This window comes from Pan troglodytes, chromosome 21, assembly GCF_028858775.2.
Source record: "Pan troglodytes isolate AG18354 chromosome 21, NHGRI_mPanTro3-v2.0_pri, whole genome shotgun sequence".
Classification (NCBI taxonomy): Eukaryota; Metazoa; Chordata; class Mammalia; order Primates; family Hominidae; genus Pan; species Pan troglodytes.
Genome location: NC_072419.2, coordinates 10,290,362 through 10,861,267, shown reverse-complemented (window position 1 = coordinate 10,861,267; position 570,906 = coordinate 10,290,362). Strand labels below are relative to the sequence as shown.

Here is a 570,906-nt window from a genome sequence, read left to right as displayed (position 1 = left end):
CAGTCCAAACTGACTAAGACCTATTCCTCCTGAGATCAGAAATGAGACAAAGTTCCGACTGCTGGTTATCACTTTAGCTTTCTTCAGTGTGAGTTTTCTCTGTGCCTCTAACTGTAGTGAACACACAGCAAACCTCCCCAGAAGGCTTGCTAATTGCTATGGACTGACGTTTTTTGTCCCTCCAAAATGCATATGTTGAAGCCTTAATCCCCAACGTGATAGTATTTTGAGATGGGGCTTTGGGAGGTAATTAGTCCAAAGGGTAGAGCCCTCATTATGGGATTTAGCGCCCTAATAAGAAGAGACATGAGCTGGGCATGGTGGCTTGCCCCTATGATCCCAGCACTGTGGGAGGCCAAGGCAGGGGGATCATTTGAGCCCAGGAGTTCAAGACCAGTGTGGGCAACATGGTGAAACCCCATCTCTATCAAAAATACAAAAATTAGCCGGGCATGGTGGCATGTGCCTGTGGTCCCAGCTACTTAGGAGGCTGAGTTGGAAGGACCACTTGAGCCCAGGAGGTTGAGGCTGCAGTCAGCTATGATTGCACCACTGCACTCCAGCCTGGGTGACAGAGTGAGACCCTGTCTCAAAAAAAAAATAAATATTATAAAAAATAAGAAGAGATGAGAGATGATCTCTCTCCTCATCATGTGAAGATACAGTGAGAAGGTGGCTGTCTACAAGTCAGGAGGCAGGTTCTCAGGAGGCACTCAATCAGCCAGAATCTTGACCTTGAACTTCCCAGCCTCCATTACTGTGAGAAATAGGTGTTTGTTGTTTAAGCCACCCAGTCTATGGCACTCGTTACAGCAGCATGAGCTGACCAAGTCACAAACCTTGAAGTGAGGAGGCCACATCCTGCACCCCTCTGCACCTGGCATCCATGGTGAGGCCTCACCACAGAGCAGTGACACATTCCAGAGGAATCCCCTCACCCAGTCCTCTCTTCTTCACTTTCTGGCCCTTCTTGTCTCCTTGCTGTGATTCTGGGGCCCAAGAGTCACAGCCTTGGGGACCATCTCTTTTTTAAACTCTACTTACAGAGATCTGCCTCTGGGATGCCTCATCCGTGTCACTGGGAGTCCCAGTCAAAACTTCAGTTTTAACGCCTACCATAAGACATTTTGATGGTTGCCCAATGAGATGGGTAAGAAATGGTGTCTCATTGTTGCCTCCCTTGCATTTTTTTAATTAGTGGTTGCACTGTGCATCTTTTCATATATGTGTTGGCTCTTCAAGCTTCCTCTTCTGCCTGCGTGTTCCTTCTTCAATCCACTTCAACCTGGCTCCTCCTCCAACATGACACCAGAGATGTTCTTGTCAAGGTCCCCAGGGACTTCCATGTTACCAGACCAATAGATAATTTCCTCTTCTCAGCATCATTCAGTATCTTTGACCACATCTTCCCTTTTAAAGCTTCGTTCCCTCCTGACTATCATGTCGCCACCCTCCAGGTTTCCACCAACCTCCCTAGCAGTTCTTCCTCTTCTCCACTGCCAGCTCTTCCTCCTTTATCTGTACCTCCAGAGGCATTTTTTTCCTCTCTACCTGCATTATTTCCCCAGGTGACTTTAGCCATTTCCAAGGCTATCTGTGTGCCCTCCACTCCCAGATTAACTTCCCTCAGACCTATCCTCAGGGCTCTAATCTACATATCAAAATGCCTCCTGAGGGTCAGGTGCAGTGGGTCACACCTGTAATCTCAGCACTTTGGGAGGCTGAAGCCAGAGGCTCACTTGAGCCCAGGAGTTTGAGACAAGCCTGGGCAACATAGGGAGAACTCATCTCTCCAAAAAAAAAAAAAAAAAAAAAAGATTAGCCAATTGTGGTCATGCACACCTGAGGTTCCAGCTACTCAGGAGACTGAGGAAGAAGGATCACTTAAGCCTAGGGGGTCGAGGCTGCAGTGAGCTGAGATCACTCACTGGCCTGGGCAACAGAGTAAGACCCTGTCTCAAAAAAAAAAAAAAAAATTCTTCCATACCTCCACCTGGCTGTCTCACAGCATCTCAAATTTAATTTGTCCCAACATTAACTCTCAATGTTCACTAAAAATGTCCTTCATCCCCCTCTCCATTCTTCCCCACGTCAGCAAATAGTACCTCCCACCATTCAGCCAGTTATGTAAGTCAGAAATCTGGGAGTCGTCCCTGACACCTTCCATTCCCTCAGTCCCCCTCCACATCCAGTTCACCAGGAGTCGGTTCACCTCCAAAATACATCTCAACTCTGACTCCTCTCCCTCTCAGAGCCACCATCAGCTCCTGCCTCATGGTGTACAAAGTTCTGAATGAATTTCTGTAGCTTCCCATCATATCTGAAATAAAGCCCAGGCAATTCATTACCACCCACAAAACCCACCATAGCTCGGCCCCCACACTCATTTGCCCACAGCTTTGGCTTCTTCTCCTGGCTCCTTGTCACTCATATCACAGCTCAGATGTCACCCCTCCAAAGAGAGGTCCTCTCATTAGGAATCTCACGACACTGCCTCTATGTTGTGTTAGCCTGTTTGGCTGTCTGCATAACACTAATCACCAGCTGCATCCAACTTGTTTCTTTCCTTGTACCTCCCCAAGAATGCAAGAACCTGCTTGGCTGTGTTCACCACATCCCACAGCTGAGAATAGTGTGTGACACAGAGTAGGTGCTTCACAGGTATTTGTTTAATCAATAAATGACTAATGAACGAGTTCCCACTCCTATTCTTGCCATTCGTAGCCTGGCACCCAAAAGACTGGGTGAAAAAATAGTCACCACGGTGAATCATTGCTCCTCTTAAGTTACTTTTCCCTATTTTGTGAAATGTTTATAATGCACATGGTCATTTTTATGAAAACAACAATCATGACTTTGTTTTATAGATGAGACTATTCATTTATTTATTTATTTTAAGACAGGGCCTCACTCTGTTGCCCAGTCTGGAATACAGTGGTGCAATCATGGCTCATGGCAGCCTCAACCTCTGGGCTCAAGAGATCCTCCCTCATGAGGCTGAGGCAGGAGAATTGCTTGAACCCGGGAGGCAGAGGTTGCAGTGAGCCAAGATTTTGCCACTGCACTCCAACCTGGGTGACAGAGCAAGACTACGTGTCAAAAAAATTAAAAATTAAAAAAAAACAAGAGATCCTCCCTCCTCAGCCTCCCAAAAAGCCGGAACTACAGCGTGCACCACCAAGCCCACACCATCAGAGTGCAGCCAATGTTTGTATTTTTGTAGAGATGGGGTTTCACCATGTTGCCCAGGCTGGTCTTGAACTCCTGGCCTTAAATGATCCACCTGCCTGAATCTCCCAAAGTGCTGGGACTACAGGCATGAGCCACTGTGCCCAGCCATAAAATGAAACTATTATAAAGCCTAAATCCAATCATATTGTAACGCTCCTACCTAAACTCCCTCTGTGGCCTCCTCTTATATTTGCATCTTTCTGCATCTCCAAGTGACCTCCAGCTTCCTCTCCAGCTGCACCTCAGGCCCTCAATCTCATCCTCTGTGCTCTAAACTCACCAGCCTTCATTTGGTGCCAGGAATGCCAAGACTTTTTTGTTGCAGGAAGTCAGGGACCCCAAACGGAGGGACTGGCTGAAGCCATGGCAGAAGAACGTGGATTGTGAAGATTTCATGGACATTTATTAGTTCCCCAAATTAATACTTTTGTGATTTCTTATGCCTGTCTTTACTGCAATCTCTAAACATAAATTGTAAAGATTTCATGGACACTTATCACTTCCCCAATCAATACCCTTGTGATTTCCTATGCTTGTCTTTATTTTAATCTCTTAATCCTGTCAACTGAGGAGGATGTATATCGCCTCAGGACCCTGTAATAATTGCATTAACTGCACAAATTGTACAGCATGTTTGTTTGAGCAATATGAAATGTGGGCACCTTGAAAAAAGAACAGGATAACAGCAATTGTTCAGGGAATAAGAGAGATAACCTTAAACTCTGACCGCCAGTTAGCTGGATGGGATAGAGTCATATTTCTCTTCTTTCAAAAGCAAATGGGAGAAATATCGCTGAATTATTTTTCTCAGCATGGAACATCCCTGAGAAAGAGAATGCACACCTGGGGGTGGGTCTCTGAACTGGCCCCCCTGGGCGTGGTCATCTCTTATGGTCGAGACTGCAGAGGTGAAATAGACTCCAGTCTCCCATAGCACTCCCAGGCTTATTAGGAAGAGGAAATTCCTGCCTAATAAATTTTGGTCAGACCGGTTGATCTCAAAACGCTGTCTCCTGATAAGATGTTATCAATGACAATGGTGCCTGAAACTTCATTAGCAATTTTAATTTTGCCTCGGTCCTGTGGTCCTGTGATCTCCCCCTGCCTCCACTTGCCTTGTGATATTCTATTACCTTGCAAAGTACTTGATGTCTGTGACCCACACCTATTCGCACACTCCCTCCCCTTTTGAAACTCCCTAATAAAAACTTGCTGGTTTTTGCGGCTTGTGGGGCATCACGGAACCTACTGACATGTGATGTCTCCCCCGGACGCCCAGCTTTAAAATTTCTCTCTTTTGTACTCTGTCCCTTTATTTCTCAAGCTGGCCGATGCTTAAGGAAAATAGAAAAGAACCTACATGAATATTGGGGCAGGTCCCCCAATACTTTTCCACATGTTTTTCTTCTGCTTGAGGCACATTCATCTGCTCTTCATGAACCTGGCATTTCCTCAAAATCCAATCTCACTTGATGTCCCACCCTCAGAGAGGTCTGCCCTCTCCCCTCCACCTAAGTAACCTATCCCCTCCATTATCCTGCCATGGTACCCTGTAAGTGTTCCTCATTGCACTTTCGTTCTTATCGTCTGTTTCCTATAATAGACTGTGAGATCCATGAAAGTCAAGGCTTTGTCCTACTCCATATTTTATCCCCAGTAACCAGCAAAGTGCTTGATACATAGTTTACACCTGTAATAAATATGTGTGACATGAACAAATGAGAAAGCAATGTTGGCCAGGTGTGGTGGCTCACACCTGTAATCCCACACTTTGGGAGGCCAAGGTGGGTGGATCACTTGAGGTCAGGAGTTCAAGACCAGCCTGGCCAACATGGCAAAACCTGGTCTCTACTAAAAATACAAAAATAAATAAATAAATAATAAATAGCCAGCATGGTGGCATATGCCTGTAATCTCAGTTACTCAGGAGGCTGAGGCACAAAAACAAAAACCAAAAAGAAAGCAATGTTCAGCCTGAAAGAGTAGAGCAATAATGTAGCCTTTTAGGCACTGTGATAAGACAGTAAGTGAGGTTACCCCTCAATTCAATCACCCTAGATAGGCAATGACTGAAAATTATGAATGATAGTTACTCCTACAGCCAACGTTTCATGGAGAAGGAAATGCATTAAACAGCACAATGAAAGGAACAAAGCCCCCTTTCATTCCCACCATCTCCTCACACCCCTATCAACCTGAGAGATCTGCAGGTTGCAGCATCTCAATTCTTAACACAATGGCACGGGGGCAGTTCCGGCTTGTCAGAGGAGGGGAGTCTAAGAGCACCTTCCTGTGCAGGTGGGTTTATGCTTTCATCACACAGCAGGGAGAGAGTGCAAGCAGCAATTTCACCCTTGTCCCCCATTATCAAAGCCATGCCACTTCCTCCCCAACCTTAGACTATGCCTAAAAGAACTCCCCCAAGGGACCAGGTGCAGCCGGAGGAAGTTTCTCCATGCCAAAGGAAATGTTTGGAAAGTAGGAAGAGCATGACCTTAAATCAGAGCTGGTCAAAGACAGGGCTAACTGGGCCAGGGTCACTGAGTCAGTTCTACATTGGTGACCTACCCTCTGAAAGAAGCTTCTGGCCAACCCCTTTGCCCTACCCTGACCACTCACCTATCCACAGCCCAACTCCTCACCTGAATACAGCCCAGCCCTCCCTCTACCTGCACCCTGACCCTCAGCCTGGCCTCATGCAGATGCCTGATCCCAGGAACAGACAATCTTGATTTTGAATGTACATCTCATTTTCTTACCCAGATTGTGAACTTTTTGGAACAATGCAACAATACCTCCTCAAGGACTTAACATACAAATCCACAATGGCCAGACTGTATACAACAATAGAGTCTGCAGCAACCAGCCCAGGAAGCCAAACCCCTGCAGTAATCAACCCGGAATCCTAGGCAGGAATTGGTCAATGACTTTCTTTTTCTTTTTTCTCTTGAGACAGGGTTTCCCTCTGTCACTCAGGCTGGACTGTAGTGGCACAATCTCAGCTCACTGCAACCTCTGCCTCCCAGGCTCAAGCAATCCTCCCACTTCAGCCTCCTAAGTAGCTGGAACTAGAGGCATGCACCACCACGCCCAGCTAATTTTTGTATTTTTCACAGAGATGGGGTTTCGCCACATTGCCCGGGCTGGTCTCGAAGCAATCCACTGGCCTCAGGCTCCCAGAGTGCTGGGATTACAGGCGTGAGCCACTGCACCTGGCCAGGAATTGGTCAATGACTTTCAGCTTCCCTATTTTTCGCCCCTGCTTCCAACTCAAGACCAATCAGAAAAAGTCAAATATGCTCCCCAGTCAACCACATAAGATGCCCTTCTTCCAGTTCGCCCACCTCTGTTGTCCCCATGCCAACAACCTCCAATCACAGCATACCTGAAGCCTTCCCTTTTTTTTTCCACTGTGAAGTTTCCCAGTCTCTGCCTGTTTTTGAGTCCCTTCCAAATGCAAATGATGGCTGACTCCTTTGCAAGTTCTGAGTAAATAGCTTCTGTCTGTTCTCATGTGGGTGGTCTTCATTTATTTCCACAGTTTTCCTGGCGGTCCTGCTGAGACACAGTCTGCACTGCCCATCACCACGGACCTCAGCCTCTGTCCATGTGCGTGCGGTACTTGTAGAGGTTTCTTGTGCCTTGCCAACTGTGGCTTGTCAAATCCACACCAGTGTGGGAAGTCAGCACTAGGTCTGAACTCCACTCTCTTTGCGGTGAGTTCTCAGCTATTTATTATTAGTTTTGCCCCTGATTTTTATTATTGTTCCCATTTGTTTGCGTCTTTGGTACAATCAGACCATTCTTTTTCTTTTCTTTTGTTCTTCCATTTTCTGCTGTGCTGTCAAAATTATTGTTTGTCACAGAACAAGAATCACAGGGTAGAACACAGGCATATATCCCACAGGACTATTGATCAAGTCAACCTCCTAGACTGGTGAGTTTGTGGTTCTTTCAGACAAACTTTGCTGTGAGTCACCAATAAACTTGGGTAAGGTTTGTCTGCCATCTTTTGTCCAGAGAGAATGTTCTCTCTGGTTTTCTGCAAGAAGTGCAAACTGTCCGGTCTCCCTTTGGAGACCATTAACCATCAGGCTGGGGACCCAAGACACAGGGTACCCAAGGGCTCTCATGGGGTCATCTGAATAAAAATCCTCTCCTCTTCCAGGAAAAAGTCCTGATTCTTACACAGACCTTCATTAGAATTCTAATTATTGTGCCTCATCTCTCTGTAAATAGCCTAACTCCATCAAGAATCATTTGGATCTCCAGTGGCCACTGTGGAGAATGTGTGACTTGAACAAAATTGTTCATTTGAGAGGCACCTTAAAAAACACAGAGAATAAGATGCTTTGATCAGTGTGCAGAGGCCTGCAGATACAATTCTGATTTTAAAATTGCTTCACTGAAAGGTTCTCTGCCCAAAGGTAATGAGCAAGTTGAAAAACTCAACAGCAGACTAGACACATTTTCCTAGTCAATCTCCAGCTCCTTGTCCTCAAGTTCCTTCCCTGGATCCAGTCCTCCCTCTCCCCCACTTATCCTTCTAATTGCTCTCCCTCTGCACTTCTGCTGACTCCTCCCTCCTCTTCCCTTATCCAGTTCCCAATCCTTTGTCAATAATTCCTAAGACCCTTAAATGCCAGGTGCCTCAAAGATACAACCCCTCCCATGAGCCAGACAGGCAAGCAACTGTAGAATTTAAACCTTGGGCCAGAATTGAATTAATAACCATAAGTACAGATTTTCCTAAACCCAGACAAGACCAGCAACTATTCACAGATAAATTTAGAATTATTTGGGGTGCATGTGACCCAGGGTTACCAGACCTCTATCAATTTTACACACGTTGGTCAGAACCTCAGATGCTAAATCCTACTAAAGGTGATTGGACCGACCTGGATCCCTCTTTCCACAATAAACCTCAAGATAAAAAACAGGCCCAAAAACTAGGGCAAAATCTCCTAAAAGCCCTACCTGAAATATTTCCAATAAAAATCTATTGGACTATAATCTCATCATGCAAAAAAAGAAAACCTAGGCTATGATACCCCATTGTTTGCTCAAACACTAGTCTAGATGTTGCTGTGAAGGCATTTTGTGTTAATAGATGTGATTGACATCTCTAATCAGCTGACCTTAAGTAAAAGAGATTACCCTCCATTATGTGAGTGGGCCTCATCCAATCAGCTTAAGAGGCCCTAAGAGCACATACTGAGATTTTCCAGAGAGGAAGGAATTCTGCCTCAAAACTGTAACGGAAATTCTGCCTGAGTTTCCAGCCTGCAGCCTGCCCTACAGATTTCAGACTTGGCAGCCCCCACAATTGAGTGAGTCAATTCCTTAAAATACAGAAAAATAAAGAAAAAAATATCATATATATATATATGTGTATATATATATGTATATATATATGTGTATATATATATGTGTATATATATGTGTATATATATATGTATATATATGTGTGTATATATATGTATATATATGTGTATATATATGTATATATATATACGTGTATATATATATGTATATATATATACGTGTATATATATATATATATATATACGTGTATATATATATATATATATATATATATGTATATATATATATCCCAGAGAAACAGACCCAGACCCAACAGGTATATATATATATACACACACATATATATCCTGTTGGTTCTGTTCCGCCAGGAGAGGGACAGTGGGAGAATCCAACTGTTACAGCCCTGCAGATCAAAGAGCTATAGATGGCTCACTTCCAAACTGGTCACCTGTACTAATGAGGATATATTTAGATATCATAAACAGAAGGGACACTGGAAAAATCATCCCATTTGAAAAAAAAAAAAGTATCTCAATTTAGATGAATGAGGGTTCTCTAAGGAAAGAAAAAGTACTCAATAGCCTGCCTTACCCTTAAACATCTAAGGCAAATTAACTATTATAAATATAGATGGTCAACCTCATTGACTCCTGGTAGATATGGGTGCTACTCTTTCTGCAATGAATGCTGCCACCTTCGTTCAACCTCTTCCTTAAACACACCACACCGGTGGCAGATATGTCAAACAGCCCACAAAATTTCCCTATGTCTTAGCCCTTAAATGTAACCCTTGGGCCCTTCTTAAATGATGGCCCTGAATTAATGACTGCCAAGTGGGGGTGGAAATCTCTTAATTTCTTAATTTAAGAAATCTCTTAAATCTCTTAATTAAGAGATTAAGAAATCTCTTAATTTCTTGGTTCCCATATCCAGGTTGCTGAATCTTCTTAGAAAGCATCACAATTTCCTGGTCTCCAACCTCTCAGCTGGACTTTTGAAACTGTTTAGCAATCATATTTGCCCCTGGACAATCTTACTGGCCCCTTTCTCATTTCCCACAATGGTTATTACAAAATCTTATTATTCTTTTTAATTCCCGTAACTCCCCAACACCCACATCAGGCAGGACACTTCTGGATTTCTGACCCCAACAACCTACAAACATCTTCATCTTCCTACCCTCTGTTCTAGTTTTCTCTCTGAAGCAAACTCCTGCAACTGGGCTTAGAATACCACGCCCTGCTACCTATCGAACATCTTACTCCATCCCTCTGCACCTCCTCCTGAACCTTCAACTTCTACCTCCTTATTGAATCTTTTCTCAAAGCTTATAAACACACTCAAACCTCTTCCATCAGAAAGAGTCCACTCCCATTTGTTCTTTCATCTCTTTTTGCATCCGCAACAACTTCCTGCCTCTACTTTCTCACTCCCATTCCCTCCTTGGCCTTCTGTGCTGTACTGGAGGACATCTGAGTTATTTCCAGGTTTAGTATTATGGCCGAAGCTGCTATGAATATTTTTATACATGTCTATGGGGGGACATAAGCTGAATGTCCCCCCAGTAGACATTTCTAGATCACAGGCTATATGTATATTAAGCTTTAGTAACTGCTGCCTTGCAAATTTAAAGGCAGTAAATAATTTCCTCAACTGTCAATGTCAAAAAGCCTGAAATTTAAAAAACTCATTTTGCCTTGTATCAATCAGCTTTTGCTACATAACAAACTCTGTTGATATCTCAATGACATGCAGCTAGAAACATTTATTTCTCGTTCATATGTCTGCAGATTGGTTGGCATAGCTTCACTGCAGATGTCTCATTTTGGTGTCTGACATGAAGATGCAATGGCAACCTGAAATATGGTATTTTTGTGGTGATGGCAGAAGCACAAGAACACGAACCCAATCACACAAGCAAATTCAAGCTCCTGCTTTTGTCACATCTGCCAACATCCCCTTGGCCAAAGCAAGTCATATGGCCAAGCTCAATGTCAAGGGGCAAAGACAATTATTGTTCCCACCGTGAGGCTATGGAAGGGGTATGGATGTATAATATTACTACAGAGGAGTGAAATGTGGTCACCAATTATGCCGTCTTCATGCACTTATAGACCAATCTTTGCCTCCACCACAATTGCTTTGGGGAAAAAAATCCACCTACATAGTATGCGGCAGCATCTTCCTTGAGGTGAAAATCCATTGTGCTAGGCTCCAAACTCTCTGCTAAATCCCAAGCCTGATGAGACATGAGCCTATTAACTGAGCCCCATGCTTAAGCAGATTTATTCACCCACTACCAGGCAACGCTATTCCTACACAGGTCCATCTACATGGAGGTAGGGACCGCCCCTAAGGAAGGGATTCCTAGGTAGGGCTCATGGCATACATCAGAGATAAGTTCTATTCCATGGGCCAGTCACCCCCACGTTGACAGCAGGGGCACGTACTCCTATGATCCAGCTCCGTGTTCGTGCCTCTCAAAGGGTTCCTCCTAGGAGAAAGGGCCCCACCCCTGCCCTAGACAGACTATGCTCCTTGGGATGAATGAAAGCCCTCTCCAATCATCTCTTGCAGAAGGGCTGACACCTTGGGACACAGACATATACTGTAACCCTCAGTGACACTCAGAGGTGCACAGTCCTTCAGGCATTCATTTGCTTACTCATTTGTTGATGCATGTTTTCATCCACTAACTCAACATTCACTGAACCACTTCAAGAAGCGAGCACTGCGCTGGCTGCTGAGCATAAAAAGATAAATATGTTACAGTCACTGAAAAACCCAAGAAGTTCACTATCTCCAGATAGGAATAAGACCGGTAAGCAACTAAATTACCAAACACTACTCTACAGAGGAATAAATCAAAGACAATAGGGACACAAAGGAGAAGATAAATGGGAGCTTCACAGACACTTAATCCCCAAAGGGGGCAGGGTTATTATCACCATTTTACAAATGGGAAAATATAAGATCAGAAAGATTAAGTGACTAACTCACAGAGAAGAGAGGAAGGGAGAGTTGTAGGAGCCCAAATGATCAGGCATGGAGAACTCCAAAGTAGAGAAGGCCAGCCTCACTTCCTAATATTTTTCCTGGGACAGCTGGAATTTTTTGCTTTCTCCATCCTTCCATTTCTCCAGGGAATCATTATCAAGGGAAGTCCTTCTTCACTGTCTTCTCCAGAGATTGAATCTTGGCCCAGGAGAAAGGAAATGGAAAATGGCTCTGGGCCATCTTATTCATGAGCTGGAGGGTTGACATCCCAGCAGGAGTTGTCTCAGCCTCCCTAATTGGGATTGGAGTCATGCAACACTGCCTGGCCTCTAAAGTTGATTATAGGTCACTTCCTCTGAATGGACTGGCCTATTTTAATTCTGCGTTAGGAAATCTCCCTCATTAGCACTTGGGGCTCCATTTGGGAGCCAGAGCACTTGTCAGGTTAGCAAAGTTTATCCCTGGAACTTTCTCACCTTTCTTTCCATCACCACCGAATATCCCCATTGGATGACTTCCCTACTCCTCCCAGTTCACCATCCCACAATGGCTAAGCAGATCTAAGGGGCTGGAGGAGATAGTGACCTTGTATGTCACCTCTACTAGGAGATGAATTTAATATAATGAGAAACACACTGGTTCTTGGAGTTAGCAGACCCAGATTATAGGGGTGGAATTTCAGGCACTGATAAAGGAAGGTAAGAGATTCCCATTGGCATGAGGTAGATTCTATAGGGAGGGATTGCTTACTCTCTATGAAGGTTAGAACAATGTTAGCTGAGCCCCTGATGCCCACCTTAATTTTCCTATTGCATTCCCAGAGCTGAGTGAGTTGGAATTGTCACCAACTGTCACCAGCACATTCCCAAATGGCATTCCCAATTCTAGCCCTTTTTTAGCAAGTCATGGTGGAAATGTTCATGTTGGGCCTGGTCTGGAAGAAAGAGCAAACATGAAAAGTCATGGAAGCGTCCACTGGGCCTGGGTAGAGTTCTAGTGGGGGGTTCAGGGCAGCCAATCTCTCTGCTCTTTTCACAATGCATCTATAAGGCATTTCCTAGCCAAGACCCAAACTGAGTATTCCTAGGACTCTTGCTGTCCTGCAGTATAGACAGGCGGGACAGTTGCCAAACCCATTCCCTATTCCTAGGCACCTGGCTAAGCCACATTTCCCCCTTGCAAGTAAGTGAGGGTATGGGACTAATGGGCTTAGACACAACTGTTGTGCTTGATTTCTAAAATATCCATGTAATTCTCCACACTCTCCCTTTCTTCTTTGGATATCTTTTATAGACAATCCAGAAGAGATCTCCAGGACTCTGGAGCTTTCCAAGTCTCTAGAAAACAATGAATTCACACCTCAAAAGGAGCCTAGATCCCTGAGTTGTCCCATAGAGAAGATCTGTCCAGGACAGCTGTTCAATCAGGTACTTTCACATTGGCCTTTGAGTAAATGAGAAATGAAGTTTTATTGTGTTAAGTCACTGAAATGTGGGGGTTGCTCATTACAGGTTTTAACATATCCTGACAAATCTCTGCCCTGAGAGTTTTCCACTCCAGTGTGTCTTCCAACTTTGTTCACTATCCTGCTTCCCAGCTTATCTCCTCTCCTGAAGAAAGTAAAAAGAAACAAAAGAATATATCTTAGAAGCAGAAGCAAATACAGCTGCAAAGCAAAGAGCCACCCCAAGGGTCCCCAGAACACTGGGCTGCTAGCCAGGTTCTGAGTGGGAATTTCATTTCATTGCCACCCGCTACCATTTCTATTAATTTCCAACTCTATTAATTTTAGGCAAATATTAGCACAAATCATCAACTCATAACTGGCTCAAGTTCCCTCCAGCCTCTGCTGACATAGGGATGGAGCTCAGAGGATGGACTACTCAGAAACTCCTTCCTGCAGAAACCACATTCTTTCTCCAGATATTCCCTGACCCATGACCGGTCCTGAGCACCAAACTTCGCTGTTCTGAAGGTATGGGAGGGTAGCACTGAGACCTTACCCTTTCATTCAGTGCCCTTGCTGACCACAGCATGGATCTAGGGAAGAATGGTCTAATTAAGGAAATCAGGAAGGTTTTGGGTCAGTCAGTATTATGGATTAGGATGTAGCCAGGGTTAGGATCAGGCCATGGTAAGGTAAAAGGTCAGACCAGAGCTAGAGATCAATTCGCAGCTGAAGAATGGAATGGATGTCCATATTCTTCATAGGAGCTGATCCCAGGAAGTGGCAGCTTTAACGAAGTCTTCCAATGACATGCATGAATTTGCACCCTTTGGTCTGGCAGTCAGCTCCCACTGCTATTCTAGGACGGGGAGGTACTGGAAAAGGGTTCTTTTAGATTTGGATTTTCTTTGGCGATTTCATTGCAAAGAATCTTCAAGACCCAAATATCAAACCCAGATGAAACTTTTGTCCATGGCAATGCGAAACTCTCCTCCTAACTCTTCCGGGTAGCACTCTCTGCCATTTGAATGCAAGCCCCAGGATGGCAGGGAATTTGCTTTATTTATCATGAGCTGAGCACAGTGGCTCATACCTGTAAAACCAGCACTTTGGAAGGCTGAGGCAGGAGGATAGCTTGAGCTCAGGAGTTGGAGACCAGCCTGGGCAACATAGCAAGGCCCTGTCTCTACAAAAAAAAAAAAATTTTAATTATCCGAGCATGGTGGTGCATGCCTGTTGTCCCAGCTACTCAGGAGGCTGAGGCAAGAGGATGGCTTGAGCCTGGGAGGTTGAGTTCAGAGTGAGCTGTGATCATGCCACTGCACTCCAGCCTAGGTAAACAGAGTGGGACCCTATCTCTCTCAACAACAACAAAAAAAGTACATATATATATATATATATATATATATATGTATGTATGTATATATGTCTCCCCAGTGCCCAGAATAGTTCCTTGGCATATAGCTGGTGCTTAGTTAACTTGTGTTGAATGAATGAATAAAGGCTGCCCAGGCTTGATGGGGTGGGAGGAAACTGGGGGTTGACCAGCTGGTTCCCACAAACAGGCTACATCTGTCATGAATTTCTTCCCCACCACCATTGTCTCCCATTCGGCATCCTGACTCTGACAGTGCCAATCAATCTGTATCATCTTCACGAGCAAGGAGGCGGTCCAGAACTCCTCAATGCCTTCATGAGCCCTTGCAGGGTTCCATCAAGCCTCCTCTTTAGGGGCTAGAGTCCAGGGTTTGTCAGCATAGGAGTTAACTTCTCAGTTGTAAGACAAACCGCTCCTTTTTCTTTGCTGTCACTCTAAAGAGGTCTCATAAGGGAGAAGAGATAAATGCAGGTGCTTAGTCTTCCATCTAAACTGGGCGCCATACTGCCAAATCACAAAGAACCCACAGACCAACAGGGTCTCCAGGGCTCACTGGGCCAGCAATTTGCCCACAAGGCTCCTGGACTCACAAGGCCATGAGAATGCCTCAGGGAATAGGATGCAGCATGAGAGGGAGGCCTCGAGGGTCTCAGGACTTTGCCTATGATCCAACCAAAGTTTCTCCACAAATATCTGCTTGTTTATATTGGGCTTCTTTTTTTTTTTTTTTTTTTTTGAGACAGGGTCTCACTCTGTCACCCAGGCTGAGTTCAGTGCTGTCATCGCGGCTCACTGCAGCCTCAACCTCCCAAGCTCAAGCGATCCTCCCACCTCAGCCTCCAGAGGAGCTGGGACTTCAGCTGCACACCACCACAGCCAGCTTTTTTTTTTTCTTTTTCTTTTTTTCTGGTATGGACAAGGTCTCACTATATTGCCTGGGCTGGTCTTAAACTCCTGGGCTCAAGAAATCCTCCTGCCTTGGCCTCCCAAAGTGCTGAGATTACAGATGTGAGCTACCATCTCCAGCCTACATTGGGTTTCTATGAAGACTTCACTTAAAGAATTACCTTGCTTTGATCTCTGATCTAGTTCAATCCCATTTGCCACATTTTATAAAGGAGACAACTAGGTCCAAATATTTGCCAAAGACCATATAGGGAGGAAGCACAGAGCCAGGACACCAATGTTTGACTCTTAGGTAAGAGTTCCTACCAAAACTGGTGATGACTTCCCTGCTGCCCCAGGAAAGGCTCTGCATTTAGAAAACATACAGCCTGCTAGGGACTTGACTCTAATGGGGACAGCTGAGAGGATAGTTGATGGAGTAAGGGAGAGGAGTTCACATCATATCACAATATCACAATTGATGCTACCACCAGGCCCAACCATTCTTCCTCTACCACCTGTGGCAAATATTTTACGCAAAGGAATAAACCCAACAGTATCCTTCAGCCGAGAACATTGACAGATCATACACATGGCAGTTTCAGAAAGCCCTCCAACGTTTCTTTTTTTTTTTTTTTTTTTTTTTTTTTTGAGAGAGTCTCACTCTGTTGCCAGTCTGGAGTGGAGTGGCGCCATCTCAGCTCACTGCAACCTCTGCCTCCCGGGTTCAAGCAATTCTCCTGCCTCCGCCTGCCAAGTAGCTGGGACTACAGGCACACGCCTCCACGCCCAGCTAATTTTTGTATTTTTAGTAGAGATGGGCTTTCACCATGTTGGCCAGATGGTCTTGATCTCTTTACCTCGTGATCCGCCCACCTCAGCCTCCCAAAGTGCTGGGATTACAGACGTGAGCCACCGTGCCCAGCCCCAACATTTCTTTAGAGAAAGATGGTCCCACTTTCACAGGCCAGCCAAAGTAAGGAATGATGAAGGATGGAAGATAACTCTTGACCCAAAGGGTATTTAAGCTCTCCCTGAAATTCGCTTCCTCCAGGAAGCCCTTAAGGATGACTGGAGGGGACAGGCTCCACACCAAAATGCTTCGGAGGCCGGGCGCCATGGTGGCTCATGCCTGTAATACCAGCACTTTGGGAGGTCAAGGTGGGAGGATCGCTTGAGCCCAGGAGTTTGAGACCAGCCTGGGCAACATAACAAGATCCTGTCACTACAAAAACTAACTAATTAAATAAATAAATAGACAAACAAACAAAATGCTGTAGATATGTGCCTGAGAGTCTCGGTTTCTGGACCTTGAGTTCAGATAGGAAAGTTCTAGCCATTTTTCCAGAGGATGTCCCTCTGGACAGCATTCTATTCATGTATGAGATGCTAGGACACAAATCTCACCTAAGAATCATTTCAGGAACAAAAGCCTCTGACTGACATTCATTCATTATAATCCAAATAAATCCCAGGGTCCCATGTGGCCCAGTTTCAAAGCAGCATCCATTTTAAAGAAACAACCACCTCATCATGCTTCCTGCAAGTCACCTTCCAAACAACTTACTTTGCGCATTCCCCCCCCCAAAAAAAAAAAAAAAAAAAGGTAAGAAAAAGGAAAGAGTCCAGTCCCACAAGACTAAGCGTGCTATGAACTTAAAAGCACTGGTGAGTTATCAAAGAAATATTTTTAAAAGAGTAAAATGGTCATATTTAGGAAGGCCCATATAGCAACAGACAAGGAGGCATTATTGGAGTACGAATGAAAATCAGAGTGAGGCGTGATCAGGGCCTGACCTTAGGCAGAGAACTTGGAGAGAAGGGGATGGGTTCACAAAGTCAAGTAGGCAAACACAATCAACACCACTCTAGGACTGGCTAGATTTGGGGCGGAGAGTAAAACAGAAAGAGGAGTTCAGGTTTCTAACTGCAGCAATTGCATAGATGCTGGTTCCATTTTCATAAGTGAATACAGTAAGTTGAAGATTTTAGTGTCAGAGATGGTGAGTTTAACTTAGGAACATGCTTAATTTGAGGTCCTCATGAGGCATCCAAGCAAAGATCTGGGTGTCAGTGGTGTGCTTGGGATGATATTGAGCTTTATCCCAGCCCTCCACTGCTTAAACCTCCCTTCAGAGAGAGATAGCTCTTTCTCTTGTTGCCCCTGCCACCAGCACATTGTCCCCGCCCCTTCCCGGATTTCAGCATCTGATAAGCAGGTACAGGAAACTCACAACGATCTCACAACCACTGTCCTTCCATATTCATTCCCCAAGAGCTTCAGAACCTCTGGAATCATCTTGCAGACCTTATGACGACCACCAAGACCTGAAATGGGGAAAGACTTCCCCGTCTTCTTCCAGGCATTCTATCCCACAAGTCTTCCTACACTGCTGGCAAGGACACCTCCAGCCAGCCTTCTGCTGGCTCTCCACACCAGAATCAGGCACAGATCTCTATGTGACACCAGTCAAGTAGCCCCCAGCACCCCAGCCCCAGCCCTAGGTTTAACTTTGTCTCCTCTTCCCAGTCTTTGAAAACTGGCCAATCCCAGAATCAAATGGATTCCACCAGGGTTGCCCCTATCCCACACTATGTGATAGCAGCCAACCATGGACACTGACTTGCCATTTAACACCCCCCAGAGAGGAGCTCCTGGCCTCCCCCTTTCAGTTCCCACTGTCCCTCCCCTCTCAGAAAGGAAGCCCAAACCCAAGATTTTACTTTTGGTCAGCTGCTAGCTAATCCCTAGAAGCCACGTTGCTTTCGTTTCAACTCACTATAGTAAGTTTCCAAACACCAAAATAAAAGAAGATTTAATGGGGAAGGACTTGGAAGAGCTGTTTCCAAGCTATGATTATAAAAGCCTTGTCTTCCTGGACTGGGCAATGGGGAGGAGGGAGGCCACCCATCTCTAAACATTTCTGCCGTTTTTCACTTTTTCTCCAAAGCAGCTTCTCATCTAGAACTCAGACATCCTGCCCCTGTGTCAACCATAACCAGTGAACACTAGGGCTATGGGTTCTCCGTCCCCTCCCAGACACTTCTGCAAACAGGCCTTCATCTCCCTGGTAGGGCTCAAGCCCTCCTCATTCTGCAACTATGAGACGGCATTACCCTCCTTACAGTTAGTGTATCCAGCATGGTGCCTACCACGTGCCAGCAGCCGGTATTTTTACGTTGGCTAACTGTATGATTTCTTTGTGCCTCTCCCTACCCAGTCCTGCTATTGCTCAAGAAGCTTCTCCTACCCTCTCCCACATCTGCACCCGGGGTCCCTACCAGCCCCACACCTGCTCGCCTTCCATCCTCCCTGTTAAAAGCCTGCCCTGAACAAGCCCTACTCCGCTGACATACCCAGGCACTGCTCTGGGGCCCTCACTCATATTTACTCAGTTAACCCTCAGGCCAGGAGGTAGACATCACTTCTTACTCTCATTTTACAGTTGAGGAACTGAGGCACAAAGAGGTTCCGCTGTTAATATGGGGCGGAGCCTGGATTCAGATGCGGAGCCAGACTGTCTCACACCCGCCCCGCTTAACCATCCTGCCAAGTGCCCTTTCCCACCCTCTGGCACTTAAACCCTCCCTCTTAAAAAGGCCAGAACAAGAACAAGGCCCCTTATTTAGGGTAGCTATAGAAAGGTTTATTCCCGCATCTGATACAGGGAAAAATAACAGTGGGAAAGTTGGTGTATGTAGACCAGCGTGTCTTGGGCAGGGTCCGAGGGCTGTAGCCACAGCCTCCTGCTCCTGAGCCCATCGTACCCAGCCTCAGCCCAGCACAGGCTTCCGACCCTTCCTGGGCTCTCTTCACGCCATCGCACTGGACAGAGGTGTCTGAAACCCTGCCCTGGCCAGTGGCGTGAGAAAAAGGAGGTGCGGCAGATCCATGCGGGCAGTCCCAGGAGGCAACCCGCAGCGGCACTGCGCCGTCCGGTCCGCAGTCCGCAGATCCCAGGCGCTTGCTGCTCTCTGGCGGCCAAAGCCGGGATCCCGAAGACCCGGGACTCACGCCTTCAACGCACCGCGCGCCCAAGGGCACCAGCGAGTGACCAAGAGACTCGGGGGAGAGGGCGGGAGGAAGAGGGACGGCGCTGAGGGCCAAGGGGGAGGGGGTCCGGGAGAGGAGCGGGAAGGAACGCAAAGGGCACCGCGAGGGGAGAGCGCGGGCTTGGGCACCTGCGGAGAGGCGTGGGTGGCTGCTGTGGGACCCGAGCGCGCGCCAGCGCCGCAGCCCCCCGGACCCCGACACAATCGCCTGTCCCGAGCGAAGGGTCCCTTCTCCCCTGGAGCGTGGCGCCCCTCTCTCGGCCCGGGTCGCCCCCTCCTCCTTCCTGGCGCTGCCCCTCCTCGGTCCCGCCCCCCGCGCCGAGTTGGGAGCGCCGCAGTGGCCGCTGCCTGCACCGCCCGGCCCCGGAGCCGCCGCTTTGCCCGCTTGCCGGGCACGCTCAGAGCGCCGCGCGCGTAGCGGGCCCCGGCTCTTCGGTGCTACTCCACGGCCGGCCTCGGGGAGCCCGGCCGCCGCCCGGGCCAGGCAGCTCCGCTCTCGGACAGCCGCGCTCCGCGTCACAGGAACTTGGGCAGGACCCCGACGGGACCCGTGCGCGGAGCTGCATCTGGAGCCCCGCGGCTATGCCCTGTGCTCCCCTCCCTGCCGGCCGCTCGTTCTGTGCCCCGGCCCGGCCACCGACGGCCGCGCGTTGAGATGACTTTCCGCGATCTCCTGAGCGTCAGTTTCGAGGGACCCCGCCCGGACAGCAGCGCAGGGGGCTCCAGCGCGGGCGGCGGCGGGGGCAGCGCGGGCGGCGCGGCCCCCTCGGAGGGCCCGGCGGTGGGCGGCGTGCCGGGGGGCGCGGGCGGCGGCGGCGGCGTGGTGGGCGCAGGCAGCGGCGAGGACAACCGGAGCTCCGCGGGGGAGCCGGGGAGCGCGGGCGCGGGCGGCGACGTGAATGGCACGGCGGCCGTCGGGGGACTGGTGGTGAGCGCGCAGGGCGTGGGCGTGGGCGTCTTCCTGGCAGCCTTCATCCTTATGGCCGTGGCAGGTAACCTGCTTGTCATCCTCTCAGTGGCCTGCAACCGCCACCTGCAGACCGTCACCAACTATTTCATCGTGAACCTGGCCGTGGCCGACCTGCTGCTGAGCGCCACCGTACTGCCCTTCTCGGCCACCATGGAGGTTCTGGGCTTCTGGGCCTTTGGCCGGGCCTTCTGCGACGTATGGGCCGCCGTGGACGTGCTGTGCTGCACCGCCTCCATCCTCAGCCTCTGCACCATCTCCGTGGACCGGTACGTGGGCGTGCGCCACTCACTCAAGTACCCAGCCATCATGACCGAGCGCAAGGCGGCCGCCATCCTGGCGCTGCTGTGGGTCGTAGCCCTGGTGGTGTCCGTAGGGCCCCTGCTGGGCTGGAAGGAGCCCGTGCCCCCTGACGAGCGCTTCTGCGGTATCACCGAGGAGGCGGGCTACGCTGTCTTCTCCTCCGTGTGCTCCTTCTACCTGCCCATGGCGGTCATCGTGGTCATGTACTGCCGCGTGTACGTGGTCGCGCGCAGCACCACGCGCAGCCTCGAGGCGGGCGTCAAGCGCGAGCGAGGCAAGGCCTCCGAGGTGGTGCTGCGCATCCACTGTCGCGGCGCGGCCACGGGCGCCGACGGGGCGCACGGCATGCGCAGCGCCAAGGGCCACACCTTCCGCAGCTCGCTCTCCGTGCGCCTGCTCAAGTTCTCCCGTGAGAAGAAAGCGGCCAAGACTCTGGCCATCGTCGTGGGTGTCTTCGTGCTCTGCTGGTTCCCTTTCTTCTTTGTCCTGCCGCTCGGTGAGTGACCCCTCTCCCACCGGCCCCTCCTGTTCTCCCTGAGCCTATGGCGGTGCCCTCCTGGCACCCAGACTTGGGCGACCCCCACCTGAACCTAGAAGGTTGACTTAGCAAGTCTTGAGTCTCCTAAGAGGCAGGTGTGCATGCACCATTTTGTGGAGTGCCAAGGAACGGTTCTTCATCCTCGCCAGGTTCGTTTCACAGGCTTCTAACTTTTCTGTCCTTCCCTTCTTCTTTTCCAAGCCTTGGGCTTATGCTGCTGGCCCCTCTAAAAATAAAACGTCTGTGAAAATCTGGGCGGGCATCTGCCCATATGTGGTCGGCAGTGTATGTGTCCCCCTACAGATCCCCCTCCCGGGAGGTGGGTGCACAGAGTGGGTGGGCCTACATGTGTTCATTCATGGGCAGCAAGCCCTGGCCAGTCAGCAGGTACATCAGCAGATGCCAGAAGCCACCCGCTTTTCCCCAGCACTCATTCAGTTTGGAAGCTGGCCCCATTTGGGACCCTCCCCAGCTGGTGTTTCTGAGTGCCCCGAGTTCTCATTTCTGAGATCCCCTCTTGGAAAGGAAGGAGGCTGTGTGGCAATGAGAAGCACAGGGATAGGGATAAATTATCAAATGGAAAGTTCATATTGTTAATCGTTATTTCTTGAGCTTACTGAGTCCTTGAGCTCTTCCGGGGAACTTTCCTGCTTCTTTCACAAGCTGCCCTGCAGTCCTGGGAGGTAGGCAGCTGTCTTCAGAGGCCGCCTCCTACCCCTTGAGGCTTCTCTTGGAAGCCCTGGGTCTGGGACTGGAGGCTGGACCAGTGCAAGGAGTAGTGGGGGAACAGCATCTCTGGGGATGAATTTGCCCGGAGTCAGATCCACCCATGGCTGCAACCTCCGCAGGCCCAAGCCGGGCCTTCTCTGCCTTTCCCAGGCCTGGACCCTTCCACACTGCCAGGCTGAGTCAGGAAAGAGACAATGGCCTCCTTCCTGTGCCCCCGAAAGCCCTTTCCACACTGCAGCCACAGTGAACTTTATATATTATAAATTAGATGTGTCACTCTCCTATTAAAAGCCCTCAATGCTTTCCCACTGTCCTGAGAACAAAATCCAAACTCTCTATCATCACCTATGAGAGGGTGACCTTCAAATATATTATTGTCCAAACCAAAATAGGACACTATGAATATTTACACTGGGACCACAGGCTGGAACTGGGGCCATGCAGACATGTGGTCCCCCTTCCTACAATGGAGATCTCAAATGAGAGCCGTCTCCCTCTCTGCCCTCCCCCTCTCTGCCATCACGGTCTTGCCGCTTCCCTCTGCTCTGGGCTCCTCCCCTCTGACCCTTTCTGGTTTCTTGCTGGAGCCCATGCCTGTCCTCAGGCCTTTGCACTTGCTGTTCTCTCTGACTTCACTGTCCTTCCCAATCCCTCCTGGCCAACTCTATCCTTTAGGTCTTGGCTTAAATGTTCCCTCTTCAGAGGGACCTTCTTGGACCCATGACCCTCAGTCGTGTCCTTGTTTTCTCCCTTGAAGCACAAGGTTCGCTTCCTTCACTAGATCATTGGTTGTAATTACATCTGTATGCTGCTTGGTTTGTTTCTGGGACTGGCCCAGAAGCTGTGTGAGAGCAGGGCTGTGTCACCTGGGTCATCACTGAGTCCACGGCACTCAGCATGGGCCTGGTATGTGGGGAGCAAAAGAGAGCACTGCAGTGAGGATCACAGGCTCTGGCGCCAATCCCAGCTCTGCCTCTCTCCCGCTAGCTGTGTAACCGTGGGCAAATCCCTTAACCCCTCTCTGCTGGCTTTTTTATCTGTAAAATAGAGATGGGGTGATGGTAATCATGCCTATCTATAGGGCCATCGTGGAACTGTAGCTTTTGTAGTGGATACTCAATATAGGGTAAGGAATGAATAAGTAACCCTTGAAAATCATCCAGCCAAAGGTTGTTGCAGGGATGGGGCAAGCAACGGACCCTAAGCAACACACTAGGAGAAGGAGGCAAGTAAGCAGGGAAGAGAAAGTTGGTGCCCGCCCCTTTAGACACCCAAGCCCATCCCCCAGGCCCATCGCCCCAGCCCCTGCTCCAGCCTTGCCCAGCTGTGCTGGGCTCCTGGGTACCCTCATTCAACCCCTGCCCCTTGGTTCACACTGGGCCCCTGTAGGGAACGCCCAACCTGTGTAGAATGCCAGCTCCCTGTTTTTTTTCCTTTTAACTTCCTTTAAAATTTTAGTTTAATGCACAAATAAGGAGAAAACAATAAAACAAGCACCCACATGCCTGTAATCACCTATACTGAACAGATGTTAACATTTTGCCATATTTGCCTCAGACCCCTTCCTCTCTATTTTCAAATAAATAGAACAAGCCATAACTAGATCCCCTCCTCCTGTCCCTTCCTCTTTCTCTCCCTGCCTCGCCAGAGATAAATCTGGAGTTTATCACTCTTATACAGATGTTCATACTCTTACTACAAACATCTGTATCCATAATAATATATTGTTTTGTTTGTCTTTGAGATTTATATGAATGGCACCTTGCCATGCATATCACCGTTCTTCAATTTGCCATTTCACCCAACATTATGTGGCTGAGATTTATCCATGCTGGGCCATTTTCACAGCAGTACATTTGAGAGTATTCCACAGTGCGTTGATCCTGCTGAATGTTAGGTTTTTCTAACTCTTCCTTGTTCCAATCAACACTGCAAAAGGCCACTGCTTTCTTTGAGGTCCACATCACATGACTCCCTCTCCCAGGAAGTCATCCCTTAATTTCCATGACCTTTGCTCCTTGCTGGCACGCACAGCTCTTTCTCAATCCTTACATTTCTGCTGCGCCTCACATGTGGTGCAGGGAATTGGGGGGTGGAGGAGGCCCTAAATCCTCCTTCCTAATGGTCTGTGCTGCACCAGGCTTCTCAGGGCACCTTTCCGAGTGCCTCAGAGCAGAGCCCAGGGACACTGGTGGAGCTGAATTGAGTTGAATCTGGCAATGATGAGCAAACAGGACAGAGGCCAAACAAGGAAACAAAATATTCCGATCTGCCCCAGCATGGCTTGGAGGGCAGAAGCAGCAGAGAGGGAGGGCAGAGCCCATTTGGAGCAGGAGGGGTCTGGAGGCTGTGCAGGAAGGAGAGGGGGCCAGGAGGTCCTGACACCCCCAGCATGAGGCCCAGGCAGGCCTGGGAGGAGGGAGATACCTTTGAAGGAACAGGGAACACTGAGCAGGAACTTTTGGGGGGAATGTGGACCCCCAGGGGCTGGTATATGTTGGTGTGGAGGTACCGGGTGTGTGGTAGGGGATAGAGAACACTGGAAACTTGGATGCAGGGATCAAAGATGGGGATGGTTGCAGGAGCATGGAGTGCAGTCTCCCAGAAAGAGGAGGAGAGAGGAAAGAGGATCTCAGGACAGAGCTTTGGGGAGCATTGACGTTGAAAGACCCAAAGGAGGCAGAAAAAGAGGCAGCCAGGAGGAGCAGGATGGCTGTTGAGGTGGCACCTGCCTCCTCCCAGGTCCCGGTCACCACACCAGCTGTGACGAGCACCAGAGACGGAGAGATTGAGAAACAATGTATATGCCAGCAAGGAATGGGCCCACATAGGCCCTGGAAGTAAAGGCACCCAGTAGGGCCACAGCAGACCTGGGGTGCCCTCACTCACACTTCCGCACACAAAGCCAGGTGGTAGCAGCAGCCACAGCAGCCTGGAGAGCATCAAGAGTCTCAGGGGAGGGCCCGGAGTTCCAGAGGAACATTGGCACTGTGAGCCATGGGCTGGCACCTGTAAACCTGGGATGCTGTGGTCAGGCCAGAGGGGCAGCACCACAGGAGGGCTGTCCTGAACTGTGGGGGCATCTAAGGACCCAAGTCACTGGCTGGGAGACACTGGGACACAGATGTGGGCACCTAAAGTCCAGAGAATCCCAGAGAGTAGCTGGGGATCATCCCCTACACTTCCAGCTGCCCCACTTTCCCTGTGAGGAACAACTGCAGAGCATGTCCCCAAGGCAGGCAGAGGGTCAACCAGCTCATTAGACCGCAAGTGCCCCGATGCTGCGATTTCAGGGAGCAAGGCTGGGGAGGGCAGCACCAGCTCCTCTGGGACCCCCAGGAAGCTGCTGGTGCCAGAGGTGCGGAGGTGCGTGTAGAACGCCCCTCACCGAGAGAGAGGGGAGGGCACCCTCCTGCCCACGTTCCGTGGTGATGCCCAGTTGAGCTGCCTGCTCCGTGCATAGTGACCCAGGACAGTCCTGTTCCTTGCCTGTGACCGGTGGGATAGCTAGTAGTGCTCCCCTTTCAGTCAGAGATGCTCCACTTTGGAGATAGAACGTAGCGACACCAATCCCTGGAGCCTGTGAAGGAGGTGCTCTTGGCAGCCCCGCCCATGCCAGGTACAATCCCCTACCCTCACCGCAGCAAGCTGGTGCAGGGCTGGGTGCCACGGAAAACCACAGGGAATTGTCTAAATCTGCCCTCCTCATCGGGATCCTTCAGCCGGATGCCCGAGGAGCCCAGACTTGTAGAGTGAGTGTGGGAGGGGCCGCAGTGAGAGCCTGCTGCCTGCCGACTTCCAGAGAGGACCCAGAGAGAGGGGGCGTGGCTGGGGCGGGGCTGCGTCGTTAGGACAGATGGGTAGGTTGGAAAAGTCCCTGATAAAAGCCTCTGAAGCCTCTGCGCTGAGAAGCTTCGTGCAAGAATCCCCTGACCCTAGAGGTCTAGGCCAATTGTGCAGAATGCAGATCATCCTCCCTGCGGGTGTGAGGGGTACCGGAGGGGCTGGGGAAACCCTGCCCCAGGCAAGCACCCAACTGCAGAAAAGCTTCCTCCTCTCCCGGGAGCCTCCAGAGGCCCGTGTCCCTCCTGCTTGTTTTCATGGCGGCAGCATCTCACTGCGTTTGGGTTTGGGCTGCCTGGGAAGTGTCCCCCAGCCACGCCCAGAGGTGGACTGTCTGCCGAGACCTACATACACACACAAACACACACACACACAACAGCCCCACCCCTGTCATTCCTAGTGACCACTCACAGCCCCCAGGCTTTCAATCCCAGCTCTCTCTTGTTGGGCAGATCACCGAGCACCACTGACCTCCACCCTCCAAATGCCATCCACTCAAAGCAGCCCAGGGCCCCCCTCAAATGCACCTCAAGGCATACAAGCTGGGCAGAGGCTCTGATATCAGAAGTCCCAGGACAGCCCAGCCAATGTCCCACTCCAGCCATCTGTGAGCCACACCTGAGCCTCTCTCCTATCTTGTGAGTCTGTGCTCTGTGATAGTGCCTGTGTCCCTGACCACCCCCAGACTTAGATGTCCCATGTGCTTCTGAAACACTCTGCATGTACTTTTATCACGATGCACTGTAATTGTCAACATTCAGATATGTATCATGAAGTGTGAGGGCAAAGGGAACGACACACACGTAGGCACAGGAGTAGCAGTATTGCTGGGTTGCTCTGTGGTTTGGGAGACCTAAAATGTGTAGCCTATGAGAAGAGGGGTCAAGAGATGAGGCCAGATGCCATCTGCAGGAGAATGGATAAATAAACCATGTATCCATAGACTGGACCACAGTACAAGGAAAAATAGCAAACTACTGATGCACACATGGATGAATTTCATGGATGTTACACTGGGCAAAATAAGCCAGGTCTGAAACTGAAAGTGTACACACCTTTTGATTCTGTGTAGACGAAGTTCAAAAACAGGGGAAACTTATCCAGGGGAAACTTATCAATGGTGATAAAATCCAGGATAGTGGTTACCCATCTGTGTGTGTGCAGTGAGTGTACTGACTGGAAGAGAATGCTAGAAAACTTTCTGAAGGGCTGGGACAGTTCCATACCTTGACCTGGGTAGTGATGACATTGGTGCATGCATATGCAGAGCCATCAGGCTGTGTGCTTCAGATACACACGCTTTCTAAATTTGACTGTCTACATGTTATGCCTTTGTTACAGTGAGAGAGAAGGCAGGAGGAGGCAGGAGGGAGGCTGTGAGCCCTGCTTAGTAATTGGTGTCCAGGCTGGAAGGCATACTTTGGTGGCCCCGTGTGGAGGGTGGATTATGCATATGTCTGAGAGTCGGCCAGGTGCTAAAGGACTCATCTCCACAGGCTGCCTGAGGTTGTGCAGGGGTCTGTGGATGAAGGGGAGAGGCAAGGGATGCTTTGTGATAGGTCTTCAGTAATGGCATCATTGTCTCCCGGCCCAAAAGCCTGAAGAAAGGGCTGGCATTACATCTCCTACCTGTGCTTTGTGGCACCTGGAACATAATAGGTGCTCAGTAAATGTGTGCAGAAGAAGGAAATGGTAGAACCCATGTTCTATTCCCATCCTGCCACACCAAGGGTCTGGGTGGCAAAGCACAGCCCTCCATTTATTTATTATTTTAATTTTCTTTTATTGTGGCAAGAGCATATAGCATGAGCCCTACCCTCTTAACAGACTTTTAAGTGTAAATATCATATCATTAACTACATATCATTAACTATGGATACATCTCATGTGATACTGTTGCAATCAGACCCCTAGAACTCATCTATCTTGCCAAACTGAAACTTTATGCCCATTGATTAGCAATTCCCAATTTCCTAGCGCCCTTTCTCCCTGGAAACCACCATCCCACTCTTTGAGTCTACGCATTTGAGTATTTTAGAGACCCCCATGTAAGTGGAATCATGCAGTATTTCTCCTTCTGTGACTGGCTTATTTCGCTTAGCATAACAGCCCTCTATTTAAAGTCAACTCTCCTTACCTGTTGTGGGTTGGGGGTGAGTCCCCATTTTTGTGGCCTAAAAAAAAAATCTTTAACAGAGCAGTTAATATTTATTGAGTGATTACTATGAATAAGCAATGAGCTAGGGTTGGGTTTTTTTCACGTTTTTAACATGGAAAGTTTCAAACACATACATTGATAGAGAGAACCCTGTTAGTATAATGAACCCCTGTGTACCTGCGACCCAGCTTCACCCCAAAGCTAACCTAGATTCTTTCCATCCTCACCCACTTTCCCATCACTGTAGATTATTTTGGATTTTTTTTGTTTGTTTTTTGAGATGGAGTCTCTCTGTCTCCCAGTCTGGAGTGCAGTGGCGCAATCTCAGCTTACTGCAACCTCCACCTCCCGGGTTCAAGTGATTCTCGTGCCTCAACCTCCCAAGTAGCTGGGATTATAGGTGTGCACCACCATGCCCAGCTAATTTTTGTATTTTTAGTAGAGACGGGGTTTCACCATGTTGGTCAGGCTGATATCAAACTCCTGACCTCAGGTGATCCACCCGCCTCGGCCTCCCAAAGTGCTGGGATTACAGGCATGAACCACTGCACCCGGCCACTGTAGATTATTTTGAAGAACATCCAGATACAGTATCCCTTCATCTGTAAATCCTTCAATATATAGTTCTAGAAGATAATAACTGTAAAAAAAAAAGCCCACAATCCATTATAACACATAAAATCATTTAATATCATCAAATATCTACTTAGTGTTGAAATGTTGCTGGCTGCCTCGTAAATTTTTGGTTGGTCTGTTTGAAGCAGAATCCACAGAAGGAGCACACGTTGCATATGGTCGATTTGCCTATTAGGTTTCTTTACTCGGTAAGCCTCCACTGCTTTTTTTTCTTTCCATTTATTTAGTGAAGACACCAGATTGTCCCCAGGTGTATCCTGTAGTTTGGAGTTTGCATCTCCACAGTGCCATTTAACGTGTCCCTCTGTTCCCTGTACTTCCTGGGTGCAGATTTGGCCTGGAAAGAATTCTTCTCTTTTGTGGTGTCAAGATTGACCAGAATTCATGTGCTGTCAGCCTGCTCTGTCCATTACAAAGTGACCCATCGGCCTTTCACCTGCTGGTTTTGGCAGCCATTGACCATGGCCTGGACCCATTATATCACTGGGGCTTGAAGTGGGGATATTCTAATCCTATCATACCTCCTTCATTTATTCACTAGCATTCTAAAATGATTTCACCACTGTTTGGTTAAATAGAATCTGTACAGCAAAGGCAGGGAAGATGTTCAATATTCCTCTTTATTTATCAGAGGAAGAGTCAGTTCTCTAGCATTCTTTCCAGACGTGACCACTGAGGCTGTTTGAGTACCATGGTAATGTCATTATTTTTAGACATCCTTGCTGTTCCAACACATCACAGACATCATTGTTTTGGGCTTGGCCAGTGGGTACTCCTTCCAGTTGGCTTCTGAGATCTTTGGCAGAACCTGGAGCATCTTGAGCTCTTCTTTGCTTTCTGATCTGATAAGATGCTTCAGGCTCAGCTTGCATTTTTTCTGCCCTAGACCTGGAATTAGCCATTTCCCTAAAGAGCCCTAGTCTCTTTCAATGGAAGATGACTGTCTGAGCTGTTCATTGATACTGAGTTGGTCACTGATTCAATGGACAGATCTAGGAAGTACATTTTATTTTCAGTAGAAGAAAAACACAACACTGATGGGGACTTCTGTCCTTGGACATATATTCCTCCTCCCCCTCCCCTGAAGATCTTGTCCTCTGCCCAGCTCCTGCTGATATGTTTGTCCCAAACATCTGACGAACTGTTGATCACCCTGCTCCATTCATTAAAGATCTGGGCATCGGAATCACACTGTTTTTTCCCCACTCCCACCCCTACCCTGGTCATCGGTGTGACTCCACTGTACTGAGGTTGACCCATGATGACACTCTGGCCTTGAGACTACAATGACCTTCCCCTCCTCCCCTCCTCCAAGGCCTATGCCCTGGTCCATGTGCCCATTTTACTCTCCCTCCCCCAGGATCCTCAGTGAAGCTCTTCCTCCTGAGTCCATCTGCTCCTGTCCTCCCTGCTTGGTTCCCATTACACCTGCTCATCAACCCCAGCCTTGACCAAGCCTTCACCTCCCTGCCCTCACCTTGTCTCCCAGTCGATTACACATCCCTTCCTTAGTCAGCTAGTCCCAGAGGATGATCTGTCGCTTCATCCTCTCTTGCCGTCTTTAATTCCCTCACTTCCTCCTATTTCTGTGAGCCCCAGATCCTGAATTAGACCATTCCTCCCTATGATGTCCTGGTAAATGTTACACAATTGGCTCTGGGATGGAGGCTGATTTATAGCATCTGCCTATTTTCATGGTGTAAATATTCCAAAGAGAGCTCACAGCATTTCTGAAATTGTAGCAAGCTAGTGCAAACCAGGGTCTAGCTGAGCACTTGCTGTAGAAAAGTCACACTTTCCATAGTCAGGCTGCTGCCTCGAGGCAGCCCTCAGGGTCTCCCCATAAGTCCTGCAGATCCTCTGTAAGCTCTGACTCTCTCTCAACCCTTTTTCCTTTCTAAGGAGCCTTACTCTTTCAGTTACTCCTCAACCCTCTTTGTCTCCTACCTCTCTTCTGTCCACACATATAGCACATCAACATGTCCAGAGCTTTCTTAAAGATTCTCCCTCAATCTCGTGGACCCTTTTGTCCTCAGCCTTCCCCCACTTAGCACTGTAGTCTTTTCCTCCCTTTCACCTACTTGTAAGCATATTCTTTGCTACTTACCCTCTTAACTCTTTTTTTTAAAGATTAGTAGCTGCTTTATTTTATTTTATTTGTTTTTTATTTTTTGAGACAGGGTCTTGCTCTGTCACCCAGGTTGGAGTGCAGTGGCATGATCTCCGCTCACTGCAACCTCCGCCTCCCAGGTTCAAGTGATTCTCCTACCTCAGCCTCCCAAGTAGCTGGGACTACAGGCACCCACCACCACGCCCGGCTAATTTTTTTTATTTTTAGTAGAGACGGGGTTTCACCATGTTGGCCAGGCTGGTCTCAAACTCCTGACCTCAAGTGATCCGCCCGCCTCGGCCTCCCAAAGTGCTGGGATTAGAGGTTTGAGCCACTGCACCCAGCCGACCCTCTTAACTCTTAAAAGAATATCCTCTCAGGCTGGGCACAGTGGCTTAGGTCAGGATTTCGAGACCAGCCTGGCCAACATGGTGAAACCCCGTCTCTACTAAATAAATAAATAAATACATACAAAAATTAGCCAGGAATGGTGGCATGTGCCTGTAGTCCCAGCTATTTGGGAGGCTGAGGCAGGAGAATCGCTTGAACCTGGGAGGCAGAGGTTGCAGTGCAGTGAGCCGAGATGGAGCCATTGCACTCCAACCTGGGTGACAGAGCAAGACTCCATCTCAAAAAAAAAAAAAAAAAATCCTGACATTAGTCTTGATTAGGACACCTTTTCCCACCTGCCACATGCATCAGCCCTACTCAGGGTAGCTCCTGCCATTCTCACACCTGCCCCAGGGCTAAGGGCACACACTTCCCTGGATCTGCCTTGGCACTGTCACCGGAGGCTGCCAGATCCTCACATTCAGAGGGCTCTTTTTTCTTTCTTTTTTTTTTTTTTCAAGAGACGGAGTCTCTCAGAGCAGAATAATGGAGTGAAAATTTTGTTTTAATTGTTTTTAAAGAAACAGACAGGGTCTTACTCTGTTGCCCCGGCTGGGGTGCAGTCGTGTGATCACAGCTCACTGCAGCCTCCAACTCCTGGGCTCAAGCAATTCCCCACATCTCAGCCTCCCCAGTAGCTGAGACCACATCTGGCTAGGGGTCTCTTTTAAGTCCTTTCATTCACTCCTATATGTCAGTTTGTCCCTCTCCCCTTTCTTCTTATGACCCTTAATATCTCTCTCCCATCTCCCTCCTGGTCCTCTGGCTGCTCCTTCTCAGCCTTCCTCGGAGACCCCTCTCCCCTTCAGATCCACAGTTCCAGACCAGCCCTCTTCAGCTCCAGCCCCAAGTCCAGCTGCTAAGGTCCCAGCAGCCCCTCAGACAGCCTGTATTCATTTCCTGTTCCTGCTATAACAAATTACCATAAACTGAGTGACTTCAAAGAATATATTACCTCCCAGTTCTGAAGGCCAGAAGTCCTAACATCCAAGCCTCAGCAAGCCGCATTTCCTCTGGAGGCTCAGGGAGAATTCTCTCCCCGGCCCCTTCCACCTTCTAGAGGCCACTGGATGCCTTGGCTCATGGCCCTGCCTCCATCTATCCGCAGAATGGTCCGACTGCCGCTTCTGTTGCCACGTCTCCCTCTCTGGCTCTGAGCCTCCTGCCTCCCTCCTTCCTGTCTGAGGAGTCTTGTCATTACTTTGTGCCCATCTGGATTCTCCAGAGCAATCTGCCCATCTCAGGACCCCTGTGCAGGTGACATTCACAGGTCTGGACATCTTGGGGGCATTATTCCATCTACCACACTTCCACACCCCAGCCACAGGGGCTCGGTCCTCTCCTAGGCCCACCTTTCTGCTTCTCCCCTCGAGCCTGCCACTTCCCCCAAATTCTTCATCTTGGCAAGTGGCATCTCTTGTCTGTCCTCTGGAGTCCAAGCCAGGAACCTGAGCATCAGTCTCAGTTCCTCCTCACGCCCCACTCAGACACTCCAACCTCCCAAACATCCCTCGGTCTGTTCTGTTTTCCCATTCCCACTCTCCCACCTTAATTAACTAATTAATCACAAACCCATATATCCTGTGTGCCAGGTGCTGTTCAAATCATTTTATCTCCCTAACAGTCCTATGAGGTAGATGCTATTAGCAGCCGCGTTTACAGAGGAGAAAACTGAGGCACCAGAGAGGTTGAGTAATATGACCAAAGTCCCCCCAGTTTATAAGTGTCAGAGCCGACATTGGAACCCAACTACTTTGGTCCCAGAGTCCATGTTATTTCTTGCCTGGGTCAGAGGTCGGGCTGGGGCCAGGGTTAAGGGCCATAGTCAGAAGCCATGTTTTCAGCTTTCCATCCCACCGAAGCCCTCAGCCCCTACACACATCCCCCAGGCTCACTTCCATGTCTTGGATACTGGCCAAGAGGGGATCTTGAGGACTGCCATGGGACGTGGCCCCTTCCTGCATGGCTCGATCCTCTCCCAGACCCTGGCAGACCCCCAGAGTCCCTGAGGAAGTCTCTGAGTCCCTAAGCCCATCTCTGCCCCCGCCTGAGCCCAGGCCTGCCGTGCACCCCCGAGCCCCGCCATGCACCCTGAGCACGCTGGAGGGTAGGACTTCCCTCACTTTGCAAGTGGCCACCTAGGAGAACAGGGTCTTGAGTCTCTGAAAGCCAGTGTGGAGGCCAGTGGGCAAAGCCCAGGCGGCTCAGTGCTGGGACTCCCGGACAGCACGGCCACTGCCTGGGAACCTTCTCTCCCCTGGTATTAGTGCTGCTCTGCTCACACCCAGGAGCCGTTTGTCAGTGTGGCCCCAGAGCCGAGAGGCTCATGCTTGGATCAGGGGCCAGCCTGGCCATGGGGCAGAACTGCAGCCTTGGTCACTCAGAGCTTGGGGTGTGGCCATTCCAAGACCACAAATCAGGAAATAAGTGAGTTAAGAAGTGACAACAAAGAGGAGAAAGAAGGGGGAGGAAGAGGGAATGTGGGAAGAGAGAAGGGAGAAGAGGAGGGAAAAAAAGAGTCAAAGAGAAACGGGTGGGGCCTGGTGGAGGCCTAGAGGAGGCAAGAGGATGCGGGACAGGCCTATGGCTCATCTCCCTAAACTTGGGCTCCACCAGGCAGCCTCCGTTGCTCTAGGAGCTGCCCTCTCTTCACCTGCCCCTCAGCTACAGAAGGGAGTCCGGGGCCAGCCCCAGGTAGTTCAAGGATCCTGAAGCAAACACGAGAGCACAGAAGGACTTCTGACCTACACCTGGTGCATCTCAAGTGAGAGGACCCTGTCAGTTACCCCTCACCACAGAAAATTGGTGATGCAAGGAATGTGAGAGACTTGGCTTGGTATAGCAGGCCCACGGTGCCCTCGACTCACCCCTTCGAGTCTTCACAATCCATCTGAGATCTGGATCATATCCAGGTCACCTCTTCCTGACAGGCTTCCATGATTGTGTCCCCTTCAAAATGGCCTTATCTCTTACCACTCTCCTCCTCCCCTTCTCCACTTTGGTGGTCCTAACTTCCCGGGTGTCTCTCCAACTTGTCAGGTACCCTGCTGCCTCAGGGCCTTTGCACACGCTCTTTGCTCTGCCTGGAATTTTCTTTCCTCAAATACATGCATGGCTCACTCCCTCACAGGGTCTTCAGGTCTTGGCTCAAGTGTACTGTATTAGAGAGGCTTGCTGACCCTTTATAATGTAGCGAAGAGGCCTGTGAGGGGCAGAGGTCCCAGCCTCTCCTGGGGAAGGCTGCTACTGAGCTCCAAGGTTAGGGCCGTTGCGTGAGCAGCTGAGCAAACTGGGGGAGAGGAAGGGAGTCTGGGGCTGGGAATTCCTTCTCTCCTAGCCCTGCTGGCAGGGTGGGAGGAGACTGAATATCTAGAAGGATGGGGTATTTTTACTCCTGTGTATCTCTGTGGACAGGGGAATGGCTTACTATGGATAGAAAAGTCCCAGTGGAGGACAGGGTAGGAAGATGGGGGAGGCTGGGGTGCAGCCTGATATTTCATGGTCGTCTACAAGCTATGAGCAAGGCTGGCTGTGAATTCTGACAATCTGCCAAGAACAAGTTCCTTCTGGTGATGCCAAAAGAGTGCTATTAATCACACAGCCCGCCCCTTGACTTCAGCGCCGTCTGTCCTCAGCAAGGCTTGGCCAGTCAGTTGCTCGGCTCCAGCCATGTCCCTCCCTGCTGTGTCCCAGCAGCTCCTGCAGGCCTGGCCATTCCTGTTCCTTAGGAAAATGGACTGGCTTATGATAATCTGGGCTGTAAACAAACCCCCTGCTTCAGTTTCCCCAACAATATGTGGGCCAGGCTGGCCCAGCCAACACGCCAGAGGGTGGCTTTTCTTGCTGACACAGGAGAGGCCTCACCTCTTCTGACCAGAGGATGCCCAGTCCCCCAAACGTTAGGTTAGACTCCTGACATGGGCACCCCAATACAGGGAATGGGGAAGGCAGGCTGGAGCAGCCCAGCCAGCTGGATGGCGACTCAGCACATGGGAGAACAAGAACAAGAAACAGAGAGGAGCAGGCAGGAGTTCTGTTTTTGGCCATCTCCTCCCTGCGTCCTTACTGGGTCTCCTCAGAGGTGGGTTCATGCAGCCACACTCACCCCCCCCACCCCACTGCAAGCCTCCTGTTGAATGGGGAGAAATGAACACAAACGTGCACACTCAGGCCCCACCTTTCCCAGCAGGGGGCAGAAGAGTGATGATGGCCACTAAGGGCTAATCCCTGGTCCCAAGGTTTTGGGGACCACGAAAAGCACTTGAAGACGTGACACTGCACTGACAAAGAATGTCTTGGGTCGGGTTCCCTAGAAGCAGCATTTGAGAAAGGGGTTCTTCTTGAAGGATTTTTTTTTTCTAACAGATCTCATGGTGCTAAGTGATCTGTTCCCTTGTTGAGACAGGGTCTCAAAAAAAAGGCAGGTACATGCAGCCACCATGCAAGTGGCTGCATGTACCCACCTCTGCTGCCCAGACTGGAGTGCAGTGATGCAATCATAGCTCATTGCAGCCTCAACCTCCCACGTTCAAGTGATCCTCCCACCTCAGTCTCCCAAGTAGCTGGGGCTACAGGTGTGCACCACCACACCTGGCTAATTTTTATATTTTTTATAGAGATGGAGTTTTACCATGTTACCCAGGCTAGTCTGGAACTCCTGGGCTCAAGAGATTCACCTACTTCGGCTTCCCAAAGTGCTGGGATTTATATGCGTGAGCCACCACACCCAGCCTGGATGATTTTTTTAAAAATAAATCTTTTATTTCATTTTTTAGAGTCAGGGTTTCCCTAAATTGCCCAGGCTGGGTTTGAACTCCTGGGCTTAAGCAGTCCTCTTGCCTCAGCCTCCCAAGTAGCTAGGACGGCAGACATGCATCACTGTGCCCAGTTAGGAATTTTTTGAAAGAGGAATTTCAGGAGACACCTGTGAGGGAGGGCGGGAAGCCAGAGGGGAAGAGCTAAAGCCAGGGCGTGGTTGAGGCAAAGCTTGGCCTTAGCCCGACCCCACAGGGATCCCTGGGGCAAGAAAGGCAGAACTGGACTGTGCTGAGGCAAGGGGGCCGGCCTTCTCTATCACCACATCAGTCTGTCATTGGCTGCAGGCTGTCCCCTTGGGAAGCACGTGTCATGGACCCAGTTGAAGCAGCTCCCATTGACTGAGGGCAGTTGTCCAGAGAAGGGGCAACAGCTAGCCTCTGACTGCCAACACAGCACCTGGGGACCCCTGGGCAGGGCACCAACATCATCTGACTTCAAGCCTGAAAGGGACTTTGTGAGCAAAGACTTGAAGGAGTTGAAAGAGATGGCCAAGCAGCTCTTTAGGGTTTCTCCCAGGAGTTTGGGGTCATTCTGATACTCTCTCCAGCTAGCAAGCCCCACCCCAGCCCTTCTGAGCAGTCTGGATGGATGGACATGGAGCTGAACCTGATGTGGCACGCCCTGCAAGGCACCCTTGAGGACATACAGGCCAGCAAATGCCACACGGCCTGGTGTAAGCAGAATGAAGCATGCTCCGAGCACACACACTCCAGAAGCCGCTATCACCCCTCAAACCCCAGTGGAGCAGGCAATCACAGGAACACCCTTGGAGAAGGTTCTAGGGTGAGTTGAGGCTGAGCTCCAGGGGAAATGCCCCCTGTGGAGAGAGGAGGAGGACTAGCCTCCTCGCCAGACCAGCCTTGTGAAAACCCAGAGGCTGCCGGGCGCAGTGGGTTACAGTGAGATGCCTGTAATCCCAGCATTTTAGGAAGCCGAGGCGGGTGGATCACCTGAGGTCAGGAGTTTAAGACCAACCTGGCCAACATGGTGAAGCCCCGTCTCTACTAAAAATACAGAAAATTAGCCAGGCGTGGTTGTGGGCGCCTGTATTCCCAGCTACTTGGGAGGCTGAGGCAGGAGAATTGCTTGAACCTGGGAGGCAGAGGTTGCAGTGAGCCAGGATCACGCCATTGCACTCCAGCCTGGGCAAGAGAGCGATACTCTGTCTCAAAAAAAAGAAAAAAGAAAAAGAAAACCCAGAGGTGGGATGGGCTCACTGCTGGTGGGGCAGCTGCCAGGAAGAACAAAGGGAGTGGCTGTGCCTCCTGAACCCAGTGCCCCTAGAAGCCCAAGGGGAGTTCTGTTTCTCTGTTTAAGTGATGTCAGGAGAGGACCAGGAGCTTTGGGACTAGAGCAACTCAGATGCATGTCCTGACCCTAAGGGCTACTTGCTCTCTGGGTAACTAGAATCATTCTGCAAAGCGGGATGCCATGAGGATTCATTGAGAACTACATAAAAGGCCCAGCATGGTGCCTAGAAGGTACTGAACACTGGGAAAGCGTCAGCTCCCTTTTCCTTCCTCTGCACATTAGAGGCCACCTATTCAAGTGCCATTTACTTGTTCATTCAACAGATATTTCAGAGTCCCTGCTTCGTTCGAGTCAGGCACTTGTGCTAGAGGCTGGGATAAAAAGAAAAACACATTGGACAGTGCAAAAACATGCCTTTTAGAAAATTTCTCAGGCCAGACATGGTGTCTTACTCCTGGAATCCCAGCACTTTGGGAGGCTGAAGCAGGAGGATCATTTGAGGCCAGGGGTTCAAGACCAGCCTAGGAAACAGAGCAAGACCCTGTCTTTACAAAAATAATAATAATAATAATAGTAATAACAATTAGCCAGGTGTAGTGGCACATGCCTGTAGTCCCAACTAATTGGGAGGCTGAGGCAAGAGGCTCACTTGAGCCCAGGAGTTCGGTGAGCCATGATTGCACCACTGCACTCCAACCCGGGTGACAGCAAGACCCAGTCTCTAAAAACAGAAAGAGAGAAAGAAAGAAAAGAAAAGAAGAGAGAGAGAGAGAGAGAAAGAAAGAAAGAAAGAAAGAAAGAAAGAAAGAAAGAAAGAAAGAAAGAAAAGAAAGCAAGGAAGGAAAGAAAGAGTCCCATACCTGCCTTCAAGAAACCAAGAGTCACATAGAGTAGATGGAGCAATAGCAAATTGTATGAACCTGTAGTTGCACGGGAAAGGACAGCTGAGCCAGGCTGGGTGGGGAGACACCTGACCTGGGGCTGCAGGGACTGGGGGAGGAGGCTCCTGGGAGCAGCAAGTCCTGGCAGAAAGGCAGAAGGAGCCCAGCTGTGTGGGAGGATCTGCTTGAGGCTTAACGTGGCTGAATTTGGAGGAAGGCAGGACAAAGACAGCATTGGCCCCAGAAATGTTGTGTTTCCTTGTGAGCAGCACCATGTTTCGATTGATTCCTCTGAGCCACAGGAAGCCACTGACAGTTTTCAGAAGGGAAAGGAGAGAAACCAACTTTTAAGGAAAAGTCTCCCAGCAGCTGTGTGCAGAGTGGAGAGGATATGGGTTGAGGCCAGGGGCTGTGAGGCCAGGGGCTGTCAGGGGCTGCTGCCGCCACCTAAGCAAAATGAAATGACAGAGCAAGCCAAGGCTTAACAAACACAGTGAAGTACAGGGGACCTGCTAAAAAGGACATCTAGTGCACAGGACGTGGTGACCAGTTAGATGTGTAGGATACAGAGGAGGGATTCATTCAGCAAACTCAGCAAGTGTTATGCACCTGCTGTGTGCTTGATATGCCTGTGAGGTCTTCTTGGCAATGGGAATGCAGCACCAAGCAAAACAGACCCTGGCCCCACCCCAGGGATGTTCATTGCAGGGAGATAGACGATAGACAAATGCATCGTGACTCAAATAGGACAGAAGGTGACAAGTACCATGAGGCACAACAGAGCAAGCTGAGCCAGACAGGGAGCACAGGATTAGGGGATATTGCAATTGTAAATACGAAGTCAGTGTGATCTCATCACAAAGGTGAGGGTGTGAGCCACATGGATATTGGAGGAAGAAAATTCTGGGGAAAAAGTGCAAAGGTCCAAGGTGGGTGTGCATCTGGCATGTCCAAAAAGCAACAGGGAAGGCAGTGTGGCTGGAACAGAGTAGGCGAGGGAAGGAGAGGAGAGGAGAGATTTGGGGGGACATGTTGAGCTGCGTAGGTCATAGGCTCTTGCTAGGAGGAGGCAGAGGAGCTGTTGGAGGGTTCTGAGCAGAGGAGTGACGTGACCAGTCTTTTCAGTCTTTCTAGCTGCCAGGTTGAGAAAAGATTCAGGGGGCAGGGGCACAAGCAGTGAGGGGGCTGCTGGATTCATCAAGGCAAGTGATGATGGTGTCTCAGACAGGGTGGGAGGGCGCATTGAGGGTGGGTGGTTGAGTTCCAACCTCGTCTCCTTCCTCTCTGCCCTCAATCACTGCATTCTGTCCACACCAACCTCGTCATCATTCTACAAACATATCCGAGCCACCTCAGGGCCTTTGCACTTGCCATTTCCTCTGCTGGAATGTTCCTCCCCAGATCTCCACACACCTCATTCACTCACTTCATTCAGCTCTTTACTCAAATGTCACATTCTCATCAGGGCTTTCCTGGCCACCTTATCCAGAATTTATACCACCACCCCTAGCCACATATCACAGGCACACTCGCCTCCTATCTTCCTTCCTGCTTCATTTTTTTCTCCTTAGTATACCTTTACTCTTTGATACCTTTACATTTTCCTTGTTTATCCTGTTTATTTCCTGTCTTCCCCAGTGAAATGTAAGTTTCATGAGGACAGGATAAGTGTGAGATCCACTAGACTCCCAAGTGGAGACGTCTAGGAGGCAGCTGGATCTATGAGTCTGGAATTAAGGAGAGAGGTCTGAGCTGTAAAGTCAATATTTAACACCGTGAGCCTGGATGACATTGATAGGAGAATGCAAAGACAGGAAACTGCAAGACTAAATGAGGCGCTCCTACATTTAGCAGTGAGGATGTGAGGAAGGAGCAGCAAGGAAACTGACAAGGAGTAGGAAAAACCAAGAGACTGTCATCCGGGAAGCCACAGATGAGATGAGCGGCACCCAGGAGGATGAGGGCAGTGTCCACAGGTTGAGGGCCTGGGAGGGGTGGAACATGTGCGGCAAAGCAGCAGAGCAGAGTGAGGTCAGGTGGGGACGAGGAGACTGTAGGTGAGGGCTGGAGACGTGGAGAGAAGAAGGTGGTAGCCAGGGAGCCAGCAAAGAGGCAGCAGCTGTAACCAAGGCAGGCTTGTGGGTGGCTTAAGGATCGAGGGCTCCACCATACAAGTAGGGACACTAACCTTGGGTAGGAGGAGAGATCCCTTCCTTACCAAAGAAGATGAGAGGTGCGGAAGGCTGGGCGAGTGCCTAGTTTCTGTGGCCTCTGCTTTCCCTGTGAAACAGGAGGTAAGATCAACTGCTCCGGAGAAGAAGGGGCAGGCTGCAAGGCTTGGAAGGAGGGGTAAAGATTTGGTATAGGAAAGGTTACACTGTAGGTAACTATATGTTCCCTCTCTATTTCACCTTTTAAGGCTAAACTCCTCACACCGTGCTTGGCACGTAGTAGGTGCCTCATACATTCTTGGACTCTTCTCTTTGTATCACACCTTGCACCTCATCCATTACCAACTCCTTTAGGCTGCCAAATCCCCCCAACTTTGCACCACCTCCTTAATGCCACCTTGATCAACACTCCCATCATTGTCTACCTGCGATGCAGTAAAGAGCCGGTAAAGGAAAAGGCAGAGAGCTGGCAGAGGACAGGAGCTTAGATCACTGGAAATATGGGACATAGAGCTGAGGTCAAAGACCCCAAGCATGTTCAGGGAGCGATTAAATTGCTCCAGAGTCAGGATCTGGCTGGATGAGTCTCCCTACATCCAGAAGGATGAGGGGGTTGGTGGAAAAGAGAACAGTTAAGGTGCTGGTGAGTAGGAGTCTCAGCTAAGCAGAGAAGGAGGAATCCAAGGAGCTGGCAGGAGGTCAAAGTACAGATAAGGAAGAAAGAGAAAAGACAGGAAGTTGCACTCAGTGGCTAATGGATTTTAAGTGAAGAAATGAAATGCTCTGGCTTATATTTTAAAAGGATCCCCAGCTGTGTATAGAGTGCAAGCTTCGGAGCCGGGGGCGGGCACAAGGCAGGAGCAGGAAGGCCGCTTAGAAAGGCACTGCAGGGGCCAGGAGCAGTGGTTCACGCCTGTAATCCCAGCACTTTGGGAGGCCGAGGCAGGCGGATCACCTGAGGTCAGGAGTTCAAGACCAGCCTGGCCAACATGGTGAAACCCCCATGTCAAAAAAAAAGAAAGAAAGAGAAGAGAGAGAGAAGAAGGAAGGAAGGAAGGAAGGAAGGAAGGAGGGAGGGAGGGAGGGAGGGACGGAAGGAAGGAGGGAAGGAAGGAAGGAGGGAAGGAAGGAAAGAAAGGCACTGCAGGTAGACAACGATGGTAGCCTGGACCAAGGTAGTAACATGAAGGTGATACAAAGAAAGTCGAGGGGACTTAGGGGCCAACAGGAGTTGGTGATGGATAAGCTGCAAGGTGCGATACACAGAAAAGAGTCCAAGAATGTATCAGGTACCTACTAGATGCCAAGTGGTAGGAAGAGCTTAGCCTTTAAAGGTGAAATAGACAGGAAATTGATCGTTACCTATAGTGCTCTAGGCACTTAAAAGGGAGAGTGATGTGCTGCGGGTGGGAGGAGAGTAAAATAGCTCAGCTGGGTCAGGAGCGGGTGGTGTAAGAGAGACTTCAGAAGGAGATGCCACTGGAGCTAGCACTACCAGATATAGAGGAAGGGCATTCCAGGATAATCACGTGCAAGAGCCCAGAGGCAAGACTGGGGAGCCCCTTGTGGCCAGAGTGCAAAGTGAGTCAGCCTGGCCACTTGGCTGTTGCACGTGAAGACAGAGGACTGCAGAGAGACATTGGAGCCACAAAAGAACAAGGCCTGTGAGCCAAGTGCCCATGCTCAGGGGTCTTGGGGCAGTTCCCCATTTCACACTCATGGTATGCCATGGAGAGGAAAATGCCCAGTTGTCTTTCTGACTTCCAGAGATCCCTGCATGAGGCTGTGGGCCCATGAGAGAATGCTGAGGGGTGCAGCCAAGAGAGTGGGCAAGTGCAGGGAGGTGTAGATGGTGGACTGGAGCACTGTGGGCAGAGGCGGGTGTGAAATTCAAACCTGCGTCTGTGAGCGGAACAGGAGAAGTCTCTTGAGAGCCGCTGCCTGTGGAATCTGGAGCCCAATGCACAGATTGTTTGTATTTCCAGGCAACATGTCTGCATGCAGTGGGCAGAGAACACGTAAAACAAAGTTGTGGCAGATGCCACTGGTTCCGCACCCATCTCCCCCAGAGCTTTAGTGCATGAGGGCCAAATTCTGTTGAAGCACTTGCCTGCATTTCTTTGCCCAGGGACTTTCTCTGCACACTCATGTGGCAGAAAGGAAGTGTGGAAAATTAACACCCAGAGGGAGCAGCCCAAACAATGACTGATGGGAATGGGCGTATAAATACCCCACCTCCCTCACTCTACTGGTGTGAGAACACTGAGGTTTGTGCTCTTCATAGCCATCCAGAGCTCCCCCATTGCCCATAGTGATCAGTAACTTGATAACACACTTTATTGGCTTCCTTCTCTTCCCTGATTCTTTTTCCCACTCCACTCAAGCTGTTTCCTTTACCTCCCAAATTAAAAACTTGTATTTCTATTCTTGTCAATCTGCTCTGGGAGAGCCCAAAGTAAGACAAAACCTCAACAGGATACAGTGGGAAAACTTTGCGGCTGAAAGGCTGAGTTTGTATTACAGCTCCTTCTCGTGTAAGGACTTCCCAGCTCACAGCAGACTTCAGGTTGGTTGAGCATAAATTACCATATTAATGTTTACAACATGACCTGGCCATACTACAATATACCATGTTGCCCACCAGTCTGAATAAAAACCATGCAATAACAATGCCCTTTGGCCAGCTTCAGGCTCACCACTGAAAAGCATAGTCCACTGATTTGTCATCCTGGGCTAAATATAAAAGAATTGTAGCCTGAGTCAGAAGGCTATTTTCAGCACTCTGTCTTAGCTCGCAGCTATTGAGCGATGCTGTTCTTGAGGGCCACTTTCCTGGAGGCTGAGGTCAACACTAGTGGCCCCCACATTCCAGGGATGGCCCAACCTCTCTCCCAGGGAAAATAATCTCTTTCACACATCCTGACTAATGCGCCAGTGGCCCCTAAACCCACTAGGTCTCAGCTGCTGTTTCTGGCCACTCTCCAGAGCTAGAAACTGGGTCCCTTCCCAGATCTGAGGTCTCTTCACTCAAAAGCCACAGAAATGGAGGTAAGTAATAGATACCAATAAACCAGGCACGGTGGCTCACACCTGTAATCCCAGCACTTTGGGAGGCTGAGGCAGGTGGATCACTTGAGGTCAGTAGTTCAAGACCAGCCTGGCCAACATGGCAAAACACTACTACAAATACAAAAATTAGCCGAATATGATGGTGCACCCCTGTAGTCCCAGCTACTCAGGAGGCAAGGGGATCACTTGAGCCCAGGAGGTGGAGGTTGTAGTGAGCCAAGAGTGTGCCACTGAAGTCCAGCCTGGGTGATGGGAGAGAAACCCTGTCTCAAAAAAAAAAAAAAAGAAAGAAAAAAAAAAGTAATAGGTACCAATACTTTTTAAGAGCCTGCTAAGTGCTGGGACCTAAAATATATGAATCTTCACAAAATTCCTTCTAGAAAAATAATATTAAAAGGAAAGTAAGACTTAGATGGGCCAGGCACGGTAGCTCACGCTTGTAATCCCAGCACTTTGGGAGGCTGAGGCGGGCAGATCACGAGGTCAGGAGTTGGAGACCAGCCTGACCAACATGGTGAAACCCCGTCTCTACTAAAAATACAAAAATTAGCTGGGCATGGTGGCGCGTGCCTGTGATCCCAGCTACTCAGGAGGCTGAGGCAGGAGAATTGCTTGAACCCAGGAGGAAGAGGTTGCAGTGAGCCGAGATCGCACCATTGCACTCCAGCCTGGGTGACAGAGCGAGACTCCATCTATTTAAAAAAAAAAAAAAAAAAACTTAGATGGCCACATAACTTGCTTAGGGCCACATGACCAAGGTTTGAGAAGCCTGTGCCATATGATGCTATGGGACCCTCCTCTTCCCCTGCGGTGTCTCTTAGCACCAGAAACTGTCTCTGTATGGTGGGAGGAGGGGTGATAAGCAAAGCCGATATTCCCCAGGTCAAAGAGAGGGGAATGGTGCCTCTGCCTCCTCAGTAGGGATCCCTGCTCTTTTTTCTTTGAAGTCAAGAGGAAGAGAGAGAAGGTCCCATAATTTGTTAAGGACGCCCCCACCCTTGGCCTGCTTGGTCTCACAGGCACCTGCAGCCTCTATCCAGGATGGAACACCCCTGGCCCACTTGGTCTCACAGGCACCTGCAGCCTCTATCCAGGATGGAACACCCCTGGCCCCCTGCTCTCTTGCCCCTACTGCTGCTGAGGGTGAGTGAGGATGAAAGAGTGGCCTCTGCTGCCTGGATTGTGCCTTTGCATTTGGTCATGTGCCTTTCTGGAAAAATGACCTTTTCTGGGTCCATGGTAGGGACGTCAGGGGAGATGTTTGTGGAAAGGAGGGTCTTCCTGGCACAGCTCAGATCCTAGTGCCCCTGCCCCATCCTCCCTGGCACTCTCCTTTTTCAAAGCCATCCCAGAAGCCTTTCCTGACCACTTCCACTGGAACAGCCCCATTGCCCTGCATTTCAACAGCCCATGAGCAGTGTGTTTATGGAGGCTTAATTCCAGGCTCTATCTCTCACCTGCTTAAAAATATTCGCGGCCCCTAAGCATCCACAAAATAAAAGCTGAACTTCACAGCATGTAAGCCCCTTCACTATTTGTCCCAAATGAGATTTTCTGAGTTTATCCTATAGGATATTCCCAGGACCCAAACTTGGTATTTTCTTGCCCGCCTGTCCTTTCCACCTGTAATACCCTCTGCCCTGCCTCATCCTGGCTGACCCCCCTAAGCTGTCTCTGAGCCTGTGACTGCCACCCTACATGCACACACAGCTGCAGTGGGGAGCTACAGTGGGAATTATGTCCTGTTAAACCTGTTGTAAATTGAAAATATCATAGGTCAAAATGCATTTAATACATATAACCTACCGAACATCATAGCTTACCCTGGTCTACCTTAAACATGCTCAGAACACTTACATTCACCTACAGTTGGGTAAAATCATCTAGCACAAGGCCTATTTTATAATAAAGTGTTGCATATCTCATGTAATTTATTAACTACTATATTGAAAGTGAAAAACAGGATGGTTCTTTGGGTACTTGAAGTATGGTTTCTACTGAACGCGTATCACTTTTGCACCATTGTAAAGTCAAAAAATTAAGTCGAACCATCAAAAGTCAGGGACTGTCTACACTGAGCACCACCATCATCACCCCACCTGCATCTCAAAGATATTTATTCACATTCTAGCTAGGAAATAAGGGCCATGTGTAATGCCTCCTCGTGTGTGTGAGCCCAGCACAGCACCTGGCAGGGAGCAAACCTTGGCCAACATTGAATTCGAGGGTTCTTACCCCTTTTTGTTAACAGACTACTTAGGCACCTGGGGAAGCGTATGGGTCCCTTCTCAGAGTCACGCTTTCAAAAGCATAAAACAAAATACAAAAGATTACAGATGAAACTGATTTTATTGGAAAAGCCATCAAAATATTTTTACAGGAAATGTGTGACTTGCTAATGAATATGCTTCTGCATTAAGGTATTACATAACAAGATCTAGTTTAATTGTTCTAGGACCATTTGCTGAAAAGACAAATGAAAAGATTACCCTTTCTCTATTGAATTATCTTTGTACCTTTATCAAAAATAAATTGACTTTGTGGGTCTAAAAAAAAACAAGATCTAGTGGTGCATTCTAATGACTGTCATTTCCCAAAAGTGAGGAGCCCAGAGAATATTTCAAAACATCTGCAACAACTGAAAGTGATAGGAAAATATCTGTGGGGACGGCTAATGTTCGTTTGAATCATATTATCAATTAAAGAAAAAAAAGCTTTTAAAAAATTAACATTAGTTTTATTTAGAAGTCTTATTAAGGACTATAGACTAAGCCCTGTAGCCCAGCCCTTCAGAGAGGTTATATCAGACTGCTCCAGCACAGTATTTTAATCTACTGTTTATATATAGGTAGCGGGGGTTCCATATGTACAAAATTATATTGAACTTGCTCAGCAATTCTATTAAAGCAGAATTATATTGAGTTTTGTGTGTAAGAGTATATCTGTTCATAGCAGCATAATTACTAACCTGGTCAGACGTTATCTTCTGTGTAGGAAGAGGCAAGGACTAGGGTCATTTATCATTTCAGGAAAATAGTGACTCAGACAGGAGATGTGGCAGGGAGGCGGGGGCATATGTTCTATCCTATTTTATCTTCAAAGCATCTTTCCAGAGAGCCATACTTTGTCACAGAGTCGGGGACTTTGTGAAATTATGCTGGCACGCAGAAATGAGCAAACATGGCTATGTTTGCTACTTTGTCTCATAATACGAAACTGCCAATATTGCACCGGTTTTGAGCTACAAAAACAGCAATTGCACGTGGTTTTGTCTAACTCTACTCTGGTTTGTTGCCTACATTCATTGAAGGTAATCCTCAATATCAGGTAGAGGTGAGTGAAAACAATTATTATTTTTCTCTATCCAAGTTCATGGACCTCCTGATTTACAGCACGGATCCCTTGAGAACTCCTAGTCAATGACTCAGCCAAGGCTACTGAAGGGTCTCCCCTTTGCGCCCAGAGCCGCCTGGCCTCCCCCTCCCCAAGCAGCTAACCAGTATCGGTCTCTGCTCCCTACAGGCTCCTTGTTCCCGCAGCTGAAGCCATCGGAGGGCGTCTTCAAGGTCATCTTCTGGCTCGGCTACTTCAACAGCTGCGTGAACCCGCTCATCTACCCCTGTTCCAGCCGCGAGTTCAAGCGCGCCTTCCTCCGTCTCCTGCGCTGCCAGTGCCGTCGTCGCCGGCGCCGCCGCCCTCTCTGGCGTGTCTACGGCCACCACTGGCGGGCCTCCACCAGCGGCCTGCGCCAGGACTGCGCCCCGAGTTCGGGCGACGCGCCCCCCGGAGCGCCGCTGGCCCTCACCGCGCTCCCCGACCCCGACCCCGAACCCCCAGGCACGCCCGAGATGCAGGCTCCGGTCGCCAGCCGTCGAAAGCCACCCAGCGCCTTCCGCGAGTGGAGGCTGCTGGGGCCGTTCCGGAGACCCACGACCCAGCTGCGCGCCAAAGTCTCCAGCCTGTCGCACAAGATCCGCGCCGGGGGCGCGCAGCGCGCAGAGGCAGCGTGCGCCCAGCGCTCAGAGGTGGAGGCTGTGTCCCTAGGCGTCCCACACGAGGTGGCCGAGGGCGCCACCTGCCAGGCCTACGAATTGGCCGACTACAGCAACCTACGGGAGACCGATATTTAAGGACCCCAGAGCTAGGCCGCGGAGTGTGCTGGGCTTGGGGGTAAGGGGGACTAGAGAGGCAGGCTGGCGTTGTTCTAAGAGCCCCCGTGCAAATCGGAGACCCGGAAACTGATCAGGGCAGCTGCTCTGTGGCATCCCTGAGGAACTGGGCAGAGCTTGAGGCTGGAGCCCTTGAAAGGCGAAAAGTAATGGGGCCCCCTGCTGGACTCAGGTGCCCAGAACTCTTTTCTTAGAAGGGAGAGGCTGCGGGCTCCGTGGGGCCTTTTGCTCCCAATCCCTGTTTGAGAAACACTGCCCCATCCTCCATGCCCTGAACCCTGAGTAGACAGCCCCAAGCATGGCCAGGAAGGCCTGCCCCTCCTCTTCTGGGAAATAGGCACAGAAGCTTTGGCCGGCTACCCCAGTGCCTCCCTTAGGGAAAAAGTCAGTGGGACCAGGGCTCCTCAATGGACAAATTTCTCCTTCTTACTGCCGACTGGAGGAACCCAGTGGACCTACCACCACCCACAAGCTTTGGTGGCAGATTGTATAGCCGTCATACAAGCCTGCTGTATTTATCCATGGGCCCGCTGTCCGCCACCCGGGCTCCTCCGTGCACACCCCATCACCTGGCCCCTACCCCTTATTACTTCCCCTCAAGGGCCTTACTGTTTACACTCTGTACATAGCTCATCGTGCCTGTGCCCATCACTTCTTGCTGGGATTCCAAGCCACCAATTGGAGAGCTTTATTTGTCATTTTGAGACATATTTATTGGTAAGAGTACTTCTATTTTGTCCAAGCTGTGCAAACTGTCCCTCTTTAGCCCATAACCCATTAAAAAAAAAAATACTTTTTCCCCTAAAGTCTGTCAAGAACTAAAGGTCCGCAACAGAATAGATTGGGTCTACATTTGCCTTTCTAGTTTCAACTTAACTGACTCTTTAACTGATGGCTGCTGTCTGTTGGGAGTTTTAGCATGACCAAAGGACCTGGGGGGGGGGGGTTGTTAGGTTTTAAAACTCACATGATCGGTCTTGTGAACCAAATAGTGATCCTAAGCACAAATTGTCCCTTTGTCAGTCTCCCCAGATGCTTATGTAATGCTCTGAGGGCCTCAGTGAGGAAGGCGGCCATCAGGTAAATGGGTGAAACATAAGTTTACATGAAAAGATATACAAGCCCGAGTAGATAGCTGTACATGGCTAGGAAAAGAACCATACCTAGGAACCATGCTTGTTAGCTTTGAGTAAAATGTCATATTCCTACTTGTCATATTCCCATGAGATTGCAAGCATTTCAGTCTTCAGCTGGATAGTATCAACCACACACTTCCAACCAGCATGGGGGTGATGGCTGCGGTCCAGTGGACCCTTGGGAGGACAGTGGGTTAGACAATACACTGGGGTGTCTGGGGGTGCTCTGAACTGGATGACCCAGCTGCTGGGGCCACATAGACCAGTATTTTGAGCCCAAAGTTTCCATTCTTTACTAGGCAGGTAGTCTATCTAAAAGGTCACCCACAATTTCAGGCATCTCACCCAAGTTTTACAGAGTTAAAAAGGCAGCCAGTATCAAGGCTTGGAGCAGACATTTCACACGGTGAGTCTACAGCAGGTTCTGGGCTTTCAGGCCTGGCCTCCCTGGAGGCACAGGAAGGAAAGTTTATGGGTGGGAGTATGTTGGGTGCTGACAGAATGTTGCATACTCCAAAGAGGGCTCCACTTTGCAGCACATTGGCTGCCCCAAAGCTGGGGACACCAGCGGACAGCCCTCACTGTCTTCTGGCAGAGGTAGGGGCCATCTGTCAAATCAGTGGTCAGTAAGGGGGCAGACCGCAGTGTCAAAGAATTGAACATTGGCGTCTGGGACAGGGGTGAGCAAGACCTGTTTCAACAGCAGCCTTGGGTTTGCAGAGGGTCTCTAAGCAGAGTGAAAGTTGTTCCTGTTACCAGAAAAGGGGTCCCTATCGAGACCCCAAGAGAGGGTTCTTGGGTCTTGCACAAGAAAGAATTCAGGGCAAGTCCATACAGTAAAGTGAAGGCAAGTTTATTAAGAAAGTAAAGGAATAGGCTGGGCACAGTGGCTCATACCTGTAATCCCAGCACTTTGAGAGGCCGAGGCGGGTGAATCACCTGAGGTCAGGTGTTCGAGACCAGCCTAGCCAACGTGGTGAAACCCCGTCTCTACTAAAAATATAAAAAATTAGCCGGGTGTGGTGGCAGGTGCCTGTGATCCCAGCTACTCAGGAGGCTGAGGCAGAAGAATCGCTTGAACCCAGGAGGCAGAGGTTGCAGTGAGCCAAGATCATGCCATTGCACTCCAGCCTGGGCAACTCCATCTCAAAAAAAAAAAAAAAGTAAAGGAATAAAAGTGGCTACTCCATAGGCAGAGCAGAAGCATGGGCTGCTCAGCTGCTCATACTTATTTTTACTTCTTGATTATATGCTAAACAAGTGGTGGACTATTCATGAGTTTTCCAGGAAAGAGGTGGGTAATTCCCAGAACTGATGGTTCCTCCCCTTTATAGACCGTATAGGGTAACTTCCTTGGGTTGCCATGGCATTTATAAGTTGTCATGGTGCTGGTGGGAGTGTATTTTAACCAGCTAATACCTTATAATTAGCATGTAATGAGCAGTGAGGACAATCAGAGATCACTTTCTTCCCCATCGTGGTTTTGGTGAGTTTTGGTGGGATTCTTTCCTGCAAACTGTTTTATCAGCAAGGTCTTTATGGCTTGTATTTTGTGTCGACCTCGTGTCTCATCCTGTGACTAAGAATGCCTGATCTCCTGGGAATGCAGCCCGGTAGGTCTCAGCCTCATTTTACCCAGCCCCTATTTAAGATGGAGTCACTCTGGTTCCAGTACTTCTGACAGTCCCACATGCCAGGGCAGCTGATCCCACAGAAAGTCAACAGTGGGGGCAAAAGGGGAGGGTGGGAAGGGAGCCTTCATCAGGAGGATTTGTGGGCCTCCCTGCCCTGGTTAACCCAGTGGGAGTGGAGGCAGGAAGGCCAGTGGCTTGCCCTGTACTTGCTCTAGGCATGGTAATCAATCTGGAAAATATGTCTGATGTTTGAGCCTCAGCCTGTCTCTGGGACACAGGGGCCCCCTGCACACAGCTACCTCCTCCTCCGGTATCCCTGCACCAGGTTGTGAGCCTACAGGAGGTGCAGGAGGGCTTCAGAGCCCCTAGATAGATCATGCCACAGCAAGGGCATCCAGGTACCTTGTTCTAATCATCAGTAAAGCACTGTGCTGCTGACCTTGGTTCTGGGACATGGCAAAGGGTCATAGAGTGGCCGAGAGGATGGGAGAAAACAGCAACAGCCTCTTGCTCCTCTTGGAGGAGGCAGCCTCTTGCTAGTGATTTGGAGACCATCTGAAAGAAGTGCATTCACTGTACCATTTCCTGGGTCCTCAGGTGCTCAGATCCCCAGCCCAGCCCACACATCTGATTAGAGAGACTGTCCCTGAGATGCATGTAAAAAAAAAAAAAAAAAAAAAATGGGGCCATTGTCTCCAGCGAGTGGAATTTCTTTACATGATCCTCAAGGGATGGGGTGAGGCCTGAGGGAGTTTGTGAATGAGAAAGGGATGGTCCTGTGAGATGTGACAGGGACGGAAGCAAGCCTCCGAGGACACTAGCATTCACCCAAGTGCCCACTCCCCATCCTTAAAGATCCTCATTCCTGCTTCCCACTCAAGTACCCCATCTCCAGTCTGCCCTCCCTCTCCAGCTGGGCTCTCACTGTCCACCTTGCTTTCTTCCCACACTCTTCCCGGGACCTCTGTCCCCAGCATCCCCAGGGCTGCTTTTGCAAGTCACCTGGGACCTTCCATTTCCCTGGTCTCCTCCCCGCCTTCTCTGCTCCAGTCCACACTGGTGGCCACTCCCTGATTCCTGGAATGTTCCCTCCCTGCCTCTGAGCCGCGCCTCTGGGATCTCTTCTGACCTGCTGACCCTACTCTCTCTCTGCCTCCTCCACAGCCTTCTCTCTCCACTCTTAAATGCTCCCTAGGGTTTTATTCCTCTTTTTCTCAACTCTTCACACAATTTTATCCACTCCATGTCATCTCAATGACCACTTGTACAGAAATGACTCCCAAGAGGCTGTCTCTAGCTCCAGATGTTAGTGTTCACCCTTCCAGATGTTAGTGTTCACACCCCAAATACAAGCCCCAAGGCCACTCGCCTACTGCAGTATCTCCTATCTCCTCTACTCTCTTTGGGCATGATGACGCCCCTGACCCTGCTGGCCCTCTCCACTCCCTGTCTTCCAGAGTCTTCATCTTCCTCCTGCCATACACAGATCCTTTGCCAAGCCCTGCACTTTTTGCAGCCTCCCTCATAGCTCACACCCAGTCATCCTGGGTTACGATAGAATCTGCACCTGCATCCACCACAGGGGAGAGGGCTCTGTCCCCAGGGCTGCTTGAGGCTGGGCTTAAGTGTTTACTAAATACTGGATCTTGGGAGTTGGCCCACTGACCCTTCTCTGAGACACTGCCTGGTTGCCGTCTGGCGGCTGGCTCACCATCACCAACCTTGCAAGGCCCTCACCCCCGCTGGTCCCACCAGTCCCCCGGGGGCTAGAGGCTGCAAGGAACCAGCTGCGCCCTCCATGGTGCCCTCCAGGTCACCTAACCCTCCCATCTGGAGCCCCACCCTGCCCCCAAAGGCTCCTGACTGTCATGCTGCAAGCCAGCCCCTTAATCCCTCCTCCAACGGGTGCCAACAGGTCCTGGAGAAAGTTTTGGGACCTCAGTCACCCTCCCTCAGTGACCTGTCAGAGCTTTAACTCCTCAGAGCACCCCTCACCCTGTTTCTATTCCCATCCTACTACACCCCCAGGGGTTGCATGTTCACCGTCCACTTGGAAAAACTTTCCTTTTTTTTTTTTTTTTTTTTGTGGCTTCAGGAAAGCATAAAACCAGATGCTTGTAAAGGATAAACTGGTCCCGCAGCCTCTCTGCTCAGAATGGCTTTCGGGAGCCCAGTGGACCCGTGCTCCCTTGGCCCAAGTGGTGCTGGGGCCTTTGGGCAGGGGGGCATTGCACTGCTGTCAAGGGTCTGGCCAGGACTTTCTTCCCTTCCCCAATCCCCAGCCCTTTTGGGAAGCAGTGAAACAAAGGGAATGCTGAGCAGGATGCCGGCCTACATTCTAAAATTGCCGTGGTCTGGGGAGGAACTAAGTGGAACTTGCAAGATATGCTTGGAATCAAGAAGAAATCCAGGAGCTAGGGCCACAACAGGCTGAGATTTCAGAGCCAGGAGTTGGAGGTAAGGATGCATCAGAAGCATTTGCAGACACCTCAGCCACGACATTTGTGGATGTTTCTTCCAGGATTCACCACTCACGTGACTCCACCATATTGTTTTGGTCCACCTCCTTCTGTCCTGCCAGAACCCAAAAAAGGAATCTCAGTTCCTTTTCCCAAGAGAGGGAATCAGCTTGTTCCCATTCATGCACTAAGCCAAGCCACAAAGGCCAGCTTATGGATTGGCTAACTTTGGGTCAGGTCTGAACAGTGAGGGCGGGCACATGGGAGTGAGCGAGATGGATCATGTGGGGCAAAACACAGCCATCTGGGCACCAGCATCTGAGGGTGGGGGCGGGGCAGATAATGATGACATCCCTAGCACACCGGATCAGCTAAGAGCACAGCTGCAGGCAATAAGGAAGTGGATCAATAGCTGCATAAACCTGGGGCATTATTTTTCTCACTTGGCAAGTTACAGGACAGGTGGTTGCTGGTATTGCCAGTCAAGAACCCAAGCTCTTTCTTTTTTTTTTTTTTTTTTTTTTTTTGAGACAGAGTCTCGCTCTGTTGCCCAGGCTGGAGTGCAGTGGCGCCATCTCGGCTCACAGCAACCTTTGCCTCCCGGATTCAAGCGATTCTCTTGCCTCAGCCTTCAGCCTTCCAAGTAGCTGGGATTACAGGCATGAACCACCACGCCTGGCTAATTTTTTCTTTTTTTTTTTTTTTTTTTTTTGAGACAGAGTCTCGCTCTGTCGCCCAGGCTGGAATGCAGTGGTGCTAACTCGGCTCACTGCAAGCTCCGCCTCCTGGTTTCACGCCATTCTCCTGCCTCAGCGGCGTCCCAAGTAGCTGGGACTACAGGTGCCTGCCACCATGCCCGGCTAATTTTTTGTATTTTTAGTAGAGATGGGGTTTCACCCTGTTAGCCAGGATGGTCTCGATCTCCTGACCTTGTGATCTGCCCTCCTCGGCCTCCCAAAGTGCTGGAATTACAGGCGTGAGCCACTGCGCCCGGCTAGTTTTGTATTTTTAGTAGAGACAGGGTTTCACCATGTTGGCCAGGCTGGTCTCAAACTCCTGACCTCAAGTGATCCACCTGCCTCGGTCTCCCAAAGTGCTAGGATTACAGGCATAAGCCACTGCGCCTGGCCTGAATTTTACATTTTTAAATGATTGGAGGGGAAAGTCAAAACAATAATATTTCATGACACACCAAAATTGTATGAACATTACTACATAATATTCTCAAATTTGCCTCTTGGCTCACAAAGCCTAAATTTTACTCTCTTGCCCTTCACAGAAAAAGTTTGTCAACCCTCGCTTTAGGATGATTGAGGATCATTGCCAAAATCAGGATTCTGGCAGCAAGAAGAAACAGAGAATAGATTTCAGGTGGGCATTCCTGGTGTCTGTTACACATTCCATCAACACATTTCAAGCCTGTATCCAGTTATCTAATTTGCAAGCAACATAAGCTAAGAGGTCCCCCTCTCACCAAGAACCTAGCAAAAACAAGTTATCCCAGAAGCCATCTGCTTCAAGGATATCTTCCCAGATTGACCAAATGATTAGGTTTTTGGGTTTTGGTTTTTGTTTTCTTTTTTTGAGACGGAGTCTCGCTCTCCCAGACTGAAGTGCAGTGGCCCAATCTCGGCTCACTGCAACCTCCCCCTCTAGGGTTCAAGCAATTCTCCTGCCTCAGCCTCCCAAGTAGCTGGGACTATAGGCACATGCCACCATACCTGGCTAATTTTGTATTTTTAATAGAGACAGGGTTTCGCCATGTTGGCCAGGCTGGTCTCGAACTCCTGACCTCAGGTGATCCACCTGCCTCATCCTCCCAAAGTGCTGAGATTACAGGCATGAGCCACAGCCCTGGCCAAATGTTTAGGATTTTGAAAGACAGCTAGCCAGGCGCAGTGGCTCACACCTGTAATCCCAGCACTTTGGGAGGCCAAGGCGGATGGATCACAAGGTCAAGAGATCAAGAGCATCCTGGCTAACATGGTGAAACCTCGTCTCTACTAAAAATAAAAAAAATCAGCCAGGTGTGGTGGTATGCGCCTGTAGTCCCAGCTACTCAGGAGGGCGAGACAGGAGAATCGCTTGAACCCAGGAGGTGGAGGTTGCAGTGAGCAGAGATCGTGCCACTGCACTCCAGCTTGGGCAACAGAGCGAGACTCAGTCTCAAAAAAAAAAAAGAAAGAAAGGAAGAAAAAGAAAGAAAGACAGCTGTGAAAAGGAAAGGGGGACACCAGGAAATCCCTGGCTAGCCGCATCCCAAAAGACTGCAGTATTATTTGCTCAGTGAACTTGCCCCCAGCCAGTCATTTATCTATTCTTCAGTATTACAGGTCCAGAAAGCGGATCTGGTGACCAGTCTCATATAAGCTGACATGGACTTCCTAACTCACTAGGAAGTAAAGTTTGTAAGCCCAAGGCCAATATGCTAATTTTTAGTGGGATATATAACTTAACCATCGACAAGCCAATGTATTTATGACAATAAATGAGCTTGATGGGAAGCCAGTCCATGGTCTGAAAGCTGCTTCGTGAGCTCACAGGCAAAGCTGAGGAGTTAGTGAACAGATATTTATTTAGTGTACCAAGCACAGGACTTGATCCCTGGGCCAGGGTTCCACCTCCTGGTGCCTCCTGCCTCTGTTTCCAATACATCCCTCTCCATCCTCCCATCTGACTCATGCTTCATTCACAGCCTTTAATTTTGCTCTGTGCCTTTAAGTTCACATTGCTTGTCTCTAATCTCCTCCATTGCGGGTCCATTTCAGAATAAAACTCTCAGAAGACAATCTTAAGAACTTTTCTTTCCAAGCTCTTAAGAGGCATCTTACAGTCACCCTAGTGGACAAGCCTACGATGCCTACCACATGGGCTTCATACAGGTTAGGTAGTCGGTGTTCCCCTGACTCCAGCTATGAACTGCACCTTCACAGGTGGGGCATAGGGGCCCTCTGACACCCTTCAACCAGCCAGTACTCTCCAACCATCAACAAATGGCCAGGTGAGGTCATCAAATGCATGCATTTCGTAGTATTTACTGAACACCTACTATCTGCGCAGTAGATGGGGATACAGCAGTGTGCAAAAGAAAAGAAACCTGCCACCATGGAGTTCTTGTTCTAGGACAGGGTGATAGGTAATAAACAACATATATGGCAGGTTAGATGGTGATAAGCAAAAGAAATATAACAGGAAATGTTGGGGATGGGGAAATTGCGCTTTTAGATCCAACACTCAGGGAAGTTCTCAGCTAGGTGATGTGTGAAGACGGTAAGGGAGTGAGCCACGCAGATCCCTGAGGAGAGCATCCAAGGCAGAGGAGACAGCAAGTGCAAAAGTCCTGCCATAAGAGGATAACTGGCATAGTCAAAAATTAGCAAGGATGCCATTTACTGTGGCAACTGCAACAGTCCAGACAAGAGATGATGGCGGCTTTGCCAGAGGAATGGGGGTGGGAGTGAAGAGAACAGGTGGAGAGATTCTGGAGATGAAGATTTTGGAGCTAAGCTAGCATTCCCATGCACTCAACCCATACTTAGCACACCCTTCCCAAGCTACCCTCTAGAACTGCCTGCCTTATTAGGAGCCCTCAGGAAATTTCTTTTTTTTTTTTTTTTTTTTTTTTTTTCTGAGACGGAGTTTCGCTCTTGTTACCCAGGCTGGAGTGCAATGGCATGATCTCGCCACAACCTCCGTCTCCTGGGTTCAAGCGATTCTCCTGCCTCAGGCTCCCAGGTAGCTGGGATTACAAGTGCCTGCCACCACGCTCAGCTAATTTTTTTGTATTTTTAGTAGAAACGGGGTTTCTACATGTTGGTCAGGCTGGTCTCAAACTCCCAAACTCAGGTGATCCACCTGCCTCGGCCTCCCAAAGTACTGGGATTACAGGCATGAGGCACTGCATCCAGCCAATTTTTTTTTTAATCAAACACAGACACTACCAACTCCACTTGGTATTGAAGTCCTCTATAAGACCCCTCCCCTTAAAATACCAATGAAGAGCTGAAAAGAGGATAAAAATTCAAAACGGGTCTTTAAAAATGAGGATATCAGCCAGCCATCTGCAAACAGTTGGGACTCCAGAGTTAACAAAGCTGAATTAAAAGACTCAGAGCTCTTGCCAGAGTGTTACCCTGTGCATCAAAGGCACCCCTGGCCAGAGGTGGGGAAGGAAAAGGCTCAGCCCTCTCCAATGCATATACCCCACCCTTAACTCCAAGAAGAGCCCATCCAATCATCAAACCTCCAGCCGCTGTCCTGCTGCCCACACATTGCTTTCTGAGTAGCTGAGGACACAGTCGTGATCCTCCATTCTCCTGATCCCCTTCAGGAACTTTCTTTTTTGTTGTTTATTTGTTTGTGGGAGATAGGGTCTTGCTCTGTTGCCCAAGCTAGAGTGCAGTGGTGTGATCATAGCTCACAGCAGCCTTGAACTCCTGGGCTCAAGTGATTCTCTCACCTCAGGCTCCCCAGTAGCTGGGACTACAGGTGCATGCCACCATGCCCTGCTCATTTTTAAATTTTTGTAGAGACAGGGCCTCACTATGTTTCCCAGGCTGGTCTTGAACTCCTGGCCTCAAGTGATCCTCTCATCTCAGCCTCCCAAAGTGCTGGTATTGCAGGTGTGAGCCACCAAACCCAGCCCCTTTCAGGAACTTTCTACATCCAGTGAACACTTCATGCCCACTGGACTGTACCAGTTTGTGGGTTGGGAATCAGAAGGGATCTTGAGAGCAGAGTAAGACACCACAGTTTTTCACGTCTTCATCTGATGGAAGAGAAGTAGCCAGCAGCTCTGAATTATTTTTAATTTTTTTATGTATCTATTTTTTTAGAGACAGTGTCTTACTATGTTGCCAGGCTGGACTCCTGGGTTCAAGCCATCCTCTTGCTTCAGCCTCCTGAGTAGCTGGGACTACAGGTGCGTGCTACCGCGCCCAGCTAGCTCTGAATATTTAGAATAAAATTCTTCCTCATCAGCCAAGAATTGGGCAGTGGGAACAGAAGATCTTTCCTCAATCTCATAGATTAGAACTAAAAGAATGCCCACTGGCTTCTATTCCCTACAGCCCCTTGGGCTGGAATCAAGCCATGAAATGCATCCTCCCCAGGGCCCTGAAGCCCTTGACCTATTCCTGCCAGGCCCCTTTGCTGGACCTGAGTCACAATAAGGGTAGCTTCCCATTCTGTGGATCCATGGCTCACTCCATCACCAGTGCCCAGAAAGCTCCCTCTTGGCCTGGATGACTCCCCCAAAGAAAGGTGTATTAGTCAGCTATAGCCACAGTAATGCTACAAAACAAGCCACCCCTTAATTCACAGGTTTCAATAGCAAGCATTTATTTTTCTTGCTTAGGTATCTGTCTGCAGATTCTAGCGTTGGTTCTAGGCTTTTATGGCTCAAATCCATTCCCCTTTTCTCTGTATTCTCCTTGAACCATCCGCTGTCTGGGGCATATTCTTCCCATGATTAATGACAAATACGTGAAGCTTTAGAGCTTGTGTTCCTAACACATCATATCTATCCACATTTCACTGGCCAAAGCAAGTCATATGGCCAAGCCCAAAGCCAATGGGGCAGGGAAATATACTCTGCTCCAAGGAGAGGAAAGTGACTGAATATTTGCCAAAAATTTTCCAATGCATCACAAGAGGACTGGCTCTTCTGGCAAAATTTCCTTCTACCCTTCTCTAGCCACCAACCAGGAGACCCCAGGGTGCAACTCATGACCAGCCCAGGAATATCCTAAGGGACCTGGACTCTACAACTGATGAGTGTTGGCCTCCTTTCAGCAAGCAAGGGTTCCTAAATTAAGGTGGACCACAGGCAGGGACAGTTGATATAATATCTGGGATAACTTCCCCATGTAGATAAGCAAGGTATAACTGGGAGGGCGGGATTCATATTCTGAGGGTGGATACACTTCTGGCAGGCAGTCTGGACATCACATTTCTGAGTCTCTGAACCTTTTTTTTTTTTTTTGACATGGAGTCTCGTTCTATCGCCCAGGCTGGAGTGCAGAGGCACGATCTCAGCTCACTGCAACCTCCGCCTCCTGGGTTCAAGCAATTCTCCTGCCTCTGTCTCCCAAGTAGCTGGGACTACAGGTGCACGCCACCACACCCAGCTATTTTGTTGTATTTTTAGTAGTGACGGTGTTTCACCATGTTGGCCAGGATGGTCTCAAACTCCTGACCTCAGGTGATCCACCTGCCTCAGCCTCCCAAAGTGCTGGGATTACAGGTGTGAGCCATTGTACCTGGCCCTGAACCTCTTCTCTTCAGTCTATATACTTCTCTGGGCCTGGGCCCCTTGGCTTTCACTCTAGGCTCCACCTTCTTCAACTACTCCTTCGACTCAAACTTTTAGGCAGCAACTGGGTCCCTGCAACCTCAGCTCAGGCCCCAGTACCCTTTTCACATCCTCTGAGGCTGGCCAGGCAGGCACAGGGAAGTGCAACTCCCTTCTGTTACCACAATGATGCTGCATAACCACCAACCACAAAACCTCCGTGTCCAGCAAAAATAACATATACTGCTCACATATCTGGGGTCATCTGGGCTTGGTTAGGCAGCTCTGCTGATCTCGGCTGGGCTCACCTACACATCTAAAGGCTGGCTGGCTGCTTGCTGATCTAGACTGGCCTTGGATAGAAAGACTGGTATGACTGGAGTGAATCAGCTCGGCTCCACGTGTCTCTCATGCTCCAGCAGCCTAACCCAAGCATGTTGTCATGGTGATGACAGAAGTGCAAGAGCACAGTTGAACAGGCAAGGCCTATAGGCACGCACATCGCTTCTGCTTCCTTCTTGACTGGAGCAAGTCACATGGCCAAGCCCAGATTCAAGAAGTGGGGGAACAGACTCCAGCTCCGGGTTAGTTTGCTAGGGTTGCCATAACACAGTATCATAGACTGGGTGGTTAAACAACAGATTTATTTTTTCACAATTCTAGAGGCAGGAAGTCCAAGATCAAAGAGTCAGCAGGGTTGGTTTCTCCTGAGGTCTCTCTCCTTGGCTTGTAAGTAGCCATCTTCTCCCTGTGTCTCGCATGGCTTTCCCTCTGTATGTGTCTGTGTCTTAATCTCCTCTTCTTATAAAGGCACCAGTCACACTGAATTAGGGCCCACCCTAATGACCTCATTTTCACTTAACTCCCTCTTTAAAGATCCTGTCTCCAATACAGTCACATTCTGAGGTACTGGGAGTTAGGACTTCAGTGAGTTGGGCAGGGGTTGTGGGGGATGCAATCCAGTCTACAGCAATCTCACAATCTCTTTAGTGGGAGCAGATACAAAGTCACATGGAGAAGCAGGCAGACACAGGGAGGAGAGAGGCACTGAGGTCACTTTTGCCATCTACCTTCCACAAGTGACAATAGCAATCTAGCTCTATCTCTGAGCTAAGACAGTGCAGATTGGGCCACCCTCTCCCGTGGCCTGGATCAGGACCCTGCCCTGCCAAGCCCTGGGTTTTCACCTTTTTTTGTGAGAATCGAATGAGATGCTGTTGTACACATGCTTTGAAAAGCAGAGAAGGCTATAAGGAAAGACCATGATTTTCTTAACTAAACTAAATACGGCAATTCAGGAAGAAAGGCAAGACGCAGATATTCTCAAACATGAATGAATCTTTCTTCTAAAAAAGTACCCTAGAGCAAACAGCATACTTATTAGAAGCATTAGAAGCATTCCTGGCCGGGCGCGGTGGGTTACGCCTGTAATCCCAGCACTTTGGGTGGCCGAGGCGGGTGGATCATGAGATCAGGAGTTCAATACCAGCCTGGCCAAGATGGTGAAACCCCGTCTCTACTAAAAATACAAAAAATTAGCCGAGCACGGTGGCAGGTGCCTGTAATCCCAGCTACTCAGGAGGCTGAGGCAGGAGAATCGCTTGAACCCAGGAGGCGGAGGTTGCAGTGAGCTGAGCTCATGCCACTGCACTCCAGCCTGGGTGACAGAGTGAGACTCCATCTCAAAAAAAAAAAAGCATTCCCATGAAAGTCAGGAATGGGCTATGATCTCATTTCACTCTTACTCAACACTGTACCAGTAGCCATAGTTAATGAAATAAGAAATGGGGTAAAGAAACCATAGGTTTATTGAAAGTAAAGAAATATGACCATCAAAATGTGCAGATAATATGTACAAAATAAAGCTGTAAGAACTATTTAAAAATGTAGAATAATGTCTTTCTTACTTGGTATATAAATGCATATTCTTAAACAGGAAACAATAAGCACAAACCATTAAAGGGAAAGATTGGTTAATTTGTTAATTTCAGAATTTAAAATTCTGTATATCAAAAGACCCCATAAACAAAGCAGCTGACTGGGGGAAACTTTGCAATTCATATAACAAACAAAAAGATCACTATCCTTAAAAAATTTTTTTAATGCCTACAAATCACTAAGAAAACGACAACACAAAAATATGGGCAAAAGGAGAAAACAGACAATCCACAAGGGAGGAAAAAAAGACCAAATGGCTAATAATCATCAGAAAAAAATACTAGTTGGGAAATGCAAATTAAAACAAAAATGAGACATCCTGTTCCACCTAGCTGCTGACCAAAGAAACGATTTTTTTTTTTTTTTTTTTTTTTGAGACGGAGTCTCACTCTGTCACCCAGGCTGGAGTGCAGTGGCGCGATCTCGGCTCACTGCAACCTCTGCTTTCCAGGTTCAAGTGATTCTCCTGTCTCAGCCTCCCAAGTAGCTGGAACTATAAGCGCATGCCACCACGCCCAGCTAATTTTTGTATTTTTAGTAGAGATGGGGTTTCACCGTGTTGGTCAGGCTGGTCTCAAACTCTTGACCTCAGGTGATCCACCTGCCTTGGCCTCCCAAAGTACTGGGATTACAGGCGTGAGCGCCGGCCAAAAACAACGATTTTCTTTTTTTTTTTTTTTTTTTTTTAGACGGCGTCTCACTCTGTTGCCCAGGCTGGAGTGTAGTGGTGTGATCTCGGCTCACGGCAACCTCCGCCTTCCGGGTTCAAGTGATTCTCCTGCCTCAGCCTCCTGAGTAGCTGGGATTACAGGCGCCCACGACCACGTCCAGCTAATTTTTGTATTTTTAGTAAAGACAGGGTTTCACCATGTTGGTCAGGCTGGTCTCGAACTCCTGACCTCATGATCCACCCGCCTTGGCCTCCTGAAGTGCTGGGATTTCAGGTGTGAGCCACAGCACCCGGCCAAAAAAACAACGGTTTTTTATTACACTGAGGAATGGCAAAGTTGTACAGATGCCGGTGGTCTCATACCCTAGCGGTGGGCATGTAAATAGGTAAACCTCTTCCCAAGGTAATTTGAGAGTGTCACCATGCGTCTTAGGTGGCTCACACTGATTTTAGGTTGTGTCTTACATCCCTGAGGAGTTTACATCTATAATAGGGTTACAAAAAATGTTTATTAAATGAAAGACAATAGTATAATTGCTGGAAAATGCAAGTTTTTTAAAATTAATATTTACTGACACAAATAGGCTTAAAAACATTCCTTGGGGGAAAAACAGAAACTTTAAGGCTGGGCATGGTGGCTCACGCCTGTAATCCCAGGACTTTCAGAGGACGAGGCAGGCGGATCACTTGAGGTCAGCAGTTTGAGACCAGCCTGGCCTACATGGCCAAACCTTATCTCCACTAAAAATACAAAAATTAGCCAGGTGTGGCGGCACACACTTGTAATCCCAGCTGCTTGGGAGGCTGAAGCAGGAGAATCGCTTGAACCTGGGAGGCAGAGGTTCGTTGTGTGACCATACTTCATATAAGTATCCACTGAGTATAGTATGGAAAGGAAGGAAAAAAGAATAACTTTACAGGGGAGAAACCTGATAAACACTACTTTAGCCAGTTGATCAAGTTCAACATCAACAGTCATGAATCACATCAATAGTATGCATCCTTGATATAAGATGAAAATGGCACTTTACCTCTGTGACCTTCCTTCCAAAAAACCTCATTACCCAAGTCTAATTATGAGAAAAACACAGAAAAGGTGGGGCACAGTGGCTCACACCTGTAATGCCAGCACTTTGGGAGGCCAAGGTGAGTGGATCACCTGAGGTCAGGAGTTCAAGACCAGCCTAGCCAACGTGGTGAAACCTCATCTCTACTAAAAATACAAAATTATCCAGGCATGGTGGCGCATGCCTGTAATCCCAGCTATTTGGGAGGCTGAAGCAGGAGAATTGTTTGAACCTGGGAGGCAGAGGTTGCAATGAGCCGAGATCGTGCCATTGCACTCCAGCCTGGGCAAGAAGAGTGAAACTCTGTCTCAAAAAAAAAAAAAAAAAAAATCAGAAAAAAATCCAGTAGAGGGAGATCCTATAGTATACCTGACTACTACTCCTTAAAAATTTCAAGGTCATCAAAAACAAGGAAAGCCTTAAAAAGGTCATAGCCAAGAGAAACAAAAACAGTTTGTTTTTTCTCTCTACTCACATTCAACACAGAACACTTCTGTGATCAGATATGGTGGGCTTCCCTCCACATCAAGCAATTCTTCAGCAGACACCAACTGGTGTCTGTAATTCAGTTCCACTCTGGCACTACCTACCTGAGATGGTGTCAGATCCTACAGGTCAAGGGCTCAGTCCCGCAAGACGCCTCCACTTCAGACGCCAATTGCAAGTCCCAGGCTGAGACCCATGTTTCTGACTGACTGGCTATAAATCAGGGTTCCCACAACCTCGTGCCTCAGGTTCAATACTTTTTTTTTTTTTTTTTTTGAGATGGAATCTCACTCTGTCGCCCAGGCAAGAATGCAGTGGTGCAATCTCGGCTCACTGCAACCTCTGCCTCCCAGGTTGAAGTGATTCTCCTTACTCAGCCTTCACAGTAGCTGAGACTACAGGCATGTGCCACCACACCCAGCTAATTTTTGTATTTTTAGTAGAGACAGGGTTTCACCATGTTGACCAGGCTGGTCTTAAACTCCTGACCTCAGGTGATCCACCCACCTCAGCCTCCCAAAGTGCTGGGATTACAGGTGTGAGCCACCGCACCCAGCCTCAATAATTTCTTAAAACGGCACACAGGACTCAGGGAAACACTTTACTTAAGTGTATCGGTTTATTATAAAGGATACAGATGAACAGCCAGATAAAGAGATGGATGGACAGGGCAAGGTGTGGGTGGACGCGGAGCTTCCACGCCTCCTCTGGGTGTGCCACTCTCCCAGCACCTCCACATGTTCAGCAACCCAGAAGCTCATGAGAGCTTGTTGTTCAAGAGGGGGTTTTTTGGTTTTTGTTTTGAGACCATGGTCTAACTCCGTCACCCAGGTTGGAGTATAATGGTACCAACATGGCTCACTGCATCCTCGACCTCCCAGGCTCAGGTGATCCTCCCACCTCAGCTTCAGCCTCCTGGGTAGCAGGGACTACAGGCACATACCACTAGGCCCAGCTAATTTTTTATAAACATGGGGGTCTTGTTATATTGCCCAGGCTGGCCTCAAACTCCTGGATTCAAGCAGTCCTCTAACCCGAGCCTGCCAAAGTGCTGGGATTACAGATGCAAGCCACCATGCCCAACCCAAGAGTTGTAATAGAGCTTAATCTCTAGCCACCCTGCTTCCCAAAAATTGGTGGGTGGGGATAAAAATTCCAACCCTCTAATCCTCTAATTACTTGGTCTTTCTGGTGACTGTCCCCATTCTGAGGTTATCTAGGGGACCAACCCTAAGTTACCTCATTAGCATTAACTCAGGTATGATCAAAAGGGGCTTATTATGAATAACACAGGACACTGCAATCATTCAGGAAATCCCAAGGGTTTTAGGAGCTCTGTGACAGGAACCAGGGACAAAGACAAAATACTGTGTATATTTCCTATTATACCACAGAACCTAAGGAGACAAGACAACTAAATATAACGTGGTATTCTAGAAGAGAAAAAGGACATTAGGGAAAATATAAGGAAAGCTGCATAAATGATGGAGTTTAGTTAATAATAAGGTATCAATATTGGTTCATTAATTATGACAAATGTATTATACTAATGTAAAATGTTCATAATAAGGGAAATTGGGGGGATGGGAGACTATCTTCTCGCTTCTTTAAGTTTAAAACTGTTCTAAAAATAGTTTATTAATATAAGAAATAGAACTGAAAGACAAAAATAAACAAATACACAGTTATAGCTGGAGACTTCAACACTATTCTCTCAACAACTGATAGAACTAAACTGAAAATCAGCAAGGATATAGAAGAATTCAACACCATCCTCAGTCAACAGTATCTAATCAACATCTATAAAACACTCCACCCAGCAAAAACAGAAGACATATTATTCTTTTCAAGCACCTACGGCTTGTGTACCAAGATCACGTAAACCAAAAAGTTTCTGAGACAGGCATCGATCAATTTAGAAGTTTATTTTGCCAAGGTTAAGGACATGCCCAGAAGAAGTAAACTCAGAATCACAGAAAGAGTCTGTGGTCTGTGCCTTTCTCTAAAGATGAATTGAAGGGCATCAGTATTTAAAGGGGAAAAGTGGGCTGGAGAGGAACAGTCATCCACATGTCGCAAGAGAAAAGGAGCAAGTAGAGAAAGAGTCAATTACGTATTCGTCTCAGGCTCAGCAAATCGTTAAGGTAAGGGGAACACGGAGTAGCTACCTTTGGAGATAATTTAACCTGTTATCTGTAGCTGTCTGCTTAGGAACAAAATGAAAGGCAGCTTCTTGCATGATTCGGCTCTCAGCTTAATTTTTTTCTTTTGGCCTGGTGAATTGGGGTCCCGAGTTTTTATTTTCCTTTCATAATCATATACCATATCCTGGGCCATAAAACAAACCTGAACGAATTTAAAGGAATTGAAATCATGCCAAGTGTGTTCCCCAACCCCTGTGGAATTGAACTAGAAATCAATCAGAAAGGTCACAAGAAAATCTCCAAAAACTAGGAAACTAAAAAACACACTTCTAAATAATCCTTGAGTCGCAGAGAAGTCTCAAGAGAAATCAAAACATTTATTCAACTGAGTAAAAATGAAAACACATCTAAATTTGTGGGATGCAGCTTAAACAGTGGTGAGAGGGAAATTTAGGACACTAAATGCTTACATCAGAAAAGAAGAAATGTCCCAAATCAATAATCTGACCTCACATCTGTGAAACTGATATAGGAGTTTAAAAAGGAATTAATTTAGCAGATAGTAAAGGTAAGGAAGTCCTCGGTAAGGTTTCCCTTTTAATACAAAGCAGCCCCCAAATCATTCCTTTTTTTTCTTGAAACGGAGTTTCACTCTTGTTGCCCAGGCTGGAGTTCAATGGCGCGATCTCGGCTCACTGCAACCTCTGCCTCCCGGATTCAAGCGATTCTCCTGCCTCACCCTCCCAAGTAGCTGGAATTACAGGCGCCCACCACCACGCCAGGCTAATTTTATATTTTTAATACAGACAGAGTTTCGCCATGTTGGTCAGGCTAGTCTCGAACTCCTGACCTCAGGTGATCCACCAGCCTCGGCCTCCCAAAGTGCTGGGATTACAGTTGTGAGCCACCGCACCCGGTCAATCATTTTCTTTTCTAACAAATAACAGCCTGTAAAGTCGAGCTGCAGACATAAAAATGTGCACGAGTGCATGCTGGCAGCTGTGCCAATAGGAAGGGGCTACCTGGGGGCTAGGCATGTTCAACATGGCGGCTCCATCTTCCTTTTCTTTGCCAACCACGTGTACAGTGAGAAGACAACATGGCACCGGCCAAGTAACAACTCCATTTGCATAATAGAAGATTAGGATGGGGTCGCCAGCTTCCTCGCATGCTATGTAGACGTCAAACCTGGTCCAACCAATCTTTGACCCCTATAAATCAGACAGCGCCTCCTCAAGCCAGCCTATAAAATCCAGAGCACTTTGCTGCAGGCTGGAAGTCCCACTCAGGAGCCCCTCTCTCTGGCAGGAGAGAGTGCTATTCTAGTCTCCTTTCTCTTTCTTTTGCCTATTAAACCTCAACTCCTAAACCCACTTCCTGTGTGTCCACATACTCAATTTTCCTTGTTGTGAGACAACAAACCTCAGGTATTTACCCAGACAACGACACTGCTTCAAAACTAGAAAATAGAAGAGCAAATTAAACTCAAAGCAAACAGAAGGCAGGAAATACTAAAGATAATAGTAGAAATCAATGACATGGAAAACAGGAAAACTGGAGAAAAATAAGTGAAACAAAAAGCTGGTTCTTTGAAAAAACAAATCATAAAAGTAATGAACCTCTAGTAAGGTGAACAAAAGGAAAGAGAAGGCCCAAATTACCAATATCAAGACTGAAACAGGACATCACTACAGATTCTGCAGACATTAAAACTTATGGGAGGAAGTCAAGGCCATGATTAAAGGAAAATTCATAGCTTTAAAGGCGCATGTTAGAAAGGAGGAAAGCCAAAATTAAGAAGCACCCACCTCAGAAAGAAAAAGAACAGTACATTAAGCCTAAACAAAGTAGAAAAAAAGAAAATAATAAAGATAAGAACAGAAGTTAATAAAATTAAGAATATACTTACAAAAGAGAGGATCATGAAGCCAAAAGTTGTTTCCTGTGAAACAGGGGGAAAAAAAAGAAAGAAAAGAAAATACGAACAATCCTATAATAAATAAATTAAATCTGCAACTTAAAAAATTTTCCAAGACTAAATGGCTTTACCTGTGAATGCCATACACACATCTGAGGATGCAAGAACACCAATTTTATTTTATTTTATTTTATTTTATTTTTATTTTTATTTTTATTTATTTGAGACGGAGTTTTGCTCTTCTCACCCAGGCTGGAGTGCAATGGCGTGATCTCAGCTCACTGCAACCTCTGCCTCCCGGGAGGAACACCAATTTTAAACAAACTCTTACAAAGACTAAAAAAAGAGCGAACACTTCCAAATTCATTTTATGAGGCCAGAAAAACCTTGATACTAAAATCAGACAAGGACATTCCAAGAAAGGATGGGGAACAACTGGAAGTCTCATACCTGCTCCATGTGCCCCAGGCAGCTTTGCTGAGCCTTGGATGACCAGCTCACAATTCTTATATCCCAGGTAAGTTTTACATCCCACAGCCACATGACTCACTGGACTAATGTATTGAAGGACATCCTGTTTCTGAAGGGGACTAGAACAGAGTTCAGACAGTTTTATACCTGCTGGAGGGTATGTCCATTGGTACAACCACTTTGGGAAGCTGGTTCATATTATCACCTGAAGTTGATGTGACTTTATGAGCCATCAGTTCCACCTCCAGGCACATACCAATCAAAATGTGTTCACATGTGCACCATGTGACAAGCATGCTCATTGCAATATTTATTCATAATAGCCACAAACTAGAAACAACCCAAATGTCGCGGTGGCTCATGCCTGTAATCCCAGCACTTTGGGAGGCCGAGGTGGGTGGATCACCTGAGATCAGGAGTTCAAGACCAGCCTGGCCAACATGGCGAAACCCCATCTCTACTAAAAATACAAAAATTAGCTGGGCATGGTGGTGTGTGCCTATAATCCCAGCTACTCGGGAGGCTGAGGCAGGAGAATTGCATGAAACCAGGAGGCGGAGATTGCAGTGAGCCAAGATCGTGCAACTTCACAGCAGCCTGGGAGAAAGAGCGAAACTCCGTCTCAAAAAAAAAAAACAACATGAATAACAACAGCCCAAATGTCCATCAAAAAAAGAGCAAATAAGGCTGGGCATGGTGGCTCATGCTTGTAATCCCAGCACTTTGGGAGGCCGAGGCGGGAGGATCACTTGAGGCCAGGAGCTCAAGACCAGCCTGGCCAACATGGAGAAACCCCGTCTCTACTCAAAATACAAAAAAATTAGCCCGGCATGGTGGCAGGTGCCTGTATTTCCAGCTACTCAGGAGGCTGAGGCAGGAGAATCGCGTGAAACCAGGAGGCGGAGGTTGCAGTAAGCCAAGATCAGGCCGTTGCAATCCAGCCTTGGCAACAAGAGCAAAACTCCGTCTCAAAAAAAAAAAAAATTAAAATTAAAATTAAAAAAATATCAGGTAAGAATAATGTATTATATATAAAAATGCATGAGCTACTACCGCACACAACAACATAATGCATCTCATGAATATAATGCTTCACAAAAGAAGCCAAGCTTCAAAGAACACATTCTGTGAGATTCCAAATATGGAAAGTTCGTGATAGGCAAACAAATTAAAAATGATAGTGTTAGAAGTCAAGTCCTTTTGAAAGTGGGAGGAACTTATGTTTCACGAAAGGGGCTTTGGTAGTGCTGGCCATGTCTCATTTCTTTACCTGCCTCATGGCACAAAGCTGTTCACTCTGATAATTCATCACACATTTATATTTTGAGTAATTATCTCCGTGAAGCAGGTTCACTGTGCACTTAGTTACCAACTTGTCTGAGTCCAGTGAGGCAAAACACCCACATATGCAACAAGTTACATGAAGAGGATCTATTACTTACAGATAGGCACCAAGGGATAACAGAAGCCTAGGGTTCATTGTGAGCTGGTCACCTAAGGCTCAGGAAAGCAGCCTGGGGCAGATGGAGTCTCAACTCTGCATGCCCCACTTGCACTGCAACTGAGGGCTTCCAAGAAGCAGCCCACCTGGGCTTTATACCCCGGGGATTCATGATTCACTGGACTAAAGTGTTGAAGGACATCCTGTTTCTTTTTTTTTTTTTTTTTTTTTTCTTGAGACGGAGTCTCGTTCTGTCGTCAAGACTGGAGTGCAGTGGCACAATCTCGGCTCACTGCAACCTCCGCCTCCCAGGTTCAAGTGATTTCCCTGCCTGGCCTCCCAAGTAGCTGGGATTACAGGCGTCCAACATCACACCAGGCTAATTTTTTGTATTTTAGTAGAGACGGGGTTTCACCATGTTGGGCAGGTTGGTCTTGAACTCCTGACCTCAGGTGATCCACCCACCTCAGCCTCCCAAAGTGCTGGGATTACAGGCGTGAGCCACCGAGCCCAGCCAGGACATCCTGTTTCTGACAAGGACTGGAACAGAGCACAGGCAGTTGCAGCCAATCCCTCCTTATCACAGGATGTTACATTCCCAGCACATTCCACAGTTATTTTGAGAACTGCAAGCAAGAAAGGGGGAAGAGCTGGGTTGGTCCAAGGCCACCAGGAGAACTGTCCTGCACTCTGTATGCTATGTTTCAGTATACAAAGTTGAAGAAAGGCCAGGTGCAGTGTCTCATGCCTGTAATCCTAACACTTTGGGAGGCCAAGTCAGGAGGACTGCTTGAGCCCAGGAGTTCAAAGTGGAAGCCTGGGCAACATAGTGAGACCCTCACTCTAGAAATAATTTTAAAAATTAGCTAGGTGTGGTGGTGCGTGCCTGTGGCCCCAGCTACTCAGGAGGCTGAGGTGGGAGGATGGCTTGAGCCCAGAAGATTGAGGCTGCAGTGAGCCATGATCACACCACTGCACTCCAGACTGGGGGACAGAGCAACAGCCTGTCTGGGAAAAAAAAAAAAAAAGTTGAAGTAAAAATGAGAAAGAATCATAGACCAAAGAGACTTAGGATATAGCAATGGTTCCTAATCAAATCTGTCTATGATGATTCAGGCTGGGCACACCTATAATCCCATCACTTTGGGAGGCAGAGGGGGGTGGACAACTTGAGGTCAGGAGTTCCAGACCAGCCTGGCCAACATGATGAAACCCTATCCCTACTAAAAATACAAAAAAAAAAAAAAAAAAAGCCAGGCATAGTGCAGCGTGCCTGTAATCCCAGCTGCTCCCAGAGGCTAAGGCAGGAGAATCACTTGAACCCAGGAGGCGGAGGTTGCAGTGAGCCAAGATAGGCCACTGCACTCCAGCCTGGGTGACAGAGTGAGACTCCATTTCAAAAAAAAGAAAGAAAGAAAAAAACATCTCTCTTTGATGATTCAGAAGGTAATCTTCATGCCTCACAGGCATTGCTAAGCTTTTTTATTGAATCCTGGAAGTGTGAAAATTTGATGGTGGAGAATATATTGTAACATAATAACTGTGCAAGCACATAAAATGGCAAGTTTAAGGAAATAGACGTGCGGACAAATTGTCCAAAAAGTTATTCCTAAAATATGGCATACCCCGTGAAATTGATTAATCTGGGTAAGTCCACTGTCCCAGAACCTCTTGAATAAAAGGAAGGCTGGGTACACTTGCCCCACATGCTTTGTTTTGTAAACATCTTCGTTCTACAAAAGTATCTGTGTGATTGTTCACTAGGTAGGAAAAAAAACCTTTCAGAGATTAAAAAACACTGATCACAGTGGGGGCCATGTAGCTAGTAAGTTAATGGAGCTTTGACCGAAGGCTGTCTTGCAGTAGCCCAAGAAATCTGAACCCCTGCAGGGTTAGTTCCCCAGTTCCTGCCTGAAGAGCAAAGGCAGGTATCGTTGGCAACAGTCAAGCTCATCTCTTTGGCCCCCTGACTTGTGAAATGAAAGCCATTATGGTAGGAAAAGGTGGCCCCTGATGGAATTAGAGGCAGGAGTTGCTGCCTACATTGAAGAACACAGAGGAAAGACCAATTCAAACCAGTTCTAGGGGTGGCCCTGGGCATCCATGGCTTTTCTTTTTTTCTTTTTTTTTTTTTTTTTTTTTTTTTTGCTGTTATCGCCCAAGCTGGTAGTGCAATGGCGCGATCTTGGCTCACTGCAACCTCCACCTCCTGGGTTCAAGTGGTTCTCCTGCCTCAGCCTCCTGAGTAGCTGGGATTACAGGCATGCGCACCACACCCAGCTAATTTTTTACTTTTTTTTGAGACGGAGTTTCGCACTTGTTGCCCAGGCTGGAGTGCAATGGCGCAGCCTCGGCTCACTGCAGCCTCCACCTCACGGGTTCAAGCAATCATCCTCCCTCAGCCTCCTGAGTAGCTGGGATGACAGGCTCCCACTACCCCGCCCAGCTAATTTGTTGTATTTTTTTAGTAGAGACGGGGTTTCACCATGTTGGCCAGGCTGGTCTTGAACTCCAAACCCCAGAAGATCCACCCACTTGGGCCTCCCAAAGTGCTGGGATTACAGGCGTGAGCCACTGTGCCTGGCCTAATTTTTTCATTTTTAGTAGAGACGGGGGTTTCACCATGTTGGCCAGGCTAGTCTCGAACTCCTGACCTTAGGTGGTTTGTCCACCTCAGCCTCCCAAAGTGCTGGGATCACAGGCATGAGCCACTGCGCCTGGTCACCCACGGCTTTTAAAGCTCCCAAGTGATTCAATGTGCAGTCAAGGGCAGGAACCACAACTCTAAGTTAAGCCAGGAACACTGAGTTGTTGGTTTCTTAAATCTCCCCAAATGATCCTTATGCCAAGATGAGGAACCAGTGGTGTACACAGCACATCTCAGACTTTACTGTGCAATCAACTCACCTGGAGCTCGTGTTGGAAAAAAACTCAGGTTCTGATTGAGGTAGCAGGTGGGACTTGACTCCACAGGTGGGGCTGGGACACCACACCAAATTGAGAGCTAGCTGAAACAGGAAGAGACAAAAGCATCCCTCCATAAAACATGTCCATCAGTGTGCCATGTCAGTTTACCATTTCCATGGCAACACCTGAAAGTTACCACCCCTTTCCATGGCAACCACCCAACGATCCAGAAGTTACCACCTTTTTCCTAAAAATGTCTGCAAAATCCACCCCCTTAATTTGCATGTAGTTAAAAGTAGGTATAAATATGACTGCAGGCTGGGCGCGGTGGCTCACGTTTGTAATCCCAGCACTTTGGGAGGCCAAGGCGGATGGATCACGAGGTCAGGAGATCGAGACCATCCTGGCTAACATGGTGAAACCCCATCTCTACTGAAAATACAAAAAATTAGCCGGGCGTGGTGGTGGGCACCTGTAGTCCCAGCGACTCGGGAGGCTGAGACAGGAGAATGGCGTGAACCCGGGAGGCGGAGCTTGCAGTGAGCCGAGATTGTGCCATTGCACTCCAGCCTGGGCGACAGAGAGAGATTCCGTCTCAAAAAAAAAAAAAAAAATGACTGCAGAACTGCCTCTGAGCTGCTCCTCTGGGCACACTGCCTGTGGGGTAGCCCTGCCCCACAAGGAACTGTGCCTTTGCTGCTGCTGTGCATTGCCACTTCAGTAAAAGTCGCTAACACCACCAGCTCACCCTTGAATTCTTTCCTGGGCAAAGCCAAAAACTCATAATGCAGGGCAGCTAAGCCCCAGTTTGGGAGCTCACCTGCCCTGCTTTATGATCCAGCAGGTCTGAGGATGGAGCCTGGGATTCTGATGCTCTAAAAGGCTCCCAGGTGAGGCCAATGCTGCTGATCCACTGAACACACTTAGAAGAGCAAGGCTCTAGACAGGCAAAAGAAATGGAAGGCCACCACAGCACTGGAACACTCACAGGCCTTGGGGAAGCCCTAACACCTGCCTGCAAAATAACTTAAAGATGGGCACACTCTCCCTGGGAGGTGAGCTCTAGAAATGTATGACAAGGGGCATGAGGGAGGGAGGGATGTAAGGAGATTATTAACCCCTGCTGTCTGAAAAGCATGAGGCACAGCTGAGCCTCACTATGAGTGCGGTATTATAGTTAGCACAGATCGACCCAAATGTGCACACAAATCACCTGGAGACCTTGTTAAAATGCAGATTCTGATTCAGGTCGGAAGAGGAGCCTGATATTCTGCATTTCTACTGAGTTCCCGGGAGATGCTGATGCTGATGCTGCTGGTCAGGGGACCACACTTGGAAAAACAACAGTGTAGACAAAAAGCAAGGAGGACCAGACTGGAGGACAGAAAGTCAACTTAACCCAACTGGGAATGGACAGGGCCTGGCAGCCAGCCCTGGAATAGCCCAGGGCCTCTGCTCACTGAGCCTTGGCAACTGAGACTTGTGCTGGCTGCCCTGGTATCTGTGGTGGCCCCAAGAACCTTCCAAAGATGCTTTGATAGAAATGAGGGCTGCAGAACCCCCAGACACCAGCTGTGGTGAGATTAACTAGAAGGAGGCTCAGGTGAATTTTCTCAGGGAGAAGAGAACTAAGATGCATAATGACTCAGTGTCAATAGCCTTGGAGGAGAACCAGGGAGAAATCTACACTTCCTGCTAGTGTGGAATGTGGGAGCTTGGAGCCATTATACCTTGAACTCCCAAAGCTAAACCACTCCTACTCTGTGACCCGTCCGTTCTTCTCCTAGGTATAGATCCAATAGAAATGCATATATAGGCCGGGCACGGTGGCTCACGCCTGTAATCCCAGCACTTTGAGAGGCCGAGGCAGGCATATCACTTGAGGTCAGGAGTTCGAGACTAGCCTGGTCATCATGGTGAAACCCAGTCTCTACTAAAAATACGAAAATTAGCTGGGCATGGTGGTGGGCACCCATTATCCCAGCTGCTCGGGAGGCTGTGGCAGGAGAATTGCTTGAACCCGGGAGGCAGAGGTTGCAGTGAGCCAAGATTGCACCACTGCAGTCCAGCCTGGGGGACAGAGCAAGACTCCATCTCAAAAAAGAAAAAAAAAAAAAAAGAAATGCACATATATATACACATATACGTATATTCACCAGAAGACTAATACTAGAATGTTGGTAGCTGCACTGTTTTTTGTTTTGTTTTGTTTTTTGTTTTTTGTTTTTTTAGACAGAGTCTCCCTCTGTCGCCCAGACTGGAGTGCAGTGGCGTGATCTCTGCTTACTGCGATCTCTGCCTCCAGGGTTCAAGCAATTATTCTGCCTCAGCCTCCTGAGTAGCTGGGACTACAAGCACATGCCACCACACCCAGCTAATTTCTGTATTTTTAGTAGAGACGGGGTTTCACCATATTGGCCAGGCCGGTCTTGAACTCCTGACCTCTTGATCGGCCCACCTCAGCCTCCCAAAGTGCTGGGATTACAGGCATGAGCCACCATACTCAGCTAGCTACACTGCTTTTAATAGCCAAAAACTTGTAACAATTCCAGTGTCCATCACCAGGAGAAACGATACACAAATCATGGCATATCACACAATGGAATATGATCCAGCAGTAAGCATGAACAAATGCTTGCTACATGAAACCACATGGATGGACCTCACAGACACAAGCTAAAGAAACCAAATAAAGAAACCAGGTAAGATAAAGAAACCAAATGGGTCATGTTTACATGAAGTACAAAAATGGGCACAAGTTAAACTAAAGCATTAGAAGTCAACATAATGGTAGCCCTTGGGAGGAGAGGGCTTGTGGCAGGAGGAACAAAGGGATACTTCTGTTTCCTCATCTGGGTGCCAGTTACATAGGTAGGTTCAAAATTTATAAAGCTGTACACTCGTGATCCATGTATTTTTATTTATTTATTTATTTATGACACAGAATGGCACAATCTCGGCTCACTGCAACCTCTGCCTCTCGGATTCAATCCATTCTCCTGCCTCAGCCTCCCAAGTAGCTGGGATTACAGGCATGCGCCACCATGCCTGGCTAATTATTTTTCTATTTAGTAGAGATGGGGTTTTACCATGGGTCAGGCTGTTCTCCAACTCCTGACCTCAGGTGATCCACTCGCCTCCACCTCCCAAAGTGCTGGGATTACAGGCGTGAGCCACCACACCCAGCCTCGTGATCAGTGTATTATTGTACACAATTATACTTCCAATAAATATGTTTACTAATTTTTAAATAAGACCTTATTTTGTTCCCATTAGGAAGCCAGATTTAACAGGACACATAAGATATATCCACACCTATGACTTATTCCTCACACCCACATTACTTAACCCACACACACAACTATTACAAATACAACCCGTAAGTCCAGCTTCCCTTAGGGAACAAACTAAGGACACATTTCTTATTTATTGACTAAACTTATGTCTTAAAGCATAGTGAAGCTTTTTTTTTAGCATGTAGCCTGGCATACAAAAGGAAATCATTAAAAGTCTGATAGATGAACAAAAGTAAATATCTCATCTTGGGGGCCACCAGCCCTCTTTTTTTTTTTTTTTCAAGACAGAGTTTCGCTCTTGTTGCCCAGGCTGGAGTGCAATGGCACAATCTCGGCTCACTGCAACTTCCACCTCCCGGGTTCAAGTGATTCTCCTGCCTCTGCCTCCCGAGTAGCTGGGATTACAGGCATGCGCCACCATGCCCGGCTAATTTTGTATTTTTAGTAGAGACGAGGGTTTCTCCATCTTGGTTAGGCTGGCCTCAAACTCCTCAGGTGATCTGCCCGCCTCACCGTCCCAAAGTGCTGGGATTACAGGCGTGAGCCACCGTGCCCAGCCAACAAGCCCTCTTTATAATGTTAAGAATGAAAAATAAATGATACTGTAGAATATTATAATCTTATTTTATTCACTTATTCAACATTAATTAAAGGCACTCCCATGATTTTATGTTGTTTGTTTTAATTCAGAAAATCTCACGGAGAATCCAGGACACACATTTTCTCGGTGCAGCAACAGGGCTGTGTCCCCATCTGGGCAGCAGATGGCGCCAGAGGATGTGGATCAGCCCTTGAGGTTGTCCTTGCTTCCAGAGATCCTGGAAGCCGGGGTACCCCCTACCCTGCCCAGCCACAGTGAGAAGGGGAGCCAATCCAGCCCTTCCCATGTCTCTATCTGCAGCCTGAAGAACCTCACCAACAACTGCTAGTGCATGACAGTGAGGATGCCGCCAGAGCAAGTGTAGAAAATGCTGCTGTGCAGCTTGACTGAAGGAGAGGCCCAGGAAGGTGGTTCCCGAGGAAGGTGGCTGATGGGAAAGACATGAGCATAGTGAAATGTGGGTAGAAAGGATGAAGTGGAATGATAGGGGACGGAAAGGACGAGGCGACGTCCCTGCACTTGAGGCATGGGAAGCACAGGTGGAGGGTCAGCCTAGGAGAGGCAGAAGCCTTACCTGCCACTGTCTGCAGGGAAGCTCCAAAGGACAGGCATGAAGGCTGGTGAGCTTGTCGATGGGTGAGGAAGTTGCCTCCAGGTGGCTTCTATTTTGTCTATGAAGCAAGAGACCAAATTGCCTATTGACAAATGATGGTGGAGAGGGGTGTCCTCCGGATTTCCACCATTTATCTTGGCTTCTTCAATCCCTTGCTTATTCATTCTGCAAATATTTATTGATAACCTATTATGCTAGGCACTATTTTGGACTCATTGGACGTGCAGAAGTGAACATAGAACTTACATTCAGGGGTTGAGGGAAAATAGATAAACACATAAACATCAAAACCAAAAACATCGGGGAAAGAGAAGGACTACGAAGAAACAGGCAGGATGAGAGAGCAGAGAGTGCGGGAAGCTGTGGAAACAAGGTGCTCAAGGAAGTCTTTTGCTCAGGAAGTCTTCCCAAAGAAGTGACATCTGAGTAGAGATCTGAAGGCAGCAGCAAAGAGCCTTGCAAATATCTGGGGTACGGGGGCATTTCAGTTAAATAGGACAGCCAGGGTAAAGGGAAGGAGAGGGTGGAGGGGAGGTGCGACCCAGGGAGACAGATCACATAGGATGTTGGAAATCACCTTTGATCGTTAGCATGATGGTTGTTACTAAGAACCAGAGAAGTGGCGTGGCTGGATTTATATTTTGAAAGGATCACGCTGCTGCTGTGTAGAGGACAGGCTAAAAGGGACAGGCGTGGAAAAAGGAACCCCACTTAGGAAGCTGTTGCAGCCATACACAGCAGAGATGTGAGGAGCGGTGAAGGAGGCTCAAAGTCATCAGACTCAGGATGTGTTTTGTAGGGAGAGCCAACAAGATTTGCTGATTGCAAATCTGATGATCAGATGTGGAATATGAAAGAAAAAGGAGTTGATGATGGCCCAGGTGTTTGCCCTGGGCCAAATGGTGGTACCACTTACTCAAATGTGGAAGACCAAGGGTAGATTAGATTTAGGAAGAAGCAGAATTTCTGCTTTAAATATGTTAAGTCCCTGGAAAGATTCTGCAGGCAGTGTTGTTATTTGCTTTGCTTCGGCCAGCAGGTGTGGCTCTGTTTTTTTCCAGCAGCAACTGATGGTGGCCCAGCCGTAGCTGTAGACTGAACCCTGATTGGAATTATGTCAATTGGCTTTAACAAAACAGGGGGTAAGAGAGTTGAGGGTATTAGAAAGAGACCCAGTGAAATGACAGACCAAATGTAAAACTCCAGTCCTGGAACCAATTTTAATTAGTTTGAACTGATCAGAAGTGACAGAAGCCCAACCCAAACTAATTTGAGCAAAAGAGGAGGAACCAATGGCTCAAGTAACAGAAAGCACACCCAAGTAGCTCATAAAAGAGAAGAAAGAGCTTCAAGGCATAATAAAGTGGCCACATGACCTTGAACTGGGGATGAAAGACAGCTGTGTAACCCCATGTGCCCCATGTGCCCCATGTATGGGAGTGGGATGGTAGCAGATCTAAGACAAAAGGGAGTGGCTGGGACTACAGTGAAATGGAGAGGGAATACCCAATCCAATGCATTGAAATTGCACAAACACAGAGTTTGCAGAAATAAAATGTGCCTAACACTTTGCATTCTCTGAGAGAGATCCAGGCTTTGAACGTTCTGGCAAAATCGGTGTTAAACAATCACCGCTAGAATCATGGGAAGTGAGAAGACTTTTGTACCTATCAGTCTCAAGCTGAATAGTATGAAACAGGGCAGTGAACGACCCCCTTTTTTAATATTAAACACATTACACAAGATTAGATGTCCTGGCTGCCACCTTAGTAGAGCAACAACTCTGCCTGCGTGTTGATGGCTTGATTGTCCTACACAAATAAGGAGTCTCAACAAACAGCCCAGCCAGTCATTATAAAGAATACAGCCTTCTGTAACTCTACCATTAAGTTTGGCAGACCACTAATTAGACAGGCAATTCTCAAGAACTGAACCAGCAGCCTAACTCACTCTGCACCTTGGAGTTACCCTTGAGCTCACCCCCAACAGGACCTAGTAAGTTCAGGTGACTCAAACTAGAGGTGCTTCACTCCTACATTTGTTTGCAGGAGGGGCAGACACTCCAGGCAGCTCCCAAGAAATAGGATATAACATATTACTCACCTGTCATACAGCAGCAAAGGCAGCAAGAGACAGCGCCTGCCAAATACCCCAGGCCCTTGGAGGACACAGTTCTGAGGTTTGCACAAAGCCACAGCTAAATACCTTCACCTGAAGTCCCTGATGCCCACAGCACGAGAAACCATGCAACCAATTCTCCATAGAACCTGGTGCAGGAAAGAACTTTCCTCTCCTGTGAACTTCTACCAGGCAATGGGAATTTTATAGGAATCATTGGCGTGGGTGTTGGCCTGAGCGTGCCACATTTGCCACTTCTGATAGAGCCCTTTGGTTTCAATCTATGCCAAGTCTATTTTGAAACTTCATCACAGCATGAAACATATCCTGTGTTCCTTGTACGTCATACCTCCTCACTTCTGAATGGCTCTTGCTCTTCCTTGCTCATCTGTAGTGAGTGAGTTTGGTTTTTGGAACTGTCAATCATAAATGGTATCCACATTATGCAATTATTGATGTGGAGGCAGCACACTGCAGGAGGTGCCCCCTCTGGCGCCTGTCCCTGCCTGTGTGTCCAAAGGCTCCCCCTCGGCTTCCTCCCCGGGTTGCTCCCTTCCCCACGAGGTCATGTCCTCTCCAAGCCCAGTAGCCTTGCATGGCCTCCCCGAGGTCCTTCCGAGAACCTCCATTTCCTCTGCTGTGGAACAATCCCAACCCCGCTTTCGTGGTTGCAGATGCAGAGAGGATAAGGGGATACAGGCAATGGAGCTGGTAAACAGTGACATCCTATATTAATTTGAGGTCACTGCTTATCACCAGGCAGCCAGTGGGGCCTAAGAGGGCCCCTCCTCCCTTTATCTGCTCTCAGATGTGTCATCTCTGCTGCAAGGAGGAAATTAGCTGGGCCAATATGACCATGTTTTGGAATGGGAGAATGGAGGGAGGCATTCTCAGACTCTTGAAACTTTCTTCCATGTATAACTTGATGCATTTTTACCAATGTGTATGCCCATGCAACCACCATCCAGATCAAGATGTGGAACACTTCCGTTACCCCAGGAAGTGCCCCCATCCCACTCCTGCCCAGCCACCACCCCCAGCCCCTCATTTCCAACCAGTAGATTAGTTTTGCAAGTTCTTGAACGTTACATAAAAGAAATCATATAGTACATAGCCTTTTGTCTGGCTTCTTTAACTCAACATAATGTTTTGAGGGTTTTTGTTGTGTTGTTGTTGTTGTTGCTGTTTTGAGATGGAATCTTGCCCTGTTGCTCAGGCTGGAGTGCAGTGGCATGATCACAGCTCACTGCGGACTCAACCTTCTGGGTTCAAGCATTCCTCCCACCTCAGCCTCCCCAGTAGCTGAGACTATAGGCACGCACCACCATGCCCAGCTAATTTCTGTATTTTTTGTGGAGACGGGGTTTCGCCTTGTTGCCCAGGCTGGTCTTGAACTCCTGAGCTCAAGCAATCCACCTGCCTTGGCCTCTCAAAGTGCTGGGGGTACATGAGCCATCATACCCTGCCAACATAACATTTTTGAGGTTAATCCATGTTGTTGCAAATATCCATTCCTTTTATTTATTGCTATATAGTATTCCATTGTGTGAGTGCACTGGAATTCATTCTACTGTTGATGGACATCTGGGCAGTTTCCAGTTTTTTAGCTGTTAGGATCCATGTTACTGTGGACACATTGGTGTATATGTTTGGTGAGCACCTGCACGCCTTTCTCTTGGGTGTATACCCAGGGGTGGGAATGCTGGCAAGCACATGGCCAGTTTTAGCTGACTCTGCCACAGTCCCCCAGTGGTACCACGCCCACTCTCTCCAGCAATGGCCTTAAGCTTTTTTGGTGGCACCAGCCTCTTCTTTTCATCATACAATAGAACGAGCCTACGCCACGCAGTCAGACAGACTTCAGCTCATGTCTCGGCACCTCTGAGCAACGCTGGGCAAGTTACTTAACTTCTCTGAGGTTTCATTTGCCCACAGGAATAAATAAAGCCTGAGTTGGCATCACTGTCAAATCAGTATCACATTCACATGGCATAGTGCCAGGCAATTGGCACTAAGTGAATATTCTCTCCCTCCCTCTTACCCACCCATGAAGCTCCCTGAAGTGCAGTCACCAAGTAAACATTTCCAGACCTTTCACCCCACCATGGAGTCCTTTAAAATTCCTCTGCCTATACGCGGAGAACCTATTTATCACTTTCTTCCCCGATACTTATGTGATGGGGCTGCTTGTCTCCATCCCACTGCAGTGGATAGGGAAATCCAACAACTGAGGAGTCAGAAGCAGACAGCAGACTATGAGTCATGGAAGGTAACAGGTAATAGAAGGTGGCTTCCATAAAGTGACCCTGGGCCAGGGAGGAGACAGACATGCTTTGACCAAAGTAAGGTCCAAATTTACATTGTCTGTTTATGTACCATTACAGAAAGATGTCCAAGACATATTGTGGGTTTTTTTTGGTTTTTTATTTGTTTTTCTGTTTGTTTTTGAGACAGAGTTTCACTCTTGTTGCCCAGGCTGGAGTGCAATGGCGCGATCTCGGCTCACTGCAACCTCCACCTCCTGGGTTCAAGCAATTCTCCTGCCTCAGCCTCCCGAGTAGCTGGGATTACAGGTATGCACCAGCACACCCGGCTAATTTTTTGTACTTTTAGTAGAGACGGGGTTTCACCATGTTGGCCAGGCTTGTCTTGAACTCCTGACCTCAGGTGATCCGCCCACCTTGGCCTCTCAAGGTGCTGGGACTACAGGTGTGAGCCACTGCGCCCAGCCTACAGGACATATTGTTAACTAAAACAAGCAAAATCAGGACAAGATGAATACTTTGGTGCTTTTGTATAAAAAGGAGGGAGAAGAGTGTTTTTATATTGACTTACATCTAGGAATGGATACCCCTAGGGCTGTGGGAGAGGCAACAGTGACTGGGGACACTGTGAGAGGGAACATTTCAGTGTATTGTATCCACATGGACAGCTTTTGGGCTTAAACTGCATGAACAGATCCTCTATTCAGACAATTTTTCATATATAGGCCGGGCATAGTGGCTACGCCTGTAATCCCAACACCTTGGGAGTCCGAGGCGGGTGGATCACCTGAGGTCAGGAGTTTGAGACCAGTCTGGCCAATATAGCAAAACCCCAACTCCTATTTAAAATAGAAAAATTAGCTGGGCATGGTGGTTCGTGCCTTAATCCCAGCTACTCGGGAAGCTGAGGCAGGAGAATCGCTTGAGCCTGGGAGGTGGAGGTTGCAGTGAGCCGGGATCATGCCACTGCACTCCAGCCTAAGCAACTGAGTGAAACTCCGTCTCAAAAAAAAAAAAAATTCATATATATATTTAGACATTTTTCAGTTATGCCAGCAGGTGGGTATGAATCCCTTGATATAAGCTCCATGAAGATTTCTGGCAGATCAACCCTGGCAAAGCAAAATGTCTGTGAGGTTTGTGCATGTAGGTGTGTGTGCGTAAGTGGATGCAGGTAAGCATGTGTGTATGTGTGTCTGTGTGTTAGACATCTCCATCACAACCTACCAGCCTGGGCAATATAATGAGACACTCTCTCTACAAAAAAATAAAAATAAAAATTAGCCAGGCATGGTGGCACATGCCTGTAGTCCCAGCTACTCCTGAGTAAGGAGGATCATTTAAGCCCAGGAGTCTGAGGCTGCAGTAAGCCATGATCGCACCACTGTCTCCAGCCTGGGCAACAGAGTGAGATGCTATCTCAATCAATCAATCAGTCACCTGGGAGGAGGAAGGGGCTGTCATGTCCTGTCAAGGGCAGGGCCCTAAATGTCCATGAAGGGGACCTGACCTAAGCTCTTCATAACTTCTCCCCATCACCCCACCCTTCAACTCTGTAGAATTCAAATTTCATCACTAGAAATCTAGGATAACAAAATGACTAACTGTTCTTTAAGATGACTGGGGACAGTGTGAATGGGGACATTTTAGTGTATTCTTATATAGCTTTTGGGCTTAAACCACATAGACAGAGCCATGTGGATCTGAATTCAAATCACTAGAAATGTGGGGTAACAAAATGACTGTTCTTTAAGGTTCTGTGTGTGTGTGTATGTAGGTAGGTATATGTGTAGGGTAGAGAGGTGAGTGTATGTAGGTGTGTGTACCTGTATATGTCATGTGGGTTATGTGTAAGGTGTAGTGGTGAGTATATGTAGGTATGTGTACCTATATATGTGGGTGAGTATATATAAGGGGGTAGATGTGTCTTTTTACTCAGCAAAAAGAGAAGAAAAAGAAGTTTTTCTTTTTTTAAAGACATCTGTAGAGATGGGGTCTCACTGTGTTGCCCAGGCTGGTTTCAAGTTCCCAGGCTCAAGCAATCCTCCTGCCTCAGCCTCCCAAATTGGTGGGATTACAGGCATAAGCCACCATGTCCAGCCTAGGACCCTTTTCTAGATGCCTAGTATGTAAAGGAAAGTATTGATTGCTTTATATTTGGTGTGTGAATTATTCCTTAATACTGAGAGGCTTGACAGCTTACATGTAAAGGATTACAAATAACACCTTCTTTTATTTTTCTGAGACAGGGTCTCACTCTGTCACCCAAGCTGGAGTGCAGTGGTGCAATCATGGCTCACTGCAGCGTCAGACTCCTGGGCTCAAGTGATCCTCCCACCTTAGCCTCCCAAAGTGTTGGGAGCACTGAACCCAGCTGAAGAGAAGAAAAATCTATTCCCCAATAAATGGCAGGCCTTAGGATATTTCCCCTGCCAAAAAATAAAGCCCAGAATGACCATCTGCCCAGAGGTTCAAAAGAAGGCCACCCCAGGGGCCAGACCCACAGCCCAGTGGCCAGGTGACGCTAATTAACAATGAACAAGCCAGGTGCGGTGGCTCACCCCTGTAATCCCAGCACTTTGGGAGGCCAAGGCGGGTAGATCACCTGAGGTCAGGAGTTCAAGACCAGCCTGGCCAAGATGGTGAAACTACAAAAATACTAAAAATACAAAAATTATCCAGGCGTGGTGGCGGGCGCCTGTAATCCCAGATACTCAGGAGGCTGAGGCAGAGAACTGCTTGAACCCAGGAGGCAGAGGTTGCAGTGAGCCAAGATTGCGCCATTGCACTCCAGCCTGGGCGACAGAGCGAGACTCCGTCTCAAAAAAAAAAAAAAAAAAAACAATGAACATACCTAGGCTTGGCATGGAGCCACCACCACTGGGGTCCCCCCCCACAGAACTCCTTCACTCCAGGCAGTGTGTCACTCAGTTAAACTCAGAGAAGTCCAGCAAAAAAAAGGGCCAGCAGGCAGACTCAGGCCAGACCTGAAGGAGCAGGTGTACAGTGAGAGGCCCGTATTCCTGAGGGGCCTTACTGGCAGGAAGGTAAACACCCCAACAGATGGGGGGAGGGGACATCCCTTCCAGTAAAAGCAGCACCTTCCCTCTGGGGACACAGCCAGGCCAGGGCTCCCCAACCTTCTCCCTCTCACTCAAAGGCGGCGTGACAGAAATAAACACACACACATACACAGAGGCTGAGAAAACCAGAGGGAAGCTGAGGGGCAGGGGAGGGAGCCTTTTTTATTATCCCAAAATGCAAAGTATTGAAGGCACTTACAATAACAAGGCGGGACAGAGGGTAGGCAAGGGGGGCACGGGATCCAGCACAGAGGTAACTCAACGGCCCACCTGCTCACGGCCCAGCCTGGAGAAAAAGAAAAGCTACAGGGCCAGGTCTGAAGGCAGTCAGGGCGGCTAGCTCTACAGAGAAGATAAAAATCCTTTCTACAGAGGATCAGGAAGGCAGGAGCACACGGCAGCAAGGGGCAGGCTGGAGGTCACGAGTTAGTGGCTCTTCTCAGCAGCGAGGACAGCCCTCAGGTCCCCTGCTGGAAGAGGTCTCGGTACATCTCAATGAGGCGGGCAGCCTCACGCTGGCCGGACAGCAGAGCACCGTGGGTGGTGGAATAGTACTTGCGGTGGGTGGCCTCACCGGAAAACAGCACCTGCATGGGCTGGGGGGCGGGGATGGGGAGGTCAGGGTGGAGGAGCAGCAAAGGCCAGAAGGCCACAAGGCCACCCCTCTCCACCAGAACCTCCCATCCCAATGACAAATTAGAGAGGCTCTGAGACGCAGGTGCTGCTGCTTCCACAGGATGAAGAGCTGCCCATCCTATCTGGCCACTTTCCCCTGCTTCTTCCCTCAGCTCTTTCTGTCTTGAGGCCATTAGGAGTCCCGGCTCTGTGGTCTCAAAGGCTCTTTGTGCCTCTTACTTGTCAACCTGAGGCAGGTGGTTTAACCTCCCTAAGCCTTGCTTTTCTCATCTTCCAAATGGGTTTATACCACCTACTTCGGAGGGTGGTTGTAAGGATTAAGGGAAATCATGTATCTAAAGCACTTAGAACCTGGAAGAACAAAGCACTCGGTAAAGTCGGTGGTAATTTGACAAACCTTTACGGCGCCCCTGTTAGCATCCAGGGGCTGTTCTGGGCACTTGGAAGAGAAAAGGTGACCAGGCTGCTGCTTTGTGGAGCTTCCATGCTGGTGAGGAAGCCAGACATGAAACCCAATTACTAAACAGCGTCATACGTGATGGAATGGGTGTTTGCACAAGGCGCCGAAAGCCCAGAAAAGAGGCCCAGTGTCAGGGGATCCCACAAAGCTTCCCAGAGGACAGGACCTTTGAACTGGTTCTCGGAAGATGCTGAGTGAACGGACAGGCAAAGGACATTTCAGACAGAGGGAAAGGTGGGGGCAAAAATGTACCAAAGCAGGCCTTGCTCGGGGGACAGTGAGAATTTTGGTACAGCCAGGGCTCGGCCTTGAGAAAGCAGGCTGTCTAGGTGAGGTCTAGGCAAGGTACAAGTTCTTGCACCCCAAGTTTGCATTTGGACTTTATCCTAGCTCCTCTCAAATTCAAGGTGCAAGGCACCAGCTGTGGATCCTGATAAAATGCAGTTTTTATTTATTATTTTTGAGACAGTGTCTCACTCTATTGCCCCAGTTGGAGTGCAGTAACACGATCACAGCTCCACTGCAGCCTCAACTTCCTGGGCTCAAGCAATCCTCCCATCTAAGCCTCCTAAGTAGTTGGGACTACAGGCACACACCACCACACCTGACTAATTTTTTTTTTAATTTTTTGTTGAGATGGAGGTCTTACTTTGTTGCCCAGGCTGGTCTTGAACTCCTGAGCTCAAACCATCCTCCCACTTCAGCCTCCCATAGTGCTGGGATTATGGGCAGGAGCCTGCATCCCTGGCCAGAATGCAGTTTTTAATCCAGCAGGTCTGGGGTGGGCTGAGAGTCTGCATTTCTTTTTATTTATTTATTTATTTGTGTGTGGGTGTGTTTAGGGCGGGAGGGGTTGTTGTTTTTTGGTTTTTGTTTTGAGACAGGGTCTCGCTCTGTCACCCAGGCTGGAGTGCAATGGCATGATCTCAGCTCACTGCAACCTCCGCCTCCCGGGTTCAAGCAATTCTCATGCCTCAGCCTCCCAAGTAGCTAGAACTACAGGTGTGCACCACCACGCCTGGCTAATTTTGTATTTTTAGTAGAGACAGGGTTTCGCCATGTTGGCCAGGCTGAGAATCTGCATTTCTAACTAGCTCCCAGGTGAGGCTGGTACTGATCTACCTACCCTGAGTAGTGAGGCTGTATCCCACCACCAAGGAGCCCACAGAGGCTGTTACACTGAAAGGGGTGTTGTATACTGTGTCAGCCTTGACCTCCTGGGCTCAAGTGATCCTCCCACCTCAGCCTCCCAAGTAGCTGGGACCACTCCCACATCCAACCATTCTCCTCTTTCTCCTCAATAACAAAGTCCTGATTTTTAACTGGGTCCATTGCCATCCAGAATAAAAATGATACTGCCCAGCCTCTGTAGCAGCTAGGTGCAGTCATGTGTCTATGTTCTGGCCAATAAGCATTAAAGTGCACTGTTGCTTAGAGACACAGCTGACTCAGCTCCAAGGGTTCCCTTCTTGCCATCTGCCTTTCCTCTTCCTTCTAGCCTAAGATGCAGATGTGAGAACTGGAGCTTCTGCAGCCCTCTTGGACCACAAGATGGTCTTGAAGATGAGAGCCAGGTGCTAATGATATGGGATCCTGCTGCCTGCCTGCAGATTTCCTTTTGATTTTCCTTGTTTAAGTCACAGTTGTGTTTGCTTTGCTTTGCTTTTTGCTACATGCACTAGTCCTAACCGATGCAAGTGAAAAGAGAAGATTTGCTTTTTAGGAGGATGGCTGTGGCAGCAGAAAGGGCCTTTCTGAGGACCTCTCTCTCTCTTTAAACACCAGCCCTTTTCTCTCTCCATCTGAGCACCGTTGGGCAGGCACAGTAGATGCTGGTTGACTGAACTCTTCTTCACCAATTATGCCAAATAATTGTTTTAAATATAACTCTGTTGAGTTTTAACATTTACTGTGTGTGTCTACTTGATGGGGGAAACTCAAAATCCACTTCATGGGAGCAAAAATATATATTTCAGATTTTTTTTTTTTTTTAGTGTACAGTTGGCATAATTGTGGAGCATCAGTAATCTAAACTTTATTTTCTAAAATATATTGGGAAAACATTTCCATTGAATCAGTGCTGTCCAATAGGACATTCCTATCGCTATGTACTTTACTATGGTAACCTCTAGCCACATGTGGCTGTTGAACTTGAAATGTGACTAGTGCAACCAAGGAACAAAAACTTTACTGTATTGGCCAAGTGTGGTGGCTCATTCCTATAATCCTAGCACTTCAGGAGGTTGAGGCGGGAGGACAGCTTGAGCCCAAGAGTTCAAGACCAGCCTAGCAGTATGATGAAACCCCGTCTCTACCAAAAAAAAAAAAAAAAAAATACAAAAATTAGCTGGACATGGTGGCGTGCCGGCATGCCTGTGGTCCCAGCTAGTTGGGAGGCTGAGGTGGGAGGATCACTTGAGCCCAGGAGGTCAAGGCTGCAGTGAGCTGTGATCGCACCACTATACCCCAGCCTGAAGTGTAGACAGAGCAAGACCCTGTCTCAAAAAAGAAAAAAAAAATACTGTATTAATTTAAATTTTTAATAAATTAATTTAAATTGAAAGTGGCTGATAGCTACCGTATTGGCCAGCACAGCACGGAATAGCTCAGTTTTCATAACATCAAGAAAACATTTTAAGTTTCAATTTGATTCCATTTTTTCTTCCAGATATTAAGTGCACACTTTTCTCCTTGTGTTCTCTCTCATTACAGAAGCTACTCCATCCCTGCCTCACCTGAGCACCCCTTAGTGAACACTACCCTAGCCCTCCTCACCCTGGACCAGACACACATACAAAATACACCCACAACTCCCCTCCTCACCCCAAACGCCCCGCTTACCGCTGTCTTTGAGCTCTCCGTGTACGGCAGGGGCTTGGCCAGCTTCTCCACATCCGCCCCGCTGGAGCCCACCTGCGTGTATGAATAGGAGCCGCGGAAGTAAGGGTTGCTGCCCCAGGCCGAGCGCAAGATTCGCCGAGGTTTTGGAATGTTGGGGTTCCCTGATGGGGAGTCAGAAAAGCCAAGAGGAGGGAGGATAAGACATGGCTGCATATGGAAGATGACCCCAAAGGGACAACCCCCCACCCCACCTCCAGGGCTCCGGGAGGACCAGACTGCCAGGGGTAGGCACGGAGGATAGAAGAGGAAGGAGGGAGGCTGGGGCTCGAGCTGTGTACCCACTCAGCGCCTCCTGTGACCCCCGGCAAAACGCTCCACCTTACTTTTCCTATCTACCTGAAAACACATGACACATAATCATGTTTCCCCGCCTAATATCGGGGGTTCTCGTGAGGTCCTCCTGGAAGAGTCGGTGAAGAATGTTGAGCTGAAAGACTCAGAGAGTAAAAGGCAAATCCAGCTCTTAGCAACAGAGCACAATGGGCGGTGATCTCTGAGTGTTTTACCATCAGCCCTTAGAAAGGGGGAAGAGACACAGCGCCCATAATTCTGAGTGTTTCAAGTTCTAAACTGTCAGCAATTGAAGAGCCTTTGGCTGAATGTGGCACCCTGCAGTGGCTCTCCCGTGGGGCACAGCATCCGAGCTTCACGGTCTGGGGAGGAGAGAGCTGCCACGGGTCCACCAGAGGAGGGCAGGTGAGGAAGAAGCAGGGTGGGGGAAGCGGGTCGTGGGGCACGTGGCGCACCTGTGAACTGACGCAGCATCTCCGTGCAGATCTCGGCCACTGCCTCGTCATCACACTTCTCCATGACGAGGGCCTCCTCCCCGCAGATCCAGCCGCTCAGCACATGGCCGTAGCGCTCAGGCGGGTAGAGGACATCAAAGCCGCAGATCTTGCGGTACCAGAGCTCAGGTGGGTAGGTGAGGGTGTGGCTCTCCGCCTCGTCCTCCCACACAAACTGTAGGCTGTTGCACTCAGGGCCCCAGAAGGGCTCCTCGAATTCCAGAAAGATCTTGTCGGTGGTGCCAATGCCCAGGCGGTGGATGGCAGCCACCTTCTCTGTGGGCAGGCCTGGCCGGAAGAAACTGGTGTACTGCCTCTTCAGCACGCCCAGCGACACGGTCACAATCACGTGGTCCGCCGGGATCAGCTCACAGTCCTCGCACTCCACCACCACCGGCCACTGCTCATCCTCATCCCACCTGCCCCCCTGGGGCTCCTCTCCACCCTGGCCACCCTCCCCAGCGTCGTGATTGTGGTCGCCCTCACCCCGGGGCTCAATCTCAGGGCCTCTGGGGCGGGCTGAGGCCTGGTCCCAGTGAATGCAGCGGACAGGTTTCCCTAGCTGGATGACGTGGGCAGGGATGCCCTCCGCCAGCAGCTCCACAACCCGCATGAAGCCCGAGGGGATGATGTGGTGAGCGCCGGGGATCTCGGTCCACTCCCCGAAGGCGCTCAGGGACACCTCATCCATGCTGTGTGAGCTGCTCTCACAGCTCTCCACCTGCGGGAAGACCCAAGGAGAAGCCAGGTGACCGCCAGGGTTGGGCAGGGGTAGGAGCAGCGCAGCCCTCCTCAGACCCAGACGCCCCCAGAATCCGTCTTCCTCAAGATACCTTCAGGTACTGCTGGATCATGGCGAGCTTCAGGCGCTTGGTAGCCTCTGGGTCATCAGGGTCATTCCTGATGCGGTTACGCACCTCCTCTCGGGTGAACACCCCCACGCTATTTTGACTTTCAGCATTGACTGGTTTATCATGCCGGAAGAACTCCTGGGTCAAGTTATAGACCTGCCAGAGAGACCCCATGAGACTGAAAACACCTCATCACACCTCCATCTCAAACAGAAGGCCCCCAACCCAAACCCACCAGTTCCCAGGTGTCCCCTGGATGCACTGAGCCCCTGGTCTCTGTCCCGTAGGGATCCGATGTTGCACTCAATGCTGCACCAACAGCCAAGGCCCTGGGCAGCCACCTCCTCGCCTCCGGCCTGTCGGGGAGGTGGGATAAGCCCCGGAGGTTTTCTTGTTGGGCCCTCACTTAGGACAATGTGAAACATTTCATGCCCATACAGTCTGTGGGAAAGAAGCCACCCCTCATGGACTCTGCATGGGCCTCCATGGGCTCCACCTCCCACTGGAGGATGGGCATTTGCACACATTTACCTGTTCCAAGAACGATACATGCACTTTCCCTGTCACCCCTGCCCAAGTGTGTCTGCTTTGCCTGCTCCCAAGAGGGCAGTCTGGAGCTGTGGCCTGGCCAGCAGAAGGGCCCCTGACGACTGGAGACACCTCCCTGGGCCTGTGCAGCTCCGTACAAAGCACCCCCTTTGCTTCAGGCCTCAGCCACGAGTAAGGAAGCTGAGACGCAGTGGGGAAGACAGGAACACAAAAGCCAGGGTCTCAGGAGGCCCCAGTGTGCCAAGGAAGGGAGACGCATTTCACGGGCACGTTTCAGGAAGAACTCCAGCCCACACCTCCTCAACAGGTAACGACGATCAGTCGCTTGGAAAGGGGTCTGACTGCCCGCCCGACCCTCGTGCCTGTCTCGTCTACAGTCCCCACTAAGCACTGGGCAGAGCTCCCTGAAGGAAGTAAGCCAGTCCAGGGATCCCCAGAAGCAACATTTACTCAACATTTACCGGGCTCTGTGCAGGACACAGCTTGTAATGTGGGCGAAACAGTCCCTGCCCCTCCCCTCACTCCAGCTGGGGAGACAGTCCACGATTGGGCTGCCGTGATAGGAAAGAACCCGGGGCTGTGAGGTCAACGCAGACAACCCTGGGCAGCTGGGAGACAGCCAGGGTGGAGAGGAAAGGGAGAAGAAAAGCATTTCAGGCAGAGGGAACAGCAACCTCAAAGATGGAGAAGCAGTCAGGAATCCTGAAGGGGTTTGGTTTTGCTGGAGGGGGCAGCAAGGAGAGAGGATCTGAGAGCTGACTTTGGAAGGGCAGGCAGGGTCCAGGGCATAAAGGACTGAGAGTTATTCCAAGGACTCTGGACTTGATCCAAGGCCCTGGCATCGCTGGAGAGCCGTGAGCAAGAAGACGGCAGGATCACATGCCTACAGCTGTCATTCCCAGGACACCAGCTAATGGAGGCTCCTTGGTCGAGCCCCTGTGGCTGAGCTGATGAATGGTTTGTTTCCCTTCCTAAAGTCAGTGTGGTCAGCACACATGTCTGGGAATGGTGTCTGCCCTGTCCCCCAGCCCTGGGCTAGGCCCTGGGGCCACAGGGTGAAGGAAGATGGCAAAGCACAGTGATGTCCACCACCCGCCACCACCACCATCTCACTCAAGGGGAAGGCCTCCACCTGAGACACAGACATGAATTAAACTTATCTCTGGAGACTAAATTATAAAGAAGAAAGTGAGGGAAATGGTTTCATCTTGCCTCCCTGCAATCAGGAGATGCTGAGTGGTGAGCCTTAGCTGGAGTCCTCAGCAAATTCTTCACCCAGGACCACTGCCGAGGGTCAGGCTTTCAATTTGCCTCCTCCCTGGGTTCTTCCCTTGGGCGATAAGCAACATGGTAGCCAGTCCTTAGCTTATGTTAACTAGAGGCCAAAATGCCCAGCTGAGGAGTAACGAATTTAGTCCATCGACATGACTCTTTGTATCAGCCACCATCGAGGGCAGCCTTCACCGAACATGGGTGTATCACATGGCACAGTCTCCTCTCCTGGGTTATTCGACACCTTCCCAATGTGACCCAAGGAAAATCGGACAGGTCTGTGACAGCTAATAATACTCACCCCAATTCTCATTAAGCACTTATCATTGGCTCTCATTCAATCCTCATAATACTATGAGGTAAGTACCACCATGCCCATTTTACAGAAGAGGAAAGTAAGGCTCAGAGAGGCTCAATAACCTGCTCAAGATTCCACAGCTAATAAATGGTAGAACTGGTATTTGATCAAGGCAGTCTTACTCCAGAAACTAAGCTCTAGATGATACTATTGCACAAACTCATGTATTTGTTAATAAATAAAATACATTCAGATGAGTGGCTCTTCAACATCATCATCTTTGGGGGCTGAATATTTATTATGAAGCCACACTGAGGCAAGGTTTCACATGCTTAGAGCACACCTCCTCAGAATGGCCTCTAGGATTGGTTAAAAGCCACACAAAGAAATCTTGACATCAGGGTTATGCCTTATCCTTTTGACTCAAAACATCACCACCCAGATAATCCACCATATCCAGTCCATATCCACAACGCACTCTCTTGACTTTCAAAAATCAAACCCACCAGCAGAATTTGATGATGATCTACTTTTAACAACATTTAAAAGAACAAACCACGGGCCCCGAAAGTCATTTTCAAGAGGCATCCATGTTTGAATCACTCACAATAACCTGGGAATCAGGCTGGGGCTGATTTCCAGCAGAAAAGAAAGGTCTGTTTTGAAGAATACTAGTTCTTATTTGACCCATTAACAATTCAGTCTCTTTGCACATGAGTGAGAATGCACAACACAACGTACCTTGTTGGTGCACACACATGACACCAAGTGTGCCTGTCCTTCATAGAGCAGGGACCACCCCAAAGCAAGGGTCATGTCTCCTTTCTCATGCCCAAGAGATTAGAAAATGCACAATAGGCTGGGCGAGGTGGCTCACGCTTGTAATCCCAGCACTTTGGGAGGCCAAGGTGGGCGGATCACCTGAGGTCAGGAGTTCGAGACCAGCCTGACCAACATGGTAAAACCCCGTTTCTACTAAAAATACAAAATTAGCTGGGCATGGTGGTACATGCCTGTAATCCCAGCTACTCAGGAGACTGAGGCAGGAGAATCGCTTGAACCTGGGAGGCGGAGGTTGCGGTGAGCTGAGATCGTGCCATCGTACTCTAGCCTGGACAACAAGAGCGAAACTCCGTCTCAAAAAAAAAAAAAGAAAGAAAGAAAAGAAAATGCATAATAGGTGTTTGCTGGCCAAATTACTGACCTGGAGTGAAGGATCATTCATTACACTACAAATGACAAGCTATCAGATGACAGGGCCTACACATTACTTTGCTTGTTCAGTGCAGTTCACACAGCTAAAGAATACTAACAATATTAATAATTTTTTTAAAATCTGAATAAAACAAGGATGTGTGCCATTGCCACTTCTATCCAACACTGCACTGAGATACTAACCAGTGCAATAAGGCAAGAAAAAAATAAAACTGTCTACAGCTGTGCTATCCAACACAGTAGCTACTAGACACCTGTAGCAATTTAAAATTAAGAAATTAGGCTGGGCGCAGTGGCTCACGCCTATAATCCCAGCACTTTGGGAGGCCAAGGTAGGCTGATCATGAAGTCAGGAGCTCGAGACCAACCTGAACAACATGGTGAAACCCCATCTCTACTAAAAATACAAAAATTAGCTGGGCATGCCACGCGCCTGTAATCCCAGCTACTCAGGAGGCTGAGGCAGGAGAGTCGCTTGAACCAGAGAGGTAGAGGTTACAGTGAGCTGAGATCGCGCCACTGCACTCCAGCCTGGACGACAGAGCGAGACTCCATCTCAAAAACAAACAACAACAACAAAAAATTAAATATTCAGTTCCTCGGTTTTACTTGCATCATTTCAAGTCCTCAAGAGCCAAATGTGGCTAGTGACTACCACACTGCAGAGTGAAGGTCTAAAACATCACCATCACTGTGGAAAGTTCTATTGGATAAATGCTGGTCTAATGACTAGAAAGGAAAAAAAGACAAAATTCTCATTTTTTGTGTACAGTTATATACATAAATTCCAAAATATTATTAGAATATAAATTAATACAATTAACATAATAGATGTATTATTAGAATTAAAAATAATTTAGCAAGGTAACAAATCAATATATAAAAATCAGTTCTATCCCACTGAATATCTTCATTTTACCCTCACATTATCCTGGTTTTACCAAATGCAAGGCCCAGGGAGTGTGCAGAGATACGACCAGAATCACAGACCTCCCAGGTCTCCCCATGCCCTTACGCCCAGCTACTCTGCTCACACCTTACCTCGTTGTATAAATCGCTGAATTCCTCAACCACGTCCTTGGGGATCCTGCGGCCGTGGTTGGTAAGGTAGCAGGCCACGCCATTCTTGGAATAGAGGCTGATGCGGCCCACGCTGCGTTCCCCATCGGTTGTCTCTTCCAGGAGGCCGTTGGCTTCTGCTAGATGATAGATAGGGTTCCCATGGGAGCCATGGATCCAGGTGGCTCCCAGCTCAAAGGTGGCGTGTCCTGAGGGTGACAACAGCAGGCCCTTAGAGGCTTAGGGACTTCTCCAGAGAGGGCCAGCACTGCTTCCCCCTCCTTCCTCCAAGAGGGTCTTTCCACCCTACAACAGGGCAGGAAAGAGCTTGAACTTCCACTGCTGGCAACGAACGAAGGTCCTCAGTGAAAAGTTCCCACTGAAAACCACCTTATAGCTAAGATAACTGCCACCTTGGATGACTCTGTGATTTGTCCCAGAGTGGCCTTACTGGACCAGTTAGAAGGCTCTTCTTTTTCTGTCCCACCTTTTTCTCAGGTAACACCAGATATCAGACCCCACTTCCTCACTGGTGCCTCCTCACCGGGGAGAAGCACTGTGGGTACCTGAGGGTCCCCACCTGGCCTTTTTCAATTCTTCAACATCCCCAGTGGCTCCAAGATCTAAAGCATTTCCCAGACAGAAAATGGCTCCCTCCAAATTCAGCATAGGGCAGGAGAGAAGTCCAAACATCCCAGTTTGCAAGATTCCCCCAAAAAGCAATCTAAAGCACATTTCCAGGGAAAGTGAAGCCCTCTACATCCTTTGACACAGTACAAAAAACCCTGAGAGCCGGACTGGGGCAGGGGACATCTCGTGGGTCCAAGTTGGGATGGCCTGGGAACTAGGTCTACTACCCCATCCCCAGCCAAGGTATCATATACTCTGAGGCAAGTTGCCTCTGTGCCTGGGCCTCAGTTTCTTCTTCTGATGCTGCAGAAACTGTCTCCTTCTCCCATTCCTCCCCATCCCTACCTAGCTCCCAGGGAAGCCGAAACAATGAAAGGAAAATAGAAATTTTGGGGGGTGTTTTGTTTTGTTTTTGCAGGCCTGCTTCAAGATATATGTGGTACACTTTTTGCCAAGATAGTCACAATGATTCCTCCTATCTTTGTACACACACCCCTTTGCAACGTGACTTTGCCATTCCTCCCATGAGAAGGTGGAGTCTGTTTCCCTGCAGACACTCTTGTGTGTGCCGGGGAAAAGGGACAACTTTAGGTATGCCTTGCAGGAAATGCTGTAGGGGAAGACACTTAAGGTGATCAAAGTTTCTACAAGAGGCCCAGGCAGGTGGATCACCTGAGGTCAGGAGTTCAAGACCAGCCTGGCCAACATGGTGAAACGTTTGTCTCTACTAAAAATATAAAAATTAGCCAGACATGGTGGCACACACCTGTAATCCCAGCTACTTCGGAGGCTGAGGCGGGAGAATCTCTTGAATCCCAGAAGCAGAGGTTGCAGTGAACCAAGATCATGCCACTACACTCCAGCCTGGGTGACAGAGTGAGACTCTGTCTCAAAAAAAAAAAAAAAAAGATCCTCTAGAGGATCAATGTAGCCACACATTCCAGGCCATGTGTGGTCTCACTGGGTCATTTTCATGGTTTCTACCCACCCAACCCCTCAATGGTCAGACACCATCCCCCCCACCCACCCCCTAGTTGGGAAGCCCTGACCTAGGGATTTCGGGCAATTTTCCCATTCTCTGAGATCCCTGGCAAAGTCTGCCCACCCCTAGGGCAAGTCTCTTACCTGGCTGCTTTCTCCAGGGTCCTCATTGCTCTGCAACCTAGATAGATCCACTTCCCAGATAATCCCAAGACCTGCCCATCACACATATGGAGGCCCAAAATCCCCTTTCATCTCTGCTAACCCAGGATCCTACTGCTCCAGGGCTAGCTCTCAGTCATGTTATACTAATTCACAATTAGTATTCACAAAAAGTTAACAACTACTAGGACCTTGCAGAAGAATTTCACTTCTTGTGAAATAGAAACTTGCCCACTCAGTACCAAGAGAGCTTGGGTGTCCACTCCCTCCTAAACACTGTGAACACTAGGTCAGAAGCAAGCCAGCATTCTCCACAAGTGAAAGTCAGGGCCCTACCATGCCCGCCTCAGAGGGCTGCCACGAGGAGCGAAGGAAGCTTCTGGAAAATGCCCAGGCAGGATGCATGATGGAACATTTATCCCAGAAGTTAAAATAATGAGATTTCAGGCAGAGCCGGGAATTAGGAGACTAAAGGTGACCTGGGGAGGTGGCTGGGCTGGACTGGGTGGCACTTACCAAGTTTCACACTCTGCACACGGCCTCCGATGTGGCTGGAAGCCTCAAGCACAGTGACATCCGTGAAACCCTGCTCAAGAAGTGCTTTGGCTGCAGCCAGGCCAGCCAAGCCAGCGCCGATCACCACCACACGAGGCTGTCCCCTTCTCCGTAGGCCGCGACTGAGAGGGTCATCCGCACTGTCACCACTGGATTCACAACTTTGCATACCGTCCGCGCTCACCTTCTAGGAACCTGCAGGGGGAGGAGGTGTCACAGCTTAGTGGCTCTGCCTTCACTTCCCACCTGCCCCAAGGGACACTCAGGGCTTTCATCACACTCTGCCCTCTGTTGTGGGTGGGGGGACCTGGAGTCCTCTCCCTCCCTCTCTGAGGACCTGGACAAGAAGAGCCACCTCCAAAGGGGCAGGGAGGGATGGAAGAATAAATAAGGGAAGGTGGCAGGAAGGGAGGAAAAAAGGAAGAAAGGGAGGGAAGGAGAAAGTAAGGGCGGGATGCATTTTGGGTCCCCGCCAGCAGGCAGGAGACCTGGGAGCCCATCTTAAGCCCCTGAAATTCTCAATCCCACCCCCAAACTTGTTAGGCACTGCTTCTTCCCTGACCACAGGCCCCAAAGTGGAGATGAGAGGCAGCCAGTGAGGAGATGACCAAGAAGGCCACAGTCAGGAGAGACTGGAGCTTGGGGCTGCTGATTCTGGAGCTTGGGGCTGCTGATTCTGGACCAGCTCAGCATGGCATAGCTGCTGTGGTCCACCTGGTGCCAATACCAGGAGGCTCACACAGACCCCGGATACTTGCCTGGACCCCAAGATACACAGACCCCCCAGGATACTCACACAGACCCCAGGATACTTGCCTGGACCCCAAGATACTTGCATGGACCCCGGATACTTGCCTGGACCCGAAGATACTTGCATGGACCCCAAGATATTCACACAAACCTCAGGATACTCACACAGACCCCAGGATACTTGCACACACAACCCTGGACCCTCTGCTCTCCCTCCTTTGCCTGGCTTTTCCCTGGCACTCTCTCTCTCTTTCCCTTGCCCCTTCTCTTGTCTCTGGCTTTCTGTTGGTCTTTCACAGCCTCACCGAAGTGGCAATTTGGTGGGCAGGACGTAGTCCCGCCCTCCCCCAAGAAAGTGCCACGAGGCCTGCATCCAACAAGCCTGCTATTCCGGGTAGGTTGTTTTCCCAGCCACCCAGTCCCTCAGCCACCACAAAGCAGCAAGGAGCCCAGGAAACAGTGGACCAAGAGGACCCATGGCACCAGAGGCCAGACATGAAATTGACAGTTACACTAAGCCAGTTTGCTCAGAGACGCCAGACTAGGGGAGCTGATGGCTGGGAGGCCAAGGGGGTCCCCAAATCTGGCCCCAGGGCTAGGAGAGGCTGCTTTTCTCTTCCCAGAATGACTCAGAGGGTTTGGAGATATCTGGGGGCCACCCTGAGGAACCACTCAGCTCAGATGCTGCCCCTGTTCCTTCCCTGATTCAAGCCATTTAGATTCCAGTTGTCTTTGCTGGGGTTTAAGTGGCAAAAGTTGCAGAATCTAACAGTATCCAGGATCTAACAGGGAACAAATGTGGGCGGAAGGTGGCTGCCGGACAGCAAACAAGGGGCACTGTCAGCCGTACCTAATAAAGCTGCGCATAACTGTTCCCATGACATAGCAATCCCACTCTTAAGAATACACCCAACAGAAAGAGGGCACATTCCACCAAAGACACAAGTTAAAAAGTGTGCACAGCACCTATATTCGTAACAGCCTGAAAATAAAAACACCCCACGGGTCTATCAGCAGGAGAACAGAGACATATGCGGTGCTGTACGTAGCATATCCATACCACGGACTATTCTTCAGCAGTAGACAGAACCCAACTACTGATACTCCCAACCACACAGATGCACCTCAATCACACACCGAGCAAAAGAAGCCAGAGACAAGGGCACGGACTGTATGACTTCATTCACACGAAGCTCAGGAAGAGGCAAACCCAATCTATGAAGCCAGAGGTCAGAAGAGAGGTTAGAAGGCAGGGAGATGACTGAAGGGGGCAGGAGGGGCCTTTCTGGGGTAGACGGAATAAATATCTTAATCTGAAGGGTGGGTACCCAGTGCACGTATGAAGATTTGCTGAGCTGCACAGTTGAGATATATGTAATTCACTGTATGTATCTACATAGACCTCACTAACAAGATAGTCATTCCTGCCCTCCAATCAATCCGTCAAAGGCTGCCACACTGACTTTCTTCTCCATGCATTTCAGGGTCTGACCACTGAGGTTTCTATCCCACTTGGAACCGCAGCGTCCTTAATATCCCTTAAGTGACATGGGTGAACAAAGGAGGCTTTTTTCGAAATATGCTTAGGCTGCGAAGCTGCTCTTTGTGCCTCCCCCGCCCATTGCACCTGCCCCCGCGATGCCTGGGCCTGGACGGGAATCCTCCCTCCACCCCCCCCCCCCACCCACCCACCCACTCTCCGGCCCCTAAAATCCCTCCAAGTCCCCCTGAGACCCAGGCCCGCCAACTCCGTGCACAATCGGTTCCCAAAAGGGCCGGTAGGTGGCGCCCGAGACCCGGAGCCACATCCGGGCAGCCTCCAGTTCGGAGGCAAGGGCTCCCGCTCCCCTTCCCAGACAGCGGGTGTCGCGCTTTCGCTGGGGATGAGGCCACGCCGGGAGCAGGGCGGCTCCGGCCCTTTCCTCCTCCCCGCCTCTGTCCTCTGACTCCCGTCCCTCTCCTCCCTCGCCCCAGAGATGCTAGGTCCTGCCTCCCTCCCGAGAGGACACGGATCAGGGCTGGCTCCGGTCCTCCCCCACCCTACCCCAGGTTCTCCTTCCTGCAAACTAAATTTAGAGGTGAGGATGTGGCCGCCTGCATGGGGCGGGCGGGGAGGGTCAGCGGTGATGCCGCCGGATGTCTGCCAGCCGGGCCGGGACGCTGCGTCAGGTCGGTAAACACGCGGCGTGCTCCGGAGGGGCCGCGCCAGCTGCGACGGGGACGCCGCCACCCTGGGCACCCTGGACTGACGTGGCGCCGCAACCCGCCCGGCGGGTCTGCCCCAGGCCACCCCACACACAGTCTCCTATCCACTACGGAAAGGGATGGCTGCAGTGGCTCTCACGCCTTACTGGTGGAACCCCTTCTTAAAAAGCTGCTATGGGGGTCAGGGTGTAGCAGGTATTAAACTGGGGGTCCCCCTCACCCCAGGCTCCCTGGAGCACCACCTCTGAAAACCAGGGGACCAGATAAGCTCCAGCGTTGGGAAGCCAGGATAGGGGAACAGCGCTCGGTGCCAGCAGGGCCGTCCCAGCCAGCTACCTGCCTTCCCTGCTCCCAGAGCCATGCATGGCCCGCTTGTCCTCACCGCTCCGTTGTGACCGTCAAATAAGGCCCTCCATGGATGTCACAAGACTGTCAACATTTTCAAGGGCCTCGTGCATGAAAATAATTTGTCAAGTGCAGAAGCTACATCATGAGCAGACTGTCTTTGGAACAAGCTGTGGAATGGACCGTGGAATGAATGCAGGCAGCCACTCTGCCTCCAAGATCAGCACAGAAAGAACCCCCAGCTCCCTGCACCTGGTCTCAGAGACTTTGAACTCAAACAGACATCGCACATGGAATGACACGCAAGTAAGCAGGGGCCACGTGAGTCCCCTGCATTCTGACCCTCACAGCTAATCCCACGGTCCTGTCCCTCCTCAGGCCCTGTCCCAGATAAGCCTGTCAATCCCCGATGCCTCCAGGAAGCCAGAGGAGCCCCCTACACAGCCCACAGAGGGCAGAGAAATGAGTCCGTCCTGTGGCCCTGATATCATCCCATGGAGCCAGCACACCCTGGGGTCCAACTGAAAGGGAGAGAGAGAACATAGCCAGGACACCTACTGTGTGCTAAATGCCTGGTGGGGAGTGGGGGCACTAAGGGGCAACTTATTTTCTGTTGGTTTGTGTCATCGTTTCCTTTCCCTTCTGGGTTTTGTTTTGTTTTGTTTTAATGTATGAGAAACTGCCTTATTGAGGAAGGAGAATCGCTTAAATGGTACTCGGTGCCTGCCCTGTCCTTCTCTCGCCTTGGGGAAAGAAAGAAAGAAATAACATCCGCTCCTTGATCTGTATGCACAGGAGAAACAGAACACCCTGTACTTTTTGAGCAGATAAAGGAGAGAAGAAAAAAGTGCTGGCTCAGCCAGGCAGGGAAGAGAAGGAGGGCGGGCAACAGACACTTGCCTTCTTGCTCCTGCTTCCATGGCAAAGTGGGGGTGTGAGCCTCTTGCCCAGCGCCTGCACCCACGCCTTGAGGTTATTCTCCATGTCCCCAAGCAGGCAATGCCTAGGAGTGCCAAGAAATCAGGCCAGCCAGGGCATGAGTGCACCCCCCGGTCCCCTGGCAATTTCATCCAAGATACCACGCAGCCAGTTCTCCAGCCTGCAGGCCACCGCCTCCCCCAGCTGTCCAGAGCCACCACCACCCTGACTGAAGTGTCCCAAGAGGCCACATTGGACACAGGAAGGCAGCAGGGTATGGAGAGAGGAAAAGAGGGAGGAAAAACCCCATCCTGTGGCAGGGTTGCCAAAGACGGATGAATAGAATAAAGACTCAGAGGTCAGGTGACCAGAGTGGGCACGAGCCACCAAAGTTTGTGTGAACTGCCACTTCTTCATCCCATCCCTGGAACATCCTCCCCAATTTCATTTTGACACCCTCAGAAATTTACGCTCTAGTTGCAGTGAGCTGAGATGGCACCATGGTGCTCCAGCCTGGGCAACAGAGTGAGACCCTGTCTCAGAAAAAAAAAAGTGAAGAAATTTACACTGCAGCAAGTACCTTCTAATGGCCAAATACTAGAGACACGCGTTAGTCCTGGTCTCCAACGTTTGACCCTGCCAAGCCCCGCCTGGAAATGCCCAGAACTAAACAGGAGGCACCACCCAACTCCTGGCACTTTCCTCATTGAGGGCAAATTACAGGACCACCAAGCAGTCCCTAGGCTCAAATCTGGAGTCACCCTTAGTGGGAGACCCTCCTCATTCATCGGGTCAAGCCATGGCAACTCCACAGCCTGAATCATGTCACCTCCACCCCCAACTGCGCCAGAAGCACCCCCCCACCCCGCCTCCTCTATGTGAGCCTCACCCATGCGGGTCTCAATCTCCCAGCCCCACCCTCCAAGGATAAGCACAGCTGGGCATCTCGCTGGCCAGGGAATATAATTTAGCAATTCACTGAGCACCTACTACGTAGCAGGCCTGGGGAAGATCTCTGCATGTCAGCCTTGCCCTCTGGACCCAGCTGGCCTTTCTAGCTTCAGTTCTCACTCACAACTCCCCCCCAAAACATACACACAGACCCCCAACTTCACCAAAAGTCTGGAGCCTCCCCAGCCCAGCCCACCTGAAGGCCTGCAGGAAACAGCCTCCCGCATACACATCAGAGAAGCTGGTTCTGGGTTCTCTTAACGTATGCACGGCCTCGTGTGATTTCAGGGCTGGGTGTTGCTCGAACCACCAGCAAGGCCTGCTCCGTTACTGTTTCCTGAAGCAACAGACACCCTTGAAATGTGAGTCCCTCGTACTGGTTCTGCACTGTCACCTGACCCCCAGCCTACCCCCAAAGCACAGGCATCTCACCCCAGGAAATTCTGTTATCTGTTAGCTCAAGAATGAGGCTGAAGCCCCACAGCCACAGAGCAGGGCTGAGGTCCCAGGCTAGACTGGCGAGCCCCTGCCCAAGGTGAGCGCGGCCAAAGCCTGTGAGTGAACCACAGTGGAATCAATCACCCAGCTGGGTGTGCAGTGCCCTTTCTTTAACATTGAAGCCCACCTCAGCATCACCCAAAAATCAGCACATCACTCCCTCTCCAAGAGTGGCTACTGAAACAAAACAGTGCCAGGAGAGGCCAGCCTCCCGTACCCCACACCCTTCCAAGACGCCCCTCACAAGAGATAAAAATCTGGCCAGGTGTGGCCAGAGCTATTACAGGTGGTTCATGCCTGTAATCCCGGCACTTTGGGAGGCCAGGTGGGAGGATCACTTGAGCCCAGGAGTTAAGAGACCAGCCTGGACAACATAGTGAGACCTGGTTTCTACTAAAAATTAAAAATTGCAAACATATGCAGACTGTCTGAAACATAAAAAAAATATAAATTAAAAAATTAGCCAGTTGTGGTGAAATGTACCTGTAGTCCCAGCTACACCGGAGACCAAGGAGGAAGGATGGCTTGAGCCTGGGAGTTCAAGGTTGCAATGAGCTATGATAGCGCCACAGCACTCTAGTCTGGGCGACAGAGCAAGACCCTGTCTCTAAAATAAAATAACATAAAATAAAATAAAATAGAGCATTAATTTTAAAAAGAGAGAGAGAGCCAGGCATGTGCCTCAAGCCTGTAATCCCAGCACTTGGGGAGGCCGAGGCAGGCGGATCACTTGAAGTCAGGAGTTTGAGACCAGCCTGGCCAACATGGTGAAACCCTGTCTCTACTAAAAATACAAAAATTAGCCAAGCGTGGTGGCGGGTGCCTGTAATCCCAGCTACTCAGGAGGCTGAGGCAGGAGAATCGCTTGAACCCAGGAGGCAGAGGGTGCAGTGAGTCGAGATCGCGCCACTGCACTCCAGCCTGGGTGACAGAGCGAGACTCCGTCTCAAAAAAAAAAAAGAGAGAGAGACAAAACTCCTACCCATCTCTGGCCCCCTCCGAACACAGGCTATTCCCAAGTGTGCCTGAGCCCTGCCTTTTTCTCAAGGTCACCCCGGGATGAATTTCCTAATCCGCTTCCCAGAGAAGAAGAGTGAGGCTCCCAGGAAATTGGCCCACCTGGCTCACTTTGCCTGGCTCCCCTTGGGGCCCAGGACTCCACCAGCCTCCTCCCTCCTCCAACCCCACATCTGCTCATGAGACCTGTTCAGGGCTGTGGTGCCCTCGGCAGCAGGGGACAGCTCACTTGCCCCCTTCCCGACCAGCCTTGGGGACTTTAAACCTCTCTTCCCAATGGAGACTTCTGGTCCCTGAGGGCAGCAGCCCCACCTCAGTTCCCCATGCCCCCTCCCCACCCCCCCGCCCCCACCCCACTCTTTCTCAGGTTTCTAACAGGAGGAGAGGGAGTGGGAGGGAAGCTGGGGAGCTGCTCCAGGGGCACATCTTTGGACTGCCTGGAAGTCTGGGGAGGGATTTGGATTCTTGAGGCCCCCCAGACAATGCAATTATTCTTCAAATGTAAAAACGCCCAGAAATCCCAGACCAGCTGCTTTGCACAACGGCCCAGACAAAGGGGCTCTGTGTCTGTGGTGAGGCTCCTCCCACCCCTCAACCAGGGAGGGGCTGGGCCCCAACTCCTCCCAGCCAGACCCTCCCCAGCCTCCTCACTCAGGCTGGCCAGGAAGTAAAAGGACTGCTGGGCCAGGCTGGGCTGCCACGGAGGGAGAATCGGGGTGCAGGTGTGGGGAACAGAGCAGGGGCAGCTCATGAACCCAGGAGACAGAAGAGGAGGGAGAGAACACTGGCCCAGACCTGGGAATCAGGCCCCAGCTCAATCTCTACCTTGCCAGGTGACCCCTGGGCCAGTGTTTTCCCTTCTCCAGGCCCCACTTGGCCAACACCTCTGAACTCACTCCAAGGACGCACCCTCTGTACCCCACAACCTGGGCACACTTGTCCAAGCCCTATCTGATATTTAAAGGCTCACTTTGGTCTTCAAGCTTTCCCATCCGTAAAATGGGGATAGGTACAGCTGACTTGTAGGAAGATTAAATTAGCACAGGTAAAAGGTGTGGCCACTGCAAAGGTCATCTCGGAGAGGGCGGGAGAGGGAGGAAGATCCCCAAACAGACCAATACAGAAGTCACCTTTCCTAGGGCCCAGAGCTCTGTCTCACTTATGGAAGAACCCCAATCTTCATCTGAGCTCAGAACCCAGCCTTCACCTTGGCCCCAACCCTACTATCAGGCTGGACCTTGATACTGACATCATGCAGGCATCTCACATCTGTATCTGACTGACCCCAACCCAATACTGACTCTGCCTGAGCCCCTCAATCCTGACTCAGCCTGACCATCCTCCCCATTGTTGAGGGGAAGGGGCATCAGAGGTGGTGGCCATTAGCCAGCTCCAAGCTCATGAAAGGGAAAAGCTTGGGAGCCTCTTTCAGCAGAGCCCCCGCCCCCAGCAATGTCCCCTGGCCCTCACAGGCCAAAAACAGGGAAGGACTCCATCATCCTGCCTGGCACCCAGACTTCTTTCCAATTACATTGTCATTGCTACCCACATTTCTTCCCTAAAATCATAAAGTCCCTAAAAGCACAACTTTAAAAAGGCTTTGTAAGCGAATTTCAGATGAGAAGAAGGGAGCCAGGGGGCCTTGGCAGGCATGTGTTGCAAGGAGAAGCAGCCATTGATTCAGTGCATGGAGGGACAGAGCCAAAGACACGGCCCCCACAGGCACTGGGAGGCAAGAGCAGGAGGCCCCCGGGAGAGGTGAGCACTCTGGGGCCGTCTCTGTTTCCCTTGGTGTCCTGCATACCACCGAGGTTCATTGTTTCAGGACCCTTTTGCCTGGGAGGCATAAGGTGATTTTATAGCTCCCTGTAGGGGCAGACCCAGGAGACTACTCAACTAGAAACCTAACTGGGGGTGGAGGAGGGGAAGAAAGCTCAGAAAGAAGCCAGAGAGGCTGGGAGGGCACAGTGGCTCACACCTGTAATTCCAGCACTTTGGGAGGCCAAGGCAGGAGGCTTGCTTCAGTCTAGGAAGTCGAGGCTACAGTGAACCATGATCACACCACTGCACTCCAGCCTGGGAGACAGAGCAAGACCTTGTCTCAAAAAAAAGAAGTCAGACAAAGGGCAGGGTCTTTCTGAAGGCTCACTGAGGGCCTTGATGACAGTATCAGAGAGAGAAACAGGTAGAGATGGGCCAGAACAGAGCTTGGTACTGCAGTTACTTCCCCAGGCCACACCCCTGCAGCTTCATCCCAAGCCTCACCCTATAGGTCCCACCTTCAGCAAAAATTAGCAACTCGATCACACTCTGACAATAGATCACACTCTGACAATAGATTAGATCAGGCGCTAGGCACAATTGCTCTGAACACCTCCTGTGAACTTTTCAAGCTCTGGGCCAGCCCCACCAGCTAAGTTTCCACTTCCAGGTTTCTCACACCCCATGCCTTGCTTCCCATCTTTGTGTATGTCTGTCTGCAGATGTCCCTGGCTTGCCAGATAGATAGTCACTTCTCAGCAGGCAGAACCCACATTCTTCCCCTCAGATTCCAGATCTTCCAGAGGTAGGCAAGCTCCATGCCCTCTCAGCAACCAGAGATCTGCTGGGAGGACTATGCCACTCCAGATGTTCCTAGAGAAGATGAACTGCCCAGCAGCAGCCTCTGCCACTAACCAGTGTGGCCTTGGGAGAGCCAGTTAGCACTTGAACCTCATTTTCCCCATTTGTCAAATGGGGAAAATCACCCCTACCCTGAGAGAGGCCAGCCCTGACTCCTGAACCTATTCACCAGCCTCCTGTATCCCCAGCAAAGTCTACTGCAGCTCCCTTTAGTGGCTCTCAGGATAAGACCCCATGGTCTGGATTCCCTCCCTGTGAGCAGGACCTAACATCCCAACTCTGAATTCCCCTCCAGTAAGTCATCAACCACGAAGGTGTAAGAAAGACCAGGCCCAGAACAGTGGCTCATGCCTGTAATTCCAGTGCTTTTTAGGAAGCTGACGTGGGAGGATTGCTTGAGGTCAGGAGGTTGAGACCAGCCTGGGCAACATAGCAAGACCCTGTCTCTCCAAAAATAAAAATGTAAAAGTTAGCTAAGGCCGGGTGCAGTGGCTCAGGCCTGTAATCCCAGCACTTTGGGAGGCCGAGGCAGGCGGATCACGAGGTCAGGAGTTCGAGACCAGCCTGGCCAACATGGTGAAACCCCGTCTCTACTAAAAATACAAAAATTAGCCGGGTGTGGTGGCGCGTGCCTGTTAATCCCAGCTACTTAGGAGGCTGAGGCAGGAGAATCACTTGAACCTCGGAGGCGGAGGTTGCAGTGAGCCAAGATCACCCCACTGCACTCTTGCCTGGGCAACAGAGCAAGACTCTGTCTCAAAAAAAAAAAAAAAAAAAAAAAAACTTAGCTAGGGCATGGTGATGCACAACTGGAGTCCCAGCTACTCCAAAGGCTAAGGTGGGAGGATCACCTGAGCCCAGGTGTGTAAGGCTGCAATGAGCTATGATCATGCCACTGTACTCCACTATGGGCGACCTTGTCTCTAAAGAAAAAAACACCACAGAGCCGGTCACTGTCCTGGTGAATACGTTGGTGCAAGACTGCCCTTGGTAACAGCAGACCAGGCCACTGGCAGGGGAGGGCCAACAGGCGATGGTGCTCACAGCTGCTCGCTTCCTTAGAAAAAAAGTCTCCTGACACAGCCGAAACCCAGAGAGGGAATACTAGCTTCAAGACCAAGGTATCAGCCCTGTTTTGAGGCACCCAAGTCACCACAGGCTTCGGCGAACCCCAGGAAGAGACACTTCTCTTACACACACACACAAATCATGAAAGCATATTTCCTTATGTTTCATTTGACGACCCAACTTAATAAATAGTCCTATCCTTTGGGAACACCTTATAGTACCGCAGCTTTCACACAGGTCCTGGGGTCTGATGCTGGCTTTGAATACCAGTCATTTGAATCCCCACCACTTATTAGATGAGTGATCTAAGCCTCAGTTTCCTCATCAGTAAAATGGGGATAAAGTGTGCCTGCCCCACAGGGGTGTGTGACAATGCATGCAGATGGCTTATCCCAGAGCCAGATGTGTAGCAGCAATAGTCCTTATGTTTTCCTACAGGCCCCAGTCTGCACACTAGTGGTAGTCACTGCAGGGAAGATCGGGCCCGGTGACAGGCAGGGGTGGGGATGAAGGAAGCCCAGCCAGTAGACAGATCACAGATCCCCCTGCAGAATGATTCCAGAGCAGGGCCCCAGGCCTCAGAGACAGCCACCCTACCCCACAGAGACACTGTTATGGAATGACAATGGGAAGAACAGGGGATCAGGATAGAAGGGTCACCCCACTATCCTACTTGGTAGGGGTGCTTGGAGCTCCCAGCCTAGGGTTGTGAAGCTGCAGGTGCAACAACAGGACAATTTATGTGGCCACCAGCCTCTAAGATGCCCCTCAATGATCCCTACCTCCTGGGATTCGTGCCTTGGTGTAGTTCTCTCCCAAGCGGACCATTGCAGCTAACAGGATATTGCAGAAATGATGGAATGTTACTCCTGAAACTAGACATAAAAGACACTGTGGCTTCCACCTTGCTCCCTTGGGCAGCTTACTCTGGGAGAAGCCAGTCACCATGTGGGGAGGACACTCAAGCAACCCTGGGGCAGCCCACAGGGCACGGAACTGAGCCCTCCCATCAACAGCCAAACCATCCTGCCAAGCATGTGAGCACACCATCTTGGAAGCAAATCCTCCTGCTCCCTTCAGATGACTGCAGCGCTGGCTGACACTGTGACTGCAACCTCATTAGAGACCCCGAGCCAGAACCACCCAACTAAACTGCTACCAAATTCCCAACCTACAGAAACTGTGAGCATAATAAATGCTTACTGCCATTTTAAGCTACCAGTTTTGGAGTCATTGGTTAGCCAATAATAGGTAACTAAGAGTCAGCATCTCTCTCTCCCCAGAGACTCCCCAAAGTGGAAGTCCCCAGGTAAACACTCCCCCAACCAACCCCTCTCAGGGCCCCAGACCCCGCTGTTCTGAAATGCAGAGCTAGGATGAAGCGGGCAAGGAGCCTGGCCCAGGCCCTACAGCTTACAAGGCCCAAGAGACAGGAACTTCTCCCAACCAGTACATTAGACTCACCTGGAGATTTTTACAAATAACCCCTACCTATACCAGGTCATCTAAATTAGACTCTCTGGGGTGGGGCCCAACCATGTTTTTTTTTTTTTTTTTTTTTTTAGGGACCTACATGATGCCAATGTACAGCCAAGGCTCAGGTTCCAGTTGCAGCCTCCTGGCCAGCCCACAGCCACTGAGGTCTGACAGTGCCGGAGAGGAAGAGGCAGAGACAGCCACAAGGCCAGGCAGTGCCCAAGCTCCCTCCACCGTGGGCTTAGGCTTGGGTCTCCCTCCACCCCGCTGCTGCCCAGCTCCCAAAGCCCTCTGCTCTCCAGGCATACAAAGCACCTCAGGCCACACAGATGTCCTTGCCCAACCTTGCTCACACACCGACACACACAGCCGCATCCTCCCCGTCTTTCTCTCTGCATCTCAACACCCTCTGCAGGTCCAACCTCTGCGCTGGGACTGCTCCCTTGGAGGACAGGAGCCAGGAAGCAGGAATGGGGTCTAGCTCTGAGTGATCTTGGAAAGACCATTTCCTCACCCGCAAAATGGGAATGACCATCACAACTGTTCTGCTCTCTGCTGGGTCCAAGCCTCCTCATCAGAAGTCCTTAGAGAGACCTATATTTGTATGTTTTGTCTCCCCCAAGATGCACCCTTGCCTGGCCCTGCATCAGCCCCTGGAGATTCCGCAGCAATGGATTCAAGAGACAGGGCCCTGCCCTGAGGCTCACAGCCAGTGAACTCAAAGGTACAGAAATAAGGATCATGAAGAATTCAAGAGACAATGGGAAGGAAGACCTAATGGAGGGTGGAAGAGGGGGTGGAAATTCCCAGGAGAGAGAAGTGAGCTCCACGCAGGGAAACTGCACGTGCAGAGGCTCAGAGGCACTGCTAACAGTATCATCTCTCAACGTGTGATTCCAACGCTGTCCCTTTTCTCTCTCTCCGGGAACTCACCTGGACTGGCTTGGAATCCCCTGGTCCCACACTATGCACTCTCCTGAGCTTCCTCCCCTGACTGTGGCAGCCGCCTCACCCCGCCCTGGGAGTTGGGAGTCGGGAGTGGGGAGTGGGGAAGCCTTCCAGCGTCAGGTGGGGAGAACACACCTCCCGCCTCCGCTCAGGGCCTGCCCCAGCCCCACCCGGGCCGCCCTGAGCTTCCCGGGCAAGTCAGCCATGCAGGTTGGCTCCCCGAGGCACCCTGGGGAAGGGCAGGAGGCACACCTGCCAGGAGGCACACGACCTGCCGCCCAAGGCACCAGGAAGGGGGCGGGGCAGGCACAGGCACTGGAGACACACAGGCCCTGCCACCCGGTGGCCGCCGCCGTGAGTGGGAGTCTGGATGGGCACCGGGCAGGCGGGGGGCACGTTCCCGGCCTAGGGTGGGACCAGTGCTAAGGAGACTGGAGAAAAGCACAGACAGGGTTTGTGAGTGAGCCCTAAGGCAGGGACGGGAGTAGCAGGGGACAGATTTTTCGTTCATCTAAAAAGGTTTCTGGAGGGCTACCTGTGCCACGCACTGTCCGAGGCACTGGGGACACTGCAACACCCAGACGCCTCCCCTTAAGGATCTGTCAGGTCAGGGAAAAGCAGGGCGGGGAGACAGGAAACTAACTGCTTGCACAGGGGCGTCAGGGAAGGCCTCCTGCCAAGGCAACTCTGCGGCAGAGGAGGTGCAGTGCTGTGTCAACCTCCTGGGGACTTGCTGAATGGCAGGATGTGGGGTGAGGGCAAGGGCCACATCAGCATGACCTGGGTGACCAGGCATGACACCGCTGGGACAAACCCAGACCAGTTCTAACTGTGTCAACTGGTCATCATCTTTGCCCTTCACAACAAGCTGATGGGGTCAGAAAAATGACAGAAGCCAAATACCTCAGTGCAGGACTGCAGTGGGGAGGTCAGCCCAGGGGTCTGATTATTAAGCCCGGTTCTCTCCTCCGGGCTATCAGCAGGGTTGGGAGAGCTTCTCCAAGCCGCCTGCCATCACAGGGCCAAGCACACCCCCAAACACAGCCCCCCGCATCAGGCATCACCTGCAGGCACGGCCCTGACGTGAGTCAGTGTCCCCAGCACCACCCAGCACAGAGATCCACCCATTCTGCAGCCTGGGCACTTGACACCTGGGAGGTGTGAGCTGGCAGCTGAGGGGGTGGCTTCCCGGTGGGGCTTCTCCCCTATCCCTGCCAGGAGCCGCAGCCTCACAATTCTGGGGTGAAGGAGAACAGCTCAGTCAGCACTTTCTGCTGACTCTTTCAAAACCACTTACAAGAACTGAGGCCTGTGAGCTCAGCCCGGGCGCAGTTCCCCCTCAGCGGCCCCTCGTGACTCTGCACAAAGCCCAACTGTGCTTCAGCTCCAGCCCCGGGGAGGGGGTGGGGTCTCCGGCAAGCCCATCCTGTCTCCTGAGCCACAGGGTCCCACTCTGCCCAGCCTGGGACCTGTGCTTTCTGCCCACAAAGAGACACGACAGCCCCAGTGTCAGAGCTGTCTGAGCCGTGCTGGATCCAGGCGGCCTTCCTCCCTGAAGGTGGAGACGGGCCTTCCTCCACTGTAAACCCTTTCCCAGCACAAATACCTCTCTTATGGTGTCCACACAACATAATTTATCATAGAGCCAAGGTGGCATGCATAATCACAAAACGAAAAAAGGAAAATATCCAAAGAAAAATCGAGTCACCAGATGAACCTCACAGCAAACCTCTATTTTACCCCTCCTGTGCCAGGCCCTTTGCTGGGCACTTTCCATTCACTGCATCCTTTAATACTCATAAACTCTCTGCTGCCCATTTTACAGATGAGGAAACAGGCCCCAAGAGGTTCAGAGGCATGACAGAGGCCACCTGGATGGAGTGACGGGCAGGGCAGGGCAACACTGCTCAATCCCTGCTCCGACCTCAGGCCCCCCGCACTCAGCCTCCCCAGGGGTGCGGCAGGCCCGAGGACTGCCCTGGCTCAACAATTCTCCCATCTTACTCCTCCCCACATACTGATATGCACACACTGTGCCAGGCACTTGGGGCTGGCAGGAGTCATCTCAAGGCCTGATGGTTCACTCCAGCTTCACTGCCAAAGCCTGGGGCTGCCACCGGGAAGCTACCTGCTTTCTGGCCTGGGCGCTTAGTGGGGTCCCTGCAGGTCACCCTGGTCTCCCTGCCCCGTGCAGCTGGATTAGGCTTGCCAGGCACTAAACTAGCCAGGCCCCAGTCCTTCACCCTCGATCTCCTCCTCCATAAATAGGGCCAGGGACAAGTTCTAATTGCTTTGGCCAGCACAAAAGAAAATTCAAAAAGCAAGTAACTCATAACTGCCTCTAGACGGTCCTCGATCACTGGCCCGAGACCTTCCCCTCCAGATGACGTCAGGGTACATTAACTGTGCTCTCCTAAGAAGTCCACAGGATTAACCAATAAAGCACTTTCCACAGAATTCAACCATGAAGCACAGTCCCCCACCCAAGCGAGGGCTGGAACCAGGTCTCAAAAGCCACTGGGGTTCATTTCAGAATGCACACAGGGGCCATGCGCCCATGATTTCATCCATAAGACCCCTATGAAGTGGAGACGCTGAGTTTGGACATAAACATATTCTTTAGGCCCTTTTGTGGAGTTCAAAGAGAGAATAACTCACTAGCTTTTGAAGCATCAAGAAAGGTCTGTTCTTAAAATCCTATCATCGTTGTTATCACTCTATTTTTAGCTGAATACATCTGAGATACAGAGTGCAGTGCCAAGCATTTTGTGTGGAATACCTCAATCCTCACATCAATACCCCCATACTACAGAGGAGGCAACTGAGATTCAGAGAGGTTCCACAGCCTGCTATCAGCCTGCCTCTAAATTTTACTTAGTAATATATTAAGCCTCAGGCCTTGCTCTTTTTAAAATCTAATGAAGAAGCAGCTGGGCGCAGTGGCTCACACCTGTCATCTCAGCACTTTGGGAGGCCGAAGTGGGTGGATCACTTGAAGTCAGGAGTTTGAGACCAGCCTGGCCAACATGGTGAAACCCCGTCTCCACTAAAAATACCAAAATTAGCCGGGCATGGTGGCAGGCACCTGTAATCCTAGCTACTTGGGAGGCTAAGGCAGGAGAATCGCTTGAACCCAGGGGGCAGAGGTTGCAGTGAGCCAAGATCGCGCCATTGCACTCCAAGAGTGAAACTCTGTCTCAAAAACAAAAAAAAAAATCTAATGAAAAAGTCAAGTTCATTGTCTTTCCTTGAGTTACTTTTTAAACTCCAAACCTTTTCAGATTAACTCTCAAGGTTTTGCATTGTGTATGATTTTTTTTTAATTTTCCAAAATAAGAGAGAGTAAAAGGTCCCTGTGTGTTTCACATTTAAAGGCATCATTTAAAAATATTTCCTAAGAATATATGCCCCTTGGTGGTGCTGGGTGTCTCCTGCTTGAGTCATCCTAAAATCTAGCCAACTCAGCCTGCAAGGAGTATCACCACCACCCGCCAGGATCAGAGGTGTGCTGGCTGAGCTGGGCTGTCCTGGAGGTCTGGTTATGGGTGGGGAGCAGTTGAAGGTATGAGGACAGGCTCTGAGAGAGCCATGGGGTTGAGGAAAGGGCATCGAGACAGATGTCCCAGAAACTGAGTGTGACCCATCATGCCTCACTCAGGCCCCACGGGGCTGCATGGGGAAGACAGGACCCATGTGTCTGCCAGGGCCTAGCACAGAGTTGGCAGGGGTGGCTAGATTCTTTGTTCTGTTTTCTAACAAATTGCAACTCATTTCCAAGTTCTTGTTCTTCTGGCTTTAAGTCACACCTTCCTTAATGCCGTCCCTCAAGAAGCAGGTGGAGAAGAAGGGAATCTGGACTAAGGGGTGCTGCAGTGGCCCCCAGCTAGGCCACCATGCTCCACCTGAACCCAGATGCTTTTCCTCATCCTCCAACCTCCCAGCCCCAGATTTAGAGAGCACTGGGCTCCTACATGCTTGAGGAAGAAAGACAAAGGGGCAAAGGAGGACAAGAGAGTGGAGCTAGGGCTGGGTAGGAAAATCCACTGAGCATGCCCCACCAGGGCCTTCGGGTCAGGTCGGAGGGCCAACGTTGCCCCACGCACCACCGTAGCTCCTCCTGGGTACTATTTAAAATACCACACCCCGGCCGGGCGCGGTGGCTCACACCTGTAATCCCAGCACTTTGGCAGGCCAAGGCAGGCGGATCACGAGGTCAGGAGATAGAGACCATCCTGGCTAACACGGTGAAACCCCGTCTCCACCAAAAATACAAAAAATTAGCCAGGCGTGGTGGTGGGCACCTGTAGTCCCAGTTACTCGGGAGGCTGAGGCAGGAGAATGGCGTGAACCCGGGAGGCGGAGCTTGCAGTGGGCCGAGATCACGCCGCTGCACTCCAGCCTGGGCGACAGAGTGAGACTCCGTCTCAAAAAAAATAAAAAATAAAAAATAAAAAATACCACAGCCCATCTCCCCCACCTGAGCTGCTGAACAAAGAGCCTCACACCGCAGAGGAAAGGAGGTGTGGCAGAGGCGAGGCAGGGTAGCCTCACCGACTGCCCTGAGAGTCTGAGAATGAGGGTCACGTCCGCAACTTGGCCCCTCCCCCAGCTTCATGTCCATGAAGGGGCACAGCACCGCCCCCTCCCACAGCCCACCATCACTCACACCCTGCCTCATGTCTCACTAATGCACTGCTCTGATCACATCACTGCCCTGCTCAAAACCTTCTGTGGGCTGCCACAGCCCAGTGAACGAAGGTAGTCCCTGATGCCTCGTCCCTGCCCGCAGGCCACTTGTCCCCTACACACACCCACCAGGATCCTCTGACTCTCAGACTCAAACCTGTGACTTCTCATTCTGTCCAGATCTCCCCACCTAACTGGCCATTCCTCCAGGAAGCCAGTCCTGCTAGCTACTCACACCCTCATTCTTCTCCTCTGCAGGCTACTCTGGTCTAACCAGGACCCCAACCTAAGCCTTGTGCTGCTTTCTGCTGGCTCTTGTTTTCTTCCCTCATGTCCACGATGACAGGGCCCTCCCCAGGGTCCCTCCTCCAGCCATGTCAATCCAGTAGTAAGAGCAGCCAACCGGTATTAGAGTGTCACAACAACCCAGCCACCCTAGGAGGGAGGTAATATTACCCTCATGGTACAAATGAGGGAACGGAGGCACAGAGAGGCTTAGTTTGTTGTCCAGAGTTCACAACCCTGCTGTGTTAACCTCTGAGATGAAAGGCTGGGGAGAACTTGCAAAGCGAGGAAATGCCCGGGAGGTATAAGGAAAAGGCCCTCTCAGAATCCAGAAGACGGCCGGGCACAGCGGCTCACATCTGTAATCCTAGCACTTTGGGAGGCCAAGGTGAGCAGATCGCCTGAGGCCAGGAGTTCCAGACCAGCCTGGGCAACACGGTGAAACCCCGCCTCTACTGAAAACACAAAAATTAGCAGGGCGTGGTGGTGAGTGCCTGTAATCCCAGCTACTCGGGAGGCTGAGGCAAGAGAATTGCTTGAACCCAGGAGGTGGAGGTTGCAGTGAGCTGAGATTGCGCCACTGCACTCCAGCCTGGGCGACAGAGCGAGGCTCCATCTCAAAAAAAAGAAAAAGAATCCAGAAGACCCAGGCCCAGCTACCTGGGGATACCAGGCACCAGACAGGTCCTTCCAGATCCTTCCTCATTCACCCAGTGAGGCAGAGCCATTGCCACAAGAACCCAGGGCTGGCTCTCAGCCCAGAAATACCAGGGAGAAAAGGAAGGATGGCAGGGAGCTTCCTGGTAGAGGTGGGATGGGCACATCTGAGGGCCCTGGTCAGTTGAGGTCCCCCCAGGCACTGGCAGGGGGGTAGTAGTCGCTACACCCAAAGGAAGGTGGGGAGGCAGACATGGGGGGCAAAGATTTACAGATGAAGAAACTGAGGCCTCAGAGGGGAGCCTGGCATCTCTCTCTCTGCAGTGCCCTCTTCTTCTACTGATTGTCCAAATGTGCCCATCCCACCAAGTCTACCTCTACCAGGAAGTCCACCTGTGCTACCATGTTCGTGGCCTTCCAGTGAGCAGCATCTTTCCACATCAGCTTTTCCCAGCAGGTGTTTTCCTGGTGGGTGGGACATTATTGGCAGTCATTTAAAAGAAAGATTTCCATGGTCAGATCAGGCTGGGAAACACTAAACAGTTTCTTTTCTACAGGACTTGTCAGGACCTTTAATTCTCTTAAAGGTATTCTGAATCTCCCGTAGGGTAGTGGAGTGAATTTGCCAGTTTCTACCCTTATTTGTCCCCTGAACGCTTGAGATTGCGCAGAACAGTCTTTGAGAAATGTTATCCCCTCCCATCCCGCAGGACGGCCTGGCCCAGGGGCAGGGATCAAAGTGGGGTGTGATTGGCTTGGCCTTGCCCTCCTTTGAGGAGGTGTGTGTGGGATATCCGGGGAGCTCAGACTGAGAGCCAGTCAACCCCTACCCTGCCAGCCCCTCATGGCACTGCCCAGGGCAGTGGAACCTTTGCCCTTTGTGTCTGCCCTCTGTACCTTCCTTTGGGTGTAGTGACTGCTACCCCCCTTCCAGCAACTGGGGGGACTCAACCCACCAGTGTCCTCAGATACGCACCCCAGGCCATGCAGAGCCTGAGGTGCAAGGGGCCTTGGGAGGCCCCCAAAACAACCTGGATGGTTTTTTCCAAGCAAATTGCTAATTCGACCCCATCATTAGCATGTAAGTTTTAATATTAACTTTAATATTTAATATTTAATATTAAACTAAAATGTGTTAAGCTGACTCTCTGGGAAGAGGCAATGCCCCACCCAACAAACCGTGTGATAACCCCCCTGGAGGGACCTGAACCCCTCAGTTTACAGATGAGGAGACTGACACCGCCGAGAGGAGCAGACACTTGCCTGTAGTGGCCCAGCCAGGGCAGAGCAGAGAGAAGCATCCAGGCCCCCCCACTCCCACGTACGCCGCAGAGGTGGCCAGAGTGGGATAAGACCCCCGACAGCAGCTCATGTAACCATCAGTGACAGCAGCTCACATAACCATCAGCGGCAGCAACAAGGACTTGGGCCAGGGTGACAGGCACTGCACACACTGGGGTGATGGCCCGGCAGCTGGGGAGACTACGGTCTTTTATGAGGACACGTCACAGCTGGAGCTAGAGGGCTGGATCAGCAGTTTCCCCAATCTCTCGGCCCCGCCCTGGCTGGAGGAAGGGTGCTCACCCCAGATTGGTTGCCCACAGTGCCAGGCTTGGCTGTGGACAGAGATAAGGTGCCCTCCGTGCTGTCTGCATGTCACCCTGCCCTGGGATACAGTCACCCAAGATACCCCCTCGTGGTCTTGGGAGCTCCTTACAGTCAGAGGCCCTGGAAATCAGATCTATGTTCCTGGTCTATGACCCAAGCACCCAGAGGCCCTCACACAGCCCCAGCTCCCAGCAGAGTGGCCCCTGCATCTCACATCTTCTACAGTCCCCTCTGTCCTGCCCCCAGCCCACCTGCACCACCCCCACCCCCTACCCTGGCAGCTCCCTACACATCCCGCAACACAGGAGCCTCAGGAGCCAAAGTAGTTCCCTGTTCCACCCACCTGAACTGCACTCGTCCCTCAAGACTCCAGTCTAAATCCTTGCTATACAAAGCGTGCTCCATGGAGCAGCAGCATTGCACTGCTAAGGAGCTTATTAAAAATGCAGTCTCAGGCCAGGCACAGTGGTTCATGCCTGTAATCCCAACACTTTGGGAGGCTGAGGCACGTGGGTCACTTGAAGCCAGGAGTTCGAGACCAGCCTGACCAACATGGTGAAACCCTGTCTCTACTAAAGATGGTGGTGGGCACCTGTAATCCCAGCTACTGCTACTCAGAAGGCTGAGGCAGGAGAATTGTTTAAATCCAGGAGGCGAAGGTTGCATGAGCCGAGATCCTGTCACTGTACTCCAGCTTGGACAACAGAGCAAGACTCCGTCTCAAAAAAAAAAAAAAAAGAAAGAAAGAAAGAAATGCGGAGTCACAGGCCTCACCCCAGACCTGGTGAATCAGACAGGACAGACATGCATTTTAACAAGCTGCCTAGGTGATCTATGTGCATTCAAGTTTGAAAAGCACTTTTATAGACCACTGCTCTAATCAAGTAATTGCCCCCATGCCCTATAACCTTCAAAGGCTCCCCAGGGTCTACTGAATCAAGGCCAGACTCAGCAGCTTGGCAGCCAAGGCCTTCCCCAACCTGGCTTCAACCCACTCCAGGCCTGGCTTCAACCCACTTCTCCTCCTCCACCTTAGGAAGGCCATCCCCTCCTCTGTCGGCCAAAGCCGCCCAAGATTTCAGAACCCTCCCAAAGCACCACCTCCTCTGGGAGGAGACCTCATTATATCACACCCGGCATGGCTCACGTTTATTTCCTGGAGAGCAGGAACCGTGTCCTGTGTTCCCAAAGGCTCCGAACACCAGGCTGGGGCACAGGAGATGCCAGGTGCTGACCACAGCTAACAAGGCCCAGTGTCTACTTGTCAGGAAGTCCACCTCAGCTCTAGCCTGCCCGCCTCAGGCTTGGCCACAGCCTTCACTTCAACTCAGCAGACAAGGACTTGGGCACCGTGGACAGGCCTCCCCCATGCTCCCCTGCCAGAGAAGGGAGCCCTTCCTGACAACCATGAAGGCTGGTGAGCTTCCAACAGCAATGTTTTCCCTGTGCCTCAGTTTCCACTAACCCTGCCTCCCTCTCTTCCTAGGAGGTTGGCAGGATCTGTCCAGATAGATGAGCAGATCCCCTCAACTCTGGGGCTCAGAATTCAGAGAAAACAGACCCCATCCCTGTGTGGTCAGCAAACCGTTCCTCAGCCAGCCAGCCAGGTCCCTGGGAGGCCAGGTCACCTGCCTAGAGTCATCCTCGTGCCAAACAGGAAAGCCTCCCAGGGCAGAGCTGTCACACCCTCCTCCCTCCTTCCTGGCCCAGTTCCTCAGCCTGGCATCCCAGGGGAAGCCTTTCCTCCTTTCAGAGTCTACAAGGAGAAGGCACTCAAGCATGTGACCTCCAGGGAGCAAAGAAAAAAAGTCCCTCTAATCCCATTTTACAGGCAGATGACGAGGGCAATGCTAAACCCAGAAGGGTGACATTCTAATGATGGCATCTCGGGCAGAAAGCGGTAGCTGAACCAGAAGCAGTAGATCTTCCCAGCACCCCAAAATCACAGTGTACGTGATGCCCAACCTATTGGCCTGGGTCCGGAGCCCCTCCTGGAAGAAAAAGTGGGGCATGAAGCAGAAAAATTCGGTCACCCACTCCAAGCGAGGGCCCCTTCTACCTTCTTTCCCACCTCCCCAGCCCCCAAGGCCAGGCACCTCTGGGAGGCAGGAAAAGCCTCTTCTTAGGAAGCCCTCGGCTGACACATAACTGAGAGGCATGAGAGAAGTGGCAGAGTGGACTGATCTCAAGCATGGATTCTGGAGCCAAGTTGTTTGGATTCAATCCTTACTCTGTTATTATTTAGTTGTATGACTATGACTCAGTCCTCCCATCTGTAAAATGTTTGGATTCAATCCTCATTCTGTCACTATTTAGCTGTATGACTGTGCCTCAGTCTTCCCAGCTGTAAAATGGGAATAAGACCTACCTTATAGAGCTGTTAAGAGCATTAAAGGAGTTAACATTTGCAAAGTGCTTAGAACAATGCAGGGCATGCAGTGAATATGCCAGGGCCCTGCCCTGCCTCTTGGCCTCTGCTTGATTCCTCCCATCCAGGATGCCCTCCTCATCCCTACCTATCCCAGCTCAAGGTCTTTCCTAGGCATGCCAGCCCAATCCCAGATCTGGACCACTGCCCCTACTTCTAGCACCCACGTCGTGGTGTTACCTCAGTCCACCCCTGTCCCCCTGTCCGGGGTCAGCTCCCCTCCCTCCCAGATCTGAGGTCCCCTGGCTCTCAGCCTTCCATTCTGAGAGTACCAGCCACACAATTTAACACTCAACTGGCTCCTCTGTGCAAACAGGAGAGCTGTGGGTAGAAAGGCAAGAGTCTAGAGATAGAGAGAGACCACCCCAGGGCTGGGTACCCAGCAGTCACCCAAGAGAGTGGGCTGAAATCAATCCCTGGCTGCCCAGGCTGCCCACATCTTGTGAGCTAGAGAATCTCCCTCCCACCCAACATGCACACATATCCCTCTGCTGACCCAGCTTGCATTTCTACCAAAGAAAGCAAAGGAAATCATTTACCCCAACCACAGTGACACACACACAGACTCACATCCCACCGGCTGCCCTCGGCATACAGCCCTGCCCTCCAGCCACGCATACCTTCTCCACTTCCCTTTTTCACATCCCATTGGCGCCCTTAGATTCTTGCAGCAATCTGCACAGTTGCTTTTGTGGAAAGAAAATAAAAATCCTCAGGGTCACTTGAAGTTTAAAGAGGACTCCTGTGCTCACTGCAATACCCACCTCTCTGCCCAATCCAGCCCCAACCTGCCCACCTGGCTGAAGATTTCCTGGGCATCAGCTACATGCCAGGCACTGTGCTAGATGCTCCAGATACAGCACTGGTCCATTCAGTCAAGGTTCCGGCCCTTAAGAAGCCAGATAAGTCAAGTATACAAACAATTGTAACAAATGGTTGTGAACTGTGATAAATATAATATAGAAAATAAGTCAGGTGCTACGATTAATTACGGGGGACTTCCCAAGACTGGGAAGGCATTTGAGGAAGGTATAAGTAAGTGAAGACCTTAAAAATAAGGAGAAAAGCCAGGCCAGTAAAGGGCACTGGAAAAACACTCCTGGCAGAAAAGATAACACGAGCAAAGGCCGTGGGGCAGGAGAAAGCTTAGGTTGTCCAAAGGGCAGAAATGATTCAGATGTGTCTGTCAGGGAGAATGCAAAGGGGACAGTGGTCCAGATAAGGCTGGGGAGGTCAGCTGTGGCCAGACTGGGAAGGGTCTGGTAGGCTGAGGGAAAGCTTTGAGATTTTAATCAAGTGTGATAGGGAGCTATCACGAATTTTAGAGAAATGAGATGGTCCTATCAAAAGTTTCTATAACATTCTCGCTGCTCTACTAAAATAGATCAGAGAAGGGCAAGTGCAGACCTGGGGAGAGGGTTACGCGGCTTGGCTTGGCTTGGGGCAGGTAGCCTGGGGCCTTAACAGTGGAGTCAGAGCACAGAGGGCAGGCTTGAGATCAATGTTGTGAAAAGAACCAAAAGGACTTGCTCTTGGTGGAGTTGTGCTCCTGGTTTCCCATCTTTAAAAGTGAGTAGATGGGCCTGGCGCAGTGGCTCATGCCTGTAATCCCAGCACTTTGGGAGGCCAAGATGGGTGGATCACCTGAGATCAGGAGGTCGAGACCAGCCTGGGCAACATGGTGAAACCCCATCTCTACTAAAAATACAAAAATTAGCCGGGCGTGGTGGCACATGCCTGTAATCTCAGCTACTTGGGAGGCTGAGGCAGGAGAATCACTTGAACGCAGGAGGTGGAGGTTGCGGTGAGCCAAGATCACGTCATTGCACTCCAGCCTGGGCGAAAAGAGCGAAACTCCGTCTCAAAAAAAAAAAAAAAAAAGTGAGTAGATGATGGGCGATTCACTGAGATGGGAAGGCCTGGGGAGTGCCATCAGGGTTCTGTTTCATCCATATTAAGTTTTTTGTCATCCAGGACATCATAAATCATCAGATGGGGGGTTAGGTAGAGAGGCTGGGGCTGGAGATAAAATCTGCTATTTAAAACCATGAGAATGATGTACATTTAAGATCTGTGTGTTTGCAAATTGATGCTTGATTTTTAAAATCATAAGAAAGAATGAAACGGGGAAGGGTTTGTAAATAGACCAGAGAGAGAAGCGGCTACGGACAAAGCCCTGGGGCCCTCCAACATTTGGAGCTGAGTGAAGGAGTTGTCTGAAAAGAAGTCTAAGAAAAAGGGCAGCCAAGGAGGGAAGAAAACCAGAAGCCAAGGGAGGATACTGGTTCTTGAAGGAGAGTGTTCAAGGAGACCAGGAGAGGTGGAAGAAGACTTGCTTTTGGGGGCGTGGAGCTCACTGGAGAGCTTGGCTGAGGCTGTTTCAGTGAAGGGGTGGGACCGAAGTCAGGGCAAGCCAGCAAAAGAACGGAAGAGCTGTGCTCTGAAGGAGCGAGTGCAGAAGGCTCTCCAGAGAAGTTTTGCTGTGAAGGGAAGAAGGTCCGAAGCTGGAGGGAATGAGGGATTAAGGCAAAAAGGGGGCTACAAAATTGGAGAGACAGGGTGCCAAAGCATATTTCTTATAATGCTGTGGACAATCCAGGGGAATAGAAGCCACTTCTAACACTGGAGAGAGAGGAGGTAACTGCAGAAAGGGGGACAGGGAGAGGACCTTGGAGTCCAAGCGGAGGCAGGGCCAGCGGCAGGAATTGGGATGCCCTCTCCGCCTAACAAGAGGCCAGGGGGCAGTGGTGGCCGAATGCAAATGTGGGGGCTTCACTGCACACACTTTCGGATGCATGGCACCCCGGCCCGCGCCGCTCCCGGTAACCCCAGGGCACCTACTGCTGGCTCCAATCACGGCCAAGTTGCCCCCACAGACTGGTACGTGATGTGCCACCAACAGCAGGTTCTGCAAACAACCTGTGGGCACCTCTCACTATACGTGCCGGGCACCGAGCGTATCTCATCGGGCCAAGTCCCCCTGGCGCAAGCTCCGCGGGCCCCTCAACTGCTCTAAAGGAGCCCTCGCCCCTACCCCAGGGCAGTGGCTTCCCTCAGCCCCTCCCACAAAGTGAGCCCTCCAACACACCCGAACCCTTTGCGAGCCCGGCTCCCGCCAAGCCCGGGACAACCCGTGAGCCCCTAGTTGGCCCTTAAGAGAAAGCTGCTCCTCACCCTGCCCGGGGCCCCAAGGGGACCACCCGGACGCCCGGAGCCCAGAGGGGGAAGTCAGCACAGCCCCTCCTGGCGTTCGGGCCATCACCCGGGAGCCTTCTGTCCTCTCCCCGGTGCCCACCCTCCCGGCAGCCCGAGTCGTCGCGGGGCGTCCGCGCCCGGCTTTGTCTGCGCCCATGGAGCGCGCCTGCAGCGCGCCCGGGACGCTCCCCTCCCGCACGCAGCCCGGGGGTCCGTCCGGCCCTCTACCCCCGGCGCCCGGCCCGGGCCGAGCAGCCCTGGCGCCGGGATCGCCGCCACCCCGGCCCACACCACTGCTTACCCCGGCGGAAGCCAGGGGGGCGCGGCGCCCCCTGCTCCCCGCGAGCCTCCCGGAACGCCCCGCACCCCCGCCCGAGCGCCCGAGCGCCGCGCTGGCCGCCCCAAGCCCCGGGCCGGCCGAGCCCTCGGGGACCGCTCCGGGCCCCTCACCCTCTCGCGGCCGCCGCAGCCCCTGCCTGCGCCCGGGGGAGGCTGAGAGCCGGGGCCCGGGGCCGGAGAGCGGGCGCACCGTACCTTTCCCTGCTGAGCCGGGGAAGTAAGTCTGCGGCGAGCGGCGCTCCGGTCTCGGCCTCCTCCGTCTCTCCTCCTCCGCCAGCCGCCTGGCTTCCTCCTCCAGCCGCCGCCGGGACCGTAGGGGCCCGAGCCAGCCGCCGCGGCCTGTGTGGGGCCCCGCTCCGCCTCGCGTCCCCTACCCACCCCGCTCCGGCCCGGCCCTCCGCTCCGCCTCTGGGCGTGGACCCGCCGAGCTCCTCCCCGGGCCCGCCCCGCCGGGAGCCGGGAAGCTAGAAGCCCCTGAAGCCGGAGACTGCTGGATCCCTGCCTCGGAAACCCGGGTCCCGCGCCCACATCTGGGCCCGCACCCCCTTCCCTCCCTAGCAGGGGCCCCCCCTCCCGCAGGGGACCCACCGCGGGACAGGCCCCGGCGTGTAGCACAGGGCGGCGGCAGAGGTCCAGAAGCCAGGAGGGTAGAGGTGGCTCTGGAGAAATGGGGTTTGATGCTCCCCTCCAAGAGGGAACCGCTTGGGGACAGGCTTCAGGACTGGGGCAAGTGAATTTCAGGTGAGGTTTCCTCTCAGCAGAAAAGGCCTTGTCATTGCCCAAGCTATTCCATCCCCTGGAAGCCTCTTCTCCTCACCCCTCCCCACAAATCCCTATGCCCTCTTGGGGTTAAATGTTAGTCTACATGTCACAACCTCCTCTGTGAATCCTCCTGGGTCACCAAGGAGAGCAGAATATTTGTTAGCTCTCAGAATTGTATCTCCTGGATTTGAATTCTGCCCCTAAGTAGCCTTAGGTAAGCTTAATCTCTTTGCTTCAGTTTCTTCATTTGTAAAACAGGGTTAATAAATAGTACCTACTCCAAAGAGTTTATTAAATAAGGCCGGGCGCGGTGGCTCACGCCTGTAATCCCCACACTTTGGGAGGCCGAGGCGGGTGGATCACCTGAGGTCAGGAGTTCAAGACCAGCCTGACCAATATGGTGAAACCCGTTTCTACTAAAAATACAGAAATTAGCTGGGCGTGGTGGCGGGCGCCTGTAGCCCCAGCTACTCGGGAGGCTGAAATAGGAGAATGGCTTGAACCCGGGAGGCGGAGGTTGCAGTGAGCCAAGATCACACCACTGCACTCTAGCCTGGGTGACAGAGCAAGACACCATCTCAAAAAAATTTTTAAAAAAAAGTTTATTAAATAAAAATATTAATACGGACTTGATGGATTACAAATGATGGGAAACTATGCAAATTGGCTTGGTGTAAGCAGACAGGTAATTTATATGCTCACATAAAAGGTGGTCTGACTGATTCAGGTACCAAGAAGCACAAAATACATCAGGATTTGGTCTTCCTTCCCCTATCTTTCATCTCTGTTCTTTGCAGTAGGAAGTTGGCTTCCAGCAGCTCTAGGCTCCACCCTCACAGCCCAAGTCCTCATTTATTTCAGCAAAAAGCCAAGGTGACACCTAGTTGCCTTGGACTGGTTCACATATCATTCCAAACTAATCACTGAGGTTCTGATATTCAGATTAGTTGAGTCTGAGTCACACACCCATCCCTAGAGTCAATTCATCCTAATTCATGTGGTGGAGAGTGAGGAAAGGTGATTTCAGGGCCCTGTTTATCTTTAGAAGGTGAACGGACCCAGAGCTGTGTGCCAAGAACACATTAAGTTCCCAAAAAGTATTGGCCATGGTTGAAGACCTTCATTACATTTCAGGAGTGCCAGTACCTTTTGAACATCTTTCTATGTTAGGGGACCTTTCCATGTCATGAATCCCCAACCCCTCCCCACATGCCAAAGCCAGAAACACTCTTTCCCAGTCTCCTTTGCAGCTGAAGCGCTGGCAGCAGCCAGGCCCTGCCAACAAGATGCACCACTGAAAATTAGTGTATAGAAGTGAGCAACGCTGGGAACATCAAACAGAATGTATCTTTAAAAAATAAAAATAAAAAAGAAGAGAAGCAAGCCATGTGAGGAGGCAGGAGTCACCCAGAATCCACCGGGAGGAGGGTGGAAGGATGGCACTGGAGGCACTAAGGGCAACAGTGGCAGAGATGCTGGAGTACTTGCCCCACGGAACTGAAGATGCACGTCTCAGTTGCCATTGCTACATAACAAGCTGCCCCAAATGTAGTGGTTTAAAATAATGATTTTTTTTTTTTGAGTCAGAATCTTGCTCTGTTGCCCAGGCTGGAATGCAGTGATGCGATCTCGGCTCACTGCAACCTCCGCCTCCTGGGTTCAAGTGATCCTCCTGCCTCAGCCTCCCAAGTAGCTGGGATTAAACCCAGCTAATTTTTTTGTATTTTTAGTAGAGACGGGGTTTCACCATGTTGGTCAGGCTGGTCTTGAACTCCCGACCTCAGGTGATCCACCCACCTCGGCCTCCCAGGCACGAACCACCGTGCCCAGCTGAATGATTTCTTATTTCTCACAATTTTGGGGGTTTGCTGGACTCAGCTGGACAGTTCTACTGCATGTGATGTTGACTGGGGACATTAGCTGGAAGCTTGGCTGAAGCTGGAACAATCAAAATGGCCTCTTTCTCCATGGGACCTCTCCAGCAGGATAGCCTAGACTTCCTTAGCATGTGGTGGCTTGGCTTCCCAGAGGGTGAATATGGAAGCAACCAAACATCTTAAGACCTAGACTCAGAACTGCCAAGCCATGATTTCTACCACATTCTATAGCTGAAGAAAGTCATAAGGCCAGCCCATATTCAAGGGGAGGATAAATCAACTCCACCTCTTGATGGAAAGAGTCTTGTACTCATTTGCTAGGGCTGCCATTACAAAATGCCACAGACTAGGGGGCTTAAACAACTGAAATTTAGTTTCTTACAGTTCTAGAGGCATTAATCCAGATCAAAGTGTAGGTGGGTTCCCTCTAGAAGGGAGAATCTGTTCCAGCCTCTCTCCTATCTTCTGGTAGTTTTCTGGCACTCTGGTGTTCACTGGCTTCATCACCTTCCCATGAGCTATCTCTCAAATCTCCTCTTGTTTTGTTTTGGGGTTTGTGTGTGTGTGTGTTGTTGTTGTTGTTGTTGTTGTCGTTGTTGAGACAGAGTCTCGCTTTGTCGCCCAGGCTGGAGTGCAGTGGTGCCATTTCGGCTCACTGCAAGCTCCGCCTTCCAGGTTCACGCCATTCTCCTGCCTCAGCCTCCCAAGCAGCTGGGACTACAGGCACCCACCATCATGGCCCGCTAATTTTTGTATTTTTAGTAGAGACGGGGTTTCACCGTGTTATCCAGGATGGTCTGGATCTCCTGACCTCGTGATCCGCCCGCCTCAGCCTCCCAAAGTGCTGGGATTACAGGCATGAGCCACTGCGCCCGGCCTGTTTTGGGTGTTTTGTTTCGTTTTGTTTTGTTTTGTTTTTGAGACGGAGTCTTGCTCTGTTGCCTAGGCTGGAGTGCAGTGGCAGGATGTCGGCTCACTCCAACCTCCACCTCCCAGGTTCAAGTGATTCTTCTGCCTCAGCCTCCCAAGTAGCTGTGATTACAGGTGTGTTCCACCACGCCTGGCTAATTTTTGTATTTTTAGTAGAGATGGAGTTTCACCATATTGGCCAGGCTGGTCTCGAACTCGAGACCTTCTGTCTCAGCCTCCCAAAGTGCTGGGATTACAGGTGCGAGACACCACGCCCAGCTCAAATCTCCTCTTCTTATAAGGACACCAGTCACATTGTATTAGGGCCCACCCTAATGACCTCATTTAACTTGATTACCTCTGTAAAAACCCCAGGGGCTGAAAAACAAACTGTTTATCCTCTGCTGTCACACCCCAACAATCAATACAGAACACTTCTGTGACCAAACATGGGAAATTGCTCCCCAATAAGTAAGCAAGCAAAGCAATTCTGCAGTGAGCAATTTCTTTTTTTTTTTTTTTTTTTTTTTTTTTTGAGATGGAATTTCACTCTTATTGCCCAGGTTGGAGTGCAGTGGTGCGATCTCGGCTCACTGCAACCTCTGCCTCCCGAGTTCAAGCAATTCTCCTGCCTCAGGCTTCTAAGTAGCTGAGATTACAGGCATGTGCCACCACACCCGGCTAATTTTGTATTTTTAGTAGAGACAGAGTGTCTCCATGTTGGTCAGGCTGGTCTCAAACTCCCAACCTCAGGTAATCCACCTGCCTCGGCCTCCCAAGGTGCTGGGATTACGGGCGTGAGCCAGCGCGCCCAGCCAGCTGGGCATCTTCTAATGCAACTCAATTCCGACACTATCTATCTAGAGATAGTGGCAGATCCCCCAGGTTGAGGGCTCGGTCCCACAAGACTGCCCCAGCTTCAGATGCCTATTGCAAGCCGAGGCCTCTGGAACTTCTGACCAACCAGCTTCAAGTTAGTGTTCCCATGATCCCTTCTTTGGGCTTGATTAACTTGCTAGAGTGGCTCACAAAACTCCAGGAAACATGTTTACCAGTTTATTAGAAAGGATACTTTAGGTGGGGTGTGGTGGCTCACACCCATAATCCCAGCGCTTTGGGAGGCCAAGGCGGGTGGATCACCTGACGTCAGGAGTTCAAGACCAGTCTGGCCAATATGGTGAAACCCTGTCTCTACTACTAATAAAAAATTGGCCAGGCATGGTGGCACGTGCCTGTAATCCCAGCTACTTGGGAGGCTGACCAGGAGAATCGCTGGAACCTGGGAGGCAGAGGCTGCAGTGAGCCAAGATGGTATCACTGCTCTCCAGCCTGGGAAACAGAGTGACAGTCTCAAAAAAAAAAAAAAAAAATATTTTAAAGAATACAAATATTTCTGGCAGTGGAAGAAAAAAATAAATACGTTAGTTAAGTAATTAATTAATGTAATATCTTTATTTAAATAATACAAATAAATAGCCAGATGAAGGGATTATACAGGCGAGGTCTGGAAGGATCCTGAGAACAGGAGCTTCCATTCTTATGAGTTGGGGTACAACACCCTCTGGGCACGTGGATGAGTTCTTGTTCATGTTCCTATGAGTTCAGCTGTCCAGAAACTCCCCAAACCCCTCCTCTTAGGCCTTTTATGGAGACTTCATTGGATAGACATGATTGGTATAAGGACAACTGTGTAGAAATGTGATTAGACAAAAAGGGTATAATCTAATACTAATAGACTGAGTGGGGAAACCCAGCAAGGCCTGTCTGTTCAGATTCTTCTTAGCCTCTCCGTGCAGCAGTCCTTCCTCCAGGGAATGGGGCAAGACCCCTCTGAAATGAGGATTTTATGACCTGCAATTAGATAAGTCAGAGAATTTCTTTATGGCTAGCTCCAAGACAGAAAGATGGGGGGAAATTAGAATATATCTTTAATTTCTACAGCCTGCCTTGGGGAGAAAAAGAAGCAGGTGAAAGGTGGATGAAGAAGGTCAGAGAGAGCAGTTCTGTCTTCTGAGGCCTAAAGTCCCCCAACATTATAACAAAAGACTGCCTTTCACCTTCATGGCTCTGAAGCTGTTCTGAAGCTACTTCAGGAACCAAAGACAAAAGGACAAATAATTTTAACAAAAGATATGTTTTGGTCATTTAGGAAATAATAAGGGCTATGGGAGTTATGAACTAAGAACCATGGACAAAAACATATGTGTGTGTGTGTGTGTGTATACACATACACAATATAATCATGTGTGTATGTGTGGGTGTATAGGTACATACACAATATCGTGTGTGCGTATATATATACACAGTATATTGTGTGTGTAATATACACACACACACAATATACGGCGTATATATATACATACACACATACACACAAACAATATATCATGCCTTATCTTCAACTAAGGTCATATCTTGTGGTACTCAGGGTTACGACCCCAGCATATTTAGGGGGATGCAATTCAACCCATAACCACTGTGCATCAGGAATTGAAGGACTCCTTGGCAGCCATCTTTGCAAGTAATCTACCACCAAGCAGAAGGCCCCAGGAATACCTTGCTGTTGTCTTCAAGAACAGATTCCTAGGGCAGGCAGGTTCAACTAAAGCCTGGGAACTGCAAATTCTCCTTACAAGTCACACCAGCAGCACCAGCAGCCTTGGGTAGAATCTGTTTTTCTACCTCACCAAGGAGGCCTTTGGAGCCTGATTGGTGTAAAATGGAGTGGAGCTGAGAAGTCTCCTCATCGTTTCCTCACAGGACAACGAGGGGAAGGAGGTCGGGTGCGGGTATCTAATGACCAGCTGTGAAGCCTTCAGCAAGTTTGGAGAACTCCATTTTGTCGTCTGTAAAATGGAGGTAATGATAAAAGTCTGCCTCTCGGGGATGTAGTAAGGATTAAAAAGAATAAAGGGTGTGAAAAGTGATGTCCAAGCCATCAGGTCCTCTCCAAATGTCAGTAATTATTAGCACCAGTCTCTGTCACATTAGTGCAGCTGACTTAGATTCCATTTTGTGTTGGAACATTAGCAAAGCATTGATCACAGTCAGATTTCACATGTGCGGAGCACTTCACACCCACCATCACAAGGTGCTGGGTTACCATGTATGATGAAAGCTGAGTAACAAAGAAGGGCTTTAAGAAATATGTTAGTTACAGTAATGCTGGCTAGTGGAACAGAGACCCAAGAATAAATGACTCCAACGTAATAGAAGTTTAGATCTTACGGACACAATAAAGGAATATTCCTGTTTCATAATGGCCTTCCTCCACATAGTGATTCAGGGATCTAGGCTCATTCCATCTTGTGCCTCCAACAACCGTTAAGGTCTTGTAGTAATCTGCATAAAACCAGCAGCAGAGCAAAGTCTTCGCTTGAAAAATGACATACTTCCACTCACATGCCATTGACCAAAACCAGTCACATAGTCACATCTAAGTACGAAGAAGGCTGGGAAATGTGTCCTAGCTGTATATCCAAGAAGGGTAGGAAAGTGATGTTTGGTGAACAGCCAGCACTCTTTGCCAAGAGGAATTTTATAAAGGAATGGGTCATGTATATCCACAGAAACGTAGTTTCCAGTTGGAAGATATAGTGGACTGACGTATTGGCCACATTCCTCACTTCCTTACATAGTATTTTGCATCCACATTCTTGCCATGGACTCGGAAAAGAGGATTATATTTTCCTAACTACTGATATTGGGCTTGACAGTGTGGCTTTCCCTGGCCAATGAAATAGGGAAGAAGTGGTAGTGTGTCCCTACTGAGCCTTAGCTTTAAGAGTTCTCACGTGTTTCCACTTCCTTGTGCTTTTATCATCTCTATTAAAAGTCTTTTCCTAGACAGCCACTGCCCTTCAGCCTAGGGCCACAGAATGAACACAGAAGCAGACCAGAACTCAATCCAGCACACAGAGGCAAACTCACCCAAAGAGTAACTTGAGGCAGAGCCGCCTATCTGATCCAAGCTTAGCTCAGCTTGTAACACCCAGCTAACTTATAGATACAGGAGATCAGTAGAGTCGTCCCAGACACCCTACACACATGAGAAATAAATAGGAATTGTTGTGTGCCAATTTCATGGTTGTTTCACAGCACTGTCATGGTGATAACTGGCTGACACAGAGGACAAATAAAGAACATCCCTCACTTGCCCAGTCTTTTCATAACTTGTGTCAGTGTCGTATGATTGAAAAAAGAATTAGAAAACAAGAAGGTGCATGGCTTAAAACCAGGCCTGTATGGTCATGCAGTAAATGAATGTTGCATCCGAAGTCAAGGCCAAACTGTATGCCTTATCATCTCCTCTACACATATTCTGACTGGTTATCCTCGGGTTTCTCCTCCAAGACAGAAGTCCCTGATGTTCAGCCAACATTTTTGGTTACTGTATGGTTGTCCCAATGGAACAATGATGCATTGATGAAAAGACACTAATAGACCCAGGCAAAGGATGAATCCAAGTTCCATTCCTGTGGATAAAATCTCCAATTTTGTACACCCATGGGTGGGAGATACTGCAGCAAGCTCTGATGGGAAGGCAAGCCTCCGTGGCCTTCAGGTCCCCACTGAAGAAGGCCAACTACTGCTGAGACCACCCGTCAAGATGAAACTCCTGACAGGTCACTAAGGCAGACTGCATACAAATTACCTGGGGACCTTGTTAAAATGCAGGTTCAGATTCAGCAGGTCTGAGATGGGCCTGAGGTTCTGTATTTCTTTCTTTTTTTTTTTTTTGAGATGGAGTCTCACTCTGTCACCCAGGCTGGAGTGCAGTGGCGCGATCTCAGCTCACTGCAACCTCTGCCTCCCAGGTTGAAGCAATTCTCTTGCCTCAGCCTCCTGAGTAGTTGGTACTGCAGTCATGTGCCACCACGCCTGGCTAATTTTTTGTATTTTTTAGTAGAGATGGGGTTTCACCATATTGGCCAGGATGGGATCGAACTCCATCTAAAAAAAAGTGACCTTTTAATTTAATTTTATTTTATTTTAGCACCTGACCAACTTGTTACCCAGGCTAGGGTACAATGGTGAGATCTCAGCTCACTGCAACCTCCACCTCCCGGATTCAAGCGATTCTCCTGCCTCAGCCTTCTGAGTAGCTGGGATTACAGGCACTTGCCACCATGCCCGGCTAATTTTTGTATTTTTAGTAGAGACAGGGTTTCACCATGTTGGCCAGGCTGGTCTCAAACTCCTGAACTCAGGTGATCCACCCACCTCGGCCTCCCAAAGTGCTGGGATTACAGGCGTGAGCCATGGTGCCCGGCCGAAACACTTGCTTTTTAACCAGGACGATTTAATACCTGTTTTATATCAAAACAAGGATAGAAACATGGAGATGAGCTTGAAATTTATATGAGTTTTTGAGGTGAAATCCCAGGCTTCAAAGTAATTCCAGGTTTGCTGCTGATGGCCTCAAGTTGGGGCTAGGATCTGTCCTTTGGACGGTTCAGAGAGGTTTTCAGATTTGCAAGCGAAAATACAAGTTACCGCCCTCAGAAATAATAACACACATCTACAACCATCTGATCTTTGACAAACCTGACAAAAACCAGAAATGGGGAAAGAATTCTCTATTTAATAAATGGTGCTGGGAAAACTGGCTAGCCATATGTAGAAAGCTGAAACTGGATCCCTCCCTTACACCTTATACAAAAATTAATTCAAGATGGATTAAAGACTTAAACGTTAGACCTAAAACCACAAAAACCCTAGAAGAAAACCTAGGCAATACCATTCAGGACATAGGCATGGGCAAGGACTTCATGTCTAAAACATCAAAAGCAATGGCAACAAAAGCCAAAACTGACAAATAGGATCTAATTAAACTAAAGAGCTTCTGCACAGCAAAAGAAACTACCATCAGAGTGAACAGGCAACCTACAGAATGGGAGAAAATTTTTGCAATCTACTCATCTGACAAAGGGCTAATATCCAGGATCTACAAAGAACTCAAACAAATTTACAAGAAAAAAACAACCCCATCAAAAAGTGGGTGAAGGATATAAACAGACACTTCTCAAAAGAAGACATTTATGCAGCCAAGAGACACATGAAAAAATGCTCATCATCACTGGCCATCAGAGAAATGCAAATCAAAACCACAATGAGATACCATCTCACACCAGTTAGAATGGCAATCATTAAAAAGTCAGGAAACAACAGGTGCTGGAGAGGATGTGGAGAAATAGGAACACTTTTACACTGTTGGTGGGACTGTAAACTAGTTCAACCATTGTGGAAGACAGTGTGGCGATTCCTTAAGAATCTAGAACTAGAAGTACCATTTGACCCAGCCATCCCATTACTGGGTATATACCCAGTGGATTATAAATCATGCTGCTATGAAGACACATGCACATGTATGTTTATTGTGGCACTATTCACAATAGCAAAGACTTGGAACCAACCCAAATGTCCATCAATGATAGACTGGATTAAGAAAATGTGGCACATATACACCATGGAATACTATGCAGCCATAAAAAAGGATGAGTTCATGTCCTTTGTAGGGACATGGATGAAGCTGGAAACCATCATTCTCAGCAAACTATCGCAAGGACAAAAAACCAAACACCGCATGTACTCACTTATAGGTGGGAATTGAACAATAAGAACACATGGACACAGGAAGGGGAACATCACACACTGGGGCCTGTCATGGGGTGGGGGGAGGGGGGAGGGATAGCATTAGGAGATATACCTGATGTAAATGACGAGTTAATGGGTGCAGCACACCAACATGGCACATGTATACATATGTAACAAACCTGCATGTTGTGCACATGTACCCTAGAACTTAAAGTATAATAAAAAAAATAAAAAATAAAAAAATACAGGTTACCCAGTTACGTCTGAATTTCAGGCAGACAATGAATAATTTTTCAGTAGAAGCACTGGCCCAGCCACACAGCAATGAGTGGCAGATCTGGGTCCCCCGGACTATCTGGATTTTCACCATCATTCTTGGTGTGTAATCAGCCCAGGAGGCCAGATTCCTGGAGAGTTTCAGGTAACCTCAGTAATTCCACAAATCCCTTTAGAGCAGCCCAGGCCACACCTCTAGAATCGGCTTATGTGAGTTTTGTTTATTCCTTGATTTTTTCTTTGATAATCTTTGTATGCTTAGGCCCTTATCTCAGAGTTTAGGAGTCAGGTCATAGGCCAGTATCTTAAAATCAGAGCACCCATCTTTTTTTTCCTTTTTATTTTATTATCATTTTATTTATGTATTTATTTATTTTTTGAGACAGAGTTTCGCTCTTGTCTCCCAGGCTGGAGTGCAATGGTACTCTGCCTCTTGGGTTCAAGCAATTCTCCTGCAACCTCTGCCTCTTGGGTTCAAGTGATTCTCCTGCCTCAGCCTCCTGAGTAGCTGGAATTACAGGCACTCGCTACCACACCTGACTAATTTTTGTATTTTTGACAGAGACGGGGTTTCACCATGTTGGCTAGGCTGGTCTTGAACTCCTGATCTTAGGTGATCCACCCACCTCAGCCTTCCAAAGTGCTGGGATTACAGGTGTGAGCCACCACACCTGGCCTAATATTATTTTTTTAATCAGCTTCTTCAGATTTATTATTATTATTATTACTTTGAGACAGAGTTTCATTCTTGTTGCCCAGGCTAGAGTGCAATGGCACAATCTCGGCTCAGCACAACCTCCACCTCCTGGGTTCAAGCGATTCTTCTGCCTCAGCCTCCTGAGTAGCTGGGATTACAAGCATGCGCCACCATGCTCAGCTAATTTTTTTGTATTTTTAGTAGAGACAGGGTTTCTCCACGTTGGTCAGGCTGGTCTCAAACTCCTGACCTCAGGTGATCCTACTGCCTCGGCCTCCCCAAATGCTGGGATTACAGGCGTGAGTCACCACGTGTGGCCAATTTTTTTATTTTTATAGAGATGGGGTCTTGCAATGTTGCTCAGGCTGGTCTCGAACTCCTGGCCTCAAGCTATCTTCCCGCCTTGGTCTCCCAAAGTGCTGGGGTTACAGGTGTGAGGCACCACGCCTAGCCTTTCAAGCACTTTTTTTTTTTTACCTCAGGTTCCTCCAACTTTCTACTTAAATGCCATCGCCTCCACCATCTGTCCTCTCACAGGCCTGCCCCCTTCCCCAGCCCATACCACCGGCCCCTGGAAACTTTGTCAGTTTCCAGCATCACTCTGAACAGTAGCCACTGCACAGCATTTAGAGAAATCAAGAAAAGCAAAGGAGTGCATCTCAAATCACATGAATTAAGGAAGGGCCCGGTCAGGGGAGGTGGAACAGGGAGGGGGTGTGGTGAAGGGCACCCATCCTGCAAGCCCTTTATCTTGTCTGGCTCTAACTCCTTCATGAGGAATCACAGCACCACCGGACAAGGTGCCTACTAATGTCGCCCCTCCGGCATCTCCCTTTCTGCTTCTTACTCCTCCCCTGACCCTGTGAGCAGCTGCAGGCCGCGTGCTCAGCCTCAGTCAGATCTTTTCCGAGCCCTGAGCCATGCCAGGCAGGCTGGGGCATCCGTGTCAACAGCACAGGAGATGACCTCGGCCCAGCTGCCAATCCCACAGCATCCCAAACATCAACTCCAGTGGGGCAGCCCGACCTGGTCATGGCTATGTGTATGCCTGTGTATGTGTCAGCGTCCTGGTTCCCACCCCACCCTGTGGGGGTCCTGGTGGATGGCCTCGCTGGCCACAACCCACTGGGTCAGCAACAAGTAAACAGGATGGACCGATGGCTGCTCCAAAAGCAGATGCCACTCACTATCTAAACAGGAAGGAAACGCTCAACCCATGGGAAGGCTGCCTCCATGCTCTCAGTGATGCAAGAGAGAGGGAAGGAGGAGAGAAAAGAGAAGGGGGAGGAGAGGAATGGAGAAGAGCAAAGGCAAAGAAGTAGTGAAGGAGTCAGGGAGAAGAAAGCAGGGCAAAATTGAGGACATCACAAAACCAAGGTCTTGGGCTGCTGTTCCCACCAGGTGCCCTGCGCCCTCCAGGTCCTGCTCCTCGCCAAGCTTCCCTGCCTCCCACTTATCGCTCCGGCCCTGCCCCTGGCCAGCCCACCCCATGTCTGACCTCCTGCCCCTCACCCCACCTTCCTCCACTCTCCTGCTATGCCCTGCCCCTGCTACAGCTTGTCCTAGAAATCCTCAAGGATAAACCCACCCCCAGGGTTCCCTTCCTTTTGCACAGAAAAGTTCCAGAGGGCTGGGCTTATCTTCTCTCCTTTGGGGCAGCTATGATATCAGAGGATACACAATTTCTCCATTTTCAAATAGGGACACTGAGCCCTCCATTGGTCCACCCAAGGCCGCCAGCAAATGAGGAACAAATCTAGCCTTTCAGCTTCTGTCCTCTTTCCTGATCCACTTATTGCTGATCTTTCTTGGTTTGCCTCCCCTGGTCTCGAAGGTAACTGTGCCTTGATGGGAGCATCCCAGAGCTGGTGACTCAGGTAGGGGGAGGCTGGGGCCGCCAACTTCCTGGGAGGAGCTGTTAGTTACCCATTAAATAGACCATCCTCTGAGTCACTGGAAGGACTGGGAAATCCTGGAGGTTGGGAGAGGCTGAGTCATCTTTGTCTTTATTTCAGCAGAGAAGAAAAAGGCCTCCCACAGAGAATGGCCAAGCCAGGTCACTGCTATTTCCCAACAGAAATGAAAACTGGAATTGAGCCATGTGGAAAGATGGACCAGGCCACAAGAAGGTCTTCGGGACAACCCTGAAAGAGGTGACCCAGGGAGACAGAGTCCAGGGTCCTTTCAAATCACTGCTGGCAGGAGCAAAGATCGAGATAGGTGAAACCTGATATTCAAATGCAGGCATGGAAAAAGAATAGGTACATTGAAGTGTGTTGTTTGTCTTGATAAATAATCCTTCATTAGAAAGATTCAGAGTTCCTCTGAATGGCATTCCATGCTTGGAAATTTCCAGGGTTTACTTATAGTTCTGTCCCTGGCGAAGAGAGAAGACACCCCTGGAGCTCATACCACAGGAACTTCTGCCTCCTCGAGGAACTGAAGCCATTCTCATCCAGACGCTGTGGGTCATCCGCATGCGCTGGGCTCCTTCGCCCTAGTTCAGTGCTTCTCAAACTTTCAGAATCACCTGGAGAGCTTGTGAAAAACAGATGGCTGAGCCCCGCCCGCGGAGTTTCGGATCCAGTAGGTTTGGGGTGGAGCCCCATGGTTTGCATTTCTTAGTTTCCTGGTGATGCCGATGCTGCTCGCCCATCAAGCTCACTTTGAGAATCACTGATGGAGTTAGACCCACCTACTACGCTCTCTGCACACACCCCAAGAGAGCTCTCAGAGAGAGAACGCTGCTGGGGAAATCACTCAACCCTGTCCTAGGGGCTGTCTGTCCCACCCTGCTGTCCCTTCTGAGACACAGGAGGCATCCTGCTCCTAGCAAAAGCCATTCACCCCACTGTGCCCCTCCTCCTTCAGTTCTCCCTCCTCTCCTGTTTCTTCCATCTCTCCCTGTCTCATGGACTGTTCCCATAAAAATACACACATTTTCCAGCCGCTCTCATCTAAACAAAACAAGGTTACCCTAACCTCCTTATCTGCCTCCAGCGACCACGCCCCTCCTCCGTGATATTCACAGCAAACCTTCTTCAAGGCTTGTGGGTCCTTCCCATCCCCAGCTCCTTCCTTCCCAGCCCACTGCAGGCCAGCTTCCTTTTCCAGCACCTCCCACGTGGCCAAATCCGATGGTCCCCACCTCGCTCAATCTCTCAGAAATATCCAGTCCACTGACCGCTGCCTCCCTCTGGGAAGGCTTTCTGCTGTAGACGTCTCAGACCCTACACTCTCCCGGTTTTCCTCCTGCCTCACGGGACAATGCTCCTCTGAATGTGGGAGGGCCCCTCTTGGTCCTGACTGCCTCCCCTTCCCCACACTCTCGCTAGCCCCATGGCTTCAACGTGGTGTCTGCTGAATCTACGTCTAGAGCCCTGGTCACTCGCTAGAGCTTGGATTTTTATCAGACTACCTCCTGAGCACCTCAAACTTAACATGGCCAAAATAAAATTCTTGATTTCTTCTGCCCAACATGTGTGTGTGTGCATGTAGTAAAAGATACAAAGCACAACATTTATCATTTTAATCTTTCGTGAGACAGGGTCTCGCTCTGTTGCCCAGGCTGGGGTGCACTGGCACAATCATAGCCATCCTCCTGCCTGGGCTCAAGCCATCCTCCTGTCTCAGCCTCCTGAACAGCTGGGACTACAGGTGTGTGCCACCATACCTGGCTTTATTTATTTGTTTGTTTATTCATTTATTTATTTATTTTTGTAGAGATAGGGTCTCCCCATATTGCCCAGGCTGGTCTCAAACTCTTGGCCTCAAGCTCCCTCCCAAAACACTGGGATTACAGGCATGAGCCACTGCGCCCAGCTCATGTTAACCATTTTTAAGTGTGTAGTTCAGTGGCATGTAGTGTATTCACAATTTGTGTGTCCATTACCACTATCCATTTCCAGAACTCTTTCACTAACCCAAGCTCAAATTCTGTGCTCTTTACACAATGACACCCCCCTGCCCCACCTCCAGCCCCTGGTGACCACTATTCTGCTTTCTGTCTCTATGAATCTATGGTGGGCACCTCACATACGCAGACTCACACGATATTTGTCCTTTGTGTCTGCCTGCCTGACTTTTCCTCCCTCAAGTTCTATCATTCTTCAATTGCCTAAGAATACTCCCCAGCAAATAGAATTGGTGATTGGCAGGCTGCTCCAAGAAGGTTTCTGAGCTGTTGTTCTTCAGTATTATTATTATTTTTTCCTTTTTTAATGAGACAGGGTCTTGCTATGTTGCCCACACTGGTCTTGAACTCCTGGGCTCAAGCGATCCTCCTGCCTCCCAAAGTGCTAGGATTACAGGTGTGAGCCACCACACTCGGTCTCTTCAGTATTATTTTTTCAGGCATTTCTGTTTTGTTCCTTAAAATTTGTAAATACAGAAAATAAAATAAAAATAACCAAGAAAGACAAACACCATGCTCCTGCTTCTCAGATATGATTATTGTGAACATTATATGTCATTTGCCTTGTCATTCTTTTTTTGTAGACAGGCACAGTGGTTCATACCTGTAATCTCAGAGCTTTGGGAGGCCGAGGCAGGAGGATCGTTTGAGGCCAAGATTTCAAGGCTACAGTGAGCTATGATTGCACCACTGCACTCCAGCCTGGGTGACAGAGCAAGACTCGGTCTCAAAAAAAATATATCAATAAAATCAAAAAAGCAAATACATACAAGAAATGAAACACTACAAGTCAAATTGTAGTCTCCTTTGGATCCCTACTGCCAGAGGCAACAACAGATAAATTAAGTATGTATCCATTTAATCGGCTTCTTTGGTTTAAACTTATATCATATTTCATCTAATTTGATCAATTTCATCAATTGTGAGACACACTTTTTTTTTTTTTTTTTTTAGATGGAGTCTCGCACTGTCGCCCGGCCTGGAGTGAAATGGTGCTATCTCGGCTCGCTGCAACTTCCGCCTCCCGGGTTCAAGCGATTCTCCTGCCTCCACCTCCCGAGTAGCTGGGATTACAGGCGCCCGCCACTACATCTGGCTAATTTTTTGTATTTTTAGTAGAGATGGGGTTTCGCTATGTTGGCCAGGCTGGTCTTGAACTCCTGACCTCGTGATCCACCCACCTTGGCCTCCCAAAGTGCTGGGATTACAGGCATGAGCCACCGCACCTAAGATGCACTATTATTTTAACCCCCACTTAAAAGGAAAAATATCGCCAATTAAATTCTGACACAATCCTTTATCATTCTGACACAATACTTTATAATCTTAGATTTTTATTTTATACTTATTGAAAGAAATCTTAAACATACATATTTTATCATACTTTTTTATCATACCATATTTTATCAAATCTAAAATTCCATCTATTTTAAGACGCAATCTGATTTCAGAAAGATTTTTGGCCAGGTGCAGTGGCTCATACCTGTAATCCCAGCACTGTGGGAGACCAAGGCAGGCAGATACTTGAGCCAGGGAGTTCCAGACCAGCTTGGGCAACATGACAAAACCCCATCTCTACAAAAAATAGAAAAATTAGCTGGGCGTGGTGGTGTGTGCCTGTAATCCCAACTACTAGAGAGGCTGAGGTGGGAGGATGGCCTGAGCCCAGAGAGGTCGAGGTTACAGTGAGCTGTGATTGTGCCATTGCACTCCAGCTTGGGCAACAAAGTGATACCCTGTCTCAGAAAAAAAGGAAGAAAGAATTTTTTTACTGTGTGTCTTAGAATCAATGAATTATGGCTTATCACTCTTGTGCATACATAAGAAGGAAATAAGCAAAATAAAATGGGTTAAGTATTCCTAAAACTTCACATCTAAAGTTCAACCCTTCTATACCACTTTTTTTAATTAGTAAATTTTTGTTTTAGCAGTTTTAGGTTTACAGAAAAAATTGAGTAAAAAGTACAGAGAGATGTCATACGCTCCTTCACCTTCCTCCCAATCTTCCCTATTTTTAACATCTTGCATTAGTGTGGTACATTTGTTCCAGTTAATGAGCCCATATTGATGTATTATTATTAACTAAAGTCTCTACTGACATTAGGATTCACTCTTGGTATACATTGCATGAGTTTTTGACAAATGTATAATGATATGTATCCAACATTATGATATCGTACATATCATACAATTACATATCATATCATAATTACATATCATATCATAATTACATATCATAATTTCACTGCCCTAAAAACCTCCTATGCTCTACATATTCGTCCCTCCCTCCTCCAGAGCCCCTGGCAACCACTGATCTTTTTACCGTCTTCATAGAATATCCTAGGGTTGCAATCGTACAATATGTAGCCTTTTCACATTGGCTTCTTCCACTTAACTGTAAATGGTTAAAGAGTCCTCAAATGGTCCTGAAATGTCAAGGTATGCCAGCGTCTGGTCATACTACCAAGTCACTATACTTTTTGGTGAGTTTATAGTACTTTTTAATAATTTTTAAAATTATTTTCCATACTAGAATGCAAACGTTTGGAGGTTCTTAGAGGTCATCTTGTATTTTCACATGAATAAGGAGAGGAAATTTGAGACGGAGGAGAGAAAGGTCAGATGTGTTCATCTGATCCAGTTCTTGGTAAAGTAGGTGGAAAAGTCATCTGTTAAAAAGTCAGAGAGGGCTAGAGGAAGTGGTTCTGGAAATCTGACTCAACAACAAACAGCGTTTTTGGTGGGGGGAGGGGGTGTGGGTATGTGTTTGCAGGAGTGTATAATAAACAGCATTTACTTCCATGTTGAAGAGAGTGAGGTTATAAAATACCCTGAGGATGCCTCGATTTTTTTCTTCTTTTTTTAAAGGTATAATTTACATAGGGTAATGTTCACTCTTTCTAGTGTATACTTCTGCAAGTTTTGACACATTCATGCAGTTATGTTATCACCACCAGAATCAATATATAAAACAGTTGCATCACCCCCAAAATATTCCTCCATGCCCCTGTGTGATCACCTCTTCCCTTCCCCCAGCCTCTGAAAACAACTGACCTATTTTCCCTCCCTACAGTTTTGCCTCTTCCAAAATATACAGTATGTGTAGCCTTTTGAGTCTGGCTTCTTTCACTTAGCTTAATGTATTTGAGATTCATTCATGCCAATGTGTATATTAGTTGTTCATATTTTATTGCTGAGTAGTATTCCTTTACATGGTTATACCACAGTTTATCCATTCGCTAATTGAAGGACATTTGAATTGTTTCCTCTTTGGAGAGATTATGACTGAAGCTGCCATATACATTTACATACAGATTTATGTGTGAACGTAAATTTTGTTGTTTGTTTGTTTTTACAGATAGGGTCTCGCTGTTGCCCAGGTTAGAGTGCAGTGGCTATTCACAGATACAATCATAGTGCACTACAGCGTGTAACTCCTGGGCTCAAGCGATCCTCCTGCCTCAGCCTCCCAAGTAGCTAGAACTACAGGCATGCACCACTGCACCTGGCTCAGAACATAAGTTTTTATTTCACTTGGATAAATATTAGAATTTGGATTGCTGGGTCATATAGCAGATGTATAGTAACATTTCATTGTAGTTTTGATTTACATTTCCATAAAAATTAATGATGTTGGACATTTTCTTTTTTGAAACAGAGTCTGGCTCTGTTGCCCAGGCTGGAGTGCAGTGGCACTATCTCAGCTTACTGCAACCTCTGCCTCCCAGGTTCAAGTGATTTTCCTGCCATAACCTCCCAAGTAGCTGGGATTATAGGTGCACACCACCATGCCCAGCTAATTTTTGTTTTTTTTTTTTAATAGAGACAAGGTTTCACCATGTTGGCCAGGCTGGTCTCAAACTCTTGGTCTTAAGTGATCCGCTGGCCTCGGCCTCCCAAAGTGCTGGGATTACAGGCAGGAGCCACCGTGCCCGGCTCAGCATTCTTTCATGTGCTTTATTGTCATCTGTATCTTTTTCAGTGAAGTGTCTGTTAAATCCTTTGCCCATTTTTATTGGGTTGTCTTCTTATCAGTGAATTTTGAGAGTTATTCTTATATTCCAGAGTTTTTAAAATAGAAGAACCTCAAAATGATTCTATCATGTGTTTCCTTTAAACCATATTTCTCTCTTAGGTTTCCATCACATATTTCAAAATAAAGGTAGTCATAGTCTTTCTGATGGCAGCAAATGTTCTAGCCTGAAATTACTGTTTTCTCAACCCCCCAAAGCATTTGGTGACAGTGGTTTTGTTTCCACTTCAGATGCTCCTTTCTGAAAGTTGGGCAAGAGGCAGAGCCGTTAGAAAAGGCCGTGTCTAGGTCAGGCACGGTGACTCATCCCTGTAATCCAGCACTTTGGGAGGCCAAGGCGGGTGGATCACCTGAGGTCAGGAGTTCGAGACCCGCCTGACCAACATGGAGAAACCCCATCTCTACTAAAAATACAAAATTAGCTGGGCGTGGTGGTGCATGCCTATAATCCCAGCTACTCGGGAGGCTGAGGCAAGAGAATCACTTGAACCTGGGAGGTGGAGGTTGCAGTGAGCTGAGATCGCGCCGTTGCACTCCAGCCTGGGCAACAAGAGCAAAATTCCAACTCAAAAAAAAAAAAAAAAAGAAGAAGTCGTGTCTGGTGCTATAAAGTAAATATGATGGAAAAACATATTTGCCTTTATTTTTTCTCTTTATCTCTTGTTTGCATCTGAGACTTTCTATCTGAGTTTATTTTATTTCTATCTAAAGGACTTGCTGAACAATCTTTTGTAACATTCTGCTGGGGGTAAACCCATATTTTAGATGTTTGTTTTATGAAAATGCCTTTTTTCACCTCTTTCTTAAAAGATGTTTTAGCTGGGCATAAAATTCTATGAATTTTTTTCCCAACACGTTGAAAATATTATTCCCAGTTTCTCCTCATTTCCACTGCCATCTAACTAAAAGTAATCTGACATTTCTTCTCTAGGGGCTACTCCTAAGAATTGGTGAAATATAAGTCAAACAAAATTTGATGAAATTATAAGCAGAAATTGACAAATCCATTATCTTGGTGTAAACTTTTAGCACACTTCTTTCAATAATTGAGAACTAAGTAGATTAAATATTTTTAAGGAATACAGGTGATTTGAACAATTGTGTTAGTAAGCTTGATCTAAAAGGCATATATAGAACCTTGCACCCAGCAAAACAAACAAAAAAAAGCATTATTCTTCTCAAGCGCATACACAATATTTCCAAAAATTGACCACATAATAGACCATAGAGCAATCAATAGCTAACCAATAGCAAAGAATGAGTATCATAAATGTTCTCTTGGCCGGGCGCGGTGGCTCATGCCTATAATCTCAGCACTTTGGGAGGCAGAGGCAGACGGATCACAAGGTCAGGAGATTGAGACCATCCTGGCTAACACAGTGAAACCCCGTCTCTACTAAAAATACAAAAAATTAGCCAGGCGTGGTGGGACGTGCCTGTAATCCCAGCTACTCGGGAGGCTGAGGCAGGAGAATCGCTTGAACCTGGGAGGCAGAGGTTGCATTGAGCCGAGATTGTGCCATTGCACCCCAGCCCAGGTGACAGAGCGAGACTCCGTCTCAAAAAATAAATAAATATAAATAAATAAGTAAATAAAAGTTCTCTTGATGCAAATAAACTGATTTATAAATCTCAAAAAATAACTAAGAAACACGTTTATAAATTACTTTCAAACACATTTCTAAGTGTTACAGATAAAATAATAAATCTATAATAAAAAACGAAATATTACAAATATGAAATTATAAAAATACTATATCTTTTTTTCTTTGAGACATTATAGTATTATAGTATTATATAAATACTGTACCTTTTTTCTTTCTTTTTTCTTTGTTGCCAAGGCTGGTATCAAACTCCTGGGCTCGAGCAATCCTCCTGCCCCGACCTCCCAAAGTGCTCGGATTATAGTAGCTGTGAGCCACTGTAGTCAGCCAAAATACTATATCTTATTGGATGTAATAGCCGCTATTGGTGCCCCAACCATATCCCCTATAACAGGTCAATGTGCCCATCCTCTGGCTGCTGTGAGTGTTGCCTGCCAGTAGCTCCGTGACTGCTCTGTTTCCATAGAATTGCCCTCAGTTGATGAGAGCCACTTCACCTGGACTTTATGTGCCAGCCACCACTTCCACAGTGATCTGCAGCCAATCACTGACTCAAATAGGGATACAAAATCCAGCCCACTTGCCTCAAGGAAGGACCAATTCCACGGCCATTCATACTTCAGAATCTTGGGCTTAAGCCAAGGCTAGACTCCAGCTGAACACACATCCTTGCTTAACTCCTTCCTCTTCTTCATCCATCTCCCCTCTGCTCCCTTATTCTGAGTGCCCTCCTTAAATAAATCACACGTACAAGAATACCTATAGCAGGTGCTGCCTCTAGGAAGGAGGATGTAAGACTGATGTATAACCATAAATGATAATGTTAAAAAAAAAAGAAAGGCTGAAAATTATTGAGTGATGTAGCCAACATTAAACATGAAAGAATGAATAATAGAACAAATCCAAAGAAAGTAGAAAAAATAAAACAATAAGATTTAGATATTAAATACCTAAATTATTAAATAAAATGGCTGGGCAAGGTGGCTCGTGCCTATAATCTCAGCACTTTGGGAGGCCAAGGCGGGAGGATCACTTGAGGTTCGAGACCAGCCTTGGCAACATGGAGAAACCTTGTCTCTACTAAAAATACAAATATTAGCCGGGTGTGGTGCACGCGTCTATAATCTCAGCTACTTGGGAGCCTGAGGCAGGAGAATCCCTTGAACCCAGGAGGCAGAGGTTGCTGTGAGGTGAGATTGGGCCACTGCACTCCAGATTGAGTGACAGAGCGACATCTCTAAAATAAAGAAATATCTACGAAACATATAAGAAAGAAGGTACAACTTAACAATAAGAAAAGTGAAAAAGCAATGCATAATGGTGAAAAAAACAGAAATTTAAACTATAAACCATTATAAATTACAAATAAATTTTTACCACTAAACTTAAAAACTTAGATGAAAATGGGTAACTCCCTGGAAAATATATCTATGCAAAACTGACTCAAGAAGAAATAGAAAAGCTAAATAATTTTATAATCATTTGGGAAATGTAATCAGAAGTTTAAAAATCTACCTTGTAAAAAAAAAATAGGCTCTGATGTTTTCACAGGCAGTTTCTTCAAAGTATTTAAGAAACAGATCATTCCCATCTCATAAAACTCTTCCAGAAAATAAGAAGAGAACATGCCTCAATGCACTTAATGGGGTTAGAAAAACCTTGATACCCAAACCAAACAGGAACAAAATGAGAAAGAAAATTCTGACCTATATCATTCATAAATATAGATATAAAAATTCAAAATAAAATTCTGCAAGCTGTATTCAGTAATGTGTTCAAAGCAATAATGCATTATGTCCTAGTTAGAGTTACCTCCAGAATTCAGAAATGGTCTAACATTTAAATGTATTAACTAGTCACCTAATTATTAAAATTTAAAACTATACAAGACTATCTCAAATGAAGAAAAATTAAATTAAATTCACACCAAGTAAGGATAAAAAATCCTAGATATCTACAAAAGAATGAAACTCCCCCAACCTGGTGAAAGATATCCACCAAAATCCTTCTTTAAAAAGCCATACTTAATGAAGAAACATTATATTTTGACCCTCCAAATTCTGGAATAAGGCAAAGATGCCCACTGTCACTTGCTGTCTCCATCTTTACTAGAAGTCCTGGTCAGCCTTCTTCTAAAAGTTGAGGAAAACTAACTTCACACAGAAATAAACGATAGAGTCCCAGTGTGGTGGGTCATGCCCAGCACTTTGGGAGACCAAGGTGGGCAGATCACAAGGTCAGGAGATCAAGACTATCCTGGCCAACCTGGTGAAACCCCATCTCTATCAAAAATACAAAAATTAGCTTGACGTGGTGGTGGGTACCCGTAATCCCAGCTACTCAGGAGGCTGAGGCAGGAGAATTGCTTGAACCAGGGAGTCGGAGGTTGCAGTGAGCCAAGATGGTGCCACTGCACTCCAGCCTGGCAACAGAGTGAGACTCCATCTCAAAAAAAAAAAGGAGAAATAAGCAATAGAGACTGGGCATGGTGGCTCACACCTGTAATCCCAGCACTTTGGGAGGCCAAGGTGGGTGGATCATTTAAGGTCAGGGGTTCAAGATCAGCCTGGCCAGCTTGGGGTGAAACCTCATCTCTACTGAAAATACAAAAATTAGCCAGGCATGATGGTGGGTGCCTGTAATCCCAGCTACTCAGGAGGCTGAGATGGGAGAATCCCTTAAACCCTAGAGACGGTGGTTGCAGTGAGCCTAGATCACGCCATTGCTCTCCAGCCTGGGCAGCTGAGCGAGACTCTGCCTCAAAAAAAAAAGAATAAATAATTAAATAATTAAATAAATAAACAAACAAACAATACAGCTGGGCACAGGGGCTCACACCTGTAATCCCAGCACTTTGGGAGGCCAAGGAAGGAGGACTTGAGCCTAGTTGTTCAATACTAGCCTGGGCAACATAGTGAGACCCCGTCTTTACAAAAAATCAAAAAGTTAGCTGGATGTGATGGCACACACCTGTGGTTCTGGCTGCACAAGTGACTGAGGCAGGATCACCTGAGCCCAGAAGGTCAAGGCTGCAGTGAGCCCTGTTTACACCACTGCACTCCAGTCTGGGTGACAGAGTGAGGCCCAAGAAAGAAAGACAGAAAGAGAGAGAGAGAAAAAGAAAGAAAGAGAGAGAGAGGAAGGAAGGAAGGGAGGGAGGAAGGAAGGAAGGAAGGAAGGAATTAAGGAAGGAAGGAAGGAGAAGGGAAGGGAAAGGGAAGGGAAATAAGCAATAGAAAATCATCAAGGCAAAAACCCATACAGGCCGGGATCACGCCTGTAATCGCAGCACTTTGGGACGCGGAGGTGGGTGGATCACTTGAGGTCAAGAGTTTGAGACGAGCCTGGCCAACATGGTGAAACCCCGTCTCTACTAAAAATACAAAAAAAAATTAGCTGGGCGTAGTGGTACATGCCTGTAATCTCCGCTACTCGGGAGGCTGAGGCAGGAGAATCACTTAAACCCAGGAGTGCGAGGCAGAGGTTGCCGTAAGCCGAGATCGTTCCACTGCACTCCAGCCTGGGCAACAGAGCAAGACTCCGTCTCAGAAAACAAAACAAAACAACAACAAAAAACCCCACCCATACAATGTTATTATAAGAAAAAAGAGAGGAGGGCGGGGAAAGCTGGGCACAGTGTCTCACACCTTCAATCCCAGCACTTTGGGAGGCCAAAGCAGGAGGATCACTTGAGGCCAGGAGTTGGAGATCAGCCTTGGCAACAAAGTGAGACCCCCTCTCTACAGAAAAATAAAGAAAAGAAAAAAGAGAATACGTAGCAAAATAACATTCCTACAGACGATGAACACACCAGAAAGATATGCCCACAAAACAGATTTTAAAAAGTAATCTACTATATCAAAATGAGCTGAACGATATTGAGAAATTATATAAGACAGGAAATAGCAATACATATCAGAATAGAGAAATTTAGAAATAAGGTGATAGCACTCAAGAAAATTTGAAATCAAATAACTTACTGCAGAAATGAAGACTAAACTAGAATGAATAAAAATTAACTTCCTTTTAATGATAAAACCAGGGAATTGTACATATCACTTCCACTCACACCTCACTGACCTGGCTACATGGCCACATCTAGCTGCCAGAGAAGCCAGGAAACAGGATTATAGCTGAACAAACACCTAGTAAAAGTTTCTATTTATTACCGTAGAATAAAAGACAAATGGAGAAGACAGGGTACAATTTAGTAATCTTTCTATAAGTCCACCACTTTGGCTATACAAACACTTCTGTTCATCCATAGAAGGTAGATGATCCTAAAGTTTTATCCAATTAATGATTCCAGCTCAAAGTCAAGGATTTTTTTTTTTTTTTAGATTCAGACAGGGTCTTGCTCTGTTGCCCAGGCTAAAGTGCAGTGGCACAGTCATAGCTCACTGCAGCCTCAATCTCCCCAGGCTCAGATAATCCTCCCACCTCAGCCTCCCTAAGTAGCTGGGACCACAAGCACATGCCACAACACCCGGCTAATTTTTTGCATGTTTTTTGTTCTGTTTTGTTTTTTGTTTTTAGAGTCTGGGTTTCGCCATGATGCCTAGGCTGGTCTCAAACTCCTAGGCTCAAACAATCCACCCACCTCGGTCTCCCAAAGTGCTGGGATTACAGGCATGAGCCACTGCGCCTAGCCAAGTCCAGGATTTATAGGAGATGTGAAGCTCTCTCCGTCAGGGCTGGATAAACTTCTCTGTGTTCAATGGTCTATAAAATAAAGGACAAGTTATCTGGTCCCCACCACACGTGGGGATGTGTACAATGCTGGAGTGAAAACAGATAACTGCAACAAAAAAGCTCTAATTTGAAAAATGGGGGAAGGGAAATCTGTGCAGCAGCCAGTGGTCTACAACTATTGTTAAGTCCCACTAGATGGGCAAGAATCATGAAACTCCCTCCCTGACCATGGAGTGAATCCTTGGCTGGTCCATTTAACTCTGCTCATTTCCTCTTTGACCTTGACATTGACTACTTGGAGATTAATTATTCTCGTTTCAAGCGGGCTTTGGAATGTATGCACTTCCTACATTCTGCGGAGCCTTCACAGCTGGCTTCCTATGGTGCAGGTCTGGGGGACCAGGGGTTACTTTCAGGGTTGCAGACCAGGCTTGGAGTTTCTTTAGCAATCCAGCCTTCTCAAATACTTAGAAGGTTACAGGTTTATTTGTTCATGCTCAATTTGATGTTTCAGTAACTCCACCCAAAGAATGTCTTTTTTTTTTTTTTTAACATTTGAAAACTCTTGCTTTTTCATGATTGGCTTTTGTACTGTGACATCTTTCTTTCTTTTTTTGAGATGGAATCTTGCTCTGTCGCCAGGCTGGAGTGCAGTGGCACGATCTCAGCTCACCGCAACCCCCACCTCCTGGGCTCAAGTGATTCCCCTGCCTCAGCCTCCCAAGTAGCTGGGACTACAGGCACACGCCACCACACCCAGCTAATTTTTTGTATTTTAGTAGAGACAGGGTTTCACCATGTTGGCCAGGATGGTCTTGATCTCCTGACCTCATGATCTGCCTGCCTCTGCCTCCCAAAGTGCTGGGATTACAGGCATGAGCCACCACACCCAGCCTGTGACATCTGTCTTTATTCAGCTTAATGATAATTCCCTTGAGGGCATATAAAATAATAGGCATAGAGATGAAGGCAACAGCTGTATTCTAATCATTGTGTAGCCAAGAACCCTTCCTGTAAGTCTTGAGGTCCCAGTCTATCTCTTGCTTAGAATGTCTTTACAAAGCCATCTCTTTTTCTTTTCTTTTCTTTTTTTTTTTTTTTTTTTTTTTTTTTTTTTTTTTTTTGAGACAGTGTCTCGCCATATTGCCCAGGCTGGTCTCAAACTCCTGGACAATCCTCCTACCTTGGATTCCCAAAGTGCTTGGATTAGAGGCATGAACCATTGCACCTGGCTGGTTTTTTACTTTTATTATTTTTTTTATTTTATTTTCAGAGACAGGGTCTCTCTCTGTTGCTCAGGCTGGAGTGCAGTGGTGTGATCATAGCTCACTGCAGCCTTGAACTCCTGGGCTCAAGGGATCCTCCTGCCTCAGCCTCCCAAGTAGCTGGGGCTACAGGTGCTTACCACCAAGTCCAGCCTTAAAGCCATCTCTTATCTGGAATAAGCCACCTCTTCCCAGGTATTAAGGATGGTTCACCTCAAGGCTCCTTGTGCTGGGATCACCACCTTACACCAGGTAGCCCTTTTGGGAGGGATCTAAACAATCCTCTTTATCTGTTGTGTATGGCCACATCTGCTATGAGATTAGCCCCTTTGACCCACCACCCCGGAGGCCGCAGTTACTTCCCAAACACAGTCATACTTCTTTTCAGGCCCCTGGCCATCAGTTCTATTCATAGCCTATCACAAATCAAATCTCTTGAGTGAATCAGATACCAGTCTGCTGTCTTGCAAGCTACAAATGCTCACATCAAGCTGAGTGGTGCTATAGATGCCCTTCTCATTTGACCCCAAATGTGGGGGAAGCACCCTCTCTATCTCATCCCAAGGGAGACAGACCCATAGCACAAGTGGGTAGGAAATTATCTAAAGAAATTCTCTCTGATTTTCAACTCGCTCTCTTTGCCTTAAGGGCCAGGGTGGGGGTCCTCCGAGGCTCCCGAAGCTGGCTTTCAACGCCTCTTTCCACATCCGCCATAGGTGGTCTAAGAGGACTTCCTCTTGGCACTGAGGTTGGGATGGTGCTCCTTGGCTGAAATCAAGACGCAGAGAGGTCTGGTTTTCACATCCTGCCATGTTGGAGGGTGACAAACAACCCAGCAGAAGCCTTCAAACCTCAGGGATATTTTCTAACTGGGAACATAAGGCTAAATTAAGCGCTTCCTCTGTGGGAGGGAGTGTTTCAGGGGAGGGGGGTCACTTCATTCCAACTCTGTCTTCATGAATGAAAAAATAAATAAATAAAAAAGCATTCACCACGAACATCCTCCAAGCTCGGAAATTCCACGGTCAACTCAGCTTCCAACTCCACTTCCTGCTGCAAAAGGAAGATGGGTTCCATTCCAGATATTCTGGGCCCAGCCTTGGCCGTCTTCCCTGGTTGGTGTGTTTATTCGGCAGTTGCCACGTTTCTCCTCCACTCCTGCACCCCATCACAGCTTTCCTCCTCGCTAGCTGGACCCTGAGGGACAATGGAGAATGGGAGACTCCGTTTCAAAGGGTGCTTCCGGCCAGGCACAGTGGCTCACCCCTGTAATCCCAGCACTTTGGGAGGCCGAGGTGCAAGGATCATCTGAGGTCAAGAGTTCAAGTCCAGCCTGATCAACATAGGGAAACTCCATCTCTACTAAAAATACAAAAATTAACCGGGCATAGTGGCAGATGCCTGTAGTCCCAGCTACTCAGGAGGCTGAGGGAGGAGAATCGCTGGAACCCAGGAGCCAGAGGTTGCAGTGAGCCGAGATTGCACCATTGCACTCCAGCCTGTGCGACAGAGAGAGATTCGTCTCAAAAAAAAATAAAAAAATTAAATTAGAAATTAAAAAAACAAAGGAGGCTTCCTTCCTCCATCCATCCATCTCCCATTCTCAACTCCTTCTATGGCTTATGGAGCAAACCCTTCTTGGTGTCTCTCTCCCTCGTGCTCTACTTATCACCCAAGCCCCTGGAATCTGGCTGGCTTCTGCTCTCCTCACTCCACGGAAACTGTTGTTGCTTTGTTTTGTTTTAGATGGAGTCTCACTCTGTCGCCAGGGTGGAGTGCAGTGGCGTGATCTCGGCTCACTGCAACCTCCGCCTCCCGCTCTCGGGTTCAAGCGATTCTCCTGCCTCAGCCTCCCGAGTAGCTGGGATTACAGGTGCCCACCACCATGCCCGGCTAATTTTTGTATTTTTAGTAGAGACAGGGTTTCACTATGTTGACCAGGATGGTCTCGGTCTCTTGACCTCGTGATCCGCCCGCCTCGGCCTCCCAAAATGCTGGGATTACAGGCGGGAGCCACCATGCCCGGCCGGAAACTGTTCTTTAATAGCTTCCTCGGTGGACCTTTGTACGGCCTCATCTCACTTACCCTCTTGGGAATATTTTGACTCACTGACCATTTCCTCCTTCCTTAGAAGTGTACTCGCTTTCTTTGGCACCTGCTCTTGGCTTTCACCTCTCTTGACACTCCTTCTCTGTCTCTTTCTTCCAGTTAACTCATAAATGTGACCATTCCTCCGAGTTTGGAGCTCAGACCACTACTCTCAAGCCACACTCTCTTCCTAGATGTGGCCTCATTTGCCATCCATATGTTAATCACCCACAGATTTCTATCTTCAGACTAGATGAGTCCCCTGACCTTTTATAAAAACTCCCGACTATTGTCTCTGCTTGGGTGAACCTCAAGCACGTCAAACAAAAACGTGTGTAAAAGGAAGCCCATTTCCCCACCCATAAAATCCCATATTTCTTTTTTAAAATTATCTGACTCACTGAAGGCACTCACGTCAATCCAGTTGCTCAAGTCAGAAGTTGGATGTTTTACCCGGTTTTATCTCCCTGCTCACACTCCCCTATCTGGTCAAAAGCCAAACCCTCAAATTCATCTACTCAAATTTCAGCTGCAGCGGCCGGGAGAGGTGGCTCACGCCTGTAATCCCAGCACTTTGGAAGGCTGAGGCGGGTGGATCACCTGAGGTCAGGACTTCGAGACCAGCCTGGCCAACATGGTGAAACCCCATCTGTACTGATAATACAAAAATTAGCCAGGTGTGGGGGCGCATGCCTGTAATCCCACCTACTAGGTAGGCTGAGGCAGGAGAATCCCTTGAACCCAGGAGGCAGAGGTTGCATGAAGCCAAGATCGTGCCATTGCACCCCAGCCTGGGCGACAAGAGCGAAACTCTGTCTCCAAAAAATAAAAATAAGAATAAAAAATGTAAGCTGCAGTGATCTCCTAGGTGACTGCAATAGCTTCTACATGGTCCTTGGACCTTCAGTTCTGCCCTTCTCCAACCCATTCTCCATTCAGTGCTTCATTCATTTAAACAATATTTATGAGCACAAGGGCAGAGAAATTTGTCTAATATGAGAATCTAATTCTGGCCAGCTGCGGTCACTCTGCCTGTAATCCCAGCACTTTGGGAGGCTGAGGCGGGTGGATCACCTGAGGTCAGGAGTTCGATACCAGCCTGGCCAACATGGTGAAACCCCATCTCTGCTAAAAATACAAAAATTAGCTGGGTGTGGTGGCAGGTGCCTGTAATCCCAGCTACTAGAGAGGCTAAGGCAGGAGAATCGCTTGAAACCGGGAGGCAGAGGTTGCAAATCACGCCATTCCACTCCAGCCTGGGTAATAAGAGCAAGACTCTGTCTCAAAAGAAGAAGAAGAAAAAGAAGAAGGCCTAATTCTGAGGCATCTTCCACCAACCCTGATCTGCCCTTGCTCTGCACCCTCCCATGTAGGCTTCAGGTCTCAGCTCACACACTAACTGCCTCTCTGAAATGCCTTCTTGTGTCCCCCACAGCCTTGGGAAGGACCTCTCCTCTTCTTCCGTGAGCACCATGTCCTTGTGCCTCCTGCAGCGCTCACCACAGTGTAGGCTCCTGGAGAGCAGCAATGGGTCGTGGTCCCTGAGTTGTTCTACTCAGGAAATGTTGAGTGAAACATTAAATAACAAAACAGAATATTATTTGATAATTTTAGGGAAGGCTCCATGAAGGAGATGAGGCTTGCAATTGACTCGGAATCTGGTTGATCTGGATGGGTGAAGCAGTCCAGAAGAACATCGCATGGAGGGAAATAGCCTTGTTAGACAGGGTTGACTGTGCACGCTCGCTTCAGTGAAGAACACTGCTTGGAGCCAAGGTCAAAGTCAGGCAGGATGGGAATCTGAGGTCATAACTGTGGCCACAGGAAGTCACCGTCACAGGATCAGATCAAGGCTTAAAAAGAGCTTTCCTAAGAAGTTACAAATGCTTTTGACCCAGCAATCCCACTTCTTGGAATCTACCCTGAAATTACACCTCCACAAATACAAAACAGTAAGATATTTCACTGTGGAGTTACTTGTAATAACAAATGATCAAAAACAACCCACATGTCTGTCTATAGGGGTGATATGGTTTGGATATTTGTCTCCTTCGAATCTCACATTGAAACGTAATCCCCAGTGTTGGAGGTGGGGCCTGCTGAGAGGTGTTTGGGTCATAGGGAAGGCCCTTCAGGAATGGCTTCGTGTCTTCCACATGGTGATGAGTGAGTCCCCACCCTGAGTTCACCCAAGATCTGATTGTTTATAAGATGTGGCACCTCCCCACTTGTTGTCTTGCTTATTCTCTTACCATGTGATACACTGCCCCCTCCCCCTTCCCCTTCTGCCATGATCGTAAGCTCCCCAAGGCCCCCGCCAGAAGCAGATGCCGGCACCACGCTTCCTGTACAGCCTTCAGAACTGTAAGCCAAAATAAATATCTTTTCTTTATAAATTACCCAGCCTCAGGTATTTCTTTATTGCAATGCAAGAAGGAACTAACACAAGGGGGCTGGTTGAATAAATTCCGCGGCATTTACACAGCTGTGCAAATGAAGGAGGATGATCACTAGGCACTGACATGGAATGACTTCTAGGATGTATGGCAACGTGAAAAATGCAAAGTGCAAATAGCATTAATAATACATTTCCCATTATGCAAAAATAGAAGGTAAATAAGATATATAGATACAGATACAGATATAAATATAAAGAGTATGTGCATTAATTTTGCATAAATTAAACACTAGAAGGATAAACTAGAAATAAATAAAAAGTTACTAATGGGTGGCAGGAACTTGAGTGGAGAAGAAAGGGTTGAAAGTAAGACTTGCTGTGTTATAAAGCATTAACTTTTAAAGTACGAAAATATCTTACATATTCAAAAGCTAAATCAAAAAGAAAAAAGCAAACCCTAAAATTGAATGCAATCCAAAATAAATGGGCTGTGCAGGGTAGCTTACACCTGTAATCCCAGCACTTTAAGAGGTCACGGAGGTGGGAGGATCACATGAGCCAAGGAGTTTGACACCAGCCTGGGCAACAAAGCAATCTCTACAAAAAAAAATTAATTAATAAATAATTATACCTGACTATGTATCAGGTTGATAGCAACCACTAAGGGAAAATATCATTATTTCAATTATCTTTGAATGTAGTATTCTGATTATATATTTATGGTAGGATAAAATCCCAAGACAAAATATATAAAAAAAAAACTTAACCTTCATTCAGGAGGTTTATTTCTAAACTACTTTACGTATATTGTAAGATATGTAATGTTGCTATTAACCAATATTTCCAGTAAGAGAAATGAGACAAATTTTTAAAGATCAAAGAAGTTTTTTAAAACTCCTATAATATTAAGTCTGAATAAAAAATATCAACAGGAGCTCATAATTTTAAAAAAAATTTCCTACCACTGTCCAAAGGAAGGACCTAAAAGCAATGACAGCACCCCCGCATAGCAATCAGCACACCTAGCACCCAGCTCTTGCTTTCCAATTACCATTTTGCACTAAAAAGAACCCCAGCTCTTTGAAGAAACGGCTGATTCCAGGAAAATACAAGGTGAGCCTAGAACATCATGTTCCAGAAAGCAAGGAAACACTCAGAGATTTAATTGGGTCATGACAACAGGACATACGACCAGGCATGAAGGGACTGCAATTGGCTACATTTAGGATACTTTGAACATCAAAAAGAGTAATGATTGTAATACACTGAATTATAATCATCCATAGGTCCATAATGATATTCCAAAAATCACTATTTTCAAATCCCCAGTGTAATGATTGATTCAGGCCAGTCCCAAATGGTTGACATAAATGAGATATTTATAAGATGCCAAAATAAAATCTCACTTCTTAATTGCAAAGGGGGAAACATGCCTTTCAACTGATACGCTAATGGGCTTCACCAAGCCATCGAAGGCAATGGAAAAATCTGATGCCGTGAGCCTTCTATTTGTGCCAAAGTATTTGTGCCAAAAATGTTCAATCTAATCAATATAGTAATATATAGGGCTTGAATGTAATCAAACCCTTAAAGATTACCTTCAGGTTACAGAAAAGTTGGGGAGTACAGGGACAAGTGAAACAACATCACAAGGAAAGAGACTAATCCAGCGGTGGGATATTCCACAAGAAACTGGCCTGAATTCTTCAAAAAGTTAGAGTTATTAGGGAAAAAAACTATTGAGGGGGTGGATGTTCTAGATTGAAAGAGATTAAAGAGGTATAAGAACCAAATACAATATGTGAACCTTAACCGGATCCTGGTTCAAAAAATAGACAACTACAAAAGCCAGTCTTTTTTTTTTCTTTTTTTTTTTTTAACAATCCTAAATGTGATGATAACTACAAAAGCCACTCTTAGGACAATTGGGGAAATTGAATATGGACTAGACATTAGATGACATAATGCATAATTTCTTAGGTGTGAAATGTTATTGTGCTTACAAAGGAGACTGCCCTTGGCAGCCGGGTGGGGTGGCTCATGCCTGTAACCCCAGCATTTTGGGAGGCTGAGGCAGGCGGATCACCTGAGTTCAGGAGTTCAAGACCAGTCTGGCCAACATGGTGAAACACCCGTCTTTACTAAAAATACAAAAATTAGCTGGGCATGGTGGCGCACGCCTGTAGTCCCAGCTACCCGGGAGGCTGAGGCAGGAGAATTGCTCAAACTGGGGATTTGGAGTTTGCAGTGAGCTAAGATCGTGCCACTGCAATCCAAGCTGGGCAACAGAGCAAGACTCGATCTCAAAAAAGAAAAGGAGACTGCCCTTATTCTTAAGTGATGTATTCAAAAGTGTTTAGAGGTGAAATAGCATGATATCTGCAAATTACTTTTAAATGTTTCAGGAAAAAAGCATATATATGTATGTGTGTGTATATATATATATATATATAATGCAAATATAAAAAATTATTACCCATTTTGAATATACGTGGTCGTGGGGTATATTGCATATAGGTACACAGGTGTTGGTTGTACTGTCTTTCTACTTTTCCCATGCTGGGAAGTTGTAACAACACAAAGTTGAGGAAGTTAACGATTTCCTGTGGTGATGGGGGTGGGAGGGAAAGCTCGCACTCAAGGAGTAGGTGTGGGATGTTTATAATTATTCTTCTGCTTTCATTTTTAATTATTGTACACATAATTCGTGTTCATTGTAGAAAATTTCAAAAATGCAAATAAACACAAAGACATAAATAGAAATCACCCATAATCGCAGTCCCCAGGAAAAAAGTTAATGCTGTAAATGTTTTCCTCTATTCCCATCTGGTCTTTTTATATTTTTACTTCTTCTCCTTCCTCCCAGACTTCAGAGTATGTTTAGGGCCGTAATTACCCAGATAATTGTTTTTGCAGAACCTCAGAGCCCCGAAGTATCAAAGCAGGGAAGTGGCTGGAGCTGACAGTTTATCCCACCGTCCTGTTCAGTGACACCATCTGTGCCCCCAGCAGGCTCCAAGAGATAGCAGGTGAATGCTGTGTCAGCTGTGAGGCCTGGCACTGAGGGAGGGGCTGACATCTTCTGGGGAGTGATGGGGCTCTGGCCCCATTGCTGTGGCTGTCACAGAACCCAAGCCCCAGGCTCACATGTGCAAACACACTTCCACATCCATCTGCACACACACAGACACACAAACACATACAAACAAGCAAACACACCCCAACACCCAACCTACAGCCACACACACAAACACACAGTCACACAAACACACTCGCCAAACTTTCTGTTACCCCTCAGAAATTAACTGGGAAAGTAACTGGCATCTTGCCTTTCTCTTTGATAATTGAGAACAAAAAGTAAATATTTCCCTTCTCCCTTCTCAGGAAGGGCGGTCAGAGGAAGAAAGCAGTTGACAAGTTTTTTGTATCTCTTAGGCTACCATGAAACATGTCCCTGTGAGGTCTGGGCCAAGGGGTGGAAGTGTTGATTCTTTGATACAAAGAGGAGAATGACCCAATCACAGCTGAAGGCCACCAGGACCTGCAAACCAGATGACAGTCAGAGGCTCTCCTGGTTGACTTTAAAACCAGCCTGCAGAGGAGGATAACCAAGCAATCAAGCACGCTTCTTTTAATTTTGCAAAGCCAAGTGACTTTTTTTTTCACCAGGGTGTTGTACGGTAACTCACACCTGTGGTCCCAAAAACAGCTAGGCGTTTGGAAGAAGCAGTGACTTGAGAATTTAAAGTCTAGCTCTGGCCTAATTCACAGAGGTGCTAGAAAGTAATTCACATTGGAGTGTCCCTCTCTGGTCCACTGGACAAAGAGACCAGCCTGGTATACCCCCATGTCCATCAGGCACTGGCCATGGCCCATGGAAGGCAGATTTAGTGCAGGGAGAAGGAACAGCTGGAAGCCGTTAGCAGCCAATACTCATTCGCTGCTGCTGGGGAACAGCCCATCTGCAGCTGAAGGAGATCCAGGCAGTGCCAGATCATCCTCTATGTGCACCTTTTGAACCAGCAAAAGCTCCAAGCAGGTGGTTCGCACACTTGAGTGAGAATCAGAATCACCCGGCAGACTTCTTAAACCACACATTGCTGGGGGCACCCCGAGAGTTTCTGATTCAGCAGGTATAGAATGCGGCCCGAGAATTTGCATTTCTAACCCGTTCCCAAGTAATTGCTGGTTCTGTTGGTCTGGAGCTCACATTTTGAAAACCACAGCTCTAAGCATTTGGGACCGGTAATTTCCACCAATTAAAGGCTGAGTTATGAGCACAGATGGGAATTTCCTGATAAACTCATTGTTAAAATGATGTGCTGAAGCCTCCTGTACACTGATTTGAGGCAGAGATAGGGCCCAAAGAAAGAAAGAACTGGCTTAAGCAAAAAGGGAATTCATTGGTTCATAAAACTTAAAGGCTCCAAGGCAGCAGCTTCAGGAATGGTTCGATCGAGGCTCAAATAATGTCTCTCCATCTCCCAGCCTTGCCTCTTTCAGGTTGGCTCCTGTCCCAGATTTGAAAGGGTGGCGCAGCTCCAGACCTCACTTTCTCTCTGCAGGTCCAGCAAGAAACAGCCTCTTCTAGGTTAGTCAAGTTCCAGAATTAGTTTTGGGTAAGCCTGACTGGCTGATTGGCTTAGGTGGAGGTCACAGGTGCCTCCCGTGAGCAAGCCAGGAATGGAGAAGAAGGCTTAGCTGCCACAGCATTGGGCTCTGACCCTGGCTGGGAGCCAGAGACTTCCCCAAATGAAGAAGAGGGCAGCAGGAAAGCCCTGGCTACACACCCTGGAGCAAGCAGTTATCAGACTCTGAAAGCCAGATTTGAATCAGCCATGTTCCTGACCTCCATACCACACCAACGGCTCCCAGGAAATGGTACTAACATTCAGCCCCATTCACAGCTAAAGTAGGGCAGGAAGGCATGGCTATTTGTGAGAAGCCCAAGGCCCTGAGAGCTGAAGGGACATGTCCATTGACACAACTCATTAAAAGCAGTCCCAGATTGGAGCCCAAGCCTCCTGACCAATGCCCTGGCTGGTGCTCCAGGAAGACTACCACAAGCAGGGAGGGGCCTCACTCCTAGCAGCAGGCCAGTGGAGCAAAGTTTCAGGGACTCTCATCCCAGCCAGGGTTCTTCCTTTTGCAAAGAAAGGAACACTGCGTGAAGTGGCTTCGGCAAAAAGAGAATTCACTGGTTCATAAAACTTAAAGGCGCCAAGGCAGCAGCTTCAGGAATGGTTCAATCAAGGCTCAAATGATGTCTCCCCATCTCCCAGCCTTGCCTCTTTCAGGTTGGCTCCTGTCTTAGTTTTAAAAGGGTGGCGCAGCTCCAGACCTCACTTCCTCTCTGCAGGTGCAGCAAGAAACAGCCTCTTCTAGGTTAGTCAAGTTCCAGAATCAGCTTTGGGTAAGCCTGACTGGCTGACTGGCTTAGGCAGAGGTCACAGGTGCCTCCCCTGAGTAGGGAAGGAGGACAAGCTCCCTAAGGGAAAATCTGCTGCCAGGAAAAGATAGAGTGAAGGTTGACCAGCAGAGCCAGCGGATGTCCCCCTCAGAGAATGCTGCCTACTTGTCGGCTTGCCTCGTTGCCTGGTTATCTAGTTGTTTGGTTGCCTGTCGTCTGGTTATCTGGTTGCCTAGTTGTCTAATTGTATACTTGTCTGGTTACCTAGTTACCTGGTCACCGGGGGCCTGTGTGGGGATGAGCCTCTCTGGCTGAGAGACTCTCTGGCTGACTGTCTTACCTCCATCAAGCCCCGAAGCTGAAGGAGAAAAAGACACAACGTGTAGGCCCCTGGTGCCCAATTCCCTGAGGATGGAGTACCCGGTAGGTGTGTTTGGGGGGCCTGGGGGAGGGTCCCCACTTCTTCTGTGGTGTTCTCCAAGGAGATTGGGAGTGGGCTCTGGCCTGAGTTCCTGGACATCTGGTCCCTGACCTGGCTGTCCCAAGGGATTGAGGGCTACAAAGATAGATCAGGGGTACAACATAGAGCAAAGATCTTTCTACCAGTCAGGGACCCAGAAGGAAATAGTTACAAATTCAAATTCGGATAATTCTGGGAGAGTTTAATACAGGAACCATTCACAAAGGATGGTCAGGGTATTGGGAGATCTCAAGGGAGGGAACAGTAGTGACAGCTGGAATCTGTGACCACCCAAGGCCTGGCAGTCCAAGGGGAGGGAGCTGCTAGCGGGGAGGGTTAGAACCCAGAGGCAGAAAGGGCTGAGCGGGGAGAGCTGCCTGACAAGCAGCTGGCACCTGGGGCAGGGACACAGCCAGGCTGCAGCAGCCCCAGGAGGGAGCTGGGGGGTAAATGCCCACCTCTCTCACTCCTCCCTCTCTTCCACTGGTCATACCCAACCAGAAGCAAAAGCACAGGTAGCCCACAGAGGCAGCCACTCAGCTCAGCCTTGTAGAGCACAGGGCGATGGAGAAGACAGTGGATCTGGAGAGCCTAGAACAGCCCCAAGCACGGGAAGTATGTCTGGGGGTGCTCCAGGGGCTGCTAGGAGCTAAATCCAAAGATCTGGTGGTTGTTCAGGAAACAGGAAAAGGACCCCTCAGGATCAGGCCCACATGCCAGAGGGAGTCCCTCAGCAGGCAAGGCAAACACTGCAATAGAGTAAGGACAAGCTCAGGGCCAGCCAGGCCATAGGCAGAAAATGCCCCATCAACTGCCAGGACTCCAGGGGCCTGGAGAACCCAGAGGAATTTCAGGAGGCCCTGAAGTTAGGCCAGCTGGACAGAGGGCCCTGAGCTTCACCCATCTCCGAAAACAACAATTGTCCTGAGCTGAGTAAAGAGGCTCGTTTTGTCTTTGTGTCCTTGATCTGGGCAGCTCCAGGGCTCCTCACTGGTGCAAGGAAAGGAGGTGATCCTGTCTCGCTAAGAGCTCAGGCTGCAGGCAGAGCTGGCTCCAAGAGTGCACAGCCTGTGCAGCAGTGCAGGGTCTCGCTAAGAGCTCAGGCTGCAGGCAGAGCTGGCTCCAAGAGTGCACAGCCTGTGCAGCAGTGCAGGGTCTCGCTAAGAGCTCAGGCTGCAGGCAGAGCTGGCTCCAAGAGTGCACAGCCTGTGCAGCAGTGCAGGGTCTCGCTAAGAGCTCAGGCTGCAGGCAGAGCTGGCTCCAAGAGTGCACAGCCTGTGCAGCAGTGCAGGGTCTCGCTAAGAGCTCAGGCTGCAGGCAGAGCTGGCTTCAAGAGTGCACAGCCTGTGCAGCAGTGCAGGGTCTCGCTAAGAGCTCAGGCTGCAGGCAGAGCTGGCTCCAAGAGTGCACAGCCTGTGCAGCAGTGCAGGGTCTCGCTAAGAGCTCAGGCTGCAGGCAGAGCTGGCTCCAAGAGTGCACAGCCTGTGCAGCAGTGCAGGGCCCCGTGCTTAGTTGAATTCTCTTCTGTTGTTGCCTTGAAATCTTCCTAACTTTTGGACAAGGAGCCCTCCATTTTCATTTTGCACAGGGCTCTTTGCCAGTCCTGACTGCAGCTTGCCACCTATTTCAATACGAGGAAATGGGAGAGGGCAATGCTGAAGCCAGGGGTTTCATGCACAGACAGTATGACAGTCTGGCAGGGAGATATTTAGGCTGGTTGGGCGGGGGGCATTTTTGGAGCCCCTTACATCAAGTCACATAGATGAATGCCTACTGCATCCAAGGGCAAGATTAGCCCCACACAGAACATGAAGATAAAGGGCAGAGAAACCCCCAGGAAGCAACCATAAGAAAGAGTGGGGTCCTGATGACAGTGACTTTGGACAAGGTCTATGCCCCTCACCCACCCACCCAGGAAAGTGCAGGTCCCTCTGGCCCTGCAGGCTGCAGGCTGAGGGGCTGAGTCACCTCCAGGTCCCCAGCTTGAGATGGTCCAGGTTCTCAGAGGCTATGAAGAACTCGCTGCCCTGCCAAGGTGCCAGGGTTACTGGCAGCCCCAGGCTCCTGGTGTCCTCTTACATCCTATGACATCAATTCAGGCGTCTCAGGTGCCGGCCTGGGTGGCAGAGCAGAGAGCCACCATGTGAGCCAGGCCCACGTCCGTCATCTACTGCCCAGTATTCCTGATACGGCTACTCCTGTGGGTAGACGAGTTACAGAGACAGCACCCCAACAGCACCCCAACATCTGAGGCCCCCTTCTATGCAGGGTACTAACAAGGCTTCCCAACAGTGCCATGAGGTAGGCATTATTATCATCCCCAATTTACAGAGATTTATGGCCCTGGTACCAGAGTGGGTACCAGCAGCCAGAGAAAGCCCCAGGCAAAGACACACAGGTTCTGGCAGATGGAAGCCACGAAGTCAGAGGATTGGTGGGACTCAGACAGCACCTACTACACCCGGCACGGAGATGGGCCTGTGGGCAACTGCCTCTTGCACTTGGCAGTGCAGATGGGGAAGCAGAGTTGCTGCATATCAGGCACCTACTGTTTGCATGATCCTAGGCTAAAATCTCTTTATAAATGAGGTCTCCAACTCTCATAACCGCCCCATGAGAAAAGTCTTATTAACTGCTCCCATTTCACAGATGAGGGGCTCAAAATGATGTATCTTGCCCACATCACACCCAGACGGTAAATGGCAGGGCTGAAATTCGAACCCAGGTGGGTCCGACCCCAGGGGGAACGTACAGAGACAGAGAGAGAGGAGCCCGTGCAAGATGCACCTGGCAGGAGATACTGCTCAGCAAATGAAGGACCTTTCATGTCCTAGGGTGCTGCTGAAGAATTCTGAACCAGTGACACCATCAGGTATGAGGTTTCCAGAGGTCATGCAGGGTATGTGGGGAGAACTGAAGGGGGCTTACAGCAAGACTGGAGGCCGGAAGGGCAGTGAGAGGCTTTTGCAATTTGCGGGTGCTTTTCATCAGCCCCTGGTTACCTTGCGGTCCTGTGCTGCCCCCAAGCGGTAGTTCGGCAGAATTGATTCCTTCACTGAGGACACTTGTTCAGCCTGGAGCATGCATTAGAATCAGCTGGAGGGCTTATTAACACAGAGGTAGGGGGTGGGCCCAAGAATGTGCCTTTCTAACGAGTTTCCAGGTGATGCTGATGGTCTGGAGACCACAGTTTGAAAACCACAGGCTTAATTGCTTTCAAGGGGCCACGCAATCAGGCTGCCTCGTGGGGAGAAGGCGGTTACAGAGGATCCTGGCCTCAGAGCTGTGACCTCAGAAGGGAGGCGCCTGAAGCAAGTAGGGAAGGCTTCTGAGGGCGTGGGGTCCGAGAACCATTAGGACTCAAAGGAGCCAAATTTCAGGGGAGGCAGGAGCTTGGGGAAACCTGTAAAGTGGCTGCCCCACTTTCATATGTCATTTCTGCATCTTAAACAATAGAAAGCAGGCTGGGTGCCAGGCGCAGTAGCTCATGCCTGTAATCCCAGCACTTTGGGAGGCCAAGGCAGTGGATCACTTGAGGTCAGGAGTTCGAGACCAGCCTGGCCAACATGGTGAAACCCCGTTTCTACTAAAAATACAAAATTTAGCTGGCATGGTGGCACGTGCCTGTCATCCCAGCTACTCAGGAGGCTGAAACAGGAGAATCACTTGAGGGAGGCGGAGGTTGCAGTGAGCTGTGATCACGCCACTGTACTCCAGACTGGGTGACAGAGCGAGACTCTATCAGAAAGAATGAGAGAGAGAGAGAGAGAGAGAGAGAGAAAGGAAGGAAGAAAACAAACAGGCTGGGTTTGGTGGTGCACGCCTGCAATCTTAGCGACTCAGGAGACCAAGCAGGAGGATCGCTTGAGGACATGAGTTCGAAGCTGCAGTGAGCTATGGTCATGCCACTGCACTCTAGCCTGGGTGACAGAGCAAGATGCTGTCTCTAAATAACAATAATAGTAGTAGTAAAAAGCATTTTCTATTAGTGTTCTAAGCACTTTACGTGTCTTAATTCAATCAACTCTACAAGTTTGTGAAGGAGTAAATTCTGATATCCTCCAGTTAGGGGCTGATTTATGTCCCCCTCCAAATTCATGTATTGGAGTCCTGACCCCAGTCCCTCAGAATGTGACTGTATTGGAAGATAGGGTCTTTGGAGAGGTGGCCGCCTATCGGCCAAGGAGAAAGGCCTCCAACAAACCAGCCCTGAGACACCTCGAGCTCAGACTCCCAGCCTCCAGAACTGTGAGTAGAGAAATTTCTATTGTTTAAGCAGTCCATTCTGTTGTACTGTGTGCTGGCAGCCCTAGCAAACTGATACACCCTCATGTTACAGGTAAGGAAACTGAGGCACACAGGGGTTAAATAATGGGCCCAGTTGCTTCTTGAACTCAAGTAGTCTGAGTAGTAATTAGTTCCCTCCCTGAGGGCTCTACAGATCTGGGGCCGACGTCTGGTTGAGACCCACACCAAAGGCCACAAGGTAAGAGTTGCTCCCCCAAGCCTAGCATCAGTCATAGCTTATGCTGCAACAAAGACACACAATTCAGTGGGACATAATTTAGGTCCAAGCCATGTTTCGTTTTGTTTTGTTTTGAGTCGGAGTCTCACTCTGTTGCCCAGGCTGGAGTACAATGGCATGATCTTGGCTCACTGCAACCTCCGCCTCCTGGGTTCAAGCAATTCTCCTGCCTCAGCCTCTCAAGTAGCTGGGATTACAGGCACCTGCCACCAGGCCCGGCTAATTTTTGTATTTTTAATAGAGACAGGGTTTCACCGTATTGGTCAGGCTGGTCTTGAAAACCTGACCTCGTTATCTGCCCACCTCAGCCTCCCAAAGTGCTGGGATTACAAGTGTGAGCCACCATGCCTGGCCCCAAGCCAAGGTTTTTTGTGGGTTTTTTCTTTTTTTCTTTTTGAGACAGGGTCTCACTCTGTTGCCCAGGCTGGAGTGCAGTGGCATGATCTCAGCTCACTGTAGCCTCGATCTCCTGGGCTCAAGCAATCCTCTCACTTCAGCCTCTAGAGTAGCTGGGACTGCAGGCAAGCCACCATCCCTGGCTAATTTTTACATTTTTTGTGGAGTTGGGGTCTTGCCATCTTGCCCAGGCTGGTCTTGAACTCCTGGGCTCACCCAGCACTGGGAAGTCCTGCCTCAGCCTTCCAAAGTGCTGGGATTACAGGCGTGAGCCACCATGGCTGGCCTTTTTTTGAGCCAGTAGGCGCTGTGCTGCTCCCAATCGTGAGTGAGTGAGTCTTGCTCTCAGCCCTTCTCCTCTACTGCCTTTCCCCCGCACCACCACAGAGCAGGAGCTTCTCAATCTCCTTGGACTATGAAGATGGTTAGCCAAACTCATCTTCTCTCCCTATGCGCTTCCTACTTCCATCCCCTCTGCCCCACTGCAGCGCCTGAGAGGGTTTTCTCTGGCCCTCTTCAGCCTCATCCCTCCCCTGCCTAAAGCCTTAAGGATGCAATATTTTTTTTTTTTAAAGACAGAATCTCGCTTTATGCCCCATGCTGGAGTACAGTGGTGCAATCTCGGCTCACTGCAAACTCCGCCTCCCGGGTTCAAGTGCTTCTCCTGCCTCAGCCTCCCGAGTAGCTGGGATTACAGGCACCGACCACCACGCCCACCTAATTTTTGTATTTGTAGTAGAGACAGGGTTTCACCATGTTGGCCAGGCTGGTCTCAAACTCCTGATATCAGGTGATCCACCCACCTCGGCCTCCTAAAGTGCTGGGATTACAGGCGTGAGCCACCGCACCTGGCCAAGGATGCAACTTTTAAATGCCCATTGCAGATGTCATGACACATCACCCCTCGATACCCCAACACATGTGGTCACCCCACAGAGGCACAATGGACCCCAACAGTTGGCACAGCAAGCAGGGCATGTGGGCAGTGACCGTGATGGTAGGGGTCTCTCTTCCCTCGCTTTGGCTTGTGAACTGGCTCTGCTGCCTGCTGGCGACCTGCCCTCTGTGCCTCTGCCCGCTGATTCGTTTGTGTTTGGAGCTGTGCTGCTTTGTGCTGATTGGCCAAGTCCTCTGAGCGTCTGTTACAGATTTTACCAGGGCAAGCTGGAAGTTTCAGTAATTGGTGTTTAGGGACAGAAGTATGGGATTGGAGCCCTCTTTAACGTGGCTCTGGGTCATGGACCTTGGCATGGCCCTATCTGTGTGTCTCACTGAATTGTGTGGTTCCAGCATAAGCTATGGCTGATGCTGGGCTCAGGGGAGCAACTCTTACTGTGGGGCCTGGCTGTGAGTCTCAACCAGACGTTGGACCCGAATCTGCAGAGCACTCAGGGGAACTAGTGCAATATTTCCACCCAATGATGGTCACTCATGGGGTGCAGGAGCTATCACCATGTGGCCTTCTGAGGTCCACACCCCTAAAAGGTGATGGCTTTCTAAGTGCCACCTGCTGCTGCTGCTGCTACCTGTGCCTCTCTCACACCAAAGACCCTGATCCCCAGGGTTATAAGAAAAAGACATCCATGACATCCCATGGACAGACTCCTGTGAAAAAGGCCTGAATGCTTTATCTCAGCCCCTCCTAAGGGGTTAGAGGATACCCTGGCCCTATTGGACAACTGTAAAATGGACCAACAAAGATTCTGGGGTCAGCTGAGTGCCACAACTGATCAACACGCAACAGGGCTGCTCTGCCCCCGCGAAGTCTGTGTCCCTTAGCCAACAAGGTAACCACTGCCCTGGAGGAGGCCCCGCCCTGACCATGCTAATGTGAGACCCTCTGAAGGATGAAGCTTACAAATATGGCAAAGATGGAGGGGACCTGCCTCAAACCACAGTGAGTAACCACCTCCCTCCAGATACCTGGATACAGGGGGAGAAAACAAAAAACCAAGGTCCACAGTTAGGGATGACCCAAGTAGAAATCCAAAATAATTTTTTTGTTTTTTGAGATTGAGTCTCGCTCTGTCACCCAGGCTGGAGTGCAGTGGCACAATCTTGGCTCACTGCAACCTCCGCCTCCCGGGTTCAAGCAATTCTCCTGCCTCAGCCTCCGAAGTTGCTGGGACTACAGGCGGAAGCCACCGCGCCCAGCTAATGTTTGTATTTTTAGTAGAGATGGAGGTTTGCCCTGTTGGCCAGGCTGGTCTCAAACTCCTGGCCTCAGGTGATCCACCCACCTCGGCCTCCCAAAGTGTTGGGGTTACAGACGTGAGCCACCGCGCCCAGCCGGGAATCCAAAATTTACTGAAAGAATTTATACAACAAAAACATGAAAGGGTGCCGAATGGCTTTTGCGCCTCTACAACATGAGTTTTGAATTAAGTTCAACATCTGCTGAAATGTACCGATTGGGAAAATGTCATTTTCTTAATCCTGGGGCTCAAATTACAGTTATACCAGTGATCCCACTAAATTAAGACAAGGTACCCTTTGTAATCTTAGGGAAGTTACTAAACATAACAGGAGAAACAGGTATGCCTCGCCTTAACCATCTGAACTATTGCCTTGCCTAAATTCCCTGTAGTCATAGCACCCATTATTCTAAAATGTCCTATAGTGGGCATGGACTCTCTGATCCAATGACTAATACATTAAAATTCATTTAAGTCTTTGGCACTTAACAATCAGGTTGACAAAATGGGACCCCATGGACCTACCTCTTCCTTTTCATTTAAAATAGTTAATGTGGCCCAACATAAATTAAAGCAGGGCCTTCAAGGATTAAACTCATTATACAAGATTTATTCAGAAAAGGGGTGATTATCCACACTGTTTCTCCATTTAATAGCCTGTTTGTGAACCTGGAAAGAATGAGTGGTGCCTCACAGTGAATTACCACAATACTTTTTTTTTTTTTTTTTTTTTTTTTTTTTGAGACAGGGTCTCGCTCTGACGCCCAGGCCGGAGTGCAGTGGTGCAATCTTGGCTCACTGCAACCTCCGCCTCCCGGGTTCAAGTGATTCTCCTGCCTCAGCCTCCCGAGCTGGGATTACAGGTGCCTGCCATGACACCCAGCTAATTTTTGTATTTTTAGTAGAGACGGGGTTTCACCATGTTGATCAGGCTGGTCTCAAACTCCTAACCTCAAGTGATCCACTCACCTCGGCCTCCCAAAGTGCTGGGATTACAGGCTTGAGCCACCGAGCCCAGCCCTTTGCCCATTTTTAAAATTGGGTTGTTTGTCTTTTTGTTGTTGGGTTGTAGGTGTTCTTTATATATTCAGGATATTACAACCTTATCAAATATGATTTACAGATATTTTCTACCATTCTGTCAGTTGTCTTTTTACTCTGCAATAGTACCCATTCTTGATGGGGCTATTTTTTTTTTTTTTAATTGAACTGAAAAAGTTCTTTAGACGACTTGTCTAGAGACAAGTCCATCATTGGATACATGAATTGCAAAAAAATTTTTTTTTATTCTGTAGGCTGTGTCTTCACTTGCTCCTGGTGTCCTTTGAAGCACAAACATTGTTAATTTTGACAGTGAATACTGGGCTCTTGAAAAAGATGTTTAACAGAACTTTCACTTCTTTATTGGCCTCAGACTCAAGGCCTCATAGGGCACCATAATGGTTCGCTTAAACAAGTTCAAATGAAATCAAATGAAACATGGCACCTTTCAGTCAGCAGTCGAGCACTGGGGTGAACTGTAATGAGTCTGACTCCATTTTTTTTTTCTTTTTTTTTTGAGATGGAGTTTCACTCTTGTTGCCCAGGCTGGAGTGCAATGGCACGATCTCGGCTCACTGCAACCTCCCCCTCCCAGCTTCAAGTGATTCTCCCACCACAACCTCCCAAGTAGCTGGGATTACAGGCATGCGCCACCACGTCCGGCTAATTTTGTATTTTTAGTAGACACGGGGTTTCTGCATGTTGGTCAGGCTGGTCTCGAACTCCTGACCTCAGGTGATCCTCCCACCCCGGCCTCCTAAAGTGCTGGGATGACAGGCGTAAGCCACCGCGCCCAGCCAATTCTGACTCCATTTTTGATGATTAACTGCTGACAGCTGTCAAGCCCCATCCCTCCCTTTTCCCCTCTTGCCGTATAGCTGGACAAACCAATAAAAAAGCCCAGCTGCTCCCTCCCTTGCTGCTGGCAGATAGTTTCACCCACACAAACCCAGTCCATGGGTAGGGGCCCTCACCCCAGCCTCACTTCCAAACACAAAGCCAGGCCAGCTGCCCCTGTCTGCATTCTCAAGCTACTTTGGGGCCTGTTTAGGAACCTGCTGTACTCTCCCCAGAATGGCTCATTACATGAGTCACAAATCTTTTCATGCCTTCTCGGTGTGCAGATAGCATCATCAGTCTCAACATCCAAACCAAATTTCACGTGGGTTAGGGGAGATCTATCCCACATCTGTGGGGTGATCACAGCAATGCACATCTCCTAAAACTCTCAACATCCTCCTACGTCAAGGCCAATACCACGGCTAAAATAATTAACAGTAAGTGGTGCTGATTATTTAAATCTATATACAAATATCCCCAGTTGTTTCCAAAATGTCTTATGTAGCTACATTGTTTTGATTTGTATTTTCTTAAATCAAAATCTAATTATTGTTTGTATCAGGTTTCTGTCTCTTTTGTGTCCTTTAATCTAGAACTGGACCATTCAATACAGAAGCCGCAAGTGGTTAGTGGCTATTAAGAACTTGAAATGTGCCTGATCCAAACTGAGATGTGCCATAAGTATAAAACCCACAATGAATTTCAAAGAACTAGTACTCACAAAAAGTAATGTAAAATAGCTCATTAATAAATTTTTTATGGCTTACATATAGAACTGAAAATTTTTTTGATATATTGAGGGTGAGGCAGAATAATGCACCCCAAAGATGTCCATGCCCTAATCCCTAGAACCTGTGAGAATATATTACTGTACAGAGCAAAATAGATTTTGCAGCTGTGACTAAGTTTAGGGATTTTACTATAGGGAGATTATACTGAATTATCTAGGTGGGTCCAATCTAATCACATGAGTTCTTAAAAGCAAGGAACCTTTCCCAACTGTATCGGGGAGATGCAACCTGAGAAGTACTTGACCTGCCATTGCTGGCTTCAAAGATGAAGAAAGAAAACCAGAAGCCAAGAAATACAGCAGTCTCTGGAAGCTAAGAACATCCCTCAGCGTATAGCTAGCAAGAAAACAAGGACCTCAGCAAGGTAGTAAATTCTGCCAACAACCCAAATGAGCAAGAAATTGATTCTCTCCCAGAACCTCCAGAAAAGAACACAGCCTACCACGCCTTGGTTTAAGTCTGACGAGACCTGTATCAGACTTCTGACCTATAGCACCGTAAGATAACAAATTACTAATAAGTTTATGACAGCAGTAATAAAAAACTATTACACTCGGTTAATTATTTATTCTAATTTAATATTAATAAATTAGTAACAATTATTAAAACTAATTTAACCAGTTTCTTTTTACATTTTTGGTTTTGTTTTTTTTTTTGAGACAGAGTTTCACTCTTGTTGCCCAGGCTGGAGTACAATGGCGCGATCTGGGCTCACCACAACCTCTGCCTCCCAGGTTCAAGTGATTCTCCTGCCTCAGCCTCCTGAGTAGTTGGGATTACAGGCATGCGCCACCACGCCCAGCTAATTTTGTATTTTTAGTAGAGACAGGGTTTCTCCATGTTGGTCAGGCTGGCCTTGAACGCCTGACCTCAGGTGATCCACCCACCTCAGCCTCCCAAAGTGCTGAGATTACATGCGTGAGCCACCACACCTGGCCTTTACTTTTTTAATGTGACTACTAGAAAATTAAAAGTTACATACTGTATATGACTCACATTTGTGGTTCACTTTGTTTCTGTTAAACAGTGCTGATCACACACAGGCACATCACCTATTTTTTAACCCATGACACTACACTGACTTTGTATATATAGACAGAGACGAGGTCACTATGTTGATAAAGCTGGAGTGCAGTGGCACAACACAGAGAGAGACCTTGATTATAGCTTACTATAGCATCCAGCTCCTGGGTTCAAGCAATTCTTCCACCTCAGCCTCCCAAGCAGCTGGGACTACAGGCACCACTGCCTCTGGCTTGACATAGACTTTTTGAGGACAGCACACTAGTTGTCTTGCAGAATATTCCCCCTACTCTGGACTTGTCAGATTGCTTTATCATGGTGTCATTTAACTTACTCCTCTACCCTGTATATTCCCTGTAACCTGGAAGTTCATTCAAACAGTTTCATTAGATATGGGTTAAACATTTTTGGCAAGAATACAAAGGTGGCACTATGACGTCATGTTGTATGTATCACATCAGGAAGCTCATAATGTTTGGTTGTCTGACTATAAATGATGCAAGTTCGATTATTAGTTAAGGTCGTGTTGTGAGTTGAACTGTGTCCCCCCAAAAGATAAATTGAATTCCAAACCCCTAGTGCCAGTGAATGTGACTTTATTTGAAAATAGTGGTTTTTGCAGATATAATCAAGCTAAGATGAAATCATACTGGATTAGGGTGGGCCTAATCCCATACTGTCCTTACAAGAGAGAAATTTGGACACCAAGACACAGAGATGTTCAGGGTGGATGCCAAGTGATGACAGAGGCAGAGACTGGTGATGTGTCTATAAGGCCAAGAATGCCAAGCATCGCTGGCAACCACCAGAAGCCAAGAAAGAGGCATGGAACTGATTCTTCTTCAGAGCTCCCAGAAGGAACCAACCCTGCTGACACAATGATTCAGATCTCTGGCCTCCAGAACTGAGAGAATACTTTTCTATTGTTTTAAGCCTAGTAGCAAATTATTACAATAATTTAAACAATAGAATAGACAATAGGCTTAAAACAATAGATTGTTTAAATTATTGTAATAATTTGCTACAGCAGCCCCAGGAAATAAGTTCAGGTGGTGACATCAGATCTTTCTAACACAAAGGGAAGAAGGGCCAGGCACGGTGGCTCACACCTGTAATCCCAGCACTTTGGGAGGCTGAGGTGGGCAGATCACCTGAGGTCAGGAGTTCAAGACCAGCCTGACCAACATGGTGAAACCCCGTCTTTACTAAAAACACAAAAATTAGCCGGGTGTGGTGGCGCATGCCTGTAATCCCAGCTACTCGGGAGGCTGAGGCAGTAGAATCGCTTGAACCAGGGAGGCAGAGGTTGCAGTGAGCCGAGATCACGCGACTGCACTCCAGCCTGGGTGACAGAGCAAGACTCCATCTCAAAAAAAAAAAAAGGGAAGAGGTTTATAGTAATATTCCATTGTGGTTTAATTTGCATTTCCCTATGACTAGTAATGTTGAGCGTTGAACATCTTTGTGTGAACTTATTTGCCATGTGTTTCTCTTCTTTGGTGAAGAATCTTTTCCCATTTTTGTTTAAGTTGTTGGTTTTCTTAATATTGAGTTTTAAAAGGTTTTTAAAAAAATATTCTAAACATACATCTTTTATCAGTTATTTAACTTGCAAATATTCTTCTTCCAGTTTGTGGCTTGTCTTTTTGTTCTCTCAAAAGTGCCTTTCAAAGAACAGGAGTTATGGCTGGGTACGGTGGCTCACACCTGTAATCCTAGCACTTTGGGAGGCCGAGATGGGTCGATCGTTTGAGGTCAGGAGTTCTAGACCAGCCTGGCCAACATGGTGAAACCCCCGTCTCTACTAAAAACACAAAAATTAGCCGGGCATGGTGGCAGGCGCCTATAATCCCAGCTACTCGCAAGGCGGAGGCTCGAGAATCACTTGGACCCGGTGGCAGAGTGAGACTCTGACTCAAAAAAAAGAGAACAGAAACAAGATCACAATATTTTCCCCTGTTTTATTTTTAAAGTTTTATAGTTTTAGGTCTATGATCGCTTTTGAGTTTATTTTTATATGGTGCCAAGTATAGATAAAAAGTTCATTTTTCTGTATATGGATAAACAAATGTTCATGCACTGTTTGTTAAAACAGAAACTACCCTTTCTCCAGTGAATTGCCTTTGCACCATTGTCAAAAATCAATCGGCCGTATATGAGAAGGTCTATTTCTGTACTCTATTATGCTTCATTGTTCTGTTTTTCTTTCTTGATGCCAATTTCACACTGTCTTGATTAATGCCAGTTTCTAAGTCTTAAAGTCAAGTAGTGTAAATCCAACATTATTCTTCTTTTACAAACTGGTTTTAGCTATTACAAGTCCTTTGCACTTCTATGTTAATTTTAGAATCAGCTTATACATTTCTACCAAAAAAGACTGCTGGGATTTTGATTGGAATTGCATTGAATCTACAGATCAATTTGGAAAGGAATGATATTTTGTAATATTGAGTCTTGCTATCCATGAACACATTATATCTCTCCTTTTATTTAGATCTTCTTTAATTTCTATCAGTAATTTTCATTGTGATGTCTCATACATCTTTTGTCAGATTTAGCTCTTAAGTATTTTATGTATCTCATGCTGTTGTAAATGGTTTTGCTTCATTTCAATTTTCTATTATTCCTTGCTAGTATAAGGAAATAAATTGATGTTTGTGCCAGGCGCGGTGGCTCACGCCTGTAATCCCAGCACTTTGGGAGGCCGAGGCGGGCAGATCATGAGGTCAGGAGATCAAGACCATCCTGGCTAACACAGTGAAACCCCGTCTCTACTAAAAATGCAAAAAATTATCCGGACATGGTGGCGGGCGCCTGTATTCCCAGCTACTCGGGAGGCTGAGGCAGGAGAATGGCGTGAACCCGGGAGGCAGAGCTTGCAGTGAGCCAAGATTCTGCCACTGCACTGCAGCCTGGGTGACAGAGCAAGACTCCATCTGAAAATAAATAAATAGATAAATAAATAAATAAATAAATAAATAAATAAAATGAATTGATGTTTGTATTGTGATCTTGTATCTTACAATCTTGCTAAACCACTTATTAATTCTAGTAGCTTTTTGTAGATTTCATAAGATTTTCTAGGTACAAATTTCATAAGATTTTCTAGACAATCAGATGACTTGATGACTTTATCATCTGCAAATAAAGATAGTCTTACTTCTTTCTATTCAATGTGGATGTCTTTTTTTTCTTACCTTTTTGCATGGGATACATCTCCAATACAATTTCAAGTAGAAATAATATAAGCACACGTTCTTGCCTTACTCCTGAGCTGAGGGAGAATGCACCACTAAATATGACATTAGTTAAAGGTTCTTCATAGATGTATGCTCTTTATCAAGTTGAAGAATTTCCCCTCTCTTCCTGGTTTTCTGGGAGTATTACCAGAAATGGATTTGAAATTATGTCAAATGATTTTTCTACATCTATTGAAATGATCCTTTTTTTCTTTTTTAGTCTATTTATGTCGTGAACTACATTAATTATTCCAATGTTGGAGCGATGTTGCATTCCTGTGATAAATCCCATTTGGTCATGATATATTACTCTTTTTTCCTCCGCCTCCCGGGTTCACGCCATTCTCCTGCCTCAGCCTCCCAAGTAGCTGGGACTACAGGTGCCCGCCACCATGCCCGGCTAATTTTTTGTATTTTTAGTAGAGACAGGGTTTCACCATGTTAGCCAGGGTGGTCTAGATCTCCTGACCTCGTGATCCACCCGCCTCAGCCTCCCAAAGTGCTGGGATTACAGGCGTGAGCCACCGCGCCCGGCCATATTACTCTTTTCATATATTGTTAGATTTGCTTTGCTAAAACTACAATAAGAATTTTACATCCACATTCAGGAGAACACTGGTTTGTAGGTTTCTTTCCTTGTAATATCAATTTCTGATTTTAACAACAGAGTAATAATACTGGTCTTGGCCAGGCACGTTGGCTCACGCCTGTAATCCCAGCACTTTGGGGGGCCAAGGCAGGCATATTACTTGAGCTCAGGATTTCGAGACCAGCCTGGGTAACATGGCAAAACCCTATCTCTACAAAAACATACCAAAAAATAGCCAGGTGTGGTGGAGTGCTTCCGTAGTCCTAGCTACTTGAGAGGCTGAGGTGAGAGGATTGCTTGAGCCCGGGAAGCAGAGGTTGCAGTGAGCCAGGATTGCACCATTGCACTCCGGCCTGGATGACAGAGGAAGACCCTGTCTCAACAAGTAATAATAATAATAATAAGAAGAAGAAGAAGAAGAAGAAGAATACTGTCCTCGTAGAATTAGTTAGGAAGTAGTCTCTTCTCTTCAGTGTTTTAGAAGATGCAATGCAATGTGATGACATGCAATGCTCTGTAATGTTATGCATTTAGTTCTAAATATGTTACGAATCCCACAATAATTGTTAATCAGTTTGCTTTAGGCCGTCAATTATTATTTAAAGAAAAATTTTTTCTTTAAACAATTTTTAAATCATAATTTTTAAAGTCTTTACACTTACCCAAGAAGTTACTATTTCCAGTGCCCTTCATACATTTGCATAGATCAACATTTCTAGCTGGCACAATTTTCCTTCTGCCTGAAGAACTTCCCTTAACGATTTATTTATTTATTTATTTATTTATTTATTTATTTATTTATTTTGAGACAAGATCTCACTCTGTCGCCCAGGCTGGAGTGCAGTGGCATGATCTCGGCTCACTGCAACCTCCACCTCCCAAGTTCAAGCAATTCTCCTGCCTTAGCCTCCCAAATAGCTGGGATTACAGGCTCTTGCCAGCACGCCCAGCTAATTTTTGTATTTTTTAGTACAGATAGGGTTTCACCATGTTGGTCAGGCTGGTCTCCAACTCCTGATCTTGTGATCTGCCCACCTTGACCTCCCAAAGTGCTGGGATTACAGGTGTAAGCCACTGCACCAGGCCAACATTTCTTATAGTGCAGATCTGAGGTTGATGAATCTTTCAACTTCCGCATGCCTGAAAAAAAAAGTTTTTATTTTCTCTTTAGTTTCCAAAAATGTGTTTACACAGTGAAGAATTCTAGATTGACAGATGTATTTATTTTCTTTGAGTAAAGATGTTAATCCACTGTCTTTTAGCTTGCATTGTTTCCAGGAAGAAATCTGCTGTCATGTTTCTCCATACATTATGTGTTGTTGTTTGTTTATTTGCATGTTTTCCCCTCCTGGCTACTTTTAAGATTTTCTCTTTATCATTGGCTTTAAAAAATTTAATTATAGTGCGATTTGGCATAGTTTTATTCATAGCTCTTGTGCTTGGGTTTATTGTGGTTTTTGGATCTCTGGGTTTATAATTTTCATTATATTTGGAAACATTCTGGCTACTATTGCTTCAAATGTCTTTTCAGTCTCCTCTTCTCAGTCATCTTTAGAGATTCCAATTACACACATTTTTTATTAAAGTCATCTCACAGTTCACTCATGATCTGTTCATTTATTTTCAGCCTTTTTTTTCTCTGTGCATTTTATTTTGGATAGTTTCTATTTCTATGTCTTCAAGTTTACTAGTATTTTCTCCAGTAATATCTAATCTTCCATGAATCCTCTCAAGTGTATTTTTCATCCCAGACATTATAATGCTCATCCTTAGAAATTTGGTTTGAATCTTCTTAATATTTTATGTTTCTAATTATCATGTTTGAGCTTTCCTCTATCTTCTTGAACATATGAAATGTAGTCACAATAATGATTTTGATGTCTTTGTCTACTAATTCCATTATCTGTGTTTTGCTGTGTTGGTTTTAGTTGATTTTTCCCTCTTGTGAATAATGTTTTTCTGATTTTCACATGTCTAGAAATTTCTTGAGTTTTTTCTAAGATATGGTTAGATTACTTAGGAACAGTTTTATACTTCCAGATCTTGCTTTTAAGGTTTTTGGGCAGGTTGTACTGCCCTGCATTATGGCCTGGAGATTCTCTCCAGGCAGTAGGGTGGGGCAATTGTAGGGCTCACTCATTTTTTTCCCATCTCTCTAGGATCACTGTCCTTCAGTATCTAATGTCCAATGTCTTTAGAGCCATTGTTTTATACATTTTTCAAGGTTTTTAGTTGTTTCAAGTAGGAGTATAAATCAGTCCATCTTGACCAGCTGTGTGTGTGTGTGTGTGTGTGTGTGTGTGTGTGTGTGTGTGTGTATTAATCTTACATTTGTTACATTGAGCAAAAAGAGGAAGACAGGAAGAAAGGAAGTTTTCATTGTCTAGAGGTGTTGACAATTATGGAATAATTTGTGTTCATTCAATCAACAAATACATGTTGAACTTCTGGGTGTCATCTCTTAATTTCATGCCCAATATCCTGACTAACAGTGCTCCAACTCTGTTTAAGGTACTTATATATCCAGCCCTAAGTAACGTATTTTTTTTTCTTTTTTGAGACAGTCTCACTCTGTTGTCCAGGCTGGAGTGCAGTGGCGCGATCTTGGCTCACTACAACCTCTGTCTCCCAAGTTCAAGTGGTTCTCCTGCTTCAGCCTCCCGAGTAGCTGGGATTACAGACGTGTACCACCACCCTCAGCTAATTTTTGTATTTTAAGTAGAGATGGGATTTCACCATGTTGGCCAGTCTGTCTCTAACTCCTGACCTCAAATGATCTGCCTGCCTCAGCCTCCCAAAGTGCTGGGATTACAGGCATGAGCCATTGCACCCAGCCCCATGTAATGTTTCTTGATTGGTCTTAACGTGCACTGGCCAATATGATAGACCCTAGCCACATGTGGCAATTGAGCATTTGATATGTGACTAGTCTGAATTGAGATGTGCTGTTAGAATAAAATGCACAGCATATTTTTAATATTTAGTAACTTAATCATGTGTATATCGGTTTCATGTCAAAGTAATAATATTTTTAATATATTAGGTTAAATAAAATACACTTTTTTTTTCGAGATGTAGTTTCGCTCTTGTTGCCCAAGCTGGAGTGCAATGCACAATCTCGGCTCACTGCAACTTCCATCTCCCAGGTTCAAGCAATTCTCCTGCCTCAGCCTCCTGAGTAGCTGCGATTACAGGCATGCACCACCACGCTCCGCTAATTTTTGTATTTTAAGTAGAGACGGGATTTCGCCATGTTGGCCAGACTGGTCTCGAACTCCCGACCTCAGGTGATCAGCCCACCTTGGCCTCCCAAAGTGCTGGGATTACAGGTGTGAGCCACCGCACCCGGCCTAAAATACACCCTTAAAAGTAATTTCATCTCTTTCTTTTTATGTTTTTAATATGGTTACTGGAAGACTGTCAATTACACATGTGACTCACATTATATTTCTACTGTCCAGCACTAATTTAAACCAATCATGAGAATACTATTGAGTATTAGAGTTCTCTAGGGAAACAGAACCAATAGGAGATATACATATACATATATACATATATATCTCCTATATATAGCAAGTCCCAAGATCTGCAGGGTGAGTTGGCAAACCAGAGACCCAAGAGGGCTGATGGTTTCATTCTAGCCCAAGTCTGAAGCCCTGAGAACCAGAAGAACCAATAGTGTAATTCTCATCCAAAGACCAGCAGTTTCAAGGCCCAGGAAGAGCTGATGTTTCTGTTCACGTCCAAAGGCAAGAAAAAAGCTGATGACCCAGTTTGAAAGCAATCAGGCAGGAGGAATTCTGTCTTACTCAAGAGAGGGTCAGCCTTTTTGTTCAATTTAGGCTTTCAATTGATTGGAGGAGGGCTCACATTAGGGAAAGCAATCTGCTTTACTTGGTCTAACAATTTAAGTGTTAATCTCATCCAAAAGCACTCTTGCAGAAATACCCAGAACAATGTTTGATCAAATACCTGGGCACCCCATGGCCCAGTCAAGAAGACATACAAGGCCAGGTGTGGTGGCTCACTCCTGTAATCCCACCACTTTGGGAGGCCGAGGCAGGCGGATCACTTGAGGTCAAGAGTTCGAGACCAGCCTGGCCAACATGGTGAAACCCTGTCTCTACTAAAAGCACAAAAAATTAGCAAGGCAGGGTGGCACATGCCTGTAATCCCAGCTACTCGGGAGGCTGAGGCAGGAGACCACCCACCTTGGCCTCCCAAAGTGCTGGGGTTACAGGCGTGAGCCACCACGCCTTGCCCGTGCAGGTCTTTGGGGGCCATGGAACATAATTTGGACTTTACTGTAAGTGCAGTGGGAAATTCTTGAAAGCTTTTTAGTGTCATAGCCAAATGGTGTTGAGTGAGTGAGTTCTGGTTGCAATGTGCAGTGTGGAAGCAGAAAGACCCATAGGAAGAGGCTGGAGTATATACAGGAAAGAAAATAGATAATCAAATACAAGATTGCATAGCTAAAATGAGAAGTCTGGTGGAAATTTAATAGGCGGCAAGATCAGTGTGATTTGAGATGGTGAAGCTCTCTTGAATGTGTAATTACACTTTAAGTTCACCCATTACCTCCAGGCTACAGGACCTTGTCTGATTCTCTCTACTTGACAAAGACATGATAGCTGGCTCAAGGCCACAGAAATCAGTCACAGCATCAAGCAGCCCCTTCAGACCAGCTTCCTGGCCTAGCCTTCATGATACCAAGGTTTCCTAAGGAAGACTACCAAACATCCCCCCAGTAAAGCCACCAAACCCAGGGAGACCCCGTCTCTGCAAAAAATTTAAAAATTAGCTGGGCGTGGTGGCACGCACCTCTGGTCCCAGCTACTTGGGAGAATCGCTTGAGCCCAGGAGTTTGAGGCTGCAGTGAGCCATGATTGTACCACTGCACTCCAACCTTGGCAACAGGGCAAGACGCTCTCTCAAAAAAAAAAAAAGAAAGAAAAAAAAAACCATCAAACCCTTTGCTTGGAAAACTACCTTCAATCTCACCAGCTACGAATTATCACCCTGATCCCTTCTCCCTCCTTTCCTAAGTCCCAATGGGCCGCTTTTGGACAAGCAGCCTAGGGGAAAACTCTATGGGAATCACCACCGTTCTCAGCGGGCCCACGAGAGGGCGAAAGAGAGTCAACGGGCCTGGGACATCTTTTCTCTGGCTCCCAAGAGCAGGGAGGAAGTGGAATCCAGGGCAGGTGTGAGGCCGATTCTGGGCTTGGGTGGGTGGGTAGGGGCTGAGATAAGGGAGGCCCCGGGAGCCTGGCAGCTGCTTCCCTTGCCCTCGCCTTCACAGCATGGTAGGAAAGGCCGCTGTCACCCCCACTGCTGGGCAGAAATGTATCTAGCCTTGGCTGACCCCACAAGGACACTGGATCGCGGCACCTCAGATAAGATTCACTTGGTTGCAAGGCAGCAGGGCTTATATGTCAGTCATCCACAGGCTGCAGGCTGTGGGAGTGGGCGTGACTCCCACTGGGCAAAGGGCAATTCCCTAGAGAAGAGAGAAGGCCCCTGTGACCCAACAGGCACAGCAGCCGCAGATGCACCCTATCCTGCAAAGGGGTCTCGGCGAGGCACCCACAGTGTCCATTTCAGTCCCCTATCGGTTTACTGCTGACCCCAGCCAGCCTCTCTCCTCCTCTTTCCCGGGTAAGAACAGACATGGCCCAGGGTTTTCACATTGGCTGGGACAGTCCGTGAAGTTCTAAGGGGTCCTGAGGCCCGACCTCCTGCAGCTGGGATCCTCTGTCGGCTCCCCTTCCCGGGCCCAGGGGAATCTTTCTTACACATTTGCCTCCTCTGGTTTCTCCCTGATGACGCAGGGATTCAGCCATGCTCTTCACTTAATGATTCATGTCTTTTCCTCCAGGGGCCCAGACTAACTTTTTCCGCTTTACAGCTTTGCAGAAAGCAAAGGTCCCATCCCCACCACCTTATCACTTACACCATAAGGGGTTTGTGACTTTTAACTAAAAGAACCTTTATTACAGCAGAAATGCCATGTGCCAGAGAAGATACCCACCCAGCCCCCAGTGGCTTTGGGAACCTGCTAAACACAGTAAAGGTTGAGAACAACTGAATTTCCAGCATCTTTCCTCATCCTGGGAATTCCTAGGAATCCTCCACTGACCGAGTCAGCACAGAAATGAAATGAAAACTGGAGGCTTAGCCAATCAGATGCTTCCACCCAGCTCTTTGAGCCTGTAGTGAGTGATACAAGAAGCCAAGGACAGTGAACTATTCCTCCTGGTGGTGGTGGCAGCAGCAGCATCCTGGGGCCTGGCTACATGGTGGTGATGGCCACAGTGTCCCCCAGATGTTCCAGCAGCATGGTTTTCATCGTGGTCTTGGCTATCCAGCTGCTACCTTTGGTGCCTGCGTGATTTCTGGGTCCAGTCTTCAAGATATTCTGTGAGCTAATCAATACCCTTCCATTAGATTTTTTTTTTTTTTTTTTTTTTGCCATAGTCAGAGCCTGTTTCTTCTGCTTGCAACTGTGAATGGACTAATACAGAGTCTTTGAAGGGTATGGGCAGGGAGAAATGGTGGGACCTGGCTTGTACTTTGAAGAAGTCCTATAGGCTGCTATGTGGCCAAGATAGTAAAGCACAGCTAGAGCAAATGTGAGTAGACCAGGTAGACAAGTTCTTTAGGGCTCCTTGGGCTGGGGTGGTGGTAATAGGAAAAGTTGAATGGCGTTTTGGGGGGTGAAAATCAAATTGGCTTGGTGAGGTAGCGGATGTCAGAGAAGTGGAGGAAGGACTCAGGATGTCACCGAGGTTTCCGTCTTTCACAAGTGGGTGTTGTGTTAGATTGATTGCAAAAATGGCCGCAATTCTCCACCCCTCCCTTTGCAATATGACTTAGTAACATCTCTCATCAAGAAGCAGAACTTTGCCAGGTGCTGTGGCTCACATCTGCAGTCCCAGCTACTCGGGAGGCTGAGCTGCGAGGACTGCTTGAGCCCAGGAGTTCGAGGCTGTAGTGAGCTATGATTACGCCACCGCACTCCAGTCTGGGTGACAGAGCAAGACCCTGTCTCTAAAGCAAACAAACAAAAGAATCAGAACTTTTTCCCAAACTCTTTCAAGTGAGGCTTGGCTTTGAGAGTTGTTTGACCAAAAGAGTTTGGCAGAAGTGACAGTATGCCAGTTCCAAGTAAAGACCTTATAAGATCTTGCATGTTTTCATTTGTTTTCCTGAAACCCTGCAATCACTATGTGACTAAGCCTAGACTAGCCTGCTGCATGGCCACGCTATACCAGCCAGCTTCCAGCCAACCCAGCATCTGATTGCAAAAGCCTAGAGAAATAATAAATGGTTAATGCATTAAGCCAGTAAGTTCTGGGGTGGTTTGTTATCCAGCAAGGGCAAACTGATTATATATATATATATATATATATATACACACATACACACACACACACACACACACACACAAACACACACCCCCCATATATATAAAACCATCAGATATATGTATGTGTGTGTATATATGTATATGTATGTATGTATATAACATATGTCAGGTATAACATATATCAGGTATGTGTGTATATATATATACACATATACATATATACACACACACACCATGGTATGTGTGTATATATGTATATACATATATATATATATATGTCCATCCACATCCCAACCAAGCCCACCACCCTCTAGACTTTCAAGGGCTCCTGACTACCTGGACTTTCCACTGTTCTCCTTGGCCCATGAAATTGGATGTCCCTGTCCCAAGGCTGTCTGCAGTACACTCGAACTTGCTCTGCCCTTGAACTTGCTCTTGGGCATATCAGCTGCCCCTTAGGCCAGCCCCTGGGCTTTCTGTATCTCAGAAATCTGCTTTTATCCCTGGACCCCACATTAGTCCCTGTTCCTGGCCTTTGGGATTTGCCGTGGTTGTGGTTGGGCCCTCCAACTGGGTAAGGGCCCAACTGCTCACTCTCAGGAGACCAGCACCCACATCCCAGCACAGAGCAGGTGAGAGCTCCCACACTCCTTTTTACCCACTCCCACGGCCTTACTGTGTGCCCTTCTGTAGCTTCTGTGACCCATTGATCTTCCTACGACCTCCCTGGCAGGATCTCTTTGCTCCTCTCTATCCCATATTCAATACCGGGTCCCCGTGGAGCGCCAGGCTCTATACTAAGGACCCTGTGTGGGTCCCCCAAGGGCAGAAACCATCTTTCCCCACCAACTCAAAGTCTCCTAGGCATAAAGGCTGGGGGTGGAGGGCTGAGGACTGACCCAGGACCTCTATTTTGCCTCCTGTAAATAAAGATATCTCAAAATACAGTGAGAAGGCCAACTAAGTGGGTGAAACTCCACCAACTGACAGATAATTGTCACATCTTAACTATACATCTTTCCTCGGCAGGCAAGACACATCTAGGCCTGGTGAAGACAGAAACGCTAGTCCCCCCCTTATTTGCAGGGGATACATTCAAGACCCCCAGTGGATGCCTGAAACCGCAGATAGTACCAAACCCTATACATACTATGAATTTTTCTATATGTACTTATCCACGATAAAGTATAATGCATAAATTAAGCACAGTTAAGAGGTTAACAATAATAACTGATAATAAAATAGAACAATTATAACACCTGTTCTATTTTATTATCAGTTATTATTGTTAATAATAATTATGTTGTGATGATGTTAAGCATCACCACTTTTGCACCCAGGGGTCATTATTAAATGAAGTAAGGGTTACCTGAACATAAGCACTGTGATACCTCAGCAGTTGATCTGACAGCCAAGACAGCTACCAAGTGACTAATGAGCGGGAAGAATATGCAGCATGGACGTGCTGGACAGAGGGATGATTCACTCTACTCAGCATGGCAGGCAATTTAAAATGGGAGTTGCTCATTTTGTTTTTTGGTTTTCTTTTTCTTTTTCTTTTTCTTTTTGAGACTGAGTCTCACTCTGTCACCCAGGCTGGAGTGCAAGGGTGCAATCTTGGCTCACTGCGACCTCTGCCTTCCAGGTTCAAGCGATTCTCCTGCCTCAGCCTCCCAAGTAGCTGGGACTACAGGCACACACCACCATGCCCAGCTAATTTTTGTATTTTAGTAGAGACGGGGTTTCACCATGTTGGCCAGGCTAGTCTCAAACTCCTGACCTCAAGTGATCTGCCCGTCCCAGCCTCCCAAAGTACTGGGATTACAGGTGTGAGCCACCCCGTCTGGCCAAAACATGAATTGTTTATTTCTGGAATTTTTCCATTCAATATTTTCGATCTGTGATTGACAGCATCTAACTGAAACCACGGAATGCAAAATTGCCAATAAGGTGGGGGACTATTGTAATTTTCTTTTTCTTTTGTGAACCACTCCCTCCCAGGGCCAAAAAGAGTCAGATCCTCTGCAGCAGGGGTCTCCAGCTCCCGCAGTACTGATCCATGGCCTGTTAGAAACTGGGCCACACAGCAGGATGTGAGCTGCAAGTGAGCGAGCATTACCGCCTGAGCTCCGCCTCCTGTCAGATCAGCAGCAGCATTAGGTTCTCATAGAAGCACGAACCCTATTGCAAACTGCGCATGTGAGGGATCTAGGTTGCACGCTCCTTATGAGAATCTGATTAATGCCTGATGATCTGAAGTCGAACAGTTTCATCCCCAAACCATCCCCTCCCCCCTACCCCGTCTGAGGAAAAATTGTCTTCCTCAAAACCAATCCCTGGTGCCAAAAAGTTTGGGGACCGCTGGTCTACAAAGAATGCGCGTGGATCAGGTGGGGACATGCTATGGTTTGAATGTCCCCTCCAAAACTCATGTTGGAATTTAACTCCCATTGTAGCAGGGTTGAGAGGTGGGGCCTTTAAAAGGTTGGTGAATGCCGTTATCAGTCAAATGGGTTAGTTATCTCAGGAGTGGTTTCCTGATAAAAGGATGAGTTCGGCCAGTTTTCTTTCTGTCTCACACATGTGCTTCCTCACCATGTGATATCTTCCACCATGGGATAAAGCAGCATGAAGCCTTCATCAGTCAGACACCAGCGTCATGCTCTTGGCCTTGCCAGCTTCCAAAACCGTGAGCCAAATACATTATTTTCTTTATAACTTACCCAGTCTGTGGTATTCAGTTATAGCAGCAGAAATGGACTAAGATGGAACACAAGAGAGGGAAGGAAGTGCAGAGGGAGGGGGAGAAGAGGGAATAAAACTTCCCCAGAGCTGCGGAGAGCCTGCCCCGTCTCTTCATCCCTGGGAAACAGGGAGGGGCTGCAGACACAGCCCCTAAGCCTGCTCTGCATGATGAGAAGCATAAAGACCTGACCCTACAGCGTAGTACCCTAAGCATGTTCCTCCTGCCTGCGATGAAGGGGGCTATCTCCCCACCCACATCCAACCCATCTGCCTCAGGTGTCCACACCATGGAGGCAGAATGTCATGGACTTGCTGTCAGACCATGTCAGATCATGCTGGGAGATAAATTCCCACCATTAACTCAGAACATGGTGGTGCTGGTTGTGGGGTCCTATGGCCAGAGCCTATGCCCTCGCTGTCCATTATAGCTGCATGGGGGGTGTAGGCTGGCACCAGCTACAGATGCCCTGAGAGCTGCTGTCCAAAGAGCTGTTCTGAAGAAGCTTTGCTGAGGGGCACAGGGCCGTGGGGGGAGAGAGAGGCAGCCGTGGGGGCGCCCCAGATGTTGCCCCATGCCCTTCCAGGGCCTGCCTGGAACTGAAGACACGAGCCCTTGTGAGAGTCAGAGGCACTCCGTCGGGCGCGGTGGCTCACGCCTGTAATCCCAGCACTTTGGGAGGCCGAGGCGGGTGGATCACGAGGTCAGGAGATCAAAACCATCCTGGTTAACACGGTGAAACCCCGTATCTACTAAAAATACAAAAAAATTAGCCGGGCGTGGTGGCGGGCGCCTGTAGTCCCAGCTACTCGGGAGACTGAGGCAGGAGAATGGCGTGAACCCAGGAGGCGGAGCTTGCAGTGAGCCGAGATCGCGCCACTGCACTCCAACCTGGGCGACAGAGCGAGACTCCGTCTCAAAAAAAAAAAAAAAAGTCAGAGGCACTCATCTGAGTTCCCACTTCAAATTGGCAGAGGACAGGGAGGAGTCCCCACGATAGGACCTACAGGCTGGCAAAGAACGTGCAGGTGGAGGAGGCAAGACAGTGAGGTCACACCAAGGGGCCGGAGAGAGGTCATTCCATGACTGACGTTCTTGGAATCCGGAATCTGCCCTGCATGCACAAAAATGCCCTCGGAGAGCACGGGGCTGGGGAGCTGGCAGAATCTTCACAGATGCTGAAGAGAGGCACAGCGCAGGCCCTCCCCTGAGTCTTCCCTGATGAAAAAAGGAGGCCAAGGGCAAAGCGGAGAGTGCCGGAGAGCCCTCATTCCTGTTCCCTCGCCACCTGGGGCCCGGGAACCAGACGGACCCTGCGTTAGGATGTGCCGTTGCTGCCTGACTTAAGGCTGGAAAAATACCACGTCCAAGAGTTGGCAGGGGGCTGTGGCTGACCACCAGGGGGCAGCTGTGAGCCCCATGGCCAGGCACGTGCATAGCTCTATTCAGGGAAAGCAAGCCAGGCTTTCACTGACTGAGACCCTGCTTTAAAAATCTCAGCCAGTAGCTGCTCCCCTGAGCCCATAAGGAGTCCTCAGGTTGAGAGGTGTGCAATGTCCTCCAAGAAACCTTTGTCCCAATAGGCAGACCCCTAAATACCCCAACCACGTTTCAGTACCAAAAATGGGATCCTATACTTTAAAAACCTGACCTTGGTGTGACCCCTAACCCTGGCCTCAGACTTCCCCCAAACCCATTGCAATCCTTCATTTATTTAACCAGTATTTATTTAGCATCTACTATATACCAGCAGCCTATTAGACACCTGGGATTCTTCAGTGAACAAATCAGACCAAGACCCCTGCCCTCCTGGGACTTCTATTCTCTGAAAGGAAGGTGCCATTGAACCATCCACAGTTGCCCGTGATTGGCCAGAATGATTTGGGTGGCTCTGAATGAAGCCATCATGCAATTCAGCTTCGGACAGGTGACTCAAGTGGTTCTAAGGAGCTTCGCCTTACAGCTTGAGCATTAGGCCTCCTGACCATCAGACCCAGAGAGAGTGATGAAGACTGAGGACATCTGAGTCTAGGAGAGACTTCAACTTTTTGGCGTGTGACTTCCATTTCTTTCTCTCAAAAGTAGAGGATAGTCCCTTATTCTTTGAAATTTGCAATGTGCTGCCTTTTGACTACAGTGCTTTCACAGAGCAGAAATCTGTTGCTTATTTGATCTGAAACTTCAGTGCTCAGAGAAAATATTCACCTCGGTCTCATTGCATCATTCTCTGAAGAAGGGCCTCTGGGTACCAGTGGCCAAAATCTCATCCTCTTATTCCAAAGATTGGTTCCCCTCTCTGTCTCCTCTCTCTGCGTGTTTATGGCACCATTCTTCCCCAGAGACCTCAGCTGGAAATCTCAGCCTCACATCTAATTCCTCTCTCTTTCTTCCCCAGATCAATCCAGACACCCATCAGTTCTACCTTCTAAATGCCTCTTGATCCTGTTCTCTCCTCTCCACCCCATAGCCACTGCACTGGCCAGGCCACCATCTTTGCTCACCCACACAATTGCCATGTCACAGTTGATCCCCAGATTCCTGTTCTGAAGATAGTACTGTCAAGCCCCTGTGCATGGTGTCCTTCAGGCTCATTCGCTTCACCTGAGGGCCCAACCAGGCAAGCTCTCTCCCTGCTGCCTCCTGCCATCCCTACTTACCCCTCTGGACCTCTGCTCCTCTCCTAGCACCTGTACTTCCTGCAGCTCCTCTCTAAAATTTACCAAAATACCCTATCTCCACTTTCACCCTCCCAGGAAGCTCTCCCCAACCAGGCCATTCAAGTAATTCCTTCCTCTATAGCATCTTATTCTTCACTATCCAAGCTTACCTGGGGCAAAGTCCTGTGTTCCCGCAAAACTGTGAGCTCCTGAAGTCAGAGTCAGTCTTTGTCTCCTCTTTGGCCTCAACTAGTGCCTGGTCCCCATGAAGGACCTAGAAGATACCTGCTGCATGGCAGATAGAGCTAAAGGCATCAGTGGCATGGTTAAATCAACCTATGACACCTCAACTCTCAGAAATATGGAGTAGATGTGTTTTTTCCTATTCTTTCCAGTAAATATGGCTAAAAACCCTAGATACTGCCTATAAAACAAGCATCTGAAAGCAGAGAGAAGAAGGCAAACCAGCTAGGGACTTTGGGGCCTAGGGAATGACACAGCAATGAGTTCTCTGGGTTTATCTTTTTGGCTCATATATCCCAGACAGTGTGCAAAGAAGCCAGCATTCTGGAAACAACAATGGGAATAGATGCCCCACAAAAGCCCAAGAAAATCCTGCTCTGCTTGCCAAAGGACCAAGATGGAGTGGCCTAGCAAAACGGAAAACTTTTAGACAATGATCGTTCTGTGCCAGCCAAATACCATAGGAAAAAATGTAAGACCCCACCCCCACCCGCACCATCAAAGGCTGAGTGGGGAGCCTCGGCTTCATGGCTAGGCTCAGGCTGGACTTCACGGCTTCAGGCTATCATGAGGTTTCAATCTCCTTCCCCCTGGCCAGGCTAGTGTCAGAAAAAGCTGGGTGGGAAGCCAGGACTTTTATCCCACTGGGCAGCAATGAGGTCTCTCTTCCCAGGGGTGTCAGGGGAGACCACATGGGAAGCCTGGACTTTCACTCCCAGCTGGTGGTAAGGGAGCACCCCTCCTCCTTTCCCCCGCCCTCCTCCTTTCCCCCGCCCTCCTCCTTTGCCCCGCCCTCCTCCTTTGCCCCGCCCTCCTTTGCCCCGCCCTCCTCCTTTGCCCCGCCCTCCTCCTTTGCCCCGCCCCCTCTCCAGTGGTCTCAGAGGAAGCCTGGTGGAGACTCAGGACTTTCGCAACTGCCAAACGGTAACAAGGCTACCCTGCTTCCCCACAGTATCAGCGGAGGTCACATGTGAAGCAGTGACAAGGGAACTCTGCCCCTCCCAGCCAGGGTGTTGTCGATGGAGACCTAGTAGGAAACCTGAACCCTACCCACTGCCCAACAGTGATGAGGCGCTCCTTCCCTGACCCTGACTGTCAACAGAGGCAGCGTGGGGAACCTGGACCTTCACCTCACCTGACAGGAACAAAGGAGCAGCCCCTTTCCCTAGAGCACGTCAGAGGAGGCCTCTGCTCAATCAGATTTAAAGAAGCTCCAAGGTCTCACAACAGAAACTCAAAACGTTGAGGTTTCCGTTGAAAATGACTCATCAAACCAAGAACCAAGAAAACCTCAAATTGAATTAGGAAAAATAATCCACAGACACCAGTGCCTAGGTGACATGGATATTAGAATTATCTGACAAGAATTTCAAAGCAGCCATCATGAAAATGCTTCAATGAGCAACTACAAACACACTTGAAAAAACACACAAAAATAGAAAGTCTCAGCAAAGGAACAGAAAGTCGTGGGTCTCAGCAAAGAAACAGGAGACATAAAAAAGAACCAAATGGAGGCCAGGCACAGTGGCTCATGCCTGTAATCCCAGCACTTTGGGAGGCTGAGATGGGTGGATCATTTGAGGTCAGGGGCTCAAGACCAGCCTGGCCAACATGGTGAAACCCCATCTCTACTAAAAATACAACAATTAGCCAGGCGTGGGGGTGCCTGCCTCTAATCCCAGGTACTCAAGAGGCTGAGACAGGAGAATCCCTTAAACCAAGGAAGTGGAGCTTGCAGTGAGCCGAGATGTTTGCGCCACTGCACTCCAGCCTGGGCGACAGACCAAGACTCCTTCTCAAAAAAAAAAAAAAGAACTAAATGGAAATTTTAGAACCAAAATATACATCAACAAATTTTAAAATTCAATGGATGGATTGAACAGCAAAATAGAGATGACAGCATAAAGAATTAGTGAACTTGAAAATAGAACAATAAGATTACCCAATCCAAGCAACAGAGAGAAAATAGAGTAGAGAAAAAAATGAACAGAACCCAAGAGACTTGTGAGGCTGTAACGAAAGATCTAACATTTGTGTCACTAGAGACCCAGGTGGAGAGGTGAAAGGATCTACATTTGAAAAAGTATTTGAAGAAATAATGGCTAAAAATGTCCCAAATTTGACAAAAGACATGAACCGACAGATTCAGGAAGCTAAGTGAAACTCAAACAGAATAAACCCCAAGAAGTTCAAATCAAAACATATCTTGGCCAAACTTCTAAAAACCAAAGCCAAAAAAAAAAAAAAATCTTGAAAGCAGAGAGAAATGACTCATTGCCTACAGGAGAAAAATAATTGGAAAGACGTCAGATTTCTTATCAGAAACCCTAAAGACCAGAAGAGAGTGGCACATTACTTTTCTAGTGCTGAAAAGAAAAAAAGGAACTCTCAACCCAGAATTCTATATCCAGTAAAAAGATTATTCAAGAATGAGGGGAATCCAGATGTTCTCAGATTAGGAGAACAAAGAGAATTTGTTGTCAGCACCTGCCATTTAGGAATGACTAAAAAGAAGTTGTCTAAACAGAAAGGAAATGATGAACAAAGGAATTTTTCTTTTTTCTTTCTTTTTTTTTTTTTTTGTTGAGACAGAGTCTCGTTCTGTCACCAGGCTGGAGTGCAGTGGTGCGATCTCAGCTCACTGCAACATCTGCCTCCCAGATTCAAGCGATTCTTCTGTCTCAGCCTCCTGAGTAGCTGGGACTACAGGCGCACGCCACCATGCCCGGCTAAATTTTTTGTATTTTTAGCAGAAACGGGATTTCACCATATTGGCAAGGCTGGTCTCGAACTCCTGACCTCATGATCCACCAGCCTCGACCTCCCAAAGTGCTGGGATTACAGGCGTGAGCCACCACACCTGGCTGAATGAAGGATCTTAGAACAACAGTAAAGAGGAAAGAACAATGAAAAGCACAAAAATATGGATAAATACAACAGACTTTCCTTATCCTCTTGAGTTTTCTTTCTTTCTTTCTTCCTTTCTTTTTTTTTTTTTTTTAGATGGAGTCTTGCCCTGTCGCCAGGCTGAAGTGCAATGGCGCGATCTTGGCCTCCCGAGTTCGAGCGATTCTCCTGCCTCAGCCTCCCGAGTAGCTGGGACTACAGGCACGCGCCACCAGGCCCAGCTAATTTTTGTATTTTTAGTAGAGTCAGGATTTCACCACATTGGCCAGCATGGTCTCGATCTCTTGACCTTATGATCCACCTGCCTCGGCCTCCCAAAGTGCTGGGATTACAGGCATGAGCCACCGTGCCAGGCCTCTTCTTTAAATACAGTGATGGGGTCTCACTATATTACCCAGACTGGTCTTGAACTCTTAGGCTCAAGCAGTCCTCCTGCCTCGGCCTCTCAGTGTTGGGATTACAGGCATGAGCCTCTTGATTTTTCTAAATTATGTTTGACAGTTAAAGTAAAAAATATACTTTGGGATGCCAACGTGGGCGGATCACCTGAGGTCAGGACTTCAAGACCATCCTGGCCAACATGGTGAAACCCCGTCTCTACTAAAATTACAAAAATGAGTTGGGCGTAGTGGTGCACACCTGTAATCCCAGCTACCTGGGAGGCTGAGGCAGGAGAATTGCTTGAACCCGGGAGGCAGAGGTTGCAGTGAGCCGAGATCGCACCATTGCACTCCAGCCTGGGCGACAAGAGTGAGACTTCGTCTCAAAAAAAAAAAAAAAAGGCCGGGCGTGGTGACTAATGCCTATAATCCCAGCATTTTGGGAGGCCAAGGCAGGCGGACCACGAGGTCGGGAGTTTGAGACCAGCCTGGCCAACATGGTGAAACCCCATTTCTACTAAAGATATAAAAAATTAGCTGGGCATGGTGGCATGCACCTGTAATCCCAGCTACTCGGGAGGCTGAGGGAGAAGAATCACTTGAACCCGGGAGGTGAAGGTTGCAGTGAGCCGAGATCGTGAGATCGCACCATTGCACCCCAGACTGGGTGACAGGGCAAGACTCTATCTCAAAAAATAAATAAATAAATAAAGCAAAAATTATAACACCGTATGATGTGGTTCTCAACAAATATAAATATTTAAGACAATTACATTAGAAATGGAAGAAAGTAATGCGATGTTAGGAAGGTAGGCTTTACACTTCACTTGAACTAGTTAAATGTTAATACTCATAGATAGTGTGACTTGAAAGATTTGAAATCACATAGAGTGTGTTCTCTGACCACAATTGAATACATACAGAGACAGAGATATGAATATAGATAGATATTTGAATAGACAGATATAAATATAGATAGCTATATATCTAGAACAGCTACTGAAAAGGGTATACAAGAGATATACACTCACAAACACTATCGATAAATCAAAATGAATGAAAACATTCAAGTGGCCCATAGAAAGGCAGGAAAGAAAAAACAAAGAGAACAATAGAAAACTTAAAAATTTAATGGCTGACTTAATTCCTAACATATAAATAATTCCATTAAATATAAATTTACCCAAGCATACCAATTAAAATACAGAGATTGACAGAGAGGATTTAAAACATGACCCAACTATATGCTATCTACACAGAACTCATTTCAAATGTAACAATATAGGTAAATTGAAAGTTAAAAGATGGCTAGGTGTGGTGGCTCACACTTGTAATCCCGGCCATTTGGGAGGCTGAGGCAGGAGGATCACTTGAGCCCAGGAGTTTGATGCTGCAGGGAGCTATGATTGTGCCACTGCACTCTAGCTTGGGTGACAGAGTGAGACCCTGTCTCTAAATAAAAATTTAAATTTAAATTTAAAAATTAAAAAGATCAGTTTTACACCACAAACATAAATCAAAAGAAAGCGAGAGTGGCTATACTGATGTCAGACAAAGCGATTTCAGAGCAAAGAAAATTACCAAGGCCATTCTACAATGATAAAATGGTCAATCCACCAAGAAGGCATAGCAATCCTAAATGTGTATGCACAAAACAACAGAGCTGCAACATATGTGAAGCCAAACTTGATCAAATTGAAAACAGAAATAGACAAATGCATTATTGTAGTTGGAGAATTCATTACTCCAATCAGCAAAGATATAGCAAAGATATAGAAAATCAGCAAAGATATAGAAGACACCAACAATACCATCAAACAACAGAATCCAGCTGACATTTATAGAACACTCCACCCAAAAATAGCAGAAACCACATTCTTTTCAAGCACCCAGGGAACATATATCAAGATAGGCCATATCCTGGACCATAAAATACACCTCAACAAATTTAGAAGAATTGAATCATACTGTGTTTTCTGACCACATGGAACAAATAACAGAAAGGTAACAGGAAAATCTCCAAACACTTGGAAATAAAACAATACACTTTAATCCATGAGTTAAAGAGGAGGCTCATGGGAAATTAAAAAAAATACAGTGAACTAAATGAAAATGAAAATACAACATACCAAAATGTGTGGGACACACTTAAAACAGTGTTAAGGGGGAATTTGTGAAACTAATTGTTTACATTAGAAATAAGGAAAAAACTCAAATCAATAATCTAATCTCCCATCTCAAGAAACTAGAAAAAGAAGAGCAAAATAAACCCAAATTCAGCAGAAATCAGGAAATAATAAGATCAGAAATCAATGAAAGTAAAAACAGAAAACAATATAGAAAAGCAATAAAATAAAAAGTTGATTCCTTGACAAGATCAATAAGATGGACAAACCTCTAGCAAGACTGACAAAAGAAAAAAGAAAGAAAACACACGTTACAAATTTCAGGAAAGAAACAGGTATCCGTTGTTATCACTGAACACCCCAAAGACATTAAAAAAAGAATAAGATAATACTACCAACGCTACACACATACATTTAACAACTTCAATGAAATTGGCAAATTCCTCAACAACCGCAAACAAGTGCAATTCGCCCAATATGAAGTGAATAATTTGAGTAGCCCTTTCACTCTAAGGAAAATTGAATTCAAATTTTTAAGACTATTAAAATGAAAGAAGAAATCTTCAACCCTGATTATTTCACTGGCGAATTATACCAAATGTTTAAAGAAAAATTAACACCAGTTCTACACAATCTCTTCCAGAAAATAGAAGAAGAAAGAATGTTTCCTAATTCATTTTATGTAGCCAATATTACTCTAATACCAAAACAAGACAAAGTACAAAAAAGAAAACCATAGTCCAATATCCCCAATGAATACAGATGAAAATGTCCTTAACAAAATATTAACTAATAGAATTCAGCAATATACTAAAATACACACATATACACATTATGTATAATAAACATATTAGAGAGAGAGATTATAACCAGATGAGGCTTATTCCAGGTATTAATGGCTTGTTCAGTATTAAAAATAAATCACTGTAACTCATCATATCAATAGGCTAAAGAAGAATTATATCTGCTGGGCGCAGTGGCTCACGCCTGTAATCCCAGCACTTTAGGAGGCCGAGGCAGGCAGATCATGAGGTCAGGAGATCGAAACCATCCTGGCTAACACTGTGAAACCCGGTCTCTACTAAAAAAAAAATACAAAACATTAGCCAGGCGTGGTGGTGGGCACCTGTAGTCCCAGCTACTCGGGAGGCTGAGGCAGGAGAATGGCATGAACCCGGGAGGTGGAGCTTGCAGTGAGCCAAGATCGCACCACTGCACTCCAGCCTGGGTGACAGAGCGAGACTCCGTCTCACCAAAAAAAAAAAAAAAAAAAAAAAAAAAAAAGCATAAAACTGTAAAACTTTTAGAAGGAAACATAGGAAAAAATCATCAGGACCTAGGGCTTAGTGAAGAGTTCTTATACACGACACCTGTTCCATGAAAGGGCCGCATATGCAAAGCAGTCCTCAAATGCCAAAGAAGCCAAGAAACCAAAGAAGGAGGCAGGCAAATCCCATTTGTCAGTATAAGGTGGCTTATTAGGGGCAACTTATAGACAGAAGTCTGGTCTTGGGCCACCACAGGACAGGTAGATCTCTACACCATACCTCCCCAGGCAGGGGGCTTACATCTTGGGGGAAAAGTATACGTGCTCTGAAAGGAATGTGTAGTTGGCTATGAGTGTCACAGCCTATGACTTCTGCAACAGCATCAAGAGCTGTTTTGGAGGAAACTTACAATCATTAGGTGTTTCTACATAAAGAGTAATACATCAGCTAGACATGTTGGAGGCATTCCCGGACTTGTGGTTAGTCACTGGATTAGCATTTAAAATAAAGCCTCTCTTGTCCCCACAACATCGAAATCAATAAATTGGAATTCATCAAAATGAATAAACTTTTCTCTACAAAAGACCCTCTTAAGAAGATAAAAACACAAGCTACACCTAGGAAAAAATATTTGCAGACCACGTATCTGACAAAGGATGTGTATCAGAATATAGAAAGACTCTCGAAACTCAACAGTTAAAAAAAAAACAAATAATCTAATTAGAAAATAGGCAAGAGATATGAGGAGATATTTTATCGAAGAGGCTATACAATGGCAAATAAGCACATGAAAAGATGCTCGAAATCATTAGTCTTTAGGAAAATGCAAATTAAGACCATGATGATATATCCCTACACACCTATTAGAAGAGCTAAAAATTAAAAATAGTGAACATATCGAATACTTGAGAGGATGTGAAGGAACTGAATCTCTCACCCATTACTAGTGAAAATATAAAATGATAGAGCCACTCCGGATAATGGTTGAGCAGTTTCTTTAAAAACTAAACATAAAGTGACCATACAACCCAGCAATGCACTTGTGGGCATTTATCCCAGAGAAATAGGGCTATGGCCACACAAGTACCAAAATGGAAACAACCAAAATGTTTTACAATAAGTGAATGATTGAACAAACTGTGGTATATTTACACCAGAGATTACCACCCAAAATTAAACTATTGACACATGCATCAACCTGGATGGATCTCAAGGGCATGAATCTGAGTGGGGAAAAGAAAATCACAAAAGGTCACATACTGTATGCTTCGATTTATATAACATTCTCAAAATGACAAAACTATGGAGAACGCATTAGTGGTTACCAGGGCTTAGGGATGGTGGGGAGAGAGGAGGATGTGACTATAAAGGAGTTGCAAGAGAGAGATCTTGATGGTGATGGAACAGTTCTGGATCTTGGCAGGGTGGTGGTTACACAAACCTGCACAAGTGATAAAATAACAGAGAACTATACACACATTGTATCAATGTCACTTCCCAGTTTTGATATTATATTATAGTTAATTAAGATGTAATCGTTGAAGGAAACAGGGTGAGGGGTTCATGGATCCTCTCTGTACTATCTTTGCAACTCTGTGAATTTCTAACAATTTCAAAATTTAAAGTTTTTTTTTTAAATCAATACATGAACATTCACAGTGGTGACAGCCTCGGTTGGGTTTGAAGTTCTGGATTGAGAAAGGAGTAAGCATATTTTGGTATGTGGGGAGAAGGGGAAAGGAATCAGAACAGACATAAGTTTTGGCTGTGGGTTGCAAACACTTCTTCCTTCTTGATGGCAGGAAGTGTCAGGCAGGCTGCAAAGACCTGGAAGCTGAAGACTCCAAGAAGGAGCAGAACTGCTGCGACCGCTTACACTGCAGTTCCTGGACCCTAGGGGGCTCCCTACCCCACTGTGGGATTCTCTCTATCCAGAACACAGCTGGAGCCCTGGGGTCATGACACCCCAGAAACATCTGTTCTGGTCTTTGGCAAGTCTCCAGACCAACTTTGACCAATAGAGAACTAAGGCAGCAAATTTTCCAGTGTCATACAGATAGACAATTGCATCAGAATAGAGACACGTGACTTCTGAATGCGGACTGGAGGAGATGAGGATGGAGGGCGGGGAGGATAGTAAGAGAGGGAGCAGGGAGACCAGTTAAGGGCCACTGAAGTAGTCAAGGTGTCAGACAAGAGCTTTGAGACAAGAGGACTCGTCTTAGAGATAGATTGCATGAGGGCCATGAGGGTAAGGGAGGTGTCCAAGCTGACCTCAGCCTTCTGGCTTGTCCACTGGTTGGATGGGGTCACCATTTTATTGTAATGGCGGATACTGGTTGCAGAGAACTGAGTGTTGGAGGACCATGAATGAGTTCCATTTCAGATCTGCTCAGCTTGCTGTCCCTGGGAGACAACCACAGGAGTTGTTTAGGAGACACCGGGCTACTTCAGCCTGGAGCCCCAGGAGGAGGTCTGCATTGGTCGTTGGGACAATAGGACCAGGCAAGTACATGGAAAGAATGTCAAATTCCATCAGGCATAAAAAGAACAGTTGAACTCAGGTGGTAAAGGGGCAAGAAGGGAGGAGTGGTTTACAAAATTCCAAAACAGATGATCAAGTCAGAGAGAGGTAGTCGAATAATTGAGCATGGGGGTTGTTAAAGTGACATTGGTTCTTGCTGTCACATTGACAGATTAGAGAGGAAGTTGAGAGTCAAAGCCATCCGCTAAAAGCATACAGTTAGTAAAAAGTGCGTGGCTCCCAGGCAGGTGGGTGACTTTCCACAGCCTCTCACCTTCCCAGCCAGATTGTGCCCCACCCCCAATCCCAGTGCCTCCTTTATAGAAATTCTGGAGCTGTAGTGCCTCTTCTCACTTCCAGCAGGGAACCATGACTCAGGGCTGGGCAAACTGGCACAAAAACCCTTTGGTTCATCCAAGCCAGCTGTCCCTGGGTCCCAAGTCTTTTTTGCGGATCCATTTGCATGCAATTTGCACTTTGCTACAAACCTTGGCTTCCCCTTTAAAGGGCCAGTGCCTCTCTTTCCCATCTCATCCTCATCTCTTAACCAGTCACCAAGAAAAGTGGGCTCTGATGATGAAAAAGAAGCAGGGGGGTCCCTACTCAAAATTCATTTGTTGGCCAGATACCGTGCTCACACCAGTACTCTGGGAGGCCAAGATAGGAGGATTGCTTGAGGCCAGGAGTTCGAGAGCAGCCTGGGCAACACAGTGAGACCCCGTGTCTCTACAAAAAATAAAAAAATAAATTAGCAGGCATGGTGGCATACCCCTATAGTCCCAGCTACTCAGGAGGCTGAGGCAGGAGGATCACTTGAGCCCAGGAGTTTGAGGTTACAGTGAACTATGATCATGCCACTGCACTCTAGCCTGGGTGACAAAGCAAGACTCCAGGAGTGGTTTACAATGTTCCAAAACAGATGATCAAGTCAGAGAGAGGTAGTCAAATAATTGAGTATGTGGGTTGTTAAAGCAACATTGATTCTTGCTGTCACATTGTCTCTTAAAAACATAATAAAAATAAAATCCATGTATTGAGAGTCCAAAATTCCTTTATGGAAGCACAAGCTGCCTTTGAGAACTGGAGGATATGGATATGTCCTGCTTCCCTCCATCCCCAAGAACAGCTCATAGAAATAGGAAAGGGGTACACCCCCTTACCCCTAAGTCTTCCAGACTAGAGACTGAGCTGGTGGCATAGGGGAAGGACTGGGGTCTGAGGACCTATACTCTCAGCCTAGGAGCCAGCTCCTTAGGGAAGAGCCCAGAAATTAGAACTCCCTGCAAGCTCAGATGGAGTGCCCTGTTCATAAAGCACATGGCCAGATACTAAAGTTCCTTAATAGATGAACGGTGAGTCCCACTCCCTGACCTGGGAGGCAGGAGAGGCCTCATGTGACCACAATTTGGGGACTGGCATTGCCTTGGCTTCATGGCACAGAGGAGACCCACACACACTCCTTCCCCTGCCAGGGAGACTCCAGGCTGAGAAAAGGACAAGTCCTCAGGTTTGAAGATGTCTCCTCATCAAAATACTTGTACATCACTCTTCATTTTATCCTTGACACACTAGCTGAGAGGCTGCCTGGAGGGTCCTGGGCCCTTGTTTTAGGGCACATAAAAATGAAGACCTCATCACCAAGGGAAGGCCCCTGCATCAGGTCTAACTAACCTGCACCAAGCCACGCCGCACACCAGGCCACTCCAGCTTGACCACTGCTCCTCTGCCCAGACCCTTGATGAATAGTGCAGTCTTCTGCAGCCACTGCCACTGTTACAGCTCCACTGGCCCCGCAGCCGCCACACAGATTCCTCCAGGGATCCTCAGGACTCAGTGCACCAGAATCTCAAGGTTCTGTGTGTGTGTGTGTGTGTGTGTGTGTGTGTGTGTGTGTGTGTGTGTGTAACAGAGGAGGCATGGCTGCATTAACCCCTGTGGTCATCAGCCAATATGGCCCCCAACGATTCCCTCCTTCTTGTACCGTTTCACACTGACACCATAGGCAAGTTTTAAGTGCTTTTTTTCTGCAACTCATCTCAGCAAAGATAAATATCATTGCCTCTTATTCTAGGACATGGCAGGCTGCAGGACCCCAGTTGCACCAAACTGCCATCCCCTCCTGCCTGGTTTCCCTTCTTCATGAACCGATCAATGGGCCATAGCCAGGTTGGGATGCATGTCTTCCACAGGATGGGAACTACCTCCAGCTGATCAGGTACATGGCCTTGGAAATCATCCTACACTTTAGAGTCAACAAAGGCTGTTCCCATATGTGCCCCGAGCTCCTCCAGGTTTCTCCATCCTATGGACACAAATGAGGTGGCATTAACAGGGAAAACACACACTTTATGGGCTTTTGCCCCGGTCCACAGACTAAGGGTGCTCCAGGGCCCCTCGATTTATCCCAGTTATTTCTGAATAACTGGGATATCTTACATCTGCTTAGCACGGGTCCCCTCCTAGAGAGCTATGGCCTTAGAAGCCACTTGGGGGCAGTACCTCACCACTGCCCCTGCCAGAGTGCCCTGATGACCAGCACTATGGACCCTCCTAAATTCCATCTGTTCTCCCCCTATAGCCTCCAAGTTGGCAACCTGAGACCGTAGTAGGTCTGCGTATCATGCAGAAATGGGAGAAGGACCCTTGTAACGGATTCTGTTGGTGCCCTGCCCAGATTCCTCTCCTTGGCCAGTGCACCCACCCACCAGCTATTGTTAAGATCTCCCCCAAAAAGTAATTGACACAGAGGTGCAAAAAAATCTGTCCTGCTTACCCCAAGGGGGGACAGCTCTGTGGCCGATCCACACCCCAGAGCTTCCCCTGGATCAGGCTGAAGTCAGACCCCAGCTGAGACCACATTCATGCTTAGCATCTTCCCTGCCCTGGCCTGCTTCATTCTCTCCCTCTTGTCTCTCTAAGAGTACTCGCTCAATAAATCCCCTGCTCAAGAATCCTCAGCTCAGCCTCTCACTCTAGAGAAGAAAACATACCCTTCTTCCCAAGTTTGTGTCTGGAACCCTGTCCCAACCTTGCTTCGGCCTCAGAATCTCGTGAAATCAGCTCCTGCTTCTGCCTACAACCCTCTCTGTGTGCCTTGGGGGCAGTTACATGGAGACCAGATGAGAGAACAGACACCCCTCTGTGTTTCTCCACCACACTCCTCATTCCACCCCTCTCTCCCCCAGGAGCCCACCCACCAGCCACCGCCTGAGCCCTTTCCCCACTGCAAAGCTGCCTTCCTGCCAGATTCCACCCCCAGGACTCCCACTATGTATGGTGAATGTATTTGACCTTCAAAACCATTCTGTTCCATCAGTATTAAGTCTACTATTTTTTCTAGTGGAGAAGCCAGAAGCAATTTACTGCAAAGCCAATGCAGCTTAAGCTCACTTGCATGGGCCCCTTCCAAAGCCCTGCAATTTCATAATCATAGTTTTTATTCTTCTGCTTGAGGAGGGCTCCCAAATTGTATCAGCCTCAGGCCCCATAAAACCTAACTCTACCCTTGGAAAAATGGAAGCTCTGAAAGGTGAAGTGATTTGTCCCAGGACACAGGCCTGATGAGCAACAGAAGCAGAAGTTGACCCAGGTTTGCTGCCTCCCAAGTTCTTTTCCCGTCCTCCATCCTATGATCCATCCCTGCAACTCCCCTGGGCCTACTGCAGCAGCCTCCAGGACCCAGCCCTTGGCTTCCCTCTACCTCCAGCACATAGCCTTCCCAGTTGCCAGCCATCAGCCCCTCCTCTGCTCTGGCACAGTATTGTGGGAGCTTGGCAGGCCAGAGTGGGTTTGGCAGAGCTACATTTAAATATCAAGGTAGAAGAGTGTCTGCATGTATACCATCAATGGATGCAGACACCCACAGAGCCTATGGTAGCTGCAAGTTGCCCCTACATTTGCCTGTGTTTTCTCCATCAGCTGAGTAGCAGGCTGTTAGGATACCTGTCTTGGGAGCACTGCAGAAGTTAGACTGTGTATCAGTTAGCTCTTGCTGTGTAACAAACCATGCCAAAACTTAGTGGCCTAAAACAACAACTATTGATTTAGCTCACAGTTCTGCAGGTCAGCAATTTGGGCCATGCTCTCCTGGGCAGTTTGATCTCAGCTGAGCTCCCTTTGGGCATATGCAGTCAGCTGCCAGGTTGGCTGGGAACTGGAGTCAGCTGGTACATCTCATCTCTGTTCCACAGAGTCTCCCATCCTTCAAATCAAGATCGTCTGCCTGATGGCTTGGCAGAATTCCATGAAAGCAAATGGATTTGAGCAAGGCCTCTTGAGGCCTAGGCGCAGGACTCAACAGCTTTACTGTCAGCACATTCTATGGCCCAAAGCAAGTGACAGGCCAGCCATGATGGTTAATGTTGTCATCTTGGCTGGGCCATAGTGCCCAGGTATTTGATCAAACATTATTCTGGATATTTCTGTGAAGGTGCTTTTTCTTTATTTATTTATTTTTAATGCAGTTAACAGTTCAATTGGGGACCTTTGAGTAAAATAGATGACCCTCTATTAGGTGGTTGGGCCTCATCCAATCAGTTGACAGCCTACAGAGAACAAAGACTGATCTCCCCCCAACAAGAAGGAATTCTCCAGCTGAATGCCTTTGGACTGAAATGACAACTCTTCCTTGAATCTCCAGCCTGCCAGCCTACTCTGCAAATTTTGGACTTACCAAGCCTCCATGATTACATGAGCCAATTCCTTAAAATAAATGTCCTTCTATATATATACACATCCTGTTGGTTCTGTTTCTCTGGAGAACACTGACTAATACACCAGCCCAGATTCAAGGGGTGGGGAACACACTCCACCTCCTGATGGGAGGAATGGCAAAGTCACATTGCAAAGCATGAGGGCACAAGGAGGGGACTAACACAGTCACCTCTGCTCATGAGCGACCACAGGCTGGCTTTAGGAATGGGTGGGTGTGGGCAGGGTAACCTGCAGCTCTTGGTGTCCACCTTTGAGCATCGAGCTTCTGCTGGGCCAGCCAGGTGGAATTCCCAGTCATCTCCACCTCCTTTTTGGTATCAAAGACTGGGAAGAAAACTGTTTCCACGACTCTGTGAGCAGAAAGGGGGGAACCTCACAACTGGATTTGAGAGTATGTCTTTGCCCTCAAACTGGGGGCTTCCTGAGGCTGTGCTCTTTTCTACCATCCAACTCAGGACTCAATGTAGAATGGAGGCTGGGCATGGTGGCTCTGGAAACTCTAATACCAGCATTGTGGAAGGCTGAGGTGGGAAGATCACTTGAGGCCAGGAGTTTGAGACCAGCCTGGGCAACATAGTGAGACTCCCAGTCTCCACAAAAAAAATTTAAAAATTAAGTGTGGTGGTGCATGCCTGTAGTCCCAGCTACTCAGGAGGCTGAGGCGGTAGGATCACCTGAACCCTAGAGCTGAAGGCTGCAGTGAGATAGGATCCTGCACTCCAGCCTGGGTAACAGAACAAGACCTTGTCTCTGGGCAAAAAAACAAAAAACCCTATAGGCTGGAGGAAGCGTTTTATTCCCCCTACAGGACCCAACAGGTTCTGAGAGCAACCAAATGTCTAATTCTCCCACGTGTCCCCCAAGATTGTTGACACTCTAGCTGGGACATACGGGGCCCCCATAAGTAATTCCTAGATGAACACACACAGCCTTCAGTGCTGAGGCCTGAGACATCTGCTCCCAGCTATGCAAACAGTCCCATGTCACAACTAACCAGGCAAGGGGCAGGGGGCTCAGACTTGCCCAGCCCACCTTTCGGTCCTCTGGACTGCCCTCCATGCTGGCTCAGTCCTGTTCTGTCTACCTCTGCTCAGCACGCCTTCCTCCCACACAGCTTGACAAGCTGGCCACCTCCCAGCTCCCCACCCCACCCTGTCTCCTGCTTACCCTCCTCCCCATGCTCTGCGAGTCTTACATAGACACTTGGTAAGAAGCCAAGCCTTGCCACATGTGCATGTCCTGCAGGCTTCCCTTCCTGCAGGTATGGCTTTGGGCTCTGGACTCTGGGTAGACCCAGGAAGTGGGGGTCATCAGGGGAGACAATGTAGCAGGCAGGCATATAGGACAACCAGAGTCAGCCTATGAGATACCAAGGGCAGGTCCTCTTATGCCCAGAAGATTCATAACAATGGCATAAAAAATAGTGGAAGACCCTGGACCCACATGCTCTGAGCTCCAGCCCCTCATTGTCACAAACTGCAGTGTGATTTGGGACTGTCACTTTGCTTCTCAGTTCCCCCATCTGTCAAGTGGAGATGATAACCATTGATAGTGGATCCTATAGGCATCCTGCTCACTCCTTGAGGCCTCACCACTTCAGGGAGCTCCCGCTGCCTTCCACCTGTGAATCTGCATGTCTGCACCTGAGAGCTTTCTTTCCTAAACTGCAGAAGGCCAGACAGCACGCTGGAAGTGCCAGGGAATTAACAACCCTTAGCAGAGCCCTTCTTCTAGCTATAACTCACAGGAGTTGATGGATAAATACCCCAGCTCCCTCGCTCCTCAGGCAAGATAACTCTGGGGCACGTGTTCTACTCTGATGCCCAGATTTCCTCCGCAAGACTAAACTCCAGTTGCCCACAGTGGTAACTAGCTTGATAATTCACCCCTTGTGGGCTGCCTTCCTTCCCCATTTCACAGAACTACTTGCATTCAAAGCCTTGTCTCAGGGTCTGCCTCCAGGGCAGTCCAAACTAAGACATCATCCCAGCCCTGTCTGCAATACCATTAGCCCGTGTGTGATCAAGATGATGGCAGAGGCTACCAGCAGGTGTTTGAGCCCAGGGCTGGGTGAGGGTCTTCCCAGCCCTTATCTCTACTCTGGACCCACAGGAAACTCCACAAGAAAGTGTCAGAGGATGTTGGTGGGACTTCCTCTGTTGTCCTGGAATGGCAGCCAAGGCCTGAAACTGAGGTCAGGAGATGCTTGGGACCCATATTCTAGAATGAGCAACAAGTGAGTCACCAACAACTGAGTGCCCAACTCCTCCTTTAGTGAGAGGCAGTGCAACCTGCTCCTCCATGCATTCCACCCAAAGAGAGGACTGGGGAGGGGGAAGGCGGGCCATAGTGAATTTCATTCTCCAGGATGACAGGATTTCCCTCTGTCTCCCTGAAGCAAGGGATGAAGGTATTCCAAGCTAATCAGAGGAATAGTCAATGTGCCCAATTGCACATCCCTCCAGACCAGGCTTAGACCTTTTGTTAAGACCAGCTAATTCTGTGTCCTGCGCATTCTACAATTCTAAGTCCCTCCCTTCTGTCCACTATGATGACCAACAACTGGGCTCTCATCGTCTCCCGCCTGGAAGCTCCAGCAGTCTCCTCTCCAGTCCTTCTGCCTCTCTCAGCCTCTTGTCTGTTCCAATCCATCCCTCTAAAGTGGATCTTTCAAAACCAGGCTGGCAAACTACAGCCCATGAACCAAACGCTGCCTGTGGCCTGTTTTTGTGTAGCCTATGTGCCATGAATGGTTTTTACAGTTTTTACATTTGTTTTTAAACAAAACAAAGAAAACTGTGTGACAGAGATGTTTGCCAACCTCAGTTCTAAAGCATAAATCTCATCCTGCTTAAAAGAGTGGCTTCCCTACCAGCCTCATCCCACACCATTCACCCCTACACACCCTAAGCCTGTCCTCTGTGTCTGATACACCCTCCCTCCCTCCCTGGTATGCCTGGTCAACGACCTACACTTTCACACTCACTCTAAATATCCCTTAGGCCTAGGCTTATTGGCCTCACATCATGCTTTGACTTCCCCTGCTCTGAGCTAGAGGGCAGAGGTTGGCCCCCGCAGGTTCCTGTATAGACTGGATGACAGCTGATTTTGACCAATAGGTGGAAGATGAAAGAGCAGGAAGAAATGAGATTCTTCCAAGAGTCTCTGACCTTAGCTGGGTCTGTCCAGGGCTCCAAGCTCCCAGTAGATACATCCACCATGGTTCCAGTCCTAGCGGGTGGTGATCTGAGAGCTCCTCACCTCTCTCCTCATCCTACCCAGGGTGATTGATAACAGCTTCCTGCTGTTGCTAATCTCTGGGTTGCATCTAAGTAACTTCTCAGCTCTTCCATTACCCACGTAACCCATTCCCTGCGTGTAATTACCCCTCTTTAAACATTGGCTTTTGGCTTTTGTTTTCCCAGTAGGACTCTGACAAATATGCCTTTTTTTCAGGTATCCCCTGACCCCTAGATTAGCTCAGGCCCCTACTACTGCCCAATGACAGCCTTCACTCATTGCTTCAATAGGTTATTTATTGGATGCCTATGGCCAAGGGTCAGCAAACACAGCCAGCTGTTTTGTAAATAAAATTATATTGGAACACAACCACACCCATTCATTTACATATTGTATAGTTGCTTTCAAAGGCAGAGTTGGGTAACTGCACCAGAGACCCACGTGTGGCCCATGACACCTAAAATATCCACTCTCTGGTCCTTTTCAGAAAAAGTTTGCCAGCCCTTGTTTCAGGTACCCAAAATGTAGTCCTGGGACCAACAGCAACTTCTTCACCTGGGAGCTCGTTGGAACCACAGAATCTCAGACCCACAACGAGACCTGCTGATTCTGAGTGTGCATTTTTACAAGGTCCTCAGTTGATGCGTGTGCACATTGAGGTGTAAGAAGTGCTGCCTTAAGAAGTCACCCCCTTATCATAACTCTCATCCCGTTCATTGGTCATCATTAACAAATTAATTTTTTTGTCTTCCCTTCCAGAGGCAAGAGCAAGGATTATTAGTGTTGGTCTTCTTCGGAACCCCAGTGCTGATAAGTTGGCTGGCCCAGAGAAGACGAATGCAGTGACCCTCTGACAAATATATTGTTGAAGAGAGTCACGGAAGCTGAAGGAAGAGAGAGTTTCAAAAACAGCAGTTACCGTTTTTCACATATGAGACTGGCAAAGATAAAAAAGTTTGTTAACACACGGTGTTGGGAGAGTACAGGAAATAGGCTCTCTCTCACATGTTGTTAGCACAGCCTCTCTGGGGAGGTCAGTTTGGCAATATTCATCAAAATTACAAATGCACAGACTCTTTGACCCTGCATTTCCACTTGTAGGCCTTTGTTTTCTGAATAGACTCAAGCCTGGGCCAAGTGATTAATGTATGCACTGCACAAGAGCAAAAGGCTGGACACAACCAAGTATTCATCAACAAGGAATCTGCTTGGTAAGTTGTGGTGTATAATAAAACTGTGCAACTTTAAAAAAGAAATCCATCACTGAAAAATATCTGAAAAATTAAAAAAAAAAAAAGAAGGAGCTAGTGCAATCTCCAAGGTACGTTGCATAATAAAGAAAGATGTGTACTAGTACACATCAGATAATAACCAAAACAGGGCAGGGAGACAGAAGAGGAACTATATATTTGCCTGTATATTCATAAAATATCTCTTAAAGATGTACACAAAAAACAACAACACTGGCTGGCCATGGGAAGGGATGGCTGGGTTGCTGGGGGCAGGTATATGAGGAGACTTTTCACTACCTACTCTTTGGTACTTTTTGAATTAAAAACAGACTGGGGGAAAAAAACAGGAAAAGCTACAGAAAATACAAAATGTATACCAAAAAAAATACAGAAACGTATACCCACAAAAAAATAGAGAAAAGTAGAGGCATGTTTTAGACGTCCAGTCTAGAACCTTCCTACTCAAAATGTAGTCCACAGACCAGCAGCATCAGAATCACCTGAAAACTAGTTAGAAATGCAGAACCCCAGGCCCTACTCCAGATAAACTGAGTCAAAATCTGCATTTTTAACAAGAGCCCCAGGGAATTAGCGCAGGAGTTACTAACTGTGACACACTGATCCAGGCAACCAGAGAACTCACTTCTAGCAGCTCCACCTGGTTTCCATGGTCTGCTCCTAATAAAACCGCTGCCTTTCCCCCCTAACTGGGGCTCTGTCCCGGTGAGACATCAGGGCCCAGGCTGTTCCCATTAAGGGGCAGGTTTCCAGCAGCTCCTCCCAGGCCCTGGCTGGCCCGAAGCCCAGTGCCCTGGCGGGTCCCCAGCCAAGGAGACAGCTCACTTCCTCCTTCTGGAGCCGCTGGGACTGCTCAGAACGGAAACATTGGAGAGGTCTCCACTCCCCTAGATGTAAACTCTTTCCAACACGAGTAAAGATGCATGTGTCTGGCTCAGGTTTATTGATAAATGGTATTTATCTATCTATCTGCCAGGACCTCTGGGTACCTGGTACCTGACCTAGTGGTGGAAGAGAAGTCAGGGGAGGGGTAGCAATGGGCAGGCCCCATTGGAGAAGGAGGGAGAAAGAAAGGCCAGGAGCTGGGCTGCTGCCTCTGCATCCTTGATCCTCTGGAAAAACTCCAGGCCACATCTGGAGGCCACATCTGGAAGCAGTGACTCTGCTGGACTTTTCAGAGCAGCAAGGAGGAGGAGGGAGGGAGGAGTGGGGAGCTGCACTGACGTCGGTCCAGACCACCCAGGACTTTGCAATTGGAGGACTAGGCAGGGAGACTAATTTTCCCATCACCCGACTCCCAACTCTCTGACCCCAAGGACTGGGCAAGCACAGAGCCAGTCATGACTGAATGCCCCCCACTGCTGCTGTCCTGAACTCCCCATGCCTCAAGCCGGAGGGACTCTGTACAAGCCAGGCCCTCTCTGTTTCTGGATCCTTCTATTCCCACGGCCTCCTAACAGTTGCAGCCTCTCCCACAAACAGAACCCCAGGTCCTCCTCTTCTCCCTTCACATTTCCTCCTAGGTCCCTCATCTGTGTGGCTAATGTCTCTTCAATTTAAAACAAAACCATAAAACCACTAAAAAGTGTACAGTCCAAAAGAGTTTACAAAATGCTTCGCCACAGTGAGCCCTATTTCACTCCCTCCCAGCCCTGCAAGGTTCGCATTCCTACCCCTACTCTGCATAGCAGAACACTTAGTGAGTGCAGGAAATGCTAATGGGCTTCACAAGACCTTTCAGCCTGTAGGTAGCAGAGGCCTCTGGACTCAGGTGCACACCTGGGCTGCCGTCTGCCAAGGCCTCAAGGCCTTCTCAGTGCAGGACTCCACATCAGACAGGCCTTGATCCCATCAGCCGCCTGCTGACATCTCCAGTTCTGTGAATGGTTATGTTCCTTGCCTGGCCCACAGGCCCCAAATTCAGAGACCTATTTCCTCCCCATCCCCTCTATTGTTCGCCACCTCAGGCCTACCCCATCTCAGAGTCTGGGCAAACATCCTATCCCTATCTTCCCAAACACTACTGTCATTGTTTCCCAACCAGCCCCCCTGTCCCTGGGGCTTTTCTCCTAGTATTTCATGTTCCACAGCTGCCCTCAAACCCTCCAGGATAGACTAATTACAAAAGTGTCCCCAATCCCCAGAGTTCAAGACCAGCCTGGGCAACATGGCAAGACCCCACTCTACAAAAATAAAAATTAAAAAGTTAGCTGGGGCATGGTGGCATACCTACAGTCCCAGCTACTCAGGAGGCTGGAGTGGGAGGATCACTTGAGCCCAGAAGTTTGAGGCTGCAGTGAGCTATGATTATGCCACTGCGCTCCAGTCTGGGAGTGAGACCTTGTCTCTTAAAAAAAAGGGAGGTGGGCCACAGTGATTCCTCTTCCTGTAACCACACCCTTTGCAGTGTGACTTTGTATCTTCTCCCATCAAAAGGCACAGTCTATTCTCCTACTCCTCGAATCTAGGCTGGCCTCATGAGTTGCTTTGGCAGTTCAAATATGGTAGAAGTGAAGTGGTAGAATTGCCCATTCTGAGCCTAGGCTTCAAGATGCCATATGCATTTCCTCTTCTCTTGGAAATCTGTCTTGCCACCATGTAAGTAAGCCCAGGCTAGCTTTCTGGAGGATGAGAAACCATGTGGCCCAGGCACCCCCATTGGCCCAGCCAATAGTCAGCCCAACCAACCATATGATGAGGCTGTCCTGAATCCACCAGCCCCTCCACCCCCTGCCAATCAGCTGACTGCAGATGCATGAGGAAATTCCATGATCAGCTAAGCCGGCCCAGACCAGAAGGACCACCCAGCAGGCCCATAAATGAGTAAGAAATAATAAATGGTTGTGGTATTAAATTACTAAATTTTGAGATGGCTTGTTGCACGGTAAAAGCAAACAGGTACACCCTTTGTCCTCTATTCACAGAAGTCCTCTTAAGGACTTCTGAGGCAAAATTCTTCATATTCAAGCCTTCCTAAAGAAGTTGCTCTCTCAGTTTCATTTCCCACCACTTCTCCGAAACCTGGTTGCCACAATGTCCCCGGAAATTTCTTGTTCTTTCCATCCTCAAACCTTTGTTTATATAAGTCTTTCCTCCTCTCATTGCCCCTGCCCCTACCCTGAATACCATCACCCTCCTTTCTCCACCTCTCAAAATCATGTCTTTTTAATCCCTGACTGTGGGTCTACCTCACTGTGAAGGGTTTCTTGTTCCAACTCCTTTGACACACTTAGTCTCAAACTTTGCTCTAATTTGCTGTGCTTGCCAAAGAAGCACTTAATCATATCTTTATCCTGCCTTGTTTTATCCTGCATTGGTTCATTATAGACCAGGAAGGGCAACTAAATTTGACCTCATATGTCTCCAAAGACAAATTAGTAGAAAATGCCTAGAGAGCATCTGGCATCTGCTAGAAAGACTGCCATGATTGATTCATAATGTCTGCCATAAGCACAGGCAGGTCAGTACTGGCCATTCCTGATCTAGTGCAGGGATTCTTGCACTTTTTGTATTGTTAACCTTATAGACTCCCTCTAAGAATATTTTTAAATGCATAAAATAAAATATATCAGATTACAAAGGAAGCCAATTACATTGAAATATTGTTATCAAAATATTTTAAAATGTGTAATATAAGAATATATATGCTTCAGGCCAGGCACGGTGGCTCACGCCTGTAATCCCGACACTTTGGGAGGCCGAGACGGGTGGCTCACCTGAGGTCAGGAGTTCAAGACCAGCCTGACTAACATGGTGAAACCTCGTCTCTACTAAAAATACAAAAATTAGGTGGGCAAGGTAGCAGGCACCTGTAATCCCAGCTACTCAGGTAACTGAGGCAGGAAAATCTGAGATCGCGCCCATTGCGCTCCAGCCTGGGTGACAGAGCAAGACTCCGTCTCAAAAAAAAAAAAAAAAGGAGAGAGAATTTATGTGTTTCTTCCTTAATATACTACATACCAAGATATCTAACAGAGGGCCTAATTACTGCAATCTTGAAGTATAAATGAGCTTTCAAAATATCTATAACTGTCATGTGATGTGAAAATATCTGTGGCTTCTGCTGGTGACAAAGACTCAACTGTGTGGTTTGTTGCCTAAATCTGTAACTGAAGGTAGCGCTCAATTTAATTTAGAGCAACGTATAGATGTCATTTTTTTCAACTAAGTTTTATTGACCCTTTTACACTGTATCTGCAGGACCCTAAATTAAGAACCCCTAGTCTAGCCTGTAATATACTTGAAAAGCAAGGGCTGCTAGCAAATTATTTCATAACCTTGAGAAGGATCAAGGCTGGACCACAGTGGGTGATCAGGGGTGATATAAAATAGTCACCCCTGTGACTATGCAGAGGCTGCAGGGCAGGAGGCGGTAAGGATTTTCACTGCACCTTTTCTGCTCCATTCGGTGGCCTCATCAGTTTCCTTCCTCTCACAGGAACAAGGCCACGGCACCTATTAGGAACCTCATCCTTGCATTCCAGGCCCAGGGAAATCCCTCCAGGCTCCCTTCCTCCCTGTGTCCTGGAACCTGCTGTCCTTCCCACTGTCTTGCTTGGGCCTCTGCCCAGCCCTGGAGAAGCAACATGGCAGAGCCTCTGCCAGCTCAGCTCCCTTTCCAGCTTCCCCCTCCTTTAGCCCCACACTGGAGTAGGGGGGCCAGGTCTCCTCCACCCCCTATCCTTCCCAGGACCTCAGAACACCAACCCTGGGTGCCTTGTTACCTAGATATGGAATTCAGCCCAATCCTTGCAGTGTCCCTTTGAAGTGGAGACACCCCCCTCACATTAAAGATGAATGTGTTAGCCACATTTGGGACACCACTTCAAAAACCTCTTGAGCAGATCCCTTCCTCCAGCCAGTGCTGAGCTGACCCGGGGCTTCTCCACTACAGCTGGGTGGGACACCCAAGGGAACAGGCTTGGCCGTCATGCACGAGCAGCCCAGCAGTGTGGGAGGAACTAAGAAGCTGTGGGATGTCCCTTGACCAACAGTCGTGAGAACCAGTGAATAATGCTTCTGCCTTTTGTCGCCCAGCAGGGAGTTCTGAGACATTTCAGAAAACTCCACGAAAGGCTGTGATGGCCCCCACCTCCAGACACCCATAGATAGCACTGGCTAACTTGGTGTCACATCTTGTATTGGCTCTCCCTCATTTCTTGATTCAATGTCCCTGTCCCTCCCTCCTGCTCCCTAAGATCACGTTCTTAAATAAACTACCTGTTCGCAAGCCTTTGTCTCAGGTTCTGCTGGCAGGCAGCAGGAGGGGCGGGGCGAGGACCCAAGCTAAGACAACAAGGAACTGAGGATCAAAGAAGTGAAGTCACTTGCTCAAGGCCACATGGCTTGTAAATGTGATCTATTTGATCTGATATATTTGATCAAATCATAAACACACATTTAGCTTTCGGCTGGAGCCGCCATCTTCCAGTAATTCGCCAAGATGATGAACACAGAGGAAAAGAGGAGAGGCACCCGATATATGTTCTCTAGGCCTTTTAGAAAACATGGAGTTGTTCCTTTGGCCACGTATATGCGAATCTATAAGAAAGGTGATATTGTAGACATCAAGGAATGGGAACTGTTCAAAAAGGCATGCCCCTCAAGTGTTACCATGGCAAAACTGGAAGAGTCTGCAATGTTCCCCAGCATGCCGTTGGCATTGTTCTAAACAAACAAGTTAAGGGCAAGATTCTTGCCAAGAGAATTAATGTGCGTATTGAGCACATGAAGCACTCTAAGAGCCAAGATAGCTTCCTGAGACGCGTGAAGGAAAATGATCAGACAAAGAAAGAAGCCAAAGAGAAAGGCACCTGGGTTCAACCAAAGCGCCAGCCTGCTCCACCCAGAGAAGCACACTTTGTGAGAACCAAGGGGAAGGAGCCTGAGCTGCTGGAACCTCTTCCCTATGAATTCAGGCATAATAGGTGTTAAAAAAATAAAAGACCTCTGGACTGTAAAAATGTTTCTCTTCGTTGAGTAGAAGTGTGGTGTCCTTTCCCCCAAAGAATTATTTAAAGCAAATTTTAATTGTGTCCTAATTCATTATGTAATGTCTTTACTATTCAGATTTAATGTATTTCTTGCTGAAAGACGTTAAGTAGCTTTTTGTGCAACAAATTACTCAATTGGTTAGAAAATGGCCAGGTATTATGTATGAAAGATTCGTACTGGTTTGATGATAGTCCCTCTAAGTCATCAAGGAAGAAATAAAATAATTTACAAATAAATAAATAAGTACACTTTTTTTTTTTTTTTTTTTTTTTTTTTTTTTGAGACAGAGTCTCGCTCTGTCGCCCAGGCTCAAGTGCAGTGTTGCGGTCTCGGCTCACTGCAAGCTCCGCATCCCGGGTTCACGCCATTCTCCTGCCTCAGCTTCCCAAGTAGCTGGGACTACAGGCGCCCGCCACCACGCCCGGCTAATTTTTTTGTATTTTTAGTAGAGACGGGGTTTCACCATGTTAGCCAGGATGGTCTCGATCTCCTGACCTCGTGATCCGCCCGCCTCGGCCTCCCAAAGTGCTGGGATTACAGGTGTGAGCCACCGCGCCCGGCCATAAATACACATTTAATATTGCTTGCTTGATTGACTGACTGATATTTCTCCCAACATAGCTCTGAGGACCCAAATGCACAGAGCATGAATATGTGTAAAAAAATTATATTTAATTTTTAATTATCTAAGTTATACTGGAATACAGTTTCCATGTAGAAAATTTAAAACATTACAGATAAGTTTACAGTCCCTTTGGCTGTCTCCTCCCCAATCTCCAGTTCCTCCCAGGCAACCACTTCTCTATGCATTTATAGACATGCTTGGGATTGTTTTGCATGTATATGTTTATGTATTCTAAATGCATTCTGCAACATTTTCATTTGCCAGTTTGTCTTGGAAACACCTGACAACAGTAGAACGGATACATAAATTGTGGTATACGCATGCAATGGAATAATACACAGCTGCTAGAATGAACAAACTGTAACTACACATATAATTTTGATAAACCTCACAAATATGATGCTGAGCCAAAGAAACTAGACACAAAAGAGAACATACTATTTGAATCCATTTATACAAATACAAACACAAGAAAAATTGAAAGCAAAAAAACTAAAACCAGAAAGCAAAAAACAACTTAGGTCAGGCACAGCGGCTCATGCCTGTAATCCCAGCACTTTGGGAGGCCAAGGCAGGAGGATAGCTTGAAGCCAGGAGTTCGAGACCAGCCTAGGCAACATAGGAAGACCACACCCCCCCACCCACCTCTCTACAAAAAAAAAAAAAATTTTAATAGCCAGGCATGGTAACATGCACCTGTGGTCCCAGTTACTCAAGAGGCTGAGGTGGGAGGATCACTTGAGTTCAGGAGGTTGAGGCTGCAGTGAGCCCCACTGTGCTCCAGCCTGGGCAACAGAGCAAGACCCTGTTTCAAAACAAACAAACAAACAGCTAAAACTCGGCAAGGATATCGTGGACTATTTTCTTTAAAGAACAGAAAGGGGATTCTGGTGGGTGTGGACACATGGGGACTTCTGGGGTGCTGGTAATATTCTGTTGATCTGGGTGCTGGTGACATGAGTAGGTTCAGTCTACAGTTTACAGCCAGGAAGCTGCACACTTGTGATGTGTGTCCTTTTTGTATGTCCATTCCCTATAGGAGATGGCATGTCATCACTGTTCAGACAGCCTCAAGAGTTCACAGCCTAGAGGGGAGAAGAGCAGGGGAACAAATTGGGCAGTAAATCATGACAAGACTATGCCAAAGGCCTGAACAATGTCAGCAGGAGCTCAAAGGAAAATGCTCACTTGTCTTTTAGGGGATAGAAAAGAATGTCCAGAATGAATGACTGGGAAGATGACCCCCTAAAAGATGGCTGGGTGTTCACCACGTGAAAGAGAGGAGAAAAGAAAAAAGGAAGTAGAAAGGGCATTGCAGTCAGAGAAACTGAGCAAGGCATGGAGTGCGGGCAGCCTGAAATGTTAAGGGTCCCGACTGTCTGCATCGCTGAGATCTAGGGTGTGCAGTGAGATCCCCGAGAGGAATGATGCCGCCAGAGAGGTTGGCACAGCTGGAATGATGGGAATAGGCCAAGGTGAAAGACTTGGAAATGATCCTAAGGTAATGGGAAGCCATGGAAGAGTTAAGATCAGGGAGGACATGATTGGATTCGAGATCAAGAAAGATAAACCGACTACAGAAAAACATGGGCCACGCAGGAGATAGGACAACGAAGACTAGGGATGAGAGGTGGGAGGGGTAAGCTAATGCATTCACCCCAACAGGAGAAATAGATGATGAAGGAAGGAAGTGACAGTGGGGTTGGAGAACCGGAGCCAATGCTAGCAGATACTCAGGAGACTTGCTGATAGATTGGGCAAATAGAGTGGAGTAGAGGGAAATTAGTGCCTAAATTCCAGCTTGGGTGACTGATGCCTGGCCCACATCCTGGGCATGGGAGAGGCTGCTGAATTCTATTGACTAAAATTCAAAATGTGGTTCCCCCTTTGACCCAGCACTTATGCAACATACTAAGCAGCGGTAAAAAGAATGAGAAAAAAAGGAGGCAAGTCCATACGTGCTAACGTGGAAAGACCTCCATGTCACGTTGTACAGGAAAAGAGCAAGTTTCAAGAGAGCATGTACAATATGCTCCTATTTGCATTTGAGAAAAGACTACACACATACCAGCCAAAGATCTGGTATTTTTCTTAATTAGAAAAAAGTAGGCCAGGCGCAGTGGCTCACACCGGTAATCCGAACACTTTGGGAGGCCGAGGCGGGCAGATCACAAGGTCAGGAGATCAAAACCATCCTGGCTAACACAGTGAAAGCCTGTCTCTACCAAAAATACAAAAAAAATTAGCCGGGCTTGGTAGCACATGCCTGTAGTCCCAGCTACTCGGGAGGCTGAGGCAGGAGAATCACTTGAACCCGGGAGGCAGAGGTTGCAGTGAGCTGAGATCATGCAATTGCACTCCAGCTTGGGTGACAGAGCGAGACTCCATCTCAAAAAAAAAAAAAAGAAAAAAGTAACTACATACAAAACTAAGTATTGCTGTATGTACAGTAAGTAAAGTTCTTTTAAAAATCTGATTTTTTCAAGGCAAATATTTTCAAATATTACTTTTGTAATTTGAAACTATATGTAACACACAGATAACAGGGGCTACCACTGAAGAGGGAAGAGGGTTTGGGGGATATATGAGAGATGCCTTTATTTATATTGCCTGAATTTCTTACAAACACCAATTTCTTCCTGTTTAATTTAAAATAAGTATATTCGCTGGGTGACAGAGCAAGACTCTGTCTCAAAAAAATTTAAAAAAAATTTTTTTAAGTAAAAATAAAATAAGTATATTTTACAAATGAGAAATCCAGGCCTGGTGCCCCCTCCAGCCCCACCAGGTCCTCAATCTAGCCCCAAAAAATAATGAAGGTAAGAGAAAGTCAAAGGCAGAATTCTGTTTTTTTGGTTTTGTTTTTGTTTTGAGACAGAGTCTCACTCTGTTGCCCAGGCTGGAGTGCAGTGGCATGATCTCGGCTCACTGAAGCCTCCGCCTTCCAGGTTCAAGAGATTCTCCTGCCTCAGCCTCCCAAGTAGCTGGGATTACAGGTGCCCACCACCACACCCGGCTAATTTTTGTATTTTTAGTAGAAACGAGGTTTCACCACGTTGGCCAGGCTGCTCTCAAACACCTGACCTGAAGTGATCTGCCCGCCTCGGCCTCCCAAAGTGCTGGGATTACAGGCATGAAGGACTGTGTCGGGCCCAAAGGCAGAATTCTTATCCTGATGTCAATAAACTTGGATGGAAAAAAAAAGTTTCCCCATTATTTTCACTGCCTCTAACTGAAATATGGTATTTCCTTGCATTATGAATGTAGGCAATAGATGACAGTAGTATTTAGCAGTGTCTGCAACTTTGTCACCAACAAAAATCACAGCTATTTCCCTAACACATTAGAGTTATTGCAGATATCTTAAAATATCATTTATGATATTATGAAATTATGATAGATATTAGATCCTGTCTTAATCTGTTTGCTTCTGCTATAACCGAATCCCTGTAATCCCAGCTACTTGGGAGCATGAAGCAAGAGAATCGCTTGAACCCAGGAGGTGGAGGTTGCAGTGAGCCGAGATTGTGCCATTGCACTCCAACCTGGGCAACAGAGCAAGACTCTGTCTCAGGAAAAAAAAAAAGAGCACGGAATAGATTCTCTCTTAGAGCCTGGTTCTGCCAACACCTTGATCTCAGACTTCTAGCTTCCCGAACTGCAGGAGGATAAATATCTGTTGTTTCTGTCCACCCAGTGTATGGTACTTTGTCATGGAAGCCCTAGAAAATTAATGCAGTGAGTTTATTAGATATTGCCCCACGGTTTGCCAGAGTGCGAACCACTACATTTTTTGAGGGAAATCTGTGGATTGGATTCAGGAGGTTGGTGGCCACACCCACATACTGCCCTCCTGGGGATCTGCTTAAGCAGCCACCTTCTCTTTCCCAGGCAAATCCTTCTCTAAACCACCACCGTTGCCCTAATGCAGAAATAAAGGACTAGGGAGGGTTAGGAACTTGCCCAAGGTCACACAGCTGGCAAGCGGTGAGGCCAAGACTTGAACTCAAGTAGACCGATTCTCAAGCCCAGATGTTTATGGCACTTGGGCTCTGAAAAGGATCCCCACCTGACACCACCCAAGCAGGCAGCTGGCGGGCACCTCCTCCCAGCCCCATCCCTGCTGGCTCGCCTCCCACTCCATGCTATGAGTCAGAGCAACCAGAGACTTTATGAGCCCAGGAATGGGCCAACTACCTGATAACCTGATTATGCAAAAAGCCACATGTGAAATTCCCGCCCTCATAACCACGTAAATTACAAGGAAATGAGTCCACGTTCTCCCCAGCCTTTGGCTGCCTGCCCTTCATGAAGGCTCAGTGGAGCTTTTCAGGCGAAAGTAGGAAAACAAAGAAGAAGGGCTCTATCCTGGCCCTCCTCCTGGTCTCTGAGAGCCCCCAACACTCGTCGGTCCACCTCCCAGACTGGAGTGCGGTGGTGCGATCACAGCTTACTGCAGCCTCACCTCCAGGGCTCAAGCCAGCCTCCCAGGTACAGGTGCGTGCCATCACAGCGGTTAGTTTCTATATTTTTAGTAGAGACAGGGTTTTGCCATGTTGCTAAGGCTGGTCTTGAACTCCTGGGCTCAAGTGATCTGCCTGCCTTGGCCTCCCAAAGTGCTGGGATTACAGGTGTGAGCCTCCGTGCCCAGCCTCCTTCCTGTCTTGGCCTCTGCATATTCCTCCATGCAGTGGAAGGAGACTTGAAAAGGAGAATCAGGGACAGCCAAAGGGAAAAGGGAGAGAAGAGGATGCTGAAATTAAGAGATCAATAGCGGGGGACTGGGTCTTTCCCCTCCTACTACTCAGAAGCTTGGCCTGAGACAAAACTCACCAAATGAAATAGCAAGTCTGTCCCCTGTGTCCTGGAACACCAGACCCAACAGTGAGGCTGGGTCCAGAGTGGAATGATGGCCACTGCTGACCAGTCCACAAGGCAGCCATCCAGCCCCTTTTAACGATCTCCTCTAGCTTTTAGGGTGAGAGCTTCTCATTTTTCTCAGATTCTCTCCAACCTCTGCCTCTATCATTGTTTCTTCTTTCCCTGTGCTCCTTAGGAGCATTTACCATGTGTGAGACATGGTGCTGGGGACGGAGAAATGAGTGAGGCCACACACAGTCCCTGCCTCCTGGAGTCTACAATTAAGTCTTCCATTTTCCTCTTTTTCCTGAATGCCAATGCTCCCTGTGGTTCAGTCTGCAGCATTCGTGTCCTCTCTCTCTCTCTCTCTCTCTCTCTCTCTCTCTCGCTTTCTCTTCTGAAAGCAAATATTTTCCCTCTTTTTCTTTTTATGATCTTTGTTTTTAAAAAAGAAATTTAATACATAAGTTAAATTCCTCTTTCTCCCAGAGTTCATCATTCTCCTGATTAGTGAGAATATAGCACCTACTATGTGCCAGGCACCTGACACACATTAACTCATTTAAGGCTTCAAACAGAGCAGGTAGGCACTATTGCACCATTATTTGCTCCCAGTACCTCCTTCTCCTGCTGCCCTTGCTCTGGATCACTGTGGGTGGTGTATACTTTCCCTACCCCACTGGAATGTGGGTGGAAGCAATATGCCAGTTCTGGGCCAAAGACTCAAGAAGGCATCATGTGCTTCCAGCAGCCACTCATGCATGTGACCTCTGCCCTGAAAAGAACAAGCCCTGGATAGTTGCTGGTGGAGACACGTGGAGCAGACATGAACCTAAGCCACTTCCTGGAGCCCAGTCCAGCAGAGCCACAGCCAACTCACAGACTTGTGGATGGAAAATAACTGCTTGTGGTTGAAAGCCACTGAGCTTAGGGGTTGTTTGTTACACAGCATTAGGGCAGCAATTGCTGGCTGATACAATTGGCATTTCCCATTTAACACATAAGCAAGCTGAGGCCTGCAGAGGTTAAATAACTTCTCCAAGATTATACAGCTAGTAAGAAAAGGAACTAGGATGCAAATCCAAGCAATCTGGCTGCAAGTCCCACTACTCTATACTGAGTATTAGCATTCTCAAGCATGCTGTTACGCTTTTACTATATATGTGTGTGTTTGTGTATGTGTGTATATATGTTTACTATGTTACATACATATATGTTTACTATATATACGCAGATATATACATACATAAATGCATATATACACATATACATGTAAACGTATTGTTTTGCGTGTCTTTAAACTTTATATAAATGGCAACATTAGGCCCGGCACGGTGGCTCACGCTTGTAATCCGGCACCTTAGGGGGCCGAGGCGGGTTGATCACTTGAGGTCGGGGGTTTAAGACCAGCCTGGCCAACATGGTGAAACCCTGTCTCTACTAAAAATACAAAAATTAGCTGGGCATGGTGGTACATGCCTGTAGTCCCAGCTACTTAGGAGGCTGAGGTAGGAGAATCACTTGAACCTGGGAGGCGGAGATTGCAGTGAGCCGAGATCATGCCACTGCACTCCAGCCTGGGCGACAGAGCAAGACTCAGTCTCAAAAATAGATAAATAAATAATACATAAATAAATGGCAACATTATATATACCATTTGGTAGCATGCTTTTTTCACTCAACATCATGCTTTTAGAGTTATCTCTGATGATACTCATAAATCTTGTTTATTTTACCTGCTGTATTCCATTACGTGAACAGATCCAACTTCCTATAAGATGCACATTTCGTTTATTTCCAGCTCTTGTTTTTTCAAATTATGCTGCAATGAACATTCCTTGTCTCCTCATGCACATGCAAAGTTTCTCCAGGGTATGTGACTGGAAGTGGAATTCCTGGGTCACAGGCCATGTGTGTCTTCCTCTCTATACAATATTAGCAAATTGCTTTCTAAAGTTTTATTCCAATCTATAGCAGGGTGTGAGATTATCTGCTACTCCACATCCTTGCTATAGTGGAGGATACTGGTGCCCCACACAGATCCCCTTAACAGGCTGGTCCACCCCTGGCCCAGCTGCTGCATGTGTCAGCTGCTAAGGGCTCCCAGAAATCCCCTTGCTGGAGAATCACGCTTGGTCATGGGAGTCCCCCGTCTTGTAACCCCTGCATGATTCCAGGCCCACAGTGGACCTCTATTTATCTGTTTTGAATGGGATCCAAAGGGTAGAAAGAAAAGAGGGAAGCAAGAGAAAGATGCCGCAGTCCCCCTCTTCTTGCCTGGAGCCTCCCAAGCTCCAAGGCAAAGTGAAGACAAGGGGAGAGGAAGAGGAGGAAGGAAGAAATGAAGGAATGGCTCCAAGGCGGCGGAGAGCAGGGAATACACGTTTCAAAGCCTATCCCCTGGGCAGGTGGGCTGGAGAGTGGAAATGGGCAAGCCTCCCCGGGCAGGTGATATCGAAAACCCCGTGTCATCCCCTGCTGGGGAAAGCTGATTCTGCCTCCATCATCCTCTTGCTGACTTACTCCTTCATCTCCTTGCCTTTCTATGCCTGTGACACCTAATTCCCTGAGTCCATTCATTCACCTTGTTTGTTCACTGTATGCATCTCCAGAGAATGTTCTCCCATGCAAAGTAGCAGTTCACTGTTTATTGAGTGCATTACATGATGAAATTCACTTGGTACCCACAGGATTTTTAACAGGAGACAAAAGGCTTTATAAAACTTCCAAACTAATAATTTTTCCCCAGGTGCTACCAAACCCTCCATTTATACTCATTGCCCACAGGCACTTCCAATTACGAAACCATAGCCCATTTTCCATCACAAACCTAGTTTCTCTTTCTTTTTCCTCTCCCTGCTCACAGAGCCCTGCTCCCTCCTGTCGTTCTCTGCGATCCTAGTGCCCTGGGACAGGCTCCACCCGCCCTCTGGGCTGACTGCAGCTCCAGGCCGCGCTCCCTTTCGGCTTCATGTGCACATTCTTGGCAGCCATTAAAACTCCTCTCTGAAACCACAGGCTCCACCCTCACCCTGCCTCTCTGCGGCCCTACCTCAGCCAAGGACTTCCTCAGAAGTAGACCCACCCCCCTGTCTTCTCCAAGCTGCTGTCACTGTCACCATCATCGCACTTCCTCTACCTCCTTCCCCCAGACACACACGCACATGCACACAAACACACACACTCACGCATACACACACCACATGCTATGTAACCACTGAAATATGTCTTCCTCTGTATTTCTGCATTTTAGTTTATAGCCCCTTATACCACCTTCCCTTTCCCACAGCACTGGCTTCCTCTGGGCGGATGTTGCCAACTCAGAGCCCCTTTTATTCTGAACCCTGGACCATGGGCATGTGGTGGACAGAATAATGATGCCCTTCAAGATGCCCACATCCTAATCCCCAGAACCTGTGAGTATATTACCTTACATGGCACAAGGGACTTTACGATGTGATGTGTTTAAGAATCTCGAGAGCCTGTAATACCAGCCAAGGCGGGCGGATCACTTGAGGTCAGTTCAAGACCAACCTGGGCAACATGGTGAAACCCAGTCTCCGCCAAAAAATACAAAAATTAGTCGGGCATTGTGGCACATGCCTGTAGTCCCCAGCTACTTGGGAGGCTGAGGCAGGAGAATCACTTGAACCCAGGAGGCGGAGGTTGCAGTGAGCCGAGATCATGCCACTGCACTCCAGCCTGGGCGACAGAGCAAGACTCTGTCTCAACAACAACAACAACAAAAAATGTCCGGGCGCGGTGGCTCACGCCTGTGATCCCAGCACTTTGGGAAGCTGAGGCGGGCAGATCACGAGTTCAGGAGTTTGAGACCAGCCTGGCCAACATAGTGAAACCCCATCTCTACTGAAAATACAAAAATTAGCCAGGTGTGGTGGCACACACCTGTAGTCCCAGCTACTCCAGAGGCTAAGGCAGGAGAATCACTTGAACCCAGGAGGTGGAGGTTGTAGTGAACTGAGATCATGCCACTGCACTCCAGCCTGGGCAACAGAGCAAGACTCCGTCTCAAAAAGAAAAAAAGAGAGAGAGAATCTTGAGAAGGAGAGATTATCCTGAATTCCCCAGGTTGGTTCAATTTAATCACAAGGGTCCTTATAAAGGAAAGAGGGGGACAAGAGAGTCAGAGAAGATGTGATGACAGATTTGTGTGTATGTGGGTGTAGGGGGAGTTGCAGGTGTTACACTGTTGGCTTTGAAGTTGATGGAAGAGGCCGCAAGCTAAAGAATGTAAGAATTAAGAAGCTGGAAAAGGCAAGGAAAGAGTTCGCCTCCTAGAGCCTCCAGAAGGAACACAGACCTGCCAACTCCTTGAGTTTAGCTCAGTGAAATTCATTTTGGATTTCTGAGCTCCAGGGGTGTAAGATAACAGATTTATATTGTTTAAAGCTAATTTGTTACAGCAGCAATAGGAAACTCCAACAGGCACCAATTGGTACAACCCTAGTAGTTGCACAGTGCACAGCCTGGGCAGCTGTTCATGGCAGCCCTGTTTAATGCTGTCACCATCATCTCACTTCCTACACCTCCTTCCCCCAGACACCCATGCATAGATGCCTAGATGCCTTTGCTGGTTTCAATTTGTCTATGATTCCCTTCAGCAGTTGTCTTGGTTTAGACTCCCCAAGAAATAGACTTTGATACAAGGAATTGAATACAAGTAGTTTAATTGAGAGGTAACACCAGGAAATACTGGTAGGAAAGTGGGGAAGTGAGACAGAGAAGGGAAGAGAAGTCAGCCAATAAAGGGTGTGTTATTAACAAGTCACCACTGTGGGCAACTAGAGCTCAGTCCCACAGAGGAACTCTGAGAGCCAGTGTGAAACATGCCTCAGCATTACCCCACCAGAGAGGAAAGGGAACTGGGCTGTTATGGACTTACTCCCCCTAGTCATTGGCTGAGGCTGTGTAAGAGTGTGGGAAGGGGCCGGGCACGGTGGCTCACGCCTGTAATCCCAGCACTTTGGGAGGCCGAGGAGGGCGGATCGCTAGGTCAGGGGTTTGAGACCAGCCTGGCCAACATGGTGAAATCCCGTCTCTACTAAAAATACAAAAAATTAGCGGGGTGTGGTGGCATGTGGCTGTAGTCCCAGCTACTTGGGGGGCCAAGGCAGGAGAATCGCTTGAACCTGGGAGGCAGAGGTTGCAGTGAGCCAAGACCATGCCACCGCACCCCAGCCTGGGCGACAGAGCGAGACTCCATCTCAGAAAAATAAATAAATAAGTAAATAAATAAATAAATATAAATAAATTAAAGGACATCACAAAAGATCCTTGTGGTGATTGAACTATTTTTTTATCTCAACTATGGTGGTGATTACACGAATCTATACATATGATAATTGCATAGAATTAAATACATGCATACACACAAGTCCTATAAAACTAGGGAAAATGGAATAAGATTGACGTATCAATGTCAATCTCCTGGCTATGATACTATGGTATAGTTATGCAAGATGTTACCATTGGGGGAAACTGGGTGAAGGCTATACAGAATTGTTCTGTATTATTTCTTATAACTTCATGTGAATCTACCATTGTCTCAAAATTAAAAGTAAATTTTAAAGAAAGTTCGTTAGAAAGAAACCTAGAGGAATATAGGTGTAGACAATATAACGGATTTGAAAGAATGCATTTGAGAGCAAGCATTCACCCACATATACAGAATAAATCCCCAAACTCAGTAGTAAGGAGAGTCACGTGATGGTGGATGTCTAAGAAAAAGAGCTTGGGCCGGGTGTGGTGGCTCATGCCTGTAATCCCAGCAGCACTTTGGGAGGCTGAGGTGGGCAGACCACTTGAGGTCAGGAGTTTGAGACCAGCCTGACTAACATGGTGAAATCCCCATCTCTACAAAAAAACACAAAAAGTAGCCAGGCATGGTAGTGGACACCTGTAATCCCAGCTACTCAGGAGGCTGAGGCAGGAGAATTGCTTGAACCTGGGAGGCAGAGGTTGCAGTGAGTCAAGATTGTGCTACTGCGTTCCAGCCTGGGCAACTCCGTCTTGAAAAGAAGGAAGGGAGGGAGGCAGGGAGGGAGGGAGGCAGGGAGGGAGGGAGGGAGGGAGGCAGGGAGGGAGGGAGGGAGGAAGGGAGGAGGAAGGAAGGGAGGAGGAAGGAGGGAGGGAGGGAGAGAGGGAGGGAGGGGAGGGGAGGAAGGGAAAGACAGAAGAAGAGAGAAAGACAGAGAGATGAGAGAGGGAGAAGGAAGGAAGGGAGGGAGGGAGGGAGGGGGAAAGAGAGAGAAAGAAAAAGAAAGAGAGAGAGAGATGAGAGAGAGAGAGGGAGAAGAAAGGAAGGAAGAGAGGGAGAGGGAAAGAGAGAAGGAGAGAGATGAGAGAAAGAGAGAGGGAGAAGGAAGGAAGGAGAGAGAGAAAGAGAGGAAGGAAGGAAGGAAGGAAGGAAGGAACCCATTCAGGTTTGGGGGATGTAAGTACAGTGAGAACCCTGGATAGAGCTTAGGGTGGCAGTTAGACTCCCAAATAGAGATAGCTGTGTGCACATGAGGCAGGTTGAGACAGCCTTGCCAGGGCTGCCAAGAGCTAGCAAAGTATGGAAGTAAAAGAATGAGTTGTGCACACCTGAGAATAACCCAAAAATAAAGAAGTGCCTTAGATAATCTACTAAGTTCCCCTGGCCCAGCACAGGACCTTAGAATACACTGGGCGTCAAGAGGCACACAGAAGCGGCAGCCAGCCCCCAAGGAATCACACAATCCTGGCTGTGGCTGGAGCCAGCGAGGATTTCTGTGAGCTGACTGCCAGAGACAGGATACAAAGAATACATCTCAGTGGTAAACTAAAAGCTTTACCACCATGCAATATATCCATTTAACAAAACTGCACTTGTACATTTTAAATGTATAAAAAATAAGTTAATTGCAGGGCGCAGTGGCTCACGCCTGTAATCCCAACACTTTGGGAAGCCGAGGTGGGCGGGTCACCTGAGATCAGGAGTTCGAGACCAGCCTGGCCAACATGGTGAAACCCCGTCTCTACTGAAAATACAAAAATTAGCCAGGCATGGTGGCATATGCCTGTAATCCCAGCTACTCGGGAGGCTGAGGCAGGAGAATTGCTTGAACCCAGGAGGCAAAGGTTGCTGTGAGCCAAGATCGCGCCACTGCGCTCCAGCCTGGGCAACAGAGCAAGACTCCATCTCAAAAAAAAAAAGTTAATTTAAATATTAAATTTTCTTTAAAGAAGCAAAGAGACCCAACTGATAACACAGATAAATTTAAAACATAAATTCTGGCTGGGCGCAGTGGCTCACGCATGTAATCCCAGCACTTTGGGAGGCCAAGGCAGGTGGATTGCATGAGCCCAGGAGTTTGAGACCAGCCTGGGCAACATGGCAAAACCCCATATCTACAAAAAATAATACCAAAATTAGCCAGGCATGGTGGCGTGTGCCTCTGGTCCCAGCTACATGGGGATCCTTGAGCCCTGGAGGTCAAGGCTGCAGTGAGCCATAATTGTGCCACTGCTCTCCAACTTGGGCTACAGGGCAAGACCCTGCCTAAAAAAAAAAAAAAAAAAAAAAGCAAAGACATAACTTTCTGAATAATAGAACCTAAACAAATCAATTATTCTCATTATTCACAAGTTGGATTTAGCTTCTGTTATATCCTTTGTCTTTGCTTGAATTGAGTTTTGTATTAATAATCGAGGGATTGAATATGGACTGTATGAGCTTGTGCTATTTAAACATTAAGTTTTACATGCAAAGCACCCTTGTAAACCATAAATACAGTGAAAATCTAAGATAAATGTTTTTAAAAGTGCTTTGCCTATCCTATATATGAAAAGTAGCCTTTAAAATTGGCCTACTGAGAAGAAATCCAGGACTTTTCTCTCTTTATCCAGCAGAATGAATTTAAGAATTTATAGTATATATATGCTTCCCTTCACATACAACAATAAAAATATTTGGGTTGGGTTGGAAGCAGCTGACGCTGCCAGTGTCTTACACATCACCCCTGGCATTCACCCCTGCACATGGAAAGCTGCTTAATGTGAACATCTGTTGCTTTCTGCCTGGGGGCTTTTATTTCTAGCCACAGGAACATGCTTGGTCTGTGCACAGGGCAAGCCAGAAGTGCTGGAGAGTGAAGGCCCTAAGAAGTAGCACTCAACCACTGATGGACAGGGAGTTGGTAGATAAAAATCCCAGCTTTTTTGCTCCTTGGGCTGGATAGAGCTGAGATGTGTGCTCTGCACTGGATCCCAGAGTCTCCAGCAGGGTGAGCTTGTTTCCCACAGTGGTAGCTTGCTTGCTGACATATCCTGTATTGGCTTCTTTCCCTTCCCTGTCTCACTCCGCTAACTGGTGCTTCCTGAGATCACCTCCCACATAAACTACTTGCACTTGAATTCTTGTCTTAGCATCTGCTTTGGGAGAGAACTGAAAACAAGATCAGTGGTAATTGCTGGTTAGTGCATAAAACTAAATGCACTGTGTTAAATGAAAGAAACCAGATCTGAAAGGCTTCATACTGTATGACTGCACTTATCTAACATTCTAGAAAAGGTAAGACTATAGGGAGGGAGAAAAGGTCAGTGGTTGACAGGGTTAAGGGGGAGGCAAGAGGCTGACTGCAAAGGGGAGCATGAGAGATTTTTGGGGGGTGATGCAACTGTTCTGTAGCATGACTGTGGAGGTAGTTACATGACTCTGCATTTTCAAAAGCCATATAACCGTATACAGTGCCATGAAGAATACATGTCACTAAGGCACAATAGCCTTAAAAATACATGTAATTCACTTAGCCTATCCTTGACATGTAGAGAGGATAATCCTGAGATCCAGGGAGGAAAAATGACATACCCAGATCTTATACCTACTTCAAGAGTAAGTCAGGACTAGAACACAAGCCTCAACAGTATTAGGCCAGTCCTCTTTCCAACAGTATGTGGGATCTCTGTCCTTTATCTAATTTACCTCAAAAGTCTGTGCTTCTAACAAAAAGTGGCTATAAAGATGGCAATAAGACAGTAGTCACTTTGGTGATGACAGTCTTTAACATATCTATCTCTTGAGTCTCTGTGCTCCAATCCTCCAAGTTTCATCATCTCAGCCTCATAGGGATTCCTCATCCTTCTCCCCTGTGTTGGATCCCCCATTTCCCACATGTTGTGTCTTTTTCTTTGGGTTACTACTCCCTTGGTTTGGTGGAGCACATCCTTAAATTACTTCCCAGAAAAGGAAACATGGGATGTGCATATCTGAAATTGTCTTCATTCCACTCATTTCTTGATTGTTTCACTGTACATAGAATTCTAGATTGGAAACAATTTTTCTTCAGAATTTTGAAGATATTACTCTAGTATTCTACCTTCCAGTGTTGCTGGAACAATTCCACTGAAGAGAAGTCTGGAGCCATTCTGATTCTTAAGACTTAGTATACGACTTATTCTTTTATTTGTTCAAGCTTGTGGAATCATCTCTTTATCCTTAGGGCTGTGAAATTTCACAATTATGTGCCTTGGTTGAACTAGGCAAACGGTGAGCCCTTTTGACCTGGCAATTTATGTTTTTCAATTTGGGAAATTTTTCTTGAATTATCACATTGATGATTTCCTTCCCTCCTTTTCTGAAATGCTTGTTATTCAGATGTTAAACCTTTTGGACTATTCCCCCTACATTCCTCATCTTTTCTTTCCTGTTTTTCATTGTTTTGTCTTTCAGATCTATTTTCTGTGAGATATTCTAGCCATTTTTCTCAAACCATCTATTGAATTTTTCATTTCTGCTATTGTGTGTGTGTGTGTATGTGTGTGTGTTTATTTTAAAGCTTATTTTTTGTTTCTTGTCTCAAAATAGCATCTTATTCTTGTTTCATGGGTATAATGTCACCTCTTATTCTTTTTTTTTTTTTTTTTTTTTTTTTTTTGCATCAAAAAGCTTTATTTCCATTTGGTCCAAGGCTTTTTAGGGTAGTTAAGAAAGCTGCCTATTGGCTGGAGGGAGAGGCTTAGGCAGAAGCCCTATTACTTTGCAAGGGGCCCTTCAGAAGTCGCTGGCCTCATAAGGCTCTTAGTCGTGCTTGAGAGTGAGCCTTTCGAAGAGATACTCGCCCAGCCCAGCCTCTGGGCCTCCCAGCCTGTGGAGGTTCGTCAGGTGGTCACCCATCTTCTTGATGAGCTTCACTTCCTCATCTAGGAAGTGAGTCTCCAGGAAGTCACAGAGATGGGGGTCCATGCAGGCAGAATCCAGGGCATGAAGATCCAAAAGGGCCTGGTTCAGCTTTTTCTCCAGGGCCATGGCGGCTTTCATGGCATCTGGGGTTTTACCCCACTCATCTTCAGCTGGCTTCTTGATGTCCTGGAAGAGAGCGCGGCTGCCACGCTGGTTTTGCATCTTCAGGAGACGCTCGTAGCCCTCGCGCTTCTCCTCGGTCAATTCGCGGAAGAAGTGGCTCACGCCTTCCAGAGCCGCATCATCGCGGTCGAAATAGAAGCCCAGAAAGAGGTAGGTGTAGGAGGCCTGCAGGTACAAATTGACCAGGCTGTTGACGGCTGCCTGCACGTCGGTGGAATAATTCTGATGAATCTGGGAGCTCATGGTTGGTCGCCAAGAAGGAGCTAACGACAAAAACGGTGCTGGCAGGTCCCAGAAGCAGGAGATAGCCGAGAAGATGGTCCCGGAGGTTGCAAGTGGAGAGGAAATCGGAGGGCGGTCGGAGGCTGGAAGACCGTCCCCGGATCTGTTCCGTCCAAACACTGTTGAAGCAAGAGACAGACCCACTGGACCGCCGAACTGCCTATCACCTCTTATTCTTAAAAATAAGTCTTGGTTTCCTCCAACTTGCCTTTTTCTGTTTATTTTAATTATTAGTTTGCTTGCTTGTTTTGACTTGTTTTTATTGTTATTTATTTTCTATCTTCCATGTTAGCAGCTTTCCTCAGATATTTGGTAATCTGGTAATCTACAGTAGATGTTATTGGTGTTCTGCCCATACCTTCAGCTGCTATAAATCTCGGTCATAAATAGACCAGAGCTGCCACTTTATCTAAAGAATTGTCCTCAAGTAGGAACTACCTTGCCTGGGAATTCATGGCTTCCTCCCTGGCAGCCCACAGCCAGTGATTGATCAATATATGGATACAAAAGCTGGCCCTCTTGCTTCAAGGTGAGATCAACCCTGTGGTGCAATTCATGCTCCAGGGCTCCCTGTGGGTCAGACTGAGGCTAGACTCCAGCCAAGACCACATCCTTGCTCAGTTCCTTTCCATGCTCTTTCTGGAGGTGGAAAAAAGAGCTTCTTCTGAGGGCCCGCCCGCAATAAATCGCATGCATCTGAATCTGCATCACAGCTTCTGTTTCTAGGGAACCTAAGACATAATCTTTAGCTCTCTGCTCTTGATTAAGAGTAAAGGACTATGAAAAACCCTGAGTGCAGGAACTGGGCTTGTCAACTGTGATTCACTGTAGGGAGACATGGATGGTCGTTTACTGGAAATCTGAATGCCAGTATCCTTCATTCTTTCCCTTTTGGCTGGTCAGAGTGCTCAGAGAAGAGAGGTGGAGAGTAGCTGCCAGTGATTTGGGAAGTGATCAGAGAAGAAAGCTGAGGTTCTCTGCATGCAGTGAGGAAATAGTCACTTAACGCCCCTGTTCTCCACATGCCACCTTTGTCCTCAGCCATGCCTGGTGCCCCAGCCCAGAGATCCTCCTTTTTACTCTCTCCGGAGATGAAATCTCCAGCCCTCTGCCTGATGAGAGAGAGAAACCTGCTGCTCGGAGAGTAGAAGAGGGGAACTAAGATTTTAACTGCTTCCCAATCACCTTTCACCCAGTTATCCTGATTCTTTGGCTTGCCCAGTACCAGAGATATCTAGGACTGCCAATTCCCATTTTTTTTTCTGTTTTTCTTTCTTTCCCCACCCCCCCCCCCCCCCCCGCCCGCCCCTTGGATTTTGTCATGAAAATAGGGCTACTCTTAACTTTCCCTGGGTTTCAGCTTTCTTGGGGCTGATGAGTCGATTACCACTCACCCATCTGTTTTCTATCTTTCAACTTATTTTTTCCCCCACTATTGTCTACTCTGTTCTCTCTGTCCTCATGAGTTTGTGTCTTTAAAAAAAATCCCTTTATAATAGTTTTAGTGAGTTTTGGGAGGAGCAAAAGTAGATGGGTGGATTCAATGCACCATCTTAACCTGGAAAAAAACTCCAATGGTATTAGGGAGATGTCTCCTCCCTGCATTCCCCTCCTTGTGAGCCCCTTTGGATGACAGACAGGCAAGTGAGAAACTCTAAGTAACGGAACCAAAGGCCTGGGATGGAAGCTGTGTCTCCCCATGGACAATGCTGTTCCACTACAGAATCCAAGCTTCTTCCCTCAGTCATGGCCTGAGTCAGCCTTTGAGGGAATAAAGGGCTGGAGTCCAGATTATGATGGCGTAGGTTGCAAGGGTAGGAAGCCAAGAAAAACCAAGGAAGCCTGCCTGGAGGAAGCACTGCAGCAGCAGGAAAAGCAGAAGATACAGAGTCTCTTTATCTGCGTGGTGTCCTTATCTCCCAAATGAGAGAATTCATCTCTTCCAACTCTGCATCTATGACTCTGTGGAGATAAAAGTCACTCCAGAAAGCCTGTCTGCTTTCTTGCCCTGTTTCTCTTTCCTGTCTGTTGCTTTGGGATGAGGTGATAATGATTGAGAACTATTTGGGTAGATTGGATAGGTTGAAATGGAGGAAAAAGAAAACCAGCATAGTTCCTTTTTCCTAGAATGAGTTATGGGCAAAGATATATCATTCCACTTTATTCCTTTCTCTTTAAAGCTCAGCCTAACAGAACCTAGCAGAGAGAAAAGGCAGTGATATAATTGGCTGGGGGAAATTGGAGGGGCAGAAGCTGTGATGATGGTGGTAGCCAAATGGTGGTCACAGCTGTGGGGGTTGTGTAATCAATAACTGGAGGAGCTTAGCAGAGCGGCTTGCTTTGTTCCATAGATGTAACTTGAAAGTACCCTCTGGGAGGCTGAGCTGGGCAGATCACTCAAGGCCAGGATTTTGAGACCAGCCTGGCCAACATGGCAAAACCCTGTCTCTACAAAGAATACAAAATTTAGCTGGGCATGGTGGCACACGCCTGTAATCCCAACTACTCAGGAGGCTGAGGCACAAGAATCACTTGAACAACCAGGAGGCAGAGGTTGCAATGAGTCTAGATGGCACCACGGCACTCCAGCCTGGGTGACAAGAGTGAGACTCTGTCTCAAAAACAGAAAAGAAAAGAAAAGAGGGCCAGGCGCGGTGGCTCATGCCTGTAATCCCAGCACTTTGGGAGGCCAAGGCAGGTGGATCACGTGAGGTCGGGAGTTCAAGACCAGCCTGACCAACATGGAGAAACCCTGTCTCTACTAAAAAAATACAAAATTAGCCAGGCATGGTGGCGCATGCCTGTAATCCCAGCTACCTGAGAGGCTGAGGCAGGAGAATCTCTTGAACCTGGGAGGTGGAGGTTGCAGTGAGCTGAGATCGTGCCACTGCACTCCTGCCTGGGCAACAAGAGCGAAACTCCGTCTCAAAAAAAAGAAAAGAAAAGAAAAGAAAAGCAACCAAGACACTGAAGTCAGTGGAGAAATACTCTGGCCTCCTGGTCATCCAGGCGGACAATGCTGAGGGCTGTTCTACAAGGTTTCTCAGTGGACGCCAAGCCAGACTGAGCCTCAGTTGCCCATGGCAGTAACTGGCCCATCAGCATACCTTACTGTTGGCTTCTCTCCCTTTCACAGCTTGCTTTCCCCATTTCTTCACTCTTATTTCCTGGAATCACCTCCCAAGTAAATTACCTACATCCAAGCCCTTGTCTTAAGATCTGTTCTTGGGAGAATCCACACTGAGATGGGTATCCTCCAATCTAAAAGTGAGTCTGAGCAGGTTGTTCCACCCCTGGGAAATAGTGCTTCCAGTCTCCTGCATGTGTGGCTGGTCTCAGCTAAAAAGCTCCCACATGAGATCTTGAGAACATTTATATTTTCAGGAGTTCTGGGTGATTGGGCTTGTGTGTGCCAGAAAGGCAACGGGGCTTGTTGGTGGCTGGGTAAACAGAATCCCAGGTTCCCACCTCCTTTGCTGGCTTGTGGGTGGACACACAGCCAGTCCTAAGGGTACCATGCACACAGAAACCTACGCTTTCTCCCCAACTCTTGCTGTTTCACAGTCGTGCACACACATTCTGCATTAAGAAGCAATTCCGGTGGCTCATGCCTGTAATCCCAGCACTTTGGGAGGCCGAGGCGGGTGGATCTTGAGGTCAGGAGTTCGAGACCAACCTGGCCAAGATGGTGAAACCCCGTCTCTTCTAAAAATACAAAAATTAGCCGGGCGCAGTGGCAGGTGCCTGTAATCCCAGCTACTCGGGAGGCTGAGGCAGGAGAATCACTTGAACCCAAGAGGCAGAGGTTACAGTGAGCCAAGATTGCACCACTGCACTCTAGCCTGGGCGACAGAGAGACTTCATCTAAAAAAAAAAAAAAAAAAGAAGCAATTCCACCCCTCCGTGGGCAGGGTCACACCCCAGCAAGAGGTCCCCATGGGCTATGAGGAGGAGAGGGCCATTGGGAGGGATCAAGGCAGGAGGAGTCACTTTGGAATTCTTGGATGAAGAGGCTCGGGGAACACAGAACATCTCCTCCTCTACTGGCACAGTCCAACGGGTCAAAGCATTATATGATCAACCCTTAAAGGGGTCATTTAGAACTCTGAATAATTAAGCTTTCAAAGGATTGACCAGTGGGAGGGATGTTTTTCTGAAATCGTGCCATCTCAACAGATGGGGAGGATGGACAGAGGAATGGGGCTATAGGCAACCTTTGATTTCTAGCTTCTGTTTGAAAGACTGATTTTGTCTTGACCAGTCAGGCATTCATTCAACAAACTTGTATTGGGCACCTGATCCAAAGATGACTAAAACCAGCCCCTGCTCTCACTGTTCCAAAATTAGTCAGACGTTTGATTTAAAAGTAGTTGTGATTTCTTTTCCAGGAGTCTTGAAGGACTTCTGACCATATGGGTAGGGACAATTTTCTGAGATGGATTTGGGGTGAGGACATTGCTTAAAAGGAGGTATAAGGGCTGGGCGTGGTGGCTTACACCTGTAATCCCGGCACTTTCAGAGGCCGAGGCGGGTGGATCACCTCAGGTCAGGAGTTTGAGACAAGCCTGACCAACATGGAGAAACCCCGTCTCTACTAAAAATACAAAATTAGCTGGGCGTGGTGGCGCATGCCTGTAATCCCAGCTACTCAGGAGGCTGAGGCAGGAGAATCGCTTGAACCTGGGAGATGGAGGTTGCAGTGAGCCGAGATGGCGCCACTGTACTCCAGCCCAGGCAACAAGAGCGAAACTCCATCTCAAAAAAAAAAAAAGAGGTATAAGGGAGGAGATGGGAGGGGACTGTGGGGAGGAAGGATAAAGAGAAAGAGGGGCATCCTCCGAAACTCCCAACAGTGAAGTCTTCCCTACCCTACCCCTACCCATCATGTGGAACAAGGAAAATGTTAGCTGCAAAGCCACCACTTCAAGTCCTAGCTGCCTGCTGTTTTGAGGTACCCACCTAAACCCTCCAGAGAAAGAATTGCCCACCCACACTCTCCCATCACTTGCATTTTGCCTAGACCAGTGGGGGCTGGGAGTGGTGGGGGGATGAGTAGACTCATGTGCATCACTAAGCAAAGAGGATCAGGGACTAGCAGGTGAACCTCCAGCCGGAAGCACCAGGAGGACAAAAACTGTGATTTCTTCCTTAAGGGGAACACGGGACAACCCGCTATAGGGGACAGAAGAGCAGGATCCTGCCGTATGTTGTAGAAACTGTGAGGCCAGATTCCACCTGTCCAGTCCCAAAGGAAAACTTTCTCCTTGACCCTAAAAACCAGTTGGGCCAGTTGATGACACAGCAAAATTTTAATAAGATGTGTCTCCCTGAAAACAGCAACTGGACACGGCCCCTCCTCCTTCCGTTCATTCTCTCATTCTCTTTCCCTCTCGCCCCTAATTTTTTCAAGAACAAAAGACATGAAATGAGCCACTCCATCCTCCACCCTACAGCCTGATTGGACTAGTGAATTACTAGCCAAGCTTTCTAAACAAACAAACAAAACAGGTTTCCAAACGCAGGGCAGAGGAAGGAAGCCAAAATAAGGAAGAAGAAAGAAAAGGAGCTCAGCCTTTCCTTCTCCTGTGGAGCCTCCCCAGCCCACCAGGGAACATCACCTCCACCAACAGCCACAGCTAAATGGCACAGACCCACTATGTGCCAGTCACATATTAGGTCCTGGGAGATACTGATCCTGCTGATGAAGGACTCACATGCTGATGTGGTAAGAAAATATGCAAATGAGCAGGGACCTTGGAGGGTGCCTAGTGCTGAGAGGGAAGTAGGTACAGGGCACGGGTGGGGATTCTCAAGGAAAGTCTGTCAATAAGTGGGGGCAGAAAAAAATACTTTATCAAAAAATGACTTTGTAAATACTTTACTTTTTTTTAGAGCAGTTTTAAGTTTGCCACAAAAGTGAGAGGAATGTGCAGAGTTCCCATCTAGCCCTTCCCCCTACACATACATAGCCCCCCCGTTATAAACATTCTCCCACGGGAGCATTTATTACTATTGTTGGACCTACATTGGCACACCATTATCACCCAAAATCCATATTTACATTAGAGTTTGCTGCTGGTATTATTCATTCTATGGATTTAGACAAATGTGTCATGACAGGTATCCACCATTATGGTATCATACACAGAGTATTTTCACTGCCCTAAAAAGCATCTGTGGATTTTCAGAGAAAAGAGCAACTTTTGCATGCTAGGTAAGTGTTGCTTTCCTAGTAGGGAAACAGCAGTCACCTTGGTGACTACCGAGGTAAAACACCATGGTGCTGTTCTGTAAATGGCTGGAAAATAAGGCTCAAGGAGCCAGATGAGGCAGGGAAAAAGAAAAAGACAGAAACACAGGCAGATTTGAATACCTTGAGAATCGATTTGCATGAGAATGGATTGAGACTTCTGCAACAGCCCAGGGGAGAGATGAGGGGGCTGATTTAGGACAGTGAGAGGTTTGAGCAAAGCAAAGTTGAAAAGACCCTCCAGGTAACTGCTATGATTGACAGCAAGGAGGGCAGTGTTCCCCCAGCACAGCCCTGGCACAGGCAGCTCTAGAGGAAGCCTGGGTCTCCCACTCCCTTCCTTTTGCCACAGTCTCCCTAGCACATGCCTCCACCCTTCTCTCACTTTGGGGGACTGTGACCATTGGGTGGCAGGTGACTTCTTGAGAAATTCACTAATGTTTCCCTCTTTACTTCCTCCCTGCCTTGGTGGTTAATGGTTTGCCAAAGCAGAAGGAACATGCCTCTAGGCGCTTGCCATGATGACTTTTGCTTCCCAAAGTTAAGCTACTGAGCTGTTTATGGTTTATGTGATGGGGCCTGAGAGATTAGGAGAAGGAAGGAGAACTTCTGGGGGACACATGGAGACTGAGGAAGAGGCGGCAATCATTTCTGCAAGCTCTGAGCTGCAGCGCACACACACACTGTCAGCTGTGGAGCTTCACAGCCATTCCCTCTGCAGGCTCCCAGCCTCTCCAGAAACTTCCGTGCCCCAGGAGTGGCAGACACAAGGCGATGGGAACAAGAGAGTATCTGCAGAATACACTGCCTGCTAAAGACAAGAGAGGACTCCCCAGATCCTTGCCTTGGTATTGCAGGAAGAGCTCAGCCTCCCAAAATCGGAGGTCAATTTATTGCCTGCCCTGTAGAATGGGAGCCGGAGGTTGAGGAGTGGATGTAAATAAAGGAATGCACTGTTTCTTGCACACACCTCTGTCCACTATCTGGGCAGAGTCTAGGTCTCATCCATCACCAAGGTTCTAGCACTCAGCTGAGAGGCTGCAGCAGCAGGGGCAGATGGAGGAGGGTGCGGTGCATACCATCTCCCCATCAAACCAATGGGCACCACGTGACCATTCTTGTGTCTCTGGGGACTGTCAATCTGCATGCTAGGAAAGGGGTGGCATTCCAATCTTTCATTTTTGTGTGTGTGAGACGGAGTCTTGCTCTGTCACCCAGGCTAGAGTGCAATGGTGCGATCTTGGCTCACTGCAACCTCCGCTCCCCGGGTTCAAGAGATTTTCCTGCCTTAGCCTCCCGAGTAGCTGGGATTACAGGCATGAGCCACCACACCCAGCTAATTGTGTATTTTTAGTAGAGACAGAGTTTCTCTATGTTGGTCAGGCTGGTCTGGAACTCCTGACCTCAGGTGATCCACCCGCCTTGGCCTCCCAAAGTGTTGGGATTACAGGCGTGAGCCACTGCGCCCGGCCCCATGCTTTCACTTTTAAAAATGCTTGTAGGGCACGCAAAAATACTAAACGGTCGATGGAGAAGGTCTGTCTGGAGTAGTTCTTTTTTTCTTTTTTTTCAGACAGAGTCTCGCTCTGTCGCCCAGGCTGGTGTGCAGTGGCACGATCTCGGCTTACGGCAAGCTCCGCCTCCCAGGTTCATGCCATTCTCCTGCCTCAGCCTCCCAAGTAGCTGGGACTACAGGCGCCCGCCACCACACCCGGCTAATTTAATTTTTTGTATTTTTAGTAGAGACGGGGTTTCATCGCGTTAGCCAAGATGGTCTCGATCTCCTGACCTCGTGATCTGCCCGCCTCAGCCTCCCAAAGTGCTGGGATTACAGGCGTGAGCCACCTCGCCCGGCCTGTCTGGCGTAGTTCTAACCAGGAACAGAGCCAGCGGCCAGGGCGGCACCAGGCCTGGCCAGGGAGCGCCGCGCCTGCGCACTGCAGACTCTGAAGCCGCCGAGCCCTCCGCGAGGTGGGTGGGGAAACTGCCCGGGCATCCGGGTCCCTCACCCCGCCCCCGCTGCATGAATGAGAGGCGCGGCGCCCGCCCCTCCCCCGGCGGGCCGGCCCCTCCCGAGGGGCCGCCGGGCGCAGTCAGCCGCCGCCGCCTCCGCCGCGCTCTGTCCGGACAGACGCTCGCCGCCCGCAGCCTGCCGCCCGCCGCAGGGCGCTGACGGTCCCGCACGTCTGCCGCTGCCGCCGGCGCGCCCGAGTAAGTGAGCGAGCGAGGGCGGGGGCGCCGCGGCCGCCGCCCCCGGGCTGGGGTTTGGGGGACCGAGCCGCTCCGGGTTCGGGATGCTGAGGAGACCGCGGGCCCGCGCCAGCCTCCCACACACACACACTCTCCCGGCGCCTCGGCCGGCCGGGCGCGGTGTGCAGGGGTGAGGCGGTGTCTCCAGGCTGAGGAGGGACACGGAGGAGGGTCCGGCGCGGCCCCGGGACTGGAGGGTGAGTCCCTCACAAAGGGCGGAGCGGGGCTGTCACCTGGAGGTCACGGAGGGAAGGTGCGTGGGCCCCCGCACGTCCTGCTCGCCCAAGCCCTGGCATCGGGTCCCCGGGCGTGGGAGGCGGCTGGGATGAGCTGGGAGGCTAGGAGGAGGGTGGCGAGGACGCTGCCCCCGCGTTGGCGGTGGGCGCGCGCCTTGGGGGGTGCGGCGTGGCAGTGTTTTCCTGGTCCCCGTCCACTCCTCCCCTTTCTTTGTGGCGCTTGTCTCGTGCCCCGTTGTCACAGTGTGCATGGCAGTGGTCGGGGTGGAGACCTCTTCCCTCGGCTTACTCATTAATGAAAGTCACCATCTGTGGGCAGGGGGCGTGTGTGGTTCCACAGGCCGGAGAATTAAGGACCCTCCTTTGTTTCTGGAGACCTAATGATGTGTGTGTGTGTGTGTGTGTGTGTGTGTGTGCATTCAAGTGAAAGGGACATCTATGAAATGAGAGAATCAGAGATTGTCAAAAAGGGTGTGAGGAAAAGGGGAGGGGATATAACTTCATCACACCTTTACCCAATTCTTTACCTGATGTTATTTCAAACAGTTTTTTCTCGCTGTAAAACCAGTGGGTTTTATTAATTGGAAATGTGCATCTAAATTCTCATATATCTGTGTTTCTAGAATACTTTGCCTTTTTGGGCTTAGTTAATGGTAAGATTCTCATGTCTGTCTACACAGGAATACTCCAACGTATAGGACACTGCTTTCTGGGTTTAGTTCATTGATAATTTGTCCGAATGCTCATAAACATGTCTATAGGAATACTCCAATATATCTAGGACACAGTTTTCTCCGCTCCTGAATACAGGCAGATTTTGTTTCTTTCTGCCTCCCTGTGTTAATGAGAAGGTAGTCCAGCAGGTTCTCTCTACCTCCTTGCTTTTTTTTTCCCTTAATGCTTTGGCAGAGGGTTTTATTGCATATTACCCTGGCATGCGCCCTTGCTTTGATGTGAATTTTCCTATGTTCTGTTGTCTGGTTGTACACCCAGCTCAATGGCTCCTCTTACAGGACTACTGGAAAACAGAACACCTTTTTTCATTGTCCTCATCTCCAGAGAGAGAAGGAAGCGCTGTAGGTTCCCACAAACGTTGACTCTGTCAGACTGCCTGCCTGACTTTGTTGTGTTGGTAAAGTTATGAAGAGTTGCAGTTGTTGTAGACCAATTAAAAAGAGGCTATTGGGATAGCACCAGCTCTTCCTTGCTATTTTGGTTTTAAAACAAATGATATGAATTTTGCAAGATAGTTGTTAACTCTGGTTGCATGATGATTTTCAGTTTCTTTTTACCCATATACTTTTACAGGGTGTTGGGAAATTAGCCACTCATTTACAAGAAACACACCTCCAAGGTATTTTTATTATGGATCGGGTGCGCTGGCTCACACCTGTAATCCCAGCACTTTGGGGGGCCGAGGTGGGTGGATCACCAGAGGTCAGAAGTTTGAGACCAGCCTGGCCAACATGGTGAAACCCTGTCTCTACTAAAAAAATACAAAAAATTAGCCGGGCATGGTGGCGAGCGCCTGTAATTCCAGCTACTCGGGAGGCTGAGGCAGGAGAATCGCTTGAACTCCCGGAGGCGGAGGTTGCAATGAGCCTAGATCGCGCCATTGCACTCCAGCCTGGGCAACAAGAGCGAAACTCCGTCTGAAAAAAAAACTATTTTTATTATGATCTTTGGATTCAAAATAGCGGTTTTAAAAAATTAAGAGGCGCTTATATTGGATGATATGAATAATTGTATGGGTTCTGTTTTCTTTAAGATTCTCTTTAATATTTTTAAAAATCACATGTATTTTAATTCCTAGTAGTTTTCAGTGGAAAATGAAATGTAAACTAAGCAGTCTTCCACAGCATCTGTTTATGTATATTCCCTCTGTTTAAAACATTTGCTTTTAATTTGAAGGGGAAATTTTCCATGGTCAGTTCAGGATACATTATTCTTAGTAAAATTCTTACCACGTTCAAATTCTTTTTTGTAAGAGTAAAAAAAATTAATGAAGGTTGATTTTTCAATTGGGGACGTTTTGGTTTTAATGCATGATTTAAATAAAATCTTAATATCAATTAATTTAATTCAGATAAGTTAATTTAAAACAAGAGCTTTTATGAAGGAAAAATGAAGCAGAAAAAAAAACAAGAGCTTTACTAACTAAAGTCACTAATGTTGAAGTAACCCAGTACATTTATAAACTGCCTGTCTTGACTGCATAAGACATTTTTTAGGAGTCTCCTTAAAACAAACCGTAAGGGGAAGTCTTAGATAAACAGAGTAGCATAACCGGAATTATCACTGAAATAGGCTTGCACAGTATCGCAATTTCATGGAAGTTTAATTTTGCAAGAGTGACTTAGCTATTTTTAATATCAACAAAGGAACCTAAACACAGCCTGGCCTTGTTATTCAGCATTCTGTTAATCAAAGTATTTGCCAACCCATAGTTTAGCATTCTGTAGTATGATGATTGAAGAAAAAATCTAAACTAACTTTTAGATCCTTAAAATAGATAAAATAATGTTAAGTGCTGTTTTAATAGTAAATATTTATTCATTAGAATAGTAATATTATGTTAGTGATGGTAAGAGCATAGATGGTAACACTTTGTTAACTAGGATCTATTATCCTCCCAGTAATGTCTCATAATAAAAAGTAATTTATTTTTCCATTGAGCATTCTCTATCAATAATTGCTTTTTTGTTTTTTGGGTGTTTTGTTGTTTTTTTTTTTTGAGATGGAGTCTCACCCTGTCCCCTAGGCTGGAGTGCAGTGGCGTGATCTCGGCTGACTGCAGCCTCCGTCTCCCAGGTTCAAGTGATTCTCGTGCCTCAGCTTCCCAAATAGCTGGGAATACAGGCACTGGCCACCACGCCTGGCTAATTTTTTTTGTATTTTTAGTAGAGACGGAGTTTTGCCATGTTGGCCAGACTGGTCTTGAGCTCCTGGCCTCAAGCCATCTGCCTGCCTTAGCCTCCCAAAGTGCTGTGATTATAGGTGTGAGCCACCGTGCCCGGCCAATAATTGTTTATTGTTTTAAATGGGAGTTTATTCTAAGATCAGTAATAATGCTATTACAATGTGTTAGCTTGAATCATATGAAATTGCCATGTTGAGACTGAGAAAAAATCAAAATCAGCAGTCTTATATATTATATAGTTAAACCACTCTCAACTCTTACCGGTTTCTTTTGGTATTTACCTTTATACTTATTTCATTTTTAATGTTTATACTGCTATTTCTTAGCTCTTCACTTTTGGATATTCTCTGTGGACTTCTATTTTGGAAGTTGAAGACTTAACTGTCTCACATAACTATCCTTCCATTTCCCACTCATACTTGACAGTTAGGTCGGTATTCAGTATTTATATGACTGACAGTGTACCTATTATTCACAGTTGAGCCACGTAGGGTGCTATTACTGTGTTTTCTTCTTGAACAACTTTTGTTGCTCCTGAATTAAATAATTGCCTCTTTTGTTTGTTTGGTTTTCATTTGCTGAGTTTTCTTTGTATCAGTCACTAATTCATTCAAACTCTATGACAAAACTGATTATCTTTGAATATTCTCAGGTAGTCACTCACTTTCATATCTTTTCCCCAGGAGATGGTCCTGCTGGAGCCCCCTCTCTCCTACTCCAGTCTGGAATTGTTTGCTCCCTGGACTACTGCATAGCCATCATCCTGGGACTTCCCTTTGTCATCATCTTGGGAATTCCCTTTGCCTTCCTCCTGTGTTAGGTCTTCTATTTCCTGGACCCTGTGTCTTCCTTATTCTTGAGTAGCTTCCTGAGAAAGGGTACATACAAAATCTGAAATTCCTTCCTGAATTCAGAAGTTACATGTCTGGAAATGCCTTCATTTTACCTTCACTCTTGAATGGTAGTTTAGCTTGGTGTTAAAATCTGGATTGAAAATTAATGTCACTGTTTTGAAGACATTGTTCCATTAGCTTCCAGTGTCACTATTGAGAAGTCCAATGTCATTTTAATCCTCATTCCCTTTTTCTTCCCACTCTGAAAGATTTTAGGATCTTCAGTTTATCCCTGGTGTTCCTGACATTTCATGATGTACCTTGGAATAGATATTTTTCTTTACTTTTGCTTGTGGGGTAGATTGTATTTTCCAAAAATGGCTGTATATGTATGTGTGTGCATACTCCCCCCCATCTCACCCAATATGCTATTCTTTGTGCCTCCATCAAGCAGTGGGGTCTTTGTTTCCTCCTCTTGAACCTGTGCAGACAGGAATTCTCCCCCGAACGTTTTGGATCTTGAGCATTGTGTTTTAAGAGCACAGCTGCAAGATCAAGAGCATGCACCTGGCACTGCTAGGTGCCCAGCGCCATCAGGCCAGCATCTCCCTTCCCATTTTCCTTGTGACCACTGTTCAGGCATTGAGATTAAGCACTGTAGATGTGTATGTGTTCATTGAGAGAGGGGATTAAGTTTTTTTACTTTTAAATGAAATCAACAATGAAAATATCGGTTGACATCAGAGAGAGTTTCTTTTAAGCAGTGAAATGAACCAACATGACGGCTGTCAGGTGCATTTTTTAAAAATCCACCTTAGGAAATGACAAAAAAAGAAATGACCAAAAAGAAACTATCTTGAGCTTCATGATTAAATATGTCATTGTTAAATGTGACAAATATACTGTTTGCAAGAATTTCTGTGATGAGAAGATGGAAGCAAAAGGAGCTGCATAAATCACAGCTTCACAGAACATTGTCAGTATTTTTGTGTTTATCTCATGGATACATATTATTATTATTATTTTGAGATGGAGTCTCACTCTGTCACCTAGGCTGGAGTACAGTGGTGCAATCTCGGCTCACCACAACCTCTGCCTCCCGGGTTCAAGCAATTCTCCTGCCTCAGCCTCCCGAGTAGCTGGGACTACAGGCGTGCGCCACCATGTCCAGCTAATTTTTGTATTTCTGGTGGAGACGGGGTTTCACTATGTTGGTCAGGCTGGTCTCGAAATCCTGACCTCGTGATCTGCCTACCTCAGCCTCCCAAAGTGCTGGGATTGCAGGCATGAGCCACTGCGTCTGGCCTTTTTTGTTTGTTTGTTTGTTTGTTTGTTTGTTTGTTTGAGACAGGGTCTCACTCTTTCACCCAGGCTGGAGTGCAGTGGCGTGATCTCGGCTCACTTCGACCCCTGCCTCCCAGGTTCAAGCGATTCTCCTGCCTCAGCCTCCCCAGTTGCTGGGATTACAGGTGCCCGCCACCATGCCTGGCTAATTTGGATACATATTTTTAAAACATCCTTTGTTTACTCTTTTAAAATTTTAAAATTAAAAACCCTTTTTTTTCTGTTTATAGCTGCTTTATCATTCATTTGGCTTTTCCATGACACCACCCAAGTGGCTGGATATTACAAGAGAACTTCAGATTCATGACCAAAAATCCTAAGTAGACACTCAGCACTGCCCGGCAAAGCTACCATTGATTCTTAATAAGATCTTTTTGCCTATCGCTATTTCATAACTTCTCTCCACTCCTTAAACTCATCAGCAACCCACCCCTCCTACTCAGATAAGCTGACCTCATAGTTCATTGAGGGTTTAGGAGATATCAGACAGAAACCACTCATCTTCCCCCCAACCAAATGTAGAAATCTGCCTTCCTTAGACCCATGTTTTCTGTCTCCTGTCGGAGGCAAGCTCCCCTCTCTACTGTGTTCCTCCTCACATCTTCTATACCTCATGCCCCCTCATATCTCACAGCTTTAGCATTTTTGCCCTCTCTCTTGCATCATCAGCAACTCTCCAGGGGGCTATCCATGTCAGCATACACATATGCCGTGATGTTGCCCATCTTTAAAATCAGAATAAGCTTCAGCAAACAACTTTTCCCTGACCCTCCTCTATCCCTTTCTATTTACCTACATGGTTAAGTCTCTCAAAAGAGAAGTTTACGTGCCTTCCCTACCTCCTCTATAGTACGCACCACCCTCTGAAATTCTGTTGTTTAATAACTTTTGTGTGACTTACCCCTAATAGAAGGTCAGCTCCAGGAAGGCAAGGACCTCATCTGTCCTGTTTACCACTCTGTCCCCTAGGACAGCAGGTGGCACAAGTATCTACTCAGTACATGGGCAAAAGAGGCACAACTGACCTGGTAAAATAGCTTTTGATTTTTAAAAATTTCTAACAACAGAATCCATGTTTTTTCATTACTCACCATTTTTTGCTACACTTAAGAGTTGAAACAATTATGAAGAATGTATTAATGATCAAATTTTGCCCTATGTTACATTTCATTCTTTCATAAGTATGACTTAATATTGGCAGTCTTGGGCCGGGCATGGTGGCGTATGCCTGTAATCCCAGCACTTTGGGAGGCCAAGGCGGGTGGATCATGAGGTCAGGAGTTCAAGACCAGCCTGGCCAAGATGGTGAAACCCCATCTTACTAAAAATACAACAAATTAGCCGGATGTGGTGGCGGGTGCCTGTAATCCCAGTTACTCGGGAGGCTGAGACAGAGAATTGCTTGAACCTGGGAGGTGGAGGTTGCAGTGAGCCAAGATCGTGCCATTGCACTCCAGCCTGGGTGACAGAGCGAGACTCTGTCTCAAAAAAAAAAAATATATATATATATATATATATATTTTTTTTTTTTTTTTAAATATATGCAGTCTTGCACCTGGACTCTGGCATCAGACTGCTTGGAGTTGAATTCCAGCTCTTTTACTTTTTGCTATGTGACCTCCAGCAGGTTTCCTAACCTCTCTCTTTCTTCATTTGTAATGTGGTTAATAATAGTTCCTACCTCATGTGTTTGTTTTGTGTTCCAAATGAGATAATATGTAAAACACAAAACTCAGTACTCGTCTTGGGAGTAAACTCAATGAAAAATAATAGTAATTATTATAGCCTCCTCCAGTTTATAATATTTGACTCTGACTTGGTCTCTATAATATTTTTGTTCAAAATACTATATCTCCTAGGGTATATGGGCTATCAATATGATGATGCAGCTGTTCTTGGTTTTGTGGGGGGCGGGGGTGTGTTTGTTTTTAAGAGAGAGAGTCTCGTTCTGTTGCCCAGGCTGCAGTGCAGTGGTGTGATCTCCAACTCACTGCAGCCTTCACCTCCAGGGCTCAAACAATCCTCCCACCTCAACCTCCCAAGTAGCTGCGACCACAGGCACACACCAGCATGCCAGACTAATTTTTTTTTTTTTTTTTTTTTTTTTTTTTGTAGAGACAGGGTCTCACTATGTTGCCCAGGCTGGTCTCAAACTCCTGGGCTCAAGTGACCCTACCAGCACCTCCCAAAGTGCTAGGATTACAGGCAGGAGCCACCATGCCCAGCCAATAAATCATTTTGATCACTTGATAAAATATTTTTATTTCAAGCCAAGTCCTGTTCTTTGTTTATTTGGTTTTCTCAGAGGTGAGGTTATTTCTTCATGTTATTCCACATTAAGTTTTCTTATTTCTGGAAATGGAGCTTTAAAAACACCCGATATATCATCAACAGATTTTTTTTTCTTTTGAAACAGCTATAAGACAATGTTCTTTTCATCTACTAGCTAGCTGGGAGGGTAAATATATGTAGCAGTACAAAGTATATTCCGAGGACCACATAAAAAATACAGACAGGCTCTGTAGAAGTTCAGGCTAGGCAGAGTCAGGTACTTCTAACCCTAAGGGATTCCTACAGCTTTTCTGCATGTTAAATAGTCTGTTTTAGCTTATTCTCTTATTACTTGTCTTGGTTTTTACTTTGAAAGTTTGCTTAATAATCATGGGAATATTTTAGATTTTAAAATACAAAATATACAAGCTAAACTTGAGAGCAGTTTTTAGTTGTAGAAACTGTTTCTTGAAGTAATTGACTTAGCGTTTGTTCTGCCTCTTTCTTTTCTTACCTAGGTAGGTAGTGGGGACTCCTTCAATTATCTGAGCAATTCAAATCTCAGAATGTAGTGTTGGGTAAATTGAGGGTTCTAAAAGAATGCCAGATGGTTTGAAAGGAACTGTGAGCATTCCAACTAGTGCAGTCCTTTGAAAGCCAGCTGGCAGAGCCTCCTGTGCTTTGGAGGTAGGAACCAGACACTTTGTTCCATGCCAGCTGGCCCAAGAGTAGCTGGCCAGTGGCCTTGCTTTTGGCTGGCCACTCTTGGGAAAGCTGGCCTGGGCCCTCCATGTCCCCTAAGGATAGTCTGATACCAGAGAGTTGCACTAGCCCTCCATAGTACCCCAGGGAGTTGGAGAAAGCCTGCAGTGGCAAGGGAAAGGAAACTGCTTTTTAGATAATGTTACAAGTGAACCTCATGTTACAAATTTGCTCTGGAAATTTAATGTCATTTGAATTTTTATGGATTCACTACTGTTAGGTGTATTAAAGTTGCAATGAACTGTAGTGAATGTTTTTATATTGTAAGTAACTTCCAGGTTACCTGCTTTCAAAGTTCCTGTTTTTATTTGTCAACTTTTCTTAAAGTGAGGTTTGCCCATTCCTTTTGTTGTCATCTTCTAAAGTTTTGATCATTTGAATTAGGAAAATTTTTCCATCTTGTTGTAAAGCTTGCTCCTGTGTAAACCATAGACTTTTTTTTTTTTTTGAGACAGAGACTTGCTCTGTCACCCAGGCTGGAGTGCAGTGGTGCTCTTTCTGCTCACCGCAACCTCTGCCTCCTGGGTTCAAGCGATTCTTCTGCCTCAGCCTCCCAAGTAGCTAGGATTACAGGCATGCGCCACCACACTCAGCTAATTTTTGTATTTTTAGTAGAGACAGGGTTTCACCATGTTGGCCAGGCTGGTCTTGACCTCAGGTGATCTACCCGCCTCAGCCTCCTAGAGTGCGGGGATTACAAATGTGAGCCACCACACCTAGCCATAAACCATAGATTCTATAGAAGGTTAATTATGTATGTAGTCTTAGCTTGTCTCTCATTTTGATGGTACTTATGTTTTCCCAATTAGACAGGTGCTTGTATCAGATCTTCACTTCCTTTAGCAAATTTAATATCATAATTGTTTAATTGACAGCAAAACAAGTGCAAATATCATACTGTAAGAATAATGAGCATTCAGTTCATTTGATGACAGTGTTTATTGAATTCTCAAAATTAATAGCTTCACTGCTGTCTATCAGTATGCTTTATGTTTCCTTAATTTTTTTTTCAAATTTGCAGATTGAATGGTGCTGCAGTATCTGTTAAGTTTATTAAGTTCATCTCGGCAAACCAAAAAAAAATTATAGCTACCTGTATCTCTTTATTGTTCCTTCCCAAATCTGAGCATGTGAAATTATGCTCAGTGATATAAATTTGAAATAGAACCTAAATATTATATCTAAATAGTCTCTTTATCTTGGACTGAATGAAAAAAGTTGACAGATAATGAAACATCAAATGATGAGTTAATGTAGTTTGTGGGAAATGGGTGGGAAGGGAAATCAAAGGTGTACGCTTTCATTCATTTTCTTCAGCATGAAACAAGTTGCAAAACTTCTTCAGAAATGTGTTGGAAATCTCATGCATGGCTATAATTAAATAAAGGCTTTTACTCAAACTTGTCGATTATCTCTGTAAACAGGGCAGATGGAATTTTCGGGGTAGTAAGATTTTTTTTTTCTTAAATCACAGAACAGTATATCAATAGCCAGGGGCAATATTATACTCAGAAAATCATCTTTCATATTGGTTAACCTATACTAAAAAGCTTTTATGCCAGTAGCTTTAAATATATTGCCTATTTACTGCTTACAGCAATCCTCAAAGAGTTGTTTATGGATGACAAACTAAATGTCAAAGAAGTAACCTGTTCAGGTTTACAAGTTCAGGGTCCAGTTTTGAACCTAGGCCTTCATCCTCTAGAGCCCACCACCTGTCACAGTGGATGTTATCAACTTTTCACAAGAATACAGTCTCTTTACTATTCAGATGTTATCCTGTACTGGCACCTCTGGAGGGCTATTGATAATGGAAGTGCAGAGATCTTTGCAGATAATAGCAGGAGAATAAGAAGAGATTTGGGGTAGGGGGCGGAATCTATATTTTTTAAATCTCTTCTGATGCTCCTGCAGAACTACTGCAGTAAATAAAAATGACTTGTCAGAATCAGATGGAGCAAAGGGGGTTTATTAGTTTCTTAACATTGCTGTAACACAATTACTATAAACTTAGTGGCTTGAAACAACAGAAAGTTGTTCTTTCACAGTTCTGGAGGTAGAAGTCCAAAATCAAGGTGTCAGCAGGGTTGCTGTGCTCCCTCCAAAGACTCTAGAGGGGAATCCTTCCTTGCCTCCTGCAGGTTTTGGTGATTCCACACATTCTAGTCTCTGCTTCTGTTTTCATATGGTCTTCTCTTTCTCTCTTATAAAGACACTTGCCATTGGATCTAGAATCCATTCAAATAATCCAAAATGCTCTCATCTCCAGATCCTTAAATTATATCTGCAAAGACCCTTTTTTTTTCTTAAATAAAGTCGGTTCAAATAAAGTCACATTCACCGATTCCTTGTGTTAAGAAATGGACATATCTTTTTGAGGGCCACCATTCAATCCACTCAAGAGAGTAAGATTTTTCCTTGGTAATAATTTTTACTTTGACTACTGTCTCACACAGAATCCGAGATTAGATAAGTATTCAGCAGACCATGATACAAAGTGTGGAAAAATATTGGAAGTATAGAAAGACAGAAGATTGAAGTTCAGGGGAAGGTTTATGGGGTCAAGGCAGGTTTCATGGAGGTTGTATTGCTTGAGGTACATTATGAAGGATGGACAGAATTTTATGAGATAGTTGGGGATAGCCTGGGATGTGCAGATAGTGGAAGTATCAAGAAAAAAGATAGGGAGTCATCTTCAGGGAACCATAACTAATGCATTTGACTAAAGTCTGGTATTTAGAGAAATAGTGGAGAATGAGGATGAAAAGTCTGGGCCAATTCATGGGAGGCCTTTAGTGTTGGGCTGATGAATTTGTACTTGGTTTAGAGTTGCTTATCCATAAGAATGCTATATTATAAGAGTTTCTGGCCAGGCGTGGTGGCTCACGCCTGTAATCCCAACACTTTGGAAGGCCGAGGTGGGGTAGATCACTTGAGGTCAGGAGTTCGAGACCAGCCTGTCCAACATGGCGAAACCCTGACTCTACTAAAAATTACAAAAATTAGCCAGGTGTGGTGGCACATGCCTGTAATCCCAGCTACTTGGGAGGCTGAGTCAGGAGAATCTCTTGAACTCAGGAGGCAGAGGTTGCAGTGAGCCGAGATCACGCCATTGCACTCCATCCTGGGCAATAGAGTGAGACTCTGTCTCAAAAAAAAAAAAAAAAAAGGAGTTTCTAACATGGGCCTTCAAAACAATGATAAAACCCTTTGAAAGAAATATGTAGATTTTCTTTCAAAATAGATTTTCAGAGGGTTCCATAACCCTAAGAAAAGGTTAAGAACTACTGCTCTATTAGAAATGAAATGTTTTATGCTTTGAAGATGTTTCTGGAAAACTATTGATTTTCTGTTCTGTTTACTTTGAATTGCTTGGAAGATAATTCGAAAATTGACCTCCAAAGAAACTTAGTCAGTGCTGTGTGTGGAATATATTGTAAATGTTGCATATTAAAAGTTAAAATACTATTTCAGAAGGGATGTGAAGGAGGCCCTGGATTCTTAGAAAATGATTACACAAAAAGAAAAATTCTGGGCCGGGCATGGTGGTTCACGCCTGTAATCCCAGCACTTTGGGAGGCCGAGGTGGGTAGATCACGAGATCAGGAGTTCAAGACCAGCCTGTCCCAGATGGTGAAACCCTGTCTCTACAAAAATACAAAAAAATTAGCCGGGCGCCGTGGCAGGCGCCTGTAATCCCAGCTACTCAGAAGGCTGAGGCAGGAGAATCACTTGAACCCAGGCGGCAGAGGTTGCAGTGTTCTGAGATCGCGCCACTGCACCCCAGCTTGGGTGACAGAGTGAGACTGTCTCAAAAAATAAAAAAGAAAAGAAAAAGAAAAATTCAAAGCATTCAGTTCAGAATGCAGCTGTGACTTCTGTTTTCTGTGTCTTCATTTTCTCTATTTCAATTCACTACCACCATCCATTTAGAACTCCAGAATTATATAAAAGCGTGACACAGTTCTAAGGGGAGTAAATGGACAGCTGCATTCCTAAAGTTTTTTTTAAAAATGTATTATTTAAAAACTGTATTTTATCTACTGTTGATTTCCAGTGAAATAACCTACTTCAGGAAACTATATTATATAGCTGTCTGGTCATATCTGAGGAAAAAATGATATTTTCCATATAATTTATTCTGTTTCTAAATAATCAACTGCCATGACTTTTTTTCATTGATCCTTTTGTTTTCTACCTGAGATTAATATTACTTAATAGACTTACCTACACTATTTTTTCAGACTTTTCTGCTAGTGAGGTTCTTCTTTTAAATTTTTTTATTATGGCCCTGTGCCTATCAGTGGGATTCAACAATTAACAAGGTTTTGCCACATTTGTTTCATTTATCCTTTATCTTTTACCTTTCTTTGCTGAGGTTTTTTGTTTGTTTGTTTGTTTTTTGTTTGTTTTTGAGACGGAGTCTCGCTCTGTTGCCCAGGCTGGAGTGCAGTGGCACCATCTTGGCTCACTGCAAGCTCCGCCTCCTGGGTTCACGCCATTCTCCTGCCTCAGCCTCCAGAGTAGCTGGGACTACAGGTGCCCACCACCACGCCAGGCTAATTTTTTTATATTTTTAGTAGAGACGGGGTTTCACTGTGTTAGCCAAGATGGTCTCGATCTCCTGACCTCGTGATCCACCCACCTCAGCCTCCCAAAGTGCTGGGATTACAGGCATGAGCCACTGCGCCCGGCTAATTTTTGTATTTTTGGTAGAGATGGGGTTTCATGATGTGGCCCAGGCTGGTCTCGAGCTCCTGACCTCAAGGAATCCTACCACCTCGGCCTCCCAAAGTGCTGGGATTACAGGTGTGAGCCACTGCGCCCGGCCACCCTGGCTTACTTCTATATGGACCTCTAAAAAATAAGGACATTGTCTTAGAGAACCAGAATGCCATTCTCACACCTAGTAAAATCAAGTTACTTCTTGGTTTCATCTAATAGCTAGACTTTGTTCAGCTTGCCAGATTGTCTCAGGAATATCTTTTGTAGAGACAGTTTGTTCACCCTGGGATTCAGAGTCCACAGATCACATTTGGTCATTTTGTCTCTTTCATCTAGGGCAATTCCTCCTCCCCATTTTGTTTTGTTTTGTGTAATGGACTCGTTGTAGGAACTGGGTCAGTTATTCTGTGGAATTTCTCACATTTGGGATTTGTCTGCTTGTTTCATCATGGTGTCAGTTTGTTGCTCTGTTCTGTTTCCTATAAGTGGAAATTAGTTCTAGAGACTTGATTAAAATCAAATTTAAGTTTTTTTGGCAAGAATAGTTACTAGGTGTGTAATATTGCGTCACATTCAACGGCTCATAGTGTCTGGCTACTCCACTTCTATTGTTGCTAAAAGACTCCACTGATGGTCATGTCAATGTAAGTTATTTCTTCTGTGGTGGCAAAATGTTTATTTTCTTATTCTGTTATCTCTTCCATATTTACTCACAGGAATTCCGTAAAGAAGACCTTTCCTTTATCAAGTAGGGCTGTTGAGGGTTACTCTGAAATGCAGTTTGTATGAGAGACTGATGAGTAATTTTACACTATTGTATCCTTCATAAAAGATAATGTGTTTTAATCAGTAAAAAAAATTGAGTTAATTGAATTGAGGATTTATATTTTGTTTTAACAGTCGGGATATATGGAAGGCTTTTATAGACTAGAATCAAGCAGCGGAGAGGAAAGAGTACTAGATTAACATAAAAAGTCGGGATTACCAGGGTTGCCTTGGCCTACCCCCATTCCATAAATGCAACTGAATGTTTAATCCATTAATTCTTCATAAACTAGTGTCTCTGGCAGGATAAATGCCACTGAGTTCCTAGAGATAGGTCCTGCATCTGGAATCAAGACAAATGATAAAGAAACACTGCAAACATACATTATTTTTAAGTTTATTTCCTTAATAAGATGCAAAGGAAAATAGTGATGATCTTTTCTAGACTTGTTTGCTTAAAATAATATTTTTAGAGAGCTAAACCTTTGATCTAGAGCTGGTTAGCTTACAAAGAATACTGTTCCCCTCCTTATCCTGTCTCTGCTAACCCCCCTCCACTTGACTGAAATAAGGAGAATTTGTTTTTTTATAATAGTCAAGAACCTTATTTGCCCATGTTTTATAATTTGTCAGAAATATCACTTAGTGATTCCAAATTCTTAATTACCCTAGGACTTATACTGTTGAGGCCAGCTAGTTTGAATACAATCAGATCTTTTAGTTTCTCTTTAATTGTTTCTTTCACCCATTTTAATTTGGCTTTAAATCTTTTGAGCAGAAGGAGCTGGACCAGTCAGATCTGTGGGGCACATATCATCTGAACAGGCAGAAATGAAAACCACAGGACATGCTTTGCATTGTTTATGTTTTCTAATATAATTATTTCTCTCCAGCAATTACTGGGTTTTTCACGTGTGTGTGTCCCTAAAATATTTTCAGCGTTACTGTGAAATTGCATGTAGACTAAAGAAATGAAAGTTGTATATTGTAGAATTAATGCCTAAATATTTTTAAAGGCAGAGAGAATTCTTCATTGAATATCAGTCTTTTTATTTCAGTTGTACTTTATGGGGGATTGTCCCTTGATCACCATTTCTGATAATACCTTTTGTTTAACTTCATGTCTTCACATTCCTATGCAGTTAAATTACTGAGTATGTAATATTCAATAAAGCCTTACTTATTTGTCATGCTGCATTTTACCTTAAGTCAGTTTGTTTTTATTCATCTACTGAACTCATATATCCTGGGGAAGGTTATCTTAGTATCAGATGAAAAGTAAACAAGTTGGTGTTCTTGGCCTAGCAACCATCTCTAGACAACCTCTAATCATATTATTTGAGAAGGCCATTAAAAGTATGTGCTACCGGCCAGGCGTGGTGGCTCACGCCTGTAATCCCAGCACTTTGAGAGGCCGAGACTGGCAGATCACCTGAGGTCAGGAGTTCAAGACCAGCCTGACCAACATGGAGAAACCTCATCTCTACTAAAAATACAAAATTAGCCCGGCTTGGTGGCACATGCCTGTAATCCCGGCTACTCAGGAGGCTGAGACAGGAGAATAGCTTGAACCCGGGACATGGAGGTTGTGATGAGCCGAGATCGCGCCATTGCGGTCCAGCCTGGGCAACAAGAGCGAAACTCTGTCTCAAAAAAAAAAAAAAAAAGTATGTGCTACTGTGATTTCTCTATAAGGGAACCCTGGCTATGTTTACTGATTATGTTGTTTACTTAAAAATGATATCACCTGGGTCTTCTCTGAAAGGTAAAGAATGCCGTTATAGGCCGGGCACAGTGGCTCACACCTGTAATCCCTGCACTTTGGGAGGCCGAGATGGGTAGATCACCTGAGGTGAATAGTTCAAGACCAGCCTGGCCAACACGATGAAACTCTGTCTGTACTAAAAATACAGAAAATTAGCTGGGCGTGTTGGTGGGTGCCTGTAATCCCAGCTACTTGGGAGGCTGAGGCAAGAGAATTGCTTGAACCCAGGAGGCAGAGGTTGCAGTGAGCTGAGATCACGCCATTGCACTCCAGCCTGGGCAACAAGAGCGAAACTCAAAAAAAAAAAAAAAAAAAAAAAAAGAATGCCATTTTAAAGGGATGCCTAAAAAGACCATAGACAATACCAGTATAATTTTTAATCAGTTGAGCTAAGCACGAATGTTGATTATTCTTCGAGGCTCTAAAATTGTTTTAGTGCTGAAAATTACATTTTCCTACCTGTTGAATTAAACAGATGCTTGTAGAACACCTACTGTGTGCAATCTTTGCCCTAGGTGCTGAGCAGTAGGGTTGATTTCACCATTCTGATGAAAAAGACAAACTTCCTCTCTTCAAAGATCTCTTCTAGGAAATTTTGTTTCAACTCCGTTGCCTCCTGGCCCTCATTTAATACAACCGGAACCTCACTGCACTTGGGCCCCACGATCAGCCTTTGTCCTGTTTTCTTGTTTGTTAAGTATGTGGAGATATGGGGACTAGAAAGTGGTAGAGCACAGCCATTTGAAGCTCTGTTCTTTTTTTTTTTTTTTTTGAGACGGAGTTTTGCTCAGTCACCTAGGCTGTAGTGCAGTGGCACGATCTCGGCTCACTGCAAGCTCCGCCTCCCAAGTTCACACCATTCTCCTGCCTCAGCCTGCCGAGTAGCTGGGACTACAGGCGCCCACCACCACACCTGGCTAATTTTTTGTATTTTTAGTAGAGACAGGGTTTCACCGTGTTAGCCAGGATGGTCTTGATCTCCTGACCTCCTGATCTGCCTGCCTCGGCCTCCCAAAGTGGTGGGATTATGGGTGTCAGCCGCCGCGCCCAGCCCTGTTTTTTTTGTTTTGTTTTTTTAAGAGGCAGGGTCTCACTGTCGCCCAGGCTAGAGTGCAGTGGTGCAATCTTAGCTTACCACAGCCTCAACTTCCAGGCTCAAGCAATCTGTCCACCTCAGCCTTCTGAGTAGCTGGGACTACAGGCACATGTCACCATGCCCAGCTGTTTATTTATTAATTTTTTTAAATTTTTATAGAGATGAGGTCTTACTCTCTTGCCTAGGCTGGTCTTGAACTCCTAGGTTCAAGCGATCCTTCCACCTTGGCCTGCCAAAGTGCTGGGCTACGGGCGTGATTCACCATGCTGGCCTGAAACTTTGTTCTTTGGTGACCACAAATCTTACACATTCTGCTTTCTTTCCTCTACCAGAAATAAGGGTGATTTTTGTCTTTTAAGTAATATTTCAATTATTTCATCCAATATGCGTTTTGGATTTACAATCTTACCTTTATTCATGTCAATAACTATTTTATGTGCCTCATATTCAGCCTGAATTTACAGAAAGCTACATTTGTGGTAAGAAGCACTTGATGAATAACCCCACTACATTTTATTGTTTTAGTTCACTTCTGAGTTTATTAGATCTGATATCATTTTAATATTTTTTCAGGCATTTTACATATGATCTGACTTAAAAGTTCCTGTAATTTGAAAAAAACTGGCTCTTCATGAGGTTTTTTGTTTGTTTGTTTGTTTTTGAGATGGAGTCTCACTCTATCACCTGGGCTGGAGTGCAGTGGCATGATCTCAGCTCGCTGAAACCTCTGCCTCCCGGGTTCAAGCAATTATCCTGCCTCAGACTCCCGAGTAGCTGGGACTACAGGCGCACGCCACCACGCCTGGCTAATTTTTTGTATTTTAGTAGAGACAGGGTTTCACTGTGTTGCCCAGGCTGGTCTCGAACTCCTGAGCTCAGGTAACCTGCCTGCCTCGGCCTCCCAAAGTGCTAGGATTACAGGCATGAGCCACTGCGCCTGGCCACATATATTTTTGCATAGTAAGTTCCAAGTAAATTTCCATAAAGGTAAAAAAGAAGCAGGGTGATATACAGAAAAGCGTGTGGGATTCAAGTAAGTTTTGACACTATTATTTGTTACCTATTTGGCCTTGGTGAATCACTATTTAGCCTCAAAATGGGGATAATTATCATTGAATATTCCAGTTATTGTGGGTGTAGTTTATCTCCTTAGCTCTCCTAATGATTATTGTTATTAAGCAAGGAATAACAACAAACAATTTTTGCTGCATCTCAGTTCCCCTCTTTTTATAAATATGAGTTCAGTTATGCAGCCAGCTTAGCCTGGCTGCTGAACTGTGGCTGGTCAGAAGTTCCATTTCGGTGGATGTCAGATGATGTAAAAATTGTAACTGCCTAACTGTACTACGTAGTTCTTAACTTTTAAGGAGATTGTATATGCATTAATATAATTTTTTTTTTTGAGACAGAGTTTCACTCTTGTTGCCCAGGCTGGAGTGCAATGGCTTCATCTCAGCTCACTGCAGCCTCCACCTCCCAGATTCAAGCAATTTTCCTGCCTCAGCCTCCCAAGTAGCTGGGATTACAGGCATGCGCCACCACACCTGGCTAATTTTTTGTATCTTTAGTAGAGACAGGGTTTCACCATGTTGGCCAGGCTGGTTTCAAACTCCTGACCTCAGGTGATCCACCCACCTCGGCCTCCCAAAGTGCTGGGATCACAGGCTTGAGCCACCACGTCTAGCCATTAAAATACCGTTTTTGATGATTGTTTTAGGCAATTCTCTTTTGCCTTTTTTTAACAGCTTTATTGAGACGTAATTTATATCCCATATAGTTTGCTCAAAGTGTACAATTCAGTGGCTTTTAGAATATTAGAGTTTTCTGTCTATCACCACAATCAATTTTAGAACATTTTAGTTATCATTATTCCAAGAAGAATGGCCTTCGCTCCTCAGTCCCCTCATTCTCCCCGCTCCTCCCCCTTCCCTTGCTCTAAGCAACTACCAATCTACTTTCTATTTCTATAGATTTGCTTATTCTGGGCCTCTTATATAAATGGGATTTTAAAAATGTATCCTTTATGACTGGCTTTTTTCACTTAATATGATGTTTTCAAGGTTCATCCGTGTTCTTTTTTATCTTAAGGCTCTTAGAGATATACTGACTTATCCTGAAGGAAGAAGAGATGAAGTGACTTTTTTTGTTTGTTTGTTTGTTTTGTTTTGTTTTTGAGACAGAGTTTCGCCTCTCGTTGCCCATGTAGGAGTACAATGGCATGATCTCGGCTCACTGCAACCTCCGCCTCCTGGGTTCAAGTGATTCTCCTGCCTCAGCCTCCCGAGTAGCTGGGACTACGGGCATGTCCCACCATGCCTGGCTAATTTTTGTATTTTTAGTAGAGACGGGGTTTCACCATACTGGTCAGGCTGGTCTCGAACTCGTGACCTCAGGTGATCCACCCACCTTGGCCTCCCAAAGTGCTGGGATTACAGGCGTGAGCCACAACACCCAGCCTAATTTTTGTATTTTTAGTAGAGACGGGGTTTCACCTTGTTGGTCAGGTTGCTCTCGAACTCCTGACCTTGTGATCCGCCCGCCTTGGCCTCCCAAAGTCCTGGGATTACAAGCCTGAGCCACCATGCCTGGCCACATTTTTTATTCTTATGTGAGCTTGATGGGCTGAATGCTAAGTATTTTATTTCAGGATAACCAATTACTGCATATTAGTATAAATGAGCTGTTGGGGACAGGATACTTAGAAGTGCAACCCTTAGAGCATATTCCCCCTCAAATTTTTGGATGAAGTTTGAAAAATAAAAGCCAGCCTTTTAGCTTTGAAAACCCAGCGTCTGTTTGCCTCAATCTCTTCCTCTGAAAAGTGGGGCATTTGGACTGCGATACTTAATTAGTGCTGAATATAGTTCTGTGAAAATAATTGGCAAATGTATTGCCGATGGTCCCCATTATTTCTTACATCATATCAAAAAGATTACATTGTAATGTTAGATTTCCTATATTCTAATTAGTTGCCTAATGTAGTGTCATAAGTATCTATAGTCTTAGCAAAAGCCATATTTTTCTGTCCAGGTGCAGTGGCTTACATCCGTAGCCCCAACACTTTGGGATGCCAAAGCAGGAAGATCACTTGAGCCCAGGGGTTTGAGAGCAGCCTGGGAAACATAGGGAAACCCCATCTGTGGAAAAAAAAAAAATAATTAGCTGGGCGTGGTAGCACATGTCTGTGGTTCGAGCTACTCTGGAGGCTGAAGAGGGAGGATTGTCTGGGCATGGGAGTTTGAGGCTACAGTGAGCCATGATCACACCATTGCACTCCAACCTGGGCAACAGAACAAGACCCTGCCTCAAAAAAAAAAAAAATCCTGTATTTTTCTGAACTAGAATTAGAATCCATGATCTGTTATTCTAATTGGTCTGTGAATACAAAATAATTTAAAATAGTAAAATAGTACTGACCTACCTAGAACATCAGTATATTGGAAGGTTTCAGCTGTGAGTGACAGAAAACCTGAAACAAGTGGCTTAAAATAAGATTAAAATGTATTTCTTGTTTTTTTTTTTTTTTTTTTTTTGAGACGGAGTCTTGCTCTGTCGGTTGCCCAGGCTGGAGTGCAGTGGCGCGATCTCGGCTCACTGCAACCTCTGCCACCTGGGTTCAAGCGACTCTCCTGCCTCAGCCTCCCAAGTAGCTGGGACTACAGGCACCCGCCACCACGCCTGGCTAATTTTTGTAATTTTTTTTTTTTTAGTAGAGAACGGGGTTTCACCGTGTTAGGCAGGATGGTCGCGATCCCCTGACCTCGTGATCCGCCTGCCTCGGCCTCTCAAAGTGCTGGGATTACAGGCGTGAACCACCACGCCCAGCCTAAAATGTATTTCTTATTCATGTAAAAGTTGGTACAGATCTGGAATGGAGCTTCATGGCATCAGGGACATTTTACCACTTACTCCTAGTTCTCTCTTACCACTCTGCCCTCCTCTTGGGTGTAAACCTCATTTTTATTGAGGAAAATGGTAGCACCCATTGCAGGTACAGGATGGAGAAAGGGATGAAGCAGAAGATAGAAGGCACCTGTCAGTATTCTGTTAAGCATGATTCCCAGACAACTTCATGTGCATCAGTTACATCGGCCAGAACTGAGACATATGGCCGTGCACAGCTGCAAGGAAGGCTAGGAAGTGTAGTCACATGCCCAACCAAAAATTCTAATTAAGTGGAAGAAAGGGAGAACAGATATTGAGGGTGGGGTAGGACAGAAAACCATCAGTCTCTGATACAGACTCATTAATGATAAACAAAAGGAAAACCAAAGAGCAGCTACCATTCTCTAGCTTCCTCTAGAGAAGGAGGCTTCTGTTTCTCGTAGCCGATACTGATTCTCTAAATGGAAATGTCCATTCGGAGAATATACTAATATACAAGATCCGATCTCTACAAAATATATATATTTTAAAAAGAATATGTCATTCTCTTTTCTGTGATTGTGTTAGTGCAGAGAATCTTCCAAAAGAAACCTGCTAAATATATTTTCTGGTTTGAATTTTGGAGTTGATACTATGGTTTATGAGCCAACCTCTTGTGAGTTTGGTTAAGTGTAAATTTTTCCAGTGAGTCTGTGAGCCCCTGGGGAAAATGATGAAGTAGAGAATAGACCCAACTCTTGACGTACTGTGACCTTACTGGGAGCATATATCTTGTACAGCTTCATATGACCTGAGGCACTCATCATTCATTCCTGATCTTGAAGGAAGAGAAAAATTACAAACTTGTATAGTCTTCAATATATCCATCTATAAAACCAGAATAATAGAACAATAGCGCTTTGTGTGATGAAGATTAGTAGTAGTCTTGTAAAACATTTTTATAAAGGAAAGAGAGCTTTCAGGGCTAATGAAATTGCAAGTCTTGATTCTTTAAGACTCATTTAGAGGATTATTCACTGTTCTGAAATGATTGTGATTTTCAGCATTTTTGGAAAAAAAAAAGCAGAACCAAATTCACCCGCCAAATACTGAAATAACATTTGATCTGCCCCATCGTCTCAGTTGTTCCATTGGCTGCCTAAAATCATTTTAAAGATGAAGTCTTCACATATCTTTCTTAAAAGAATGAGGTGATCCTAGTAAACAAAGGGGAGACTTTCAGGCAGTGCTTAGGACTGTAATATCTAGAAATGCAAGGTAATTATCACCAGTGTCAAACTACCAGGCAGGCTGCACACTTTGCTGATTCATAACCATTTGAAGAATGCTGAATTAGTCATGAACATCTTAGATGCTGTTTTGTGGCTGTAGAATTTTCCTTCTACAAAATTTAAATCTAAAAACAGATAGGGTTTTAATTTATACAGGTTGGCTATCTGGAAATTGTTGTTGAAGAAATGTAGCTAAACTAATGTCTGTTTCTCAGTATTCTGTACCCTGCCCCTGTCACTTCAGAAAGGAGTCCACTTGTGGTTCAGGCTCAAAGATGTAGATCTAACCCAGAGTGGCCCAGGGAGATGTGGCTCAGGCCCAAATGATTCCTAACCCCAATGCCAGCCTCACACCAGAGAACGAAAAGAGACCTGATGGGAATGATGAGCACTCACTATATGCCAGGCACACCCCAGAGGTGGATGTGGATAACTCTCCCTATATTATAGATGGGACATTGAGACTTGCCTACAAGTCCCAGTGGTGGGGCGTGGCTAAACTCAACTCTGTAAGGTTACTGCCTCTGCTATGCCATCTTTCATGGAACCCACTTAGTGCCATGCAGCTTTCTCTAATTTGCTCTCAGTTCCTGGCTATGAATTGCTAAACTATCAGTGACATTGTTTTCTCTCACTTTTAAGGCTGTACAATGAAAGAATCTTCCATTTTTCATTTGTTAGCTTGTTGCTGTTTTACCACTCTAGAAGTGCTTGTGGTTTACTAAACTTCTTTATTTCACTTTTAGTACGTGCAGTTTATGCATTCTAGTCTTTTGTCTTCAGGGATTCTAAACTCCTATAGGAATTCTAATACCTTTTTGGGTAACTAAGAATTCACCATTAAAGTCCTGGAATTAATGTGCTCAGTCTAGAATCCTCAAGAATAAGAAGTGAGTTGTCGAGGTTTATAGAGAACCCTGTTGACACTTCTCCCAGAGTAGCTTCAACAGGGTCCAAAGACTCTTCACCTTTCCCAGGGGTTTGGTTTTGAATTAGGATCACTGACAGTTCAGCAACTTTATGCTACCAATTAGAAAAGGAGATCACTATGTAGAGAAAATTTAGTGCCTTCTAATCACCTTTGTATACTTGAATTTAGTTATTAATTTACCCTGTCTGTAGAATGAACGAACTCAACTCCTTTAATTTAAAACAAATTAAATAACTCTTTAATGACTGCTCCATTAAACAGAGTTGTATTGATTTCTATCTGTTATACTCCAGAGGTAGGTGTTTTAACCCTGTGCTTTTCCAGGGAGTTATAACTGACTGTTGATGGACAGATGTCACAAATACAACTGATACATTCAGATTGTCACAGCCAATTCCTACCTTTATTTAAAGAGTGATTTTCTTTTTTCTATCTTTAGGGCCACTCTGGCTCTTTATTTCAGGATGTTTTCTTGATTGTCTCATAGACCTAGCAATTCCCAAAGCAGGTTTTTAATATTCAATGCTGTTTCGAGAAGTGCCATGACATTTTCAGAATAAAATGAACATTGATTAATTTTAATTTAAAAGACACAGTTCTTTGTCACAGATTGGAGGAGACTAAAGAGATACAATTAATGCAATGTGGGATCCTAGAACAGAAAAAGAATATTAGTGGGAAAGCTGGCAAAAATTGCATAAAGTCTGTATTTTAGTTAATAGGATTATATCGGTTGATTTCCTGTCTTTCTGCTATCCTTAGGTAAGATTTTAACATTTGGGGAAGTTAGGGGAAGGGTATTTGGGAACTCTTGCAACTTTTCTATAAATCGAAAATTATTTCAAAATAAAAAGTTTAAAAATATATATACCTTGTTGCCAGTTATTTAGGAATTATGGTGTGGGCCTTTCTGGAGGCTCTCTAAGGCAGTGAAGATGATCCAAGATGCATCAGCATACTAACTGCCCACAGGAACCAACCACGGAAATTGTTTTTACTTGTGTATCCATTCTAACCCTACCAGTGCAGTCCAGGCTTATCAAGGTCCATGGAAGGCAGCAGGTTCTCATGGGAGAAGAGTAAGAGGTTTGATTTCAGATATGTGGCCAGAAGTGGTGGCTCACGCCTGTAATCCCAGCACTTTGGGAGGCTGAAGTGGGCGGATCACTTGAGGTCAGGAGTTTGAGACCAGCCTGGCCAACATGGTGAAACCCCGTCTCTACTAAAAATACAAAACTTAGCTGGGTGTGGTGACGGGCTCCCGTAATCCAGCTACTCGGGAGGCTGAGGCAGGAAAATCACTTGAATGTGGGAGGTGGAGGTTGCAGTGAGCTGAGATCGGGCCACTGTACTCCAGCCTGGGTAGTAGAGTGAGACTCTGCCTCAAAAAAAAAAAAAAAAAAAAAAGATGTGAGTTTCAGTTTCTTCTACCACTCACTAGTGGTTTCAGTTTGGGCAGCTAGCCTGACTTTTCTGAGTCTCAGTTTTTCATCTGAATACTGGGGAGCATAATATCTATCCCATAGTGATTATAAGGATTAAATAATATGTATACATCCTAGTCACAAACTCTAAAGCACAATGTAAAATGTTCATTTTGATTAATATCCAAATTAATCACTTGGAAAAAAAAGGTTCTCCAGTTTCAGGGATTATACATCAGGCTAACTCTTTTTAGGTAATTTTTCCTAGATTAATTGTATTGCTACATTGGATGTAATCAAAAGCCATAGATGATATATTTTAAATTGTGCTTATAACATTTTTATTATTAACAATCCATTTGAACCTAAACCAGTATGACAAAAAAACAAAGTAGTAAGCTGAACGCTGTAGTCTATTTAATACAAAGATTTACTTGCATATTATTTTGACTTATTTAAGCCAATGTCTAGCCTTTTTGCTTTGGAAATTATGACACTAGGAAGAGAATTTCAAATATGAAAATCCCAAATCTGTCAGTTTCCATGAAATTTAAAGCCAAAGTCATTAATGGAATCCATGGAGCTATTTTCAAGGGAGACCCTAGAGAGATACAATGTCCAGTCTACCAATTGTATGAGACTTACAACCTTGTAGTTTGTTTGCAGAAGTAAATTATTCTATAACTAATTGAAAACAAGGAGCTTATTCAAAATACTGAAGTGTACAAATGAACAACAGCAAAAAAAAAGACAAAATACTGAAGTGCTACCAGGTACCTGTGATGAAATTTTGTATTTCTTGTTTTACATCCGAGTTTGTAATCTGTGTTACAAACTTACATCTAAAGTTTATTCTAAGTCCGTATTTCATGTGGCTTCATGCTCTGATTCTGCCTGGTAAAGTGCTGCAGTGTGGTTTCAACCAGATTGTAATTATTCTTCTTCCTGTATGTTGATATAACTGCTTTACTAAAGTAGCCTCACATAGCTCAATCAGAGTTTTATCCAAAAATGTCAGTCTAATGCCAAAACCAAAAGAGATCAAAGACATGGAAGATTTCCTAGTGAAGTCAGAGCTGCTCATCAGTAGTGCTTACCTTTGAATAAAGAGAAATACTTTAAAAAGCTAACTGATATTGAGTGGGTAAAGTAATGAGTAAGATCTCTGTTATCCTCAAGGAGTATTGTATTGCTACACGGGATGTAATCAATGTAGTATTAGAGGATTACAATCAATGTAATTCTGCGCTCAAGGAGTACATTTTCCAACTCAGTAAAAAGTAGTGTATTAGCAAGTATAGATGGAAATTCCGTGTGTGTGTGTGTGTGTGTATATAGCCACACATATTCTATTCATGAAACGGCAATCTCATTAGATTAAGACAATAATGTGCATTATTCATGTTATTTTACTGTCATTCGAGAGATATTAGACAACTGAGAAGAAACAATTTATATATAATTATAAATGCATAATTAAAATGATCATTAAATGATTACCTTATCTAAGCAAATGCTGATTTAAGACAGATAGCTATAGGATATTTGTGAAGTATCTAATTATCCTTGTGATAATTTTTCCTCACTACATTTATCCAGAAAAAGCCAGGATTTTCAACTAAGTCTTTTAAATAAGAATCAAGGTTTTTAAATTTCTGTGAATCTTTACAAACAACTGGGACAATTTTCTTTAAAAATAGCTTCTTAAGGCATGGAGCAGTGGCTCACGCCTGTAATCCCAGTACTTTGGGAGACCTAGGCAGGCGGATCATGAGGTCAGGAGATCGAGACCATCCTGGCTAACACGGTGAAATCCTATCTCTACTAAAAATACAAAAAATTAGCTGGGCATGGTGGCACATGCCTGTAGTCCCAAGCTGCTTGGGAGGCTGAGGCAGGAGAATCACTTGAACCAGGTAGGCGGAGGTTGCATTAAGCCAAGATGGCACCACTGCATTCCAGCCTGGGCGGCAGAGCGAGACTCCATCTCAAAAAAAGAAAAAAAAGTTGTTTAAAAAATAAATAAAAATAAAAATAGCTTCTTCCAATTCCATTTACAATTAAATTTTTTATTCTCCTTAATAGGTAACATTAACATATCCTAGCAGCAAAATACTAAAGATATTATAAACAGGTATTCAGTGAAGTCATTCTCCTTCCAGCCCTGTCAGAGGCTCAATCACTGATACCAGTTTTTTATATATTTTTCTAGAGACCTTTTTAGACATATACAAAGCTAGCTTCTGTTTTCTTTTTATATCAGAGGTGATATGCCACATGCACTGTCCTGTGTGTTGTTTTTTTGTTTTGTTTTGTTTTTCACTTAGCAATGTTATCATGGAACTGTGCCAAATCTACATTTTTTTTTTTTAATTTTTAGAGACAGGATCTTGCTCTGTCATCTTGGCTGGGATGCAGTGATGTGATCATAGCTTGCTGTAGTCTCGAACCTTGGGTCACAGATGATCCTCTAACCTCAGCCTCCTGAGTAGCTAGGACTACAAGCATGTGCCACCATGCCCAGCTAATTAAAAAATATATATATGTGTGTGTGTATATATATATTATTTTTTTAACTGTGTTGGCCCAGGCTGGTCTCTAACTCCTGGCCTCAAGCAGTCCTCCCACCTTGGCCTCCCAAAGTGCTGGGATTACAGGTGTGAGCCACCATGACTGACCTGGTATCATTCTTTAACAACTGTAAAACATTAGATTGTGATGATATTCTGTGACTTAACCAATTACATATTTAGGTTGCTTCCAACCTTTTGCTTTTATAAACAAGGTTGTGTGAAGAGCCTGGTACAAATGTGTCTTTGAGTATGCATGCAAGTACATCTGAAAGATAAATTCCTAAATGTGGAATTGCTGGGTCAATAGGTAAGTGCATGTATAATTTTGCTGAGTTGCTCTTGTGGAAGCCAATAATTCTACTCACAATTCCACTGATAATGTGTGAGAGTACTTTTTTCCCCCAAGCAGAAAGTTTCTGTGGATTTTTTGGGGGGGTGTTTCTGAGTTTTACTTAGAAAGGCCTTCCCCATTTTGAGATTATTTTTAAAATTCTTTGATATCTTTTAATATTTTCATAATTTCATTTTTTATATTTAAACCTTAGGTACAGCTCAGATATATTTTAATACAAAGAATAAGGCTATCTTATTTTTTTTTCTCAACTGGCTACCTAATTGTCCCAATATCATTTGTGAATAATCCATCTCTCTCTCTTTCTCTCTAATGGGAAATGTCAGCTTTATGATTCCTATATTAATTTGGGCTATTCTTTAACTTTCTTGTATCTGCCAGCATAGGCTAGGTTATGTTGTGGTAACAAACAACCTCAAAATCTTAATGGCTTATAACAAGAATTTTCCTTCCTTTTGGTACATGTTCATCAAGAGTTGGCTGAGAGCTCTACTCCGTGTCTTCTCACTCAGAAACTAGTGGAGTTGCCACCATCTTGAACATTACCAGCTTTCCTGACTAAGGGAAAGAGGGGCCTGGAGACTCTCACACCATCAGTAAAATGTTCAGCCTGAAAGAGATATACATCAGTTCCCTTCACAGCTCGCTGACAGGTTTTAGTCACATGACCCTACCCACAACAAAACAGCAGGAAAATACAGTCATACATGTGTGCAGAAGGAAGATGGAAAGCTGAAAATATTTGGTAAACAGCAACTGTCGTACCTCTATTCTGTCCTGTTCATCTGTCAATTCAAGTGTCAGCAGCACAGGTTTTTCTTTTTTTATTTTTTATTTTTTGAGACGGAGTCTTGCTCTGTCACCCAGGCTGGAGGGCAGTGGTGCAATCTTGGCTCACTGCAAGCTCCGCCTCCAGGGTTCACACCATTCTCCTGCCTCAGCCTCCCGAGTACCTGGGACTACAGGCGCCCGCCACCACGCCTGGCTAATTTTTTGTATTTTTAGTAGAGACAGGGTTTCACCGTGTTAGCCAGGATGGTCTCGATCTCCCGACCTCGTGATCCGCCTGCCTCGGCCTCCTAAAGTGCTGGGATTACAGGCGTGAGCCACCGCGCCCGGCCAGGTTTTTCTTTTTTAGCATATTTCTGGCTGTGCTTTCATTTTCATTTTTACTTTTAAACTAGAATTAGCCTTTTTACCACTCTTGTCCTCTCAGAAAAGACAAACCCTGTCAGTTTTTTTGAATTGTATCTGCATTAAATTGATAGATTTAAGGAAAATTGACATCTTTATAATATTTAGAGTCTTTACAACCAAGAAGAGGGTATTTTAGTCATTCACATCTTCTTTTGTGTCTTTTATATTTTCTTAATACAGATTGCATGTATTTATTAGTAAGTATTCTTTTTGTTCTTTTAATAAGATTCTTTTTTATTTTACCGTCACCTGCAAATAATCATTTTAATTTCTTCTTTACAATCAGGTTGGTTTTCTTGAAGGATTAAAAAAGATTCAGCCATTTTCAAATAACATAATCTGTTATCCAAAATATTTTTCAAAAAATTTCATATGGGCCTGGTGCTGTGGCTCACGCTTGTAATCCCAGCACTTTCTGAGGTCAAGGCAGGAGAATCCCTTGAGCTCAAGAATTCCAGACCAGCCTGGGCAAAATAGCAAGACCCCATCTCTATAAAAATAAAAAAATTAGCTGGACTTCATGGTCCATGCCTATAGTTGCAGCTCCTGGGGAGGCTAAGGCAGAAGGATTGCTTGAGCCCAGGAGGTTGAGGCTGCAGTGATCTGTGATTGCACCTCTGCATTCCAGCCTGGGCCACAGAGCAAGACCATGTCTCAAAAAAAAGAGTTTCTTTTCATGAGCCATCTCTATATTAATTCCAGTGAATAAGTAGGTTAACATTAATGATAAGTGCTGTTTATTCCAGTTACTGGACACACCAATTTTTCTTATTTTTTATTTTATTTATTTATTTTTTGAGACAAGATCATTCTCTGTCACCCAGGCTGGAGTGCAGTGGCATGATCACGGCTCACTGCAGCATTGACTTCCTGGGCTCAAGCAACCTTCTCACCTCAGCCTCCTGAGTATCTGGGATCACAGGTGCATATCATCACACCTGGCTAATTTTTAAATTTTTTTGTAGAGACGGAGTCTTGCCATGTTGTCCAGTCTGGTCTTGAACTCCTGGGCCTAAGCTGTCCTCTCAGCTTGGCCTCTCAAAGTGCTGGGATTATAGGCATGAGTGACCACACCCAGCCTGAAATACCAAAACAAATTTTTTTTTTTAATTTTAAGCTGCTGCTGCTGCTGAAGATGAAGATGCTTACATATGTGATTAGTTACCTATACATCTGGAAAATTTTTGTTTAATTTCCCTAATTTACATGATCTCTACCTATGCTTGCTTGTGTTTTTCTCATATATCTAGCCAGCCTCTTAAGAGTGAATACCCTCTAGTTTACTGTAAATTACTGCCTGCAGTGAAAACTCTTTAAATTATGTTCCCACTCATCCCCTTCCAAGAGTCCAGTACAATCACAGAAGAGGCTGAGCTCTTTAAATATTATGAGAATCTCAGAACCTCTGTTCATGTGGCTCATCGAATCCTCTATTATGGGATTCTTTTCATGGAAACACCAAATTTTTAAGAATCGTATTTGTTTTGTGCTCTGCAGATATCTGTTATGCTGACCTAATAGAACCAGGAGCTAATGAGTCTTTAATGTAGACTAAAAATTGGCTCTGAGTAAAGAGGCTCACAGGCCCATTCATCAAACTTGAGAGAGATTTAAAATTAAACATCTGCAGATAATTAGAGGATAGTTTTGAGTGCCAAAATGAGGTATTGCTGTCCTGTTGCGTTTTGATTTTCCTCACAGCCGAAAAAAACATGTTTTCTTGGGAACTAAATCAGCTTTTTTCTAAAATTAAGTAGTTATGGTATTACCCCTAGAGTTTATTTCATGTTGAGATGGGAACCGCTCATTGCTTCATATTTCTTTTCACACTGCCTTTGTGTAATTATGATGTAAATTTCAACCTGAGAGTATTTTCTTCCTTTATAACTTGTCTTCTATTTCATCCTCCTTCTGTCTCTGCATCACTCTGTGTTGTTTCCCCCTAACCCATATTCCTAAGAGTGCTGCCATCAGTTAATCAAAAAACAATGAATCATGTAGAAGTCAATAGTTAAATGTTGATTAGCAGATTCTTTGTAAAAGTATAGGGCTGGGAGTTGTGGCTTACGCCTGTAATCCCAATGCTTTAGGAAGCCAGGGTAAGAGGATCCCTTGACCCTAGGAGTTTGAGGCTGCAGTGAGCTATGATCATGCTACTGCAATCCAGCTTGGGTGATGGAGCAAGACTCTGCCTCTTTTTAAAAAAAGAAAAAAAAGGCCAAGGTGGGCGGATCACGAGATCAGGAGATCAAGACCATCCTGGCTAACATGGCGAAACCCCATCTCTACTAAAAATGCAAAAAAATTAGCTGGGCATGGTGGCACGTGCCTGTAGTCCCAGCTACTTGGGAGGCTAAGGCAGGAAAATTTGCTTGAACCCGAGAGGCCAAGGCTGCAGTGAGCCTAGATTGTGCCACTGCAGTCTAGCCTGGGTGACAGAGTGAGACTCTGTCTCAAAAAAAAAAAAAAAAAAAAGTATACTGCATGCACACTCATGCCTGGGATATAGATGTCAGGAGGGAATTTGAGTTCTACTGAATCTAAGGCACAAAAACAGAAGAAGAAAGGCGCTGGGTATGGTGACTCATGCCTCTGATCCCAACACTTTGGGAGACCAAGGCAGGGAGGATCACTTGAGGCCAGGAGTTCAAGACCAACCTGGGCAACATGGTTAAACCCCGTCTCTACAAAAAATAAATTCAAAAAATAGCTGAGTATGGTGACATGTGCCTGTAGTCCCAGCCACTCGGGAAGCTGAGGCAGGAGGATCCCTTGAGCTCAGGAGGTCGAGGCTGCAGTGAGGTATGATTGCACTACTGCACCCAATCCAAGCGACAGAGTGAGGAGGGAGGGAGGAAGGGAGGCAGGAGGCAAGGAGGAAAAAGAAGGAAGGAGGAAAGGGAAGGAAGAAAGAAAAGAATTAAATCCATACCTGTGAACAGAACAGTTAAAAAACAAAGGGAACGTGAGACGTCAAATTCTTCTTTGCCCTCAAAGTGAAGTCTCATAAAGATCTAATAGAATGATTTACATTGAAAATAGATTTCATCATTACATAAAAATAGAGAAAATGGCCGGGCATGGTGGCTTATGCTTGTAATCCCAGCACTTTGGGAAGCCAAGGCCTGAGGTCAGGAGTTCGAGACCAGCCTCAAACTGTCTTCGAGGAGAAACCGGACCTCTACTAGGAGAAACCCCATCTCTATTAAAAATACAAAATTAGCCGGGCGTGGTGGCACATGTCAATAATCTCAGCTACTCGGGAGGCGGAGGTAGGAGAATTCGCTTGAACCCAGGAGGCTGAGGTTGGGGTGAGCCAAGATCGTGCCATTGCACTCCAGCCTGGGCAACAAGACCGAAACTGCATCTCACAAAAAAAAAAAAAAAAAAAATTACTAGGAATATGGCAGAGTAAAAATAGACTCACCAAAATAACAAACATCTGAATTTTTAAAAAATATTCAAGTAGACAAACTTCAATTATGGTAAACAAAGATAGCACCTCAGGCTGGATTTTAGAACTGTGGAACAGCAGCAAAGAGAAAAGCTGTGCACAAACCCAGAGAAAACAATGGTAGCAGAAGAAACAGAAAAAATCCAAACTGTGAAGAAATTGGAATTGTCAGTAACAGGGCTGGAAAGGATAAAAAACACAAAGGCTGTTAAAAGAAACTGATCAGGGGGAAAAAATAAGTAGATTAAATGTGAGGCATGGTGCCACACATCTATAAGCCCAGCTACTCTGGAGGCTGAAGCAGGTGGATTGCTGGTGCTCAGGAGTTCAAGTCCAGCCAAGGCAACATAGTGAGACCCTTTCTCAAACAAATATATACATCTGGTTAGAATTAGATGAAAAAAAGCTAAAACATTGCGATGAAACATATTTTAAAATTACAACATCCTTTGATGAAAAAATGGAATCAAAATAATGAGGTAGTCAGTAAAATTAAGGCTAAATGGAAAGATCCCGATTAAAACATAGATGGAATAGACAAATTGATTATGGCAATTCCAATAAACCTAGTTTGTTGTTGTTGTTGTTGTTGTTGTTCCCCCGCCCAACTGTCGTTTAAATAATGGGAAGGAGTGTAAATAGGAGGAAGCCTCAGAAAAGGAAACATTAAAGAAGTTACTGTAGAAAAATAGACTTTTGCCTACAGACTGAGAGGTTTCAGAGTTACTTATTTCCAGATTTGGTACTTAAAGACAAAATACCCAGATACCTACTTGTCAGTTTCTTAAAACTGGAAAGAAGTCTTCTGGTGTATACTGAGATTTGAAAGAAAAAAAAAAGCTTGAAAGAAAGAAGAGTTATCCTCTGAAGAATAAAAAATAAGGATAACCTCAAACTTTAAACTCAAACAATAGAGAGAAGATACTCTTAGAAAAATATTTACGGAACACCAGCCATTTCTTGCCTAGCTGTCTGCCTTTTGAAGATAAAAGATTTTTGAACCCTGATCTCTTTTTCCCTGGTGGAACCCTGATGTCTATTTCAAATAATTAAGTTTACAGATTATAAAAGATCATAAAAGACTGGGAATACAGAGGGAGACCTTTGAAATATAAGTTGTAGAGACTGGAGCACCTTAAAGGAAGTGAGGCAGTGGTATCATTCAGGAGGGCCAGCTTAGGTGCTGAGGCTCAAAACCTCTCAGTGCAGGATATCCACCGGAGGTGCTGCATTACAGTGTCTGGTCCTCAAATATCCAGAAATGCAGCCTTGCCAGGGATGACTAGGTCCTGGGAAAATCTTGATAACCAAAGCTCACAAGAGGCCATAAAGATACTCAATGAAGAAGTGAATTACTTCTAATTTGCCAAAAGCTTTCTTTTCTTTTCTTTTCTTTTTTAAGAGACAGGGTCTAGCTCTGTTGCCGAAACTGGAGTGCAGTGGTATGATCTGGTCATAGCTCACCGCAGACTCCAATTCCTGGGCTCAAGCAGTCTTCCCACCTCAGCCTCCTGAGTAGCTAGGACTACAGGTGTACCCCACCTTGCCTGGGTATTGCTATATTGCTCAGCCTGGTTTCAAACTCCCAGGCTCAAGTTGTCCTCCTACCCTAGCCTCCCAAAGCACTGGGATTACTGGCATGAGCCACTGTGCCCAGCCTTTTTCACTTGTTTTTTTTTTTTTTTTTTTTTTTTTGAGACCAAGTCTCACTCTGTCACCCAGGCTGGAGTGCAGTGGCGCGATCTCGGCTCACTGCAACCTCCACCTCCTGGGTTCAAGTGATTCTCCTGCCTCAGCCTCCCAAGTAGTTGGGACTACAGGTGCACATCACCATGCCCAGCTAATTTTTGTATTTTTAATAGAGATAGGGTTTCACCATGTTGGCTAGGCTGGTCTCAAACACCTGACCTCAGGTGATCTGCCCACCTCAGCCTCCCAAAGTGCTGGGATTACAGGTGTGAGCCACGACGCCTGGCTGATATGTATTTTTATAATTATTTTAGGTGATATATAAATAAAAAGATTACACAGAAAGTCACTGTGTTTAGTTGTCTTGGTGTATATTTTGCAGCTAGTTTTTCTTGGAGTGCTCACTGCTCCAAGCTGGGTATTCTGTGGGTGCTTTATTAAGATTTATTTATATGGCAGTTAGTTGCACCTGCACTAAAATTTTTTCTAGGTTAGGCTGCAAAATAAATATACAAAGAAGTAGCTTTTTTAAATGCTAGGAATAACCAGTTTAAAAAATATAAAAGAAAAAAGACCCCATTTATAATACGTATAGGCAAATATATATATGGTAACTAGGGATAAACTAAAGAAAAGTCCAAAACCTGTATGAATAAGCTATACAAATCTACTGAAAGTAGTAAAATAAAACTAGAATAAATGAAAAGACATACCATGTGCCTGGATGTAAAGACCTCCCTTAGTCCATTTGTGCTGCCGTAATAGAATACTACAGACTGAGAAATTTATAATGAACAGGAATTTGTTTCTCACAGTTCTAGAAGCCAAGAAGTTCAAGATCAAGATACTGGCATCTGGCAAGGTACCTGCTGCATCATAACATGGTGGAAGGCATCACATTGCAGAAGGGCAAAGATGGGAGAAAGGGAAAGACAGAGAGAAACAAACACAAAAGGGGTCTGAACTCTTCCTTTTATAAGGAACCCACTTCCTTGGTAATGGCATTAATCCATTCATGAAGATAGATCCCTCATAGCCTAATCACCTATTAAAGGTCTCACTTTGTTTGTAGAGACAGGGTCTCACTCTGTCATGTAGGGCGGATGGAGTACATTGGCACAATCACAGCTCATTGCAGCCTTGACCTCCCGGGCCTAAGCAGTCCTTCCACCTCAACATCCCAAGTAGCTGGGACCACAGGCATGTGTCGCCACACCTGGCTACTGATTTTTTTAATTTTGTAGAGACAGGGTCTCCCTATGTTGCCCAGGCTAGTCAGGGACTCTTGGGCTCAAGGGATCCTCCCACCTTGGCCTCCCAAAGTGCTGGGATTATAAGTGTGAGCCACTGCAGCAGGCTCCCACCTCTTTTTTTTTTTTTTTTTTTTTTTTTTGAGACAGAGTCTCACCCTGTTGCCTAGGCTAGAGTGCAAAATGGCACGATCTCGGCTCACTGCAACCTCCACCTCCTGGGTTCAGGCGATTCTCCTGCCTCAACCTCCCGAGTAGGTGGGATTACAGGCACGCACCACCACGCCCAGCTAATTTTTTGTATCTTTAGTAGAGATGGGGTTTCACCATGTTGGCCAGGCTGCTTTCGAACTCCTGACCTCATGATCTGCCCGCCTCGGCCTCCCAAAGTGCTGGGATTACAGACATGAGCCACTGTGCCCAACCCTCTACCTCTTAATACTGTTAAAATTGTTATTAGGTTTCAAGATGAGTTTGGGAGGGGACAGATATTCACACCATAGCAAGACCCATTCTCCCCAAAATAAGCTATAAATTTAATGTACTTTCAATTAACTTCACAATAGCATTTATTTATTTATTTATTGAGAGAGAGAGAGAGAGAGAGAGAGACGAGGTCTCACCCTGTTGCCCAGGCTGGAGTGCAGTGGTGCGATTAGCACTCACTGCTCCTGGGCTCAGGTGATCCTCCCACCTCAGCCTACTAAGTCGCTGGGACCATAGGCATGCACCACCATACCCAGCTAATTTTTATATTTTTCGTAGAGACGGGGTTTTACCTGTTGTCCAGGCTGATCTTGAACTCCTGAGCTCAAGTGATCTGCCCATCTCTGCCTCCCCAAGTGCTGGGATTACAGGCGTGAGTTAGTGTGCCCAGCCCAATAGAATATTTTAAAGACTTGTTTAGCTGAAAAAAAGATTATGTAAGAATAGCCTTGAAAATATTAAAGAGGAAGAGTAGTGATGAAAATATTGCCCTAGCATATATGAATTAGTGGTATGCTAATTCATATGTAATGTATGTATGTAAAAATATAAAAAAATTAGCTGGGCATGGTGGTGCATGCCTGTAGTCCCAGCTACTCGGGAGGCTGAGGCAGGAGTATTGATTGAACCTGGGAGGTGGAGGTTGCAGTCAGCAGAGATGGTGCCACTGCACTCCAGCCTGGAGACAGAGCGAGACTCTGTCTCAAAAAAGAAAAAAGAAAAAAAGTGACTCCGAAAAAGGTAGAACTTTAAGACAGTGGAGAAAGAATTTTATAAATGCTGTTGGAATAGTTGACTAAATTGGAAAAACCATTTTAGGTCTGTTTTCCATGCCATAAATTCAAGATGGATTAAACATTTAAATTTAAGGCATAAAACTATGCAAATAAAAGAGAATATAAGTGGGTATTTCTGTCATCTGATGTGGGGAAACCAAAGATAGAAATCGTAAAGCAGGGGCACAAACTCAGTGCCAACAGAAGCCAGGCAGGAAATTGAATCAGCCAAATACACTTGGTAGAAGGCAAAATCATGAAACCATCAATTTCTTTTCTTTTATTTTTTTCATAGAGGTAGAAATATTTACATTGAGAAAAATAACAGCCCAAGCACAAGTGGCAACCTACATTTGGTCCAGAATTAGGAAGTGATAAGGAGTGGTAGAAATGGTGACAAATGGCGATTCTGTTGACAATAGGGCCAGGCACACTTACACTGTAACCCATAAGCATTCAGGGCTGCCCCCTCCCCCTGCCCCCCACAACACACACACACAAATTGTGCAACAACATGGCAGCCTGGGAGCAGAGGCCACTCAGCTCCAGGCTGTTTTTGCCATGTAAGAATGGAGCCCAGGGTAATTAGGTCTGACCTTTTTCTGTATAGAGCTGGAAATTGCTAATTTTATGTTAAATCTCCCAAATCTAAATTATCTCAATCTTTAAAATTTTGTATAGGCCAAACAAAATACTTGTTCAGGCCAGATTCAGTCCAGAGGCCTTGAGTTTATGAACTCTGCTGTAAAGTTGTGGTTTTAGTTTCAGGATTATGCTTACACCTTTAAATGAGTTGGGATGCTTTCCATCATTTTTTTGTATACTCTGAATCAGTTTACAGTAGTTCCCCCTTATTTTCAGTTTCGCTTTCTGCAGTTTCAGTTACTCATGGTCAACTGTAGTCTGAAAATATTAAATGGAAAATTCCCAAAACAATTTGTAAGTTTTAGATTGTTCACCATTCTGAGTAGTGTAATGAAATCTCAAGCTGTCGTGCTCACTGCATCTCACCCAGGACGTGAATCATCCCCTGCCCAGTGTCTGCATGCTATGTACACTACCTGCCCATTAGGGTCTTGGTTATCAGTTCAAAAAAACATAGGACTCGGTGCTATCCAGGTTTTCAGGCGTCCAATGGGGGTCTGTGAACATATCTACCATCGATAAGCAGGGACTACTGTACATAGCAGACTACTTATCTATGCAAGTTTAGCGAGTTCCACTTTCATTGCCATTGGGGTCTGAAGCCTTTTTTGTGAAGATATTTCTATATTTTCAAGTTTTCTTCTTGATCCAGTTTTGGTTATATTCCTATAAAATCTATTCTAGAGTTTAAAATTAATACTCAAATTATCTCATGGATGTTTTTAAATCTCTGCATAAGAATTTTTTTTATCTGTCTCATTCTTAGTGTTTTGGTTAGTTGATTTCAATTCCTTTCATTGTTTTGTTTTAATTCATACATTTTTCTTTGACCTTTATTAATTCCTTCTGCTGGCTTATTTTGTTAGATTTGTTTTTTTTTCTACTTTCCAGAATTGAATTCTTGTGTCCATTTATTTTCATTATTCTTTTTTAGATTGATAATACAATCAGTTACACTTATACACCTACACAGTAGCCTGTAAGAATACTTTTCCCATGTTGAAGGTAATGGATTTTTCTCTCAGTATGAGATTTTTTTCCCACAATGTGATTAACTTCTAAATGGTCTGTGATTTGTTTTAGTTACTTACTAGACAGAAGTTATTTTATTTTATTTTATTTTATTTTATTTTATTTATTTTTTTGAGGTGGAGTTTCACTCTTGTCACCTAGGTTGGAGTGCAACGGCGTAATCTCTGCTCACTGCAACCTCTGCTTCCTGGGTTCAAGGGATTCTCCTGCCTCAGCCTCCTGAGTAGCTGAGATTACAGGCACCCACCACCACACCCGGCTAATTTTTGTATTTTTAGTAGAGACGGGGTTTCACCATGTTGGCCATGCTGGTCTGAACTCCTGACCTCAGGTGATCCACCCACCTTGGCCTCCCAAAGCGCTGTGCTGAGATTACAGCTATGAGCCACCACACCTGGCCTGAAGTCATTTTAAAGATTATTTTTTGAATTTATAAGTAGTTTCCTTTTGTTTATCTTTTTATTGTTGAGTTAATTTTACACATTGTAGTCACGTATTGTGGCCTCTAAGAGTTCTGTTCTTTGGAATCTTCCTATAGCATGATAAATAGTTTATCTAAATGTAGATGTTCCAGATTCATATGAAAAGGTGTTTTCTTTGTTAAGACACAAAGTTATACAGACACACGCACACACAGTATAGATACGTAGATATATACTATATATATATTATTTGTTTTGGGTTTTTTTTTTCTTTTTTGACAGAGTCTCACTCTTTTGCCTAGGCTTGAGTGCAGTGGCGCGATCTTGGCTCACTGCACCCTCCGCCTTCCGAGTTTAACCGTTTCTCCTGCCTCAGCTGGGATTACAGGCGCATGCCACCACGCCGGGCTAATGTTTGTATTTTTAGTAGAGATGGGGTTTCACCATGTTGGCCAGACTGATCTTGAACTCCTGACCTCAGGTGATCCACCCACCTCGGCCTCCCAAAGTGCTAGGATTACAGGCATGAGTCACCGCACCCAGCCAATATATATATTATTTGTTAATGGTATTGTTTATGTCCTCTTTTTTGTTATATCTCATTTGGAGATTAATATTTCTATCACTATAAAACATCATTGTTCATATAGCTTTTTTGCATTTATTTCTACTTTTTTAAAAAATAATTAGCACTCCTGCTTGCTTTCTTATAATACTTGCCTGCTATATTTTTGTTTATTTTCTTATTGCATCCCGCATTTAAAAATATCTTAGAATCATTTAAAGTGTTTTCTTATAATATAGCTGAATATTGTTCTTATGTAATTTTAGAGTCTTTTTTGATTAAAGCATAGCTGTACATATTTTGGGGGCACATGATATTTTGGTATATGTGTACAACGTATAATGATTAAATCATGGTAATTGAGGTATCAGCTCAAATATTTTTCTCTGTGTTGGGAATATTGCAAATTCTTCTCTTCTAGCTATTTTGAAATATACATTAATTTTTTTTGGCTTTTAAAATTTAGTTTTCTTGGCTGGGCGTGGTGGCTCATGTCTGTAATTCCAGCACTTTGGGAGGCCAAGGTGGGCGGATCACAATGTCAGGACTTCAAGACCGGCCTGGCCAACAGGGCGAAACCCCGTCTCTACTAAAAATACAAAAATTAGCCGGGTATGGTGGCACACACCTGTAATCCCAGCTACTCAGGATGCTGAGGTTGCAGTGAGCCGAGATCGCGCCACTGCACTCTAGCCTGGGTGAGAGAGTGAGACTCCATCTCAAAAAAAAAAAAAAATTAGTTTTCTTCATTTCGTAGTGTTTGGAATACAACAAAGTATTAACTACAGTTTCCCTGTTGCACTGTAAAATACTAGAACTTATTCTTTGTATCTAACTGTATTTTTGTACCTATTAACCAGCTTCTCCTCATCCTAGAGTCTTTCTGGGGTTTTTTGTGTGTGTGCCAAATCGTGGAAGCTAGAGCCTTTTTTGTTTTGTTTTTTTTTTTTTTGAGACGGAGTCTCGCTCTGTGGCCCAGGCTGGAGTGCAGTGGCACAATCTCTGCTCGCTGCAAGCTCTGCCTCTGGGTTCACGCCATTCTCCTGCCTCAGCCTCCCGAGTAGCTGGGACTACAGGCGCCCACCACCACATCCGGCTAATTTTTTCTATTTTTAGTAGACACGGGGTTTCACCGTGTTAGCCAGAATGGTCTCGATCTCCTGACCTCGTGATCCGCCCGCCTCGGCCTCCCAAAGTCCTGGGATTACAGGCGTGAGCCACCATGCCTGGCCTAGAGCCTTTTTAAATAGGATTTAAACCATTTATTTTTCTCATGATTTATTTTTCATTTTGTTCCTACCATTTTATTTTATATTTCTATAATTTGCTTTCTTATGACTCCCCTTCTTCCCCTTTTTACCCTATATTTTGCTGAAATTATCCAGGTTTCTTTGCTGCTTTTTCCTCTCTGCTAGTCATGAAAATTACACATACTGTTTGTGGCTCCCTACATTTTAAAACACGTATTTAGACTTATACTTCTGTAACAACTTTTTAAATTAAGTAGTTATAGCTTTTCAAAATAAAACTATTAGCACAACTTAACTTTCTTCTCCCCGTTCCATCCTCCATGCTTTGCTGAAATAATCTGAAACCTTAATCTAGATTACTATGGGGGATTTTAATTAGTGGAATGATTACGTACCTATATAAAGAGAAAGAAATGTACTTGAATGTCTGAAAATGTCTTTTTCCTTCTTTCTTTTTTTTCTATACAAATGAAAGATAGTTTGGCTGGATATACAGTTCTAATATCACAGTTCTTTTCCATCAGACCTGTATAGATGTTGCTCCATTGTATATTTTTTAATTAAAATTTTTATTTTAATTATAGACTCACATGCAGCTGTAATAAACAGTACAGAAAGATCCTATGTACTCTTTTCACAATTTCCTGTAATGATAACATCTTGTAAAACTATAGTATAATATCATAACCAGGATATTAATTTTGATACAGTCAACATACAGAAGGTTTCCATCACATCAGGGATTTCTTACAGTACATCAAGATAAGTGTACTTATACAGTATGTAACCTGGGATTGGCTTTTTTCATTCACCATAATTATCTGGAAAGTGACTCTGATTATTGCATCTATCAATAGTTTGTTTCTTTTTATTGCTGAGTGGCATTTGACGATGTGCATACCCAAAGTTTGTTTAATCATTCACCCATTGAATGATATTTGGGTTGTTTCTAATTTTAGACCATTACAGATAAAGCTGCTATGAACATTTGTGTTGAGGTTTGTATGTGAACATAGGTTTTCATTTCCCTGGAATAAATGCCCAGGAGTGCAACTGCTGAGTTGTATGGCAGTTGCATGTTTAATTTTACAAGAAACTGACAAACTATTTTCCAGAGTGGCTATACCATATTATATTCCCACCAACAAGATAAAGTGCTCTAGTTTCTCTGCATTCTTGCCAGCATTTGGTGTTGTTACAATTTTTTATTTTAGCAATTCTGATAGGTTTAATTTAGTAATTTCTCATTTGGCTTTAATTTCTATTTCCCTAATAGCTAATGATTTTGAACATACGTTTATGTACTTATTTACCATCTGTATATTCCCTTTGGTGAAATGTCTCTTTTGCCCATTTTCTAATTGAATTGTTTCCTAGGGCTGCCTTAACAACGTGCCATAAACTGGGTGCCTTAAAACAGCAGAAAATCTATTGTCTCACAATTCTGGGGTTCAGATGTCTGAAATCAAGATGTTGGTGGCTGGGCACAGTGGCTCATACATGTAATCCCAACACTTTGGGAAGCCAAGGTGGGCAGATCACTTGAGTCCAGGAGTTCAAGACCAGCCTGACCAACATGGTGAAACCCCATCTCTACTAAAAATGCAAAGATGAACAGAGCATGGTGGTGCACTCCTGTAGTCCCAGCTACTAGGGAGGCTGAGGCAGGAGAATCACTTGCAAAAAAAAAAAAAAAAATAGCAAGGTTGTTCCTTCTGAGGGCTCTGAGAAAGGATTTGTTCATGCCTGTCTTCTGATGACAGCCAGCAATCCTTCAGTCTCTGCTGCTTATATCACTCAGCATTCTCTCCTCCTGTATCTCTCTCTCTGTGTCTCTTTTCCTCTTATAAAGACACCAGTCATATTGGATTACTCTAGTATAACTTTAACTTCTTAATTACATCTGAATTAATTACATCTTCAACAAACCTATTTTCAAATAAAGTCACATTCAGAGGTACTGGGAGTTATATCTTCACCATGTCTTTTTGAGAACACAATTCAACCCATAACTGGTTATTTTTTTACTATTGAGTTCTGTGTTTAGATATTAGCCCTTTATCAGGCGTACGGTTTGCAAATATTTTTTTCCTAGTCTTTAGCTTCTTTCTTCATCCTCTTGACAGAGTCTTTCAAAGCAAAAAAACATTTCATTTCAATGAAGTCCAGTGTATCAATTTTTCCTTTTATACTCCTTGCTTTTGGTGTCAAGTCTGGAGCTTTTTACCTAATCCTAGATCCCAAATATCTTCTCTTAGGTTTTTTGTAACTGTATCATTGTTTTGCATTTTAAGTTTAAGTTCATGATCCACTTTGAGTTGTTTTTTTGTGTGTGAGGTTAAGATCAAGATTCAATTTTTTTGCCTATGGATGTCCCATTGGTCCAGCACTAATTGTTGAAAAGACCATATACTCTCTCCATTGAGAAAGGATTGCACATTTCTCAAAAATCATTTATGCTTATTTGTGTGGGTCTATTTCTGGGTTCTTCATTTTGTTCCATTGACTTATGTGTCTATCCTTTTGCTAAAACCAGTCAGTGTCTTGATTAGGCTATGATGAGTCCTTACATTGAATAGACTGATTCCTCTCCCTTTAGTCTTCTTTTTTCAAAATTGCTTTAGCTGTTTTATTTCCTTGTCTTTCTTTCTGTCTACATTTGTTAAACTTGTCTATATCTACAAAAAAAATTTGCTGGGATTTTTATAGGAATTATGTTAAACCTATATATCAATTTGGAGAGAATATCTTTCCTATGCTGAGTCTTCAAATCCATGAACACAGTATGTCTCTGCATTTGTTTAGATTTTACTTGATTCCTCTAATCATCATTTTGTCATTTTTAGCATATAAGTCCTGTACATATCTAATGTCTTATTAAATTTAATTCTTTGTATTTCTTTTTTTGAACAATTGTAAATGTCATTGTATTTATAATTTCAGTGTTCCTATGTTCATTGCTAATTTATAAAAATACAGTTGATTTTTATATGTGTATCTGGTATCCTGCAACCTTGCTGAACTCATTTATTAGTTTTAGAAAATTTTTTGAAGATTCTTTGGGATTTTGTTGTTGTAGATGTTGATGTTGGCAAATAGGCTCAGTTTAATTTCTTCCTTTCTGATGTGTATGCCTTTTATTCCCTTTTCTACCTTATTGCACTGGCTAGAACTTCCAGCACTATGTTGAATAAGAGTGGTGAGAGCAGATATCCTGCCTTGTTCCCGGTCTTAGGGGGGTAAGTATTCAGTCTTTCACAATTAAGAATAATATTAGCTGTACAGTTTTTGTTGTTATTGTTTGGTTGGTTTTTGCCGGTTTGTTTTTTGTAGATGCTTTTTAACATGTTGAAGAAGTTCTCTTCCATTTCTATTTCTGGGAGGTTTTTAATTTCTGGGTGCTGATGTTTGTGAAATATGTTTTTTTTTAATCAGTTAATATGATCATGTGATTTTTCTTCTTTAGCCATTTAATATGGATAGATTACATTGAATTTTTTTTTTTAATATTAAGCCAGCCCCGCATCTCTTGAATAAACCTTACTTGGTCAGGGTGTTGTAAAATTCTATTTACATATTGCCAAATTCTACTTGCTAATATTTTGTTAAGAATTTTTCTGTCTGTATTTGCCAGACACTGTCTTTATCTGGTTTTGCTATCAAGGTCGCATTGGCTTCAAAAAATGCCTTGAGAAATGTTCCCTCCCATTCTCTGCAAAAGATTGTCAAGGATTTGTGCTCATTCTTATTTAAACTTTTGGTAGAATTCTCTGGTAAAAGCCTCTTGGCCTGGAGCTTTCTTTTTTGTGAATTTTTAAATGACTAATTCAGTTTCTTTGATAGTTATAAAACTGTTCACATTATCTATTTTATATTGGGTGAGTTTTTGTAGTTTGTGTTTTTTGAGGAATTGGTCTGTTTTATTTATGTTACTAAATTTATGTCTGTATATGTGTGTATACCCTTCTTATCCTTTTGATGTCTGCAGTGTCTGTAGTGATCTCTCCTATTTAATTGTTGATATAGGTAATTTGTGTCTTCTTTTTTTTTTTTTGTCATTCTTCCTAGAGATTTGTCAGTGTTACTGATCATTTCAAAGAAAAGACTCAGCTTTTTGTTTCATTGATTTTTCTCTATTGTTTTCCTATTCTCAATTTAACTGGTTTCTGTTCTTTAATTTTTTTTTTCCTGATTAACTTGCCCTTTTTCTGGGTTCTTGATGTAGGAGTTTAGATTATTGATTTGAGATGTTTTATTTTCTTATGTGTGCATTTAGTACCACGAATTGCCCACTCAGCACTACTTTACCTATGTCTCTCAAATTTTGATATGTTGTATTTTCATTTTCTTTTTTTTTTTATTTTGAGATGGCGTTTCGCGTATGTCACCCAGGCTGGAGTGCAGTGGCACAATCTCAGCTCACTGCAACCTCCACCTCCCGGGTTCAGTCAATTCTCCTGCCTCAGCCTCCTGAGTAGCTGGGATTACAGGCACCTGCCACCACACCCAGCTAATTTTTGTGTTTTTAGTAGAGACGGGGTTTTACCATGTTGGCTAGGCTGGTCTCAAACTCCTAACCTCATGTGATCCACCCGCCTCGGCCTCCCAAAGTGCTGAGATTACAGGCGTGAGCCATCCCGTCCAGCCCTTTTTTTTTTTTAAACTGAGACAGAGTCTCACTCTGTCGCCCAGGTTGGAGTGCAGTGGCGCGATCTCGGCTCACTGCAGTCTCCGCCGCCAGGGTTCAAGCGATCCTCGTGCCTTAGCCTCTTGAGTCACTGGGACTACAGGCGCGTGCCACCACGCCCGGCTAATTTTTTTGTATTTTTAGTAGAGATGGGGTTTCACCATGTTGGCCAGTCTGATCTTGAACTCCTGACCTCAGGTGATCTGCCCGCCTCGGCCCCCCACAGTGCTGGGATTATAAGTGTTAGCCACCACACCCAGCCTGTATTTTCATTTTCAATCAATTCAGTGTATTTTTAAAAATTTATTTTAAGACCTCTTTTTGACTTATAGATTATTTAGTAGTGTGTTGATTAGTTTCTAAGTGTTTGGATATTTTCTTGCTACCCTTCTGTTATAAGTGTCTAGTTTGATTCAACTATGTCCAGTAACACACGCTATATGACTTCGATTTTTGAAAGGTTGTTTGAGATTTGTTTTATGACCAGGAATGTGGTCTGTCCTGGTGTAGGTGCCATGGGTATTTGAAAAGAATGTATATTTTGCTGTTGCTAGGTAGAGTGCTCTATATATTTTGAGTAGATCCTGTTGTCTAATTGTGTTGTTGAATTTTTCTTTATCCTTGCTGGTTTTCTATCTAGTTGTTTCATCAGCTGTTGGGAGAAGGTTTTGAAGTATTTGAGTATAATTATAGATTTGTTTGTATCTCCTTTCAGTTCAGTCAGTTTTTCCTTCACATGTTTTGCAGCTCTGTTGTTTTGTGCATGCACATTTAGGATTGCTATGTATTTTTAGTGGGTTGACCATTTTATCATTAGGTAATGTTTCTTTCTCTCTCTGGTAATTTTATTTGCTGTGAAATCTGCTTTGATGTTAATATAGCCACTCCTGCTTTCTTTTGATTAATGCTTGCATTACATATCTTTTTCCATCCTTTTCAACATGCAAGTATCATTATTTTTAAAGTGAGTTTCAGGTAGACAGCATATTATTGGGTGATGTTTTTTAATTCATTCTGCCAGTCTCTGTGTTTTAATTGGCATATTTAAATCATTTATACTTAAGCTTGCCATTTTAAACTTTGTTTTCTATTTGTTTTCACTATTTTTGTTTCTGTTACTTGAGTAATTTTTTGAAGTCCTTTTTGATTTTTTGTAGTGTTTTGAATGTATGTCTTTGTAAAGTTTTCTTACTGATTGCTGTAGGCATTGTATTATATATGCAGTCTACTAGTATACTTTACCAGTTCAGACTAGAAATGTTACCTCCTTTTATGTCCCTTTATCCTCCCTTATTTTTAATATGCTCATCTTAAATATTTCCTCTGAATACATTTAGAACCGGGTTGGACAATTATAATTTTTCTTCAACCACTGAATATAATTTAGAAAACTCAAGAGAAGGAAGTTTATTGTATTTACCCTTATATTTGTTTACCATGTTGTTTCTTCCTTCTTGATGTTCCAAGGTTCCTTTTCTTACCATTTCCTTTCTGTTAAGACAGCTTCCTTTAGTCACTCTTCAAGAGTAGGTCTGCTAGCAACAAATTCCCGTTGTTTTCCTTCATGTGAGGCTGTCTTGATTTCCTGTTTCATTCCTGAAGGATATTTTTGCTGGATGTAGGATTTTGGGTTGATGGCTCTTTTCTTTCAGCACTTGAAAAATGTGTTCCTTCCTTTTGGCCTCCATTGTTTCTGATGAGACATCTGTGTCTTTCATATTATTTCCCCCAATGGTATCTCCTTAGTTGCTTTCAAGATTTTTTAGTGTTGTTTTAACTCAATTACCTCTGCAAAGAAAAAAAAGATTTTGTTATTGTTGTTTTAGTTTTCAGAAGTTTGACTACGATGTGTCTTGTTGTAGATTTCTTTGGGTTTATTCTCTTTGGAGTTTGTTCAGCTTCTTAAATCTGTACACTTATGTACAGATTCCTCAGCTTGCCGAGTAGCTGGGATTACAGGTGCCCACCACCATGCCTGGATAATTTTTGTATTTTTAGTAGAGACAGGGTTTCACCATGTTTGCCAGGCTGGTCTCGAACTCCTGACCTGAAGAGATCCATCCACCTTGGCCTCCCAAAGTGCTGGGATTACAGGCGTGAGTCACCGTGCCTGGCCCTAGTTCACTTATGCTTTCCCCTTTCTTCTCCATTCTGCTGTTGAGCCCATCGCTTAGTTTTAGTTTTTTTATTTCAATTATTGTGTTTTTCAGTTCTATAATTTCCATTTTGTTCCTCTTTATATCTTCTGTTTCTTTGCTGAGAGTTTCAGTGTTTTCACTTGTTTCAAGCATGTTCATAAATGCTTGCTTAAACAGTTTGATGACGGCTACTTTAAAATCTTTGTCAGATAATTTTAACATTTTTGTCATTGACATTAGCATCTGTTAATTATCATTTCTCATTTGATTTGTGATCTTCCTAGTCTTGGTACGATGAGTAATTTTTAGTTGAAACCTGGACATTTTGTGTATTATGTTATGAGACTCTGGATTTTTTTAAAACCTGCTGTGTTAACTGGCTTCCTCTGACAGCACTCTGACAGTGAAACGGTGGGTTGTAATGCTCCTTCATTAATGCCAGGTAAAGGTAGAAGTCCAGGTTCCCTATTTAGCCTTTATTGACATGGGGGGCGGGGACGGGGCAGGAATGGGAGTTCCAGCTCTCAACTAGGCTTTCACTGATACCTCTTTGGCTGGAAAAGGTAGGAGTGCTTGTTGCCCTTGGTGGTGGTAAAATCCCGATTCTTCACTAGATCCTCCTCTGTCATCACCCCATTGAGGAGGAGTATAGTCACTTTGTTACTGCTGGATAGGGGTAGAAGTCAGGGTCCACATGTAGTCTCTACTGATATCACTGAGGTGGAGCCTCATTTTCACCATGTTGTGTAAAAATTCCAGCTGGCCAACGTGGTGAAACTCTGTCTCTACTAAAAATACAAAAATTAGCTGGGCATGGTGGTGGGCGCCTGTAGTCCCAGCTACTCGGGAGGCTGAGGCAGGACAATCGCTTGAACCTGGAAGGCGGAGGTTGCAGTGAGCCAAGATCACACCACTGCACTCCAGCCTGGTGACAGAGCGAGACGCCATCTCAAAAAGAAAAAAAAACAGATTTCAGCTTCCTACTTGGCGTTTTCTAACACTATCCCAGCAAGATGGCTGGGGGGCATCTTGTTACATCCTGGCAAGAGTGAAAAACTAGGCTCTGCCTTCAGCCTTTGCTGGCATGTCTATAGGGGTGTGGCCATAGTTTTTTCTGGGTTGTTTAGCTGAAGTAGGGCAATTCTTGTTTAAAAGCTTTCAGTCTTGTTAGACTACTCCTTTTGTGATCCTTTGGCTAGAGAGAACAGGTTCATTAGGGCTTTTTTTTTTTTTTTTGTCTTCACCTGTTGGCATTCTTGTTTGCCAACTTTGCCAGCTCTAAGTCTGGGATATAGGAGACAAAAACAAAGCCCAGAGAACTCGTTAACATGTGGTTCCTTGGGTCCCCAGGTCCCTAGTTAGTGTGCTACCTTCTGTCCAACTTAATGTCCATGGTTTTTAGTTATATTTAGCTGGATAAATAGGGAAATGTATGTCTATGCCGTCTTTCTGGAGTCAGAAGTCTACCTGACTGTCTTTTAATGGAGATACAGACAGTGATTCCATTATCTTTTATTGTTGCATTTTAGTTAATAATGAAAACTAACATTTCTCAAGTACACAGTATGTGCCCAGGTACTGTTCTAAGTGCTTTTCGTGTGTTGAGTCATTTAATTCCCTTAAAACTTTATGAAATAGTTACTAGTATTATTCTGTCTTATCAGGTGAGGAAACCGAGACATAGAAAAGATAAGTAACAAGCCCCAAATTACTGACAAATCCGTGGTTAAACCCCTGGCTCTCTGACTCCATAAGCCCACTCTAATACTCATGGCCTAAGATAAATCTCAAATCTATTTGCTTTCCATTATAACAACTTTTTTTTTTTGGAAACTTATCACAGTTTTTCTATCCTAGAATTCAGAAATTTTACTAGGATCTGTCTAAATATAGGTCTTATTTTTAAAATAATTCTCTCTAGAACCCAGTGTATCCATTTCATCAGAAAGCTTAGGTCTTTCTACTGATCAGTGACATGTTTTTAAAATTTTTAATCTTTCCTCTCATCCACCCACTCAAGAAAAGATTTTGCAGAAGGTGTTTCATGTGGTCATAAAGATACTCAATAAAGAACAAAGAAGTTAGTTCCTTCTAATATGTCAAAAGCTTTCTCTTTTAGAGATAGTCTTGCTTTGTCACCCAGGCTGGAGCGTAGCAGTGATATCATAGCTCACTGTAACCTTGAATTCCTGGGCTCAAGTGATCCTCCCATCTTAGCCTCCAGAGTAACTAGTACTACAAGCATGTGCCACCATGCCCAACTAATTTTTTAATTTTTATTTTTATTTGTACAGGTGGGGTCTCCCTGTGTCTCCCAGGCTGGTCTCAAATCCCTGGCCTCGAGCAGTCCTCCCACCTCAGCCTCCCAAAGTACTGGGGTTACAGGCATGTACCACTGTACCCAGCCCCTTTCTGAGCATTTTTTTTTTCCTTTGAGATGGAGTCTTGCTCTGTCCCAGGCTGGAGTGCAATGGTGCGATCTCAGCTCACTGCAACCTCTGCCTCCCAGGTTGAAGCTAATCTGCCTCAGCTTCCTGAGAAGCTGGGATTACAGGCGCACGCCACCAGGCCCGGCTAATTTTTGTATTTTTTAGTAGAGACAGGGTTTCACCACATTAGCCAGGCAGGTCTCGAACTCCTGACCTCGTGATCTGCCCACCTGGGCCTCCCAAAGTGCTGGGATTACAGGCGTGAATCACCGCACCCAGCCACCTGTTACATTTTTTATTCTTTCTTTCTTTCTTTTTTTTTTTTTTTTATTGCCAGGCTGGAGTGCAGTGGTGCGATCTCGGCTCACTGCAACTTCCGACTCCATGGTTCAAGGGATTCTCCTGCCTCAGCCTCCCGAGTAGCTGGGATTACAGGCATGCGTCACCACGCTCAGCTAATTTTTGTATTTTTATAGAGACAGAGTCTCACCATATTGGCCAAGATGGTCTCGATCTCCTGACCTCGTGATCTGCCCGCCTCAGCCTCCCAAAGTGCTGGGATTACAGGCATGAGCCACTGCACTCGGCACTTCTGAGCATTTTTGAAGCAGAACTAGAATATTGACTCCTGGGAAGATGATATGGTATTGTCCAGGGAAGAGGAACTGGTCTAAGAAGAATGTGGCTACCAAGCATGCTTTGAGGAATGCTACTGCAGCCCCATTTAGCTGTGGTGTATTGTGTTAAACTCAGGTCCTGTAGGCATCCAAGTCTCAAGTAATCTGTCCCTCTTAGAACTTCTTGGTTCTAAGATTGCTGATAAAATACTCAAATCTTCTTGTCTTTTTTTTTGTTTGTTTTGGTTTGATTTTAATAAACTGACTGGGTGGTTTGAAATTTAGGCTGAGGCTAGAGATTTCAAGAACTGAATTTACATAAGGGGAAAAAAAGGCTTTCACGTGAATGAAGTTGGAAATGCCAAGTAAGCTACAACAGTGTACTGTGTGTTCTATTTCTCCTCTTCACTCCCACAAGGAGCAATTACTAACTAACTTATATTTGTAAGACTTCAATAGCAAAGAATGCATATTACTAAGATGATATGTAGCCTTTTATCAATTTATTTTAAAAGATTAATACTCCTGGTGAAAATACATTATGATAAAAGTTTTGTAAAAACTAATGTATCACTGGATCAGGATTAACATCTTGGAATAATCTACCATCTACTTAAATTGTTGGGCCAACATATCAATTGTAGTGAAGCCATTTTATTTACTAAAACAAAGAGAGAAAAATTCCTAAAATATATTCTGCATCAACATATCTTCTACCAGCCTGGATCCCTCTGGTAATTGGGATTTATTAAAAGGCCCTGCCAGGTAGTGAGGACTCACAAAAGTCTCAACATCCAGCCCCCAGCAGCACTAAGGCAGATGTCTCTTCCCTCTGATGACAGTGCTGCTACCTCTACTGCTGTGTGTGTCTGAGTCTTTGTACAGAATGCTACAAGAATTGTACCAATTTCAAGAACTCTGCAGGGCAACATTCCCACACCACTGGCCCCACTCCTAGCTAGCCTGTATTAATGGCTGCCTTTGGCCAGACATGGTTTCTAGTTCCTGCATCTGGAGGCCAGGTTGGCAGGCCACCTGACAGAAAGCTGTCAGTGCGTGCAGAAGAGCTCCCTGTGGAAGGGGCACTTGGTTTGGTGGAATCCTCTCCAGAGACATGATTTTTGTCAAGGCTTCTTTTATGGTATTTACTACTTTCATTTAATGTCATTCCCTTTCCCCAAACACACACACACACACAGACACACACACAGACACACACACACTAAAGCCTTAATAGTTTTGTCCTCTTTGAGTTTTCAGACACTTCATTATCTGCTATCTCATTTTATCCTTTCAGGAATTCCTTAAAGTTGATAGATAGGACAGTCATTATCCCATTTGAAAGATGAGAAAATTGAAGTATAGATGGGCCAAGCTCTGACATTTAGCTAGTGACATCCTGGGAGCAAGCATCCAGCTTTGCTGACTGCAAACCTCTCCGTCTTTCTACCATACCACTTTCTGTCACTTGCCTATTTCCTCTTAGCTTGCCCAGTACAGATGTTTATTCTCTTATTTTCTTTTTTTCTTTTTCTTTCTTTTTTTTTTTTTTGAGATGGAATCTCGCTCTGTCACCCAGGGTAGAGTGCAGTGGAGCAATCTTGGCTCACTGCAACCTACCACCTCCCTGGTTTGAGCGATTCCCCTGCATTAGCCTCCTGAGTAGCTGGGATTACAAGTGTGTGCCACCACGCCCGGTTAATTTTTGCATCTTTAGTAGAGACACATTGTCGCCATGTTGGCCAGGCTGGTCTCGAACTCCTAACCTCAGGTGATCCACCCACCTCAGCCTCCCAAAGTGCTGGGATTACAGGTGTGAGCCACTGCACCTGGCCTAATCCCTTATTTTCTAAGGTGAGAGATATTTTACCAAGCCAGTCTTTTCTGGGGAGGGATATTTCTAAGGGATTAAAGGACAGCCATCTAAGTCTTGGCTATAACAAGGGTCATCAAGGGAGGCCCTGTCAGCAATATGAAAGTTAAGAGCTAAGTTTTGTGCCCTGTAATTTTCTAATAGCTCCACAGCGTATGTGCTATGTATATTTGGTAAAGCACTCCTTAACTACATCCTTCCTTCCCTTCCTAAGAAGATCTGAATGTAGGAAAAAGGAAATTAAATATGTATTTGAGTAAAAGCACTTGCTCTAACTGAGCCAACCCAGAAAATGGCCAAAGGTTCAAAATTAAATATTACCCATTATTTATGTTTGGAAGCTGTCAGAGAAGAATTTACATGGGATGAAGTTGTTCTTTGCAGGTACTGACTTCCGGATATATGTTACTAGAGACTGGAAACTAATCGTAAGATTTAGGTTTCAGATACAGCCAGTTAGCATCTCAGTGGTGTCAACAGTATAAATATACTCTTCTGGGAACCTACAAGAAAACTAAAAATCTGTGAACACATTTTTAATTTACCATGCATAAATAAAAGTAGAAGTTTTCTTTGCTTGGTAGAGTTTTGTTTGGGTTTGGATTTATAGTATTCATAGTTATAACTCCATTGTCAGTCTTTGGTCTTAATAAGCAGGCCTGGCAGGAACTCTTTATTTTGTAAGGAATCAAAATGACAAACTACAGCTTATCACTTACAGGAGAGGCATCCTTTATCTGTGGAATTTTAACTGTAGTAATCAGTAAGTATTCTCAAACAAACTGACAGAAATAGTCCTTTTTTTTAATGTTTAAACAACACTTACTGTTTCTGATTATAAAAGTAACACACGAGCAAGGCAGTGGAGCATATGGACTGAGATTGCTGAGTTTGGAGTTGGAGAGGCTCTGGCTGTGTACATACTGGGTCAGTCATGGCCATGGAACCAGAACTGTCTAAGCTTCAGTTTCCTTGTGTATAGAATGGGGAGATATTGGCCGGGCGCAGTGGCTCATGCCTATAATACCAGCACTTTGGGAGGCCAAGTAGGGATGATTGCTTGAGCCCACGAGTTCAAGACCAGCCTGGGCAACATGCTGAGACCCTATCGCTACAAAAAAATTTTTAAAAATTAGCTAGGTGTGGTGGCACGCGCCTGTAGTCCTAGCTATTTGGGAGGCTGAAGTGGGAGAATTGCTTGAGCCCAGGAGATTAAGACTGCAGAGAGCTGAGATCACACCATTGCACTCCAGCCTGGGGTGACAGAGTGAGACCCTGTCTCAAAAGAAAAAAAAAAATTACTTGAAAATATTTTCATGACCCTTTAATACTATAACATATGACTATATAATTAATCATATTTCCTTGTGAGATATCTCAGTTATTTCTAATATTTTACCATTATAAATATTGTTACTTCAAGGGTTGAGTTATTAGGTTAAAGGCTAAAGAGTTTGAAGAATCTTAAAACTTTTTTTCTTTTTGCACTTCTCTGAGGTTGAACATTTTCATGTTTATTAATTACTGGCATTATTTTAGTGAAATGCCTTTTAGTGAATAAATGCAACTTGCAAAGCTTTTTATATTGGATCTCCAGTCTCTGAAATAGTGCCAAGTACATAATACTCAGTAAATATTTGGCATGGTGAATGAATGAATGAATGGCAAGAATATTAACACTTTGTCTACCATATTTGTTTCAGATGAGGTCATTGTGCCTCTATACGTGCACAATGATAATGCTGTCTTGGTTCTTAGTCTTTACCTATTTTTTTTCCATTCTTTTCTTCCCCCACAGTTCATCCATGAGCTCGGATTTCCCACATTACAACTTCAGGATGCCTAATATTGGATTCCAGAATCTGCCTCTCAACATATATATTGTGGTTTTTGGTACTGCTATATTTGTCTTCATCCTTAGTTTACTCTTCTGTTGCTACTTGATTAGGTAACCAATTTTCATTCTATGTTACTTCAAAATATGTTAAATAATCAATAATCAAGTTTCTGTCCTCAGATTTTTTTTAAAATGAAGTATGATTGGCAAATTTTTAAAAAATTAAGATGGCTTACCATTTTAATCTGTGCATTAGTAATCAGTAAAACACCTTTATATGATCTTCAATCTTATCTACTGATGAAGTGTTTTACTCTGTAGGAGAAAATTGTCCTTATTTATTTTTCTGCCCTTCTACCTGGTAAACAGATACACATATGTCATTGTCTATCTCCAAGATTTAATCTCCTCTCACAGAGATTTCAAAATTGCTTTTCAAGAAGGTGTGGCTTCCTTGTTAGCTAAGGTCATTAGGTATCAGAAAAGTAAGGAAGGCTGGGCGCAGTGGCTCATGCCTGTAATCCCAGCACTTTGGGAGGCCCAGGCGAGTGGATCACCTAAGGTCGGGAGTTCTCGACCAGCCTGGCCAACATGGTGGAACTCCGTCTCTACCAAAAATACAAAAATTAGCTGGGCGTGGTGGCTCATGCCTGTAATCCCAGCTACCTGGGAGGCTGAAGCAGGAAAATCACTGGAACCCAGGAGATGGAGGTTGCAGTGAGCCAAGATCGTGCCATTGCACTCCAGCCTAGGCAACAGAGCGAGACTCTGTCTCAAAAAATAAAATAATAAAGAAACATAGGGGATGCTCCTTATATCTCATAGATATGTTGTCTGCTTATGACTTTTATTTCTTCCTCCAAATTAATTAAATACTTGAGACAAATATAATTGTAATCTACAGAAAAAACCTTTATAAAACCTGTTTATTTCCAGAAATTCCTTTTTCTGACATTTCTATTAAACTATTATTAAAATAATTAGATCAGCCAGGTGCAGTGGCTGACATCCAAAATCCCAACACTGGGAGGCTGAGGTGGGCAGATTACCTGAGGTCGGGAGTTCGAGACCAGCCTGGCCAACATGGTGAAACCCAGTCTCTACTAAAAATACAAAAATTAGCGAGGTGTGGTGGTGGGCACCTGTAATCCCAGCTACTTGGCAGGAGAATCCCTTGAACCCGGGAGGGAGAGATTGCAGTGAGCCAAGATCGTGCCATTGCAGTCCAGCCTGGACAACAAGAACAAAACTCCGTCTCAAAAAAAAAAAAAATAGTTTGATCACAGTGTTCTAGGACAATGGGATATAAATATCATCCAAAAATGTAATTAAGAGTAAAAAGTTTAGCACTGTGTAAAGTAACTGTTAACTGAAGAAGTCCCAAAAAAAGTACTGCCACTTTTAAGTTCTAGACTTGGGGTGTTTGTAATTGTAAACACCAAAAGCATTTGTGTTTGTCTGTTTGTAGACAAACACCTTCCTTAGTGGAAAGAAAAAAAAATGAGGTACATATATGTAAATACTTGCTGCAGCATTTAGTATATTTTTGTGTTACACTTTTTGTTGCATTGTAAACACATTTATTATTACCAATGGACAATGAGTTCTTTATTGTTATTATTATTATTATTTGAGATGGGTTCTCACTCTGTTACCTAGGTTGGAGTGCAGTGGCACAGTCTCTGCTCACTACAGCTTTCCTCCTAGGCTCAAGTGATCCTCCTACTTCAGCATCCCAAGTAGCTGGGACTACAGGTGCCTGCCACCACACCTGGCCAATTTTTTTTGTATTTTTGGTAGAAATGGGGATTCGCAATGTTTCCCAGGCTGGTCTCAAACTCCTGAGTTCAAGCAATCCACCCGCCTCAACCTCCCAAAGTGCTGGGATTACAGGGGTGAGCCACCACATCTGGCTAGACAATGAGTTAAGACTGTTCAACTAATTCAGATTTTTACATCTCTTTCTAGCAAGAAAAGACAAGGTTTTGTGTGTTTATACAAATGTTAATATTACTGCAATTCCAATATAATAAGGCACTCAAATATAAATTAATAATAGTTTGATAAACATTATGTAAATATTCAGCATTTTTTAAAATTAGAGAATTAGCCATAGCATATATAGGACCTCAGAATATAAAAATATGGTTTTTTTTCAGACTTACTAGTTTTTTTTGATAATTCCTCTACGAATGTTGATTTAACTTAGAAATATGTAAATTTAATATTCAAAACCAAATTATTTTTTAAAGAGGCAAAAAATATAAAAATATAACAAAATGTAAAAAAAGAAAATATTAAGGGAGGGTTATCATATGTAAAATATTTAATTCTAAAATATATAGCTCATAATATAGTTTTCATTACTATGTCAAAGAATTAAGTAAGCCTTTAACTTTAAACAAACAAAAACCCACTAATGTACCAATTTGTGATTCTGGGTAAAGTTTTTGAAAAGTAAGTTATGAAACACCCTTTTACCTCATTGTATTCCTTTTAATAATCAAGCAAATAAGTAAAGTGATAATGAAAAAATAATGATATGTACTTAATTTTATCCTTTTGTATCTTTTTTTTTTTTCAAGATAGTGTCTCACTCTGTCACCCAGGCTGGAGTGTAGTGACATGAGGCTCACCAAAGCCTCAACCTCCTAGCACAAGTGATCCTCCCATCTCAGCCTCCTGAGTAGCTGGGACTCTAGACACCCACCACCACACCCAGCTAATTTTTTTATTTTTTGTAGAGACGAAGTCTCAGTATGTTTTCCAGACTGGTCTCCAACTCTTGGGCTCAAGCAGTCCTCCCAGCTCTGCCTCCCAAAATGCTGAAATTATAGGCATGAGCCACCACACCCAGCCTTATCCTTTTTTATAATCAGCCTAACAGGCTGGGTGCAGTGGCTCATACCTGTAATCTCAGCACTTTGGGAGGCCAAGGCAGGCGGATCACTTGAGGTCAGGAGTTCAAGACCAGCCTGGCCAACAAGTGAAACCCCATCTCTACTAAAAATACAAAAATTAGTTGGGTGTGGTGGCACACGCCTGTAGTCCCAGCTAATCGGGAGGCTGAGGCATGAGAATCGCTTGAACCCTGGAGGCAGAGGTTGCATTGAGCCAAGATTGTGCCACACTCTACCCTGTCTCAAAAAAATAAAAATTAAAAAATTAAAAAATAAGCTAACAAAGCAAAGAAATTAGGATCTGTTACACTAAAATTGAATTATCATGTTTAATCAGAAATGTTCAAACATTTCTAAACTTCATTTACTAGTCATTGGTACGATTGTTTTTTGTTTTGTTTTGTTTTGTTTTGAGATAGAGTCTTGCTCTGTCACCAGGCTGGAGTGCAGTGCTGCAATCTTGGCTCACTGCAAGCTCCGCCTCCCAGGTTCACGCCATTCTCTTGCCTCAGCCTCCCGAGTAGCTGGGACTACAGGCGCACGCCACCACGCCCAGCTAAATTTTGTATTTTTAGTAGAGATGGGGTTTCACCATGTTGGCCAGGATGTTCTAGATCTCTTGATCTTGTGATCCGCCTGCCTCAGCCTCCCAAAGTGCTGGGATTACAGGCATGAGCCACCGCGCCTGGCCAATTTTTAAAATTTAATCATGAGGTAAGGAGCTTTCCTTTGTGATGATCCTAATTTGTTACCTTTAACACTTCAAATGGTAAATTGGGATTTAACAAGTCTTTGCAGTTAATCTAGAGATCTGTGGAGTCAGCTCCTCCAGAATTACCCTAGCTCATTTTTTATGATAACCTAAGCTCTCCAGCACCTTCCCAGGAGGTTCTTCTGTTCTCCAGAGAGCTCCCTCCAGTCACCACCACTGGACTCATCAGAACCATAGGAAGAATATAACTTAGGTCTAAACAAGACAGTCACTACCAACCACAGTCTTACACAGGATTGTAGTATAGAATGTGCTGACTATGGTAGGGCTGTGAACAGGGCACTACTGGAGCACAAAAGAAGGGCATCTTACCGTGCTAAGAAAGATCCTGTTTTATAATGAATTATATAATATTCTAATTTATGTTTGTTCATATTTTTTCCCTGATGGTTATTTGTTGTGTTTGTTATATATCAAACACTCAGAATCGTGCCTGGCACGATATTAAGCACTCGATAAGTATTTGCTGGGTGAATGAATGAACGGTTCCCTAGTAGGAAGTCATTAGATATGCCTAAAACTAAAAAATCAAGAAGTACCAACAAAGGCAAGTTATTTAGAAACATGGAAGTCAGGATCAAAATAGTGAGCTAAAGGGGGAAAAAATGGGTTATCTCTTGAGAAGAGGGCAGAGGACTGCTGATTTTTTGTTATTAACCCTGTAGAGCCACATATGACAACATATGTAACTTGGATAAAATTATAAACAAAAAATAGAGGGGTGATGCATACCCCAGTTACCCTGATTTGATCGTTATACATTGTATGCTTGTATCAAAATATTACATGTACCCCATAAATAGTACAATTATTGTGTATTATGTTTTAATAATACTCAAAAATAGATTTTGAAGAATACAAGGAAATTTTGGGGCTACAGTTATTATGAGGTCATGAACCAAGATAATGACAGTAGATCTAGAAAAGATGTTGTGGTTTTAAGAAATACTTGGGAGGTGAAAATAAACAGAAATTAATGACTGGACATTAAGGACAGAAGGGGTTTAGAATCTTTCTTGGACTTCTGGCTTAGGCAGCTGAGTACATAGCAATCCCTTCCGAGAGATAGAAAATGAATGGGCACATTTTAAGTGAAAAGATGATAGATTCCATTTCAGAGATGGGGGTCTGAGTTTCCTGTGTAACTGTCAAGATGTTTAATACTTAGTTGGATGTGTAGCTCTAAAGCTTGTGAGAAGTCTGATCTGGAAATAGGAGGTCATGTAATTAATAGGTAGAAGCTGAAGCCAGGAGTGTTGCCTAGAGAGAATGTGTATAGTAAAATAAAATGGGCCCAGGGCAGAATCCTAAGGAAACATTGATCTTTAAGAGGAGCCCTTAAAAGAGACTGAGAAGGGATAGCAGGAGATAAGAGGAAAATCGAGGCTGGGAATGGTGGCTTACGCCTATAATCCCAGCACTTTGGGAGACCGAGCTAGGTGGATCACCTGAGGTCAGGAGTTTGAGACCAGCCTGGCCAACATGGTGAAACCCCATCTCTATTAAAAATATAAAAATTAACCAGGCGTGGTGGCACATGCCTGTAATCCCAGCTACTCAGGAGGCTGAGACAGGAGAATCGCTTGAACCCAGAAGGTGGAGGTTGCATTGAGCTGAGATTGCGCCACTGCACTCCAGCCTGGGCAACAGAGCAGACTCCATCTCAAAACAAACACACACAGGGGCACAGAATATTGTGAGAAAGATGCCCTACAAGTAGTGTTTCAATGGATTGAGTCAATTATGTCAGCTGCCAACAAAGAGGATAACAATTGAAAAGTTCACATTACATTTGACAATAAGGTTTTGCATCCTTAATCTTTGGTAGAAAAATTTCAGTAGCATAGGGAAAGGGATGGTAGAGGCTATAATGGGGCAAAACCTGGCTAGTAGGTGAAAGTGGATACAAGGAATATAATGCTGTCTTTGAAGAACCTTGGCTGGAAAAGATTAGGTCGAGGGGAGGAGTTGCTGTAGAATCAAGGAAGTATTTTAGTGCTGGGTTTTTTTGTAAGATAGAGATTTTGATATGTGTATGCATATATTAAGGAGAATGAGCCAATTGTGGAAGATTTATAAGAAAGAATAAATCATAGAGGTGAAAAGAGACACACATAAGAGAGATAGCAATATTATTCCTAAGCAGGAGAACACCTTTTCCTAAGACAGAGATGAGGGTAGCTGTAGAAAACAAAATACTCGTAGCCATGTGGATCTGGGAGTGAGAAAGCTTGCATACATCACAGCCCCCTTTATTTGTGTAGTAAAAAATTGACAGTTGAAAATTATAGGGGAGGAAGTGATAGGGTAACACTTAAAGAGAGTGGCAAGGGTTTGAAAGAACCACTGCATGAAAGCTTAGGATACTGAGCATGAATAGATAGAAGGATTAGAGAGCAATGTAGAGAATCAGGCTGAGACTGGAGACCACAAATTTGCAGTGGCCATAAGCTACACGGTTTTATCATTTCTCTAGCACTGTTCAGCATTGTTAATCATGCCTTCTTAAATACTTTTTAGATATCTATTTAGCAGTGCAAAATAAAATAGTGCAATGTAAAATATTAGATAATTAATGGGAGTTAGAGTAATGGAGGAATCAAATTAACTTCATAGAATGAAGTTAATTTAAGGGAGAACTTTCTAGAAGGGATGAATTTTGAGCCACAGATGGAAGAAAAAGGTGAGCACAAATTGATCCATGCTGTAGCTGGAAGTAACAAGTTCAGTTTTGGGAAAACATGCAGATCTAATTAAAAGATTCAAACAAGCAAAATGAATTAACAAATAAAGCCTCATTTTAATGACTTCTAATGGAATTCATTTTATTTATTTTTTATTTTTATTTTTTATTTTATTTTTTTTTGAGACAGGGTCTCAGCCTGTCACCCAGGCTGGAGAGCAATGTCATGATCATAGCTTACTGCAGCCTCAACCTCCCAGGCTCAAGCAATCCTACCTCAGCCTCTCAAGTAGCTGAGACTATAGGCACACGCCATCATGCCTGGCTAACTTTTTTTCTTTTTTTGAGACAGTCTTGCTCTGTCACCCAGGCTAGAGTACAGTGGCATGATCTCAGCTCACTGCAACCTCCGCCTCATGGGTTCAAGCAATTCTCCTGCCTCAGCCTCCCGAGTAGCTGGGATTACAGGCGTCTACCACCATGCCTGGCTAATTTTTGTATTTTTAGTAGAGACGGGGTTTCACCATGTTGGCCAGGCTGATCTGATCTGGAACTCCTGACCTCAAATGATCCACCCGCCTCGGCCTCCCAAAGTACTGGGTTTACAAGCATGAGCCACTGAGCCCAGCTGATGCCCAGCTAATTTTTCAATTTTTTGTAGAGACAGAGTCCCACTATGTTCCTCAGCCTGGGCTTGAGTGATCCTCCCACCTCAGCCTCCCAAAGTGCTGGGATTACAGGCATAAGCCACCATGCCCGGTCCATTTTATTTCTTTAGGTGAAAATAGTTTCTTTATGTGAAAATGGTATTTTTTCATGTAAAGAAATAAAATGTAAAACAAGCAAAAACCCTATAAGGATATAGATTATTTGAACTACATAATTAATAAACTTATGAGAAAGCTGTAGCTTTAAATTCATATATTAGGCAAGAAAGACTAAAACCAATGAGCAACGTTTTCATGGAGCTAAAATAAAAGGCCAGTTAAACCCAAGAAAAAATAAAAGGAAGAAAGTAAAAAAGCTAAGCACGATATCAATGAAATAGAAAATAAATGTATAATAGTAAAAATTATTGAGACCAAAGCTGGTTCTTTGGAAAATTAATAAAATTGTTAAATCTCTAGAAAAACTAATCAGGAAAAAGAGGAAAGAAAATATACATTATAGAATATAATTTACTAAAATATAAATTACTAATATCACTAATGAAAAAGGGACATTATTACAAATCCTATAAACATTAAAAGGTCACAAAGAATATTATGCATTTATGGCAATAAACTTGAAATTTTGGGTGAATTACATAGATTCCTAACAAAAAAAGAGGTGTATCAAAACTGACACAAGAAAGGGCATTTATTAAAAAAAAAACACACACACACAACTTAACATTGTACTTTCTGGTAATAGACGGAAAGCTTTCCCCTAAGATCAGAACACAATAAGAATGCCCACTTTACCACTACTGTTCAGCATTGTACTGGAAGTTCTAGCCAGAACAATTAGGCAAGAAAAAGAAGTAGAAGGCATCTAACTAGAAAGAAGTAACTATCTCCATTTGCAGATGATATGATCCTATACAGAGAAAATCCCGTAGGATCCACACACACACACAAAAAACTACTGGAACTAATAAATTCAGCAAACTTTCAGAGTCTAAGATCAACACACAAAAATCAGTTGTGTTTCTGTACATCAACAATGAACAATCTGAAAAGGAAATAAAGGAAACAATCCCATTTACAATAGCATCCAAAAGAATAAAATTTTAAGGAATAAAGTTAACCAGGGAAGTGAAAGACTTATACCCTGAAAACTACAAAACATTGCTGAAAGAAATTAAAGAAGACCTACATAAATGTAAAGGCACCCCATGTTCATGGATTTATATCGTCTTTATATAGTTACAGTGTCAATATTTTCCAAGGCAATCTACAGATTCAGTGCAATCCCTATCAAAATTCTAATGGCCTTTTTTTACAGAAATAGAAAAAGCAATCCTCAAATTCATTTGGAACTGGGGCCCCAAATAGCCAAAGCAGTTTTGAAAAAGAAAAACAAATAGAAGGACTCACACTTCCTGATTTCAAAACTTCAGAAAGCTACTGTAATCAAAAAATTGTGGTACTGGTATAAAGATAGACATATAAACCAATAAAATAGAATTGAGAGTCCAGAAATAAATCCAAACATCTATGACAAATTGATATGCAAATAAGGGTGCCAAGATCATTCAATGGGGAAAGAATTGTTTCTTCAACCAATGGTACTGGGAAGCTGGATATTAACATGCGAAACATTTGTACATCAAAGGACATCAAGAAAGTGATAAGGCAACCTACAGAATGGGAGAAAAATATTTACAAGTCCTATCTGATAAGGGTTTAATACCCAGAATATATTAAAAGCTCTTAAAATTTAACAGCAAGAAGACAACCCAATTTAAAAATGGGCAAAAGACTTAAACAATTCTCCAAAGAAGATACACAAATGGCCAACAAGCACATGAAAAGATGTTTGACATTATTGGTCATTAAGGAATTCCAAATTAAAAACACAATGAGATACCACTTCACACCTACTAGGATGCTGTAATCAAAAACAGAAAAATAACAAGTGTTAATGAGGATGTGGAGAAATAAGAACTTGCATATATTGCTGGTAGAAATGCAAAATGATGCAGCTGCTGTGAAAAAGAGTTTGGTGGATCTTCAAACAAATTCTTTTTTTTTTTTTTGAGATGGAGTCTCGCACTGTCACCCGGGCTAGAGTGCAATGGTGCGATCTCGGCTCACTGCAACCTCTGCCTCCCAGGTTCATGCAATTCTCCTGCCTCAGCCTCCCAAGTAGTTGGGATTACAGGCGCCAGCCACCACACCCAGCTAATTTTTTGTATTTTTAGTAGAGACGGAGTTTCACTATGTTGGCCAGACTTGAACTCCTGACCTCATGATCCACCTGCCTCAGCCTCCCAAAGTGCTGGGATTACAGGCATGAGCCACCGCACCTGGCCAGTTCTTCAAAATATTAAACCATGTGACCCAGATTTTCATTCCTAGGTATATACCCAAGACAAATGAAAATATATGTCCACACAGAAACGTGTACAGAAATGTTTCATAATAGCCAAAAGGTATAAACAACCCAAATGTCCATCAACAGATGAATGGATAATTGTATGTACATACAATGGAATATTATTCAGCCATAAAAAGAAGTGAAGTACTGATACATACTACAACCAGGATGAACCTCAAAAACATGCTAGGTGGAAAGCCATACACAAAAGGCCATATATTGCATTGTTCCTTTTATATGATATATCCATAATAGGCAAATCTATAGAGACAAAAAGCAGATAAGAGGTTGCAGGGGATAGAAGTAAGGGGTAATGGGGAGTGATCAGTGAATGGGGTACCAGGTGTTTTGTTGGAGTGATGAAAAATTTTGAAACTAGAGATAGCTGGTAGATGGACAACATTGTGAGTACACTACTTACCACTGAATTGTATACTTTAAGGCGGTTAGTTGTAATGTGAGTAAAAATAAAAGAATGAAATTTTTAAAAAGAAAAAACTGGGGCCGGGCATGGTGGCTCACTCCTGTAATCCCAGCACTTTGGGAGTCTGAGGCAGGGGATCACCTGAGGTCAGGAGTTCGAGACCAGCCTGGCCAACATGGTGAAACCCCATCTCTACTAAAAATATAAAAATTAGCTGGATGTGGTGGCACACACCTGTATTCTCAGCTATTCAGGAGGCTGAAACAAGAGAATCACCTGAACCCGGGAGGTGGAGGTTGCAGTGAGCCAAGATTGTGCCACTGTACTCCAGCCTGGGCGACAGAGCGAGACTCTGTCTCAAAAAAAAAAAAACTACTACAAGAAATTGAAAATATGAATAATTATATATCTAATAAGAAAAAGAGACAGATCACGAGGTCAGGAGATCGAGACCATCTTGGCCAACATGGTGAAACCCCATCTTTACTAAAATACAGAAATTAGCCGGGCGTGGTGGCATGTGTCTGTAATCCCAGCTACATGGGAGGCTGAGGCAGGGGACTTGCTTGAACCTGGGAGGCGGAGGTGGCAGTGAGCTGAGATTGCGCCACTGCATTCCAGCCTGGGCAACAGAGCAAGACTCCATCTCAAAAAAAAAAAAAAAGAGAATGTGTTTTGGGCCAGGCACGGTGGCTCATGCTGTAATCCCAGCACTTTGGGAGGCTGAGGCAGGCAGATCACAAGGTCAGGAGATGGAGACCATCCTAGCTAATATGGTGAAACCTCGTCTCTACTAAAACTACAAAAAAAATTAGCCAGCCGTGGTGGCGGGCGTCTGTAGTCTCAGCTACTCGGGAGGCTGAGGCAGGAGAATGGCGTGAACCCAGGAGGCGGAGCTTGCAGTGAGCCAAGATCACGCACTGCACTCCACGCTGGGTGACAGAGTGAGACTCCGTCTCCAAAAGAAAAGAAAAGAAAAGAAATTGAATGTATTTTTAAAACATTCCCACAATGATATTTTAAGCCAAGTAACTCATCCAAACATTTAAGGAAAAAAATACCACTCCAATATGACACTTCCAGAGAATAAAAGTGGAACAAATACTTCTCAGCTCATTTCATGAGGCCAGCATAATTGTGATTTCAAAGCCTGACAAGGATATTATGAGAAAGGAAATTATAGACCGATCCTTTTCATCAGCAAAATATTGTAAATCAAATTCAGGGATCTACAAAAAAGGTAGAATATTACAACCAAATGAGGTTTGTTCCAAGAACGAGAGTTATTTTAACATTTGAAAAGCAATCAATACAATATAGCATATTAATAGTATAATATCATAAAGCATTGATAAAATTTAATACCTATTCATGATTTTTTTTTGGTAAACTAGTACTACAAGAGAACTTTCTAAAATTTGAAAGAGTATCTACAAAAAATATCTAAAGAAAACATCATACTTAATAGTGATGTATTGATAGGGACATTCACTATCACTTTTATTTAGCATCATACTGGAGGGCCTAGCTAGTCAGTGCAAAAAAAAAAAAAATGGGAAAAAAGAATAAAAGAAAAGTGTATTTAGAAAAGAAGCAAATAAAGATTATAAAGGCAGTGTTTAAATTGTGATTATATGCAGACAACATAATTGTGTACATTAAAAAATCCAAAAGTTTTTACAGAGAAACTATTTAGAATTAGCAAGCCACCAGATACAGGATCAATATACAAAAATTACTTTTTTCCATATAGGTAGCAAGAAATAATTAGAAAATAAAGATTTTTTTCAACACTCTTTACAGTAGCATCAAAAATTACCAAATGTCTAGGAGAAATGTGTAAGAGAAAAATTAAAGCTGTAAATAAAGAAATAATGTTCATAGGTTAGACACTCAGTCTTGCAAAGATGTCAGTTCTTCCTCAGTTGGTCTGTGAATTTTGTACATTCTTACTCAAAACCCCAAGAGGGTTTTTTTTTTTTTTTCTGGTGGAAATTGAAATCTATATGGAAATGCAGAGAACCAAGAATAACCAAGCCAGTCATTCAAAAGAATAAAACTTGAGGACTTTTGCTACCAGACCCCAAAACCTGTTTTAAAGCAACAGTATTAAGAGAAAGTGCTGTTCACCAAGCACCCAGATCTCAAGTTCTAAATACTTTTCTCCAATAAAAGGAATTAGGGTTCCTTGGAAGAAGTGGCTAACCCCAGGGCTGGAACACAGAACATATAAAATGAGCCTGAAACAAACATCTTTTGGTGCCAGTAAATAAGGAAATGCATGGGAAAGGATGGGGGCTTGTTGAAAGAACACAAGAGTCAGCCTGAAGGACTCAAGGCCAATCAATTTGAGCAACAAAAAGTATTGTTGTACTTTTTGAAGTCATATTGAACTGTAACTCATAGATTAAAACCAATATCCATGAGTCTAGACTGATAGAAATAAATAATTGCACAAATAAATGAAGAAGCACATCTCTTCCCATAGATTAAGACCAATGTCCATGAGTCTAGACTGATAGAAATAAATAATTGCACAAATAAATGAGGAAGCACATCTCTTCCTTATAGAAGATTTCCAGTTAATAAATGTGCAAGGAATTAGAGAACTACAAAACCACCATTAGAGTTTAGGCAAACACTACAGTAATTATTGCAAGCAAGGTGGATGCTAAAATCAGTGGGCAAAAGCTTGAGAAAATAATAGAGTATATGTATAATTTCAGCATGTCTCCCTCAAGATAAACTACAGTGGAGAAACCCAGTGGACACTATCTTAACCAATCTTAAATTGAAATCTTCAAATTCCACCAAGAAAAAATGATCATACTTAATATGTCAAAATCTTGAAAGACAAGGAAAGACTAAGGAACTCTCAACAAATTAGAGGTGGCTGGCCTGGTGCGGTGGCTCACGCCTGTAATCCCAGCACTTTGGGAGGCTGAGGCAGGCGGATAACGAGGTCAGGAGATTGAGACCATCCTGGCTAACACGGTGAAATCCTATCTCTACTAAAAATACAAAAAAAATTAGCCGGGCATGTTGGTGGGTGCCTGTAGTCCCAGCTACTTGGGAGGCTGAGGCAGGAGAATGGTGTGAACCCGGGAGGCAGAGCTTGCAGTGAGCCGAGATCATGCCAGTGCACTCCAGCCTGGGCTACAGAGCGAGACTCTGTCTCCAAAAAACAAACAAAAAATTAAAAGTAGCTAAGGAGACATAACTAGATGCAAGACGGGATCCTGGATTGGATAATAGAACAGGAAAAGGACATGAGAGAAAGAACTGGTAAAATTCAAATAAGGTCTGTAGTTTAGTTAATAATATATCAATGTTATATCAATACTAATATATCAATGTTAATTTAATGGTTTTGATAATTGTACTATGGTTGTATAAAATGTGGACGTAGTATATACAACTATGGTTATATAAATGTGAAAGCTGGTAGAAAGGTATATGTGAATTCTATTTTTCGCAACTTTTCTGTCTAAAATTATTTCAAAATAAAAGTTTTTAAAATAGCATGATATTGACACAAGGTACATTGGTTGCTTAGTGTTGCTGTAACAAAGTGCCACAAATTGGGTAACTTAAAACAAGAGCAATGTAATTTCTTACAATTGTGAAGGCTAGAAGAGCTCAAATTTAAAGTGCTGGCAGAGCCATGCTTCCTCTGAAGGCTCTAGGAGAGTCTTTCTTGCCTCTTCCTAGCTTCCAGTGAGTACCAGAAAGCCTTGGCATTCCTTGGCTTGTAGCTGCCTCACTTCAGTCTCTGTCTCTGTGTTCACATGGCCTTCTTTTCCGTCTGTCTCTGCATATCCTCTCCTCTTCTTATAAGGACAGCAGTCAAATTGAATTTAGGGCTCACCTTAATCCAATATACCCTCATCTTAACTAACTAATAATCTGAAAAGACCCTATTTTCAAGTAAGGTTATATTCTGAGGTTCCAGTTTGACATGAATTGGGAGCTGAGGCGGACACATTCATCCCAGTCACTATACAAGGACAGGCAAATAGACCAATGGAGCAGAATAATAGCAGCTCTAGAAATAGACCGACATATTCAATACACCTGATTTACAACAGATGTGCCACTGCAGTGCAGTGGGGAAAGGAGAGAATCTTTTCAATAAATGATGGTGAGGCAAATGAAAGTCTATATGAGGATAAAAAGCATCTGGACCCCTACCTCACAGCATACATAAAGACCAATTTCAGATGGATCATAGACCTACATTTGTTAGGTAAAACAACAAATTGTTTTCACAACATACTCAGGAGAATATCTTCATAGTCTTGGGATAGGCAAAGATTTCTTTAATGGGACACAAAAAGAACTAACCTAATTGGGAAAAGTTGATAAATTAGACTTCATTTAAATTTAAAAATTTTTCAAACTTAACCTACAAAGATGTGAACACATAGAACTCTCATGAACTACCCATAGAAGTAAAATTGTTATGAGTACTTTTTTTTTTTTTAATGACAGGATCTCACTCCGTCACCCAGGCTGGAGTACGGTGGCACAATCCCAGCTCACTGCAGCCTTCACCTCCCAGGCTCAAGCAGTCCTCCCACCTCAGCCTCCCGAGTAGCTGGGACCACAGGCCACACGCCACCATGCCCAGCTAATTGTATTTTTTGTACAGATTAGGTTTCGCCGTGTTGCCCAGGCTGGTCTCGAACTCCTGGGCTCAAGCGATCCTCCTGCCTCAGCCTCCCAAAGTGCTGGGATTACAGGCATGAGCCACTGTTTCCGGCCGGGGTAAGTACTTTGATTTTTTTCAAGACAAAGTCTCACTATGTCACCCAGGCTGGAGTGCAGTGGCATGATCTCGGCTCACTGCAACCTCCGCCTCCTGGGTTCAAGCGATTCTCCTGCCTCAGCCTCCCAAGTAGCTGGGATTACAGGCGTGTGCCACTATGCCTGGCTAATTTTTGTATTTTTAGTAGATTCGGGGTTTCTCCCTGTTGACCAGGCTGGTCTCAAACTCTTGACCTCAGGCCATCCGCCTGCCGCGGCCTCCCAAAGTGCTAGGATTACAGGCGTGAGCCACGGTGCCCAGCCTCGGTGTGAGTACTTTGAACCAGCAGTTCTACTCCCGGGTATATACTTAACAGAAATGAGTATATATGTCCACTAAAAGACATGTAGAATTTGTGTATCAGCTTTATTAATAATAGCCTCAAACAGGAAGTAATTAAATATTCATCAGCAGTAAAATGGATAAATAAATGGTATTATATTCATACAATGGAATACTGTATGTCAGTCAGAAAGACAATTACTACAATAATATGGAAGAATCTCACAAGGCATTGTAGACTGAAAGAAACCAAACACAAAAGAGTATATACCAAACGATCCATTTACATGAAGTTCAAAAACAGGCATAATTAATCTACAGTGTTAGAAATCAGGATAGTGCTACCTCTGGGGCACGGATATTGACTAGGAAGGATCATTTTAGAGGGCTCAGGTGTGCTGGAAATGTACTATGTCTTGATATGAGCAATAGTTATCCTGGTATGTACATTTTTTAAGATTTTGAGCTGTATACTTAAGGTTTTTATACTTCATTGGATGTATGTTATACTTAAATTTTTTCTAATTAAGAAAAAATATAAATATTATTGAAATAAGTAGACTGTCGGTATAAAAAGAATTGAGTCATCTTACGTTTGGGTAACATTTCATGGTTCCCTGGGCACTTTCACATAGCATGTTAAGAGATACATCATTTGGGTGTATTTCAGGGTAAAGATTCTAATTTATATCATTTGAGCCATAAATGTTATAAATTAATACCAAAATCAGCAACTTTTTATTTTTCTTCAAGTTACTGTGTTGGAAATCTCAATATTGCATTACTAATTTCTGTTTTTTAGGCTAAGACATCAAGCACACAAAGAATTTTATGCCTACAAACAGGTGAGAAATTTAATTCAGATTGGCTTTGATTTTTTTTTCCCCCAAAAAACTGAGAACTCTGATTTCCATTCATACGTTAAACTGGGACTGAATTTACTTGTGTTCATTTTAGCGTCTCACTGCCAATTTGCAGTATAATATATCAACTTCATTTTCTTAAGTATTCTTCTCTTCTTTTTTTTTTTTTTTTTTTGAGACGGAGTTTCACTCTTGTTGCCCAGGCTGGAGTGCAATGGCGTGATCTCGGCTCACAGCAACCTCCGCCTTCCAGGTTCAAGCTATTCTCCTGCCTCAGCCTCCCAAGTAGCTGGGATTACAGGCATGCGCCACCACGCCCGGCTAATTTTGTATTTTTAGTAGAGATGGGGTTTCTCCATGTTGGTCAGGCTGGTCTCGAACTCTGGACCTCAGGTGATCTGCCCGCCTCGGCCTCCCAAAGTGCTGGGATTACAGGTGTGAGCCACTGTGCCCAGCTTTTCTCTTCTTTTGTAAGCATTACTTGAAGCTGTAGAAAGTTCAGATGATATAATTTAACAGGAAACTTGAGCCAACAGATTGCTAAAGAGAAATGCTATAGCTTGTAATTCTTAAAGTTACTGTCAACTTAATGGAGTTCTGAGATACCATTAAGTGAAATTTTTCCTTCCTTCTTTATTAGAAGACATAGCAGTTCCTCGGAGGTGTGCGACCAGCTGTGTTACAGTGATCTCATCTACTCCCTTTTGTACTTTAAATGTTAGCTCATATTATCCACTAGAAGTCTGCAAACTTGGATCATAGCTGTCAATACCTAGTCCTTCACTGATTTTGTCTTTAAGTTAATACACTTATCTTTTCTCGAAGGCCAAGTAAAATTATTTTTTTCTTCCATTAATATTTTACCACTAACACCAAACAGGGGGCCTAGATTTTCCTTTGGCTCTAAGCATGAAATTCTTAATTTTTGTTACCCTTAGCTTTCTTCTTGGGTACAGGGGAGCTTCAGCTTATTTGAGTCTTTAACCTTGCTGACGCTGATGTTATGGAACTGTAACACGTCAGAATTGCGTATCTTGTTTTTGTTTGTTTTTGAGACGGAGTCTCACTCTGTCGCCAGGCTGGAGTGCAATGGCAAGATCTCAGATCAGTGCAACCTCCGCCTCCCGGGTTCAAGTGATCTCCTGCCTCAGCCTCCCAAGTAGCTGGGACGATAGCCATCTATCTGCCACAACACCCAGCTAATTTTTGTATTTTTAGTAGAGACAGGATTTCACCATGTTGGCCAGGATGGTCTTGATCTCTTGACCTCGTGATCCACCCACCTCGGCCTCCCAAAGTGCCAGGATTACAGGTGTGAGCCACCGCGCCCAGCCAGGACTGCTTATCTTTCTGTTCATCTTTCGTCCATGTATCTTTGAAATCTGAGCTCACTGGCACATTCCCTAGATGGACATACTGATGTCCTTAGGTAACCCCACACTCTTACAGGTCTCACGTGGGATCCAAAATCAGAGTTGAGTATTTTAGTTTTCTAAATGAATGAATCTTTTTGTCTCAGTCCTATCATAATCTTTTTTTTTTTTTTTTTTTTTTTTTTGACGGGGTCTCTGTCACCCAGACTGGAGTGCAGTGGCATGATCACAGCTCACTGCAGCCTTGACCTCCCTGGGCTCAGGTGATCCTCCCACCTTAGCTGAGTGTGGTGGCATGCATAGCTGGGGCTACAGGTGCACACCACCACCCCCGGCTAATTTTTGTACTTTTTGTAGAGATGGGGTCTCCCCATGTTGCCCAGGCTCCTATCATAATCTGTTTTGTTTTGTTTTGTTTTGAGACAGGGTCTCACTTCTGTCACGCAGGCTGGAGTGCAGTGGTGCAATCTCAGCTCACTGCAACCTCTGCCTCCTGGGCTCAGGTGAGCCTCCCAAGTAGCAGGGATTACAGGCGTGCACCACCACACCTGGTTAATTTTTGTATTTTTTGTAGAGACAGGGTTTTGCCATGTTGCCTAGGCTGGTCTTAAACTCCTGGGATCAAGCAATCCGCCCACCTCGGCCTCCCAAAGTGCTGGGATTACAGGCATGAGCTACCGTGCCTGGCCACCTATTATAATCTTGACAGCTTACAAGATATTTGTATGTAGGCTAACTAGAAAGTAAAATTGGACTTTGCAGTCATTTAAGTGAAATTGACTGATAAAACTAGACAAGTCACAAGACATACAGTAAATTTGATCTTTAAAATATACTGGATAGGAAATTTAGTATATCCCTGTGAGGCCTTATAGTAGCTTCTGGTGTGATTTCTGAAAGCAGGATTTACCCTCAAATCCATTTTTAGTTCAGGAATGTAAGACACCAAAATTTAGAGATTTTCCCTCAAATTTTACTTGCCTATTTTCTTCACTTTAAGATGAAATATAACTCTAATAAGCTATATTTAGTCTCAGAGTTTTTTCTTAAATAGTAAACTTCCTTCTTATCACTTGGCATTCATTTTCACTACTGTCTGGTCACCACGGAGTCAAAACTTTCAAAATTAAGATTGACTTACTTTTTTTTTTTTTTTTTTGAGACGGAGTTTCGCTCTTGTTGCCCAGGCTGCAGTGCAATGGCGCGACCTCGGCTCACTGCAACTTCCGCCTCCTGGGTTCAAGTGAATCTCCTGCCTCAGCCTGCCGAGTAGCTGGGATTATAGGCAGGCGCCACCACATCCAGCTAATTTTTGTATTTTTAGTAGAGACAGGGTTTCACTATGTTGACCAGGCTGGTCTCAAACTCCTGACCTCAGGCGACCCACCCGCCTTGGCATCCCAAAGTGCTGGGATTACAGGTGTGAGCCACTATGCTCGGCCAAAATTCCTTTTTTAGGAGAATATTGCATCATTGCTCAAGTTAAAAAAATGTTGCTAAAATGATCTGTCTCAAACTGTAAAAGAAATTCCCTTCAATATTGGATATGAGGGAAATGAGCCATATATACAAAAGAAAAATATTTGAGAATATAATGAGAAATATTTAAAATTACAGATTTAAATGGGCATAAGAACATACTTTTTTGTCTTACAGGTTATATTAAAAGAGAAAGTAAAAGAATTGAATTTACATGAGGTAAGTTGATGATAAGTAAATCCTCTTGAGCCATTTTCTAGTAGCAGTGGTATGCTGTGGTATGTTTAAACACTTTTATTCTCAGTAGTTGAAAAAAATAGGCTTATTTTGATTGGGGTAATAGAATATTTCAGGGTGAGGTCACATAAAAATCAATTGTGTGAAGGCTTTACGAGAGTAATATAACTCATACTTTTAATAGTGATGACACCATTATAAAATTTCATAGCAGTAGGGATGCTGCTTGCTGTCCATGCTGTATGAATAGGAAACAGATACGTTAGTTTTTCTGCTCAAGGTGAGTATGTACTAATTTCCCCATTGAAAATATTCCCAATATTTCTTTCTTACCAATGGTACAAAAAAGAGAGCAATTATCTCATGGGGGTAGGGATTTAAGAAGGTAAGACATACGGAATAGGGGAAGAACACATAGGTAGCGATATGAATCCTTGGGATTGTTTAGCTCTTCGGTTGCATGGTTGGGACATAGGTGCTTTGTAACTTAAGTACAAACTTGGGTGTGTATATCCTGCTGTATACATTAAGATACATAGCCTATAAGAATTCTTTTTAATTCTATTTCTTGTATTGCCTCTGACTACAAATTTTCAGAATTTTTATTTTTTATCACCCTTTCCTTCTCCCTTTCTGGGTTTTCTAATTGGTGTTTAAAGCAAGGACTTGAAAAGCTGTGTGTTGTAATAGCAGTGTCGTATATAGCCTAGCTGTGGTGAAGCTAAATTGCCAGTCTCTTCAAAGAAAGTTAATTTGTTAGGTTTTTTGAATAATAATAAAAATAATCATATTATTGTTAAATATTTTGAAATCATCTATTGGTCCTTTGCTCTTTCTGCATATTTTTCATCAAAGAATTGATATGTTTCTGTTTAATAGCATTTTAGACCTAGCCTTGGATTAAACTGAAGCATTAATTACTGTTTGATTTTTTTTTTTTTTTTTTTTTTTTGAGACGGGGTCTTACTCTGTCATCCAGGCTGGAGTGCAATGGTGCAATCTCCGTTCACTACAAACTCCGCCTCCTGGGCTCAAGCGATTCTCCTGCTTCAGCCTGTCGAGTAGCTGGGATTATAGGCATGCGCCACCACACCCAGCTAATTTTTGTATTTTTAGTAGAGACGGGGTTTCACCATGTTGGCCAGGCTGGTCTTGAACTCCTGACCTCACGTAATCCACCCACCTCGGCCTCCCAAAGTGCTGGGATTACAAGCATGAGCCACAGCAGCCGGCCACTGTTTGATTTTTTACTTTTCCTAGAAGTTAATTTTGATACATGGCCAAAATTAACATGAAATAATAAAAGTGGTCTGTTTCCCATTTGGAGTCTTTTTGATGACCGTAAATGAAAAGATTAAATTTTTACCAGATTAATCCAGAACAGAAGTCTTCCTTATTGGTGTGACCTGTTAGTTTAGAAACTTTGTCCTGAATAAATACATTGTGTGTTGCATCAGTATGTATCATAGTTAGTATCCAGCTACACCCACCAATTCCTGTTTCGCTGGTCATTTGTATCTAGTCTTGGATTTTTTTCACCATAGTATCCCCAGCTTTGGTTATGGTGAGTTGCTTTCTTCATTGAAATTCTTTTGCACCTTTTTCAAAAATCAAATAGCCATATTTTTTGTGACTGTATTTCTGGATTCTCCATTATATTCTCTTGATTTGTGTGCCTGTTTCTTCATCAGTACCACACTGTCTTGATTATTAATAGCTTTATAGTAAATCTTAAAATCAGGCAGTGTGATTCTTCCAACCTCATTCTTTTCCAAAATTGTTTTAGCTAGTCTGGTTCCTTGACCCTTCCATGTAAATTGTAGCATCAGCTCATCTGTATCCACAAAAAAAAAAAAAAAAAAAAAATCCTGCTGGGATTTTGATTTATATTGCATTAACTCTATAAATGTGTTTGGAGAGAATTGACCTTTACCATGGTGAGTCTTCTGACCTGTGAATACATTATGTCTATTTATTTATTTGAAGCTCTGTTGTTAGTTGTATACACATTGAATATCTTCTTGGTGAACTGACCCTTTTGTCAAGGTCTCTCGCCGGGCTGGGTGGCTCACACCTATAATCCCAGCACTTTGGGAGGCCAAGGCAGGAGGATCACCTGTGGTCAGGAGTTCAAGACCAGCCTGGCCAACATGGTGAAACCCCATCTCTACCAAAAATACAAAAATGAGCCAGGCGCGGTGATGGACACCTGTAATCCCAGCTACTCGGAAGGCTAAGGTAGGAGAATCGCTTGAACCTGGAGGCAGAGGTTGCAGTGAGCTGAGATCGTGCCATTGCACGCCAGCATGGGCAACAAGAATGAAACACTATCTCAAAAAAAAAAAAAACTGTCTTCATCCCAGGTAAATTCCTTTGCTTTGAAATATTTGTCCAGGCCAGGCGCAGTGGCTCACGCCTGTAATCCCAGCACTTTGGGAGGCCGAGGCAGGCGGATCACAGGGTCAGGAGATCAAGACCATCCTGGCTAACATGGCGAAACCCCGTCTCTACTAAAAATACAAAAAAATTAGCCAGGCGTGGTGGTGGGTGCCTGTAGTCCCAGCTACTCAGGAGGCTGAGGCAGGAGAATGGCATGAACCTGGGAGGTGGAGCTTGCAGTGAGCTGAGATCACGCCACTGCACTCCAGCCTGGGTGACAGAGTAAGACTCCGTCTCAAAAAATATATATATTTGTCCAGGCCGGACACAGTGGTTCACACTTGTAATCCCAACTTTTTGGGAGGCTGAGGTGGGAGGATTGCTTGAACCCAGGAGGTTTAGGCTGCAGTGAGCCAAGGTTGTGCCACTGTACTCCAGCCTGGGTGACAGAGCAAGAACCTACCTCAAAAAAAAAAAAATATTTTTCTGATATTAATATAGCCATTCCAGCTTCCTTTTGATTGTTTGCATGGTATGTGTATTTCCACCTTTTTCTTTTCTTTTTTTTTTTTCTTTTTTTGAGATAGAGTCTAGCTCTGCTGCCCAGGCTGGAGTGCAGTGGTACAATCTTGGCTCACTGCAACCTCCGCCTCCTGGGTTCAAGCAATTCTCCTGCCTCAGCCTCCCAAGTAGCTGGGATTACAGATGCCCACCACCACGCCCAGCTAATTTTTGTATTTTTAGTAGAGATGGGGTTTCACCATGTTAGCCAGGCTGGTCTTGAACTCCTCACCTCAGGTGATCTGCCCCCCTCGGCCTCTTAGGTGCTGGGATTACAGGCGTGAGCCACCATGCCCAGCTTCATCTTTTTATTTTCAATCTACCCATTGAATTATATTTGAAGTGAGTTTTCTTGTAGACAGCATAGTTGGGTCATGTTTCTTTATCCACTCTGCCAATATGTCTTTTAATTGGTATGTATAGATCATTTACATTCAGTGCAATTGCTGATACATTTAGAATTAGGTTTACCATTTTTTTTTTTTTTGTCTTCTGCTTTTCTCTCTCTTTTTCATTCTCTATTTTCCTTTTCTTGCCTTCTTTTGGGTTATTAGAACATTTTTTAATATTTCATTTTAATTTATCTGTTGTGATTTTTACTTTATGTCTTTGTATAGTTTTTTAGTGGTTGCTCTAGGGATTACCAAATAAATATTTAGAATTAGTTTTTTAACACTCTAGTTGGATTGTAGAGACCTTGCCACAATATGGATCCCTTTTCCTTCCCCTCTTTGTGCAATGTCTATCATATTACGTCTATATACACTGAAAAATCCCATCGTTATATGTCTTTTCCCCATCAGACATGTTTTTAAAAACTCAAAAGGCAGGCATCTGCCTGGAGTCCAGAAGATCGAGACCAGCCTGGGCAACATGGCAAAACCCCATTTCTACAAAAAATACAAAAACTTACAGGTAGCACATACCTGTAGTCCCAGCTACTCAGGAGCCTTAAGTGGAAAGATCACCCAAGCCTGGGAGGTCGAGGCTACAGTGAGCCAAGCCTTGATTGCGCCACTGCACTCAAGCGTAGATGACAGAGTGAGGCCTGGTCTCAAAAAAATAAGAAAACCTTAACAGAGGAATAGCCTTATATTAATCCAGATTTTTACCATTTCTGTTGCTATGCATTCCCAGTGTTTCAAGTTTCCTTGTTATGTCATTTCTCTTTTATCTTCATAATGAACTTTCCTTTAGTAATTTTCTTAAAGCAGGTCTTCTGGCTATGAATTCTGTTAGTTTACCTTCATCTGAGAATGTTTTTATTTTACCTTCATTCCTGAAGAATATTCTTGTATATGGAACTCCAGGTTGACAGTTTTTATGCCTCTTCCTTCTGGCCCTCCATGATTTCTGATGAGAAATCAGGTCACTTGAATCATTCATCCCTTACCAGTAATGTATCACTTTCTCTGGCTGCTTTTAAGATTTTTTTCTTTTTCTTTAGTTTTCAGCAATTTATGATATGTCTAGGCATGGATTTATTTGGATTTATCCTGTTTGCAGTTTACTCAGCTTCATAAATATATAGGGTTTTTTGCCAAGCATGGGAAGTTTTTAGCCATTATTTCTATAAATGTTTTTTCTGCATTTCACTCTTTCTCTCTCCTGGAACTCCAGTGACACAAATGTTAGACCCTTTGTTGTTGTTCCACAAGTCCTGGAGAGTTGTTTTTTTTTTTTCAGTAATTTTTTCTCTGTTGTTCAGACTGAGTAATTTCCAGTGTTCTGTCTTCTAGTTCACTGATTCTTTCCTCTATCCCCTCCATTCTGCTGTTGAGCCCATCCACTAAGTTTTTTTATTGTGATTATTCTGTTGTTTGAGTTCTAAAATTTTCATTCAGCCGCACATGGTGGCTCACAGCTATAATCTTAACACTTTGGGAGACCAAGGTGGAAGGATTGCGTGAGCCCAGGAGTTCAAGACCAGCCTGGGCAACATAGAGAAACCCCGTCTCTACTAAAAATACAAAATTAGCTGGGTGTGGTGGTGCATGCCTGTAATCCCAGCTACTCAGGAGGCTGAGGCAGGAGGATCACTTGAACCCAGAAGGCAGAGGTTGTGGTGAGCTGAGATCACACCATTGTACTCCAGCGTGGGCAACAAAAGCTAAACTCCACCTCAAAAAAAAAATTTTTTTTTTCGTTTGTAATAGCATCAAAAATAAGATACCTAGGAATAAATTTAACAAAAGAAGCCCAGATTTATATGCTGAAAACTATAAAACATTGAAAAGATAATAAAACCTAAATAATTGGGATGACATCCCATGTTCATTGGTTAGAAAATGTAATATTGGTAAGTTGGCAGTAATATCCAAAGTATTTACCAAATCATCTTTTTCAAAATCCTATCTGCCCTTTTATGCACAAATTGACAAGCAGATGAATTCTGAAATTCCCATGGAAATGTAAAGGATCCAGAATAGCCAAAAGAATCTTGAAAAAGAAGAACAGAGTTAGAGAACTCACACTTCCCAATTTCAAAACTTACTATACAAAGCTACAGTTTTTAATACATGTGACACAGGTATATTGATAGCTATATAGATCAGTGGAATAGAACTGCAAGTCCAAAAATAAATTCAAACATTTATGGTCAGTTGATTTTCAACAAGGGTGCCAAGACAATTCAGTGGGAAAAGAATAGTCTTTTCAATCAGTGGTGCTGGGACAACTGGATATCTACATGCAAAAGAATAAATTTAGACATCTACCTCATACTATATACAAAGATTACTCAAAAGTTAATCAAAGACCTAAATGTATCAGCTAATATTATAAAACTCTCAGACATAAACATAGGTGAGCCCAGTGCCATGACACATGCCTGTAATCCCAGCTCCTCAGGGGGCAGAGGGGGAAGCTCCCTTGAGTCCAGGAATTTGAGACCAGCCTGGGCAACATAGCAAGACTCTGTCTCTAAAAAACAAAAAGGAGAAATAAACATAGATGTATAAATCTTCATAGCTGTGGATTGGGTAATGGATTCTTAGATATGACATCTGAAGCACAAGCAAGCTAAGAAAAAATAGTTAAACTTCATCAGGCCAGCCATGGAGGCTCACTCCTGTAATCCCAACACGTTGGGAGGCCAAGACGAGAAGATTGCTTGAGCTCAGGAGTTTGAGACCAGCCTGGGCGACATAGCTAGGAGACCTTATCTCTACTTACAAAAAAAAAAATTAGTTGGGTGTCGTGATGTGTGCCTGTAAGTCCCAGCTATTTGGGAGGTTGAGGCTTGAGGAGCTGGAGGATTGCCTGAGATCAGGAGATTGAGGCTGCAGTGAGCTATGATGGCACCAGTGCACTCCAGCCTGGGTGACAGAGCAAGACTGTCTCAAAAAAAAAATTAAAAACTTTTGTGCTTCAAAGGACATTATCTTGAAAGTGAAGGCAACCCACAGGGACAAAGTATTCACAAGTTTTATATCTGACAAGGGTCTTGTATTTAAGATGTATAAAGAACTCTTAGAACTCAGTAATAAGAAGCCTGCAAAATAAAAAGGTCTGCAAATGTTCTCTCCCAGTCTTTTCATCCTAACAGGCTCTTTTGTAGAACAAAAGTTTTTTAATTTGATCAAGTCCAGTTTATCCATTTTTTCCTTTGGTTTCTTTGCTTAGGTTGTGCTTCGGTTGTGCTTAGGTTGTGTTTCTGCTTAGGTTGCGTGTGTCTTTGGTGTCTATGAATGTGTAGTGCTCTAACATCATTTGTTGACAAGGCTTTCCTTCTGCCATTGAAATGCTTTTTGCACCTTTGTCAAAATTAGTTGGCTATCTGATAAGGGAGTTCAGTCTAAAATATATAAAGAACTCTTACCACTTAATAATAAAAAGAAACCAACTAATAAATTGACAAAGGACTTAATAGGCATTTCTCCAGAGAAGATATGTGGTGGTCAATAAGCACGGCATCATTAGTCATTAAGGAAATGACCCATTTACACCCATTACGATAACTATAGTAAAAAAGACAAGAATAAGTATTGGTGATGATATGGAGAAATTACAACCCATACGTACTGCTGGTAGGAATGTAAAATGGTGCAGCCGCTTTGGAAATCAGTTTGGTAGCTCCTCAAAAAGGTAAACATAGAGTTACCATATGACCCAGCAATTCCACTCCTTGATACATACCCAAAAGAACGTAAACAAGGACTCAGCCAGATACTTGTACACCAGTGTTTATAGCAGCATTGTCCACAATAGCCAAAAGGTAGAAACAACCCAAGTGGCCATCAGTAGATAAATGGGTAAACAAAATGCGGTACATACATACAGTGGAATATTATTCAGCCATGAAAATGAGTGAAGTACTGATATATCAATATAGATGAACCTTGAAGACATTATGCTAAGGGAAAGAAGCCAGACATGAAATATTACATATTGTATGGTTCCATTTATATGAAATGTCCCGAGTAAACAAATCCATCAATAAAGAAAGTAGATTAGTGGTTGGTTGCCAGAGATTGGGGAAAGGGGAGAATGGGGAATGACTGCCTATGAATATGGGCTTGTTTTGGGGGGTGGGTGGGTGGCATTTGATGCAAATGTTCTGGAATTAGATTGTAAAGATGGCTGCACAAATATATACCTAAAAACTGCTGAATTGTACTATTACTTAAAGGAGTGAATATTATAGTAGATTAATTGTATCTCAGTTTTTTAATGGTGATGGGAAGTCACACTGGAGAAACAATCTCATTGAATACTGGAAACGAAAGTTTAGTTGCAAAATATGATCTGTAAAGGAAAGTTGTAAAATGAGTTTGGCTCTTAGGGAGCTTCTAGGAAGTCATCTGAGGCTTTTCTCTTTTTGTGATTGCCATTGACTTTGGTCACCTTTAGCATTTAACGTGTCAGAGTTTGTCTTGTTTTTTCTCAGGTGGCTATAGTTTTAGGATCTGTTTATTCAGAACATAATAGCACATTATACCATTAATAGTAACTCCATTTTGGGGCTGGGCGCAGTGGCTCACACCTGTAATCCCAACACTTTGGGAGGCTGAGGCAGGCGGATCACAAGGTCAAGAGATCGAGAGCATCCTGGCCAACGTGGTGAAACCCTGTCTCTACTAAAAATATAAAAAATTAGCCGGGTATGGTTGGCATGAGCCTGTAGTCCCAGCTATTCGGGAGTCTGAGGCAGGAGACTCACTTGAACCCAGGAGGCGGAGGTTGCGGTGAGCCGAGATCGCACCACTGCACTCCAGCCTGGCGACAGAGCAAGACTCCATCTCAAAAAGAAAAAAAGAAACTCCTGTTTGGAAAGGCTACTAATCTAATTTTGGATCCTGGAAAAATAAGTGAATAAAAATAAGCAACTCATCCAACCTGTGCTTCAATAGGATCAGTGCTAAATCTCCAGAGGACAGTCCTGACCCTGTTTTGGAAGGCGGGGCTGAGAGGAAAACTGGCTGTTGAAGGCCAGAGGGCCAATCACACAGTCTAGGAGATGGGAGCATCATTCCCTCTTTACAGGTGGGAAGCTGAGGCCCAAAAAGATACCACTAGGCTGAAACTGCTGGATTCTTACCTTTACCCACAGCTTGTTCTCAGCCTCCCTTCAGAAAACAAAAATGGGCTTGAAAACAGTACTTCCATTATAAAATGGAGACATCAATAAAAACAGCTGGCATTGGTAGACTGCCTTACTGTGTCCTTAACCCTGCCCCCCAAGCTGAGCTGATGACAGCCCTGTGTGGGGTGAGACAGGTCATGTCCTTATTGTACAGATGAAGGAACAGAGCTCTGTGAGGAATCCTGAGGGCAGAGGCCACACAGCTAGTGTGTCTGAGCCAAGGCCAGCCACCTGTCCTGCTCTCCTCCCTGCTCCCCTGCCATCTTGGTAGGGATGCTGAGTCCAACAGAGCACAGTTATCCATTCTCCTCCTGTGAAGGTCCTGTCTGTCATACACACAAGGCCCTGAAAGCTACCTCAGCAAGGATGTTTAAAAACCAACATGGCACGGTTCACTGGGCACCAAGAGCCACATGTCCTGCCTGGATCATGTTACATAATCTAAGAAGACTGGGTTCCGTGTTATAGGTTAAGAAACTAGTAACAGCAAAGCCATCAACAGTCCAGGCTAGAAATGGTGATGGCCTGAACCAGGATCCTTGGGAATGGACAGGGAAGCAAGTAGGGAGGAAGGAGTTCAACCACTGGGCAGGAGAAAGCAATGGCACAATAGCACATCAGTGCAACAGACCTGGGTCCCCAGCCAGGCCTGGCCACTCTCCAATTAAATGGCCTCAAGCAACATTATTTTCCTGAGCTTCTGTTTCCTCATCTGTAAAATGGGTCAGTGTGGTGACACATGGTATCCACGGGCCCTGGTGAATGCCCAGGAAAGTGTTGGAACCCAGCCCCTGGGTACGATGGCAAAGGCCTCTCTCCAAGCCATGGAGACTAATCATTGGCTGAGAGCAGTCCTTGTCCCATCTGCACATGTTCATGAGTTAACTGAGTCTTCAGTAACTTTTTATATGACAGAGACACTGACAGAAGGACAGTGCCAAAGTGGGAGGCCCCAGGAACTATAAATAGCATGTTACTGCAAGCTGTGCATAAAAACAGGAGAAAAGATTGCCAGGGCTTGAGCGGTCCCTTTCAGTGAGTGCTTGGGAGCCAGGCTGTGCTGCTGACAAGGTGGAGAACCCAGAGAGCCTCAGCTCTTTCGGCACACCAGGAAAGGGACAGCAGGCTAAGCTGGCAGATGTGAGAGTAACCCTCCCTCGGTCCCACACTTCTGATGCACTGAAGTAAAGGCAGCTGCCTCTTGCTTTCTGTCTTCTCCCATCTGCCCACCTCCTTGAAGATATGGGACAGGAAGAGCAGGAGACATTCATCTATTTGGGCCTGTTTCTTTTCAGTCATTTATTCATTCATTCATTTCTTTTTTTTTTAAGATAAGAGTCTCATAAGTCCCTTCAAACGGTTGAGCCTTTAGGAGCCTGCACTCTACTTTGTACCTGGGAGGGTACTTAACAGACACTTAGCTTCATTTGTGCATTTGTCTTTCAGCTCTGTGCAGTGTGCCTAGAAGACTTCAAGCCTCGAGATGAGTTGGGGATTTGCCCATGTAAGCACGCCTTCCACAGAAAGTAAGTATTGGTATGGAATTACTTAATGGGACCCGAGTTTGAGGCACATCAACCAACTTCTTTTGGGTTTTAGGGCAGTGCCAGACAAGCTTGATGGCTTCATGATTGGTCTGTAATGCAGAAAGCTGACAGCACCCTACAGGTGGGATGTGTGTGTGTGTGCGTGACATTAGGAGACAGCAGAGTGGTGGAACGTGACCACCACGTCAGGACGATGGGCAGAGAGCCAAAATGAGCCTACACTTGGAGCCCAAGCAATAAACAGCTATTTAGCTGGAACTTTCCAGTGAGAGCCTCATCTCCTAAAAACTTATTTAAATCAAAACCATAGTTATTTAAAATCAAAATAAAGTCTGGATATAAATGGTAGTGTGGGGCACTCTCCTCCCACTTCCTGCAGACATATTAATATTCTTCCTCTTATAATTTTTTGTTTTGTATTTCTGTTAGAAAAATTTATTTTCCTACTTCTCACATGCCTGCTCAGTGTATTTTGTTCTTGTAAGAAGTCATGGGTAACTGAGAGTATCACATACTATCTGTGGCTTCACACGTGGAAGATGGGAGGCTCTGGAAGGAGGAGGGGATTGCTGACCCCTTGGCCTCTCCCCACTCCTTCTCTCTGTCTCTTCCCTCTCTCCAGGGGGTGACATCCGTTCACCACCTAGGAGGGGAGCTCCTTGGACCATACAGCAGACGTTGTCTGGGTGACAGATATGGAGATGTTCAGCAGAACAGCCGTGCCATGAGCACAGGACTGACATCTTCCCCCTGTGGTGTCTCCTTCTGCAGGTGCCTTATTAAGTGGCTGGAGGTTCGTAAAGTGTGTCCCCTGTGCAACATGCCAGTTCTACAGCTGGCCCAGTTGCACAGTAAGCAGGACCGTGGACCCCCTCAGGGGCCCCTTCCCGGGGCAGAGAACATTGTATAGCTTACCGCAAGGATCAGACTGTTGCTGGACACGACGTCTGTGTGGAGCCAGGAGGAACACATGTGGTGTCTGTATTGGCTGCTCTCTACCTAGGACACCAGCTGCCACTTCTTTTGCCTCATGAAGAACTCTTGGGCCAGCCAAACTGGGAACCTGGGTGTCTGGGTCTTGTGACAACCAAAGCACTTTGACACTACCCCCTGCCGAGAGAAGAGGAGTGGATGAGCCTGCGGGTTTGCCTCAAGAAACTTCACGAGGGTCTCTAACTCACGCCATTACACTCTCTCTCCTGGAGCCTCATCTCCATGTCAAGCAGGAGGGTAAAGAAGGGAACTAACAGCAGGTCTTTAAAGCCACACCCCCACCTGCGGATGGATGGGTTTCTATGTAGGCCATGCAGGCCTTTGTAGCAGCAAACCCTCCCAGCAGCCCTTGAGCCAAGTAAAACCAGCACAACCAGCCACCAGTGGTTGGTGAGGCAGTGCCCACAAGGCTCATGTTATATGCCTTTGATAAGGCCATCTTGGCTTTGAGTAGCAGTGTTCCTCGCCACCCATTTCCCCCTCAGGATTACAACACCTGCTATCAAATCATCTAAGCTGAAAACATGAGATGCGCTTGGAAAGGCCTAGTCAGAAGCCATTTCCTCTTATCATTTCCCTCTCCTATGCACCAGTAAGGCCCGTCCAGAGCCCCAGCAGGGAGTGGGCCCTGAGTCCACACTGTCCCTGAGTGATCCAGGAGGCTGCCCACATCCCCACATGTGCACTGTGGTTCCAGTGTAGCTGCTGTGAGCCCACTGCCACTGCCTCAGAAGGGAGCCACTGTGAACCTCTCGAGTGGCTCCAAAGAGCAGTGGCTTTTTGAGAATGGCCCATACTCCTGGCCCGGCTGGATGAAGGGAATGCCGACCCTTTGACCTCTCCCCCTCCTTCCATCTCTTCTCTTTCTTGCCCTATCTCTTTCTACTTCAGAAAAAAAAAAAAAAAAAAAGCCTGTCATTCACTTTTTAACACTTTATCCCAAATAAGATCCTATGTAATTCTGAAGCTGGTGATCCACTTGGAATTGTAGATAGTTTCAGGAAGCTCCTGCAGGGCTGTCCACCGTTGGTGTGTGCCTCAGTATTTGGACTTCCGAAACTGAAAGTGTCTTCATAGGAGAGAAACGCATGCTGCTCTTTGGCTCTTTCTGTCCAACTTTTCTAGAAATGACTCAAAGTCCATTAAGATTTGTGAATATTGTATAAATTAGCTATGGAAAGTAGCAGGTCAGATGGAAAATTCTTTTCCACAGCCCTGCTCTCCGCCTCCCTCCATCTTAGGAGCGCCTGCCTCACTTCCTCGTCAACTGCTTTGCTCCACTCCATCCCACAGGTGAGAGTGGGGGAGGTTTTTCATTAGGAATACAGTCTGCGTGACATGGAGAATGGAGGGAGGGAGCTTTGCGACTCTGCTCTTGGCATGACTCCAGGATTTTTTTCTGGAATCCAACCTCTGTCCTCTTAGGAGAAGGAACCTGTCCTTGGTTCAGATGGCTGGGGTCAGATGAGGAGGAAAATTTCCATTAGTGTAGAAAAGTGCTGGACAGAATCCGGTTTGGAAAATTACAAATCCAGTTGGTCAAAATAGGCCATTTCCTATGTGTGACCTATTCGTGGTATGCCAACTGGACTGCTTCCTAAACAGGACAAGGAAAGTGAGGAATATTTTTATATGAAAGCCTTAGCCTGTCTGGCACCCATGAAAAAAACTATTTATGCACTCCTACTTTCACCGTCTTTTCGCATTCTCTATTTGTAGCACAACAGAGTTGAATGCCACAAAACACCCCGTTTATAGTGAGCTGTTTTCAGTGACCAATGTCAGAAGGAGGCTTGCTTCTGGACTAGCCTCACTAATTGCCAGCAGCCACCATTTTCCATGGAATGGCCTTGGGACAGATGTCACCTCTGCTATGGGGCTCTAATAGGAAAGAGAATGTTTTTTCCCTTCCTATGATCAATACTGCAAATTATTGCTGCTCACAGCTTTTATAGGATTCTCCCAACTGAAAGTTGCAGCCTTTTTCTGTCCCTGTGCATCAGTACTAACAAAAGACAGCCTCACCAAGTCTGTATATTTGAACAGAGGCAAGTTAATTCCTCCCCCCGTGTCAGAGCCACAGGCATGTTGAGCGGGTTGATACGTAGCACTGGACCAGGGCGCAAAGCCCAGATAGTTCCAGCCGTGAGAGGAGAGCACAAGAATGCTCTGCACTCTGCACTCAGCACCATCTTGGGTCTGCTTTGCCCAGATGAGGGACCACTAACAACCTTCTCAGCACATGTGAATGTGGAGTGATTTTAAAATGCATTCATTCTGCTAGGATTGGGCTGGAAGCTGGAACAGTGAGAGTACTTTTTCTGCTCCTAGTCATCTCCCTTTCTCAGCGTGACATCCTCCTGCAGCAAGCCTAGTATCCCTAGCAGTAGTTCCTGCGACTCAGCAACACAACCCGAATATTTGCTCCCTGCATCTGGGTCCTCCACCAGGATGGGCCTGCGCATCTGCTTTGCTGCACAGACAAACAGACAAACAGGCCTTTTAATTGACACCCTCCGTTAATTCTCATGAAAATCGCAGAGTTTTTTGTTTGAAACACAATCCTTTTTTTTATTTATTTATTTTGAAAAAAGAATGAGTTAGGGACCCCTTTATAACTCTCTTGGCTCAGACTCGAACCCCATGGTAAAGTCACCCTTTCCGCATCTATCTTCAGGAGTTGCTGGGACTTGTTACTGGTAGATGCGTGGGGATTCTGGTCTGCTCTTGGACCACTGGCTGGTATCCTTTGTGTGTTTCTTAAGCAGCTCAAAGATAGAATGTTGCTGGTCTGCTATGGGTTAGTGGAGCATAACTCAGCCCCAACTGGACTCCATGGGTGGCTGAACCATTAGTAGTTGCTAGGGGTACAACTGAATTCAACTGGCTTCAGAAACAGGGAACAAAACCAGCCTGACTTGATTCCTGGTTGGGTCAGTATCAGACACTAGGAAGTTGACATCTGCTGCTTTTCTTTGCCACGTGTGATTTGGTTAGGCCTGTCCCTGGCAGATAAGGTCCTTGAAGCCTGTGCTTGCCTAGCCGGGGAAGGCAGGACAGAAATGGCCAAATAGGGGCAGGTGGCCCCTGGGAAGGTCTGAGCTGAGGGATACAGGGGACCTCCCACCATTGCCGGATACCCTGTTCTTGACAAGAAGATCCTTCTCCCCAGTGCCAAGCCCCTTGGATCCATCAGAGAAATAGCCTCGGGCCTTGTCCTTTTTCACAACCCCACTTCAAAATCATGTCATCTCCCTGGCCTGATCCCGCTCTAAGCTACTTTGAAAAACTAGGAATTATTTTTCTCAGAGGCTTTTTGGGCATTATGAAATACATCCAGATACATCCAGGGCAGTATCCCCAGAGCTCCAGGCAGAGAGTGATGGAATCACCTCTTGTCACTCACTAGCCTTAGGCCCTTCTGCAGGTTAGCCTCTCAGTCTCTTCCTTAGCTTCCTTAGCTACCACCCAGGGATTGTAGTAACGTCCCTGGCACCTCTTGTGGGGGTTAGCTGGTGCCCAGAGCCTGGTGGGCAGCAGGCCTGGTGTCATGGGGGCTGCTGATACCACCTAACATCATATGGGTTCCATGGGCTCCTCTGCCATCATGATTGATAGGAATAGAACCTCAGCCAAAAAGCTTCCGGAGCTGTAGGGGCTTTCCCTGAGGCCCAGGTTCACCTGGCCCCTTTCTTCCTTGGTCATCTCTGCCTTTGCCCACAGTGAACTCTGACTTGGTTGTTCAGTGCTGAATATTTCTTTCTTAATGTTTTGAATAGGTAATCCATTCATGTGGTTCACAAATCATAAAGTAGTTAAAAGCCTTTCTTGAGTTCCTGATGCCTAGCAAGCTCCGCTCCTCACTCCATGAATACCTACTATTGGTTTGTTCCTTGGGTATCCTTCCAGAGATCATTTACGCATGTGTGTCTATATAATTTTTCTCCTTTTCTACTCATGTGGTACCAGACAAGTGTATTCAAGGAACGCTCCTACTAATGTGGGAAGAGCCATCCCAGAAATCAGAATACAAAATGTGAACCCAGAATTGGGGGATGTTTTTGCAATCACACTCCTGTTGAGTAAGACATATTTTCATTTTATTGCAACATACTGAAATTTTAGTTTTCTGTACAAATCAGAATCTGCAGTCCCTCCCTTACCCCAAATGCCCAGCTAATCCAAGAGCACAACCAGATTTTTCTGATTAACTTTCTATCTGCGACAGGATGCTCAAGATCAGGCTCTGTAGCTGACAGCAGTGGCACAGGCCTCTCCCAGCTCTGAGCAGCCTCTGCAGGTGCCTGGACAGCTGCTGGCCCCTCCCCTACCTTGGCCAGTTCCAAGTGAGGACCAGTGGTGATGTGTGGCTACAACTGTTGTGGTCACTTAGGCAAGCTCTTGTGTCTTTGATGCAGGAGTTTGAGCAGCAGCAACTGAAGGCTTCTATTTTGTGGGGCAGACATCTTAGCTACTGAGCAAGTGCACAGTGAGTCTCATGTGGATATGCCTGAATGTCCAGCGTCAGTTCATGGAGCTACTCCCTTTCCCTCCCAACTTTTCGTTGTTGTTGAGACAGGGTCTTGTTACCCAGACTGGAGTGCAGTGGCACCATTGTAGCTCACTGCAGCCTCAACTTCCTGGACTCAAGTGATCCTCCCGCCTCAGTCTGCAGCTGCGTCTACAGGTGCACACCAGCACACCTGGCTAATTTTCATAATTTTTTTGTAGAGACAGGTCTCAACTCACTATGTTGCCCAGGCTGGCCTCCTCACTCTATGCACACACTTTGAAAAGAAAATGCTTCTGGTCGGGCGCGGTGGCTCACGCCTGTAATCCCAACATCCCAGCACTTTGGGAGGCCGAGGCAGGCGGATCACCTTCGGTCAGGAGTTCAAGACCAGCCTGACCAATATGGTGAAACCCCCTCTACTAAAAATACAAAAATTTGCTGGGTGTGGTGACGCATGCCTGTAATCCCAGCCACTCAGGAGGCTGGGACAGGAGAATTGATTGAACCCGGGAGGCAGAAGTTGCAGTGAGCCAAGATCCCCACTGCACTCCAGCCTGGGCAACAGAGCGAGACTCCGTCTCAAAAAAACACACAAGAAAAGAAAATGCTTCCTACAGAATTTTCCCTTTATGCCTTGTTTTCCATTTGACAACAGAAATTACCCCACCAACAATTTTTTTTTTTTTTTTTTTGAGACGGAGTCTCGCTCTGTCACCCAGGCTGGAGTGCAGTGGCACGATCTTGGCCCACTGCAAGCTCCGCCTCCCAGGTTCACGCCATTCTCCCGCCTCGGGAGCCGGGACAACAGGTGCCCGCCACCACGCTCGGCTAATTTTTTGTATTTTTAGTACAGACGGAGTTTCACCGTGTTAGCCAGGATGGTCTCGATCTCCTGACCTCGTGATGCACCTGCCTTGACCTCCCAAAGTGCTGGGATTACAGGCGTGAGCCACTGCGCCCGGCCAATAATTTTTTTAGTTTAAGTTCATTTTTGTCCCCGCTGATGAAAGTTAGAGCTGCTTCCTCCAGGCAGCCCTGGGAGTAGGGGCACAGACTTGTGCCTCGCTTCCCAGCAGCTGCCCAGTGCCTCTGTCCACACCCACCTCCCTGGTGTACTTGCCCCCTACAGCAGCAGCCCAGATCCTCCCCTGGATTAAAATTGCAACTGGTGCCCTAACCCAAAACTTGAGAAAAAATTCTCTATCACGTCCACTCTTCTGGCATTTGTAGAATCTCTGGCCCTGGGTGTGTCTTTTCCTGTAGCTGTTACAGATTTCTTAAGCAGATGGACATGTCCAGATTCATGCCTAAATATCCAGTTGATAACTGGAAAATGCTGGGTCACGGTTCTTTAGTAAAGATTAATAAGGGATCCCCATGTGCTGGGGAATGTGCTTCCATTTGAGTGGGGATATCAGAAGAAAAAGAGGGGCTTGTTCAGTAAACCTTACTTTGCCAATTCAGCTATAGAGCCCAAATTGTTACAAGATGCAAAGATGTACTCCACTTTTTGACCAAGCGTCAGCACCTTTGGCTTACCATCCAGTCCTTACTTCTGTGACTATAAGGGCTCCACCAGTGTCAGCAGACTTGTTTGTGCTTTGGGGGAACTCTCTACTCAGCTCCCTTTGCCAGTCCCAAGCCTGGTGGATCTGCATCTCACGCCCACTGCACACCGTTCCTCTCCATCTGCCCTTCCCTCCCAGGCCCCCACTAGGGCGGGGGGGTCGGGGGAGCAGGTGTGGCAAGTGTTAGGAACTCCCTTCTGGTGACAGCTGGTCTTCCTAGAGTGTTGCTGGTAACTATCGCCTCTTGGTCTTCTGACATCATTGCCAGGAACGGGGCACTTTTTCGTCTTGTAGTTTGGCCCTCGGGTTTCCTCACTAGGTATTGTGTAACTCCCTCAAAAAAAAGTTTATGAAATGCTGAACCTCAGGTTTCATAGACGTGTTTGTACACTAAAAATTCTGCAGCAGAATATTTTTAAACATTCGCAGTTTTTTGTAAGCTATATTTTTGTATATTTAATTGCTATTTTAAAATTTTAATGCATTTTGCTAATCACTCTTAAAAATAAAACATGCATGTAATTGACTCAAACGTGTAAATAAAAGCAAATTTTGAAAAATAGTGTTGTGCATATGCCTTTGAACAGAACATCCATGTGCCACTTACGCAAGCACCTTCAGCAAGACTTGGAAACTCAAGGTGAGTGATTCTGTCAGAGCTGGTAACTAGTACTGAGTGATTGTGATGGAAGCTCCTGCCCTTCCTGTGGCATGGTGTGCAAGCGGGGGTGGGGTCAGTGGTGAAGAGTGTGTCAGGCCACCACAGCCAGAGAACAGAGAATCCTGGAATGCAGAGTACAGTGGAGTCTGAAGCCCCCTGGCCTCCGTGAGCTCTGCAAACAGCTGGATACAGATAAGCAGTCTTCCACGTGAACGCCAGCACCAGGGTGACCTAAAATAGCGGTTTTTTTTTTTTTTTTTTTTTTTTTTTTTTTTTTTTTGAGACAGTCTTGCTGTCACCCAGGCTGGAGTGCAGTGCAGCAATCTCGGCTCACTGCAGCAACCTCTGCCTCCCAGGTTCAAGCAATTGTCTGCCTCAGCCTCTCGAGTACCTGGGATTACAGGCACCCACCACCATTCCCAGCTAATTATTTTTGTATTTTTAGTAGAGACGGGGTTTCACCATGTTGTCCAGGCTGGTCTTGAACTCCTGACCTCAGGTGATCCACCCGCCTTGGCCTTCCAAAGTGCTGGGATTACAGGCATGAGCCATTGCACCTGGCCAAAGTAGTGGAACTGAGCCTGTTTTCTCCACAGGCCACACCACCCTGCAAAGAGTTGCCCCCACCCCAAGCCCCTAGCTATATCCCAGGCCTGGAAATAACTAGTGTCAGGAGAAAAAACGTCCAAAGCCTTCCTGTGTGGCCGTTGCTGCTCTCCTCACCACCCCTCACTAGGACCGAGTGGCTTCCCAGCTTCCATCAAGGCCAGCTACGATCTTGCAACCAAATGTGGGCAACCTCAATTCAGATGCCTAGAGAGCTCCTCTTCTCAGTCCCCTGAGCCACAGGCCCCTGGCCAGCCTCTCCCTGAGCAGTCGTTTTCTTTGCAGCTTCCTCCGTCACTGCTCAACTCTCAGTTATTTTTCTCACCCTACCTTAAAACTCATGAAATCCCCCTTGCTTTGCCCACCTACATGCATATCATTCTCAGCTCTGTATCTCCAACCCAAATACCCAGTGCTTATTTGGAGTCTCAAAATCACGTAGTCCACAAATGAGCCCAGGTGCCCTCTTGTATCTCTCCTCCCTCCCCTGTATCCAGTCACCACTTCCCAACACAGCCCTCTAAGCATCTCTCCATTCTGGCCACCCACCTCCCATCTTAGTTCAGGCCTTCCTTTCTCACCTGGACCATGGTCACAGCCCCCTTCATGGCCACTAGTGGAGGGCAGACTGAAAGGGACAGCTGCTGAGAAGACAGGGAAGTGGCAATGGTAACAGCAGAGTTTATGGGCACCTCACAACCTGAAGGTGGTGAGACGGCAGTAAGCTGATGTGGGCACTGCTGCACAGAGATCAATGCAGAGAGAAGGCAGTGTCTCGGGGCTGGAGCTCAGAGGTAAGGGGTGGTTGAAGTGTTCCCTGGAAATCAGTCAAGGTGATGCTAATGACTGCTTGGGGAGACCCAGGACTGAGGCTGAGGACAGCCACAGCTAACTGTCAGCAGAGAATGAACCAGAACATTAGTAGCCTGGGTGGCAGGACAGGCAAGAGGGCTCTGCTGAGTGAGAACTGAGATGAGGCTGTGAAATGAATGCCAGATTCGGTGGCATGGGATTCACTGGTGGCCTATCAAGAACCCTGCTGTGAGCCGGGCGCAGGGGCTCACACCTGTATTCCCAGCACTTTGGGAGGCCAAGGCAGGCGGATCACCTGGGGTCTGGAGTTCGAGACCAGCCTGGCCATCATGGTGAAACCCCATCTCTACTAAAAATATAAAAATTAGCCGGCCATGGTGGCACATGCCTGTAGTCTCAGCTACGCAGGAGGCTAAGGCAGGAGAATTGCTTGAGCCTGGAAGGCAGAGGTTGCAGTGAGCTGAGATCGCACCACTGCACTCCACCTGGGTGACACAGCGAGACTGTCTCAAAAACAAAAACCCTGCTGTGGAGTGACAGGGTTTACTGAGCACAAGGTGGAACATGAGGGAATGGACTAGTTTCTCTAGAGTAGGGGGAGGGCCCACGGAGGAGGAAGCTCAAAGCGAGGCAGAAGGGGACATCAACAGCGTCTTCCCAACTCAGGCACCAGAGACAGACAGTCCCGGGTTTGAGTCCAGCTCTGCTCTTTTCCAGCTGAGTGACCTTGGGCAGCCTTACTCATCCGGGTTTCAGTTTCCTTTTCTGTTAAATTGTGGGAACAGCAAGGGCTGCATGGTGACCCACGTCGAGCAGTGGACAACCTCCTGAACGCAGCACAGCAGAGGCAGCAGGACCACAAAACAGGGGCCTCAGAGCGGCAGGCCCTGGCCTCGGTCTCCATGGGAAGTGAGCAAGTTCACAGGAGTTGGCCCAGGGAGTAGCACCCTGTGGTACAAGCAGGAGGATGGTGGTGCCATCTTTGGTGCCTGGGTACTGGAGGAGGGTGAGGCCACCAAGAGCGCTGCTGGCAGCAGAGGAGGGCAGAGGAACTCAGGATCAGGGCGTCAGAGGTAGTATAGGCCAGGAGCCTGCAAACAGCAGCAGCAGGGAAGAGGGTCACCAATCACTGTCCAGGGGACAAAATTACCCTCCACGCAGCAGCCATCCTGCTCTGCACCCACACAAGGTCCCAATGCAGCAGCACCCATATTTCCTAAGTGCCAAGGCCCATGTGCAGAGGTGGCCACGCCTAGTGGAACAGCCCACAGCCCACATATCAGTTCCCCTTGCCCCAGCTGGAACACGGGTGTCTCTGCTGCCTCCATGCGGCTGGCACCCTGCCCATCCCTCCCTGACCACAGCCTTAAACGGAGGGGAGCAGGGAGGCTGCAGAGCCTTGGGGTTTTCCCTCCTGGTCCAAGGCTGCTTTGTACAGGCCCATCCTTGCCTTCAACAGCAATATGGGCACCACTTAAGACCTCAGATATAAAAGGTGCATTCTCTCCTTGGGAAAGGCTTTTGAAATTATTCTGCACAGCAGAAAGAAAAGCTTCAGCCCCTACCAAGAGCACCTGCAGCCTGGCACTCTCCTCAGGCAGTCTTCTGAGCCTCACCTCCCAAGTGCCACAGTGCCCTGAAGGACCCCCCACTCCCCATGAGTTCTTTGACAGACACTTCAGTTCTTCCTTTTCTACTTAGCCTGAAAGAAAAACCAGATTCTCCCTGATCCCCTGAGGGGGTGTCGATTCTAGTGGCCCTGCTGACTCATGTTAGTCCTCCAGATTGTGCTGCTTCTGCCAGTGTACCCACTTGCATCAGAACAGTCCTCCCACTACCCAAGGAAATTCTGCCAAGAAAAGAAGCCCTGTCTCCAGACATTCATTCCCGGGATTTAGTGTAAAGTAACGTGGAACTGCCCTTCCAAAAACTGCTTGTTAAGTTTCAGGTACACAATTAACCTGCCCAATTAATTTTGCAGAACCTTGAAATAAAACATGTTTTACAGTAAGTTCACACACAGGCTTAATGCAAACCAGAGTAATGCACAGATGATTGCCAAGACCATACTGACAAATTGTGATTAGATTATAACACATAGTAGCCTGCCTTACATTCAGCAAGTTCAAACAGGACACAAAACCACAGTCAACTGAACACAGAGCAGCTCTCTTCGGAAGCACCTCCAATGAGTGATGCAGAGATTTCAAAAATACAAAGCAGGCAACTTATATACAGCAAATCCTCACACTGCCTGGACATGGGCCACTTTTTTGTTGTTTTTAATATATTTTTCCTTCCTGGTTGCTAGTTTAGACTGAATTCTTAAGGATTTATCTTGATGACTTAGAAAAATACACGTGTCCTTTCTCACTTTGTTTCAGGTAGTACAGTCATGAAATTGAGTAAGTCTCTTAAAAAAATGAAAGTCCACAGATCCCATTGTGGAAGGTTTCAGGAACCCCTCCCCAGGTAATGATCACGGGATCTTCAACAGCTCAAGGAGTGCTCCAACAGCTCCAAAATAACCCTGAAAGAAAATACACCAAAAATAAGTGCAATTTTCCTTAGACTTATTCAAATCACCTTACACATGATGACTAGTGTTAAAGCCAACACTGCCCACACACAGCATACCCATTTCCTGAGCACCCCAGAAGGGCCAAGGCCAGCCTGGGAGCAGAGACGCCCTAAGGAGTCCCTGTCTGGGGAGGGGGCTGGATGTCCTAGACTATCCAAGCACTTCAGACCACTGTGATAAGAGGAAAACCAAACCCGCAGTGAGGGCGACAGGAGCTATGAGGCCAGCAGCAGCTCAGTTACCTCTGGTAAGAGACAGAACCTGACTGTTTCTGGGGAATGAGGTGAGAAGCAGCAGAGGCCTGGAGCATTTCCAGACAACTAAGGAATGAAGGCGAGGTCGGATGTGAAGTGCAATGAAACAGGTGAAGTTGTGGGGTGGGTCACAGAGGGTGAGAGCCCGACTGAGCTGGGAGAGGGAGGGAGAGTAAGAGATAAGATGGATTCAAGATTCACCCCTAACAGAGGACAGGACAGCAGGAGGGGGCAGCATCCCCGAGAAAGGGGACACAGGAGTAAGAGATGTGGAGAGCAAGGCCAGTGGGTGAGTTCCCTACAGGACATGGGAAGCTGAGGTGCCCACAGCAGCCAAGCAGCTGTGCCCGGGTGGTCACCAGACACCTGGATCACTGGCCCAGAAGCAGGCGGCACAGGAATGAAAACCACCACCCAAAGGTAACGTGAAGAGAGGTACAGAACAAAGAGCAAAGCCTGAGGAAGCACGGAGGCTCCTGAGGGAGGGCAGCCCTCAGCCCTCCTGAGACACAGAAGCAGCAGCTGAGAGACGACAAGCACTGTACTGTCTCCAGAAGCAAGCAGTCAGGTCACATGCAACCAAGAACTCAAAACCAAAACACAGGAATAGCACATTAGAGAAAACGGGGCAAACCCCATAATGACAGAAAAGAGAACACTAGCAAGAATCAGAGGCAAATCCTAAAACGATGCAGAATCCATCAGGGTCTCCAACCTGTAAGGTAAGGTATCAGACTACTTTTTAAAAGAAATAACTAAAAAAGGAATGAAAAGATCCTGAAAGACTTGTGTATGGATTTTTTAAAAGTCTCTGAAACATAAATAACTACCACTCTATCTTTCACGAAAAGCTTCTTCAAGAAACGTGATCAAACGAGAGGCCAAAGGCTTTCTTGTCACACTCTAGTTGGCAATTTAAAAGAAAGGCATATTGGCTGGGCGCAGTGGCTCACAGGTATAACCCAGCACTTCGGGAGGCCAAGGCAGGTGGATCACTTGAGGTCTGGAGCTCAAGACCAGCCTGGCCAATATGGCAAACCCCGTGTCTCTACTAAAAATACAAAAATTAGCCAGGTGCGGTGGCACGTGCCTGTAGTCCCAGCTACTCAGGAGGCTTAGACAAGAGAATCACTTGAACCCAGGAGGCAGAAGTTAAAGTGAGCCGAGACTGCGCCACTGCACTCCAGCCTGGCTGACAGAGTAAGACCCCATCTCAAAAAACAAAAACAAAAGAAAGGCATATTGACCATCTTTGGTTTTGGTGTGTATAAATAAAATAAAGGCAGCCACACCAATCTGTGATGTGAGGCGGCCAGCAGCTACAGGACAAGGCACAGCTGAAATACAGAGGCAAGGCTGTTTGTCTTAATAGTTCACTATACAGTTTGTTTTAGGCAGCTTTCTGTACCTTTTATTTTATAATAAAAATATAGAAGATACAGTTAACCATTATATATAGAGAGAGGGGGGGTCCACTGAAGACTAGGATGCTACTATCAAGACAGAAACAGGTGGTTATAAACTACAATGTGCTAAGATGAGAATAAAGGATCAAAGAGGAAAGGCTTGAGAGAATCTATACGAAGCTGTCACAACAAAAGTTAAAGTGACTTCAATGTGAGGGCAAGAAAATATTTCAAGGCGCAGAGAGGCTAAAATAATCAAAGTTCCGAACTGAACGATGAGGACACCTGGACACAGGAAGGGGAACATCCCACACCAGGGCCTGCCATGGGGTGGGGGGAGGGGGGAGGGATAGCATTAGGAGATACACCTAACGTAAATGACGAGTTAATGGGTGCAGCACACCAACATGGCACATGTATACGTATGTAACAAACCTGCGCGTTGTGCACATGTACCCTAGAACTTAAATAAAAAAATAAAATAAAATAATAATCAAAGTTCCACAAGGGCAGAGATGCACACAAGAGTCAAAGGCCTGAATGCAAATGGAAAACACAGGGACAAATGGACCAGCAAAGCTAAGCAGTGGGAAAAACAAAGTCAGCGAGCAATAAGGACAAAATGCAACCAAGAATTTCACGAAGGCTTATAACTATTATGACGATATCGGTTTGGTGTTTTGTTTTTTGTTTTGAGATGGAGTTTCGCTCTTGTTGCCCAGGCTGGAGTGCAGTGGTGCGATCTCGGCTCACCGCAACCTCTGCCTCCCGGGTTCAAGAGATTTTCCCACCTCCGCCTCCCAAGTAGCTGGGATTACAGGTATGTGCCACCACGTCCAGCTAATTTTTGTATTTTTCGTAGAGACAGGGCTTCTCCATGTTGGTCAGGCTGGTCTTGAACTCCTGACCTCGTGATCCGCCCACCTCGCCCTCCCAAAGTGCTGGGATTACAGGCGTGAGCCGCTGCACCTGGCCTGTTTGGTGTTTTTGTTTGTTTTGTTGTTGTTGTTTGTTTTTGTTTTTGAGACAGAGTCTCGTTCTGTTGCCCAGGCTGTAGTACAGTGGTGCGATCTCAGCTCACTGCAACCTCCGCCTCCCAGATTCAAGAGACTCTCCTGTCTCAGCCTCCCGAGTAGCTGGGGATTATAGGCGCCCGCCATTGCGCCCAGCTAATTTTTGTATTTTTAGTAGAGACAGGGTTTTGCCACATTGACCATGGTTGGCCAGGCTGGTCTCCTGACCTTAGGTGATCTGCCCATCTCAGCCTCCCAAAGTGCTGGGATTACAGACGTGAGCCACCGCACCCAGCCTTTTTTTTTTTTTTTTAAGGTTAACTTAAAAAACTAATCTCCATGTTCTACCTAGGAAAAGGTTAAACAAGAGGCAGAAATAAAGCAGAAAAAGATCTAACATTCAAGTTTAAAAAATTCTAATATAAAGCAAAATAAAATAAGTCAGATCACAAAAAAAGATGTATACAGAAACATCATGAACTGTAAGAAACTTAATGGCAATTCGGTGCTGGTTTACAAATACAGTAATGTTAGAATTTTAAAACTAAGTTAGATGACTTCAATTTTAAGCTTTTTGATATGGGGATTTGTGTACTTTGGACTTCAACTATGAACTAAAGCAATTTAAAAAGAAAAACTTAAAGTAACTTTAAAGGAAAAAGTAATCTCTAGCACTTCAAATCTGTGCTATTATCTGGACTTTGATTTCCTTTAATTCATATAGACTGTTAAACTAAATATGCAATACAATTCTGAAAAATGTTCATAATAACAGTATCTAAAATCCAAAAACAGTTGAAAGAATAGTTCAACTGCCCCACAACCAAGAAGGGAAGAAAGAACCCCTACACGCCTTTCCATACCTCTGCTTCTTTTTCCCCAAATAGGAAAAATAAGAGTGCTTTCCAAGACAGGCTATGAGGTTGAGCAATTTGATTCTTTTCCATTTCATCATTTCCAGCCTGTCTACAATTGTACTTAAGTTCTTATGATAGTATGGTTCTAGTCTGAGAGGTTTACTCATCTATTCATTTTTACAACATGCATCTTAAATAACTGGCACAAGAATTACAACAATATATAAAAACTGGCACTGAAAAAAATGAAAAAACCAGAACCCAGAGTAATGACACAGTCAGTGCAATAGAAAAAATATAGAGGATAGTTCAGACAAAAATATGGCATCAGAAATATAGGGGAATGTTCATCAAGGGTTTTTCTCTAAAATTCCTTAAGCTTACAATTAAATTAACCAAAATTTACCTTGCATTAGTATCAGGGAAGAAACAGCTTTCAAATGTTACGAAATTAAACTACCAAAAAAGTTCAGGCACAGTGGTTCACACCTGTAATCCTGCAACTTTGGGAGGCTGAGGCTGGCAGATCACTTAAGGTCAGGAGTTTGAGACCAGACCAGCTTGGCCAACATGGTGAAACCCCATTTCTACTGAAAGTACAAAAATTAGCAGGGTGTGGGGGCGCACACTTGTAATCCCAGCTACTTAAGAGACTGAGGTGGGAGGACTGCTTGAACCCATGAGGCGGAGGCTGCAGTGAGCCCCAAGACTGTGCCACGCACTCCAGCCTAGGTGACAGAGCGAGACTCCGTCTCAAAAAAACAAAAAACAAAAGAAACACTGCAGCCCATTTCACCTCCACCCTCTACCTCAAGTTCCATGACAGTGTGACCCACAAGCCCTCTGTGTACATAATATATCACAACGAACAAGTCAGCTTACCTCGTGTTCCGAAAAAAGTGCTTTCAACTGCCCCTTGGACCAATAATCCAAAGCATATGCCAAAAGCCGCATGGCGATCGTATTAATTCTCAAGAAATTTCCAACAAATACCACCTGGTTAATGTTCTGAGCACACCAAAAAAAGGCAATTAGTTTTCATCTTAATTTCTATTTTCTCATAAAAGCTACCCCAAATACAGCACCATGTGCATAGCTCTTAGCAACAATTTGACTGCTGATCAAATTTAGTCCAGTTGGTCCAGGGCTACTTAAACTTGATCCCCAGGCAACTCTGGACCCACTGCAAAGCATGCTAGATAATGTCACAGGAGAGGAAAACAGATTAGGAAAAACATTTGTATTAAATCTGACCAACAATAACTAGTTTTGAATACAATGTTTTATACAGATAAGTTAAAATAAACAAAAAAAAAACAGTATGACTCCAATCCAAAAGGACAGTGACACAAACAGGCAAAGTATACAAGCAATATAACAGGCAGCGAAAAATTCAAACCACTAGTCATCAAACCAAAGTAAAATTTTAGACCTATTAACCTCGCAAAAAAAAGCAACTGAAATTCCACCACCACCATCAGTAGTTGTAGTAAAATTAATCCACTCATTCACCACTAAAGATGATCTCAATTGGTGCAGCCCTTGTGCAAAGCATCACGACGATAAATGTCAAAATTCATGAGCATGATCATTTCTGTAGACCAGAAATCTCACTCCTAAGCCCCATATCAAGAATAAAATTCAACCAAAGAATAACTTCATGCTTAAAAATGCTTACTGCCGAGTTATGAGCAAGCAACCAAATGCCAAGCTCTGTTATTTGATATAAAAGAACTTGATCAAATAAATATACAACCATGAAATGTACATTTAAGTATAAAATACAAATTGTGGTATGCACACCAACTAAAATTTCTGAAAATACATAAGCACAGGAAAGGGAACATACAATAAAGAAAAAAGAAGTTATGATATTCCAACAAATGTTTAATTACTTGATGCTGATACAGTATTTTTTTAATTTAAAATGAGACAAATCCTTTGTGTCTTTTGAGGTTTCCTTTTAAGCTACATGCCTATTATTATCTAAAGAATAACTTCTTAAAAATAAAAATAAAAGAATAATTTAACAACTATACACACAGGGACAAGCCATAAGCTGCACCAACTGGATCCTAGATCCTCTTTTCCCAAGGGCAGCCCATTCTTGGTTCTTTCATAGCCCTGTACAATGCTGCTTGACCTGAATGCTACAAGGCAGCACTGTAAAGAAGCTGAAAGCACAAAGACGCAGCTCTGCTGAGGTGGGGGAGCCAAGGAGGGCACCCCTCGGCCTGCTCAGTCTTCTCCCAGCTTCCGTGACTTCCTCTGGATTCCTCCCTAGGGCCTCTAGAGCTCAGCAGTGAGTGTGGAGTCTACATTCAGCATCGTTATCCATCATCACCCCCAACAGTCCCCAATATCTGGAACACTGGCTACCTTCCACTCTTCCTCTACTTTCTCCTCAAAAGATGTCATTTTACCTCTAGACAAGTAGCAATGTTTATCTTCAGTTTAAAAAAAAAAAAAAAAAGAAGATTAATCTGTATTTGAAGAGTTTTAACTTCGTGCTAAAACAAACCCCACCCCAAATGACTACATTTAGGCACCGTTCTGAGAAAACAGATGTGATGGGGCCCACTTAAGTTCAGTATTTTCCTTAGAGCAATTAAAGAAATCCATGTCCCCTTACTTCATTAAGGGCACACATTCTTGCTATTGAGCCAATGTTGTTGGTGATGGTGATCAAAGTCGCTCTGGCAAGGTCCTCTTTACTGACAGCCTCTCGCTTCTCCTTGCTCATCATGTTTCCAAAGCTGTGATGGGGAAAAAAAAATCCCATTGCTAAACCAACAGCAACAAAGCCCAACAGAACTTGAATGTTACTTTATTGAAATAAAATTAGCTTTTAGGGCAACATTGTTGAAATCTTCAAACCTTTTATTTTGCAATGGAGCATCTGTTCGAAGAGAAATGCAAACTTCAAACAGAGCCCTCCAACATTCTAAATGAGCAGACAGCTTTCCCTGCGGTTTCTACTGAAATCTAGCTTGGATACCAGATATTCACACATTCAGTTAGAATCTCATCAGATGCACTGGAAGGCACCATTGCTCCTGCAACCAGACAGTTGCAGGACAACACCTCTAACAGCAATTCATCTCAACTGCACAGCTGTTCCACTCAGATGGCCACATGCACATCTGGTAAACTGCTCTATCAGAGCAGAGTAAAGCACAGACAGCTGAGTCCCAGAGTGAGCTGCTTAAGAATTTCAGGTTTCCCTAGAAGATAAAGTACTTCAAAGTACATGCTCAGCAGAACTGCTACAATAATTTTCCAATCAGAAAAGGAAGTGATGACCAACGAGCAAATGTTACAGAGTATCAACAGCATTGACCAAGTGCCTAAAACTTAGTAAACAAGCATGTATACATATGATTTTTCTATTAGTAAAAGCCATGTGCCCCAATATACGAAAAACAATTGTACTTCTAAACGATCTCAAAATGGAGACAATGATTTCATTTATAATAGCATCAGAGAATAAAACGCTTACGGATATATCTAACAAAAGCATTAACACCCGTACAATAAAATCTACAAAACACTGCTGAAAGAAAGCAAAGATCTAAATAAATGGAAAGACATTCCATCTTTTTGGATCAGAAGACTTTGTATTAGGATGGCCAAAAGATTCAATGTAATCTCTATTAAAATCCCAGTTGTCTTATTTACAGACCTTGCCAAGTTAACCCTAAAATTCATATTCTCAAGGTACCCAGAATAGCCAAAATAATCTCGAAAAAAGAACAAGTTGGATGACTCACACTTTCTTACTTCAGAACTTAATACAACGCTACAGTATCAAGGCAGTATGGTACTGGTATAAAAACAGACATATATATCAATGGAACATAACTTAAGAGTCCAGGAATAAACCCAAACATCTATGGTCAACTAATTTTTGACAAAGGGGCCAAGAGAATTTAACAGGAAAGAATCATCTTTTCAACAAATGGTACTAGGACAACTGGATATCCACACGCAAAAAGAAATGAACTTGGAGCTCTACCTCACACCATACACAAAAACTTACTCAAAATGGATCAAATATAAGAGCTAAATATAAGAGCTAAAACTGACGGGCGTGGTGGCTCACGCCTGTAATCCCAGCACTTTGGGAGGCCAAGGTGGGCGGATCACGAGGTCAAGAGATCGAGATCATCCTGGACAATATGGTGAAACCCTGTCTCTACTAAAAATACAAAAATTAGCTGGGTGTGGCGGCACGCACTGTAGTCCCAGCTACTCAGGAGGCTGAGGCAGGAGAATCGCTTGAACCCGGGAGGTGGAGGTTGCAGTGAGCCGAGATCGCACCACTGCACTCCAGCCTGGTGACAGAGCAAGACTCCATCTCAAAAAAGAAAAAAAAAAAAAATACACACACACACACACACACATATATATATGAGCTAAAACTATAAAACTCTTAAAAGAAAATAAACAATTCTTCATGATCTTAAATTAGGCAATTCTTCATGATCTTAGATTTCTTACACGTAACACCAAAAGCACAAGTGACAGAAGATAGATAAGATTAACTTCATCAAAATTTAAAATTTCCATGCTGCAAAGGACACCATCAACGAAGTGAAAAGACAACTAACAAAATGGGACAAAACATTTGCAAGTTATGTATCTAATAAGGGACTTGTATCCAGAACCCAATAATAAAAAGACAATCCAACTAAAAACTTAGCAATAGACTTCAGCAGATATTTATCCAAAGACTACAGACAGATGGCCAGTAAACACATGAAAAGATGTTCGAGCTGGGCACAGTGGCTCACACCTGTAATCCCAGCACTTTGGGAGGCCAAGGTGGGTGGATCACTTGAGGTCAGGAGCTCGAGACCAGCCTGGCCAACATGGCCAAACCCCATCTCTACTAAAATTACAGAAATTAGCCAGGCATGTTGGCATAATTTACAGGTGTGCCTGTAATCCCAGCTACTTGCGAGGTGAAGCAGAAGAATCACTAAAACCCAGGAGGTAGAGGTTTCAGTGAGATAAGATGGTGTCACTGCACTCCAGCCTGGGCAACAGAGAGAGACCCTGCCACACACACAAAAAAAATGTTCAGCCAGGAGTGATGGCTCACACCTGTAATCCCAACATGTTGGGAAGCCAAGGTGGGAGGATCACTTGAGGCCAGGACAGCCTAGGCAACATAGCAAGACCCTATCTCTACAAAAAATAAATTAGGCAAGGCAGTGCACAGCTGTAGTCCTAGTGACTCAGGAGACTGAGGCAGGAGAAACACCTGAGCCCAGGAGACACAGGCTGCAGCGAGTTATGATCGCAACACTGCACTCTCATGTGGGCAACAGGGCGAGACCCTGCCTCTTAAAAAATAAAAACGCTACAAGGTATCACTTCACTCCTATTAAGACAACTAAAACCAAGAAGACAGATAATAACAAATGTTGACAAGAAATATAAACGCTCATAAACTGCTAAGATTGTAAAATGGGACTGCCACTTTGGAAAGCAGTGTAGCAGTTCCTCAAAAGATTAAACATTAAGTGACCATATGACTCAGCAATTCTACTCTCAGGTATATACCCAATAGAATTAGCAATATATGTGCAGGCCAGGCGCAGTGGCTCACGCCTGTAATCCCAGCACTTTGGGAGGCCAAGGCGGGCGGATCATGAGGTCAGCAGATCAAGTCCATCCTGGCTAACATAGTGAAACCCCATCTCTGCTAAAAATACAAAAAAATTAGCCGGGCGTGGTGGCAGGCACCTGTAGTCCCAGCTACTTGGAAGGCTGAAGCAGGAGAATGACATGAACCCAGGAGCTAGAGCTTGCAGTGAGCCGAGATCACGCCACTGCACTCCAGCCTGGGCGACAGACCAAGACTCCGTCTCAAAAAAAAAAAAAATATATATATATATATATATATATATATATGTGTGTGTGCATACATACAAAGACTTACATATAAATGTTCAACATTATAACCAAAAAATGGAAACAACCCAAATGTTCATCAACCAATAAATGGATAAAATGTAGTATTATCCACGTAATGAAATATTATGTGGCAGCCGGGCGCAGTGGCTCACACCTGTAATCCTAGCACTTTGGGAGGCTGAGGCGGCAGATCACCTGAGTTCGAGACCTGCCCGGCCAACATGGAGAAATCCTTTCTCTACTAAAAAATACAAAATTAGCCAGGCTTGGTGGCGCATGCCTGTAATCCCAGCTACTCAGGAGGCTGAGGCAGGAGAATTGCTTGAACCTGGGAGGTGGGGGTTGTGGTGAGCCGAGATCACGCCATTGCACTCCAGCCTGGGCAAAAAGAGCAAAACGCCGTCTCAGAAAAAAGAAATATTATTTGGCAATAAAAAGGAATAAAGTACTGATTCACACTGTAATGTGAATGTTTGAAAACATATGCTATATGAAGAAGTAATCACAAAAGATTATATACTGTATGATACCACTTATATGAAATGTTCAGAAGAGGCAAACCTACAGAGAAAATAAATTACTGTTTGGCAGGGGATGTGGGGGGAATGGAGAGTCGTAGCTAATGAACACAAGGTTTCTTTCTAGGATGATAAAAATGTCCCAAAATTGGGATTACAGTGATGGTTGCACAATCCTGTAAATATACTAGAAACCACTAAATTGTACGCTTCAAACAGCTGACTTTATAGTACGTAAATTATATCTCAATAGAGCTTTTTTAAAAAATATGCCCAATATTATTATTTTATGTCTTTTTTTTTTTTTTTTTGAGACAGAGTCTCACTCCGTTACCTAGGCTGGAGCTCACCGCACCCTCCACCTCCAGGGTTCAAGTGATTCTCCTGCCTCAGCCTCCCAAGTACCTGGGTCTACAGGCGCGCACCACCATGCCTAGCTAATTTTTGTATTTTTAGTAGAGACAGGGTTACACTATGTTGGCCAGGCTGGTCTCGAACTCCTGACCTCATGATCTGCCCATCTTGGCCTCTCAAAGTTTTGGGATTACAGGCATAAGCCACCGCGCCCGGCCCGCCTGTATTTCTTAGAACACACATGCCCCCTTACCTTGAAGCCACAGCCCAGCCTGGCAGTCCAAACCTCTCATAGTCCCCTCCATAAATATCTCGTACTAGTTTATCCACTTTGGTGCTATCTCCACGAGATGCCATTTCAAGAGCTTCTTCAAAAGTGGTACAGCCAGTAAGAAGACAGCAGAGACCAAAAAAAGTTCCTCCTCCAAGACTATGATTAAAAACAATTAACACAGTATTATAACATTTTTAAAAATAAGAACAAGAAGTTAACATTTATGAACCCCAAAACCATATTCACATATCCAACCCAATCATGCAAATGCCACTGGTAGGAAACAAGTCTGTGAAAAGATAAGGTGCCTGATATACACCTTTAAGGTACATATGCATGTGAGCCAACATGCAAAGTACAAAACACAGGGCCCATGTCCCCAGTGCAGTCTGGCTGTCTGCCAAGTATGAAGAGCCTCAGGTGCAAATTAGCCTGACACGCCTGGGGCCATGCTAACACCTCCTCCCTTTCCCTCTCCAAGTACATTCCCTGAGTCATTCTCATCCAAGCACCTTGTCACCCTGGCTTATCAGTACACCCCCAAACATACTCCTCCTGCAACGTGTTTTGTCACAAAAAAATTACTCCTCTATTTAAATCACAACTCTTTTTTTAAAAAAATTGTTTATCCCAATCCCTAGATGCCTGTTTTTCCTGAAGTGACCTCTGACCCTTAAGCCGAAACATTCTCTTCTTCCATCTAATCCTCTTTTTTTTTTTTTGACATGGAGTTTAGCTCTTTTTGCCCAGGCTAGAGTACAATGGCACGATCTCGGCTCACCGCAACCTTTGCCTCCTGGTTCAAGTGATTTTTCTGCCTCAGCCTCCCAAGTATATGGGATTACAGGCATGTGCCACCACGCCCGGCTAATTTTGTATTTTTAGTAGAGATGGGGTTTCTCCATGTTGGCCAGGCTGGTCTCGAACTCCCGACCTCTGTGATCCACCCGCCTCGGCCTCCCAAAGTGCTGGGATTACAGGCATGAGCTGCCGTGCCTGGCCCTAATACTCTCTTTTCTTTTTCTTTTTTTTTTTTTTGAGACGGAGTCTCACTCTGTCACCCAGGCTGGAGTGCAGTGGCATAATCTCGGCTTACTGCAACCTCCACCCTCTGAATTCAAGCAATTCTCCCACCTCAGCCTCCCGAGTAGCTGGGATTCACAGGCGCCTGCCACTGCGCCCAGCTAATTTTTGTATTTTTAGTAGAGATGGGGTTTCACCATGTTGGCCAGGCTGGTCTTGAACTCCTGACCTCGTGATCCACCCGCCCCAGCCTCCCAAAGTGCTGGGATTACAGGCATGAGCCACCACGCCCGGCTAATCCTCTCTTTTCATACTACCTTCCCTCAATAATTTTTCTACTGATCAGTACATATCAACTTCTAAATCACATACATAGAATACATCATTATTCTACACACACATTTGTGTGTGGAAGCATGAAATTTACACAGGTTTCAAAGCTAGGTCCTTTCCCGTGCCTTCTCCTTACAGATGCTGCCTAATAACTTTAGCTACTTTGTGTATGCACACCATAAACTATCTGAGGGCAAAGGCTACAATGAGTCTGCTGATGTGATCTTTTAAGAAACACCTAGGATAATAAATCTTGAACAGTAGAGATTAAAGAAAACTAGGTCATAAAATCAGAATTTTCAAAGAGAAACATTTGTTTGCATAATCCAGAAACACTTTCACCTAACAGGTTCTTGAAGTAGTTACATGTAATACCTGAAAACTCAGCCCGTTAGGATACTAAGAATAAACAATGAGTTTTATATACAACTTACCTAGTACCTGTGACCCGTTTGTAATTATCTTTGGAATATACTGCTAAGATGCTAACCCCTGAGCCAATGTTCACCAGAAGCAGAGGATACGGATTTTTCAAATCAAATGGTAACTTCTGACACTTTTCAGAATCAGCAGGGTTTTCAAAGTAATAGCACTGTGACCGTCCATTGAATCCGACTGAGTCAATGTATAAAATTCCTTTGATCAAGCAATCTAGTTCATCCAGTTTGCAAAGCTGAAGATCACCTATCTGTAATGAAATAAGAATGTACTCAGACTTTTTAATAAGCCAACAGAAACAAAAATTCCATTCAATAAGGCATCCCCACTACGTGAAACAACCATGAAAGTGCACTCACAGATGTGTATTATTTGTGCATGCTTTACAGAACAGATTTAGGAGCAAACCTAGGGACACAGTGCTGAGACAGACTCCTGCTACTACAGACCCAAATACACTCTACATAGAAACTACTGCGGCAGCTGAATAAGTGTGACCAAAAAAAAAAAAAAAAACACAGCATTTATCAACCTTCAAGCAGAAATTCAGATCTCTGCTTACAGGGACAATGGGGCTGATGCCAAGCTCAGGCCACAGCACTATCAGAAACCACCTTGTGACACAGGGTGGGAGCCACAAGGACTGTGACAGAGGACCATCTCAAGGCTTTGGAGCAGTATCAAAAGAGGCCACACATTATTTAACAAACTGAAGCCAAAAGGCTGAAAGTATCCAGTTAAAAGGTAAGATTTTTTTCACTATCTAAACTAGCTACAGCCTCTTGGGAGGGAGGGGAATTTTAGCAGTCAAAATTTGAACTGTTTCATAATCAATTAATTCCATTTAAATAATAAAGGAATGACTAAATTATTATTCGTATTATGGAGCACTGTACAGCAACTAAAAATGAAGAGGATCGGCCGGGCACGGCGGCTCACGCCTGTAATCCCAGCACTTTGGGAGGCTGAGGCAGGTGGATCACAAGGTCAGGAGTTCAAGATCAGCCTGGCCAACATGGTGAAACCCAGTCTCTACTGAAGATTAAAAAAAAAAATTAGCTGGGTATGGTGGTGCACGCCTGTAAACCCAACTACTCGGGAGGCTGAGGCAGGAGAATCTCTTGAACCCAGGAGGCAGAGGTTGCAGTGAGCTGAGATGGCACCACTGCACTCCAACCTAGGTGACAGGGCGAGACTCTGTCTCAAAACAAAACAAAAATGAAGAGGATCTTTATGTTCTGAAGTGGGAAGAACTCCAAGGCATGTTAGTCAAAAAGTTGAGGCCGGGAACGGTGGCTCACACCTGTAATTCCAACACTTTGGGAGGCCAAGGCAGGCAGATCACTTGAGGTCAGGTGTTCCAGACCAGCCTGGACAACATGGTGAAACCCCATCTCTACTAAAAGACATGCAGAATAACAGGCAGAATCTGGGCCGGGCAAGGTGACTCACCCCTGTAATCCCAGCACTTTGGGAGGCTGAAGCAGGCAGATCACCTGAGATCAGGAGTTCGAGACCAGCCTGACCAACATGGAGAAACCTTGTCTCTACTAAAAATACAAAATTAGCCGGGCGTGGTGGCACATGCCTGTAATCCCAGCTACTTGGGAGGCTGAAGCAGGAGAATCGCTTGAACCCGAGAGGTGGAGGTTGTGTTGAGCCATTGCATTCCAGCCTGGGAACAAGAACAAAACTCCATCTCAAGAAAACAAAACAAAACAAAAAGGCAGAATCTCTTTAAGACTAATATTCTCTCATTTAGCAACAGAAAAACAGTCAGTCACTGAAGACATTTTCAAGCTGTATTGCACCCTGACGGTCAGGATCTTGGCCAATTCATTTGTCAGTTCTCCGGCCTGGCCCCACCATCCACCCTGAAAGGACCTAGCCTCAAGGTCTTGCTCACAATGTTCTCCAGTGTTCACTCAATGAAAGCAAGATAGAGCGCCTGGCAGCATTCCCCAGGGGCCAGACATGGTGGCGAGACTCCAGTTAAGTGTGCAGCACAGAACACATCAGAAAGCATTCTGGGAGAGGAGGGCTCTGCAGTCACCCATCTCAGACCAGCCCTGAGCCTGAAAACACCACTTTTGACCAGAGTTCCTTATTTTTTCAGTTAGTGAACATGCCAGCAAACAACTGAGGGAGACAAGAGAAATTATGTGGTAGACAAGACTGAAAACAATTTTATGACACGAAATGATTTTAATTATATTTCAATCTCATTGTTCATGATCTAATGATGTTCCTTTTAGGTAGTTTCTTCCTCAACGTATAGCAGATGCCCTAATTTTTCATACTAAAGGAGCAATAAAATGCTACCCTTTTAGTGGCTCTGATTGTCGTCCATACATCTGAACTAGACAACCACCTCTAGATGGCCAACTCCTATCACTAGCGTACCTTTAATCTTCATTTGACTCAAGAAAATTCAAGTTCCATTAGAGATGGAAATTATTTCACCACTTGCTACTGGCATTATTTTTAACAATCAAATTACCATAAATTGTATATAAGCTAAAAAATGCATACTGTGAGAAAATCCTGCTCAAATTTGTACGCTCCACCTCCAGTGGCACAAAAGACAGTGTGGAGACTCGAGAAGTTTTTATCTCTGCCCATTTGAATAAAAGCAGGCATGTCATGAGTGGGAAAGCGTATAAAGTGCAGATTGCCTTTGCGTCCACACAGAGTCAGGTCCTTCAGCTCGAGGTGCACGTCCCGAATGCCTGTAGACCCATAAGCCACATTGGAGGTCAGGTACTTCCGAATGCTTTTAAGACTTTCCACTTCCTCCTCTTCTTCTTCAGCAGTGATGTCTTTGGGTTCAAAATAAACCAGCTTGACCAGAGTTCCACCGATATCCAGTCCAAACCATGGAAAAACTAAATGGGGAAGAAAAATAAGTCAGAACAGCTTTTTTCTGAAAATTAAATTTACACTTACCACAGTAGCAACTTATTTCAAATGCTAGGGTTTCCAAAGAACATAATTCTAGGCAAAAGGGTTTTGGGGCAAAGAAATGTGATTCTGTCTTGATTTAGATGCATAACTTAAAAAAAAATACTACGGCAAAGACGAAAAAGAAAAATATCAAAGTATTGAGCCAACCCAACCATCCTGTCAGACAAGCGCAAACCGCACTATGAAGTGTTTTAAAAATAACAAGATGACTACTCGTAAGCCTCAACTGTGAAAAACAAAGATTCAGAATGAAAATCTCTCTTTCCTATCGGCTTAAAAAAAAAAAACATTGAGACTTCAGAGTTCTGGTTTAGCAGCAAACTAGAAACAGGAAATTCCCAAACCTATGTAACATATAACCTCCAATGGTCAATTTATCTTTCAAAATCTGATATTCCAAAAATAAACGGTTTCAATAGACATTAACACCGGTTCCCAAAATGTCCTTTAGGCCAAGCGCAGTGGCTCACACCTGTAATTTCAACACTTTGGGAGGCCAAGGTGGGTGGATCACCTGAGGTCAGAAGTTTGAGACCAGCCTGACCAATATGGTAAAACCCCATCTCTACTAACACAAAAATTAGCCAGGCATGGTGACGTGCACCTGTAGTACCAGCTACTCAGGAATCTGAACCAGAACTGCTTCAACCTGGGAGGTGGAGACTGCAGTGAGCTGAGATCACACCACTGCACTCCAGCCTGGGCGACAGAGTGAGGCTCAGTCTCAAAAAAAAAAGGCAGGGCTGGGCACGGTGGCTCACGCCTGTAATTTCAACACTTTGGGAGGCTGAGGCGGGCGGATCACCTGAGGTCAGGAATTCGATACCAGCATAGCCAACATGGTAAAACCTTGTCTCTACTAAAAATATAAAAATTAGCCAGGTATGCTGGTGGGCGCCTGTAATCCCAGCACTCCGGTGGCTGAGGAAGGATGAGGAAGGAGAATCACTTGAACCCAGGAGGTGGAGGCTTTAGTGAGCCGAGATCACACCACTACACTCCAGCCTGCGCAACAGAGCGAGACTCCATCTCAAAAAAATAAAAATAAATAAAAATTTTAAAAGGCCAGGTGTGGAGGCTCACGCCTGTAATCCGAACACTTGGGGAGGCTAAGGCAGGTGAATCACAAGGTCAAGAGACCAAGATCATCCTGGCCAACATGGTGAAACTATCTCTACTAAAAATACAGAAATTAGCTGGCTGTGGTGGCGTGCGCTTGTAGTCCCAGCTACTCCGGAGGCTGAGGCAGGAGAATCGCTTGAACCCATGAGGCAGAAGCTGCAGTGAGCCAAGATCGCACCACTGCACTCTAGCCTGGCGACAGAGTGACACTCCGTCTCAAAGAAAAAAAAGGCCTGAAGAGATTGGATCAAAATGGACTGCACAGACATATGGAAGGTCCCAATTTAATGAGGGCTCAAAGTAATGATTTTTCAAATTTACAATGGTGCAATAAGCATTCAGTAGAAACTCTACTTCAAGTATTTATTGTTTTTTTATTTTTAGTACAGTATTCAATAAATTACAAGAGATATTCGACATTTTATTGTAAAATAATTATCTTTTATATTATTCATTATTAAATCATCTAGCTTTATGCTAGAAGATTTTGCCCAACTGTAGGCTAATATAAGTGTTCTAAGCACATTTAAGGTAGGTTTGGCTAAGCTATGATGTTCAATAGGCTGGGTATATTAAATGCATTTTGACTTACAGTATTTTCTTTTTCTCTTTTTTGAGGTAAGGTCTCACTGTCACCCAGGCTAGAATGCAACGCCACAATCTCAGCTCACTGCAACCTCTGCCTCCTGGGCTCAAGTAATCCTCCTATCTCAGCCTCCTGAGCAGCTGGGACTAAAGGTGCATGCCACCACACCCACCTAATTTTTGTATTTTTTGTAGAAACAGGGTTTCCCCATGTTGCCAGGCTGGTCTTGAACTCCTGGGCTCAAGCAATCCACCCACGTCAGCCTCCCAAAGTGCTGGGATTACAAGTGTGAACCACTGCGCCCAGCCTGATTTACAGTATTTTGAACTTCTGATGGGTTTATGGAATGTAGCATAAACATCGTAAGTCAAAAAGCATCTGTACATGCTTCCCCTCCCAATCTAAATCGTAGAAATTACTAAAGATGTGGGTTTAGGCCGGGCACGGTGGCTCACACCTGTAATCCCAGCACTTTGGGAGGATGAGGAGGGCAGATCACCTGAGGTCAGGAGTTCAAGACCAGCCTGGCCAACATGGTGAAACCCCCATCTCTACTAAAAATACAAAATTAGCCGGGCGTGGTGGCGGGCACCTGTAATCATAGCTACTCAGGAGGCTGAGGCAGGAGAATTGCTTGAACCCGGGAGGTGGAGGTTTCAGTGAGCCAAGACTGCACTACTGCACTACAGCCTGGGTGACAGAGCAAAACTCCGCCTCAAAAAAAAAAAGGGTGTGGGTTTATTGATATATTTGATATATTATTTTCTAAAATAATTCTGGGAAACAAGAAGAGATAGCAGGCCGGGTGTGGTGGCTCACGCCTGTAATCCCATCACTTTGGGAGGCCGAGGCGGGAGGATCATGAGGTCAGGAGATCGAGACCATCCTGGCTAACAAGGTGAAACCTCATCTCTACTAAAAATACAAAAAAATTAGCCGGGCGTGGTGGCGGGCGCCTGTAGTCCCAGCTACTCCAGAGGCTGAGGCAGGAGAATGGCATGAACCCGGGAGGCGGAGCAGTGAGCGGAGATCATGCCACTGCACTCCAGCCTAGGTGACAGAGCGAGACTCCGTCTCAAAAAAAAAAAAAAAAGAGAGATAGCAGCAGCAGAACTAGGTTTACAGAGGCAATAACCATGCATAAGCCTCAAAAGAGGAATGCTATTAAAACTGGGATCAGCTATGAAGGTGAGAGAGAGAACGCAGGGGTACTCTATCCAAGCTGTAGGTTTAGGGTGGCTACCATGGGGAAACAAAAGCAGGTCTGGTGCAGTCACAAGTGATGGTGGGGAAATGTGTTTGGCACAAGTGGACAGGCCACTCCCTCTACCAATAACCATGTTCTATCCCCAACACTGACAGAAGCAAAGTCTTCACTGGAAACAGGCACTGGAGCCCCAGAATCAGGATGGCACTCAGGTGGCTGCTACTACCCAGAAGAAATAAGGAGACATTTTACCCCATATTTTGCCACATACCTCATACCTCCCCTAAAATCAATCCTGACCAACTGGTAAACAGACACTGAATCCACTGGCAGAAGAACAGGAATTCTCAAACCAGAGATTATCACTTTTACAAACTAGAAAAACTACAAGGGAAATAAACACTACAAAAATGAGAAACTAAATATCTGAAGAAAGAGTTGCAGGAATAAACAGAATCAAAAATATTCTCAGAGGTAAAATCATAACTCATCCATAAAAAAAGCTACCATAGAGAAAAATCAAAAATTAAAAAACGATTGCCAGATGTGTGTGGCTGCAAAAAGTAACACGATAAAATTATATACAACTAAATACACAACGTACAAAAGAATCCATGCAAAACTGTTTCTATTTATTTTTCACCTTTTATTTTTATTTTTAGAGACAGCGTGTTGCTCTGTTTCCCAGGCTGGAGTGCAATCACAACTCAATCACAACTGACTGTAACCTTGAACTCCTGGGCTCAAGCAATCCTCCTGCCTCAGCATCCCAAGTAACTACGACTACAGGAACACAACCATGCCAGCTATTTTGGAGAGACAAGGTCTCACTGTGTTGTCCAGGCTGGTCTCCAACTCCTGGCCTCAAGCAATCCTCCCACTTTGGCCTCCCAAAGTGCTGGGATTACAGGCCTGAGTCATCATGCCCAGCCAAAATTGGCAAAATTTAAATACAGTTTGTCCATGTTAATTTCCTAATTGTGGGAAAGAATGCTCTGAAAACCAAAAAAAAAGGGACAAACTACTACATACTTAATATTCATGAATCTCAAAAATAGGGTGAGTAAAAGAAACCTTGCACAAAAGGCTACATACTATATTATTCCATTTATATGAAACTTTTGAAAATGCAAACTGGCCGGGCACAGTGGCTCAAGAATGTAATCCCAGCACTTTGGGAGGCCAAGGCAGGCAGATCACCTGAGGTCAGGAGTTCAAGACCAGCCTGACCAATATGGTGAAATCATATTGTACTAAAGTATGTACGTATGTACTAAACATATGTACTAAAAATACAAAATATTAGGCTGGGTGCAGCGGCTCACGCCTGTAATCCCAACACTTTAGGAGGCTGAAGCGGCCAGATCACAAGGTCAGGAGTTCGAGATCAGCCTGACCAATATGGTGAAACCACGTCTCTACTAAAAATAAAAAAAATTAGCCGGGCGTGGTGGCACATGCCTCTAATCCCAGCTACTAAGAAAGCTGAGGCAGCAGAATCGCTTGATCCCAGGAGATGGAGGCTGCAGTGAGCCGAGATCACACCACTGCACTCCAGCCTGGGCAACGGAGTGAGACTCCATCTCAAAAAAAAAAAAAAAAAAAAAAAAATATTAGCTGGGCGTGGTGGAACGCGCTGAAATCCCAGCTACTTGGGAGGCTGAGGCAGGAGAATCACTTGAACCGGGAGGCAGAGGTTACAGTGAGCCGAGATCATGCCATTGCACTCCAGCCTGGGCAACAAGAGCAAAACTCGGTCTCAAAAAAAAAAAAAAAGGAAAAGAAGAAAAAAAAAAGTCGGGCGTCGTGGCTCATGCCTGTAATTCCAGCACTTTGGGAGGCCAAGGCGGGCGGATCACCTGAGGTCAGGAGTTCAAGACCAGACTGGCCAACATGGCAAAACCTCGTTTCTACTAAAAATACAAAAATTAGCCCAGTGTGGCAGTGCATGCCTGTAATCCCAGCTACTCGGGAGGCTGAAGCAGGAGAATCACTTGAACCCAGGAGGAGGAGTAAATTTCAATGAGCCAAGATTGCACCACTGTACTCCAGCCTGGGCGACAGAGGGAGACTCCGTCTCAAAAAGGGGGAAAAAAAAAAAAAGGCAAGCTAATCATTTTTACATCTGAAAGCAAGCAAATCATGGGCTTGAGAGCTGGGATTGGACCGCACACGAGGAGGGAAAAACTCTGGTAACCCAACTCTTGTTTGGGGGTAAAAGGGTTTTGTGTGTGTGTGTGTGTGTGTGGCTATACACATCTGTCGAAACTCATGGAACTGTATATTTTAAATGGATGCAGTTTATTGTATGTAAATTACAACATTAAAGACGCTGTTATAAAAGAGAAAAAACAATTGCTAAAATAAAACTTGACAGATATATTTAACAGCAAAATGGGCACAGAAAAAACAAATGGAAAACAAAATTAAAAGATTATCCCCAAATGCTTTTCAAGTATGAAAGAAAGGTCAATATAGTCAATATAGAGAAAATGGAACCTGGCTGGGTGCAGTGACTCACACCTGTAATCGTAGCATTTTGGGAGGCCGAGATGGGAGGATCACTTGAAGCCAGGACAACACAGCCAGACCCCATCTCTACTTTAAAAGAAAAAAAAAAAACTAGGCCGGGTGCGGTGGCTCATGCTTGTAATCCTAGCACTTTAGGAGGCCGAGGTGGGTGGATCACTTGAGGTCAGGAGTTCGAGACCAGCCAGGCCAACATGATGAAACCCCACCTCTACTAAAAATACAAAAATTGGCTGGAAATCGCTTGAACCCGGGAGGTGGAAGTCACAGTGAGCCAAGATTGTCCCACTGTACTAGAGTCTGGCCACAGAGTGAGATTCCGTCTCAAAAATAAAAAATAAATAAAAAATTAGCCAGGCGCACACCTGTAGTCACAGCTACTTGAGAGGCTGAAGTGAGAGGATAGCTTGAGCCCAGGAAGTCAAGGTCGTAGCAAGCTATGACCATGCCACTGCACTCCAGCCTGGGTAACAGAGTGAGACTCTGTCTCTAATTAAAAAAAAAAAAAAAGAGAGAGGGAGAGAACATAGAACCAGAAAGACCAACATCTTATGTTAGTTCCAGAAATTTCCTTGGGGAAAGGGAAGACACCAATCATCAGGTTACTCTAAGTGCTGAACAGTGTTTATCGGTCAGCAGAGAAGGGGAAGACAACTTAGACACATCCTATTGAAATTTCAAGATATCATAAGGAAAAAACTGAATTCCTATAAAGATACATAAATCACATACAAGTCAGTATCAGACTTTTCATCAGCAGCACAGATGCCAGAAGACAACGGAGCACTGGCTTCAAAGTTATAAGGAAAATGATTTTGAAACTTATATCCAGCCAACCAAATAAGCTTTCAAGCGGGAGTGCAAAAACAATTTTCACATATGTAAGGGATCAACTTTACTTTTCAAAGACCTTCTCTAACATAATTGGTAGATGAATGCCATAATTTTAAAACATCCAAGAGCTTTAAGAAATAAACAAAAGTACTGACTTTTACAAAAATAAGCAATCTGAAACTCAAATACTTACATGATTTCGACATAGGAAGTTGAAGAGGGAAGAGAAGGGAGAAGGAAATGAAAGCAAGCAGCAGTTCTGTCTTGTTGGAAAAGGGAAGAAAAGATAGATTCTGATTAATTCTACACAAGAATACAGAAGTGATAGTTTAAATGTGTCAAAATTTAGAGGTAACTCCAGAGGAGAAAAAAAAAAATGACTTTCACATTAGAAAAAAAATAAAGCAATCAGTTCAAAAAAGCTGATTGACAAGAAATGGGGAAAAGTACAGTAAATACAAAACAGCCAGGTGTGGTGGCTCATGCCTGTAATTCCAACACTTTGAGAGGCCAAGGTGGGTGGATCACTTGAGGCCAGGAGTTGGGAGACCAGCCTGGACAACACAGCAAGACCACATCTCTAAAAAAAAATTTAGGTATGATCACGTGCACCTGTAGTCCCAGCTACTCCAGGGGCTGAGGCAGGAAGATCGCTTGAGCCCAGGAGTTTGAGGCTAGTGAGCTGTGATACAGCCACTGTACTCCAGCCTGGCAGCAGAGCAAGATCCTACCTCTTAAATAAATAAATAAATAAATAATAAAGCCTGTAATCCCAGCACTCTGGGAGGCCAAGGCAGGTGGATCACTTGAGGTCATGAGTTTGAGACCAGCCTGGCCAACATCGTGAAACCCCCATCTCTACTAAAAATAGAAAAATTAGCCAGGTGTGGTGGTGCACACCTGTAACCCCAGCTACTCGGTAGGCTGAGGCAGGAGAATCGCTTGAACCCAGGAGGCAGAGGTTGCAGTGAGCCAAGATCGCACCACTGCATTCCAGCCTAGGCGACAGAGCAAGACTTCATCTCAAAAAAAAACTTAAAAATAATTTAATAAATAAATAAATGATGGGAATGACTGCACTTATCAGTAATCACAAATAGGTCAAATTTCTCTTCTAGACTGAAGAGGAAATTCTGTGAGCTTAACCAGGAATTAGGAGAGAAAAGGAGAAATTCAAGTATATGTTGATGTAAAAAGATACCTCAAACAAGATTATACAAGTAAACTGAAGGAAAAATGGTAAATCACCCACAATGGAGTCACATCATGAGGAGGAGTTGAACGCTTTGAAAGATGAAAATGGCATTTAGTCAAAAGTATTACACATTATAAAAATGTTAAGCACTCTTAAGCACCTCACTAGAGATGAATACTAGATACAGCGGCTGATTTACATTTAAGAGCCATAGTACAGTAAAGGTCATACCTTGTTTCAAGACCAGTGTTTCATTTGGCAAAGAGCTATGCTCACATTACAAGAGGTGCCCCTCCAGACAATCATGCCCCTTCCTTTCCCTACAGGGGAAAGGAGATTCACCATTCTCATCCCTATACTCACTCATAATCATATAGTTACTGACGGAAACACTGGGTAGAATCGCTGGCACTATTCACTTAACTCACTTGCTGAATTTATACACTTGAATTTAAATGACTAAAATAAATGCCTGGAGAATGCTACTCCACTGTATCAAGCAAATGTTAACAGCAAGCAGATACAATACTAGCAGACCAAACAACACAAACAAAAAAGCATTAAGAAGAGACAAAAAAAAAAACTCTCTCATGTGCATAAAAAGTACAACTGATGGGCCAGGCACAGTGGCTCACGCCTGTAATCCCAGCACATTGGGAGGCCGAGGAAGGCGGATCACGAGGTCAGGAGATCGAGACCATCCTGTGAATGGTGAAACCCCGTCTCTACTAAAAATACAAAACATTAGCCGGGCATGGTGGCAGGCGCCTGTGGTCCCAGCTACTTGGGAGGCTGAGGCAGGAGAATGGTGTGAAGCTGGGAGGCGGAGCTTGCAGTGAGCCAAGATCGCAGCACTGCACTCCAGCCTGGGCGACAGACCGAGACTCCATCTCAAAAAAAAAAAAAAAAAGTACAACTGATGAATGTAATAGCCATGTTCCTTATGCACATAACACATACTTCGAAAACACTAACAGAGAAACTGACACATCTACAAGTCAGTATGAGAATGACACAGACCTCAGGAATTTGTAGATTGCACACACACCTACAAAATTATGGTAGAAAGAGAATTTTAATATCATGGCCAATAAGGTGGATCTAGTAAACACAAATAGAACTCTGGGGGAAAAAAAAAAAACAGCCGGATGTAATGGCTCACATCTGTAATCCCAGCACTTTGGGAGGCCAAGATGGGTGGACCACCAGAGGTTAGGAGTTCGAGACCAGCCTGACTAACATGGTGAAGCCCCGTCTCCAATAAATACAAAAAATTAGCCGGGCATGGCGGCACATGCCTGTAATCCCAGCTACTTGGGAGCCTGAGGTAGCAGAATCACTTGAACCCAGGAGGTGGAGGTTGCAGTGAGCCTACACTACATCACTGTACTCCAGCCTGGATGACAGAGCGAGACTCCATCTTAAAAAAAAAAAAAAAAAACCCGGCTGGGCACGGTGGCTCACGCCTGTAATCCCAGCACTTTGGGAGGCCGAGGCAGGTGGATCACGGGGTCAGGAGTTTGAGACCAGCCTGGCCAAGATGGTGAAACCCCGTCTCTACTAAAAATATAAAAAATTAGCCAGGTGCAGTGGTGGGCACCTGTAATTCCAGCTACTCGGGAGGCTAAGGCAGGAGTATCACTTGAACCCGGGAGGCAGAGGGTGCAGTGAGCCGAGGTCGCACCACTGCACTCCAGCCTAGACAACAGCAAGTCTGTTTCCCAAAACAAACAAACAAAAAAAAAACTCAAGACCAGCAAGACTGTTTCCCAAAACAAACAAAACCATGCAAACATTCCTTTAAAAACCCATAAAGCACTCACAAAAATTAACTGCACTAGCTTAAAGAACTTCAAATTCCAAAGAACAAGTCACATTCACTTACTGCAAAACTTCAAAATTAGAAATTAATCCAACAAAGAAATAAATCTATCTACTTTGAAATTTTTAAACTATTAACTCTGGGATTAAAAAGGAAATCAAAACAAAATTTATTTTTAAATGAATGACAATGAGAATACAATATATAGAAACCAATAGGATATACCCAAAGTAGTACTTAAACAGAAACATCTAGCCTTACATATTTATTAAATATACTCAGCAAGAAAGCCTAAGGGCGAGGCAGCTCATGCCTATAATCCCAGCATTTTGGGAGGCCGAGGCGAGTGGATGACCTGAGGTCAGGAGTTCGAGACCAGTCTGGCCGACATGGTAAAACCCCATCTCTACTAAAAATACAAAAATTAGTCAGGCATGGTGGTGGGCGCCTGTAATCCCAGATACTCAGGAGGCTGAGGCAGGAGAATTGCTTGAACCCGGGAGGCAGAGACTGCAGTCAGCCAAGATCGTGCCACTGCACTCCAGCCTGGGTGACAGAAAGACTCCATCTCAAAATAAATAAATAATAAAATTAAAAATGGAATCTAGTTGTACAGTAAGATTAATAGGCCATGGCCAAAAGAGATTCTTCTCAGTAATGCAGCTATGGCTTTTACATTAGAAATTCCAATTAGTAAGATGAAGGGGAAAAAATCATGATTATCTCAACAGATTCCAAAAAATAAAATCCAATATAACCAATTAAAACCAAGAGGTTTTTTTTTTTGAGATGGAGTCTCGCTCTGTTGCTCAGATGGAGTGCAGCGACAGACCTCAGCTCACTGCAACCTCCGCCTCCCAGTTGTTCAAGCGATTCTCCTGCCTCAGCCTCCCGAGTAGCTGGGATTACAGGCTCGTACCACCATGCACAGCTAGTTTTCATATTTTTAGTAGAGACAGTTTCACCATGTTGACCAAGCTGGTCTTGAACTCGTAACCTCAACTAATCCGCCCACCTCGGCCTCCCAAAGTGCTGGGATTATAGGCGTGAGCCACTGCACCCAGGTTTTGTTTTTGTTTTTGTTTTTTTGAGAGACACAGTCTCACTCTGTCATCCAGGCTAGAGTACGGTGGTACAATCACCGGGTTCAGGCTCACTGCAGCCTCAACCTCCCTGGCTCAAGTGATCCTCCCACCTCAGCCTCCCAAGTAGCTGGACTACAGGCGCAGGCCACCACAACCAGCTAATTTTTTGTAGAGACGAGGTTTCACCATGTTGCCTGGACTGGTCTCGAACTCCTAAGCTCAAGCGATCCACCCGCCTCAGCCTCCCAAAGTACTGAGATTACAGACGTGAGCTAACACATCCAGCCTAGAGCTCACTGATAAGAGAAGGCCCCCGCCTTCTAGTGAGTGAGTCCTGGCCATTAATTTTCAGATATTTCAGTCTATTCACAGCCCTTAACATATTTCCTGATATTAAGACCTCCAAGGTACTCAGTCTAGACAACCTATACTTGACTTAGGCCACGTTTCAAAACGTATGCAAAGCACAAGGTCCCATAATAGGTGTCAACGACTGAAATCCTTTAAGAGTGTGGAAAAACAAAGTTTTTCCTCTGCTCTCACACCACAGCAACGATCAACACAGAAGACTTCTGTGAGCCCACACACAAAGCAAGTAACCAATTCTGCAGCAGTCACCAGCTGGGTGCCCTCCAATGCAATTCCAACAACTATGTACCTGGAGATAGCATCATACGCCACAGGTCGAGGGCTAAGTCCCTCAAGACTGCTCCTCCACCACACCTCTGCCAGACACCAGTTGCCAATCTGGGCCTCCAGAACTTCTGATCAACTGGCTTCAAGTTGGAGTTTGCATGACCCCTCTTTGGTTTGGATTAATTTGCTAGACTGGATCACAGAACCTAAGAAACACATTTACTGGTTTATTATAAAGATATTTCAAAAGATTCAGAGGAAGAGACGCATAGTACACAGTATAGGGGAGGGACACGGAACTTCTGTGCTCTCGGGCACTGCACCCTCCTGGAACCTCTTGTTTGGCCATCCAGAAGCTCTCCAAACCCTGTCCTCCTGGGTTTTTAATGGAGGCTTCATTAGTAGGTATAATTGATTAAATCACTGGCCACTGTTGATCAACTTAACCTTCAAGCCCCCACCCCTCCCCAGAGGCTGGAGAGGAGTGAAAGTCCCAACCCTCTAATCCTGTCTTGTTCTTTCCATGACTAAGTCCAGAGGCTTCCAGCCATCAGTTAACTCCTTAGCACACAAAAGGACATCACTGTGGAGTTTCTAAGGATTTCAGGAGTTGTATGCCAGGAAATGAGCAAAAGACCAATATATATATTTCACAACATCACACTTTCCAATGGGAAATACATAGTTCAGTAGGCTGGGCATGGTGGCTCACGCTTGTAATCCCAGCACTTCGGGGGGCCGAGGCAGGCGGATCATGAGGTCAGGAGATGGAGACCATCCTGGCTAACATGGTGAAACCCTGTCTCTACTAAAAATACAAAAAAAAAAAAAAAAAAAAAATTAGCCAGGCATGGTGGCGGGCGCCTGTAGTCCCAGCTACTCAGGAGGCTGAGGCAAGAGAAAGGGCGTGAACCCAGGAGAAGGAGCTTGCAGTGAGCCAAGATCGCACCACTGCACTCCAGCCTGGGCGACAGAGCAAGACTCCGTCTCAAAAAAAAAAAAAAAAAGAAAAGAAACACACGGTTTACTTTTAAAAGTGTGCTCAATTTTCCAATATTATGAACTACACTTTTACCAGACCACAGATGGTTAATGACATTGCAAATCCATGTCTAGGCTGCTCTAGGAAAGCAATATCTTGGCCTAACATTGAAAGAGGTACTTTAATAATTATTCTTATTCCCAAAATAGTTTTAAACTCAGGGACTAGATACTTATAAAAGACCACATATCGTAAAATCAGCAAATTCAACAACAAATTCTACATTCAGGAAATATAAACACACAAAATGTAACAGACTACTAAAAAACTGAGATGGGTTTCATTTTTAGAAAGCAAACTTTAAGCCGCAATTTAGAAAAGTTTTCACATCCCAGTCAGTCTTACCTGAACAGTGCCTGAAGATACCCCAAATTATGAACCTGAGAAAAGCTCACAAGGCTACAAACTTTAAGTCCAAAAAACATCACCGCTCTTTTAAATAATCAAAACAGCCATTATTTTCATTGCCTGATGCTCTACAATAGCCTAGTCTATCTTCCTCCTCCTATTTTTTGAAATGTTTTGAGAAAAAAAAAAGGAAAAAAAAAAAACGGAGACAGGGTCTCCCTCTGTCGCCCAGGCTCAAGTGCAGTGGCATGATCATAGCTCAGTGCAACCTCAATCTTCCGGGCTCAAGCAATCCTCCTGTCTCAGCCTCCCAAGTAGCTGGGACTACGACCATGTGCCACGACATTCTGCTAATTTGTTTATTATTATTTATTTATTTATTTATTTTATTTGAGATGGAGTCTCGCCCTGTCTCCCAGGCTGGAGTGCAGTGGCGCAATCTCGGCTCACTGCAACTTCCACCTCCTGGGTTCGAGTGATTCTCCTGCCTCAGCGTCCTGAGTAGCTGGGATTACAGGTGTGAGCCACCATGCATGCCCTTTTTATTTTTGGAGAGACAAGGTCTGGCTATGTTGCCCAAGCTGGTCTTGAACTCGTGGTCTCAAGTGATCTTCCCACCTCAGCCTCCTACAGTGCTAGGATTACAGAAATGAGCCAGCATACACAGTCAGCAAAATATTTTTAACAACATACATCTCTTCCTGCTATGGTCTCCCCAGATAGAGGGCAGGGACACCAACACTAAACAACCATATTATCCAACTGCATGATTCTTACACATGGCCCCTAAAGTAATATACTGTACCATTTTACACAGCTGCATAAGGGAACGATTTTTAGTCCCTGCTTATTGCTTAGTATTTATTATATATCTAAGAAGACAGGCCGTATTTACTTTGGTTCCATTTAAAGTTGATAAACTGGCCAGGCACGGTGGCACACACCTGTAGTCCCAGCTACTCAGGAGGCTGAGGCAGGAGAATCACTTGAACCTGGAAGACAGAGGTTGCAGTGAGCCAAAATCCTGCCACTGCACTCCAGCCTGGGCGACAGAGTAAGACTTCGTCTCAATAAATAAATAAATAAATAAAAAGTTGATAAATCAATAGGTTAAAAAACACCTTCAGGCCAGGTGCAGTGGCTCACACCTGTAATCCCAGCACTTTGGGAGGCTGAGGTGGGCAGATCACCGGAGGTCCAGAGCTCAAGACCGGCCTGACCAACATGGAGAAACCTTGTCTCTACTAAAAATACAAAATTAGCCAGGCATGGTAGCACATGCCTGTAATCCCAGCTATTCGGGAGGCTGAGGCAGGAGAATCACTTGAACCTGGGAGGTGGAGGCTGTGGTGAGCCGAGATCACGCCATTGCACTCCAGCCTGGGCAACAAGAGTGAAACTGTCTCAAAAACAAACAAACAAACACACAACATCTTTTCGGTCAGGCACGGTGGCTCACACCTGTAATCCCAGCACTTTGGGAGGCCGAGGCAAATGGATCACCTGAGGTCAGGAGCTCAAGACCAGCCTGACCAACATGGTGAAATCCCATCTCTACTAAACACAAAAAATTAGTTGGGCATGGTGGTACATGCCTGTAATCCCAGCTACTTGCGAGGCTGAGGCAGGAGAATTGCTTGAACCCAGGAAGCAGAGGTTGCAGTGAGCCAAGATTGCACCACTGCACTCTGGCCTGGGCAACAAGAGTGAAACTCCTCTAAAAAAAAAAAAAAAAAAAAAAAAAACAACTCCCATCTTGCCTCTCCCAATGGGCCACAAAGCTATAGCAATCTAACATTTTTCCTCAGCTCCCAGGGGTCAATCCGTCCTAATTCCCTGAAGCTGAAATGCTGAGCCTAATAAAGGCAGCCTAACAGGGCCCCAGCTCCAGTTCCATACTGCCAACAGCAACGCTCCTCAGAAAGCCAAGAAAAAATGATCCATTTTCTAGGCTAGTGTTGTCAAGCTACAAACAAAAACTTTATTATGAAGGTTAGATTTGTAGGAGTCCAAAATCAACAAGCCCCAAAGGTCTCCCTGGCATGCTACGACATGCCTTGCGAGTCATCTTCAAAGGATAAGTTTGTCGTCCACACTACTGTGGAGCACTCTGATCACAGGGCTTCCACACCTTCTGCACACCTGCTGCACATATGCTCAACACCTGGAGCCCTTGATAAAAATGTATGTTCTCTTGTTACATGAATGTCTACATTTGCCAAAATTGTACATTTTACTCTATTTAATTATGCCTCAATAAAATTTAAAATATAATTTTAGACCCCTTTGCAGACCTATATCATGCAATGGTAGGTTGAGGGAAAGTTTTAAAAACTTGAGAACCACAGCTCTGGATTACATCACACATACCTTCCCCCACCCCAAAATGTGGACCAAGAACACCGGATCTGAAGTCAAGACACCAGGAATCAAAACCCAACTCCATCACTAACTCACTATATGGCCTTGGACAAAAGGACAATTTCACTGAGCCTGTTTTCTCATCTGGAAATTGGGGATAAAAAACACCTACCTCACAGGATAGCTATGAGACTTAACCAAGATGCTTATAAAATACTCGGCATAGTGTCCAAGACAAACAAACACTCAGAAAATGGTAGCTACATTACCATCATTAGCGTCTTGGTTTCCATCATTTTAAAATCAATCTTTATTTGGTATTTCTTTCAGCCCTGCGAGACATACCCCCCTCCCCACCTGATGCAAAACTTTTGAAGAACTTAAATATACACATGCCTAGCCTCATCGCTAGGGATTCTGATGCAGTAAGTCTGGGACAAGGGCCGGTTTGGGAACTACACTGCTCTAGGAAATGCGTGACAGAACACGACTACAACCAGGACCACAAGAATGCCTAAGATAACCTGAATAGCTCCTTCGACTTTTAAATGACAGCTAGTATCTATCTGCACCTTTAGACAAGTAGTGCGGTATCAGAGTAAGGCTTTTTTTTTTTTTTTTTTTTTTTTTGAGACGGAGTCGCTCTGTCGCCCAGGCTGGAGTGCAGTGGCACGATCTTCGCTCACTGCAACCTCTGCCTCCCGGGTTCAAGCAATTCTCTGCCTCAGCCTCCCGAGTAGCTGCGACTACAGGCACGCGTCACCACACCCGGCTAATTTTTTTGTATTTTTAGTAGAGATAGGGTTTCACCAGAAAGGTGGCACCATTCCATACCCAAACCTCCCAACAATAAATAAAAAAGATTTAGTCTTAGTTGAATTCTCTCAGAGATAAGACTGAAGTATATACTCTAGGAGGGTTCGGCAGTCAACAAGCTGCTTCTCCTTTTTTTTTTTTTTTTTTTTTTTTGAGGAGTCTCACTGTATCATACAGGCTGCAGTGCACTGGCACAATTTCGGCTCACTGCAACCTCCACCTCCCAGGTTCAAATGCTTCTTCCACCTCAGCCTCCTGAGTAGCTGGGATTACAGGCATGCACCACCGCGCCCAGCTAATTTTTGTACTTTTTAGTAGAGACGGGGTTTCAACATGCTGGCCAGGCTGGTCTCTGGTCTCGAACTCCTGACCTCAGGTGATCCACCCGCCTTGGCCTCCCAAAGTGCTGGGATTACAGGCATGAGCCACTGCGCCCAGCCTGCTTCTCCACCTAACAGGGGCACCCCTAGATAGTACAGAAGAAACAAATGGAAGGAAGAACAATCAGTATCCTGTTCATTCCTTTAGCAGGTCTTATACTGGAAAGATGGGTTTTCATGATTTATCAGCCAGAGAAGATAATGAAGGGAATCACGACAAACATCAAACATCAAAACAAAATATAAATCCTATAGCATGAATATGTGTCTACTTAGTTCCCTAAAATAAGTTTCAAAACTACCTTAATATAATTCTCCCCACCCAGTGTAAACCGGTTTTTCTGAGTGTGGTCTTTGAGTCACCTGTATTTGAATATGAGGAGCTTAACCGGGCCCACTGAATCTGCACTTTTACCAGGTCATTCTCATGCTCAATATTTGGAAGTACTTCCACAGTATCTAAAAATTTTCGCCTCAAGTAAGTCAGTCTTGAACACAAAAGATCAAACTTATGCTTGGTCTTAGAGCAATGAAGAAATAACTAACAGAACGTAAATAATTCAGAAAAACACAGTGGTCCACCGCAAAAGCTATGAAGCTAGCAATTCTGAGTTTACATTTCTATTTCACAACGCGCTAGCCATTTGACCGGACAAACGTGTCCCAGTTTTCTCATCTGTAAAATGGAATACTACCACCTACCTCAGAGCCACGAGGCTAATGAGTTACCAAAGCTCTTAGACGACTGCCAGGTCGGGCACAATGGCTCCCGTCTATATCCCAGCACTTTGGGAGGCCGAAGTGGGAAGATCGCTTGAGACCAGGAGGAATTCAAGACCAGCCTGGGCAACATAAGAGATCCCATCTCTATTTAAAAAAATAAAAATTGAAAAATTAGCCTGGCATAGTGGCACGTGCCTTTAGTCCCAGCAATGCAGGAGGCTGAAGCAGGAGGATGGCTTGAGCCCAGGAGGTTAAGGCCACAATGAGCCATGATCATGCCACTGCACTTCAGCCTGGGCAACAGAACAAGACGCTGTCTCAAAGTAAAAAACAAAAAACAAACCAAAAAAACCCTTGTGGCTAATGGCTATATTCTTATTTGCTGAATCTCTGGAATTTACATCCATTTCCAACGATGTAATACAAAACCATGAAGGATCTCATATTTTGCATTGCTTCAAAATCAGGTGCTTCTCAAATAAAACAAAACTAGGTGACTGACTCTGAAAATGGCACAGGTTAAGAATCTGTTTTCCAAATCTGTTGCAAGAAGATGGAAAAAGACAAAAGAACTGAAAACTCCCAAACTTTTCACAGCAAAATAGAACTACATTTAATCATCCATATCAGAGAAGATTCAAAAAAGCAGTTGGGTGACTGGGCTAAGGTACAAGACTATCCAATAAAAATCTCACATCTTGCCATTTTCCCTCCCTCTCACAATCTGCATTTAAACAAGTCAATTTCCTGAAATAGGAATCTGGCAACACCCACCAAAAAGTCCAACCATATGTAAAATGGCATCGCACTGTAAAGCTCATATTACAGTATCAGGACAATTGATACTTTCAACAGCAGCAATGGCTGCCAGGCAGCGGTCCTGAATTGAAGACTTGTAAAGGGGAGAAAATACACAACACAGAAAAAGAAGCCTAATAAAATGGGGAAACGGATTCTCTGGGAGGAGCGTATGCAACTCCCAAGGCAAAATTCAGAAAGATGTTGTTTCCCCTCAAAACAAAGAGCCTTAATGCCCAGAATGCCACAGTTCTGAATCGTGAGTACCTGCAAATAGACAGAAGGAACACGGAGGGGATATGTGGGTGAGAGATGACCTGGATTCTCACGGGAAGAAGGGCAGCCACCTTAGAGGTGCACGGAATACAGTTCTAGGCCTGGTGCAACTCAAGGGGCAGTTAACCATTTTCCAGTAAGCCCGAAATTGACCAATAAAAGGGACTTGAAAGTATTAGAGAGCAGCTCTTTGGAAACCCACGGAAAACAAACATTGGGGATTCAAAGGATTTGGGAGGAGAGGAGGTGGAAATGAGTCAAAAGAAGCCTTCTCGAGGATAAAATCATGTGACCCTCGGGAAGAGAATGCCAAGGAGCTAAGAAAAGGGAGGACAGGTCCTGGGGAAAAGCCCTCCACTCCAACAAGCGGGAAGTGCATACCAATGGGTGCGGGGGGGGTCCCTGAAGGTACCGCTTTCGGAGCACCCGAGGCCTCCAGCCGGATGTCAGGCCACGCACCAACGAGGGACCACCGTGCGGGGACAGTGTCCGCGCGCGGGAAAAACGGCGGCGGGGCCGGAAGGGGACAGGGTGGGCCGGAAGGGGGGGCAGGGCGGGCCGGGAGGGCGCCCCACGGGACACTTACGCGGCCGCTTTTTCCTCAGGCTTTCGATGCGCTGGCGGGAGACCGAGGTGGGGCCGCTGTAGGAGCCCAGTCGATCCCGCCTCGTGCCCTCAGCCGAGGCCCCGACCGCGGGCACCGACGCGCTGCTCGCCCGGCGCCGCAGTGGCTCCTGCCGCCGCCCTTCGGGGTCCCCGGCCGCCTGCTCCCCAGCCGACGAGAGGGAGGTGGCGGAAGCCCTGCCGTGGCGCTCCATGGGCGCGCCGAGCCGGCCCGCTCCCATCCGCAGCAGCCACCGCTGCCGCCCCAGCAAGCCCCCCAGCGTCGGACTCCTTCTCGCCTCCTCCGCGGCAGTCCAGCCAGAGCAGAGGCGCGCCCTCGGCCGGCCGCCTCTTCCGTTGCGCCAACGCGCGGGAAGCCAATCCGACGAGGCTGGGGACGGCCCAAAGGCCTCGCGTCCAGTCGGCTCCCTAACTCGACGAGGATTGACCGTGCCTCCGTCCAATGAGAGGCTATCGTGACGGGGCGGGGAGAGGGTGGTGGAGGAGGGGATCCGGGTTCCGCGGAGGAAGAGAAGGCGGTGTAGCCCAGAAGAGAGTGATGGCGGCGCCGCCCAATGGACGCGTGGGTGGAAGGGCCCGAGCCTCCTCATCCACCCCCTCCTTTCGCCCCCACTTGTGCATGCCTCTGCCCCCCCAGGCCGCGGAACTCTCCTGGGGCGACCCCGAGCCCCACCCCGCTGCTCCGTGCCGTCCTCGCAGCTCGAGCCCTCCTCCAGCCCAGCAGTGCTCCCGCAGCGTCTGGCCGCTGGTCGTCGGCAGACGAAAGGGCTTGAACCGCGGCTGACCTTAGCCTTTGTCCCGCGGCCTAGTTCCGCAGCTGCCGTCGAGGCCGCCAGCCCCTCCCCCAGCATGTTTGGGCTAAGCCGCCTCCTTTCCGCCTGCGTTGGAGAGAGAGGTACCAGAAGGAATGAAAGGACTGGGGCTTGTCTCCATGGCAACTGAAAGAAAGAGGTGGGTTATAAATCCTTCGCCACCCTCCTGTGGCGAAGGAGGGGAAGTGGGAGCCGGTAAGTAGAGTTGGCCTTTTGCAGGAGAGTCTGGAGCCCCTTTCTGGGTGATGCATTGGGGGCCATAGAAGGATTTGGCTGCCGCTTTGGAGCATGGATTTTTTTTTTAATCATCTTCCTTTCTCTTTTGGAGAGAAAAATTTGTCACCTCCAGGACTGAGACCCTGACCCTTCCAAGCATTCCCACTACCAAAGGCTGCCCAAGCCCGGAAGGATCCCATCCTGTTCTGTACTCTGAGGTCACTTCCTCACTCCGTCAAATTTCACTGGACTGTGGGCTAATTTAAAGTGCCTCCGTATTAGCGGGGCGTGGTGGCCCATGCCTATAATCCCAGCTACTTGGGAAGCTGAGGCAGGAAAATTGCTTGAACCCGGGTGGCGGAGGCTGCAGTGACCCAGTATTGTGCAACAAGAGCGAAACTCCGTCTCAAAAAAAATAAAAAATAAAAAAGAGTGCCTCCCTGGGGAGACTGTAATGCCCCTTGGGCAGTGATCCTTATTCCCCTCTCCCATAATGATTGGTTGTAGCAGGCTGAACAAAAAGGTTGAGCTTCACTTGTGCTTGCTGAATAGAATTCTCATGCCCACTCCACGTTAGCTCCCCTCACTGTAGGACTAGCTCTGAAAATTCTAGCTCCTGCAGGAAGCCAACACAGATGGATCTACAAGAACCAAAAACAGCTGTAGCTGCTCTTCTAAATCTCAGTGCCTGACATTGCTTCTCCTTCTGCCTCCTCTCTCCACCCCCCAAAAAATGTGGTCCTCCTTGACCTGAGGGAGCTTCCGTCCAAGTCTGTGAGCTCTGATCATCCTGAAGAATCAAAGTATCATCATCCCTTGGCTGGCAAGATGAACTCCAACATCAAAACACTTGAAACAGTAGTATTTTTACACAATTTGCCCACTGCCTCTACATCTCACTTAGTCCTTGCAGTAACATTTGGATGATGAGGCAACTTATCCAGAAGCACAAAGCCTAAAGAATGACAGAGCTTGGACTCCTGAGAAGTTCAGCTACTGCCCGCCTTATGATAACCAAAAGAAAGCGGCTGGGCGCAGTGGCTCAACTCCTGTTATCCCAGCACTTTGGGAGGCCGAGGCGTGCAAATCACAAGGTCAGGAGTTCGAGACCAGCCTGGCCAACACAGTGAAACCCCGTCTCTACTAAAAAAACAAACACAAAAATTAGTTGGGCGTGGTGGTGGGCACCTGTAATCCCAGCTACTTGGGAGGCTGAGGCAGGAGAGTCACTTGAATCCGGTAGGCGGAGGTCGCAGTGAGCCGAGATCGTGCCACTGCACAAGTTCGAGACCACTTCTACAAAAAATAAAAAAATTTAAAAAAATAGGCCAGGCACAGTGGCTCATGCCTGTAATCCAAGCACTTTGGGAGGCTGAGGCGGGCGGATCACTGGAGGTCAGGAGTTTCAGACCAGCCTGGCCCAACATGGTGAAACCCTGTCTCTACTAAAAATAGAAAACTTAGCTGGGCGTAGTGGTGCGTGCCTGTTGTGGTGGCCTGTGGAGCCACTTACTCCAGAAGCTGAGGCAGAAGAACTGCTTGAACCTGGGATGCAGAGGTTGCAGTGAGCTGAGATTGCACCACTGCACTCCAGCCTGGGCAACAGAGTGGGACTCTGCCTCAAAAAAAAAAAAAAAGAAAATGAAGATGACCAAATGGGCTTCTAGATGGCTAATGATATTCTGTTTCTTTGATCTGGGTGGGGGTTACATGGGTGTGTTCCCTTTGTAATGTTATCAAGACATTTTGTGCACTTTTTTGGGTATTATACTGAAAGAAAACATTTATTTTTTAAAAAATTGAAAAATTGCCTTGGAGCAGAGTAAGGTAAATCTATGATTAAGCTTAGATTTTTTTATTTTTATTTTATTTTATTTTATTTTTTCCAAAAAAAATGAGGCCAGGCGCGGTGGCTCACGCCTGTAATCCCAGCACGTTGGGAGGCCGAGGTGGGCAGATCACAAGGTCAGGAGATCGAGACCATCCTGGCTAACACGGTGAAATCCCATCTCTACTAAAAATACAAAAAATTAGCTGGGCATGGTGGCAGGCACCTGTAGTCCCAGCTACTCGGGGGGCTGAGGCAGGAGAATGGCATGAACCCGGGAGGCAGAGCTTGCAGTGAGCCAAGGTCACGCCACTGCACTCCAGCCTGGGCGACAGAGCAAGACTCGTCTCAAAAAAAAAAGTAAAATGAACGTAACAAGAGGCATCCTTTCTCTGTGGTTATTATAGTGAGAACTAAGTTCTTTATCACTCTCCGGTTATTTACCCCTAGAGAGAAGCCAACTTTCTGGTTGTATACACCAGAGTAAGTACAAGAATGGTAAGCATAGAGCTTCAGAGAAACTAGCCAGATTCTAAAGGAATGACTTGAAAATCAAGAGCCATTTCAATGACAAAACATCATACAAAATATTCATCTACCACATTAGAGGCCTGTCACTAGGTAAAAACACCAAAACTTCAGCTTAAACAGTAGTAAGTATGTATGTATTATCCCAGTTTCTGTGAGTCAGGAATTCAGGATTGATAAGCTGGGTGGTTCTTGTTCAGAATCTTTCAAGAGGTTGCAGTCCTCTGAAAGTGTAGTGGGTTGGGGTATCCACTTCCAAGGTGGCTTGCTCATATGGCTGGCAAGTTGGTGCTGGCTGTTGGCAGGAGGCCTCAGCTCACAATGCAGGCTTTCATAGGACTACGTGAGTGTCCTTTCAACATGGCAGCCGGCTTTCCCTAGAGCTAGTGACGGATGAGAAAACAAGACAAATCGCAATGTCTTTTATGACCTAGGCTGGGAAGTTATACTCCATCATTTATGCAATATCCTGTTATCACACAGGTCATCCCTATTCAGTGTGGGTTGGTACTACACAAGGACATGAATATCAGGAGGAAGAGAATCTCTGGAGGCCATCTTGGAGCCCATAGTCCGCCTTCTGCCCCCTAATGATTCACATCTTCGTCTGTTCCTACTCTCTAAGAGCCAGGAGACAGACTTCCCTTGAGCTTTCTTGCAGCTAAAGTAGAGCATCATTAGGAGTAAAAATTAAGATATCATCACAAAGGCCAGGCACGGTGGCTCACGCCTGTAATCCCAACACTTTGGGAGGCCAAGGTGGGCGGATCACCTGAGGTCAGGAGTTCGAGACATGCCTGGCCAACATGGTGAAACCCTGTCTTCACTAAAAATACAAAAATTAACCTGGTGTGTTGGCGGGCACCTCTAATCCCAGCTACTTAGGAGGCTGAGCCAGGAGAATCACTTGAAACCAGAGGCAGAGGTTGTAGTGAGCCAAGATGGCACCACTGAACTTGAGCCTGGGTGACAGAGCAAGACTCCATCTCAAAAAAAAAAGACATCACAAGATTGCCAGGCACAGAGGCTTAAACACCAAGTTCTTTCTCATGTCATCGTGTTTCGTCCGTGCCGAGGACATGAGGGGTGTAGATTAGGCCTGTTTCAAACACAAGGCCTTTTGGCCAGAGTGTAATGGTGTGAGGACTTGGGAAGACCTTACCTACTTAACTGTCTCTCTCAAAGGACAAAGGTATGAGGGGGTTAAAAAAAAAAAAAAAAGGCAAAGCTATGAAGAACATGAAGTTCTTAAGCCCCTAGACACTCTTCCAAGGTCTGGCCTGTATCCCAGAGTCCACTGCTGAAAAGGGGCAGAGATGTGTGTTATATGCGCACATACATACGCATAGTATAGCTAGCATATGGCATTCTGGTGGCCTCGACAGAGCTCACAGGCAATATGAAAGCATTGACTGCTTTCAAAAGTCTCCACTTGTCTCAGGAAAATAGAGAAAATTCAAGATGAAATACAGTGAGTTTAGGGCAACTCAGTTTCCTAAATATGGAAGATCCTGTCCCTTCCCAAGTATTGAAAGAGATGAAAATTTTCCCTTAGTTTTCAAGCTCAAAGTCTATCTTATCTTTGACTAAATAGCCCTGATTTGGATACTGTTAACTTGCTGTTAACTACTAATAGTCTAGTGCTTTTACTTTATTTTATTTATTTTTTTTTAGACGGAGTCTCTGTTGCCCAGTCTGGAGTGCAATGGCACTATCTCGGCTCACTGCAACCTCCGCCTCCCGGGTTCAAGTGATTCTCCTTACTGAGCCTCCCGAGTAGCTGGGAGTACAGGCGCACACCACCATGCCTGGCTAATTTTTGTACTTTTAGTAGAGATGGAGTTTTGCTACGTTGGCCAGGGTGGTCTCGAACTCCAACTCAGGTGATCCACCCGCCTTGGCCTCCCAAAATGCTGGAATTACAGAGATGAGCCACTGCACACAGCCTGTTTGTTTTTTAAGAGACATGATCTCGGGACCAGGCATGATGGCCCTTACTTAATCCCAGCACTTTGGGAGGCCAAGGCAGGCGGATCACATGAGTCCAGGAGTTAGAGACCAGCCTGGGCAATGTGGCAAAACCCCATCTCTACAAAAATACAAAAATTAGCCAGGCGTGGTGGCACATGCCTGTGGTCCCAGCTACTCAGGAGGCTGAGGTGGGAGGATCGCCTGAACCAGGGAGGTGGAGGTTGCAGTGAACCAAGATCGCACCACTGCACTCAGCCTGGACCACAGAGCGAGACACTGTCCCGAAAAAAAAAAGGATCTCACTCTCAACGAGGCTGGAGTGCAGTGGCATGATCATAGCTCCTGGCGGCCTCCAACTCCTGGGCTCAAGCGAACCCATGGCTTCAGCCTCCCAAGTAGCCGAGACTATAGGCATAAGTCGGCACATCCGACTCAAGTCTAGTGCTTTAATAGTTGTTACTCAGAAAAGCAAATACATTTGAGAAATACAGGTAAAGTTAAGTGCTACTTAAAGCTTTTAATATACTAACGGGCATAATGAGTCTCCAAGGGGAGCCTGGGCATGGAGCTATCTTCTAAATGTAGTTGACCATGGAACCCTGTTTTCACAGGACAGCTTATTCCTCAGAACATAGAAATTCATCTCAGCAGAAATTATTTGCAACTCTGTTATATTGAAGGCAATGAAGATCTGGTTCTTTCTACTTTGAAAGCTTGGTGTATTATTTTCACTCCCAAACAAACCTATTTGTAAAAGCATCTCTCTCCCAAAAATAAGTGTCTTCATTTCTCTTAAACAGTTCCACTTCCCCACTTTCCTTAGTTCTCCTAATGGTACTGCCATTTCTGTTGCTGAGTAACTTGATTCTTCCCCCTCATTTGCCCCTTTCCTTGAATCCAGCAGTGTTCAAGAGAAACATAATGCATACCACATGTGTAACTTAAAGTTTTCCAGCAGCCACATTTTAAAAAGTAAAAAAGAATCAATTTTAATATTATATTTAACCCAATATATCCAAAATATTATCATTTCTACATGTGGCACTAGTCACATTTCAAGTAGTCAATAAATAGCCACAAGTGCCGGGCGCGGTGGCTCACGCCTGTAATCCTAGCACTTTGGGAGGCCGAGGCAGGCAGATCACGAGGTCAGGGGATCGAGACCATCCTGGCTAACATGGTGAAACCCCGTCTCTACTAAAAATACAAAAAATTAGCTGGGCATGGTGGCAGGCGCCTGTAGTCCCAGCTGCTCGGGAGGCTGAGGCAGGAGAATGGCGTGAACCTAGGAGGCGGAGCTTGCAGTGAGCCGAGATAGCGCCACTGCACTCCAGCCTGGGTGACAGAGCAAGACTCCATCTCAAAAAAAGAAAAAAATAAAATAAATAGCCACAGGTGTCTAGTGGCTATCACAAACAGAAAGCTCTAATTAGTAATTTATTTCAATGGCCTCCTAAGAGTTTGTTCTGCCTCTAGTCTGTACTCTCCAGGCCCACAGCTCCCAGGGTAATCTTATTAAAGCATTCTCCTGTTTATAATCTCGCCTATGTTAAAAAGGTTATGGTGGCTTCTTTGCCTACAGAATGAAGTTCAAACAACTTGACATCCAAGGAGCTCCACCATTTGGTATCTTCCCACTTTTTCTTTTTCTTTTTCTTTTTTTTTTTTTTTGAGATGGAGTCTCACTCTGTCACCCAAGCTGGAGTGCAGTGGCACAATCTTGGCTCACTGCAAGCTCCACCTCCCGGGTTGATGCCATTCTCCTGCCTCAGCCTCCGGAGTAGCTGGGACTACAGGCGCCTGCCACCACACTGGGCTAATTTTTTGTATTTTTTAGTAGAGACGGGGTTTCACCGTGTTAGCCAGGATGGTCTCGATCTCCTGATCTCATGATCCCCCCGCCTCAGCCTCCCAAAGTGCTGGGATTACAGGCGTGAGCCACCGCGCCCAGCATCTTCCCACTTTTTCTCATTGCTTTATTATGCTTGCATAACTGTTCTAACAAAACAAATCTCACAATTCTCTAGATAAGCCTTATTCTTACCCAGCTTTGGCTCATCCTTCATCTCTACATCTCTACATCTCTTTTTTTTTTTTTTCTTTTGAGACGGAGTTTTGCTCTTGTTGCCCAGGCTGGAATGCAATGGTGCTATCTCAGCTCACCGCAACCTCTGCCTCCTGGGTTCAAGCGATTCTCCTGCCTCAGCCTCCCAAGTAGCTGGGATTACAGGGATGCACCACCACACCCAGCTAATTTTTGTATTTTTAGTAGAGATGGGGTTTCTCCACATTGGTCAGGCTGGTCTTGAACTCCCGACCACAGGTGATCTGCCTGCCTCAGCCTCCCAAAGGGCATCTCTACATCTCTACATAAAATTCCTTCCTGCCACATTTCTGCTTATCAAAATCCAATCCAACTTCTATGGCATGGCCCAAATGATACCTCCTCCTTAATGTCTTCATTGATTACCACAGTTCACTGTAAACCTGATCTTTTTTTTTTTTTTTTTTTTTTTTGGAGACAGAGTCTGTCTCTCCATCGCCCAGGCTGGAGTGCACTGGCGCAATCTCAGCTCACTCCATCCTCCATCTCCTGGGTTCAAGTGATTCTCCTGCCTCAGCCTCCCAAGTAGCTGGGACTACAGGTGCATGACACCACACCCGGCTAAGTTTTGTATTTTTTAGTAGAAACAGGGTTTCACCAGTCTGGTCTTGAACTCCTAACCTCAGGTGATCCACCCACCTCAGCCTCCCACAGTGCTGGGATTACAGGCATGAGCCTCTGCACCCGGCCAAACCTGATTTTTTTTTTTTTTTTTTTTTGAGACATAGTCTTGCTCTGTTGCCCAGGCTGGAGTGCAGTGGCACGATCTCGGCTCACTGCAAGCCCCGCCACCCAGGTTCACGCCATTCTCCTGCCTCAGCCTCCCGAGTAGCTGGGCCTACAGGCACCCGCCACCACGCCCGGCTAACTTTTTTTTGTATATTTAGTAGAGACGGGGTTTCACTGTGTTAGCCAGGATGGTCTTGATCTCCTGACCTCGTGATCCGCCCACCTTGGCCTCCCAAAGTGCTGGGATTACAGGCGTGAGCCACCATGCCTGGCCCTTTTTTTTTTTTTTTTGAGACAGGGTCTGGCTCAGTCACCCAAGGTGGAGTGCAGTGACGCAATCATGGCTCACTACAACCTCCACCTCCCCGGCTCAAGCAGTCCTCCCACCTCAGCCACTCAAGTAGCTGGGACTACAGGTCCACACCACTATACCTGGCTAATTTTGTATTTTTTGAAGAGGCAGGGTTTTACAACGTTGCCCAAGCTGGTCTGAAACTCCTGAGCTCAAGTGATCTGCCCCCCTCAGCCTCCTAAAGTGCTGGGATTATGGTGTGAGCCACCTTGCCTAGCCTTATGTCACTCTCAGTGGCATTTCTCATACTTCCTGGTCCTAAGATTCTTGGTGTACACGTTGTATAATCCCAACTAGATATGAGAGCTATCAGATTAAGACTTTGCATCTTTACATCCCCCAGTACCTTTCAGAGTGTGAGTGCACACACACCATTTGCTAAGGAATGATTGCAGTGACAATACCAAGTTTAGGATCCCTTAAAATACCTATATCTTAGGCAGAGGTTGCATTGAGCTGAGATCATGCCGCTACACTCAGCCTGGGTGACAGAGCAAGACTCCATCTTCAAAAAAAAAAAACAGTCCGGGTGTGGTGGCTCACGTCTGTAATCCCAGCACATTGGTAGGCCAAGGTGGGTGGATCACAAGGTCAGGAGTTCAAGACCAGCCTGGCCAACTTGGTGAAACCCTGTCTCTACTAAAAATACAAAAAAAAATTAGCCGGGCATGGCGGCGGGGCACCTGTAATCCCAGCTACTCAGGAGGCTGAGGCAGAGAATTGCTTGAACCTGGGAGATGGAGGTTGCAGTGAGCCGAGATCACGCTACTGCACTCCAGCCTGGGCGATAGAGCGAGATTCTGTCTCAAAAAAAAAAACAAAACTACATCTTCGTAGTGGACATATTTGACATCTACCCAACTTACAACCATTCCTCCTATAGATCATAGATTAGGCCCCAACAGCCATGTTTGTACCTCCTAAACCCCACCACCTTGGAATAGAGACTCACTTCTCAAAGTGTGATGCCACATTCCTCGTGGGGTCAAAGAAGCAGAAAAAGTTGGTTTGCGGCCGGGCGCAGTGGCTCACGCCTGTAATCACAGCACTTTGGGAAGCCGAGGCAGACAGATCACCTGAGGTCAGGAGTTCGAAACCAGCCTGGCCAACATGGCGAAACCCCATCTCTACTAAAAATACAAAAATTAGCTGGGTATGGTGGAGGGAGCTACTCGGGAGGCTGAGGCGGGAGAATTGCCTGAACCCAGGAGGCGGAGGTTGAAATGAGCCGAGATCGCACCGCTGCACTCCAGCCTGGGTGACAGTGCAAAACTGCATCTCAAAAAAAAAAAAAGTTGGTTTGCACAGAGCTCCAAGAGTGAACAGATGAACAGAACAGAAAAAGCACTTTGCCAGCTCTCCCAGTCCTGCCTGTTTCTATCCATTCCCTAGGCTGAATACATTCCTGTCTGTGTTCCATATGTTTCCCCCCTACAACATTAAAATAAGTTTATTAAGTCTCCCGCCCCATATTTTAATCTAGCTTACATTGTCTTCTGTTACTTGGAACCAAGAGTCTTTTTTTTTTTTTTTTTTGAGACAGAGTCTTGCTCTTTCACCCAAACTGGAGTGCAGTGGCACAATCTCGGCTCAATGCAAGCTCCGCCTCCTGGGTTCATGCCATTCTCCTGCCTCAGCCTCCTGAGTAGCTGGGACTACAGGCACCCGCCACCATGCCCAGCTAATTTTTGTTTGTTTGTTTTTAGTAAAGACAGGGTTTCACCGTGTTAGCCAGGATGGTCTCGATCTCCTGACCTTGTGATCCACCCGCCTCAGCCTCCCAAAGTGCTGAGATTACAGGCGTGAGCCACCGCGCCCAGCTGGAACCAAGAGTCTTAATTAAACAATCATGATGGAGACCAAGCCCACATTTTTCAGGCCATCTAATCCTGGCCTCTCCATGATCCAGTAACCTGAGTTACAGCTTTCCTACCATAAGGACTTAGAGCTAATTTCTTAAAGCCTGTAGTGGAGGCTGAGGCGAGAGGATTGATTGAGACAAGGAGTTCGAGTCCAGCCTAGGCAACATACCAAGACCCAGTCTCTTAAGTAAATTTTTTAAAAAATCAATTTAGTTTCCAAATGAGATCAACATATTAACATATTATATTTGATTGCTTTGCCTTTTTTTTTTTTTTTTTGAGTTGGAGTTTCGCTCTTGTTGCCCAGGCCGAAGTACAATGGCGCAATCTCAGCTCACCACAACTTCCGCCTCCCAGGTTCAAGCGATTCTTCTGCCTCAGCCTCCTGAGTAGCTGAGATTACAGGCATGCACCACCACACCTGGCTAATTTTGTATTTTTATTACAGATGGGTTTCTCCATGTTGGCCAGGCTGATCTTGAACTCCCGACCTCAGGTGATCCGCCTGCCTCAGCCTCCCAAAGTGCTGGGATTACAGGCATGAGCCACCGCACCTGGCCCAGGTTTGATTTCTTTAAAAGAATTCTTCACAGGTGCTATTTACCTTTTTAAATATTATTTTTCTATTTTCGTTTTGTTTTTGAGACGGGGTCTCACCCTGTCACCCAAGCAAGAGTGCAGTGGCGCAGTCACAGCTTACTGCAGCCTCAAACCCCTGGGTTCAAGCAATTCTCCCACTTCAGCCTCCCAAGTACCTGGGGGTACAGGTGTGCACCGCCACGCCCAGCTAATTTTTTTTTTTTTTTTTTAGAGACAAGGGTCTCACTATGTTGCCCAGGCTGGTCTCAAACTCCTGGCCTCAAGCGATCCTCCCACCTTGGCCTCCCAAAGTGGTTCCCACTTATAAGTGAAAACATTACAGGTGTGAGCCACCATGTCTCACTATTTACTTTTTATTCATCTCATCAAGAGAAGAGAAATTCATAACATTAACTACAGCCCCTAACGTAATTTTCTAATCAGGTAGTTTCTTCTATGCTTGGTTAATTGGAATGTGTGTGTGTGTGTGTGTGTGTGTGTGTGTGTGTGTGTGACAGAGTCTCACTCTGTCACCCAGGCTGGAGTGCAGTGACACGACCTCAGCTCACCGCAACTTCCTCCTCCCGGGTTCAAGCGATTCTCCTGCCCCAGCTTCCCGAGTAGCTGGGATTACGGCTGTGCACCACGACACCCAGCTACTTTTCTTTTGTATTTTTAGTAGAGATGGGGTTTCGACATGTTGGCCAGTCTAGTCTCGAAATCCTGACCTCAAGTGATCCGCCTGCCTGGCCTCCCAAAGTGCTGGGATTATAGGTGTGAGCCACCGCACCCAGCCTAACTGGAATATTTCTATAAAGAATCTTCCCTCATCAACTCTTTGTTATCCTGAAGTACCTCAACCTCAGCCTTCAGAGGAGCTGGAACTACTCAAATAGAAAAGGCAGGATCAATTCTTTCCCTTTACTGACCAGTTTTCAGAATGAGTTGGTTTCCTGGGGCATCCTCTAGAGGTCAACAATGAATTCTTTTTAGTATTATCATGAACTGGTGGATTTTTTTTTTGAGACGGTCTCACTCTGTCGCCCAGGCTGGAGTGCAGTGGTGTGATCTCGGCTCACTGCAACCTCCGCCTTCTGGGTTCAAGCGATTCTCCTGCCTCAGCCTCCTGAGTAACTGGGACTACAGGCACACGCCACCACGCCCAGCTAATTTTTTCTATTTTAGTAGAGAGGAGGTTTCACCATGTTGCCCAGGGTGGTCTCGAACTCCTGAGCTCATAGAATCCACCCGCTTTGGCTTCTCAAAGTGCTGGGATTACAGGCGTGCGCCACCATGCCTGGTGGTTTTTTGTTGTTGTTTTTTTTTTTTTTTTGAGACGGAGTCTCACACTGTTGCCGGGGCTGGTGTGCACTGACTGGCGTGATCTCGGCTCGCCACAACCTCCACCTCCCGGGTTCAAGCGATTCTCCTTCCTCAGCCTCCTGAGTAGCTGGGACTACAGGCGCGTGCCACCAAGTCCAGCTTATTTTTGGGTTTTTTTTTGTTTTTTTTTTTTTTTGAGACAGAGTCTTTGTCGCCCAGGCTGGGTGCAGTGACGCGATGTTGTCTCACTGCAAGCTCCACCTCCCAGGTTCACACCATTCTCCTCCCTCAGCCTCCCGAGTAGCTGGGACTACAGGCTACCTGCCACCATGCCTGGCTAATTTTTTTTTTTTTTTTTTTTTTTTTTTTTAGTAGAGTCGGGGTTTCACCGTGTTAGCCAGGATGGTCTCAATCTCCTGACCTGGTGATCCGCCCACCTCAGCCTCCTAAAGTGCTGGGATTACAGGCATGAGCCACCGCACCCGGACTGTATTTTTTTTTTTTTAGTAGAGACGGGGTTTCACTATGTTGGCCAGGCTGGTCTCAAACTCCTGACCTTGTGATCCGCCTGCCTTGGCCTCCCAAAGCACTGGGATTACAGGCGTGAGCCACTGCGCCCGGCCAACTGATGGATTTTAAAAGCCTATTTGATGAGTTTCAGTCCACTGGAGTCAGGTCTTTTTTTTTTTTTTTGGAAGTGGTGTGATTGTGGCTCACTGCAACCTCTGCCTCCCAGGTTCAAGCAATTCTCCTGCCTCAGCCTCCCAAGTAGCTGGGACTACAGGCGCGTACCACCATGCCCAGCTAATTTTTTTGTATTTTTAGTAGAGAGGGGTTTCCCCGTGTTGGCCAGGATGGTCTCGATCTCCTGACATAATCCGCCCGCCCCGGCCTCCCAAAGTGCTGGGATTACAGGCATGAGCCACCGCCCAGCCCAAAGATTCTATATTATATATATAGTTTTCCACTTTTTTTTTCCTCTTAGCAAAACATCATGGAGTTCACTCCATAGCAGTATATAGATACTCATTTCTATTCACAGCTGCATAGCACTCCAATGTAGATATACCTTGGTTTATTGCCAATGTTCTGTAGATGGACATTGTCTGAGTTATTTCCAGGCTTTTGCTATTTACAAAGTGTGCTATAATGACTAGCCTTGGACATATATCTTTATTTTTGCCAATGTTATCTTTGGCTTAGACTACTAGAAATGGAATTGCTGGGTCAAAAAACACATGCATATGTCATTTTGTAGGACAGAATCAAATTCCCCTCCTGAAGAGGCAGCTGCTATAATGGTGCTTCCAGTGGTTCCTACTTCTGGGTAAATTGCCCCTTGACTGCAATTTACAGAAGTGATGGGACTGGATGCAGAGGCTCATGCCTGTAATCCTAGCACTTTGGGAGGCTGAGCCAGGAGGATCACTTGAGCCCAGCAGTCTGAGACTAACACAGGCAACACAGTGAGACCGCATCTCTACTAAAAATCATGAAAGTTAGCCAGGCATGGTAGCGTGTGCCTCTGGTCCCAGCAACTCAGGAGGCTGAGGTGGGAGGATTGCTTGAGCCCAGGAGTTTGAGGCTGCAGTAAGCCATTCTACTCCACTCTACTCCAACCTGGGCGATAGAGCATGCCCTTGTCTTAAAAAAAAAAAAAAAAAAAAAAAATGCTGGGATGTCACTTTCAAGATTAAGTACCAAAGGACTGTGACTTCTGTTTTGCTCTCATACATTCTCTGTCTGAGAGCTGGGAGCTTGTCTTTAAGTAGAAACCCACCCATCCCCAGGGAGAAGGCAGGAGGGAAAAGGAGGAGAGGTCACAGACAAGCCCCCTGACTCTGTTGATCTTCACTGCAGTAGCTTCTCATTACAAGCAGGCATCTGGCCATTGTAGACCATTATAACTGTAGTTCTAGAAGTAATAATAGCAGATTTATTGTACAGAAGTGTCCACGGGCTCACAATTCTAAGGACATCATCATGACAGCAAGTAGGAAAAAAAATTAAAGTAATTCTTTCACCAATTACCAGTTTATCTCTTCTCCAATTCCTTTGGATACGCCTCCTGCAAGAAGCTGATTTCCAGCTGTATGTGATAATGAAAGGGTTTTTCTTTCTTATGTTAAATACAAGCGAAGTGATTAACTGGAAGACAGCGTCTGATTGCGAGGAAATCAGTGATTCAGATGGTGTGGAAATGGCACCTGGGGATGGGGGAGGCAGGACGGAGATGGAGGAAGCTGGTGCAGCCTAGCCTGCCTTGTGCCAAGGACACCCAAGGGCGGAGGGACTGAGCTCTGGGGGAGGACAGATTTGACATAACTGGTCCAGCCTCACAGTTTACAGGTCCTGGAGGGTGAGGAAAGTGGGAGCTGGCTGCGGATGCAGGACAAGAACCCAGGGCTTCCCTTCATTTTGCCTGCCCTGCCACTTCCTCCCCCAACTTCCACCCTTCCTACCCCTCCACCTCCCTTGTGCCTTTCACTGCCTTTTACAGCATTTACATTACACTTCAGTAAAAAGTTGTGCTTTTGGTTTTTGTTTTTTGTTTTTTTTTTAAAATAAAAACAGCACTGAAGAAGTAGAAGGAAGATATTCGGGGTTTTTATTTTTATTTTTTGAGTCTGGGTCTCGCTCTGTCATCCAGCCTGGAGTACAGTGGTGAGATCATAGCTTACTGTAGCCTCAACCTCCCGGGCTCAAAGACCCTCACACCTCAGCCTTCCAAGTAGTTGGGACTACAGGCACATATCATCATGCCTGGCTAAATTAACTATTTTATTTTAAGAGATGTGGTCTAGCTATGTTACCCAGGCTGGTCTCGAACTCCTGGCTTCTAGCAATCCTCCCACCTCAGTCTCCTGAATCACTGGGATTACAGGCTGAGGCCATCATGCCCAGCTCTAGGTTTTTAAAATGTAGGCAAGGAGGTCAGCATTTACACAAAAGCAGGGTTTGATTTTAGGAAGCTTAATAAAGAGAGGGGTCTAATCAAGGTTTCCTGTAGGATCTGGGCTTTAAGTTAGGCCTTAAAGAATGAAGAATGTTTGTGGGTGTAGTAAGCAATGACTTGGAGCAGAGCCCTCTAGCCATTGGGCTCACCCTCACAGGCAGGCACCACTGACCCTAGGGGGGTGTAGGCAGCTGGAGGAAGTATGTGTGTCCCCCATTCCAGCGATGGTGGCCCCTCTCAGAGTCAATACCCTTCCTTCCAAGAGACTGAACATACAACTGGACAATGGCCAGGCCACATACGACAATAGACTCTGGCCAGAAACCCATAACCAGCCTGGGAAGCCAAGGAAGCCAAACCACAGCCTCAGCAGCAATCGGACCCAGAACAGTCTGAACTTAGTGGCTGCCAGCTTCTTCCCAATCCCCAGCCACCACACCCCCTCTTCCAACTCCAGACCAACCAGAGAAAGCCAAATATACCCCCCCAACCAACCAAAGATGCCCCTCCAGTTAGTCCGCTCCGTCCCCATGCCAACAATCTCCAATCACAGCACACCCAGAGCCTTCCCTTTTTTTCCACTATAACATTTCCCAGTCCCTGCCTGCCTTTGACCCCTGCCAAATACAAGCAATCATGGCTGACTCCTTTGCAAACTTTGACCAAATGGCCTCTCTGCTCTTGTTTAGGTGGTTTTTATTTCCACATCTCCAACAGGGAGTCTGGAAACAAACTGACAATACTCGTGAAATCAACACCCAGATGAGGAGGTAGACCAGCACTCCAGGATGCCCCTCCCCAGTATCCCTCCCCTGTTAACCGTTCCCCTGGCTTCTAACACCATGGATCAGTTTTGCTTATTTCTGTACTTTTTGTAGGAAGAGAATCATACAATGAATTCTCTCTTGATGGTGAGGACTCTGACCTCTTTTGCTTGACCTCATGTCTGTGAAATTTATCCATGTTGCTGTGCATAGCGATATTTTCATTCATATTCGTTGCTGTGCAGTAGTATTCGACCCTGTGACTTCACTGCAACTTCAACAGTGGATGGACATTTGGGTTGGTGGATGGACATTTGGGTTGTTTCAAGTTTGGGGCTACAGTCAGCGTGGTGGTTAGAAACATTCTTGCCAATGTCTCGGTGGACATAGCTTTCTGTGGTGTACATACCCAGGAGTGGAACTGCTGGATCACAGTTTATATGTATGTTCGGCTTTTGGTAGATACTGCCAGTTTTCCAACAGGGTCACACCAGCTTGGTCCATTCAGGCTACAATGAAACACCTTAGCCTGGGTAATTTGTAAACAACAAAAAATTATTTCTCACAGTTCTAGAGGCTGGGAAGTCCAAGATCAAGGTGCCAGCAGATCCAGTGTCCAGGGCGGGCTCTCTGCTTCAGAGATATGGTGCCTTCTCACTGCATCCACACACGGTAGAAGGGACAGAAGGGCTCCCTCAAGCCTGTTTTATAAGGTGCTAACCCCATTCATAATCTCCACCCTCATGACCTAACCACCTCCCACAGGCCCCACTCTTTATTTTATTATTTTTTTGAGATGGAGTCTCACTCTGTCACCCAGGCTGGAGTGCAGTGGCACGATCTCGGCTCACTGAAATCTCCACCTACTGGGTTCAAGCTATTCTCCTGTCTCAGCCTCCCGAGTAGCTGGGATTACAGATGTACGCCATCACACCTGGCTAATTTTTGTATTTTTAGTACAGATGGGGTTTCACCATGTTGGCCAGGCTGATCTCAGACTCCTGGCTTCAAGTGATCTGCCCCCTGCCAGCATCCCAAAGTGCTGGGATTACAGTCATGAGCCACCATACCCAGCCCCAAAGGCCCCACCTCTTAATGCCATTGCTTTGGGGGTTAGGTTTCAACATATGAATTCAAAGGGTACACCTACATTCACAACACAGCACTGACTTAGATTCCCTGCAAAACCCATGAGAGTTTCATTTCCTCCATATTTTCATCAGCATTTCATCTTGTCAGATTTACTCTCTATAGGTTCTAAGTATTATTCCCCCTCTGCTGATTTACTTATTATAAACAGTACATAACTGATCAGATAAACACTTGTCCCTTTGCCACCCCTAATGCCTGCCCCCACTTCATGTTCCAGGAACACTCCATTAAACCACCCCCTACTGTACTGGTGGGTGGTGGGAGGGGGCTCATCGGGTGGGGTTTTTGCTGTATTATTCTGTGTCACTGAGGCCTATCCCAGTGTTCTGCACATGCAGGTGCAAATATCTGTTGTATGATTACATAAAAGAATGATGTGAAAGCCTATTTGTCTGTACCACAATCATGAACATCCCAAACCACTTGAAGGCACTCATAGTGTCTTAATCATCTTAGGCCTTCGATCTGGCATAGGGAACTCCTTTAATAAACAATGTCTGCTAAACCAAATGGCTTCCTGAGGCCTGGCATTTTAGGCTGTGTCCCCTGCCCCACCTCACCCCAGCCTGGGGCATTGAGCCTGGCTGGGCACACACGTGATAGTTGTAATCATATTGTCATAACATCCCTGAGACTACATTAATTACATACTGAGTGTTATAGTACTATTATAGCAGGTGGCAGATGTTGGCATACTGGGCAGAGATGTGTTGGTGTGAAAATCTCTATGTACTTTAGAGACAGGGTCTCCCTCTGTTGCCCAGGCTGAAGTGCAGTGGTGCCATCATAGCTCACTGTAACTTCAAACTCCTGTGCTCAAGTGATCCTCCCACCTCAGCCTCCTGAGTAGCTGGAACTTGAGGCACGTACCACCACACCCAGCTAATTTTTAAATTTTTTTTAGAGATAGGGTCTAGCTGTTACCTACACTGGTTTTGAACTCCTGGCCTCAAGCAGTCCTTCTGCCTTGGTCTCCCAAAGTGCTGGGATTATAGGTATGATCCACCACCTCCAGCCAAAATCTCACTTTAAGTGGGGTCCCTAACTCCAGACATGTGATAAGCTGTGGTTCACAGGCATAAAGAGCATCCAGCCTGGGGCCCCGGGGTCAGAGTTTTCCCTCGCATTGTCCCCTGGGTCCTTCATCCCTCCTAATCTTGCAAACCAGCTGTCAATTGGGTTGAGATGGTATCTCTTTCATAGGGTCATTGTGAGGATTAAATGACTTAATATATGTAAAGCACTTAGCTTAATGCCTGGCAGACAGTAAGGTATGGAGTAAGTTGTAACCCTTATTATTATTGCTGTTGCTGTTAGCAACAGAGTGAGGAATGCTAGGAGTGACCATGCCCAGCACCGAATGAGGCCTTCATAGCCTTGGGCTAAAGGAAAAAGAGCAGAAAGGTGAACACAGGGGAAGGCCTCAATTTCAACACAGATGCATTAGACCAAGGACTCTGAACTCACTTTCCCTGGAGGTGGGGGTGCTATCAGCTGCTTAATGGAGCATCATGGAAAATGTGGGACTCAAGGCCTGAAGGACTCCATTCCTAAGAGATGGGAGCAGGAGACATGCTACGGAGTTTGAATCTTGCCTAGCACAGCGATTTCTGCCTGCTGGAAGGGCTCTGTCAGGGCCTAGTGGAAGCCCCTGCCTCAGTGGGGCAAACTGCCACTGGACACACCCATCATTCATCATCACCTCGCTGGGACAGTAGTAGCAGCCAGGCACCTCCAAAGAGCTTGACAACAGAGGAACCCACTTCGGCCCCTCCTCTGAAGACAGGATCCAGCGCTACTCCAGCTCTGAACTGGTTCAAGGTGAGAGACGTCATCCACAGAGGCCACAAAACCAACAGGTGGATGCCTCATTGTTACTTCATGCTGTCTGGAAGCAAAGAGAGGGCCTTAGGCACAAAATCCTCCAGACCCGCATCTGCCCCTTGGCTTTCTCAACCCTTCACTCTCCAACTTCTATAAAGAACCTGTACAGTGGCCAGGCACCGTGGTTCACACCTGTAATCCCAGCATTTTGGGAGGCCAAGGAGGGCGGATCACTTGAGGTCAGGAGTTCGAGACCAGCCTGGCCAACATGGTGAAACCCCATCTCTAACAAAAATACGAAAATTAGCCAGGTGTGGTGGCGGGCATCTGTAATCCCAGCTACTTGAGAGGCTGAAGCAGGAGAATCACTTGAACCTGGGAGGCGGAGGTTGCAGTGAGCCGAAGTTGCGCCACTGCACTCCAGCCTGGGCAACAGAGCAACACTCTGTCTCAAAAAAAGAAAAGAAAAGAAAAGAAAAGAACCTCTGCAGAATGAGGGGAAGCAGGGAAGCAGGCAGGGGTGAACAAGATGGCCATGAATTGATAATTACTGAAGTTGGGTGATGGGCTCATGGGGATTTGTTATTCTACTCTCTCTACTTTTTTGTGTTTGAAAGTTCATAATAAATAATGTTGCTCAAAGGAAGCTATTAATAGTTTGAGGCCAGGCAGGGTAAAGAGCATCTCCTAGATTTTTTTTTTTTTTTTTTAGAGATAGGGTCTTGCTTTGTTGCCCAGGCTTGTCTCAAACTCCTGGCTTCAAGGGATCCTCCCACCTCGGCTTCCCAAAATGCTGGGATTACAGGCACAAGCCACCACATCCAACCTCCCTCATATTTGACTAAGAAGTCTCATAAATCTGAGAACACCTAGCAAGGAATTAAGGCGAGGGTGTGGCACTGTGCTGGCTTCAGTCTATCACCAGGCAGAGTCCACGCATTCTTCCCAGGGAGAAAGAAGCAGTGACAGCTCTTGGGCTTTGAGGGAAATGATTCAGCGGGAGAAAGAAGGTGGAGAGGGGCTAATATGCAGACACCATTGCTGCAGGTGGCTCTGCCCCTAAGCACTGAGGAGGGCACTGGTCCCTCTGGCCCCACCCAGCCTTCACCCCAAGGTGAAGTACGCTTTCTCAGGCCCCCAAGGATGGCTGGCCAGGTCCCCCACTGGGAGTGGAGGTCTCACTCCCTTCCTTGGGTTCTGACCTCCACATTATCTGGCTGTGAGGGTGACCTGCCTGGCTTTCCCCACCAAGTGCAGCTCCCCGCAGCTGAAAGCCACACTCTCAACACAGGACTCCTGAGATCTGACACTGGCCAATTCACACCCTGCTTGAAGCTGGCATTTGAGAGGCCTTCAGGTTGACAACAGCAGCAACAAGTTTGCTGTTCAAAGTAGGCCAAGTCACGGCTTTGGGTGGCATCATTTGAAAAGTGCTGGGGTCAGCCAGGCGCAGTGGCTCACTCCTGTATCCCAGCACTTTGGGAAGCCAAAGCAGGTGGAGCACTTGAGGTCAGGAGTTCAAGAACAGCCTGGCCAACATGGAGAAACCCCGTCTCTACTAAAAATACGGAAATTAGTCGGATGTGGTGGCAGGCCTCTGTAATCCCAGCTACTTGGGAGGCTGAGGCAGGAGAATTGCTTGAACCCGGGAGGCGGAGGTTGCAGTGAGCTGAGATCATGCCACTACACTCCATCCTGGGCAACGGAGTAAGACTGTCTCAAAAAAAGAAAAAGGAAAAAAAAAGTGGTGGGGGTTGGGTGCAGTGTCTCACATCTGTAATCCCAGCACTTTGGGAGGCTAAGGCAAGATCTCATGAGGCCAACCTGGGCAACATAACAGCATGACCTCATCTCTATAAAAAATTTAATTTGGCTGGGCGCGGTGGCTCACGCCTGTAATCCCAGCACTTTGGGAGGCCGAGGCAGGCGGATCACAAGGTCAGGAGATCGAGACCATCCTGGCTAACACAGTGAAACCCGTCTCTACTAAAAGTGCAAAAAAATTAGCCAGGCGTGGTGGCAGGCACCTGTAGTCCCAGCTACTCTGGAGGCTGAGGCGGGAGAATGGCCTGAACCCAGGAGGTGGAGGTCGCAGTGAGCTGAGATCGCGCCACTGCACTCCAGCCTGGGTGACAGAGCAAGACTCCATCTCAAAAAAAAAAAAGAAAAAAAATTTAATTAGCTAGGCATGGTGACAGGTACCTGAAGTCCTAGTTACTCAGAAGGCTGAGGCAGGAGGATCGCTTAAGCCCGGGAGTTTAAGGAGACAGTGAGTTATGATTGTACCACTTTGCTCCAGGCTGGGTGATTCTCTAAGAAAAAGAAAAAAGAAAAAGATGGGAGGATGGGAGGCGGGGCTAGGGGACTGGGAAGGTCCCTCAACCCTTTCTACATACCTCACCCAGGGTATCTCCCATCATGGCTGGTTACTGTGCTAAAATTATTATTTTTTTTTTTTTTTGAGACAGAGTATCACTCTGTCGGGCTCAAGTGATCTTCCCACCTCAGCCTCCCATGTAGCTGGGACTATAGATGGGTGCCACCATGCCCAGTTACTTTTTGTATGTTTTACCTAGGCTTGTAGTGTGCTAAAATTCTACCACTTGGGCAACAGTCTTTGGGGCTACATACTGCCTTTTTTTTTTTTTTTTTTCTTTTTGAAACAGAGTACCACTCTGTCGCCCAGGCTGGAGCGCAGTGGCACAATCTCGGCTCACTGCAACCTCCGCATCCTGGGTTCATGGAATTCTCGTGCCTCAGCCTCCTGAATAGCTGGGATTACAGACGTCTGCCACTACACCTGGCTAATTTTCTTATTTTTATAGAGACGGGGTTTCACCCTGTTGGCCAGGCTGGTCTTGAACTCCAGACCTCAGGCGATCTGCCCACCTTGGCCTCCCAAAGTGCTGGGATTACAGGCGTGAGCCACTGCGCTCGGCCCATGTTGCCTTTTTGAGATACTTTTTTCAAAGCTACCCTGGGACGGTAATACAATAAAACTAGTACCTGTGCATAAATTGTTAACTGACCTGCCCAGCATGGGTACCTAACTGGGGTTTAGGGTAGGGGGACAGAGGGCTTTTTAAGATTGGTGGTGAGGGATGGGGATTGATACAGACAGCTCGGGTAGGGTCCACTCCTGGTTCCAGGGTGCAGGTTGCTGGACTTGGAGCATGGGATGAAGAGATGTTCAGAGATAGAGATCATTAGGTTGCTGAACTCCCCTAGGGCAGTGGAGTGAAAAAGCTGTAGCAGCCAAGGCAGGGTGTAGATCCCTGGAGGCTGACGGCTTGGGGTGGGGCCACAGTGAGCCCAATCCCTGATGGCTCTAGTTCTTGTCCCTTGCAGAGCTCAGAAATGGAGGTGGCTCCTGTGCCTTGTCCAGCAATGGCTCCCTGAAAAGAACCCATAAGGATACCCCTAATCCACCCCAATGTGTTTCTGGTGTTATTGTAAATAATCTCCCCAACAGTGGGTGAGCTTGGGGTGGGGGAACCTGGCTGCTGGGAGTGGAAACGCCCTACAGCCTCCATCCTGTACAGCTGCCCAGTGGACACACCTCTCTCCCCAGCAATTTCTCAAGGCACAAGATAAAGTAAGGGGCAAATACAAAGATAAAGCTGTGAGGCAGGAGGGTCTGAGTCTGCCTCTAAAGGAGTAGCCAAGACTCCTGTTTCTCTGCATTTTTCTTTTTCTTGAGACAGGGTCTCGCTCTCTCACCCAGGTTGGAGTGCAGTGGCACGATCCTAGCTCACTGCAGCTTCAAGCTTCTGGGCTCAAGTGATCCTCCCACCTCAGCCTCCCAAGTAGCTAAGACGACAGGTGCACCACCACGCCTGGCTAATTTTTTAAACTTTTTTGTAGAGATGGGGTCCCTGTTGCCCACCACGCCTGGACCCTCAACGCTTAATAGTGATAATAACATATATCCAACCCTTGGTAAATGCCAGGACTCATCCTAAGACCTACATCGATAAACTCCTTTAATCTTCACAACACTGGGAAATATATATATATACTTATCCTCCTTTTACAGGTGAGAAAACTAAGGGACAGACAGATAAATCCCTTGCCCAAGGTCACAGAGCTGGTGAGAGGCAGGTTGGGACGCAGGCCTAGGCTGCCTGTGCTGCAGAGCTGCACCCTTGGCCGCTGTGCACTCTGCCTCTCATGCCCTCAGCTCTACCAGGTTGGGCAGGAGAGAGATGGGAGAAGCAGTGGCCACTTGCTCTGGGCCAGGCACTTGGCAAACACCTGTAGGTTCAATCTCAGAAGAACCCAGTGAAGAATGAGCCAGATACTCACTGTCCACGTGGAGAAGCAAGACCAGAAGTCTGACATCTGCCAAAGCCACACAGCCCTGGAAGTGAGGGAGCTGAAATCCAAACCTCTGCCTGAGCTCTGCCCACCAGGTGTCTCCTCCCCAGCCCATGTAGGGAGCTGAAGAGAATGGAGACCAGAGGGGAGGGAAAGAGGAGGCTGGAGAGGAGCTCCAGAGGTCTTCCTCAGGCCTGACAGCTGCCCCTGGCTTCCCTGAGGTCCACAGGAACCTCCAGACTTTCCCAGGATTGCCCAGCAGGGGAGGGGGCCCAGTGGGGCAGGAACTCAAGGCAGTTGGGCTCCTGGAGAGCAGCCACCCTGCCGCTCCTGCCTGCCTCAATGCAACGGTCTCAGGCTGGGCTGCCAGGATGGGAGGCAGGTCTTGTGGAGTCGCCCACACACCACACACCTGCCCTGAGGCCTTCAGGGACCAATGCAACAGGAGAAGCATTCCCAAGCACCGCGTGCTGCAGTGGTCCCTCCTGCTCCACCTGGGCCAACAGGGCTGAGGCCTGGAGGAGGAAGCTCCTCTGGAGGATAACCTGGATTGCCAGTGGGGAAGGTCTGGAGCACTGGGGGCAGCCCAGGACCCAGAAAGCCAAGGACGGGGACCCACACAAGGCACAGTGGGGACAGAGATGCTGCTCTCAGGACTTGGTTCAGCCAAGGCATGTCCTGCTGCCAGGCCTGCAGTCCCTTAACTCCCCTCTGACCCAGCCTCCACCATCCCCAAGAAAGGGACAAGGGGCTTCGGAGAGGGGCCAGGTGTACTGCAGGAACGGAACAGATGGGTGGTGGGAAGGGCCCAGGGCTTCACTAGTGCAGACGCCGCCGGTACAGCACCACCAGGAGTGTGACTACCAGCACCCCTGTCACAGCCACCTGGAGCCACAGAGCCCCAGGTGAGGGCCTGTGGCATGGCACCTCCCTCTCCTGGAACTTCCGGTCGGTTTGTGGCCTGGGGCCACCATCCGGGTCCGCAGGTGGCCCAGGGTTGCCCTCCAGGAGCTGGATGCTGGGGTTCTCAGCCACGTGGATCCCAAAGGTGCCCTCGGACTTGTACTCATTCTCCTCTGGGCCATGGCAGGGCCCCATGCCCAAGGAGGTGCTGGCACTGATGGCAAGATCCTCGAAGCAGCCCGAGAACGGGCTGTCTACCTGGGATGCCAGCACGCCAGGCTTACTCAGCTCCGACCCAAGGCCCCTATTCTCAGAGCTGCTGTCTAGCCAGGCTGAGCTGCCTCCAGTGGCGCCGACGGGTGTTGGAGCTGCTGGGGTCTCCTGGGAAAGAAAGGAGAGCACTGGAAGGGACTGGGGTTGGCAGGGAGACGAACCTGGTAGGGTGGTCCCATTCCCAGGCCAGGGCATGAACTAACACTCCAACCCCTCAATTCCCAATCTATAATGCCCCTAGGCCACCTTTTCTTGGAGCAGTGGGGGTAGAGGGGACCAAGGATCTGCACCAATGGTGGCCTCCTCCAGGGCAGCCTTTCCCTACTCCCCGGCCTGCCTGTGAGCTCATGCCCACCTGGAAGCCCTTGGTAGGGCGGGGCTCCATCCTGCACTGACATCCTGCCTGGGCCTGAGAACTAGAGAGCAGCCACAGGGTCAGAGGCCTGGCCATGTGCCCAAAGGGCCCTATGGACTTGGCTATTCCCGGCAGACAGCCGCAGCTAGGGTTAGATGTGAGGCTTGGAGCAGGCAACAATGGGGGGCTGCTGGGTCTGAGTGGCTGCTCCAGGTGGGACTGCGTTCTGTAAAGCCTGGCCATGGAGGGACACACCAGGCATCCTGGTGAAGAGCAAGGCAAGAGGCAGATGGGCCACTGTGCTGTCCCCGTCACTGCTTCCTTATGTGCAAAACGGCACCGCTCGGCTTCACTAGGAACTACGAGCCCTAAATGAACTTATACACCTGACCAGTGGGTGCCCCCTGTGGCTGACCCTCCTGAGGTGTCCAGACTTAGAAGCTCAATGACTGTTCCTCCTGGAGAACATGGTGTGGGGCCTGCATGAGGCTGGTTCTCAACTGTCTGTATGCCCTCAAGGAGAGGCCACAGAGCAGCACAGGCTGGACACAGAATGCAGACTGGGAAGGGGCCAAGGCCAGGGCCAGGTGGGCAAGCTCTCCCGGGGGAAGGGGCCAGGATCCCTGCCAGGAAGGGCGAGGACTCACCTCATTTCTGCTGCTCCCGTCAGTGGGGACTGTGCTGGCAGACACCTTGGTGAGCACCATGCTAGTAGGCACTTTGGATGGCACCATGCCAGCACGGGTTGAGTTGATGGGCAATTTGGATGGTGCTGGATTGGTGAGCACATTAGAAGGCACTGCACCAGGGGGCTTTGAGCTAGTTGGCAACTTGGAGGGCACTGTGCTGACAGATGCTGGGTTGGCAGGCACTTTCAGGGCCACTGTGTTCACAGGCATCAAGGTGGTAGGCACTTTGGAGGGCAGAGAGTTGGCAGGTGCCTCTGCCCCACTGGAGCAGATGATAGGCTCGGCCTGGTCACTCTCTGCACCCTGTTTACCCTCTGCAGCCCCTGCAGAGGCCAAGCCAGGGGATGAGGAGGAGAAGGAGGTACCAGTAGATACAACTGACACTGTGGGTCCAGGCAAGCGGCTTGCCCTGGGGGTGGAACGGGCCAGGGGCTGGAAGGAGACAGATGGAGACACAGGCCCACGGGATGGTGTGAGGCTGGAGGTCGCACCTGCCGGTGGAAAAACACAAGTGGAAACACAGACCCAAAGACCATTACCTTGAGGCCTGGAGAAGGGTCCCTCTGGCCCAGATCTCATGGTCCCTACTGTGTCTAGGCCTCCAAATCTCCTGCCCTTGGAGGAGATGCCACAGTCCCTTTGGTCACTGCTTCCTGGCCTGAAAGCCCAACAGCTGCCCTCAGTCCTTGACCTTTAGCCCCAGGTCTGTCCTGGCACACAGTGAAATGGTACCTAGGAGCTTGAAGATCATTATTAATTATTCTCTCCGCTTTTTCCTCTCCCACCTGGGAAACCTCCCCTCTCCTGTGTCTACCTTTTCTACTTTGACCTTAGCCTCATGCAATCCTGGACACTTCCCCCACTGCTGTCCCTCTCCTACCACCATGAGTGGGAGCAGCCATGGATCAGGGCGAGGGGTGGCAGGATGGCTCATGCAGAACAGCTCACACCAGCCGAGAGGCCTGGCCATCCCGGAGGCTTGGGAAGAGAGGGGACAAGGACAAAGCCACCCCTGGGAGGCTGCCTGACCTGGGTCGGGGAAGCAGGGGATAGCAGGTGGTGATGGTCTGTAAAGGCAGTTGCAGCAGGACTCTCCATGGAACTCGGAATGCACATGCCAAGCCCCACAGCTGGCAAAAGTCAGGGTGATTCTGATGTACAGCTCCCCCACCACAATCTAATACCACAGAGTCTCATGGGACCTGTGTCTACAAACGTACTGAAACCTAAGCGCCCTCTGCCTCTGTGGTCTACAGCAACTCCTGAAAGGCATCCCGTGGCCAGGTGACACTGCAAAGCAGACAGGTGCTTGGAGCAGTTTGGGGATGACAAAAGTACTAAGATGACGTCTCCCAGCCTCTAACTGCTCATGTGTCTTGTGGCTGTCCCAGGGCACTGAGGGCTGACTGGGCACCAGCGTCATGTGGAATAGTTTGGGAAGTAGGAAAGAGACATGCTGGCCTGAGAGGTCCAGATGGACAACTATATATTTCTGAGGGGGAGCACTGACACCTGGAGTTGAGTCCAGGCCACTGGATGATGAAGACCTTACTTCCTCTGGGGACTGAGAAGTTTTCATGATTCACTGGGAACTGGAGATCTCTGCGGTAAGACAGTGCCTAAAGGTTCCCCTGCCAACAGCTGATGCAGCCCTTCACTGTCCCTCTCCCACTGCCCTACAGGCCCTGGCTGTTCCCTACAGTCCCTTTGGCAGAGTGCAAAAATGGCCCTACTTATCTCGCTCATCTCCACCCAGCCCCTCTGCACTGTGCCTGTCAGTCCTCCCATCTAGGGAGGGAGTCTATTTCCCTACTCCTTGAATCTAGGCTGGCCTTATAACTTGCTTTTGCCCACAGAATGGAGCACAGGGGACACTGTGCCAGTTTTGAGCCCTCTCTCTCTCTCTGAGAACTCTGCCCAGCTGCCATGATGGGTTTGTGTGCTGGAGGATGAGAGACTACATAGAAGAGAACCAAGGTGCTCAGCAAACAGCCAGAGGCAGAACTTACGTATATACCGGTGAGTACTTGAGAGGAAATTCAGCCAAGACCAGAAGAAATGCCCATGTAGGTAGCCCAAATGCCTGACCCACAGGATCATATGCTAAATAAATGGCTGTATTTTAAGCTACTAAAAAAAAAATTTTGGAAAACTGGAGTGGACTATTTGTTACACAGCAAATGCTAACTGATACACCCACTAAGGAACTGGTTTGCTTCCTGGGTTGAACTCCCTTTATTCCCACCTTGTCTCCTGTTCAAGGAAGCCAGATGGGGCAACTCTAATTCTTACCCTCACTTGAGAGATCAGAAGGACCCTATAATTCCAGATTCCATGCATACCTGCTGTGTGGGTACTGCCCAGTTCTGTGTCCTGCTCCTGATGCCCGCTGGAGGTCAGAGGGCTGAGGGCTGCCAGGTCAGAGGAGGACTCCAGGGGGCCACCATCTGGATTCCTTGGGATGGCTCTGGGGCTGAGCGTCTGCAGGGCTTGCTCTGAACTCTGCAATGAGGGAAAATATGAATAAGGCAGTTGCCTCTCCCAAGAGCTCACAAAGGGCAGCTTGTGCTCTTGGGGCATCTCCTATAGGCCTCAGCCCACACCATGGAGCACAGGAGCCAGGGGAGCCCTTGCCTGGGTTCTGGTAATTCCCAGACCCTCTGTCCACAGGTGTCCTTACGTCTACCTCACAGAAAACACACAGCATTGCCAGGTGCGGTGGCTCACGCCTGTAATCCCAGCACTTTGGGAGGCAAAGGTGGGCAGATCACCTGAGGTCAGGAGTTCGAGACCAGCCTGGCTGACATGGCAAAACCCCATCTCTACTGAAAATACAAAAATTAGCTGGGCGTGGTGGTGGGTGCCTGTAATCCCAGCTACTCAGGAGGCTGAGGCAGGAGAATGACCTGAACCCAGGAGGCAGAGGTTGCAGTGAGCCAAGATCACTCCACTGCACTCCAGCCTGGGTGACAGAATGAGACACTGTCACACACACACACACACACACACACACACACACACACACACACACACACACAAAAAACTGTGGTCTCCCAGCTGGTTGCTGACAGAGGATTAGGGCTGCCACAGGGTGAAGACCTGGTCAGCAGCCTGGAAGCTGGTCTGGGGCAGATCCCCACTGAGGAAGCCCTAGGGTTCTGAGCAGAGATTAGGCGTGATTTATAGGGGATGGGAGAGGGTTTCTGGAAGGCTCAATGGGCAGAAGTGGGCAGATAGGAACACAAAAATGGTGGCTCAAGGTAGACTATGAGGACAGACCTCTCCTGGGGACTCTGGCACCTGGGTCTCCTGGACAGGCATGGGGTAACTTGGCTCCTTCTCTCTGCAGCTGTTGTAGGGGATGCTGTGGGCCGCAGCAGGTGTGGGGGGCCCTGGCCTCTCAGCAGGAAGTGACGGTGGCTCCAGTGGGTCTGGGGGACAGTCCGAGGTCCCTGGAGGACAAAGATGTAGTGATATCAAGAAGGAATCAGGGCTGGGCACAGTGGCTCATACCTGTAATCTCAGCACTTTGAGAGGCCAAGGCAGGCAGATCACGAGGTCAGATCGAGACCATCCTGGCTAACACGGTGAAACCCCATCTCTACTAAAAATACAACATTATTATTAGCCGGGCGTGGTGGCGGGCGCCTGTAGTCCCAGCTACTCAGGAGGCTGAGGCAGGAGAATGGCGTGAACCCGGGAGGCGGAGCTTGCAGTAAGCCAAGATCGCGCCACTGCACTCCAGCCTGGGCGACAGAGCGAGACTCCATCTAAAAAAAAAAAAAAAAAGAAAAAAAAAGAAGGAATCAGGGGCTGGGCACGGTGGCTCATGCCTGTAATCCCAGGATCTGGGGAGGCCAAGGCAGGTGGATTAGGAGGTCAGGAGTTCAAGACCAGCCTGGCCAACATAGTGAAACCCCGTCTCTACTAAAAATACAAAAATTAGCCAGGCGTGCTGGCAAGCACCTGTAATCCCAGCTACTCAGGAGGCTGAGGCAGAAGAATTGCTTGAACCTGGGAGACGGAGGTTGCAGTGAGCTGAGATCGCGCCACTGCACTCCAGCCTGGGCAACAGAGCAAGACTCCATCTCGGGGGAAAAAAAGAAAAAGAAGCCAGACGCAGTGGCTCACGCCTGTAATCCCAGCACTTTGGGAGGCCGAAGTGGGTGGATCACCTGAGGTCGTGAGTTCGAGACCAGCCTGACCAACATGGAGAAACCCTGTCTCTACTAAAAATAACAAAATTAGCCAGGCATGGAGGTGCATGCCTGTAATCCCAGCTACTCGAGAGGCTGAGGCAGGAGAATTGCTTGAACCTGGGAAGTGAAGGTTGCCGTGACCTGAGATTGCACCATTGCACTCCAGCCTGGGCAACAAGAGCGAGACTCCATCTCAAAAAAAAAAAAAAAAAATAGAAGGAATCAGGGACTATAGGTAGGCTGAGGAAGGAGAACCACTTGAACCCAGGAGGCAGAGGTTGTGGTGAGCCGAAGTCATGCCACTGCACTCCAGCCTGGGCGACTGAGCAAGACTCCATCTCAAAAAAAAAGGAATTGGGGGTTCTCCTCATGATTAAAGAGGCTTGGGTGCTCTTGGGTACACCCCCCGCCCCACCCATAGGTCCAAAAGCTGTTCTGATGTGGGCCCACTCCTCAAGAGTGACAAGCAGGGCTGGGCTTGATGGCTCACGCCTGTAATCCCAGCACTTTGGGAGGCCAAGGCGGGTGGATCACGAGGTCAGGAGATCGAGACCATCCTGGCTAACACGGTGAAACCCTATCTCTACTAAAAAATACAAAAAGTTAGCCAGGCATGGTGGCAGGCGCCTGTAGTCCCAGCTACTCGGGAGGCTGAGGCAGGAGAATGGCATGAACCCGGGAGGCGGAGCTTGCAGTGAGCCGAGATCGCACCACTGCACTCCAGCCTGGGCGACAGAGCGAAACTCCATTTCAAAAAAAAAAAGGAGTGACAAGCATCACTTGGCAAGGGGGCAGGAGTGGGAGGGTGAGAGCAGATGGAGGTCAAGGTAGCAAGGGAGGAAGGGGAGTATGGGGGGGCCTCGTGGGTCTCTAGTCACCCACACCGTGTCAGCAGTCACCCTTCTCTGTCCCCAGGCATCCTAGGACCCAGTGGCTTTCTCCTCCACATGACTATCATTGCTCACTGACCCCTGCCCTGATGCTGCCACCTGAGCCCCTCCCCTTTGTCTCCACCCCTCATCAGGCCCTACCACAGCCATTGTATTCAGGGGATCACTATTTTTTGGGTTTTTTTTTTTTTGAGACGGAGTCTCACTCTGTCATCCAGGCTGGAGTGCAGTGGCGCAATCTCGGCTCACTGCAACCTCCACCTCCCCGGTTCAAGCAATTCTCCTGCCTAGGATTACAGGCTTGCACCACCACGCCCAGCTAATTTTTTTGTATTTTTGGTACAGACAGGGTTTCACCATATTGGCCAGGCTGGTCTCGAACTCCTGACCTTGTGATCCGCCCGCCTCGGCCTCCCAAAGTGCTGGGATTACAGGCGTGAGCCACCGTGCCCAGCCAGGGATCACTATTAATCTCCACACATGAAGAGACATATTTAAAAAGAAGGAAGGAAAAAAAGGAAGGAAGAGAGGAAGGGAGGGAGGGAAGGAGGAAAAGCAAGGAAGGGAAAAAGGAAAGAAAAGCAAGCATGAGAGCCAGACGCGGTGGCTCACACCTATGATCCCAGCACTCTGGGAGGCCGATCGCTTCAGCCCAGGAGTTTGAGACCAGCCTGGGCAACATAGTGAGACATCATCTCTACAAAAAATTTAAAAATTAGCCAGGTATAGTTGTCCATGCCTGTAGTCCCAGCTACTCTGGAGGCTGAGGTAGAAGGATCACTTGAGCCCAGGAGGTCAAGGCTGCAGTGAGCTATGACTGCACCACTGCACTGCAGCCTGGGTGGCACAGCAAGACTCTGTCTCTAAAAGGAAAAAAAAAAGAGAGAGAGAGAAAGAAAAGAAAAACATGGATGTCCCACAGCTATAAATGTGACCAGGGTCTCGGGGGTTACCTCTAGTTTGAAATATAAATAGGGCTGGCTTGATTTTTTTTCCCATGTCTTTTTTTTTTTTTTTGAGATGGAATCCCACTCTGTCGCCCAGGCTGGAGTGCAGTGGCGTGATCTCAGCTCACTGCAACCTCTGCCTCCCTGGTTCAAGTGATTCTCCTGCCTCGGCCTCCTGAGTAGCTGGGACAACATGCCCGGCTAATTTTTTGTATTTTTAGTAGAGACGGGGTTTCACTGTTTTAGCCAGGATGGTCTCCATCTCCTGACCTCATGATCTGCCTGCCTCGGCCTCCCAAAGTGCTGGGATTACAGGTGTGAAACACCGCGCCCAGCCTCTTCCCATGTCTTGATCTCACTCAGGATCAAACTCAATCTCACCAAATCGCCTCCGAGCACTCAGAGTGGCAGGGACACTGAGAGGGACTTAAAGAATAACTGGGCAGCTGATAGAGGGCGTCGAAGGCTCTCAGGGTAAACCAGGGGAGGGGAAGAGAAGGAGGAGAGAGGGAGGGTGAATGAGTAGGTGGGGGAGAAGAAATGAGGAAGGGTGGGAGGCGAACGCTACAGCCGTGAAAGTTAGGGGAGACTCCATGTGCTGGGCATACAGGAAGTGCCCAGCCCAGCTCAATACTCAACACGCATCGTCCTGCGGTATCACCCACTGCAGCTCCCCGCGGCAGATGCTGCCATGAGCTTCATTTTACAGAAGAGAGGCCTGAGGCTCAGGGAAATTAAGGGACTTGGCCAAAGGGACACAGCTGGTAAGTGGCTCAGCCTGGATCTACACCCAGGTTTATTCATTGCTTCACAGTGACAAGAAAGAGGATGACAGAGAAAGGCAGGAAGTACAGGGAGAGGGAAAGGGAGAGCAGAGGCCAGGGAGCAGGCTGGGGGTCCAGGAGGAGGGCAAGGGCAGGATGCTCACGAGGCTGGTAGCTCTGGTAGACAGAGGCCACTTCGTCCGCGAGATCAACTAGCTCACAGCCCCTCAGTGCCGCAATGAAGTACTCCACCCAGCCAGGCCGCCGCTGAAGGGTATTGAAGAGATGCCAGAGGGTGTCCCGGTTCCCTGAGAGTGTGCAGGTGGCCCGCAGTCGATCCTGGAAGACACAATGCCACTGTCCTGCTCAAGCCAGGTGGCCCCTGCCACTTCCCCACCCAGAATGAAGCCACAGCAGAAGGGAGGGGTGCCAAGAAAGCCACAAGAGCAAGGCGGCCACGTGAAACTGGATCGGAGCCCAGGACAGGGCCAGGTATGGAGTGAGGAAGAGCAATTAGCCACATCAATAAAGGCAGCTGCCGGAAACTGGCAATTAACTATGTCCTGGGCTCTCCATTAAGGGCTTTGCATGTATCATCTTTATTTAATGCCATTATTATCTCCACTTTACTAATGAGGAAACTGAGGCTCAGCAGAAGCAAAGTACTATAGCAAAGATCCTAAAACAGTGGGGCAGGAATCCAAACCCAGTTAATCTGATACAAAAGCCTTGGATTAATATGGCCCCCAGGGCAAAAAGAAAGGTTTGGATTAGGAGAGAAGGAAAAGGTAGATAGCAAAAGTATGATGAAAGGGGCAAAAGAAGGAAAGAGAGGGGGCCGACAATAAGAAACAAGGAAGCTGAGAATGCTGGGGAGATTGTGGGCAGATGACAGTGGCTGCAGAGTTTTTTTGTTTCTTTTTTTTTTTTCAGACGGAGTCCCACTCCGTCGCCCAGGCTGGAGTGCAGTGCCGTGATATCAGCTTACTGCAACCTCTGCCTCCTGAGTTCAAGCGATTCTCCTGCCTCAGCCTCCCAAGTAGCTGGGATTACAGGAGCCCACCACCACGCCCGGCTAATTTTTTTGTATTTTTAGTAGAGACATGGTTTCACCATGTTGGCCAGGCTGGTCTCGAACTCCTGACCTCAGGTGATCCACCTGCCTTGGCCTCCCAAAGCGCTGGGATTACAGTTGTGAGCCACCGTGCCCAGCCCTAGAGTTTTTATGTCTACCTGAATTCTCACATAAAAACAAGCAACCAGACAGCAGAAACAAAAACCCACAGAACCCTGCAGGAGCTAGATTTTTAGAAAAAGGAAAATAGCCAGGTGCAGTAGCTCACACCTGTAATCCCAGCACTTTGGAAGGCCGAGGATCATGAGGTCAGGAGTTCAAGACCAGCCTGACCAACATGGTGAAAGTCCATCTCTACTAAAAACACAAAAATTAGCCGGGTGTGGTAGCATATACCTGTAATCCCAGCTACTCAGGAGGCTGAAGCAGGAGAATTGCTTGAACCCAGGAGGCAGAGGTTGACCCAAGATGGCACCACTGCACTCCAGCCTGGAAGACACAGCGAGACTCCATCTCAAAAAAAAAAAAAAAATGCTGGGCGCAGTGGCTCATGCCTGTAATCCCAGCAGTTTGGGAGGCCGAGGCGGGCGGATCATGAGGTCAGGAGATCGAGACCATCCTGGCTAACACAGTGAAACCCCGTCTCTATTAAAAATACAAAAAATTAGCCGGGCATGGTGGCAGGCGCCTGTAGTCCCATCTACTCAAGAGGCTGAGGCAGGAGAATGGTGTGAACCCAGGAGGCAGAGCTTGCAGTGAGCCAAGATCACGCCACTGCACTCCAGCCTGGGCGACAGAGCGAGACTCCGTCTCAAAAAAAAAAAAATCGTGCCACTGCACTCCAGCCTGAGTGACAGAGCAAGACTCTGTCTCAAAAATAAAAATAAAGACCAGCCTGGCCAACATGGTGAAACTCCATCTCTACTACAAATACAAAATCAGCCAGGTGTGGTGGCATGCGCCTGTAACCCCAGCTACTCAGGAGGCTGAGGCGCGAGAATCACTTGAACCCAGGAGGCAGAGGTTGCAGTGAGCTGAGATCATGCCATTGCACTGCAGCCTGGGCAACACAGCAAGACTCCGTCTCAAAAAAAATTTTTTAAGAAAATAAAGAAAACCCACAGAAAATATTTACTATAAAACAAGATATCCCTATAAACCCCAAAATACAAGAGGGAGGAGCAAACTCCAAACAGACCTGCATACTAATGCGATCTGTGTGGGAGGACACCGGAGACAACAATGGGGCTCCTGAGAAATCTGAGGACAGGAGGCCCCAAAAGAGCCAACAGGTACCCTCTGGAGCACAGGGTCCAATCTGAGAACAGCAGCTACAACGGGGAGGGGTTGTGCCCGTTTCACCAGCTAGTGAGTGCCAGGGGCCTGCAGCAAGTTCTGTTGGGGCTAGAGTGACCCTGATCCTGCCAGCTCTCAAACCTGAGTCCCAGCTCCGTGCCAGGACAGGGCCCCATGACAAGGAGAATGGAATCAAAACTGAGCAGGACAAGGAAGGGCAAAAGAGATGAAGGAAATAGGAGGTTCCAAAAAAAGTGGGCAAGTGGACCAGAGCCAGGAAATCTCAGAGAGCCAGCGCCATATTTTTGAGTAGTGCACAAAAGCAACACAAGGGGGAGCTCGGCGAAGTCAGCAACGCCACCCTGAGCCACACTTCATCCAAAAGTTAGAAAAGCAGCAAGGGTTCGGTGGCTCACGCCTGTAGTCCCAGCACTTTGGGAGGCCGAGGCAGGCGGATCACAAGGTCAAGAGATCAAGCCCATCCTGGCCAACATGGTGAAACCCCGTCTCTATTAAAAACAAAAAAATTAGCTGGGCATGGTGGCACGCACCTGTAATCCCAGCTACTCAGGAGGCTGAGGCAGGAGAATCACTTGAACCCAGGAGGCGGAGGTTGCAATGAGCCAAGATCGTGCCACTGCACTCCAGCCTGGCAACAGAACGAGACTCAATCTCAAAAAAAAAAAAAAAAAGAAAAGCAGCAAGGACAAGGAGCAAGACACAGCAAGAGGAAGAAGGAAGGAGCTGGCCCAGGCTTGGGTGAGGAACTAGGATGGGGCTGAGCTTTGAATTCCACAGCCCTGCCCCCAGGCCACTGTCGGGCTGTCACTTCCCTTGCTCACCTGGTCTCTTGCTGTGAGGCAGGGCAGGTAAGGCAGAATCTCTACAACATCCACATTGCAAAAATTGCTGAAATTGCGGCAGATATACTTATAGGTCTTGTCTTCAGCAAACGGCATTGCTGCTCAGATTCTGGAGAGAGGGCTCTGGCCCCATGAAGGGTGGATGGACTGAGAGGAAACGAGACTGGAAGAAAACAGATCACACATTACAGCAGGGTTGGGGGGTTGGGAGTGGGGCTGGACAAAAGGCAATTCTTTCTCAACTTTTTGGAATGTTTGTTTTCTTTCATCTTTAATTTCTTCTTTTTTTTTTTTTTTTTTGAGAGCGAGTCTCACTTTGTCACCCAGGCTGGAGTGCAGTGGGGCGATCTCGGCTCACTGCAAGCTCCACCTCCTGGGTTCACGCCATTCTCCTGCCTCAGCCTCCCGAGTAGCTGGGACCACAGGCGCCCGCCACCACGCCCGGCTAATTTTTTGTATTTTTAGTAGAGATAGGGTTTCACCGTGTTAGCCAGGATGGTCTCAATCTCCTGAACTCATGATCCGCCTGCCTCGGCCTCCCAAAGTGCTGGGATTACAGGCGTGAGCCACTGCGCCTGGCCTTTTTTTTTCTTTTGAAATGGAGTTCACTCTTTTTGCCCAGGCTGGACTACAATGCCGCGATCTCGGCTCACTGCAACCTCTGCCTCCTGGGTTCAAGCGATTCTCCTGCCTCAGCCTCCCAAGTAGCTGGGATTACAGGCATGAGCCACCATGCCCCGCTAATTTTGTATTTTTAGTAGAGACAGGGTTTCACCATGTTCCGGTCTCGAACTCCCGACCTCAGGTGATCCGCTCACCTTGGCCTCCCAAAGTGCTGAGATTTACAGGCGTGGGCCACTGCGCCCAGCAACTTAAAAAAAATTTTTTTTTTTTTGAGACAGAGTCTCACTCCTTCGCCCAGGCTGGAGTGCAGTGGCACGATCTCGGCTCACTGCAAGCTCCGCCTCCCGGGTTCACACCATTCTCCTGCCTCAGCCTCCCAAGTAGCTGGGACTACAGGCGCCCACTACCACGCTCGGCTAATTTTTTGTATTTTTAGTAGAGACAGGTTTCACCGTGTTAGCCAGGATGGTCTCGATCTCCTGACCTCGTGATCTGCCCGCCTCGGCCTCCCAAAGTGCTGGGATTACAGGCATGAGCCACCACGCCCAGCCAGCTTAAAAATTTTTAAGCGCCTCAAATATAAGCAATTGCTGCCAGTTGTTTATGTAGGAGTTACCACAATTTGCAATTATAGATGTATTTGCTTGTTACTTTTTTGCCGCCCCCATCAGGGAGTGCTGCAGGGAATAAAAGAGACAAGGTCTATGCCACATCCAATTTATATTCTAATGGGGTGGGACAAATAACAGATCAGTAAATTAATACCCAAATAAGAGTTCCAGATAGCAATAAAGGCTCTAAAGAAAATAAAGCAGGTAATGAGACAGAGCCCCTGGAGACAGGCATGCTACTTGAACTAGGGGGTCAAAGAAGCCTTTCTGAACTAGCGTGCAGAACACAGCTGAGCTGTTCTCAGGCTCTGAGAAGACTGGTGTTTTAGGCAGAGAGCATGGTAAATGCAAAAGTCCTAAAACAAGAATGAGCTTGGCATGTTTGAAGAATAGAAAGCAGGTCAGTGTGGTCTAGGTTAAGAAAGCTAGGGATGGCTGGCTGCGGTGACTCACGCCTATAATCCCAGCACTTTGAGAGGCCTAGGCCGGTGGATCACCTGAGCTCAGGAGGTCGAGACCAGCCTCGCCAACATGGTGAAACCCTTTCTCTACTAAAAATACAAAAATTAGCATGGTGGTGGGTGCCTGTAATCCCAGCTACTCGGGAGGCTGAGGCAGGAGAATCGCTTGAACCCAGGAGGCAGAGGTTGCAGTGAGCTGAAATCAACCCATTGCACTCCAGCCTGGGCGACAAGATCAAAACTCCATCATAGGAAAAAAAAAAAAAAAAAGCAAGCAAGCTAGGGAAAGGGGCAGAGATTGTCAAGGTCAAGGAGGTGGCAGAGGCCACTCATGTAGAGTGCTGTAGGAAAGGACTCTGGGTTTTAGTTGGAGTGAAACAGGGAACCACTGGAAGGTTCCGGCAGGGAAAGAAGAGGATCTGATTTACATTAAAGACTTCTCTGGTGGTTGTGAGGACTTTGGAGGGGCCAGGATGAAAACTGGGAGACCAGTAAGGAGGCCACAGCCCAGGAGACAGGATGATTATGGTCAGGAATGGGAACCACAGAGATGGCAGGAGGCAGCCAGATTCCTGGTGTTTTGAGGGTGTAGGAGATAAAGGAGTGAAAAGAAGGATGACTCCTTGGGCACTGGGTGGATGGAAGGTGCCCTTTTACCAGGCCAGAGAAGCCAGGGGAGGAGCAGTGGTTCAGAAGGGACTCCAGAACTCAGTTCGGAACAAGTGAAGTTTGAGATGCTATTGGATTCCAAGTCAGTTGTCAGGGAGGGAAGGAGGCAGGAGAGGACCAAGTGGGCATCAGGCAGGCATGAGACCTCTCTCAGGAGGCAGTGCTGTAGAGCAGACAGCACCTAAAAGCTGCTGGCCCACCAGACCTTCCTCACAGGGGAAGCAGTCCTGTCACTGGCCTCAGAGCCTCACATGCACGAGTTGCTTTGCCAACCAGCAGGAGCTGCTACATTCCTCGTGGGGCAAGTACTAATGACAGGTCAGGAGAATCAGGAAGGTGAGGCGGGGGTCCTCTGAGCCTTCAAGAAATTAGCAAAGAACAACTCTATGGGAGTTAATAGACCCCTTTCTCGGCCAGGCATGGTGGCTCATGCCTGTAATCCCAGCACTTTGGGAGGCCAAGGCAGGCAGATCGCTTGAGGTCAGGAGTTTGAGACCAGCCTGGCCAACATGGTGAAACCCCGTCTCTACTAAAAATGCAAAAATTAGCCAGGCGTGGTATCAGACACCTGTAATCCCTGCTACTTGGGAGGCTGAGGCATGAGAATCTCTAAACCCAGGAGGCAGAGGTTGCAGTGAGCCAAGATTGGACCACTGCGCTCCAGCCTGGGCAAGAGAGTGAGACTCCATTTCAAAAAAAAAAAAGACCCCTTTCTCCTTCCTTTCTCATGGCATCAGCCAGGTACCAGAAGGCAGTCAGATGAGGCACTCTTCTGCATTCCAGCCTCAGCCACAGATGGAGGGGAAGGGATGATGTGGCCCAAACAAAAGGAAAGGAAGCCCACATTTGTTCACGTTTATGGAGGGCCCACTGTAGACAGGCACATCCTAAGGTTCTTTCAGTTAATCCTTCCCCAATCCCGTGACAGGGAAAGTGTTGCCAAGGTGCACAGCTGGCCAGAGGCTAGCACAGGATTTGAACCCAAAACCTGCTGCCTCACTGCAACTGGTCATACACCTTGCAGGGCACAGAGACCCCTGCAGCGAGACCCACACAGCCACCTGCCTTCAAGCCCAAAGAGGACCCAAGGTCACTTGGCGGGAGGGAGGCTGAGGGTGCACTTAGGTGGAAGCAACATTTAGTCCAGACATTAACCCTGCCTTCACATGGCTGCCACGGGTCCCAGGTCGCTGGCTGTCCTCCTAGATATTTTTGAGGCTTCACGGCTTCCATACAGAGAATGCCTTTTTCGTTTTTTGGGTTTGTTTCACGTTTTCTTGGCACTTCCTTCCCAACTGAGAAGGAAGGAGGTGACAGAGTGTTCCCAATACAGCAAAGTTTCCGACCTGACTGTCCAGAGGCTCTGAGTGCATCCCGGAAATAAACACCCACCCTTCCCAAAGGGACAGGCCTCACAGCCTTGGATCGGATTCCTGGGCGCGACCCAGGTCCGCGGAGGGCGGGAGGCTATTTTGAGCTGGTGTCGCCGCCGAGAACTGCCCAGACCCAGGGGAGGGCGGCAGCACTCGACCTCTAGGCGCACCCGGTCGAGGCTCGGCCCCACCTTAGCGTCACCCTGGGCCCGCGGGCGGCAGGAGGAGGTCAGCGGCCGCTGCCCGTCCCCTTCTGGCCCTACCTTTCCCCCAGCCTGAGCAGACGCCCAGCGCCACCTACCCCCTTTTCCCCGGATGCTGGATGCGGCGCCTGGAGCCCTCAGTGTTCCCGAAACTCTTGCGCCACAGGGCCCGCTCTTCCGGATCCCCGCGCGTCCTGTCCCCTCCTGGGCCCCCCGCGCGCCCCAGACCCAGGGCGTCCCGGCGGACTCCGTCCTGCCGCTGCAGCCACCTTCCCTAAAGGCGTCCGTGCGTGCTGAGCCGAAAGGACCCAACGCCCGGGAAGCGATCTTACCTCGGGTACCCCCGGCCCTGAGACCTGGCGACCGCCGCCCGGGGCCCAGGACCCTTCCCGCAGCGAGGAGGCGGGGCGGGCAGAGCGCGCGGCCATTGGCCATGTGGAGGGGCGGGGCTACTCGGCCGCGCGTGGTTGGCTGGCGACGCAGGCGGCTGCGCGGCGGGGACGGTCACTGGGCCTTGGTTTGCGGGTCGGGAAGCGCTAGACTGGGCTCGGAGAACCGACCTGATTTTTTGCTGGGGGCGCGCAGTCTCGAGCAACTTCCAGGGGAAGTCCGGTGTCTGGCCAGAAACCAGGCAGGTGGCCGGCCTCGGAGTCATCGGGGGGCTGAGAATTCCATCCCCACGCTTCCCAAGTGAAGCAGCCCCTCCTCCCCCTGGGAACTTTGAGGGGTGAGGGTCTTCGTGTCGTTCTCTCCGGCATCCCCATGGCCTGGCATACAGTTAGTGCCCAATAAACGTTGGGTGCCGCTGAAGTCACAGGGGCAAGGATGCCTATCCTGGAGACGTGCACGCTGGGCCTGTGGGAGTGGGAGCGGGCGGGGGACTGCTGGGTAGGTAGGCGCAAGGCAGGGACGCCAAGGTTGGCTGGCGGGCAGGCTGGGTATGGGTTGGGTGCTGCGTGGGAGAGGCCTCTTACGCCCAAGGGCCTGGGACAGGTACCTCCCGCAGTTCCTGCCATCTGCCTCGCCCTTCCCCTTCTGGGGCAGAGGCCAGCACTTACTGAGCACCTACGATCTTCCAGGCACAGGGTCTTCTATTCTTTTTCTTTTTTTTTTTTTTTTGAGACAGAGTCAGGCTCTGTCGCCCAGGCTGGAGTACAATGGCGCGATCTCGGCTCACTGCAACCTCCACCTCCTGGGTTCAAGCAATTCTCCTGCCTCAGCCTCCCGAGTAGCTGAGATTACAGGCACATGCCAATGCGCCCAGCTAATTTTTGTATTTTTAGTAGAGACGGAGTTTCACCATGTTGGCCAGGCTGGTCTCAAATTCCTGACCTCAGGTGATCCTCCCACCTCGGCCTCCCAAAGTGCTGGGATTACAGGCGTGAGCCACTACGCCCAGCCTCAAGTGAGGTTTTATTACTGTACTTTATATCCCTGTGAATATTTCACAACCTTCAGCATTTACAAAGTATGCTTAATCACACCTGAACTGTAATAAAACCAGCTCTGCCTAGTTTAGCCAAGAGGGCATAAATGTTGATTAGTTCAAGAATCAATCCTGCCTGCTCCCCACCGGAGCAGCTCTAGCAGCTTCATATCTAATTCTTTCAGGAAGAACATTGAAAGTGTAGGGGCGGGCTTCCAAGTGCGGCTATCACTCCTGTCTTTGCTGGACCTCAAAGAGAATTCAAACAATCCCACTGCCTGACTAGGTGGTTCCCTGCCACCTATCAACAGCTTTTATAAAGATTTAGACAAAGAAGAACACAACAACATGCTTATGGTATTCCTATCAAAAGCTCATGATCTGAAACTAATCATAGGGAAACAGTAAGCAAACCCAAAACGAGGGACATTTGACAGCTGTCCTATCCAATACAATGGCTACTAGCCACATGTAGCTATTTTCATTAAAATTAAATAATACTTAGAAGCCAGTTCCTGAGACCCACGAGCCACATTTCTCTTTTTTTTTTTTTTTGAAACGGAATCTCACTCTTTCACCCAGGCTGGAGTGCAGTGGCCCAATCTCGGCTCACTGCAACCTCCGCCTCCCGGGTTCAAGTGATTCTCCTGCCTCAGCCTCACGAGTAGCTGGGACTACAGGCGCATGTCACCACGCCCGGCCAATTTTTGTATTTTTAGTAGAGACGAGGTTTCACCATATGGGCCAGGCAGGTCTCAAACTCCTGACCTCAAGTGATCCACCCACCTTGGCCTCCCAAAGTGCTGGGATTACAGGCGTGAGCCACTGCACCTGGCCCATAAGCCACATTTCAAATGCTATTTTCATGTAGCTAATGGCTTCATACTCGGTGACACAGAGCATTTCTATTTTTTTTGTTTGTTTTGTTTTGAGACAGAGTTTCACTCTTGTTGTTGAGGCTGGAGTACAATGGCGTGATCTCGGCTCACCACGACCTCTGCCTCCCAGGTTCAAGCGATTCTCCTGCCTCAGCCTCCCGAGTAGCTGGGATTATAGGCATGCACCACCATGCCCAGCTAATTTTGCATTTTTAGTAGACACGGGGTTTCTCCACCTTGGCCAGGTTGGTCTCGAACTCCCGACCTCAGGTGATCTGCCTGCCTCAGCCTCCCAAAGTTCTGGGATTACAGGTGTGAGCCACAGCATCAGGCCCAAACAAAGCATTTCTATCATCACTGAAAGTTCTATTGGATAGCACTGCTCTGCAGAATAACTCTTCAAAAATTTCAAGGTCAGGAAAAACAAGGAGACTGAGGGACTGCTCCAGAGAAAAGGACACCAAAGTGACATGACAACTGAATGCAATATGGGAACCTGGGTTGGATCCTGAAACAGAAAAAGGACATCAGGTGAAATCCAAATAAGGCTTTTGGATCAGTTAACAATAATCTAGCTGGGCATGGTGGCTCACGCCTCTAATTCCAGCACTTTGGGACGCCGAGGTGGGTGGATCACCTGAGGTCAGGAGTTTGAAACCAGCCTGGACAACATGGTGAAACCCTGTCTCTACTAAAAATACAAAAATCAGCCAGGCATGGTGGTGGGCACCTGCAATCCCAGCTACTCAGGAGGCTGAGGTAGGAGAATCGCTTGAACCCGGAAGGCAGAGGTGGCAGTGAGCCGAGATCGCACCATTGCACTCCAGCTTGGGCAACAACAGTGAAACTCTGTCTCAAACAACAACAACAACAACAATCTGTCAGTGTTAGGATCATTGTACTGGGTTATGTAAGATGTAAACATTTGCATTATTTTTGCAACTATGTTGTAAATCTGAAATTATTTCAAAAATATAAAGTAAAATAAATCATCTTTTGACCCTATCTGGCTATTTATATTATTTTATCTTTTATTTCTTATTGCATCCCACCCTATTTCGTGGGTGTAATTCATTGATCACTGTCCATTTATTAGGAGAAGAGCAAGTCCAGAGAGTGATCTATGCTCTAGGCTGCCCCCAGTGAGGGCCTTGGAGCTGCCCCCTGCCCAGTAAAGTTCAGCACAGACAGGCCCATCTCCAGGCCTCCAAGGGAGGCTGTGACACACCCATGATGACTCAGCACCCACTAGCTCACATCACCCCCTGGAGAGCAGAGGTCAGGCCCAAAGACAGTGCCAGAGGGCTCCAAACTCGGTTATGTTCTCCGGTCTGAGCCCTTGAGGGAACTATGACTAAAAAACATAATCCCCTCCTTTATGACTTCATTTTGAATAGTATTTTAAACAGTTATTCTTTATGTTTTATTTATTTATTTTTAAAATAAAACAGACACAGTCTTGCTACATTGCTCTGGTTGGTCTTGAACTCCTGGGCTCAAGCAATCCTTCCATCTAAGCCTCCGAAGTAGCTAGGACCACAGGCACACTCCACTGCACTTAAAACAGATATTCTTTATACTATTTTAATTTTTTCATTCTTTCAACTTAATTTACCAAAAATATATACTGTTTACAGCTAATGTGGGGAAAACAGAAATATTTGATGATGAAACCCAAAATCCATATTCATAATGCCACCATCTACAAAAATTAGCCAGTCATGGTGGCACACATATGTAATCCCAGCTACTCAGGAGACTAAGGCAGGAGAATTGCCTGAACCCAGGAAACGGAGGTTACCAGTGAGCCAAGATCATGCCACTGCACTCCAGCCTGGGCGACAGAGTGAGACTCCATCTCAAAAAATAATAATAATAATAATGCCACCATCCAGGGGTGACTGCTGGTGACGCTCCAGTGTCTTTTCTAGTATTTTTTTTTTTTCCTACAATAGAGAGTCTCCAAGTCCTCTGACTTCCTGGGGTTATCCTTGCCTTGACCAGCCATGTAAGATGGTTCTGGTTCTAGCCATGATGTGGGACGTAATAGGGTCTGGCATGAGCCTGCCTTACCTCTCAGGGGTCTCAGGAGGAGGGGGCTTGGCTCACTTCAGCTCCTGGGTCAGTCACTGCTACAGCCAGCTCCTCCTCTGGGACTGTGGTTGGCATAGCCCTTTCATCAGGCCTCAGGACACTGTGTGGCTAGTCACCTGCCACTGACACAATACAGTGTGCTTAATCACATCTGAACTGTAATAAAACCAACTCTGCCTAGTTTAGCCAAGAGGGCATAAATGTTGATTAGTTCAAGAATCAATCCAGCCCTGCCTGGGCTCTAGCGGCTTCATATCTAATTGTTTCAGGAAGAACAACTGAAAGTGTGGGAGCCATAAGATTAGGCACACTTAATTGTATTGCTGCTTGGCAAGGACATGCCTTGAGAGTTAGATATCAGAGTTCCTAAAATTCACAGGCCTCCCCCAACACAGGGGACTTCTCCCTGGTCACGTCCCTCCACGCTTCCAGCTTCTGGTGCCCTGCATGCTCTCAGCCCCTTTTGCTGTCTCTTGTCCTAGGGCTCCTCTCCCAAAATCAGATATTCAGTGCAGGAAACAGATGTCACCCTAGGTATTTTGTGCATGGAAGGTTTTGTTTCTTGAAGCACAATTTACATTCAGTGAAATATATCAATCTTAAGTGTATGACTTGACTCTTTTTTTTTTTTTTTTTTTTGAGACGGAGTCTCACTCTGTCACCAGGCTGGAGTACAGTGGCACGATCTTGGCTCACTGCAACCTCCAACTCCCTGGTTCAAGCAATTCTCCTGCCCCAGCCTCCTGAGTAGCTGGAATTACAGGCATGCTCCACCACACCCAGCTAATTTTTGTATTTTTAGTAGAGACGGGGTTTCACCATGTTGGGCAGGATGGTCTCGATCTCCTGACCTTGTGATCCACGTGCCTTGGCCTCACAAAGTGTTGGGATTACAGGCATGAGCCACCGCACCCAGCTCTCCCTTTTTTTTTTTTTTTGAGATGGAGTCTTGCTCTGTCGCCAGGCTGGAGTGCAGTGGCGCGATCTCAGCTCACTGCAACCTCTGCCTCCTGGGTTCAAAGGATTCTCCTACCACAGCCTCTCTAGTAGCTGGGATTACAGGCACCCACCACCACGCCCGGCTAATTTTTGTGGGTTTTTTTTTTTTTTTAGTAGAGACAGGGTTTCACCATGTTAGCCAGGCTGGTCTCAAAACTCCTGACCTCAGGTGATCCACCCGCCTCCACCCCCAAAGTGCTGGGATTACAGGCGTGAGGACTTGATTCATTTTTATCCAAGTAAATGGGTGTGACACCAGCATCCAGATCAACATCTAGAATATTCCATTTCCCCAAAAGTTCCCAAGGCCTGGCATGGTGCTCACACCTGTAATCCCAGCATTTTGGCAGGTTGAAGCAGGAGAATTGCTTGAGCCCAGGAATCAGAGACCAGCCTGGGCAACATGGCAAAACCCTATCTCTATGAAAAGTACAAAAAATTAGCCAGGCATGGTGGCACGCTCCTCTAGTCTCGGCTACCTGGGAGGCTGAGGCAGGAGGATCAATTGAGCCCAGGAGGTCGAGGTGGAGGTTGCAGTGAGCCATGATCGCATCACTGCATCTGAAGCTTCACTTGTTCAGAACTCAGTTCTGGAGTTCCTTCTGAGCTACTGATCCTCCCGCCTCAGCCTCACAAGTAGCTAGGACGACAAGCACATACCACTGGCTTTTTTTTTTTTTTTTTTTTGAGGCGGCGTCTCGCTCTGTCACCCAGGCTGGAGTGCAGTGGCGCTATCTTGGTTCACTGCACGCTCCGCCTCCCAGGTTCATGCCATTCTCCTGCCTCAGCCTCCCGAGTAGCTGGGACTACAGGCACCTGCCACTATGCCCGGCTAATTTTTTGTATTTTTAGTAGAGATGGGTTTCACCGTGTTAGCCAGGATGGTCTCGATCTCCTGACCTCGTGATCCGCCCGCCTCGGCCTCCCAAAGTGCTGGGATTACAGGCATGAGCCACCATGCCCGGCCACCACTGGCTCTTTTTTAAATTTATTTTTTGTGGAGACAGGGTCTTGCTATGTTACACAGGCTGGTCCCAAACTCCTGGGCTCCAGCAGTCCTCCCACTTTAGATTCCCAAAGTGCTGGAACTACAGTTTTGAAGCACATTAGACCTCTTACTGCTTTGACTGCTTTTTTTTTTTTTTGAGACTCTTTTAGCCCAGGCTGGAGTGCAATGGCACGATCTCATCTAACTGCAACCTCCACCTCCAACCTCCACGTCCTGGGTTCAAGCAATTTTCCTGCCTCAGGCTCTGAGTAGCTGGGATTACAGGTGTGCACCACCACACCCGGCCAATTTTGTATTTTTAGGAGAGACAGGGTTTCACCATGTTGGCCAGGCTGGTCTGAAACTCCTGACCTCAGGCTATCCTCCTGCCTTAGCCTCCCAAAGTGCTGGGATTACAGGCGTGAGTCACCAAGCCCAGCCTCTGACTGCTTTTTAACTCACCTTCCCTCAGGGCAGGAACCAGAGCCTATGGTAATACTCAATCATATTTATTTGTTTTTGTTTTTGTTTTTGTTTTGGCGGGAGTGCAGCGGCTGGAGTGCAGTGGCACGATTGTGGCTCACTGCAACCTCCGCCTCCTGGGTTCAAGTAATTCTTGTGTTTCAGCCTCCCAATTAGCTGGGATTACAGGTGTGCGCCACTACACCCAGCTAATTTTTTATTTTTAGTAGAAACGGGGTTTCGCCATGTTGGCCAGGCTGGTCTCGAACTCCTGACCTCAGGTGATCTGCCTGCCTTAGCCTCCGAAAGTGTTGGGATTACAGGCGTGAGCCACGGTGCCCAGCCCCTCAATCGTATTTGTAAACTCTTCCAGAACACTGAGGGGAAAGATAAATTTCTATTCATTAAAAGCAGTGTAGAAAGTCAGGGTAACTTTCTTTTTTTTCTTTTCTCTCTTTCTCCTTCTCCTTCCTTCCTTCTTTTTTTTTTTTTTTTTTTTTTTTTTTTTTTTTTCGAGACAGGGTCTCGCTCTGGTTGCCCAGGCTGGAATGCAGTGGCGTGATCTTGGTTTACTACAGCCTTGACCCCCTGGGCTCAGGTGATTCTTCCACCTCAGCCTCCCAAGTAGCTGGGACTACAGGCACATGCCACCACACCCAGCTAATTTTTTGTATAGATGGGGTTTCTCCATGTTGCCCAGGCTGGTCTCAAACTCCTGGACTCAAGCAATCCACCTGCCTCAGCCTCCCCAGAGTGCTGGGATTACAGGCGTGAGCCACCATGCCTGGCCCAGCCAGGGTAACTTCTGCACATAGGGTGACTTGCAGCAGGAAACTTGCAGGCCCTACACAGCTGCTTCCTTTCTGTAACTTGTGGCTTATCTTCTTGGAAATTGCAAGCAGTCCTGGGAGTAGCATCCTTGAGAGATTAAGAGATATCTTCTATTGTTTCTCTCTGCTTCTCAGGACAAAGAAAAAGTTACATGGTGATGTTGCAGAGTCCCTGGCCCCAGGGGTTTCCTATAAGCCACCTATTCATTCATTCCTTCATTCATTCCTTAGTTCGTTCAGTATATATTGGGTGCCTGTTATGTACTAGCCGTTGGGTATAATGTAGAAAACAAAAGAGACACAACTCGTGGAGGTTATAACAAGATGGAAAAAAGAAATGGTAAACTAAATAACACAAAAGAAAGACTATGTAGGGGGGGAACGTTGTTGAAAAAGTTGGTAAAGCTCTATGTGCCTCTTAAGGAAAATGCATAATTCATCTCCAGAAGGCTATGTCTTTCTGTGGCCCCCTTCAGAACAGACAGACATCAGTGGGGAAGGAGGTCTTGCCCATGAGTTTCATCGTGTTCCTTGAGTCTGTAATTTCAAAGCGGAGTTGAAAACGTGCTTTGAGATGCTAACGGTGGAGCTTCAGGTCTGCATTTTTCCTTCTCTTTTTTTTAGTGGGCACAGCTATATATCAAAAGGTAGGCCTGGAACCAAGCTGATGGGAGAGGGAGACCTGAACTGGTCAGTATAAGAAGGAAATGAGAAATGAACAGGAATGAAATGGGGTGCGAGTGGTCAGAGAGCAAAGAAGGAAGTGTGGGCAGTGAGTGCCTGATGGCTGCTGAGTTTCTGTTTCAAACGATAAAAAAAAATTTTAGAAATGGACACAACATTGGCCGGGCACGGTGGCTCACACCTGTAATCCCAGCACTTTGGGAGGCTGAGGCGGGTGGATCACTTGAGGTCAGGGGTTCGAGACCAGCCTGGCTAATATGGTGAAACTCCATCTCTACTAAAAATACAAAAAATTAGCCAGGCGTGATGGCAGGCGCCTATAATCCCAGCTACTCGGGAGACTGAGGCAGGAGAATCACTTGAACCCAGGAGGTGGAGGTTGCAGTGAGCCAAGATTGCGCCATTGCACTCCAGCCTGCGTGACAAGAGCGAGACTTTGTCTCAAAAATAAAAAATAAAATAAAAATAATGGACACAACATTGTGAATGCGCTTGATGCCACCAGATTCTACACTTAAAAATGGTTAAATGGTCCTTTTAATGTTTAGGTATATTTTACAATAAAAAAGAAAAAAACAACAATTTTCTTTTTTTTAGGATCGAGTCTTGCTCTTGTCGCCCAGGCTGGAGTGCAATGGCGCAATTTCGGCTCACTGCAACCTCCGCATCCTGAGTTCAAGCAATTCTCCTGCCTCAGCCTCCCTAGTAGCTGGGATTACAGGCATGCACCACCATGCCTGGCTAATTTTTGTATTTTTAGTAGAGACAGGGTTTCACCATGTTGGCCAGGCTGGTCTCCAACTCCTGACCTCAGGTGATCCACCCGCCTCAGCCTCCCAAAATGCTGGGATTACAGGCGTGAGCCACTGTGCCTGGCCAAAAAAAACCCCACAATTTTTTAATTAAAAAAAATGAAAAGGAATGTAGCCCCAGCTACACAGGAGGATGAGGCCGGAGGATTGCTTGAGCTGAAGAGTTCCAGCCTGGGCAAAAGAGAGAGATCCCATCTCTCCAAAAAAAGAAAAGAAAAAAGCTCTTTTTGGCTGGGCGCAGAGACTCACCCCTGTAATCCCAGCACTTTGGGAGGCCAAGGCAGGCAGATTACTTGAGCTTAGAAGTTTGAGACCAGCCTGGGCAACATGGCAAAACCCTGTCTCTACCAAAAGTACAAAAAGGAAATTAGCTAGGGCCAGGCACGGTGGCTCACACCTGTAATCCCAGCACTTTGGGAGGCCAAGGTGGGCGGATAACCTGAGGTCAGGAGTCCGAGACCAGCCTGACCAACATGGAGAAACCCCATCTCTACTAAAAATACAAAATTAGTCAGGCATGGTGGCGCATGCCTATAATTCCAGCTACTCAGGAGGCTGAGGCAGAAGAATCGCTTGAACCCGAGAGGCGGAGATTGCGGTGAGCCGAGATAGCGCCATTGCACTCCAGCCTGGGCAACAAAAGCAAAACTCCGTCTCACAAAAAAAAAAAAGAAAAAAGAAAGAAAAACAAAAGAAAATTAGCCAGGCTTGGTGGCACATGCCGGTGGTCCCAGCCTGAGGGGCCGAGGTGGGAAAATTGCCTGAGCCTGGGAGGCAGAGGTTGCAGTGAGGCGAGATCATGCCATTGCACCCCAGCCTGGGCAACAGAGTGAGACCTCATCTCAAAAAAAAGAAAAAAAAAAGCTTTTAAAAATACAATTTTATTAAGATAGGATCTCGCTTTGTTGCCCAGGCTGCTCTCAAACTCCTGGCTTCAAGCGATCCTTTTGCCTCGGCCTCTCAAAGTGCTGGGATTATAGGCATGTGCCACTGTACCCAGCCTGAAAACAGTTTAAAAATAAGGAGTAGCGTGAAAGCTGATGAGAAGCTGAGGCCCCAGGAGGAGACTAGGAGTGGGGAAACCCCACTGGGTGGAATGGGCAAGAGACTCAGGGGAAAGGTAGCATGTAACAATCAATTGTAAGTTTTTTTGCTCTGTCATTCTGTAAGATGACTCTCCTCTATCCCCCTAAATTTTTCTAACAGTTGGCTATACCCAAATGTCTGTTTCTTTAGGGACATCGAGGAAAAGATCTTCGTTTAGACAGACAGCAGGGCAGGGAGAAGAGCCGTATGTCCTGACCCCAAGTGAGACTGACAATGCCATAGAAGCAGAAAGCTAATGTACATAATGCCTAGGAGACATACATCCCCATGAGAAGCCCAGAAATGCTGGAGTACTAGGCATCCCATTGCAGGTAGGATGAGGACTCAGGAACTTCCATTTGCACACTAAGGGATGGAGCAATTCCATAATGGTGGAGGACCTGGAACTGACCAGAAGGCATAGACATGAGTCACACAAGTGAACCTCCTGAATTTCACAGCTTGCAGCCTCTCTCCTTAGTTAAACTAAAGTGGGTCTTCCCTACGGAGCTACATTGTAGTCCCTACTTTACTGCAAGTAAGAGATACATCTTCAGGAAGCAGTTTTTCTTTTCTAGCGCTTTCTGAGATGCACCAAATTAAAAGGATTAAAGGGGTGGGGACAATATAGCTACAATTGATAGGCAAAGAAGAGCCAACTAGTGCATAATCGGAATTCCTAGATGAGACAGAAACAATGAAATACAATACCTATTTAAAGATATACATTGGGAGGCTGAGGTGGGCAAATCAAGAGGTCAAGAGATCGAGACCATCCTGGCCAACATGGTGAAACCCCGTCTCTACCAAAAATACAAAAATTAGCTGGGCATGGTGGTGTGTGTCTGTAGTCCCAGCTACTCAGGAGGCTGAGGCAGGAGAATCACTTGAACTCCGAAGGCATAGGCTGCAGTGAGCTGAGATTGCGCCACCGCACTCCAGCCTGGCGACAGAGCAAGACTCCATCTCAAAAACAAATAAAAATAAGATATAATTCTGGAAAATATTTCTGAAGTAAAAAAGGACTTCAATCTACTTTTGAAAAAACACAGTATGGGCCGGGCGCGTTGGCTCACGCCTGTAATCCCAGCACTTTGGGAGGCCAAGGCGGGCGGATCACCTGAGGTCGGGAGTCTGAGACCAGCCTGACCAACGTGGAGAAACCCCATCTCTACTAAAAATACAAAATTAAATGGGCATGGTGGCGCATGCCTGTAATCTCAGCTACTCAGGAGGCTGAGGCAAGAGAATTGCTTGAACCTGGGAGGTGGAGGTTGCGGTGAGCCAAGATCGAGCCATTGCACACTTCGGCCTGGGCAACAAGAGCAAAACTCCGTCAAAAAAAAAAAAAAAAAAAAAGAATAAACACACTATGTTTGCACTATGAGATACATTCTAATAATGTTACTGAAATGTAAAGATAAAGAATCTTTGGGGCACTCAGGCAGAAAGATCAAGTATAAAGGCTCTAAAAAGATTTTTTTTTTTTTTAGACAGAGTTTCGCTCTTGTTACCCAGGCTGGAGTGCAATGGCGCAATCTCGGCTCACTGCAACTTCCATCTCCTGGGTTCAAGTGATTCTCCTGCCTCAGCCTCCCAAATAGCTGAGATTACAGGTATGTGCCACCACGCCCAGCTAATTTTTTGTATTTTTAGCAGAAACAGCGTTTCACCATGTTAGCCAGGCTGGTCTCAAACTCCTGGCCTCAGGTGATCCACCCTCTTTGGCCTCCCCAAAGTGCCGGGATTACAGGCATGAGCCACCGTGCCCAGCCAAAAATAATTTTTTAACATACAAGAACTCAAAAATATTGTTCTCACGAAGTCATGTAAAAATAGGGAATTAAGAAGGAAAAAAGTGAAACTACAGATTTCTAGAAAATGTCAACAGTGAAAACACCACATCAGAACATATGGGATACAACTAAAGCTGTATCACAGGAAAATTCATAACTTAAAGACTAATGTCATTTTCTAAGACTGCAAACAAATGACTTAAGCACCCCTAAAGAGGTATGGATATACTAAATGAAAACAGAAGGAAACAGTTCATGAAAATAAAAGCCTAAAATAATGAGGTAATGCTGGGTTTTATTTCTTTTTTGTTTCTGTTTTTGGAGACATAGTTTCACTCTTGTTGCCCAGGCTGAGTGCAATGGCGCGATCTAAGCTCACCACAACCTCTGCCTCCCGGGTTCAAGTGATTCTCCTGCCTCAGCCTCCCAAGTAGCTGGGATTACAGGCATGCACCACCACATCCAGCTAATTTTGTATTTTTAGTAGAGACAGGGTTTCTCCATGTTGGTCAGGCTGGTCTCAAACTCCCGACCTCAGGTGATCTGCCCACCTCAGCCTCCCAAAGTGCTGGGATTACAGGCGTGAGCCACCACACCCAGCTGGTTTTTATTTCTTAAATGAAATGACAGGTACTTGGATGCTCATTATATAATTCTAAGCACCTTTTTGTAAATGTGAAATATTGTAGTTCACAATAACTTTTAGGTTTGCTACATTAACTATAATCTAGCCACGTGATGGATAAGAATTTAAAAGAATACAGATGCTGTCTCTGTAGTGCTATGACAAAAATATCCAGGATACACTGGTGAGTGAAAAAAGCAAGTGATGGCCAGGTGTGTGGTGGCTCACGCTTGTAATCCCAGCACTTTGGGAGGCTGAGGTGGGTGGATCACTTGAGGTCAGGAGTTCGAGACCAGCCTGGCTAACATGGTGAAACCCCCGTCTCTACTAAAAATACAAAAATTAGCCAGGCATGGTGGCGTGCACCTGTAATCCCAGCTACTCAGGAGGCTGAGGCAGTAGAATCGCTTGAACCTGGGACGTGGAGATTGCAGTGAGCCGAGACTGCGCCTAAGTAGCTGGGATTACAGGCGTGTACCACCGTTCCTGGCTTATTTTTGTATTTTTAGTAGAGACGTGGTTTCTGCCATGTTGGCCAGCCTTGTCTCGGACTCCTGACAGAGGGAGGGAAGGAGGGACGGAGGGAAGGAGGGAAGGAAGGAAGGAACGAAGGAAGGAAGGAAGGAACGAAGGAAGGAAGGAAGGAAGGAAGGAAGGAAACTACAGACCAGTATCTCTTGTGAACATAGATGCAAAACTCCTCAACAAAATAGTAGCAAATCAAATCCAGTAATGTATAAAAATAATTACTCAAAATGACCAAGCGGGATTTATTCCAGGTATGTGAGGCTAGTTCAACATTTGAAAATCAATTAAGATAATCAATTACATTGACAGGCTAACGATGTAAAATTGCATTATCATACCAATAAAAGCAGAAAAAGCATGTGGCAAAGTCCAACCACCATTTGCAATAAAAACTCTCAACAAACTAGGAAATAAGAGAACTTCACAAGTTGATAAAGAACATTTACAAAAATCATACTTAATGGTGAGAAACTGGAAGCTTTCCCACTAAGGTCAGGAACAAGGCAATAATGTCCTAACAACTCATTTTCAATGTTGTACCAAAAGTCCTAGCTAATGTAGAAAATCTGAAAGAATCAACAAAAACAAACGAACAAAAACTCTTGGAACAAATAAGCATTACAGCAAGGTTGCAAGATACAACATTAACATACAAAAGTCAATTGCTAAACTGGACGAAGTGGCTCATGCCTGTAATTCCTGCACTTTGAGAGGTCAAGGCAGGCGAATCTATTGAATCCAGGAGTTTGAGATCAGCCTTGGCAACATCCCTGTAGGAAGACCTTATCTCTATTAAAAAAAGAAAAACTCAGCCGGGTGTGGTGACTCACACCTGTAATCCCAGCATTTTGGGAGGCTGAGGTGGGTGGATCACTAGGTCAAGAGATTGAGACCATCCTGGCCAACATGGTGAAACCCCGTGTCTATTAAAAATACAAAAATTAGCTGGGCATGGTGGTGCGCACCTGTAGTACCAGCTACTCGGGAGGCTGAGGCAGGAGAATCGCTTGAACCCAGGAGGTGGAGGTTGCAGTGAGCTGAGATGGTGCCACTGCACTCCAGCCTGGGCAACAGAGGAGACTCCGTCTCAAAAAAAAGGAAAAAAATGGTGCCCAGGCACGATGGCTCACGCCTGTAATCCCAGCACTTTGGGAGGCCAAGGTGGGCGGATCACTTGAGATCAGGATTTTGAGACCAGACTGGCCAACATAGTGAAACCTCGTCTCTACTAAAAACACAAAAATTTAGCTGGGCATAGTGGTGCACATCTGTAATCTCAGCTACTTGGGAGGCTGAGGTGGGGGGATCACTTGAGCCCAGAAGGCACAGGCTGCAGTGAGCCAAGACTGCGCCACTGCACTCCAGCTTGGGCAACAGAGTGAGACTCTGTCTCAAAAAAGAAAAAAAAGTCAATTGCTTTCACTTATACAAGCAATCAGCAAGTGCAATGTTTTTTGTTGTTGTTGTTGTTGTTGTTGTTTTTGAGACAGAGTTTCACTCTGTTGCCCAGGCTGGAGTACAGTGGCGCGATCTCGGCTCACTGCAAGCTCCGCCTCCCGGGTTCATGCCATTCTCCTGCCTCAGCCTCCCGAGTAGCTGGGACTACAGGCGCTCACCACCACACCCAGCTAATTTTTTTGTATTTTTAGTAGACACGGGGTTTCACTGTGTTAGCCAGGATGGTCTCGATCTCCTGACCTCGTGATCCGCCTGCCTCAGCCTCTCAAAGTGCTGGGATTATAGGAGTAAGCCACTACGCCCAGCTTTTTTTTTTTTTTTTTTTTTTTTTTGAGACAGAGTTTCACTCTGTCACCCAGGCTGAAGTGCAGTGGCGTGATCTCAGCTCACTGGACCTCCACCTCCCAGGTTCAAATGATTCTCCTGCCTCAGCCTCCCAAGTAGCTGGGATTATAGGCATGTACCACCACTCCTGGCTAATTTTTGTATTTTTAGTAGAGACACGGTTTCTGCCATGTTGGCCAGGCTGGTCTCGGATTCCTGACCTCAGATGATCTACCCACCTTGGCCTCCCAAAGTGCTGGGATTATAGGCATGAGCCACTGTGCCCAGCCAAGCGCAATCTGATATTAAAACCACATTACCCACTTTGGAAGGCCAAGGTGGGAGGATTGCTTGAGCTCAGGAGTTGAAGGCCAGCCTGGACAACATAGCAAGACCCTGTCTCTACTAAATATTTAAAATTTAGCTGGGTGTGGTGGTGCATGCCTGTGGTGGGAAGATCACTTAGCCAGGGAGGTCCAGGCTGCAGTGAGCCGTGATCACACTACTGTACTGTAGCCTGGGTGACAGAGTAAAGACCTTGTCTCCAAAAAAAAAAAAAAAAAAAAAAAAAAATATATATATATATATACACACACACACACACACACACACACACACCACACACACACATATATATATAGATATATATATGAAGAAAAAAGTTGAAGACTGACACTGCCTGACTTCAAGACTTACTATAAAGTTACAGTAATCAAGATAGTGGGCCAGGTGCAGTGGCTCACGCCTGTAATCCCAGCACTTTGGGAGGCCGAGACGGGCAGATCACAAGGTCAGGAGATCAAGACCATCCTGGCTAATATGGTGAAACCCGGTCTCTGCTAAAAATACAAAAACAAAATTAGCCAGGTGTGGTGGCGGGCGCCTGTAGTCCCAGCTACTCAGGAGCCTGAGGCGGGAGAACGGCGTAAAGCTGGGAGGCGGAGCTTGCAGTGAGCCGAGATTGCGCCACTGCACTCCAGCCTGGGCGACAGAGTGAGACTCTGTCTCAAAAAAAAAAAAAAACCTTGCAAAAAGATAGTGTGGTGGCCAGGCACAGTGGCTCATGCCTATAATCCCAGCATTTTGTGAGGCTGAGGCGGGCAGATTACCAGAGGTCAGGAGTTTGAGACCAGCCTGGCCAACACGGTGAAATCCCATCTCTAACAAAAATAGAAAAATTAGCTAGGCATGGTGGTGCATGCCTATAGTCCCAGCTACTAGGGAGGCTAAGGCGGGAGGGTGGCTTGAACCTGGAAGATGGAGGTTGCAGTGAGCCGAGATTGCACCATTGCACTCCAGGCTGGGTAAGAGTGAGACTCCATCTCAAAACAAAACAAAACAAAACAAAACAAAACAGTGTAGTATTGGCAAAAGAATAGACAAACAGATTAATAGAACAGAATAAAGAACCCAGGAGAGACCCACATTAATACAGTCAACTGGTCTCTGACAAAGGAGTAAAAGCAATACAGTGGAACAAAGATAGAAAGACTCTTTTCAAGAGATTATGTTGGAACAACTGAACATCCACATGCAAAAACATGAATCTACACATAGACCTTACACCCTTCACAAAAATGAACTCAAAATGGATCATAGACCTAAATGTAAAATGCAAAACTGTAAAACTTCTAGTAGATAACATAGGAGAAAATCTAGATGATATTGGATTGGTGATGACTTTTTAAATACAACAGTAAAGGCAGGATCCATTTAAAAAATTGACAAACAGCTGGGCATGGTGGCTCACGCCTGTAATCCCAGCACTTTGGGAGGCCGAGGCGGGTGGATCACCTGAGGTCGGGAGTTCGAGACCAGCCTAACCAACATGGAGAAACCCCGTCTCTACGAAAAATACAAAATTAGCCAAGGGTGGTGGCACATGCCTATAATCCCAGCTACTCAGGAGGCTGAGGCAGGGGAATTGCTTGAGCCCGGGAGGCGAGGTTGTGGTGAGCCGAGATTGCACCATTGCACTCCAACCTGGGCAACAAGAGAGAAACTCCGTCTCAAAAAAAAAAAAAAAAATTGACAAACTTCATTAATTTTTTTTTTTTTTTTTGGAAACAAGGTCTTGCTCTGTCACCCAGGCTGGAGTGCAGTGGCACAGGCACAGGTCAGTGCAGCCTTGACCTCCTGGGCTTAAGCAGTCCTTCGACCTCAGCCTCCCAAGTAGCTGGGACCACAGGTGTGCACCACACTCAGCCAAATTTTTGTATTTTTTTGTAGAGATGAAGTCTCTATGTTGTACAGGCTGGTTTCGAACTCCTGGGCTCAAGCAATCCTCCTGCCTTGGCCTCCCAAAGTGCTGGGATTACAGGCCTCATGAGCCACCTCCCCCGGCCCACTTCATTAAATTATATGAAACTGGACTTCATTAAAATTAAAAAGCTCTGCTTTGTGAAAGACACTGTCAAGAGAATGAGAAGACAAGCCACAGACTGGGAGAAAATATTTGCAAAAGGTATATCTGATAAAGAGCTGTTATCCAAAATACACAAAGAACTCTTAAAACTCAACAAAAAGAAATCACCCAAACAAGTTGCCTGTTTTAAAATGGGCAAAAGACTTGAACAGACACCTCACTAAAGATTTACAGATGGCAAGTAAGCATAGGAAAGATACTCTACGTCATGTTATTAGGGAACTGCAAATTAAAACAAGATTTCACTACATACCTATTAGAATGGCCAAAAGCCAGCCGGGTGCAGAGGCTCATGCCTGTAATCCCAGCACTTTGGGAGGCTGAAGCAGGCAGATCACTTCAGGTCAGGAGTTTGAGACCAGCCTGGCCAATATGGTGAAACCCTGTCTCTTCTAAAAATACAAAAATCAGCCGGGCGCGGTGGCATGTGCCTGTAGTCCCAGCTATTCAGGAGGCTGAGGCAGAAGAATGGTTTGAACCCCGGAGGCGGAGGTTGCAGTGAGTGGAGATTGTGCCACTGCACTCCAGCCTGGATGACAGAGCGAGACTCTGTCTCAGAAAAAAAAAAAAAATCAGCCAGGCGTGGTGGCACACACCTGTAATCCCAGCTACTCGGGAAGCTGAGGCAGGAGAATTGCTTGAACCTGGGCAGTCAAGGTTGCAGTGAGGCGAGATAGTGCCACTGCACTCCAGTCTGGATGACAAAGGACACTCCGTCTCAGGAAAAAAAAAAAAAAAAAAAAAAAAAGAATGGGCCAAAACCAAAACAGTGACAAAACCAAATGTTTCAGAGGATATGGAGCAACAGAAACCCTCATTAACTGCCAACAGGAATGCAAAATGGTACAGCCACTTTTGAAGACAGTTTGGCAGTTTCTTACAAAATGAAACATACTCTTACCACAGAATCCAGGACTCATATTCCTTGGTATTTATGAGTATTTATACTCCCAAAGGAGTTGAAAACTTATGTTCACACAAAAACCTGTACACAAATGTTTGTAGCAGTTGTATTCATAATTGCCAAAACTTGGAAGCAACCAAGATGTCCTTCAGTAGATGAACAGATAATGTACATCCACATAATGGAATACTATTCAGCAGTACTTCCAAAATGAGCTGTCAAGCTCATGATTCAGCCACGAAAAGACTTGGAGGATTCTTAAATGTACATTACTAAGTGAAGGAAGTCAATCTGAAAAGGCTACATATACAGGATGAATCCAACTACACAACATTCTGGAAAAGGCAAAACTATGAAAGCAGTAAAAGGATCAATGGTTGCTAGGGGCTGAGGGGAGGGAAGGATGAATAGGTGCAGAGAGGACTGTTAGGGCAGTGAAACTCTTCTGTATGATACTATAATGGTAGATGCATGTCACTGAAAATACATCCAAACCTATAGAATGTACCACCCCAAGAGTGAACCCTAATGTAAACTATGGACTCTGGTGATAGTGACATGTCAATGAAGGTCCATCAGTTGTAACAAATGACCACTCTGGTGCCCAGTGTTGGTGATAAGGGAGGCTGTGCATGTGTGGGGACAGGGAGTAAATGAGAACTCTCTGTACCCTCTGCTCAGTTTTACTGTGAACCTAAAATTGCACTAAACAAATAAAGTATATTTAAGAAAACGGTCACGGCCACTTCAATTGCAGTAATAAACATACAGAGACTTGGTTAACGGGTCACAGAGTATTGAATCTGACAAACACGGTTAACTGCATTACAATAAAATATAGGAATAATTGTTTAAAAGAAAAGATTGAGGCCAGGCATGGTGGCTCACACCTGTAATCTCAGCACTTTGGGAGGCCAATATGGGTGGATCACCTGAGGTAAGGAGTTCGAGACCAGCCTGGCCAACACGGTGAAACCCTGTCTCTACTAAAGATACAAAAATTAGCCACGCATGGTGGCACATGCTTGTAATCCCAGCTACTTGGGAGGCTGAGGCGGTAGAATTGCTTGAACCCAAGAGGCAGAGGTTGCAGTGAGCCAAGATTGCACCACTGCACTCCAGCCTGAGCAACAGAGTGAGACTCCATCTCAAAAAAAAAAAAGAAAGAAAAAGAAAAGAAAACATTGAGCCCTGGGGGGATGCTGGACAGTGCGCAGCACCACAGGCCTAGAAAAAAACACCCTGCCCTAAAGAAGACACGATGATCCAATCCCATCCCAGGGCTCACCACCCTCCCAATCAGTGACCCACATACATGCAGGCCAGTTCCTGCCTTAAAACCTGTGACTTCATGCCAGTCAGTCGTGGTGGCTCACGCCTATAATCCCGGTACTTTGAGAGGCCACGGCGGGCGGATCACAAGGTCAGGAGATGTAGACCAACCTGGCTAACACGGTGAAACCCCGTCTCTACTAAAAATAGAAAAACTTAACCGGGCGTGGTGGCAGGCGCCTGTAGTCCCAGCTACTTGGGAGGCTGAGGCAGAATGGCGTGAATCTGGGAGGCGGAGCTTGCAATGAGCCGAGATTGCGCCACTGCACTCCAGCCTGGGCAACAAAGAGAAACTCCGCCTAGAACAAAACAAAACAAAACAAAACCTGTGACTTCTTCCTCCCTCCAGGTAAGCTCTCTTCTCTGGGCTCTACTGCCCTCCTGTCATCATCTGTTGTCCCAGGAGTGTTTGTGGAGGTACACTGGTAACACTACTAGCTGCTCAAAGTCTCTAGTTCTCTCAAGAAGCTGAGGGATATGTGGTTTGGCCAGGGTTCCTGGGGCAGGGAGAAGAAAGGGAGGAGGCTTGGAGAGGGAGGCAAGTTTGCTTCCATAGCCATCTCACTTTTAGTTCTAAATCCTGGCTCCTTCACTTGGCCTTCGTCACTGAAGTGCCCCTTCTTCCTTTGGGTGTTTAAAGCACTTGTGAGCAGCAATTCAGGGATGCTCAAACCATTGCTGCTTTGCAGTCATCTGCAGTCACCTGGCCTTAGCTCTGTCTCTCCTGGAACTCTGGGGTCATTCTGTATCCTGCATTGCACCCAGCAGAGCATCAGGCCCAAGGGAGGCTCGATAAATATATGGTGAGCATAAATTGTGGTGGAAACCCAGCCCAAGGGGCTGGGGCAGAAGTGTGAAGTGTGGGAAGGGTGCTGGGCAAGCTCATCTGGTTAAGAAAACCCTGGTCCAGCTGGACAGGAACTGGAGCTCAGCAGCCCCAGGGTGTGGTCTCAGTCTCTACTATTCTCTTGTCCATCAGTTTGCCCCACCTCATGAGAACCAGGCCACCAGCCACGCCTAACCTCAACTTCCCACAGCTCCCACGGGAGCAGAGTCTCAACCTCTTCCTTAAGTTCCGTTTGAAAAAAAGGCAGAAAGAATTCAGATCAGTAAGCTTGAGCCTTTCCATAGAGGACAAAATGGCCTGTTCCCTGAGAACATAGCCAATCCACCAGGACCGCCAGCCTGGGGTGAGGGGTGGGCCAGGAGAACAGAATGTATAGGGAAGGGGTGTCCCTACTAGAGGCCTGTGGGACATTTCCACTGGTGGGACTTGGCCACACACACAGAGTAACATCCCTTTAGGTCTTCACGGTCAAGGTGGTTTGTGGCACCATAAAATGGAAAAGGTGGCCTCATCCCAATTATGTTGACAGTGGAGGTAGAAGGCCTGGCATGGCTGGTGGCCTTGGCCATGGACTTGGAAGGGCTAATCATCAGTGCTGCCTCCAAAGTGGGTGTAGTTGGGTCCATCCTGGATGCTAAAGGGCAACTGATGGATGGCAAGCATGAGAGCTGAGCACCTAGGAGGCTCGTTCTGCCAAGAAAGCCTCACCTTCCTTGGTAACAGGAAGATCATGAAAATCAATGTTAACTGAAGTGGTTCCCCCCCCCCCCCAACTGAGTAAGTTTAAACCTTCACTAGAAGCTGCTGATTGAAGACCTCCTAACCACCGGCTTTTGGTACCCCAGCCATATCCCTTTGGGACTCAACATGGTGCAGGCAGGCCCAGCTCCACATTGTCTGAAGGCTTTTTCTCAGGGGCAGAAAGAGCCAGGGAATGTATGCACCCTGGGATCAACCTGTAACCACTGACTAGAGGCAGTAGGCAAACACCCACAGCCGCCACCTCTCAGGTGAGGTAACTTCTCAGAGGCAACTGCTGTGTGCAGCCCCCTAGAGGCACTCAGCTCCCTACCATAGTCCTAATAGGCTTGACAAGCATTCACGAGGACTGTGTCCCCTTCCTGCTTCCCGGGATCACCACCCACCCCACATAAACCACTCGCACCAATTCTCAGCCCAAGCACTGCTTCTCAGACGGCTCTGCCACAGACACCTGCCACCTGTGATATATACTTTGGTGGAGAAATGTGTGCCACCATCCAAAGGAGGCCTCTAAGGAGACAGAGGTGAGGTGGGGATGAGAGATGGAGGCATCCCAAGAAGCCTCCTAGGGGGATCCTTGACCACGAAAGCTCAGACACGCAGCTCTGGGGCCATCCAGAGAGGCACTCACTCATAGGAGCAGGATGCACGCATCAAACTCACAGAAAGAGGGTAAAATCACACAGCCAGTGCTTTTAATTCAAAACGAAAAATATGTCATCCAGGCTAGACTGCTCACATTCATCTGACAGCAACTTCTCTCCCTGCAGATGAGGGAAGGCTGTGATGACTTTATCTCGAGCCTGCCTGGTGGGCATGGGCTTGTCACAAAAGGAGCTGCAGAATCCTGCTGCTGATTGGCAGATGCATTTCTGAACTCAGCGGGGGCTGGACACTGAGCAGGACCTTGTTGATAATACTGCCTAAGTGGGCACAAAGCCAGGGGCTGGGGCCTGCCAGCATGCAGGCACAGCTCCTCCACCCTCAGGGGAGTCTGAGACCCCTTTTGTGTTTCGATGACTGTGGGTGTTTTTTTTTTTTTTTGAGACGGAGTCTCCCTCTGTTGCCCAGGCTGGAGTGCAGTGGCACACTCTCGGCTCACTGCAAACTCTGCCTCCCAGGTTCAAGTGATTCCCATGCCTCAGCCCCCTGAGCAGCTAGGATTACAGGCGGGCGCCATACACCCAGCTAATTTTTGTATTTTTAGTAGAGATGGGGTTTCACTATGTTGGCCAGGCTGGTCTTGAACTCCCGACCTGAGGTGGTCCAACCGCCTCAGCCTCCCAAAGTGCTGGGATTACAGGCGTGAGCCACCGCGCCTGGCCTTGACTGTGGGTTTGGAAGAAGTGTGGGCTGAGCTCCAGGCAGCTCCTCACCCTAGCACTAGCAGCTGGCAGGGATGGAGGAAGGTGGGTTCAAGGACAAGCGTGGCTGCCGCACTGCAGTGGTCTAAGTAGCACAGCAGCTCTAGGCTCAGCAAGTTCTGTGGTTCCACTAACCTGAGGATAGGCAGGACCTCCTCCACCCTCTGCCCAGCCCTCTTTCTGCAGGCTTGTGTCACCCACTTGTCCTGGTATAGCAGCACATCAGAGCTGCTGGGTAGGAGGTAGATGCCAAGCTTCATCTGGCTGTGTGTCTACCCTCTGCCTGCCCTCAGAAGCACCATCCCAACGAGGAATCAGCGGGGCCAAGCGGCACTGAATTCCTTCTCCAGGCCTTGGACAAACTGGTCGTTGAGGAAAAGCAGCTGACCATGTGGCAGGAAGCGGGTGAGGATGCCCTCAATGCGGTCAGCCCGCAGCAGAAGGCTGGTGCTGGGCGCCAGCAGCCGGAGGTGGTCAAGGAGGAGGCGTGTCAGCAGCCGGAGTGTGCCCTCAGCCAGTAGCAGGTTCTCATGGGCATCCAGCACCAGGGCAAAGCCTAACGAGAGCACGCCCAGCCACACCACCGTCCGTGGCTCCTGGAAAGGGTTCTCTGCTGCCAGGCGGAAAGCCCCGCGTGGGGCCTCGTGCAGCGGCACTTGCTCATCTGAGGATTGCGGCTGCAGGTCCATGGGGGGCCGGCCAGATGCCTGCTGCTGCAGCCGACACATTGACTCTACCTGCCTGGGGAGAGTAGGCAGGTCAGGGTGGTGGGCTCACACACCAACTCTGTCATCCTCATGATCAACCCTGGTGCTGGGAGCTACCATCATCCCCATATCTCAAGTGAGAAAACTGAGGCCTAGAGAGACTAAGTGATCTGCCCAGGGCCACAGAATCAGGAAGTGTGAGCCTCCAGGTCCTGAACCACTTTATTCCATGTGGCCAAGAGGGCAGGTTTTCAACCCAGCTCCTTGGGCTGAAAAAGGGCACCAGAAGAAGATCCTGCCCTCACCTGCTTCACAGAGGCCTTCTCCACATAAAGGAAAGGGAAGCGGCTTGGCTGGGCGCGGTGGCTCAAGCCTGTAATCCCAGCACTTTGGGAGGCCGAGGTGGGCGGATCACGAGGTCAGGAGATCGAGACCATCCTGGCTAACATAGTGAAACCCCGTCTCTACTAAAAATATTTTAAAAAATTAGCCAGGCGTGGTGGCGGGCGCCTGTAGTCCCAGCTACTCGGGAGGCTGAGGCAGGAGAATGGCATGAACCCAGGAGGCGGAGATTGCAGTGCGCCAAGATTGCGCCACTGCACTCCAGCCTGGGCAACAGAGCAAGATTCCATCTCAAAAAAAGGAAAGGGATAAGGCAGAAAATAAACGCCATCACCCAACGTGGGCAGTCCAATCTCCACCCTATCCTGCAACCCTCTCCAAATATGAAAGAAAGACCTTCCATTGGACCAACAAGGCTTCTTAGAAGCTCCCTTTGATCTTTCCTGAATCACCTTCCAGTCTGAGCCACGCACAGGCTGGTTTTAAAGGCATGTATTTGGTTTTCTGAGCTACAGGGAGGGGAAGGAGAATAAGAACAAGGGAAAGGCAGGAGTTGGCAGAAGGTTGCCCCAGAGTGGTGCTACCCCACCCAGAATGCGGAGGTCCAGGAGGCTCCAGCACCTACCAGTTCTGGCTGGGTCTGAGAGGGGAAGAGCCAAGGCTAGCCACCCTAGTCTGGAACAGTATATTCCAAACTGCGATCTGGATCCCTGGCTTTCTGGAGTCCTCACGTACCACATCCTCTCTCTTCGTTAGAGATTCATAAAGTCTACAGGCACACTAAAGGCCCTGTTAAGTACTGCACTGAAAAGCATGTTTAATCTGTACTGTCTGCCTGCCTACTCTCAAATCTTAGTTCTGCTACTTTCTAGCTATGTAACCTTGGACAGGTTAAATTCCTCAAACACTCTGTACCTCAGTTTACTCATCTATAAGGTGGAGATAATAACTATACCTACCTCAAAAGACTATTATGAGGATTAAATGAGTTAATATATATAAGATGTTCAGAATATAAATGCTTAGCACTTACAGGCTGAACAAATGCTAATTATACTAATAATGATAACAGAATTATTATTTATTTAACCCTTTTCACGTAACACTTATGAAAAGCTGTGGAAGACTCTCTGGGAAATGCTTCTCTAAAACTTCCTCTCTGCTTCTTAGTCCTCCTATTTCTCTGCGTCCCCACTCCCCGAAAATACCTATTACAATCAGGTACGTGTTCAATGAAGGCCTGGGGCTGGGCTGTGTGGTTACCTGGCCACAGCTAAAATCTGTTCCTTCCGGAGAAGCCTGTCCCTCTCGGCACCATGCGGCCGTGGGTCATCAGGTGACTTCTCAGCACCAAAGACGCAGGAGTACAGCACTCGGCAAAGGCCCGTGTCCTCAGTATTCGGGGCCCTCAAGGTGTGAATGAGGAAGGCGTGGACCATGGCTCCAGGGTGGGTGCTACAGGGAAGCCAGAGACATTGGTAAGGTGAGAGTGAACCCCAGCAGGAGAGGCGACCACAGGAAGGGGCTGACCTGGCAGTGTCTGGGAGTGTATCCAGAGGCCAGTGAGGCTGGACACTTTGAATAACAGCATCTGAACAACATCACATAACAGAATCCAGTGATAAAAAATCTCAGACATATATAAGCAGAATAGGCATAAACTAAAAAAAAAAAGAAAAACAAACAAACCAAAAAAAAAAATCTCAGACCACCCTAAACCTAGTTCTACAAAACAACAGGAATCTTCAAAAGCGTCAAGGTCATGAGGTCATGGAAAACCTGAGGAGCTGCTCCAGACCGAAGGAGACTGAAGATACCAGATAGCTGAATGCAACGTATACTCCTGGATCGGGTCCTGGACCAAGGAAAGGGTAATTTGGGCCAGTTGTGGTGACTCACGCCTGTAATCCCAGCACCTTGGGAGGTCTAGGTGGGCGGATCACTTGAGGTCAGGAGTTCCAGACCAGCCTGCCAACGTGGTGAAACCTCATCTCTACTAAAAATAAATTAGCCGGGCATGGTGGCGCATGGTTGTAACCCCAGCTACTTGAGAGGCTGAAGCCACAGAATCGCTTGAACCCGGGAGGGGAGGCTGCAGTGAGCCGAGATCGCACCACTGCACTTCAGCCTGGGCGACAGAGGGAAACTCTGTCTCAAAAAAAAAGAAAGAAAAACAAAAGGATAATTTCCATAAAGGGCATTATTAGGACACTAATAAAAACTTTAAAAACATTTCAATATGGACTATGGGTCAGAAAAAGTCTTGACCAATGTCACCCGATTTTGAATGCAGGAGCTCGTCCTTGTTTTTAGAAAATAAACACGGATGTGCCTCTAAATATAGAGGAAACAGGATTTCATATCTGCAACTAACTCACATGGTCCAGGGAAGAAAAAAGGCAGAGAGAAAAAACAGAGGAAATAATAAGGTAAATGGGGTAAAAGAGGTTACAACTTGTGAATCTCATCAAAGTGCATACAGGAGTTACCTGAAACTGTTTCAAAATAGAAACTAAATAATAGCAACGGTTATCTGGCTGGCTCAGTGGCCGGCCCGGGGGTTGACAGGCGGCGGGTACACAGTCAGTGGGTATCTGTAGCTAAGGCTAAACAGACCGTCAGTTTAAACTGGTCAAATAGCAGGTTCGCAAAGGCACTTCGAGAACCGGAGCCCAGCACCCAATTGCTGACCTCCGCAACCCTCCAGCCGCCAGCAGAGCGCGTCATCACTCCGCGCCGCCGCGTCCCCCCTCTACTAAAGAAATGGTAGCGGTCAAGACAGCTTACATCACTGCCTCCGTAACCTTGAGGCGCAATGCACTTCGGGGGTTGTAGTTTCTTACTCCAGTCAGCCAGGCCTAAATGGGGCACCCCGCCCTGAATGTGTTGCCCCTGCAGCTCCGGTCCGCTGTCGTCGAGGCGTCGCCTCAGCCTTCCGTCCGGGCCCGCGGACTGCCAACAAGCGCTCCCCTCCGTGGCAGGAGAGCAATGGCGGCTGCGCGGCCCGTGGGCGCCTGCGCACGTCGGTCGCGGGCGCGCGCGCCAGCTGACGCCATCGGGTTGGGCGGAGCGCTCACGTCCAGCGCGTTGTTGCAACGGCCAGGTGCGGGCGGCATATCCCGATGCTTGGACCCTCGGCGTGGGCTGGCCTTGCAGTCAAAACCCTCCGGCCCCGAGCTGCCGGCAGGGACCATGCTGGTCACTCTCGCTGCGGGCTCGAAGCGTCCCCCGCTCGTTGCCCTAGACCAGCGGAGCTCCAGGCTGCCGACCCCGGCGGCCGCGAGGGGGCGCCGCGGCTCGGAGCACGGAGTCTGCGGAAAAGGCCGGGGCCTAGTTGTCCCCGGAGGGCGGGGCGCGTCGCCTGCGGCCTTAGGAGGCTCCGGGGCGGGCGGCGGGTGGACCCAGGCCGGGCCGCGCAGCTACGGGCTGCGGCTGAGTTCTTATCTAGCCAACATGCGTGAGAATCACTGGGGCACCAGTTCAAATGTACATTCCTGGGCTGTACCCCCGGAAATTATGACTTTGGAGGGAAATATGTGTATTTAGGCACATGGGTATTTTGCGCGGATTTTAAATACAAATATGTGTATTTTGCGCAGATTCTGAATTTGTGGGTTCCTGCAGCGGGTTACTGCTGGCACTCGGTTCGGCGCAGAACGATTCGAACGCTGCTTCCGGACTCTCAGTGTGTGTCCCTGGCAGATCTGTCAATTTCATTGGGCCCCAGTAAAACCTTGTAGAGTGTCGCCCAGGGCGAACGCTTAGTAGGGCTGACCAGCAAGCCCCCTTCTTGACTGGAGGCCATCAAAACAACAGGGAAGAGGTTTATACCTTAAACCTGAAAGGGGCACTCTGGCACTAACCCCTATAGAGCCTTACGTAAAAGCCCCAACTTGGAGGCTTGGCCCATTGGTGTTTGGGGGCCCCACAAGGCCTGCCTGGGCCTCACTGCCTGACTTGCATGTGTTCCTCCAGCCACCACCACCACTACCACCCCCACTGCGACCATGAAGCTGCACCTCCTTTACCTCTTGGCATGTGAATGGCTTCAGCCTTGTCCCCCAAATGTGCCTCGGAGCCTCCCCCACTGACTGTTCCCCCAGCCTAGAATTCCCTTTCCTGGCTTTTTTTTTTTTTTTTTTTTTTGCAGCCTCGCTGCCCCCTCCCATCAAAATGCTCCTGCCTCAGCCCCCCAAGTAGCTGGGACTATAGGCAGGCAACACATCCAGCTAATTTAAATTTTTTGTAGAGTTAGCGTCTCACTGTATTGCCCAGGCTGGTCTCGAACTCTGGGCTCAAGTGATCCTCCCGCTTCTCCCCCACAAATTGCTAGGATTACAGGCGTGAGTCTCCACGCCTGGCCTTTCCTGTCCTTTTAATTGACCTTGTAGATATATACTCAGACAAAATGGGAGGAAGCCTTCCTGCTCAGGCTGCCCGTTGGCATTCAGCTGCGGCCTTTGCACCCCTGTGAATCAGGTCTCGCCAATAGTGCTGATGGCTTCCATCTCCACTCCCCAGGGCCATGCACAACGCAGGACTGGAGCCGGCTTGAACACGCTCTTTGGTGACAAGAAAGGAGAACAGGGTAGGGTGGCCCAGGCAGGGATCCTAGAGCCAGCACCCCCTGAGAAAGTGCACTCTGGGCCCCTTAAGCCATAGGACCCAGGATAGGTTAGGAGGTGACTGAAGGGAAGCTGCAGGTGGCCAGGGCCTGGCCAAAGCATGTGACAACACATAAATGTGTGTGCAGGTGTTGTGGCAAGCCCAGAGACTGTGGGGCCTCAGCTACGAGGCTGGGGAGTGATGTTGGCACAGCTCCTGGTCCGCAGTCCCTATTGCTCTCAGCCAGGGCTGGTGTCTGCCAGCTGATTACAGCAGAGAGCTAGCAAGGAGAGGGCTCTGGTTGCTTGGGGCCACCTGGCATCTGGAACACAGTTTCCCAGCCTCTGTCCACTCCTCAGGCAGTGAGTCAACACCAAGTTTCTGACCACTAGAGGGCTGGCCTCATGTGAGGTGTGTGGAGGAGACAGCTGTGGGAGGCTGGCTTGAGCTACTACTCCCAGAGGACAGTGGGAGACCCAGATGGAGTGACAGCATGGAGAGCTTCCTCAGCGTACTGGGAGTGGGGGTTTTGCTTGATGGTTTTGCTGGAGGCTGCTTGTGGGTGTGCCCTGGGAGATCCCTTTTCCTTGGCCACTGGGCTCTCCTGGGTCCAACCCATGCTTCTGAGAGTCTGTTCTGGGTACATTGGGAATGTCTATGCCTGCTAGCTCAGACATCAACTAAAACAGCAAGCCCAGCAGTGACTACTCATGCTGACCTCACTGCTCCATGACCCAGCAGCGCCACTCTTGATGTGTACCTGAGTGAAGTAAGGGCTGTTGTTCACCAAAAGACACAAATAGAATATTCATAGTATCTTTGCTCTTTTTTTTTTTTTTTTTTTTGAGATGGAGTCTTGCTCTTGTCACCCAGGCTGGAGTGCAGTGGCACGATCTCGGCTCACTGCAACCTTTGCCTCCTGGATTCAAGCGATTCTCCTGCCTTAGCCTCCCGAGTAGCTGGGGTTACAGGCACCCGCCACCACGTCTGTCTAATTTTTGTATTTTCATTAGAGACGGGGTTTCGCCATGTTGGCCAGGCTGGTCTCGAACTCCTGGCCTCATGAACTCCTGCCCGCCTTGGCCTCCCAAAGTGCTGGGATTACAGGCATGAGCCACCGCCCCTGGCCAGTATCTTTACTCTTAATTGTCCCAAACTGGAAACTACCCAAATATCCATCAGTTATGGAATGATGGATAAATTGTGGTATACTCGTACAGTGGAATAGTATAGGGCAATGGAAGAGAACAACTACTGATACACAACATGAGTGACTCTCACAGACACAATGTTCAGTGAAAGAAGCCAGTCATAGAAGTGTACATGCCATGTGACTCCATTAACATAAAAGGTCCAAATCTAGGCAAGCCATGCTGCACTGTTACAAGTCAGAATGGTGGTTATCCTAGGGAGGCAATGACTGGAGAGGCATGGAGCTTTAGGAGATGGTCACATTCCGAGTCTTGATCTGGGTGGTGATTACGTGAGTATATTCTCTTTGTAAGTATTAACCAAGCTGGACACTTAAGATACATGCACTTTTCTATATACTAAATTCAATTAAAACCTAAACAATGGCTGTGACAATTCCACTAAAACGATTTTACTTTGAAGTCTGCCTTTAAACTGGAAGATAAGAATGGGATAGCCGGGCGCAGTGGCTCACGCTTGTAATCCCAGCACTTTGGGAGGCCGAGGAGGGTGGATCACGAGGTCAGGAGATCGAGACCACGGTGAAACCCCGTCTCTACTAAAAATACAAAAAATTAGCCGGGCGTGGTGGCGGGCGCCTGTAGTCCCAGCTACTCGGAGAGGCTGAGGCAGGAGAATGGTGTGAACCCGGGAGGAGGAGCTTGCAGTGAGCCGAGATCGCGCCACTGCCCTCCAGCCTGGGTGACAGAGCGAGACTCGTCTCAAAAAAAAAAAAAAAAAAAAGGAATGTGATAGAATCCTTCCCCTGCCCCAAGGCTTGAATTCTGGCAGGGTTGAGGTTTTTAGCATGAGAAGAAATTTAGAGCATAGCCTTTCATTTAACAGATAACTAAGTGGGCTCAGAGATGCTCCCTGATGTGGCCAGTGTCTCACAGCATGGTGCCAAGTGGAAGGCACCGGGGACATGAGCTCTGCTCCCTGGAGCAGCCACCATGGAAGTAAGAGAGGTCGGGGGAGGACTGTACGTGGAGGGAGGACTTGAACAAGATCGCAGAGGATGGAGATGGCCTAAAAGTGAGAACACACCATTCATTTATGTGCTCATCCACTCATTCTGCTGGGAAAATCCTCTGGGTGCTTAGAGTTCCCATCAGGCTCTGTGCAGACAGGTGCAATGGCCAAGGCAAGTAGGAGTCAAGATGGCCAACAGATTCAGAAGTGGGGAGGACTCTGGAGGAGCAATCTGGCAAGACTGTGTGGAGGAGGGAGCATCTGAACTGGGCTTTCTGGAGAGGTAGGAGTTCAGTAGCTGCAGATGGCAGGAAGGGCATTCTGGATATAAGGACTAGATCAGAGCAAATACAAAGGGTGAAAAGAAGCCAGCCTTCCCAGACTCAGGGTCCCCTGGCCCTCCTTTATTTAGAGGACATGAGTCCAATCAGAAATGCATCTGCATCCTCCCCAGCCGGTGGGGCACTGTAGGAGCCACCTGGGTGAGGCCTCAGGAAAGTCATTGTTTTCCAAATAAGGGGGGCAGACTCAGTGCCATTCTCTGACTTTTTGTGACCCCAGGGCCAAAAGCTGTGTGCTGAGAACAGTGAGGCAGGAAGGAGCCTCAGCCCCAGAGATGCTGCAGAGTCTACTTGTTGAGTGAGGTGTACAGACATTTATGTGGTTAAACCGCTGAGTGGGATTTCTGTTACATGCAACTTAACGCCCTCCTAAGTGAGGCAGCATGTGAAGTGGACAGGGTAGAGCCTGGCACCTAGTAGGCACTCTATACATCAATAAATGTTGACAACCGTTAATCCAGCGGCAGACAGGGGAAGGTATCAGAGAGGACTTGATCAGCACCAGAAAAAACAGGTGGGGTAGCTCAGAGGTGAGGGGGGACCAGCAGGACATCCTGTGGTTGCCAGACCTGCCCTGAAGACGAAACAGAAGAGTCTGAGTGTGCTGCGGCCATGTGTGTGCATGTTCATGTGTGTGAGGCTTTTTATTTTATTTTTTAGATAGTCTTGCTCTGTCCCCCAAGCTGGAGTGCAATGGCGTGATCTTGGTTCACTGCAACCTCTGCCTCCCCGGTTCAAGCGATTCTCCTGCCTTAGCCTCCTGAGTAGCTGGGATTACAGGCACCTGCCACCACACCCAGCTAATTTTTATAATTTTAGTATAGATGAGGTTTCACCATGTTGGCCAGGCTGGTCTCGAACTCCTGACCTCAAGTGATCCACTCGCCTTGGCCCCCCAAATCGCTGGGATTACAGGCATGAGCCACTGTGCCCAGCCGTGTGTGAGGCTTTTACAGGGGTTAGCCCAGGGCTTGTGGCAGAGCTGGGCACCCAGTGGCTGCAGATGTGGGATTGTGTGTTTGTGTGTGCCAGAGAAAATGAAAAGGAAGAAAGATAAAATAAAGCACTACCAAAAAAAAAAAAAAAAAAAAAAAAACCTAGAGAAGCTTGAAGGCAACAGGTGGCTGGATTTGTGACCCAGCCCACCTACCTAGAGGGGCCACGTCTCCCTCGTTCTTTCCCTTCCCCTCCCTCTGACTGTGGGCAGAGGCGCCCATCGCCACACCCCCCAACCCTGCTTTTCTCAGTGGTCCTCCAAGTTGGGGGGTTGCCCACAGCCACTCCCTGCCTCCTCACATTGGCCCCTTTCCCACCTTCCCACCCGCCTGCCTTCCACTTTCTATTCACATAGGGTGGGGCCTGCCCCCACAATAGAGGCAGCCGGGCTTGCCTTTTTGTTTGTTTTTTGAGGCAGGGTCTCTTTCTGACCCCTAGGCTGGAGTGCAATGGCGCAGTCCCGGCTCACTGCAACCTCAACTTCCTGGACTCAAGCAATACTCCTGCCTCAGTCTCCTGAATAGCTGGGACTACAGTTGCACCCCACAACACCTGGCTAGTTTTAAAAAAAATTTTGCCGGGCGCGGTGGCTCACGCCTGTAATCCCAGCTCTTTGGGAGGCCGAGGCGGGCGGATTACAAGGTCAGGAAATCGAGAACACGGTGAAACCCCGTCCCTACTAAAAATACAAAAACTTAGCCGGGCGCGGTGGCGGGCGCCTGTAGTCCCAGCTATTTGGGAGGCTGAGGCAGAAGAATGGCGTGAACCTAGGAGGCGGAGCTTGCAGTGAGCCGAGATTGCGCCACTGCACTCCAGCCTGGGCGACAGACCGAGACTCTGTCTCAAAAAAAAAAAAAATTTACAGAGACAAAGTCTCGCTATGTTGCCTAGGCTGGTCTCAAACTCCTGACCTCAAGTAATCCTCCAGCCTTGGCCTCCCAAAGTGCTGGGATTACAGGTGAGCCACCACGCCCAGCCAGGGCTTGCCTTTTGGAGCTCCACTGGTGCCCAGCTGGAAACTCACTGATGTGATTTATTTATTTATTTATTTATTTATTTTTGCGATGGAGTCTTGTTATGTTGCCCAGGATGGAGTGTAGTGGCTATTCACAAACATGATGATCACGATGATAGCGCCCTACGGCTTTGAACTCCTGGGCTCAAGCTATCCTCCTACCTCACTTTGTCTAGTAGCTGGGACTAGGCACTTACCACCATACCCAGCCACATTGATGATCTTTACAGAAACTGAGACTTCAAGCTAGACCAGTAACCACCTATTTCTGGATGTGGGGAGAGCAATTAGGTAGAATCTGCTAGCCCCAGGCAGTGGAAATTTTTTTTTTTTTTTTTTTTTTTTTTTGAGACAGGGTCTTTCTCTGTCGCCCACGCTGGAGTGCAATGGCGTGATTTTGGCTCACTGCAACCTCTGTTTCCTGGGCTTGAGCCAACTTTGCACCTCAGCCTTCAGAGTAGCTGGGACCACAGGCACGTGCCACTATGTCTGGCTAATTTTTGTATTTTTTGTAGAGACGGGGTTTCACCGTGTTGCTCAGCTGGTCTCAAACTCCTGAACTAAAGGGATCTGTCCGCCTTGGCCTCCCAAAGTGCTGGGATTCTAGGCGTGAGCCACTGTGCCCAGCCAGCAGTGGATTTTTTAATGCCTCTCTGATAAGAGTGTTTAGTCATTTGTCAAAGATCAAAGCAGGAAACTAAGAAGAAAAGGGAATATGCTTTTCTGCAAATCAAGGTGGACTGAAATTCGGTGGATTATGGCTGCCCTAGAATAAAGGAGGCCAAAGTCGGGCAATGTCTGTCTCTTCCTTTCTTCTACCTCCCTGGGCCCTCTCAGACACAGCAGCACTCTGTGTTGGGAGCCTCCCATTGGGCACTCAGACAGCTCTCCCATCTTCTGTCTCCACCAAACCTCCATTGGCAGCTTCCTAACTGCTACCTGTACTGCTGCATAGGCTGCTGCTTCCTACACACCACAGCTGGGCTTTGCTTATTTTGTTACAGACAGGGTCTTGCTCTATTGCCCAGGCTGGAGCAAGCAAAGTGGTGCAATCCTAGCTCAGCAGCCTGAACTCCTGGGCTCCAGTGATCCTCCCACTTCAGCCTCCCAAGTAGCTGGAATTACAGGCACGTGCTACACCCAGCTAATTTTTAAATCATTTCTTTGTACAGACAGGGTGTTGCTTTGTTGCCCAGGCTGGTCACCAACCCCTGGGCTCAGGCAATCCACCCGTTTTGGCCTCCCTGTTACCGGTAGGAGCCACTGCAACCTGCCAAGCTGGGCTTTTCTCCTGTGACCCATCACCCAGAATCTTGTCCATGTGCAGAAAGAAAAGGAAACCTTCAGACTGGCTCCTTTAATTAAATGTTTTCAGGCATGTCCTTTTAACCTTTCTGATCTCCTGTCAATCCCTACATTGGCTCTAAGCAATAATGGCCATAGCAGCCTCTTGTATGGCACTTGCTGTAGATGTCCTTGTTTTTTTTTTTTTTTTTTTTTTTTTGAGACAGAGTCTTGCTCTGTCGCCCAGGCTGGAGTGCAGTGGGACGATCTCGGCTCACTGCAAGCTCTGCCTCCTGGGTTCACGCCATTCTCCTGCCTCAGCCTCCCGAGTAGCTGGGACTACAGGCGCCCACCACCACACCCGGCTAATTTTTTTGTATTTTTAGTAGAGACGGCGTTTCACTGCGTTAGCCAGGATGGTCCCGATCTCCTGACCTCGTGATCCGCCCGCCTCGGCCTCCCAAAGAGCTGGGATTACAGGCGTGAGCCCCCACGCCCGGCCGCCCTTGTTCTTTTTTGAAACAGAATCTTCCTATGTTGCCCAGGCTGGTCTCCAACTCCTGGCTTTAAGTGGTCTTCTCAGCTTGGCCTCCCAAAGCACCGGGATGACAGGCATGAGCCACTGCACCCGATCAGCAGGCCCTGTTCTGAGTGCTTTGCACACATCAGCTCATTTGATCTAATCCACAGCCCTGTGAAGTAGGAGCTTTATTATTCCCATTTTACACATGAGGAAATAGAGGCCCAGTGGGATTCAGCAACTATTCTGATGTGACACATGTGTCCTTGGAGGTGTACATATCAGTAGATTTCAGCCTCTACTGAAATCTTCTACTGAAGCCTTCTACTCCCCTTGTGTTTCCCTGTCTCCCCCTGTCCTCTTGTAGTCATCCCAAGGGCTGGCTTAGCCCTCTTCTCCTGGAGCTCTGGAAGGCCATAGCATCCCTGCAAACCCATCCCTGCTCATCCTCCATGACCCAACCCTGAGAGCTCCCTGCCCACCCTATGCTTGGATGACCTCCTTCCCCAGTGCTCCCAATCCTGACCCAGGAGGCACCCTCCCCTCAGCCATCCTTCAGGAACATAGTCTTGGCTGGGCCCCAGGAGGACCAGGCCATGTGTGATTTGTCCTTTCAAACAGCCGCACTGCCTGCAGGGCTGACAGCCAGGAGGCCCCACGAGGCAGAGGAGGCCCAGCCACGTGAGGCCCCTCCCTTCCTGCTGCCCCAGGCCCCGCTGACTCAGAGCCTGGCACTCCTCCCAGGGTTCTGCGTGCCAGTAAGCGCTGGGTGGGGCCAAGGCAACCCTCGCTGCGCCCCTTGGCACCCACACAGACTCCTCCTGTGTGGGGAGGGTGGGAACGCTTCTTACCTTCTGTCCCATAATCAACTGTCTTCTTTGAACAATAGATTGTGAATAATTTCACATCCCGGAACATTCTCTCTCCAGGCATGATTTTCGTGGCTGCAAAACAGCGGCTTCTCCATCATTACGCAACTGGCCTCTCTGATCGTTTCCAGATTGCTCTCGGCCATGCACCTCCTTGTCTAAACTCCGTTCTGCACCACCAGCAGTATCATGGCCTGGGGAGAAGGGGCTGTGTGCTCCATTCCAGGATCAAGACTTTGTAGAAATCATGTTTTCTAGATGGTTGTGGGCTGTTGTCAGCAGAAGGACTCAAGGCAATTAACATACAGCTAATGAACTCCAAAGAGGCGCTTTGATTTTTGAAGAATCTGACTTGAGAACAAATCAAGACTAACACTAATATAGCCTCATCTTTCAACATAGGAGAGTCGGAAAACAGGCTGAGTCTGCGACACCCAAATGCCTGCCACCACCACATCCCGGTATGTCGGTTCAGCACTTGACAGCTAACAGATCTCTTTGCTAGATACAGCAATCACATTTTCTGGTTAAGGGAGTGAAATTAACATTTACCTTTTTTTTTTTTTTGAGACGGAGTCTCGCTCTGTGTCCCAGGCTAGAGTGCAGTGGCGTGATCTCGGCTCACTGCAAGCTCTGCCTCCTGGGTTCACGCCATTCTCCTGCCTCAGCCTCCCGAGTAGCTGGGACTACAGGCGCCCACCACCACGCCTAGCTATTTATTTTTTTGTCTTTTTAGTAGAGGTGGGGTTTCACCGTGTTAGCCAGGATGGTCTCGATCTCCTGACCTGGTGATCTGCCCACCTAGGCCTCCCAAAGTGCTGGGATTACAGGCGTGAGCCACCGTGCCTGGCCTTTTGTTTTTGTTTTTGTTTTTTTTGGAGACAGAGTCTCACTGTGTCGCCCAGGCTGGAGTGCAGTGGAGCAATCTCGGCTCACTGCAAACTTCCCCTCCTGGGTTCAAGGGATTCTTGAGCCTCAGCCTCCTGAGTAGCTAGGACTACAGGCGTGCGCCACCACATCAGGCTAATTTTTGTATTTTTAGTAGAGATGGGGTTTCACCATGTTGGCCAGGCTGGTCTTGAATTCCTGGCATCAAGTGATCTGCCCGCCTCGGCCTCCCAAAGTGCTGGGATTACAGGCGTGAGCCACCGCGCCCAGCAACATTTACCAATTTTGATGAGAATGTGGAACACTAGAACTCTGGGACGCTGTGGGTGGGAAGGTAAGGTGGTGCAAGGACCTTGGACAACTATGTGGAAAATACTAAAGTTAAATGTACACACGGTAACCCAGCACTCCACTCCTGGGTATGTTTCCAGCAGTTTGTAACAGGCCCAAATAATCCATCGAGGATAGGATGAATATGTTCTATATCACAACTGTGGTGGGGGTTATACAACTGTATATATTTCCCCAAACTCACAGAACTGTACACTCAAAAGGGGAAATTTTAGCACTGACTTTGGCAGCACATATAATAAAAAAGGGAAGACTTAATTTTACTGCATGTAAGTTTTTCTTTTTAATTTTGAAACAAGCCAGGAGCACTGGCTCATGCCTGTAATCCCAGCACTTTGGGAGGCCAAGGCAGGAGGATTGCTTGAGCTCAGGAATTCAAGTCCAGCCTGGACAACACGGCAAGATCCTGTCTCTACAAAAAAAAAAAAGAAAAGAAAAGAAAAATTAGCTGAGTGTGTTGGCACGTACCTGTGGTCCCAGCTACTCGGGAGGCTAAGATGGGAGGATCACTTGAGCCCAGAACGTCAAGCCTGCAGCGAGCCACGTTTGTGCCACCGCACTCCAGCCTCAGCAACAAAATGAGACCCTGTCTCAAAAAAAAAAAAAAAGAAAAGAAAAAAGAAAAAAAAATTCAGCCTGCGCAACATGGTGAAACCTCATCTCTATAAAAAAAAAAATACAAAAAATATTAGCTGTGGTGGCATGCACTGATAGTCCCAGCTACTGGGGAGGCTGAAGTGGGAGGATCGCTTGAGCCTGGAAGGTGGAGGTTGCAGTGAGCCGAGATCACGCCACCACACTCCAGCCTAAGCAATAGAGCAAGACCTTGTCTTGAAAGAAATAAGTAAATAAATAATATATATATATATATATATTTTTTTTTGAGAAGGAGTTTCACTCTTGTTGCCCAGGCTGGAGTGCAATGGTGCGATCTCGGCTCACTGCAACCTCCACCTCCCAGGTTCAAGTGATTCTCCTGTCTTAGCCTCCCAAGTAGCTGGGATTACAGGCATGCGCCACCACACACGGCTAATTTTGTATTTTTAGTAGAGACAGGGATTCACCATGTTGGTCAGGCTGGTCACGAACTCCTGACCTTAGGTGATCTGCCTGCCTTGGCCTCCCAAAATGCTGGGATTATAGGCGTGAGCCACCGTGCCTGGCCATAAATATTTTTTAAAAGATAAGAGAAAGAGAGCCGGGCGTGGTAACTCACGCCCGTAATCCCAACACTTTGGGAGGCCAAGGTGAGTGGATCATGAGGTCAGGAGTTCGAGACCAGCCTGGCCAACATTGTGAAACCCTATCTCTACTAAAAATACAAAAAATTAGCTGGGTGTGGTGGTGGGCGCCTATAATCTCAGGTACTTGGGAGGCTGAGGCAGGAGAATTGCTTGAATCCGGGAGTTGGAGGTTGCAGTGAGCCGAGATCATGCCATTGCACTCCAGCCCAGGCGACAGTGTGAGACTCCGTCTCAAAAAAATAAAAAAAATTAGCTGGGTGTGGTGGCAGGGGCCTGTAATCCCAGCTAATTGGGAGGCTGAGGCAGGAGAATCGCTTGAACCTGGAAGGTGGAGGTTGCAGTGGACTGAGATCGTGCCATTGCACTCCAGCCTGGGCAACAAGAGCAAAACTCCATCTCAAAAAAAAAAAAAAAGAAGAAGAAAGAGAGTAGGGGTATATTCATACAGTGGAATAGTATGCAGCAATGAAGAAGAAACAAACTCCTGCTACACAGGACAAAATAATGAATCTCAAAATCATTGTGCTGGGTGAAAGAAGCCAGACAAAAGAGTACTCACTGTATAATTTCATTTATAGGAAGCTCATGAACAGATAAAACTAAATTACTGTGACAGAGGTCAAAATAGTAGTTACCTCTGGAGTGGGGGTAACCCGGAGGGAGCCTCCTGAATTGATGGAGATGTCCTACATCTTGAGCTTTGTGGTGGTCCCTTGGGTCTACACTCCATGCTGAAGATCTGTGCCCTTGATGAAATGTCAATTATTCCTCAATTTTAAAAGAAAACCTTAATTTGTAAAATTGTCATGGCAAAAGTTACCGGGTGAACAATTCAGACAATGAAGTGGATGAAGATTCTTCCCCCTTCCCTCCAGACACTACTGTTCCCCCAACTGGCTCTCTGTGCTTATGCCAGCCTCATGTAGCTCTCTAACCATGTGAGCTGGCAGCACGTGGCTGCTCGGAACTCCTGCAGGCTGGAATTCCTGCCCCACCCTGGCCAAAGCTAAACAACTTTTAAAACTGGCTGGCAGCCTGGGATTTTAAACTGCCTTCCTGCCTGATCCACTTCCCTTTAGCACATCCAGGAAGAAAGTTATAGCTTCTCTTGCTAGGGGGAAGGGAGATGAGACACCTCTGCCCCATCCCCCTGAACTTTCCAGGGCAGAGGGGGTCCCGAGTCAGAAACTGAGAGGCAAGCCCACAGCACCCGCTTTCCCAGGCCCAGGCCCAGGCTCCTGCTTCCTCAGCAGAGATGTCAGCACCAGGGCCTTTTCTTGGGGAAGAGGTGTCTCCTGGCTTGACCAATCCCCGCATCTCTCCCACAAAATGAGCTGAATACCTGTTGGGTGGGCTTAGGAGACATTATATCTAAAAGTGTCTAGAGCATACTAATTGTCCCATGGCTGCAACTAAGACTCTGATGGTGAGTTACAATGGGGACAGATGTGGCCACGGACATCAGCACTTGGCACAAGGGCTGGGCATTGTAGACACTCAGCCCATGTTTCCTCCTCATCACGTGGCCTGATCCCAGAGTGGGAAGAGGACGCTCACAGCAGAAGTGAGGCTGCCCAGCCCCACCCGCCTGGGGGCTCTGGGACTAAGATGGGAGGTAAGGGGGGATGGGATACTCCTGGGAAGGCTGGGATGGCTGCTCTGCTTACATCTTCTGTGTGCCCTGGGGCAAGTGAGTGCCTTCTGTGAGCTTCTGAAGCTGCTTTCGTCTGTGAAACCAGGAGGAAGGGTGGCTTCACGAGATTCCCTAAGCACTTAGGGTGGAGCAGGCATGCCAGCATGATGGCGCCCGGGGCCCATCCTCACCCCTCCTCCATCTCCCTTTCTCAGGGATCTGCACAGCTGTTTCCCCTTTTCTGGGGCAAATCCTCTCACCAAATAAACATTTGCCTTTCTATCGCTGCCTGCTAGGTGGAGGGGACTTCTGAACCCTTGAGGTCCCTTCCCTCCCTGAGCACAGCCCAGCCCCAAGACCAAAACCACACCCCAGTAACTCCCACCTATTGTGCCCTTGCAGAGGGCTCTGAACCAGGAGTGAAGACCAAGCTCTTGGGCATAAGAAACTTGAGAGAACAAGCTAGAGACAGCGCAAGTGTCCTTTAGACTCAGCATGGGGATCTGGAGTCCCCTTTTTCTGTTCTGATAGGAAATAGCCTCCATTTTCCCATCTGAAAAACGGGGTGGATAATCATTGCATCACCTACTTCACAACATAGATGAACTGTCCCAGAAAGTGGTAATCATGCCTGACATGTGTGTGCACTGTGTCAAAGACAGCATCTTATATATACAGATGCAAAGGAGTCCCTCCCATTGCACAGCTCCCATTTGTGTGTGGGGGGCTGGGGGGAGGGTCACCTGCAGTGGTATTCAGGGAGGATTTCCTCAGAGATCTGGGTTTGGCCTGTGCTCCCAGATTGGCCCTTTCCCAATTTCTTGAGGGAATGAGGCTGGCGAGGGCCCAAATCTCAAAAGGCCATGCCAGGAGTTTTTTTTTCTTTTTTTTTTGAGACGGAATCTCATTCTGCTGCCCAGGCTGGAGTGCAGTGGCGCAATATCAGCTCACTGCAACCTCTGCCTCCCAGATTCAAGAAATTCTTCTGCCTCAGCCTCCCAGTTAGCTGGGACTACAGGTGTGTGCCACCATGCCTGGCTAATTTTTGTATTTTTAGTAGAGATGGGGTTTCACCATATTGGCCAGGCTGGTCTCGAACTCCTGACTTCGTGATCTGCCCACCTCAGCCTCCCAAAGTGCTGGGATTACAGGCGTGAGTCACTGCAGCTGGCTTTAAGTTTATCCTGAGGACAATGGGGAGCCATTGATGATCCTTGAGTGATGAGGTCACTCTTGCCTTTTGGTGCCGAGTTTAGGAAGGGCAAGCCTAGAAGTGCTTGGGAGGCCAGGTGAGGGGAAGGAGGGATTGAATCCAAAGTCCTGGCAGGAGTGTCACCCAAGAGATGGAAGACATTGGGAGAAGGGACAAAAGCATGAGGGCACCTCTCCAGCAACTCTTCCTGCCTTTGCTGACCCTGTCCCCTACCCCAATCCCGCCACTGGCGGGCTGCTGGGGTCTTGCCCAGGGCCCCACAGGACACAATGCTGGTTTCTCAACTTGCTCAGTGCTTTATTGAACCAAGGCCCTAACAGATGACTCAGCAGGGCCTTCAAGCACAGCCCTGCCCCCATCTTGAGATTCAGAATCCAGAGGGTGCTCAGTCCTTGGTTTAGCTGCTTCTGTGACATTTCCTCTTGAATAGTTCCAAACCCTAAGTGTAAATATTTTTGTCCACACAAATAGACACACATATATTCCTGCTGCAGGCTGTCATGCTCAACAAAACGCTCCCACCTGGTTTGGGTGTGCAAGGCACTGTGCATCCACGGCCATCCACGGCCATCCACCCATCCATCCAACCTTCCATCCATCCGCAACAAGACAGCAGCAAGTTCTGACCAGTCAGGCCCCAGGGTTCACAGCAGTAGGGGCTGGGCTTCCAGCAGGCTCATGATTCAGGCCTTAGCCCTAGCCCTGGGAGCCCCCAAGGATAATAACATCCCTTTCTGGGGCAACAAAACTGGGACCGAGTGGGTAACTGATATTTGACAGGGGAACCTAAACAGTCTACGGAAGTGTCCTGAGATGGGCGTAAAGTCAAACAGACCAAGCACACAGGTAACACTGAAATAGGAAAGAGTAAGAGCTTCTGTTCAGGCTGGAGGTGCTCGTATGGTGGGACAGGAAAGGGGAAAAGAGAAAGGGGCAACATGGCAGACATACCACGGGTCCTACAGAGATTAGGGGCAGCCCTGGCCCGGGAAGTACACAGGGCAGAGAGCTGACTCTCAGGCCAGGAAGGAGTTTAGCTCTGACCCATCCTCAGGGACCATGGCTCTCCCCCAGCCTCAGCTGACACACACACAAAGGAGCATTTCAGGACACAGGAAGATGAAGGGTTAACCCTAACAAGGAAACAAGAAGCTCCTGGAGGACACAAAATACTGCCTTTAAGCTGGTATTAACCCAACTTAACTAACTCAACAGACTGGGCTCTTCCAGGGGTGGGGGCACCAGGATATGGAAAACGATGGGATGACACAGGGGAATCTGGGCTGGGGCAGACAGGCAGGACACCCACACTATCTTTCCCATGGACAGCACCTGAGGCCTCCAGCAGGCCCTCAGCCCGGCAGGCCCATAGGGCAGCTGGCTTCAGGCCTCGAAAGGCAAGGGAGGTAGCAGGACTGACGCAGGCCCCTCACTGGTCCTGCAGCCGGCTACAGAGCTCCCGCCGGCTCCGCTCCCCAGCCCAGCTGCGAGTCTTGAGGCGGAAGGTCTTTAGCTCATCCTTGAAGGCCTCGTGGTTCATGGGCCGGTAGTCCTGGGGTTCACAGAAGTTCTAGGGCAGGACAGGAGGGGTCAATGCAGTGGAATGGGTAAGTTTGGCAGGGACCCAACCCTCCCACCCCCCATCCCATGGCTCCAGCCTGGCCAAGCCAACCCTCACACAGAGACTGTGGCCTTCCCCACCCACGCTACCGGGTGCTGAGGGAAGAACTCCTTGTAGCCGCCTTTCAGGATATACATCTCGGGGTAGTAGAGGCTGGGGTAGTCGTTGACAGCACGGTCTCGTTCCCTGATGAAACGGCACCTGGGGCGTCATGGGCAGGGTGTGGTCAGAGTGGGGCATGCAGTGGCTTGTACATCATGGGACCTATCCCCCATGTCCCCTCCTTTGAGGGCCTTGGGGAGCCACAGAAAGCTTTAGAGCACAGGAATGTAACCACAAGAACACTTTTAGATCACTCTGGCTACAGAAGAGGGTGGGGAGGTGGAAGGAAGGAGGTAAAATCAAGGGGATGAACTCTCCGTTTCTAGAAGGCAGTTGCACAATCTTTGTTAGAGATATCTGTGCCTGGACCAGGAAAGGAGAAGCAGGAGAGGAGACAAGTGGGCCAAATTCAAGGGATCCATTCGGGCCACTCCTGGACAAGACCTGGTGAGGATCAGTGGTGGGGAGAAGGGAGGAGGAGGACCCAAGACTGAAGCCAGTGCCCAGGCCCGGTGCCCAGGTGGAGGTGGGTGCCATATGCTGGGATGCCTGGAGAAGTTGGGAGGGCCGCAGGGATGCGACTCTGTAAGGGGCGTCTGGTTGCAGATTCCCACCACAGGGGTGAGGCCAGGCTGGGGAGCTACTAGCAGTCATATGGACCAGTGGCAACCCAGGAGGAGGCAGGGGTGGGAGGACAGATGGCCAGGCAGAACAGGAATAGTGACAGAAGGAGCTCAGCCAGGGAGGCCCAGGTGCTGTGGATGCCAATGGAAGAGGTTCTAATGGAGACCTAACAGCACTGAACATGGGGAGGGTCCGTGTACTGGGGACTGACAAGCGGCCCTTAGATTTCGAGAAAGACACCGCTAGAGACTTGGAACTAAATTTTCTGAGGGTGGCAGTAATGGATGTGGGGTGGACATGAGGCTTGATAGGCAGGACAGTGAGGGAGATGGGAGGCGGGTACCATGCACAGTGAAGTGGGGCTGAGGTCAGCTCCAGGCCATCAGATGGGACAGAGGAGGACCTGGACTTGCACCCCTGGCCATCTCAATGGTGCCAGCACCTGTGAGCCTCGGCAGGGAAGGCCAGGGCAGACACTAGCTGGCTGGGCGGAGCTGGGACTCACATGCGGGGCCCACGCTCAGATGAGAATTCACAGTGGAAAATGAGGATGACTCTCTTGTCCAGGCTACAGGCTGTGATGGGGCTCTTCAGCAGGAAGCTCTCGGCGTCGCGTTCCAGGGGCAAGTTCACCGCAGTCTGTCAGAGGAGCCAGAGGTCAGGCACAGCCCCGGGTCCGGGAGTCAGGGCCCTCCCCCTGCAGTCGCTGTCCTTCTCTTAGTAGGAACCCTCCCCATGAGAGGGGGCACCTGTCCTCCACCCATTCACCCTCTTGGCAAAGCAAGGACCTAAACCAGGTGGGATCTTCAGGGCCTCTCCCCACTGCCCCATCTTACCTTGATGTGCCCGCCTTCATATTCATAGGGGTATCTGCAGTCTACAATCACAAACTTATCCACGATGTTGCTGAACTTGCCCGTCAACAGGGCCACCATCTGTAGGAGGTCATGGGGGTTGGTTCCGGCAGGTCAGGCTGGCAGCTGGCAGGTGGCCCTAGCCTGTCCCCAGGGAAGGTCAACAATGGAGCTACAGTCCCAAATGTGCCTAGAAAATGGTGCAACGCTGTTTACCGTTTCTGGTGAGATGTACTTGAGGTCTTGGTGCTTTCCATCTACTGTCTGTAGGAGGAAGGCCTGAAGGGAAGGGAAGGGATGCGGGAGAGAGGAGAAAGTTAAATTGGTAAGACCAGGAGCCTAAAAGAATGAAGTTTCATTCCCAAAATCAGAGGCCACACCTGCTTTGGCCTTCAAATTCAGTTCTGGTTCCCATGGCAACTGAGAGGCACCTCTTGGGTCTGACACCCAGGGAACAACCTTCCAAGGGGAAAGAGAAATGAAAAAGGGAAGTGGAAGAGATGAACTCCACACTCTGCTCCCTACCCTCTGCCAAGCCCGAAGGTGAGGCATGAGGGGGTTCCAAGCTAGGTATGAGCTTGGAAATAAGATGGAGACTCAACAGATGCCTGGACTGACTTGAGGTGGAGTCAGGAGACAAGGAGGGCCAGAGGGAGGAGTCTATGTGAGAACAACGGATGAAAAGATACAAAGGACAAAGAAAAGGGGGGCTCCGGGGAGAAAGGGAGGAACCCAAGCAGCCCCTGGGCTAGAGGACCCCTAGTCAGTAAGAGGTCAAGCCCCCAAGGTACCCCCTTCGCTGCTGCAGGTACCTTAGAGTAATCTCCAATCAGCTCTCGGTGGTCACTGTCCAGGAGGTTCTCGATCTCATCGTGACACAGTGATTTTGAGCGGAGGACGCGGGCTTTCTGGAAAGTGAGTCAGATGGAGGCCAGGGTCAGGGTGGGGCTGCCCCTCAGTGCTCTGTCTGGCTGGTACCCCCTTTCTCTGCCATGCCCAGGCTGCCACCTGCCCTCTGCCACAAACTTAGCCAAGCGGGTGGCTGCCCAGGTGCATGCCAAAGTGAACCCCAGGAGGAAGGCACTCACAGGTTCCTCAGCCTCCTGCTGCTCCTCAGGAGGGGTCACGCTCCGCCTCCGCTTATTCTGCACGGGCGTGTCCCTGTCCTGGGGCCGCTCCAGCCTCTTGAGGATGGGCCGGATCACGCTGCAGGGCATGGACGGAGAGCGGAAGAGCCGCTGGCACTTGCTGTACATGACGAGGTCCTGGCAGGGACAGCAGGTTAGGGATCAGGGTGCCCAGGCCCCATCCCATCCCTCAAATCCACTGGAGAGTAGGCTGGACCCCATGCCTCCAAATTCGGAGGGGGCCACCCCAGAGGCCCACCTTTTCCTCTTCCTTTTCCAAGGTCTTGACCAGTGGGGCACTAATGAGACTCTCCATGCCTGGGGGAACTGCATCATCATCCTGAGGCCAGATTAGCAAGGACAGGGTCACACCCACAGGCATAGGCCAAACCCCTCCAGTCCCGGAATCCTCCAGCACAGCCTTCCCTGTTTCCCTGGCAAACTCCAGGTTGGGGTGAGAAGCTCCCCTACCTTCCAAACCGCCCTCCACTGTGGCACCAGCCACCTGCTCTTCTCTCATTGGCCAGAGGTTAGGCTGTGACTCAGTTACCTCAAATTCTTCTTCTGACACTGGAATGACGTCACGGTCCTGCCACAAGGGCTCAGAGCTCTCTTCTTTTGGGCGAACCCAGGGATAGGAAGGTAGGGGCCTGGTGGGACAAGGCTGTTTACCTTTAAGTCACTCTCTAGGATGTCCACAAATCCATCATCTTCCTCAGTATCCCCCTCTGCAGGGGTCAGAGAGAAGCGACCTAGGGCCAGGGGGCTGAGCTCCTCCACTTCCATCTTCCGGTCAGGACTGAGACACTGTCCACATGACAGACAGACACAGACTTAGAGGTGGAGATAGTTCCCGCCCCCATCCTCCTGAGGAAAAGTTCCCAGTGCCTGGGGGTTCAGGGCCACCCTCCTCTTCTCCGAGGCTGCCTCCCCAGGCCCCTCCCAGGGGTCCGCTCTCTGGATGTACCATCAGGTCGGGGGCTGAGCTGGGTCTCTGGGCAAAGGCTTCCCTGCGGCTGGCCCACTCTGCCAGAGCATGGGTGGAGCTGGGATGTGTGGGCTTCCATGGCATCTTGAAGACAAATCCATCCTGCAGCCAAGATGGGAGAGGAGGGTCCTCACATGCCAGGGAACCACCCCAGCATGCCCCCTCCTCTCCCCGGAGAGCTCCCACCCCGGCCTTCCAGAAGCGCACATTCTCCTTGTCTTCCCCAGAGCTGCTGGCAGCTCCACTGCCCGCCTCGCTCTTCCTCTGGCCGTCGGGCGCCTGGGAGTTGGTGATGTTCCGAAGCACGGGGCTGTGGCCCAGCAGCCTCACCTAGAGAGCCAGGCAGGGCGACAGGCAGAGGAATGAAGGCTGCATTCCTCCGGCACGAGCCCAGGCCCCACCTTCTCCACCTCTCCTCCAGCTCCTCCCACTTACCTACCTACCTCTGAAACCCCATCTCCTACAGCCTGCCTGGGGACACCCAGCTGGGAGGTGATCCCTGGATGCATCCTGCTCATCTACCCCATGCCTGGCTAGCATGCCTAAGCCTCAGTCAGGCCTCGAAGACACTCACCGGCATAGACTGGAAGCGTCTGATGGCAAACTGCTCGCTACAGGAGGAAATGGGGACAGGTGAGAGCTGGGAGAGGCAGGGCAGGGACCGAGAGCATGCAGCATGCCCTTCTGGAGCCCTGTACGTCCTAAGGGAAAGCTTGTGGTAGATGGAAGAGGCCCAGGAACACTTACTTTCGAATGATCCGGCTGGCTGCCTGGATGGCCTGTTCAAACCTAGGACAGAGAAGGGTCCCATGCAACCCATGCTCCCTCCGCACCCATCACCCACCCCAGCACCAGGTCCCCAGTCCCCAGCACCAGGTCTCCAGTCCAGGGGGGAGTAAGGGCAAAGACAAGGGCCAAGGTTCAAGGCAGTGGAAGGGGTGGGGTAGGAAGAACGCCCACCATCAGGGGGCCCAGGTATTGGGGAGGGGGAAGATAAGAGGCAGCTTGGAATTTTAAAGGCTGCCCTGAATGAAAGAAAGCCCAGAGAATGGCAGTGATAGAGACAGCTGGGGCAGGTCAGGGTCAGGGAGGCGTCACCAAGGCAACAGTCTCGCCAGCCTGCACCAGGCCTTCCACCTGTATGCAAATCACCTCAGCGGGGCCATATGGCTGCCAGGAAAGGCATCCATCCATCCTATGATAGGCCAGGGGCACCCAGCAATGTGGGTGTCTCCAGGGCCTGGACAACAGCAAGGCTAGGCTTCCTCTCCCCTGTGAGGAGCTGGCCTGGCTCCCGGTCCTCCGAGGACTGGGGCCTGCTTTAGGGCTCCCCCAATCAGCTCCAGTCTGATACAGTAGACCCCCAGTGACAAACGTGCAGGCTCACATCCTCTCCTCCCTCCTGTGGAATTTTCCAGGACCAGCCTCTGTCCCACCCCCTCCTCCTGCCTTAGAAGAGGCCAGCAGGCAAGGAATTCCAACACATGTTCCCTCTGAGGCCCCGCCCCCCCAGCCGTGTTACAGGAGACCACCTGCCACGCGGAGCTTTTGTGCATCTACACACACACACACACAGCTTCTGAGAAACTCTGTATAACTGTCAGAGCAGGTGCAGGGCAGGGAACCACTCAGGGATAAAGTATGAGGGGGATGCCCCCCCGGGGGGGCTGCTGTGCCCAGCCAACCTGGCATCAGGGATGACCAATTTCATTGGCTTGCACATGGGCCTTGGGGGTAGGGCAAGATTGCTCTGTGCTGCCACCAAAACCAACCTGCAGTCCCCCAACCCCACCCAATCCTCTCCCCATTTCCTGTTTGTGAACCAATCTACAGCCCAACCCAGTCTGATCAAAGGCAATGGGAGGTAAGACAAGTCACTATCCTAAACCCAAAGCCACAGTCCCCAGCAGAGGCCAGAGATGCCCAGCTGTCCCTACTAATGGCTGGCAGCTGCCCCGCTGCTTGGGCTTTAACAACTGGATGGGAACAGCTGTGCTCTGGAAGACACCACCCATGCCCACAGCCAAGGGGATGGTCTGTCCAGGCCAGAGCCCACCAACTCTCTCTCCATTCCCTTGCACCAGGGCTAGGACCTAGACCAGGGCCTAGACCAGGGCTGGCCAGAGGGTCAAGTGTCATCAAAGTCAGAGGTTGCTGATCGGCCAAGAGCCAAATCAATCTGCAGGCAACTGTGTTTTGTTTGGCCTAGAGTGAGTTAAAGTTTTGAATTAGTTGGATCATATTTTTAAATTGTAATATTTCACAGAAAAAAATGGGTATAGGCAAGAAAGAAAAACGGGACATACGCTGGGCTTGTATTCCTGCAAGACATGGGCTGTAGTCTAGTATCTGCTCTCCCAGTGGCCACTGTCCCCACTATCCCTGGCCCTGAGCCCACACTCGGTTGGCTCCCATGAGAGCAGATCCTTCTCTGAGACAGGGAGCAGAATGCCAAAGCCTGAGAAAGTCAGTGAGCCCCCGGCCATGGGGATCCTGAAGCCACCCCATGGTCTGTCTGCTTTCCCAGGCCTCCCCGGTGAATTTATGGTAGAACTAGGATTCTTAAAGACAGGTGCTGAATGCTTGGAAGTACACATTCCCTTCTCTACTCACGTCTGCTCCGCCATGTGGGGGTCCATAGGGCTGGGGGAATCCATGCAGAGACCTGAGGGGACAGAGCACCTTGGTTTGAAAGTAGTGGCACTTTCTGTATTCTTTCCCCCACCATGTCCCAATATGAAAAAAAAAAAAAAAACAGTTTCTAGTTTGGACTTTGACACATTAGAAAATGAAACAAAAACCCAACCATGGACCCTGAGAGCTGACACATCGTCCCCCAAACGGTACAGGGCTCCACTCCCTGTTTACTATGGAAATTCCTTCATATGCGTCTTTAAACCACAATGCTCACTAAGCATTTTTCTTGAACTGGTTTAAAATAATTTGTTCTAGAAGAGACAACAGATTTTTAAAGAAGAGGTTATAGGCTAAGAATGTTTTAAAGACCAACTCTCAGCCCTGGGTGCTTCCCAGGTAGGGTTGTGGTTTAGGAACTTTGGAACGTCGTTTTACATAGGTAAGATCTCATCTCCGTAGAGGGCCCCACCCTCTCATCCACTCAGCCAGTCCGCGTTGGGTGTGGTGAGCCCCACAAGAGGTGTGTCTTCCTCCCATCTCTGTGGAGGGTGGGGGAGAGGCTCCTGGGCCCACCAGGTTGTGGGGAGGATGTTAGTTTGATCGGCAGGGAAATTGGGAGGCCCAGGCAGCCCCCACAAACTCTCCTGGCACAGGCAGATCTCCCCAGGCTCCCCTGGGCCTCACCTGCATCAGAAGATTCGGAGGATTCAGACGACAGGGAGGATTCGGATGCCCGTCGAGACAGGGATAGGTGCGTCAGGCGGCTGCGGCTGCGGAAGAGCAGGGTCCCTACCTGACTCTTTGGGGTTTCGCTGGGAAGGGAACAGGGACCCGGGAAAGGAGAAAGGTAAACGTGGGGCTCAAGGCCTGGCTAGCCCACGTTCCCACTCCCTTGCTGAGAAAAGAACTGAGCGAAACACTACACTGGGAAAGCAATGGCCCTGAGGGCCGCCTCTTCTCAGGTCAAGGCAGGTTCATTCTACAGAGGCCCTAAAGCGTCTTCTCTTCGTTGACTGGTTTAGGAAAGGTCCTCTCAGGTGCAGGGAAAGGTGAGCCCAGGGTGTGAGCAAGGCTGCCTGGCTGGAGGCCAGCCTAAGGGTTGGTGGTCTAGCAGAGCCGCCCCAGAGAGCCTTCCCCTAAACTGTCAGACCCCCACCTTTCCAGGACCCTTCCTGAAGGATGGACCAAGACCAGGTTCTCCTACTGGAACAACCCAGCTCTCCCCTTGCAGACTTAGGGAGCAGGATCAGTGTTTAATTAATTGTCTTAATTCTGGGGGCAAAACTGGGGTGGAGGGAGCAGGGGCATGGATGTGTGAGTGCTCCACGGCTCTGCCACCCTTAAGTTCCCTCTCCAGGCTTGAGATTCCCATCCTGGGGCAAAATGGTGGCTATCCGGGCAGAGATTACGGAGGCAGCGTGGTGGAGGCACAATGAGGGAGGAGGGAGTGAGGGGAAAGAAGATTTGGAGAGGCTTGTGCAGACTGAGAGCAGGTCACCTGGAGGTGTGGGGGGCACAGCCCAGGTCTCACTTCCCAGGTCCTGGGCCCCTAGGAAGGAACAAGGGCGTACCTCTCCACTGCTCAGGATGCCTCCCCGGACTCCACCTCCTGGATTCGACTACCATGCCCAGTTCTCCCGGAGGCCCAGGACTCCAGACCTAGCCTCTCACCCCCATATGCAGCCTCCTTGGGGTGTCCTACCTGCCGAGCCCGGCGAGGTCGTTCATGGTCTGTGTGAGGGTGGTGACCGGCGAGGAAGCGGCCGCCCGCACCGGGGACCCCAGGAGGCCATGAGATCCCAGCAGGAGGCCCGGGAGGTGGCCCGGACGCTGGGCGCCACCGCACACGCCTGCTGGACTGAGAGCCGAGCCTGGCGCGGGCTCCGGCTGGGGCACCTCCATCGCGGCGGGGCCGGCAGAAGGCTGGCTGGAGGGCCGGGGGCAGGGCAGCCAACAAACGCCGGCACAGCTGGCTGGGCCGAGGGAGGCAGCGGGCGAGGGGGAGGGGGGGAAGGAAGGGAGGGAGGAAGAGCCACAGGGCCAGGCGCGAGGGAGGAGAGGGATGCGGGGAGGGCGGGGGGCGAGGGACGCGGGGCTCAGGCACCAGCCTGGGAAGCCTCTAGTTGCAGCTGCCACTTCCACCTCCTTATATATTCGAAAAATAACAGCAGCCGCGCCGCCGGACGCCACCAATGGGGTAGCGGGTTAGATGAGGGCGGGATTGAGGGCGGGGCCCGCAGGGCAAGAGGCGCGGAGGCTGGATTTCCAGGCTTTGGGTGGGCCGGAGGAATTAAGATTTATCCCACACCCTCGCACATCCCCTGGCGCGAGGATCCTGGCCTCCCAAAATCCGCCTCTCGCGACATGGTTTGGAGCTCCACACTCCCAAAGGCAGCAGCAACGCCCTAGGGTGGCCTCCGCAGGATCCCCCGCGGCATGTCGTCACCTGGGATCACCGCTAGGGACGGGGAGAGGCTCCAACTGGCTCCCGGAAGTTTGCTAAACCCAGCTGGGCTGTACGGTCTGCGTTAGATACTCCATTTTACAGACCTGGACGCTGAGGCGTGAAGTTCATTAACTCAATCAAGGTCACGCGGTTGGGCAGGCGGTGGGCCAGGATTCGCTCGCTCCAGGCGCCTCTGACCGCGCAGCCTCCCCGCCTCCGCGACTGGCTGCACTGAGCAGCAGCAAAACGTCATTCGCAGGCGGAGCGCCCAGCGTAGGAGGTGGGAGGGCAGTGGGGCCCCCAAGCGGAACTGATGGGCTCTTTCGGGGGACCCCAGGTTAGATGTTACCCCAACCGGCCCAATTTTCGCGGCAGCCCCAGGAGAGGCTCTAAACGGTGGAACTAGGAATGGATTTCCGCGGCTGGGGGTCGAGGAGGGTGTCAGCAACCAGAGAAGCGAATTAAGTATCACGCCCATTGATGATTTGGCTAACTTGGTGCCAATGGCACCATATTATTTAATTGGTGTTTCTTTGATGACCAGACCACAGAGGTTGAATTTGTCATTCGTTTTAAGCGGAGCAGCTTCCAATTATCTTTCTTTCTTTCTTTCTTTCTTTTGAGATGGAGTCTCCCTCTGTCAACCCGGCTGGAGTGCAGTGGTGATCTCTGCTCACTACAACCTCCGCCACCCGGGTTCAAGCGATTCTTCTGCCTCAGCCTCCCGAGTAGCTGAGACTACAGGAGCGCGCCACCACGCCCAGCTAATGTTTGTATTTTTAGTAGAGACAGGGGTTTCACCATATTGGCCAGGCTGGTCTCGAACTCCTGACCTCGTGATCCACCCACCTAGGCCTCCCAAAGTGCTGGGATTACACGCACGAGCCACTGTGCCCGGCCCATCTTCCAATTATCTAAATGCCTTCCAGCCCCGCTCGTTTTCCAGGCCTCCTGGAACAAGAGGCCTGAAGGCTGCACCCAAAAGCCAGTGGGTAGTGAGCAGCTTTTGCATCCTGTCTCTCCAGGTTAGAAGTGGCCTCTGGCTGGGCGGGTGGTGGTGCGGGGGGCGGGCTGCAGCTCAGCAAGGCAGGAGCACCCCTTCTCGTGCAGTCCCAGCCACCCAGACCCAAGGTGCATTGGATGGGGGTGGCAAAAGGGAGGGCCTGGTGATGGGGGGCTGGGTGGGCCAATGCATCTGAAGGGGAGGGGAAGACCCCAGCCCCACCTGAGAGGGGTGGCCAAGGTGGGAACGTGACCTTTCCTTTTCTCCAAATTTTGCCCAGCTCCTGTGCTGTGCAGAGGGCTCTGCAAGACTGAATTTCCGGTTCATCCTCCCTGGGTCAGGGGTCATGCCCTGGACCTCCAGCCACTACTTCCAGTGAGGATGTGACTGCCCTTAGTGCCAAGAGGGAAGGGGGAAGTGTCCTTGTAAAGCCACCCAGCCCAAAAACCAGAAAAAAAACTGCCCCGAGATTTGCATTTTCAAAATAAACACAACAGGTATCCCCCCACCCCCAACCCAGCCAATATACATCTGCACAGGGTGTATGTGGCAGGGCAGGCATTATACTATTGAATCCCTTGAAATCCCACAGTCAAAAAACACATGAAAAAATGCTCATCATCACTGGCCATCAGAGAAATGCAAATCAAAACCACAATGAGATACCATCTCACACCAGTTAGAATGGCAATCATTAAAAAGTCAGGAAACAACAGGTGCTGGAGAGGATGTGGAGAAATAGGAACACTTTTACACCGTTGGTGGGACTGTAAACTAGTTCAACCCTTGTGGAAGTCAGTGTGGTGATTCCTCAGGGATCTAGAACTAGAAATACCATTTGACCCAGCCATCCCATTACTGGGTATATACCCAAAGGATTATAAATCATGCTGCTATAAAGACACATGCACACGTATGTTTATTGCGGCACTATTCACAATAGCAAAGACTTCGAACCAACCCAAATGTCCAACAATGATAGACTGGATTAAGAAAATGTGGCACATATACACCATGGAATACTATGCAGCCATAAAAAATGATGAGTTCATGTCCTTTGTAGGGACATGGATGAAATTGGAAATAATCATTCTCAGTAAACTATCGCAAGAACAAAAAACCAAACACCGCATATTCTACTCATAGGTGGGAATTGAACAATGAGAACACATGGACACAGGAAGGGGAACATCACACTCTGGGGACTGTTGTGGGGTGGGGGGAGGGGGGAGGGATAGCATTAGGAGATATACCTAATGCTAAATGACGAGTTAATGGGTGTAGCACACCAGCATGGCACATGTATACATATGTAACTAACCTGCACATTGTGCACATGTACCCTAAAACTTAAAGTATAATAATAATAAAATAAAAAAATAAAATAAAATTCTCTAAAACCAAAAAAAAAGCCAGAAATCCCAGAGTCAGGTCACCTCTGGGCCAGTGAGGTGGGAGGTGGGCAAGACCACAGAGGGGTTCTGGGTTTTTTTGTTTGTTTGTTTGAGATGGAGTCTCGCCCTGTTGCCCAGGCTGGAGTGCAGTGGCATGATCTCGGCTCACTGCAACCTCTGCCTCCTGGGTTCAAGCGATTTTCCTGCCTCAGCCTCCCGAGTACCTGGGATTACAGGTGCCCGCCACCATTCCTGGCCAATTTTGTATTTTCAGTAGAGACAGGGTTTTGCCATATTGGCCAGGCTGGTCTCGAACTCCTGACCTCAGGTGATCCACCCACCTCGGCCTCCCAAAGTGCTAGGATTACAGGCGTGAGCCACCGCGCCTGGCCCACATACATAATTTAAAATATTCTAGTAGCCACATTTAAAACAGTAAAAAAGAAACATGAAATTACTGTAATATTTTATTCAATGTAATGTATTCAAAATATTATTTGACATGTTATCAATATAAATTAATGAGATATTTTACATACTTTTTTGGATATCAAGTCTTCAAACTAATATGCATTTTACACCCCCAGCACATCTCAATTTGTACTTGCAACATTTAAAGGGCTCAATAGTGCTGGCACTGTGGCTCACACCTATAATCCCAGCAACTCCAGAGCCTGATGCAGGAGAATTGCCTGAGGCTAGTAATTCAAGACCAGCCTGGGCAATATGGTGAAACCTTGTCTCTACAAAACATTTTTTAAAAACTTAGCCCGGTATGGTGGCCCCTGCCTATAATCCAAGTGACTCGCTGGGCACGGTGGCTCACACCTGTAATCCCAGCACTTTGGGAGGCCGAGGCAGGTGGATCACAAGGTCAGGAGTTTGAGACCAGCCTGGCCGACATGGTGAAAACCTGTCTCTACTAAAAATACATACATTAGCTTGGCCTGGTGGCACCGACCTGTAATCCCAGCTACTCGGGAGGCTGAGGCAGGAGAATCGCTTGAACCTGGGAGGCGGAGGTTGCAGTGAGCCTAGATCATGCCATTGCACTCCAGCCTGGGCGAAAAGAGCAAGACTCCGTCTCAAAAACAGACAAACAAACAAAAAATCCAAGTGACTCTGGAGGCTGAGGTAGGAGGATAGCTTGAGCCCAGGAGTTTGAGTCTGCAGTGAGCCATAATTCCACCACTGCACTCCAGCCTGGGCAACAGAGTGAGACTTTGATTCTAAACATAAAATAAATAAATTAATAGTTCAATGGCCACTTAGGGTTAGTGGCTGCAGGTCTATATCTTTACAAGCGTAAATCCGTCTGTATTTTAAAGAATATACAAACAGCATATGAACATTGTTCTAGGCTGGCATGGTGGCTCACACCTGTAATCCCAGTACTTTGGGAGGCCAAGGTAGGTGGATCACCTGAAGTCAGGAGTTCAAGATCAGCCTGGGCAACATGGTGAAACCCTGTCTCTACTAAAAATACAAAAATTGGCCAGGCATGGTGGCGTGTGCCTGTAATCCCAGCTACTTGGGAGTCTGAGGCAGGAGAATCACCTGAATCCAGGAGGCGGAGGTTGCAGTGAGCCAAGATCGTGCCACTGCACTCCAGCCTGGGTGACAAAGTGAGATTCTGTCTCAAAAATAAATAAATAAATAAAAATAAAAACCACTGTTCTATACCTTTCTTCATCTTACTTGGAGATGGATCCATATTAGTACCATAACAATATATATTTACTCAAGCCCCTAATGCTGAACATTTAGGATATTAGCTTTTACAATGATGCAGTAAGTATGCCCTTATGTGTCTGTGTGCTATCTACAAGATGAATTCCTAGGGAGGAACTGATGGGAGGCACAGCATTTAGTTTGTTTTCTGTTTTTGTTTTGAGTCCAAGTCTCTCCGTCACCCAGGCTGGAGGGCAGTGTTAAATCTCGGCTCACTGCAACATCTGTCTCCTGAGTTCAAGCAATCCTCCCACCTCAGCCTCCCGAGTAGCTGTGACTACAGGCGCATCCCACTATGCTTGGCACATTTTCGTATTTTTTGGAGAGACTGGGTTTTGTCATGTTGCCCAGGCTGGTCTTGAACTCCTGGGCTTAAGCGATCCACCAGCCTCAGTCTCCAAAAGTGCTGGGATTACAGGCATGAGCCACCACACCCAGTAGCATTAAGTATTGAAATCTCCTTTTCCCTTTCTTGAATCTCGTCTCAAGCTGACTGGACTATTGAAGGACAAGGACTAAATCATTTACCTCTCCCAGGCTCCCAGGACCTTGGTTCAAGACCAAAGTTGGCCCCTGACCCTAATATCCCACTTCTCAGCATTTCTCTTAAGGAGATGATAAAAGTACACACAGATGTATGTTCATTGAGTTATTGTCTTCAATAGGGGAGGTGATTCCTCTGCACTGTGCAATACATGCAACCTTTAAGGAGAACGGGCAGTCAGGTGGGGATGCCTGCTTGGTAGGGGCTCATTATTGAAAGACTACATATTGAGATCATAGCAAATGGACTTCTGAACAAAAGGTTCCTAGAGTAAAAGAAGTGTGGGTGGTGGCTCATGCCTATAATCCCAGCACTTTGGGAGGCTAAGGAGGAAGACTCGCTTGAGCTCAGGAGTTCGAGACCAGCCTGGGCAACATGGTGAAACTCTGTTTCTACAAAAAATACAAAAATTAGGCCAGGTGTGGTGGCTCACGCCTGTAATCCCAGCACTTTGGGAGGCCCAGGCAGGTGGATCACCTGAGGTCAGGAGTTTGAGACCAGCCTGGCCAATATGGTGAAACCCTGTCTCTACTAAAAATACAAAAATCAGCCAGGTATAGTGGTTGGCGCCTATAATCCTAGCTACTTGGGAGGCTGAGCAGGAGAAATGACTGAACCTATGAGGCAGAGGTTGCAGTGAGCTGACATTGCACCATTGCACTCTAGCCTGGGTGACAAGAGTGAAACTCTATCTCAAAAAAAGCAAAAAAAACCCAAAAAAACAAAAAAAACCCAAAAATTAGCCCACCATGGTGGTGGGTGCCTGTAGTCCCAGCTACCCTGAAGGCTGAGGTGGGAAAATTACTTTAGCCTGGGAGGCTGAGGCAGCAGTGAAGCAGTGAGCAGTAATTGAGCCACTGCACTCCAGGTTGGGTGACAGAGCGAGACCCTGTCTCAAAAAAAAAAAAAAGTGTGAAATTCACTGATGTAGCTATTTATTGACATGAAAAGATGTTCACAATATGGGCTACAAAATATTATGCCAAGTGTAGTCCCATTAAACACAATATGCATGGCCAGGCGCGGTGGCTCACGCCTGTAATCTCAGCACTTTGGGAGACCGAGGCGGGCGGATCACGAGGTCAGGAGATCGAGACCATTGTGGCTAACACGGTGAAACCCCGTCTCTGCCGAAAAAATACAAAAAAATTAGCCAGGCGTGGTGGCAGGCGCCTGTAGTCCCAGCTACTCGGGAGGCTGAAGCAGGAGATTGGCATGAACCTGGGAGGCGGAGCTTGCAGTGAGCTGAGATCGCGCCACTGCACTCCAGCCTGGGCGACAGAGCTAGACTCTGTCTCCAAAAAAAAAATAAAATAAAATTTAAAAAACCACACAATATGCATGTGAAAACATTCTACAAGGATATTCTTTGAGTGGTGGAAATAAAGTTGATTAAATGTTTTTATCTTCAAAATGTTCTGTATTTTAAAACATTTTTCAAAGAACAGGTATAAGTTTTTTGATTATCATTATTATTATTTTTTGAGACAGAGTCTTGCTCTGTCACCCAGGCTGGAGTGCAGTGACATGATTTCAGCTCACTGCAACCTCCACCTCTCGGGTTCACCCCATTCTCCTGCCTCAGCCTCCCGAGTAGCTGGGATTACAGGCACTCACCACCACGCCCGGCTAATTTTTTTGTATTTTTAGCAGAGACAGGGTTTCACCGTGTTAGCCAGGATGGTCTCGATCTCCTGACCTCGTGATCCACCCGCCTCAGCCTCCCAAAGTGCTGGGATTACAGGCGTGAGCCACCGCGCCCAGCCCGAGATGTTAACTTTTAAGCAAATTTTTTTTTTTTTTTTTTTTGAGACAGAGTTTCTTGAACCTGGGAGGCGGAGGTTGAAGTTGAAGTGAGCCGAGATTGAGCCACTGCACTCCAGCCTGGGCGACAGAGTGAGACTTGGTCTCAAAAAAAAAAAAAAAAAAAGATATTCCAAAATGGACTGTGGTGACAGTTGAGCATATCTGTGAACTGTACACTTTAAATGGGTGAATTGTATGCTTTTTGAAATATATCTTAATAAAACTTTTTTTTTTTTTGAGACGGAGTCTCACCCTGTCACCCAGGTTAGAGTACAGTGCCGTAATCTCGGCTCACTGCAAGCTCTGCCTTTTCTTTCCTTCTTTCTTTCCTTCTTTCTTTTTCCTCCTTTCTTTCAAAACAAAGTTTGTTACCCACGCTGTAATGCAGTGATGCAATCATAGTTCACTGCAGCCTCATGCCCCTGGGCTCAGGTGATCCTCCGGCCCACCCCAGCCTCCCTAGGAGCTGGGACTACAGGCGCAAGGCACTATGCCTAGCTAATTTTTTTTTTTTTGAGACGGAGTCTTGCTCTGTCGCCCAGGCTGGAGTGTAGTGGTGCGATCTCCGCTCACTGCAAGCTCCACCTCCCGGGTTCACACCACTCTCCTGCCTCAGCCTCCTGAGTAGCTCGGACTACAGGCACCCGCCACCATGCCCGGCTAATTTTTTGTATTTTTAATAGAGACAGGGTTCCACTGTGTTAGCCAGGATGATCTCGATCTCCTGACCTCATAATCTGCCCACCTCGGCCTCCCAAAGTGCTGGGATTACAGGCATGAGCCACCGCGCCCAATGTTGTTCTCTTTATTTTTATTATTTATTATTATTTTTTGGCCGGGTAAGGTGGCTCACGGCTGTAATCCTAGTACTTTGGGAGGCCAAGGTAGGCAGATCACTTGAGGTCAGGAGTTTGAGACTAGCCTGGCCAACATGGTGAAACCCTGTCTGTACTAAAAATACAAAACTAAGCCAGGTATGGTGGTGTACGCCTGTGATCTCAGCTACTCAGGAGGCTGAAGCAGGAGAATTGCTTGAACCAGGGAGGAGGAGGTTGCAGTGAGCTGAGATCGCACCACTGCACTCCCAGCCTGGGCAACACAGTGAGACTCCGTCTCAAAAAAAAAAAATTAAAAATTAGCCAGGCATGGTGCCTCATGCCTGTAGTCCTAGCTACTGAGGAGACTGAGGCTGCAATGAACTATGATCGTGCAACTGTACTCCGTCTTGGGTGACAGAGCTAGACCCTGTCTCAAATAAACAAAAGGAGAATGGAAAGCTTGCTGAGGGGCCTGAAGGACAGCTTTGGGCAGGCTGGACCAAAAGAAGAGAAGGTGAGTTATGGATTTCCCAAACAGTCCTAAAAGCAGAAAGCTGGGACTTACAGAAAGAGGTGGGGAAGCCCAGGGCCTCAGATGGATTGCTGGGGGAAATGGTCACTTGAGAGGGGATGGAAATGGGCTCCGTGCACTGCTACAGGCAAAGGGTAGATGAGGTATCTGGAAATGGCTATGATATCAGCATATGATGGGCGTGGCTTTTCTGTCCTAGAAGTGATTGTGCCAATGCCCTTTGTATGGCACTAAGGAGGGGCCACAGGAAAGGAAAGGAAAGGAAGAGAAAGGAAGGAAGGAAAGAAAGAAGGAAAGGAAGGAAAAGAGAGAAAGAGAAAGAAAGAAGGGAAGGAAGGAAGGAAAGAAACAAGGAAAGGGATGAAAGAGAGGAAAGAAAGAAAAGATGCATGGCAAGGAGTTCTCATCCAGGTAATCTTAGATTCATTTTTGCCCAGTGACCACACACTCCTCTTGGGCCAAGCAGTGCTTTGGAAAAGTCTCCCACGTGTTCTTTTGGACCTTGAGATTAAAAGAATATCTTTTATATCTCAGGGATAGGGAAGTCCTCTCTAAGTAAGACACAAAACCCCGAAGCAATAAGGAAAAAATTGACAGGTTGAAGATTAAAAACTTCTCATATCCAAAAGATTCCCTAAACTAACTTAGACAAGTGGCAGACAGGCAGAAAACATTTGCAACATACTTAACAAGATCTTTTCTTCAGAGCATGTAAAGAGCTCCTAAAAGTCAAGAAAAAGACAAACACATGGTCAAAGGATATGACTAGAAAATTCACAGGATTCAAATGGCCAAGAAACATACGAAAACAGAAATTTGCACTAAAACAGCAATAAGTAAACACTTTCTTCCTTTGGCTTCCAGAATGCCACAGTAGCCTGGTTTTTCTCCTGCTTCAGGGGCTCCTCCACTTCAAGAGTCTCTATTTGGTTCTTTCTTTTTTTTTTTTTTTTTTTTTTTTTTGAGATGGAGTCTCACTCTTTTGCCCAGGCTGGAGTGCAGTGGCATGATCTTGGCTCCCTGCAACCTCTGCCTCCCAGGCTCAAGCGATTCTCCTGCCTCAGCCTCCCAAATAGCTGGGACTACAGGTGAGCGCCACCACACTTGGCTAATTTTTCGTATTTTTAGTAAAGACAGAGTTTCACTATATTGGCCAGGCTGGTCTTGAACTCCTGATCTCAGGTGGTCCTGCCTGCTTCGGCCTCCTAAAGTGCTGGGATTACAGACGTGAGCCACTGCACCTGGCCTCTTTCTTGAGCCCTTAACCTTGGAGGACCCAGGGCACTGTCCTTGGTCCTCTTTTCTTCTTTGTCTACACTCACCCACAGCTTACCCAGGGCACTGTCCTTGGTCCTCTTTTCTTCTTTGTCTACACTCACCCACAGCTTCATCCAGCCCCAGGTCCTCAGCCTGTCCCCCTGGGTCACAGCCTTCCCCTCTGCCAATGCTGGAGTTCCCCTTAGTGCTGCCCTAAGAGATTTTTAGAAACACAGCTATACATTCATTGTTTTAAGAGCTTGGCATTTTACTGTTTTGCTGCAGGAGAAGGAGGCTTCAGGGATTCACACTTATGTATATACATGATGTTATTTCTGTAAGTGCAAACACATACATTTATGGCTATATGCATGGAAAAGCCCAGAAAGTGACACACCAAGATGTTATGAGTGTTTATCTATGGGTTGTGGGATTACTAGAACTTTAAAAATGTCATTAGCACCATCAAATAGATTTACAACTGTAATGCTGATTTTAAAAATAACTTAAGTGTGTAACAATAGGTTACATACGCTAGTGTTCCTTCATAGCTGGAATGCTACACAATCATTAAAAAGCGTGTTGGCAATGATACTTACCGATATGGCAAAATTCTCACTACTTGATGCCAGGTAAAACAGCAGGAGATGCCAGATATACAGTCTGATGCCAGTTTTATATAATAAATTTTTAAAAAGAAAACGACATGCATCTAGAGAAAAGACTGGAAGGAAATGTATCAAAATGTTACCTGTGCATCTCTCCAGGTGATGTGAAAAGCGTTTTTCAACTTCTTGAATTTTTCAGTTTCCGCAAAAAAAAAAAAAGTGCGTTATTTTTACCTTAATTAAAAACAAACAAACAAACAAAAACCCTGGTTCTTATTCTTTTTGAGCAGCAAGTCGCTGTCCGCCGGGCGCAGTAGCGATGCACCGCGTCCCCGCCCGGGTCGCCGGAGGCCGCAGCACGGGCAGGTCCAGCAGGCCGCAGCGCCCCCCCGCGGTATGTCCTGGCGGCGAGAAGGGGGTGGGCGCGGAGGGCGGGGAGGAGGCGCCGGGCGTCCCCGCGCTTCCCGCGAGATCCCGCTCCGCCCGCTCCGCCCCGCTCGCCGCGCTCCCAGCTCCCCGCGCCGCGGCACTTCCTGCCTTCCGCGCCCGCGCCGCCCGCCCTCGTCTGCGCCCGTCGCCTGCCGCCCGCCGCCCGGCGACGCGCCCGCCGGCGTCCCCGGAGGTGCCCCCGGCCCGGCCGGGTCGTCGCCCCGCCGCCGCGCCCGCGAGCCGCTTTGTCTCGGGCGGGGCGCGCGGGACAGGCCGCCAGGTGCCCCCCGCCACGGGCCCGGGCCCCCCGCCCCGGGGCGGCGGCGGCGGCGCCGGGCCCCGGGGCGGGGGGCGCGCCGGGATGGGCCCCAAGAGGCGACAGCTGACGTTCCGGGAGAAGTCACGGATCATCCAGGAGGTGGAGGAGAATCCGGACCTGCGCAAGGGCGAGATCGCGCGGCGCTTCAACATCCCGCCGTCCACGCTGAGCACGATCCTGAAGAACAAGCGCGCCATCCTGGCGTCGGAGCGCAAGTACGGGGTGGCCTCCACCTGCCGCAAGACCAACAAGCTGTCTCCCTACGACAAGCTCGAGGGCTTGCTCATCGCCTGGTTCCAGCAGATCCGCGCCGCCGGCCTGCCGGTCAAGGGCATCATCCTCAAGGAGAAGGCGCTGCGCATAGCCGAGGAGCTGGGCATGGACGACTTCACCGCGTCCAACGGCTGGCTGGACCGCTTCCGCCGGCGCCACGGCGTAGTGTCCTGCAGCGGCGTGGCCCGCGCCCGCGCGCGAAACGCTGCCCCCCGCACCCCGGCGGCGCCTGCCAGTCCGGCCGCGGTGCCCTCGGAGGGCAGTGGCGGGAGCACTACTGGTTGGCGCGCTCTGGAGGAGCAGCCGCCGTCGGTGGCCGAGGGCTACGCCTCGCAGGACGTGTTCAGCGCCACCGAGACCAGTCTATGGTACGACTTCCTGCCCGACCAGGCCGCGGGGCTGTGCGGAGGCGACGGACGGCCGCGTCAAGCCACCCAGCGCCTGAGCGTCCTGCTATGCGCCAATGCCGACGGCAGCGAGAAGCTGCCCCCGCTGGTGGCCGGCAAGTCGGCCAAGCCCCGCGCAGGCCAAGCCGGCCTGCCCTGCGACTACACCGCCAACTCCAAGGGTGGTGTCACCACCCAGGCCCTGGCCAAGTACTTGAAGGCCCTGGACACCCGAATGGCTGCAGAGTCTCGCCGGGTCCTACTGCTGGCCGGCCGCTTGGCTGCCCAGTCCTTGGACACCTCGGGCCTGCGGCATGTGCAGCTGGCCTTCTTCCCTCCGGGCACCGTGCATCCGCTGGAGAGGGGAGTGGTCCAGCAGGTGAAGGGCCACTACCGCCAGGCCATGCTGCTCAAGGCCATGGCCGCGCTAGAGGGCCAGGATCCCTCAGGCCTGCAGCTGGGTCTCACGGAGGCTCTGCACTTTGTGGCTGCCGCCTGGCAGGCAGTGGAGCCTTCGGACATAGCCGCCTGCTTTCGTGAGGCTGGCTTTGGGGGTGGCCCTAATGCCACCATCACCACTTCCCTCAAGAGTGAGGGAGAGGAAGAGGAAGAGGAGGAGGAGGAGGAAGAGGAGGAGGAAGAGGGTGAAGGAGAGGAAGAGGAGGAGGAAGGGGAGGAGGAGGAGGAGGAAGGGGGGGAAGGAGAGGAATTGGGGGAGGAAGAGGAGGTGGAGGAGGAGGGTGATGTTGATGACAGTGATGAAGAAGAGGAAGATGAGGAGAGCTCCTCCGAGGGCTTGGAGGCTGAGGACTGGGCCCAGGGAGTAGTGGAGGCCGGTGGCAGCTTCGGGGCTTATGGTGCCCAGGAGGAGGCCCAGTGCCCTACTCTGCATTTCCTGGAAGGTGGGGAGGACTCTGATTCAGACAGTGAGGAAGAGGACGATGAGGAAGAGGATGATGAAGATGATGACGATGATGAGGAGGAGGATGGTGATGAGGTGCCTGTACCCAGCTTTGGGGAGGCCATGGCTTACTTTGCCATGGTCAAGAGGTACCTGACCTCCTTCCCCATTGATGACCGCGTGCAGAGCCACATCCTCCACTTGGAACACGATCTGGTTCATGTGACCAGGAAGAACCACGCCAGGCAGGCGGGAGTTCGAGGTCTTGGACATCAAAGCTGAGTCACTGGACCTAGCTGTGCCCCCAGGCTAGATTGGCAGCACCACCCCAGGGCAGAGGACTCTCTGGGCACCCGCTGTGCATGGAGCCAGAGTGCAGAGCCCCAGATCCTTTAGTAATGCTTCCCCTGGACCTGCAACAGGCCCGGTCACCTCGGCCGGGCCCGGGGCTGAGGTCAGCCTCACTGCCTGCTTATTGCCTCTTTCTCAGAATCCTCTTTCCTCCCCATTTGGCCCTGGGCTCAGGGGACCACGTGGGGCGGGTGGGGAGCTGTCCGGTGCTACCACACCGTGCCCTCAGTGGACTAACCACAGCAGCAGCCAGGGATGGGCCCTGGAGGTTCCCGGCCGGAGAGTGCCTCTCCCCTCTGCCATCCACGCCAGGTCTTTGGTGGGGGGGACCCCAAAGCCATTCTGGGAAGGGCTCCAGAAGAAGGTCCAGCCTAGGCCCCCTGCAAGGCTGGCAGCCCCCACCCCCACCCCCCAGGCCGCCTTGAGAAGCACAGTTTAACTCACTGCGGGCTCCTGAGCCTGCTTCTGCCTGCTTTCCACCTCCCCAGTCCCTTTCTCTGGCCCTGTCCATGTGACTTTGGCCCTTGGTTTTCTTTCCAGATCGGAGGTTTCCAAGAGGCCCCCCACCGTGGAAGTAACCAAGGGCGCTTCCCTTGTGGGCAGCTGCAGGCCCCATGCCTCTCCTCCCTCTCTGGCAGGGCCCCATCCTGGGCAGAGGGGCCTGGGGCTGGGCCCAGAGTCCAGCCGTCCAGCTGCTCCTTTCCCAGTTTGATTTCAATAAATCTGTCCACTCCCCTTTTGTGGGGGTGAACATTTTAACAGCCAAGGGTGCATCCTTCATGGTCTGGGCTTGCGTCTGTCTTGGGGGACATATTCGTCCTGGCTCCCTTTGGTCCTTGCTCTGGTGGGACATGGAGGCAAGTGTTGAGAGGGTTGCCCTGACCGGAAGAGGGGCAGGAGGAGACCTCAAGCTTGGGGTCACTTGGCTGGGGCAGGAGGGAGCCATCAGTCTCTGGGGGCAAATCAATATGCACGTGGGGACTAGGCCTACCGAGGCTGGTTTGAAGGCCTTTGCAGGAGTGGGGTCAGGACAGAAAGAAAGGAGTGTTGGGGCAGCTTCTGGGGTCCAGATTGGAGTTTGGAGGGGCATATAGGGCACCCTTTGGTTTACCTTTGGTGCCTTAAGAGGGAGCCCTTTAGGCCTTTCAGTGATTGGCATATCCAAGCCTGGTGGCCACCTCTAGGCACAGTGGCAGGAGGAAGGTGAAATTGCTAGGAACAGGTTGCACCCCCAAGAGGCAGAGGATGGTTGGTAACTCCCTGTGCAGTGCCTTCCAGGGGGCCCCCAGTACAAAGGTGAGGTCAGGTCCCTTTGCTGATCCTACCCTTTTTCCTTTCAGAGCCAGCCCCTCCCTCCCTACCCCTCCCTCACTGAGGCCCTCAGGCCCCAGCGGTTCCAACCAAGGGAGGGCCTGGGCTTGAGCATGGCTGGCAGCTCTGGGCCCCAAACCGGTTTTCCCACCTCACCTGAGGCTGGCACATCACTTCTGTGTTTCCTTCCCATCCCCGGCCCACCTTTACCACCAAGTTTCTCCTCTCCAACACTGGGAATGTTAATGGGGGAGTATCCAGTTCATCTCTTGTCCCTGGCCTGCCCTGGTTATGGCCCCTTGTGGAAAATCAAGACCACTATATGTGACTTTAAAACAAGAAATGGGGGTGACTTCCACTCTTGGCCTGCACTTCTGGCATTCAGGAATCCCCTCCAGGCCTTGAGGGCTTTGAAGTGACAACAAAAAGTAGTTGGGATCCCCCTTGCCACCACCTTCCCTCCCCAAATCCGAGCCCTGGAGTTGGGAGACCAGAAGGCCACAAGGAAGCCCCACCTGCTCTTGAGTGAGCAGGAGGAGCATTGTCTGCTTGCCCAGGTGCTCCTGTTTAACCCAGCTACCTCACCGCAGGTTCCAACAAGACGAATTACTTCCATTTGTCTCCTGCGAAAAAGAACAGTTCTTGCTGGAACTGAGACTGTCTCATTAATGATAGTACCAGCTGATACTAATAGGGCCCCTGCTCTGTGCTAAATGCTTTAGATGCTCACAAAGCCCCTATAAGGTAGGGGGCCCATGAGAAACCAGGCAGAGGTCCGGTCAGGTGCCCAAGGCCATGCCATTAGTCAAGCTCTCTTCTCATCCTGACTCTAGAAGTACCTCTTCACTAAGGAGGGACCCATATTCCTAACCCCCTTATGGGTACTGCAATGAATTTGTTTCTTCCTTTTCTTTTCTTTTTTTTTTTTTTTTTTTTTTTTGAGATGGAGTCCCGCTCTGTCGCCTAGGCTGGAGTGCAATAGCATGATCTTGGCTCACTGCAACCTTTGACTCCCGGGTTCAAGCGATTCTCTTGCCTCAGCCTCCTCAGTGGCTGGGATTACAGGCATCCACCACCACGTATGGCTAACTTTTTTGTATTTTCAGTAGAGACGGGGCGAAAGCCATGTTGGCCAGGCTGGTCTCGAACTCCTGACCTCAGGTGATCTGCCCGCCTCGGCCTCCCAAAGTGCTGGGATTACAGGCATGAGCCACTGTGCCCTGCCTGAAATGAATTTCTAATCCATGGAAGAATAGCTCATTGACGGGTGATGAGGGGTTTGGGACAAATAAGTGAGAACCATCGTCATTTCACAGAGGAAATAGAGTTAAGAAGTTAAATGACCTGCCAAGGTACTGGCCTTGAACTCTGGTGTTCTCCCTGGGAGTCTGGGTTACCTATTAAATACCCCACTAGAACACTGCTGGGAAGGGCAAGTAGCAATGGCCCCATGAGCATAGAGTTTTGGAGAGGGACGAAGCAGGAAGCAGTTGTATCACGCAATCCATTTGGGTGGCCGATTATCAACAATGCACCCCCAAATAAAGCTGACAAACATTGGAGTGCTCCCCTCACTTGGGACTAAAGGGCTAAAGGGCCAAGAAGGGGAATCCCCACCCTAGGGGTGCAGATGCAGGAATTCTGGCGTCCTGGTTGGCTTTGGCTGGTCCCAAAATGGATGAGTGGCTGGTCACTAGGTGGCGTGGGCACAGAAGTGATGCTTTCTTGGGAAGAAGACAAGGGCAGCTAACCGCCTTTTCAAAGCTCGGGCCTGAGAGGAGGTAGCGGGGAGGGGATAAAACTACAACTCCCAGAAGTCTTTGTACCCAGGAGAGTCGGGGATGGTTTCCATGGTTTCAGAAAACAATATGGCCGCTCCCAGCTGGGACGTGAGTCTCTGGATTAGGCAGGCAGAGGCAATTATGGGCTTCTGCAGTGGCGAGAAAGGAAGCGCCTGAAGGGTCGTGAGGCTGGGGCTGGACCCGGCACCGCTGGGGCGGCCAGGCTTTGAGGACGCCAATGGCGAGCAGCGTGGACGAGGAGGCGCTGCACCAGCTGTACCTGTGGGTAGACAACATCCCTCTGTCCCGGCCCAAGCGAAACCTCTCCCGGGACTTTAGTGATGGAGGTGTGTGCCCTTGTGTGTCTGCATGTTCTGTCCTGTATGTTCGTGTGTAACGGGTCTCTGTGCAAACTCTTTGTGTTTGTGTGCTTGTGGGAGTGGGGAGGAATCTGCCTCCTGGGACTTCAAATTTTAGACGTGTGTGCTTGTTTTCTATTTGCATCTGTGTGTGAACGATGTGTGTCCATATATGTATGTCTATGTGTTCTATCCTGTGTGCATGTGGGGGGGGGGTGTGCCTCTAACTCCCTCCAGGGACATTAATGATTAAGATATGTGTCTGCATATGTATTTATGCATTTCTGTATGTGCTCACTCATTGCTATGTGTTCTATGTCTTGTGGGAGTCTGAGCATGTGTGTGTTCATATGTGTTGACATGTTTAGTCTTGTATTGGGGGGTCTTGTGTGCATGTGTTTCTTTGTGATTGTGAAGGTGTTTGTGTTTCTAGGAATGTCTCCTGGGATCTCAATGACAGAAATACTTATCTGTCATCTTTTCATGTCAAGTACTTCTATGCATCTCTGTATCTGTATATTTGGGGAGGCTGTGTGCATATGTGGCTTTTTGTGCTTCTGTTTATGTGTGTTCTACATGTGTGCCTATGTGTGTCTAGCATGTTTTTGTTCTATGTGTCTACACATTCTGCCCTATGTAGCTATGTGTAGGGGGATCTTATCACATGTGTCTCTGCTTACGTGAGTCTTTTACTCTCCTGGAACTTTGGTGTTGGAGTGTGTGTGTGTGTGTGTGTGTGTGTGTGTGTGCGCATCATGCATCCATGTGAATTCCCTGGGCTCCTGAAAGCTTCTCTTGGAGACTCATTCTCTTTTTTTTTTTTTTTTTTTTTTTTTGAGACAGAGTCTCACTCTTGTCGCCCAGGCTGGAGTGCAGTGGCATGATCTCAGCTCACTGCAACCTCCACCTCCTGAGTTCAAGCGATTCTTCTGCCTCAGCCACCCAAGTAGCTGGGTTTACATGCACCACCACGCCTGGCTAACTTTTGTATTTTTAGTAGAGATGGGGTTTCACCATGTTGGCCAGGCTGGTCTCGAACTCCTGGCCTCAGGTGATCTACCCGCCTCAGCCTCCCAAAGTGTTGGGATTACAGGTGTGAGCCCCTGCGCTGGCTGACTTATTCTCTACTGGAGGACCAGAGACTCAGTATTCCCATTCCTAAATTAGTGGGGAAGGGATGCAGCTCTTCTGAGGTATACTGGAGACTTAGTCTCCTCTACCTATCACTAATCTTAATGTCTTTGTCTCCCTCCTTATCCTTCCTCTTTCTGCATCTCCACCCCTCCATTGGGTTCCACCACTCTGCCATGCCTGATTCTCCCACCCCCACCTTCTCTCACCTCCTCCTTCCTTACCCATGCCCCCACTTTCCATGTCTGCTCCCCTCTCCCTCAGTCCTTGTTGCAGAGGTCATCAAGTTTTACTTCCCCAAGATGGTGGAGATGCACAATTATGTCCCCGCCAACTCTCTCCAGCAGAAGCTCAGCAACTGGGGTCATCTGAACAGGTAGCAGAATACCTGTGCAGCCCCATCATCCCCTATGGTCTTGGTTGCCCAGGCTGAGACTGTTTTGGTGGCAGGGTGGGGAGGGTCAACGCAGACAGAATTCGTCTGATTACAAAATCAAGAGACTCTTCTATTAGGAAGGAGGCAAGGAACCTCGGGACACCCACACAAGGAAGCTCAGATGCGATGCGCTTTCACTCCCCCAGGGCTGTACACTCAGAACAGCAACCACCATGCCCCCTTCCCTCTCCCCCATCCCCTCGCTTCATTTCCCCAGGACCCAATCTGCTATCCCAGTGTCTACCCCTCAGGAAGGTACTGAAGAGGCTGAACTTTTCAGTACCGGATGACGTGATGCGCAAGATCGCGCAGTGCTCCCCAGGCGTGGTGGAGCTGGTGCTCATCCCTCTGAGGCAGCGCCTGGAGGAGAGGCAGAGGCGCAGGAAGCAGGGCGCCGGCTCCTTACAGGTGCCACCCCGCTCCAGCTTCTCCCACTGCTCTGGGGGCTGGGTGGGGGGCGCTCCCCAGACCACAGAAAGGCCAGCCTGGGTGATAAGTGCGGGGGAGGGGTGCTTGGCTAATAGAGCCTGGCCGGGGGGCCCGTGGAAGGGACATGGGGCTCCTTGGGGATGACTGAGCCCGGGTTTACAGCGGACCCCCGGGGTTCTTTCAGGAGCTGGCTCCCCAGGATGGCAGTGGCTACATGGATGTGGGTAAGGTGGCCTTTTCCATTTCTCCCTCCCGGTTGGAGCTTTCCTTCTGTCCTTCTTCCTGTCGCTTGTGAGAGTGGAAGTAGGGAGGGGGAAGCAGGAGAATGAGACTCCAGCACAGTCATTCCTCCGCTTGCCTTGTCTCAGGTGTATCCCAGAAGGCCCGAGGTGAAGGTGTCCCGGACCCCCAGGGAGGGGGTCAGCTCAGGTAAAGAAGCTGGGAGGTCTAGACTTCACCAGGCTGGTGATCTCTGCACACAGCTGGGGTTGGGGGGCACGGTACGCTGAGCCTGAGACAGTTGGGAGGCAGGAAAGGGGCTAGAGGGGGAGAAGGGAAGGCCTGGTCGAGGGCCCTGGAAGGGTGAGTGTAGGGCCCGAGGTCCAAGCCTCCGCTAAGCTGCTTCCCACCCCAGCTGGGACCGGCCGCCGGCGCCTCGGCCTCCAGCGTATAACCGGGCGTTGCAGGGCGACCCAAGCTTCGTCCTCCAGATCGCTGAAAAGGAGCAGGAGCTGTTGGCCTCTCAAGAGACCGTGCAGGTGAGGGGTCTAGGAAGGCTGCGGGTGGGGGCTCGTGGCCAGCAGAGGCCGGGCAGGAGGGAGCAGACCGCCAGGCTTGACGCCTGCGCGGTGCGGCTTAGGTCCTGCAGATGAAGGTAAGGCGCCTGGAGCACTTGCTCCAGCTCAAGAATGTGCGGATCGAAGACCTCTCCCGGCGGCTCCAGCAGGCGGAGCGTAAGCAGCGGTGAGCGGCGGCCCGGGCCGCGCGGGGACGCCCGGGTACCCGCCAGAGCCCCGACGCCGCGCCGGACCCACCCACCGATGGATAGACCATTGGGAGGGCGGAGCCCGCTGCTCTCACGAGCCTCTTAGGGCCCGAGTGCCCTCCTTCCTTGGGATGGGTGAGCGTGGGAGGAGATGGGACAGGAACTCTAGGAGCGGAGGCCCGGGACTGAGCCGCCTCCTGCCACTCCGGAGATCCGGGTCAGGAGAATGGACCGCTTTCCAGAGCCCAGAAGCCACGTGCAGAGACCTAGCCTGCCCCCCAAAGCAGTGTCCAACACCTTGGGCCCGGCCTTGCATCTCCCGGCGCTGGGCCTTGGGGGGCGGTCCCTTGGCTCTGTCCACACCCCCAGAATCAGGTCCCCGCCCAGCTCCGAGGACGGCGGCGTCTCCATGCAGGCTAGCTCCCCATGCCCTCAGCCATGGGGGAATCTGTCCCGGGCCGCTGAGGGGCTCCCCTGCCCCTCCTGGGAGCTTACCTGGGACCCACCTCGGCGACGGAGACCGCAGCAGCTGGAGAGGAAGGGGTGAGGAGTGGGATCGCCAGGAGTAGGGAGGACATCGACGATGTGCCTGTAGCAGTCGCCCCTCCCTCCTCGCGCACGGGGTACTGAGGGGGAAGGTTTGAAGGTTACGGCTCAGGGCTGCCCCATTAAAGTTAGTGTTGTGTTCTATTTCCTGTGCCTGCCTTCTCTTTTTGCATCTGAGGGGAGCCAGTTTCTTCTTCACTTGTCCTCCATCTCCCCACCCCCGCCTTGAGTGAAAGAGCTTTCTGGACCCAGAGTGGATCTCATCTTGTGGGTGGCTGGGTCCTGTGCGGCCACAGCTTGGTAGGCTGATGATATCACCAGGGGTCAGGTTTTGCACAGGATGACAGCCTAACTTCTAACCCTGGCCTTAGATTGACCCCCAAACCCACCCTCACAGTGTTCTCCAACCTTGTCCAAACCCAACCCCAAACCAGACTTCAAATCGTTCCCAAATGTGGCCACACACTCACCCTCAACCCTACGTAAGGACTGACCCCTAACTCGGCCCTCTGTACGACTCCAACCCTGCCCACAGACAATCCCAACTTCAATGGATTGAGGCCAGGCTTTACTCCCAACCCTGGCCAACACACTACAGCCATGGCATGACCCTAACTTTAATGGTTTTCTGACTACCAGTAATGTGGAACATTTGTAAATCCTGAGATCCAGCTGGGCATGGTGGCTCAGGCCTGTAATCCCACCACTTTGGGAGGCCAAGGCAGGTGGGTCACTTGAGGCCAGGAGTTCAAGACCAGCCTGGCCAATGGTGAAAACCCATCTCTATTAAAAATACAAACAATTAGCCAGGCGTGGTGGCGGGCACCTGTAGTCCCAGCTACTTGGGAAGCTGAGGCAGGAGAATTGCTTGAAGCTGGGGGGCAGAGGTTGCAGTGAGCCAAGATCACACCACTGCACTCCAGCCTAGGCAACAGAAGGACACTCTGTCTCAAAACAAAACAAACATCCTGAGATCTAACAATTCCATTCCTAGGCATATACCCAGCACATACCCAAGGGAAACCTAGGCTCTTGTGTTCTGTGTTCTGGGAGACATGTTACAACAACGTTCATAGCAACACTCTTTTTGTTTGGTTTTGTTTTTTTTTCAAATGGAGTCTTGCTCTGTCGTCCAGGCTGGAGTGCAATTGCACGATCTCGGCTCACTGCAACCTCCACCTCCTGAGTTCAAGCGATTCTCCTGCCTCAGCCTCTCAAGTATGTGAGATTACAGGTGCATGCCACCACATCTGGCTAATTTTATATATTTTTGGTAGAGACAGGTTTCACCATGTTGGCTAGGCTGGCCTCGAACTCCTGACCTCAAGTGATCCACCTGCCTTGGCCTCCAAAAGTGCTGGGATTACAGGCATGAGCCACCATGCCTGGCCCACAGAAACACTCTTTGTAATAGCAAAAGAAATGAAAAGAACCTGTATACATTATCTCTTACTGTGTAGCAAATTACCACCAGTGTAGCAGCTTAGAACAACAAATACTTATTATTATATCTCACATTTTCTGTGGGTCAAGAGTCCAGGCCAGGCTTGGCTGGGTCCTCCACTTCAATATTTCCTACAAGGCTGCAAGCAAAGGGCCAATAGAACTGCAGTCTCATCTGAAGGCACAACTGGGGAAGGATCCAGGCTTCCAGGCTTACTTGGTTGCTGACTGAATTCACTTCCTAGTGGGCTGTCAGACTGAAAGCTTCAGTGTTTTACTCGTTGTTGGCCAATGGCCACTCTCATTTCCTTGACACATGGCCATCTCCAGTATGGTAGCTTACTTCATCAAAGACAGGAAGGGAGCGAGTTGATAGAGTCTGCTACCAACAAGGGAGTTACAGGCCTGGTGCTGTGGCAGAGTTGCACTTCTCAGAGACAGACTTAGCTATATCTGGATACCAGGAGCAGATGCCTCAAAGAGGAAGAACCATCAGGACCTGGCCCAGCCTTTGCCATGTAGGAGGCCAATAGGTGAGGTCGTGACACCAGCCATCAAACCTGTCTTCTGGGCCCACAGTGCTACTGCTAAGGCAGAACTGTTAGCCTGCCCTGTCTCCTGGTCCTCGGGCCACTCCATCAGCCATTCCTACTATCTTTACATATAGCAGCCTACAGGTGAGGTTACATGGCTAAAAGTTTCAGGGAATAGAACTCCGGGGGCCTATTGCAGACTATGGAGAGATCGTGGTGCTATAGCAAGGGTCAGTGTGTGTGAAGGGCTAATGGTTAGTTTGGGGCAAGTGGAGGGTCAGGTGGAGCCAGTGTTAAACTAAGACCAGGTGGAGTGCATGGATGGGGCTCAGAACAAGGTCAGGAGTAGTTGGCAATTTTTATTTCATTTATTATTGAATATTTTAAATATTACTGAATTGGACTAAATATAATCCTTGGTTCATGACACTCTCTCCCCATTTGTCCATAATCAACTCACTTATGAACACCTATAAATCCACCACCTGCCCCAAGAATGGAATTATTACAAATAACTTTCACCGGCCATGTGCTTCTTGCATCTCTCCCCCTTGCTTCCACTCAGAGATAACCACCATCCTAGATTTCATCCTTTCATTGCTTTTTCCTCCTTGTAGTAGACAGCTCCTAACGTGGCTTCCAGTAATCCCTGCCTCCTGGACGTCACCCCCATGTGTACCCTTTCCTTGAATGTAGGCTGGACTTAGTGACTTGCTTCTGATAAGTAGAATACAGCAAATGTGATAGGATGTCAACTTTGGTGATTACATTAGATAAGATTATAACTCCCTTATTTTTAATTTAATTTTTAAAAAATTTTTCTTTCTTTTTTTTTTTTTTGAGACAGAGTATTGCTCTGTCACCCAGGCTGGAGTGCAGTGTTATGATCTCGGCTCACTGCACCCTCCACTTCCCTGGTTCAAGTGATTCCTCTGTCTCAGCCTCCCAAGTAGCTGGGATTACAGGCACACGCCACCACACCCGGCTAATTTTTGTATTTTTAGTAGAGACGGGGTTCCACCATATTGGTCAGGCTGGTCTCAAACTCCTGACCTCAGGTGATCCACCAGCCTCGGCCTCCTAAAGTGCTGGGATTACAGCCGTGAGCCACCGCACCCAGCCCTAACTCCCTTCTTTTTTAGAGACAGGGTTTTACTCTGTCGCCCAGGCTGGAGTGCAGTGGCACAATCTTGGCTCACTGCAACCCCAGCCTCCCAAGTTCAAGCAATCTTTACACCTCAGCCTCTGGAATAGGTGGGAGGACAGGTGCATACCACCATATCCAGCTAATTTTTTTTTTTTCTATGAGATGGAGTCTCACTGTCATCCAGGCTGGAGTGCAGTGGCATGATCTCGGCTCACTGCAACCTCCGCCTCCCAGGTTCAAGCTATTCTCCTGCCTCAGCCTCCTGAGTTGCTGGAATTACAGGCACCTGCGACTACGCCCAACTAATTTTTGTATCTTCAGTAGAGATGGTGTTTCACCATGTTGGCCTAGTTGGTCTCGAACTGCTAACCTCAGGTGATCCACCCACCTCGGCCTCCCAAAGTGCTGGGATTACAGGTGTGAGCCACTGCGCCTGGGCTTTTTTTTTTTTTTTTTTGTAGAGACAGGATTTCGCTTTGTTACCCAGGCTGGTCTCCAACTCCTAGGTTCAAGTGAGCCTCTTGCCTCAGCCTCCCAAAATGCTGGGATTACATGTGTGAGCCACTGTGCCTGGCCCCTCTCCTCTCTCTAACCGACACTAAATCTGCTATCTTCTGGTTCGTTCATTCGTTCTTTCCTCTATTTATTGAGTACCTACTATGTACTAAATACCAGGAATACAAAAGTGAGTATAAAACATGATTTGTTCCCTCCAGTGTTCACAACCCTACAGGAGAGGAAGGCATGCAAGGGTATTTAAACTTTGTTACTTAATGTTTTGAATAGATAAAACATATATATGATTTTAAAAAAACACATAAAAAGTGAAAAGTCTTCTTGTTCCCAGCACATCTCTAATAGGGAACCTCTATCTTTAGTTTTTGTGTATCCTTCCGGAATGACTTTATGTGACTATAAACAAACATGCACATTTGTCTTACTCTTATTTTTGAGAGAAGAGTCTTGTTTTGTCACCCTGGCTGGAGTGTAGTGGCGCAATTTCAGTTAACTGCACCCTCCACCTCCTGGGTTCAAGTGATTCTCGTGCCTTGGCCTCCTGAGTAGCTGGGACTACAGGCTCATGCCACCATGCCCAGCTAATTTTTTGTATTTTTAGTAGAGATGGGGTTTCACAATGTTGGCTTTGTGTGTGTGTGTGTGTGTGTTTCTCTTTTTTTGTGTGTGCATTTGTAATCTTGATAGCCGTTGTGAAATTGTCCTCTACAAGGGCATGGCTCAGAGGAGAGGCTGAAGACTGGTAGTCCGTTGCCCTGCTTTGTTTAGTTAGCATGGTGTAGCGTTTTGTACAAAATTGCAAATTTTTATGTTGATGAGGATGTGAAGCAACAGGAACTCTTATACTCTGCTAATGGGAGTGTAAGTACAATCATTTTGGAAAACAATTTGCCAGTTTCTTTTAAAATTAAACACATGCCATGGCTGGGCATGGTGGCTCACGCTTGTAATCCCAGCACTTTGGGAGTCTGAGGTGGGTCGGTCACCTGAGGTCAGGAGTTCGAGACCAGCCTGGCCAACATGGTGAAACCCCGTCTCTATTAAAAATACAAAAAAATTGGCCAGGCACGGTGGCTCACGCCTGTAATCCCAGCACTTTGGGAGGCTGAGGCAGGCAGTTTACCTGAGGTTGGGAGTTCGAGACTAGCGTGACCAACATGGAGAAACCCGTCTCTACTAAAAATACAAAATTAGCCGGCGTGGTGGCACATGCCTGTAATCTCAAAAAAAAAATACAAAAATTAGCTGGGTGTGGTGGCATGCGTCTGTAGTCCTGGCTACTGGGGAGGCTGAGGTGGGAGGAGTGCTTGAGCCCAGGAGGCAGAGGTTGTAGAGAGCTGAGATCGCACCACTGCACTCCAGCCTGGGTGACAGAGTAAGACTCTGTCTCAAAAAAAAAAAAAAAAAAAAAGTGGAATTACTCATTTCATTTATCATTTTTGTTAGGTACTGCCAAGCAGTTTTCCAATGAGGTTATAGTTGTTTAATTTTTAATTAAAAAGAATAGAGGGCTGGGCACAGTGGCTTGTGCCTCTGGTCTGGTTCCAGCACATTAGGAGCCCAAGGTCGGGGGATCGCTTGAGGCCAAGAGTTTGAGACCAGCCTGGGCAACATAGTGAGACCCTGTCTCTGAAAAATAAAAAAAAAAAAACAAAAAACTAAGAGGGTACAGAATACCGTGTGTTTGGAGTTGTAGCAAGTGTTGCGTTTTGTTTTTTTTTTTAAAGTCACCAGGTTCTCATGGTGAGTGGATTTTTTTTTTTTTTTTTTTTTGGAGATGGAGTCTGGCTCAGTCGCCCAAGCTGGAGTGCAGTGGCGCAATCTTGGCTCACTGCAAGCTCCGCCTCCCGGGTTCACGCCATTCTCCTGCCTCAGCCTCCCGAGTAGCTGGGACTACAGGCGCCCGCCACCACACCCGGCTAATTTTTTGTATTTTTAGTAGAGACGGGGTTTCACCGTGTTAGCCAGGATGGTCTCGATCTCCTGACCTCATGATCCGCCCATCTCAGCCTCCCAAAATGCTGGGATTACAGGCGTGAGCCACCGCGCCCGGCCGTGAGTGGATGTTTTATACGTGCTCCATCTGTTCTCCTAACCTGGAGTTGTTCCTAATTCTTCTTGTCCTGCCTCTGTCTCCAGGGGGCCTGGTAGGGGCCTGTGGTTTCCCTTGCAGAGCCATCTAACTTTGGTAAGGCCCTCCGCACAGGAAGCCCCAGAGCCTGGGCACTACTCGTGTGGTAACACAGACACATTGGGCAGTGATGGGGCAGCCAGGTAACTCCTGCCCTGACTTCCTCCTGACACAAAGAGTCTAATTTTCTCCTGGAGGCTTTCCAGAACCATCTTTGGCCTTCCCTGAGAGCATGTAGTATCCCTAGGCATGGGCAGCTCTGTATTTCAGCTCCTCCCAGTGGGCCAGACTGCCCGATGCCTGGGAGTGTGAGGAACATTTGGCAAGGACAGGAGACCACAGTTCTTTGTGTGTGGTGTCCCTCCTACACTAAACTGTGAGTGCCTTCCACTCCACAGAGCCTAGCACAATAACTTACTCATCAGATACATTCAGTAAATGTTTGCTGAAAGGAGTTGACAATTCGGAAATAACCCCGGGCTGTGCAGTTAGCAGCCAGTTTGTGTTTGAGAGAGCCCACACCAGAGACGGTTTTGAGAAGTTGGCTAGAAAGACTTTTGAAAAAGGCAGGCTTGGGCCAGGCGCGGTGGCTCATGCCTGTAATCCCAGCACTTTGGGAGGCTGAGGCAGGCGGATCACTTGAGGCTAGGAGTTCGAGACCCACCTGACCAACATGGTGAAACCCTGTCTCCACTAAAAATACAAAAATTAGCCCTGGGTGTGGTGGCGCGCACCTAGAATCCCAGCTACTTGGGAGGCTGAGGCAGGACAATGGCTTGAACCCGGCGGGGGAGGGGGTGGAGGCTGCAGTCAGCCGAGATGGCACCACTGAACTCAAGCCTGGGCGACAGAGTGAGACTCTGTCTCAAAAATAAATAAATAAATAAATAGGCAAAACTTATCTTGGTTGAAGAGGGCTTGAATTTTGGCTATGAGAAGAGAGGGGGGAGGGCCTTCCAGGTTGGAAGGTGGGATAATGAGGGGGAGGGGATCACAAATGTCTGCACAGACCCAGAAGGTAACTAACCGTGAGAAACAGGGATTGGCGGGGACTACGGTAAATTTATGTGCTCTTAAAGGGGCTTGTAATGCCAGGCTGGAAAGTGAGCCCATGTTGTCAGATCTTCTGATATTTCAAAAGAAGCCACGAAACCAGATTCCTGATTCCAGAAAGAGGCGGAGGAGGCAGGAGGGGGAAGGACTTCTTTTTAAAAGCCCCATGTGAGCTAAACAAAATACACCTACGGGCCACTTTGGGCCCACCGTCTGCCAACTTTAGACTTTCAAGACAAGGTCTAAAGGTAGTGTGGTGGGAGTGGGTAGAGTGGGCAGGAGTGGATGGGCTGAGATCAGAATGTGAAAAGCTCTCAATGTAAGCGCTGTCTCTCAAACGCGAGGGCACATGAATCACCCAAAGTGCTGCTGAAGTCTGTGAAGCGCCACTGGAGGCAGTCCCAGAGGGCTTTGGAGCAGGAGAGGGACGCGATGAAAACAAGAGCTCAGAAAGATTAATTTGCCAACAGTGTGCAGACTGGAGATCAGCAGACAGGTTATGGGCCACAGGGTGGCAGACTTGAGGGCTCCTTTAAGGCAGCGCCCCCGGCCCTGCTGAAGGGAGGCTGGCCTTCAGCCGCCCAGGCCGTCTCTCTAGTTCCGTTGGAAGCAAGGCGCTGCGTGCTCCGGCGGCTTACTGAGGGCACTTTGGGGAATCCGTCCCCACGGGCGAAGTATAGGTGGGGTGTTCGCGAACCGGCGGGCGGAGAGCACCGGCAAGAACCCCCGCAGACCGGAGGGCCACGCCTCTCGCTCCTTGGCTCACTGCAGGCGCCCACATCCCACCCCGCGGTGCTGAGCGAGGCGCATCTCGCTGCCATGGCGACCGCCTCCATGGAGACCGGGAGCAGAGGCTGCGGTCCCCGGGGGCGCGTCACAGGCTCTCCCAGCCCCCAGCCCGCGTGCCTTCTTTGTTCTGATGCTTCTCCAGGCCGGGCCAGGCACCCGGGACGCGTCTCGGGCCCGCACGGGGGTTGCTTCTTTCGAGACAGGGGATGGGGTGGAAGGGGAAGAGGTCCAAACCCTGGGGTCGAAACAGGAGTGATGGAGGGTTCCTCAGCTCCTGAACGAGACCAACACGGCCCGTATCGATGGCCGAAGCCGGCGTGGAAGCCCAGGGAGAAAGGCCACCTTCGGGAGCTCCACCCAGCCCCGAGACGCGCCCGACAGCCCTCCCGAGAGCGAAGGGCCCAAGGGAGGTGCGTCCTAAGCAAGGTTCAAGGCTAGAGGCGCTATCCCCCAGGGGGAAGAAGGTGCGGGGGCGGGGCCTATCCGAGGCCCTCCTTCTCCCTCTTCGAGTGGCCGGTTCTGGCCCCTGGCCTAGTTGGGCCGTCTGCACGTCTTCCTCGCGAGAGCTCGCCCGGCAGGCGCGGACTAGCAGGGCGCTGCCTCGGCGACCCTGGCACGTGACGTAGGCGGCCCTCGCCAGTTGGCCGTTCTTTGGAGCCCGCTCATTGGTCCGGAGCGTCCCTCGCCCCACCCTCCCAGATCAACCAATGGGCGGAGGCGGGGGCGTGCCGACGGGAGGGCGGCCGCGGCGCGGGGCTCCCTTCCTCGTGCTCGGCGTTGAGCTCCTGCAGCCGCCGCCGCTGCAGCGGTCGTCCCTGCCCTCCCCGGCCCCGGGGTGCACCCCGCAAGGTGAGGCCACCCCTCTGCTCCCTGCCTCCCGGTTCCTTCCCGTTCGCCGAGGTCCCCTCCCGGTCCCGGCCCTGTCCTGAGTAGTGAGTGTCTGGGACCCCAGCGGCCGTGATGGCAGGGCTGGGGTGGGGGGCTCCGCTGTCGGGGCCGGGCCTGGAGGACTCCCCAGCACCTGAACTAGAGTGATGTCAGGTTCCCGGGGCGCAGTGACCGTTAGCTGGTGCAGCTGGGGTGTTTTCCGCGAAGCGATTGTCCGGGGGCATGAGTGCGGTAGTGAGGGCGGGGGCGTAATGGGGTCAGCGCCCCCTCCTCCCCACGACCCTGTTCATTGCCGCTGCCTCGCTGCATGACCTTGGACCAGTAGCATCTCTGAGCCTCCGAGCCTCAGCACCCTCAGGAAGGAGGGCAGTGATGTCTGGGAGTGCGGGCTCCGGAGACTCCTGCGTCAGCCGAGGTGAGTGAAGGTGGGGAGTGCACAGGATTATCTCCGAGGGACAGAGCCGCCGCCTCGCAGCTCAGGATGGATTGGATGGGGGGGATGTCCGATTACATTTCCCCCCTCCCCCTGAGATAACAAGAATGGGGTGTGGCGGGGGTGCCACACCCACAGGGATGGCTGCCGGAGAGGATAAAGGGTCCTACACCTGGACCCTTGGGGCCTCGGGGGCTTGGGCTGCACCTCCCTCCCGGTGGTATGAAGGAGGAGGGACTGGATTTAGGTTCTGGACCCGTGTTTCCATTAGTAAGCAGGGACTGAGAAAGGGAAGTCTCCGCTTGCCTTTCTTCTTGAATCTTGGCACTGGAAAGTGGAGGTAGGGCATTTTTCTGCTCCGGGGAGTTGAAGAAAGTCGGGGCAGCACCCCTATCCCCCTCCCATTCTGGTCTTTTGTGGAGGGAAAATGTAGCTGGATATCCCCCCACATTCTATCCATCCTGAGCTACGAGGCAGCAGCCCTGTCCCTGGGAGATAATCCTGTGTGCTCCCACCCTCACCTTGGCTGACCCCCTGGATCCAGCCTGGCCTCTGCTTCTTGGGACCTCTGGATCACAGGCCCAGGGCAGGGCCTAGGTGGGGCATGCGATCTGGAGGCCAAGCACCCACTAGCTGAGGGCAAAGTGGGGAGAATGCTGGGCAGAGGAGGGCAGCACTTGTTGGGGAGGCAGGAAGGTGTGGGTGGTGAGGGTCCCTTCTCCATATTCCCCCACCCCCACCCCCAGCACCTCACTGTTAGAAGGAGAGAGAACAGCCATACTTATCTTTGCACCTTTGGCCCACTGGAGGGAGAAGGAAATTAAATCACATTAAAGCTGAGTTGATGTGAAGCTGCCACAACTACTGACCTCCAGCCTTGCCTTTCCAGGCTTTGTTCTGAGTATGTGTGGCCTCTGCTGTGTCCAGTCCTGAGAGTCAGCAGGTCAGTGTGGCCCCATCTCAAGGCCTCAGTGGGTGTTCTTTTCATAGGCGTGAGCTTTAATGGGAGGTTACACAGTGCTTCTGCTGGACTGAGTGCTTGAGCCAGGACTGAGCCCCAGGCTAGGGTAGGAGAGGAAGAGGTAGGGAGGGTGGAAGGTTGCGGAGTTCCTGGCTCAGAGAGAAAGACCTCGAACCACAATGAGAATGGGGATTGAAGAAGGAATGAGAAATGAGGTCTCAGACGTTGGGAGCATGCTGACCAGAGGTGAATGGGTGTAGCTCCTCTTCCTGCACCCTGGGCTGGGGCCTGGAAGCTTGCTGACACTCCATCTCATGGGGAAGGGTATAATTTTTTTTGCTGGGGGGGAGGCACCATGTTCCTCCCTAGTCATTTCCCAGTTTCCCAGGATGTTCATTCTGCACATCTTCCTTGTGACCCCCTCTGGTTAGGGGGACTGGAAACTCCCAGCATCTGTTCTCTGACCCTCCCTAGGGACCTGGCTGCTTTGGGAGTGGGAGAAGGGGGAGGCAGGAGGAGGGAGGCCCCCTCACCCCTTGAGCTGTTTTCCAAGAAGGCTGACGTCCCTGGGGCCCACTCTAAGGGTCACTCCTGGCTCCTCCAGGATTGGCCTGAAGTGCCTCTCTGACGGTGCTGCTGAAACTGCTGTTGCTTTAGAAACCGGGCCTTTGGGGGTTTGCTTTTGCAGAGATGGGGGGTGCATTGTCACAGAGCTTCAGGCACAGTTGCAGCAAACCCTGGAAGGAAGAGGCCACTGCTTATTCCTGTGTTACACATTAGGAAACAGGGACAGAGAAGTGAAAGAACTCACCCATGCAGCTAGCAAGGGCAGATCCTGAATTTGAACCAGGACTGCTGCCTCTGGGGGCCATGTGGATTGAGCCACGGTGAGGCCTTGGTTGGCACAGGAGGAGGCTGGAGGCAGGGCCAGGCTTGGGGTTGTGTGGTGGCCTAGCTGTTCTCTGTGGACACAGCTGCAGCAGGGGAGGCCCAGTGCCCTCTTTGCCTGTTTCTGATGAGGAATTGTATGTGGACAAGAGTCTAGCTCCCCGAGGACAGCGACCAGCAGGTTCTCCATTGAGAAAGGAGGTTTGGTTTTCCCAGTTTCCTTTGGGTTCCTGAAGTCACTTGCTTCCTGCCTCTATGTTGTCACTATCCAGAGGGTTACAGGCCCTGAGTGTTTGCCCTTTACTGAGTACTGGCACTGCATGAGATGTGGGTCCTACCCTCAGTGGGCATGGGGCATGTCCCTCTCAAAGCAGGCATGGACAGGTAACCAGCTGACTGCAGCAAGGCCTGAGGAGTCCCAGTGGGAGGCCACTTGGTGGGGGCCAGGGAGAGGGAAGTGCCCCCCAGGGCAGGGGTGAGGTAAAAGAGTGGGGTGGGGAGTTCTGCTTCCTGAGAGCCCCCAGTGCAGTCACTGGCCCTGACCATATCATTTAGTGCTGAAGTACGGGCCTTGGCCAGGCCCTCCAAGCAAATGTGATGTGGTCATTCATTCAACAAACATAAACCAAACACAGCTCCTCCCTGTCTGGTGCTGCGCTGAGTGCCGGGGACACAGGGTTTGACAAAAACACAGTCACTACCCTTGTAAGGTGAGGAAGAGGGATATCAAATGATCCCAGACATGAGAAAGGGGATTCCATAAAGAGCTGTAGTCCTGTCCTGGGATTTGCAGGGTGTGCATCCTTAAAAAAACAAATGTTGGGGCTGAGACCCTGTGGAAGGTGTGGCTGGGAGGGACGGGATTGTTCCTGGCTGAAGGAATGACCTGGGCAAAGGCAGGGCGGGGGACGGTCAGGCAGTAGGTTGGGAGGAAGACAGGGAGGGTGCCCTGCATGGACCAGTTCAGAGTGTTTCGTGAAAAGGGCCTGCAGCCTTTGCTCACCAGCCACTGGTGCAGTTTAACCTGAGCCTTCAGGAAGCATCCTGGGAGATGGGGGGACCTTGTGGACACTGGGCTGTCACTGCCTCCTGGCTGCAGAGGTGTGGCTGGAGCAGCCTCTGCAGGATAGGAGGGCCTCACACTCTTGCGCTTGGCCATTTGTCATATACTCTGAGTTCACAGCTTTGGGGGCAGCTGTAGTCGGGGGGGCGGTTACGGCAGGCTGCTCTCCAAGACCAAGTTCCCTGGGGACAAGCTGAACTTTCCAGGGCTGAGGCAACTGACCCCACAGTGGCCCTGGCCAGAGGTGAATGGGTGTAGCTCCACTTCCTGCACCCTGGGCTGGGGCCTGGAAGCTCACCTCCAAGGAGGGGTTGCTGGCCTGGTCCATTGGCCAAAGGGGGCTCCTGGTGGTACCCAAACTGTGAACACCCTGCCCATGAGGCAAGGCTTGGGCCTGGGTGGACTTTGCCCACATTGAGAAGTGGGGAGCGAGGTGAGGCCACATCTGCTCCCAGAGCAGCTTGGCACCAGAGGGACCTTGAGATCATGCCCTCCACAGGCCCAGCCCTAGACTATGAGGCCACCCTGTAGTTCCTCTTCTGTCCCTGGACTGATGAGCCAGTGTCACTCATCTCTAAGTTGTTCAGTATGTTTCCCTGACAAAATAAGGACATAATTCTTTACATAATACAATTCCATGATCAACTCATTTCTTAGTGTTACCTCATATCCAGGCCATTTACATTTTCCAGATCCCCCAAATGTCTTTTTTTTTTTTTTTTTTTTTTTTTTGAGACGGAGTTTTGCTCCTTTTGCCCAGGCTAGAGTGCAGTGGCGCAATCTCGGCTCACCGCAACCTCCACCTCCTGGGTTCAAGCGATTCTCCTGCCTCAGCCTCCCGAGTAGCTGGATTACAGGCATGCGCCACCATGCCTGGCTAATTTTGTATTTTTTAGTAGAGACAGGGTTTCTCCATGTTGGCCAGGCTGGTCTCGAACTCCCGACACCTCAGGTGATCCGTCTGCCTCAGCCTCCCACAGTGCTGTGATTACAGGTGTGAGCCACCTCACCCGGCCTTTTTTTTTTTTTTTTTTTTTGAGACAGAGTCTCGCTCTGTCACCCAGGCTGGAGTGCAGTGGCGGGATCTTGGCTCACTGCAACCTCCGCCTCCCAGGTTCAAGCGATTCTCCTGCCTCAGCCTCCTGAGTAGCTGGGATTACAGGTGCACACCACCATGCCTAGCTAATTTTTTATTTTTAGTAGAGATGGGGTTTCGCCATGTTGGCCAGGCTGGTCCCAAACTCCTGACCTCAGGTGATCTACCCGCCTTGGCTTCCCAAAGTGCTGGGATTACAGGTGTGAGCCGCAGCGCCCGGCACCCCCCAAAATATCTTCTTTGATAGGTAGTTCGAAACACCCTCTCCTTTATTTTTCTTCTTGCAGCTGATGTGGTGAAAAAAACAGGTCAGTTGTCCTGAAGATTATCCTTTTTTGGTCTGTTAAGTGTGTGTTGATCTAGAACAGGGGTTGGCAAACTTTTGCTCTGAAGGGCCAAATAATAAATGGTTTAGACTTTGCAGGCCATATGGTCTCTATCATAACTACTTGGAAGTAACTTTGTTTTAGTGCAAAAACAGACAACATGTAAGTGAATGAAGTGTAGTGTTCTATTAGTAAAACTTTATTTGCAAAAATTTATTTGCCAGGCCTGGCGGCTCACACCTGTAATCCCAGCACTTTGGGAGGCTGAGGTGGGTGGATCGCTTAAGCTCCGGAGTTTGAGACCAGCCTGGGCAACTCTGTCTCTACAAAAATTAGCCGGGCATGGTGGTGCGTGGCTGTGGTGTCAGCTGCTTGGGAGGCTGGGGTGGGAGGATTGCTTGAGCCTGGGAGATTAAGGTGGCAGTGAGCTGGACTCCAGCCTGGGCTGGACAGAGTGAGACCCTGTCTCAAAAACAAAACAAAACAAAACAAAAAAACACAACAGGCAGCAACCTTACCATCAGCTGTGTAATCAGCTGTAGTTTGCTGCTTTCCTATCTAGAATAATCTCCCTCGTTTTATTTTTCTTCTTTCTTTTTTTTTTTTCTTGAGACAGAGTCTCGCTGTGTCACCCAGGCTGAAGTGCTGTGGCACGATCTCGGCTCACTGCAACCTCCGCCTTCCGGATTCAAGTGATTCTCCTGCCTCAACCTCCCAACTGGCTGGGACTACAGCTGCCCGCCACCACACCCGGCTAATCTTTGTACTTTTGGTAGAGACTGGGTTTCACTATGTTGGCCAGGCTGGTCTTGAACTCCTTACCTTGTGATCCGTGAAAGTGCTGGGATTACAGGCGTGAGCCACCGTTCCCAGCCTGCTTTCTTTTTCTTCTTGACATTTGAAAACAAAAACAAAAACAAAAAACAGGTCAGTCATCCTGTAGAATATCCTGCCTTCTGGGCTTGTCTCATTGCTTTCTCATGGAGTCATTAAATTTGTTCCCCCTCTCCTCTGTGTTTTCAGCAAATGAGAAGTTGAAGCTAGAGGCTGGTTTAGATCCAGGTTAAATCTTTTTGGCAGGAATCCCTTGTCAGTGATGCTGTGACTTTGGGCTGCCTTACTTCAGGAGGCATCAGTGTGGACAGGCTGTCCTGCAGAGAGTAGAGAGATAGACCAGTGTGTGACTGGGAGAAGTTACATACCTCCATTGCAAACTTGTGCTATTCCTCTTAAACACCAGGTCCTCGGCCAGGCATGGTGGCTCACACCTGTAATCCCAACACTTTGGGAGGCCGAAGTGGGCGGATTGCTTGAGGTCAGGAGTTCGAGACCAGCCTGGCCAACATGGTGAAACCCTGTCTCTACTAAAAATACAAAAATTAGCTAGGTGTGGTGGCGGGCACCTGTAGTCCCAGCTACTCAGGATGCTGAGGCGGGAGAGTCGCTCGAACCCAGGAGGCAGATGTTGCAGTGAGCCGAGATTGTGCCATTGCATCCCAGCCTGGGTGACAAGAGTGAAGCTCCGTCTCAGAAAAAAAAAAAAAAAAAAAAACCATACCAGGTCCTCTGTCAGTGACACTTGGGCGCCTATGAGTATCTGCTTCCTGTCAACCTTCCCCTCTTGTTTAGCATCCACTGGCTCTTGTTGCCTCCAGCATTTGTTCCTTTAGGGGTTGCAGAATGACTTAGCATTTGGTCATTTCTTTGTTATTTATTAGCAAGAATTCTTCCCGAAAGAAGAGCTTTCCATCAACCACCAGGGCAATTTGGTTACAAGAAAGGCCAAGAGACAGGCTGAATTCTTTCTCTTTAATCCTCAGCTTTCAGAGTAAAGAGGGCACTGCTACCGTCAGTGGTGACAAATGAGGGCTTTTGAGGGCTTGGGTTTGTTTGTTTTGCTTTCTCTCTTCTTTTCTAATAATCTCTGTGAATGCACTGCTTTTATGTGTTCCATCTGTTTCCATCAGTTGCACTCATTCTTTTTGATGCTCAGATGGTCCCAGCTCGGCCCATTGGAGGCTTCCTGGGGCGCCTCTCACTGCCCCTGTGCTGAGCCTGCCGTTGGGGAGCTGAGGCGGAGGCAGGCCTGAGACTCAGGGCAGGGTCTGAATGGCAGGTTCAGGTCGGGGCACACCCCCTCCACAGGCATCTGTTTTGCACATGGCCCTGACCGATCACCAGGAGGGAAAGCTCTAAGGGCACATTTACTTTATGTGGTCCCCTGTTCTTGCCCACCATCGAGCACACTGTTGCCTCTGACCTCACCCAGCTGCATTGCTTGTGCGACCTGAATAAGGTAGCTCCAGGCCCAGCCTTTGGGGTCAGCAGCACCAGAACTGGTCCCTGGAAAATACCAATAAAGTCCTCCTTTCCAGGCTGCCCCTCCTGCCAGTCTCCGGGGGTGCTGGGGATAGGAGTCCTATGCTGTTGCTTTGGCACCTAGAAGCTGCAGCTCAGCACATGCTGGCAGGACCCTGAGTCACTGGGGTATCAGGAAGGGGTGAGGGCTCTTGGTGAATGTGGGCAGTCGGTAGAGGGTGGGCAGAAGCCCCCGTGCTAGAGAGTACAGGCACCACTTGGGCTGCTGAGAGCAGTAGGGGTTTGAGTCCTTCCTAAAGGGAGCTCCTCTGGTGTCCCCGAGCCATGGGTCCATGGGTGGCCCTGACCCCTGCCCTCCCCACTCCCTATCCTTCAGGCTCCCGCTGGTGTCCCTGGAGCATGGGAGGCTGCTGAGCGTGAGTGGCGGTGTCTGGCAGGAGCTGCGTGGCAGGGAGGGCGTCCATGGCTGCAGCCAACAAGGGTAAGTGCCTTCCTGGCCTGGTGGGGCTTGCACAAGCTCTTCCGGTGGGCCCTGGTAGGAGGGCCATTGCTGCAGGTAGGGCCCGCACCACCTCTGTGTGTGTGGGCATGTGTGAGTGCGTGTGTGCTGATGTGCGAATGTGATTGGGACTATGTCAGTGTTTGTGCCAGGTCCTGGGGCTCACGCAAACCCTAGCAGGGACCGCTGCAGAGCCCTGCTGACTCCTTAGGCCGGTCTGTGGAGGTGTGTGCTCTTGTGTCCCTGCCGTTCCACTGTGGGGGTTGGGGGAGCCGAGGGGCTTATGGTGAGCACTGAGAATGGTGATGTGGGAGGGCCACAGCAGGCTGTGGAAGGGAATTTGGGTTTCTTTCAGAGTCCAGAAGGGATAAGGGAGGGTTTTAGGCCAGGGTGATCTGGTGAGATTTGAGGGTTCTGTGGGGCTCACCAGGGATTGTGGATGTGCCAGGCTGGTCCCCTGGGCCTCCGAGTATCCAAGAGGCCGGCTCAAAGCTGGATCAGGTCCTCCCACCAAGAGGACCCTGGGCAGGGCTCTTGGTGGGAGGGCCTAGGGGCCAGGGGTCAGAGGACTAGGGCCTTGCTCTCGGCCTCTGCAGCCTGAGCATTCATCCAGTCCAGGCCTTCAGCTCGGCTCCCGGCTACCCTGCCTGTCTCATCCCTCTGCCCTTTCTGGCCTTGGAGAACCCGACCCAGCTCAGAGACAGCTGAGGGCCTTGATGGTGGGCTAGGCAGAGGAAGGAAGGGGGTCTTGGGGTGGGTCTGGAAGCTTCCTTGGATTCTCTCTTCTTGCTGCCAGTGGCCAGTGAGGTTTAGTGGCAGCTGCAGCCTCGCCTAGGGGGGCTGAGTGTGTTTTTTGATCCCCTTTGTTTCTGCCACCCCTAGGCAGATCCCTAGAGCCTGTTCCTGTCCCTGCCCTTTCAGGTTTGGGTCATGAGGATGGGCAGGCAGGGGCCTCATGCACTGACACAGCTTAGGGGTAGGCCCCAGGGATGGGGAGCTTTGCACTGTGAAGGAGAGCACTGGGCAGGGTATCCAGAGGACTGGGCTGAGCCCCACGCTGCCCTGGCTTGGTGGGAGTCTGGAAGACTGTCCCTTCCTGGCTCTGGCACCAGCCCCATCCCCTCCAAGCAAGGGTCATATTAGCCAGTCCCTGAGTCCCCCCACGCTCACTCTCAGGGGATGGATTTTTGTGGGAGGGGCAGGTCGGGGCCGGCGGGGAGGCCTCAAGCCTCATGATCCTAGTGTCCATCTAGCCCTGAAAAGAGCCCAGCCAGTGGGAGCTGGATGATGTCAAGGGCAGTCTTGGGGGTGACGAGGGGACAAGGGGGAGGAGTTTCCTGGGGACAGGGAAAGCCCTCAGAGCCCTCTCCCACTCTTCCTAGGCAACAAGCCCAGAGTCCGGAGTATCCGCTTTGCGGCAGGCCACGATGCAGAAGGATCCCACAGCCACGTCCACTTTGATGAGAAGCTGCATGACTCGGTGGTCATGGTCACCCAGGAGAGTGACAGCAGCTTTCTGGTCAAGGTACATGCACACCTCCCCCATCAGCAGCTTCTCCCCCTCCCCGGCTCTGCCTGGCTTCTGGGTGCCTATCCCCGTTCCTCTCAGCTGGGCTTATAGGCATGTCTGTGCCTTTCCCTGTGCCTTGGTTGCACCACCTGTCAGATGGGAGGCAGTGAGATTTCAATGAGATGAGAGCATTTAGAATGTCATCCAGATCAAGATGAGCAGAGCCACTGCTGTCATCTGCTTCACCCAGACAATAGCAATGGAAGGCAGTGTCGTGGCTGTGGTGCCAGTGGCCTGAGTTCAGGTCTAGGCCAGCCATTCTGGCTCTGTGACCTTGGGAAGGTCACCTGAGTTTCTTTTCTCTCAAGTTGAGACAATCACATCCCCTAGAGTTGGTGTGAGAATGGAAGAATGTATGTATGTGATACAGGTGTGAAGCTAATTATGGCAATAACAAGGTGCAACTTTTTTTTTTAACCCTTCTTTGCCAAATCTCTGGCTCAGTTAGGCTCTTTGAAGTAGTATTATCACCCCCTGTTTTCTGCTTGGTGGAGCTGGATTGGGGAAAATGGAGACTGAGGCCTTCAGGTTGGTCAATAAATCAGGGGTCCAGAGTTGAACGGGAGTGCCCTTGGGTCGGGGGAGGTCTGGCCCATTGAGATGGCCCTGAGTGGGGGGTCTGCTGTGCTGCTCAAAAGGGGCCCAGGTTTAGCCTGGCCGATGGGTCGAAACCCATCTCTACTAAAAATACAAAAGTTAGCTGAGCGTGGTGGCACACGCCTGTAGTCCCAGCTACTTGGGAGGCTGAGGCAGAAGAATTGCTTGAACCCAGGAGGCTGAGGTTGCAGTGAGCTGAGATTGTGCCACTGCACTCCAGCCTGGGCAACAGAAAGACTCTGTCTCAAACAAACAAACAAAAAAGAACCTGGGGGGCCCAGGTTTGTATCCATTTCTGTCCAACTCTGAAGTTCCCACTCTTTGTCCTACAGCTGACAGCTTCCCCAAGAGAGTAAATGGAACAAACCAACACTTAAAAATAGCTCTCTCCCCTCATTGCAAAATCCACTCATGTCTTAATAGACATGAGAAAATTTGGAAGACAGAGAAAATATGAAGAAATTTAAAAGTACCCACAGTCATACTATCCCAAAATAACCATGGTTAATATTCTGATGTGTGTTATTTCAGCTTTTTTTTTTCTTTTTGAGACGGAGTCTTGCTGTCACCAGGCTGGAGTACAGTGGCGCCATCTCAGCTCACTGCAACCTCCAGCTCCCAGGTTCAAGCAATTCTCCTGCCTCAGCCTCCAGAGTAGCTGGGATTACAGGCGCGCGCCACCACTCTCAGCTAATTTTTTATATTTTTAGTAGAGACGGGGTTTCACTCTGTTGGCCAGGATGGTCTCGATCTCCTGACCTCGTGATCCGTCTGTGTCGGCCTCCCAAAGTGCTGGGATTACAGGCGTGAGCCACCACACTGGCTTATTCCAGCTTTTTAAAATGTTATTTATTTATTTATTTATTTTTCTGAAAACACTATGGTGATGGATCCAGCTTATTTTAAAAAGCTTTGTTTCCAAAAACAAAAGCTGGCATCACTGTGTCCACACTGGTTTTTGCTTGCTTCTGTTGTGAACTGTCTCCTACCTGTGTCAGTAAATAATTTTCCACGAGATTTTACAACTGCCTACTGATCCATGACATGTGTCATCATTGACTTAGCTGGCTCCCTGTTCCTGGGTGTTACGGCTGTTTTTGTTTTCATTGTTATAAATAGGGCAGCGAAGAGTATTTTTTTGCACATCTCTATTTCCCCTGGAAAATTCTATAAGTAGTACCCCTGGGTCACAGGGTCACAGTTAGCAGGTACAGCCAGAAAGCCTTCTTGAGGGATGTGCCCTCTACCAGCAGAGCATGAGGGGGGCACATGGATTGAAGTTTGTCATGTAGCAATATCAACCTGGTCCCATTGAATGGCTAAAACTCTCTGCAGCCAGTCCCAGTTGGCCCCCAGGGATGGGGCTGCCCAGCCCCAGTAACTGTGAGCAGGACTGTGTGTGCCCATGCAAGCTGGGAGTACAGCAGGCACCCTTTGCCTGCTGGCGTGGCACCCCCACCAGCCCCCCTGCTCAGCAACCACCCTGGCTTGTGACCCTTCATACTACTGGAGTTTCCAAGAATGGCATTTGTCCCAGAGGGTGGTTGTCACCAAGCACTGTGAATGAACAACAGAAATTGCTTGGGTCGTGAGTATGGGCCATTGGACACAGCCTTTGAGTGGGCAGGCAGGCATCCACAGTCCAGTGCCAGCAGGGCAGCCAGGAGCCCCAGTTCAGTGGCTGGTGCCAGGCCTGTGGGCCAGCTCTAGGCTGACACAGCTGGTCTACTGTCATATCTCTAATTTGATCCCATCCCTCATCCCACGCTATCTGTGGCCTGGTGTCATCCTATGAGCGAATGGAGGACCAGCATCCCTGACCCTGGGATACTGGCAGTGATGGGGACAGGTGAATGACCCATGGGACTTTGAACTTTCCCTTGTAGGCAGTGGGTGGTGCCTTGCTGGGTGCCATGCATGGCAGGAATGGCCAAGAAGTCTAGGGAGGACTTGACCCTGGCCACACTACATAGCCTTTGGCCAGTCATTTTGTGGTTTCCATTTTCTTGTCTATGAAATGAGCCACTGAGGACTTTGGGGCCCATGAGACAGATGCTGAGGATCTTGCTGGCCAAGCTGTAGGGCTGGGACCCTCAAGGGGTCTGTGAAAGGGCTGGGGCCACTGGGCTGGGGGTCGATCAGCTGGAGTGATGGAGGGAGTTGGGCTTTCTGGGCTCTCTGGGGAAGCAGGTGCTGGGGCCCATGGGATCATAGGTGGCACAACTGGGTGGGCCTGCGGGAAGCAGGAAGTGAAGGTGCCTCCCTCCCTCACCTCTCCTGCTGTAGGTTGGCTTCCTGAAGATCCTGCACAGGTATGAGATTACCTTCACTCTGCCCCCAGTGCACAGGCTGAGCAAGGATGTCCGCGAGGCACCTGTCCCCAGCCTGCACCTCAAGCTCCTCAGCGTGGTGCCCGTCCCTGAAGGTGCGTCCCCTCCTCCAGCAGGGCCTGGATGGGTGTGGGAGTGAGAACATGGGGTGCTCCCTTACTTCCAACCAGGGTGGATGGGCAGCTCAGCAAGTCGGGGATGTGGCACCTCTTTGTGAGCTTGCACTGTGGCAGCACGGCAGGTCCCACACTCCAGGCCTTGCTCCCTGTCCTGAACAGAAGTCCATGAGCTCATACTTGCCTGTACCTGCCCATGGTGTGATGGTTACCTCCGTGGGGCAGTAACCAAGATGGGAGCTGCTGAGGAACTGGTCTGAAGCCTCCAGCCTTCCCTCCTGCCTCCCTAACCCTCTAGAAAAACCTGCTGGAGCTACACACACCGTGTGGATAACTCCTAGCACCCACCAGTCCCAGACCTTGGGTTTCAGGCTGCTGTTCCTATCAGGCTCACTTCAGGCCCTGCCCCATGCCCCACTCCCAGCCTGGCAGAGGCTAGGGTGTCAGTTTCGTGGAGCTCCAGCTTCAGTTTCATGTCCCCGTCACCAGCCTCCTCATGACCTTGCCCTTCAATAGATTGACACCCCTCAGGCCTTTACCTCTTGCCATCTGATCTGCTCAAAGCCTACCCTGCCCTGCCCCCCTCACTCCTCATCACCGCCTCTCCCTGCCTTCCTTTTGGGAGAAAACAGCCAGACCTTCTTTTGGAAGCCTGAATTGGACCCTACTTCATTCACTCTTGGAGCCACATTGGGGTGGCCCACAGGCTGGAGGCATGTCCAGCTCACTGAAGAATGGGTTTTTGAGACCTGTGCACCCCTGCTAGGGGGAATGGGTCTCTGGGCTCCAGAAGGGCCATCCCTGCCCCTTTCTTGGGGGGGCTTAGCATGCAGCCCCCCCATGGTGGTGGGTAGGGGCCAGTGAGTGCCAGGGGCAGGATCGGGAGGCTGGGGGAGGTGCTGACCAATTGCCCCTGTCCCCGGGCAGGTTATAGTGTCAAGTGTGAGTACTCGGCGCACAAAGAGGGCGTCCTCAAAGAGGAGATACTGCTAGCCTGCGAAGGTGGCACTGGCACCTGTGTGCGCGTGACGGTGCAGGCCCGCGTCATGGGTGAGAGCGTGAGGCTCCTGGTTGGAGGAGGGATGCACAAGCTCGACTGCAAGGGTTTCTGTCCTCCTCAGGGAACCAGGGCTGAACAAGGGATCCTTGCCCGGCTCAGGGGTTCTCAACCTCCTTGGCAGGTCCCTACCTCCAGCTGATCCCTGAGGGAAGGGGAGGGGTCCCCTTAGTGGGCCGCATGGGTGGGGCCAGGGGCCAGCATGGCACTGACTTGCACCCTGCCTTGCAGACCGGCACCACGGCACGCCCATGCTGCTGGATGGTGTCAAGTGTGTGGGCGCCGAGCTGGAATACGACTCAGAGCACAGCGACTGGCACGGCTTTGACTGAGGCCCGAGGCCCCGCCTGCCCCGGGCCCCTCAGCCTTAAACCCCGCCTTGTCCCCCCGACATGCTGCGTGATGGTGTGGCTTCCTCGCCCCTCTCTGGGGTGGGTGTGGGGGTGGAGTGGCCTTGCCCATGCCCCTCACCTCTGCCTTCATTTGTGCTGTCACCCTGCCCCTCCCTCGTCCTCCTCTCCCACTTCCTCCTCTCTGTGTGCCTCAGTCTCCTGCCGGAAGAAATGGGTTGAGCCCGAAAGGAGGCTGTCTGAGGAAGGGAGAGGGAGGGCCTGGGGTGGGTTCCCCACTCCCCACCCCAAGCCACAGGGACTCCAACCAGGGTCTGGGAGAGGATGGAGCTGGCTCTGTGACGTCGTGGCCCCATTACTGCTGCTGCTGCCTTGCTTCAGCCACCTCTCCTGCCCCTCCCTAGTCCCCACTGCTGTCCACCATGAGTAGGAGGGAGGTGCAGTCCCCAGCCCCCACCCCTCAGGTCTGTGTTACTTGGTTTTTAAGCGACTGGTTGGGATAGAACCCTAAAGAAATAAAACTTCCAGTGGATACCGGAGGCCAGGTGGATTTTTGTTCTCTGGGGTTGGGGTAATGGGCCAGGGAAGGACTTGGGTAGACTCACTCTTTCAGGAGGCAGGGGCACTGCGTGGTATTATAGCACCTAGCCCCACAAGAGGTATGCACAGGTGGTGGCATTTTAGGCCAGAAGCTGGCTGCCAAGACAATTAATTTGAATGAGGAGAGAGGGACCTCATGTGTAGGCCAGAGAGGTCTTAAGCAGTGGAGTTGTTTGGGATGCTTGATGGGAGACAGCAGCACCCCCTTCTGGTCAGTTCCCTATGCACAGCTGAAAGCTTTCTCCCTTCTCTCTCTAGCACCGGGAACCCCTGCATTCCTCCCACTATTAGGGTCTCCACGCCATATCAGCAGGCTGTGGCTTCCCCTTGAGCATAAATGTTTTATTGTCACCTCAGGGCTCTCAGGCAGGTGGGGCTGTTGCATGCCACAGTTAGAGGGAAGTGCCTGACATTTCACACTTTAGGAAACTGAGGCCCATGAGCGGTAAGAGAATGTCCTAAAGGCATACCGAGTCAATAGCAGAGCTGGGACCACCCCTCAGTGCTCCCTCTGGCCTCCCCATCCACCCTCCAGCTGCTCTTCCATGGCTGGGGTGGGGTGCAAGTGGGGTCCTTCATAAGCTGACCTTGGGGCCTTCCCAGACGGGTGTGTTGTCTCGAAAGAAATGCTACCCTCATAATTGCCTCCACCACAATAATGTTCCCACCTCCCCATTAGAGATCTACTGCCCTTTCCTCAATTCACAGTCATATTTGGGTGGTCAGCACCACACCAGGACTGTGCTACCACACCTGTCCCTCTGGAGTCCACTTCCAGTCACTTTCCTACGGCACAGGGTTTTTCTGCCTGGCTCCCGGTTGGGGCTGAGTCGGTCAATGAGTGAACTTCAGCCCTGCAGGTCCAGACCCTGCACAACCTCCTTCCTCCTGCGGCTCCTCCTGCCATCCCACCCCCACCCCTACTCGGCCAAGTTCAGACCAGGACTCTTCTGTTGCGTTCTTCCTTGGGGGTCACATGCCCCTTGCCGGGCTGCGCGCTCTGTCTTGCAAACCTCTTCTCTTACCCGTTCAGTCCTTGGCGGGTCCCTTCAGCCTGGCAGTCAGCGGACCAGAGCCCAATCCCAAAGCCAGTCTCTGGGTGTGTCCCCACCCACTCTCCCATGACCTTATCTCCCCCGGGGCCGGAGGGCGTGGAAAGGCGCAGGCTGCAGAACTATCGTTTCCCCCGCCCCAACCCGCTCCGCAGGCCCCTGAACCGAAAGAGGGCGGGGCCGGGCAGACGGCGCTGGCACCGCGCCGGCGCGCCCTCAGTTGGAAAGAAAGTCGATGGACGCGCGCACGGAGCGATTGGTGCTGACGTCGACGGCGGTGACCTTAATTTCGGTGTCGCCAAACTGCATGGCGGCGCGGATCTCGCGGCGGCCGGGAGGCGCGCCGGCGGTGTCCTGGCCGCAGTCGGCGGGCTCAAGCTCGAGGCTGAGCGCGCCGCATTTGCGCACGCCGGGGTCGGTGATGAAGCGCGCATCCTCTGCCGCGCAGCAGTACAGGTTGATGAGTACGCGCCGCTGGCCGGGACGCGCCGGGCAGTAGCTGCGCCGCACCTCCTCGCCCAGGGCCACCGACTGCTCGGCGGCCACGAAGCGCTCGAAGACGTCGGTGCACCAGCGGCGGCCGTCGCGAACCAGCAGCTTTTCGGGCGGGTGGCGCCCAGGCACAAAGCGGTTGAGCACGCCCACGCCATAGGTGAGCGGCGAGCGGCGGACCCGCACCACGCCCGGCGCCTGGCCGAACAGCACCGCGCCTTTGAGGATGGTGAGGCCCACGTCGTGCGGGACCACGACACGCAGACCGCGGGCGCCCAGCGCCGCCTGCACCGCGTGCTGCAGCACCGCTGACTCGGCGAAGCCGCCCACTAGGAACAGCATCTTCACACCCTGCACCTCTGGCCGTGCCAGCAGGGCCTCTGCGGGACAGGATGGGGGGACGCGGGTGAAGGGGGCAGAGGAGAAGGGGCGGGGGAGAGAGAGCCACTGAGGCCACCACTAGGCGGCCACCGGCGCCTCCCCTCCCTAGCCTGTACCTACCTGGCGACTAGAAAGTAGCCATTTGAGCACTTTCTTTGAGAGCTCACGGGAGTCCTCGAGGGCTTCGCCTCCCCAACACTCACGCTCCCCACTTCTCTCCCACCACGACGTGGAGGACGAGAGATAAGGATATGCATTTTACACGTATTAAATACCTAGACGTTGTGTGCAAGACATTGTGCTCACTCTAGGTACTTCAGCTCATTTTATCCCTGTGATAACGTTTTGAGAACCCAATACTATCACCCCATTTTATAAATGGGGAAACTGAGGCACCAGAAGTTTTTTGCCTTGGCAAGACTACATATCAACCCCCTAGCTCTTAATCACCACTGCACTTCATCCCGCAGGTGTTCTAGATGATTCTAGGTCTCATCACAGTGTATGGATGTGTGGAGGTATCTAGGCACTGATGAGGGGGAATTATTCCGCATCTGTTTGTTTCTGTAGGGGCGGGTGGGGGACCAAGCTCAGGTGCTCACCTATGTGCTGGATGATCCCGCTGACGGTGGGCTGAAAGAGCTCGTTCATGGCTTCACAAGACATTCGGAGCATCCCCTGTGAGGACCACTTCACGAAGTTCACGCTGTTGGTGGTGAAAGGGGCAAATATCCATCGGTCAGGGCCCAGCTGCTTGCCCCAGTTTGGGGTCCGTGGTCCTTATTCTCTACCTCTGCCTCCAGGCAGAAGTGCCTGGGCACCGACTGCACGTGGTGTCTGGAGGACTGGACCTGCTGGATGTTAGTCCCTTATCTCCACCCTACTCACTCAGAGGATTTAGTTGCCAGCCTGCTCCAGGTTCCAGGTACGAGGTCCTGGGAGGGGCCTCCCCTTGCTTTGGTGCAGGGAAACCGAGGAGCATGGGCCGGCAGGGCCCGGGGTGGGGGTGTAGAGAAGGCTGGGAGGAGATAGGCATTGCCGCCTCCCTGCCATGATTCTCTGTCTTGCCCCAGTTCGGGCTGCGGATTCCGTGGGTGGAGCCTGCTGGGCTGGGGCACTCACTCGCCGCTCCCCGCCGCCCCACCCCGACGCCCTGCTGGCTTAGTGTATATGTGGGATGAATCAGGCAGACCCCCACCGTTCCTTGGGGCCCGGGACCCTCCAGTGCATGGTCATTCCCGGGTCGGCAAACCCTGCCTGAGCCCGCGGGCCCAGGACCCACCTGCTCCTGCGCAGAGCGGTCTCCACGTTGTGGCCCCGCTGCTTGCGGTAGAAGTCAATGAAGGAGAAGGGCAGCGAGATGTTGAGCGCCCCTGCACGGTGTGGGCCAGCAGTGCGCTTGCGAGCCTCGAAGGCGATGGTCAGATCTACCCAGGCTGCCGGCCGTTGCCTTTTGAAGGTGGCGATGAAGTCCTCGCCGAAGATGCGGCACAGCAGCTGCTCGAAGGCCAGGTCCACGCCCACCGCGCCATAAGGGCCCCCTGGGGTGGAGCAGGGGGCGAAGAGGGCGTCAGCGCTCACCGGGCCGCCAGGGGGCAGTGGCGGGGCCGGAGCCCGGGTCGCGCTGGGTACCGGGGCGCCGCCTGGCTACTCACCAGATGCCTTGTAGAGCTCCTTGAGGGTGCCATGGGGCTGCTCCAGCTGGTGCACCGTCAGGTCCACGGTGCCTCCGCCGCAGTCGGCCACCACGTAGCGGTCTCCTGCGGCGGCGAGCGCGGGCACACACTCGTGGGCGGCCTCGCACCCTCAGCCCTGCGCCCCCTCCAGCCTCGCCCAGCCTCCAGCCCTGCCCCGGGTCCCAAGGCCTGTCTGCAGGGTCGGGGGAGGGACGTGAGGGGCTTCAGGTGCTTGAACCTCAGACCACCACATATGGGCGCAGGGTGTGGGGGAGAAATGGTTCCAGAGGCTCTGCAACTCCACCCGAGCGTCCGCGGAGAATCCCCTGGAGGAGTGGGAGTTAGGGGCGCCGCTGTGAGTGGGGTGGGGGTGCGGGTGACTGTGAGGGGACGGCCAGGTTAGGTACAGCGGATGGAGGAGGAAGAGACGGGCTTTGCAAACATGCCCTTCCCCCCATCAGTATATGGTGCCCGGTAGGGGCCAAGGATAACACTCCATCCCCCTTTCCCCCTACCTGCTTGCATCTCTGCCCACAGCTCTCCTACGCCTGACTCCACCAGGAACGTGCGGCTGTGGCGGGACCTTCGCAGCTGCTCCCGAGCTGGGGGTCAGGAGACAGCAGGGAGTGAGATTAGAAGGAGATGCTCCAGCTATGGCGTTCAACTCCCATCCTCCTGCCCAGGACCTCCATGGGCACTGGGAACAGCCAGTGCTCCTGAAACTCCAACCTGCTCCTGACTGGGAGAGGGCAATCCTGAACCCCAAACTCCCACCCTGTATCCAACAGCTGTGGGGAAATATTTAGGGACACAGGGCCTTCCTTTAACGCAGGAGGTCTCAGGTCATGGCAAAATCAGGGTTAGAGGGGTTTGGAGGAGCGGAGGCAGGTAGGTCTTTGGAGTCTCAGAGGGGACTCAGGACTTAGGGCTTCTCCCTGCCCTGGGAGATGGCATTTGGGAGGATGACCATAGCTGTCCTTGGCCTGGGTGCTTGGTCCTGGCAGCAGGAGCTTGGGGCTGATGTGTGTCGGGGAAGATGAGGGGAGTGAAGGGGACAGCTGATGCAGTGGGCTGACTTCCTCCTTTGTCAGTACCCCAGCAATTTCCTCCTGGGGTAGTCTGTGTCTCCCCCAACCCTCAGACTCAGGGCTGGGCGGAGTCCTGCCCTCCTCAGACTTTGCTCCCCTAGGGCAAGGTGAAATCTCCACCCTGAGATTGGGCTGCCCCAGGTAGGGCATGTCCCACCCTGGGACGAGGTTGCCCTTGGGCAGGGCTGTGCCTCCCTTCCTCAGACAGGCTCCGCCAGCCATGTTTCTGCCTGCTCAAATTGGGCTCCTCCAGGGTGGGTACCCTCTCCCCTTCATACTAGACATGGCTGAGCTTCTGGCTTCAGTGACCCTCTGACCCTCCGGGGGTGGGTGGTGTCCCCGGGGGCAGCTCACCCTGACGGAAGCTGGAGTCGATGGAGCGGCGCTCACCCAGGCGCCCACCACCTGGGGCCCGGCCACTCAGGTCCAGGAGCTGGTGCAGGCGCAGCTTGCGGCAGTATACCGAGGCGGCCTCGGGCTCCAGGGCGATGAGTAGCTGCTCTGCATTCTCTCGGGACACTAGTCCAGCCTGGGGATGGGTGGTGGGCAGGGTCAGGCAGCACTGTGGGCTGTCACACCTAAGATGGCACTGTGAGGTGGGGAACCGTGGCCTGTGGGGCTCCCACCTCCTCCTCCATCACACCCCACCCATGTTAGGCCTCTCAGGCCCCTCTGTGCTGCACAAATTTGGAGCTGCCTCATAGCCACGCTGTGACCAGGCTGGGGAGGGAATGGCCCTGGCCAAATATGCCAAGAAGTTGCCCAGCAGGAAAAGACTCTAGACAGAATGCAGACCTAGAACCCCTGGGATCTGCCCCTTCAAATTTCCCAAGATAGCGGGGCTGCAGCAAGGTTCCCCTTCACAGGTACAAGCGGCCAGCTGAGCGCTGGCTGGGGGTATTGGCAGGGACTCTAGCACAATGTGGGGGGGTGTGATGGCTCAGAGGAGGTGGTGGGGAGCCCTTTTAGCTCATTGAACCCTCTTTCTCCACTAGGCTGGTGTCAGACGGTAGCCATAGGCCACCCCACTTCCAGGAGAACTTTGTTCCCAGGGAATCTGATACAGCAGGGAGGAAGCTGAAATTCCAGGCACCAAGACAGGCCAGTTGGGTGGAGAAAAACGCTTGAGATCTGGAGTTATTTCCTTCAGGGTAGGGGATCCCTGTGAGAAGTATATTATGATTTTGTAGGGTTCCCCAGATTCTGACCAGATAGGGGAGAGGGATAAGGGTGTGAATGGAGACTTTTACCCAGGGCCAGACTTTCCTGAGCAGCCAGGGAACAGCGTGAGAAGGAGGGTGGGGAAATAGGCAAGGGGACGCTGGGGGAGCAGGTGTTTGTTCTGGCTGGGGACAGCCTTGCTTCCGTCCTGATCTTTGCACAGGGATGTCCACTGTGCTCAGGGTTAGCTCCTTCCAGTGAAAAGTGTAGACATTTACAGACCTGGCCCTGGGTCATGCCTGGCCCATAGGTATGGGAGGATTGGGGGTCCCTCCAGGGTGTCCACAGGCAGGCTTGAGATCCCTTTTGGACAGCCTAGGGTCTGTATCCAAGGCTCCAGGGTTATGACCAAGCAATGAGTCTTGAGGCTATGCCCTCTCTGTCTCCACTGGAGCCCCCCCAACTCCTTGCTCTAGACCTTTGAGCATCTCAGTGGTAGGAAGACCTGTATGCATTGGCTAGAATCGCCTCCCTTTATTTCATAGTCCTATTTCCCCTGCTCAAGAACCAACAAAGGTGGGCGGTGGTGGGGGTGTCCCTGAAAATACTGATGCCAAGTGAAGTGAATGTTCTGGGTGCCCTGCCTGCCACTGTGAGTGTTGGCTGCTATTGGCTCACAGCTGCTACCTCCTCTGGATAACTGCCCTCAGCTGAATGGGAATGGCCTCACTTGGAGAGGTTTCCCTCCCATTTCCCCAGAACCAGTGACAGACCGATACGGATGTGCAAGAAGCCGGCCCCGACTCTGTGCTACAGTTCTCCCTCTGCAGCTCCCCATGGGATCTAGCTGAGGCTAAACCTGAGGCTAGACTCCAGCAAAGACCACATCCTTCATAGCTCCTTCTCCTGTCCCGCCTCCCTCCCTCGCCTTTCTCCTGAGAAACCTTCTTCAATAGACCTCACGTATAAGACTCTCCATCTTGGCCGGGCGCGGTGGCTCACGCCTGTAATCCCAGCACTTTGGGAGGCCGAGGCGGGCGGATCACAATGTCAGGAGATTGAGACCATCCTGGCTAACAGGGTGAAACCCCGTCTCTGCTAAAAATACAAAAAATTTGCCGGGCGTGGTGGCGGGCACCTGTAGTCCCAGCTACTCAGGAGGCTGAGGCAGGAGAATGGCGTGAACCTGGGAGGCAGAGCTTGCAGTGAGCTGAGATCGCGCCACTGCACTCCAGCCTGGGCGACAGAGCGAGACTGTCTCAAAAAAAAAAAAAAAAAAAGACTCTCCATCTTGGGCTCTCCTTTTAGGACACCTGACTTAAGGCACTGTCTACACTGGCCTGGGCTGTGTCTTTTGTCCCTCTGTCCCCTGTTCCTGCAGGCCCACTCCCTCTCCTGGTGGGAGCAACTCTACAAACTCCCATCAGGAGCAGGCTGAAGTTCTTTCCATAATGACTCTGTGGTCTCAAGGGTGGTGGGGTGCATGCAAGCATGGGGACAGGCCTGGCCCTTCCTGAGCAGTGTTCTCGGGCCCGCCTGCACGTCCTCACCAGGTAGGCAGCCTCCCGCATGAACTGCTTGGCTGGCTGTTTCCAGATGGCAGGCACCGTCAACACCCAGCGCACAGTGTCCTTCTCTGGCAGCGATGGGCTCTGCTCCCTCAGCTCCTGGTACAGGACGGGGCAGTGAGAGGAAAGCTGGCTTGGAGGGAGGGTGGTCTTCAGCCCTCTGCGGAACTGGAGGTACTAATCAAATCACAGGAAGGACTTCCCAGCAGAGCTGGAAGAATCGGCCCCCCTCCCATCAGTATGGCTTGGTGCAGGCTCTACCAGACAAAAAGGGAGGTGGGTACTGGAGAAGATGACCTCTGAGCTCCGGCGGTGGCTACCCATCCAATGTCGGGGACGGGATGGGGGAGCGGTTTCGGATGAGGGGAAAATAGGGGGTCCCTGCCACAGTCGGCAGAGGTGGGGCCGCAGCGCACCTGAAGGGCGTGCTCCCTGAAGAAGCGCAGGGCATGGGCGAACACCTCCAGGGCGGGCATCGTCTTTCCATTTACTGCCTCTAGCTGGGTCTTCAAGGTGAGATCCTGGCAGGGACACAGGGCGGCTCTGCAGGAGGCCTCAGCTTGGCACTGATTTCCTGACGACCTCGCTCTTAAAATCACCCCGTTTCCTGAAGCTTCCCCTCCTCTTAACCACCGTTCCACTCTTGCCCCAATGTGACATTAGCTCTGCCCCAACCCCTCTCCTTAGCCCCACCCCTCCTGCAACCCCAGCTTCACTATTAGCCCCGCCTCCACCTCATTTCTGAGCTCCGCCCACACCGGAGTCCGACGTCTCCCTTTAGCCCCGCCCCCTCTCAGCCACGACTCCATCGGGGCCGTCCTCACACGTTTTGGTTTTGTCCCACCCACCCCCATTAGCCCTGCCCTTTTCCATGCTGGCCCCGCCTCCCTGTCTGGAGCCCTGTGACTCACCGTGGCGCTGTGGATCTTCATCTTGAACTTCTCGAAGTAGAGCCAGTCCCGCGCCTCTTCGGGGTCCAGGTCATGGTAGTAATCGCGGGCGGTGTAGCCAAAGCTGTGGAAGGCGCCCTCCGGAGTCAGCAGCAGGCAGGTCGGGGTCTTCTGGTGGGCCACGCCCGGGTCTCCGCCCTCCCATTTCCTGCAGAGGCACAGGGCAGTCAGTGCAACCCTCCCTTCTTGGGTGGGAATCCAGGCAGAGGGAACAGCATGTGCAAAAACTTACAGATGTGAAAGAGCAGGGAGAACTAGCTATGGGTCGGCTCCATAGGCAGCAGGAGAAAATACAAGAATGCTAAGGTGAGATCATGAAGAGCACAGAAGGCCATTCAGAATTCTGTCTTCGTGGATTTAAAGTAGCCAAGAGGTATGACCACATTTGCCTTTAGAAAGAAAGGTCACTGGCTCCCATGGAGCAACAGAATGCAGGGAAGGGAGCATGGAGAAAGGAAACCAAGGAGGAGGATATTGCAGCCACCCAGTTGAGAGAAGGTCGGGGCTGAACTTGGGCACGATCAGTGGCCATGGAGAGAAGTAGATGGGTATTCTAGAGATGTTAGGGGCTTGGTGTCTGGTGGGAAGAGAGAGCTTGGGAGGAGGCTGGAATGTCCCCCAGTTATTTCCTGTGACTGTCACCTCCACAGGACAGAGACAGTGTTCCTGGATGTGTCCTTAGCCCCAGCATGGCCTCAGCCATGTGTGTTGATCAGCAAGACATCTGGGATGCCCTGCAGCTCCTAGAGGGCTGTAAGTGCTCAGAGCCTTTGTGGTTTCCTGTGATGTGGAAGGAAGGACAGTCCAATCTCATGAAGCTCAAGTCCCATGTATTTTGGGAGCAGTTACCTGTCTGTCATCTCTCCATTCACCCTTCCATCCAGTCTCCAGGCCTTGGGAAGCCCCTCTTACCTCCCATCCCAGTCTGGGTTGAGAGCTTTGAGGTCTCCTATAGCTTCACCTACTGCCTGCTGACCCTCTAGGACACATTCAGAGGACTGGGGTCTTGAGGTCCCAAGGGGAGTGTTCACATAAAACCCAACATTTGAATGGATTTTTGAAACATGTCTTTCAAAACAATTGTGTGACTTGTCAACTCAGCCCTTAGAACCTTCATTTTCTTGTTTTTATTTTTATTTCTTGTTTTATTATTTTTTATTTTCTTTTCCTTTTTACTAAAAAAGGAAAAGAAAAAAGATTTGAGATGTTGGACCTAGGAATCACCTCTAGGAATCTACCCCATGGAGACTGCAGCACAAGTTTTCAAAGAAGGATATTACTGCTGCACTTTTTGTAATAGTGAAAAATGAGAGGAGGAAAAAAAACCCCTAAAACTGTCAATAGGGGAATGGATAAATTATGACACATCTGTACTATGGAATACTAGGCCGTTCAAAGAAAGTGGTAGCTTCATATGTGCTGACGTGAAATATCTACAAAATAGTGTTGAAGCTTTAAAACAAAGCAAGTTGTATATCTCACTTTTACTTAAAAAACACATATATGTTTGTATATGTGTGTGTTTGTCTATAAGCTTAGAAAAATATTTGTGGGCTGGGCATGGTGGCTCACGCCTGTAATTCCAGCATTTTTGGGATGCTAAAGTGGGATAATCACTTGAGGCCAGGAATTCAAGACCAGCCCTGGCAACACAGTGAGACCCTGTCTCTCCAAAAAAAAAAATTTTTTTTTTTTAATTAGCCAGGTGTGGTGGTGCTGTCTGTAGTCCTAGCTACTCAGGAGGCTGAGGTGGAAGGATTGCTTGAGCCCAGGAGTTTGAGGCTGCAGTGAGCTATGATCACACCACTGCACTCCAGCTTGTGTGACAGAGCGAGACCCTGTCTCAAAGAAAAAAAAAAAAGGCCAGGTGTGGTGGCTCACGTCTGTAATCCTAGCACTCTGGGAGGCCGAGGCTGGCGGATCACCCGAAGTCAGGAATTTGAGACCAGCCTGGCTAACACGGTGAAACCCCGTCTCTACTAAAAATACAAAAAAAAAAAAAAAATTAGCTGGGTGTGGTGGCGGGCGCCTGTAGTCCCAGCTACTTAAGAGGCCAAGGCAGGAGAATGGCATGAACCCAGGAGGCAGAGCTTGCAGTGAGCTGAGATCGCGTCACTGCACTCCAGCCTGGACGACAGAGTGAGACTCCGTCTCAAAAAAAAAAAAAACGCCACAAAAGTTAGCCAGGCATAGTGGTGCACACCTGTAGTCCCAGCTACTTGGGAGGCTGAGGCAGGAGAATCGCTTGAACCCGAGAGGTGGAGGTTGCAATGAGCTAAGATCGTGCCATTGCACTCCAGCGTAGGCAACAGAGTGAGACTCCGTCTCAAAAAAAAAAAAAAAGGAAAATAAAAAACATTTGCATATTTTATTGTTATGTTTGTTATATCTCAAAAAAATTCAAAATTAAAAACAAAGTCTGACTTTTCCTACAGAGGGTTGGGAGCTGCTCCAGTTGAGGCCAAGGACCCAGGCCTGGGGCCCATCCTCCAACTTTTGCCCCAGTGGGGAGCCCCAGACTGGGGGTGGCAGGGCCTCCAAGGAGACCCCATGTCTCGGTGACAGTACTTTTGGGACCAAGGTATGAGGAATCCCCACCCTCCCCACCTCACTCTCTCAGCCCAGCCGACCTCACCTCATCATGTGGATGGCCTCAGGGTCACTGGCAAAGCTGAAAGCATAGCCACTAGACGTGGTGCCGAAGTCAATGGCCACCACCACAGAGAAGGAGGCCTGCTGGGGGGCTCGGACCTCGGGTTTCTGCAAGTGCAAGACTTAGAATTAGCAAGCAGCCAGCAGGGACACCCCCATCCCCCACAGCCCCAATGCTTCCTCTGCATGGGGAAGACACTCCCCCCCACTGACTGTGGTCCAGACCAGCCCTGGACCTGGCCCACCCCACCTGCCCACCTGCTCGGGCTCCCTTGCCCTCCCAGGCTCCAGGCTGAGCCTTGGACGTGTCTCTCAGGTAGCCCCAGGCAGGGTTTGGCTCAAGCTCCTGCTTTCCTGCTTCCAGCCTCCGCCCACCCTCCCTCTGGACTGCCTTAGCCCCACCCCCACCTCACACCATCTTCAGAGGCAGCCATTAGTCTGGGCCCAGCTGCGAGCAATTTTGCTCCTCCAGGCAGTTTTACAGCACATGGACCAGTGTATATATTTTATCCTCTTGCTCTTTGTGGCCATAGTGACACAAACCAGACTGTCTGATTCTGTGGCAGAGAGGAGAGGGCACGTGCATGTCCACAGAGAAGTGTGTGCCTTCTCCTATGCCAGGGCTGGACTCCCTAAGAATAAGGGGGTCCCTAAGCTGGATCACCAGGGCAAGGTCATCCAGGTGGGGTGACCCAGGGAGCTTGGGGGTGGGGAGGTGGTGTCCTGGATACTTCAAGCTAGTAGTTTCCTTTTTATTTGAGACAGGGTCTCACTCTGTCACCTAGGCTGAAATGCAGTGGTGCGATCTTGGCTAACTGCAACCTCCGCTTCCCAGGTTCAAGCAATTCTCCACCCTCAGCCTCCCGAGTAGCTGGGATTACAGGTGTGCACCACCACGCCCAGCTAATTGTATTTTTTGTAGAGATGGGGTTTCGCTATGTTGCTCAGGCTGTTCTTGAACTCCTGAGCTCAAAGCAATCTGCCCACCTCGGCCTCCCAAAGTGCTGGGATTACAGGTGTGAGCCACCGTGCCCAGCCCAAGCTAATGGTTTCCAGACTATTTTTTTTTTTTTTTGGCAACACATCTCCTCTCCTTCAGGTATGACTTGGATTAAGGTGGGCTGTGGTCCACAAGAGGCCCAGTGCTCTGGGGACCTAGAAAAGCCACATGCTCAGAGGAACACTTGCCTCAGCCAGGCCAGCTTCAATGGCCGTGGGTGCCTCCTGTGTGTGTGGGGGTTGGGAGTTAGTTACATGCGGCTCGCCTTCTCAGTAGAATTGTTACCCTTATAGTCCAGGGTCACCCAAGGCCAATCCTTCTGGGGGGCACATGACTGGAGTGTACGGGGACAAGAGGCATGGTGGTACCCCCATCCCCTCCTCCTTCCTAGCTGAGGCCCTGTCATGACTTTGCCAGGCACGACCCTGTCCACACCAGCCAGGTCACCCACCACCTGGTCCCTGCTCCGGGCTTACTGGAGACTGCGAGGGTGTGAGGGGGGCAATGCCGCAGCTTTCCTGGGTCCTCGGGGAGCCGGGTGGGCTAGGCACTGGGGACCGCTCCGGGCTGGAGCCTGCAGAGAAGAGACGGCAGTTCATCCTGGCACAAGCAGGGTAGGGATGGCAGCGGGGCCCCAAGCCAGGCACCCAAAGGTTCTCCATCAGTCCTTGCTGGGCTAAGGCAAAGGGCTCTCTGCTGGGGAGGAGGACTGGGGGGTGTAGGAAAGACACACATGACGTAGGGGCAGGAGCTGAGGGTCTGCTATCAGAGGCAACGTTTCCCTAGCAGGTGACCCATGCTTTCCCTGGGAACTCACTGTCTCCCCACTAGGGCCCCTCAGACACACAGTGTGGGAAGGGAGAGAGACAGAAAAGCATTGTGTGGCAGGGAGACTCAGTCCAGAGATGGAAGGGCAGGGGAGATAGGGCAGGTGAGCTCCTGGGAGGGAGTAGAGGAGAGAGAAGCCCTCCCCCTTCAGAAGCTGGAGCTACAGAGCTAACTGGCTAGGAGGTGGGGCTGCTCCCCTCCACCCTAAAGTTGGGCCACGTGGTTCTAAGCAGGACTTGAGGGAACTCTGCAGCTCCCATGCCCACAAGGGCCACAGACAGGCCCAGCTGGCTGCTTGAGGAGGACTGAGGAGGGGGAGCACCTCCTCCCACACTCATAGAGATAGCCCAGTCCTGAACTGGGGGTGTCCACAACATTAGGAAGTCTGATTCCCACCCCCCACCCACACACATACACACACCCTGAGCCAGCATTTCAGGGCAGGAGGCCCCATCAAGACCCTCTTGCACGCCTGGGACTGAGCTGGACCTTTGGTGGGAGGGAGTGGAGTAGCCCTGGAGGACAGCCCCAGGCCTGGCCCCGAGGATCAGGCGGCTCATGGGGCAGGAGGGCCTGCCTGGCTGGTAGCTGCCACCACCACACTGGGCATTGCTAAGGGGCATGTGAGGAGTACTGGGGCAGCCTTGATATCCATGGACAGGCCAGGGAGGCTGGCTAGGGAGGGAGAGTGAGATCTGGTAGGAAGCTCCATGGACAAATCAGGCAGGTCTGGCTCGCCTTAGGCTGAGCCAGGCAGGCCCTGTGCTCCCTCAGCCACAGTCCTGTCATGTGCTGCCAGGCAGGTCTCCACTCTCCCTGGCCTTGGGGGTAACCTGGGAACACAGGCGAAGGGCCAGGCATGAGGGGGACTCTGGGAAGCGCCTGGACAGGGCCAGAGTCTGAGGTGCTGGAGGGGCAGGGAAAAAGTGGCCACATTTCAAGGGCTCCCTCTCCTCAGGCAGCCAGGGCAGGCTCCGGCCCTGCCACCAGCTGCAGCCTGAGAGGCCAAGTTGCTGTGGCTCGAGCTTGGGAAGGGAGGCAGGAAGGAAGGGCCCAGCCCACCAGGTCTTTGTGAATGGACTTCCTGAGGAGTGTCCCTCTTGCCTCCGGCCTCCCACCCCTGCAGAGAACCCAAGCCTGCTCCCAGACCAGGCTATGGTCAGACGCACATGCACACGCAGAATTCTCTGCATGCGTGCCCACCTGCAGACTATACTCCCATACACAGATCCTGTGCATGGAGACCTGCCCGCAGACACACACACTCACTGATGCACTCACACGGGGTCCTGTGCACATAGCCTGAACAAAACACATGGACATTCAAACACTCCTGTGCACACAGACCCTCCATGCACACGCAGAACTCTCTGCATGCGTGCCCACCTGCAGACTATACTCCCATACACAGATCCTGTGCACAGAGACCTGCCCGCCGAGATACACACTCACTGACACACTCACACAGGGTCCTGTGGACAGAGGCTGAACAAAACACATGCACATGCATACACTCCTGTGTGCACAGACCCTTCTGGCACACACAAACACACGCACTCAGCCCACACTCATATACACATGGGGGTCCTGTGAATAGACCAGTCCTGTGTGCACACATACTCACATACACAGACCTGTGCACACAGACCCTTCCTGCACACACAGGGGGGTCCAGTAAACACAGACCTGCCCTGCACACATGCACACACACACACACACACTCACTCACAGAAGAGCTGTTGGGAAGCTCTGTGGGAGAGGTACATTGCACAACCTGTAGGTGGGTCTCAGTGCCTGCTCGGGTGAGCGGGTGATGGGTCAGGGCAGAATGGTGGGGGTTCTTACCGATGTACAGCCCCTGCAGGCCCATCTCCGGGACAGCCAACATCCTTGCAGGCCCTGTAGCTGTCAACAGGAACAGACAAGCAGAGTGGGATTTATTTGTCCCTTTGTTCCCTCATCTGAATGCTTATTTATTTTATTTGTTTACTTTTGGCTGGAGTCCTTTGAAGCAAATCCCAGCCATCATGTTGTTTCACCTGTGAACTCTTTAATACATCTCTCCAACAGATAAAGACGTTTTAAACAATGTCATCGCAACACCATTCTCATGTCTAATGAAATTAACAGTAATTCCTTAAATCTCATCTAAAGTCCCACAGTTCCCAGCTTGTGTCAAAAAATGGCTTTACTTTCTTGGAATCAGGATCCTCCTAAATGTTTTCTGGTGCCTGCTCTGTGCCAGGTGCTGGGAGATAGTGACCCAGAGAGACACTGTCCCTGCCCTAGAAACCAACGGTCTGATGGAGGAGATAATCAGGCAAGTGATTTTGAAATGACAAGCATTGCTGAGTGCTAGGAAGGTCAAAGTTGGATAATGCGGGGTGGGAAGAGGACATGGTAAGTCTGGACAGAGGGCTGGGCTGGGCTTACCCTGCAGGCAGGGCCTGTGCACCCTATTTCAGATTTGATTTTATATGAAGGGCAACAGCAAATCTTGAAAGGTTTGAGGTGGCAGGGTGGGGTGGGGGCATGACTCAATTTGTCTTTTCTTTTTTCTGAGACAGGGTCTCACTCTATTGCCCAGGCTGGAATGCAGTGGCACGATCTTGGCTCACTGCAACCTCTGCCTCCCAGGTTCAAGCCATTCTCCTACCTCAGCCTCCTCAGTAGCTGGGATTACAGGTGAGTGCCTCCATGCCCAGCTAATTTTTGTATTTTTAGTAGAGACGGGGTTTCGCCATGTTGGCCAGGCTGTTCTCGAACTCCTGACCTCAGGTGATCCGCCCACCTCAGCCTCTCAAAGTGCTGGGATTACAGGCATGAGCCACCGTGCCTGGCCTTCGTTGTTTGTTTGTTTTGAGATAGGGTGTCACTCTGTCACGAGGAGAACCTACATTTAAAGGCTGAACAGAGGAATATATACCGGCCCAGGAGACTGAGATGCCTCATGGTCTCATGCAGATTGTACCAAGAGATGGGTAAAGCTAGATCCCTGTAAAAGGTCCCCAGATGAGACTGGAAACACTGTTTTAGTGGCCCAAGGGAGGTAAGCTTAGGTGAGGAGTGAGCAAGAGGTGACATGAGCTAGAACTTCTTTTCTTAAGATGGAGTTTCACTCTGTTGCCCAGGCTGGAGTGTAGTGACGCAATCATATTGAGCTAGAATTTCTGAAAAGCTTGGCTGAAATCAGGAATACATGTGAGGGCAGTAGTTGGAGGGCGCTAAAGCTGAAGGGAGGTGAGGAAGAATATTTATTTTCTAAGATGGGAGGGGCTCGATCCTGTCTATGAAGTTCTGGAGCCAGGCTATAGGCAGGATATTCCAAACCATCAACAGCTTTGTTACACAAAGTGTGGGCTGAGGATCAGCAGCATTGGTATCACCTGGAAGCTTGTTAGAAATGCAGAACCTCAGGCCCCAGCCCAGACCTGCTGAATCAGAACGTGTATTTCATATTTATTTATTTATTTATTTATTTATTTTATTTATTTATTTTTGAGGCAGAGTCTCACTCTGTCCCCCAGGCTGGAGTGCAGTGGCGTGATCTCAGTTCTTAGCTCACTGCAATCTCCATCTCCTGGGTTCAAGCGATTATCCTGCCCTCAGCCTCCCAAGTAGCTGGGGCCACAGGCATGCGCCACCTAATTTGCCTAAAATGCCACCTAAAAATGCCTGGCTAATTTTTGTATTTTTAGTAGAGTCGGGGTTTCACCATTTTGGCCAGGCTGGTCTCGAACTCCTGGCCTCAGGTGATCCGCCCGTCTCAGCCTCCCAAAGTACTGGGATTACAGGCGTAAGCCACCGCGTCTGGCCTATTTTAACAAGATTCCCAGGTGATTCAGGTGCACATTGAAGTTTGAGAAGTGTTGCTCAACAGTGTCTCTCAGCCAGTCTGCAGACCACTGACACTGTGTTCTCATTGGTAGGCCTGGCTGCTCCTCTAAACAAAGGAGGAGGCTGCGCAGGGCCAACGCATTCCTTCTCTGTCACCAGCGGCCCAGTCTGAAAGTTTTGCTGTAGAACACAGGCAGACACAGAGCTGGCTCTGGCATGCCCATAGACACATGCACACACCCTTGCTCACACAGTTCACACAAACCAGCCCCATTGTGGACAGACACCTGGACTCCCACACACTCTTGTATGTCCAGGATTCTCCTGCATGGCCAGCACCATGGAGATTTCCAGACACTCTTGCTGTCCTCTGTACCATTGGAGTTGGATGCTCAGGAATCAGAATCAGAAGAAGGATGGGTGCTGGTTGTGGGTACGCATATAGCAGCTGGCTGTTGAGGAGAAAAGGGAAAGCACAGAGAGGGGGAGGGGAGGGTTCTTAGGAACCAGGGGCAGGAGCCCAGAGCCCAGCTCAGGATGATGGAGTGGGATGCTGAGCTGGGTCCCACCAGCTCATGCGAGCTGATTCTTTCTATCTCTTCCCAATTCTGCATTCAATGACATCACATTGGTAGCTTCAAATCAGTCATGGCTGGGAGTATTTACACGACAGAAATTGGCAAACACCATAAATCAGGATTTTATCCTTCTTCCAGAGCTGATTGGAAACCATTAACCAGCATACTACTGGATCAAGGTCTCGAGGGAGGAGCTGGCAGCCTTATTTGTATGTTGTTCTGATTCTTCAGCAAACACTTATCGAGATTCTTCATGCCAGGCTCTGTGCTAAGCACTGGGGAACCACTTTGTTGAATGAATGAATGGATTTTCTGGACCGAGGCTATTGTACCTGGAGGAGAAACAACCTAGAACCACCAGAAAAAAAAGACTCTGGGCCGGGCGCCGTGGCTCACTCCTGTAATCCCAGCACTTTCAGAGGCTGAGGCAGGTGGATCACCTGAGGTCAGGAATTCGAGACCAGTCTGGCCAACATGGTGAAACCTTGTCTTTACTAATTTTGTAAAAATACAAAAATTAGCCGAGCATAGTGGCAGATGCCTGTAATTCCAGCTACTCAGGAGGCTGAGGCAGGAGAATCGTTTGAACCTGGGAAGCAGAAGTTGCAGTGAGCCAAGATCGCGCCATTGCACTCCAGCCTGGGCGAGAAGAGCGAGACCCCATCTCAAGAAAAAAAAAAAAAAAGACTGAGTCCTCGCTCTACACTGGATTCCACATCCAAAACATGGGCCTATACTCTTCCCAGCTATCGGAAGCTTGTCCAGTTATCTACCGTCTCTCATTGTGCAATATGCTGAGTGCCCCTATGCTGGGGTTTCAGGGATGGCAAGAGCCTATTATGGCACCTGGCGTGAGTGCATCATGCCACATCTCTGTGCCTCAGTGCCCTTTCCTGTAGAATGGGTGACACAGAGGGCTTATGTTAACAAGTCCAGATATGCAAGGTATTGATAAAAGCAGGGAGTTGGGCAGGTTTGAGCAGTGTTCTTTCCCTTCATGATGCAGATTCTGAATTTTCTTGTTAGATATTTTGGTCTTACTGAGAATCGCATTCTAGTCATCATGAGTTCTTTAAGGAAGGAGGTAGGAACTAAATCAATTTGTGTTAAGGGCTGGGTGTGGTGGCTCATGCCTGTAATTCTAGCACTTTGGGAGGTCAAAGTGGGTGGATTGCTTGAGCTCAGGAGTTCGAGACCAGCCTGGGCAACAGCAAAACCCCATCTCTACAAAAAATACAAATATTAGCCCAGCGTGGTAGTGCATGCCTAGAGTCCCAGCCACTTTGGACGCTGAGGTGGGAGAATTGCTTAAGCCTGGAAGGTTGAGGCTGCAGTAAGTCATGATCACACCACTGCACTCCAGCCTGGGTGATAGAGTGAGACCCTGTCTCCAAAAAAAAAAAAAAAAAAAAAAATTGTGTTAAAGAAGGAGGATCCCATGGATTCCCCGAGAGGTGGAGGTAAGCCAAGAGGTGGCTGACTGCCAAGCGAGCACACACACCCAGGGACACTTAAGGAGAATGCTGACCACAGAACACGGGACAAGCCCAGCCCCCAAAAGCTAGGTCTGGGCAGAGTCCACAGCTGAAAATGAGGGGAGGCTGAGCCCCGCTTCAGGGGCCTACTAATTTCAGACTGGTGGTGCCTATGGGTTTGAGAGTAATTGAGTGGGACAGTTTGATTTACACAGAAAGGAACTCCATTTCCTGGCTACAAGCACATGCCAAACTCTGGCCCCAGCCTGATCCCTAACCCTGCCCATGGACTGACCCCTAACTCTTGGCTTCATATTGACCTCTAGTCATCAGCTTCACCCTGACCCCTGGCCCTGACTTCTACCCAATAGGCAGGGCCGATTAGTCACTGGGGACCAGGATAGGGTGTGGCCCAGCAGGAACTCACAACCAGAGACTCCCATCCCAGAGTATCCCCTGGTCTTACAATAGCCTAGGACGAACCCTGCCCCCACGCCCGCTCCCGCTCCTTTTTTTGAGACAGGGTCTTGCTCTGTTGCCTAGGCTGGAGTGCAGTGGCACGATCACGGCTCACTGCAGCCTCCACCACCTGGCCTCAAGCGATCCTCCCACTTCATCCTCCCAAAGTGCTGGGATTACAGGCGTGAGCCACCTTGCAGGGGCCCAACCCTTTGCCTGACAGAATCCTCGGAGGATCTCTTCCTGTGTGGGGTGTTTCAGCTGGGCGCTCATGTCCCCAGGAGCACTATGGGAATGCAGTGTTCTGGGTTTCAGGGCTCCACACGATGCCTGTGTAGACAAAGAGCCCACCCAGGTCCTTCCAGCTCCCCTCCTCACTAGGACCCTGCCTCTTCCGCCTGCTGCTCTCTGCTCAGCACCCAGCCAGCCCTGTAATGGAACAGGACTCCGTCAGCGGGCTAAGTGAGGCCACAGGCGTTTCTTCCAAGCCACAGACTGGGCCAACCAGGGCCCAAAGCACAGATCAGAAACAGCACCCAAAGGGCTGCCCCACTCTGTTCTGGAGAGGAGCCCTTAAGAAGATGGGACCATGTGTGGCTGAGTGAGGTGGCTGCCCCATCCTGCGCTGGGGCAGGGAGTGACAGAAATGGCCTCCCATGGCCCCTCCCTGTCCTCATCTTTGCTTTCCATACATCCTGCCGCACCCCCTTGGGTCCTCATCATGGGAGCAGCCAGTTCACAAACAACAGAGCCCCTCCCATGCTCTGCCCACAGCCCCCCATTACCCCTCTCGCCTGGGATTCCTGCGCTGCGTCTGCTCTCCGGAGGGTCCCTAGTTTCGTGATCACTCCCTTCCAGTCTCTCTCATCAACACACGCTAACCTCACAGATAGGCTCCACTGCCCTAGCGGGAACCTGGACCCCACCCCACCTGGACCTCAAGCTGGCCCGGAAGACCAGGTCCCAGCCTCAGACCCTGGCACCTGGGCCACTCAGTACTCTGTTGCGCTTCGGGACCACAGGGCCTGGGACCCCTGAGGCACCCCCCAACACACACACATACACTCAAGTCCCAGGTTTCCACCTCAGACCTAGGCACCGGGTCCCTCAATTTGGCTCCCTGGAGCAGGCCCCAGCCCACACCGGTCCTACCAGCCCCTAAGACACAGGAGTTTCTCCAGCCTAAGCCTCTGAGCAGCTGTGCGAGGGACAGGGGAGGTGGTCCCCCGAAGCCCAGGTGGGAGACCAAGGTCGCTGCCCCAAGTGCCTTCCCGAGCCCGCAGCCTCGCTGAAGAGAGGGGCTTGCAGATCTGTCCCCACCAGACAAAGTCTGGAGGTTTTTGGTGAGGTCTCAGCCGACAGCCCGGGACGGCAAACCTCCTCGCCTTTCTCCACTCGGGGCGCCCAGCAGCCCCCGCCCCAGAACTCACCTCCGCCCTCCCGACAGCTCGAGCCCCGTCCAGCCGCCGCGATCCCGGGCCCGCAGCTCGTTGGCCGTGCCTGCTGCGGCGGCCGCAGCCCTCGACGTGCGCCCGGCCCTGAGGCCTCCCGCCTCCTCGCGCCGCCCACCCCGCCCGCCGCCCCCTCCCCCAGGCCGGATGGCCGCGCCGCCTGCGCCGCCGGGTCGGCCCGCGCTCCCGGCCCAGATGTGCGAGGCCGGGGCGGGGCCTGCCTGCGCGGGCCTCCGCCGAGGGGCCCAGCCTGGTCCCGCGTCCAGGGCCCCTCCCTGAGCCCCTCCTGCGCCTCCCCCGCTCCCCTAGCAGCCCAGGGGGTGGGAGAAGGGAGAGGGGGCGGCGGAGGGAGGGGAAGAGGAATTCCAGACCCTCGTCGGCCTCCTGCGGTCCAGCTGCTGAGGGGCTCCCCTGCCCCGCCCCCACAGGCCCACCTTGGGGCTCAGCCTCGGCCCCTTCAGCGAGGGCCCAACAGCGGAGGGGGAAGGGCCCACCCTTGACCCCTCCACTTCCCTGCCCCAGACCCCTCCAGTCCCTTGACCCAGAACCCTCTCTCCTCCCACCCCCACTGCCCCTACAGTTTCCCTAGCCCAGTCCTCAGTGGCCAGAAAAGAGGCAGAATTGCGGATGAGGGCAGGCCCTCGGGTCCCCAGGCTAGGCCTAGCTCTGTCTTTGCTCAAGTTCAGACGACCGAGGCGCGGAGTCTCACAGACTGAGGCCCCATGCCCGGCGAGGGGACCACTCCGCACCAAGGGGCACCCAGCCTCTCCTCCGAGGCTCACAGCCTTTTGCTTGTCCTAACCGGGGCCCTTTTGGGGATGCTGGGACTTGGCCTCCAGACAGGGGGTTTGTGGGGTGAAGATCTCTTTCTGGGCTGGGAACCGTGGCTCATGCCTGTAATCCAGCGCTTTGGGAGTCTGAGGTGGGAGGATGGCTTGAAGCCGGCTGGGCAACAAAGGGAGACCCCGTCTCTAAAAAGTTTTAAAAATTAGCCAGGTGTAGTAGCTCACGTCTGTAGTCCTAGGTACTCAGGAGGCTGGGGTGGAGGATTGCTTGAGCCCAGGAGTTTGAGGCTGCAGTAAGTGTGATCACACCACCGCACTCCAGCTTGGGTGACAGAGAGAGACCCTGTCATAAATAAATGAATGAACGGATGAATGAATGAATGACTTTCTGCTAGGTCCCTCGTGGAGCTTTCAAAGGCAGCTGACTCGTTCTGCCTGTTGCCCTTCCCCTCTGCCCCATGTGCCCCCACAGAAGTTCCAGATGCTTCTCAGTCCACCTCCGTTTGTGCCTGGGAAGGCTGCCCGTCAGAGAAGGGCCCCACAGCCCCATCAAATGAGGCACAGTTCTTGAGACATCCCTTTTGCTCTTCCACTCCAAACCTTTGCAAGGGCTATTTTCCCTCCCTGAAATGCTCTCCTTCCTCCTCTCTGCCCAGCCAAAATGCTCCCCAGCTACAGTGTCACCTCCCTAGTCTTGCTGCCTTTCTTGTCAGAGCCACTGCCCCAGAGGGTCTCCTTAATGAGGTCAGGCATGGGGTGTGCACTGCACCAACAATTCTGGATACCAAGCCAACATGGTATCCAATCAGCAGTCTCCACAGGCCACCTCCCAGTGTGCGTCTATGTGTGTCCGTCTGTGCATCTGTTGGTGTGTTTGTGTCTGTGCTTAAGTGTGTCTTTGTATGTGTAAGACTTTGCTTATATGTCTGTTCATGTGTGAGTGTGTTTCTTGGATTGTCTGACTGTGTCTGTGTGTGCGCTAGTGTGTGACTGTGTTTCTGTATTACGTGTGTGTGTTGCTGCATCTTGTGTCTTTGTGTCTGTGTGTAACAGGGGTCCTTGGTCGGGGCCTGCAGGCCTGCACCTCGTTTGAGGCTGAGCAGAGCCAGGAGGGATTGAAGTGTGTGTCTGCTGTGCATGTCCTGGGGGCTGCAGGGTCTGGCCCCTCACACTCATGCCTGCCCCTTTTTTCTTTTTCCCTTCCACCTGGTTTCCCTGTCCCCACCTCCAGCTCCAAAGATGGGCTCGTTTCTGAGGGCCACAGCAGCAGGTTCTGAGCAGGGGTGAAGACTCATGGGGGGCATATCCCCTGTCCTCAGTGCCAGCGCCCTCCAAACCTTCCTGTTTGGAAGCTCCCTCCTTCCCCCACCCCCACATTTCAGCCCCCCTCAGTCTGATGAGGGAGTCACAGACCCCACCCTTGGGCCGCATCCAGTCTGACATGAGAGAAGGATAGCAAATAGCCCCAGTGAGCCCACATTCCACACTAGAGGAAGCTCGATTCAATTGTCCAGGTGGGCATGGATGAGGGTCCTCAGAGTCCCTGCCCTCTACCTCTCTGTGCCCTCCCGTCTCCCTCCTGCTCCTCTCCAGCATGGTTGTGGGCCCACCCACTGACCTCACCAGCTTCCTGCATCTCCCTGGGTGGGGTAGCACGAGGAAGAATCAGCCTCTGAGTAGGTCCTCCCCAGGAGCAGCCTCTCCCCAGGCCCGCTGTTTTCCTCTGGACTGTGGTCAGGGATTTCCCCTCTCATGAGATGCCCTTCCTCTCAGCCCTGCCCCCAATCCATCTCTATCTGCAACCAGAGGTGACTTTCAAAGGCACAAATCTGGTGCCATCCCATCACCACTCCTATACTCTCCGCGGCTCCCCATGACCTAGAGAAGAACCAAGGCGTGGACTGCCCTTGGCTGATCTCCCAAACTCTTTTTCCCAGCCCTAGCCTCCAACCCCATGTCCGGCCCCTCGGGCACATCCTGCCTTCTGTGCTTCTGAACCTTCCACCTAGGCCAGCCCCAGCCCTGAGCTGCTTGTCCACATCCATCCCTACCTCAGGCGGTTGGGGAGAAAGGGGTCCCTTATACCCTTGTGTGGGTGCTGTGTCTGCTTGGGGAGTCCCCTGGCCCCAGGTCCCTTCCATGGGGATTTCAAGAAGACTTCCTGGGTTTGGAAGGCAGGAGCAGGGCCCTCTTTCCAAGTACCCACAGCTTGGCCCGATGTGGCAGACCAGCAGGCAGTTTTAGGGCAGAGGGTGAAGTTTGTTTCTAAGACATGTCATCCCCCACCTCAGCCTGTTAGCACTGAGGGGCTGTGGAGAGAACTTTGCATGTCCCCCCCTTGCCCCCGGACTCCTGCCCAAGCCTGGCTGCTTGTTCTCCAGAGCTTAGCACACATGCATGTGCGCGCACACACACACATTCACACACACATGCATGCACACACATGCACACACACATGCATGCACACACACACTCATGCACACACAATGGAGAGGGCATGTGCCTCCACCACCTGCCTCAGGAGGGACGGGAGGGTGGGCGAGGTTTTCTTCACCAGTGGGCCTTGTTGACTGAACCTCAGGTGTGCTGGTGCCCCGCTGGGTCCCCTACCCTGACACTTCAGTTACCCTCACCACAACCATGGTGGGGAAGGACTCTTCACCCTCTTTCTACAGATGAGAAAGCTGAAGCTTAGAGAGAACAGGTCACTGCCCCATGCAGACCCCGTGGGCCGGTGCTCTTGCCTGTGCCACAGCTCAGGAGGCTGGGCCAGAAGCATGGTACCTGAGCACCCAGGGGTGGCTCCCAGCTGGTCACCCGGGCCCACCTGCTTATTCATGGGGATAGGAGGTGGGCAGCTCCTGGGCCACCCCTGTCTCTAGTGTCCCTCTACCCCAGTGCTGAGGGGTGAGCTTCCTTCCAGGAATTCCTCTGCCTGCCCCGCCCAGCTGAACTTCCTCCATGTGGCCAATTGCCTCAGGCTGCATCATCTTCCTCCCTGGAAATGGGAGTGTGAGAGGCTGAGCTGCTCCCAGTTGCCTGCAGGAGCCTGGTGGCCCAGGGTTCAAGGCTCAGCCTTGGTGGCTCCCTGCTGTTGCTGCTCTGTCAACAGCTGGTGCCTCCTCCTTCATAAAAAGAAAGCCTTGAGGTCCCACCTTCCTGCTGAACCTCCCCAATACCCTGTCCCAAATGACACCCAAAGCCAGGTCCAGCCAGGATTGGACCTACCTCCCACACCTCTGTACTGACCCCCCCACTTTTGGCTTCGTCTCCCAGTGTGATGTGAGGGTTCCCAGCAGACAGGTGGAGACTTCTTGGAGGAGGTGGCTCTGGATCTGAGCCTGAGGGGTGGCTGAGAGTATACCACATGGAGGAGCGGGAAGGGCACTCCTGGTGGAGGAGATGGTACAGACAAAAGTGCAAAGGGTGGCACGGGCAGGAGGCAGAGTGGAGCCGATGTGCTTGGTGGCCAGCCGGATGAAGGGCTGGGTGACTTTGCCCCTGGTGCTTTCAGTAGAGACCTGCCCTTGTGTCCTACTCTGCTGACATTCTGTCCCCTTGGACAAGAACTCTCAGCTGCATTTGCTCCACCTGGACATCTTCTGTTTGGGGTTTTTAGTGTTTCCTCCAGACCAGCTGGAAATTTAGCTTCCTTGTACAATTCTCTCTGCTCACCCTTGACTGAGCTCGGGTGAGACCTCCCCTTGCCAGTGAGCCCACCCCACAGAATTGCCCCTCTGCTAGGGTATGGGGTACAGAAAGGGAACAAGACTAAGGGAAAGGAAATGTTGGGGGGAGATGCTCTTTTTATTTCAGCCACCTCAAGCATGAGGAGGTTGTGGGGCTGCAGTGTAGCCAATGCTGGTTATCCTCCCCCAACCCAGTCTATTCTCATTTTCCTAAGAACAGAGCGCTCTCTTTTTAGTCATGCATACGGTAACCCAGCAGAAACAGTATATTTCCCAGCCTTTCTTGCTTCTAGGTGTTGCCACGTGACTAAGCCTGGCTAATGAGATATAAACGGAATTGTTATTTAGCATCTTCCAGGAACCTTCCTTGAAACAGCTGGAGGGTGCCTGTGGTTCCTCCTTCCTCAGCCTGTTCTTCTCCATTCTGTTGCCTGGAATGTCAGTGGGAGGACTGGTCCTTCAGTCACCACTTTGGACAGTGTGGTTGAGGGACACACCCTGGAGATAGCAGAGGGGCAGCCTGCAAGGAGGCGGAGCCCCCCGGCAGTATCCCTATTCCAGCCTAGGGCTGTGTACTTCCAGACTTTTCAGCACAAGAAAAAGAAAGACTTTTGTTTAGGACTCTGAATTTTCAGTCTCTGTTAGTCACAGCAGAATATAATCCTATCTGATTCGATCCCACAGAGAAAATGTTGACTAGGCAATTAGTAGATGGGTCTGGAGCTCAGAGCGGAGTTTGGGATTGCGGGTAGAAATTTGGCAGTCGATCTCCTGGAGGTGGAAATTGAAGACACGAGGACGATGAGCTCACCCAGGCGGAGCGTGTGGTGTGAAAGAGAAGGGAAGGGAAGAGAGGGAAAGAGATGAGCCTGCTTCCCTCTGCCCACTGCCCCCATCTTTCCACAAAAGAGGATTCTGGCTTTGTCTGCTCAATTTCATCCACCCCCTTCCAATATCATACGAGGAGGCTTCTGCCTCCCCAGAACTCTGCTTGGTTTTTATGATGCAGAATCAAAATGGAGTGGGTTTGAGGGGAGGACAAGAAGTGGATAGATAGGTTGGGGGAAGGTTTTTTTGAGTTTTTAAGGAGAAAACGGTAAGAGCAGCTATGGTGTGTGGTAAAGCAGATAGGAGAAGAAAAGGAAGGGTCTTGAGAATGTGTTGCCATTTAGTATGAGTATCCTTTTGACAGTATGTCAGAAAACACGCAAGCCAGGCAGGGTGCAGTGGCTCACGCCTGTAATCCCAGCACTTTGGGATGCTGAGTCAGGTGGATCACAAGGTCAGGAGATCGAGACCATCCTGGCCAACATGGTGAAACCCCGTCTCTACTAAAAATACAAAAATTAGCTGGGCATGGTGGTGTGCGCCTGTATTCCCAGCTACTCAGGAGGCGGAGGCAGGAGAATTGCTTGAGACCAGGAGGCAGAGGTTGCAGTGAGCCAAGATCGCGCCACTGCACTCCAGCCTGGGTGGCAGAGCGAGACTCCGTCTCAAAAAAAAAAAGAAAAGAAAACACACAAGCCAGATGTGGTGGCACACACCTGTAGTCCCAGCTAGGAAGGAGGCTGAGGTGGAAGGATCGCCTGAGCCCAGGAGGTTGAGGCTACAGTGAGCTGTGACTGTGCCACTGCACTCCAGCCTGGGTGACATAGGGAGGCTCTGACTCTAAAATAAATTAATTAAATAGAAAAAAAAGAAAAGAAAAGAAAACACAAAGAACTTGACATTTGTTGCAGCTGTCTTTTTTTTTTTTTTTTTTTGAGACAGAGTTTTGCTCTTTCACCCAGGCTGGAGTGAAGTGGCATGATCCCGGCTCACTGCCACCTCTGCCCCCTGGGTTCAAGCAATTCTCCTGCCTCAACCTCCCAAGTAACTGGGATTATAGGCGCTCGCCACCACAGCCGGCTAATTTTTATATTTTTAGTGGAGAGGGGGTTTCGCCATGTTGGCCATGCTGGTCTCGAACTCCTGACCTCAGGTGATCCACCCATCTCAGCCTCCCAGAATGCTGGGATTACAGGCATGAGCCGCTGTGCTTGGCTGCAGCTGTCTTTTGGTTGCTGTCTTCTCATAACACCACTCTGAGACAGGTCCGCTTGGTTAATGATGTTAGTTAAATGTTCCACAAGTAACAAAAACTCATTAGAGCACATGAAGGAAAGGAGAAGTTGATGTCAAGGATCCAGGGTTTGTATGTAGGGGCAGGTGGGGACATCTGGGCTTCCTGAGGGCTGGGAACAGGGAATTGAACATATGCCAGGAGCCTGGGAGCTGCCACCATGACCACTTTCCTCTCCCTGTTGTTCATGGACTCTCCTCTGTCCTGCTCTCCTGCTAACTTCATCTTCTCTTGCTGCAGATTGCCTTTTAAAATTTTATTGTATTTTTATTTATTTATTTTAGAGACAGAGTCTCACTCTGTCACCCAGGCTGGAGTGCAGTGGCACCATCATAGCACACTACAGCCTCGAACTCCTGGGCTCAAGAGATACTCCCTGCTCAGCCTTCTCCCATGGTGCTGGGATTACAGGCGTGAGCCACTGCCCCAGCCAGACTGCCTTTTAAAAGTGGACATTTTAGACCAGGCATGATGGTTCAACCCTGTAATCCCAGCACTTTGAGAGGCTGAGGCGGGCGGATCACCTGAGGTCAGGAGTTCTAGACCAGCCTGGCCAACATGGCGAAACCCCATCTCTACTAAAAATACAAACATTAGCCAGGCGTGGTGGCGCATGCCTGTAGTCCCAGCTACTTGGGAGGCTGAGGTGGGAGAATTGATTGAACCTGGGAGGTAGAGGCAGGAGAATCACTTGAACTAAGGAGGCAGAGGTTGCAGTGAGCAGAGATTGTGCCACTGCACTCCAGCCTGAGTGACAGAGCAAGATTCCCTCTCAAAAAATAAAAAATTGACTTTTTATTTTATTTTTATTGTTTTCTAAGAGACTTTATTTTAAAAAAAAAGTTTTAGATTTACAAAATTATTGAGCTGTAGTACAGAGTTGCCATGTATCCCCTCCCTCACACGCAGTTTCCGCATTATTAACATCTTGGATTAGTGTGGTACATTGTTAAAATTAATGAACTAATATCAATACATTGTTGACTAAAGCACATAGTTTACATTAAGAATCACTCTTTGTGTTGTACTTTCTATGGGTTTTGACAAAAGCATATCATGGATCCACCATTATAGTATCATATAGAATAGTATCACTGACCTAAAATTCCCGTGCTCCACCTATTCATCCTTTCCTGTCCCCAGAACCCCTGGCAACCATTGATCTTTTTACTATCTGTAGTTTTGCCTTTTCCAGAAAGTCAAATAGTTGAAATCACACAGCACGTAGCCTTTTCAGACTGGCTTCTTTCATTTAGTAATATGGATATTACTTTTTGTGGCTTGACACGTCTTTTTTTATTGCTTAATGCATATTAATATTACTAAATGCATATTTAGTATGCATATTACTTTTTGTGGTTTGCTAAGTCTTCTTTTTGTTACTTAATGATACTCCATTGCATAGATATACCACAGTTTGTTTATCCTTTCACCCATTGGAGAGCTTCTTAGTTGCTTCCAGTTTTTGGCAATTATGAATAAAGCAGCTATAAACATTCTTGCGCAGGGTTTTGTATGGATATAAGGTTTCTCTCTCTCTTTTCTTTTCCTTTTTTATTTCTTTCTTTCCTTTCTTTCTTCCTTCCTCCCTTTCCTCCCTTCCCTCCCTTCCCTCCCTTCCTTCCCTTCCTTCCCTTCCTTCCCTCCCTTTCCTCCCTTCCCTCCCTTCCCCTTCCTTCCTTCCCTTCCTTCCCTTCCTTCCCTTCCTTCCCTTCCTTCCCTCCCTTTCCTCCCTTCCCTCCCTTCCTTCCCTTCCTTCCCTTCCTTCCCTTCCTTCCCTCCCTTTCCTCCCTTCCCTCCCTTCCTTCCCTTCCTTCCCTTCCTTCCCTTCCCTCCCTTCCTTCCCTTCCTTCCCTTCCTTCCCTTCCCTCCCTTCCTTCCCTTCCTTCCTTCCTTCCCTTCCTTCCCTTCCCTCCCTTCCTTCCCTTCCTTCCCTTTCCTCCCTTCCTTCCCTCCCTTCCTTCCCTTCCTTCCCTTCCTTCCCTTCCTTCCCTTCCTTCCCTTCCTTCCCTTCCTTCCCTTCCTTCCCTTCCTTCCCTTCCCTCCCTTCCTTCCCTTCCTTCCCTTTCCTCCCTTCCCTCCCTTCCTTCCCTTCCTTCCCTTCCTTCCCTTCCCTCCCTTCCTTCCCTTCCTTCCCTTCCTTCCCTTCCTTCCCTTCCTCCCTTCCTTCCCTTCCCTCCCTTCCTTCCCTTCCTTCCCTTCCTTCCCTTCCTTCCCTTCCTTCCCTTCCTTCCCTTCCTTCCCTTTCCTCCCTTCCCTCCCTTCCTTCCCTTCCTTCCCTTCCTTCCCTTCCCTCCCTTCCTTCCCTTCCTTCCCTTCCTTCCCTTCCTTCCCTTCCTTCCCTTCCTTCCCTTCCTTCCCTTCCTTCCCTTCCCTCCCTTCCTTCCCTTCCTTCCCTTTCCTCCCTTCCCTCCCTTCCTTCCCTTCCTTCCCTTCCTTCCCTTCCCTCCCTTCCTTCCCTTCCTTCCCTTCCTTCCCTTCCCTCCCTTCCTTCCCTTCCTTCCCTTCCTTCCCTTCCCTCCCTTCCTTCCCTTCCTTCCCTTCCCTCCCTTCCTTCCCTTCCTTCCCTTCCCTCCCTTCCTTCCCTTCCTTCCCTTTCCTCCCTTCCCTCCCTTCCTTCCCTTCCTTCCCTTCCTTCCCTTCCCTCCCTTCCTTCCCTTCCTTCCCTTCCTTCCCTTCCCTCCCTTCCTTCCCTTCCTTCCCTTCCCTCCCTTCCTTCCCTTCCTTCCCTTCCTTCCCTTCCCTCCCTTCCTTCCCTTCCTTCCCTTCCTTCCCTTCCCTCCCTTCCTTCCCTTCCTTCCCTTCCTTCCCTTCCCTCCCTTCCTTCCCTTCCTTCCCTTCCCTCCCTTCCTTCCCTTCCTTCCCTTCCTTCCCTTCCCTCCCTTCCTTCCCTTCCTTCCCTTCCCTCCCTTCCTTCCCTTCCTTCCCTTCCCTCCCTTCCTTCCCTTCCTTCCCTTCCTTCCCTTCCCTCCCTTCCTTCCCTTCCCTCCCTTCCTTCCCTTCCTTCCCTTCCCTCCCTTCCTTCCCTTCCTTCCCTTCCTTCCCTTCCCTCCCTTCCTTCCCTTCCTTCCCTTCCCTCCCTTCCTTCCCTTCCTTCCCTTCCCTCCCTTCCTTCCCTTCCTTCCCTTCCCTCCCTTCCTTCCCTTCCTTCCCTTCCTTCCCTTCCCTCCCTTCCTTCCCTTCCTTCCCTTCCCTCCCTTCCTTCCCTTCCTTCCCTTCCCTCCCTTCCTTCCCTTCCTTCCCTTCCTTCCCTTCCCTCCCTTCCTTCCCTTCCCTCCCTTCCTTCCCTTCCTTCCCTTCCCTCCCTTCCTTCCCTTCCTTCCCTTCCTTCCCTTCCCTCCCTTCCTTCCCTTCCTTCCCTTCCCTCCCTTCCTTCCCTTCCTTCCCTTCCCTCCCTTCCTTCCCTTCCTTCCCTTCCTTCCCTTCCCTCCCTTCCTTCCCTTCCTTCCCTTCCTTCCCTTCCTTCCCTTCCTTCCCTTCCCTCCCTTCCTTCCCTTCCTTCCCTTTCCTCCCTTCCTTCCCTTCCCTCCCTTCCTTCCCTTCCTTCCCTTCCTTCCCTTCCTTCCCTTCCTTCCCTTCCTTCCCTTCCTTCCCTTCCTTCCCTTCCTTCCCTTCCTTCCCTTCCTTCCCTTCCCTCCCTTCCTTCCCTTCCTTCCCTTTCCTCCCTTCCCTCCCTTCCTTCCCTTCCTTCCCTTCCTTCCCTTCCCTCCCTTCCTTCCCTTCCTTCCCTTCCTTCCCTTCCTTCCCTTCCTTCCCTTCCTTCCCTTCCTTCCCTTCCTTCCCTTCCCTCCCTTCCTTCCCTTCCTTCCCTTTCCTCCCTTCCCTCCCTTCCTTCCCTTCCTTCCCTTCCTTCCCTTCCCTCCCTTCCTTCCCTTCCTTCCCTTCCTTCCCTTCCTTCCCTTCCTTCCCTTCCTTCCCTTCCCTCCCTTCCTTCCCTTCCTTCCCTTTCCTCCCTTCCCTCCCTTCCTTCCCTTCCTTCCCTTCCTTCCCTTCCCTCCCTTCCTTCCCTTCCTTCCCTTCCTTCCCTTCCCTCCCTTCCTTCCCTTCCTTCCCTTCCTTCCCTTCCCTCCCTTCCTTCCCTTCCTTCCCTTCCCTCCCTTCCTTCCCTTCCTTCCCTTCCTTCCCTTCCTTCCCTTCCTTCCCTTCCTTCCCTTCCCTCCCTTCCTTCCCTTCCTTCCCTTTCCTCCCTTCCCTCCCTTCCTTCCCTTCCTTCCCTTCCTTCCCTTCCCTCCCTTCCTTCCCTTCCTTCCCTTCCTTCCCTTCCCTCCCTTCCTTCCCTTCCTTCCCTTCCTTCCCTTTCCTCCCTTCCCTCCCTTCCTTCCCTTCCTTCCCTTCCTTCCCTTCCCTCCCTTCCTTCCCTTCCTTCCCTTTCCTCCCTTCCCTCCCTTCCTTCCCTTCCTTCCCTTCCTTCCCTTCCCTCCCTTCCTTCCCTTCCCTCCCTTCCTTCCCTTCCTTCCCTTTCCTCCCTTCCCTCCCTTCCTTCCCTTCCTTCCCTTCCTTCCCTTCCCTCCCTTCCTTCCCTTCCTTCCCTTTCCTCCCTTCCCTCCCTTCCTTCCCTTCCTTCCCTTCCCTCCCTTCCTTCCCTTCCTTCCCTTCCTTCCCTTCCCTCCCTTCCTTCCCTTCCTTCCCTTCCTTCCCTTCCTTCCCTTCCTTCCCTCCCTTTCCTCCCTTCCCTCCCTTCCTTCCCTTCCTTCCCTTCCTTCCCTTCCCTCCCTTCCTTCCCTTCCTTCCCTTCCTTCCCTTCCCTCCCTTCCCCTTCCTTCCTTCTTTTCTTTTCGTTTCTTTTCTCCTTCCTTCCTTCCTTCCTCTCTCTCTCTCTCTCTCTTTCTCTTACTCTGTTGCCCACTCTGGAGTGCAGAGGCATAATCGTGGCTCACTGCAACCTCAAACTCCTGGGGCTCAAGTGATCCTCAGCCTCAGCCTCCCCAGTAGCTGACACTACAAGTGTGTGCCACCACATGTGACTAATTGAAAAAATTTTTTTTTGTAGAGACAGAGTATCACTGTGTTGCCAGGACTGGTCTGGAACTCCTGGCCTTGGCTGAGCACAGTAGCTCACACCTGTAATCCCAGCACTTTGGGAGACCGAGGCAGGCAGGTCACTTGAGGTCAGGAGTTCAAGACCAGTCTAGCTGACATGGTGAAACCCTGTCTCTACTAAAAATATAAAAACTAGCTGGGCATGGTGGCGTGCACCTGTAATCCCAGCAGCTACTCAGAGGCCGAGACAGGAGAATCGCTTGAAGCCGGGAGGCAGAGATTGCAGTGAGATGAGATCACTCCACTGCACTCCAGCCTGGGTGACAGAGCGAAACTCTGTCTCAAAAGAAAATAAATAAATAAATAAAAAGAAAGAACTCCTGGCCTCAAGCAATCCTTCCTCTTTGGCCTCCCAAAGTGATGGGATTACAGGTGTGAGCCACTGTGCTCGGCCCTGGATATCAGTTTTCACCTCAATTGGGTAACTATCTAGGAGTGTAATTGTTAGATTGTATGGTAAGACTATGTTTAGTTTTGTAAGAAACTGCCAAACTGTCTTAAAAATGGCCATACCATTTTACATTTCCACCAGCAACGAATGAGAGTCCTGTCACTCCACATCCTCACCAGCATTTGGTGTTTTTAGCATTCTGGATTTTGACCATTTTAATAGGGGTTTAGTGGTATCTTGTTGCTTCAATTTGTAATTCCTTAATGACATCAGGTTAAGCACATTTTCATATGCTTATCTTCCATCTGTATATCTTCTTTGATGAGGTGTCTGTTCACATCTTTCACCCATTTTTTTTTTTTTTGAGACGGAGTCTCACTGTGTTGCCCAGGCTGGAGTGCAGTGGCACGATCTTAGCTCGTTGCAACCTCCTTGGTTCAAGCTATTTTCCTGCCTCAGACACCCAAGTAGCTGGGACCACAGATGCACGTCACCACGCTCGGCTAATTTTTGTATTTTTAGTAGAGACGGTTTCACCATGTTGGCCAGGCTAGTTGAGAACTCCTGACCTAAGGTGATCTGCCCTGCTCGGCCTCCCAAAGTGCTGGCATTACAGATGTGAGCCACCGCCACCATGCCTGGCCCGTTTGCCCATTTTTTAATGGGGTTGTTTGATTTCTTAGTGTTGGGTTTTAAGAGTTCTTTGTGTATTTTGGGTCATCAGATATTTGTTTTGCAAATATATTCTCCCAATCTGTGGCTTGTTTTCTTATTCTCTTAACAATTGCTTTTTTGTTGTTGTTGTTGAGACAGAGTCTCACTCTTTCGCCCAGGCTGGAGTGCAGTGGTGCAATCTCGGCTCACTGCAACCTCTGACTCCCGGATTCAAGCAATTCTCATCCCTCAGCCTCCCAAGCAGCTGGGATTACAGGTGCACACCACCATGCCCAGCTGATTTTTGTATTTTTAGTAGAGACGGTATTTCACCATGTTGGCCAGGCTGGTCTCGAACTCCTGACCTCAAGTCATCTGCCTGCCTTGGCCTCCGAAAGTGTTGGGATTACAGGTATGAGCCACTGCACCAGGCTAACAAATACTTATTTATTTATTTATTTATTTATTCTCCATGTATACGACCGTTCCACATCTCGTGAATTTAGTTGCCCGATTCCAGCTACCAGCAGATTTCAAATATAGCTAACCCTTGAACAACATGGGGGTTGGGGGCACTAATCCTCCTCATCATCAAAAATCTGTGTATAACTTTTGACTCAAATACTTAATTACTAATAGCCTTCTGTTGACTGGAAGCCCTACTGATAATATAAACAGCCAATTAACATATATATTTATGCATTCATGACCTACCTAACTCTGTTTCAGTTTTTTTTTATATTTCTAGCTATGTGGTTTGCGAGTTTTTTCAAATTGTCACATCTCTCCAAAATTTTTTTCAATATGTTTATTTTTTAAAAAATCTGTGTATAAGCGGACTAGCACAGTTCAAACCTATGTTGTTTAAGGGTCAGCTGTAGTGTCTCTTAGTCCCAATTCTAATATTTTTAGAAGAGACAATTATTGACCAGTTTGGTGAAGTGGAGAATCAATGATGGCTGAATGAGGTGGTAGCGTTAAGGTAGCTGGAAGGGAATCTGGGTGATATAAATTTAGTTTTCTAGCCTCTGCAGTACAGGAAGACGAACTGGAAGGAGGCAGGAATGATTGCTCAACCCTCCAAATAAACACAGCAGTTGATGCCTGGTGGATGGTTGGGGGCTGTGGATATGACGTAGTACATGTAGGTTAAAAAAAAAGTTCAACATATACAGAGAGATGAAACAAAATGCAAAATTTTCTACCCCGCAGTTCCACTCTTCCACCCTCTTTTCATTTTTATATATTCTGGAGTTTTCTTCTTCTTTGTTTTTTTTTTTTTTTTTTTTTTTTGAGAGAGAGGGTCTCACTCTCATTACCCAGGCTGGAGTGCAGTAGTGAGATCCTGAGTAACTGGGACTACAGGTGTGCACCACCACGCTTTGCTAATTTTTTGTATTTTTTTTTTTTTTAGTAGAGATAGGGCTTCATCATGTTGCCTAGGCTGGTCTCAAACTCCTGGGCTTAAGTGATCTGCCCACCTCGGCCTCCCAAAGTGCCAGGATTACAGGCATGAGCCACCGTGCCCAGCCTTTTCTGGAGTTTGAACATCACACCTCTAAACAATATACTTTATCTTTGTTTCTCAATTTAGTAACTCAAGAGAGCATCTACTGACACCTCATCATTAAAGCAGGGAATGGAAATCACCCATTCTCATCTCCCCGCCCATGTCTGTTTTCTCAGTTTTGTTTGCTGTGTGATTACTGGAGTCCTGTGTTGGTGCTACTTATAGTTCTAAACAATCTATATTTAAAATTTTGTTCCTCATACATCAATTTTAGAAAGAATTTCTTGAGCCCTATCACTATGTAAGAAAAATTGTGCCTCCCCCAGCCCCAGGTCACCTGCCATCTCCCTCTAATTTCTGCTGTTTACTTTTCTTTTCTTTTCTTTTTTTTGAGATGGAGTCTTGCTTTGTTGACCAGGCTGTAGTGCCGCGGCGTGATCTTGGCTCACCACAAACTCTGCCTCCTGGGTTCAAGTGATTCTCCTGCCTCAGCCTCCCATGTAGCTGGGACTACAGGTGCGTGCCACCATACCTAGCTAATGTTTGTATTTTTAGTAGAGATGGGGTTTCACTATGTTGGCCAAGCTGGTCTCAAACTCCTGACCTTGTGATCCACCCGCCTCGGCCTCCGAAAGTGCTAGGATTACAGGCGTGAGCCACTGCGCCTGGCCTCTTTTTTACATTTTCATGGTCAAAGTTTGTAACATTTGCATGCTGTTCGGTAATTATAATGAAATCTTCCATGCTTTATCTTCAGGTTGATTCTGAAAATTGAAAACCAACGGATGTTATGATTGTATAAACGTCATTTACTGCAGAACCACGTAACCAGATAGCTCCTTTAAGAAGGAAACATAGTATCATTTCCTCTACCCTAAAGTGCCTTGATGGAGAATATTTGCTGTTTCAGATGTCAAGGTCAAATGGATTCTCTTTTCTTACACCCCACTAATTGTTCAAAATCATGCCTCAGATGTGTTTTCTTTCTATTTGGTCCTGGAGTAGATTTTGTCGTTTCTGGTTCTCCAATTGCCTTTCTTACTTCTTTCTGAGAGAAGAAACAGATGTTGTCTCTGTTATGTCAACCAGAAAGACTACTTGCTGTGCCCACCTTCCTGTGCCTGGATTCTTTGCAGGTGCAGTGAGATGAAGGAGTTGTTGTGTTTATCCAGCATTCCTTCTCTCCTGTCTTTCGGGGAACTGCAGCTCTTTCAGTTCAATCATGTGACTTGGGTTTTTTCCCCATTTTCAGTGGGTGGGCTTGTCACCAAGGTCTGGCAGTTTCCCTTGATGGTAGCTCATCCGAGGGCTGGACGCACAACTGAGGCAAGGATAATTGGAGTCCTTCTATGGAATTTGATCAGCGGCTATTAACAGTGAGAAGCACTCATCCCTTTAGCTTCAGGTAAGGCTTGATCCAGGGACTCAGTGATGTCCACAAGGACCCAGGGTCACTATATATCTTTCGTCTGCCCTCAGTGTTGTCTTTACCTGCTGGCTCCTCATAATGAACTGTGAGCAGCAACATGCTTCTCTTGTGCAGTAAATGGAAGAGGTGTCAATTCCACCAACCCACAGGGCTTGAGAATACAGTAGGAAAATCAGGGTATTTTTACCAAAAGAAGAGTGAACTAATTTTGGAAACCAAAACCACAGATGTTCGCACCCTTTTCTATTGAATTTCTTTTTATTTCAGCAATTCTATTTTAAATTTCCAAGAATGATTTTTTGCTTTCTTTTCATAGCTACTTTTTTTGTTTTATGAATATATTGGCACTAGAATCTTTCTTTTCATAAGTTTTCTTGTATTCCTTGAATTATCTGTTCCCTCCGGGATTGGTTTGTTCACTTTTTGTTTAGTTTATTAAAGAGGGAGTATTGGTCAGGCACGGTGGCTCACACCTGTAATTCTAGTACTTTGGGAGGGCGAGGTGGGTGGATTGCTTAAGCCCAGGAGTTAGAGACCAGTCTAGGAAATATAGTGAGACCCCCATCTCTATACAATTTTTTTTTTTTTCGATTAGCTGGACATGATAGTGGGTGCCTATGGTCCCAGCTACTTGGGAGGCTGAGGTGGGAGGATCGCTTGAGCCTGGGAGGTTGAAGCTGCAGTGAACCATGATTGCACCATTGCACTCCAGCCTGGGTGGCAGAGTGAGACCCTGTCTCCTTGTTGTCCAGGCTGGTCTCGAACTCCTGGCCTCAAGTGATCTGCTCCCCTCAGCCTCCCAAGGTGGTGGGATTACAGGCGTAAGCCACCGTGCCCGGCTGACCCCATCTCAATAAATAAGTAAATAAATAAATAAATAAATAGGCAGTATGGCTGAGTAGTTCAGAGCCCAACTCAGGAAACAGGTTGTCTGGGTTCAAGTTTCATTTCTCTGCCACTTACCAGCCATGTAAACCTCGGTCAAGGTTATTTTACTGTACCATTCTGTGACTCAGTTTCCTGTAAGTGGAGATAACAATAGCACCTAGCTCAGAGGGTTGCTAAGTGAGTTAATAAGTATAAAATTGTCAGAGCACTGGATGGGTGTGGTGGCTCATGCCTGTAATCCTGGCACTTTGGGAGGCTGAGGCGGGTGGATCACCTGAGGTCAGGAGTTTGATACTAGCCTGGCCGACATGGTGAAACCATTTTGTAACCCGGTCTCTACTAAAAATACAAAAATTAGCCGGGTGTGGTGGGATGTGCCTATAATCCCAGGTACTCGGGAGTCTGAAGCAGGAGAATCACTTGAACCCAGGAGGCGGAGGTTGCAATGAGCTGAGATTGAGCCACTGCACTCCAGCCTGGGTGACAGAAAAATACTCCATCTCCAAAAAAAAAAAAAAAAAAAAAAAAAGTTGTCATAATACTGCCAGGCCCACAGTAACAGTGCAATAGCTCTTTGCTCTTTGCTGTTGGTTTTTATTTATTTATTTATTTATTTATTATTTTTTGAGATGGAGTCTCACTCTGTCACCCAGGCTGGAGTGCAGTGGCACAATCTCGGCTCTCCGCAACCTCTACCTCTAGGGTTCAAGCAGGAGGGCAGGGCTTCATCTCCCCCTACTTCTTAGCACTGGGGCCCCAGGATTTACTCAGGCACATCACCTGTTAGAATAAAGACATGAGACCATGTGACTAACCTCTAGCCAGTGGAATATAAGCAGCAATGTAGTGTGCAATTTAAAGAATTACCTTTTTTGTTGTTGTTAAGAGACAAGATCTCACTCTGTCACTCAGGCTGGAATGTAGTGACATAATCATAGTTCAATGCAGCCTCGAGCTCCTGGGTTCAAGTGAACCTCCTACTTCAGCCTCCCAGCTACTCGGGAGGCTGAGGCAGGAGAATCCCACCACACCCAGCTAATTTTTGTATTTTTAGTAGAGACGGGGTTTCACCATGTTGGCAAGGCTGGTCTTGAACTCCTGACCTCAGGTGATCCACCCGTCTTGGCCTCCCAGAGTGCTGGGATTACAGGCGTGAGCCAATGTGCCTGGACTGTTTGTTTCTGGATCTTTCTCTTTGTGTTGGTCTTCCTCACCTGTCTGGTAATACCTGGTAACCAATTCATCTTTATGAACAAAGGGCAGGTTGATTGATACTGGAACTCACGTAGGGTATTTCCTCTGCCCTGCAGTGTTACATGTTGGGGTGGAGAGGTACGTGTGCCAGCTACCAACCCTTTGGGGTGTGTTGAGTCCCTGTAGAGAGTCCACTTCTGCTCCGGCCTCTGGGGCAGCTTTCTCTCAGCGTGCTTTGGCTCTGGTTTCCTTTACCCGCATCTGTTCCTGAACGTGATCCTCCCTCTTTCTATCTTCTACAAGTAAATCAAAATCCCTGTGCAGTGGATACTTCCCATCCCCCAGCCATCCTGTTCCCAGCCCTTTGCTTACTGTGCTCTCAGTGGTATTGGATGGGCCAGGAATGGCAGAGACAAGTTCTCAGTCCACCATCTTGAACCAGATGTTGGTGTGGTGGTTTAAATATGTGTGCGTGTGTGTGTGTGTGTTTAGATGGAGTCTTGCTCTGTCACCCAGGCTGGAGTGCACTGGCACAATCTCGGCTCACTGTGACCGCTACCTCCTGGGTTCAAGTGATTTTCCTGCCTCAGCCTCCTGAGTAGCTGGGTTTACAGGTGCCTGGCTAATTTTTGTATTTTTAGTAGAGATGGGGTTTCACCATGTTGGCCAGGCTGGTCTCAAACTTCTGACTTCAGGTTGTCCGCCCACCTCAGCCTCCCAAAGTGCTGGGATTACAGGCATAAGCTTCCATGCCCGGACTAAATATTCTTTTTTTTTTTTTTTTTGAGACAGAGTCTCTCTCTGTCGCCCAGGCTGGAGTGCAGTGGCGCGATCTCAGCTCACTGCAAGCTCCGCCTCCCGGGTTCACGCCATTCTCCTGCCTCAGCCTCCCGAGTAGCAGGGACTACAGGTGCACGCCACCACGCCCGGCTAATTTTTTATATTTTTAGTAGAGATGGGGTTTCACCGTGTTAGCCAGGATGGTCTCGATCTCCTGACCTCATGATCCGACCGCCTCGGCCTCCCAGAGTGCTGGGATTACAGGCGTGAGCCACCGAGCCCAGCCGGCTAAATGTTCTTAACTCCATCTGACTCTGTACAGACGGTGTCCCTTGGGGACTGCGTGTGTTCACACTGTATGCCCAGACCCTGAGCAGGGAATAGAAAGGGAGGACATGTACATGGGTCTTTTACCTTTCTTGTAACAGGCATCCTTGGGCTTGTTGACTTTCCCTGGAAGTCTCTGGCTTCAGAGCCGGTCCCTTAGTGGGTCATTCCACCTAGACCTTGTGGTTGTGTTGGGGAGGGAGGTCCCTCCAGTGTCTCTGAAAACCCTAGAGCCTTGAAACACTCAGGGACGGAAGTGGGTGAGTACAAGATGCATGAACAGGAGAGGAGAGCCAGAGGGACAGATGACAGACTGGGTGAGGTGACTGAATGAGTGAGGGTCCAGGGTGTGGCTATGAGAGTAGAGGTCACCTCGGGTGGAGGAGAGAGGAGAGTACGGCCTTCAGATACCCAATAAGAGAAGCAACAGCAGAGCCAACATTCTCAGAGCTCTTTTGATGTTCCAGGCCCTGGGAACTCTTCATACAAGCTTTCCAGAGGACTCTAGCTTCTGAGTCATTGAGTGACTCCTGGGATCGTACAGCAGGTGATGGATATGCCTGGATTTGAACCCAGCTCTATGCAGGACCTAGGCTTTTAGCCACTGAGCTACATGACTCCCATCTGCCTCAAGATGACTACAGTATAGGTCTCAAAGATCTCCCTTGGGCCTCTATAGACTGAGCTGTCCCCACCTGAGACTCAGCAAGTGGGTCTGAAGGCTGAGGAAGCAGAGGGCTCTGGCACCCTCTTGGGGAGGCAGGAGGCTCTGCAGAGATACTGGCAAGGAGGTGGGCAGGGGCCTGAGGCTGGAATCTGGGTAGGTCCAAGGAATGAATGACTGAATTAAGGTCCTGGTTGCTCCACAGGAGGGCAGGACTTCATCTCCCCCTACTTCTTAGCACTGGGCCCCCAGGATTCACTCGGGCACATCACCTGTTAGAATAAAGACTTAAGACCATGTGACTAACTTCTAGCTTCTAGTGGAATATAAGCAGCAATAAAGTGTACAATTTAAATAATTACCTTTTTTGTTGTTGTTAAGAGACAAGATCTCACTCTGTCACTCAGGCTGGAATGCAGGGACACAATTATAGTTCACTGCAGCCTCAAGCTCCTGGGTTCAAGTGAACCTCCTGCTTCAGCCTCCTGAGTGGCTGGGATTGCAGGAGTGACCCACCACATCAGCAATTTAAAGAGTTATCTTAAAGTAGAGGGCATGGCCTACTTTGTCCCTTCCTCCATCCTGCTTTCCCGAATGCAGATACAGTGGCTGGAGCGCAAGCAGCCACTTTGGACAATGATTGGAAGCAGCCCATTGACAATGACTGAGCCAAAAAATAAAAAGGGATCTAGTTTCATGATTGTGGAGTTGTCATATCATCTTGGATGCCAACACTTACTTGAGGGAGAGGGTGAAACACTTCTATTTTATTTAAAACACCGTTATTTGGTGTTTTCTGTACTTGTAGCAAAACTTATTTTTTTTCAACCAAAAAGTTTTGCCTTTGGCAAATTCTCTAACCTCCCTATGCCTTGGTTTTCCTATCTGGAATGATAATAATTCACTGGGTATGGTGGCTCATACCTGTAATCCCAGCACTTTGGGAGGCCAAGGTGGGTGGATCACTTGACTGGGAACTCTCAGGAGTGTGAGACCAGCCTGGGCAACATGGTGAAGCCCCATCTCTACAAAAAAATACAAAAACTGGCTGCATCTGGTGGTACTGACCTGTAGTCCCAGCAACTTGGGAGGCTGAGGCAGGAGGATCACTTGAGCCTAGGAGGTCAAAGTTGCAGTGAGCCGAGATTGTGCCATTGCACTCCAGCCTGTCCAGCCTGGGTGACAGTGAGACCCTGTCTCCAAAAAAAAAGAAAAAGAAAAAGAAAAAGAATAATTATTATTAGATGAATGTATAACAGTGTGACCTATTGAGAAATTACATTTTTTAAAATATTTTGAGACAGAGTCTCGCTCTGTCATCCAGGCTGGAGTGCAGTAGTGTGATCTCGGCTCACTGCAATCTCCACCTCCCAGGTTCAATCGATTCTCGTGCCTCAGCCTCCTGAGTAGCTGAGACTACAGGCACCTGCCACCAGGCCCGGCTAATTTTTGTATTTTTCGTAGAGACGGGGTTTTGCCACGTTGACCAGGCTGGTCTTGAACTCCTGGCCTCAAGCGATCTGCCCACCTCGGCCTCCCAAAGTGCTGAGATTACAGGCGTGAGCCAGAGTGCCCAGCCTACCTAGTTATTTTTATTTATTTACTTAGGCTGCTGTATACTCAAGGAAATGACAGGAAGCAATGCTCCCTGACTAATCAAGGTAGACAAGTCTTTGCTCTCCTCACGCTAAGGAAAGGTAAGCAAGTTCTGGGTGTGTTGTTCTGGGACTTAGGCCTTGTATCATCTTGCTAATGTAGCCACAAAATTCTCAGCAGCATCCAGCAATAAATTCACGCATCCACAGGTTGACTGGTCTGGTGGACGTAGGCTGGGCTCAGCTGAGTTTTGTTTCAATCCATGGGTCTGATTCAGGTCATCTGCATGTGTTCGTCATCCTCTTTGGACCAGCAGGTTAGTTGGAGCCTGGCCCTTGCATGGCAATGACAGAAATTCAGGGGGAAAGGCAAACTGCTTAAGTACGTTTCAAGACTTAGTTTGTGTCATGTCCGTGCACATCCATTGGCCAGAGCAAGTCATATGACTAAGGTCAAAGTCAAGGGTTGCTTTCCCACCATGAAGCCAAGGGGTGGATGTATACAGTCCCAGTGGACTGAAGGATTGGTACCCATGTGTCACAACCCCACAGGCCTAGAGCTGGGTGTCTCCGGACCAGCTGTTGAGGGAGGAAGTAATGGGATGAACCCTTTGTGTTTTGGCCGAAAGAGGAAATGGCCCAAGCATAGGAGTGGACACAGGGGCTATAAAGAGGAACAGAGTGATAGAGACCTAATATCTCTGTAGCCTGAGCATTTCAGGGTGGAATGTCACCAGACATCTGCTTTGGGGCACCATGGCCTGCGATTCTGGATCCACCCTGATTTAGGGTTTCACATCCTTTTATACCTGCACACGTGGCCTTGCCCTCAGGGTACAGGGGCCTAATTTGCTGTGGCCAGCTCCCCACCAGTACAGGTAGGCAGGGACTGAGTTGAATTAAGTTTGAGTTGTGAAATTAAAAAAAAAATGGCCAGGAGTGGTGGCTTACGCCTGTAGTTCCAGCACTTTGGGAGGTCGAGGTGGGAGAGTCACTTGAGCCCAGGTGTTTGAGACCAGCCTGGGAACATAGGGAGACTCCGTCTCTACAAAATAACTTAAAAAATTAGCCGTGCATAGTGGCAAGCGCCTGTAATCCCGGCTTCTTAGGAGGCTGAAGCAGGAGGATTGCTTAAGCCTAGAATTTCGAAGCTGCAGTGAGCCAAAGTGAGCCAAGATTGCACCAGGACACCCCAGCCTGGGCGACAGAGCAAGACACTGTCTCAAAAAACAAAAACAAACAAACAAACAAACAAAAACAAAAAAAGTCTTGTTGCTTGTATCTGGGATTGCTTGGAGCAATTAACATCTGCTTCACATGTCAAGTGCCTGCACAAACTAGGCCCTCAATAAGATGGGCTGCAGTAATGTAACAGTAACTAGCTGTGGTGGGGGCTTTCCTTTCCTGTCCCAGGGTGGGGGTGAAGGTATAGGATAGTGGCCGGGTGCAGTGGCTCACCTCTGTAATCCCAGAACTTTGGGAGGCCGAGGCAGGCAGATTACTTGGGGTCAGGAGTTCAAGACCAACCTGGACAACATGGTGAAACCCCGTCTCTACCAAAAATACAAAAATTAGCCGGATGTGGTGGTGCATGCCTGTAATCCCAGCTACTCGGGAGGCTGAGGCAAGAGGATCACTTGAACTCGGGAGGTGGAGGTTGCCGTGAGCTGAGATTGTGCCACCGCACTCCAGCCTGGATGACAGAGTGAGACTCCATCTCAAAAGCAAAAACCAAACAAAAAGAAAAAAACCAACAACAAGAAACCAAAAACCAAAAAACGTACAGGACAGTGAGAGGGGAAAGAGAAAACCTGAGGAGTGTCCTGGACATTGGGGCCTTATGTCCCCCACAACAAGGGACTGCCTCTTGGGGGTTCTTAAGAGTACTCAGTGGTCCAGGGAGGCTCCTGAATGGCTTGGAGAATAACTGCCTTGGTCTGGGCATCGTGTAGTGCATCCCCACCCCAGACTGGGCGCGCCTCCCTCTCAGGTGTCAGGGAGGAGAGCTGTGTGCAGGAAGCCCCCTTCCACCTCCCCCAGCCTCCCTAAGGGGCTCAGAGAGAGTGGGGTGTGGATTCGGCTGGTGAATGGGAGTCCCCCACTCCATTTCTCACTTTGCCTGGGGAGGCTCCAGCGTTGCAGCGGTCCCACTTCTGCTTGCTGGAGTCCCTAAGTCCCTGGCCTTGCCGAGGGCCTTCCCCTATGGAGGTCTTTCCCGTTTTGGCATTGCTCAAGGCCTGCAGCTGCCTCCCTGACCAGCCTCTGGGTTGGACAGTAGAGCTGAGGCTTTGGGAAAGAGGAAGCAGCCCCTGATACGGGATCCTTCTCTCTTGAGCCGGCAGAGCCCTGGGGAGCCAGCTGCACCAGGAGCTCTTGGCCGTCCTTCCTGTTCTCCTCTCCGCAGGTCCAGCACCCCCGCAGCCACTTCCTTCTGTGGAGCAGGTACCCCTGTCCCTGGTCCCTGGGCCCAGAGGGTGAGTGGAGCATTAGGAGCGGGGCTGGGCTGAAACTGGCTGAGCGGGGTAGGGGCAGGGGTCGGGGGGGCTCCATCTGGGTGCGAGTGGCGGACCCCAAACCAACCCAAGTCCAAGACACTAATCAAAGATGGACTCAACTGAAACCCTTCCACCACCCCCAAATCCTTCCGACCTGCATCCCAATCCCAGTCCTGACCATCACCCTGCTCTGACCCTACCTCAGCCCCAGCCCCAGCCCCTATTCCAACCTTACCTCACCCTCACCTCACCTGCACCCCAACCCTAACCATTTACTCATCTCATCTAATCCCAACCATCCATCATCCCAACCCTAACCACAACTCTGACTCTATCATCCTCATCTCAACCCAGCCTCCACTGTATCTTAACCATCACCTGCACCCAACTCCAACCTTCACCCTTACCCCCACCCATCACTCAACCTCAATGTCCACCCCAATCCCAGCCTTAATTTGCTTCCAGAATTCCAACCTGATCATCACCCTGACCTCAGCCCCAGCCCAGCCCAGTGATAATCTCTCCTTACTCTAACCCCAGCACAATTGCACTTCATCCATCACCACTTCGTCCGTCCACAGGAGGGCTTCTGGTGCTGTCCAGCACAGTTTGGAGAGTGGGCACTCCAGCCAGAAGCATTTAGAGCCAGATTAAGGAATGAAGTGTGAAATTTCTACTGCCCATTTCAAAGCCAATAAGCATTAGTTATGGATTCTATGGCTCTGAGAATTAAACATTTGGCCTGTGATTGGGGATTTCCACTATTTTGACCATAATCTGCTCCAGGAATTGCCCATCCGTACCCTGACTCCCTATCTGTGGGCCAGTAACCTCCAGCTGGCCATGTCACCCTGTGTTCTTCCTTCTCTAGCCCAATGGGGAAGTTGGGGAGAAGCCTTGGTGTCAGGAAACAGAAACTGAATCCTACACCCGGGCCTAGCTGTCCATAGGGAAACTGCCTCTGTCCTTTCTTCCCCAGCTAAACTTGGCCTCTGGAATCAGAGGTCAGGGACTTGGGGCCCCAGCCAACCCTCCAAGACCTCCTGAGGCACTTGGTCTCAAACAGGCAGCAAACGTGAGTGCCCACTGTGTACCAGGCCAGCTCAAGCCACCCTGATGCAACACATACCAATAGTAGGAGTGGGGATTTAAAATCCTGTCTTCAGAGCACCCAAGACTTGGAGACCCAAGTATGAACCTCAGGAACTTCCTGTCTGGGGAACAATGATTTCCAAAAGAGTCACCCAAGGGAGGGATGGTTCAGGGCTGCAGAGCTGCTTGCTCCCTGTTGCTAGCACACCGCTCCCTTTCCCGGGACCCGCAATTCCCCCTCGACCACCAGGGGGCGCTGCGTGCTCACTAGGCCACAGCTGCAAGCCAAGTTGCCGGGGGGGGGGGGGGGGGGGGTGGCAGGGGGGCGGGGGGCGGGGCACTGTCCCCTCAACTCCAGGCTTTCAAACAGGGACAGAGATCTCCTTTCTGGGCTGTCCCTGCTCTTTCTGTTTCCAGAACAGTTATCTGGGCTGAAGCCGGCCTTTGTGGTGGAACAGGCTGAGCCAATAGGCTGGACTCCGGTGGGGCTGACCCCTTTGGGGTTAGGGCCGGGCTAAGCATAGGTGGCCTCTACATTATGTGATGGGAGTGGTCCTGGAAAGGGTCCTCCCCCGCGCCCTGTTCCAGGGTCGCTGTGTCCAGAACCCCACCATTCTTCCATCAGGTTCACGATTGCCCTTTTCAGGACCCCAAATGGGAGGAACAGGGGAGCTGGGACAAGATAGCTGCGCTGGCCATAGCAGAGCTGACCCTGACATCCCCTGTGGCCAGGGACACATCTGACCAGTGTGCCCAGCAGGCTGCTTTTCTTCACGGTGAGGTGTCCAGGTCCCAGGGCCCCAGCTATATCATTCTCCAGTGGCCAAGAACCTGGTGTGGAGGCTGGGGGTGCATCTTCCCAGAAGAGGAGGAGGCCTAGGGCTTCCTAGAGAACTGGAGATGAGCCCTCAGGCCTCCGTAAATGGCCAGATCAGTCCACTCCAGCAGCCCGTGAGAGGGCTGGGTCCCCTGGGGAGCAGTGTCCTTCCTGTCCCAATCCCGCCCTGTACTGTGCCCCCTGCCGGGGCACCTTCTGCCTTCTGCAGCAGGCTAAGTCCCACCTGGTCAGCCTGACTGGCCCTGGGCCTCGGCTCACCCCCTTCCCAGGTGTGACCCCTGGTAGTCATTGGAATCTGCTGAGCCCAGCCCCTGAGGCGGATGGGCTGGGAGCTGGGAGGTCATGAGTTTCCTGTCCCCACTTCCAGCCTCCCCGTTCACTTGGCCAAGTCAGCATTTAGGACCAGGGAGGATTGCAAAGTTGGCAACATGGGTGTGTATGTGGTGAAATATACATAATGTAAAATTTACTGTTTTAACTGTCTTTAAGTGTACACCCCGTGACATTAGGTACATTTGCAATATTGTGTAACCATCACCACTATTTCCAGAACTTTTTCATTATCTGAGAGACTCAGCAATCATTAAACATTAGCTCCCCCTCCCTGCAGCCCCTGGTTACCTCTATCCTATTCTACTTTCAGTCTCTGAATATACGTAGTCTAGATATTTCATGTAATTGGAACCCTACAATATTTGCCCTTTTGTGTCTGGCTGGTTTCACTGAGCATAATGTTTTCAAGGTTCACATATGTTAGAATTCATTCCTCCTTATGGCCGATTGATATTCCATTGTATGTACATACCACAGTTTGTTTATCCACATCCATTCACTGATGGACACTTGACCTGTTTCCACCTTTTAGTGGAATAGTGCTGCCGTGAACGTTGGTGTACTCTGTTAGAGTCCCTGTTTTCAGTACTTTTGGGTATATACCTAGGAGTGGAATTGCTGGATCATATGGTAATCCTATGTTGACTTTTTGAGGAATGACCCAATTGTTTTCCACAGTGACGGAACCATTTTATATTCCCACCAGCAATACACAAGAATTTCAACTTCACATCCTCACCAATATTTGTTGTTTTCTGTGTTGCTTTGTTTGTTTGTGAATAGCCATTCTAATGGATGTGAAGTGGTATCTCACTGTGGTTTTGATTTGCATTTCCTAATGCCTAGTGATGTTGAGCATCTTTTCATGTCCTTATTAGCCAGTTATATATCTTCTTTGAAGAAATGTTTATTCAAGTGTTTTGCCCATTTTTGGAGTTGGATTTCATGGTTTTTTTGGTGGTTGCTGTTGTTCATTGTAGGAATTCTTTATATATTCTGGATATTAGTCCTTTATCAGATAAATGATTTACAAATATTTTCTCCCATTCTGTGGGTTGTCCTCCTTTTATTCACTCTCTGGATAGTGTCCTTTGATTCATATCCTTTTTTTTTTTTTTTTTTTTTTTTTTTTGAGACAGAAGAGTCTCACTCTGTCACCAGGCTGGAGTACAGTGGCGTGATCCTGGCTCACCGTGACCTCTGCCTCCTGGGTTCAGGTGATTCTCCTGCCTCAGCCTCCCGAGTAGCTAGGACTAGAGGTGCACACCACCACACCCAGCTAATTTTGTATTTTTAGTAGAGACGGGGTTTCACCCTGTTGGCCAGGATGGTCTCAATCTCTTGACCTTGTGATCTGCATGCCTCAGCCTCCCAAAGTGCTGGGATTACAGGCGTGAGCCACCGCACCCAGCTGTTGTTTGTTCTTTTCAGACAGGGTCTTGCTCTGTCACCCAGGCTGGAGTGCAATGGTGCAATCATGGCTCACTGCAGCCTGGACCCCTCCCCTGGGCTCAAGCGATCTTCCCACCTCAGCCTCCAGAGTAGCTGGGACCACAGGCCTGTTTTTTAATTTTCCTAGAGACAGAGTCTTGCAGTATTGCCCAGGCTCGTCTTGAACTCCTGGGCTAAAGTGATCCTCCTGCCTCAGCCTCCCAAAGTGTTGGGTTCACAGGCATGAGCCACTGTGTCTGGCCAAGTTTTAAATTTTGATGAAGTCCAACTTACCTATTTTTTTTTTTCGTGCTTTTAATTTCATACTTAAGAAAGCATTGCCTAATCCAAGGTCATGAAGATTTTCACCTGTTTTCTTCTAAGAGTTTTATAGTTTCACTTATATGTGTCTCTGGCATCTCTTCCTTTTGGGCTCAGGTCTATGGTACCCCTTAGACACTCCCTGACCAGGGGCACTCCATGGTTGAGGGCCTGCCTTTTTGGATATGGTACACTCCGCACACATTGAGCTCATATTTGTGGGGTATGTGTTCCACAGCGCTCTCATGCTACCTTTCAAACCTAGACTTGCCCTGCCACCTCCCCACTCCAACTCTGAACCTCAGCTCTGAACCCCTAAAGACCTCACCCCTCTCTTAGTCACTAAGGGGTTTGCTGAATGCCTGGTAGGCTCCGCACTGCTATGGGGCACATATCTTCAGTTCTAGGTCCTGAGAAATGGGCTCTCACAAGCTGTAAAAAACAAGGCAAGGAAAATAGAGATAGCTCTGGGGTAGCTACAGGAACCTCAAAGGAGAAGTTCCAGCTGGAAGCCAAATTCATGCTGCTCCTTGAAGGTTGAATAAGGTTTCAGTAGGCAAAGATTATCTGTGGTGGAGATAGAGCTGGGCAGCTAGGGAGCCCTTGAGCAGACAGAACTGCCCCCAGAGTGGGTCTGTGGAGAGCAGGGAATGAGGACAGAGCTGGGGGCAGGAAATGAGGACTTTTCACATCTCACGGGCAATGGGGAGCCACAGAAGGTTTTTGAGCAGGGGAGTGACTGTTAAAGGCAGCACTTTGGCAAGTTCAGTAAAGCCCCATTATGGTCTATAGTTAGTAAGGCAGGTGGTAGGAGACAAGCCTCAGGAAGAAACCATCATTCTAGCTGGGTGTCTTGGAGTGAGTAACTGGGCATCTCTGGGCTCCAGTTCCTGTTGGTTTGGGTGGTGGGGAGGGGGCAGGGAAGTGGGGAAGAGGGAGAAACAGCTGTTCATCTGCCTTAGGGTGGTATCCTTGAGGGGCTGGGAAAGCAGAACTTGGGATAGGGCCAAGGGACACACAGGCTTTTCTGAGGCAGGCCACCAAGTGAGGGCATTCCTGGGCACAGCCTGAGCCGGGAACGTGGCCTCCTGGCTCTCTGCTGGTGTCTGACTCAGAGGTCTTTAAGAGCCCTACCCTCTTATTGGGTTGGCCAGCAGAAGAGGTAGGGACACAGGCTCGGACTTCTAGCAGGTGCTGGGGCTAAAGTGCCCAGAGGTGTCCCTGGAGGCCCCTGTGAGCCCAGCCAGTGCAGCGCGCACCACCCTCTTAGGCAACAGGAGCAGCACAAGAACCTGCTATGGGCTTCTTGCCCAAGCTTCTCCTCCTGGCCTCATTCTTCCCAGCAGGTAAGCTTTGCGGGCCTAGTGCCTGTCTTCCAGGGTCCAGCCTTCATAAGTCCAGCCCTTGGCAGATTAGACTATGTCTGGGTCACATGTTTGGTTGCTGAGGTCAAGGGAGGGCCCAACCGGGCAGTGGCTGGGAGCTGGGCAGGAAGCTGCGATCTGTCTTCGAGCCACCCTACCAAACCTCTGAGCAGCCTTGGGCAGTGGACTGACCCCTGGGGCACTGAGAAGGGCTGCTCTAAGTGTGCATTTCTCAGGGCAGGGCAGAGTTTGGGAGCCCAGCTGGGGCACCTTCCCTGGGGCAGGTCGCAGGGCTCTGTGGCACCCTGAGGCCTGTATCACCCTCCTCTCTGTCCCCCTGCCGTTCTTCCCCCAGGCCAGGCCTCATGGGGCGTCTCCAGTCCCCAGGACGTGCAGGGTGTGAAGGGGTCTTGCCTGCTTATCCCCTGCATCTTCAGCTTCCCTGCCGACGTGGAGGTGCCCGACGGCATCACGACCATCTGGTACTACGACTACTCGGGCCAGCGGCAGGTGGTGAGCCACTCGGCGGACCCCAAGCTGGTGGAGGCCCGCTTCCGCGGCCGCACCGAGTTCATGGGGAACCCCGAGCACAGGGTGTGCAACCTGCTGCTGAAGGACCTGCAGCCCGAGGACTCTGGCTCCTACAACTTCCGCTTCGAGATCACTGAGGTCAACCGCTGGTCAGATGTGAAAGGCACCTTGGTCACAGTAACAGGTGATAAGTGGGGTGGCCTGGCTGCCCCCCGGGAGGGATTCCCAAGCTGCTTCTGGACCCCTTGGCTCTCAGACCCCAGCCCTTGTCCTGAATCTAACCCCAGCCAGTCTCAGCCTCTGTTCCAGCCCCGGCGTAGGCCCAGGCCTGGTTCTCCCTTGTATTCACCCAAGTGGGGCTGCAGTAGAAAGCGCCTTTCCTTCCCCTAAAAGCCCCCTCCCCAGGGCTCTCTCCTCAGCTGGGGTTTCCAGGGCGAGGGATCTCAGGGGTGGCAAAAGCGGGTCCTGAGCACTGCTGTCTCTGTCCTCAGAGGAGCCCAGGGTGCCCACCATTGCCTCCCCGGTGGAGCTTCTCGAAGGCACAGAGGTGGACTTCAACTGCTCCACTCCCTACGCATGCCTGCAGGAGCAGGTCAGACTGCAGTGGCAAGGCCAGGACCCTGCTCGCTCTGTCACCTTCAACAGCCAGAAGTTTGAGCCCACCGGCGTCGGCCACCTGGAGACCCTCCACATGGCCATGTCCTGGCAGGACCACGGCCGGATCCTGCGCTGCCAGCTCTCCGTGGCCAATCACAGGGCTCAGAGCGAGATTCACCTCCAAGTGAAGTGTGAGTTGTCTGGGGACACACCCTTGTGGCTGAGCGCATCTGTTGCTCCTGACAGAAACCAGCCCCTCTCCAGCCCACAGAAACGGAACCCTTGCTCCTGATGCAAAACCAGGCTGCACCTGGGCCTCCAGGGTAGGGCAAGTGGAGAGATACTGCTGAGCACCAAGGGCTTCGTTAAATGGTTCCCTTCCACCTCCTACTGCTTCGAAGGGGCTTGTCCTTGAGGCCAGGCTGGGCAGAGAAAGGGAGACACAAAGGGTTGGGGAACAGGAGCTCCCACGCAGCTTCAGGGTTGGCAGCAAGTGCCCCGGGATTTACCCCGTGCTGGAGGATGCTGGGGAGGTGGGATTTATCCCTTTCCTGCCTGGCTCTGTTTTCTGTCTATGGTGAAGATAACAACAGATGGTTCCTGTCTCATAGATTTATGATAAAAAATAAAGGAGATGGGCCGGGCGCGGTGGCTCATGCCTGTAATCCCATCACTTTGGGAGGCTGAGGCGGGTGGATCACTTGAGGCCAGGGATTCAAGACCAGCTTGGCCAACATGGTGAAACCTCGTCTCTACTAAAAATACAAAAATTAGCCGGATGTGGTGGCATATGCCTGTAATCCCAGTTACTAAGGAGGCTGAGGCACTAGGATTGCTTGAACCCAGGAGGTGGAGTTGCATTGAGTTGTGATTGTGCCACTGCACTCCAGCCTGGGTGACAGAGTGAGACTATGTCTCAAACAAAACAACAACAACAACAACAACAACAACAACAAATAAAGGAGATGACCCAGGTAAAGTATTTAGAAGAGTGTCTGGCACATATTAAACACTTGAGGCCGGATACAGTGGCTCACACCTGTAACCCCAGTGCTTTGGGAGGCCAAGGCAGGAGAATTGCTTGAGGCAAGGAGTTCGAGACCAGCCTGGGCAACATAGTGAGACCCTGTCTCTACAAAAAAATTAAAAAACAAAAATTACCTGGATGTGGTGGCTTACACCTGTAATCCCAGTTCCTCGGGAGGCTGAGGCAGGAGGATCACTTGAGCCCAGGAGTTTCAGGCTGCAGTGAGCTATGATTGTGCCTCTGCACTCCAGCTTGGGTGACTGAGCCAGATCCTGTTTCTAAAAAAATAAGAATAAAACACTTGAATACACAGAGAGAGGCTTTGGAACAAGATTTAAGGAAATGCAGTTCTTTGTGTTGTTGGCCTCTTGCTTACAAACTGGGTAACTATTTTCAGAGCTAGTTTGATGCTGCCTTTGGCCCCCTCCCACTAGGTGGTTGGTCCCTTACCAATAGCTTCCACAGGCCACTAAAGCTAGCAGTGGGGTACCCATGACCCTGTGTGTGGAGCTCGTCCCAAATACAGCAGGAGCAATGGACAGCATTGGGAAGCAGAAAACTACAGCTGGTGGGGTAGGCTGGACGCTGGCCAAGCGTCACATGATCAGCTCTCAATGGGCATAGGAATGCATCAGGCGCAGGGGGCGGGAAAGGGACGGACATGGGCAGACAGAGCATGCCCTGGGTGAGGACTGAAGGGGACTGCTGTTTTATCTGGGCATACTTCCTTAGGACTGAGCTTTTAAAGGGGGGCAAGAAGAAGTGTGCCATCCTCTGCCCTCCCCAAGCACCTTACTCAATACCCCCTACTGTGACTTGCAGATGCCCCCAAGGGTGTGAAGATCCTCCTCAGCCCCTCGGGGAGGAACATCCTTCCAGGTGAGCTGGTCACACTCACCTGCCAGGTGAACAGCAGCTACCCTGCAGTCAGTTCCATTAAGTGGTTCAAGGATGGGGTACGCCTCCAAACCAAGACTGGTGTGCTGCACCTGCCCCAGGCAGCCTGGAGCGATGCTGGCGTCTACACCTGCCAAGCTGAGAATGGCGTGGGCTCTTTGGTCTCACCCCCCATCAGCCTCCACATCTTCAGTGAGTTCTTGGGAAGGTTGCGTATTGGCCAGAGAATAGGGAGGAGCTCAGGCCTCAGGGACGGAGGGGAGACAGGGCAGGGCAGGGCCAGCAACTGGCATAACCCAGTGCTTCCTGGATGCAGGTGTGGAGTCCCAGCCCTGCCTTACCATGAGACAGGTGACAATACCCCCCCGAAAGGGTGGGGTGTCAGGGGGATCCTGGTGAGCAGGACGAAGAGATGCAGAGCACTCCAGGAGGCTCCACTGTAGCAGAAGGCGGGTGGTGTAGGATGTGCAGAGATTGAGGCTGATTGGCTGAGACCCGGGGACTGTATGGGGCTGGGGCTGGAAGTCGGCTGGGACCCCCCAGCACTCCCTATGCTGCCCTTGCAGTGGCTGAGGTCCAGGTGAGCCCAGCAGGTCCCATCCTGGAGAACCAGACAGTGACACTAGTCTGCAACACACCCAACGAGGCACCCAGCGATCTCCGCTACAGCTGGTACAAGAACCATGTCCTGCTGGAGGATGCCCACTCCCATACCCTCCGGCTGCACTTGGCCACTAGGGCTGATACTGGCTTCTACTTCTGTGAGGTGCAGAACGTCCATGGCAGCGAGCGCTCGGGCCCTGTCAGCGTGGTAGTCAACCGTAAGAGGCCAGGGTTGGGTGGCACTGGACACAGTCAGAGCAGGACCAGATGGTGGAGCCCCAAGGAAGGGTTGGGGTCCTGGGCATGGGAACTTCAAGGCCACTTACCTGGAGGTGGCCTTGAGCTCATGTCCCAGCTCTGCACACCTGGGCAATGCTTTGACCTCCCTAGTTCCCTCCTATTTTATATTTGGAAGTTTAAACTTATGAAAAGTTGCAGAGAAAGACAAAGAATGATTATATACCTTTAACCTAGATTTCCCATTTATTAACATTTTGGCACATTTGCTTAATCTTTCTCGCTGTCTACACAGACACACACACGCACATACATACATATAAATGTATGGATATAGACTTGCATATATACATGTGCACTTGTGTGTATGCGCATCCACTCTATGTGGACACGTGCACTTATACATATATGGACACTCTATATACATATGCATATGTTATCTATGTATCTACCTACATATTTATATTCCTGAAGTTGCAGACATGAGGCCTCTTTACCGCTAAATTCCTAAGATCATTCTCTTACATATCCACAATGCAATGATCATGATCAGGGAAATTAGCATTGATAGAAGACTTTTTTTTTTTTTTTTTTTGAAATGGAATCTCGCTGTGTTGCCCAGGCTGGAGTGCAATGGTGCTATCTTGGCTCACTGCAATGTCTGCCTCTGGGGCTCAAGCGATTCTCCTCCTGCCTCAGCCTCCTGAGTAGCTGGGATTACAGGCACCCACAATCCTGCCTGGCTAATTTTTGTGTTTTTGTAGAGACAGGGTTTCACCATGTTGGCCAGGATGGTCTTGAACTCCTGACCTCAGGTGATCCACCTACCTCGGCCTCCCAAAGTACTGGGATTACAGGTATGAGCCACTACACCCGGCTGATAGAAGACTGTTATCTAAGCTATAATCTATATTCACATTTTACCAATGGACCTAATACTGTCTTTTGTAGCCATTTTTTTTCTGGTCCAGAATACAATCACAGTTCACATATTGCATTGGGTCGTTGCGTCTCTTCATTCTCCGTTAGTCTGGGACTGTTCCTCAGTCTTTCCTTGTCATTCTTGACATTGAAACTTGCAGAGTGCAGGCTTGCTGTTCTGAGGAGGTCCCTCACTCCACATTTGCCTGACTTGAGTGGCCTGAGACCATGCCCTCTGGGTGGGAAGGCCGTGGACATGCTGCTCTGCCCTGTCAGGAGGCACTCTGTGTCAGCTTGTCCCATTGCTGATGATGCTCACTTTGGTCACCTGGCTGAGGTGCTGTCCCTCACCAGGTCTCTCTATTAGTTTTCTCATCTTTGAAGTGGGGCTTGTATCCCCACTTGCAGGGTGGCCTTGAACACTGACTGGGACAACAGAGTGATGTACCCAGCCCAGCCAAGGACAAAAGTGTATTCAGCAGGCACTCAGGCACTTTGGGATCACCCCCTTCTCGCAGGGCAGTGTGGGACAAAGCGGTGCAGAGGTCACGGGTTGTATCAGGGTATCCAGGGAATGCCCTTGTCTGAGGGTGACGGGCCCACCTCTCGTCTCCACACAGACCCGCCTCTCACCCCAGTCCTGACAGCCTTCCTGGAGACCCAGGCAGGACTTGTGGGCATCCTTCACTGCTCTGTGGTCAGTGAGCCCCTGGCCACACTGGTGCTGTCACATGGGGGTCATATCCTGGCCTCCACCTCCGGGGACAGTGATCACAGCCCACGCTTCAGTGGTACCTCTGGTCCCAACTCCCTGCGCCTGGAGATCCGAGACCTGGAGGAAACTGACAGTGGGGAGTACAAGTGCTCAGCCACCAACTCCCTTGGAAATGCAACCTCCACCCTGGACTTCCATGCCAATGGTAAGATGGGCACTGGCAGCCAGGGAGAGTGGAGGGAGCCTGAGGAGGAGCCTGCTCCAGTCTGTTCCTTCTAGAAGTCTAGTGGACTCAACTGCAGGACTGAGCTAACTGGCTACGTCACATAAAAGACAGGGGCTGTGCAGTGACCCAACGTCAGAGCTTCCTGAAAGTCAAGGGAAAAAGGGAAACACAACAGGTCACATCATTCCTTTTGCACCTACCCTGACCCTAAACTTGGAGAGTCCCTCAGAAGCATTCATTGTTTTTTAATTATGAAACTTTGGGAGCAGGCTCTATGCTAGCAGTCAGATGTGGGAAGCCAAATAGAAAAGTAGGGTCTTCTGGCTGGGCGTGGTGGCTCACTCCTGTAATCCCAGCACTTTGGGAGGCCGAGGTGGGTGGATCACGAGGTCAAGAGATCGAGACCATCCTGGCCAACATGGTGAACTCCCATCTCTACTAAAAATACAAAAATTAGCTGGGCATGGTGGGGAGTTCCTGTAGTCCCAGCTACCTGGGAGGCTAAGGCAGGAGAATCGCTTGAACCCAGGAGGTGGAAGTTGTAGTGAGCCAAGATAGCGCCACTGCACACCAGCCTGGGTGACAAGAGTGAGACTCTGTCTCAAAAAAAAAAAAAGAAAAAGAAAAAAGAAAAGTAGGGTCTTCCAACTTTCGGTATGTGCACTGTCCTTCCCTCCTCCTGAGGGCATGGTAGCTAATTGATCAAGCCAGGTTTTTCTTTTTGTTTTTTGAGATAGGGTGTGCTCTGTTGCCCAGGCCAGAGTGCAATGGTATGTTCATGGCTCACTGCAGCCTCAAACTCCTGGGCTCAAGCCATCCTCCCATCTCAGCCTCCCAAATAGCTGAGACTACGGCCCATGTCACCACACCCAGCTAATTAAAAAAAAAAAATTGTGGCCAGGCATGGTGGCTCATGCCTGTAATTCCAGCACTTTGGGAGGCCGAGGCAGGCAGATCACCTGAGGTCAGGAGCTTGAGATCAGCCTGGCCAACGTGGTGAAACCCCATCTCCACTAAAAATACAAAAATTAGCCGGGTGTGGTGGCGCAAACCTGTGGTCCCAGCTACTAGGGAGGCTGAGGCAGGATAATTGCTTGAACCTGGGAGGCAGAGGTTGTAGCGAGCTGAGATTGCGCCACTGCACTCCAGCCTGGCTGACGGAGCAAGACTCCGTCTCAAAAAAAAAAAAAAAAGCTGGCCACAGTGGCTCACACCTGTAATCCCAGCACTTTGGGAGGCTGAGGCGGGTGGATCACCAGAGGTCGGGAGTTCGAGATCTGCCTGGCTAACATGGTGAAACCCTATCTCTACTACATATATAACATTAGCTGGGTGTGGTGGCACACCTGTAATCCTAGCTACTTGGGAGGCTGAGGCAGGAGAATCGCTTGAACCTGGGAGGCAGAGGTTGCAGTGAGCCAGGATCACGCCACTGCACTCCAGCCTGGGAGACAGAGTGAGACTCAGTCTCAAAAAAAAAAAATAATTGAGATGGAGTCTCACTATGTTGCCTAGGCTGGTCTGGAACTCCTGGCCTCAAACGATCCTTCTGCCTCAGTCTCCCAAAGTGCTAAGATTACAGGCATGAGCTACCATGCCCAGCCAAGCCAGGTGTTGGACATAAGCCTGGGCTCTGGCTCTGAATCTTCAACCACGCTGCAGCCACCTACTACCAATAGATCTGATTTGGCATTAAAGGGCAAACCCTCCTGATGCACCACAAAGCCCAGAGCTACCTACAGTAGTGTGGGGAAAGGAGAACCCTGGAAGGCTTTCTGTACAGGGCAGCATGTGGGGTTGAGAGACGGGACCCTTCCCAGCCTCTTCCTCTCCCCGCAGCCGCCCGTCTCCTCATCAGCCCGGCAGCCGAGGTGGTGGAAGGACAGGCAGTGACACTGAGCTGCAGAAGCGGCCTGAGCCCCACACCTGATGCCCGCTTCTCCTGGTACCTGAATGGAGCCCTGCTTCACGAGGGTCCCGGCAGCAGCCTCCTGCTCCCCGCGGCCTCCAGCGCTGACGCCGGCTCATACCACTGCCGGGCCCGGGACGGCCACAGTGCCAGTGGCCCCTCTTCGCCAGCTGTTCTCACTGTGCTCTGTGAGCAGCCACCACCTGTTGCAGCCTCCTGCCGGGACCCACCAGCCACCCCACCTACTCTAGGCCCCCCAGCCCTGTCCTGCCCTGCCCCATGGTCTATATCAGGAGGGCTGGGTCACAGACCTGGCCACAGTGGGCCTTTCCATGTGGGGCTGAAGTTTAGGAAATGAGGCTGGGGCCTTCTCTACCTCCCCATGTCTTTACCCTCCAATGCCTGCCCTGTGGGCTCCTCTGTCCCTCAGCTCAGCATGGGCACCACATCCATGCTTTGTCCTCATGGGTGAGCCCTGGGACACCACACTCCTCTATTTGTGCACATGCCCCACAGGCTGCGCTGGGCTCCCATAGACACCAAGGCAAAGCCCCTCAGCACAGGGACAGACAGCCCCCCTCTGCATCCGCCAAGCGGGGAGGCTCCGTGTAAGACCAAGGGCCTGATTTCAGAGGCTTCCCCTGACACGTGTGTGCCGGAGCCACGTCCCGGAACTGTCAGAGGGCAGCTGCCTCTGCAAAGTTTTCTGGTGTCTGAGTGAGATCACATGGGGGCCTTGGCTGATTGCTCTCTTTTGGCCAACTGTCTCCAGAAGCCTTCAGGAAGAGGCCATTCTATGCATTCGCTAGCATCACAGGAGCTGGCTTGGAGATCACAGATAAGCTGCAGGGCAGATCTTGAGGGGAGGCTCCGTGGTAAGGCATTGGGTGCAGGGTGGGAGCAGACAGCATGACCCCCAGGGATTGCTAGGTGGGCACCCTGCTCAGCAGCAGATGGGACTTATGCAAGGTGGCAGCCAGCCCATACAGCACCTTTGTCTGAGCTAGAAAATGGTGTTCCTTCTTCTGGGAAGACTCAGTAAGCATCAGGGCACAGCTTAGCTTGAGGAGCATGAGCCTAACTTGAGTTCCACCCACCCTGGGCTGGCTGCCCTTGTGCAGTGCACAGTCTGCACAGCTGCTTGGGGCAGCCTTCGGGATCTGCCTTTGTCCAGTGTATTCTGGGAGCCTAGCCAGGCTTGTGGGGCCCTGGAGCATCCGTGGGATGAGTGCCCATGTTCTTCCTCCCTGCAGACCCCCCTCGACAACCAACATTCACCACCAGGCTGGACCTTGATGCCGCTGGGGCCGGGGCTGGACGGCGAGGCCTCCTTTTGTGCCGTGTGGACAGCGACCCCCCCGCCAGGCTGCAGCTGCTCCACAAGGACCGTGTTGTGGCCACTTCCCTGCTGTCAGGGGGTGGCTGCAGCACCTGTGGGGGCTGTTCCCCACGCATGAAGGTCACCAAAGCCCCCAACTTGCTGCGTGTGGAGATTCACAACCCTTTGCTGGAAGAGGAGGGCTTGTACCTCTGTGAGGCCAGCAATGCCCTGGGCAACGCCTCCACCTCAGCCACCTTCAATGGCCAGGGTGAGTCGGGCAGGGAATGGGTGGCCTGGGGGCAGGGGCTGGAGCTCTGGACTGTTCTGCTCCGAGGAGGATCTAATCAGGCAAAACCACTCTGTGCAGCAGTGGGGGCCCTTCGCTGCCCTCCTCCACATTCAGGAAGAGCGGAGCTGCTCCTTCCCATGATCTCTGTTCAGGCCGGGGATAGGCGACACAGCTGGTCTCTGAGGAAGGACTCCCCAGCTGGGACAGTTGGGCTGCCTTGTCCTCCTTCCCTGTACTGCAACCCTCTCTGCCCAGGGCCCCCACAGTCCTCAGGGCCCTCTTCTCCTAGGCTGCCCTGTGAGCTGGCTTGCTTTTCTCCCCAACCCTGTGGGCACCCCAGGGGGCCTCCTTCCTGTTCCTTCCAGGCTGGGCGGCTGGACCCCTGGCTCCTGGGGGCCGGGGGTGGTCAGTAAGCTGTGCCGCCTGCTCTCCAGCCACTGTCCTGGTCATTGCACCATCACACACGCTTCAGGAGGGCACAGAAGCCAACTTGACTTGCAACGTGAGCCGGGAAGCTGCTGGCAGCCCTGCTAACTTCTCCTGGTTCCGAAATGGGGCGCTGTGGGCCCAGGGTCCCCTGGAGACCGTGACACTGCTGCCCGTGGCCAGAACTGATGCTGCCCTTTACGCCTGCCGCATCCTGACTGAGGCTGGTGCCCAGCTCTCCACTCCCGTGCTCCTGAGTGTACTCTGTGGGTGACTGGCATGGGCAGCCTGGGGACTTGGAGGGTGGAGGGGTGGTCTGGGGAGAAGCAGGGGCTGGGCTGGGGTTTGGGGAGGAAAGAGCATGGCTTAGGCTGTGTGTGTGGCAGGAGGTGGGGGACATAGTGTGGCAGTTGTAATGTGGTGAGCTAGGCTGGGTGGCCTCAGCTCCCTCTGTTCCTGCAGATCCCCCGGACCCTCCAAAGCTGTCAGCCCTCCTAGACATGGGCCAGGGCCACATGGCTCTGTTCATCTGCACTGTGGACAGCCGCCCCCTGGCCTTGCTGGCCCTGTTCCATGGGGAGCACCTCCTGGCCACCAGCCTGGGTCCCCAGGTCCCATCCCACGGTCGGTTCCAGGCTAAGGCTGAGGCCAACTCCCTGAAGTTAGAGGTCCGAGAACTGGGCCTTGGGGACTCTGGCAGCTACCGCTGTGAGGCCACAAATGTTCTTGGATCATCCAACACCTCACTCTTCTTCCAGGTCCGAGGTGAGTGTCAGTCTTCTGAAGATATGGTAGACTCTGATGCCCTGGGGGCTACTCTGGTCAGACTTTGGGCTGGGTGCTGTGAATTTTGTGCAGAAATGTGTCTTTTTCAGTCCTGGTAAGGGCAGTTTCCAGCCAGCCAGCAGAAGGCCTCCCTTTGCCACCAGCTAGATATTTTCACCTGTAATAACTGCAGCAGCCACTAGGAGGCAATGGCAATTCACAAAGTGGCTTGCTTGGTAGGAGCACTTTCTGAAATAACTTGTTTTGTGATCATATAATTTTGTTACATAGTAAACATTCTCATACATATGTATATTTATATTATGCATATATGTTTATGTATGAGTATATACACATACAAATATACATTATGTATATTCTTATGCATAATATATTCATATTCTTTATTTATATACACATACGTGTGTGTGTGTGTGTGTGTGTGTGTGTGTGTGTGTGTGTGTGTATAGTCTCTCTAAAAATCCTCCCTCAGGCCGGGCACCATGGCTCATGCCTGTAATCCCAGCACTTTGGGAGGCTGAGGCGGGCGGATCACTTGAGGTCAGGAGTTCAAGACCAGCCTGGCCAGCACTCTACTAAAAATACAAAAATTAGCTAGGTGTGGTGGTGGGCATTTGTAATCCCAGCTACTCGGGAGGCTAAGGCAGGCGAATCATTTGAACCTGGGAGATGGAGGTTGCAGTGAGCCAAAATTGTACTTCACTCTAGCCTGGATGACAGAGTGAGACTCTGTCTTAAAAAAAAAAATTCTCCCTAAACAAATAAACCAGGAAAAAGGAAAGATAATGCCCATAATGCGAAGGTCAAAGGAACATGTGTGTTTCTTTCACCACGGTGACCGACAGCACCAATTTTGGGACATTTACTTTGAGCCTCGGTTCTGTGTATCTTTTCTTACTTAGCATACCTATTTCGCAGGAAGAAATTGAAGGTTTGAGTTTTAGGAGCTTTTCCCCAGTTGCATGACCCTGCTAGCTGTGGTCTCAGGCATGGTCTGTGTTCTTGCTTAGCATTCCAGCTGTCCCTCCATCTCACTCCCTGCAACCTGGGGTTCTCCTGCTTCACACCCAGGGGCCACTGAGGAGCTGCCCTTTGCCTGGTCCCCAGGTCCTGTGCTCTTGTGGCCTGGAGTCTGGGTGCAGGGCTGGCCTGGCGAGAGCGCTCAAGATAACATAGCTGCTAACATTCCCTTCCAAGCCCTCGGTCACCCATGCTGAGTCCAGCTCCTAGTTAGGACAATGGCCCCGGGATGATCTGAATCCCTCCCTTTTCAACACTTTATGGGTTGAACCAACATTTGTCAGGAGCTAACACATGCAGGCACAGTGCCTGGAACTGGGGTTACAGGTCACACAAGTCCAGTGCCCATGAGGCTTACGCTTTGGTAGGCGAGATATGACTGACACAGTAAAACCATCCCACCAGGTGGTGGGAGGTAAATGCCAGGATGGAGCCTGTGCAGGAGAGTGGGGAGCAGGAGGGGCCAAGGCATGGGGCTGAGTGGGCCCTGGCGGTGGTCTGGAAGGGGGCTGCGGCTCCAACACACGGGGTTGGGTTGTGCAGTCCTAGGTGGACACGCACATGGTCCCAGACTGTGAGGGGTGTGGTGGAGAGCCCTCACCTGCTCTTGGTTTTCCCCTGCAGGAGCCTGGGTCCAGGTGTCACCATCACCTGAGCTCCAAGAGGGCCAGGCTGTGGTCCTGAGCTGCCAGGTACCCACAGGAGTCCCAGAGGGGACCTCATATCGTTGGTATCGGGATGGCCAGCCCCTCCAGGAGTCGACCTCGGCCACGCTCCGCTTTGCAGCCATAACTTTGACACAAGCTGGGGCCTATCATTGCCAAGCCCAGGCCCCAGGCTCAGCCACCACGAGCCTAGCTGCACCCATCAGCCTCCACGTGTCCTGTAAGGACTTTTGTCCCATCCAGGTGTGGGGGAAGGAATGCAGTCCCCCAGTCCTGGGCTGTGTCACATGACAGAGCCCTGGATGAGGGACCCCCTGGCTGGGTCCTGATCACTCCCCACCCTGTGTAGATGCCCCACGCCACGTCACACTCACTACCCTGATGGACACAGGCCCTGGGCGACTGGGCCTCCTCCTGTGCCGTGTGGACAGTGACCCTCCGGCCCAGCTGCGGCTGCTCCACGGGGACCGCCTTGTGGCCTCCACCCTACGAGGTGTGGGGGGACCCGAAGGCAGCTCTCCCAGGCTGCAGGTGGCTGTGGCCCCCAACACACTGCGTCTGGAGATCCACGGGGCAATGCTGGAGGATGAGGGTGTCTATATCTGTGAGGCCTCCAACACCCTGGGCCAGGCCTCGGCCTCAGCTGACTTCGACGCTCAAGGTCAGTGTGTGTGTGTGTGTGTGTGTGTCTCCTTTAAAAGAGGAGAGGAGGTGGGACAGGGTTCTAGAAGCCTGGGGGCACGGGAATAGTCCCCATTCCCACCCTTCCTAATGGTGGTGGACTCCAGACTTGAGTTTCTTGGGAGAACCTTTTATAAACACCAAATTTTACAAGTATGCCCAGTGGATGAAACTAAACAGGGAATTTCAGGAGAAAGTGCAGCAGGGGAGGGGAGGTCTGTGGTCTCCCCATTTGCCCCCAGCCAGGGTCAGGGAGGGGCTCAGGGCTTTCCAGGACTCTGTGGAACTCTACTTGGGACCACTCAGGAGCCAGTGGGCTATTCCCAAGCTTGACTTCTAAGCCCCATTTATAGATGGGCCACCCAAGGCTCCCAAAGGCCAAGGGGCTCCCCAGCAGTAGGAGTAGCTCGCCCACATGGAGACAGGTGGCCTGCTGTACGCAGCCTCAAGACCCTCACTGGTGTCCTGTGCCCTCCCTCTCCCCAGCTGTGAATGTGCAGGTGTGGCCCGGGGCTACCGTGCAGGAGGGGCAGCTGGTGAACCTGACCTGCCTTGTGTGGACCACTCACCCGGCCCAGCTCACCTACACATGGTACCAGGATGGGCAGCAGCGCCTGGATGCCCACTCCATCCCCCTGCCCAACGTCACAGTCAGGGATGCCACCTCCTACCGCTGTGGTGTGGGCCCCCCTGGTCAGGCACCCCGCCTATCCAGACCTATCACCTTGGACGTCCTCTGTGAGTCTGGCTGGATGCAGGGTGGGACTGACAGGAATGACAGAAGCCCACAGGGATCAGGGCATGGCCGGAACCCCACAGGTGTCCAGTGGGGAACTCGGTACCCAGTAGCTAGTGGAGCACTGGGCAAGGAGCATTAAGAGTAGGGGGCACTGGGGTGAGTCCTGTCTGGGCAGAGGAGCAGTGCCTCAGACTGGGTGGTTGGGAACCATTGGGGTGGGGAGCCAGGGCCCTCCTGAGTTTGAATGCCACCTGCAAACTGGCCTCCTGCAGGCTGCCGCCTGTGACTCCGTGTAAGCCTCTCATGCCCTGCAGACGCGCCCCGCAACCTGCGCCTGACCTACCTCCTGGAGAGCCATGGTGGGCAGCTGGCCCTGCTACTGTGCACTGTGGACAGCCGCCCACCTGCCCAGCTGGCCCTCAGCCACGCCGGTCGCCTCTTGGCCTCCTCGACAGCAGCCTCTGTCCCCAACACCCTGCGCCTGGAGCTGCGGGAGCCACAGCCCAGTGACGAGGGTTTCTACAGCTGCTCTGCCCGCAGCCCTCTGGGCCAGGCCAACACGTCCCTGGAGCTGCGGCTGGAGGGTAAGGCAGGGCCCAGGCCAAGCCCACTGAGATGGAAACCCACTGTGGTGTCTGGCTGGGCCCAGCTGATCCTGGCCTCCTTGGTACAGGTGTGCGGGTGATCCTGGCTCCAGAGGCTACCGTGCCTGAAGGTGCCCCCATCACAGTGACCTGTGAGGACCCTGCTGCCCGCGCACCCACCCTCTATACCTGGTACCACAATGGTCGTTGGCTGCAGGAGGGTCCAGCTGCCTCACTCTCATTCCTGGTGGCCACGCGGGCTCATGCAGGCGCCTACTCTTGCCAGGCCCAGGATGCCCAGGGCACCCGCAGCTCCCGTCCTGCTGCCCTGCAAGTCCTCTGTGAGCAGAGGGTCCTTGGCCAGGGCTGCCCAGGAGGAGGGTGGTGGAGGGTGCTTCTGGGCTCTGGTAGGAGTGGGCAAAGGACTGCAGTGGGCCCAGGAATGGGCAGTTGGGGAAAGAGGACATAGGTGCTAGAGAAAGAGACAGTCCTATAAGCCCTGCCTAGAGCACTCTGCCCACAGGACTCCTGGGAAGGTGTCACTTCTAGGAAGTGGCCATTGGTCCAGAGGCCTCAGCCTGGCCAACCCCAGGCAGCTAGGCAATGAGCAGTACAGGGTGCCTAAGCAAGGCCCCCATCTGTGCCCTGCCTGCCCACAGATGCCCCTCAGGACGCTGTCCTGTCCTCCTTCCGGGACTCCAGGGCCAGATCCATGGCTGTGATACAGTGCACTGTGGACAGTGAGCCACCTGCTGAGCTGGCCCTATCTCATGATGGCAAGGTGCTGGCCACGAGCAGTGGGGTCCACAGCTTGGCATCAGGGACAGGCCATGTCCAGGTGGCCCGAAACGCCCTACGGCTGCAGGTGCAAGATGTGCCTGCAGGTGATGACACCTATGTTTGCACAGCCCAAAACTTGCTGGGCTCAATCAGCACCATCGGGCGGTTGCAGGTAGAAGGTGAGTGGAAGAGAGGGGAGGAGGAGGGGCTTTGATGCTCTCAGGTCCAAGTCCACGAGAGGGGCTGGAGCTCCCACTAGAGCGGGCTGTCTGGTCTGAGAAAGCTCTGCCTTGAGAAGCCTAATCTGGTGGAGGAGGCACAGCTCCCACTGGAGGGGGCACAGTTCCACCTTGGAAAGCCCTATACCAAGTCAGACTGAGACCTTCCCACAATGTGCAGAGGCCCCTCAGAGGTCCCACCCAGAGGCTCCAGCCCCCAAGGCCTACAGATCCCCAATCATCTCTCTATCCTCCGCCTGCAGGTGCACGCGTGGTGGCAGAGCCTGGCCTGGACGTGCCTGAGGGCGCTGCCCTGAACCTCAGCTGCCGCCTCCTGGGTGGCCCTGGGCCTGTGGGCAACTCCACCTTTGCATGGTTCTGGAATGACCGGCGGCTGCACGCGGAGCCTCTGCCCACTCTCGCCTTCACCCACGTGGCTCGTGCTCAAGCTGGGATGTACCACTGCCTGGCTGAGCTCCCCACTGGGGCTGCTGCCTCTGCTCCAGTCATGCTCCGTGTGCTCTGTGAGTGTGAACCCCCTCCTCCGCCTTAGTCTCCCCACATCTCACACGCCCACCTCAGTTCTTCCTCCTCTTCTGTCTGCCAAGAGTGAATGCTTCACGGATATTGAGTCCTGGGTTGGAATCCTGGCTCTCCCGCTGTCTGGTTGGGTGACCTTGTAAAATGGGGAATGCATCATTCACCTCATCTTGCAAGTAGTATAAGAAATAAATGGCTGGTGCAGGGGCTCATGCCTGTAATCCCAGCACTTTGAGAGGCTGAGGTGAGCGGATCACTTGAGGTCAGGAGTTCGAGACTAGCCTGGTCAATATGGCAAAACTCTGTCTCTACTAAAAATAACAAAAATTAGCATGGCATGAAGGCACACACCTGTAATCCCAGCTATTCAGGAGGCTGAGGCAGGAGACTCACTTGAGCCTGGGAGGTGGAGGTTGCAGTGAGCCAAGATCACCACAACGCACTCCAGCCTGGGTGACAGACTGAGACTCTGTCTCAAAAAAAAAAAAAAAAGAAAAGAAAAGAAAAGAAGAGAAAAAACCAAAAGAAATAAAGCATGCTGAGTGTCTGGCACACAATAAGCCCTCATCAGTCTTGGTCTCCCACTCCAGCCTTCACCAAGGCCTACACTGTATCAGTCAGCTATTGCTATTGACCACAACAAAACTTACTGCTTCAAACAAAAGTCATGTTATTTGCTCAATTCTGTGGGCTGGGCTCAGCTGGGGAGTTCTTCTGTTGTTCACACCTCATGTGGCTGCAGTTGTCCAGTGGTCTCAGATGACTGCACGCTCCTGGCTGCCAGTTGGGCCACATGTGCCCAGCAGGCTGGCCTGGGCTTCCCACATTGTTGTGTTCCAACAAGTAGAGCAGAAGCTACAAGGCCGCTTGAGGTCTGGCTCTGAAGTTGCACAACATCACTTCTTTCTTCAATTGGTCAAACTGAGTCACAGATTCAAGGAGTGAGGAAATAGGTTCTGCCTCTTAATGGGAGGAGCAGCAAAGTCACTGTGCATGGGTACAGGGAGGGAGAAATTTGTGGTCATTTTCTGCAATCACCACACTCCCTTCCTCCCCACAGACCCTCCCAAGACGCCCACCATGATGGTCTTCGTGGAGCCTGAGGGTGGCCTCCGGGGCATCCTGGATTGCCGAGTGGACAGCGAGCCGCTCGCCAGCCTGACTCTCCACCTTGGCAGTCGACTGGTGGCCTCCAGTCAGCCCCAGGGTGCTCCTGCAGAGCCACACATCCATGTCCTGGCTTCCCCCAATGCCCTGAGGGTGGACATCGAGGCGCTGAGGCCCAGCGACCAAGGGGAATACGTGTGTTCTGCCTCAAATGTCCTGGGCTCTGCCTCTACCTCCACCTACTTTGGGGTCAGAGGTGAGGGGAGGGGGCTCCATCTCCCAGGCCACTCTGCACAAAAGCCCAGCTCTTAGGCCCAAAGGCTTCCTTCCCTGTATCCCTCCTGCCGCAGCATGATTTGCCTGTCGACTCTAAACTGATTGCTCGGGGCACCCTTGTGTGGAGAGCTTCAGCGATAAAGCAAAAGTTAGAAGGTGTCATCTTGGGTGGGTCCCCTTGGAAGGAAGCACTGGGGCCTGCAGCTGTGGCTGCTCTGAACCCCGCTCTGTGTTCCAGCCCTGCACCGCCTGCATCAGTTCCAGCAGCTGCTCTGGGTCCTGGGACTGCTGGTGGGCCTCCTGCTCCTGCTGTTGGGCCTGGGGGCCTGCTACACCTGGAGGTGGGTCTGGAGCTGGGAGTGGGCCAGAAGATTGGGGTAAGGCAGCCCACCTCGTCTTCTCCCCAAATTCCCCCAGGTCCTTTAGGACCTCCTATTAAGTTCACAGGCTGCCTACTTCCCAGACTGCCCCTCCAAATTGGAAATCCCTTCTAGAATTGTCCCTAAATCCTCCTTGCTGTAGTTTCCTTCTTTCCTCCTCTCTGCCCTGGCTGTGCTAAAGCAAGGGCTAGGGAGGAAGACAGAGGAAGCACCCAGTCTCCATGAGGTTCCCACGCTCTGGTGGTCTGGAGCCAACCTGTGGGGAGTGGGAGAGGAATGGGGGCAGGAGGTGGGGAGGGGAGAGGCTCTCTGAGTCCACCCTGGGCCTTGCAGAAGGAGGCGTGTTTGTAAGCAGAGCATGGGCGAGAATTCGGTGGAGATGGCTTTTCAGAAAGAGACCACGCAGGTATCCATTCAACACACACGGGCAAATATAATACCCAGCTAACCCACAGTGCCAACTGGCATCTGGAGACTGCTTTCATTTAGAGGATGGTGCCTGGGACCAAGGGGAGGTTGGGGAGAGTGTGCAGGGAACCAGGAGCCCCTCAGGAGATAGGAGAGCCCTGTTCTGCTTGGGGCAGAGAGAATCCCTGTGTCAGCTGGTGGCTGGCTTAGAGGACTAGGGGAGAGTGTGCAGGGAACCAGGAGCCCCTCAGGAGATAGGAGAGCCCTGTTCTGCTTGGGGCAGAGAGAATCCCTGTGTCAGCTGGTGGCTGGCTTAGAGGACTAGGGGAGAGTGTGCAGGGAACCAGGAGCCCCTCAGGAGATAGGAGAGCCCTGTTCTGCTTGGGGCAGAGAGAATCCCTGTGTCAGCTGGTGGCTGGCTTAGAGGACTAGGGGAGACTTTCTGGACTTAGCAGCATCCTCTCTATTTCCAAGACACGTATGTTCTGACTCCCCCACCTTTGTTCTGAGGCCTCTTCCCCACTCCCAAGCCTGCCCATCACCTGGGCAGAAGTGAAAGTCAGTTTCTCCTCCCCTGTGGTGTGTCCCTTCTGCAGCTGATTCACCTGGTAGGCCTGGGCTCCAAGTCACACTTCCAGCCATGCACACTCCCACCAATCCTCTTGGGACCCTACCTGAGGCTGGGGGCCTGGGGGCCTGCCCTGGCTCCCAGAGGCCTCCTGTGACCAGGGTTTTCTCTGTGGGAAGCTCATTGATCCTGATGCAGCCACATGTGAGACCTCAACCTGTGCCCCACCCTTGGGCTGACCAGTGGTGTTGCCTGCCCTCCGGAGGAGAAAGTGGCCAGCATCTGTGATGACTCCAGCCTATGAATGTGAATGAGGCAGTGTTGGGTCCTGCCTGCCTCTATGAAAACAGCTCTGTGACATCTGACTTTTTATGACCTGGCCCCAAGCCTCTTGCCCCCCCAAAAATGGGTGGTGAGAGGTCTACCCAGGAGGGTGTTGACCCTGGAGGACACTGAAGAGCACTGAGCTGATCTCGCTCTCTCTTCTCTGGATCTCCTCCCTTCTCTCCATTTCTCCCTCAAAGGAAGCCCTGCCCTTTCACATCCTTCTCCTCGAAAGTCACCCTGGACTTTGGTTGGATTGCAGCATCCTGCATCCTCAGAGGCTCACCAAGGCATTCTGTATTCAACAGAGTATTAGTCAGCCTGCTCTAACGAGAGACCAAATACAGTGACTTCAACATGATAGAATTTTATTTTTCTCTCCCATGCTAGTCTGGCTGTTACGATGGTTTGTGATGTTGGGGCTCAGGATCCTTCTATCTTCCTTTTCTCTATCCCTAAAATGATGCCTTTGATTGTGAGGCTCACCATGGCCCCGCTTTGTCCACATGCCCTCCAGCCAGAAGAAGGAAGAGTGGAGGTAGAAGCACACCCATGCCCATGGTGGACGCAACTCAGAAGCTGCACAGGACTTTTCCACTCACTTCCCATTGGCTGGAGTATTGTCACATGGCTACTGCAAGCTACAAGGGAGACTGGGAAATGTAGTTTTTCTTTTGAGTCCAGAGGACATTTGGAATTGGACTTCCAAAGGACTCCCAACTGTGAGCTCATCCCTGAGACTTTTGACATTGTTGGGAATGCCACCAGCAGGCCATGTTTTGTCTCAGTGCCCATCTACTGAGGGCCAGGGTGTGCCCCTGGCCATTCTGGTTGTGGGCTTCCTGGAAGAGGTGATCACTCTCACACTAAGACTGAGGAAATAAAAAAGGTTTGGTGTTTTCCTAGGGAGAGAGCATGCCAGGCAGTGGAGTTGCCTAAGCAGACATCCTTGTGCCAGATTTGGCCCCTGAAAGAAGAGATGCCCTCATTCCCACCACCACCCCCCCTACCCCCAGGGACTGGGTACTACCTTACTGGCACTTACAAGAGTGGAGGGCAGACACAGATGTCGTCAGCATCCTTATTCCTGCTCCAGATGCATCTCTGTTCATGACTGCGTGAGCTCCGGGCTTTTCCTGGAGACCCTGCGTCGGGCTGTTAAAGAGAATGAGTTACCAAGAAGGAATGACGTGCCCCTGCGAATCAGGGACCAACAGGAGAGGGCTCTTGAGTGGGCTAGTGACTCCAACTGCAGCCTGGTGGAGATGGTGGGAGGAGCTAAGAGCCCTCTGCTCTAGGATTTGGGTTGAAAAACAGAGAGAGAAGTGGGGAGTTGCCACAGGAGCTAACACGCTGGGAGGCAGTTGGGGGCCGGGTGAACTTTGTGTAGCCGAGGCCGCACCCTCCCTCATTCCAGGCTCATTCATTTTCATGCTCCATTGCCAGACTCTTGCTGGGAGCCCGTCCAGAATGTCCTCCCAATAAAACTCCATCCTATGACGCAACTGGAGTGAGTCTCTTTCTTGCAACCCAAACAGCTGGGCTAGAACAGAGGAGTCACATGTTAGTGGGGTTTATTCTTAGACACCATCTGTAGGAGGGGGCCAGGGCCTGCAAGTTACATGACATTTATCACAAATTACCTTATGCTGAAGTGATTTGTGTCCCTTTCTGCTCCTTGAGGCTTCGTGTGTTGCTCACATTTGCCACCCACAATGACCAGCCCCGTGCATGGCACGCAGTAGGTGGGCACGTGAACTAAGCGTTTGTCTTGTCTACATTGCTGACAGTGGGGAGCGTGGAGAACATGGGCTAAATCCAGAGGTGGGACAGGGAGAGAGCAAGTCAAATGCAGCCAGATGTTTGGGGGCTGTCTGGGGAAGAGAGGGTGTAGGGAGGACCATAAGCAGCTGCTGAAGCTGCGGCTACTGGGGGGATTTGGGAATATCCGGCTTAGGAGTCTTCACCTGCTTCTGCATACTTCCAAGGGGACATATGTCCATCTTGGATTGGAGGGCTCTCAGAGGGGTTAGTTGTGTCTGCTTCCAGTGGTCTGAGGCCTCCTGAGACTTTTTGTACATTTAATTAAAGTGTAACATACAGAAAAGTTCACACATTATAAATGCAACTCAAGGACTTTTCCAAAAGCGAACACATCCAGATCAAGAAACAGACCATCCTACAGTCCCCCCTTACACCCTGTACCAGTTGCAGCCCCCACAAGGGTAACTACTGTCTTGACTTCGAACACCATAGATTTGATTTGCCTGTTTTTAAACTTTACATAAGTAGAATCACAGAGTGTGTACAATGACTTTGGAAAACTGTTTGACAATATCTATTAAAGCTAAAATACCCTTGCCCTATGAACCTGAAATTCCACCCACCTTGCCAAGGGACAAAAAGTTCCGCTCTAAATGCACCAGGCTGTCAGGGATGAAGCGTTGGCTTTGGGGCCCCCATTCACACACATGACTTTTTCTGGGGCACCCAAGCATCAGCCTGTCGTCACCAGGTGCCACCCTGGCGATCTCTGAAGGCTGGAGTCGGAGTGCCTCCCTCAGACATCCTGTTCTGCATCACTCCTTGGGAGGAGTCGTGTTTACAGATGGTGGGTGTCACCCATGCCAAGCACTTCTAAGGGTTAACGCTCACTGGTTTGCCTGGTTCCCAGGACATTTCCTGATGCCCCTCTGGAGGGTGACGCCAACAAGCCAGTGGAGAAGCCATCTTTCCCAGGTGCTGTCAGGCGCCCCCGGAGCTGCTCGGTGTATCCTAGGATCCCTCTTCCTCAGCTTTGGTTTGATGGCCTCATCTCCTCCCCTGCAACCTCAAAATGTAAATAAACCCTTTCTCAGAGACTTCGGCAGAAAATTCCTCTGACCTGCACTTGGACACAGCTCATCTGGGTTTGGGAGGTGTCAACTGTGTAAGGATGACTCTGATCCCCATGTGGCTTTTCGACTGCGTCCCCTCTACAGTCAGTTATTAGCACTGACTGTGCTAGGAAGTGAGCAACACACATATTCCCAGACCACATGGAGCTCAGGAGCTTGGGGAGAGAGACAGGGAAGTGGACGACTACAGGGCCTTCTGAAACGTGTTGCAGGGAGAAGTGTCAGTCAGGGGATGCTAACCTGGCTTTGGGTAAGGGACAGCCTCTGAATGACAGGACATTAAAGCCATGGCCTGCAGTTTAAGTAGGAGTTGGCCAGTTCGAGGTAAGAATACCAGTAAGCAAGAACGCCAGAGTAGCTCCTCGAGCTGCCTTCTGTGCCTGACATCCACACTGAAGCCAGCCCCTCTGTGTTCAGCCTTGCTTTACTGAAGAGGTGTCGCTGAGGGGCTGCTCTGGGGCGCTGCTCTGCTTTCCTGTCCCCAACTTGTTCTGAGCTCGAGCCACCTCCATACTGGTGCTCCTGGTTCTCAGGCCTTTGAACTCAAACTGAATCACACCACTGGCTTTCCTCGTTCTCCAGCTTGCAGATGGCAGATTCGGGAACTTTTTGGCCTCCATAATCACGTGAGCCAATTGCTATAATAAATATCTCTCTCCCTCTTTCTTCCTCTCTCTCTCTCTGTGCAAATATAGTTCCAATTATAAGAGCCCCTAACTGGAAAATAACCCTATGGTGCACTGGTGAGTAGAGAAACTGTGGTTCCCTCAAACCACCGAACACTATTCAGCAATACGAAGGAACAAACTGTTGATATGCAAAATAGTGTAAATGAATCTCAAAAACATCGGAAAGAGGGAAGGAAGCCAGACACAGAAGAGCGCATGCCGCATGATTCCATTTATACGAAATTCTAGAACAGGCAAAACTTATCTATAGACAGAGAACAACAGATCAGTGCTTGTCTGGGGTTGGGAGTGGGGAAGTTTGGCTGGAAAGGCACAGGGCTCTTTCTGTGGGTGAGGGAATGTGTCTGCATTATAGTGATGCTTATGTAGTTATATACACTTATCGAAACTCATCTTACTGGCCCCTTAAAATAAGTGCATTTTATTGTGTGTAAATTATACCTTAATGAAGTTGATTTGAAAATCCAAAGTAGTAATAATAAGTAATAATCTCGTAGCTGGGCAGGTGTGGTGACTCACTCCTGTAATTCCAGCGATTTGAGAAGCTGAGGCAGGAGGATCACTTAAGATCAGGAGTTCTTTTTCTTTTTCTTTTTCTTTTTTGAGACGGAGTTTCGCTCTTGTTGCCCAGGCTGGAGTGCAATGGCACGATCTCGGCTCACTGCAACCTCCACCTTCTGAGTTCAAGCGATTTTCCTGCCTCAGCCTCCCAAGTAGCTGGAACTACAGGCGCTCACCACCATGCCCGGCTAATTTTTGTATTTTTAGTAGAGATGGGGTTTCACCATGTCGGCCAGACTGGTCTTGAACTCCTGACCTCCAGTGATCTGCCCGCCCCGGCCTCCCAAAGTGCTGGGATTACAGGCATGAGACACTGCGCCTGGCCAAGACCAGGAGTTTGAGACCAGCCTGGGAAACAAAGTGAGACCCCCTGTCTACAGAAAAATTAAAAATTTTAGCTGGGCCTGGTGCCGTGTGCCTGTAGTTCCAACTACTCAGGAGGCTGAGGTGGGAGGATACCTTGAGCCCAGGATTTCAAGGCTGCAATGAGGCATGATCAGGCCACTGCCCTCTAGCGTGGGTGACAGAGTGAGACCCTGTCTCTAAATAATAATCATAAGAACAACAAGGGCCTCTAAATGCACTGATATCTAAGGTGTATTAAGCGACCAAAAAAAAAAAAGAAAATCAAAGTGCAGAAAAATGTTAATAAGAGAAAAATATATGTCTGTATTGTCTTGAGTGTGCAAAAAATAATCTAAAAGCCTATGAAAGAAACTAATCATATTGGTTTCCTGTTGGCGAGGAGGGCTAAGAGCACGGAGACTTTTCCCTACGCTTTCTGTACTTTTTGATTTTGAGATATGTGAATGTAGGTTTCTCTCACTGCTCGAACTTTCACTAACCAAATTACTACATTCCAAATTCTCAAAAACAAATAGATTTACTTAAAAGTAGGCTGGGTGCAGTGTCTCATGCCTGTAATTCCAGCGCTTTGGGAGGCCGAGGCGGGCAGATCACCTGAGGTCGGGAGTTCGAGACCAGCCTGACCAACATGGAGAAACCTCATCTCTACTAAAAATACAAAATTAGCCGGGCGTGGTGGCGAATGCCTGTAATCCCAGCTACTCGGGAGGCTGAGGCAGAAGAATCACTTGAATCTGGGAGGCAGAGGTTGCAGTGAGCCCAGATCATGCCATTGCACTCCAGTCTGGGTAACAAGAGAGAAACTCTGTCTCAAAAAAAAAAAAAAAAAAAAAAAAAAAAAAAAAGATTTGCTTAAAAGTTAACATCTCCGGCCGGGCGCGGTGGCTCACGCCTGTAATCCCAGCGTTTTGAGAGGCCGAGGCGGGTGGATCACGAGATCAGGAGATTGAGACCATCCTGGCCAAAATGGTGAAACCTCGTCTCTGCTAAAAATACAAAAGTTAGCTGGGGGTGGTAGCGCGTGCCTGTAATCCCAGCTACTCGGGAGGCTGAGGCAGGAGAATCGCTTGAACCAGGGAGTCGGAGGTTGCAGTGAGCCGAGATCGTGCCACTGCACTCCAGCCTGGCGACAGAGGGAGACTCCATCTCAAAAAAAAAAAAAAAAAAAAGTTAACATCTCATCCAAATTTGCACCGAGTAGGAAAACAAAACTTTAAAACATGAAACAGATGTTACTGAGGCCGAAAGGGTCTCCCAGGTCTGGGAGTCTGCAGCTTTTATACAATTCTGCCCTCTGGCCGCCGCCAGGGAAGAAAGGTTGTCTCCGTCTGCTGCATCCCCTTTGCCCAGCAATGAAGCCCCCAAGACAGCGGCAGCCGGTTGCCTGAACCTTCCTATCCTTGGGGGCACCCAGTGCAGGTGGATGACCCGACTCAACCTCCGCCAGGGTACCCTC

At 48.2% G+C, this 570,906-nt stretch overlaps 13 protein-coding genes and 1 non-coding gene across 55 annotated transcripts; 6 read left to right on the top strand and 8 right to left on the bottom strand.

Annotated features, from left to right (window-relative positions):
* Window positions 1-19,641: 19,641 nt before the first annotated feature.
* On the top strand, window positions 19,642-48,207 carry ADRA1D (adrenoceptor alpha 1D). The gene is made up of 2 exons (XM_016937394.4): window positions 19,642-21,082; window positions 46,703-48,207. The coding sequence occupies exons 1-2, from the start codon at window positions 19,972-19,974 to the stop codon at window positions 47,308-47,310; spliced, it is 1,719 nt and encodes a 572-aa protein (XP_016792883.2). The 5' UTR covers window positions 19,642-19,971; the 3' UTR covers window positions 47,311-48,207.
* A 35,797-nt stretch (window positions 48,208-84,004) lies between these two features.
* SMOX (spermine oxidase) lies at window positions 84,005-122,595 on the bottom strand. 3 transcript variants are annotated; one of them, XM_001163910.5, is made up of 8 exons: window positions 122,433-122,595; window positions 96,203-96,436; window positions 93,896-94,122; window positions 89,503-89,676; window positions 88,631-89,390; window positions 87,825-87,985; window positions 84,921-85,010; window positions 84,005-84,483 (listed from the first exon to the last, which is right to left on the bottom strand). In XM_001163910.5, exons 2-8 carry the CDS (start codon window positions 96,408-96,410, stop codon window positions 84,346-84,348), a joined length of 1,758 nt encoding a protein of 585 aa, XP_001163910.1. In that variant the 5' UTR covers window positions 96,411-96,436; window positions 122,433-122,595; the 3' UTR covers window positions 84,005-84,345. The 3 variants fall into 3 exon arrangements, with proteins under 3 accessions (XP_001163910.1, XP_054530864.1, XP_001164018.1); XM_054674889.2 differs by lacking the exon at window positions 122,433-122,595 and adding an exon at window positions 119,324-119,346; XM_001164018.5 differs by lacking the exon at window positions 84,921-85,010.
* Window positions 122,596-226,662: 104,067 nt separating this feature from the next.
* Window positions 226,663-227,466, bottom strand: LOC129138228 (ferritin light chain-like). Its single transcript, XM_063803278.1, has one exon. The coding sequence runs from the start codon at window positions 227,343-227,345 to the stop codon at window positions 226,818-226,820; it is 528 nt and encodes a 175-aa protein (XP_063659348.1). The 5' UTR covers window positions 227,346-227,466; the 3' UTR covers window positions 226,663-226,817.
* An 8,199-nt stretch (window positions 227,467-235,665) lies between these two features.
* On the top strand, window positions 235,666-325,992 carry RNF24 (ring finger protein 24). 6 transcript variants are annotated; one of them, XM_001163477.8, is made up of 7 exons: window positions 235,688-235,845; window positions 278,974-279,042; window positions 289,346-289,495; window positions 305,136-305,178; window positions 308,226-308,267; window positions 318,256-318,335; window positions 319,128-325,992. In XM_001163477.8, exons 2-7 carry the CDS (start codon window positions 278,987-278,989, stop codon window positions 319,264-319,266), a joined length of 510 nt encoding a protein of 169 aa, XP_001163477.1. In that variant the 5' UTR covers window positions 235,688-235,845; window positions 278,974-278,986; the 3' UTR covers window positions 319,267-325,992. The 6 variants fall into 6 exon arrangements, with proteins under 6 accessions (XP_009435022.1, XP_001163477.1, XP_009435020.1 ...); XM_063803277.1 differs by having other exon boundaries at window positions 235,751-236,137; window positions 319,128-320,532; XM_054674375.2 differs by having other exon boundaries at window positions 235,756-236,081; window positions 319,128-320,532.
* A 3,398-nt stretch (window positions 325,993-329,390) lies between these two features.
* Window positions 329,391-364,740, bottom strand: PANK2 (pantothenate kinase 2). 11 transcript variants are annotated; one of them, XM_063803273.1, is made up of 8 exons: window positions 364,617-364,713; window positions 345,016-345,368; window positions 343,936-344,158; window positions 342,480-342,733; window positions 340,669-340,845; window positions 336,254-336,377; window positions 334,504-334,629; window positions 329,391-330,040 (listed from the first exon to the last, which is right to left on the bottom strand). In XM_063803273.1, exons 2-8 carry the CDS (start codon window positions 345,126-345,128, stop codon window positions 329,990-329,992), a joined length of 1,068 nt encoding a protein of 355 aa, XP_063659343.1. In that variant the 5' UTR covers window positions 345,129-345,368; window positions 364,617-364,713; the 3' UTR covers window positions 329,391-329,989. The 11 variants fall into 11 exon arrangements, with proteins under 11 accessions (XP_063659343.1, XP_063659340.1, XP_063659341.1 ...); XM_063803270.1 differs by lacking the exons at window positions 343,936-344,158; window positions 364,617-364,713 and adding exons at window positions 362,113-362,277; window positions 363,589-363,702; XM_063803271.1 differs by lacking the exon at window positions 343,936-344,158 and having other exon boundaries at window positions 364,617-364,740.
* MIR103-2 (microRNA mir-103-2) lies at window positions 335,730-335,806 on the bottom strand. Its single transcript, NR_035559.1, has one exon. It is a non-coding gene; the product is annotated as a microRNA mir-103-2 (primary transcript).
* Window positions 364,741-378,720: 13,980 nt separating the features above from the next.
* MAVS (mitochondrial antiviral signaling protein) lies at window positions 378,721-428,411 on the bottom strand. Of its 10 annotated transcripts, none has more exons than XR_010154317.1 (8): window positions 403,676-403,784; window positions 399,382-399,565; window positions 396,333-396,507; window positions 392,669-392,820; window positions 391,711-391,870; window positions 389,327-389,859; window positions 387,137-388,432; window positions 378,721-382,895 (listed from the first exon to the last, which is right to left on the bottom strand). XR_010154317.1 is itself a non-coding variant. In XM_054674372.2 (7 exons), the coding sequence occupies exons 2-7, from the start codon at window positions 399,496-399,498 to the stop codon at window positions 387,968-387,970; spliced, it is 1,623 nt and encodes a 540-aa protein (XP_054530347.1). In that variant the 5' UTR covers window positions 399,499-399,565; window positions 428,280-428,411; the 3' UTR covers window positions 386,798-387,967. The 10 variants fall into 10 exon arrangements, 7 of the variants coding, with proteins under 7 accessions (XP_054530347.1, XP_054530346.1, XP_063659345.1 ...); XR_010154316.1 differs by having other exon boundaries at window positions 379,771-382,895; window positions 392,648-392,820; XR_010154318.1 differs by lacking the exon at window positions 396,333-396,507 and having other exon boundaries at window positions 379,771-382,895; window positions 392,648-392,820; window positions 403,676-403,739.
* Window positions 422,059-430,444, bottom strand: AP5S1 (adaptor related protein complex 5 subunit sigma 1). 4 transcript variants are annotated; one of them, XR_008541203.2, is made up of 4 exons: window positions 429,804-430,291; window positions 428,280-428,471; window positions 426,103-426,708; window positions 422,059-423,293 (listed from the first exon to the last, which is right to left on the bottom strand). XR_008541203.2 is itself a non-coding variant. In XM_001163166.5 (3 exons), exons 2-3 carry the CDS (start codon window positions 428,453-428,455, stop codon window positions 426,282-426,284), a joined length of 603 nt encoding a protein of 200 aa, XP_001163166.1. In that variant the 5' UTR covers window positions 428,456-428,471; window positions 429,804-430,444; the 3' UTR covers window positions 425,277-426,281. The 4 variants fall into 4 exon arrangements, 3 of the variants coding, with proteins under 3 accessions (XP_001163166.1, XP_514488.2, XP_016792870.1); XM_001163166.5 differs by lacking the exon at window positions 422,059-423,293 and having other exon boundaries at window positions 425,277-426,708; window positions 429,804-430,444; XM_514488.6 differs by lacking the exon at window positions 422,059-423,293 and having other exon boundaries at window positions 425,277-426,708; window positions 429,860-430,041.
* A 13,970-nt stretch (window positions 430,445-444,414) lies between these two features.
* On the bottom strand, window positions 444,415-464,600 carry CDC25B (cell division cycle 25B). 7 transcript variants are annotated; one of them, XM_016937379.4, is made up of 16 exons: window positions 464,374-464,600; window positions 452,776-452,903; window positions 452,068-452,119; window positions 450,202-450,243; window positions 450,029-450,065; window positions 449,662-449,784; window positions 449,434-449,556; window positions 449,139-449,273; window positions 448,726-448,806; window positions 448,428-448,604; window positions 448,152-448,247; window positions 447,556-447,618; window positions 447,322-447,420; window positions 446,991-447,124; window positions 445,849-445,960; window positions 444,415-445,708 (listed from the first exon to the last, which is right to left on the bottom strand). In XM_016937379.4, the coding sequence occupies exons 1-16, from the start codon at window positions 464,379-464,381 to the stop codon at window positions 445,568-445,570; spliced, it is 1,551 nt and encodes a 516-aa protein (XP_016792868.3). In that variant the 5' UTR covers window positions 464,382-464,600; the 3' UTR covers window positions 444,415-445,567. The 7 variants fall into 7 exon arrangements, with proteins under 7 accessions (XP_016792868.3, XP_001162751.4, XP_016792869.3 ...); XM_001162751.8 differs by lacking the exon at window positions 464,374-464,600 and adding an exon at window positions 453,794-454,803; XM_016937380.4 differs by lacking the exon at window positions 448,726-448,806 and having other exon boundaries at window positions 464,374-464,564.
* A 158-nt stretch (window positions 464,601-464,758) lies between these two features.
* On the top strand, window positions 464,759-467,655 carry CENPB (centromere protein B). The gene has a single exon (XM_016937378.4). The coding sequence runs from the start codon at window positions 465,021-465,023 to the stop codon at window positions 466,818-466,820; it is 1,800 nt and encodes a 599-aa protein (XP_016792867.1). The 5' UTR covers window positions 464,759-465,020; the 3' UTR covers window positions 466,821-467,655.
* Window positions 467,656-470,040: 2,385 nt separating this feature from the next.
* On the top strand, window positions 470,041-474,011 carry SPEF1 (sperm flagellar 1). Its single transcript, XM_001161874.5, has 7 exons — window positions 470,041-470,328; window positions 471,736-471,847; window positions 472,159-472,315; window positions 472,521-472,560; window positions 472,705-472,765; window positions 472,971-473,094; window positions 473,196-474,011. Exons 1-7 carry the CDS (start codon window positions 470,220-470,222, stop codon window positions 473,301-473,303), a joined length of 711 nt encoding a protein of 236 aa, XP_001161874.3. The 5' UTR covers window positions 470,041-470,219; the 3' UTR covers window positions 473,304-474,011.
* A 7,281-nt stretch (window positions 474,012-481,292) lies between these two features.
* On the top strand, window positions 481,293-496,511 carry ADISSP (adipose secreted signaling protein). Of its 3 annotated transcripts, none has more exons than XM_054674848.2 (7): window positions 481,293-482,782; window positions 483,690-483,743; window positions 489,830-489,934; window positions 491,335-491,477; window positions 494,406-494,544; window positions 495,493-495,615; window positions 495,854-496,511. In XM_054674848.2, exons 3-7 carry the CDS (start codon window positions 489,916-489,918, stop codon window positions 495,952-495,954), a joined length of 525 nt encoding a protein of 174 aa, XP_054530823.1. In that variant the 5' UTR covers window positions 481,293-482,782; window positions 483,690-483,743; window positions 489,830-489,915; the 3' UTR covers window positions 495,955-496,511. The 3 variants fall into 3 exon arrangements, with proteins under 3 accessions (XP_054530823.1, XP_024207927.1, XP_001161799.2); XM_024352159.3 differs by having other exon boundaries at window positions 482,177-482,328; XM_001161799.7 differs by lacking the exon at window positions 483,690-483,743 and having other exon boundaries at window positions 482,177-482,328.
* A 382-nt stretch (window positions 496,512-496,893) lies between these two features.
* On the bottom strand, window positions 496,894-517,323 carry HSPA12B (heat shock protein family A (Hsp70) member 12B). Of its 2 annotated transcripts, XM_016937376.3 has the most exons (13): window positions 517,200-517,323; window positions 511,266-511,325; window positions 509,069-509,166; window positions 507,576-507,700; window positions 504,902-505,088; window positions 504,407-504,511; window positions 503,973-504,089; window positions 501,616-501,790; window positions 500,689-500,775; window positions 500,153-500,257; window positions 499,780-500,038; window positions 499,100-499,203; window positions 496,894-498,496 (listed from the first exon to the last, which is right to left on the bottom strand). In XM_016937376.3, the coding sequence occupies exons 2-13, from the start codon at window positions 511,306-511,308 to the stop codon at window positions 497,841-497,843; spliced, it is 2,061 nt and encodes a 686-aa protein (XP_016792865.3). In that variant the 5' UTR covers window positions 511,309-511,325; window positions 517,200-517,323; the 3' UTR covers window positions 496,894-497,840. The 2 variants fall into 2 exon arrangements, with proteins under 2 accessions (XP_016792865.3, XP_016792866.1); XM_016937377.4 differs by lacking the exon at window positions 509,069-509,166 and having other exon boundaries at window positions 517,200-517,309.
* A 23,278-nt stretch (window positions 517,324-540,601) lies between these two features.
* Window positions 540,602-566,442, top strand: SIGLEC1 (sialic acid binding Ig like lectin 1). 4 transcript variants are annotated; one of them, XM_016937374.4, is made up of 22 exons: window positions 540,602-540,762; window positions 545,990-546,144; window positions 546,518-546,877; window positions 547,185-547,481; window positions 549,140-549,406; window positions 549,781-550,035; window positions 551,596-551,895; window positions 553,756-554,013; window positions 555,079-555,414; window positions 555,870-556,127; window positions 556,324-556,626; window positions 558,292-558,552; window positions 558,682-558,993; window positions 559,500-559,751; window positions 560,067-560,336; window positions 560,426-560,677; window positions 560,996-561,295; window positions 561,598-561,858; window positions 562,935-563,237; window positions 563,496-563,598; window positions 563,971-564,043; window positions 564,793-566,442. In XM_016937374.4, the coding sequence occupies exons 2-22, from the start codon at window positions 546,096-546,098 to the stop codon at window positions 564,850-564,852; spliced, it is 5,130 nt and encodes a 1,709-aa protein (XP_016792863.1). In that variant the 5' UTR covers window positions 540,602-540,762; window positions 545,990-546,095; the 3' UTR covers window positions 564,853-566,442. The 4 variants fall into 4 exon arrangements, with proteins under 4 accessions (XP_016792863.1, XP_016792864.1, XP_054530320.1 ...); XM_016937375.4 differs by having other exon boundaries at window positions 545,987-546,144; XM_525251.8 differs by lacking the exon at window positions 540,602-540,762 and having other exon boundaries at window positions 544,162-546,144.
* Window positions 566,443-570,906: the final 4,464 nt, after the last annotated feature.

Coding starts and splice junctions, on each gene's coding strand:
- ADRA1D (XM_016937394.4), top strand. CDS start 19,972: ATGACTTTCCGCGATCTCCTGAGCGTCAGTTTCGAGGGACCCCGCCCG. Junction 21,083..46,702: donor CTTCTTTGTCCTGCCGCTCG/GTGAGTGACCCC, acceptor TGCTCCCTACAG/GCTCCTTGTTCCCGCAGCTG.
- SMOX (XM_001163910.5), bottom strand. CDS start 96,410: ATGCAAAGTTGTGAATCCAGTGGTGACAGTGCGGATGACCCTCTCAGT. Junction 89,677..93,895: donor TCAGCGATTTATACAACGAG/GTAAGGTGTGAG, acceptor TCTCTCTGGCAG/GTCTATAACTTGACCCAGGA. Junction 84,484..84,920: donor CTAACAGGGGCGCCGTAAAG/GTTTGTCAAATT, acceptor CCCGCCCCCCAG/CCCATGCAGGTGCTGTTTTC.
- LOC129138228 (XM_063803278.1), bottom strand. CDS start 227,345: ATGAGCTCCCAGATTCATCAGAATTATTCCACCGACGTGCAGGCAGCC.
- RNF24 (XM_001163477.8), top strand. CDS start 278,987: ATGTTGAATAAGAGTGGTGAGAGCAGATATCCTGCCTTGTTCCCGGTC. Junction 289,496..305,135: donor TTCTGTTGCTACTTGATTAG/GTAACCAATTTT, acceptor TCTGTTTTTTAG/GCTAAGACATCAAGCACACA. Junction 318,336..319,127: donor AAGCACGCCTTCCACAGAAA/GTAAGTATTGGT, acceptor CTCCTTCTGCAG/GTGCCTTATTAAGTGGCTGG.
- PANK2 (XM_009436744.4), bottom strand. CDS start 364,421: ATGAGGAGGCTCGGGCCCTTCCACCCACGCGTCCATTGGGCGGCGCCG. Junction 340,846..342,479: donor AAACGGGTCACAGGTACTAG/GTAAGTTGTATA, acceptor TTTTAATCATAG/TCTTGGAGGAGGAACTTTTT. Junction 330,041..334,503: donor CACTTTTTTCGGAACACGAG/GTAAGCTGACTT, acceptor ATTTTCTTTCAG/GGTTATTTTGGAGCTGTTGG.
- MAVS (XM_054674372.2), bottom strand. CDS start 399,498: ATGCCGTTTGCTGAAGACAAGACCTATAAGTATATCTGCCGCAATTTC. Junction 396,508..399,381: donor GCCTCACAGCAAGAGACCAG/GTGAGCAAGGGA, acceptor TGTGTCTTCCAG/GATCGACTGCGGGCCACCTG. Junction 392,821..396,332: donor CTACCAGAGCTACCAGCCTC/GTGAGCATCCTG, acceptor TTTGTCCTCCAG/GGACCTCGGACTGTCCCCCA.
- AP5S1 (XM_001163166.5), bottom strand. CDS start 428,455: ATGGTCCACGCCTTCCTCATTCACACCTTGAGGGCCCCGAATACTGAG. Junction 426,709..428,279: donor CAGATTTTAGCTGTGGCCAG/GTAACCACACAG, acceptor TACTCTCCCCAG/GCAGGTAGAGTCAATGTGTC.
- CDC25B (XM_054674772.2), bottom strand. CDS start 453,993: ATGGAGGTGCCCCAGCCGGAGCCCGCGCCAGGCTCGGCTCTCAGTCCA. Junction 450,066..450,201: donor GCCAGCCGGATCATTCGAAA/GTAAGTGTTCCT, acceptor TTCCTCCTGTAG/CGAGCAGTTTGCCATCAGAC. Junction 448,248..448,427: donor AGCAGGAGGCTGAGGAACCT/GTGAGTGCCTTC, acceptor CTCACTTTCCAG/AAAGCCCGCGTCCTCCGCTC.
- CENPB (XM_016937378.4), top strand. CDS start 465,021: ATGGGCCCCAAGAGGCGACAGCTGACGTTCCGGGAGAAGTCACGGATC.
- SPEF1 (XM_001161874.5), top strand. CDS start 470,220: ATGGCGAGCAGCGTGGACGAGGAGGCGCTGCACCAGCTGTACCTGTGG. Junction 470,329..471,735: donor CCGGGACTTTAGTGATGGAG/GTGTGTGCCCTT, acceptor CCTCTCCCTCAG/TCCTTGTTGCAGAGGTCATC. Junction 472,766..472,970: donor CAGGGAGGGGGTCAGCTCAG/GTAAAGAAGCTG, acceptor TTCCCACCCCAG/CTGGGACCGGCCGCCGGCGC.
- ADISSP (XM_054674848.2), top strand. Junction 494,545..495,492: donor CGTGGTGCCCGTCCCTGAAG/GTGCGTCCCCTC, acceptor GTCCCCGGGCAG/GTTATAGTGTCAAGTGTGAG. Junction 495,616..495,853: donor GGTGCAGGCCCGCGTCATGG/GTGAGAGCGTGA, acceptor CCTGCCTTGCAG/ACCGGCACCACGGCACGCCC.
- HSPA12B (XM_016937376.3), bottom strand. CDS start 511,308: ATGTTGGCTGTCCCGGAGATGGGCCTGCAGGGGCTGTACATCG. Junction 504,512..504,901: donor TGAAGATCCACAGCGCCACG/GTGAGTCACAGG, acceptor TGTCCCTGCCAG/GATCTCACCTTGAAGACCCA. Junction 500,039..500,152: donor GGAGCTCTACAAGGCATCTG/GTGAGTAGCCAG, acceptor GCTCCACCCCAG/GGGGCCCTTATGGCGCGGTG.
- SIGLEC1 (XM_016937374.4), top strand. CDS start 546,096: ATGGGCTTCTTGCCCAAGCTTCTCCTCCTGGCCTCATTCTTCCCAGCA. Junction 549,407..549,780: donor CATCAGCCTCCACATCTTCA/GTGAGTTCTTGG, acceptor CTGCCCTTGCAG/TGGCTGAGGTCCAGGTGAGC. Junction 555,415..555,869: donor AGCCACCTTCAATGGCCAGG/GTGAGTCGGGCA, acceptor CCTGCTCTCCAG/CCACTGTCCTGGTCATTGCA.